Source organism: Crocodylus siamensis, chromosome 2 (assembly GCF_052110815.1).
Source record: "Crocodylus siamensis isolate JL-2025a chromosome 2, ASM5211081v1, whole genome shotgun sequence".
NCBI classification, from domain to species: Eukaryota; Metazoa; Chordata; order Crocodylia; family Crocodylidae; genus Crocodylus; species Crocodylus siamensis.
In genome coordinates, this window is record NC_143396.1 from 120,296,223 (window position 1) to 120,872,938 (window position 576,716).

Below are 576,716 nucleotides of genomic sequence, written 5' to 3' on the forward strand. Positions count from 1 at the left end.
CTTTCCCTTTATCAAATAACTAAACTGTATCTTTATATGTATATATATATTATATGTTAAAATACTACAGAGCTCCAACCACTAGTAGAATAAGGTATAGGGCACAAAATATTTCAATCTTTTATATTCCCTTCTTTGAAAATAAAAGTGCAGAAATGCTATTATGATTTTCAGAGGGTTTGTTTAGAAATATATAAACAAACAAAATATTAACAAAAATTGCAAGGATTCTGCTCTAGTGAGCAAAATTAAAACAACCAAACAAACAACTTAATTTGAAGGTAAAAACTGCTCGCTCAGTGCTAAGAGGGCTAACACGTCATTGACATGATTAGAAGAGGGTTTGGTTTTGAGTTTTCAAATGCCACATGCATGTATCAGATAAGAGACAATCTTGATAAATCATGGTGAATTACTTAATCTCTTTGTATAGTGGAAAGTCTTTCTCCCATAGTTATCTACAGTGCAGTGGCCAGCAGGAAGTACCACCAATAAGACAATGTGGTTTGCTAAAGCAGTGATGAAAACAGGAAACTACTGTAGTTATAGCTGTTTAAAATACCCTGCCACATGTCCAGATCTAAAAGATTTTAATACCATATGCAAATGTGCCATAGATATAGCTGCTAGCAAGTTGTTTACCTATTTTTTTTTTCTTCTGGAAATCCTTAAGTGGCTGTCCAAGAGTCTTAAAAGTATTGATGGCAACAGTCAGCTGTAATTTCATGGGAACAGCTGCATTTGAAGGGTAACAATCTGACTCTTAGAGCCTTTAATTATGATAGATCACTAAACTGGAAGTCCTCTGGATGCAGTAGATCTGCAGTGCTTCCTCTCCAGTGGGTCTGTGTATTCAGTCGATTGTGTTAGCAATATTTTTAATAATCGCTGTTCATCAGTTTTGACCTTGTAATCCATGAAGCTATTTCTAGTCGTAGGCAGTGAGTTTTCTTTCTTCTTTTTTTTGCAGTCTTATAAGTCCAAGCACTTTAGCTACGTACAGTTTACATATTAATATCCCTTCTTATGATGCATGTACATAGTCACTTGAAGAGGCCTGTGGATGAAGTTGGCTTGACAAATGCATTTTCATGGAGCTAGTGCAGAAGCAAAGGAAGAGCAAAAAGTGGCAAAGTTGACAAGTTCTCAGTACAGCACAAAGATGGCGGCTTAGTGGATAAATCATCCTGAACGAAGGATGCTATCTTTGGTCACAAATTAGCTTTCGGGTTTAAAAAAAAAAAGGAAAAGAAAAGAAAAAGAAATAAACAAACTGAATTCACTGCATATGCCCAAGGAGAAATGTCAGTGTCTTCCAGTGATTATGTAAGTTACAGAGTCTACATCTATAGAAGATTGTGAATGCTGCACACTAGATGGATGGATATGTCTATTGTGGAGATGTGGTGGCTTCTTGTTTAGCCTCTTGCTTCCAGTCCTCTTTGCAAAAATGTCTAAGAAGTTGCTGCAGGTCATGCTGGAGGTCATCCTGCGGTAGTGCTTCTGGTACATCCTCCAGCTGTTCCACATGAACATGTTTTCCATACTGGTCCTTCACCACAGTCCTCTTCTGTGTGCTGGCTTTATTCATTGTTGTCCTAAAGAGACATTGTCAGTAGAGAATAAATGTGGATTTCCCCCTCTCCTCCTTGCCTCTGCCACCCCACTTACCGGAGCTGTACTCTCCTACAATTTTAGAATTTTAAAATTTCTCTTCCCTGAATTGCATTAAATAGCCCAATACCTTTTTTAGGGGGACTAATGGACTGATAAGGCTCTGGGACTGTAGATTATATGAAAAGATCTGTAGCTATCAACAATCTAACCCAAACACTGAACTCAGATGTTCCAAACACATTCTGATTCAAAGCTTAAATGGATGACATACCAAAACCACAGTTCCTGTTTTAATTAGCTTTTCACAATACAAACCAATAGGAGCTCTTGGATTTTTGTCACAATAATCATACCAAGCAACTTTACATGACAGTGAAATACATACTCTATTCTATGGGTGTGCAACAGCTATCTAATGATGGCCATTGTATTTGTTAGATTCTTCTTCAAAATGCAGGGCACTTTTATACTTGCTCCAGGGGTGGGGGTGATGCTTTAATTAGAGCAGCTCCGACAGCTACTCTAATTAAAGCACCACCGCGTTTCATGTATCAGCATCCCTGTGCTTTAAAATGGTGACGGAGGTGCTTGAACTAAAGCTCATCAATTGACCTTTATTTCAGGTGCCCCCACTGCCATTTTTTAAACATTGGGACACTGATTCATGGGATGCAAGAGGTTGCTGGAGCGTGGTAATTTGCCACACTCCAGCAGACTTGATTAATTGAGCCTGCTCCAATGCACTGTAATTACAGCACGTCAGAGAAGCGTCCGTGATTGAGTACAGGTATCCCTAGTGCCATCAGTTTGGTTAGTTACTGTACACCCCTCTTCTCACCACTGTGCTATTTGATTTCTTCTGTACTTACCATTATCATTTCATTAGTCATTCAATTGCATTCATTTAATGTTACACGCTAATGTCTTGTTTAAAAATCATTCTAAATTTCTCCCCATTTCTTCCCCTTTCCAACTCCCTTGAAAGTGTTTTGATCTCCTCAACGCATTTCAAAACCACACTCATAATCTTGAACAATTGCAAATGTTATAAAGGCTGGCAATTGAAGCAAAATGTAGTATTTGAAACTTACTTATTTTGACCTAATAAAAAATATAACCCTTTAAGTTGATGCCCAGTGGCTTGAAATATTGATCAAACAGTACTTTTTTTTTGTTTGTTTGTTTTTCTGCTTGCATGTGCTCCATCCATAGATCAGTGCTTGAAAACTCTGTATTTGTTAATAGTGCTTGCAAAGAAGAGAAAGAGAAAACACGTGTCCAGTCAAAAGCATGCAGATACATATCTGAGACTTCAGTTGGGTATGGGACTATCCTAGATAACACTCCATGGTTCTCCTGTCAGCATCCATCTGCATTTATTAATATCACCATCCTATAGAAATGCTTTTAACTGATATGCAACAAACTGTTTTCACTGTTTCCCAAGTGTTTCAGCTTTGCAGTGACTAGCTAGAGGACAAAACAAATGACATCGTCATTTCTTCTGCATTTCCCTAAACCAGTGGTCTCCAACCTCTTTGGGTAGATCACTTTTTTTAATTAAAAAGCAACCCAAGATCTACCATGCACTGCACTGCTCCACCCCCCTCCCCCGCAGGTCAGTCTGTGGGGTGGGAAGGGTGGGGGGGCAGATCGAGGCAGAGGGACAAAAAATTATTTGGGGGCATGTATCCCCAGCAGGTAAGACTGTGGGGGAAGGGGAAGGGGGAAAGGAAAGGGCCATGGCGGGTGGGGGAGACCAATCAAGACCCCAGCAGTGAGGGAGGGCATGGGGCACAGGCAGGAGCAGGGGATGGGGGGAGTGGGGTCCTCGCCGAGCCGGGTGGTGGGACAAGCAGAAGCCCAGGGGCAAGTGTGATTGCAGGCTGACCTTTGTGCTCCAAGCCCTGCTGCAGCTGGCCTGGGCATCGCCTGACGCCATGTGCACCTGCTACCGGGCATGCAGGGGACAAGGCTCAGTCCAGCAGTGGGATGCATGTGGCATCGAGCCGCTCCTGGGCCAACTGCAATGGGGCTTGGGGCACAAAGCCCAGCCCACAATGGCAGCCGCCTCCGCTGCGCACAGATGGTGGGGGGCATGTGCCCCACGGGGCCTCTGCTGGGGTGCGCACAATGGCAGAAGCCCTCTGTGCCCCTGGATGAGTTGCCTGGTCTCAATCTTCCCACCACATGCCTGGCTGGGGCCCCACTCACCTTACTCCTGCTCCTGCCTCTGCTGCACTCTGTCCCTCACTGCAGGGGCCTCTGTTTGACCCCCATCCCTTCCCTCCCTCACGGACTGACCTGCTGGGTGGGGGAAGGCGTGTGCGCACATGCATGCTCAGCCCCCCCACAGCCTGAGATCGACCAGTTGGTGACCACTGCTCTAAACACAACAGCCTTGCTGTTCTTCCTATTACACATGAAGAGGCAGAGGCATGTTTGCGCAGGACTCTGTGTAACTTCAGATGATTCTGCACCTTTTTTGTTGTTGTTAATCTACATGATTTCATCCTGTGCTTTCTTTTTTTTCCAGGTGATGTTCATCCCCAGTTGTATCTCTATCATACATTCTTTCCAAACAAATTATTTGCATTCATGGGGTTAAATTGAGAGGCACTATAAGGGCAAAAAGATCCTGACTTTAGCTGGTGAAATTAGTTTTCTGTTCTAAATAGACAGGATTGTATAAGGTACCTAAGGAAAAAGGCATCCCCTAGGCCTGGTTTTTACTTTGGTTTCCACTCAGACTTAAGTATTATGCTCCACTCTTCAAGACTGGTTTAAAATAGTCACAAGGAGACTGTATATGGCAGCCTTTCCTGTAGTGCTTTTCATTATATTCCTGGACAGAGCTAGTCAGAAATTCAGAGCCAGCTCCAAGTTTTGGTTAGTAGAAAGCTCATTCCTGGCGGATCCTGGTTACAATATCATTCTAACACTTCTGAGTGACGTTCTAGCCATTATGGGTCCAGGAATTATGCGAGAGGCAAAGGTATTTTTGAGGTAGTATCTTTTATTGGACTCACTCACTGGTTGGAATAAAATTAACAAGCTTTTGAATGCAAGGCATTCTTCATCGGGTCTGAGGGGAAAAACAAGGGCAGCAATAGTTAATGGTCAAATAGTTAAAAATAGTTAATGGTTAAAAGCAGGGGGTGCCTATACACAAGTATGGAGGCTGTAATTAATTGAGTCTGCTGGAGCATGGTAAATACCACACTCCAGCAGCCTCTCATGTATCAGTGTCCCTGCACTTCAAAATAACAGCAGGGGTGCTTGAAATAAAGCGCATAAGAACCTAGATACATGAGATGCTGCAACACTTTAATTAGAGTGGCTCTTGGAGCTGCTCTCATTAAAGAGCTCCCCCCAACCCCAGGACCACATGCACACAGTGCCTAGAGCTGTCAGATTAGAGGAGGAGGGGAAGGGGAAGGATTCCCAGAGGACTAGACAAACAATCAGCAGAAGAAAAGAAGCTTAATTATTAGTAGATCAAGACCTAGCAAAAGGGAGGATATAATAATAACAATAATAGTAACAATAATAACTTCCACAATAATAAAGACGCTCCTCCTTTTTGGTATGTCTTTATATTCCAGTAATCAAGCTTGACTTCTGTTACTGTTTGTCGACTGGGAATTTCTCTCCCCCACCTCCCACAACCTGTCAGCCTTATTCTCTGTTCTTAACTGTCAACTATCACTGGCCTTGCTTCCCTCCCTAGACTCAATGAAGAATGCACTGCATTCGAAAGTATGTCTAACTTTATTAGTTTCACATTAATCCAACCAGTGAGTTGATCCAATAAAAGATATCACCCCCCCAAAATCCTTGCCTCTTGCATATGTTAAAAGAAAGAAAAGAAATACGCACTTGACTTAGGTGCTGGTTTCAATTTCAAATAAAGCTAAGCAGGATAAACTCTAGTACTTTGCTGCTGCTGAGAGGTCCTCCCCTGTCTTTATTGCATGATATAGTAGCAACACTAATGTTCATGATGAACTTCAATTCTCACTTACATGCGTGTTGTGTTGTACATGCATATACTAGTACTCAAATGGTGAAAAAAGCCATGTAAGACAACTGTATACTAACCTTAATTATTTTGTTAGCTCTAACAATCCATTACATCTCTCTCATGCCTCTGCTGTAAAACCAATCTAGTATTATGTCTTGTCCCAACACCAGTGAATGAGTCTTTCAATATATCTAAGTGGAGAGCTTTCTAGTGTCTGAATTTTCCTTAATTTTCACTCTGTTATCTTACATAACTTCATATTTTTGCAAATAAAGCTTTAGGTCCTGCCAAAGGGCCATAATTTAGATTTCAGAAATCATTTCACTTGCATACATTTTTGGTGTTAGTCTGTTAATCGTTTTCAGCCAAAACAGTTCACTGCCATGCCAACTCAAACCTTTTAATAACTGATCCATCCTCTTTCAAGATCTCTTTCTCTACTAAAGCAGGGAGCTGGACTTTTGTCTGGTTACCTGCATAACTCAATGCCTACAGTGAAACACAAAACAAAATCCTACAATAACTGTACTGCATATTTAAATAGTTTGAAGTTAGTGATAGTAAAGCTGAAAAAAAACCAGAGGTCAAGGAGGAAACAGGCATGAATCACAGTTCAGCACCTCACTACCCCTTGTGCCCTTGAAAAAGCTTCTCTAAAATATAAATCCCCACTTAAGAATACTTTCAGTTCCAGTATGGAAAGCAATATAGTTTGATACTATTTCCTTTTACTCCCTACCTGTACTGATATCCATCTACAACAGCTACTACAGCAACCTTCTTTCCAGCAACAGAAAGACTTGAGGCATCTACATCTTTCAGGGCAATTTTCAGCTGCCATTTCCCACTCTTTCTCATCTTTCTTCTAGAATGCCCACCTCCTCCCAGTATTAGCACACAGGTAAGACCAGCTGTTCAACCCCCTGACTGTGCCGAAAGGAAAAAAATACGAGAACTGAAAGCATCTCACTGCAGTACCACCTCTTTTTTTCTGTTTTTTGCTGCTAATTAATAAGGTTTTCCTACTAGCTATACATGAATTTGTTTGGGTTATTTTTCTCCTACCTTCTGCAATATCATTACCTGAATTAAACTTTGTTGTTTTCTAAGGTAATTCTTTGGACTTCCCTCTTAAGCTAAAGTCTATCATTTAATGTACTGGGAGTTGGGGCAGCTTCTTGGAACTACATTTATAAGGGTGATTTAGGTGCCAGCATTTTGGCACCTGAATCGTTCACAAAAAATCCTTGCTGAGCTGTTGCCTAACTTTATAGGTGTAAATTTCTGCCTCTAGACAGGCTCGTAACTACATATATAGTCACAGCACTAAGCTGTTCGGCATTTCTTTCTATCCACAAAACCTAATCTGATAGGCACCCCTATACCTGACACACTGCACCACCATCAGAAGGAACTAATAGTCTCCTTATACCCAAAAATCTGGTGATCAGAATATCATTGCCTTGGAGTGGGGAAGCCTGGGATCAGTTCCTTCTTTTGCCTGATGTGGACACAGATCTCCCACCCACATATACTGTACATTAGTGAGTTACAGAGCGTTCTGAAACAGTCTCTCTCATTCTCTTCGAAGCTAGTCTCTTTTGCACAAATAACTAAATATTCAATGAGACAGAGAGTGATTCTAGCCCAGTGATTTAGATCATTTCTGGAGAAAACCCAGGTCCATCCTTGCTCTAATGAATATTTACCACTGCAGGTTTGGGACCAACTAAGCAGCAGCTCTGCAGAAAAGGACCTGGGGGTTACAGTGGACAATTAATTGGATATGAGTCAGCAGTCTGCTCTTGTTGCCAAAAAAGCTAACCGCATACTGGGATGAATTAATAGAAGTGTTGTCAGCAGATTGAGGGAAATAATTATTCCCCTCTATTCTGTACTGGTGAGGTCACATCTGGAGTACTGTGTTCAGTTTTGGGCCCCTCCACGGTAGAAAGGATGTGGACAAATTGGAGAGAGTTCAGCAGAGAGCAACAAAAATGGTTAGGGGCTGGGGTACATGACTTCTGTTCCAGTACTTCACCACACTCCTAGAACAGTCTAGCTCCATCCTCTTGGGTAACCCCTTCAGGTAGTTAAAGGCTGCTATCAAATCCCCTCAGCCTCTCCTCAGAAGTCATATTTAGGCAGGTTACCCAGAGAGGTGGTGGAATCTCCATCCCTGGAGGTTTTTAAGGCCCAGCTTGACAAAGCCCTGGATGGGATGGTTCTGCTTTGAGCAGGGGTTGGACTAGATGCCCTGCTGAGGTCCCTTCCAACCCTCATTTTCTATGATTCTATGATTTACACTAAAAGGAACAATACCATCAAGAATGACATATATCTGAATGTCCTATATGTCAGTGTTTATAGTCTCTGAGTTCAAATCTTGCTTCAGACTAGACAGAGGATAGTGGAGAGAAGAAAATGTTGAGAGAACTAGATATGTTTAATATGGTACAAAGGAGATTAAGGGGGACATGATAACCCTTTTCAAATATTTCTTATTGCCATCAAGGAAAAGGACTTGTTTTCTTATGCTGCAGATGGCAGGATGCAACACAATGATTTTAAATAGCAAGCAAACAGATTTTAGCTTCAGGAGTGGAAAGGGAGGGGGGAAATGAACCTTTGTCAATGAGAGAACAGTGGGATGATGAAAAGAGCTTCCGAGGAAGTTACAGGATTTCCTTGACTGGAGATTTTCAAGGAGACCCTGGATAGGCACTTATCTGGGATAGTTCAGTAGTGCATCTTGCATTTGTGCAAGGGTTTGGCCTAGATGATCCCTGAGGTCCCTTTCAGTCCTATGATTCTATGGTTCTGAATCCATATCACAATGGGCAAAGCAAAGCGTGTGCCTGTGCCTGTACTGTATTGTATTGTGTATTGTATTGTATTGTAAGATAACTCCCTCTTTTCCTTTACCTTAATGAAAGAGCTGTGATTCCCAGGCTTTGTGAGTTTGCGCCCCATCACAGCCGGGTCAGCTGCTTTCCCCTCCCTAATACTTCAGACTCCACCACTGATATCCCTCAGCTATGGGAACTGAGGGCAATCAGAGGCTGAGATTCACACATGGCCCTCTAGGAACATTGCATGCCATCTCGGCCAGAAACACTGCTGTAGGGCATGTCTAAATTGACTGCAGTGGTGCTAAGCAGCACTGTTGCAAGAATGTGTTCTATCCTTGATTGCCAAATGTTGAAAAATGTAAGGCAGCCACCATTAAGAGTGGTGCTGACTGCATGTCACACAGCAGCTACACTTTGGAGAGGGGTGGGACAGGGAGGCAGTGTGCACAAAGAAGGAATGAATGGTATAGAGTAGGGTGGTAAAAGTTTTGACCTGAGGCAGAGTTGCTGAGTGGCACTTAAGCTTTGCTTTCTGGCTTACATGAATCCCATTCTTTAGGGGTCTAGTACTTCGCATGCATTTCAGTAGCAGCAAGAATGCATATAATTTGGCCTGAACTTTGTACTACATAAACCCTAAGGAAATTGATATTTGATCTTTGTTTCCCATGTTTCCAGCCTCCTAATAACAATCCATATTTCTGTACTGGTACAGACTGGGTTTTTATGTTACAATTTCTCCAATGGCTGTTCTGGATTTGTGACAAAATAAATGAAGGAAGGGAAATTCCTTGCTATTTTTTACAGGACGGTTTCTGTGATCTCATAATGATTTTTGCCTGACACCTTCTCTCTGGGCTGTAAAAAAGCAAACAAAAAAACCCAACCAACCTAACCAAAACTCTACTGTTGCTTCCCAATAGTTACTGAGCAGACAATGGCAAGGGGTAGGGTGAGGAGTTCGCGGTCCATATGGAAACAAGTAGTATTCCTCCCTATCAAGGGTAAAGGAGAGAAATCTACATCAATGTTGGATCTTTCCTTTTACTCTTTCACAGAATGAAGCGTCTGAAAACAGCAAACCGTGTTGGTGCATTTTCAGATTTATCTGCTCAAAAGTACTTTCAGATTTATTTCAACCCCTCTGTATTTTCAATTTGCCATGGAATTCAACACTGGATTTCAGGGGAGTCTTACAAACAGAATCTAATATTACTGTGAGGCGGGAACCAAAAATCTGTGACTTTAATATGTAAATAAAAGGAAGGACCCCTGGAAAATCTTTTCTCTACTTATACAAATCAGACAGGCTAACTGATTATACAGAGACATATCACAAAACATTAGGAATGTATGGGGGCAAAAGGACTGTAAAATTGGCCCTAACACATTGTAATGCTGTCATTCTTAATTCAAGTGGAATAAAAGACAGATGTTAACATTTTCCAAACAAATATTAAAAAATATTAATTCTTAGATTACAGAAAGGCTTAATTAATAAATATCTTAGAAAAATTGCAGTGCTTGCATAAATAATTGCCCCAAAAAATCACAGAATCATAGAAAATGAGGGCTGGAAGGGACCTCAGGAGGCCATTTAGTCCAACCCCCTGCTCAAAGCTGGACAGTATACTTCTTTCACATTTGTATAGATACAGGGAATTTGAACTGATCAGAACATGTATTAGAAAGACAAAGCAGATGATAAATTGGAATGGAATTTCTTACTTATATTAAAATTACTTAACCTTTATCTGTAGCCATTTCCACCCCCTTGTCGTTCCCCCCCAGCCAGCTATACCTACTTGATTAGAAACTGATGCTGTTAAATCTATGCAACCCAACTCTACCACATAAACATACCATTTTAAATAACTAAATGTTAAGTGTCTAAATGTTAGTTAAATCCTACCAACTTCTGGATACAGAAAAAGCCTCTCTTTTGTACAAGATTTGGTAGAGTACTTGGAAGCAAATTCATTAATCATTAGAACTAACCGCTGCAAAGATATTTTATGACATATTGGGCCCCTTTACATGCGCAGGTAAAAGCATGATGGGATCGAATGTGTGATCCACACTATCATGCCACACATGCATGGCAGGAGGCATGATTGTGGGATGATACACTAGATCCCATTGTGCCTTATTGCTGGTAAAGGAGGAACCTGATCTTGGGCTCCTTCTGCACCAGCAAGAAGCATGCTCCTGTGGCTGGCAGCCCCCTCAGCTGAGAGGCTTCCAGCCGTGGGGACACCCAGTGCCTCCCCTAAGGCTAGGAGATACAGCTGTCACAATCTCTCTGCTTCAGGAGTGCATGAAACCCCCAAGGCTGAGAGATTGCAGCTGTACCTCATGACTGCTGGGATCCAGCTGGGTCCTGGGACTGGGAAGCACATTGCAGGGACCCACCATCCACAGCTCTGAGTACAGGCAGCTGCAGGGTGCTGCTGGGACCCAGAGTCAGCAGCTGTAGGGGCTGAGAGTCCCCTCAGTTGCAGCACTCCCAGCTTCAGCTGGGCATGGTGCACCCCTGCGTCAGAGAAGACCCTGCTACACATGCAAATTAAAGCTTGATAACAACTAGCTCTAAAGTTAGTACACATTTTCAAGGTCTAATTATATACTGGTTGGAGCTTTCTTATGGTGTGACTGGTACTTTGCATGAGTAGCTGGTCCCAAGGTAACTGCATAATTAACCAGTTAATTGTGTGATACTTATAATGTATAGAGGGGGCCAGTTGCTTACAACAGGAAAGGACTGGAGTCAGTCTCCAGCCTCCACTATGTGCCACCAACGCAACTGCATGGACTTCAGTAGGGCTGCATGGGTGTATACGAACCAAACTGTTCTCCTCTATTTTGGAATATTGTCACATTAGTTCAAAGCTTTCATTTGGAAGGCATTTTACCTCTTCAAAATCCTCTTTGGCTGATGGAAGATCAGTGGCTAAACTAGCATCTCCCAGGTGTTTCTCCATTCTCTCTCCTTGTACCAGGGTGGTCTTTACAACTTTGCTGACCTTACGGCCTTCCACTGGTTCAGACTGAAATTCTGAGGCACTAGACAAAACAGTGGGCTCAGAGAAGGTCACCTGGTGGGTGAGATGATGGGAATATTAGGTGTGCATTATATAACATACAGATATCTCTTTTGCCTGTTCTTATTTAACCACTTGCTCAAATTATTTCTTTTGAAAATATTTTGAACAGCAATAAATAATATCTCACTTTCTGTGGAAAGATGCTCTGTGTGTGTAACTTAACTCTTCTAAAGTGAAGTATGGGTTGAGATATCTTTGTGAATTCAGGTAGTCTAGTCAAGTCAGCATGCAGCTCAGCGCCAGTGTCCTTAGCCTGAGCCTTGACAGGGTAAAATTGCTCAAGTTTCTATGGGAAGACAGCTTCTAAATTTGAATTTCACTGAGTATTTCTACACTGCAGGCTGTTGTACAGATTTCCCCATGCTTATCATTATTGAAAACAAAATGATTAGGAAAGCTGAAAGCACTGCTTCTCCGCCTAAATCCTTGCTGGGTTGTATCAGCTACCCAGATTTGTATTATGTCTTCAGAGGAAAATTTTTAAAAGACATGGACTCCCATGTTATGCTAATGAAGCCATAGAGAGGCAAGTTAAAACATTGTATTCATATTTAAATAAAATTAAATAAAGATATCTTTCATATTATAAACTATTTATGGAGTTTTATGTTCAACTATGCACAGAGACTTTGCTTTCTTTCCATCCCAATTTCTCATGCAAAAATCTTTACCAAGTATTAATGTTTAGAAGGATATAGGTGGTGAAAAATAATTCTAATAATTTCAAAAAATCAGCTGTTCCCTAGCATAGGGTACAGCTAGCAACAGCAAGAATTTTCATGGTCTCCTCTGTAAAGACATATTACTTGAGGGTATGGATTGATGCCAAAGCTATGCAGTACATCATAAAAGGAAACAGCGTTTTACCTTTCCAAAGTCATGTTCTACTAACCTAGACTTCTCATCTGACAGGGTCAAGTCTGAATGGCATAGCTGAAATAAGTTGCTGTCAGCTGAGATTCTACACTGCTAACATCATTGTTAGTCTTAGTTTGTGCATGGCCATAGGCATATCCTCTCCAGGAGAATGGATTTGCTATTTTCCACTAATAGAACATTTACTTTATGTTACAATTTTAAAAAACAAACAAAAACAAAGCATAACAAGCAAAGACTGAAAAGATGCTCCTGATCATGAGAAGCTGCTCGTTTTATTCTGAGGCCCTGTCTGGAATTTTAAAAATTAAATTTTAATCTAAAACACAAAGATGAGAAACCTGTATTCAGTTCTTGGTACTGACCTACTCACAACCTAGTCAAACATTTTCTGTTACACCTGGATGGCATGACTGGCATAAGTTATGGGGAAGGGACACGGCAAAGGAGCAAGTGAGCTATTTGTTCAGTGGCTCTGTGGCATTACAAGGAATCGGGGAAAGTCTAACCTCAGACTGCTCACTGTCGCTCTTCAGCACAACCCGCTTTACAACTTTGGAATACCCGTCTCCTCCTTCTACTGTAACAGGTTCTTGTGGTACTCCCTGCATTATGACTTCTTCTTTTTCTGTGCCATCTGGAGAGACATACCGCCTGATGATCTTTCTGGTTACCTAAGGGGATGAAATGAGTAAAACATACTTTGTTTTTATAGCATTAAGGTGTTATGGATGGCATACTTAACTGTAATGGAGTTTAACTGACATTTATACTGTATGAAGCACCTTCTATCCAAGTATCTCTAAATATTTTGCCAACACTAACATGTGAAGCCTTATAAAGGTAGTATAATACTTAACTTTATTAACATTATTTCGCTAATTGGTAAACACAGTCAGAATAAAAGAATGGTATCTTGGCCCCACACAAAGACCAAGGGAGTTTTGCCATTGGGTTCAGCAGGACCAGGATTTCACACTAAGGAGACCTGCAGTTTTCCCTAGCAGAGTCACTGCTCTCCCAGGAGAAACCATGTTCTGAGTAAAAATAGCCACTCCAGGAGAAAATAACCTGGAAACAAACAAGGTTAAATCACTTCCTGGAGAATTTCCCAGGGAGAGTGAGTGTCTATACATGCTGTGGCTTCTCTCAAAGAAGAACATAGACCTACAGCATACCCCCACTCAGAGAGAGAGTATGTGGCTTGCTGGACTCTGCCATTACAGTAGGGAGCAGAATACACCCCCTTCACAATCCCCAAATTGTTCTGCAGGGAAACACAAGCTGATCATGCGCAGACAGGGTCAATCAATCAGGGCTGCCCTATGAACTGCTGCCATCTGTCACTAGGTAGTTTAAGGGAGCCTACAAAGCACACATATGTGCACAGGGTCCCCCCTAGCTGCACAATCCTCACTACAAGCTCTCCACTCCTCAGATCATCAGCTCTCAAATGTCTGTACATGCCGCTCTGGGTAAGTTTTTCTGCCAGGTGAGCAAACTTGAGTGAATTCTTTCAGATTATTTGAATGTGTGTAAGCATCCTAAGGGACTTGCCCAAAAACCCACAGCAAGATGATACACGTTACCTTGTCTGTCATTTCTAAGGCATCTATCTAACTTCTGAAAATTGAATTTGTATTCATCATTTAAAATTTAATTCAATTCAAATAAACTCAGCCAGGACTACTGAGAAGAGAATAAAATCCAAGCATTTGGGTTCTTCAATCCCCTGCTTGTATTCTGTCACTCTTAGATTAAGCTGTCTTTTCTCCACAAATGAACCCAAGGGAGACAGGGGGCAATTCATTTAAACCCAGTTCAAAAGAGGAATGGATCAATTCTTGAAGGCAAGGTCCATCAGTAGGTATCAAATACAGTAGAAAGGGAGGCAGTCTCTGAACGAGGACTTCCTAAACCTCTGAATGTCAAAAGCTGCAATGGGAGAGGAGTAGAAAATTCTGGACATGCCCTGTTCACCCTTCCCCTAAGCAAATTCTCTCTGCCACTGCGAGACAGGATACTGGACTTCATGGGAACATGCTCTGACCCAGTAAATAGAATTCCTTTTACAGTTCTTACAGTGCGTATTGTTTAGGTGACTAGTCACCTAGTGAAATGCACAGCCTGAAGCTGATGCCTGTAATGAGACCCATTAAAGCAAGCGCAATGAGCATGAAGCCAGCAAAGCCAGGCAATAGGAAATACTAACAAGAAGGGCATGTCTTAAACCCACTGTTCTCTTCGTGACTGACTTTGTCACCTTACTCTGAGCTACCGGGATGCAACTCTCTCTGATCAGGAATCACAGATTTGAACTTATTCTGGAGTTAAGCACCTAAACCAGCCCAACCTAGCTAAAAGCAATTAGCCCAATTAGTCACTTGAGCAGGGATTTGACCCCAAGTAAGTGTTTAATTACTAGGCTGGCAGTTCACGCAAAATGGAAGACCCAGAGTAAAAACTTAGATACCCTCCAAGGTTAAGTGGCAACTGAACAGAGTTTTTGAGAATCTAAATTTTGCAGCTAGGGATCTAAAATGGCAGTTTTAGACCTACAGCATACCCCCACTCAGAGAGAGAGTATGTGGCTTGCTGGACTCTGCCATTACAGTAGGAAGCAGAATACACCCCCTTCACAATCCCCAAATTGTTCTGCAGGGAAACACAAGCTTATACACTTTGTGGATTTGGATCTTAAATTTCACTGACATTCAATCAAATTTATGCTCTGAAGTGAAGCCTCTCATACATTTTCTACTGATTTTTTTCCCTTTGGAAATGGGAATTTATTAAAACTGAAATACTGAATGAATGAAATATGAAGATTAACCGTAATTTCACTGTAAATGTACAACAGAAAAATACTCATTTTAAAAACAAAAAATGTAAGTCCCAGTTCCTTTGGGACTCTACTCTCAGTGCTTTTTTTAAAATTTATTTTAAATTTTGTTAATGGGATTTCCATTCCTAGGTAACTTAGGTGCTTTCACAAATTTTATCTAAAGGCAGTAAGAATGTATGAGGGGCTATAATTGCAATACCTTTTTCACGACAATATGGCCATGCTCATCTGTGTACTGCTCCTCGGTTACGGTTTCTGGTGGCATTTCAGGTATCTCATCTGCCTGAGGAGCAAAGAACAAAACATAATTAGGTAATATCTTGCTGCAAATTGTTGCTTTAAATCAGTGGTTCTCAACATTTTTAGATTCTGGGCATCTCTCATTCTATTCAAGGCCCCCCTCAGAAAATGCCAGCTCTTGAGTTTCACTCATTTCTTTATTACAGAAAAATAATAGAATAATTCTTCCGTTGCAAAGAACTCTGAAAGAACACAATAGATCAAAATGTTTTTGATGCCCTGGATTCCTATTTGAAATCTCTGGGTTTATCTTGCGAGTCACAGGTAGGTAGCAGTGCTAATACTGCATGGCACCCTTAAAAGCATTTTGCAGCACCCTGGCACCATGGTTGAGAAGCACTGTTTTAAATAAACAACATTATATGTATTAGTTGGTTCAAAGTAAGAGTGAAAAGGGGGTCAAGAAGCATTCATACTGAGTTGCTACAAACGCCAAAAAAAATTCTGTAAATGAATATTAAAAGGCATGCAAAGGAAGTTATCCCAAAACTAACAGGCAAATAAATATTAGTTAATTGGACAGTAGGTGAAGCTGAAAAAGCAATATAAAGTCTTTATCCTCCTACTGAGGCATCTCCAGAGTGCATGGTAGGTTTGACATTCCCACTCCAAATCACTCATATATCTCCTGTTTGCCTTCTTCCTCCCCCGCTACATAAGAACAAGAGTATAAAAGTTATGTAATGGCCATGCATTATTCAGAAGCATTCCCACTTCATAAATGCAGCACCAGTCAAGTGGTTGAATCAGCAGCAGTCCAAGGGTTGGGGTAGTGGGGGAAGGTTCTGATAGGTGTAACCATGACATGTACCTGAATAATCACCCGGCGACGAATGACCCTGGTAGTTACCATCTCTTCCTCATCTGAGCTGGTCTCCAGCTCACCTAATTCCTCTGCTAGCTCCTGGTGGAAGCATGGAAGCATTTTTCTATTTATCATACTGATGTTGCATGTAATGCTAGTAGCACTTGTGACTTTTCCAATGTATTTATTTGAAATCATTATCTGCCTTGAAGTTTTGATTTAAGGATTTTGGCTTCTGTATTTTCTCTTTGTGTAATGTTTATGTAAGGAATGAACAGTTTTTGGCCATTCTTCTTTGATTCAGACTCTGAGCTCAAGGAAAATAATGCTTCTGGTACAGAGGATAATATATTTTTGGATATATTACCTATTCTAAAGGATACTTTTACTGGCGGTTGTCACAACCTAGTTATCACAATGCTATTTAAAATTGCTATATCTAGAACATGAAGCATTATCAATATGAAGCCAGTTGTGTACCGCTTTTTATAAATGCATTGCCAAAACTGTGTAAGTCTGTTTCTTATCTTCTCCACAATGAACACAATAGCACTGCATCTATGCACTGGGACTGATTAGATTAACTAGGAGAAAAAACAACAATCTGTTTAATTCCTTGCACTGTGAATGCACAAAGCAACAATTAATAGCAAGTCCTTTAGCTTCTGCTCTGTCTGCATAGGGGAGAATCTGAGGAGGAAATGAGCAATTTACAATGCACAGCATCTGCAGAGAGTAATAAAAAAGCTGCAAGGAAACTGATTCAGTCTTCTACTGTCCTAACAACACTGATTATTATCAGCACGTATAGAATAATAATTAATATAGCAGTAAAAAAAGAAATAGCTAAAAGGACAATATCAATGATGGGAAAAGATTTTAATTTCCTATGGTGTTAGGGAAGTATGCTAGAATAGTTTTAATGATTTAGAGGTGAAGAAACCAATTTATTATAAACTTGTATTTGATGCTGAGCAAACCAATAACTGGAGAGAAAGAGAACGTTTTCCATTGAGGCAGAAATGTCATTAATGACAAATGCATCAGTTAAAATTAGACATGGGCAGGAACAAAAATGCCGGAGTCAGCCTAGACTCAGCTGTGGGCCCTCTGCCAATATACCCTGGAGCTACTGGGTAATCAAACTGGAGAGTGGTATACAGTATTTTGACACCTCAGCTTTAATTCTCATAAAAACTTCCCCACTGAAATCTGTAGGGCTATTAATTCCCAAGACACAGACATGCTCACTTTGAAAAAGTCCCAATCCATTTATACCTCATCAATTTTCCTTCTTGCTCCCATGTAACTCTCTCATTATGCACCGAGGAGCCCTGCTTACTCTTTCATAGTTTATAATGGGGGGAGATCTAGCACAAGACTGCTGTCACTGATAAACTGTTCAACATCACAGAACTTAATGTAACTGCAGAGATGCATATATTGCCAGAATTGTCTCAGTCAGGCGAAGCTTAGTTGAAGTAAATTGGTGTAGCTCCATTAATATCAGTGGAGTGAAAGCCAACTTATACCAAGAAAGAATCCTCCTGCTTATGGATCCAGTCAAACTCTAAAAACAAAATTCATTCTAAGATATACCAAAGTGGTCTGACACTGAATTTCAAATTAGCTTTGTACTTATCAAAAGTTGCTCTAACACGCTTTTGTCTTTTGAGACACTGATCAAACATATAGGAAAATTGCATCATCTAGTTCAAGTAAAATAGCATAGCCCCAAACATAAGAATGGTCCCAAAACTTTTGATCAGACCTTTCAGGAGATTCACAAGAGGTTTGGAAATCTGATTTCAGGGACACTTACTAAATGTTTGTAAGTGTAAAGCTGTCTTTGCAGGCAATCAGAAGCAGAGATGTGGAGCAGACATTCATCTGCTGACCCCTGTCCGTCACGTAACATGCTTCTGACTCCAGCTCTTCCCAAACATTCACCTTTCTTTTGAACTACATGAGACAAATTTTATAAGTTCTGGAGTTTCAGAAGGGTGAATGTACTTAAACAGCATTAAGACTTACACCCATGGGTTTAAGTCTGGTACTTACTAGATGTGAAAATGGAAAACAAACTCCCAGTTTAAGGAAATAAAATCAAAACTGTTCTTTCCTTTAACTTCCCTGACAGAATCGATCCTCTATTTCCACATCACTCTCTTCTCCTTCCCTCATTTATTATTGACAGCTTTTCCATACGTACTCCCCCTAACCTGTTCATATTAGCTATCTTCCACCCTTGCCTTCAGTGTCCATTTTTCCCCTCACATGCTAAATAGCTGCTGCCTTAAACACACACAAATATTCACAAATGACTTCACCTATTTCTCAGACTTTAACCATTATCCCAGCTTCTTTTCCTCCATCCTCACAGAGCATGCTACTTAATGGCCTGCCTTGAACTCCATTCCTCCAAATTCTCTGAAGAATCAGACAGCAGTGCTTTTTTTCATTTTCAAAACAATAAAAATTGCTCAAAACATAATCCCTCTGAGTCACCACTAGGAGGGAAAGAAAGAATAATTTGCGATAGAACAACTAAGCAAAGTAAATTTCCTTTACTAGGCGTAGCAGGGAGCTCTCAGCTCTTAGCACTATTTAGACAATCCTTCTCCTCCGAGTTTATACAGGAAAAGCTCTGTTATCTGGCATCCCCTGGGAATGGGGGATGCCAGATAACAATATATGCCAGTTAACTGAGCGGCCCCGGTTGCCGCTTCTCCCGCCGTGTCTGGGGCGTCCCTCTGCCCCTGTCGCAGCATTGCTGCCCCTCCCGTGGGCCCCGCACAGCCCTGTGCAGCCTATGCCCCCGGGCCACGGGGGCTCAGTAGCGCAGGCTGCTTTGCCCTGGGCCATGGGGGCTCAGAGAAACTGGAAGTGCCATAGTGGGCACTTCCGGTTTCACTTTTCCTTACAAGCCGGCATGCCAGTTAACAGAGCATGCGGGCTTGTAAGGCGCCGGTTTCCAGAGAGTTTACTGTATATGACAAAGTTCCTACAAACACCAATGCTAACATAAACATGGAATTTGACCCATAATCTCATACTCATAATCAGTATTGTTTTGGTAAATATTTGATTAAGAGGAGATAAAATAAAGACTAGATAAAGGAAATTTGTTCTATGACAACTGGTTTATGATGGGGACAGGACTGGTATTTACCTTTTCTAAGGATTCATCTTCATAGTATCTTTCAAACTTTTCTGGTTGTTCATCACTTGACTCGACAATAACCAGACTTGTTCTCCTTGGAGACTGTTCTTGGTGGAGCTGGAGGTCCTCAGGTTCTTGTACAATGGGAGAGTCACCTCGCTCACTAGATGATGGGGTGTGAAAATATGGAGTCTTGTGTTCTTCAGGTGCTGCAGTGCAGCCTTTAGATGTTTCAATGACATCTTCTTTTCCAGCCTTTGTTGGTATTGATTGTTCTGTTCCTGGTGTTGTGACACTGTGGATTACAGATTCAGGGAAACTAACTATAGTGGATTTGATTTTGATAATATTTGCATCCTTATTAAATAGTAATGGCATCTGCACAGAACTCACCATGTCTGAGAGTAAACTATAGCGTATTCTATACAGGAAACAGGCCTTCTTAATCACCTTCCTGTTCAGTGTTACCCCTCACTAATTAGAGCTTTATTGTGGTTTATTAGAAAGCTGCCTCCCTTTAAACATTTTTCAACTATACCTCAGAATTTGAAGTTATTTTTTTTCCTAGCCATTGCTTGCTGATTCAGTCTCAGCAACAACTTCCACAAATGTGACCAGAACTGAACACAATATTCCAAAGATTTTATCATCTTAGCATTTACTCTTTACACTTTTATGTGGAACACAGATTACTTAGGTCCCACATCATTCATTTATTTTCTCTGCTACTCCAACATATATTAACTTCTTTGTTCAGATTATCAACAAAGGTTTGCTACTTTGTAAACTGCTACTACAAAGGTACTTCTGCCTTAAAGCACTTCTTTTCTCTTAGGAAGGGATGCATCTTGAGCAAAAGAATTCTGAAAAACAAACATACGGGTCATGTGCCAGTTTCTGTACTGCATTTCTGAGTTTAGGAAATAAAGATAAAGGTTGTTTTTCAAACAGCAAAACAGGACAACATCATCTGCCATTGTTTTTCCTCTCTACTAATGTGTGCATCATTTAAAATATTGCTAAAAATGTATAAGTTTTGTAAAGTTTTTCTTAAAAATTTGCCAGCACCCCAACTGATAAACTGATACACCAAAATTATTCCATCCATCCACTCTTACACTTTTTCTTTTGTAACTACTGAGACAATTACTCCTTAATGATGACCCAATTCTTCAACAGGTTTCTTCTTCTCCTCAAATCTTTTTCAGGGGAAAGCACAGGAGGGAGAAGTAAACATACAAGTTGGGACACCAGAATTGCTGTCTAGGATCAGGCATGAAATCCCTCTCTTTCGGTACCCAGTACTTCAGAGAAATGTGTAATATTCGTATTAAGCAATCTGCTCCAAACACAGGTTTCATCCTGATCTCTAACACCCAGAGGTTGACTTAAGCCCTGAAGCATAAGGTTAGATAAACTGAAAATGCACAACATGAATAAATGCATATCTGTATTCCACAATGAAGTTTACAGGGTTTGGCCAGGCAACTTTTGATGCTTACAAATACTCCTGTTGTGTTGCAGATGTTTCTTCTGGCAAGTCCTGAGGCTTCCCTGAGAACTCAGTTTGCACATGCTCCTTTTGTGCTTGTCTCAAGAGCTCTGAAATGGATATGTCTGCCTCAGTCTTGGGGGTGCCCTCGTGAAAGGAAGAGTAACTGACAGAAATGTCTTCCTCAGAGACAATGGGAGGGTGATCAGATGGGTCACTGTCTTTAGAAAGGGAGTGCTCTTTGTCCTCCTTGTGCCTGGAGCTGTACAGCTCTTCTTGCAGTGCAGAAAATCCTACGTATAGGAAAAAAAAAACAAGTTTCATCAGAACTTTCTTGAGGATGCAGGAAGATTTTGCCATTATTGAGGCATGTCTAAGCCACCTCAGAACACATTAGAGAGAGTTACAGTAAAGCACACTATGCTCAATCTCCATGCACTGTTCTCCTGTAAAAAGTAGCTGACGTAGCGAAGAACTAGGTATGGATCAATAGGCTTGCTCTTTTGGGACAGAACCCAAGCACAGCATTAATTAAAGCAGCAAAAAAGCATGCAGCATGGGCATGACATGCTTCATTGCAGTGCTCCCCAGCTTAGGCTCAAGAAGCGACTTCCTCCGTCCACAGTTCATTTACAAGAAGAAATACAATTGCTGAAGGTTCCAATGAACAGGGTTTTATGGCAGATTTATAAGTGCATGCTTTCAGTGGAGGATGAAAAAACTGAGATAAGTAGTTGGAGAAATGTTGGACATCTCACTAGGATTGCCAAGTACAATACTTTGCCATAATCCATAAAGCAAGTGAGCACTCTACCTAATATAACAGTCATGAAAAGATCTTAAAGCATTTCACAAATAGCAATAACCCTTGAGCTATCAATTATCAATATAGAGATATAGCAATAATTGCCTTGGTGTTACTGTGTGCAGTCTTTTGAACACTAGAGAATACTCTAGCCAATTAAACCTGCAAGTAGGAAGAATGTAATGACCTGATCTGAATTTTGAACAAGGCGTTGTCATTAATATCCCTCACTCAAATGAAAAGTGGCATAGGACCACTGATTATGGTAAACATCTTGTATTCAGGTATCAGTTCAAAGCCAGCACCACAACTAGCCCAATGTCCAATAATGTACTGCTGGGATAGTGGTTCAGGACTTGTTTCAGAGAAACAAATGCCACCTATGAAAATGGACTGTGGGAGAATATCATTTAATTTAACACCTGGGGTTTTCTTAAATGTATGTCCTATTAAACTAGGCTGCTGCCCCCCTTTAAGCTTATGAAATGCAACAGCATCATAACAGCAAGTTAGCCTCTATGGACCTGAAGTCAGACGCCTTTCTACACACACACACATACACACACACACATTCACGCACGCACGCACACACACACACATACGATAAAATACTCCTCTCATGTAAACTGGTACAAACTTGTTGACATCAATGGAAGCGCCTGTAGAGAATTTTGCCAACTGTACAGTAATTTCTATAATCCTCCATTTACTTGCAATATAAAAACTGGTTATTTTAAGTGTGTCTTTAAAATTATTTTTTCTCCAATCTTGTTCAATATGCCATTACACACCTCTACCCTTCCTTTTTAGAGTATCTTGATTTTAACATTAGCTGCCACTGCTCCCCAAACACAAGAGCAGACTGTCTTTCTTAGCCACACATTTTAGAATGGACTGATTTGGCTACGAGAGAACTTTTTCAGTTCATGGCTTGCTAAAAATGATAAAAGGTTAATATCACGAAAGTGTTTTTACCTTCACTATGATCTAATCCTATTGTTTGTTCAATTTCTGCATAGGTTCGAGCACCATGGATCTGCAGAGCATCCAGGCTGCTGGTTTCCATTAGGTGAACAATATCCATTCTGTTGATTTTTGTTAGACACTGAGTAAGACTGGTATCTGGAATGTTCAAAAAACATTGTTTAGCTGTGTCGAGACACTCCTATGATCTCCATTCTCCATATCCAAGATGTATAAGGTTACTCATATTATGACATATAACATAAAGATATATTGTACAGAATGAAAAAAATAATATTACTACAAAGAGTTAGAAATACTGGGAAAATTATACATATGAATTACTATCAGTATTTCAACAGAAAAAAACCATTAGCAACAGTCTTTTTGCCCACATTTCTGCTTCTTTAGGTAACAAGACTAATTCAATTCTCATCCTTGTTTTGCTTTTGCCCTCCCAATGAGTAAGAGTCAATTCATTTTCTTTAACATACAATCCTTTGGTATTCCTTATTATACACACCAGGGGTGTGTCTACATGAGATGCTTAATGTGCACAACACTAATTCTACTGTGCATTAGCGCATCATAGCAAAAACTGTGCTAATGCACAATAGAATTAGTCTATTGCACATTAAGCATCATGAACAGACCATGTACCTTTGCTTACTGCACTGTAGTGCCAGCTACTGCACCTTTATGTAGTACCTTATATTAGAGGTACTAAACTTAATGCTCACTAGTAAAAGCGCACTAATGCAGGTATAGACGCACACCACTTAAAAGAAACCCAGGTCCTTTAATAAGTCCCATTTTAGTCTTGTAAGTTTTATCCCCTTGTATCAATACAGGTGTGCACATCACCTCTAAACTGCCAGTTGGGGAAAGTCCAGTTTGTGCAGCAACTAAAAATGTACCTGTAGCATGTTTCCCATCCCTGTCAAGCCAGTACTTCAGGAGTGCATGGCTCTGGTCCTGCAGTGAATTAGGATTCTCAATTCGGATCTGGTGAATTTGCTCTTCTGTGAAATCCAGTTCTCTTGCTAATTCTGTGAAAGACAAGCCATTGGTAAAGGTTTTTCATAAATATTTCCCCCCCTCGCTGTCAAGTCCATTCCTAAGATTCGTGCCTAAAGCAGCCTCACAAATAGAATACGCTGGTAGTAATAACATGTAAAAATTCAACTTTCTAACTATAATGTATCAAATTCTCTTGAATCTATCACCCTCTCCCAATTTTGATTTAGTGTCTGAAGCTCCTCTCCTAGTAGAAGAACTGCTTAATTTTAAATAATCATAGAAAATCAGGGTCGGAAGGAGGGCAGTAAAACACTGGAACAGGTTGCCCAGAGAGGTTGTGGACTATTCTTCCTTAGGGGTTTTTAAGACTTAGCTAGACAAAGCCTTGGATGGGATCATACAGCTGGGGATGGTCCTCCTTTGAATAGGGGGGTGGACTACCTGAGGTCCCTTCCAACCTTAATTTTCTATGATCCTATGATATTTTGCAGTCACTTACACCATGGCTCAGTGAAGGCATAGCCCCCCCTGGAACTGTTAAAGTAAGATAGGAAAAGTACAGGCAAATGGCTAGAATTCATGGATGAAAAAGAAGTTTGAAAATGTGAACTAGGAGTAACCGGTGTAGTGATGCCTGCTTGAGTAAAGAGTAGAGAGTTCTTATAGCCCTGAGAAAAGTGAACTCCTTTACTGGAGACAATGAGGGTTTAACTGCACCTAGAACTAGTAGGAGTCCTTGACAGTGCTATCCAAAGTTATCACTCTACATAGAAAAAGAAGATTGAAGCTGTCTGGGCTGACCACACACAGATGAATACAGTCCAGAATCTGCTTAAGTCCTGGGGCGTCCCTACCACCATTCCTGGATCCACCGTTTCTGCCTCTCTGGGTGGAAAAATCGCCCCTGCCTCCAGCCACTGTCTCTTTAGTGGCAAGGACATAAAGCAGATGGTCACAGGAATGAACCACTCACTGGTGGATCCCATATTGTGATATGCAAAGAGTCCAATCTTGCCTTACTCCTGCTCAGAGTTGATCTATTTTGTAAACTGAGGCCAAAGTAGGTCAGAATAGCCACTATTGTCATCTGTGTCTCCAACACGGGAGATTTTAGACAGATGTTTAACTCAGCCATTACTAGAATATCATCAAATCAGTCAGTCCAATCAGTGAAACTGACAAAGACATAAAATTTGCTGAGCAGTTCAGGGTCTAGAGATTGTTTGTTTCCTAGAAATTTGAAAAGGAAGTTACTGTAAATCAGAAGCTTATTCTTGGCCAGAACTATTTTTAGCTGGCTGCAGCAGCAAAGCTTACATTTTTAGAAATCAAATTAATTTTATGTGGGACAAATATTTACAAATGCTGTCAAGCAACATATTAAAGAAGTATATGTATTATGCCTAGAATGTATAGGTCTTGTTAACATTCATTAAGTATACCACCCTAGTTTTTGGAAGCACAACAATAATTCTGAAACACTGAAATAACTGCCTGTCAAACAGAATATGCTGGTAGTAATAGCATGTAAAAAGTCAGTTAGGCTAGGTCTGATTCCCAATGATTTTGACTGGAGTTGTCTTGTGATATAAGAGATTAGGAACAGGCCTCCCAACTGGTTCATTCTCTCCCTACAGGTGCACATGCAGAAGAAGGACAGGAGGGAAAAGCTCCTTGCATACGCAAAAATACCAGTGTTAGTTTGTAAATATAATGAAGACCATGAAATGCACAGCCCAGAAGACAAACTGTATTATATTAGGATTAGATTTTTATTCATGTATTTAGTAAATAATCCTTTAAGTCTTAGAACACTACTTATTTCCAAGAGTCTTATACGGAATGACGGAATTTTTCTGGAATTCTTCCGTCTGGGATTGTGACAGGTTTGCCAGCCATGTGGAAATGCTGAACAATCTGCCCTAAGTTATTAGTAAACTGCCAGAGCCATAAGAAAAGAAGTACAGGACAGTGTGGTGCAGAGAGCCAGAGAGGATATTTCAAGTTTGGTGGACTGAGTGAGAAGATGGAAGGTTGGCTGTGGCCAGTGATAACAGGACAAGCAGAATTTTAAGCTTTTTTTGGACTCTGTGCAATGTAACACAGGTCAGAGAACTCTGAACAGCTTATTTTCTTTTCTTGTTGTCAGCTGATTTCTAGCAGTAGGAACCACATTTTATTCTCCGTCAGCTTGGCCTGTCTTTTGATGATGTGTATGTCTCATTGTGGTGTGGGTTTCTGCAGTTATAAATGGACTGTTGCTACCTTGGCCCCTTTCATTCCTTAACTCTGTCACTGGTCTGAAAGCAGCAAGCTGTTCTCATTTATGGAAGCCCCACCTGAACACCTGTGGGTGTAGACAGATGTAATAACTGTATTTTTATCAAACAATAGTGATATAAAACATTATGCAATAACAGTTACATCTTGCATGACTCTGTTACATCTTGCATGACTCTTGTAGTGGGTTAAGTATAGGTTTCCCTTGCTTTATGCTGTACACGAGTTCCTGGAAAACGGTGCATAACTCAAATTTGCATAAAGGGAACCCACTTTACAATGTAAAAAATAGGGATATGTTTCAAGACCTTGACTGTACTGACCCCCAGACCCATTTCTACCACTTTTACAAGACAATTTTGGTACTTGCCAACAGCAGACAGTACACACAACCACAGGGCACTATCACAGTAGGGATGGCGACTACAGAAACATGAGTTGGAGACAATGAGCAAGAAGCATAGATCCACACAGGAGACTATACTTTGGTGCATGTCACTCCCACAAAGCACTGCACAAAGCATCTGACTGCAAGCTTCCACCATGCCAACTGCATAGGAGTGAACTTACCTTGCATATAAACACATTTTTTTATATAAAAAGGGCCATTGCATAAAAGCAAATTCACACGTACAGAACCCTTTATAGCAAGGGAAACCTGGATAGCAACTGTAACTTTTACCCTCCTCAATTCAAAGTCAGAGAGACTTAGCCTGTTTGTGTCACTGAAGGGTCATGCAGATGTAACAGTTAGACTATAACAGCTGAGGTGTGCTACTGAATAGCAGCAGTGGCTCCTTTCTCCTTTTCAAACAGTTAAGCGTTAAGGAGCATTTGTCCATAACTTTCTTGCAGCTTCACAGCCCCAAATTGCCAGAACAATCACTGCCCTCTCTGGCCAAGTTCAGACTTTTGGTGGGGTTTGGGGGAGGTTAGATCATGTTAAAAATGGCCACCTCATCTCAGATAAATCAGGATGAGGCAGATTAGTGGGAGGGAAAGGGGTTAGGAGGGAGGCAAGAGGCTGGAGATGGGGATTGTGGATCCACGGGGTATTTGGGGGGGTAGGTGGGATCCATGGGAGCAATTTGGGGGGGAGGGGCAGGCCACATCCATGGGATGGATCAAGGTGGGCAGACATGTCCATGGGGCACTTCTGGGGTCCAGGAGGGTTTGGCAGGATCAGAAGGATTCGTGGGACTCATGGGGTCTATGGTCCCAGGGACTAGAAGCAATTTTTAGCCCCCCTGACAAGCATACACCCCTATCCCTCCTCCCCCCCACCCCCACTGATACTTATTTCCTTGGCTTCTGGCATCTGCAAATGCTGATAAAACCAGCACCCTAAGTGGCTTGTGGGATAGACTGACTGGTCCAAGACTGGGGGGGAGAGGGAAGAGGGGCCGAAAGGTTAAAAACAGCTTGGTGCCAGGAAGCGAGTAGGAAAAGTGCAGTCCTGGGACTGGGACTGCGCAAGTAATTGTACTGAAATTAAATTCACCAATCTAACTTAGATTGATTAGTTTTGAGTGTACATTGATCCAGGTCTATTTTATAATGGGTTCTGCCATTTTTAGACTCGTCTATGTGCACTGAACTTCTGTACTGTTATGGGTTGAGATTAATTTATGATCACTGAAACCAGGTTTAAGTGTAATGTCTGTACCTGGGCAAACTAAGTTAGATCGGGTGGCCATTTTTAACGTGGCCTAACCTCGAATGTCTGCACTTAGCCTCCATATGCTCACCTACCCTCATGTGCCCTATATTCAGAGTCTTCAGAGGGGTGATGTTGGTTCTTTGTTATTCTTCTACTGAGCGTTTTCCCATGGGAAGAGACAGATCAGGTTCATAATCTGGCCCACCCACTTCCTATTTTAGCTAACAATGTGGAATGTCACCAATATCCCAAAAGACTATCTAGTTTCTACAGGCTATTAGAGGATATCTATAAAACATCCTTCAGTAATAAAAAAGACATCTTGCAGAAACATGAAAATGTAAAGAAAACCATCAGCTCAATATGCATACTTCATCTGAAATGTATCCCATGCAGTTTACCTGTCCAACTGAATCCAAGGTGATCAGCAATGTGCGCCAGTCTTTCCTCTGTCCTTTCCTGGTCATCCTGTTGATCTAAAGAATATTAAACAGAACAGCCACAAGTTGTCTAAAGCAAGTTGAGGTGAAGCTACCGAACTGATGAATATCTCATGACAAAAAGACTACTTTTCTTCTAATTGCATTGGAGCTCTATAAACTGGGGCAAAGTTTTTACAAATATATGCCTCAAATTAGGCTTTCTAGGTCCTCATTTAAGTGCCAAAATAGTCAGGAAAATGAAGCCTTTGGCCGCTCAATAGTTTGAAAAACAGGTTTCTTGATTTGATGTCTAAATAAGAATGTAAAAGCCTTCTGTATCCAATTTCACCAAACATTTTATTCTTAGGCTTATTTGTAAAAATAAGTGTATCCAAATCAAGAGGTCGGGCTAACACTTAATGAGAAAAGAAGAGGTATAATTTTCCATGCCCCCTTAGTTATGGACAGCTTAAAAAACTGTACTGCAGTGTTCTAGAATAGTTCTCCCAAATTTAAATTAATGGATGCATTATTTTAAAGAATGTGTTTTTCAGGCAATCATAAGGCACTTCAAATTACAATGTGTCTTTAGGATTTTACAAAAATATTTTATTTGATTATTACATGGAAGAGTTAACTAACCCAGGACATTTGCAAAGAAGGCATGGGAAAAACAAAAGCCCACTTTTCAATGTTTAATACTCCAATTGCAAGAAATATGCTAGCCCTTCTGCCTGTCCATCTCACAGCTAGTTTGAATTTAGCAGAGTTTTGAATTTTGGTTTTCCCAATGCTCATATATAGATTTCATACAACCACATTCCCAAAAATTGGTTACAGGAGTACAGCAATATGCATGTGTTCAAAGTTTTAGTTAATGGATTTCCTTGGAAACTGTTTCATAAATATGAAAAGTAACTTAAAAGCAAGAGAAAAAACTCTGACCCACCCTACAATAACACATTAAGTTATCGATGACTCATCAAATGTTTTCTGAACAACTGGCTGTCAAGTAAAGGGATCTAGGAAATCCAATTGTTTAAAAAATATGAAAAATGTCACTGATGTCTTAACATGCCAAACAAAAGGGATTTGTCTCCCCAAGTTTTAGGGACAGGGACTGTGCTAAAGTACTTTATTATGTTAGCAATACCAGATTAAGATAGGATTAAGGAAAACCAAAAGCCAAAATTTTTATGGCCTGAAGCATCTGTTTTGCTAAAAGCAAAATAGTAACTGATAAAGTCTTTTCTATTTATTATATTAATACTTTCCATAAGCATTCGCAATGTGCAATCTTGAGATTGTTTCACAGACAAGAAAAAGAGACAACACAAAAAAACAAACATAGCTTTTACAAACGCATTTACAATCAATCACAAAAAGCTTAAAGAAAATGATGCACAGATCACACACACACATACACACACACACCAATTTTTTAAAAAAAATATTAAATTCATGACATGCGTAGCACAGGGAATCCCAGTGTTTGGCAAATACCTTGAGCATGGTCATGGACATTTTCATCAGGAATACGCTCAATCTGAGTCTCAATGGACTCATCCCAAATGGGCCTGGTGTCAAAGATGTCTTCAGGAACTGACTGCTGGGTCTCAATAGATGGCACATTTTCAATAACTGAGACTTCTAGGGCACTACTGCTTTCGTCATCTGAAACTAATTCTTGTTCTCTTTCTGACTGTGTAAGTCTTTCCACTAACTTGGAAGCTTCATCGCTAATCTCTTCAAAGAATTCTATGGAGTTTTTGTAAAGGTCAAAAAACTGTTCCTTATTTTCACTTGTGGGACTAACAGCACTACGGGAAGCTCCTGTAGTACTCCTGCTTTTAACTGGCAACCTTGATGAAAATACCTTTGTTCTTCCTGTTATCGCCTCATCTATTTCTAATTCAAGCTTCATCTCACTCTCCCTCTCTCTGCTCTCTGCGTCTGCCTCAGCATAACTCCTAGCTTTTATCGAGCGCTTAATCTTTGGGTCCATGGGAACACTCGCATCGGATTCAGATTTGCTTCGACTGTCTTGTTTCATAGGTTGGTAGTCTGTCATCTCAGGAGCTTTGGGTGACTCTGGCTTGTAGACAGATGTTTCAGTGTATGCATATTGTTGCTCGGCTCTTTGGAAAGTTGCTTTGATGGGAATTTTAGACTTTGGCTTGCTCTGATCATCCTTTGTTTCAAGCTGCAGGCTGTCTATAAAACCATCAGAATGAGGGCTCTCTTGTTCTGGTTGTTGAAATGGCTGTGATGCAGCAGCTGTGGCCCGTACAGGAATTTTGGATTTGCTTTCAGAAGGCACTGTCTCCATAACAGCAGTAGGGATTTCAATCACAGATCTCTGTTCTTCTGGTGAAGAGTCTGGGGACTCATCATCCTGTTCAGAATAAATAGACCTAGTGACTGTTGAAAACTCCAGCTGCACATCTACCACAGACTGCTCAGGAGAGATAGGGCAAGGCACCTGACTGCTGTCAATCTGATCTGTTTCCATTCTGGACATGCATTCATCTTCAGAAGATTCAGAGGCAGCAGTCTCTTTCTTTGGTGACTTTGAAGAAGCTGAAATACCCATTTTAATTGGAATTCTGGATTTAAGGTCTGTTTTTGTGGTGCCTGTGCTGATCATCTCCTCTGATTTGTCACTAGGCTCTGATACTGGGGACTCTGCTGTAAATGCATTTTCTTCTCTTGGGTCAGTTTCATCTGATGCCGAAGGTGGAAATGAATCTGGGGCTCGTTCAACCTTAGGAGGTTCCACCTGAGCAGCTTGTTTCATTTCTTCAGATAAAGAAACTTCATCTTGAAGCTGCTGCCCCATTTGGAAGAAGTGAAAGCTTTCATCTGCATAGTTCCTTTTGGTCATGTCAATGGCTCCACTTCGAGTCATTTCGAACAACTTTCCTTCCTGGAAGAGAAAAGGGTTTTGTTCACTAGTTGGTGTGCCCTCTTCTGTGGGTGTTCTGGCTGGAGTAGTATCAGGTGTTGTGCCCTGTGACTGCCTGTCCACCATCAAACCAAATATTTTTTGTTCCTCCTCTTTCACCCGGGCCTCAAAGGCTTCATCATCTTCACGTATTTCACTCCACTTGTCACAATCTACATCGGTCTTAGTGATGACCACTTGGCTGATTAGCTTCTCAGCTTCATCCCTTATATTCTGAAGAGCAGATGGATCTAATGTTGTGGGGTCTGATGCTGAAGTCCCTGAAGGCATTTTCTGAAAAATATCCATGTGCTTTGACTCTATTTCCATATATACCTCTTCTGAAGACTGATCTTCACATCCAGGGGCATGTCCACTAAGGGAACTTCCAGATAATACTTTCTCAACCACTGATTTTTCTGCTTCAGTAGAATGAGCATCTCTTTCAGAGCTAGTGAAAAAATGTTCAGAAGAAACATTCTCATAAGGACTTGTTATATGGGGAGCACCGTCTTCATGAGCGTCTGCTGTACAACCTTCAAATTCATTTTTTTCATTGGTAAGGGATGAATATTCAGTTGGGAGCTCCTTGCTATAAAAATCCTGTTGGAATGCCTCACAGTCTTTTCCTGCTTTTCCCAAATCCCTTTCCAAAGCGGTGTGTGTAGGGGAATCATCTGCAGTCAATTCACTGCCTTGTGATATAGAGTACTGAGAAGTAGTATGTCCACAAGGGTCATCACCTGACTTCTCAGACACAGCCCCTGTAGCAGTAAGGTCTTTACCTTTTTCAGTTGTATCATCCTGCTGTGAAGGCTGAGGGACCTGAACTTCTTTTTTAGTCTCATCAGTTATAGCATGATAAAGGGCATCATCAAGTTGCGTGACTGGACCATTAGGACTAATTGTCTCACTTTCTTCTGTACTATAACCCACTGACTCAGCAGTTTCTGCTATGATATCAGCATCAGGGTGCAAAACATTTGATTTTTCTGTGGTCACCTTGCAGCTGTTTTCCTCGGTTGTCTTATCCAATTCTTCTTTATCCTCCCCGATTCTAAAAGCATGTTGTTTTGGATCAATGGGTTGAAATCCGGCTTCTTCAGGGCTAGAACTGGAATCTATACTGGATGGAAGTGGTGAAGGAGGTTGCATTCGAATCGTAGGCTCCAGGAAGAGGCCTGAGTCAGCTTCTTTTTTCAACTGAGTCAATTCTGGTTCACTTTCTGAAGACGAAGAACTCTTCCTAGTTTCCAATGAAGAAGTCAACACTGCAGGTATACCCTTTCCTTCCACAGCTGTCGGCTCTAGTACTTCAGCTTCACATGCAGCATCTGAGTCAGGGACCGGAGAATATTCATCCTGCTTGGAATCTTTTTTGTAATCTCTTTTCTGTTTTGCTTCTTGTTCTAGTTCATCAAACATTTTGATTTTGGTCACCATTTTAAACATCTCCTCTTCTGGTGTGAACCGTTTCTTTGGTTCACTTTCTGGATCATCCTCGGGTTCTTCACTGACTTCAGGGATTATGACTGGCTTGGAGATACTGGACTGTGCCTGGGAGTCTGCTGTTTTTGGTGTGATTTCATAGCTAATTTCTTCAGAGCTGGGGGTTTCTGGAGAAAGAGGACTTTTCCCTGAGCTCTCCATGAGGGATGTTTGCTCTAAACTGTCGTCCTCAGTGCTTCCTTCAGGCTCGCGGAGAATTCTGGAACGTATCAATGCCAGCTCCGGGCAGGTCTCTCCTTTACCAAGGACAGGCTGAACGGGAGCCTGTCCTGTAAGAATCCCAGCCTTCTCCCTTGGCTCTACAGGACTGCTTTCAAGAGAATCGCGGCAGGGGGATTCTTTCATAGGACTGGGCTCCAGGGAATCAGGAGTTTTGTGTGATGAATTATCTTCCAGCACAGGGCTTGCTTCTAGTGAGTCTTTATGACTTATGGCCAAGGACTCATCTGCAACTGGGCTAAAGCTTTCACTGTCACGGCTAGGAAGTGACAGTTCCAAATTCTGGGGACTCCTAACAACAACACGGTGTTCAGAGGTTGCATCTTCCTCTTTTTCTGCGGTGGTATCATGCCCCTCCAAAGATTGAGTCAAATGTGTGTGTTCAGTGGTTTCTGCTTCTTGATCGCTTTTAACATCTTTCATAAAGGAAGCGGAGCTACTATCTCCAGACTTGCCTGCCTCTTTCTCAGAGGCTGTAGGTACCAGTTTCTCTGATGGCTGATCAGAAAGAGACGTAATAGCCTCAGTCACAGCAGCCAGCTGTTTTTCAGCAATACCTTTGTCATCTTCAGCTGGGGAGAGTTCCTTTGGGGAGCGTACTTCCGCTGTTTTGTGGGCTGCAGTGGTTTCCCTAGTTTCTCCTATTGGCTCATCGGTTTTCTTTGGTGAGAAAGAGAGACTTTCTGGGCTTGTTTCTGGAGTCTCTGCCAGCCCCTCATGCTTATAACTTTCCTCGGAGCTGATCTGAGGGGTTCCCTCAAGCAGGCTACCGGGAGAATCTGCTACACCTTCATGCTTGAGGCTTTCTGAGCTGCCATCGAAAGCAGCACTTTGTAAAGAGAGAGCAGGTAGGAACCCGTCTTTCACATGCTCTGATGGGAAAGCAATGCTAAAAGGACTGGTTAGGACTTGTTCTAAGTGAAGCTCTCCCTCCTCAGTGACCGAGAGGTGTCGAAACTGTTGATATTTGTCATTATCCTCGAGCTCCTCTTTAATGACATCAGAAAAATCCGTTGACGTTTTTCGGTCAGGGCTGATCTGGAAGTCAGTGTCCCCTTGCTCATCAGTAGCCTTTTCCTCCACAAGTTTTGCATCTTTGACACTTTCTTCTTCAACAAATACTGGAGAGAGAGGCTCAGCTGTTTTACAGCTCTGTTCTTTGATTTGTTCTCCCTTTTTAACATCACGCAGAGAGGCCTGAGCCTCTCTTTTGGACTGTGAATCTTTCAGGCCTGCAGACGCCTGGCTTTTTTTGGCTGGCTGGCGATCTGACTTGTCTGTTTTATGGACCTGTGCTATTTTACTTTTTAAACCAACTGCTTCTCGCTGAGTTGGTTCTTTGCCAGGGGGACGCTGCTTTTCTTTGAGAGACTTGTGCTCAAACAGCCCAGATATATTCTTGGATGGATCTTGCCCTGACTGGAAGGCTTTCATAAGCTCACGGACTGACATAGTCTCTTCAAGTCTTTCTGTTTTAGCAGAGGGGGAAGCAGGTGGTTGTGCTTTATGCACCGTTTTTTTAGCTTGCACTGGTCTTTTAGTAGGCCGCTCAGCCGTAGTGCTCCCTTTTGTTTGAATTCTGACGGGCAGTTTTGAACGTATCTTCTGTTCATCTTCCACCCGCTTCTGAAGAGCTTTTACTTTGTCTTTTATTGAGCCAATAGGAGTCTCTTCTATTACTGGGGACACTGCACTAACCTCAGGAACAGCTGCAGGCATTAAACCTGGCTCCTCATTTAATGACTCCTCTGAACTGAATTTTGTTAGTTCAGATTGTTCTTCAGTGCTTTGTGCATCTCCTTCCTTTTGCTTTTGTTTTTCTTTTAATTTCCTCCTAACTGGTTTTTTAATTTCCAAGGCTGGTTTATGTTGCTCCTGTGCACCTTGAGTTTCAGCTGTTGGATAGTCCTGTTCTTCCTTTTCAGATCCCCTGCTTAAAACTACAGCTTCAAACCTCTCTTCTGTTAAATCTTCTTGTAATGTCTGTGGTTGCACCTCATGAAGAGACACAAACGTTTTTAAGTCATCAGTAAGATAGTCTACCATGCCTGTCATGTCTTTCTTTTCTTCCTTCTTTGTCCCTTTGTCAATTCTGACCTCTATACAGACAGGCTCGGTGACTTCTAAAGGAGCATTTCGTCTGGCCTCTTCAATTTCTTCATTGCTGACAATAACCCATTCCTCCTCCACTACCTCGCTTTCAAGAGGGGACTTCTGTGGGATGTGTTCTTCTCTTCCATAGGTTCCCCCTCTCAGAATTTCATTTACTTTTTCTAAGTCCTCTTTCACTCTTTCAACAATTTCAAAAGGCTCTCCTGGCTCTTCTTCAGTGGTTTTCCCAAGATCTTTCACCTTAATGGAACCTGACTTATCAGAAGGGTCAGTTGTCAAGATGGCAGTCATTTTGATCAAATCTTGTTTCATCTCAGAAACTTCAGACAACAAGTCTGGACTGGCTAGTACGGGGACTTCATTAACCAGATGACTTTTCAGGATAGACGTTTCTGTAGATTCTGTCTCGTCATCATCTTTGATGTGAATGAAAAAACATTGAAAGTAAAATGGAAATTGAAAATAGAGATTGAAAAATGTAATCAGGTTTGGAAATGACAGTCTTTGGTTGCAGTGGAGGAAGGTCAACAAAATGGGCTGGGAATGGTGGATCCACAAGATCTGAGGGTACAAGAGCAAAGCAAAGCTAACAGGAAAAAAACTGAAAAGAAAAATGGGCAGGAAATAACTTGCTTATTTTTCTCACTATAGCACACCCACACGAACAACATCAAAGCTATAACAAACAAAATCAGGACACCATTGAAAAAACTTAGAATAACAACAACGAAAAAATAAAAAAAGCAAAGGGGTAACACAGTGAAATTACACAAAACCAGGCATCTCAAGATTGTTCAGATGTTACAGATCAATGTTTAAATAAAAAAAAACAGGAAAAAGGTGAGGAAAAAAGCATTAGAATTGGTTGAAAGTCGATTTCCTCTAAGTGAAAGCCAGTGGTAGCAAACTGTCAGAACAACATTTGGGTAAGAGTATACATTTTGTTTCTTAATGATCCAAAGTTCTGTATTTGTGTGTATTTAATTCTGCAATGATCTAAAATATGATAAAATATATAGAGATCTGAGTCAGCTGCAAACCGGCATTTCATCTAAGGGGATTTCACACCTAAACAATGAAACAAACATGTTTTTTAAGAGGCATGGTCCTTTCCTTGGAACATCCTCATTGACAAATAATGAATTGATTGAGGGAGGAGAAAAAGAAAAGGAAAAAAAGAGAGAGAAATGAAGGAAAATAGAAAAGAAACCGAGTCAACCAAAAATGATTTCAAATTTAAAAAAAAATGTAATGTATGGCAACCAAAAATCAGAGACATTCACACTGGACACAAACACACAATTTATGTAAGCCAAGTTATTTCCATGCAAAGCAAAGGTGCTGCAAACACTGCTGGATATGTAACCTCACTTAAAAGCACTAGCTGGAAAATGGTTATAAAGCAAAAGACTACATGAAATAATACAAAACATACTGTGGTGAAATAGTCTCTGCTCTCTACAAGCAATATACAAAGTATTGGATGTAGGCAGCACATGATAGGGTATAACTTCATGAGGGGATATATCAGGACAAGACCCAGTTCAAGGAGGGACTATTAGGACATTTGCCTTCAACTCAATAAACTGTTACAGGTTTAATGTTGGTTATGTACAAAACACCACGCTCACTTTGTGATGAAATTCTTCTTTTAAAAAAGAATCATGTTCTACTAAGTGTAATGTTTTTTCTGCATCACTATGTATTACTTGAAGGAGTACTACTATCTTAAGGCTGTTGGGCAATAAGAAGTATTTGTACTTCCTCACAAAAACACTCACTTTGCTATAGTACTTCCTTGTGTTTCATGAAGTCTTAATATTCCTCCATTGGGAAACTACGTACAGTAAAACTGGATGGCCACATTTCCTAGACTATGAGTTCATCTCTGTGCTGTTTTATAGTACTGCCAGATGCTTACTAAAGCAAAGAAGAAGGGCAACAGAGCAACATATGGTTGATGCAAAATAAGCAACATCTCCAGAATCACTTGGAAGACACTGCACTTCTCAAATCATAGAATCATAGAACGTTAGGGTTGGAAGGGACCTCAGAAGATCATCTAGTCCAACCTCCTGCTCAAAGCAGGATCATTCCCAACTAGATCATTCCAGTCAAAGCTCTGTCTAGCTGGGTTTTGAAAACCTCCAGGAATGGAGCTTCCACCACCACTCTGGTTAACCTGTTTCAGTGTTTTACTACCCTCTTAATAAGAAAATTCTTCCTAATATCCAACCTAAACTTCCCTTGCTGCAGCTTGAGACCATTGCTCCTTGTTCTGTCATCTGCCACCACTGAGAACAGTGTAGCTCCATCTTCTTTCGAACCTCCCCCCTCCAGGTAATTGAAAGCTGCTATTAAGTCTTCTCTCTGTCTCCTCTTCTCTAAACTAAATAAGCCCAGTTCCCTCAGTCTTTCCTCATAAGCCATGTCCTCCAGCACCCTCATCATTTTTGTCACCCTATGCTGGACTGTCCAATTTTGCACATCATTTCTGTAGTGGGGGGCACAATACTGAACACGGTACTCCAGATTTTGCCTCACCAGCGCTAAATAGAAGAGAATACTGACCGACTGTTGACCTACTGGCAACACACCTACCAATGCAGCCCAATATGCTGTTAGCCTTCTTGAGCACACTGCTGGCTCATATTCAGCCTATTTTCCACTGTAACCCCCGCATCCTTTTCTGCAGAGCTACTGCCCAACCAGTCAGTCCCCAGCGGGTGACTAGTACATGGGAATGTTCTGTCCTAAGCGCAGGACTTTGCACTTGTCCTTGCTCTCATAGGATTTCTTTTGGCCCAATCTTCCAATTTGTCTAGGTCACCCTGAATGCTAGCTCTACTCTGCAGTGTATATACTGCTCCCCCAGCTTGGTGTCATCTGTAAGATACTTTACACATTGTCCAGTCAAAATAATTTTGATGTTCAATTCCAGCCATGTAATGTTATTTGCTACTGTGGACTGCTGCGTCCATGTTACAAGGCTGTGATTCCAATGAAATTCCACAGGAGCATGGAGACCCAAGCTAGCATATCCTGCTGCTTCTGGTTTGGGGTCCTCATTAGCTGCATCTGAATGTTTTGGAATGTTAGAAATTGTTGGACTAACCCAATCTCTTTGGAAAGCTTACTTGTTCTAATGAATAACATTAGCTTCAATTACAAAAGAGAAGAGGGTTGATATATCACTGAGGTTGTGGGGGGGATGTATGTATATATTTATTTATTTTGTGGGAGTGTGTGTCTATACACACACACACACACATATATATACACACACGTATATACACATATATATACAAATATATATACACATACACACACATATATATACACATACACACACACATACACGCCCACAACCTCAGTGATATATCAACCTTCTTCTTTTTTGTAGTTGATGCTGATGTTATTCATTAGAACAAATACATTTTCCAAAGAGATTGGGTGGTTAAGAGTCCAAAAACTTCTAAAATCCAAAACATTAAGATGCACCTAACAAGGACCCCCAGCAGGATATGCTAGCTTGGGTTTGCATGCTCCTGAGGGATTTCATTGGAATTACAGCCTTGTCACATGGACGCAGCAGTCCACAGTCCATGGCTGTAATCCTGCATATGTCTAGATTCTAGTTTATGTGAAATCTCCTTAACTTAAGTGAAACTACCTACAACGGGGTCTATGATCAAATGGCAGTGTTGGAAACTTCATTATGAAGCTCAAAAGACAAGAGATCTATTAGACATAATGAAATAACCAACATTAATCCTGTAAAATTCTTGGACCAGGAAGGAACTTGTTGAACACTGGGTATTATACATTATGGAATTTATTTGTAATACGGCAATGGAGAAATAATAAAACTTCAAAATACAGTGAGAAAAATAGCTCTGTCTTCTGCACTTAGTTGTAGTCACTTTTAAAGATGGCTGAAAACCCATCCATCAAAAGTAATTGTTTTTTGAGTGCCTGTAGTAAAACAATCACATCTGAAGTTTCATATGAAAGCTCTCAAAGATACTTTTTCAGATTGAAAAGACAGTTTTGGTTTGCATCTTCATTAGACCAATCATTAACCCCTAAAATTCCACTTAATAGATGTCAGATCCCATGATAAAAAGAGGGTATGTAAGCAAAGCCATACGTCCAGTCATATTTCACCACAGTAATGGGGGTCTGAATAGTTTGAACAGTATCACTTTTACACATGCCTGAGTTTCATTTAATGAACTTAATGAAATGTATCTGGAATTTTAGAGATGCTTTCATTAAAAAAGTGATACTGTCATTTCTCTGGTAAAAATGAGGTGACAATATTATGTCAACATGTGGACAAAAACATAAAATGGAGGGATGGGTACCTTATACAAGCATAATAGCAATAGCAGGGTCACTAGGGATGTTGAAGGAAAGTGAATGCTTAAATGAATTGTTTTAGAATTTACTGCTTATTAATTAAGTTAAATAATATTAATAACTAAATAGCTGCATTTCAATTACATTGCTTTTTATTACATTTTTAAAACTATAGTTGCTATTAATAATGGCAGTTAGATTTTAGGATCTCTCTCATGCTTATCTTTATTTTTAGCCAGCTTCCATACAAAATGAGATATTATAATAATTTTTTACAAAATCTTACTTTTTTCTGATGTCACATCAGCCTGAAAGAGAGCAAAAAAAAGTTAAAAAGTTACAATATCATCATTGCTATGTATATTAAGATGGTAGGAAAGTCACAGGATGAGTGAAGATAACCATTATTATAAACAAATACAGTTCCAGTGATTTAAATGGAATTGTGCATGTTTATAAACTGGCAATGAGAATGATTTTAGTTATTTAATGTATTGACAGAGCATATCAGTTATCTAATGGCAGCTACTTTGTTACAGTTATAATTTGGGCTTCACGCTGTACAGCACAGGTGCTAAGTACTGCATTCCTATATGATGAATGGGGATGACAGCAAAGAGGATTCTGATTGTAGATTAGTGAGAGTGAAGTTGCACTACTATGAAATTATTCCTGCACTAAGGTGAAGCAGGAACTCCCAAATAGATCATAGGGAGTAGAAACTTGTCAGCACAAGGGACAAACAGGTAATACTTAATATTACTAAGGGACTTGTCACACAGGACACTTAACATATATTTTATCTCAGGTCATAATAAGCATTAGGCTGATGTATTAAAAGTTAGAATGTGTTCTGAGCAGTCACACCATAATGCTTGCTATGATCAAGGATTGTCAGATTCGGCCTCTGAACTGGCTCCTGGGCAGTGTGGTGGCTGAGAAATGCCAATCAGCTGATGTCAGTCCAAGCACCCAAACCACACTGTAGTCTTGAACTGGCTTCATGTGCTGCTGGAGCTGGGACTCACAACCAGTTGATCTGTGCTGCCAGCCCCAGCACCACACTAAACCAGTTCAAGACTCCAGTGCAGTGGGGGGTTGGGACCTACAATCAGTTGATTTTCAGTCTCGGCCCTGGGAATGCACTGGAGCCAGTTGGAAACTGTGGTGCAGTTCCAGGGCTGGGACTGAAAATCTGCTGAACTGTTGGTCTCAGCTCAGGTACTGCACTGGAGTTGATTTGAGAATCCCATGTGATCCTAGGGCTGGGACCCACAATCGGTGGACTGTGCGTCCCAGCCCCAGGACCACAATTGATCATATTATCTCTGTGGAACAGTCCCACATTAACTCAACACGTGTTACTTAATACAGTGTAAAAAGGCATAATTTTGCTGTGATACGGTACAACAGGAAAATGCTGAGCACCTGTTATCCTGCCTGAACACATAGATATTGGCATTTTAAGTGCATTTAACATGTGTTTAAGTGTCTTGTGTGACATGGCTCTAATATATATTTCTACCAATGGGAAGTCCTGCTTACCATGAAGGGGAACATTGTGCTGCCTGACTTGCAGGGTGTATTAGGTATGCATTTAGTAGATGAGGTAGTTTTAGTCTCATTTAAAATTGAAGATCCTTGTAAGAACATTAAGGGAGACATTTGCATGTACTAATAAGCATGCTTGACCTCAGATATGAAGAAAAAGTTTCAGTTGCTATTACCACTCAGGCTCCTAGGAACTGAAGGAGGTATATAGACAAAGGTATCCCAGAGATCTGCCTGTACAATTTTGCCAGGGCAATTCTGCCAGAGCAATTATTTGTGTACAGAAATAAGATCAACATATGTAAATGGAATTACTGGGTCCAAACCTGTGGAGACACCAGTCTGAAATAGAGCTCTGTGAGCTAACTTTATGAAGGCAGGGAACAGAAGGCATTGTTGAAACAGTATCGCTTATGACACTGAGGCACACAGAACATCTTCAGTAAGTGTCAAGAATGCCCATGTCTGCTAAGGAGAGGGTCCTTAAGTCAATAACTGCAGTAATTGAATCAAATAGAGTGCAATATACTGAATCAAAATGTGATATGACCCTACTACTTGCTTTTCAAGGAAGTGATTAGGATAGAAATAAATTGTAACAAATTGTGACATGGCAATGCACGGCTCATGATCTCTGTTAGGCCATTTTACTATTGGTGAATCTGATGCAAGCAAGTGTCATTTAATGTAAGGATCCATTAGAACTTCAACAGCAATTTCCATATTGCTACTGGAAATCCCACTGATGCATTGAGAGAAAAACAGACTCCTTAAGATGGATCTATTTTTTGGGTAATTAATATTCCAAGAGCTCACAAGTGATTCTGTATGTCAGCATAATAATACAAGTAAATTTTATTCACAAAATAAATTAATACAACCACTTGAAAATATAAAAATAGCTAAGAAGTTTTTAGTGAACTAAAGATTTCATTTAAGAGAAGAGAGGCGAGAATTCAAGATCTCGGAGCCAATGGGGACACTAGATTTAAAGTACATTACCTAGAGCACATTAATGCATGTGCAGACGTGCGAGTGTTAGGAGCATTGGCCCTATTCCTCTATTAAGGTGTAAGCTGCATTTCTTAAATGTTTAACTACCTAAATATTTTCTTTGGGTTAACACTGGGTTCTAGTACTCAACTCGGAAATCCATAACCATCACCATGGATTTCTACTGCATAAAGTCCAGATTCTTGACTGGGTTGCAGCTCCATCGTTCCACTGAGACAGTGCAGTGGACCAGATTCAGGGGAACTCCCTGCTGGATGTAACTGTGCTATATGTTTCTGCCTGCATGCTTACATGGGAAGTATGTCTGGGCTGTATCAGGGGATGGAAGAAGAGAGTAGAGCTCTACCACTCCACCAGTGGCATCTCAGTGAGGGCATCTCAATTTTTCCAGGGCCAGGACCTCCTCAGAATCAGGAAAGTATAACTAGCACCATGATGATAACTCCTCTCATTTGTGCTAAGTGGAATTATCTGCCCACAGTCTTTCACATGCTTGCAAAAACTTGCAGGTAGCTTTTCAGTGAAAAAGTATTCTGTAGATCTATTTTTGAACAAAAGTATTTTAACATACTCCGAAATCTCCTTCAGATAAAGTAAATCGCTATGTGTGTCCAACCTGCAAGCAACCCCGAATGACATTCAGCTCCTTAAAATGGGAACTGTTAATCCATCCTGGTAACACTAGGCCAATACACAGGGAAACAATTCAGTCTTCTAAGAAACATGTATTAGTTATCTCTTGTTAGTATACACAAGCAATGATGCATCCATAATGACAGCACTACAGCAAATTACCTCTTCTTCCTGTTCTTGATCTGATTCTGATTCCTTTCAGCCCCAAAATGCCATGCAACAAAGAGGGGGAAAACAGGGTAGGAAAAGTACAGAATATTTTGAAGAAAAGAATAGGAAAAGTGTTACTTCAGATAACATTCAACAGATAAATGTAGCAAGCATGCTTTTGCAATCAGTTTAAAAAGTCTAAACTGGAAAAAAATATCTAGAAGGTCTATTTAAATATAAAAGGCTGCACAGTCAAGTAAATTACACACAGAAAAGTTGTTTGAGAGTATTAGGTTTCCACAAAGTCCTAAATCCAGCTTTATAAGGCTTATGAGGTATGCATATTCAAGAGACCATTTATTTATATTCTATGTTAAGAAAGCGCAGACAAATCCTCTAAAATAATGGAGACGGTTCCCCTTGTAAAACTAAAATTTTATGAGTTGTGCTGCAGCATATATAGAAAGGTAGCCCTCTGAACAGCTACTGCAAAGCACTTTCTACAGCATGTTACAATGCATCTTATAGTAATCTATTGAGACAGTATGCTCTTTTAATTCTTTATAATCATTAAAGGTAAAATGCACCTCTAAGCACAGGCCTATTTTGCATGGACAATACTGGGACTGATAATATTCATGTAGCTCCGTGTACTAATGCAATGGGGGCCAACCTTTTTGACAGGAATGTCACAAATTATCCCCAGACCCTCCCCAAGTGCCACTCCCATCCTCTTCCACTGTCCAAACTATGCATCTGCTTTCTGGTCTCTACTCTGGTCCACGCCTGATTTCCTGCTGTTTTCTGCTTCCTGCCCTATCTGCTGCCCTCCCTGATCTGCCATATGTCACACACATATGCTCATGCCACAGGCTGGCAACCCCTGCATTAATGGAAGTCACCTGCTACAATGTTGATAACAACAGTGCAGGAACCTATAGGCAAAAGTAACAGAATTGTGCTGGTGTCCTGTACATTCTGTCTTAGTGCCTGGTCTAGCTCTCATTGAAATAAATAAAACTTGTTTCATTGTCTTTAGTGATCCTTGAACTTGTATCAAACATTGAGCAAGATATGGAAATGCCATCCTAATGGACTTTGATTTTAAAGCTTTTTATGCCTACCTTAATAAAATAATAAAACTATAGTGGAGTTCTGAGGAACACAGTATGTATAATTCATTAACCATTAATTAATTGCCTTATCCTTCTAAAACCCTAAGAAGTGGTTATAAATTATAAGCCCCTTCATAAAGGAAAGGCACTAAGACTTACAGTGTTCAGTCAGTGCCCCAAATCATATTGGAAGTCTCTGACAGAGCTGGGATGCAACCCAGCTTCATGAATGACTGGTGCCTCCCGCAACTGAGAGGGCACCACGGTGGTGAGCGGAGAGTGGGGACGACCTGCATCTCCCGCTGGCAGTATCGGCAGCGACAAGTGGGGACTACCCGCAACTGCTGCCAGTGGTGTCCTCCCACAGCCGACTGCCAGGGGGAAGGGGTGGGTGGCAAGCAGCAAGCACGGGCTCTCTGTAGATGCCGCTGGCTACATTGGCAGTGAGGGGCAGGCGGGTGTGACCAGCGACCGCCTGCAGAAGCCAGTGGTGGCTTTGGCAGTGGCCGATCTCAGAGGGTTCATGTGCCCCCCTCTACCCCCCCAACGCATTGCCTATGCCCAGCTTATTTAGTGATTCTCAGTTCTGTATCCTACTGGTGGGTATAGTTTACATACATTTTAGCATAATTTCTGAATGGGAATAAATCTACCATGGGTAGGGACCTACCAAAATTGCAGTTTCATAATTTTCAAGGAAACTGTAATTTTGGGCATGCTCAGTGAAAAAGCGTGGACTCCATGAAAAAGTGTGGATGCCATGCTTTTGGCAGGGTCCCTGAAAAAAAACAACTCACCAAAAAGAAAATACTGACACCCTATGGGGAGCCAGCTGTCCTTGTGACCACTGTGCCCACCCATGAAGCCCACCAGGGGGAAGGATGGGAAGGGGTGCTGCTGGAACAGCAAAATAGCTGCTGCCCCCACTCCTCACTGCTGACTGGCTGCAAGGGCTGTCCATCATACAGCTCACTCCTCACCACCAATTCGTAGTGAGGGGCAGGGCCACATGATGGACAGCCCTATTCACAACAAATTAGTGGTGAGGGGTGGGGACACTGAGTCCGCTTGGCCAATCAAAGATGTGGGGGGGGGGGGACCATGCTCTGTCTGCAAAGATGGCTGTCAGACCCATAGTCTGCCCATGAAAATGGCCAGCAGCCACCTTGACTTCTCTTAATCATGGCCTAATCCAGAGCAAACTGGATTAGGCCCATGAAGTCTCTAATCTTTGCATTTCATTGGAAATTCAGGTAGAAAGCTATATGATCTACCAAAATCCAACACCAACACCCTCCTCCCCTAGTAGACAAATATTACGTCATAGATGCAGACTGTATTTTCAGATGAGTGATAATGTCAGTATTCAGGAAAACTACGGAATCAACACTACTGGAAGTTTGTTTGGGCAGGTTAGGCAAACATTTGTCTTGAATGATTAGGCCTTGAGAAAGGGCATTGAACTAAATAATTTCCTGAAGTTACCTCCAGTCCTATTTTGTACAATGCTAAATATTGTGGGTGTTATTTATACTTCATTAGAGATGAATAAGTCTTTAGAAATCTTTTGTCCTCCAGCCTATTTGCTAATCATGCTGTGATTTGATCATGGGCAATATTTGTAAAAAATAGAAAAAAAAGCAAGCTCTGCTATAGTACCTTTGTGTAAACTGGCAATGTAATATTTAGGTTGCAGATGGCTTGATGTACTAGGCCTCTTGTAGATTTTGGCTCCTTCATAAATGATAGTCGTCCACAAGGTTCTTGAGTTGTATCTCGTACCTAATAAAACAAAGATATTGAAGCATAAATGCAATTTTGTTTTACAGTGCACTTCAGATACACTCTTTACAAGTATTTAGCAGGAGGAGATTAGATCTGAAAGGGAAGTTAGCTTCTGTATGCAATTACAAATTCATGGGAGGTCTATTGTTGCTGCTCCTTGCTTGATGGGTGTGAAGGTAGGTGTAGGTGGATGCATGAGGCAGTGAGAATGAGACAGGAGGATAATGAAAACCATAGATATATTTACACATTTGAAGTTACTAATAGAGACTTGTCTGTCGAATGCTGGGAGAGACTGCAACTGCACTGTGATTATGCTCCCATGATGGCCTGCAATCACTCTGTTTTTCAATTAAATAGAATTTGGTCCCCAAACTTTGAAAAAATAATGGGACTCATCTTTGATTTCTCTATTAAAGGGGGGGGGGAAAGTATAAAAATACACCTCAGATATAACCACACCATATTCTTGCTCTTTTATCGTCCCACATAGATAATTAGAAGTTATTGTACGTTCTACTTTATTTGCATAAAACACAGCACTTGATAACTTAACCGCTGTGATAGGTACAGAATCAGTGAGGAACACATTTGACAAAGTTCACACTAAAAAAAACCCCCTTACGTTTCAGAAGATCTAATCATTTTGATCCCTATTTACTGCACTTGAATGAAGAAACCTACAGGCAAACCTCTGAAAGCTCTGCACTTAACCCCAAATTGAACAACATTGTAAGTTCTGACACTTTGTGCTATTTGGGAGACACCTTTATGCTGCATCACTCACAAGACAGAGAGTATTTCAAATACCTTAAAAGTACTTTCAGATTTTGCAAACAGTCTTAGAAAATGTAACTTGTTGAACAGGTGCCAATAAAGAAATATGCCTTCTTGTTGGTTTTACCACCAAGGCCAAGTGGTAAAATTACTCTGAAATAGAGCTGCATACGTTTTTGTCAGATTAAACAGGATGTCAAGTCACATCAAATGCTTTGAGACCTGTCTTGGAAAGCCTAGGATGGGATATGACCACACAAAGTCAACAGTTTATGATATAAACAAAAGCTGAATCTGTTCTCAATAAAGAAAACAAATTTACAGAAGAGCAAGGGGTAGAGGGAGAGCAAAAGGCATAGGACAAATACTGTAATTATGCAACAGGATGTTCCTTGTTTATGATTAGTCTATTCAGAATTTGGAACTATCCCAAAGTTCATGACCTCAAGTAACTTCTGTTTGGAAAAATGACTGGTTAAATATATTTTACATCACAATGATTAGTAGAGCTTTTAATTTAACAAATAATGTAAAATGTCATCTCTGCCCAGTAGTCCCTGGCAGCCCTGTTGGCCATACAGAACTACCCAGCCCTTATGTTAGGGATCTTCACCATAGGAAAGCTTTGAAACACCCTTCAAGAGCACTGTAGGAAACTCTGTTCTGTAACTGTCTGCAAAACTGCTATTCTGTGGACTGGCATTTTCAGTTCCTAGTGTCACCAAACTTTTTAAAACATAATCAAATCTCTTCAATGAAAATACAAAGCACCGTCTTGTACTCCTTCTTCTCCAAAACAGAGAAGGACATCAGTTCAAAGTCCTAATAAGCCTAGTAGATCTGTACCACCAACTGTCCCTAACACTAATATGGATGTTGGTGAGTATTAGCACAGCTGTCAGCATGATCAGCTCACTCATCCACTGTGACCCTATGAAGGAAGTGGACTGCACATGTAGCACTTTGGTATGGGGTTTAAGTCACTGCTTGTGCAGCAATTTATCAGGTTGCAGCTTTTAACTTTCATAGTTTTCTACTCCAGTTTTGAAAACTTGATTTTGTAAGCAGTATAGAAACAAAAGCTGGATTTGGAGTAGAGATGGGAATTCAGTATGAATTGTTGCACTCTCATATGGAAGATATTAGTTGCATAAAGGACTCATTTTTGCTAGTACTGAAGTCAAAGGAGATTTTGCATTGCCTTTAGCAGGGCTATGATGGAGCCAGAGTTGAAGAACAGCTATCTTGTGAAATGTGTGTGTGATTAATTTTGTTGTGATGACAACATTGTGATGAATGCCAGAGAAACATACCAGAATATTCAGTTTTCTGCAATATAGTGAACCATAGTCAAGTTCAGTATTATCACATAATGATCTGGAAGTTTATGAGCTACAAAACAGCTAGAGATGGAACACAGGAATAGGAAGGAGATAACTCCAATTTATACAAACTGACAAATGATATGAACCTCCTTTGCAAAGCACTTTGAGATCTATTTCTGCAAAACAGTATATAAGAGTATGGTGATATTATTGTGGACTTGTATTTTTTGCTCATTTATTTTATAATGTATTATTTCTGTGAAGCAGAGGACTGTCCTTGCAAAATAGGTCAATCAAAGGAGCTGTTCTGTAATAAGCCAAAGCTCATTACGTAGATATCATCATTCTTATGCACAGGCTTGACGATTGAAAAACATGGGATAGATGAAAATGGCATGCAGTACATAACCACAAATTATTACATTTACAAGGAATGTTTATCTAGATTTTGTGCAGCCATGTTCAATAAATTATAAATAAAGCAGACCAGCGGTTGTCCACGTCAACACATACTACAGTATTTATTACAGGAGAAGATATTTTCCAGTCCAACTCATATACTGACAGCCCAGAGCTAGCCCTGAATAAAACCTTAGTCCATGACCAAACTATTCCATTACCTTTACAAACAGTGGAAGTCTGTTTTCTTTGAAGGCATAGAAACTGAATATATGATGTTGCCCACTCTTTGTAAGTGGCACTAGATTGCCAAAGCAGTCAACATAGATAGGTTTTCCTTCCAATACCTGTGGAAAAATAATAATAAAAAATCTTACTAATGATGATAGTCATTTCTGTATGACTAACCTATGCAAGTACAGCTCTACATTGTTTTTTTCAACCAATCTTCTAAAAAGGTCCAGAATTTCTTATGCAAAGTTGTTGTTTCATTGTTGTTACTATCCTGAACTAGTGTAAACAAATTCAGAGTAAACATTGAATCCTCATTTTAAATATTTTACTGGCTTCACTTACAAACAGTGGTAAAATTCTTAGAAATGAAAATCATGGCTGGTACCAGCATGAATCTCTACCTGAATCTCTACTTACAATATAGCATGGATTTAGATCTAGTTAAGCAGCACAGCTGAAGAAGGAACTATATTACTCCTTGTGCAAACCCAGGATCTCAGTTTTGAGCTGTAAGGTAACAAATTAAACTGAGTATCATGAAGTTACAGATTATTTTCTTGGTTGGCCCATTTAATTCCTTAAGCAGATTACTCTGCAGTAGGCTGACCAATCCACCTATGTCAGTCTTAGTATTGAGGCTCAGTCATATAGTCTAAGGTGCTTAATTTTTAAAAGGGCCTGATCCCTTTTACCAGTTGATCCCATTTGCTTCAACTGCAGCTGTGAGCATTTGGCAATTATGAAAATCTGGCCACTGTCAGAAATGCTTGCATGGTATCACTTGGGTCTTTTAGGGTATCTATGCATGTGCTCTGGGGTGGGGGCTTTAACTAGAGGGGCTCTGAGAGCCACTCTAATTAAAGCACCCAAAGAGTCATGTGTATTCAGTGTCCTGTGCTTCAGCATGGCGGCAGGGGTGCTTGAACTAAAACTCATTCGAAGAGCTTTTAGTTCAAGTGCCCCAGCTGCCATGTCGAAGCACAGGACACTGAATACACATGACATGGAGGCTGCTGGAGCATGTTAATCAGCACGTCCCAGCAGACTCCATTATTTCAAGTGCCTCTGCCGCCATTTTGAAGCGCAGGGATGCTGAATAGACATGACATGGAAGCTGCTGGAGCATGTTAATCAGTACGCTCCAGCAGACTTGATTAACATGAGTCTCACATGCTTGATTAATCGAGTCTGCTCCTACACTTGCTAATTAGCATGCACTGGAGCAGATGTCTGACATACGTGCAGGTGCCCTTAGTGGCTGTTTACATGTCTCTTCATCAATCACTGAAACTTGCCTTCAACCTGCTGCCTTCCCCTCCACCCCCCACCAAGAAAAGCTAGCACATTGTGTGGCGAGTACCTCCTGTCATTATCTACTTGAAATTTAGCCCTGTCAATTTGCTGAGGCCATATTTTATCTTTTGGAGGGGAGGCGGGGGGTAAAGGCTACCTATGTTTAGTACTGGAGAGCCTGAAACTGAGCAATTAAGGATGGTGAGCAGAAATTAGGTGGGGGTTTTCAAGTAGAAAAGAGGATGCACTAAGCAAGCAGAATATTCTATGCTCATACATCATTTCCCACTTGCCATTGCTTTTGAGAGAGATGATTCAGCCAGAAAGAGCTTTTAACAAAAAGTACTCGAAATTTCCACAAGGAATGCTTTTACTTGTTCAACATCAGACATGAATATCCAAAAGGCAGAGTATTAATCAAACCTTTAATGTAAGTTCCTAATGCTGGTGGATGAACATAGCTTGTCCCACTGATTGTCAACAGCACTTCTGACTTCTGCTGTCAAGGAGTTGACTATCTTTTTTATTAATAATGTACACTTAAAAGAGAGATTTAGCATTTAAGTAACTAGCCTGTGCCTGGGGAAATTTCCCCCTTATTTCACAAATCCATCTAACACTAAGCTTCACAAATTTCAGCATAAAAAAAAAAAAGCATAATAGAATGAAAAGGCTAAATCCCGCAGTAATTACTGTTTTTAAAAAGGTCCTTTTCTGACATATGCACACACAACTCAGTAGGAATTTCTCTGAATTAATGACAACCTCAAGATGTCGCCTGACACGTGGCATCATAAACCTTATTTAAAACTTAATCATTCACCCCTGGCCAATTTAGAAACAGTTACTATGTATTTGGCTGACCTTTAACCTTAGCTCACACCAGCAGAACCCAGTTCAAGAGCCGTAGGCAGCAATGTAAGCTGTTTTCATCCTACCACTCCACTGAGTGCCCTGGAGATAGGCAACACAGACCAGAAAGTGAACAGACTGATGCCAGCAGATGTGAGAGGCAGAACGGGAGGTGCATTGTTTTAGTACATCTGCTAGATAAATAAAACTAAATAAAACTGACATGCATGTATCTCTGTGTGACAGCAACCTGCTGCCACCACACTTTGGAGATTTTCCTTTCTGAGTAGCTGTCCACGGTCATCATGTCTATGTTTTTGTGTGATCAATTTTAACATCCTTAACCACACAAAATTATTAATAACCTCAAGGCCAGTTTTGCTTCAGGAAAGGACATAATCCCTCTCTATATAATCTTTTCTCTTTTCCCCAAAGCTAGTATTATATCAGCCTTTCAAAAAATATAGTTAGCCCTTCAGCAGTAATACTCTTGTTCCTCTCAACATGGTTCTACAAGATCCTAGCAGCCTTTAGAGACAGGTGGGTAGCATTACTCCTCCAGATTGCTGCTTTGCAGTCAATTCAGACAGTAAGATGGATCATAATAGTACTGTGAAGAGTCTCCCTGGAAGTGACAGTGCCAACATACAGACATTCCTTTCTACTGGAAGAAATTTATTCTGATAGAAAAATAGCCCAGGAGCTTAACTGTACAGATGTTCCTCTAGCCCCATGACTGCAGAACTCCACAGGGTGAAGAACTCCAGCCAGAGAGCACTGGAGGGCTGCTCCCTGGGCCACTCCTGCCCTTAGTGGAGGTCCATAATTTGACAGCCTACCCTTTTCCCAGCCTGGGAAGGGTGCAGGCTGTCAAGTGACAGTTGGCTGCTGAAAAGCAGCAGCTGCCACGGACAATTGGGAAGGATCCTGCCTTGGGAGTATGCCTCCACATCCTGCCAGTCCCTTAGCAGGAGGGGAGTTATTATCTCATGGTGGGAAACCTCTCAGCCCTGCTCCTTGTGCTCCTATATGGGTTCATTCTGAGGAATATGTGTGGTAGGAGAAGGGAAGACAGGAACAGTCAGCCGCTGTGGCAAGGATTCAGGAGGGACATGGCAGCCTTCCTCATCCCATACTGCTTCAGGCTGACTCTGGCACTGCTTTGCTTCAGCTGGGTGGCATGAAAGACAAGGGGAAGTTGTAGGGATGAGCGGCCAGAAGGTGGGAACCAGGCTGGGAAAAGCCTCTGTATGCTGTCTCCTAACCCCCCTATGGCAGGGTAAAACCTGGAGGCTAGAAGCAGGACTCAGGTCCCTGAGTTCTTTTCCCATCCACCAGCTTTTACATTGCTGCCCGCATACTCAGCTAAGCAGCAAGGGGGATCCAGCGGAAGCAAGGAGCCAGGAGATTTTCTCAGAGACCTTTTTTTAAATCACTACCTTGTTGCTAAACTGGGTGGCAGGGGTGGCAAGGGGAAATGAGCAGGAGCCAGCAAAGTCTTTTACCTCTCCCTGAAAGCAGGGTCTGCCCAGTTTGGGGAAGATGTACTGGTTTAGGGAAACATGTCTTCTCAAGACCAGATGGATCCCAGTCTTGGGAAGACAAGGAGCCTTTCCTTTACCTACATTTCTCCTGGTCCACAGGGGGAGCTAAGCCGGGGAAAAATGTACAGCAATGGTCACCAACCAGTGGATCTCGATCCACTGGTATATCTCAAAACCTCTTGGAGTTGATCTGAGGCTGGGGTGGGGGGCTGAGTGACCGCGTGCATGCACACATGTGCCCCAGCCCAGCAGGTCAGTCTGTGGGGGAGGGAAGGAGCGGGGGCTAGATTGAGGGCCCCGTGGTGAGGGACAGTGCTGCGGAGGCAGGAGCAGGGGTAAGTTGAGTGGGGCCCCAGCTGGGCAGGACTTACCTGCTGAGAAGGTAAGCCCCCAAAGACTTTTTTCTCCCTCTGCCTTGATCTGCGCCCCCCTTCTTTTCCCACAGACTTACCTGCCAGCTGGAGAGGGGAGGGAGGGGAGGCAGTGGCACACGGTAAATCTTGTGTTGCTTTTAAGTGACAAAAGTGATCTCCTACTTAAAAAGGCTGGAGACCACTGGTTTACAGACATTCAGTCTCCCAGGAACGATTTAAACCCAATTGTTGCCAAGTTAATTGCTCTTGGTTATTTTACTCCAGGAGAAAAAGCATGAACATTTGTACATTTTTGGTTTCTACCAGGAGAACAATTATTCTTCTGGAAGAAACTGAATGTCTGTACCTAGAGCCAGTGAGTATCACCCATGTGACCTCAAAACCCATATCCTAAAGAGCATAAAAATGAGTTTATGGGTAGAAGTTTCAAGAGCATTTAACTGAAAAGGGAGCTCAAAAGTGACTTGAGCATTAAGGAGCCTAAATTCCATTCAATTTCAGCTTTGGTTCCTAAGTGTCTACAGTCAAGTTTACACTCCAGATTTCTGTAGTTTTATTGTTGTGGGTTTTTAAAATATTTTTTCTGACATTTGTTATTTTTATTACAGGAGATTCAGGCTTACAAAACAAAATTAACCTGGCACATGAACTACATAAGCAACCCAAAGGTATATAAAAAAACATTTACTGCAACTTTCATTCATTTTTACAAAAACAAAAGCAAACTTTAAAGGCCACACAAAAATATATTGCCACTATTTTGATTTGGTAGATACAAACCTGATTTTGAATCTGATAAGAAAACTTACAAGAAATGTTTGCATGTTGTTATAACTAATTTTTGTCTCCTGTACCAGGCAGCATGCAGAAACTGCTATTTTGGTACTAGATTTAGCATGACATTTTAAATGTAAACAGAGACCATTATTTTATTTTATACCATACCTCTACATCCCTGCTTCTGGCAACTTCAGCAAAATTTTCTTGTTGTTCCAGGGTTTTGTCCACCTTATCATCTGTCATGCAAAAGCACCTCAATCGTGCTTCAATGGGATCATGTGATTTGGCAAAAACTACAAATTTGGCCATGTACGGCACACAAATAATCTCTCTGTACACTTGGGAAGCAAAAGTGACAGATTCCTGTATCTGCCGACAATCTATCAACCAAAATCTGTGGAAGAAAATATAGAGTGGTTTTACCAATACAGCATGCTGTAAGCAACACCAGTTCTCAAAATGCTAATTTATACTGCATCCTGGTCTCACTGTCTTGTACACCACAACCATGTTGATCTAAGCGGAATGTAAAAGCACAAGATATTTGAAATTCCTTATTTTGGGCAGATGAGAGTAACGATGACCATAATGTACTTTTTAAAGATTGTTTTTAAATGATATAATCTCAGATTCTGCAAAGACACGCACATGCATTTTGCTTTAGTCCCATTAAGTTAAGGTTAAGCATATTTGTAACTCTTCTCAGGATAGGTCTATAAATGGAGCTCTTTGTGTGACCCATAAATTTTAAATAATTCCCATAACATCAGAAAAAGAAGATGTGTTTTATGGAGATAATCAGTATTTAATAGGACATGAAAGGAAAATCTTTCTACGGTAAATATTCCCCTCTGCTGTTCAATTTCTGCAGTAGGATAAGATAAATTTACCAGCGTGAACCAGGAAATCCAGGAATATTTGGTGTTTTACACAATGACACCTGTCATGCTACTTGTCAAAGTCTTCTTGACTGGATACCTCCATAATGCTTTATAAGACTCAATGATGCTGAGACCACACTTCCTTGTGTGTATGCTGAACCCTCTGCACTTCAGAGCATGGCCGAGGATATGAAGTTTGAACCAGAACTCTTTGTTAAATACTAGACAAAATTACTTCTACAGGTACTCCAACTGTGCAAGCTCTAAGCTCATGTTTATTCCATGTGTTAGATCCTACCAACAGGAGGGTTTTGGCTGATTTTACATACATAATGGTGTGGAAAGATGATCAGTCAAAGTTATTTAAAAATATAGTGCTTTTCATCTGTCTACTCTATTCTGTACTAGTGGAAGTTAAACTCTGTAACTTTAAACCTGTTTCATTCAGATTTAAGATTTCAGTAGCTTAGCTCTGTTATACTGGATGGTTTAACCAGTTCAGGTGCCATGTACCCTCAAGCAGTAAATCTCTTTCCTTCAAAATGGTATTGTATACTGTATGCACAATTTAATTTTAAAGGTTAAGTCCAGACAGTCAAAAAGCCCAAGGCAGAATTGATTCAATCTTCACAGGTTAGTTTAAACTGCGCAGACTGAACTGATAAGTAAGTGAAAAGACATTTATTTGCTTTTGATTCTGGAAATGCAGTTCCATGCCTGCAGTGGTCTAGGCCAGAAGCCAGGGGGTAGCAGAGCATGCCTCCCTGCTCAGCTGGAGCACAACTTGGGCTAAGTTGATTTTCTGTATGGGCATGCTTGCCATTCATAAGATTCTTCCAGTATAGATGTCTGCTGTGTATCTGTTATGCCATTGTAAAAGATGCTATGTACTTCATATCCTATCTGCTCGCTTCTCTTAACCAGACTCTCAACATGATATGACTGTTAGATGTATTATGCATCTCAAGGCCCCCACTATGTGTTATATCTATTACTACCTTGTTAATTGCACAATAAATTTAGACTGACTATACATGCAAATTAACTAAGGCAACTTAAAAAAGGTCCAAACAGTTAAAACAGTATTGCTCAAAAATGTGTAATGACTGTATAGCTGGTTTCTATTCAGCTTTAATTTGCACACGTAGGCAGTCTGCAGCTGGGAGAGCACAGCTGCTGCAATCTCCTAACCACTGGGAAGCACAACATGCCCCCGAGGCAGAGAGGTCACAGCTAGTGGGATCTCCCAGATGTGGGGGGCACTCCATGCAGTGGCTGGTAGATTGTCGCTGCAGTGATCTCCCAGCCACTGAGATCTTCCAGCCATCGAGTGCTCCACTCACTCCCCAGGACAGAAGATCACAGCAGTACCCCACAGTTACTGGAGCTGAGAGCCTCAGAGATAACAGGATTCTCAATCCTGGCTGTACCCCATTAACAGCTGGGGCTGAGAGTCCTCCAGCTGACAGGGCTCAGTCCCAGCTGTGCATGGGGTACAGCTGGGACTGAGAACCCAGTCAGCTGTAGGACTCTCAGCCCTGGCTTTATGTGGTCCTCATGGCTGAGGGTCCCATTAGCAGAGAGAGCTCCCAGCGGCAGGAGCCAGCTTCTTTCCAATGCAGGGGGAGCCCAGGATTGGGTTCCCCTCTGAAACAGCAACAAGGTGCAATGGGAGCTAATGCATGACCCCACAATTGTGCCTCCTGCCATGCATGTGTGGCATGGTGGAAATCATAGTTGTGTAGATCATGCATTAGATCCCATCAGGGTGTTGGCTGTAGCCATGTTGGTCTAAAGACATAGGCAGACAAGGTTCCTTGGGTAAATGTGATATCTGTTATTAGACCAACTAAAATAGATGGAAAAATTCTTCTTTGCAAGTTTTTGGGTACAAACACCCTTCTTCAGGCAGAGAGAGCATCTGCAGTTGTTTTGTGCTCGCCTGGATGGGTCACTTCTGGGGTACTGTTTTCAGTTTTTGGCCCCCCACTACAAAAAGGATGTGGACAAATGGAAGAGAATCCAGCAGAGGGCAATGAAAATGGTTCAGGAACTGGAACACATGACTTACGAAGAGATGCTGAGGGAACTGGGTTTATTTAGTCTGGAGAAGAGAAGACCAAGTGGGGATTTAATAGCAGTCTTCAACTACCTGATGGGGGGCTCGAAAAGAGGATGGATCTAGACTTTTCTCAGTGGTGACAGATGACAGAACAAGGAGCAATGGTCTCAAGTTGCAGCAAGGGAGGTTTTATTTAGATATTAGGAAAAACTTTCTCACTGGGAGGGTAGTGAAGCACTGGAATGGGTTACCTAGAGAGGTGGTGGAATCTCCATCCTTGGAGGGTTTCAAGGTCCATCTTGACACAGCCCTGGCTGTGTAGCTGGGGATGTAGCTGGGGATGTTTTCAGTGCAGGGTTGGGCTAAATGACCTCCAGAGGTCCCTTCCAACCCTAATTTTCTATGATTCTATTTCCTTGAATAGAAAATGGTCCTGATTATAAGACAACCTTCCCTCCAATAACTGGATTCTATATATGGAAAATTTATAAATTTGTTATAATGTTTCAGGTATTGAATCTAAATATTGGAGTTTTGCTTTTAATTTGCCCCTGTCTTATAGCTACAGTAGGGGAAAGTAAATCTGGTGAGGAGGGGGTGAGGAGCTCCTTTGCTCTCTGCTTCTCCCCAACTTTTTCCCCTGGCAGCCCCTTCCTCTTTTCCTTGCTGCCAGACCCTGCTCTCCCTGAGCATGTGGAAATTAGCTTGAAATTAAACATGGCTGTAGCTATTTTCATATAGTACCCATGCACTTAGTTCATCCAGAATTGATGCATAACCTTTCTTTTTGAAATTGCTGGAATTTTTAGCACTGGTTTTCCATAAACACACTTTTGAGCAGCACTTTGGGACCTACTTATAAGTATGTATCATAGTAGTCCAACGCCAAAGTCTTGTGATTTACCTCATAGTTCATTGGGCTGGGCCCCACCAAAGTCAACAGGATTTCAAATCACAAAGGACTGCCCCCTCCCCACCCTCACCTCCCAAAATGAGCCATGTGATAATTGGCCCCCAATCATAACTGGAACTGCGTGTTCTTGTTATGAGTCCAGGGATATTCCTAAAATTTATATGCAGATGAGGCATAGGACAACCTGGACCAGCTTCACCTCATGGCAGGACTACACTAATCATATGGACAGGCTGATAGAGGGAGTGACAGAAGGATTCTGGTGAACTCTTTGGGGCCTCACTTGATGATGTTTGCCAGGAATTAAAGCCTGGTGAAGAAACAGGAATCACTGGAAATGGGAAAGCAAGTCACAGTTCAGATACAGGAGTGAAGAGAAAGACAAAGGGTGCTGACAGACGTGGGGGGAAAAAAGAAACAGCAGTGCATTACTTCAACCTGGCTCTGCAGCACCTGCAGAAATTGCGTGCTTAGTGGGGCTTTTTGGCACTTTAAGCTAAAGCTAATTTAATCAGCTATTAGATAAAAGTGCCCAAAAAGACCCACTAAAGTGGCCGTTCTCTACAGATGTTGGGAAATCTGGGTGCAACCAATGCACTGCTTCTTCTGGCCATGTGTTGGGCTCAGCATGGGAGCACACAATGTTGAAAGTAAAGCACTTTTTTCTCTTTGCAATGGGGGTGGGGGGAACCTCATCTTGCATTCAAGTAAATATGATATAACTACTCATTATTAATACACCTTGTTGTAATGAAATACTATCTTTCATAAGCTAGCCAGGTTGCACTATTAGAATTTCCTTTCTGCGAAGCCAGCCTTCATGTAAAATCTTGCATAAAGTTTTTATAACAGGATCTTTCTGTGTGTCATCTGTTAGTTTGTTCAATATATTTGTGAAGAGTCAACTGCATAGATTACCTTTTTATAAATGATCCATGACCTGGTACTGAAGTGGGTTTCACTACAGCAATTAACATTTCCTTACCAAAAGCATGTGTCATTTTAAGATAATTTTCTGCAGCTGAAGTAATATGTGCTATAGAATTGTAGGTGGTTTGCCAAGAGTCTTAGAGAAAAAAATCATCTGAAGTGCTTCAGATCCAACTGTACTGCAACCTGTGATCCATGGGTAGGGGTGTACTGATTGAGATTTTTTGGGTCAATACATGGCCAATTTTTAATGAGCCGTATCAGCTGATACTGATCCAGTCACAAATATGTAGCTCCCAGCATACAGAGTGGCAACTGGCTAGTAAATCTGTTGTGGGGGAAGGGGCAGGGGAAGGGAAGAGGTATGGGGGGCAGATCAAGGCCCCTGTGGTGTAGGAGGAAGTGGGGCTGGGGCTGGGCCAGGGGCAGGTGCTGTCCAGCTGGGGTGGGGCATGGGAGGGAGCCGCAATCAGCTTGTCCAGGAGGTACGGGGGGCAGCTCCTGCCACTACATGCACCCCAGGAGGGCATGGGGGGCATGTGCCCCTGGATTTGTACATAGACAGGCTGCCCTTAGGGGCTGGGGCAGTGCCGGGCTCTTCCTAGCAGTGGGGCTGGACCAGGCTGCGCTCAGGGTGGGTGGTGGTGGCACTGGGAGGGAGAGTTACAGGGGGAGCTGCAACCACCCCAAAATTCACTATAACTCCCCTCCCAGTGCCACCACTGCATGTCCTAGGTGCAGCCCAGCACCACCCCCAGCCCCAGCCCACAGCGGTAGTCCACCCTCACCCTGCGCACAGATCTAGGGGGCACACACCCTCCTACATGCCCTTCCAGGGTGCACACAGTGATGGGAACCACTACTTCTTCCCCCTGCCCCCCCCCGGACAAGCTGCAGCTCCATCCTGCACCCTGTCCCACCCCGGCTGGGCAGCTCCTGCCTCTGCCCCAGCCCCACTCCCTCCCTCAGCATGGGGACCTCAATCTGCCCCCTCCCCATGTCTCTTTCCTCCCCTCTCCCCTTCCCCCACAACAGACTTTCCAGCCAGACTGGCTGCTCTCCACAGAGCTAGGCTGTGCTCCTGCCGCCTGCATGCTGCACTGTGGCTAGATGCATACACATGGCTTTTATCAACCACATCAGTCAAAAAAAGGCAACTGCCGGTACAGCCAATTTTCCTTACATCAGTGCTGATCTGATATGGGACCAATGTATCGATGCACCTCTAGCCATGTACGTACCAATGACTTTTTTTGTGGTAAATATAAAAGCTAGTAGTTCCATCTCAATAGAGGCACTTTTTCCCCATTTCCTTCAGAGTTTGCATTATATACAAGGCATAGCCTTGTATTGTAGCTGACTATTCCATAAATATCTTTGGATAAATTTGCTCAAATGGTACCTGGATCAGAGAATCTGAGTACCAGTATTGTGTGCAAAGAATTTAATCATTCCCAGGATGGTCTGGAATAATTTAGAAATTTTGTAGAGGTTTCATGTTGGCTACGACTTCAATGTTGCTTTCATTTGGCTTGATTTCTTTGGCTCCTTTTACAATAAACTGGATTTTATCTGGATTGAAAGTGGCATTTTGCACTTAGGCCCTTGCTATCACTTGTTTCATTATCAGACCATGTTCTGAAGTGATGCTCCTATTATCTTGCCATCTGCTACTTGTACAGATGTCTGCAATATCGCTAAATGTTTAATTGTTCTTTTATTGCAACTCTTCACTAGTTGGCCTTAATCAAAAGGGCAGATAGAGAAACTTGTAGTGGGCCCTAGGGTATACTGAAAGGGCATATTTCCAGTTCTCTCTTACCTACTTTGCTTTGCAAATATCTGTCTCTCATCTAGAATAATAAATATGCTTTTATTGGTCAGCACTGAACAGCTGTTCATGTGGAGATAGAGTATGTGGTCTCAGAATAGCCTTGTTAAAAATTCTAGCATGCAGGCAAATCCTAATCCTGCCACTTTTCTTTTTTATGACAAACTTCATGGAGCGGGTGAGTTCACTTTGGCTATGACCCTTCTTCTGGTAGCTAATTAACTACATCTTTCAATCTCTGTCACTGCAGCAAAAGGTACATTTCTCTATCCTTTTAGAACCAGTGGGTCCATATGTAGGTGAGGCTTCCTTTGAAAGTTGTCTAGCTCCCTAAAGACTTCTCTGTACTATTGTCATTAGATCTTCTTTAAGGTTAAGTATATTGCTGTGCATTAAGGGTGTCAAAGATATGGATTGTGGCCTGGATCCAGCCCACAGAGCTGGTGGGCAATTGGGAACTAGGGGCATGGCCATGGAGGGGAAGGGCCTGCCGTAGAATCTTGGGCCCTTGGGCCCTGCTGGACATGGCCATTGGCAGCACAAGGGTAAGTGAGGGTTACCCTGTGGCCATTTAGTGAACCTTTGCCTGATTCTTGTGGACACCCCCAGCACCGCAGATCTGGTATGGGAGCAGCCCAGGTCTGGCCCAGGACCTAGGGTGACTTCGACACCTCTGGCGTACAGTATGCCTATTCTATGTATTAAGTCTGGCAGTTTGCTGGCTTCTTCTGCCTGTACAAACCTTCACAACAAAGAAATGAAAACTGATAAAAATTTCTGACTCTTGCTGCTGGTAGGGGGCCCTAGTCTTCAGAGTCTTTGCTGGGTCTGTCACAAGACATTTACTGTGGAGTAGACTAATTAGCTTGACAGTAAATGCCTTGGTGTCTACACATGCACCCCTATTAGGCTGAAGTAAACTAAGAAACTTCACAGCAGTGCATGTGTAGACATTGACCTGGGTTGGCTGGAGCACAAAGTTGCTTCAGTGACAGGGCTGCCTGCCGGCTAGTCCTACACTGGACCATTCTCATGCCCCCACCAGCTACTCTACAGCACATTCAGCCAGGTTGCAGCAGCCTCAGGCCAACAGGCTGCCCCCCCAGACCTCCTGCCAGCTGGGGCTGCTCGGACCTGGCTCAATATGCTGCAGTCCCGGGCACACGTGTAAACGTGGTGCTGGGGGGTAGAAATTCGGGTTCAATAAGTGCTGGAGTTTATTGTGTTACATTCATATGCACATGTAGACACGCCTGCTAGCAATTAATGAGAAGCAAATGCTTTCTACAAAAGAATGCCAGCTAGTTTTCAGCAATTTCCTGCAGGAACGTTCACTTAAAACTATGCTTACAAAAGAAATTTAGTTCAGGTGGCATGGTAACAGACCCATGCTAATGGTACGTACATGCTGCAGACAGTAGATACAAGTTATAACATAATTCATGTACCCCTTGGGATTCAAGCCTAGAACTTTAGCTCCCAAAACAGGCTTCTATCCTGAGTCAAAAGGGAAAGCCTGGTACTAATAATGGTAGCAGGACAGTCAGCTGAGGAACATTATTCACAAAAATTGAGAATACGAAACATTATCATTATCAATACTGCTTCAGTACACATTTTGAAAGCAAATGCAGTGTTTTGTTTTTGCTTTGGTTTGTTTGGGTCTTTTTTCTTTTGTCAAAGGCAATAAAATCCCATTTTGTACACCTGAAATAAAGCAGCATAAATGTGCTATTAAGCCTTTTGAAATAAAAGGAATAAAAATCTGTTATTTTCCTCATCTAGGAGTATTTCATCTAATTTCTCTTTGCAGCTGACAGCATTTCATTTAAATAAAATTTGCAGAGTGGGTGGAAAAGATGGGTTGATTTGACACACTGTAGGAAGGAGCAGGGAGTCATGAAGGGTCAAAGACACTTCAGGAGGATTGTTACCTACTCACCAAACATATCTTTGAAATGTAAGTGCTCTGGTCTTACTCATCTTGCTGAATAATAACAGGTATTCATTCTGCACTAATCTTTTAATATTTAACAAGTTAATTAGTAGACGTTAATGACAACTGAACACGAGCACATCTGTACATAGAGATTTAACATATAAGAGTGGGGGAAAAATAGTAGTACACCAGATGTTCACAGGACAGGTCTAATCTTGCCTAAATAAGCCCTTGCCAGAGCCCAACATGAAGACTGTTTTAAAATTTGGTTCTCTACAAAGGACACAAAACATGCCATATTTACTGAACTTAAGAAAATTGGCATGGGATGAAATGGAAAGTGGCCATGGTTCTTTGAAGAATGCAGTCAGCTTCATCAGTATATTATATAAATGTAGCTACCTACTAATGTTTCCTTGGACAGATCTAATCCTGTGAATGGGAGTGTAATTCCAGCACAATCATTTAAAGGCCTGTTTAGAAAGTCCTCAAGCCTATATCTAAGCTGTCATTACGCAAGAAGTTTCAGTCACTGATCCCAGTGGGATTTATGGTTGATGTCAGGCGTGGATTTAAGAAGTATCTTGCTAAACAGAGATCCAAATGAAGAGGGTGGATCTTGCAAAAATTTGTAGGGTCCAGTGAAAGACCTACCCCTGTTTCGGACCATTAAAAAGGGTATTTGTTTTCAGCTTCTTTGTGGGGAACAGTACCATAACAATGGTTCGTTGAGTACAGCATAAGTCCCAGAAGCTGCCTAAGGTACAAGAGGGATAAAATTAAGCCAAGGGAGTGCCTCGCTTGCCCTTCCCTGTCTTCCCTTCCCCCTTAGCACCCTTTATCTTCCCCGCAGTGGGGAAGGCAGAGTGACTGTGCAAGGTATAGGAAAACAACTGGAGGTTTGCTGCTCTGGCATGTTACTTCCTTTTTCCTCAAAAAAAAAAAAAAAAAGCGACACCATCCCCCAATGCCTGCAGCAGTGAATTTCCAGCTGCTGCTCCTGGCCAGGCTGTAGTGCTGGCTATTTACAAGTCTGGTGGGGAGTAAAACTGTTGTCTAATGGTATCTATAAGGGGCTATCATTCCATATATTAACAACTTTCACTGTGGCTATATTTTATGCTGACCAATTAGGGATGTGACAGCTCTTGTGGAGCTCTGAGACTTGGATCTCCCAAACCAGAATCTAAGATGGAATACTGGTTCTTCAATGAAGAGCTTAAATTATGGCTTTCAGCATATTTTAAACAGCAGGCAGTGCTTGAGAGCAAATATATGGATGAAGAGCTCCCTCTTGTGGTATATGATAGTGAAAAGTGTTCCTTAATTTGAGGAAGAGTGTTTTGGATACATACTTTTATCAAGCCTCCCTTCAGATCATTGTGAGGATCTGTCACGAGAGGTGTGGCAGGGCACTGGTAGTGCCTGCCACTTTAAGGGTTGAGTCAAAGAGCCAGCAGATCCTGGGGACCCCAGAGGGGGTAGCGTGTGGGAGTAGTGGGGGCCAGGTATGCTCACATCTAGATGTCTGAGCCCAGCAGGGATGCGAGATCCCAGAGACCCCAGACGGGGGTAGTGTGGAGAGCACTGGGAGGCCCTACACAGAGTAGGGCTGAAGTGTGAGTAGGCCTGAAGGACAGCCCAAGAGGCATGCCGAGGAGGGTCAAATGGGAGTAAACCTGAAGGAGTGTACAAGGGCCAGCCCTGTGAGAAGTTGTGCCCAGTGTGGGGCTTGGGGCAGAATTAGTCCAGGGTTTGGCATAAGGCCAGACTATGCAGAGTAGGGGAACTTGTGGGAATTGAAGGTCCTGCATGGCAAGGCCAGTATGGGAGTAGCACAGCCTGATGGCCCAAGAGGGGCTGCTCAAGGAGGAGTAAGGACCGTGGCGCATGGCCCAGTAATGGGCAGTATGCCAGAGGCCCTGGTGAGAGAGGGGTAGAGTGGAAGAGGCCTTCTGTGAGAAGGGAGGTAGTGTGAATGTGTGTGTGTGTGGAGCTCAACTTTGGACTCAGTTTGCTCTGATCTCAGACCGGGAGTTATATTAGTCTGGATGCCATCTTTGAGGCATGGGCTGCGGTGTAGGGGAGGCTGGAGCTGCAGATAGTGCCCCCTAGCATCGGGGCAGTAATGTGCAGTTTCCCACATGTACCATCTGTATATGGGAACAGCAAAGCCGTGGCAGGTTAGACCGGGCGGATAGCCTCATAGAGACAGGTGGGCGGGCCAACATGAGACGTGGCCCTGAGAGATGCCCCATGTCACAAGAGGGAAGTACAAAAATGTTGCTACCCTCTTAGTGCCAGAAAAATGCCTACTGTAGGCATGGCTCCAGAAGATAGACCAAAGTTTAAGATTGGCTGGACAGACTTGCTTTTCAATAGCTGTTTTTCAAGAAATTAATTCAAATGATTACAATAACCTTCTGGTCACTGGATTTTTGTTTAATATGATAAGGACTTATGGTGAACCTACTGGGGCTAACCATAACATTAAAGATATGACAAACTTGGTGGGATTGAAAGCTCTATGGATATGTTCTTAAAAATCATGCCTGTTTCCATTTCATCACATGCACATTCTCTCACATATAGTGTCAAATGCACTTGCATTTTTCAAGTTGAGCCCTGGGAAGACTCCTTAAAATAGGATGTGGCCTGGCATTTGGGAGACTGGTATAGTACAATCTTCCCCTACTACTGGAAATTAAATCTCAAAATACAGGTATATGTCTTCCTACATGGCCCTAAAAGATTTTTGATACCACTGTAATACGAACAACAGATCATACTATAGTGTATCTATAGTGTCTGTAGAATACTATAGACTAATGAAATAGCCAATAATAGCTGATATATTTAAAAAAAATATTTTGTTTATATTTAATCCAAAGGGTGGTAACCAAAACTAAGAAGAACTGGAAATTATATTCTGAGTCATGAAGCTGAGTCCTCTCACACATCTTACAAGTGCAAATGAGATACTGAACAGCTGCTAAAATTCTGCCTTTGTTGTATCTGCAATGCAGCAAAGCCTAGAGAGGTAGCTGGATCAGTGCAGGATTTTGTGCAATAACTCTGTGTGCAGATGTAACCAGGAGAAAGTGTTGCTACTGTTCACTTATATGAAAGATTCACCCAGTCTTCTACTGTGTAGACTGCCGTTGTGTTGTGATTTACATAGGGGATCACTTCCAGGCCACTATACAAGACTTACTGTTCTTTGGAGACTGCTGGAAGTGAAGTGTTCTTTTATGCCTTGCAAAAGGAAGTTACCAAAACTCAGTGTTTCTGGTTTGCCTTCAGAATAATAACTTTTTTTTCAAATATCTAGAGACCTTGAAATATCCTTAAACTCATTTTGGACACACTAGCACAGGCTGTTTCTGAAACAAAATATCCTCCTTGAGATGCTGGCAACTGCTAAGTGAAAACACTTTCTTGTAAGTTTTATTGCCACTGTTAGAGGCAGTGAAAGGGACAAGAATGCTCATCTTACTCATCAGCTGCCGTGGCACCTGAGGTTTACAACTTCAATGTAACTTCAACGTGTGGACCGCTCTAGGGACGGGACACAAAGTCTTCCAACATTCCAACACAGAAGAAAATACATATGTCCTTTTTTTGCTTGTAAATGAATAGATTTTAAAAATAAGTATTTGGTCTGAGTAAGACAAGATAAAGGCAGAAAGAAAAGACGTAAGGAGCCCTTAATAGTACATTTTTTGTTCGTTTGTTGGTTTTTGTCTTCTACTTGGTACGTACCTGGCAGAAACATTTGTTGTGAAGGAAACACATTCATTGACAAATGTTAATGGTGTCGTTCCTGTAATATCTTCCCACTGCGCAGGTGTGGTTCCACCTAAAGTAATAATATAAGAAAAAAATTGAAAACAGGAAAAAAATCACAGCCCTTTATGCTCTAAGAAACTCATACATTTTTCTTTCCTTTTTTTTCTAATCAGCACCAAAAATGTTTAGCAATGGCATGAGAGATGGTCTGGAACTTGCAGGTCCATACAGACCTTTGCTATAGTATAGCAAAAAGAGGAGGTTGGAATCTTCTCTATGTTACAACCAAACACATGTTCTGCCCAGGTCCTTTACCTGTTATAAAACAATGGTCTGGTGCTCTTTTTAGTAATTTTAGAAGAATATTTTTTTCAATTCATAAAGCAGACCTAAGAAGAAGTTTGCATGGCTTATTACATTTTAAAAGTCATAGTGTGAACACAGTCGGGCAGTTATTTGTCATCAATTTTAGTGGAATTAGTTTAATATGAAGTGCTTACCTACATGAGCGTGGGGGCTTGAAATTTGGACACGACCACAATCCCCTTCTGCATCACCAACATTTGTGAAATACTAAATCACAATGCTGGTGCTCAGTGAACAAGAATGGATAAAGAAGTTAAGAAGTGGGAAGCCTAGGGCTACAAAATGAGGATAAAAATATATAACGCATCGTTGTTCTCTAAAGCATAATGGTACCTTGATACAATGTTGATTCTGATGTAGTTCATGGATATGAATGCCAGTTTATTTTCTCATGCAGCCCTCACCCTAGGTTTCACTGAGCTTGATGTCACTATAATCAGTTTAATCCATCTGACCCACAACAGTTTATAACTGTAGGGTCCTTTGTGCTCACACAGAGCACCAGCGCAGAAAACCTACCTGTTATGCTGCATAGTAATCTTAGAGTAGGTGTGTCACCCCCATAACCATTCATCATCCCATCACTGGAAGCTTTGGGGACAGGAATAGTCATTGTGATGGGCTTGTGGAATTTCCTTCTTCTGGGCTCCAAGGTGACTATAGGACTGAAGGTAGCCTTGTTGCCTAAAATCTTCTTTACGAGTTCATGGTGCATAGGTTGGGCCTTTTCAAAGTAACAAGACAATAAAAGAAAATGTAAATGACAATGTCCTTCAACTGTCCCTCATGTCCCTCAACTTCTGTTTTCAACAGAAGCTGTATTGCTTTCCAGCTAATTGACTGAGTTCAACACTTATATTGCACTTTTACTCTAAGGGTCTTAGAGCATCTAAGAAACATGCAATTAATTAAATCCCACACCTCCCTAATACTTATGTTAGTATTCTCATCACTGACAGGTAAATGACTTTCCTGTCACACAGTCATGAGTGGCTGACTTATGAATAAAAGTCACAGGTTTCCCTAATCTTTCTCTTTCTCTAAGCAGCCCTGAGCTCATTCTCTCACCCAAATTTTTTATTTGCTCAGGAGTATTTTTGGCAGAAGTGCACAAGTGATCAACTGATTACATCCTATTGTCTGCTGACTCTACGGCATGGAAGGTCTTCTGTCCCATCAAGGAGCATGCCTCAAATGCAGCACCAGTGAGGGAAGAGTGATAAGCATTGTAATTGCTTCTCTGTACCTGGAGGCCAACGCGAATCCGCTTGGTTAGAGCTCCTTCTGGGAAGACTGCCTGCACTTGTGGTACAACAGTACTGCTAAGCACACCTCCCTCAGGTCCAATGAGGTTGCTGTCTTGTTTGATGCGGGATACCACTGCAAAGTACTGTGGGAAATCTCGGGTGATGATACGACAGATACGCTTCTTCTCAAGCTCCTCTGGAGTGTCAAGTACTGAACCAAAATAATCATGGTCGATGATGAGAATTTTATGGCAAAAATACAACTATGTCCAAATTAATTTAACACTACTTTAAGCTGTAGTTTAAAGTTACAAATACGTAGCACTTAAAGGGAAAAACACACATGCCAGCATTCTAAGCTCAGCTAAATCGAAGAATAAAGGAAAGAAAGAAAACGATTTGTAGATAATCCAGGACATCAGCTTCTGCAAAATCTGTGTGCATATACATACAGCAAGAGCTTTGGATCAAGCCCATTTCTTCCTGGCATTTTCAGACAAATACCAATGCTAATTCCTGATTTATCAAAGCCTGACATTAAGCACATGAGTAGTCCCATTCATTTCTATGGTATTACTCAGAGTTAGGCAACCACTTAATCACCATAACATACTGTAGCCTAAATATGCTCTTTAAAATTTTAAAGTCATCCTTAGAACCAATGTTTGGACCCCAGAACAAAACCCATTTACATGCTTTAGATCGGTGATGCTCAAAGTATGGCCCGTGGCCTGGGTTTGAGTTATGGACCTGAATCACCTGGCCCATGGGGCTTCCCACAGGTCTACAAATTTGACAGCAGGGGAATGGGGACAGCATGAATTATCATGCCTCTGGGAGCCCCACATCCATTAATGCTGTTACTGGTTCCCTGCCACTAAATTTTTGGACCCATGGGAAGTCCCATGGACCAGATGACATGGCCTTACCTGCCAGATTGGGCTGATATTCAGAGTCAGTGTATAGCTCTGGACTCAGCATGTAGGTTCAGGCTTGGCACTTGGCCCCAGAACTAGCACAAAGCGTCACTTCACAGCTCAGGACCCAGAGTGCAGGATCACTTCACGGGTCAGATCTGGCATGCGGGGTCAGTCCATATACCGAATCTGCCCTGCACACTTGCCTCCATGCACCAGATCTGGCCTGCAGACTAACTGTGCTGTACTCATCTGGCCCATGGACCAGAAAGGTTGAGCACTGGTGCTCTAGGTTATTGGCAATACTACTATGGATGTCCCATATATTATGTCCTTTCAAGTGACAATAGAATCCATGATCCCTGCATTCCCCCAAGCACATACCTCTTAAGAGGTAATGAGAAAAGAGTGAATTGAATATCCAGAAGGTTTATATTGACTTTTTACCATGTGATTGCAGATGATGACGATTTTGCCTCTACTGAAAACTCTAGGGGCGTCAGCTAAAACAGACCTCTCCAGCAGTGCTGCTGTGTGCTAAGAATGTTATAATGATCCACTGTGATTTCAATAAACATGAGCAGAATTTGCCAAAACAGACCTTGAATTTGAGGACCAACAGTCAGATTGTAAGCCATAGGAAAGATGATAAAGGGAGCTTTTCTTCATTACAGAAATGATGCTGGAAAAGGCAGTGAATGGACTAGGGTGGAAAACTGGCTGGGTACCTTCATCCATTCCATTTAGGATTTCATTTAGCTCATCCTCAGTATATTCACAGAAGTGCTCCTTCCAGCTGTCCCCATTCTCACTGCGCAGAATCACCAGCTCTCTCTCTTTTCCACGCAGAGCCGCAAAATGGGGAATTTCCACAATCACAGGCCTAGCACAGCAATACAGCACATTAGATGTATATGGGAGAGAGGCAGAAATGGAAACAACAGCAATCCCATTGAGTCTGTTACAAAGTGACCTGGAGTTCTAGCTATTATTCAGGAATATTTTGAAGCAACCCTAACAGTCATACTAGTAGGTCACTAGAGTATCCTAGCATTTTATAACCCCCCTGGTAAATATACCATAGGATGATTTAATTGCACACTCCTCTCTTTACACAATGTGTACACAACTGGTAATGTAGCAGTGTGCTGAATAGAAATTTTAGCCTTTTTTTTAAAAAGATACTTTAAATAAAACTAGCGTTCATTTTAGCTGTCACTACAGTACAGGTTAACACGTGCAATTTAATTTCAAAGCGAATCTACTGTAATAGAGAGTTAGCTAGTTGGAGGAATTTGATCTGAGATATACTTGTGGAAATCTGGATACATCTATTGAAATCAATGGGCCTGATTTGCCTCTCATGCTGATTTTATTTTGTTGTGACTTCTACCAGCTCCAACACATTTCATTCCTGGGAAAGGAAAAGTAGGTCCAAGGATATAACCTGGATTTGTACTAGTGTAGAAGAGAGAATAATCGCCTCATTCCCACATTTTGTGAACAGGTAAATACGTGTGTGTTTGTGTGTGTGTGCGCGAGCACACATGCTTATCTAGACAAACCCATGTATACACAGTCAAATGTACTTTCTATATCTCTGGAGAAAATCTATGTTGTATACATATACCTCAATAGTGAGAATCACCACATGGGCCACCATGTACATGATATGTTATATCCAACATATAACATATGTTATTGATTTACTGGCAGCAATGTGTGTAAAAAAAAACCAAAACCAAACCAAACCAAACCAAAACAAAACACAGTAGATTCTTTTTGGTCCCAGTCCAGGTTGCTTTGCTACAGACATCAAGCACACAACAGCCGGCACACTGTACAACTAGGAAGATTTCATGCTAAAACAAAAATGAAGGCCACGTAACTTTAAGAAAAAAGATAGAACATACCACCAAAACAAAAACCACATACCACAAGGGTTGGAAAATGGTCTACTAACAGTTAAGTATACAGAATTTCAAATCATAGAAAGGGACAATGCCATGGGCGTAATGACATAAAAAAATCATATTGCAGAAGGAGAAGAACGGGGAGGCCAGCATCCATCAATTTGTTTTAAGTCTCTCCTACCCAAGGAATTTGGTCCCAGGTGGCCCCAGCTGAAGGATTCGGCTGACCAAACTTTCTCCCTCATTAAGTGGGGGAGGAGCCGTAGGCAGATGAAGTTTACTGCATACATCCAAAGCAGCAGTGAAAGAAAGAACATAAATAAGCTTTATGTATTTTTTTGTCCAGAACCCCAGTGTCAATGTCTGGTCAGAGTGAAATTAGGGTGTACACTGAATAAGGTTCTGCCCTGGCTGTGCCAGACTGATGACAGGAATTAATGAAATAAGTCCCATTCATTAGGAACCAACCTCACTTCCATGAAGATCAATGGAAGTTCCACTGGTGAACTTAATGGAAGCAGGATCGAGGTCGTAGAATAGTTGGGTCAGTACAGTGCCATAACATTTATTTCAACAGATACAATGTGTGACTATCTGGTTTCACTGCCAGGACACCACCCAGAAAAAAAATGCTCACTGGCAGGGTACACATGAAAACTAGCTACGTATCCATGTATGCTCTTTGGATGAGTTTTTATTGAAACTCCTCATTATATAAAGAGACCATTTAAAGAAAAATAATACCAGGCCAGATCCTGTTCTGCCTATTAGGCCCATAAGTGGATGTAGGTGCCCACGTAAAATCCTAATCCACCTTTCTCGAGTCCCTGAAAAACAGTTAATATAGAAGGTGGCTGGGCCATCCTTCACCTCACTGCTTTTGTTTTTTTATTGAATGCATTTTAAGGATAAGATGTTACTGTAGATATATTAACAGGTTTTCAGAGACTCCAACAGAATGGATACAGGATCACAGTTAAGTGCCTAATGAGTGGATTAAGATCTGTCCCACTAAGTGTTAACATAACTGTGGGAAAGGAAGAGATGACAAGAGACACAATGAATGTGACAGCAGTGGTATTCTGCTGGTACTTCACATTCATATTTTTTTTGCTTAAGTACTGACCAACATTTGAAGAAAGTGTCAGTGTTTTGTTAGGCAGCTTCCGCAGCTGCCTGATACCAAGGAGCAGCCTGTTTGCCACTGGAGAAGGCAAGCTTGCCCTTAGCAACAGGGTCTCTGTGTTTCAGAATTCTTCTTGTTCTTCTATTAAAGTACAGCAGCAATGAAATAATGTAAATGTGTATTTGACTCCACCCCTACCCCATCCAAAACAATTAGTGTTAAAGAACCATTAAATCACTCTCTCACAAGTCTATTCTTCTATACAGAACATTAGCAAAAACAACGGCTGTGCTGACTCCCTTGATATGATGGGACTTAAAATCAATCGATTTGTTGCAAAATGGATTTAAACTGTTCCCCTTCACAGCTTCTTTGTTAGTTTCCAACTAAAGCCATTCGCTCTTTTGGAGGGGTTCCTTCCATCATCCACATTTGGATGCCACAGTTGATAGGGAGAGCAGCTAATAAACCAAACCAAATAAAAAGAAAAAAAAAGTGTAGAGAACTGCTGGTTTCAGCTGAAAACTGCTAAAACAAGCGCAGCAGTAATTGCAATTGTGATCTTTCTATTGGGTATTGCAATATAGGACAAAATAAGCTGCTGAAGAATTTTTGAGTTGTCCTATTGCTTGAACTTGCAATTTTAACCCCAGAAAAATCAAAAGCTTGCGCTTCCTAGATAGTCCAAATTATTCATAACACAACACAAGTTTCTAATACAAGGAGCTCTAACTTGTGTTGCATCTGCAGCAGGCTTCAAATTTGGCTTTAGATCAGTGCTGTGTTATTTATCTTTTGTTGCTTAATTTTGGGTGATTTAAATATAATGTGAATTGGTTCTCTATTTTACTAAGTGATTTCCATTATAATAGCACAACACTGACTAATAAACTTATTCCAGGAAGCACACTAAACCTTAGTGTTAGTGTTTTAAAACTTTAGTGTTCTCAAGAAAAATGCAGACAAGCCAAGTGACTTGCTGATGGGTTTTGAGTCAATTTACATTGGGGTGGGCATCCTATTATGTTACAAAGAAAATATATAAAGAAAACATTTTTTCAGATCAATTTGACTGGGGGGGGGTATCACTGCAGTGCAACTTATAAACAGATGAAAATATATCTTCCATTTTCACTTCAGGCAAACCATGACTCTTACCCAAGAAACTGAGCACCAGAAGGTCCAACTTCAATAAGGCGGCTGGCCAGACCTTCTCCTTCCACCATTGGAGGCATGGTGGCCAGTCTATGACGTTTGACCAACCGGCAGGTTACTCGTGTTGGGGCAGTGCATTTCCGAGGGGGAATAATGATCCTTAGTCCATTATGCCTGCAACCTCGCATGGCACCACCACGGGCATCCACCATGAAACTAACCAGGAAGCTGAAAGCGTGAAATGAATATTATATATAAAGACATATTAGGCAAAGAAAAATCACTTCGGTTACATTCCAAATTGTTGTCTTCCAACATGTACAGACTATACACCTAAGTGTGGTGCTTTCTTCTACTGTATGTAGAATTTTAACAATCTTGTCCTTGTTTGTGTGGTGTTAATTGATAGCAATATCACTAATTACTTAAACTAACAACATCTATCTTAGAATTTTTCAGAACATGTATGGCAGAATACATATGAAGGAATTAGGGGAAAAAAGTGTGAGCATCATATAGGGTCCTGTGCAAATGCCTCTATTTTACATTTGTGAACATTTTTTTTTCCAAAGCTGTCATACATTTCTACCTTTAGTGCCATCACAGGGTAAGATAGGCACAAAACCCATGCATAGATAACAAACTTCTAATATTTATTATTAAAGAAAAAAGACTTACTATGCAGTGATATGAAGAAAATTGTGAACTGGGTTTCTTTTATTGTTGAACTTACTATAATTTTCCTTATGGTTTGATAGATTTGAAACTCCTAAGACTAAATTATTCATGGATTGTAGGTCAAAGTTCATTCTGGATTACACGTTTTATTAAAACCAATGGGAATTACACCTGCATATTATACCAGGTCTAAATTCCTTCTTTATCTGTAATACCTGCCTTTTCAAACTTTTCACTATCTCAAATATTAACTAGAAAGAGAAAATAATCAAAGAGTAAGACTTCGGTGCACTTGTTAAAATGGTTACATTGACTTTTAACAAGTTAAGCACTACTACTTACTAGATTTACGGTGCCCACTTTCCTCCTTAGATTTACAAAAACTAAATCAGGATGGGAAAGAGGTTTAGTAAATAGGATTCTTTTAATAAAACTATATCTTTAATAATAAAGAGTAGCAAATAGTCGGCATTTAAGATATGCTTCTTCTAAGATAGGCTACTGAGGATGGGAGCAAAATGTAATCATTTGGTTGTGGGCTTATTTAAAAAGTACTGTTTTTCCTGTTACTGCAGACAACATTAACATGCCCCTATGGGGATGCCCTACAGTGGCAGGAAGCTAGCTATGATAGAGAAGCTCTTCGTGGATCAGGGTAAATAGCATGTAGGTTTTCCTGGAGAAACAGAAAAGTCTTCCTTAGATGGCACTTTTTCACCTCTATCTCAATTTTTTCAGCTGTGACTAGCCAGTAAGTTGACTCTAATAGTTTTGCTATGATCAAAGCCTAATTAAGGGCATTTCTGCAAAGCATACAAAACCTAGGAAAGAAAGGCTATATCAACTATTATACTATTGGGTTGCTGGAAATGAAAGAGGGAATAGCTGAGCTGGGACAATACCAGGCCTATTTCTAGCATTACTGCACGGGGAGTCACACAAATGCTAACATCTGCTCTGAGAGACCTGCAATAAAGAAAATCTTACAAGATGAGTGACAAATACAAATATTTTCACTCTCACTCGAGTCACTCTGCACAACAAATATTTGCATCCTTTCACTATTAAGACATATGCAATTCATTCCACATGCTGTTAAAACAGAACACTCAACACACCATGCAAGTCAGAATAATGGATGAGAGAAAGGAGCCACAACCTGCCAATCTGAAGCACGCCATGCGCCATGGAGGCTATGAAGACACTTCTCACACATGCAGTCTCCTATTCTACCACCATCCATATACCTCTAGGTTTTGTTTACTGTACAACTCAGGGGAGTACAACCATAATTTCATTCCTTAGGGGCTGTGCTTCTGTGGTCTTAACAAGGGGAAAAAAATGAAAAAGATTTACAGCTTTAATTCCTTGGGTTAATTTTTCAAGAATGGATGCAACCTTCCTAAAATATATTCTGTCTAAATGTTAAATTATGTCTTTTACTACTCACAGGGAAGAAAGAAGAATTCAAAGCTGCTAATTTCTCAGTTTTGAAAATAATCCTGCATGATTGGCTTTTATAAATTGAAGTCAAGCCCTGTCTGAACACATTTTGCATCACCTTTGTGACAGATGTATAAAAAGTGCTTTCACTTCTGTTCCTGAGAATCCATCTAAAATTTGGGTGATCATATTTCCAGTTTCATATCAGGACACTCCCCTCCCAGCACATTCAACTGTCTTCAAGCTCTAGCTTAGCTGAAAGCACCAGAGCCCTGGACGGAGGGCTGTGGGCGGCCTGCGGAGTGTTACAGCACCTGCCTGAAGAATATCACTTTCAGGCATGGAGATTTTGCAAAACAGGACAACAGTGTTTGTTTGACCAAACCACAGGGATGACCAGGACAGGTGTTTAAAATGAGACTGTCCCAAAGAACAGGATGTAACGTCACTCTGCCTAAAACACTATTGCAATGGTAGCAGTAGAAATGTATTTAACAGTAGTAAGATCTGGGATGAAATAAGAAGTTCCCAATATATTACTGTAATAAATAGACAGCAACAGAAACTGCTATAACTGTTATCAGCGGAGCTGGCTGAATGATTTGATGCAAATCATTTTCTGAATGAATGCTGGCATTTTTTATTAAGTAAATGATCAAGGGTACAATTTTTCATTAGTGTGCAGTGTTTTTTTCCTATCATTTTCTATTATTTCAAATTAAACTCTTCTTCTTAAAAGCTGAACTCCTTAGATTAGCTTCCTATATTTGTCAAGATTGCCAAGAACACTGTAATTACTACCAGAACACAAAGAAATAAACACATAAATATGAATAATTATCATATATGAATGTAAATAACACCAGTAATGAGTACATCGCATGAGCAAATCAAGTAATCTCTTTCCTTATAGGAATACCCAGTCCTGTTCTTTTCATGCCTGGTATTCTATTTTCTCTTAAGTTTTTTTCAGACAAAACAAAAAAGAAGAGTGTACTGAATTGATGGTGCTTCTCCATGAACTGTACATTATGTGTTCATATGCTTAAAATAGCTGATGGGATATTTGGTCCTGACTCTGATTTCACACTTACACTGGGTTTTATGCAGCTTGACTGTGGGTCCCAGCCCCAGGACTGCACTGGGGCTGGTCCCAGAGACTCATGCACTACAACGGCAGAAAACTCAAAGCTGCAGATGGAGGGCAGCACCACATAACTGTCAGCCTGCCAACCATGGAGGAGCTGTCAACCAACCTCATGTAGCCAGCATCTGGCTGCATGATGGGGATTGTGCCACACATTCAATTTAAGGTGTGATGGAAACCAACCACAAAAATATTATACATATTTTGTGGAATATTTTTGTGGCTAGTTTCCCATTTTGTCGTAGCATGTATTGCCTGAACATGTGGATGGGTTACCATTTAAGATACAATTAGCAGGGCAATCATATCTTAAATATAACGTATGTCAGAGGCATATGGTACTGTAATCTGAAGCTGACATTAAACAAAAAGGAGGAAAGCTATAAAGGCAAGGGACAATAATGGGTAATAGAGGATAGCTAATTAATCTTGCTGTATGTTATATCAGCTAAATAAAAAAAACAGTGTAATCTTGGACAGTTTTTGCAGACTTTATGCCACAGACTAGGGAGGTAATACTTCTTTCCTATACAATCTTATTGAGAGCATATCTAAAATATTAGCCCCCCATTCTGGAAACCTAGTACCAGAGACAGCTGGAAGCTTCAAGGTACAAGGTAAGGTCAAAAATTATGTCAGACAAAAGATCCAAATTTTGTAAATGCTACTTTGTTTATATAAATCTTAATTCCAAATATGAGCAGATTTTGAAAAGAGCCATGCCAGAAGTCATGAAATGTATGTGCCACAGAAGTCAAGGAAGATTCAGAAAGTTTGTTTTGTATAGAAAGTTCAAAGGTAGGAAATTAATTTATAGAAATTGGTGACTAAGCAAGATACCAGAGCCAAATGTAGTTATTGGCTGGGTGTAAAAAATAGGAAAAAGGAAAGGAATTCCTTTGGGTCTAATTGAGTTTACATATATTAAAATAGCCAATAATATCAACTGGGGACCACAAAAACAAACAGTTTTATGCAGAATATAGCTAAAAGTTAAGAATATCCATATAGTAGCTACAAGATAGACACATTTGAAGGCAAAATTGTCAATGTCTCTTTTAGAGAGAGGCAATATGGTAATAGATGATTTTTTTAAAAAACTGGAACGTCTCACAGAAAAAAAAGACAACACACCTCCAAAATAAACACTTTTTGGAAAATATAAATATTCCACTGTATGAGACTAATGATATACCTATTGCTGCAAAGAAGTTAAACCAAGCAATCTCTGCTCTAACAATGTATCAAAGTCAGTCTGTCAAAGTCAATGCAGTTTCCTTCACACTGTCCTTTACTTTCTAATTGTTTGAAAATAAATTTTCAATGCAGGAAAGCTATAAAAATACTCAATAAAGTCTGAGTGCTGTACAAATACAGCCAGTTTTCCCAGGGGCCTTAACCAAACCTCTATCTATGCAACTTTTCGCACATATTTTTCAGAACATTATCATTCACACATCATAATATACATACACAAAACTGTTTTGAACTAATGGGATGTGTGCACTGCCTGAACGCTATGCTTTAATTGAAGTTTGTGCACCCCAAATTATGTCACAATATCATCATGTAATGATAAGCATTCTAACAAAGGAAGGAAAAACAGACACAACCAACCTCACGAGTTATGGCATTTCATCCCAAAGGATCTTACACAAAATTCACAGACATACACAAAATCTGATTAAATTGGGGTTGGAAGGCAGCAGCAAGAGTGCTAATATTTTGGCTAAGGACATCAGAGAAAACTCCTTAATTCTCGCAAGATGTTTCCACATAAAATAGATCAAATCTAGATGGGTATTTTTAAGTTGTGATTGAAAGAATCGTTTACAAAATGTATGATTAAACTGATCTAGTTTTGAAGGGTGAAAGGAGGTGAGGTTCCAAATAATTTTGATATTCCAAACACACTAAAGTGTTTCTTTTGCCAATTTTTTCTTTGATAAGACAATAACAGCTAATCTATTTTTGAAGCCATTTAAAATGCAGGAAAGAAATAAACACAGAAATAAAAATGGAGAAATATGTATTGAGAAAGACAGGGCGTTATTTTTGTGCTTTGCCATATGTTCTTGTTTTAGTCAGCTGTTTTCCAGAAGAATCATGCTCCCTTCAGATAGTGAAGAATTTAAGTTTGCTGGCACTCAGCTGCACTTCTCTGTCTGTAAAACCATTTGATCAGCCATACGCACACAGTTTCCTAAAGAGTCTTTCTGGAACAGGTAATGATTGCTGCTACCACATAAAAACTGAAAATGCAAAAGCGATCCGCTATCATTATGCAGTCCATTCAGAGACGGTTATTCATTTTAGTTAGCTAGGCAGGCGCACATGCTTTTCATTATATAGCAAAAAATTGGTAACAGTGTCACTGAACCATAACCACCACAGACACACTTAAGAGCTCTTTTATCTAAGTTATTTTAGCTAATACAAGAAACTAGGAAACAAGGAAATAGCAGCACTCAGTGTTAGTCAAAGTGTAAAAAAGCAGAAACAAATAGCTTAATCAGGGTGCTTCAGCAATTCTCAAGCGTAGAATTGGAAAGGGAAATGGATCCAAAGTTTGAATTCAAAGATACCAAAGATAAACACGCTAATCAAATGCCTGTTCAAGTCAATGGGAGGTTTTTCTGTTACTTCAACAGGTGTTGGATCAGGCTGATGAGTAACTATACATAAGTAAAAATATACATCCTAGGAGGACAAAAAACATGAACTGAACTGCAGGCATCTAGAAATAATTGTAAGTTTCTTGCACAAATGTACCCTTTACTGACTGTAAAAATCTTAGCTAGCTAAAACAGGTGAAAGGTAGGGGTGTGCGAAGTGGGCAGTATTTGATTTGGATTTAGCCGGATTCAGGGAACAGTGATTTGATTAGCTGATTCAGGTCACTGTCCCAATTTGATTCGGCCAGATCTGAAGATTCAATGCTGATGTGGAGAATCAGCAATTCAGCCACAGACGCAGCATTATATGTTTTTTCCACGTACCTCGAAGTACCAGGAATAGCTTGTGAATGGTGAGTTGATGTGTCCCACGGAAGCATGGCGGGGGGAGGGCACATGCTCAGTGGTGGACCCAGAAGTGGACCAGAAGTACTTCCGGTCCACTTCTGGGTCTGCTGCCAGGAGCAACAGGGACCCCCCCCCTGCAGCTCAGTGATTGGTCATGGGGGGACCTCAGGTGCTCCCCCAGACCCAGGAGGTACCAGTCACCAAGCTGGGGGAACGGGATCCATGGCCAAGCATACAGGGGACCCCCCGCACTCCTGTGGGATACTCCATCTGCCCCCACCATCTCAGAGTTCACGAGCTGTGCCTGGTACCTCGAGGTACATAGAAAAAACATATAAAGCTGTGCCTATGACCAAATCATCGAATCTCTCTGAATTGAATTGGAGGCTTCTGATTCAATTCGGAGAGATTAATGGGTCTCCTGATTCAATTTGGATTTAGAGATTCAGGAGCCGAATCTCCTCTGAATCGAAACAGTGACTGAAGCTTTGCACAGCCCTAGAAAAAGGCTCTTGGCTGAGAACAAACTATGATATGGAAGGAGTTAGAATTCCCTAAGAATTTTATTTATTTAAGTATTTAAGACAAGGGTGGGCAAAATGTGGCCCGCCAGGCCATTCTATCTGGCCTGCAAGACCCCTAAAAATTTAAAAAAATTAATATATATCTGCCCCTGGTTGCCTATCATGCAGCCCTTGATGGCTTGCTGAAACTCAGTAAGTGGCCTGAGGTTTCTCAACAACAATTGCAGCCACATGTCAAACAAATGCAACGAACATATTGGATATTAGGGGGTTAATACACTGAAATCTTCAAGTAGGTACTGCATCATCTGCTATGCTTTGTGGAGCACTGAGCACTGCATCAATGATAAATGTATCACATTCATTTAGTATAGCTCTTGGCACCTACATGACTGATTTTATTTGCCAGCAAAATCACACAGAAGTAAGGACGTAGGACCAATTTAACTCTTTAATTGCACCATTGCCACTCCCTCTTCTGATTTTAATAAGGTAGAAAATGGGAAAAATTTGGTCTACAAAGAGATTCTGTAGCACTCTGCATATGAAAAGGACTGTGGAAAAGGATTCACTTTTGTGAAATGCCTTCAAAGCCATAATTATTTACATTTTAAACAGCCTATTCATGTGACTGGTATAGAAAATTTAGTATTAACTACAGACAAGACTTAGACGGACTGCACTGGGCTTCAATTAAACTGATCACAATGTCCCTAGAATTTTCTTAATAAAAGTTATTAGCATACTTTGGAGAAAAGGGGTATCTCCCATACAATGGAAAAGTAAGACCATGTAGAATTTTGCCAGGTAGAATTTCCCTACTGTCTAAATAAACATAAAAGCACTAAAGCATCCTGAGAGTGTGTAAGTTAGAAGAAGGATGAAGGTAAGGATGAAGTGGTGAGGAAGCATATTAAAAGAAATTATGCAGAAGTTCACCTGCTGTTGTCATGATCAAGACATGGAGAAGAATGGCTGCAACAGAATACATAATTTAGCACAAAAAAGAGCATGAAGTGAAGTTTATAAATAAAAAAAGAAATAAATGAGGTGTTTTTTTTAACCTGAGCCTATAAATATGAAGAGCATGTGAACAAAGGGTATAAATGAGTATGGAACATAAGCTTATGTAAGTATCATGAGTTACAGGTGGCAACTACAACAGCAAAGCTACAGTAATTTGGGATGCTATTACCTCCTCTCACCATGTATGTATCCTTAATCTCGGCTCTGAATTGGAGTAATCATTTTGGCATCTGGACACCAAAGCTGGGCATCTGGTTCCCTAAGTGCTTAGCTCAGAGCCAAATAAGGTACTGTACTTCCTTACTCAGGTGCTTACTTTTACTTTTAAACCGGGCCTCCAAAATATAATGTGTCTACAGCTTAAAATGTAATTCCATCAAGAGCTTCTGGGAACAAAATGAATTATAATTCTTTGTTCCCAGGTGTTCTTTTGAATGGTCTGTCCTCCAGTTTGCTCCATCTGAACATGTTTGTAGTCCTCCTTTCATTCCCACCTCCAGGTTGACAGATGGTAAACTTTTTGTTATAATTTTTCTATCGCCTTATGTTCCAGTAATACAAACTACAGTCAGTTATGTTATTTGCCCCCATCACTTCATTATTATGTAAATATCTATTGCCATTTTCTTTTTTTGGCATCAGCAAAACTTTTAGGCCCTTGTAAGATTTGATGGATTCTAATATCATTTACTTTTGTACATTTGAAATGACTCTCAGCTGCTAGCTGCCAGGTCCTGTTTCCACAACTATTTCCATAAAATGAATGTCACAGTGGGGAAAGCAACATAAAGGATTCAGAAAACAACACTTTAAGCGTGTTTTATTTACCTTGTAAGCAATGATCCAATCTCCTTTTTTCCAGACAGGCAGCTAAGAATGATAACTCTCATTATTTATCAATTTTAACCACTGGCTCCCTATTCTTTTTTTTAATTTCCGTTATGGACGTAATGGTTTCCAAAAGAGCAAACTAACACAGTTCCAACTATTTAGCTTTCCCAGATATATGTGTGTGTGTGTGTGTGTATGTGTGTGTGTGTGTGTGTATGAAGATACCTTTGAACTGTTTGTTAGTCAGAATTTTCATAGTGCCAAATGAACGTAACATACAGATATGCAATAATAAAATACCTCATAGATAAGTAAAATATTGTATTTCAGGAGCTCAATGTTTTTAATATAACAGGAATTTTAGCATACCCATTTTACTCTTGGGGACTCTGAGACACAGGAAAGTTGCCCTAGATAACTAAGATAAATTAATATCAGAAGGAATAGAGAAACCACTCTCCCCTGCCAGCACCCTCCCCACCTCTCTCCATTTCATGTCATAACTGTTTGAAAACATTACCTCTCTTCCCACAATACAGCACAATTACAGTACAGTATAGTACAATTACAAGCTCATCTGACCTGAAGATTGCTGATAACCATATAATCTACAAGAGTAAACACTGAGTTGCTTCTTGCATGTCACCGAACCCAACAATAGCACAGTGTAATAATTCATCAGGAGTACTGTACTTTCAGACCGTACATTTTCATTCAATCCTACAAGCCAGGGCAAGTGGAAAAGATATAAAAATGTGCTATTGCAGGGCTCTTCAAATCAGCGTTTCACTTCTAACCAAATGAAAATATTTCACTTATTCACCATGGGAAAGGAACTCAGTGTGCATTGCGTGGTTAAGCCTGTAGAAATAGACCTTTGCACAGCTGGGTGTTTCTTTCTTTCTCATCTTAACCTGTCAATTAAACAAAATGAGCTTATTCCCTGGAATTTTCAGCAAAGTAACAATGCTTTGCTTTTTCATCAACCACTTAGCATTCAAGTTTTCTTGACTTACTGAAACAATGTTAATTTGGGCTGCTTTAAGGATTGTATTTCCTCCTTCCTTTCTTTCCTCTTTGTGATCACTATTTCTTGGGATCAGGTACTGGATTCCTTGGCTGGCTGGTCAAAAGTTGCAGTGTATTCCTACTAGCTCCCCTGCACCCAAGGGAGTGTTTACAAACCCATTTCCTTACCCAAGGGTGTCATTGTACAGTTTTATGACCTAAAGAAAAGGTTTCCTTGCTGGGGGTGACATGTTAAACTTATGTTCTTTAAACATAATAAATCAATTCAATGTGTCCCTTTAATATTATGTAGATCATAAGTTAATTTTCATGGTAAGTCAGTGCAAAGTAAAAATTAGTTTTTCTGTAGCATTTTAATATTTTTATGGGGTAAAATTCTTGCTCATGAAGACTCTACTGTTATTGTATTTTACTGATAATTTCCTAGAGATATGTCTAAAGAAAACAACTGCCCTGGCTAATATGATCTGTATCTTATCCCCAATAACAATTTCCCTCATTGATTTATAAAATCTAATTTCCTTATTCTGGAACTGGCAAGTTGGTCATGAAGTATAATGGATTGGCTGAAGAATGATAATGTAAAAAAAAAAAATCAAGTCCCACAGAAACTTGATTAACTGTTCTTTAAACGTAGCTATCTTATCATCTATCAATACTAGAAAAACCAAGTTTCTGGGAGTGAAAGGTAACATGGTTTGGGAAAAAAAATATTTAAGCAATTTGGCATCACTTGCTGGATTTAGCTGCCAAAATAATTTTAAAACCTAAGTCTTGGCCATATAAAAAAAATACATATTTCCTATGTTCACAGTTACTTATTTTTATTCCTCTGCTAATTTTAGAGGTAAGAGAGAACAAAAAGCTAGCAGCACTGGCTATAGCCAGCTATGGTGTTGGCATCTAACATTCAAACTTTCCTTAGGGCCTTGTTACACGTAATTTTGTGCAGCTCCTGGAGCTCTTAACCCCTGGATTCACCACACATTAACACCTGAAACCAGTTTTAAGCATTCCTTATGCAGCTCAAGGTTACTCACTACAGGGTAGGATTATTTCAGATCCTTGTTAGCCAGCTCATGTAACACTAAGGCAATATATCAGCAGCTACTTTAGGTTACACCTCAGTGTAAACACCCTACCCACTCCCCTTACCTGCTGACCCAGATCAGGCCCACTGCCCCCCTCCTGCCCTCCCCAGCACCCTAGATCCCTGCTCACTGCCTCCCCACTGCCCCCTTTTCCCCTCTTATCTCCCCCATCACCTGCTTACTTGTGGCTGCCCATACAGTTTGTCCTGGGAAACCAGGCAGGGAAAGGTTAACCTACCCATCCACAGCTCCCACCAGCACTGCTCTCTGGACAAGCTCAGCTCAGATGAAAGCAGCAACCTGGCAGCAGAGGCCAAGCAGGCAGGTTAACCCTTCCTTGCCCTTACCTTTCAGCCCTTTAGGGCCCTGCTAGCTTGAACATGTGACTGCTCCAAACTCAAGTTAGCACTGACACAGATCAACACTTCTGCAGCTCACAGTGTAATGTGTAACAGGGCCCTTATGCACCTTTATCAGTCTAACCTGCCATCACACTGTTATGCCAGCTTTGTTTCTCTTTGATCCTCTTGTACAAAACAAGGCCACTCAAACTGCCAGTAAACAACCTCATTATCTTGTAGTCCATTTGGGATACCATCTCTAAACATTAACTTGGACAGGCCTGTATTTTAGTCTCTGTCCTGTTCAGGTTTCATAGGGTTAGTAAAAATGCTCCCAAAAAATCATGGGTGGCAATAGTTGAAGGTACGTGTTCTGGTATGCGTAAGCTGAAACATTCATTAGGTTGCTTGAATATTATTTGATGGCTGACATTTAAAAAAAGTAAAAAACATGATTCATGTCACTAGATTTCGATTCACATAAATCACTAATATTTACTTTATTTGTTAGGCAGATAATCTTCATAAGAAGGGGTAGTCTTTTGAGATCATGACTGGCTAGTGATGACGCTTAAAATTCTTTCATATCTTTTATTATATGCTGCTGTAAATGGGGAAGGTTCACCCGTCATAGTTGTGCCGTGCACTTACCACCACATCTCCCTCATTTGCAGTTTCACTGGATCAAGGTCTAATTCTAGAAGCTATTGCGAGCTCAAAATTGCTGCTTTCCCTATCTATCGCTGATGGCAAATGACTTCATGTGATCTCACAGGAACTGCTCATCATCTAGTAGGATCAGGCCACCAACTCAACTATCAGGAAATACAAATATAAAATAATAAATAGTTATACAAATATTTGTATTTCCTGATAGTTGAACTGGTGGCCTGATCCTATTAGATGATGAGCAATTCCTGTGAGATCGCCTGAAATCATTTGCCATCAATAGCAGATAGAATGAGCATCATATATATACATACATACATACATAAATACATATATATATATATGATTTTTTCTCTCTACAACTCAATCATTTCATTTTGGTCTGTTCCTTCTGGTTTCTTAGTGGAGAAAATAATTAATTTAATGTCCTAATTGAAACCCCCCCCCAAAAGAAAACAGATCCCATGTTCACTGAAGTCCACTGAAAAAAAATCTCAGTGATTTTAATGGATCCACATTCAGGGCAACGTTGAGATTTGCTAAACTGGCTGAAAGTAAAATTCAGTTCCCAGATAAGCATTAGCTCAAGCTGCTGCACCTTCAGTTATGCTCACTCTGTTTCTTCATCCTTTTTAATACATATCAATGGATTTGATAACTCACCCTGAATGAATGGGACTGGAAGAAAGAGCCACATTGTCCAAATTTTCAGTGCCCCAACTTAAGCGATATGAGTTCCTTTCAGCTTCCTTGGCCAGATTTGTTACCTTGACATATGAAAGAATATTTGGGTTTTTTTAAATTAAAAATAACTAAACAGACAAACCATAAATACGTTATTTACTTAAAAAAGAGCTAACATAATTAATGCTTTAAAGTGGGGGGGAACAGCTACAAATGAGCGATAACGGTATTCAGTTATTAAAAACACATTACTGAGTATTTTGTGTTTGTTCAAAGTGACTGTGCTTTACTAGTCTCCGTGAACAGGAATGTTGGGAGTTACTAAGATGACACATTTGTATTCTTGTATTTCCTTTTAGGTTAGAATATATATTTAATATAGTTCATTTAATACCAGTCAGAAATCAGAGAAATACAATACAGCAACACATACTGTGCCATGCAGTTGACATCCAGTCGACATTTCTTTCATACTTGCAAAATGATTTCAAATACACGTACATTGTACAGCCTGATTTGTAAGACTAAGAAAAAGATCTTACCTGTTGGCTGGGGATTACGACCGTATCATCGATCATGGCACTGTCCCTCAGGTAGGAGGCATGGCTCAGCGTGTGGGACCTGTCTGAACTGAAGGATCGCAGGCTGGTAGGTTGGCAGGATGCCATGGCAATATATCAGCAGCAGAGATGGTGTTGTGAAGATGTGATGGTGGACCGACCAGCAGAGTGAAAAAAGCGTGCTATTAGCAAAAATGATGCAACTTCCAGGGGGAATATAAACTAGCCATGAGGAAAAATAGAGCCTTGTAAATCTCAGCGTTATGGTGATTTTTTGAGTGTTGGCTGAACCAAAGTCTTTTGATTGATACCTTTAATATGGTTCAAATGAGACCCTAACAGACTAAACTAGATCACAATCTATTCCCGTCCACAAATGTTTTTAAACTAGTCCAGTGGAGTAATCATCTCCTTTATTTTAAGGGAGAGGAATTTCCTCTGATGCCCTTTAAGAAGTTCTCTCTCCTGTCCTGATCCATAACTTAATGAAACCACCTGGAAAAATTTTAAAGCAAATATCTGAAAAGATGCTGAAATAAGCCCCTCTGACATTTCATTCCTATTCAGGCTCTTACTGAAAACTGTGAATAGATAAGGTTTGTTCTGCCCCCCTGGAAGGTACACAGAGCAAGGTGAACTGTGGCCAGCCACATGCTTCCTATGTAAAACTAAGTTTCTCTTCAGTATGCTTACAGCATCTCTAAAAAGGCCATCCAAAATGTGAGCACTGTTTCCCTTGCATGTACACACAGCTCTAGAGAAAACTGGCTGCTGTAGCAATGAGAGATGCAGAAAGAAATAATAAGCTGCTCCCAAGCACCAGCTCAGAACTTAATTGCAATATCTGCTAGCAACAAGCAAAAATCAGAGATGCCAAAACAAAGACATATTAAGCTAAGCTGGGGTTTCTGCCACAGAATAGCATTACTTCGATCTTTTGAATTTAACAAATAGTATAGGCAAGTATCTTTTTTCTTTTTTTAAACGTTAACACCTCGCCTTCAGATTTTCCTGAAGGTATACACGTTCCTGTTCTTCTATACCGTGGAAGACATATTTCATGTCACTTTTGGTACTTGCCATGTTTTCATGGATCGCACATTTAGAGGTACTACACATGAATATATCAATACTTTTAAACACAGGAGGTGTACAGGATCAGCCCAATGGAGATGTTATCTGTGATTTTTAAGGGGGACAATTCATTTTTAATTGTCATTTAAAATGTTTTTTGGAAATCAGATTCAACCAACAAATTCAGATCAAAAGATTCATCCAGTAGGTTCTTCCAGTAGCCATACTTTATATAGAAATGGCATGTATTTACATTAGAGATATTCAGAATTATGTGAGGCATGACTAATGTTCTTCCCTGTGCATGTTTAACATGTAATACAGATTGTAGAAAATTGATGCAAAGATAGTGAAAGTGTTACATGAGTATAAGCCTTGGAAAAATACTGGGACAATGTGTGCTGTTAATCTCGCTCGCTCTAACATTGATAATAGTAAGAAAAACCTAATAATATTTCACTTGCATGTCATGAAATATTACTCACTCCAAGTGCGTGGGAAAGCAGATATTTGCAAAGATGAAGTATAGTATTTTGCAGGTACAACACATTCCATGGATGAAATTCTGATTCCATTAGTTGATGGCAAAACATATTGGTTTATGGGTACCACGAATTCACCTTATTTATTTCTGTCCATCAATAACTTGCTTCAAGTTATGTAAAGAAGTGATTGCATATAATTTTGAATATGTGTAGTCTTTATCGTACTCCGGTACGATATGTATCATATGAGCAGGTTATCTCTCCTGATCCATATGAGCTTTCCAAAATATTACTACTTGAACATTCATTCTTAGAAATTAAAACAAACATCAGTAGCAGACCCCATTTTTCATCACTAGCTTTTATGTGCTTTAAAGAGTGAAGCTTTCAGAGCTGACTTACAGTGCCATGCAATGCTTGCAAGAGGTTGTCCATCCAAGTCATAGGTTCTGCTATTCAGCTAACTAAATGTACTACTAGACAGCATGAGTAGTGTATGAAATGAAACATATACAAAGCTCAGCTACTAATCTCAGGTGATTTTATCCTCATTCTCCTATAGCTATATGACATTGAAACTACAACCACAACAACTTGTCCAGTACATACCCAGAATATGGTATATGTACATAAGCACATGTCCAGTACATGACACAAAAGTGACCAAATCTGTGGTACTTTAGGAGTCTATTGAGATTTTAAACAAAAATGGAAATGGCATTGCCCATTTTCTAAGAACTCAAAGTGCATGTATAGAAATAAGGATTCCAGTACTGAGAGATAGTGGTATTGAGCAGAATTGATTAAGATGCACGTGTTCCAATTTATGATGCACAGGCTTAACCCCTAGGTTAGCAGGACCCCATTCAATGCATTGTGACCATTTGAGAGAGACCATGGTGTGGGAAGCACAAGATGCTTCCTGTTGCCTTAGAACTCTGTGGAAATAACTTGAGTCCCTGAAAACTATATAAACCAGGCCTGAAAACCTTCCCTAACTGCTCTTCTCAGTTGCAGACAGAAAGTCTTCCTCATCAACCAGGATGAATTGGTTTGAGGTAAGTGGTGGGGGGAGGGGGGTTCAAATTCTGAATCTCTGACCTTCAAGAAAAAGGTCCAACTGAACCGGATTGCAGGAGGGACACGGATTTGTTTGAATCCGCTCTTGTTCTAGATACATGGAGGAAGAAGCTGTGTAGGACAGTTATTCTTTTTTCTTTCCTTTCACTACTTCTTGTTCCCTTCCCCTTTCTTCTACCCTATACTTTTATAATAAGACAAGTACCATCCATGTATCCTATACTATGTCCTCCTCCAAGCAACTACCTCCTTAAGCAGAACATGCTTAATGAAGAACAGCCACAAGGTGCTGCAGACACAGTGATGAGTTTAGCATCCTCAATGATCAGGGAATAATATTAGAGCCATGTCACCCTGAGTTAATCTGAAGTTCAAGCTAGCTGACATATCCACACATGCCACTCTATAACTGGGTATTTCCAGTCACTTGAAAATATTACTAACATAAAAGCAATGCCTTTCATTTGGTCCTGTGAAATCAACAAGTCCAGTATATAAGCCTTGCTTCCTAAATTTAACAGCAGGACTCTAAAATGGATGAACAGTGATTGGTGCCAAAAAGGTGCCTTGGAGAAGACATTTTTTTTCATGCTGTGTAATACCTACCTGGGCATGGTGCTAATGAAAGCATATGAAAAGAAGAATGAAGGGAAGAGAAAAATAATAAATAGGGAATATGGTTACAAAACAAAAATATGAGCTCATAAAACTGAATTGTTTCATGCATAATAACTAGAAAGGGCTGCTTAAAATGATTTGCTGGCTGCGTATGCTGCAGCAAAGAAAATGGAAATCTCCATTGCACTGCACCGAATATGGTACAGGCATTGCAGCAAAGTTTATTTAAGCAGAGTTAGTGGCAATTCCCATTAATTATATCCTGAGAGAGAAATGGAAAGGTGGTGTTGCAAATATGCATGTTTTGTTTGATCTTGTTCATCATGTCATATTATTGCATTTCAGATTAAAGAGACCCTGATACAAGGTGGAGAATTAATTTTCATACTGCAGACAGTGAGACAGATTCTTGTCTCAGCTGAGCCAATGTAAATCAAATGATATTTCTGTATGTGTTCTAGATTTACACTGGGACATTAAAATAGGCCAGCATTAACTTACATGCTCGTTCACAGACAACTCTTTGAAAAACAAAAATTAAAGTAAAAAGAAAAAAAAAAGCCTACAGGATCAAACAGACAGTTTAATAAGTTTCAGAGTTTTTCTTTATAAGCAGTCTTATAGTCCAAAAGCAGCCTTTGAGACATGAAAACAGTACAGCCATTTAATTTTCATTGGATTCTTAGAGCCTTCTAGAAAATAGGAAAGACTCCAAGGTTGGCAGACCTAAACGATTAGCATTTAGACATCCTGTGATAACATCAGAATTGTTTCTTGACATCTTCTCTTTCAGAAACGATCCAAGGTCCACTGAATAAACAGAAACATTCCTACAAATTTCACAAGGCTTTGGATGATACCATACATGCTGTCTTGGACAGCGGAGGAGGTTGGAAATTGTGAAGCCAAATACTGGATATAGACATTATTTCAGCAAAACTCCCCTCTGACTGCATGGAAGTTGGACATTACCAATTTGCATCATTTATGATGAATTTTGATTGGAATGCCTAAACATCATTTGCTAATTCTTTTTTGGCCACTCCACTCAGAATGGGAAACATGTCTACCTGTCCGTTTGGGTGCACCATATGCATTTACATTTGCTAGTAAAATACCAGAGTTTGAAAAATGAGACCTGTATTGTATTATACATTCCAGTGACATTCTCAACTACAAGCAACCTTTTCCAAAGGGTAAAGTGCTATTGTTCCCATTCTTTTTTCTTTTTACAACATTCAGCTCAAAAACGAAATGCAGGCATTCTTTCATTCCACAAATACATACCAACCTAGAATTGAATTTATTTTTATCACTGGCTCCCACAACCTGACTATGTGTTCTAAGGCTTATTTTTCTGCATGATGCATGCTTTCCTATAGCTATTCTAAATCTTTCTATTATTTAACATTACATCCTGAGCCCTGCTGTGTTAATTCAGTGAGTCAGAGGAAAAAGGATCCCTCTTAGTATTCAGTATACACACTCATAGAGACTAACTAACATATTACTCTGAGGTAAGCAGAAGACCTGGAGGAAGAGCAAGCAGGAGGGGGCAGCAAGGGAGGTGTTCTTATACTTCTGGTGAAATCATGGCAATCAACTGGTTACTTCAAGTGCCTGTACACAAATTCAAAGAGCCTGGGAAACAAGCAGGAAAAACTGGAAGTCCTCACACAATCATGGAACTATGACGTGACTGGAGTAACAGAGACTTGGTGGGACAGATTGCATGACTAGAGCACTGTCATGGATGGATTCAAACTGTTCAGGAACGACAGGCAGGGGACAAGAGGAGGAATAGTTGCATGTATGTAAAAGATCCATATGATCATTCAGAGCTCCAGGTTGAAACTGGAGATAGGCCTATTGAAAGTCTCTGGGTTAAGGTTAGAGGGGAGAGCAATAAGGGTGATGTTGTAGTGGGTGTCTGCTATAGACCACCAGACCAGGAGGAAGTGGTGGATGAGGCTTTCTTCAAACAGGTAGCAGAAGTTTCCCTTTCGTGAGCCCTGGTTCTTATGGGGGACTTCAAACACCCTGACATCTGCTGGACGGACAATAAAGCAGTGTGCAGTCAATCCAGGAAGTTTTTGGAGAGTTAGGGACAATATCCTGGTAGAAATGCTGGAGAGGCTCACTAGGGGCCATGCTCTTCTTGACCTGCTGCTCACAAAGAGGGAGGAATTGGTGGGGAACATTTTAGTGGATGGCAACTTGGGCAGCAGCGACCACAAAATGATTGCGCTCAAGATCCTGAGGCAAGGAAGGATGGAGGGCAGCAGAGTAAGGACCCTAGTCTTCAGAAAAGCAGACTTCACCTCACTTAGTGAACTCATGGGCAGGATCCCCTGGAAAGCCAGACTGAGGGCAAGAGGAGTCCAGGAGAGCTGGCTGTACTTTAAAGAAGTCTTACTGAGAGTGCAGGAACAAACAATCCCAACGTGCAGGAATCTAGCAAGTGTGGCAGAAGACCAGCTTGGGTTATCAGGAAACTCTTCAGTAAACTAAGTCACAAAAAGGAAGCTTATAAGAAGTGGAAACTTGGGCAAATAAATAAGGAGGAATACAAAAGCATTGCTCAGGCATGCAGGGATGAAGTCAGGAAGGCCAAAGCACAAATGGAGCTGCAGATAGCAAGGGACATGAAGGGTAACAAGAAGGACTTCTACAAGTATGTTTGTAGCAAGAGGAGGAACAGGGAAAGTGTGGGTCCCTTACTGAATGTGGGAGGCAATCTTGTGATAGAGGATGCAGAAAAGGCTGAAGTGCTCAATGCCTTTCTTGCCTCAGTCTTCACAGGCAAGATCAGCTCCCAGACTGCTGCACCTGGCAGCACAGTTTGGGGAGAAGGTGAGCAGCGAACAGTGGCGAACGAACAGGTTAGGGACTATTTAGAAAAGTTGGACATATGCAAGTCCATGGAGCTGGATGGGATACAGCTGAGGGTGCTAAGGGAATTGGCTGATGAGATTGCAGAGCCATTGGCCATCATCTTTGAAAACTCATGGCAATTAGAAGTCCCAGATGATTGGAAAAGCGCAAACAGTGCCTATATTTAAGAAAGAGAAAATGGAGGATCCAGGGAACTATAGACCAGTCAGCCTCACCTCAGTCCCTGGAAAAATCATGGAGCAGATCCTCAAGGAATCTGTTTCTAAGCACTTGGAGGAGAAGAAGGTGATTAGGAACAGTCAGCATGAGTTCATCAAGGGCAAGTCATGCCTGGCCAACCTGATTGCCTTCTATGGTGAGGTGACTGGCTCTGTGCATGTGCGGAGACCAGCGGATGTGATATACCTTGATATTAGCAAGGTTTTTGATACGGTCTCCCACAACATTCTTCCAGGCAAGCTAAGGAAATATGGGCTGGATGAATGGACTGTAAGGTGGATAGAAAACTGGCTGAAGCATCAGGCTCAGAGAACAGTAATCAATGGCTTGATGTGTAGTTGGCAGCTGGAATCAAAAGGAGTGTCCCAGGGGTTGGTCCTAGGGCCAGTTTTGTTCGATATCTTCATCAACAACTGGGAAGATGGCACAGAGTGCACTCTCAGCAAGTTTGCAGATGACACCAAGCTGGGGGCAGGTATGCTGGAGGATAAGGCACTGGAGGACTGGGCCAAAAGAAATCTGATGAAGTCCAACAAGGACAAGTGCACAGTCCTACATTCAGGAAGGAATAATCCCATGCACAAGTACAGACTGGGGCTGACTGGCTGTGCAGAAAAGGACCTGGGGGATATAGTAGACCATAAGCTGAATATGAGCCAAGCTGAATACGTGTCCTTGTTTCAAAGGCTAACAGCATACTGTGCTGAATTAGTAGGAGTGTTGTCAGCAGGTCAAGGGAAGTGATTCTTCTCCTCTATTCAGCACTGGTGAGGCCACATCTGGAGTACTGTGTTCAGTTTGCCCCCCCTCTTCCCCCCTGCCACTACAGAAAGGATGCAGACAAACTGCAGAGTCCAGTGGAGGGCAACAAAAATGGTGAGGGGCCTGGGGGACATGACTTCTGAGGAGAGACTTAGGGAACTGGGCTTATTTAGTTTAGAGAAGAGGAGACAGGGGGGATTTAATAGCAGCCTTCAGCTACCTGAAGGGGGATCCAAAAGAGGATGGAGTTGGACTGTTCTCAGTGGTGGCAGATGACAGAACAAGGAGCAATGGTCTCTAGTTTCAGCAGGAAAGTTTAGGTTAGATATTAGGAAATATTCTTACTAGGAGGGCAGTAAAACACTGGAACAGTTACCCAGAGAGGTGGTGGAATCCCCATCTTTGGAGGTTTTTAAGACCCAGGCAGACAAAGCTCTGGCTGAGACAACCTAGTTGGAGACAGTCCTGCTTTGAGTAGGGGGTTGGACTAGATGACCTCATGAGGTTCCTTCCAATCCTATTTTTCTGTTGTTCTGTGATATTTAACAGAACTCCAGTGAGAAATGGCCAAATCCTTTGTTCTTTTCCGTGTATTCTGCAGTTGGCAACACAAAATGTATTCTACTACAGAACTAAAGCATCTCATTGGACCCTGCCTTGAGCTGTCCTGTTCTATGCCAGCTAGAAGTCAGTCAAGATGATTTAGGTACCATACCATATAAGCATCAGTCTTCCTCCTTCACCTGCCCCAGCTAGAAAGGGCAGTACATCATTCTTATTCTGAAATGATGGTCTTGGTTACAATCCTAATATCAGCAGATTCTTTCTGAGTTTAATTATTTAAGGAAAAAACAATACTTCCTAAATTATCATGGAAGCCCGTAAGTAGAATACCTGTCAGATCGGCCTCCCTCCAAGCTGTATCTCAAGTAGTTCATACCGTCTAGGAACTGGCTGCTGGGTAAGGAATCATCACCTAGTTCTTTTAGGTCTTCTGGCCTCAGGTATTCTCCACCATCTCCTGTCATTGTGTCATCACCTTGAAACAAAACACACAAAAAATCCCCTGGGATAAGCAACTCATAAGTCTCACATCGGTGATGGGTCAGGGAGTACATTAGCTGGGTGACACAAAATACTGAGAGATCATTTCTACCCATTAAACACTTCAAACCACAAGCAATTAATATACACTGACAATACGGGCACATCAAGCAGGATAAAATATAAAATCAAAAGTAAGGTGAGTAAGCAATAAGATCTAATTCCTCCAGCTTTTGCCACTGTATATATTTTAAGGGCCAATTTCTTCATCCTGTAGAATCTTATCCTTTTTTTGCAGTTTCTTTATCCACTTTAGCTCCTTGGTCCCAAATATGTCATACGCTCTGGCTGACATAATGGCTTCTTGCAAACATGAAAAATAACAAACATCGGAAGATGCAGCGCATTAGTTCAACCCAGCTCTGCAGAGACTGTATAGATCAGGTACTTCAATGGGACTTTTTGGCACTATTATCTAAAAGCTGATTCAATCAGCTATTAGATAAAAGCACCAAAAAGTCCCTGGTCTATATAGATGCCTGCAGAGAAATGCATTGCTTCTTCTGGGCATGCGCTGAGCTCGGCTCAGAAGTACACCAAATAAAAGGAAAGTGCATTTTGTTGTTTTGGTTTTTTTCCACATTGGCAAGCAGCCTATATGCTGAACCCAGTTACTCTTTTGATTGTTTGGCTTCATCTGCATAAGGTACTTTTTGGCCTTCTGACTAACAGGGGAAAATCTCAGTGTGAAATATCAAATGCTGCAATTATGCATTAGACAATACTACAAAATGGTAAGCTAATGTCAAACCTCCCTGCATGCTTACTGTGTATTTAGCACATGGCTTTTGCTCAAGCTCTAGTTGCCTTTCACATATACTGGAAATCTAATCATGGGGATGCAGGGCTTGAGGAAAAAAGACTCAATAACTGTTGCTCATTATTAGCTAGGAAAAAAACAAATAGTCATACATATTAACTAACCCTCCAATACAATATATAAGCCTTTATTTGGCCTCATCCTCTTCCAAAGTGTGGTAATACAGATGCACATTGCAACAGATGCTGAAGGTCAAATTTCAGCTTTCACGTCCAAATGAGAAGTAGGGGAGATCATAAAGAATGTGGTGTGGAGTGAAAACTGATTTTTCTCTAAATATCAATTTTATTTTCTAAATGATATGTAGATTCTTTCCACAGCCTATTTCTTTAGCAAATTTCCAGTATGGTCCATTCTTGTACTGGAGAGAATGTCAACTTCAGTACAGACACTAATTTCAAATGATGTCTTCTTATCCTCCTCCCAACTTCTTATTATAGCCCTGTAGGCTAAATGCAGTTCACAAAGCTCCGAAATGAGGCCCTCACCAGTAGTACAATACATGGAGCCACGAGGTTTCCAGGTTTTTCACTTCAGGGCTGTAATGGCAAATGGCCAAGAGCTTGAAGCTCACACCTAATTTGCATCAAATGAAGCAAACTGCAGTTAGTAATAGAGAAACAGGGCCTGCAGATAGCACAGATCCCAGCTGTGCAGCTCCACCTTGATCTGTACAGATCAAGAAGCAGCTCTGCATCACTCCAGGGAGCGTGCCGGTGTATTGAAAAACTGCTCTGTTTCTTATTTGCTGCCTTCAGTTTGACAAATGCATATTTCTCTGTGATCTGCACTCTGAAAATACAAACTGAAACCAAGACAAATAAATGAGAATTGTTGTGATAAGCTATAACTTTTAGCAGCTATATTTATGATAGTGCATTGTTTTTTCTGTTCAATTTAACAAGCCCAAGAGGCTAAGTGAATCCTAAATGCAGAAATGCTGACTTTTCTTTTCCTGGAAAGCTTAATGTTTGACTTAAGTTGAAATCTAGGTTGATCAAACATCTGCAAAATTCAACATCCAAAATCAAATAAATCACACAGACAAACATATAAAATGGGGCCTAAATCTTTCCAGGGCAACTACAAAACATTTTTAAAATTCCATATGCAATATTAAAAGAGAAATGCTTGGAAATGTTTCACAGAATATAATAGAATGCATTAAATTGTTGTATATTTCCTTTCTTTGTCAAACAATTTCCTTAAAATGTCATAATATAAATTTGGAGGTTTAGCACAAATTTGGAAGATATCAAGGCAATCAAACAATATGAATTTCAAGTTATTTTTCAACTAAAAATGTATCATCATGCCAGGCATTTCATCCATAATGGTAACAGAGGTGAAACCCTGATGTCTTTCGTCCCCCCGCAACATCTTTTCAACAAAAAGTCTGCATTTGGTCTCTCAGCTGAGACTGCCAATAGCGAGGCCAATCAGTACTAATTACTTAGTGCAATGTGGACATCAGTGTTCTGTGAACTCTAATGGAACCATCAACTTCTTTTCCAGGAACCTCTGAATAGCCATTAGTTGGTAACACTGCTGGCCTACCAATGGGCTAGCCTTGAATCAGTGACCTGGAGGTGAAAGGTAACCTTTCTAATACCTGGAGCCCTTCCAGCCTTTTTAGCACAATGCTTAATGACAGAAACAAAACAAAACAAAAACTGTGGCCTAGGGTACATACAGATAAGACGTTTCAAATCTGAATGCTCACTGTATATTATCTTAAAGAAGCAACTTACCCTGACCGCAAAGAACATTTTTCTAATGTCCAATCTAAACCTTTTCTCCAGTAGCTTATGGCCATTTTTCTCTCCACTAGCTTATGGCCACTTTGCTTAAAATAACTTACTTGGGTACTTTTACACATTAAATCGGTGGTAATTGTACCAAATGGCAATTTTATAGCAGTGTAAAAATACCTACCCACTTTTATCATCCTATAAATGTGTAAGATATGTGCGTAGCATCTTAGCTACAAATCTGCAACAGTGTTGTCCATTAAGTAATGGCATCCCATTATCAATCAAATTTACTGCATTCAAATTTATACCTCATATTAAGCAGTCCATATTGCACAGAGCACTTAACACTAGTATGTCATGATCTACTCTGCTTGTCTATTAACTTGTAGGTTTCAGTAGAGGTTAGCCATAAATGGCTCAAGCCCTAATTAATTGAAGAACTCTCTTGGTCTCTTTACTTGCAATCAGTAGTGCTGCAATCAGCAGATGCACTTCAGTTACCTTAATAATGAGGTTGCGGCCTCTCACATGAGCAAAGAGAGCAGAGAAAACTGGCTGATGGTGCCCTTCTGCATGCCCCAATTTGAAAATGCCTCAGAAGTAACTGCATAACTGTCCCTTTTTTCTCACCTTTCAGAACTCATTAATTATTTTGGCTGGGGATGCAGCCCTACACAACAGTCCAAACTTTAAGGCTTGCTTGGAAGGAGAGGAAAGTAAATAAATGAGCAAAGCGTTATGTACTTAGACTGACTGAAAAGGCAATCTGGGGAAGAGCAGACAAAGACACTATCGTCACAACAGAAAACATTTAAAATTCAGAACAAAAGTATACTGAAATTATAAATGAATACTGTCTGGTATTTTAATACCAAATACATATCCTACTCATTTGTTTAGCATTGTTTACAACACTAAAAATATTGCACTAAATGATACAAATTCCAAATGATGCCAAAATGCAAATAATGCAGAAACTGGTCCGGTCCTATGTCACAGTCATCTATTTAGTCCATTATTCTGTCTCCAGAAATGACCAATACCAGATGTCTTAGAAGATATAAGAATCCTATAACATACAGACTTTTTTGTGCAGTATTATAACACTTGAGATGCTTTATTCTTAATGTCAAAGGAGAGGAAGAAAAATTAGGCTTGGATTGTGAGAGATATTACTGAAGTAAGAAGGTAGATGCTAAGAATGAAATGAAAATGAAATAAAAAGCAGAAAGAGTCAAGAGTTGTTTTGAGGAAGGCTCAAAGGCAACAAAATGATGGTAAAAACAGAGGTCATGGATCTAGGACAGGAAAACAGGAGATGGTGATTAGGGACTTGCTCCAAAGAAATACTGAGCAGTTACATAGGTTTTGGGTCACCTGCAACAACTACTAACATTAGTGGCACCTGGAAAGGTTTGTGGAAGTAGATCTAAGAGGAAAAAGAAGAAATCAAAAAAGAAGAAAGGGAGAAAAATAATGTGTTGGGTACCAAAAAAGTATAGAAAAAACCCAGGAAAGTGAAAATAGGAAATGAAAATAGAACCAAAATACACTTCACTGTCTGGGGACAAAAGAAGGAAGCACTCAAGGTCAAGTAAAAGGCTACTGGGAGACTATAAGCAAGCAGACTGAGATCTGGTAAAGAAATGGACTGTAATGGCAATAGCTGGTTAGTGCTACTATTGTTGCTGTTTTTGTTTATATCTTTAATTTATTTGGAAAACCAATGAAGCAAACTTAAATGAAACTAACACCCATATGTTGCATTTTATTTTCAGTACATAGTAAATTTCTTGGGATGTGGATTATCTCTATAGTCACATGTTTGTGAACACATTAATGTTCAGTGGGGCTGCTCCGACGTACTGTGATTACAGTGCATTGGAGCAGACTAGATTAATCAGGTCTGCTGGAACGTGGTAATTACCATGCTCCAGCAGACTCCAGTGTCATGTGCATCAGCATCCCCATGCTAAAATCTTCAACAGGGCGCTTTAATGAAAGCTCAGTCAACAAGCTTTAGTTAAAGTGCCCCGGCCTCATTTTTCAGCACAGGGATGCTGATATATGTGACACTTGGAGAGTTTTAATTAGAGTGACTCTCAGAGCCGCTCTAATTAAAGCGCCTCCCTCCTCACTCCTGGAGCATGTGCATAAACACCCATAGAGCCCTGACCCTGATCAAGGTTTCTGGATCATACAAAATAAATCAGTAATAGCAGCGGAAGTGTGGTTCAACTTCACAGGACTCTGACAGACACAGTCTGCTACTGTAGGGAAGTAGAAAGCAGATGGCTTAGCATACATGGAACAGCCAACACCAAATACTTCCAGACCTCCTGGTATTATTAAAAGTGGAAAAGATTGAACATCATAGTGGCAGATGGACACAACACCCACCACGCACTGGTTAGCTCCGGATGTGCAGCTGCTTAAAGGATTTTTCTTTTCCATCTTTTACTGTGTAGGGCTTTATAAGGCTGAAAGGTTGATAAGAAATCCCATTGCTAGCTACATGGAATCGTTTTCAAATAGAAGCTGCTTTACTGAAATTTAAAAAATAACAATAAATTAATCTTTTTGCCTCAGCCAACAATACTCTCTAATGATAACTCTTGCAGCTCTTGTGTGTTGTGTAAAAATGTTTTCAGCTCCCTATCTTCTACTGTCATGCTTATAGCCTACCATTTTGAAAAAAACTTGCAAAGACATGCATGGGCTCTACAATTTCAGAAGTATTTTAAAAAAAATGAGATAGCAGATTTCAGTTTCAAATGCCTATAAGCAATGGAGGACACATCTTGACAATGTTTCAGCACCTGCGCAGGTCCTGTGTTTGCTTTTCTGTGATTCTATACATTATGGCAAACTACCTACATAGGCTGGACCTTGTTTTACATATATGTAAAATGGTACATAATTCCCTACCTAAAATTGCAGTTAGTTATTGGCTTTTTTAAAAAAAATTGGATTTGTTAGGCATTAATCACACTGGTCTGAGCACTGCGCACAATCAGGAGAAGGGATTTTGTCATTCACTATACATAGGCAGTTCATCTGGAGGGAATCAGGCATTACTTTTAATGGAAACATAAGTTCTAGGTTGACCACAGCTGTTTTTCAGCTGCGTAATTTTTCTGTGGATAAGAATAGTATTTCCATCCAAGAAAGCCAACAGAACAGGTAAAAAAGGGGATGGGGAGGAGGGAAGGAGGGCAGGATGAGAGAAAGGAAGAAAGAGAAAGAGAGAGAGAGAGAGAGAGGGAGGGAGGGAGGGAGGGAGAGGGTCTCAAAAAAAATCACCAAAATAATTTTTAGTATAAGTTCCAGATATACTTATGTTAATTTGCCAAAAACTTTTATTTTCATTTGCAGCATTTAGATCTACATATTGTACAGCTCTCCATAGGGGATCTGTATGTGAGAAATAATGACAGCTATAGCAGAGGTACATTCTTTGTGGAAAATATACTCCACAGGCATCTTGAATGACAAGTACATTCAGATCTCCCCCGTGAATCTACTTGGAAGCTGTTGGTTCCCCAGTGTGTCAATCCACCACTTAACTTACGGCACAAATTAGACAACAGTTTTGGCTAATGCATTAGTGGGCATAACACGGCTGCAGATTTCTGCATTTACAGGCAGCCATGTTGTATGGTTTGAATCCTTGAGTATTCCACAATTACATGATTGCACCGGCACATCACATCATGTCAGCAACTAATAACTCAGCGAAGCACTTAAGGAAAGATAGAAAAGGAAGCAAATGGAATGGAAAGACAACATATCTGTCTCTTGGGATGGAATGTGTCACCAAATGCACTGGCCCTAAAGAATCTGTCCTCTAGGGAGCTGGAAGGGAAGGATAGCTGGAATGTGTCTCTTCCTTAAGTAATCCACAGAAAAATGACTTCTAGTATGTGACAGGTGTCCACTAAGGAGCCCTTGAAAAGCTGTGAACCTAAAAGTGGTTGATAAAGAAGACAAACACTGCTTTTTTAGGATATCATAACATTTGCATAGTCCTCCATGTCACAGAAGTCTTAGTAGGTAACAAGTGCTGAATGGCATTCTGACAAATCATAGGTGCAGTAGTTTTTCTGCATGAAGTAAAAGAAAGTTCTACAGCAAGAGTCTGCCAATAGAAGTGCGCTTATATAAAATTGCTTTCCAGCACCCAAGCACCAAAACTTATGATGCCAGTCTCATTCTACAAGGTTTTATTCCATGCCTGTTCAATATACCTCCTCCTTTTGTCCCAGACAACTCTTACTGATTTCCACACACTTGAAGGTTGAATAGCCCTATCAGAAGACATAGAACAATATACAGACATCTCTGGGGCAAAAAATGCCTTTAACAACATCTCTGTGGAAGGATGTTTGAGAGAATATTTATCAATTCACCCACCAAAATAATGGTCTATACATGTGGATGGAGAATGATCACAAAACAAGAAATTTCATTGCAAAATGAAGAGTTCCCATTAGTCACAGAGCAAAGACAGCTTAAATTAACCCCAAACAAGTTACAACTTTTGTGACTGCTGGAAAGAAAGAAATGGGTCTTTGGGTTTTTACTCAGTAACATAAAATGCATCAAAATCTGAGCTTCATTAAGTTCAAGTAGAAAAAAATAACATTATATTTTTCACCCAACGCTTTTGTAATATGTTCCATCCTAACCTATGTTGCAAAAGCACAATCCACAGGAATTTTAGAGACTTAAGGGAAAACATCTGTGACATTTCATTTAAAGTGAGTAATCATATTTTAATAACTGGTGGAATTTTCATTAATCAGTGTTGACTGGTGGAACCACTAGCAAAAAAAGAACCACTCTAATTAAAGTTATTAAGGAAAATGAAAGAATAGCTAGCAAGCAGTGCTATAAAAGTTATCCAAAATGATATTCTAAGCCCTGTGGAGAGTGGGAATAATTCCTGGCTGCTACTGCTCTTTAAAAATGAGTTTCAAGATTCTGTTCAAATGTATGAAATTAGAAAAATATTCTCCTTTCCTCAGTGTGCTAATCTTGATTTAGATAGCAACAGAACTAGTAGACTGCTACAACAAACAAATATGTCTAATTGCATCCTGTAGGATTTTCAACTTAAAAAATAGAGGTGCACTGATACATTGTTTTGATATCAGATCAGCACCAATATAAAGAAAATTGACTATATCGGAAATTGGCCTTAAGTGGCCAATAATTTGTCTGATAAATGCCCCATGCATGTGTGCAACTGCAGCACAGCATGCAACCAGTGAGGAGCAAAGCCCAGCTGCCTGCAGCTGGTGAGTCTGTTGTGGTGGAAGGGGAGGTGGGAAGGAAGGGGTGTGGGGGGGGGCAGATCAACGCCCACCATGGTGAGGGAGGGAGTGGGGTTGGGGCAAGGGCAGGTGCTGCCCAGCTGGGGCAGAGTGTGAGACAGAGCCACAGCTTGTCCAGAAGAATGGGGAGGGGGGTGGCTCCTGCTGCTGCACACACCCCAGAAGGGCATGTGGGGGGGTGTGCCCTGGGATCTGCTCAGGGTGGGGTAGGGCAGGCTGCAGCTGGGGCTGGGACTGAGGCCAGTAGCCACGCCGGGCTCTTCCCAGTGGGGGAGCGGGGGCAGCTGGGCTGCACTGAGCTTGGGGCAAGTGGCAGTGGTGCTGGAAGCAGAGGCGGGGGGGCTGCAGCCACCTAAATTTCACCATAGCTCCCATATAGCCCCCCTTCCAGCACCACCTCTCGCTTTCCCCAAGCACAGTGTGGCCCAACCCCTCTTCCCCTGCTGGGAAGAGCCCAGTGTGACCCCTGGCCTCAGCTGCATCCTGCCTTGCCCCACCCAGTGCAGATCCAGGGGCACACTTCCCCTACCCCCTGTGCCCTTCTAGGGTGTGCACAGTAGTGGGAGCCACTCCTCCTCCCTTCACCCCCCAGACGAGTCACAGCTCTGTCCTGCACCCCTCTCCACCATGCCTCTTCCACTATAACAGACTTACTAGCTGCACACAGCCGTATCAGAAATTGGATCAGAATTGGCAGATATGCCTCCTTAAAAATCGGCTATCAGTACCAGCCCCCAAAATCTCTATCAGTGTACCCCTAAAAAAAAATTCCATTTCAGCACATACAGTTAAACTCATCTGTGCAGAATGATTTTATAAGTAGATGTTATAGTATCTCCTAATAATCTACTATCCTTTCCTTATTACCACTAAAAAGAGATCCAATGAGACTATTTGAGAAAGCAAAATTGCCAAATATTCAATTTTGACTTTAAAGTGAGTTCCTATTCTGAAAACTAGATGTATAATGGCACTTTCTTATGGAACAAATATGCTTCAAGTCTTCAGAGTCAAGCCTGCTGACTTTCTAACTTAATTTGTTAAAAATACAGTCATGAAGTGAATTTTTCTGTGAAAAAATTGCTGATAAAAAATGTCAGTTTCTTTTCTTCTTCAACTTCTTTGGCTTTTTGTTAAAAAAAACTATTTGGTCTTCTGCAACTAAATTCTTAAGTTTTGCATTAACTGGTAAACATTCTTCTGTTTGAAAATCCATAATATTAATGACGATGATGATTTGCTTTTTTTCCCATGAAACGTATATTTTCCAAGAAATGTTTTTTGTTAAAAAAAAGAAAGAAAATGGACAAACAATTTGCATAAGAAAGAAGTCTGCATACGAAATGTTTGTCCAACTCTAAGCATTACCGCTTAACAATGCAGAATGAAAGCAATGCACAGATGACAGAGAGATCCTCTAAAACACATTATCATAAAACTTCCGATTGCAAGATCATTGTAGAAAATCATGCATGATCTAAGAATCCACACTGATTTTCAGCTGAGTTTGCATGCCTTAAACTTGAAAAAAAGAAATCATTTTACTATAAAATCACTGGGCGAGTCCACACGTGCAAGCACATGCACTTGCAGCAGCTCAAATACAAGAGGTGCAAATCTGAGCTAGGGCTGCCCAGCCCAGCTGCAGCTTACTAGCTATTAAAAAAAAAAAAAAAAAAGCCTTGCACTCACTGGCAGTAGCAGCTGCCATCGGCGTCACTGGGGTCTCGTGGCAGAGTCCCGCCTTCTAGCACAAGGCCCGGGTGACAGATACAGTGGCCCCAGCTGCCCAAGAGTGCAAGGAGCCATGCAGCACCCTACCAATCCACTTCTGCCACACCCGCACGATGGGACAGCGGCACTGCGGATGCCAGGTGGCCAGGACCAGGCCCCACTGCCCCCTGCTGCATGGGGGTGCTCTTCCACGATGCTCCAGTGACCCTGATAGCAGCTGCTACTGCTGGTGAGTGTGGGGTTATTAACTTTTTTTGAGACCCGAACTGCTGGGGCTGGGTGGGGGGAGGGCATCAGGGGTGGGGCCCAGTGGAGAGGTGATCGGGGAGCCCCATTGTCCTGTGTCCAGGGGCTCAGAAGCAGGTGTGTTGAAGTGACTTTCCCAAAGTAACAAAGTAAGTCAGCAGCAAAGCCTAGAATGGAAACTATATACTGGGCATGCCTACACATGCTTTTATGTACACCTAAACATAATTTGCATTTTCCTAATGCCATTAAGGTGATTTAGCTGCATGTCTACGTTTCTATGTGCAAAGGCGCATTAATGCTGGGTGTTGACCAACTTGGAACTAAAGTTAATCCCAAGTCAGTTGACATACACAACATTAATGTGCCTTAGCGCATTGACATGTGCATTAAGGCACTTTTGCAGGTATCAAAAGCCCCATGTGGCTAGGAAACAGCTGTGAGGGAGAGGCTGGTCCCAGCCAGCTCTGGGATGTGCACCACATTTAGAGTAGTCTCTGCAACCGAGAGCTGGCTGGAATCTGCCCCAGACTGTGCAGGGAAGCCTCACTGGACACCAGGCTTGTCCCTATGTACATAGGACAGCAGAGCTCTGCAGCTGCAGCTCTCCCGCCCCATGCACATTAGGAGCCCTCCCAATGTGTACGGGGCCCTGCCAGCCCTTGGGTTAACACCTAGGGGGAGCCTAGAGCTTCCCCTAGTTGCTTCAGAGGGGCAGAACAGAGTGGGAGCAAATCACTTACTGCTCAATATTCTTACTCTATACCTGCAAAGTGCTTCTTATATGGATGCAATTATACTGATGAAGTTATCAGCATAGTAAATCCACCTTGTGAGAGAAGTTACTTTCTTAAAAACTGCAGTTCTGGCAGTTAAACTGTATTTACCTGAGGGGCTTCTAGCACAGCTCTGTAAGTCAGGGAACATACCTATTCACAACCTTATATGGCATATGTGATGGCAGAAGTCTGAAGTATTGGCCTGAATGTAAAAAGAAGGCTTGTCCCCATGTCTCTGCAGAATTAGAGCCTTAATCCCTTATCCTTTGGGAACTGACTGTTTTTATTTCTCCATTTTGTGCAACACTGAGCAGACAGTTGGTGCTAAATCATCATTAAGAATTCCTCATATGAAAACATAGCACTAGAATGGAAAATGTCTCATACAGAATCATGGAAAATTAAGGTTAGAAGGGACCTCAGGAGGTCATCTAGTTCAGCCCCCTGCTCAAAGCAGGACCATTTTCAACTATATCATCCCAGCCAAGGCTTTGTCTATTCATGTCTTAAAAAACATTAAGGATTGAGATATATATGTGTGTTATAATGATGATTTACACACAGGCAAGTACATACAGATGCCAAAATGTGTTTTACCGATGTAATGGGGCTTTTTGTTTATAATGCAGCAGGACTGGAGTATTTGTCAACCTAGAACAAGGATGTCAGACTCATTTGTTTCTCCCCCCCAGGCTAGATTTGTATTTGCCCTGCCGCTGCTGCTGAAACATGTCCCTGGTGCAGGACCTGCTCACAAATTCCCAGCCCCCTAAAAAAGTCCTACAAACCAGATAACACAACTCTGCAGGCCAATTGGCACTCTATCCCTAGAAGTTTTCCCTTCTCACTCCGTTTCTTTTCATAATGCCTAAAAGTTTACAACTCACTTTCTTTCTATTTCCCAACTCTTAACTTCATGTCTTCTACATCAAGCTTCTGGTACAAAAATGCCTTTTCTTCACTATAAATTCACTTTCCACCAACACTATTGATGGCAACCCAACTACTATTCCTTCATACACAGACCTCTGTGTGTGTGCCATGGATTGCCTAGGGCACACACCAGCAAATAAATAATAAAAATGGTTATTTTAATAAATAAAACACAATTTAAAATAAAAACACAAAATGCCAATGAGTGAACGCTGAGCTGGGCCCAAAAACCACATTCTGACTGATATCCAGAAGTGTTCTTGAACAGAATCCCTACTCCTCAATATACAAACAGTGGAAAAATTACCAAAGATCAAATATAAACCCTTGCCCACACATGTAACAGAAACTTTCTCTCATCAGAGAGACAATTAAAAACACACCAGAAATATTTCCTTTTAATGCATATTATGAATGTATATTACTAATAAGGGATTATATTACTATACACATTTTTTTAATTGCTCCTAATAAAACATCTCCACAGTACTGCTCTGAAATACTTATCTGTCATTTTCCATTTATTCAACTTAAGTTAGCACGTTAAGTGTCTTTTGTATTTATTTCAGCGTATATCTTAGCACTCCAACACAGTAAAGAGCAGAGTATACAATAGCTGTATTGCTATTCACTTAGAGACACTCTACCATTAATAAAAGGTTCATCCTCTCTCATGAAAGTCTAATTTCTAGCCCCCAGGTACTTCAAATTTCTATTTTAGTCACCACCCATAATGTCAAATTTTCATGGCATCCAAAATGCTTTTGCCTCCAAGAATGAAGCTAACAAAAAGGATGACATGAAGTTTATTCTTTGCAATCATTCTATTTAGTAATCAGTGACAGGACCACAGAGGAAGCATTAAGTATGAGTGCTCAGCACAGTGTCTATGTCTGAGAGGTTATGTATTGGAGGGTTGATTTCACATCTTCTAGCTATTGACAAATTGTATTTGTCAAATGGTGACAGGAAAACACAGAGTGTTAATGTAACATTCCCCAGAGGATTAGTCATGCTAAAGGGCCACAGTAAGTGCTGCCAAATAATTAACAATACAGGTAAATTGACTTTGGGTTTTCCAGCTTCCAGAAAACTTACACCCAGATGCACTCAAAAGGAACAACATGGAGCAGGGTTAGGCACCTAGATTATGCAGATTCATTTGGTTTCAGCACAAAAATAGAGACATAAAGCTGAATTAAACAGAGATAGAAAGGTTGTATGTCTTACTCCAAAAACTCCTTCTAATAGCACCTGTGCCACTATATCCTTCCCCATCAATGAAGCGTTCATCATCAGAGTGTTTAAAGGCTGCACAACATACAAGTCAGTTTGAGAAAAAGTGGATACCCAGTAAGCTAATTTCTCCAGACACTGTAGTCAAAAGATGTATTCTGCTTTGCAGATCAAGAGGGTTAAGCAGAAGTTTACAGGCGGAAAAAAGGGAATTAAAGAAGAAACATAAAAACAGTCCTCAAAAGGTTTGATTTTGCCACAATTGCTTGAGGAGGAAGATATTGCTCAAAAAGAGTAAAGGTGGCTTAATCCGGTACTACAGAAAGAATTATTGATTGCAATTTATCAGTGCCTTGACTGCATATAGATTCAAATACTTGCTTAGCCCTAGTGTGCAGGCTGCTAAAAGCATACTGAAAAACATAACCAACTGAAAAACATAACCTATCATTCCACTTATATCAGTTAACATTTTAAATCATAACTTATCAGTCTGAGCCCCCAGTTCATAAAGTGACTTTGGCAGTTGGGAATCTAAGTCCCATTTACTTCTAAAGAGATTTAGGTTAAGAAGTGCCTACATTGCATTGTAAAATATAACTTAGGTTCCTAAATCCCTTAGGTGCTCTGGGATTTTTTCACTCACACTTAAGAAAATCCCCAGCAGATAAGAACCACTATCTAATATGTCACATGTAAAATATTATTGCTTTAATGTTAAGCCACATTTCAAAAATGAAAAGAAATCCAGCCAATTCTTGTAACTTGCATACATATCCATGACTGTTCCAGCAGACACAGGATTTGAAGTTTTTAAGCAATCTTTCATAGACTATTAGTAGTATATCTTCCAGATCTACTTCGCTTATTTCTATTCAGTACAAAACTGCTGGAAGGCAATAATAGATAAATGTCACAGAAGTTTTCTTGGGACTTTAGTAAAGTAATACGCTTCCAGTCTACATGTGGAATTGAACTGGAAAGGAGAATGCCAAAGATATTAGCTTGTTTGTTACTTTATGTCATGCCTTATGAATATGTGAGCTGCAGAGCCAAAAGGCCTCTGAAGCAACAGTCTCCTTTCCTCCAGACTTATGCATCTTCTTATGTGAATGTTTCAAAATAAACAGAGCTCTTCATCTGTTTCTCTCTGATATGAATAGCTGATACAGATAACCCTGCACCAAGATTTTCACTGCTCAGACTTCTCTTTAGAGTGGGCAAGCTCAACATTAGGAACACTTTAGATCTGAATGATAAACACAGATGTTTGGAAGTGTTCACATGTGAGTTCAAATAAGTGTGGGTCTGAAACTGGAGTTTGTATCTAGGGATTTGATTTAGGGTCATTTTTAATCTTTAATTCAAATCTGGTACCTAAAAGACAATTAAATAAAGATCACACAGTAACACAGTATTTCAAGAACTGCAAAATGTAAATGTCAAGTACTTATGCAGATAGTTTGACCCTTTAAGGCAAGCAGCATACATGACATTAAATAAGAAAGTGTAATAAAGCTGCTTACCTTCCTCATCTGAAACATCCAGGACTTCGGTCATTGTCTCAGGGACATTGAGCTTGTGTTTCTCAGTCACAGTCTGTAAAGACAGAACCATCAAGCCACAATTTCAGCAGAAGGAAAAGTAGCAGATATTTATTGGGGGCATTTTCCATAATAGCTGCAACTGGATCCAATCAGACATTTTACAATGCTCTCTCTTCCCTTTACTTTTTTCAAGTTCAATCTTTGCCTAAGAAGTTTTTGTGTTCTCTCTCTCTCTGCGCTACAGCAAATGAACATTTACTCTGACAAAAATGATAAAGTTTTAGCTGGTTTAAAAAAAAACTACTTAGCACATATATTTATAGCTAGTGCATGTAGAATAACTCAGATCAGTGCTTCCAAGATGATTCTAAGATGAATTAGGTAATGTCTACAGAAGAGCTTTAGCAAGTTGCATGGGACATATGGAAATTATTACATTGTAAAGTATTAGGATCTGAAGCTACAAATGATGCAAAATATTTAAAGTCAAGAGGATGCAAAGTATTTGGACAGGCCATTTGATACATTTCTTCTTTGAAATTACAGTGGGGTTGCTACCTTGTATATTCAGTTTAACTTTTCATAACTGACATTTCTTATGTCTTTGAATACATGCATACATTAATTTACAAATCTACTCCTCTGGTTCTTCAGAGGACACAAATTTATATATAGACCTGAAAGGTCTTGAACACGACACAACACCAAGTAGCATGATTTTGAATTCATGGCCAGAGCAGTTCCAGCCACCACAGAAATAAAGCCACTCTATGGCTCTGCCTAACTTGGCAACCAGACACCGGAGAGCCCACTTCCATATTTTAGGGTAGTGTTACAGCAGTTGTCCCCCTTTGCAAATAGGGGAAGGTAAGGTAGCAGTGTGCATTGTGAAGCTCCCACTAAGGTGGCACTTCTTTCCTTCACTCCGTGTTCTGACTGGTACCTATCAAACAAGTAACAAACCAACATGCAACCCATTATAATTACTGGTGGCCAAACTTCGAAGTCCTTATTCAGTTTGTACTCCTTTTCATACCAGCACTGAGGTCAATGGCCTGAGTAAAATTTAGTAAGGATTTCCAAATATGTTCCATGTTTCTGTATCTCTAGAAAACCAGTGAGGAAGATTATTCATTTGTTATGGTATTCTACTCTTCTATAAATATCAACATACCTCATCATTGCTGGATACATTGTGAATTTTATGGGCAACTTGCCTAGAGAGGATTGGTTCCAGTTTCTGAAATGTATTAACTGCAGACAGCCATTTTCAACATATGTGAAGGGGAAGGACAAAACTGGTCATCTCAACCATTATTCATTTTCAGTTATCTCTTCATCAGGATTCACGGAATACAATTTTTGTTGGTATATTTTTAATTGCATATTTCATGTGCTGAAAACCTTTTAGCCTTCTAAGCTGCCTTCACCAATTTGTTTAACTCTCTCTTTTGTTCCACTGCGGTTTACCTTGACTAGAAAGGTCAGGGTGACAGACAGCTGAGTCAAGTTAAATGCAAGCTACAGCTCCAGTAATCTCAATCAGTTTTTTCCCCCTCCTATTAATAAAATGAGTTAACAAATCAACCTCTGTTCATTGACTTACCCAAGTAACTGAGGACCCACTGTGTGTGCTAATGTCTAGCTTACCTATTGCTTAGATTCCAGCTTGCTAATTCTACTGTAGAGGCTGCTGCACCTTGCCCAGTGAAACAGGGCAGCAGTCTGGTTGAGCCTTCAAAACCCATTGCTTGGCTAGGAGAACTTAGACCTAAATAACAGTGTACATTTGCTAGAACTGCTAAAGGTCTCATTTTTCTAATGGTGGATGGTCAGAAAAAGCAACTTTCCGGACACTGAATTCAAGGTTAAATGAACAATCCAGCTCCAAAACTTAAAAAAAAAATGCAGATGAGAGTACAAACTCTTGGAGCCACATGCTATTAGGGGAAAATAGAGCCTGTGGTATGTCAAACCTAGAAAAACAATAGAGACCAAAATAAAATGGGTCATTTATTCATTTTTAATTAACAGGTATCTGGTGGGACTTATGCCCTAACGTTTTCTTTAAAAAAAATATTATTACAAAAATACACAAAGGAACTTTAAAGGACTTCAAAGGAAAATATGTACTTAAATAAACTTTTGTGGAAACCCATATTCATCACAGCACCACACAAATAATAAACATTTTTTGTACAGCACCTAGTACAGCACTCTGCCAGGGACTCTTAGGTGTTGGCTTAGAAATGGTATTTAAAAGTTTGTTTTGGGGAACTGGCTTATAGGTATATGTATATGCATTAGAATTAATAGCAGGGTTAATTGATTTCTAAGAAGCTTGGGTCTCACACACATTGGTAGCAGACAGGCTGTCTAACACCACAAGGCCAACGGATACACACATAGTCTAAGAATTGAGGGGGCATGCCATAACACGAGATCACAGCCTTCAAGGCAGACAGGTTGTCTAACACAACAAGGCCAAAAAGAACACATAGTTTGGAAAACAGTCTGGAAAGAGAGGGAGTATATACCATACTGCCCATAACACAAGATAACAAATGGAAGTGCGGGACCCCAGCTTAACATCTCGGGACAGCTAGTAACTGACATTTAGGAAAAAACTGAACTCCTAAATGCCCACTTTTTTTCAATATTTCACCAGACCATGGGGAATGTCAGGCAACATAAGGCTCATAGGGGGCATGCCGGGACTGACAGCCTCCCCACTGTGGATGCTGAGTGGGTGCAATACCAATTAGAAAAGCTCAACATTTATAAGTCAGCAGGACCGGATGGACTCCATCCGAGAGTGCTGATGGAGCTGGCTGAGGTTTTCACAGAACCCCCAGCAAAACTGTTTCAGAATTCATGGCACACAGGGGAGATCCCGGAGGATTGGAAGAGGGCCAACATTGTGCCCATCTTCAAGAAGGAGAAGAGGGAGGACTCGGGCAACTATAAGCCAATCAGCCTAACCTCCATCCCAGGGAAAATCCTGGAAAAGCTCATTAAAGAATCTATGTGCAATACGCTCGCAGAAGGTAAGATTCTGAGCGACAGCCAGCATGACTTTGTTGTGGGTAGGTCTTGTCTTACCAATCGCATCTCCTTCTATGATCAGGTCTCTGCCACCTGGACATGGGAAATTAGGTAGATGTTACATACCTAGACTTCCAAAAGGCTTTGATCTAGTATCCCATGATATCCTTGTGGGGAAACTGGAAGATTTGTGGGCTCAGCTGCTCGACAGTTTAGGGGGTGGGAAACTGGCTACAGGGTAGGACCCAGAGAGTTCTCATGAACGGATCTGTGTCATCTTGTTGTGAAGTGGCCAGTGGTGTCCCTCAGGGGTCTGTGCTTGGACTGCTGCTTTTCAACATCTTTATCAATGATTTGGATGGGGGGAGTGAAAAGCTCGCTGGCCAAATTCACAGACAGCACCAAGTTATGGGGCAGTGTGGTCACGCCAGAAGATAGGTTGCAGATACAGGTGGACCTGGACAGGCTCGAGAGTTGGGAAGACCGGAATGAGATGAAGTTTAACATTTCCAAAATGTAAGGTGCTCGATCTGGGGGCAAACAAACCTCAACAACAATACAGGCTCAGTAGTGACAGCTTGACTTACACCACGGCCAAAAGGGACCTGGAGTAATGGTCAACCATCACATGAATATGAGCCGTCAGTGAGAGGCAGTGGTCAGCAGGGCAAACAACATGCTGGCATGCATCAACTGATGCATCTTATGTAAAACTAAAGAAGTGATACTCCCGCTGTACTCAGGCATTGGCCAGACTGAAGTTGGAGTACTGCATTCAGTTCTGGGAGCTGCACTTCAATAAGGACATGGAAAAACTTTAGAGGGTCCAGAAAAGAGCCACCCATACGATCAGGGACTTGCAAGGCAAGCCATATGAGGAAAGGCTCAGGAACCTGGGCCTCTTTAGCCTAAAGAGAAGAAGGTTGACAGGGGACTTGATAGTGGCTTACCGCTATATCACAGGAGTGCATCAGGAGCTTGGTGAACAACTGTTCACTAGTGCACCCTTGGGGAAAACCAGGACCAATGGATACAAATTCCTGTAAGGCTGCTTCAGGCTTGATACCAAGAAAAACTCCTTCACAGTCAGGGGGTCCAGACTGTGGAATAAGCTCCCTCCAGAGTGGTGCAGTCACCTACCCTAGAGGCTTTCAAGAGGAGACTAGACAGTCACCTCACTGGGATCACCTAACTCCACTTGTCTTTCTGCCTAGAGCAGGGGCTGGACCCAATGACCTGCAAGGTCCCTTCCAGCCCCTAACAATCTATGAATCTATGAATAAGTGACACCAGCTGCAAGGCCCCAGAGCAGCAGGGGAGCCTGATTCCCAGTTTTGAGGAAATGAACCAAATTTGGAGAAAGCCTAGAAGGCTACGTAGATTTGCAACCACAGAGAAACAACCAACCAGAGACAGCCACGGATGAAGAGTCATGAGGAGGGAAGGAGAATACAAAAGCAGAGACTTGAGAGTAACAAAGTATCCCTCCTTTTTCACCCTCCTTGTCCCCCACTTTGTCTTGTCCCCTTCCATCTCCCTGAGAGGGGTCCCTGTCCCCATCACCATCCCCTGGGAAGGGTCTCTGAGACCACCATGGACAGAGGGCATCCCAGCAGCCCGTCTCATGCACCTCACTAGAGGGGGGCTGTGGGCCTCGGCATCCCACCTCTAGATTGCTGACATGCTGCCATCTGACACCTGAGGAAGAGCCTCAGAATGAAGACCACGTCTTAGCCAGATGTAATTTGACTCTGATGACAGCCCTAGGATTTGGTAGATATATAGAATTGCTCATTTGTTTGTACTTTGTTTCTGTTATCACTGGATATCAATAAATTTGCCTATTATCAAATGGAAGGGCCATGGTTGGTCTGACAGTACCTCTCCCCCCACTCCCCTCCAGAACAAGGTATCTGGATCCTATATCCACAGCCAACATTAGGCACTGCCAGACAAATACAGAACTGGGGATATGTTCTAGTAGTTATTTTCCAAATGTTATATTTAAACAATTATTTTTCTAACAGTCTGGATAACACAAGGCATGTCTCTGCAGGGACAAAAGATACCTTGTCATGTCTTGAACATTCAAGTAGGTATGAATCAATGTTTACTGTTAAGTGCAGAAGGCACAATTCAAGCTGGGATTTAGTCTATTTTAATAAAATATTTGCCCTCTGCTTTGGTAGTTTTGGGAGGTGGAAAATTAAACTCCAAAAAAATGGAACCAATATGCGAACATATTAGTATAAGACTCATAGTTTATTTATTCACTGTGGCACTCTCAAAATACAGTTAAGCTAATTGTGTGAAGGGAATAGGTAGAACCTAGGCGGGCTCTCAATATTGCTTTCAGTAGGGGAGCACAAGTCTTATGTAATACTTGTCCAGAAAAAGTGCCTGTCTTTACTTATGTACGGTGCTGGTAATTTCCAAAGAGATGCAGCAATGCTTTGGGAAAGGTACGAGCTCATATTTTCAACCATGAACATCTAAAGTTTGACACCCACTTTAATAGCTAGCCCATACTTAATCACCTGACTGGCCTGATTTTCAGGGTTGCTGATATCTGTTTAACTTCGGAAATCCACCCTCAGTGATAAGGTCAATATCCCAAAGCCTACATAGAGAAAATTGTGTGCATATTTATAAATCTAATTTATACTTTCAATCCCAACTGTGTGTTGAACAGCAGCAGATAAACAGTCACTTATCCATATACTCACTCTAACTACATATACAAATACATACATACTTAATTGCATGGTAAATGCTGCATTTACCTGGATCCAAGATGACCCTGAATTTAAGATGACCTCCCAATAATTAGATTCTATACACAGAACATGTATACATTTGTTATAATTTCCCACGTATAAAATCTAACTACTGGAGGATGGTCTTATGCACCTTCCCCTCCCTCCCCCACCCCAGGTGATGAGAGGGGCAGTAATGGGGTAGGCAGTGGGGGACAGGCAGTAAGGTATCACATGGTAAGGAGGGGAAGGTAATAGGGGGCAGGCATCTTGCTCCCTCTTTGCCCCCACTTACCACCCCCCTCCCTTGTGCCTGTTCCCCTCAGCATTGAGTCCCTGCCTCCCTCCTCCCTTCACTTACCTTTGCTCCAGCGCTGGCTGGCTCCATGTCCACCGCAGCCTGGGGCACAGAGCCCAGCCCCATAGCAGTGGTGCAAAGCCAGCCCTGCTGCTGTGGGGCCAGACTGCAGTTTTGCTCCATATTCCAGGTTGCAAAGTGGACAGAGCTTTCCAGTACAGGAGCAAAGAATGTCAGGGAAAAGAAAGTGGGCAGAAGCAGTACAGGAGGAAGATGATGGAGGGAAGGGGAGGAGAGGGCAAGACAGGGGGTGGCAGGAACCCAAGGCTGTGGGGGAGTGCAGAGGCATACTCAATTCCAAGACAGCAAACTTTTCCCCAGCCCTCACACTAAATAAGGGGGGAAACATCGTCTTGAAATCAATGAAAGATGGTATCAGAAAATCAAACTTATTCCACCCACACAAACTACATTGTCTAAGTTTTTATTTTTAGATTTAAGTAAGATTGGGTGAAGTTCCTCTCAGCAGCATTTCTTTATATTCTTGTAGGTACACTGGCATCCAAAGACTACTGACAAACAAGAGGAAAATGGACTTAAACTGTTTCAGGTTAGATCATGGGACTCTAAGAATGCAAATTCTTTACAATCTTAAATGTCAGTGTCTTAACAGAGCCCCAGACTAACATCATCCATCCCTCATTCTGTTATAACCTTGGAGAATGCAGTAGCTATGGTGACAATGCTGGTGTGATGTACCTTTTTTAGTGCTGTGTTTTCTGCTGGCAGTATCAACCTCACCATCTGGAGCCCGTCACTGAGGGGTGTGCCTATAATTTATCCTTCCTTTTGAGCAACAGTTCCAAGAGCTCCTCAAGCAGCCAAATTGTCTCTTTCAGGAAGATGGAGAGGAGACTGTATGACCTGCAAAGCACCACCAAAGTGGGTCTGAGGATACAGTCATTCATTTCTGGCAAACTCCATTGATTTCTTTTGGAGTCACCAGGGATGAATCTGTCCACATGATGCCTAAAACATTTTTTATCTCTGACCAAAGTCATTCAGGTTTAACAAATGCTTAATGTTCATCTAGAAGCCCCTGCTATCTGCCATATCTTTCTTTCATGTAATGTATGGTGGTGCATAGAGAATGAAGCCCCATTGAGGTACACAATGGTACTACAGAAACGGAAAGGAAGTGCAATAAGCATGTAGGGAAAATGTTGGAAGGATAGCCAAAAATACGGTAACAAAGGCTGCATATGCTACTTTACAGAGTGGTAGTCAGGAGTTTGGCAGGAAAATTACCAAGAGTCTGTATATATTACTATATGATTGAATAAATTAACATTTATCTGCAAAACATTTGTTTAAGAGTCTTCTGGAGTTAGATACAATTTTGGACAAGAAAGACAGCTCATTAATAAATCACAGTACACTCTATTTATAATATCATGCCATGCCAGGTTTGTTCCATCTTCCTCAGTTCATTTCAGTAGGGATCTGCTGTCTGTATGTGACTTAACATCAACACTCCTTTCCCTCATTCTTCTCAAAAGATTTTGGTTCTCCTCCAGAGTTATAATATTTAGTAATATCTTTTCATGAGTCTTTGGATTCATTATATGGGGCCTGTAATATTATCAAGTTTTAAGGTTTAAAAATAATCATTATCCTTATAAAGATTCAAGGTAAAATGCAGTAAGGAAAAGTTATGGAGTAAAGGAGTGTTACTGTCTTCAGTGATACATATATTTCAGGACCTATGTTTTTAAGTCCCAAAGAAGTGGTAGACTCTGGTGATAAGTGGCCAAAGAGAAAGAGAGGCTCCCTCCCCCCTTGGTAGGAGAACACAGCCAGTCTTTCTGGTTAAAAGCAAACATGCCACCTTGGCTGATCCCACTGCTGTTTGGCCTATCTTCTTCATGAAATGCCAGGGAGTTTCAGTGTTGGGAATGTGAGCAGGGATTCTTCTACATTACAGAAAAACAGAAGCCATTTGCTCTGGTAGTGATTTCAGTGAAATGACGATATATGTGTTTCAGAGCCACTTAGCAAGTATCATAAAGCCTGGCAGCACTCCATCACTGGCACAGCCCAAGTATTCAGAACTTTGCTGTGGTAGTGCTGAAACATTTGAGCCTCAGCAGGTGTCACAGAGGAAAGGGAGCAAATAAGGAGAGATTTACAAGAAGGAACCAGGGTCGTGGAAAATTAAAACAGAGAAATGAGCCAGAATCTGTATAACTCCTCCCAAACTGCAGGAACATTTAGATTTGCAACTCAAGTCTCTCTTTCAAAAAGTTATACTGTACATCTAAGTATTTATTTCTCTGTGTATGCAATCTTAGATTTCTCTAGCTAGGTCTATGAATCCTGGGTACTCTACACACTTGCAATACGCCTAAGTGGATATCCTGCAAAAATCATAGCATATTTGAAACTCCCATACAAAGGGAGAGGAGGGAAAAGAGCTGAAAATCACTTTAAAAAAAAAGAGGAAGGGACATACACACAGGGCATCTGAAGCAAGACAGCAGAGACAGCATTAGGAAAAAAGAATGGAAGCCTTATAATGCATTTAATACTCACAGTCGTGGTGGTGGTGATCTCCTCTGTTACAACCTTCAGAGTATCGACCACTGAGATGTATCCCAGACGCCTTGCAATCGCTAAGGCAGTGTTACCATTCTGAAGAGAGAAAGAGACAGAGAGAGACAGAGAGAGAAATGAGAGGGAGGATTGTGATGTGATCCAATGAGATCACTCCCAGCACCGTATGAGCCAGCATTTCCATCCAAAACAAGGAACAGCTTAGGAAAATCACTGCTTTTTACCGTTACATCTGAGTCTGTCTTTGTAACTTCTTTAAGACTATAGTCCTGATTGCCATGGTAACACAACACACTTACATCTGCATGCTACTCCTAATAGAAATGTGCTGATGCTTTAACCCTACAGTTGTCGAACTCCACTACACACGATGCACTACGATTGTAGGAGTTTTGTTCCTGCTCTATTTTGCAAAAGCTCTTTTACTTTGGAGAGTCCTCTAAAAAGTATTAAGAAGTTTTACAGTGTAACTCCTGATGGAAACAATTCACATCAGCAGTAGGTACACTGATCCCTTAGGGAAGAAAGCATTCCACTTCCCTTCCACATTCCCCCCGAGCCCACAACAGCAAAATTACTTATATATGACTTATACAAAAGCTCATGGTACAACACAGAACAAAATAATATTAAAGTAGAGCTTAGTGCATGAGGTGAATTTTTACATTTGAATGCACTTGTTTAAATTATAAACAGCTACATCCCATATATAAATATCTCATAACTTACCTAAGTGTTATAGCAATCACTAAAAATTAATTAGCCCTATTTATGTCAAAGGAAAAAAAATTAATTAATCCAACAGTACCATGGGAGGTGGAGAGGCAATCATTTATTTATTTTACAGGTTGGATAGTCATACCCTCACTTCCACTAAAAAGTACTTTATACCAGGGGTGTCAAAATTAAGGTCCATGGACTGAATTCAGCCCAAAGTGTTCCTTGAGGTGGGGAAGAAGTATAGATGGGGCTCATCACTGAATTCCTGGGTATGGAGGACACGGGCTAGGGATGCATGTCCATGGCAAAGTGATGTGTGGCAATAGCCTCCAGACCACTACTGCTCCCACTTGCCCACTGAGTCCAGATCCAGCCTGCAAGGTGCCATATAGCCCAGATCTATCCAGCAGGTGTGGTCAAAGCTTGACACCCCTCCTCTATGCCATCAGTTATCCCACTGATATTGGTTGTACTGCATTTCAAATAAAGCATGGTCAGTTTAAGTAACAATATTCAAATATGGTCAAATTCACTCATTTCAGAGTGCCTATCACCGCAACATAAAGCTAGCACAACGATTGGCTTTTTGCTAGGAGCTGAACTTTCTGAAATATTTTGGACACAAGTGACGAAAAGTTTGAGAGTGTGTCACTGAAGTTAGACGATGTCATCAGTGCCCACGTCAAACTAGCCTAAGCGCAAGTGGCTAAACTGTATAGTCATACTTGAGCTTCTGCATCCTCACTGGTGTTATATTCCCCAGCAGGTGGTGCCCAGACTGCCAGAGTCATATCCCATGGTTCTTTGGGTAACAGTAAACTGAGCTATTCTATGCATTCTTCTGTCCTGGGCACACGGGAAGAATGATGGGCACTTGAGCATGCTCAGCACTCAGGTGAGTTATCCTATGTCCTCACTGCAAAGTGGGCATATTTCAGATGGGGGTATTGTATTTGCTGCAGCAGTAGCATGAGTTACCAATACTCAAATGAACTCCTCTTGAATTAGCTTAGTTTGAACGACAACAGTCACACTACAAAATACTATTTGTATGGCTGAGTGTCTGACTATAAGCCCAGAGCAGCTGCATCCCCTCTGCTGGGCAGCACCAGCACTCAAACTTCAACCCATATTCCATACACAGCCAAATTGCAATTATCACTTAGAAACTCTTCTTCCCTAATCCTGCGGCCAGCTTAAAGCACAAACTCTCTCTCCAATGGAAAGAGCTTTACACTTGACCGGGGCTCACTTGAGAACAGAGCTCTCAGAGAGCACAGGAAAGGAAAACACATTCCCCAATGTGGCAAAGAGCTATAACAGAAGCACATTCACCAAAGCGAAATGCTTTCTCTCTAGTGAGAAAAGGAGTCGGATGAAACAAGCTTCAGGCAGTGCACCAGACTTACTGTGGTGATGGCATTGGGTTTGGCCCCATGCTGGAGAAGAACATTGATGATATGAGTGTGGCCTTGCTGAGCAGCTTGGTGCAAAGGAGTGTAGCCATTCTGTTATCGGTGACAATTATTTTTGAGGAGAGAAAAAAAAAAGACAGTTATTAAAATATTTGTCATTATGCCTTCAAGACCTTCCATGCCAGCAATTCAGGAACAGATATAACCATACTCATAGGGTGTGTGTAGACCAAACAGGGACCCTAAATTAAAGCGGTGGGTTTTAAAAAACACCGCTTCAGTTTAGGGCTGATTAAATCCCCATGTCGTGCAAACACCCTGCTGGCTGACCTGCCTCTTTGACAGGGCGGGGAGGGGAGGGCGAGCTGCCAACGGGCAGAGCAGTCCCTGAGCTGTTGTGGGGGCAATGGTGCTTCCCTCCACAGCAGCTGCGGCCCCCCCACCCCACCCCCAGCAGGCACCCAGCTTGGGCGGATCTGGGGAGCACCGCAGATGTGGAGGGAAGCACCAGGCCCCTGCGCAGCTCAGGAAGGCAGGCAGGCTCCAGGGGAGGAAGAAAAAAAAAGATCAGGCTTGCTGCTTTTCTTGGGTGGAGCCTGCTTTCCCGGGCTGCTGTCAGGCTGCCTGCAGGGCTTCCTGCAGAGCTGTGGTGCTGCGCAGAGCCTGGTGCTTTGCTCTGTGGCTGTAGGGGCAGCAAACTAAAACTTCTCGAAGGAGTTTTAGTTTCCTGCGCCCCAAGTCATTTAAGGCACATTACACCGCTAAATTTCCTAAAGTGGCTGGAATTAATGCGCAATACTCCACCAAGACATGCAACCATCGACACCATTAAAGTAGTGCAAAAGTATTTAGCCCCCTTTAAAGCGTCATGCAAACATGCCTCTCGTTTTGTCTACACATGGCCATAGCCTTATCTAGTCCTTCTATTACTTACTGAAGGCATAAATATTCACAATATTTTGACTTGTAGAGTATCTAACAAGACCAATGATCTTCAAAGGTGGGCATTGGCATCTTGGTTTTACATATGGAACAAGGAACAGAGAAGCCATGTCCAAGGCTGGAGAGTGAATCAGGAGAAAAGCAAGGCCATTTTTAAGGTACTTAAGGAGTCTGCTTTTAACAGCATTTGGGCCAATTTTGTATTCAATTTAATTTATACTGATTAAGTCCATTTATTCTTACAGAAGTCAACTGTTAAATTCTACTAGACATGTTGGTTTAGTTCCTCTTGGATTTGTCTAGAGCAGGTCCAGCTATGCCACAGAAGCAATGAAACATATTTGCATGCTCTTCAGAAAACATCCTTTAATTCTGGGTATTCATCTGCTCCACTGATCCATTCTGTTGCTACACAATACAGAAACATAACCAGACTCAACTTCAGCTTGCTGATCTGAGCTAGTATTGTATGAATCCAGTCAGGCAATTCATTTCTAAAATTATCTGCAATTGGCTTTGAAAGAGGACAGAGAATAAAACTGGGAGAAAACACCAAATTGATTTCATCTGACCATTTATATATGAAAGCCTTAGAGGTCTCAGACTAATCTTTTGGACTTTGGTGTATACCTCAAACTATTGTGTGTATCTTTTCTGTGGCTGGATGGGAGACAATAACTCTTTGTACTTTAGTAAGCCTTCTGCTATTTAGGATACACATGCATGTAACAATGATGATATAGAAAAAGGGTTTACTAGAGGTCATGGTGTTTCATATTGGCAACAGTTATTAATTATGTATCAGCCCAATCTCACAGGATTCAGTCCGGCCACATCATTTTTTCACTGGACATGCCACCCAACATCCTGAAAGCTCTCTCCATCTCAGGAAGGAACCACAACAGCATGCTGTCCAACTATTATTAACAGGTCTGCTGCAACTCCAGCCAGGAGTCAAGTGGCTCCACTGTTAGGAATTTTAAGGCTTTCTTAGATATGAGTTATTGGAAAGGCAAGGGGTCCAATTCTGATTCCAATTAGTCTCTTTTTATTCAAGCCAAATCGACTATGTATATTCTAGACAAATGGTATAATCAGGGTAAGCGACACCACAAGCTGAGCCAATAAGCCCCATTGAGATCTTTGATTAGGGACCATTGGAATGTGTGCCGGAAGTGCACTGTGCGGCAGCTCCTTTAATCTTGCAGTTTCCCCCGTCCACCTCCATCCATCTGTCCGTTCATCAGTCTGTCCCCCTCTCTGCCACTGATTGGTGAACAGGCCCTGCCGCACAACCCTGATCAGTGAGGAGGTGAAAACTGAGGTTTTAAATAGGCCATGGTTTTTGCCCCCTGCTGCTGATTGGCGAAGGGGCCACTTGCTGCACATTTAAAACTGTGGTTTTCACTTCCCAGCCATCAGAAGCAAGCAGTGAGTGGCGGGGCCAACAAGGCCCATCCACCAGTCGAGGTGGTGGGGGGCATGGAGAGGAAACTCCAAGATTAAAGGAGCTGCCACACAGTATACTGCCACTGTGAATTCCAGGGGTCCCTACCTATGATGATACCTAGCAGATAAGAGGCAAATACTCATTTCTTTACATTGCAGGTGGGAGTGCTAGAAGCTATCATGTTGGTAGCTATTCTGGTAACTTCCCACTGTCTGATGTTAATGTGGATTATCAGCTTCTTTTTTTAAATTTTTTTTTTGGTGTTACAAGTGTTTTTACCAGTTCTTTTAAAGACCTATATGGTTTGTACCAGCAATTGTGAGTAACCACACTGGAAATGCTCTAACTGTATGTCTACCAATGTGGTTTTTTGTGTATTGCTATTGCCACTGGCATTGTTTTCAGCTGCAACACCTGTCTCAGGAGTGAATTCAGAGTACGCGTGAGCAGCTGGAGACAGAAGAGCCAGCAGGAATGATCAGTGATTCACAAAACCACAAGCAGTTTTGTGGTTTTGACCAGAACTCAAAAACATCAAACGTGACACTGGAGCCCTCAAGTGAACGTCACTGACCCCAAAAGGAAGCCATGTAAGTATATTACTACACCAAGTGCCAAGAACAGGCTATTGATAAGAATCCAGTTGGAAGTAAGGCCTGGAGTACCAGGGTCCTCTCCTGGTGCAAGTCACATGCTGACACGATGACATGTGATACAGCATGAATTCGTAAGTGCAGTAGTTGCATATCCTAACAAGCTACAGAGTTCTCAACATTATAGCACATCTTGGGCCTTGTTCTGATCTGGTTTATATTAGAAGTAGCTCACTTGAAGTCAGTTGATTACTAGAGGTGTGCGAAGTGGGCCCTATTCGATTTGGATTCTGCCTGAATCAGGGATAGTGATTCAATTGGTTTATTCAGATCACTGTCCAAGATTCGATTCAGCTGAATCTGAATCTTAAGATTGGATGCTGATTCAGAGAATCAGCGATTTGGTAAAAAGACACAGCTTTAAAAGTTTTTTCTACATACCTTGAGGTGCCAAGCCTGGCTTGTGAATGCTGTGATGCTGGGGCGCATGAAGTGTCCCACAGGAGTGCCGGGTGGGGGGGCCTCCACATGCTTAGTGGCAAACCTGGAAGTGGGCCCCCCCATGCCCCTCTGGCTCACTGATTGGCTGCAGGGGGACTGCGGGTTCCCCCCCAGACCCAGGAGGCACCAGTCACCCAGCCGGGGGCATGGTGGGGCCCCCTGCGCACTCTTCGGCAGACACAGAAGTGGACCAGAAGTGCTTCTGGTCCACTTCTGGGTCTCCTGCCGAGCGTGGTGGGGAGTCCCCCCATACTTCTGTGGGACACTCCATGCGCCCCAGCATCACAGAATGCACGAACCGCCTGGTACCTTGAGGTATGTATTTAAAGCTGTCTCTATGTCTGAATCTCCAGATCTTTTTGAATATCTCCGAATCGATTCAGAGGGTTCCAATTTGATTTAGAGAGATTAACGGGTCCTCTGATTCAATTTGGAGATTTGGCCACCAAATCGGGCCGGATCTCCGCCAAATCAAATCAGGGACCGAAGCTTTGCACAGCCCTATTGATTACACAGACATAAAACTCATGCAAGTCAGCCAGAAGTAAGCTCACAGGGGCTTGTGATAAGTAACAGATAAAGAAAAATAAAACAAAGCAGATCCCCTTTCACATATGGCCACAAATGTGCAGGCACAGACACACACATGCAGTTAATTGATCTGACTTGTTTGAATGAATAACACACCCCAAATGAGTGTAGAGACAACTCATTCTACCACAGCCACATATCATCAGATGTCAATACCTTCAATGCATAACTAGTGTATAATTTCCCAAGGAGAGGGGAATAGTAGTGCTTGTGTCTTAGTATCTGAGGGTTTTTTTATTTTATTTTTTTTTAACAAGAAGGAAATTCACCAAAACAAATTAAAAAAAAAGTGATGAAAAATCCTTTACCTTTGTTTTAGCATTGACATTGGCTCCCTGCTTGAGAAGGAAATTCACCATCTTGATGTTTCCATAGTGACAAGCTACAATTAAAGGAGTGTAACCCAGCTAAAACAAAATAAACAAAAACACAAAACACAAAGAGTAAACCTGTAGTCTCAGTGTACTGTTTCTGTATAAAGATAACCTGGGAAGAAGCTTCCTTTTTATGGTTTACCTTTGTCTGAGCATCCTGGTTTGCTCCATGCTTTGTCAGTATATCAGCTACATTCACTTTATCCTCCTGCGCAGCAAGGTGTAAAGATGTAAGTCCAGTCTACAACAGAAAGGCAAAGAAAACTGTAATGTTACCCTAGCAGAAAGGCAAAAAGACTTTTGAATCCTTCATTGGGAGATCCTGTCTATAATTTTAAAATATAGATATTTAACCAGGAACTCTATCCACAGAAAACTGACAAACAGCTCACCATAATGAAATGCCATCTGCTGTCACTGCAGATACATGTTTTCAGATTACAACTACAAGATCTGGAATTTACATTATAAGGCCTCCAGTGAATGTGATGGCCTCCTTTCTTGGGCGATAGGGCTCCTTCCTCAACTGTGAGAAAAAAAGCCTTAATAGCTAGAGGTGGGAGACAGAATAAAGGAAATGCCCCATAAGAAAATTAAGGCAACCCTAAAATAAGAGCTAATGTTAGGCTTAACATACATTCCTTGCATCACATGCAAGGAAATGGGAAAGAGCTTATGAACTGAATATGAGGATGGGAAAACAATTTACTCCCCATTTTTTAGAAGAAAGCCAGAGAATAAGTTTTCACTCCTGAGAGCTGTGGATGCAAGGACAATACTTTAAGAATATAATATTCTGCATCACCATGCAGCTGGATGAAACTACATCATTTGAAGACTTACTGGGTATGTCTACATGAGATTTACTGAGGAGCTGCTTAATTAGCTCCACAGTAAAGTCTCAGTGTCTATACATACAGCCCTATTAGGCTACTGTAAACTAATAAACGCCTCCATAGATTAGTACTTATCAACACGAGTACTATCCTATGGCAACATTACTTAGTGCACCACAACGCATGTGTGTAGATGCTGATGGGACTGGCTGGGGTATGAGAGTGCTTCAGTGCAGAGGCTGCCTGCTGGATAGCTCCACACTGGACTACCCTCCTGCTCCAGCCAGCCCCTCTGCAGCATATTGAGCCAGGTTGGAGCAGCCCCAGGCTGGCAGACTGATCCCCCAAGCTCCCTCTAGCCAGGGCTGTTCTGCCCAGCTCAACATGCTACGATCCTGGGCACACATGTAAATGCGACACCCAGGAGCAATAAACTCCAGCACAAACTATGCTGGAGTTTATTGCTTTGCATCAACAGCACATATAGATGTGCCCACTGTCATGCTTTTCTGAGGAACCAAGTGATCTTCTATGAAAGAACTGGCATGCATTCTTGTAGACAGCCTAACAGATCTGGGTGAGTTTCATTATGATGGGTTCCCACCTTCAAAAAAGGGAGGAAGGAGGACCCAGGGAACTATAGGCCAGTTAGTCTTACCTCGATCCTGGGTAAGCTTTTGGAGAGAACTATCCTGGCACATGTCCACGAGGGGCCAGCGGGGGAGGTCATGCTTAGGGGCAACCAACATGGGTTCATTAGAGGCAGGTCATGTCAGACCAACCTGGTGGCCTTCTATGACCAGGTCAAATCCTTAGATGCAGGGGTAGCAGAGGACATAGTCTTTCCAGTGGACATCCTGGACTTTAGGAAGGCCTTCGACACTCTCTCACCTCATTCTCAGTAGAAAACTAGGGGAGTGTGGTATCAACACCTACACAGTCAAATGGGTCACTAACTGGCTGAAGGGCTGCACACAGAGAGTGGTGGTGAATGGGTCATTTTCGACCTGGAGGGATGTGGGCAGTGGGGTCCCCCAGGGCTCAGTCTTCAGGCCCACACTGTTCAACATCTTCATCAGTGACTTGGACGAGGGGGTAAAAAGCACACTGTTCAAATTTGCTGATGACACTAAGATGTGGGGGGGATGTGGACACACTAGAAGGGAGGAATAGGCTGCAATTGGACCTAGACAGGTTACTGGGGTCGGTGGATGAGAACAGGATGGGTTTCAACACTGACACGTGCAAGGTGATGCACTTGGGGAGGAACAACCGGCACCATACCTACAGGCTGGGAAATTCCCTTCTCGTCAGTGCAGAGGCAGGAGTCATCATTGATGCCAAGATGAATATGGGCAGGCAGTGTGGGGATACAGTCAGGAAGGTCAACCACACCTTGTCATGCATCCACAGATGTATCTCAAGTAGGTCCAAGGAGATGATACTCCCCCTCTATGCAACACTGGTCAGGCCACAGCAGGAGTACTGGGTCCAGTTCTGGGCACCGCACTTCAGGAGGGATGTGGACAACATGGAGAGGGTCCAGAGGAGGGCCATTCGCATGATCAGGGTCAGCAGGACAGGTTTTATGAGGAGAGGCTACGGAACCTGAACCTGTTCAGTCTCCATAAGAGAAGGCTGAGGGGGATCTAGTGGCCTGTTACAAACTAGTCAGAGAGGACCAGCAGGCATTGGGGGAGTCCCTGTTCCCCTGAACACTATCAGGAGTGACTAGAAATAACGGTCACAAGCTGGCAGAGGGTAGATTCAAATTAGACATCAGGAGGCGCTACTCCACTGTCAGGGCGGCTAGGATCTGGAACCAACTTCCAAGCAAAGTGGTGCAGGCTCCTACCCTGGGGGTCTTTAAGACAGAGCTAGACAAACACCTTGCTGGGGTCATTTGACCCCAGTACTCTTTCCTGCCATGGCAGGGGTTGGACTTGATGATCTGCTCAGTCCCCTTCCGACCCTACAAACTATGAAACTATGATTATTTTATTAGTTTTTCAGCTTACAGTACCATGTTACTTTCTGCCAAACATTACCAGTTCTTTCCATCCCAGCAAGGAGGGTGGATGGCGAAATATATTTGGAGAGAAGTACTCCAGTGGTTTAGACTTTGTTACTTTGGACTGCAATTCTATGACATGCCTCAAAGGACTATGTCAGTCCAATAACTCACAGGACCTAGCATTCTACATTTAAGCTTCAGATTTCCTGTGCCACTTTGGCAACATATCAGGGACAGCCTAGAGATCACAAGATTGCAGTACTGCAATCCTATGTTCATGGTTGGTTCTACAGCTCCTTTCCCTGGTCTGTCTATTTTCTTCTTTGTCAAGCCCACATCTCTGTTTGAGCCAGCTGTTATATCATTTTCCACTGGACATGGCAAACAGCTGCAGCTCCTCCCCTAGGTTATGCAGGACAGCTGTTAATGCTATGATTCCAAGCCAAGCTAATGATTCTTTCCGCCAGCCCCAGCCACCCTCAACTGCTGCCCTTCACCCACCTGTCCCTGCTTCCTCATATTTCCCATCTCTTGATATTTTGTATGTGTACATGAATGTGAAGTTGAGGCTAATATTCTAAGCAGTTGGCTATATTCTTATATTTCACTTTGCAGGTGATATCATTGGATATCCTCCCCAGAATAGCTTATCCTTAATTGTGAGTGGGCATTACCTTTGTTGCTACATGGATATTGGATCCTTTCTCCAGGAGCAGGGTCACCATGTCAGCATGGCCCTCTTGAGAAGCCAGATGAAGTGGGGTCACTCCCTGCTTGGTCAAAATGTTGGTCTCTGCTCCATAGCTCAATAGAGTAGTGGCTATCTGCATCTGATTCTTCTTGGCAGCAATGTGGAGAGGGGTGTATCCATTCTAAAACCATGTGTTAACAGATGTTAGTAGTGTTTTCTAACATTTATAAAGGCAGAAGATAGAAAAAAGTATTCATAGAAATATCTGGAATGATGTTGATCCCCAGGCAGACACATTCTCATTCTTTGCAATCCTATTTTCAGTTTAGAGAGGAAATATTTATTGAAGAAAAAGGAAATGTCCACTTTTCAAATAAGGGCACGGAAAAATACGAAGGTGCGTTGAAAAGGAAAACGACGAAAGCACATTTTTGCTCAGACATTTCTGACCATATCTGAAGAGATGTTTAACACAGGGGCTAAGTACAGACAGTCAAAAAACTTGACCCTGAATCAATTCATTTTGCAGATTAGTCTGAGCTGCACAGATTGAACTGATAAGCAAATGAACAGACATTCAGTTTTCATTCCAGAAATGCAGCTACATGCCTGCAGTGGCTCAGGCCAGGAGCCAGGGAGGGGCACTATCGCACACCTCCCTGCTTGGCTGGGGCAGCCAGTTTGGGCCAAGGCTATCCTGCCCACCCTGCGAGAGGGTTTTTTTGGGAAGGTGCAACTTGAATATGAAAGAAATCTGAGACAGAAGTTCAATAAACTGATTTAAATTAAATGCATTTAAGATTGGATCCTGACTGTGACTGTGGCCAGTACCAGATGTTTCAACGGAAGAGTCAATGATTCCAAGTTATACATACATAAACCTTTCCTTAACCTCTCCTAGTACATAGTTAGTTTGTCTCCTGTCATGTAAGAGTTCATATTGCTCATATTTGTATACTCTCTTATGTAATGGTGGCTTTTATCATTATCCCTATAAATATATAATCTCTTAAGCGTCTAAAAATAACTTTTTTAATAATCCCTCTAGGCTCTTTGCCTCAATGCTACCCTTCGATAGTAAGCGTGCAGATAAATTAAATAATTATATTACTTGAAAAGGATGGGCAAGTTACAGCGGATTCAGTAAATCTGCGGATTCATTTTGTTGTTGCACTATGGACCCCTCCAAACATGCAGGTAAAGGCACAATGGGATTTGATGTGCAATCCACATGACTGCACTTCCTGCCATTCCACACATACATAGCAGGAGGTGTGATTGTGAGGTTGAACAACAGTTCCCATCATTCCTTACTGCCCCTGCAAGGGGAGCCTGGGATCAGCCTTGGAAGCACCCGGTGCATCCCTGAAGCTGGAAGCCTGATCAGCTAACAGGGCTCCCCGGCTTGAGGTGCCTCCCCAGCTGCAAGTTAATCAAGTCTGCTCCAATGCGTGCTAATTAGCATGTATCGGAGCAGGCATCAGGCATATGTATAGGTGCCCAAAGAGGTGCTCTTTCATGAACAACTATCTAAAATAAAGCAGAATACACTGGCACAAGGAGAATGGTGTCCCACTACTTGTCAATTAATCTTCTTTCCAAAGAACTATGACACAATTAGGGCTAGGGCACACACAATCATGGCTAAATTTATATCATTGGATTTTGGAAGGGAAATGGGGAAAACATCTTGTTGTAGTGGTTTTTATTGCTGTTCTCCCATCCGCACATCGGAAACCACAGTTCCTGCCCCACACTGAAAAAGGTCACTTAATCACTGGATAGTTTCAGTAGATCACAGGAACTGCAGAACAGAGAACCTTTTTAAACCAACCAAAAATTCTGATAGGTTTTTTTTTTTTATTCCTTTCAGAGTTTGTTTCATTTAACACAAAATATTATATGGCCCCATATCCTGCAATAAGCTCCATAAAAGGCAGACTTCTGCACATGTATTTTCAAGGAAAGGTTTCCATTCTTATGCAACATAGAAGTCATTTTACAGATTACTTCTCAAAAAACTAAAACTGGATTTGGAGACTCATATACATCAAAGAATGTAATTGCATTCACAAGACTGAGACAAGGTAAAAACAGCCCCTGCTATTCAGTTACAAGGAATGTGACCTAGTAGAACAGGGGTTGTCAACCAGGGGCACCCCCACGTCCGACCACCGGGGGTATACTGATCCAAAAAGGTTGAAACCCCTGTAGTAGGGTGATTGTTTATTGCTTTCAGAGAGTGTAGGTATGCTTTGAGTATTCAGTAACGTACTGGATTATACTGAATCCAACCTTCAAAAAGGGATGTCATCACCAAGTCCACTCAGGTGAGATTTTTTTCCCTCACAAGAGTTATGTACTAGTTGTAACTCCACTGACTTTAATAGATTTACCCTTGATTCACATCACTAAGAAGAGAATCACGTTCTTTGTGTTTGACACTTAACTGCAATGGGCAACAAAACAGCCTCATTAAGGCTAGAATAGGATCTTTTAAGGATAGACAAGGGAGTAATAAAGTCAGGTCTCCTCAGTGACTCAGACAATCACATATGGACTTGTGATCTTGTCCACATCATAGAGCAAACTTCCATATATTTCTTAATAAATTACATCACATTTGATAACCAGGAGTCCTTAAGGTTCAGTAATAAGGTGTGGTCACGTGGTTTGAATATGGAAGAAACTTTACATTCTGCTGAAAATTGCAAATAGTTTTCAAGAACAAGCTGAGGGACAGGGGTCAAAAGTCAAAAGCATAGCATGGGTTTGAACATAGTATCAGGAGTAAAATTCAGAGTTCAGTGGAACGTCCAAGTTCCTGAAAATGTAGATTATTGTAAAATACCAACTCCACCATAGTATTCCACCAGGGGAGTTCATTTGAAGCAAAAGGATCAGTATCTTTTCCCAAACTTTCAACACAGGGGGGTTAGATAGGCTTCTCCTTTCAAATGCTGGCTTCCTATAAAGAACAAGGAGAGGAGGCAGCATACAGAGAAGAAGAAACAGTCTGATGCTGCTTTGTGCCGCAGTTCTATCATTTTTTTTCCCCTGTCCCTGCTGGCCACAGACTAACTGCTTATCTGATAGATTCAATAAGCAGCAGGAGTTGGTTGTAAATCCAGTCGCTGGCCAGCAGAGGACATGCTGCACACCTGGAACTATGAGTTACAGCTTCAGCTTTTGAAAAGCTCAGCTCCTTTCCTGCCTCGTTTTCTAGTCCTCAAGTTACTCCATTGCTTCTCTCCATGTAATGTTGCCAGCACTTGTCAAGGATGTGAATTCTCACCTTCGCAGTAGCGTGGGGAGAGGCACCTTTCTCCAGCAACAGCAGCGCCACCTTCTGGTTGTCATAGTGAGCAGCAACGTGGAGAGGGGTGAGGCCGTTCTGTAAAGGGCGTTTTTAAGTTATTGCATTAGGCTGTTAGCTAGGCTTCAGCTACCGTTAGGCCGCCAATATACACTACATGTTAACTGATTAGCAGTAAATAAACCAAATGAAATTTAACTCCATTTGAATTATTTTTAGATTAGAAATTTTACTGAGACTGGAAATAAAAATTTAGCCAATAGTTAGTGGGATGTGTTTTGCTTAAAGAAAAGCAGCAAGCATCTGAGGATGGAATTGATCTGGCCAGCATTTGCTTTATTACCTATTGCAAACCAAGTTCTGAACACTCCACTTCAGTGAAGCTCTGTTACGAAAAAGGTTTGCAGCATACGAAAAAAACCAAACGTATCTGGCCTCGTCCCAGTGTTTCTGAATTGTGAGTTTTATCATCCAAGTTCTCTAATGGAGCAAGCACTTTCTGATTCCGAATAAAATATTCGCCTTTATAACCGCGCACAAATATGCTAGTTGTAATACAAGTAAAAGAGCAAACTTTCTGAAAAGTATCTCATAGACAAGTGTATATAAAAATCATCACAATGGAAATGTGGAGAACTTTTACAATCTTTTCTCCAATGCCTGATGAAGGGTGTTTGTGCCTGAAAGCATGCAATTAAAGAATTTTTTTTGCAAAGGTCTTGTTGGTCTAATAAAAGATAGCATCTCTACTATAAGTCCTGATTGCTTTTTCCTCCAGACCAATATGGCTACAATCTGGATACCTGACAGATGGAAGATATCAAATTTTAGCCTATTTTTTAAATCTTTATATTTTTCCAAGCAGGAAGCAACTGTGACCACCTGAAAACTGAGACAATGCCTCTGCCTTTGTTTCAAAGTAATTTGCATCATCACAGAAGCTCACATGGAGGTGAGAGACTCCATACCAGCTATGAACTGACTGCCCCGAGGAGTTTTCCAACTACTGACTCCTCTGTGAAATCCTATGAAATATGAACTTTCATTTCTACCCAGGAGAACTTTTACAATCTTTTCTCCAGTGCCTGATGAATTGGTGTTTGTGCCCAAAAGCTTGCAATTAAAGAATTTTTTTGCAAAACTCTTGTTGGTCTAATAAAAGATATCTCTACAAGTCCTGGGCTGTTTTAAATAAAGTTAACTTGGTAACATGAATATAACTGCCTCATCCTTTTACATTTACTTTCCACCCAAAATCTATGGTGAAAATCCAGAATAGTGTTAGATTTTTGCATTTCAGGACCTAAATTATTACCTTCCCAGCTGAATCAGGAGAAGCACGACGCTGTAAGAGGAGCTTTGCCACATCTAGACTTCCATATTTGGCTGCCACATGCAGTGGTGTGAATCCCTTCTGAAAAGTTTTCAAGAGACAAACGTGTGTGTGAGTCTCATTCTTAGATTATTTGCTTACTATTACTTTTTTCACTACTTAGCTTTGAATCTTCTGAGACGGGGTGGACAAAATGCTATGGGATTTTATCCAGCTCGCAGCAGGTCCCTTGGCCCTACCTGGTCCAAACACAGGGGGCAGTTCAGGCCACTGGTGCTACATGCAGCCAGCCTCACTGCCCCTGGGCATGCAGCAGGGCTTGGGCAGCATGGTGGCTGGACTCAACTCCCCAGCAGCAGCAGCTCCTTCTGGTTGCCACTGCCAGTGTTGCCAGCTCTGGCCCTACTGCCTGGGCACCCCAAACTTTCTACCTTGCGCCCACTACCAGGAAAGCTGGACAGAGTGGGCATGCAGGCAGGTTTCCATGGAGACTGGCATAGGCCCCCATGGGCACAACACATTTGGTTGAGCAGATGGGATGAGGCAAGCAGAGAACAGTGTCTGGACACAGGACAGGCAGGCAGGGCTAAGGCCAGGATTGCAGGGCAGTGAGAGTGTGGGGCCATGCAGAGAGCAGATCATGGTTCTGCCCCAAGCCCAGTCCTGCATGGTCACCGCCCCATGATCCTGGACCCATCCCTGTCCCCATCACAACCTATCCTGCTTCCAGATGCTACTCCCCACCCACCTGCAGCCCCATCTATCCACTCAGCTAAGTACGTCTTACCGAGGGGTCCTGGGTCACTCCATGGAAACACATCCCGCCCAACCACTGTTGGTGGCACCCTGGACCAGTCTAGTAATCTACCACTTAAGGACCACATCCACACATATGTGGATATGCTCCTTAAGTGTCCCCCCAGGGACATTTGGTTCCCTGGGGACAACTAGCAGCGGCGCACCTTGTGCTGCCACTAGTTATCCCCAGGGAACACCTATGCCAAGTGCCCTCTGGTTTGCAGCAAGTTACCCTGGGTGGGATAGTGGAGGCTAGGGCCTGGGGCCCTCGGGGCTTCCCAGGGCTGCATCAGCAGGTAATCCTGCCCCATGGAGCCTGGCTGTCAGCTGGCTCCAGTTTTCAGCAGTGCACACTACCCCCACATGAGCCACTCCACTTTTTTTTCCTCTGGGTTGTTTTGACCTCTGGATATCTAGGGGTCAACACCCCTTGCCCTGCCCCACACACACTGCCCCCTTGCAACATGGAGAAGAACTGAACATGTGGTATGTGGTGCTGCAGATGTGTCTGCCGTGCCTCGTTCTACATGGCCATCTTCATCTGGACACGGCCAAAGAATTTTGGTGAGCTGTGGTGGGCTGAGGGGGTGCTGACCTGGTCTCACACAGCAGGAGGGTGGGGGGGACACAGGTGTTGACCCAGGCTGCAACAGCTCACCAAAACTCCCTAAGTGGCCCTCCAGCCCAAGTAATCCCCCACCCGTTATAACCACCAGTCACTTTTCTTCACGTTAACACATGATAACAGGACTAATCAACTCTGACACATGCTTCCCCATGTCCATGGGGGCAAGCAGTCAATATTTTACCCAGTATGAAGTCTCCATCAGCAATATGAATTATGTGGACAGCAAGATACCAATTCAATTTGTGCTCAGAAATCAGCTTTTAACCAGATGCATTTTTATTTAGTTTTATGGTGAAAATTTTTTAATTATTTATCCACTACACTGATCTGTTCCTGGCAGCAAATGACATATGTTCAGTACATTCTGATATAGCCTCTGCACCTCTGCTGAAACAAATGGTGTCTACTGAGATGTATCTATCAAGACGGTATTTGTAAATGCATACATCTGTGAAAGAAGGAATGAAAGTTATCCTTTTTTAAAGACTCCTCTTCTGGTAAGTGTTAATACAGATGACAATAAGTATTAGACACAGTGTCTGTATCAAATATTGTTTTTTCTTAATTTTTTTTTTTTAAAAGAAAAGTTTAGTGGTATAGAAGAGAAAGTGGCAGACAACAGGTGTCCTGCACACATCACTAGGTAGCCACACTGACTTATTGGCTTGACATTTGAGCAATGGGCTGTGTTCATTTCATTGTCATCAGATTCTATAAATACCACCTATAAAGAGTTAGAGCAGGAGTTCCTAATTTTTTTCACAGCATGGATCACATTATAGTAGAGAATGTAGCCTTGTGGTCTGTCTCATCTCCTATGGGATTATGTAACTAACCCAGCAGTAACAAAAGCAAATATTTCTGTGGAAAATTAGGGAAGTATTTAGTGTATTTCAGATTAATATATTTTAATGTGATTTATCAGCTGGGAAAAAAGGAAAACAGCAGGCACTCCCAGTAATCTATGAATTACAGTTTGAGAACTGCTGATTTAGGCTGATTTACCCTGGAAGATACCCATTGTTAACAAATATGGTTTAAACTTCAAAATAAGGAGAAGGAAGTTTAGCTGCATTAGTCTGAAGTCAGGTAGAAGGCAGGGCAGAGTGGCACCTTATGCTCTAAACCAGGAGTAGGCAATTTTTTCAGGCGGAAGGCCGCTTACTGAGTTTTGGCAAGCCATCGAGGCCTGCATGACAGGCAGCCAGGGGCAGATAAATATTAATTTTCTACATTTTTCAGGTGCACCAGGGGTTGGATAGAATGGGCTGCTGGGCCACATCCGGCCCATGGGCCGCATTTTGCCCACCCCTGCTGTAAACAGACATGGTGTTTCTTCTAGGAGAAAGCCTTTTATCATATTTTATTGAGTGTGCTGCTTCTGTTTTGATCTCAATCCAAATCCGGGACAGTCAGAACTGCCACAAATAACAGATATGTTTACAGCCTCAGAGACTAACATGTACAGAGAAAAATAAGCTTTCATAGTTGGCCAATGTGAGTTGGCTGATGCAATTGCAGAGCCACTGGCTATTATCTTTGAAAACTCATGGCAATGAATCAGGAGAGGTTCCAGACTATTGGAAAAGGGCAAATATAGTGCCCATCTTTAAGAAAAGGAAGAAAGAGGATCCAGGAAACTACAGAATGGTCAGCCTCACCTCAGTCCCTTGGAAAAATCATGGGGCAAGTCCTCAAGGAATCCATTCCTAAGCATTTGGAGGGGAAGGTGATTAGAAAAAACCACCATGAATTCACCAATGGTGGTTCCAAAGAGGATGGAGCTAGACTGCTCTCAGTGGTGTCAGATAACAGAACAAGGAACAATGGGTGTTTATACATGTGCTCTGGGAGGAAGGGGAGGGTGCCTTAATTAGAGGTCTGAGAGCAGCTATAAGTAAAGTGCCTGGATTATCACGTGTATCAGCATCCTTGCAGTGAAAAATGGTGCTGGGGATGCTTTAGCTAAAGCTCATCAAATGAATTTTAGTTAAAGCGCCCCCACTGCCATTTTTCAGCAAGGGGGCACTGATACACATGACACTGGAGTCTGCTGGAGCATGTTAATTACAACACCCTAGCAGACTCAACTGAGTCTGCTCCAACGCACTATAATTACAGTGGGTCGGAGCAGCCTTGATGCATTTGTATAGGTGCCTGGCAGTCTCAAGTTGCAGCAAGGGAAGTTTAAGTTAGATATTAGGAAACGAGTTCTCACTACGAGGGTAGTAAAGCACTAGAACAGGCTACCCAGGAAGTTTATAGACTCTCCACCCTTGGAGGAGTCTAAGATCTGGCTAGAGAAAGCCTTGGCTGGGATCTTCTAGTTGGGGATGGTCCTGTTTTGAGCAGGGGGCTAGACTAGATCCCTTCCAACCCTTGAGGTCCCTTCCAACCCTAATTTTCTATTATTTTATGATAGGCAATAGATAAATAGTCCATGAGCTGTTCACAGCATCTGATGAAACAGGCTGCTGCCTATAAATGCTTATGCTCCTCTGAATCAGTTAGTCTCTTATATGCCACCTTGTCTTGCCTTCTGCCTATAAAATAAGGGGCACATCTTTCTACTTTATGCTATGTTGGATCACAATCACCAATGGTGTATTTGATAAAGATCTCATGGTTCATTATTCCATTCCTCACACCCAACTTTCTCACTATTAATTCTTTTAAAAATCTAATCATAAATATCTCACAAGGAGATCAAACAAGAAAAAACTAATTCTACACAAGATTTTGAGGATGATCTTTGAAATAATTAATTATGCCATGACATGTTTCATGACATGGAAATGAACAGATGAAAGACAAATATTTCAATAAAAGTGAACAAACCCTGATTTGTGGCAGTGTACTTTTTGGCAATGTTTCCTCTGAGCTGGTAGAAATCAGGCTTCTTTTATTATATTAAAATATTAAAATTAAGGCATTTAAATATGAAGGATTTAAAAAACACTAGTTATGATTTATTGTGTTTTGTTTGAACACTTGAATTACGTTTTATAGAACTGCGTAAATCTCTGAAGTTTTGGTATGCAGGAAGTTCTGAAAAATCTAATGAAACTACTTATTTCCAGTTGTCACAAAATATTTTTTTTCAAAACTGGCTAACTAAAAACATGTTGTGGGTTGAATGAAAGATTTTGTGTAACCTATGAATAAATGTATAGCAGTTTAACCACACTACATTTATATCTGAAAAAAAAATTGAAAATATTCTCAATAAAAGCGTATTGTAAAAAATAAGAATATTTCATATAGAATAAATAAATTATAGAAATAAAAAATAAAAAATTAATGATGTAATATTGTTTTTGGGGTTTTGCTAAAACAGAAATTAATTTCTGAAATGCTTCAGTATCACCAAATTCACATTTTTCATTGAATAAAAAGTTAATAGATGAAAAAATATTCTAACTTTAATGCTATAGGTAGAAGAAGATCCCTGTCAGAAGCACTTAATACTTACATATTTGTTAAGACCATTTAATTGGTCTTAGACTCCCTCCAGAAGTGGTGCAGGCAACTACTCTGGACTCATTCAAGAAACGTTTGGATGTTTATCTTGCTGGGATCCTTTGATCCCAGCTGACTTCCTGCCCCTGGGACAGGGGGCTGGACTTGATGATCTTCGAGGTCCCTTCCAGCGCTAACATCTATGAATCTATGAATTACCAAGTACAGTAGTATATATCCAATGGCAGTCAAAGTCTCCAGCTTCAGAGAATTGTAAAAATATGCTAGTCTAGTGAATTTGCTATACAGCACTTTAATATGCCTGATTATCATTAAAAGGCCAGTTCTAAGTGAAAGTGCACCTGTTACAATTCTGCTGTCTCCCCACTTGATAGCTGCATCTCATTTAGGCCTTCCCTATTGCACGAAAAGCACAGTGCAATGACAAGCCTCTTACCTTGGTGGCCAAAGAATGTAAGGCACCTGCCTCCAATAGAACTGAGGCTACATCAACTTGCCCCTCTCTAGCAGAAATGTGCAGTGGGGTATATCCATTCGTGGTTGCTGCATCAGGATGAGCCATATGCTGTAGCAGCAGTTGGACGATCTCTGTTTTACCCAAGCGAGAGGCAATATGCAGTGGAGTCTGTTCCTCCTACAACTCAAGTCAAGTTAATAATTAGTCAAGGTAGAATCTGCCTGTATTCGATATTCTAAGCGATTCTAGTAGTAGTTTCTACATGGTTTTGTTTTTTTAAACAGAACCTAGGGGAATGATCAGTACCAGTATGCATCTTAACCAATCCGCTATTGTAACTAAAGGGGAGAAGCTCAGGGAAAAAGATTGTTTCTCTTTTCATCTTTAAATCTGAACAAAGATTGCTTGCACCATGGCACTGCTCAGCTTTCTTTGCATTCCTACTTTATGACATCTTTATCCACATTTGGTAGTTTCTTACTTGACATGTAGTCCCATTAGTTTCTTAAGCTGGCACTCTGGAGGTAATTTCTAACTATTCTGCATTTGTGCTCATTTTCCTTCTTTATCTGACCTGGCATATATCAAGTGCATATTTAAATTCGGGTTGATTACATACAACCCCTTAATCGATTACTGTCATGGAAAAAAAGCCCTTTGATATGTAATAATCCCAGAGGCACTACAATGATATACTCGCACGCTGTACATCAGTAGATCTGGATCCAGCATGTGAGCAGAGGAAGCATAACTTAAATCCTCACCCTGATAGTGGAATCCTCCCTCTCTCCCCATTGATTTTTTTTTTCTGAAATCTACTTTTTCATAAAGGTGGTAGGAAAATTTTTGGTACTGCCACTGGCCAGTGCCTGGAGATGCCCTGTTATACCTCTGTGACAGAGCTGACCAAACAGTAACCAGTATAGAAATGCTCCTGTGTACTCCAAAAAAGAAAATATTCCCCTTGACATTTTGAAATTTCCTCAATCTCATCTTTCTTTAAAGCTTCTACTGTGATTTGTGTGAACAATCACTGTTTAAAAATCAGTATTACAGTCACAGAATCACATGGAAAGCATTTGCCAAAGAAATTGCTATTCCACCATAATAAACAACAGCTCTTGACATAGAATCCAATGGTGCTTGGAGGAGAAAGAGGCCACTGGGTGCCTAGAAATGCAAGGGGCTGTGCGCGTAATGATACTGTCATGTTTAAGCTGGATACCCTGCTACTGAGTTAGAACCCAGCCACTCCGTTTCTAAATCAGATCTGCTCTATTTGGAAGGATCAAATAATACAGGTAAGCAAGTTATATTACACGATTATACTGAGACCTATTTGGCTTTGCATCCAGAAATCAGATAATTATGCATCATGGGGGCGGGGGCTATTGCTGCAAGGAAAAAAACCCTCTCTCCTTATTATACTTGCTTATTTCATTGTTTATAAGTAAAAGAGAAGGTAGAATAAACTGCACTAGAACACCAGAGCGCCCCAAGGGATGATGAGGTCAAACGGTTATAAACTCCTGCAAGACCGTTTCAGGCTGGACATAAGGAAGAATTTCTTTACTGTCTGAGCCCCCAAGGTCTGGAACAGCCTGCCACTGGAGGTGGTTCAAGCACCTACATTGAACACCTTCAAGAGCAAATTGGACGCTTATCTTGCTGGGATCCTATGACCCCAGCTGACTTCCTGCCCTTTGGGCGGGGGGCTGGACTCAATGATCTTCCAAGGTCCCTTCCAGCCCAAATGTCTATGAAATCTATGAACCTACCCTGGCTCGGGCATCAACAAGGGCACCATTTCTCAGGAGGCAGCGGACCACTTCCACTTGCCCAGCACGCGCAGCCATGTGCAGTGCAGTTTCCCCACGCTGCAAAAAAAGCAAAGATTTTAACATCTTAAACAAGTAATTTTGTGTAAATTCTACTAACTTCAAATAGAGCTGATCTGGTGATTCAGGCTCTGTAACAGATTCAGAAGCACAAGCACATACGTCTTGTGGGGGTAAGGCTGTGTATCACTTACTGCTGCAGTGGTTACAAAAATAACATTGCCTAAGGGTGAAATCCTGATTCTCTTGTAGATAACAGGAGCTTACTGTGACTTCAGTGCAGTCAGAATTTCACACTCAGAGCCTTACCAAAAAATAAAAAAGGTTAACAATGCCATATTATGCTCCAGCAATGCAGCCAGAGAATATTCAGCTCAAAATTATTTTAAATGGAACTGTGCATGATAGCCCGTCCTAATCAGAAGTATTCACTGGCTTCCCCCATAATGGTGCTTTCAGCTTGTGGTACGCCTCAAAATAACCAAGGGGATAAGAGCATCCTGATCCTCAAGAGACTGCCGAACACATGCTCCTCAAGATGGAAGGGGACGTTATTCCAGATGGTCTCTTCCTGCATACTGTGTAGAGCTGGCAGCTTCAGACAGGCTTTGCAATGTTTGCGCAAGACTGAGCCAGTATGTGCAGTGTTCAAAAACTGCGGTCACCAGCATGGTTTTATCTGCAGGCTGTGCAATGAATCTTATTTAATCATGCCTTATAGCCGGCAGAATTTGAGATGGGCATATAACATTTAGGAAGTTTGAGAATGATATAACACAAGGAGGAGGGTAACAAAGCAAAAAAGTAATGAATATTTACTTTCTTTCTCTATATTTACACAGGAATTTTAAAGCAAAATAGCCCTAAATGATGGAGAGGATGGCTTAATTTCACAGTGCAACACTTTCTTGGAGGACAATTTCATACAACAGACCATGGGGGTCCCTGCTCAGACAATGTCTGAGCCTGTTGTACCAGACACTACCATATTGAAACAAAGAAGATTCTTTGCCTTTTCTATTTTGATAACACAGCAGGATAGATAGCAGCCCAACATTTTTCCTCCTCATGTGAATGCTTTTTGGTGATTGAGTACCTTATTTGCCAGCTGCTTATACAAAGAGGAAGCTCCTGTTTCTCCTTTATGGATAGCTACCATTTGTGACTGAGACCCTGTCTAACTAAGCTATATAATTTTTCTAGCACAGGCTTTCCCTCCCTCTCACTTAGAAACTTTGTCTCCACCACTTGATCACATACTATGAGTTTTTGTTGCTTACCGGGAGAGTGAAAAAAGTAACTCAAATCTACCACAGCTTAGGACTTCATCAAACCCTTCTCACTGGGAATTGATTTAATTAAGCTCATTTTGAAATCTACATCAGATCAGCAGCTGTGGTTAGTAAATGAACAATGAAAAAAAAATCTTGCAATCCTTTTACTTAGGGGCTTGAATGTGGAACTTGGTCGTGTATCTTGCTATTATCTGCTGAATGTCCTGTTTACAAATGTGAATAAACATTTTATTTTCATTCTATTAAGGATGAATTTCTATCAATTCTATACTTGCAGCAATTTGTAAAATGAATACTTTAATAAGTAATATAATTTAGTAATTTGAAGATAATTAGTGATTCAAATAGGAGCACTTAGCTTACGAAATGAGAAGCTGAGGCAACGACCTAGCACAGATAATTGTAAAGTGCTAAATTTGGCATTAAACCATGTAAAACATCTGCATTATCAACTTTATTCCTTTCTTAACTTAGTTTCCTTCACAACATTACTTGGTACTTTACTATTGATACTGTAACTAACTAAATATCACTTTCACAGTGAAAGTACAAAAACAGTGACCATTTTTGTCACGAATAAAATTTGTCTCTACTAAAATAAGAAAAAAAAATTGTTGCTGGACTCCCCCAGATTGGCTTGTTTTCTAGAAAAAAAAAAACTTGGCCAGCTAGGTGCATATGAATTAATGTTATGGGACATGTCTTTTTATATTTAAAATATTACTTATGGGAAAAGAACAGAAGAACAAGTTAACATTTATCTACATTAAAAGACTCAAACAATCCATGTAACAGAAACCCAGGAAACCATCATGATCTGATTTATTCCTGGGTAATGGGATGTTTGATATGCAAACACTAATTTCCATGGCAAGTCAGGGCCTGCATTTAGTGTTACCTTCCAAAGGTCACATTTTCTATATTAAAAAAAAAAAAAAAGAAATGTTCTGTAGAAATTACATCCATTCTTAATAAAGGAACAGTTCCTTTAAAGGAACAGTTTTTACTTTAAAAATTTAGGAGAGTAAATTTAAATCTTTATAAGCTCTTTGTCTATTTAATGGCACAACTTCACTGAAGTTACCATAACTGTATCTATTTACTTCGGGCCTTTTCCAGCATTCAGAACCAAAAGGCAAACTCTTCCTTCCAGTGCTCTAATAACCTTGACAGGATCCTTTTTCAAAGGAAACCGTTACCAGTGCAAGTGCTGTTGAGAAACATGCTAAAGCTTTAATACCACAAAAGAATTATTGAGCCTGTTCCCTAACCAGCTTTTCCCTTTCACAAACTTTTGACACACATAGGAGGATGTCACAGACTTTCATTCAGTAATACTCACTAAAATGTGACCTTTGGTTGGGTTGCATGGCAGCTTAGCCCCTTGCTGTGGGAGCTGGCACAGTGATTATTTTAGTCCAAGCCATACTCACAATGTTAGTGACATCTGGAGAGGCTCCGTTCTGCAGTAGAAGGAGGACTATGTTCAAGTGGCCCATAAATGCAGCCACATGTATTGGTGTGAGGCCAGACTGCGAAACAAAGCAACAGCAGTTTTACTCCTCTGCACAGGGGGGAGGGGGATTGGGCTTCTTCATTTTAATACAACGTACGTGCAAATGATATAAGAAAGAGGAAGACATTTCTAACACAAAGAAAGAGAAAGAAGGTATGTTTCTGGAAGAGACAAAATACTTTTCTACCTCTGTTATTGCCTGGATTGAAGCCCCATATTTCACCAGGAGTTCCATGACTTTGATGCGGTTTTTCTTGCAGGCAATGTGCAGTGGAGTAAAACCATTCTGTGCAAAAGACAATCATGTTAGTTAAAAACATGCAGCTGCAGTTCCCACACAGCATCATGCTGGTGTACCGCAAGCGGAAGCGTTAGAATATCTGATCCCATTGTTCCTCGGACACAGTTGTTACAAGACAGTGGTGAAAAGACTAAGCAATAGTGTTATGTGGGCTGCTATAGTCTTAGTAACACCCACTCCTCAGTTTCCACCCTGGTGAGGAAATGGAAAACTAATCATGGGCATTCTCAATCTGACTGTCAATATTGTAACAGAAAGCATGTTGCAAAAATATTATACCTACTACCAACTAGAGGAAAAAGACGTATATGAAGGTGACACCAAGAGATGAAGGTAACACCTTTGAAAGTGTTTCGCATCTTTCATAACAAATGTAGAAGCCTTATCCTTTACTGACCATTTTTCCGCCAGTAAAATTTCTTTTTCTATAAAAAAAGACTTTCAACCTTCTATATTTATCCATATTCAGTCTATAATATCCATATCTATATCATCATGTACCTGTCCATATATCAGCTTATATTAATGCATTGTAGCTAATATACTTGTAGGTATTTGTATACATGCATACCTATGAGGCCGCTCAAACAAAACTTAACTCTGTCTTGTTCCCTTACTATTATTATTCACTACAATGGAAATACTCATGGTAGTAACATAAAGAGGCCCTACTATTCAACAAAGCATTTCTTTTTGTGTTTTGGTGCATTACTATTTGATTAAGTATTTAAGCATAACCTCAGCTTCAAAAAAGTGCCATTAAATTCAATGAGGTTAAAGAGGAGGCTCATGTTCTTTGTTGAATACTGATAGGTGCTGGATTGGGTCATCAGCTGAGCAACAAGAGGTGGGAAGATTGGGAGAACCCAATCTTAAGTATACACTTCTTGAAAAACACAGTTTTTAAGACAATGTTAGACTGTCACAATTGTTTTTAATGACAGAGATAAGAACTGCTGACACTGAACAAGAAGTAAAGCTAGTTAATGCCAGTGAAATCTTAGCTTATAAAGAAAAAGAGAGAGCAGCTGTTATACTCCCTTATTAGCATCTATTAACACAAATGTTACCTATAGGTTGACATTAACATGCTTTAAATGCATAATCATCACAAAACCTAGGAACATATGTTTATATCCTCAGAGAATTTAACAAACATTAACTAATTGCTTCAAGAACATCTGGCTGAAAATGAATGTCATGATTTTCCCTTTATGAAAATATTTTAAAAATAATAATCAGTAACTAACTAATCCAGATAGTTTCATGTTTTAGCCTTAAAGAGCAAATCGTAGATTCATCTCATCAAAAGTTTGTCAGTACTTCTAGCAGGGATCGATCAGCTGTCCCAGAGTTCTCCTCTTTGCCTATCTGCAAACACATTTGAACTATCAGATAACATTTCAGGTGCTCCCAAAGTAAAATGTACAGAGATGCCTTGCCTTCAGCATCCCTATGGTTATATCTGCTTTCCTCAACATTGTCTTTATAAACAAGCAACTCCAAATGCTAAAAGCCCCTGACTCATTTGCTTATCGCTCTCTGGTCATTTGATTCTGTTCTCTTCTCTTTGAAGAAGGATAGAGAAGCTTTCTAATGACTATTTCTAATGAATTATAATGTTTATCATGCTGAATGTTATGGAGCAGGGGTAGTCACTCCATTGCTAAGACTGAAGCTAATTTACACATTAGAACCCTTATTGTTACTCTTCTACTTCTCCAAAAAGAAACCAATGCCTGTGGAAATTTCACCCACTGTGTCACATCCTTGGGTCCATTTTATTGAAAGCTGCAGTATTTCAGAAATGTCAGACCTTCCCAGTTCATTTTATTTTGTTTGTTTTGTTGGCCCTCTGGAGGTGAGGTGCTCAAACTTTTGTGCTGAGCCCAACAGTACCCTTACTCACTCCTATCCTATGCATGCCAAATCCTATAAATGAGACAATTCTGCTGCTTTGGACTGGCCTTTAGTTTGTGCTCAGACCCACTCTTAGACGTTCTGTCTTGGACGGGCTTATTAGCATGCCACTTTAAGGTACCCACATTGCTTCATTTCCAGGATTTAGTGCATGCAGAGGGGGAACAAATACATGGGGCATACTTTGCGGAAGTATTTCTGAGCTCAACATACAAGTGGTATATACAAATGACCTTTTTTAGTGTGTAGAGAACATCATTTTAACTATAAATAAAGCAGAGATGAATAGCACAGATGGGAAAGAGCTGGACAGGAAGTAGAGATGGTAAGAGGACTAGGAACCATAGATCTGGGACAAGAAATGAATGGATGAAACAGAGTTGAGGAGGAAAGAGAAGATGCATTTGAAGGAGGAAAGTTAGCTGATAGAGCCTGGAGTGTGATAAAAGCAGAATTTGAGTCAAAAAGGAATAAAGAAAAGGCATGAAAAACCAGGAATGCCCAGGTAGGCCTAAAAGAAAGATGGGAGACTGAAGCAGGTATATAGAGGATATGTGCAGGGCCCTAGGAAAAATGTACTAAAGACTGATAACAAAAATGTGCAGCTGAGAAGGAAATGAGCACTGAAGAAGACAGATAAGGCATCAGAGGAAGTTGTTGGGTAGGAAGATCTAGAAGAGGAGCTATGGCAAAGAACAGGAGATTTGGGGTACAGAAAGGGTATGAAATGCAAGAAAGTACATGGAGATTAGGGCAGAAACAGTAAAGTGGGCATACATGGGACTAGGGTTGGGCAGGGAAAGGAAAGGAAGGGGACTCCAGGCTAAAACACAGGGTGCAAAAGGCTGGGGGAAGAGACATACAATACATGCAAGGCACTGGGTGCAACAGGCAAAGGTAGAGTCCACACTGAGCACTTTAATTACTTTGTAATTCCTAGGTGCTCAAACTCTGCAGTGCTTGCCACTCTCCAGTAACTGAATCAAGAGTAATTTGTTCATTATTTAAAATTTCATCCTATGCATAATCAGCTGTATAACAGCAAAACACTTACTGGAGTCAATGGGAGTTTTGTGTATGGTACGAGTACAGGATTAACAACTTTTGAAATCTTTACACATTTATAAAGCCAAATCGGACATTTTAATGGCAGTTTAGGAGACAATGGGCAGGTCACTCAGCAAATGAAATTATATATATGATATTTTCATTTTCACACCGGTAAAATAAAAAGCCCAAACAATGGACATTTTAAATAGCAATATTTGCTAAAAAATACATGTAACCCCCCCTAATATTCTGCCCTTTATCAAAAATATGTGTTAATTAATTTTATTAAAAAGTCCTACCATGTGCAGAACAATTATCTTCCTGCTAACTAGCACTTTCATTCAGTTAAAATGATTAAAAATGTGAACTGCACAACTATATGGCATAGAACAAAAGGCCATATTATCAAATACGTGGAATCACTGATACTGTGATTCTGAGAACTGTGCAGTTTCGAGACCTAATCATGCAGACAATTCTTACTGAACACCATGCTTGCTACCTTCGAGTAGTCCCACTAAAGAAAAAGCCCTACATTAAGTTTTAACCAGGACTTAAAGCATTGGCCCTTACAGTCTATTTAAATAGGACTGCTCAGAGCAATAAGCACTACACTCAATATGGTTCAATAGAATCTGCTGGATGGGGCCTTCAGTTGGCCTTTTTGAGGCAGATCTCCCACTTGCAGGCATGCAGGCATATTGCATTAGATGTAAGGGACGGGTTTACCAGAGCACGAGCATTGGGATTTGCTCTCTTGTCCAGGAGTAGTTTGGTGACACGGTAATGGCCACAGTGTGCAGCAACATGTAAAGCAGTAAGATAATCGAGTGTGACATCATCAACAGGAGCTTTGTGCTGCAGTAGATGTTTGACACATTCCACGTGATCACCCTGGGCAGCCATGTGAAGTGGAGAGAGTCCATTCTGTGTCCACAGAAAACAAAACATAAGCTTTCAGTAAAAGTAACTCATGTTTTTCCCATCAAAAAAATCCCATCATGTTTTACACAGACTGTGGGAATAACTTCATCCACCACTGAAATGCATAGCTCAACAATCAGTTAATAGTATATGTCGACATTCCAGAGCAGACTGGCAGATGAACTGAAAATATATTCCAGATGCAATAGATAATGTACGGTGAATTTAGGAATACACAATATATTAAGCAAACTCAGAATACAGCTCAGACACTAGAACCAGACTGTGTTGTTTTATGGTTCCATAAATAAGAATTTATTTTAATTACTCTGAGGGCCTGGCAGATGTTCTATTTAGTGTACAATTAGCATGTTAATTGTACAATAAATTGTAACATGCCACACATACTGTCAATTTATGGTGCAATAAAATGGCAAACCAGACACAAAGCTCATCCAAATTAAATGTGGAACATCTTTGTGATTGGTTTGCATCATGGTTTAATCGAACATTTGGCACATTTGGCAATGGGTTGCATAGCTGCTTTAGATGTTGATGGGCTTCCCACACAGTCCAGCCATCCATCAGGCTGCACCTACACTCCCTGTACCAGAAAGACGAAAGCCATACAGGGCAGCCCCACAGGGCTAATGAGCTTTTCACATTCTGGCATGTAAGGCACCATGGTACAGCTTGATGGAGGGCTGCACAATGTAGTTTTCAACTTGCTCTGCACTGCGAAGTCAAAAGAGAACCAAAGAAAGTGAGGCACCAGGGACTAGTTCCCAATGCCCAGCTCTCCATGCACCTGCAGTGACACAACTGGGATCAGACAAATTTTATGCCACACATGTCTAGCATGGCAGGATGACTGATTTTTAGCACCTGTGTTAAGATCTGTCCAGGGGTCTTCCTTCCTTTTTTAAGTCCTGGTGACAAGATATTCAGCAGAATTTGTAGATTCATGGGGATCCAACTGGCTGCACTGTGAGCACTTCTATGGCCTTTAACTTGAGACCTCTGGGCAGTCAACCATGTGCCTTATTTCCCACACCACCCCAGCCCCCTGCCAGGGCCCTGAAAGACTGTTCTGTGACCACAGGGGATCCTGACCACATGAATGGATCCTGATCATTACTAAAGCTGCAGTTTTCAACCTCTCACAGCCACTGCCAAATTGGCACCAGAAATCAGTATCTACCCTTAAGAACACACCCTAATTTGGGGAAAATGTTAGGGAAAGAGGAAAAAGTTTTAGGAAAAAAATGTGCATGGTATTTGAGTAAATATGGTGATGACCAGTTGTAAGTTGTGATTAATCAAATGGTAATTTGCCACTTATTGAACTAGCTCTAATTTCTAAACAGAAATGGTACCATATTTTTAATATGTCGGTTTTACCCTACATATAGAAACAATATTACCTCTATGGTAAGGGAATACACAACCTACTTAGGTATAATTTATTATGAAAGGTACACAGACAAAGGGACAATCTCTAATTGTATTCAGAGACTGGGCAGTCCAGGGTACCACAGCATTCAATTAATATGGCTGTCTAACACCTGCTTGCATCACTGTTTGATGTATTGTAGAAGGGGCATCATTGCCAAATGGACAGAGCACCAAGTGGGATTATGGAAGACCTGGGTTCTATTCCTGGTTCTTTCAGTGATCTTGCTGCATGACTTCTCTCTCTATAGCCCATCTGTAAAATGGGGATAATGATTTGCATGGTAAATTATTTTCAGTTCTTCTGGTGAGAAGTACTAAATGAAGACTAGGTATTATATTTGTATTATATATACTTCTCCTGACTGAGGAAGGGAATTTGATGGGAGGAAATCTTTTTTATTATTATTAAATAGAATTACCTAGTGGCTATATTCACTAATGGGAATACTCTAAAATAACCAAAAGAGTATGGAATAATGTACCATGAAATGTGGGCAACTCTTTATTTATTGAAGTTAACTAGCCCAAAACAAACATACAAAACAGGAAAACTGGATGAGTGGGCCTAAGTGAAACCTTTATCCTATGTCTCCTTTCCGTGATCCTAGGATGGCATATTAGTAAATTCCCAAGCTATGGGATGAGAAAAGACTACCAAAACATTCCCTGCCATTGTCTATAATATATGGAAACCTACCCTGATAAAAACAGTGGGGTGGTTCACTCATGAATTCCAATTCTCCTTATTTGAAGATGTCAGTACAATTTCTAATAGAAAAATAGTTTCTTTTTTGTACACTTTATCCAAACTGTTTATCCATCAAGTCCTAGACATTTCCTGGGGGTGAGAGGCATGTCTCTAAAAGCCCTCCTCAGCCTTTCAATGTGCCTAATAATTACTTTGAAAGAATTTTATGATGTAAGCTTGTTCTTCTAATAAGATACACACCTTTGTCCTTGCAAGCAGTGGAGCACCTCGTTCCAGAAGAAGCTCTACAACCTGATCATGCCCACTTCGTGCAGCACAGTGGAGTGGAGTAAGTCCATCCTTAAAGCAAAAGGAGAGAAAGTGTTGAGCACAAACCCAGACTGTCCATCTCACTTGTTCTCTATGGACCATACATCCTGAAATCTAGCTCATAATCTCCTGATCCTGAGGGATGACTAACCATCAGCACAAGCTCCCCATTTTATTACTGTCTAGCTGATGACTTAAAAGAATGGAGCTTCCTCCCCATCTGCCTTGCATCAGCAAAGGGCATTTGGAGGCTACATTTCAGAATGTTAAAGAGGAAGCACATTGTGTGTGCAAACCCATTATCAAACAAGATAATGTATGCATGCATCTCCTCCTCTTCTCCTCCTCCTCTGCATGGCTTTGAAATTGTACTGCCTCTCCATGAATACTGTGCAATGGCCCAAGGATGCTCAGCTGATCAACCCTGGTGTTTGAATTACTTTTGATGTAAGGATGAACAGGAAATGTCCATACTAGGAAATTTATTCCAGGAAGTTTCTAACAAGCAGGAGGAGAGAGAGGATTAAAAAAATTAAAAAAGGAAAAAATGAAGAGATCAACAGAGAAAATCCTCTTCTTTCACAGACTGGTGGGCAAGATCTAACAATCTTTTGCTAAATTGGCCGACAGCATTCTTTGTCTGCAATATTCTTTCCATTGCAGAAGAACACGCTGTCCCAAAACACTTGCTCAGGCTGACTGCTGCAGTGTTACCGAAAGACTTCTCAATGTAACATTTAGAGATGAGAGCACGTTCCGGGTAATTCTGCTACAGTCTGGCCCTCAGACAGAAAGAGACAGCAAATGCAAAGGAGGAAAATGGTTGAAAGGGAATACAGTATCAGTGCTGAATGACAGAAGAAAGGGGTCTCATAAAATATACAAGGAAATACACGTATATAGGATTTTAACCTCAATACACTCTTATGCCATGCCTTAATTAAGTTGAGCACTCAAACTCATTCAACACAGATATGTTACAATGCTTTTAAAGTAAAAGAAAACTCATACTGTGACATAAACTTCTTTGTTTGGCAGATCTTTATATTTTTATTTTATTATATAAGGGTACTTCTATACAGCCAAACAAATATGTGTTTGCACTGTGAATATACATACCTGGCTTCTCTTTAAATATATCAAGACTATTTGATAGTAAATACCTGACAGCACAGATTGGCTATCCAGTTACCCACCTAGGGGCCCGTCAGGCTTGTACAGCTTGCAGTGAGGTCCAAACTGTTACATCTTCACTAGTGTTGTTATTTGTGTCAGTGGTGATGTATAGGGGGTTCACGTGCACCACCTGAGAATGCTGGTGCACCCCCTGACAGGCTATGCTCCCTGCTTAGGCGATGGGCAGGAGGGGCAGGTGGAAGCACTAGTGCCCCCTTGAGAGCACTGGCTGGGGAGGTGAGCATCAAATAAGCACTGCGGCCACTTCCAGGAGTGCCACAGTTGCTTTCTGGTCAGCGAGATTGGCTGTCACTGACTGGTCGCTGTGGGGGGCACCAGTTGCCCATGATTTGTGGTATCTAGATTAAAGATAGCTCAGGTTTGTAAGCCTACTCCATAACCAGGCAATGGCCTAAAAATTAGTTGGTCATAACTTCAAGAAAACAATTTACAATTACTCAATTTCTCCCAATCCTCAGTTTTAAAGACACAGGCTAGGGACAGACGTTCAAAAAGCCTGAGCCTGAATTGATTCAGGTTAGTCTAACATGGCTAGGCTGTACCAGTTTGTAACCACACAGGCATTCCCTCTGGACTGAGAAAAATGCAGGCACGTGCCTGCAGTGGCTCAGGCTAGAAGCTGGGGAGCACTACAGCAGCCCTCCCTTCCCTTCCATAGTGCTGAGCTGAGGAGGAGTGTGGCCAGGCCCTGGCAGGATGCTCTAATTAGGGAGGGGTTCACCACCCTCAAGGAGCCAGCAGGGAGTTGATAGAGCATTTAGCACCCCATCAAGAAAACAAAAGCCTCTCTCATTAGTTCAAGCTCTTCTTAAACAACTTTTTCCAAGGAAGGAATGGAGGGACATTACCAGCTGACCTGTTAATTAGCTCCAAAAAGCCCTAAGCAGACACTGCCCTGTCCGCCTTACACAGACATCTCTCAGCATTAACTAGCATACCACATACTGGCTATGGTCTGTACTGTGGGAGAAGGGAGGGGGAAATGCCTACTTGAGCAGGAAGCGGCAAGGGAGAAATGGAATCCAGGCAGAGGGTCGTGGTCAGCCCTGCTCTGGAGCAGAGAGACCTGCCTATGGCTGCAAAGCATCTGGAATGCTGGTGGACTCTGGTTTAAGTTAAACCAGGAAGGGGTCTGGGACAGACATTGCATAAACTAGTTTGAGCCAAATCAGTTAAATCTAATATTACATTGAACCAGGTTTATCTCAAACCATTTCAGCCATTTCAAACTGCTTTATGTTCACTGAATTTCTGTTCTGTTACAGGTTATACCATTTTTGATCATTTAAACTTGTTTATGTATAATGTCTGTCCCTAGCCTCAGAGTACAAAATAGTTTCAGTGATAAAGTGATTTGAAGATTTCAGCTGAAAATTGCAGAAAGGATTCTTACTTTGTACTAAGGTATTAGTTTTTGGTGTTGTTTCCTGAATGTGAGGTGCTAGGTATGCCTGTTCTTACTCTCTTAGGGTGCTAATACATGGGCTCTGGGAGTGGGAGGAGAGGGGGGCACTTTAATTAGAGTAGTTTGGAGGCCCTCTCTAATTAAAGTACCCAGAGCATCTCATATCAGCATCCCCACGCTGAAAAATGGCAGCGAAAGCACTTTATCTAAAGCTTATCAAATAAGCTTTAGTTAAAGTGCCCTCAACCCCATTTTTCAGTGCAGGGATGCTAATATACGAGACACTGGAGTCTGCTGAAGCATGATTAATCAAGTCTGTTCTGACACACTGTAATTACAGAATGTCAGAGCAGGCTTGCTACTCATATATAGGTGCCCTTAGCTCTTACTTTCTTACTCTACAAACAGGTGCCACATTTGTCCTGGGATTTAATTGAGGATTTATCTATTTTATCTCAGAACAAAGTGCAGTCATTCAGATGTCCTCATCCATTGTCCTATAAAAAATCCTGAAAAGGTTCACAGGACGAGAAGCACTAAGGGTGCATCCAGGCGTGTGTGAACATTTGGTTCCCCAGGGAATGCCTATGCCACGTGTGCTTTGGTACGTGGCAAGTTGCCCTGCATGGTGTAGGGGAGGCTGGGGCCAGCACTGTGCTGGTCCCAGCAGCCTTACCTGGAGTCCTAGGGGCCTCCCGGAGCTGCAGCCACAGTGATCCTGCCAGGCAGAGTTTGGCTGGCAGCCTCAGTGTGGCTCGGAGTGGCCCAGCTCCACTCCTTAGCAGTGCATGCTGCCTGAGTGTACGCTAGATCAGGTTTCTTTTCTGTATTTTTTTTTCAAACCCTGGATATCCAAGGCTCAAAAAAAATGCAGGGAAAAAAACGGAGCATTGCACGCTTGGCCAGCATGCCCTTGCAGTTCAGAGAGCCCAGGACTGTGCAGTATACACGTTTGCAGTGCCACATATCGCACAACTGCACTCATCTGGACGCGCCCTAATAGTTTATCCCAGGACATCTCAAAATGTATCTGAACAGTTATCCCAAGTCGGAGTCAATGCATCCACGGTGGAAAAGCAGCAATACACTCAGCTGCTCACTAAACCCTGATTAGAAGGGTGATATGTACATACACCAATCACAGGATATTTCTGCTCTGAGACCAACACCGTCACAAACTATCCAGAGACAAATGCAACATCTGTTTCTGGGCCTAGGGCCCCAATTGTGTACCACTATAATGAATAGAAGCTTTGCTTAAATTAACTTCAGTGGATGCAGAGTTGAGCCCTGAAATAGGATTCAGGGCTCCTCAGGACCCCAGAGTAAACCTAACTCCTTTTAGCAATACTGACAAGGCAATATATTACAAATAGATTCAGGAGAAACATATTTACTTGGCAGTCTACTCCCACTCCTGGCTCTTTGTGCTCCATATTTTAATAAGGGTGCGTTTCATTCTCTTTGTTTGCACACTGACGTTGGCATTCCACTTTGTAAATGGCAAATGAAAGGTAGAATGGTGGGAAGTCTTGGAGAAAGCAAGATACATCTCCAGAGGGGAAAAAAACACAGCAAAACAAATCAAGACAGATGAATAATTTGTGAATGTGCTCACTAAATGGTACTCAGCTCCAGCACAAGAAAGTTTCTGTTTAATGAGAAACAAAAACAGGAACTAAACTGTAAAACTTAGGCTTAGCTAAAACCAAACCGAACCCCAAAAACCAAACAAAACTACCAACACAATCTTTTGGTTTTGAACTTTTATCTATGCTATAACTCTTGGAAAAAAATAACAAACAAAGACTTAGAATCCAGTTTATATTGCCGTCTCTCCTATACTACTTCCATCCCTGTGGTGTCTGTGTATCCTGAAGCAGTGAATTAAGCAATGTAAGCAGCATCAACTACATGTGATTCTTTCTCCTGTTTTGTCTTCCTCTCTCAGAAGGAAAGCTGTATTTTTAATTGCTATTTTATTCATAAACTTTAATTTTATTTATGATTTTTAATGGTAAGAAGAATTGAATTAGGGAAAGTATTCCATGCTAGGGAAAGTGCTATATTATGCAATTAGGACAGACCAATACTACATCAGTGAGAGGACTGTAATCACCAGATATGCAGTGGTATATAACAGATAAGCTCTCCGAGTAGCTAGTAGTCTACAGATCTAAACACTTTCATGCGTAACGTGGAACTATATCTATGACGTCCACTTCAATTATTTTGCAGCTAATTGTTGCACCAGGGTGTGACGACTGTAGGTGTTGTAGGCCTTGCTACCACTGCCCTGAGCTTGTTTTCCTACAGGCGGTGACAGGGTGGACTTTGGCTTTGGATCACCTGGTCTTCCAGGAAGTTGTTCTTATGTTTCTCTCCTGCCACAACTTTGATGATATTATATTGCTAGGAGGCAATGCCCAAGGTGATCCTACCTGGTTTCAACCCCTGTTTTCTTCTGTGGGGCTCCAAAACCTCCCCTTTACCACACCCTAGCTTCTCCAGATGGCACTCATAGTTCTCTGCAGCCAGACATTAATGCTGCCCATTGGTCTATTGTTCCACCCTCAGCCACCAGGGTGACCGTCAGCTTTTGTTAGGTGCACACCCCTCCAGGGCTGGCTTTGACCAGCACTCAAATATCCAAAAAAGTGAAATCCGACTGCTCTCAGTCTCTTTGTCAGTCCATGTCTCCTTCACCTGTGGTCAAGCTCTCATGTCCAAGTCACAACAAAAAAAAAAATCAGTTAATCTAGTCACTGCTCTGCACAGGCCTGCCCCGGCTTACTCATGAGCATTCACAGTCCCCACAGTAATTCTTCTGGCCTCTCCCCCGGATCCTCAGCTGTCACTCTGCTCCAAAGATTATCAGAAGCCTTGTGTGGGCAGACCTGCACCTGCCTTCCTCTCAGGGTCGCACCTGCAGCGTTTCTCTGGCAGGTTTTGCAACACTTGCCCACCGGACCGCTCAGCCGCTTCTCTCTCTGTGGCTTACAGGGAATCGACCCCACTCTGCCCCTCCCCGGGGCCGGAAAGCAGCCTCCCTCCTCCAATATGGAGTGAGATGCTGGTTCAGAAGTGTGGTGATTGCTTCTCTTTCCTTCCCGTCTCCAGGTGCAGCCCACCAGCCCTCCGTGTTGTAAGCGATGCTTGCTTTCTCTTTCCCTGTCTGTTGCTGCTAGCTGCTTTTCTTCGCCTGACCTCCCCTGCCCAGCATGTAAGGCACCTCGGGGCTTTTCTTTACTCTGTCTCACTCCTTCACACAGGGGCATTGGGAAAACACATTGGAGAGGAGCCCAAGGTAGCAGGCATGGCATCTTGACAAGTCACAGTTAAAGTGTCTGGGCTTTGAAGGAAAGCTAGTGGATATCCCAAGAGCACAAAACCTGCCATAAGAGGGTAATGGAAATTCACTGCAGCTAACTAACCTCATCATTCAATATTGTATGCATGATGAATTTAAGGACTAGTGAATACACTGTCTTCATAATGGGAGTAAGCAAATAACCCACATAACTGCTTTAGTATTCCTTAGCTATTTGTTGCATCAGTCTTGTATGTGATAATCTCACTGTGGACCTTCTGTAACCTAATTAACAAAATAGGTTTATTATCAGAAATCACATTAAAATCTGTAATACCTGAGAAAATTCATCACTTCTCTTTTCTCCCTTAATTGGCTGTCAAAACTAAAACCACACTTCAGAGATCTCTTGCCTGGTTTAAAAAAATGCTGTCCATTCTTTAACTTGTAAAATTAAGTTTGAATCTCTTTTATTATCCTTTCACTGCAGGCTAACTATGATACATTATTCTGTCATACCAGTTATTAAAATGTTCTCCTCCATCTTAAGAGTCTGGGAAAAAAAATGTTATTACAAAGGGTCCTAAATATGGACCAACAGGGGTATCATCTTGTTAAAAAGGGCAGAGCAAAGTTTAGGCCCACATAAATGAAGGTTGATGATATATAATTAGATTTTAAAAGACCTAATTATCAAAGGACTCTTCTAAACTGCACCTGCAAAACTCTTACAGTAGGCCTACAACTAAGGATCTTTGAAAAGTCTGCATGATTTCAGTGCACAAGGACAAAACAGGATCAAACCCATGCTGCAGAGATTATACTGAAATACAATACCACCACCATAAAAAAATACACCATGCACCACAAGAATGGTGTCTCACATCTTCATTTTTCCTCCTTCATGCCCCATCTCTTTAAAATCAATCAATGCAACTTCCACCTCTAGCTTTAAGCTTTTGGTCTCTTGGTAAAATTAAGTACAGACTATTGTAATCCTACATGCATGCTTTTCAAAACAAAGACGTAAAAAGCAGGGAAACAAATCTTAGTTGGTTTTGCCCAAGATGCACTTGACCTCACATATTCTACTTAAATAATTGTAGAATTATATTCAAAATGTACAGTATATTGCTTTTAGCCCCTAGCTGTACAACCTGTTGTCCTAGTTAACCTGTAGAACTTGTAAGCCTAGATATTTTTTCTTTTTCCCTTTTCCAAAAAAAAAGAAGAAAGAAGACAATTAAGATTATTTTTAGTTTGTCATTACTCTAAAAATGGCAACAATGGCCTAATGAAATATGTATACTTAAAATATATGACCATATTTGAGGAGTGAGAGAGCTTGTCACAGTAGCATTATTGCAGAACATCTATCATAATAACAGCTTTCTGTGCACATTCAAGGTATTGGCTTTGACCTATAGGGCTCTAAACAGTCTGAGTCCTATATACTTAAGGGACTCCCTTCTCCCTCGCACCCTACCATGATCCCTGAAGTCAACCAAGAGCAACCTCCTGTAAGTAGGAATGCTAACCTCATGAAGGAACACTTTGAGAGGCTGGATACCTTCAAGTCAGCCAGCCCTGACAGTTTACACGCCAGGGTACTTCAAGGAGTCAGCTAGCATCATATCTCAGCCCCTGGCAAGAATCTTTGAGAGCTCTTGGTGCTCTGGTGAAGTGCCCAAATATTGGAAGAAGGCCAATGTGCTGCCTATCTTCAAGAAAGGGAGGAAAGTAGATCCGGCAAACTACATGCCCATCAGCCTGACCTCTATCCTGGGGAAGGTCTTAGAAAAGATTATCAAAGAGGCCATTCTTAGCAGACTGGCCGATGGCAACATCCTGAGGGATAGCCAGCACGGGTTTGTTGTGGGTAGGTCTTGCTTGACCAATCTTATTTCCTTTTATGACCAGGTGACCTATCAGCTGGACAAGGGAGAGGAGATTGATATCGTATATCTTGACTTTAAAAAAGCCTTCGATCTGGTATCCCATGATCACCTCTAGCAAAACTGGCTAACTTTATCTTTATTAATGATGTGGACATTGGTGTCAGAAGCAGACTGGCCAAGTTCGCCGACAACACCAAACTCTGGGTAAAGCGTCCACACCTGAGGACAGGAGGGTGATCCAAGCTGACTTTGACAGGCCTAGGAAATGGGTGGATGAGAACCTGATGGTGTTTAACACCAAAAAATGCAAGGTTCTCCACCTTGGGAAGAAAAACCTGCAGCATCCTTACAGGTTTGGCAGTGCTACACTGGCTAACACTACGGACGAAAGGGACTTGGGGGTCATGATTGACTACAGGATGAACATGAGCCTTTAATGTGATGCTGCAGCTAGTAAAGCAAGCAAAATGTGGATCCATAGATGCTTCTCGAGCAAATCCCAGGACGTCATTCTCCCACTGTACTCGGCCTTGGTGAGGCTGCAGCTGGAGTACTGCATCCAGTTTTGGGCTCCACAATTCAAAAAGGATGTGGAGAAGCTTGAGAGGGTGCAGAGGAGAGCCATGTGCATGATCAGAGGTCAAGAAAACAGACCTTATGAAGAGAGGCTGAGAGCTATGGGACTCTTTAGCCTGGAAAAGCGCAGGCTCAGGGGTGATCTGGTGGCCACCTATAAGTTTATCAAGGGTGCTCACCAGGATCTGGGGGAACATCTGTTCACTACAGCACTCCAAGGGATGACAAGTTCAAACAGTCACAAACTCCTCCATAATCATTTCAGGCTGGCCATAAGGAAGAACTTCTTTACTGTCCGAGCCCCCAAGGTCTGGAATAGACTGCTGCCAGAGGTGGTTCAAGCACCTACTTCGAACACCTTCAAGAGACATTTGGATGTTTATCTTGCTGGGATCCTATGATTCCTGCTGACTTCCTGCCACTGGGGCAGGGGGCTGGACTCGATGATTTTCTGAGGTCCCTTCCAGCCCTGATGTCTATGAAAACTATGAAGTACTAGTACGTCAGTCAAGTCCCCTTGGTGAATATGCATGGGAGCTCGTTCTTGGCAGTTGCTCCCCAGCTCTGGAACTCTCTCCTTCTTGTGGCCCACCAGAGCCTAAGTCTGGACAGCTTTTAGAGGTGGTATAAGACTTTTCTACTTGGGCAGAAATTTAGCAATCAAAACTAGGCTAAGACATTGCTTAGTGGGTCTCTGTTTTATGTTCATATTTTAGTTCCCCTTTTATTCTCTTATTGCTCACTTTTCTCTTGTTGCTCTCATATTTTATAAGTCACTCAGTCAGTGGCAACATGTAGGCTGTGCACGTGTACCCCCTGAGAGTGCTGGTGCACCCCCTGACCACCACTTAGGCAGGCAGAAGTGCTGGTACCCCCCCTGCAAGCACTGGCTGATCACTGTAACCACTCCCAGAAGTGCCCACAGCCACTCCCGGAAGCAGCTGCAGCGGGGTTTCCCCCTCCCAGTCAGCGAGATCGGCTGCGGAGGTATCCCTCCCATCGGCAGGATTGGTCACAGGGGACTCCCACCCAGTCGGCAAGACTGGTTGCAGGGGGGACACGTGCCCCCTTGACTAGGTGGCACCAGTCACCCATGCACTCACTTCTCTTTCCACAAGCCCCCCTAAGCTGGGAAGAGAAGCATAAAAATAAATAAATAGATAATAAAATAAAATAATCTGTATATAGTGCAGAGCAACTGCATTAAGAGCCTATCACAATGGTGTCCTGATAGAAAATCATGACAGTCCTATTACGGCAGAAATCCTTTCCTGATCTAAAAGGTTTCCTTATGCTCATGAAAGGAACTGAAGAGCAACAGATTCCAAGTTTAATCTGTACTGAGGAAAAAGTGAATGATTCTCAGAAACTGGTTCACTGTCAATCCAACATGTGCGAATGCCTTCACTACCTTTTCTGAAGTTACTTTTATGACTCTTCCTCAGTCGTGATTTTCCTGGAGACTCATAATTCTGTGTGATATGTATACACTTCTGCTAGCTTCTCATTGGCTTCCTTTCCCTTCAATTCCCGAGTTCTCTCTCACTTAACGTGTGCTCAAGTGCCGCGCTTAACATGAGCACTTCTATTTTTCACCCTTATAGTAGATGATAACACATATCAGTATTACTTACTACCTGTTCCCAACAGGATCTCCATTCTCCCTATCTTTGATACCAGTTCCCAAGACCCAAAAGCCATGGTGCGGTACTGCTTGTCTACATCGTCCAGAATCTTTACCTGTGGAGATGACTCTAAAAAGGAAAATTCCTAACCAAGCAAATGTTAAATTAGGGAGCTGGCAATGTTCAGGAGGAAAACTGCCAATATTGATGAGCTCCATAACTACAACACCCAATTAAGGGAAATTATTGGACCAAGTAATCTTGTCTAATTATATTCTAATATTTAAAGTTTGGGATTTTGTCCAGATGAAGTACAATTATTATTATTTATTTTTTATTCTAATTGTGTCACAATGTACTGGGAGCTATACATTCATTACAGAGCATAACACCTCTCATACCCAAGAACATCAAATTGAAGCTAATGCAACTAAGCAACATTTTAGACGATTACGGGTGTATTTGTTCATCAACCTTTGTTAGGGCCCACCTACACATTCAAATGAAAGCTGTTGAAACCAGCTATACAGTTGTTACACATTTTCAAGCATTAACTTTGTATCTGGTTGGCTCTTTTTAAAGATGGATGGCTATTTTTTAGTGTGATAATTACTTTGCATAGGTGGCTGTTCTAAATTTAGCATGTGATTGACCAGTAAATTGTGTAATATATGTAATGTGTAGCAGGGGCCTTTGAATGATATTATAATTTGACGTAAATAAGGAAATGCCATTAGGATGGTAAAGACATGAGAGTAGCATTGCATTAAAGGGTCAAAAAGATAAATAACACCCCCCCCCAAAATGCATGTTATTTGTCTCTCCCTCTCTCCCTCTTCCCCCCAGACTTTGCAGTAAAAAAAAAAAAAACAGGATCTTTGCTATCGTATTACGTCCCAAAGTTATATATATATCTCTACTGCAAGCAGAAAATACTATTTGCAATTCCTGAAAATATATTTTTTCTTTTAAAAACCTCAGTCTCCGATGCAAAAGCATAATGGTATTGAGAATTATGTATATGTAAATATATATGTATATGTACCAGTGACAACTATCAAAGTTCTAGGACGCTCCCATAAATTACTAATTTTTAAAGATTTATTTTTTAACTACAAGTGTAAGAACTTCCAGAGGAATTCATTCTGTAGCACTTTTCCAAATACTTAGAGCCATAATTGTAAAATAATTGTAAAATACTTGAGACTCATTTAAAATCCATTAAAATTAACCTTCCCTTTTTGATTTATGTATCACCAAATGCCATGTAATAAAGAAAACTGAAAAATAAAATGAATGAAATTAATGAATGCTTTCAAAGCCATAGAACTTGTTCTAATGTGACATGGCAACCAAATATAAAGACCCAAGCTGCCAGATGAAATATCCTAATACATTTCATTTGACTACTTCCCATTTTTACCCTGAATTGCTACAAAAATGTAAATGCTTCTCAGGATAAATGGAAAGGAACACATGGAGGTGCAAGCATGTTAGTACCAAGAAAGAGGAGGCAGAAGTCTTTCCTTTACAGTACAATACACATATATGCATTGCATGCAACACACAACCTACCTCTTCATTACCCTACATACTCACGGCCATAGCAAAGCACAAGGCATGCGGACAAAGCAAAGGGAAAAGAAAGAGACACCAAGACCATATAAAAAGCTGGCATGAGGACATCAGCACGCCACAGACACACGCTGAAAAACAAAACCAAAGCTCTGGAATCTCCCACGCTGTGATGTATACACAGCTGCCTTCTCCAGCATGTCTTTGAGAAGTGAGAAGGCAGAAAATGAAAGCAAGGTAAAGCTGCTAACTGTGCAAATAAAAGCATATGTGCTTTGGGATACTTTGAAGATTTCACCAGTGTCTCCATGCCAAAAGTTTTGAGCTAATCTACAAACTGACAGGGGACAATAAGCCAAGAAAATGGCCATTCTCCTGAAGATAGATCCTTTCAAGGAAATTGTACGTCCTATTTGTATGGATTCATTCAGAATACACTTAAACTTAGCTGCTAGGAATGTATTTTGAGTCTATAAAATACGAGACGCTATTCTCAAAACTATTTCAAAATTCCATTTAGAAATATTTTAAGCCAATTTTCCAAACCTAAATTTTGTGCATGAAATGTGTATGCATCACTCTGAATTCAAAATCATAATTCCCTGCATGAAACAGCATTTGCACACAACTGTCCAATGTATGCCTATTTGCAAATATTTTGTTTGTGGTACACAATTACCATTTTAGATCTTGATTGTGCATATTTTACCCACATATTTTAGATACACATTTTGGATAATTTGCCCCTGAATAATTTATCCACCCCCTATCACAAATGGTAACATTTTCTCATAAACTGTACAGACATAGATGATTGTGCCACACGTCCTTACAGACTCACACATCAAATCCTAACCATACACTTAATTATAAGATAATTGTTATTGCCCTTGTAGCATATGAAGCAGTAGACAGCCGATTAAATTAATTTATGGTTACAGTGCAGTGGAGGGTTTGAAACAATCTGAAGAGCTGTTTATTGTGAGCAATATATTCTAAAATGCAACAGAGATTATTATTAGGATTATACAGGTTTTGAAATGGCTGCCACCGTCTCAGGCTTTCCAATGTTAATTATACTGTGGCTGAGAAAGAGTCCAATCAAACTTTTATATCCAAACTTCATCTGAACTTTGGAGTGATATTTGAAATTCAATTCATGATATGAATGCAAATGTCTCTTACGTATATACTGGTCAAACATAAAGCCCTGATTCTAACATCCAAACGCCTGGTGGCTTTTCAAAATCTAGGCTCAGGTCTGACATGATCTTAACCTGCCTTTGGTTGCTGGCCGTATTGAGAATGAACAACATGTTTAGCAAAGGCACAGTTCTTTAAGAACAGAACAATTGTTTCAGGGAGTAACCTGTTTGAAAAAGAGGAGTGATCACTTAGCACAAGGAACTACATTTTCAGAAATTACTCCAAAATGCAATTTGACAAAATCAAGCCTCCCTCCCCCGTAAACTGTTACGTCATGCCTGCTGTCTGGAAATGACTGGAAAAACCAACCTTGCCTAAGGGGTAAATTATAGGTTTGCTGCCCCAGGTGCAGATCAGAAAAGAAAGTATGAATTCAAGTCACACAAGTCTCTTTCTAGTTCCTTCCCCACCTCCTTTGGGGGAAAAGGTTTGCCGCTGATACAGACCAGTAAGAGACCACTCACTTCCGCAAAACAGAATTAACTGGTAGCTAATGCCTTCTGGGCTAAGCCAGAATTTCATACCATTCTCCACCCACCTGTACTGAGGGTGGGGATGAGCAGTGGGATCACTAGAATTGTGTGCCTCTTCCCATTGGGTAACCTATGATACAGGTACAAGGTACACTGCACAGCAGACCTAGGGAGTGCCTTTAGGGCCCCATTTCCCTGTATGACATGTTAACGGTTGGAGAAATCTTCCCTTAGATCAAACAACTATCTTTAAATACAAAAGTAGGATTCTGAATATGAAATAACTCCCTAGGATATTTTTATGAACAAATTGTTGGAGCTACCTTTGAAAATTTGGACATGTCAAAACAGGTTTCATTATGCGAAGAAACTGTTCAACAGTTCTGAGTTGTATTCACCTAAGTATTTTCTCTCGAGTGATATCTACTGTATTTTCTTGCATACAACACACACTTTCCCCCACTCCTAATTCAACGCCCTCCTCCAAATTGAGGTCTTATGTGGGGGAGCTGATTTTTTTCTCAAGACAGAAGCACCCTGCTTTGATCCCTCCTCCAGAATGCTGTAGCTGTGGTATTACTATTCAGGCAGCTGAGAGAATCAATGGACTAAATGGCTCATTCCCCTTTACTCCACAAGTGTTAACAATTGTTTCCTCTTTTTAAAGGTCTTCATGTTCTGTTAATCAAGGCAACTTTACTCAGGGCAATTTTGCTCTATGCTGGCTGCTCCTGGTCTCTCTCCTGTTTCATAGCCCTGAGAACTCTAGCTCTTTTCAAAAGCATAGATCCACCCATGATATCTTCAGTAACAGCTAGGTTTTCAGCTTTCGTTAAGCAGGCAAGGCAGGGTGAGTCATCTGAAGTTTAGGCTCTGTCCCTGCTCTATTGAGCCATAATTCTGGAAAACATTTCTTTTTCTGGAGCATGCTGTATGCAAGAAAATACAAAAATATCGTGTTCACTTTTTGAAGAAAAGTCAGGAAAGGCACTATCAATGAAGCAAAATTTCACTAACTTTGAATGTTGGCATTCCCAGCCTTTGGCTAAAAACCCCCACATATTAGTGATAACACAATATTCAGGGAACAGAAACACTCACCCTGGTTTTGGCATCGATCTGCCCTCCACGATCCAACAAGAGCTTCACCATGTTTGTGTTTCCCCTTTTGGAAGCCACATGCAGTGGGGTGATTCCATTCTATACCATGAAAAGAACAAACAAAGAGCATGATGGACTTTGAAGTGTATAATGGGTATGACTCTGTCTTTGGATCACAAAAGAGAGGAACATAAATAAGTATAGAGAATAAACAAGGATGAACTTGAGCTAGGCACACACATCATTTGAGCTACAGCTCTTTAGAAAGGCTTTTTTTAGACATGTACCTTTTCTGAATTTTGGGATACAAAGAACGACACTTGCCCAAACACCAAACATCACAATCTCACAGTAAGACAAATAAATAACCATACATCAAAGCCTCAATTAGTTAATATTCACTGCACAATGATACATTTAGATCACTGCAGCATGCACAGCATGTTAGTTCAGGCACAAAGGGACCTTATTAGCATAACAAAGTCAGTGTCAAAAGCCAGGTCCTAATTAGGCAGAAAAATTGTCTAATTGCAGGCATCTCAGGTAGGGAAAATGTATGTTAGTTAGGATATCAGCATAAACATACGATCTTTCCAAAAGGCAATGCTTCACAAAAGAATTCAGTAAGACCCCGGCAATGCAAGTGAAACAAAAGATTAAGTGGAGATAGCCACACACATATTTATATCAGGTACCTTTTTGATACTAGATGATTTACCGCAAATATGTACTATACAATAATAAATGGATTGTATTATGTAAGCCAGTGGTTCTAAGCCTTTTTGGATTCAAGGCACCCTCATCAGACTCAAGGTACCCCTGCATAACTTTTGTGAATGGAGCAGCACCCAATTGCAGAAGTAAATATATTTATTATAGTGCATACCTCCTTGCCAAGAGGCCAGGCAGTGAGGTGGGGGAGCAGCTAGGCAGGAAGAGCCTGATCTGCTTATCTCCTCACACCTCATTTATTTCCTCACACTACCTGTACACCTTTCAAAGGATCTCCCTGCACCTTAGGTTGCCCTGGCACCCTGGTTGAGAAATTCTGATCCAAGCTGTACAGATGTTTTTCATGCAGAGAGTGCTTTTAATTCTTCAGTATTCATATTCTGTTTCATGTACACATGTATAATGTATGGTGCTTTAGATATATTCACAAAGAAGTGTAGTGTACACTGAAAAGGTAAAATCAACTTACTCCAATAAATACTGAAAATTTATGGGACAGGGTTAAGACTGCGGATGCTATATACATATGTATAATATAGTTGACGGGGGCAAGAAACTTTAAATGAGTTAACACAAGGTAAACATTTATATCCTTGTATACTTTCCATTTTGGAATAAAAATGTGTTGCCATTGATCTCCTGAGCATTCTGCTTAAGTGCCAGAAGCTGCTGTTAAAGAGATTTGTGCAAAAAGTCATCTAAGCACATGGTAAAATTTTACCTGCACTTTGCTTTGCACCCTGCTTTTGATGTAAATTGTAAACAAAGTTACCATCCCATTTTCACTGAGAATCCCATCTAAGAAGAGAAGAAGGTTTTTCCATACCCTGGCTGTGAAGTCCACTGCAGCTCCTCTGTTGAGCAAAAGTGTCGCGACATTGACATTTCCATAGTGTGCAGCTATGTGTAAAGGTGTGAAGCCACTCTACAAAAGGAAGCAGTTTTAGTTAGGGAAGGCATTTCATCAATGCTACATCATCAGCTTCCTTAGAGACTTTAACAGCTTTCAGCAAACAGGTGTGTTATGTTAAGCTGACTTGGTGTTCTATAATATGGAACAGGGTCTTGAACAGAAAATGAATGCAGGCTTCCCCTACTACAGAAAGCTCTTCTTTTTCATTATCTGTAAGTCTATACTGTTGGCCACTGGCAAAAGAAATATTTCAAATGCAAGTCTTTTTCTTCTTATCAAAAGACAGAAGCAGTGCACCCTTGCAAAAAATCACATTTTACTGTTTCATAATGTACTTCTGTCTAACAAACAGCAAACCCCTAAATTTCTCTTAGAGCAGCATATTTTAGCAAAGAATTCCCATCTTCATCTGAGAAAATAGCAATCATACCATCTTTCAAGTATTCAAGGTGCTTCACTGTTGGTAGGCAGCAATAATTACACTATAATTAACTGTAACATTTTCCATTTTCCATATAACATTATACTGAAAAGACCCCAGAGTATTTCCCCAACTAAATAATGCCAAAATGCCACAAAAATGTAACTGCCTCTGGGACAGGATGTGCTTGCTGCTTCTATAGAATACAAAATGCTATAAACAGCATGGAAAAGGGTAGTGCTACCCAAGAGAACTTTTACAATCTTTTCTCCAATGCCTGATGAAGGGTGTTTGTGCCTGAAAGCCTGCAATTAAAGATTTTTTTTGGCAAAAATCTTGTTGAACTAATTAAAGGTATCATCTCTATTGCGAGTCCTGATGGCAAAAGGGTAGTGTATTTCAAACAAGAACACTGAGTAAACCTCTAGTGTAGAAAAAGGGCACGTCTACACGTCACCCTACGTTGCCGTACTGATGTGCTATGTCGCCACACTACACGCTACAGTGATGAAGTGATCACATGAGTCTACACATGACCATCAGCTACTTTGCTGTCATGGCACACTCCCCTGTTTTAGCATGCTGATATGGTGAAGTAGTGGCTAAAACTAACTGTGCAGTGTGCACACTGTGCAGTACAGGCAGTTATTGCACTGTGCTTTAGTAATAAAAGGAAGTCCTAAAGCACAGCACAGTAACAATGTCATCACAGGGCAACATGGGCACACACCCAAAAAGTAGCAGAACATTCAATGTTTATAGGGAGTAGATAGGCCCTTTTTAATAAAGTCTTCCCTAGAAGATCCTAGACTTGCTTAGATTGTGTTCTTTGTGTTCTCCTGCTGTTGATTATGGAGGGAGGAGTGAAATGTTTTCTGTTTCTAGAAAATCCTATATTGCATACTAAAACCTGTAACTTTTAGTGTAGGGATCAGCATTTTAACCTGTGCACGCAGTAGCAAAACACCGGGGATGTTACATACTGGAAGCAACTTTATTCCCAAAAGATGCAACAGTCAGCCCATTATTTTAATTTCATTCTGTTCATTTCAAAGTCAGGCCTGAGGTGAGCAAAGTCTAAGCAGAATCATGCACTCTTTAAACTGCTGACCTTATTGCTAGGGGTAGGCTATCATGAACATGCCTTGTAAGTGCTGGACACATTCACACCTGTGCTCACATGTAAAGCTGGCTCCCTCACCTCACATACACAACCACCCCCCCACCAACGCAACTGCTTAAGCATAAAGAGCATAGACACAACTTAGTGACTGCATTTTGGAAACAATTCCTTTTCATTATGGTGGTGGTATTTTCTAAGTATCGCATAGTCAATCAGTACAACAGACACAACATTTCCGTTGGTACTGCTTTCAGAACCAGTACTTCTAGAAATAACTTAAAAATATGATGGCAATCTCTATATGAAAATTTTAACTATACAGGGATATGTCTATTCGCTGCCTCCTATTGACTTCTAAACATTTTATTGAAATGATTTCTCCATTCTATTTGTTACTACAGATACAAGTACTTTGAACAAGTCTTCATCTTGGAACGCACTCCTTTATGTATTATCTTTTCAGCTTTCCTGCACAGAAAATACATAAAATGTGATACATCTAACTCGCTAACAGGTTGTTTATCACGTTTTATATTTTGGTCACATTTTACATCTATGCTCTTAACTGGTTTAGTCCTTTTTCAAAAAATATTCAAAACACTGCGTGCCAAGCTCACATACTGTTACACCTACAACAAACTGGCATATCCCTAACCCAGGACAGATTCTTTACTGACAAAGAAATTAATTTTTGCCGTGGTATTGGTTTGGCAGGTGTCCTAAGAGTCCTCATTTAATATGCCTAGTGAATGTTTCTCATAATTACTCTTACTGAGTTTTAAAATACCTGTTTTTGTACCTCTATCTCGATCCCTTCTTCCTTTTGGCTAAATGTGAAGACTTTTTAGTTGATTTCATCATAACAACACAAGCAGAAAAAAATTACAAAAGAGGAATAAAAATAGGATTGGTGCTTCATAGTTTCTATCACTTGTATGGGTTGAAAAAAAAACTCCTTAACTGTCATTTTTAGTGCTAACTAAAACAGAAAAGAAATATGGCTGCATAAAGAAGAGCAGAAGTTACTAATTAAAAAGTAATTAAAAAAATGTGGATCTCGGTACCTCAGTCGTCCTATTCACCATCATCTGATGCAGCATCATTTGAAAAAAAGAGGAAAGATATTACAGATTGGCTGGGAAATAGCAAACTAAGTTGCTTGTTGAAATGAGTTATGTTGTTATTACGGGAAAAGCCATTCAAGCATGCATTAACACCACATACAACCCATGCTCCCATGGGCCCCAAGCCATATCTTATTTAACATGGAGAACTCAGTTATCTGCTTCCACTCTTGTTTCTTCTTGTCCATAAATAATGAAGGAAAGCAGATTTCCAAAGGGACAACATGCATCAAAAATATATAGCCAAGCGTGGCAAAGCAGATATTTTCCAGGGTGATCCTGGATTTAGCAATGTCTTTTTTACCACAGAAGAAGCTACTTTGGCTTCTTATTTTGAAATGGGTTCCCCATCCCCAGAAATGTTCAGTCTCATGATTACCCTGGCCACCTCCAGGATGAAGCTTTTTTACCTTGGACTGGACATCAGCATTGTGGTCATTCTGCAGAAGGAGAGCTGCTGACTTGGTATCATCTTTTCTGGCAGCAATATGTAAAGCTGGCAGCCTCACTTTCCCCTTGGTGTCATTTTCCAGAAGAATGGCCACTGCCTGATTGTGTCCCTGCTGCAATGCAACAGCTAGTGGAGTGAAGCCATCCTGATAAGAGTGGAAAACAAAATATACTCCATAAAATGAATGGTGCAACAACATCAGTCACACAGCACTGTTCACACACAGAAATGTGTGAAATGTAGCTTCCCAGTCACTCTCAACCTGTGGGTCATGACTTCCAGTGAACTGTCCAGCATAGAAGGCACAAAAAATATCTCAATTTTGCCTTAAAGCATCCACGAAGTGCATTTTACTGGGAACAGTTAGGTTAATACCCGATGTATCTGGAAATCTCACTCTTACAAAACACTCTTCCAGGTTGGTGAACCTCCTTCGGCGGGCTTTAAACTAGGCTCGTCGGGGGAGGGGGAAGATGACGGCGGAGGAGACGATGAGATACCAGGCCCAGCAACAGCCAGCGAGCCCAGACCAATGGTCATAACGGAGAAACAGGTAAGCGATAGGGGACGGGGCATTGCTGAGACTAGGGGGTCAGTGGGCACAACCGCTGAAGGCCTCAAATGCCTCTACACGAATGCTCGAAGTATGGGGAAGAAGCAGGAGGAACTCGCCCTCCTCCTAGCTGTCACCAGCCCTGACATAGTAGGGATCACAGAAACGTGGTGGGACTCATCGCATGACTGGGCGGTGAGTGTCAAGGGCTATAGGCTATACAGGAAGGACAGGATAGGAAGGAAAGGTGGAGGAGTAGCACTCTACATCAAGGAGGAATATACTTCCTCGTTAATTAGCATGGGGGTAGAGGGGGGGCACTCTGAGGTGCTCTGGGTTAGAGTAAAAGGCAGTCCAGGGGAGAGAGACTTAACGGTGGGAGTCTACTATAGACCTCCCAACCAGGGAGAAGAGCTCGACCTGGAATTCTTAGGTCAGCTTACAGAGGCAGTGAGGGCTAAGGATGTGGTCATCATGGGGGACCTAAACTTCCCAGACATCTGCTGGGAGGAGCAGTCAGCCAAGTCTGATCGCTCACGTCGGTTCTTAGCCAGACTGCAGGACCTCCATCTAACCCAGGAGGTGCACAGTCCCACCAGGGGAGACGCCTTGTTGGACCTAGTGCTGGCCACGGGTGATGACCTGGTGAGGGGGCTGCGGGTGATGGGCCACCTGGGAGACAGTGATCATCGCTTGCTGGAATTCACCATCCAGCGTAAGGTGGCAAAGGGCTGCAGCAAGGCAACAGCCCTAGACTTTAGGAGGGCTGACTTCAACAAGCTAAGGAGGATAGTTGGGGAAGCGCTGAGGACCCAGAGGGGAAGGGAATCAGATGTCGAAGGTGAGTGGTTGCTCCTTAAGGAGACGATCCTCCATGCCCAAAGGGAGGTAATCCCAACAAGGGTCAAAGGGAGCAGGAGGGCACATAAACCCCCATGGCTCACTAAGAGCATCCGGGAATGTCTCCTTGCTAAAAGGGAGGCATATACCCAATGGAGAGATGGGGTCATCGCCAAGAAGGACTATGTTATAGTCGCCCGAGGATGTAGGGGGGCAGTCAGGAGGGCCAAGGCAGAGTTGGAGATAGGACTAGCTTCCCGGATTAAGGACAATAAGAAGTCCTTCTTCAAATACATAGGGGGTAAAAAGAGGGTCCCGGGTAATGTGGGGCCCCTGCAGGACACGATGGGCAACTTAGTCATCACGCCAGATGACAAAGCTAACATATTTAACGATTTCTTTGCCTCTGTCTTCCTAAGTAGGGACCAGTTCAGCCACCTCCCTGCTGGGCCCCCCTTGGCCTCCGGGAGAGACACGCCTGGGCCAGGGGTTAGCGAGGAGTTAGTTAGGGTACTTCTGGAGAAGCTGGACGTGTTCAAGTCCGCTGGTCCGGACGATCTTCACCCTAGGGTTCTACAGGAACTGGCTGAGGTCATTGCGGGACCCCTGGCACGGCTCTATGAGCACTCGTGGTGCTCTGGCGAGGTGCCGGAGGACTGGAAGAGGGCCAATGTGGTCCCTATCTTCAAAAAGGGAAAAAAAGAGGACCCGGGAAATTACAGGCCAGTTAGTCTGACCTCAATCCCGGGTAAGCTCTTTGAAAAAATTATCCTGGCACACATCCAGGAGGGCCTTGCGGGGGAATGCATGCTCAGGGGCAACCAACATGGGTTTATCAGTGGCAGGTCTTGTCAGACCAACCTGGTGGCCTTTTACGATCAGGTCACCAAATCATTAGACGCAGGGGTTGCTGTGGATGTAGTCTTTTTGGACTTCCGGAAGGCTTTCGACACTGTCTCTCACCCTGTCCTCATCAAAAAGCTGAGAGACTGTGGTGTCGATGCCCACACGGTCAAATGGGTCGCCAGCTGGTTGGAGGGCCGCACCCAGAGGGTGGTAGTGGATGGGTTCTTCTCGACCTGGAAGGATGTGGGCAGTGGGGTCCCGCAGGGCTCGGTCCTCGGGCCTGCACTGTTCAACATCTTCATCAGTGACTTGGATGAGGGGGTAGAAAGCACCCTGTTCAAGTTTGCTGATGACACTAAGATGTGGGGGGATGTGGGTGCACTAGAAGGGTGCAATAGGCTACAAGCTGACCTTGACAGGTTGCAACGGTGGGCGGATGAGAATAGGATGGGGTTTAACACTGATAAGTGCAAGGTGTTGCACATGGGGAGGAAGAACCGGCACCACACTTACAGGTTGGGGAACTCTCCTCTTGCCAGCACGGAGACGGAAAAGGATCTTGGAGTCGTCATTGACTCCACGATGAACATGGGCCGGCAGTGTGGGGAGGCAGTCAAGAAGGCCAATCGTACCCTATCATGCATCCACAGATGCATCTCGAGCAGGTCCAGGGAGGTGATCCTCCCCCTCTATGCGGCACTGGTCAGGCCGCAGCTGGAGTACTGCGTCCAGTTCTGGGCGCCACACTTCAAGAGGGACGTGGACAATATGGAAAGAGTTCAGAGGAGGGCCACTCGTATGATCAGGGGTCAGCAGGGCAGGCCTTATGAGGATAGGCTACGGGACCTGAACCTGTTTAGCCTCCACAAGAGAAGGCTAAGGGGGGACCTTGTGGCCTGCTACAAACTGGTCAGGGGGGATCAGCAGGTATTGGGGGAGTCCCTGTTCCCCCGTGCGCTGCCAGGAGTGACCAGGAATAACGGTCACAAAATGGCGGAGGGTAAGTTTAGATTAGATATTAGGAGGCGCTACTTCACAGTCAGGGTGGCTAGGGCCTGGAACCAGCTTCCAGGGGAAGTGGTGCAGGCTCCTAGCCTGGGGATTTTTAAAAGGAAGTTAGATGAGCACCTTGCCGGGGTCATCTGACCCCGGTGCTCTTTCCTGCTAAGGCAGGGGGTCGGACTAGATGATCTACCTAGGTCCCTTCCGACTCTAGCTACTATGAAACTATGAAACCAAGGCTAAGTCTGCTCTGCAGGTGGTGATTTGACCAAAGCATCAACAGACACAGTTAATCAAAACAATGACACAACATCATGGACTTTAGCCACCCAAAGTAAGTATCCAGAACCTTAGAGGGCTTGCACAATCGACACTGAAGCCCATATCACCATGTCGTCACAGCTTCGTTGCTTAAACAAGTTGGATTACAAGTATCCTGAGCATGTGTACCTGTGTACAACCACACACCAAACCGCAGTTTAGGCACATACACATAGCCTAAAAGAAAACATAGACCTTGAATTTGGTCAGGGATGGATGAGGGGATAAGATGTATGGTAGGTGAGTATGAAATGGAGAGAGAAGCATTGGGAGAAGGAATTATCATGTTGAAGCCAGTAGGATAAATTTGACTGATGCCCATCATCAAAAGGAAGAAAGGGAGCAGATTGAGGGAGTTGGGTCAGAAGAAGAAGAATTTGATTGGGTTTGAAAGAGAAAGGGAAAGATATGAGAGAGAGAAAGAAAAATCTGAGGAGCTGTAAAAACTTGAAATCATCTAGATAAACATTCAGACTTTCGAGCTATTTCCCAGATTTACCACACCAGGTTCATCCCTTGGTAATCTAATACCTTTTTACTACTTTTTGCATAGAATTCTGGCTTGATGTTGTAAATGTATCCTGTTATAGCTACTTACTCGACAGAGATTAATTTATCTGCTGTGAATTAAAGAGGATGAACAGCTGAAGGAACAGCTGAATTGTAATTCTAAGGCTAGGGTAGATTAGGTAGAGAGATGGCTTAGTGCACTGACCTTTCACCTCCGGAAACATGAGAGCAAATCCTGGATTAGCAGGACAAATGTGAAACTGAGTTAGGTGGTCTCATCCTCATTCCCACTTATTCACATCACGAAAGCACCACAGAATTCAATATTATTGGCTACATCTACATAAGGGAACCTCAGATGTTGAACACATACCCTTTTTCCCATAAACTTTCTGTCCAGGGGTCCCCATTCAGCACTACTGTACTATTTTTTGAGACAGAGCATTGTTGTGTTCTAGTCCAAGGGCATCAAACTTATGGAGTTTCACAGGTTGGATGAGAGTAGCTGGGCCGGTTTGTGGGCCAGATTGGGACTGAGCCCTTCTTCCATGTGGAGGGCCTGTGACACTGGGTCTGGCCCACACGCTGCAAGCAGCATGTGTTGTCCCTGGCTCTGCCCTGGGGCTTGCACTCCGTACAGAACATGGGTTGGACCTGGCACTGCATGCAGCACAGAGGGTCCAGGGCATGGGCTGCATGTGCTGTCCCACCAGATTGGCTCTGCATGCAGGCTCTGGCGCTGATTGAGGTCAGGCCATGGGGCTGTACCAGAGCCAGCGGAGCCTAGTCTGACAGGATATTGTATGCAGTGCATGCCCTGTGCTGGTCCCCTGTGCTATGTGCAGCACACAGGGCACCGAGTCCAGCCCACACAACGCATACAGTGTGGAGGGCCAGGGATGGCGTGTGCCCTATGTGGCATGTGCCGTCAGTCCAGAGGGCTACAGGCCAGATCCTACAGCTCCATGGCTAGATCCAGCTATGTGCCATGTGTTTGACACCCCTGCTAGAGCCAATGTCAGTTTCTGTCTGACATGGATGTCATTTCAGTGGCACCTCCAGTTCTGGCTGTCATGCCCATTTTGTTTAACATATGATGTAGTAGGGATGGAGTTTTGGTCCAAGAAATATATGAAAAGCCAGGGTATACCCCTTCCCCCGATATCTTTTATTGGGCCAACTGTATACTTGGGAGACATGTTAGAAACTTTTGGGCACAGAGTGTCCTCCATTGCCAGGACTGGGGGGCACTTAGTGCTTGAAAAATTGGACAATACACTTGGTCTAATAAAACATATTATCAAAAATAATCTTGCTTCTTTCTTAACATAGTTATTTACCCCCCAAAAAACAGCAGGATCACATCTACCTATGGAACAGGAAGCAGCTGAGGCCATTTCCTGACACTACCCATATGCATGCAAACTATTAATCTTAAAAGCCCTAGCAGAGCTGAAGAGTCAGGGGGCATGTCTACACATGCATTTATGTGCTGTAGTTACAGCGCATTAAGTTTAGCACCTGTAATAACAGGTGCTAACTCAATGCACAGTACAATAGCAGCGGCGCATGCCTTTTAAGTGATGCTAATGTGCAGTAGAATAATTCTATTGCGTATTAGCACAATAGCATGGCTTTTGCTGTGACACTTCAATGAGTGAATTAGTTTACAGTGCATTTAATGTCTCATATAGATGCACCCAGGGAGGGGAAACACATATGACTCTCAGGGATGTTTGGACGCTTGAGATCAGACTACAACCAGATTAGTTGAAACTGTGATGGCCTACAGATTCCTTTTGCTAATAGATATATTTCTATCAATCCCAAGCACAAAACTAAGGTACAAAGTACTTCTGTGACAAAACTAGAGAAGGTGGATAAGGATTGTAAGTGGACTTAGATTGTTGAGTTCCAAGGTTCTGTCGTGATTGATTTGCAAACTGTGTGTTTCTGCCAAGTTGCCTGGCATTCGCACAAGATTTTATATCTTCAAAAAGCTCTAACAGTAATACGATCTCAACCAATGCAAGGCAAAGAAAGGATTATTTTAAAGCCATCACCAAATGCTACAGTATCCACTGAATGAAGAGCAAGTAATGCAGCTGTTAGCCCCAGCTAGTCCAGCTTTTAAGCAAGGAAAGCCTGCACAAATGCATCACCATTTCAAATCTGCTCTTTGGCCAAAGTAACCCATAGTGGGAGAGTTTCCATACTGGTTGGAAGAAAGGTAACAAATGCAAGGAAAGGCACAGATGGATGAGAAAAAAAATGAAAATGAAGAGAGGGGGCAACTTTCCTATTACTATTTCACATTGTACAAATGTTATATGTGGAAAGATCAGTAATAAAGTTGACAGGATTTATAGAACAACAGCTGTTCACTTCCATTTCTTCGGATAGAAGGAAAGCAATTTTGACAGTAAGAGAGCAATGGGAAACAGTGAATGCAAGATTTGTTAAAGATGATTTCCCTTCGTCACCTCCCATTTCTCTCATTTACTGAGCTTTGGGAGAGAAATTAAAGCCTTCCCAGTCTCTACTGTCCTTTTATGGGTAGATTCTCTTATCTGTTGCACTGCAATTTGCAACAACTGTGGCGTTTACTCTAGATTCACATAACTGTAACAGGGAACAGGGCTCTAATTTTGGTGTGCTCATATATATGTAATCTATTGGCTGAAAATAGATCATCAGAAGAAGCAGCAGCATGCTCTGTAGTGTTATTCCCATTAAAGCATTCTCTTATATATTTGGTTTCCCAGTTAACAATAGAGACATTTAATATTCCAACACTTGACAAGAGACATACAGAGATGCCCTCAGGTCCCAAACTTCAAGGGCCTCCTGAGGCCCATTCTCCATGGTTTTTCAGTCACAGGAGAGAGCTTGGCCCACAGTATTTGCCTTTCTATATTAGTTTGTTTCCCTTGGTCCTATTTTGCATGAACCCATGAAAAATTCTGTGTACGCTGTACTTGGAGATTTAAAAGAAGCACTGGCTCTGAAAGGTAAGATGTGACAGCTGAGCTGCGATGCTATCCTTTGCCAACATTATTTGCAGTACCTTACATTATAAGGATACATTTTATGACATGTTCCAGGCAAAATGGCTTACATTTGCTTCAAAAAAATGACTGAATGAAAAGCCCAGCTCATCCAATTCTATGGACTGTTTCACTATATAGGATAATGGGAAGAAAATGATAGCTTTCCTTGTAGAAAGGGCAGGTAAAGCAGCATGGCTAATTGTGCTGGTGAAGGAAATAGTAATGACTTCATTCCTAAAGGCTCTCATGGGATTTGACAAAAATGTCACAAGAAAACCTACCTCTGCACCCAGTGGCAGCACCCAGATGAGCACAGCTGTGCAGTATTTGACGTGTCTGTGGCACCACACACCGCACATGTTCCTGCAGTGTTCCCTGCACTGTCAGGTAGCGGCATGGGAGAAGAGGGGTGGTTTGACCCTAAAATATCGCAAGGTCAAAAAAAACCTGCGCAAAAAAAAAAAGCAGGGTGGCCCAAGCAGAGGTAAAGCAAGTTGCCCAAAACCAGAGCCTAGCTGGCTGGAGCCACACTCCAGCTACCATCCAGGATTGCTGTGACTGCAGCCCCGGAATGACCCAGGACCTCAAGCAAGGCCAACACAGTTGTTGTTTCCAGCCTCCCCTACCCCACCTGTAGTATCCTGCCACGCGCCAGAGGGTGCGTGGCAGAGGCATTCCCCAGGGACAAGTAGCAGCAGCACAAGATGTGTCACTGCATCTTGTCCCTGGCGAAACAAACATCCATGCTCATACAGACGCAGCCTGTGGGTGCATCCCACATGCAGGGACGTACAAATTTGTGCTGTTGCTTTTTGCCACTGTACATGCTCCTGCATGTTAAGTTTTCTGTGGGGCAAAATGCCCCACTTTGGGGAAACGGACTCCTCCCAGCATGATGAAGGAGCCAGGGGTCACTTAAACCAGTGGAGATGCTCTGATCCAGCCTCCAGCTGCTGTGGCGCATGCTCCTGGAGCATGCACTACATGGATTTTTTTGCAGCATTTTTTTTTTTTATAGTGGGAGTTCCTGGTATCAAATTTTGGTGCCGCGCTGCAGCATGGCAAATAGTTGCACATGCACTGCCTGTGGTTTGCAGCATCTCAAACGGTTTTGAGGTGCTGGAAGCCACTCGTGCACACTCATCTGGATGCACCCTGTACCTCCATGCTAAGAGCATAGAAGCACACTGGCAGTACAGGCCCAACAAAGCCAAGCTGTCATGGCTTCCTCTGCCTGATACAGCTGTAAGAATATACCCAACAAGGGTTCACTAATGTTTATTCAGATTCCTTGGGGCTTGATGAGGGAACAGTACATATGCCACATCCTTCATACATAGATTCTAGACTCCTTGTGGCTCCAGGAATCGTACAACTGAGCTTCTCCTTCCTCATCACACATACCTACACAGGGAAAAACAATGTCTTCACACACATACTTTCACGCATAATCTGGTCTAGTCTTCAGAAAATTATGTTTGACAATCATATTTGCTTGCTATCAGTCGCATCTTGAAAGCAAGGGCAAATTAAAGACAATCTGTAAAAAGGCATGCATATTGTACCTCGGTAGCAGTGCTCTGGTTGGCTCCATTTTCCAGCAGATATTTCACTACTTCAATGTGGTTCTCTTGCGCTGCCATGTATAAAGGAGTGAAACCATTCTAGGAAAAAAACCCAACAGAATATCAAGTAATTAAGTCTTTATTGATACATTAATAGTAATGAATAACAAATAAACACACAAAAATATAAATGCCATTTAAGAGCGTGTTAAAGAAAGCATGTATCAAGTGAAATTTAGCAAAATTGCCGTATTTCCTGAGCATGGCACTCTTTTGTACTGAGCATTAGTACTAATACAGGGAAACAACTTTGTGTTTTCTGTGTTAATATGCTAGAATGATCTGTCCTTGTTCCACATTCTGTGTCACAAAGCTAAATCATGAGGATCACAAAAAAACAGATTCTAAAAAAATATTTTTAACACATCAAAGCATCTGCTGTTTTGCAATGATCTATAAACTACCTAGGCTTTCACTCTTAGTATTCTTTTACATAATTTTAGGATAACTCAGTATACACTGGGAATGTTCATTAGTGACTGATAGATATAAAACTGGCAGTAAAATTTTATGAACACTGACATAGAAGCAAGATTTTTCTTAATCACTTTTATTTAATCAAAGGCAGTGAAAATAAAGTCAAATGAAGTTTAGTAGAGATGGCAAAGCTTTAAAATCATACATAAAATTTAACAGCCATAAAAATAGTGCAAACCATCAATCCTCAAACAACAAGACATTGCAGAGTTATGACTATCTTTCTGAGACCACAGTAATATTGTATATAACTTAAGTATATACTTGTATATGTATGATTTAAGTATAAACACACCTAGAAATGCAAATAGGTTCTTAAACAAAACTGCTCCAGATATTATCATTTCTTTCCAGGGCATAACATGTATATAGATATAGATATGAGTTTAATTATATTGTGCACATGGAGTGTGTGTGCATGCGTCTACTTTGAAATACCTAGTTTTAAATAAAAATACGTAGCATGTTAATTCATCAATATCCATATGAGTGAAAGGCACAAAAATGAGCCTATTTGCATGATTAATGAGGCTTCATATTATTGTTTCAGGATAATTAAATAGGCCCAACATTCTTGTGTCAAGCTCTGTAAATAACACTGTAATTTAAGAGAACTTAATCATCTCTCATGAAACTTCCTGTCACCATTCCATGCCACCCCTAACAGAATATAAACCATAAATCAGATTTCAGCCACAAAGTGCTTTTTTCCCTACTTCAGTATGTTTTACAGTTTAAGAGGGTGGGCTTGTATGTGCTTACAAACATATTATTATTTTGAGTAAACTTCTCATGGGAACATTCAACACATTCTCAGAAGAGAACCCTATCACACAGGCAACAGATAACACACTTGACTGTAGAACTCATGGTTTCCGATCTCCATACGTATCCGCACAGCTATATTAATATAACTGATACAAAATGTCCACATAGACAAAGGCAAGGGAACCCGGGATGGTATGATCCCTTGGAAACCTGATAAGGTTTAAAGTTAAGAAGGTTCAAGTGTTGTTGTAGGCATAATGGACTAAGACAGGGATTGTCAACTGGGGGTACTTGGAAACGCCCTAGGGGGTAGACACAGGCGGGCAGGTGGGGCTGGAGCACTACCACCCACCACCCCATGCTGCCACCTCCCAGAAGCAGTGCTGGGGCAGGACAAGGACAGCAGTGCCCCTCTGAAGGCCACACAAGCACCGACCAGCAGGCCAGATGTCGGGGTGGGGAAGCTCGCACTTGGTGGTTGCCACTGCCACCCACTACCCCACACTACCCAATCCCTCCCCTCCCCCCCAAGCTCTGCTTCCGGTCACTTACTAAAACCTCTGATCTAGAAAATATGTGAATATCTTTTATTGGACCAAATGTATAGCTGGGAGAGATGTTAGACAAAGTTTCAGGCTCAAAATGCAGACTTGGAGAAAGACACTTTGTCCCTGAAAGCTAATCTACTACATCTCTCCCAACCAACTCTCTGTCCAATAAAGGATATCACCCAAAAATCCTTGGTCATCTTTAGAGTTAAGAGCCAACAACTATAAAGTAGGGCCCTCTGGATTTTATTTCTAGTCTTGCCATTGACTTACTGGGCATGTCTACATGAGATGCAGTAAACTGAACTACTCTATAGTCAGGACAGGCATCCTATACTGCCAAACCTGTGGCTGCAGGGGATCCCGCAGCTAAGGGGCCTCCTGTACACAGGCAGTGGAAGTGGGGGGATAACAGGGCTCAGCCCCCCAAAATACGGGGTAGCAGCAGGCATTGCCTTAGGGCAGCTCAGCCGCAGGGTCCTACAGCAGAAGTGAGGAGGGGTGGGCATGCTGAGCCACCCTGAGCGCTTGCAGCCGGGATCACACCTGGCCTAGCCACAGGCAGGTAAGTTTCTTTTAATCTGTTTTTTTTATTTCTGCAGGCTTGGGGAGAGGGCAGCTTGAGGGCAGATGAAGTGCAAGAGAGAAATCGTTCACCCCTGCCCCTGGCGCACTCCCTCTTTCACTGTGGGGACTGTCCCACGAACCGGCCTGGCCCCCATTCACCGTGACTGAGGCCCTGGCCCAGCTGGGTCATGGGACAATCAGATCCTGGCCACTTCGAAAGCAGTAGGCGCCACCATGTGCATCCCACCGCTGGGCGGGCCAGGCAGCGAGGCACATAGCAGTGCCCGCCACTTTTGAAGTGGTGGCAGTGAGGCATGGAGACATGGAGCAGAGGCTGAGCCCAGCTCACAGCTGTGACCTGCCCTGGCTTGCGCAAAGATCAGGGGGCCATGTGCCCCTCCCCTCTCAGCTGCCTGGCACCATGCCTCTGGAGGAGCTGCCAGGGTCTTCCTGGGGATGATGTGAAGCGGGGCAGGGTGGGCGCAGGGTTCCTGGGGACTTCATCCTCTTCAGCCTGGCAGTGCAGCTGAGGCTGGCCCAACTCTGGCCCCCCCCCCCCCCATCAGTGCATGACCAGGACCAGTGCAGCCGGGAGGCAGATGGGGCAAGTGTTGGGGCTGGGAGGTGGCAGAGGCTGACGTGGCCAGTGCAGCCAGGAGGCAGCCGGGGCCGGGACTGGCGTGGCCAGAGCTGGGAGGCGGTCTGGGCTGATGTGGAGCCTGCTCCAGCAGCAGACAGCTCCAGGGGGTAGGGAGCAATCTTCCAGACCATGCTTTGATCACAACACTGAGGCTCAAAGCTGCCTACACAGGGAGAGTTCCCCAGCCCCAGGTTAAGTGAGGAAGTCTGTACATGCAGCCCAGAGCTGGCTGGGAACCATTCCATTTCAGAACAGGTTTCAGCCAGCTCTGGGCTGCATGTGCAGACTTCCATGCACAGTCCAGGGCTGTCCGGGAACTGTACTGGTCTGGGGCAAGTCCCAGCCCCACAGCTCTCTCAGCCCCATGCCCTGATCAGGTGATTGAGGCACAGGGCTTGGAAAGAGCTGCTGTGGGGGCAGGGGGCAGGTCCCAGCCTGCTGTCCTGATCCACTGGTCCCAACTCGCTGCCCCAATCTGCCCAGCCAGGGGCTCACTGCTAGCTACCCCACTGGTGGGACAGCTTCTGGCTGCCCCCAGGTAAGCAGGAATTCCTACCCAGCTGGGAGCTCACTACTAGCTGCCACACCAGCAGATCAGGGCAGGGACCTGCCCCTCCCCCACAGCTCTTTCCTAGCCTTGGGCCCTAATTGGGTGATCAGGGAATAGGCTGGGAAGAGTTATCTCCACTGCAGCTCTTTCCCAGCCCCATGTCCTGATTGCCCAATTGAGGCATGGGGCTGGGAAACAGCTACGGGGGAAGGGTGTACCCCAGAGCTGGCTGAGACCTGCCCCAGATGGGCTTGTCCCCATGTGCATGGGGTGAGAGAGCTCTGCAGCAGCAGATCTCCTGCCCCATGCACATCAGGAAGCCACCTGTGCTCCCCCTGGCTGCTACGGGGGGACAGAGCAAGATGGGAGCAAATCTGCTCCCAAGAGGTAGCACATGTAGATATATTTCCCAGTAGGCTTACTGTGCAGTATTTTTACTGTGCAGTAACCCTACTTCGAATTAATTGGACATGTAGACATGCCCACTGTTTGTGTGTGTGTGTCTCTGCGCATGCATGCATGCGTGTTTGTTTGTCCCTCATAATTAATACAGGCAGTCCTTGGACTTATGACCCAATTGGTTCCTGAAAATGGCATCTTAAGTTGAAATGTAACTCGGAACCCATTTTCCCATAGGAAACAATGTTATATATGGGGGATTGCTTCCTGAACCAAGGCCCGATACCCTGTTTTCACCAAAAATAACCCACTATTTTGTATTCAATCAATTATAGATGAGTAATAAAGTTACATTATTACAAGTTTACATTTATATGTAAATAGAAATCACATTGATTTGGAAGGATGTCTTTGAGGTGACTTTGCTAGACTTTTTGAAGGGTTCTTGGCTGGATTCTTCTCAGGAGTCTTGGCTGCAGGTTTTTCTGCAGTCTTGTCTGCTTTCTTAAAAAAAGTGTCCAAGGAAGTTTGGACAGATGTTCTCCAGGAAGATGGGTCACAGTGACTTGTTCGCTGTCATGGCATCACATCATATTAAGTGTTGTAAAGTCAAAACTGATGTCACAAAGTTGAAACCGGGTGTCAATTGTAAGTGAGAAACGTTGTAAGTGTGAAACATTCTAAGTCGAGGACTGCCTGTATATTATTTACCTCCTTCACACATGGGTTGTAAAACTAAATTAATGTTTGCATAAAATGTTTGAATAAAAAACAAACAGAGCTACCGAAGCACAAATTTATTATTGACCACAACACTGGTGCTCAAACAAATGTAAAAAAACCCTGAAATGTCAACAAAAAGGGAAAATATTCATCATGAAAATATTCATCAAAAGCATTTCTATGTTCAACCATTTCTACTGGGTTTGCCTCCTAGTCCTATACCCACCCATATATTAGACCTGCTTAGCAGGATCATTGTGAAAAAGCATTTCAATAGTGGGTACAGGTGAACTAGTTCTGACTGTAGCCTAACTGGTAGCATATAGCAAGATAAAAATTTTACAGTACCATGACAAAAAACAAGGAAGTAATCTCTACTGTAAATCAAAGCTTTTAATTAATGAAACGGCTAAGATGCCATCTTGACAGAATTTTTATAGTTCTGTACATCAGTTCAACACTATTCATTGTACGATCTCTGAAGTCATAAATAAACATTATTTCTTGCATTTTCCAATTAAGTACTAGGTCATAGACACTGTTGCAAAAAGAACTGCAGATTAAGTTTGCAAAACAGCAAAACTGCCAAACAACAGTACATAGCTGTGTGTGCTATTAGTTGAATCAAAGGCTAAATATACTTACAAGTGAATTATGATTCCCTAGCTACTTTTAAAGTTGTGTTAGGCCTCCTCTACACTATTATATTTATGCTGCAATTAACATGCTATTCATGTTATATTGGGAAGGGTGCTACATGTACACCTCATTTAAGGCATCATAACACAGAAAATGAGTCATAAAAGTATTTTACATATTGTAAAATAGCCAGTATTTTTATGGCTGTTTTGTATGGCATCTTAAATTTAACGTGTGGCCAGAGCCTCCAATCAACTGATCATTGGTTCTGGGGCCCAGACTGCACCAGAGTCTAGAATGGCCCTGGGACCAACAATCAGCTGACTGTAGGGTAGAGGGAGGTGAGGTGGAGCTGAAGGACTTCCCTCACCAGGGACAACCCCTACTGTTGCTGGGCACAGTGCTTTGCAATCAGTTAATTGTTGGCTCCAGACAGCACCAAGTCTTGACTCTTAAACTGTCTTGTCTGAGACTGACAATCAGCTGATTGTCTGCCCTGATGGCCACAGGATAAATTGGACCCAGGACTGAGGGCTGAGGCACCTGGCTTTGAAGTTGCCCATGCAGGGGAAGCCCAGAATGTGGGGCATGGAAGGAGGGACCAGGGATCAGATCCCATCACACCATTAAATAAGTGGATGCTAGAGGCCTTAGACTCTTCTATGTGTCATTTTCTGCCAGCTGTAAATAATGATTCAATCCTCCTGATTTTAGACATTCTTGGGTTTAGCTCAGTGCATGTCTGATCTATTTTCCTTCCAATTATGCTGCACCTTTTCCATGTTAAGGCATCAGTTAGCAATTTAACAGCAATTCATTCAATAGAAGACAGCCTTTCTTAAGACACAGGCATAGCGGCTCTCTTCTTTGAAGTTCTATCTGGCACTAAAGGTACTTGAGGTCAGACGACTGGCAATGACAAGCTCCCTAATACTCATAATTGCCTCATAGGTGCTTTAAGAGGAGTAACAAAAGGCAGAATTTAGTCAAGTAACACGAAACAGGTGTGCATCCCTATCTGCAGAACAAAAGTCAGAGGATGGAAGGGGAGTCATTTACTTAATGACTTTTTGGGTGCATCACAGAGACCCTAGAACATTTCCTGACTCACTTTTCATGTGCTATTTTGAAAACACCAAAACTTGTTCCATGCATCGTACCTATGCCATAACAAACACATATACTTCATGCCCAGCAGCTGGTGAGGCATAAAAGACTGCTGCAAGAGGAAGGATAAAAAGTCATTTCTTATGAGCCTACTGAGAAAGCATGCAATATCTTGTGCTTGTGACAGTACATTTGTCACTCCTAGACTTCAAAACAGCAGCCTTTGTATGACATACTACAGCTCAAGAGACTGTTTCTCATGGCTTCTTTTGGCCACCTATCCTGTTAATAATGCAGAACCTACATGGGGCTTCATGGGGCGTGTCTCCGCAAGTAGGAATATGTATTTCCCTGGGGACAAAGAGCAGTGGCACATATTTGTGCTGCTGCTACTTCTCCCTGAGCATGCCCTTGCATACACACTCTGCCAAAATGCCCCCGGTTAGGTAAGGAGTTGGCTCCAGCAGCCTTACTTGGGGTCCTGGGGGTCTCCTGGGGCTGCAGCAGCTGTGGTCTGGGTGTGTGAAGCCTGGTTGGCAGCCAGTCTGGCCCTGGCTGGCCAGGCTCTGGTTTTGGACAGCGCATATTGCAGCCATGTGCACCACCCTGCTTTTTTTGGCGCATTTTTTTTTGACGCTAGGAACTCTGCTGGGAATGTGGGCGCATGCAGTGCATACAGTTTGCGGCACCCCAAATCGCACATGCATGCTTGCGCAGATGTGCCCACAGTCTTTCTCCTCATGATGTGAAATGAAGCTGTACCATTCTGAATGGCATAGAAGAGGAGTCTTCTGTCAAGGACTAGGAAGGGACTAGCAGTATAAAAAAAACTCTTTAAAAAACTTGTATTAAGATATAAAAGTAGTTAGGGACTGGGTCTCACCATTGTAGCTGGATCCTCAGATCTGGATACACACATAGCAGCAACCTTTTGAGGATAGCCAATGGCAAATTACCAATGGCTACACTAATTGGTTAATTTACTTGGCTCAGTGTCTAATCTATTAAGGCCTCACACTACAGTGTTTCACTTTTTTCCTTTCTAGATATTATGCCGTGTACAATTCTTCTATTATTGAATTTTATCAATTTGAATAGAATCACTCACAATCTTATAAATGTGTGGCAACTGCAGATTTTCAAGAATTAATCAATTTGCCCTTAGAAGAACAGTTTTGTCAACTAGGCTTTCCTGTTCTGGAATAGGATCAGAAAGATAAACTCAGGATTAGAAGAGACTGTATGCATCCCATGTATGACCTGGTCATTTAACACCAGGGGGTGTTAAATGTACCTACTCATAGTCCTGATGTTGACCCACAGAGTTTCCTTCACACTGAGAAAACCCATCATTCACAGCAGGAAGTTTGCTCTAATCATGGTTAAAACCACAGGGGAGCAAGAGAAGGGAATAATTGCACATTAAATCATTTTCTCTAGTGAATTCTTTTTCTTTAACTCCAGTGAATTAAGCTCAGTTGACAGTTTCTATGTCCCTTATCCGCAATATCATAAATATGATTAATATGATTATATATGAAATATAAATAGGATTAAATTCAGAACACCTTAAAGAAATATTTTGATTAAACTCTGGTGGTCTTTATTTCTATCCACTTTCATTGACTTGCCTATGGAATGCAATGGTGTCTTTGACTGATATAAACCATTTCATCTTACAGCTTTTTAAATTCCATTCAGCCAATCCTACATAGTACAAAACTTATAAAAGCATGTTAAGGATCAAGAAACCTTTGCAATCACCATAGTGTTACCACTAACCATGGCCTCTGAGTTGGACTTAATGCTGATACCAAAAAAGAAAGATAGTTGCAGTCCAAAAGGTTCTAAAAACTTCCATATTAGCCTCTGCAGGCTCAAAGTGGAAGACGCAGTATGTTCTGATGCTGATGACATGCTATAATTGCCTTTGTTTAATTTAGACTGTGATTAATCTTGACATATGATTTGTGGAAACCGTATCTTTTATCAACTTGTCTGTTTACCATATTTAAATAATTTTACTATATTTTAACTATTTCCAATGAAGGATGCAATACCTTCAAGGGAGCTTAAGGAGACTTCATAAGATTTCCATAGATTCCTCAAATCACCATGTTCAGAAAAAATATTTATCTCTATAGTACTATATCCAGTACTGCTCTGAGTTGATTCATTTTCTTGTACTGCACTGGCTAGGTGCAAGGGTAATCTGTCCTGACCTCAAGTCTGCAGATCAACCAAGAAGAATAAGACATGAAGACTAGGGAAAAAAACAGAATGTGTTTCTGAAGCTGGTTTCCCCATCCTTTCTTTTTTCTATAGAGAAGGCAAGATCTGCATGTGAACCCTAAACAGCATAACAGTCTTATTTAGTTTTACCAGGAATATAAAACTCTAAAACTGTTGGTTCAGAGGTGATACCTTTTAATAGACCAACTAGAAAACAGCAAAAAAATTATCCTTCTTTGCAAGTTTTTGGGCACGTGCCCTTATTCAGCCATATTTCAAGGAAATGATGGTTGGTTTATGAGCCCCCTACACTAGTATCAGATGTTGTCCCCAAATTAAATAACTATTTTTAAACATGACCTGGAAAAGGGGAAAATACACATTGTTTAGCTTGTTCATGAACACCTGAAAATGGGTTTTGTGTTATGTTTGTAAATCTGGATTTTTGTACTATTTAAAGAAATAGTATATATAGATTATATTCTATTCTTTAGGAAAAAAGCAGAATATAATCTTGTAAAAAAAAAATGGTATATCCACTCCTCAACTCTTCAAGTAGTTGTAGTGCTATTTCATAACACTCAGCCTTCATTACCTTTAGAAAATGACACTGTAAGACCCATAGAATATAAAGATGAAAACCTACAATAAACAAAGCACCTTTGCCCAATTATCCCTGAGTTTCCTTTTTATACCACACTGATTTACTTGGTTTGAGAAAATGAATCATCTTCAACATTAAAACTACCCCATGCTTTGATCATGAATGCCAATTTTTAAAACAATTGAAATAAACATGGATTTTTACACAACTTAGAAAAACTGACTACACACTTTTTTGTGCAGGGACCGGGACTCCCCCAGAGATTCAGGACAGACTCAGGAGAGACTCTGCCAGGCCTAGGGTCAGGGAAGACCGGGTTAGAGAACTTCTGAAGGGGCTGGACGTGTTCATATCAGCAGGTCCAGATGCTCTCCACCCCAGGGTGCTGAGGGAATTGGCAGGGGTTATCGAGGGGCCCCTGTCACGGCTTTACAAGCACTTGTAGTGCTCTAGCCAGGTGCCAGATGACTGGAAGAAGACCGATGTGGTCCCCATTTTCAAAAAAGGGAGGAGGGACGACCCAGGAAACTATAGGCCTGTTAGTCTTACTTTGATCCTGGGGAAGCTCTTTGAGAAAATTATCCAGGAACACATCTGGACCAGCAGGGAGGCAATGCTCAGGGGCAACCAACATGGGTTCATTAGAGGCACGTCCTGTCAGACTAACCTGATTGCCTTCTACGATCAGGTCACAAAATCATTGGACACAGGTGTAGCAGTGGACATAGTCTTCCTGGACTCTAGGAAGGCCTTTAACACTGTTTCCCACCCCATTCTCATTAAAAAGCTAGGGGATTATGGCATTGATGCCTACACAGCCAGATGGATAGCAAATTGGCTGAGGGGCCACACCCAGAGAGTGGTGGTGGATGGCTCATATTTGACCTGGAGGCATGTGGGCAGTGGGATCCCCCAGGGCTCAGTCCTCGGGCCCACACTGCTCAATCTCTTTATTAGCGACTTGGACGAGGGGGTGAAAAGCACCCTGTTCAAAATCATTGACAACGCCAAGATCTGGGACAAGGTGAATGCGCTGGAAGGGAGGGACAGGATACAGCTAAACCTGGACAGGTTACAGGGGTGTGCGAATGAGAATAAGATGGGATTCAATACTGACAAGGGCAGGGTACTGCACTTGGGCAGTAAGAATCAGCAGCATACCTATAGGCTGGGGAACTCCCTACTTGAAAGCACAGTAGCAGAAAGACATCTTGGAGTCATTATCAATTCCAAGATGAACATGGGCCACCAATGTGAGGACACAGTCAGTAAGGTCAACCGCACCTTGTCATGCATCCACAGATGCATCACAAGCAGGGCCAAGGAGGTGATCCTCCCCCTCTATGCAACACTGGTCAGGTCACAGTTGGAGTACTGCATCCAGTTCTGGCTGCTGCACTTTAGGAGAGATGTGGCCAGCATGGAGAGGGTCCAGAGGAGGGCCACTTGCATGATCCGGGGGCAGCAAGGCAGACCCTATGAGGAGAGGCTAAGGAACCGGACCCTGTTCAGCCTTCACTAGAGAAGGCTGAGAAGGGACCTAGTGGACGTCTATAAACTTACCAGGGGGGATCGGTGGGGAATGGGAGAGACCCTGTTCACTCGAGCACCTCCCGGAGTAACAAGAAATAACGGCCATAAGTTGTTTGAGGGTAGGTTCAGGCTGGACATTAGAAGACACTATTTCACAGTCAGGGTGGCTAGGATCTGGAACCAACTTCCAAGGGAAGAAGTGCTGGCTCCTACCCTTGGGGGTCTTTAAGAGGAAGCTTGATGATTACCTAGCTGGGGTCATATGAGCCCAGTATTCTCACCTGTCCAGGGCAGGGGTCAGATTTGAAGATCTACTTAGGTCCCTTCGGACCCTACATCTATGAATCTATGACTATTCTACAGCTTGCTTCTTCCTACTTTAATTATAGAAGGGATATTTCCCTACTGTAATATCTCTAACATAATATAGATACATAACTGAAAAAGAGGGAGAAAATGAGAGAGTAAAGATGCTTTCCTATATATTACCATATTCACTTCAAAATAAGATGACCCCCACAATAATTAGATTCTACGTGTGGAAAATGTATAAATTTGTAATGATTTTCCAGGTAGAGAAAATAATTATTGGAGGTTTGCATTGAATTTGTCCCACTTCCCTAAATATGGGGGAAGGGGCGTTCATGTAGCCTGTTACCTCCTTTACCCCCAACACACTTTTTTCCCCACTCCAGGTCCCTTCCCTTCCTCTTTTGTGTCAGACCCTGCTCTCCCTAAGCGTATGGAAGTAAAGAACAAATTTGAAAGAAATGACCTTGAAGTTAATAATTTACCTCTAAGATAAATTATGTTGCAGATACCCACAGACTTAGTTCATCCAGAATTGATGCATTTTACCTTTTTGGAAACTGCTGCAAGTTTTAGCACAGATACTTCATAACCACACTTTTAAGTAGCAGTTTAGCACCTACTTAGAGAGTGGACAAACTATACATGATTTCATAGACATTAGGGCTGGAAGGGACCTCGGGAGATCATCGAGTCCAGCCTCCTGCCCAAAGGGCAGGAAGTCAGCTGGGGTCATAGGATCCCAGCAAGATAAGCATCCAATTTCCTCTTGAAGGTGTTCAATGTAGGTGCTTGAACCACCTCCGCTGGCAGACTGTTCCAGACCTTGGGGGCTCGGACAGTAAAGAAATTCTTCCTTATGTCCAGCCTGAAACGGTCTTGCAGGAGTTTGTGACTGTTTGACCTCGTCATCCCTTGGGGCGCTCTGGTGAACAGACGTTCCCCCAGATCCTGGTGGTCACCCCTGATAAACTTATAGGTGGCCATCAGATCACCCCTGAGCCTGTGCTTTTCCAGGCTAAAGAGTCCCATGGCTCTCACCCTGTCATCGTAAGATCTGTTTTCCTGACCTCTGATCATGCGCGTGGCTCTCCTCTGGACTCTCTCAAGCTTCTCCACATCCTTTTTGAATTGTGGAGCCCAAAACTGGACGCAGTACTCCAGCTGCAGCCTCACCAAGGCCGAGTACAAGGGGAGAATGACGTCCTGCGATTTGCTCGAGAAGCATCTATGGATGCAAGCCAGCGTTTTGGTCGCTTTACTAGCCGCAGCATCACATTGCAGGCTCATGTTCATCTTGTGGTCAATGATGACCCCCAAGTCTCTTTCTTCTGTAGTGCTAACCAACGTAGCACTGCCGAGCCTATAAGGAAGCTGCAGGTTTTTCCTCCCAAGGTGGAGAACCTTGCATTTATCAGTGTTAAACACCATGAGGTTCTCATCTGCCCATTTGCTGAGCTTGTCCAGGTCAGCCTGGATCACCCGCCTATCTTCTGCCTATCCTTCTGGCGTGGATGCTTTGCCCCAAAGTTTGGTGTCATCGGCGAACTTGGCCAGTCCACTCCTAACTCCAATGTCCACATCGTTAATGAAGATGTTGAACAGGATGGGTCCCAGGACAGAGCTTTGAGGGACCCCACTGGTCACAGGGCACCACGATGCGTGACTGCCATCAATCACAACCCTCTGGGTCCCACCACGAAGCCAATTTCCCAGCCAGCGGATCGTGGTGGAGCCAAGGCCACAACTGGGCAGTTTGGCCAAGAGGTGATCATGGGATACCAGATCAAAAGCTTTTTTGAAGTCAAGATATATGACATCAACCTCTTCTCCCTTGTCCAGGTGATAGGTCACCTGGTCATAGAAGGAAATGAGATTGGTCAAACAAGACCTACCCACAACAAACCCATGCTGGCTGTCCCTTAGAATGTTAGCCTGGGCCAGTCCCTCAAGGATGGCCTCCTTAATAAACTTTTCTAAGATCTTCCCCAGGATAGAAGTCAGGCTAATGGGCCTGTAGTTAGCCGGATCCACTCTCCTCCCTTTCTTGAAGATCGCCACCACATTGGCCTTTTTCCAGTCTTCGGGCACTACACCAGAGCGCCAGGAGTTTTCAAAGATCCGTGCCAGGGGCTGGGCTATGACGCTCGCCAGCTCCTTGAGTACCCTGGGGTGTAGATAGTCAGGGCCAGCTGACTTGAAGGTATCCAGCTTCTCAAGGTGTTCCTTCACAAGGTCAGCATTGATGGAGGGTAGGGGATCCCCCTCACCCAGATTTCCCTGTCCCATAGCAGGCATGGGCATCCCGTGTGACTGATGAAAGACTGACGCAAAGTACCTATTTAAGAGGTTGGCTTTTTCCTGGGCGTCAGTTGTCAGTTGTCCCATCTGGTTTAGCAGGGGTCCAACATTGCCCTTGCTTTTCCTCTGGCTCCCCACATATCTGAAAAAGGACTTTTTATTGTCCTTGATGCCTGAAGCTAGTTGGAGTTCAGTTGCAGCCTTGGCTTTCCTGGTTTGGTCCCTGCAGGACCGGACCAGCGTGGAGTAATCCTCGTTGGAGGTGAATCCCGTCCTCCATCCTTTGTAGGCTTTCCTTTTTAGCCACAGTAGGTCCGCTAGGTCTCTGGAGAGCCGGGGGGCTGCTGTGCCTTCTTGCTGCCTTTCCTCCGTGTTGGAATAGATTTAGCTTGTGCATTGAGGATCAATCGCTTCCTTGAGAAGCAACCACTCTTCTTGAACTCCCATCTCCCTGGGGTCATGGTCCCTGAGGGCCTGACCGACTAGCCTCTTGAGCTTATCAAAGTCGGCTTTTCTGAAGTCAAGTCAGTTGCTGACTGACTTGCCAGCTTTACGGCGGATGGTGAAGGTGATCAGCTCGTGGTCGCTGTCACCCAACTTCCCATCAATCACTAGGTTGCCGATTAGGTCGTCCCCCGTAGCCAGTACCAGGTCAAGCAGCGCTTTGCCTCTCGTTGGCCCATAGACTTCTTGAGTCAGGTAGAGGTCATCCACGCACGAGAGAAAGCTTTGCGCCCGCTCGGATTTAGCTGAGTGATCTTCCCACGAGATGTCCGGGTAATTGAAGTCACCCATGACAACCAAGGTCCTGGAGCAAGTGGCCTCAGTCAGTTCCCGGGTGAACTCCTGGTCAGGCTCGGGACTTTGAGTGGGAGGTCTGTAGTAGACTCCCACCGTTGTGTCCCCTGTGCCGAATTCCCCACGAATTTTTATCCAGAGGGCCTCTAGCTGTCCATGCCAGTCGCCAACATCAGCTTGCAGGGACATGTAGCTTTCCTTCACATAGAGAGCTACACCCCCGCCCCTTTTGTCAACACGATCCCTCCTGTATAGGGTATAGCCTTTGATATTAGTCCAAAGCCATGATATACCATATAGTTCACTGGGCTGGGCCCCAGCAGAGTCAACAATATTTCAAGCCATGGGGACCCTACAACTTAGCATTGCTCAGTATGCGTGTGTACTCCAGATACTTCTCCACAAAAGATCCATGTGCTGATTAGTGCCCCCACTCATGACTGGGGCTGGGAGTACTTGTCATGAGCCCTAGAATTCTCCAAAAATGTATAGGAAGATGAGGTGAAGGGCAATTTGGTCTAGTTCCACCTCAAGGAGAGCAGGGCCACAAAAATAATATATGACAGGATGGCAAAGGGCCCAACAGAGGGATTCTGGGTGAACTGTTTAGGCCCTGTTTGCCCCTGATGTTCACCAGACTTAAGGCAGTGAAGAAACAAGAATCCTTAGAAATGGGAAAGTAAGACACAGCTCAGCTCTGGCAATAAAGAGGAAGTTGAAATGTAGTCAGTGTAGTAGTAACTCACCATGACTTCTAAAAGAATCAGCGCTGAGGGGACTGAACACAATGGGTACTATGATATAACTTATTCGGATGGATTGTGCTAACCTATTCTTGTGGTAGGTTCCCATTAGTATGTTTGTCCTATGTGGGTCATGTATTGTATAAGTATGCTCAGTGTCAGCTGCATTTAATCAACTTCAAAGTTAGTTTCCATTGCTGAACACATACAGCTTTTGGCAGCAGTTTAATGATAGACAATGTATTTAATAGGGGGCATTTTTTCCCATGCAGATTGTGAAAAGAATCCCATCCTGTGTTTGAGTAAATATGGTAGTTGTGACTCTTTCTTTAATGATATTAGAGTTAATAATGAAATGACCAATGTTGCTGGGCTTAATAAACTCATCTGTTTTGCTACAGAAGCCTCCAGAAACTGTATAAGACAATAATAGTAACAGATCAATAGCATCACAGGAAAGTGGAAATGCTGTTTTCTAATGCGCTTGTTTACCTACAATACATGCTTATTCTTAACTACTGCTCAAAAAGTAATTACTAATCAGAGAACCAACAGAAGCATTAGACTGGCCTTTGCCATTCAAACAAATAAAACAGGATTCCTGCAGTGATGTCAATGTAATGTATTTTAGCTTTGTCCCATTTTCTGACTCTCTTATTTACTGCAGTTTTAAATATTTTTCCTTAATATTAAACTAGTGACACCAAACTTACAAAAGAAAATCAAATTAAATATAGTTTTCCATAGAAAAAAAATTAAGCATACACCCAAAGCACAAAAACCCAATCAGACATCTGAAGCACAAAAATCATAACCTAAGGTTGAAACAGAGTCAAGAGCAGAAAACTGGAATCTGGGAATGCCAAAGGTCTTACCAGAAGAAGCAGCCAGAGTTGGGGCCAAAAATCAAAACCAGAAAACCAGCAAGGAAGTGTATAGAAGGCCAGCAGCAAGACAAGGATTCTGCAGGCTGTCCTTTGCCCAGACAGGGATTAAGGCTGGGCCTAGCTTTTAAGGGCTGGAGCAAGTGACAACTACTGCCTGTGGCCTCAGAGCATTGACTGCTTTGACTGCTTCACTCAGCCCAACTGGGACTAGGGCACAGTTTGCAGCTTGTTGCAGGTGGCACCTGTTCAGGGGATGACTTGTCCTGATCTGTTGATTGGGACTGGTTGAGTCCAGGATTCTGGCCTGGCCTCATAGTTTCATAGTTTCTAGGGTCGGAAGGGACCTGAGCAAATCATCTAGTCCGACCCTCTGCCATGGCAGGAAAGAGTACAGGGGTCATACGACCACAGCAAGGTGTTCATCTAGCCTCTTCTTAAAAACCCCCAGGGTAGAAGCCTGCACCACTTCTCTTGGAAGTTGGTTCCAGACCCTAGCCGCCCTGACTGTGAAGTAGCGCCTCCTGATATCTAACCTAAACCTACCCTCTGCCAGCTTGTGACTGTTATTCCTGGTCACTCCTGGCAGTGCTCGGGGGAACAGGGACTCCCCCAATGCCTGCTGATCCCCCCCCGACTGGTTTATAACATGCCATGAGATCCTCCCTCAGCCTTCTCTTGTGGAGGCTGAACAGGTTCAGGTCCCGTAGCCTCTCCTCGTAAGGCCTGCCCTGCTGCCTCCTGATCATGTGAGTAGCCCTCCTCTGGACCCTCTCCATGATGGCCACATCCCTCTTGAAGTGCAGCGCCTACAGAACTGGACACAGTACTCCAACTGCAGCCTGACCAGTGCTGCATAGAGGAGGAGGATCACTTCTTTGGACCTGCTCGAGATTCATCTGTGGATGCATGACAAGGTGCTGTTGGCCTTCCTTACTGCCTCTCCACACTGCCGGCCCATGTTCATCTTGGAGTCAATGATGACTCCAAGATCCTTTTCCACCTCCGTGCTGATAAGAGGGGAGTTCCCTAACCTGTAGGTATGGTGCCGGTTGTGCCTCCCCAGGTGCATCACCTTGCACTTGTCTGTGTTGAATCCCATCCTGTTCTCATCCGCCCACCCTTGTAACCTGTCTAGGTCTGATTGCAGCCTGTTGCTTCTTTCTAGTGTGCCTCATAACAGTAGGGTTTTTTAATGTTTAATTATTCTGGTGGTCTCCTGAGCAGGACACTACCATGACAGGCAAGAAACCTAGGTTCTGCTCCTAGCATTTCTTCTGACTTGACACAAGCATGAGTGAATACTGAGGGAATAACTTTACCCCCCCCATATCTGTTTCTCTTCCTACTTTCTACTACTGTCTCATCTATTTAGAATAGAAGCTTTTCAGGGTAAAGACTGTTGCTATGGGTTTATACAGTGTCTCATCTTATGGGTTGTGATCTTGTTCGGGCATCCTTGTGCTATTGAAATAATTTAATGAGATTTTTCATACATCCTCACTTCATCAATACAAATGCACTTTTACTCAGTCTATTACAGTTCTCCTCCTAGGTTTCCCCCTTTTTCCACGATGAAGTTGTGTGCCTCTAGTCTATACCAGTGGCAAATATCACTTTTGTCAGCTGTGCTTCCTGCTGTATGTACAACCAGTCCTCTATTCATTAGTGGGGGAGTAGCAAATTCATGAAAGCTATTTTCCCCCTCTTAATGGGACTATATGCTATGAATATGGGGACAAAACCTGGACCTATTTAAGCTATTAGAATGTAGCAAAACCCCCAGTTTTTCTTTTTACACACACACACACACACACACACACACACACACACACATGCATATAATAGATATGCATTCCCTTCCCCAATTATTTCTGGCTTTTCTTTCTCTCCCTCTCTATTCCCTATAGACAAGCATAAGCGAGCTCAGACTTAGGATAAGCTTTAACATTTTTATTTCGGTAGCAAGTTTTTGGTTCTGGATATCCACTGTTTTGTACTGTATTACTATTATTTTTGTATTGATTTTTATTGTTTCATATGGACATTATATGGTTTAGGCCTGTGTTTCCATTTTGTATGTCAAGTCTCCATCTTGTGTCCTCTGCTCAGGCATCCCCTGTCGCAACTGTATGAGTCTCATACCCCTCCCATGTAAATTAGTTCCTGGATGAATGAGAGTGATTGGGAATGATTGAAATACAATGGTAGCAGGTCTCTACTGAATGGCCTGTAACAACTGGGCCATCACCTCACATTGATTCATCCAGGAACCACGGACCTCACCCAGGAACAGAGACGAGAACCCAGCATTTGAAAGACAAAAGACCCTGCAGACCAGTAACTCTACCATTGTACCCCACCATAACAGATACCCGAAACTGCACATCCCTGCATGGAGCACACATGCTCAGTACACCAGGAGCTGACCCTCACCTGGGCATGCCTCCTGTCACTAGGGTCACACAAGGTCTGCCCCTATAAAAAGGGGCAGTGAAGACAGACCCAGTGGGACACCCTCTCCATTTGGACCAGCACCATGCCACACCAGCTATCCACCCAGAGGCCCTGCTGGCAACCCCACTCTGGATAACACCTACTGGACAAGGACCCCTTTCCAGCCTGGATAGGTAGCTATCGCCCCCACCCCCTGTTCAACCAAGGACTTGGACTCTGTTTCTCTTCCCCACCTGGACTCCAGAGCTTCCATTGAGTCTCTTTCTCCTGCTGCCTCTGTGTGTGTGTGTGTGCGTGTGCGTGCGTGCGTGTGTGTGTGTGTGTGTGTGTGCGCATGTGTGACAGAGAGAGAGAGAGAGAACCAATAACTTCATGGGGCGGTGTAGTGTGTTGTCTGTGTAATAAAACTGTTATTTGGACCCCTGAGTCGGGTTTTGCTTTACTATGGTTTGGCCCTGCTCCACTCGCTGCTCCTCACTCCTCTAACTTCTGTCTCATTTCTCCCTCTCCTGCTTCTGGCTCACTGCCACCTCCAACACCTGTCTTGAGCTCCTCTCTGTCTCTAACCCCCCTGTTTCTTTGCCACTGTCTTATCCCCACTGCCTTTTCCTTTTCCCCTGAGCAACCAGGTTTCTACCTCAGTTTCTTTCCTGGCTGTTTCCTCCTTGCCACCACTTATCTGCCTGCCCCCCAATATCTCAGCTGTCTGCCTCAGTTTCCAGCCCCAGTCTACTTTAAGTGAAACCAAGCCTCAGCTCCTCAGCCAACTTCTTTGTAGTCCACCGGTTTGAATCCTGGTTCTGGCAACTTTCACTCCCTACACTTTAACTCTCTCTCTCTCACCTTAACCTTCCCCCAAGTATCCCAGGTACCCCAAGCACACACATACACACTGTACCATCCAAGTTAGGAACTTACCTGTGTGTATGTGTAGGTGGGTTGTATGCATGTGAACTGGTATGTGTGTGTGTGTGTATATATATATATATATGGTGTTGTGTGCATGATATACGAATTAATAATCTGTGTCTAACTTTTGGGGTGTATAGAGTATGTACTTGAATTGGTGGTAGGTATCCATGTGCCTAGGCTGGTTTGGATGTGTATGTGCCTGAGCTGGTAGTGTGTGTGTGTGTATGTACCTAATTGATTTGTGACTGTATATGTGCAACTGTGTCACACCCTCCTGTCTAACAGTGCAATATTGAGATCCTGAGAGTTGACCTGACCCCACAGGGCTACAAAAAGACCAACAGATTTGAATGGGGCCCAGATTTGGTCCATTTACAGAAGTACTATCTAACTTGCATCATCATAAACCAAATGAAAATTCAGTCCTTTAACAGTCTCACTATTTTGGTGGTGAGTGTCTCTGTGAAAGAATCAGCAGTTTCAGGGTTCTGAGAACTTTTGTTTTGTATTATACTCGGGGTTCACAACCAGTATAAAAATAAATTCCTCATAAGAGGATTTTATCTAAACAAGAGGGATTTTCTCCACCTGAAAGGGTGAATTAAGGATAGAGCAGACGATCTAGTTTATCCTTCATTTTCCTTGGTTTTGCTAATTTATTTCTGAATCTGAATATGTGAAAAACAAGGAGTTTTATCACTCAATTTCCTCATTTTTCCCATTCTTTATGTAACCTTTTATGAAAAACATAAAACCATTTAAACTATGTGATTTACAACAGAATTAACAGTTAGGCAAATATTTATTTAGGCATCAACAACACGTGCCCCTGCCAGCTGGGGAGGCATGATGGTGCTGGCAGCAGCAGTAAGTGGGGAGCTCCCGTAGAGGCCGCTGGAGGCAGGAGTGGAGGGGCAAGTGCTGACCAGTGGTTGGCAACCACCCACAGATGCCACTAGCAGTGGTGGTACTGGTGGCACCTTTTCATAAGGGTTGCACCACCATGCTCACCTGTGTACACCCCCTACATGTAGCCAATGTATTTTGAAATTCAGTTTCAAGACAATGTTGTTGCTGATTTTCTGAAGACACATTATCTCTATGGCCAAAAAAATACTGAGGATCACCAGTCATATTTACTGTCTTTAGCTGGAGTTCTGCTCACTTACAATTAGTAAAATAAATTATATTAATTGAGGAAATATTGCAAACTTGGGTGTGAAATTTTCACATATCTAACTTATTTTCTATTTAATAGGAGCTGCATTGTTCAATTTGTATGGAAATCAGGAGAATTATTTTGGACAATGGAGCAGGGGCTGGGAGCTCCCTCTGGCTGGGACAGGGGGCATTGTCCCACTCGGGCTCTGGTGATGGAGACTGCCCAGAGAGTATGCAGCTCCCAGGGCAAGGATCAATCTCCTACCCCCTACTGCCCAAATATGCTCCTGTTCAGCTGTCTACACATGCCTTACTGTAAAGTAATTACTCAGCAGTTACTTTGCTACTTGCATTTGCAGGTGGCAAATTAACTGCCGAGTACAGCAAATTACTGTGCAGTAAGGGTCTGCACATGTAGAGGCAGATGCTTACTACACAGTAATTTGTCCTACTGCACAGTAAAGCATCTCATGTAGATGCACCCACCAATGATGTAATAAGCAATGTTTCTCATTCTTACTAGGGTTTTAATCTACTTTAAATTATCATTATCATAAAGGGTTTATTTTCTTGGGTGAGCATACTCTATATGTTTATGTTCTGTTTTATATGATAGCTGTTTACCCTTGGAAAATGACACTGAAATATATATATATATAGAGAGAGAGAGAGAGAGATCTCAGTTTAGGCTTGATTTCAACAGTCTCACCAGTCATATTTATACATATAAAATGTGCACGATACTCTCATTAAAACATTTTCAAAGCTGATCAAATTTGGAGCAAAAATATTTCAAACATTCCCTTAAATTACTGATTACTTTCTTGGGTGTTGGTTATAGTCAGGTTGGTCTAAGGAAATAAGCAAACAAGTTTCTTTGGTAAATGTCATATCTTTTATTAGACCAACTAAATAGTTGGAATTTTTTTTATTTGCAAGCTTTTAGGCACAAACGCCTTTCTTTAGGTATAGGAGGAGTCTGCTGGTGTTCTGTGTTCTGGGTGGAGCAGAAGCCAATATACATTTAATGTAAAACCTGCCAACACATCTTCACCACTCCCACAATAACTACATCCTAAAACAGAACCATCAACATTCCTGCATCTTACACCTGCACCTCCAGAAATGTAATACATCTTACCCAGTGCATGGAATGCCCTGATGGAAAATATATAGGAGAAACCAAACAAAAAGTGCATATCAGAAAGAATGCACACTGCAAATCTACCAAAGACAAAAAAACTGAATTACTTGTGGGTGCATACTTCTCACAAGACAATCACTCTGTCTCCAGTCTCTCAGTTCTAATCCTCAAAGGGAATTTACTAGGGCCGTGCAAAGCTTTGGATCACTCGCCTTCCGGATAGCTAATATAAACCCAGACATCATAGGGCTCACAGAAACCTGGTGGGATTCATCCCATGACTGGGTGGTAAACATTAGGGGCTACAGACTATACAGGTGGGACAGAACAGGGAGGAAAGGTGCTCTCCTTCAAAGAGCAATATACATCCTTAGCTAACAGGATGGTGTCAGAGGAGGGGCAGGCTGAAGTGCTCTACGTCAGAATACAGGGGGGTCGTGGGGAAAGGGACTTAACAGTGGGGGTCTACTACAGACCACCCAACCAAGGGGAAGACCTGAACCGTGAATTCTCAGGCCAACTTGTGGAGGCACTTATGGCAAGGGATATAGTCATCACGGGTTATTTAAATTACCTGGACATCTGCTGGTCAGCCAGCTTGGACCACTCACGAAAGTTCCTTGCTGAGATACAGGACCTTCATTTAACTCAAGAGGTGCACAGTCCCACCAGGGTGAATGCCCTCCTGGACCGGTTTCTGGCCACAGGCAATGACCTGGTGAAGAGACTCCAGGTTCGTGACCACCTGGGTGACAGCTATCATCACCTACAGGAATTCACCATCCAGCGCAGAGTGTCAAGGGCCTGCAGTAAAGCAGTAGCCCTTGACTTCAAGAGGACCAACTTCAATGAGCTGAGGAGTTTGGTAAGAGAGGCACTGAGGTCCTGGAGAGTTGGGGAACTGGGTGTCCAAGATGAGTGGTCATTCCTTAAGGAGACGATCCTCTGAGCCCAAGGGGTGACAATCCCAACAAGAATCAAAGGGTGCAAGAGTGCTCAAAAGCCCTCCACGCTCACCAAAGGCATTCGGGAACACCTAAAAGCCAAAAAGAGGCGTACACCCAGTGGAAGGGAAGGACTATCACCAAAGAGGAATATACCTCCATCGCTCGGGGTTGTAGGGGGGCTGTTAGGAAAGCGAAGGCAGATATGGAACTAGGGCTAGTATCAAGGATCAAGGACAACAAAAAGTCCTTTTTTAAATACATAGGGAGTATGAAGAAAGCACTGGGTAATGTGGGGCCCCTGTGGGATATGCTAGGCAATCTGGTAGTTGCACCAGAGGAAAGGGCAGACTTTTTTAACAATTTCTTTGCCTCCATTTTTTTGTGCAGGGACCAGGACTCCACCACTGAGATTCAGGATGGGCTCAGGAGAGACTCTGACAGGCCTAGGGTTGGGGAGGACAGAGTTAGAGAACTTCTGGAGGGGCTGGACGTGTTCAAATCAGCAGGTCCAGATGGTCTCCACCCCAGGGTGCTGAGGGAATTGGCAGGGGTTTTCAAGGGGCCTCTGGCATGGCTTTATGGCCACTTGTGGTACTCTGGCCAGGTGCCGGATGACTGAAAGAGGACAAATCTGGTCCCCATTTTCAAAAAAGGGAGGAGGGAGGACTCGGGCAACTATAGGCCCTTTAGTCTTACTTTTGTCCTGGGGAAGCTCTTTGAAAAAATTAATCAGGAGCACATCTGGGAGGGACCAGCAGGGGCAGGATGCTCAAGTGCAACCAGCATGGGATCATTAAGGGCAGGTGGGCATGCTAGAAGGGAGGGATAGGATACAGTTGGACCTGGACAGGCTACAGGAGTGGGCAAATGAGAATAGGATGGGATTCAATACTGACAAGGGCAGGGTAGTGCATTTGGACAGTAAGAACCAGCAGCATACCTATAGGCTGGGGAACTCCCTTCTCGAAAGCACAGTAGCAGAAAGACATCTTGGAGTCATTATCGATTCCAAGATGAACATGGGCCACCAATGTGAGGACACAGTCAGTAAGGTCAACCGCACCTTGTCATGCATCCACAGATGCATCACAAGCAGGGCCAAGGAGGTGATCCTCCCCCTCTATGCAACACTGGTCAGGTCACAGTTGGAGTACTGTGTCCAGTTCTGGGTGCTGCACTTTAGGAGAGATGTGGCCAGCATGGAGAGGGTCCAGAGGAGGGCCACTTGCATGATCCGGGGGCAGCAGGGCAGACCCTATGAGGCTAAGGAACCGGACCCTGTTCAGCCTTCACTAGAGAAGGCTGAGAGGGGACCTAGTGGACGTCTATAAACTTACCAGGGGGGATCAGTGGGGAATGGGAGAGACCCTGTTCACTCAAGCACCTCCCGGATAACAAGAAATAACGGCCATAAGTTGTTTGAGAGTAGGTTCAGGCTGGACATTAGAAGACACTATTTCACAGTCAGGGCGGCTAGGATCTGGAACAAACTTCCAAGGGAAGTGGTGCTGGCTCCTACCTTGGGGGTCTTTAAAAGGAGGCTTGACGATTACCTAGCTGGGGTCATATGAGCCCAATATTCTCTTCTGCCCAGGGCAGGGGATCAGACTCAATGATCTACTTAGGTCCCTCCCAACCCTCCATCTATGAATCTATGAATCACGATTGAGATTCGGAGATGATTCGGATGTTTCATAGGTCAAATCTATGAATCTGAATCTAACTGCTGGAAGCTTTAGGATTTCCGAATCTATTCGGAAAAGATTTGGAAAAGATTTGGTGATTCAGCCATAGGGTATAATGGAGAATCAATGAAATATCTATAACTTTGTTGTCTTTTGGCTGATTCAGAAGAAACCTGTAGAGAGGCCCCAGAACCCCCTTGTACCTATCTCCTTAACATCTGACAGGCTTTGTGGCTGCAGCAGAGCCTAGCAGTTAGGCCTACAGTAGTTTACCCACCCCCGTGCCCCAACACAGACACAGTTGCACAAGCACCCATGTCACAAGTTTTGCCTGTCAGCAGCTAGAGCTGCAGGGCCTCAGAACCCAGAACCCCTGCACCTATCTCCTTGAAAGCTGGCAGGCTTTGTGGCCTCAGCAGGGGCTACCATCCCTGCAGTTTTCATGCCCCCCCCCGCCATGTCTTAACACACACAGTGTCACCTATGTCATGAGTTTCACTTGTCAGCAGTTTGAGGTGCAGTTTCCCAGAAACCCCTGAACCTATCACTTTGGCAGACCTTGTGGCCTCATCATGAGCCACCATCCCTGCAGTTTTCAGCCCACTGTGGCTTAACACACACACATAACATGAGTTTTGCTTTCAGGACTTTGAGGTGCAGTTTTCCAGAAACCCCTGCACCTATTACCTTGAAACTTGGCATGTATCATGCTCTCAGCAGAGGCTACCATCCCTGCACATCTGAATCAGCCAAAAGACAACAAAGTTATAGATATTTCATTGATTCCCTATTATACTCTATGGCCAAATGATTCTTCCTAAATTCAAAATGGAATTCCCATGCCCTTATTTGTTAAGTAGTTCCACACTTATTTGCATAGTTCCCCTGGAGGTTAAGGATGACGAAGAGCCTGACCATCAGTTAATTAGAGAAAACTTTGATTACTGGAAAATGGATACTGGGAGCTAGGAAAATCTGTCAATAGACACAGATTCACTTCTGACCTTTGCAGGAATTTAAATAAATAAAAGATTACTGTAACCACCGTTGGAATAGATAACATTTTCAGAACTGCACACTCAGTTTATTTTTTTGTGTTGTGTGATGCCTCAACACTATGAGTCCACTGAGGACTCATAGTGTTGAGGCATCAAAGCCCTGACCTTGTTGAATTTGGAGACATAGTTGGTTATTCCAAATATATCTACTGAGTAATACAGTAAATTAAGTAGCTTATTGTTAATATGTATCCAAATGCTTATGAGACCTGTCATCACTCCCGTGATGGTATTACGCAGGGGCCTTGTTACACTGTGAGCCACACAAACGTTGATTGGTGTTAGTGTTAGTTCAAGTTTGGAGCAATCACACAATCAGGTGAGCAATTGTCTGGAGGACTGAAAGGTAAGAATCTCTTACCCCTCAGCTCCCATTCTGGGCTTCCCCCTTCTCCCTCCCCAACTTACTTGTGGCTACCCATGCTGTCTGTCCCATGGAAGCAGGCAGGTAACGGTTAATCTGCCTGACTGGCACCTGTTACCAAGCTGCTACTCTTCTTCAGGCTGAGCCTGGCCCAGAATGTGGCAACAGTGGCTGGGTAGGCAGGTTAACCCTTCCCAGGTGAAAAAGGCAATGAGTCCTTAGCCTTTCCTGTATCCTCTGTCACTAGATTGCCTTCCCCATTCGGTAAGGGACGCACACTTTCCCTGATTTTCCTCTTGTTGCTGACCTACTTGTAGAAACCCTTCTTGCTATCCTTCATGTCCCCTGTTAGCTACAACTCCAGTTGAGCTGTGGCCTTCCTGATTTCATCCCTGCATGCCCACACAATACTCTTATACTCCTCCCTGTTTGTTCAAGTTTCCACTTCTTTTAAGCTTTAGCTCACTGAAGAATTCCCTGCTAAGCCAAGCTGGTCTTCTGCCACACTTGATAGTCTTACTGTACACTAGGGTGGTTCATTCCTGTGCCCTCAGTAAAATTCCTTTAAAGTATAGCCAAATCTCCTGGACTCCTTTCCCTCTCAGACTGGCCTCTTAGGGGATCCTACCCATCAATTCCCAGAGTGAGTCAAAGTCTGCTTTTCTGAAGTCCAGGGTCCTTACTCTGCTACTGTCCTTTCTTCCATTTGTCAGAATCTTGAACTCAATCATCTCATGGTTGCTGTTGCCCATGTTGCCATCCACTAATATGTTCCCCACCAATTCCTCCCTGTTTGTGAGCAGCAGGTAAAAAAGAGCACAGCCCTTAGTTGGCCTCTTCAACACTTGTAGCTGGAAGTTGTCCCCAGCACTCTCAAAAAACTTCCTGGACTGCCTCTGCACTACAGTTTTACTCCCAGCATATGTGAGGGTGATTGAAGCACCCCATGAGAATCAGAGCCTATGGTCAGGAAACTTCTGTTAGCTGTCTGAAGAAAGCCTCATCCACCACATCCTCCTGTTCTGGTGGTCTATAGCAGACATCTACCGCAACATCACCCTTGGGCTAGGGGCAGACATTACACACAAAATCAGTTTAGGTAATCAGAAATTGGTTTAAACCTTTAACAGAACATAAATTCCATGCACATAAACCAATTTCAAAATGGTTGAAACTGGTTTAAGATAAACCTGGTTGAATGTAGTATCAGACTTAACTGATTTGGGTCAAACCAGTTTATGCAATATCCGTCCAAGATCCCTTTCTGATTTAAATTAAACCAGAGTCCCCCAACATCCCAGGGCTGGGGTGGGCTGGGCTGGGCTGGGGTGGCTGCTCTAGAGAACAGGGCTGCCCCTCTGCTCCCTAGGCATGTGGTATGCTAGTTAATGCTGAGGGTGTTTGTGTGTGTGTGTGGGGAGGCAGACAGAACAGTGTCCGCTTACGGCTTTTGGAGCCAATCAACAGGTCAGCTGGAAATGCCCTTCTGTTCCTTCCTTGGAAAAAACTGTTTAAGATCTTGAAGTAATGAAGGAGGCTATTGTTATGCTGATGACACTGTGTTATCAGCCCCTCTGCTGGCTCTCTCACCCATCAGGTTTGCAGACAGTATGAAGAAGCAGGGAGAGGGAGAGCAGAGAGTGGGGAAAAGCCTGGGATGGTGCAGGCAGTCTTTATACCCCTCCCTAATCAGAGGTCCTGCTGGGGCCCGGCCAGGCCCCCACTCAGCTCAGCACTGTAGAAGGGAAGGGATGGCTGCTCTCGTGCATTCCTGGCTTCTAGCCTGAGCCACTGCAGGCATCTGCCTGCATTTCTTCAGTCCAGAGAGATTATCTATGAAGTTGCAAACCGGTTCAACCTAGGCAGGTTAGACTAACCTGCAAAGATTGAATCAATTCAGGCTCAGGCTTTTTGAATGTCTGTCTCTAGCCTTGTTGCTCTCTCCTCTGACCTTAGCCCAGAGACTTTCAACAGGCCTATCTCCAGTTTCATACTGGAGCTCTGAGCAATCATATAGCTCTTTTACATAAAGCACAATTCCTCCCCCTTGTCTTATATTTGCATACAAGGAAACTACATTAAATACACCGCCTGTCTTTGAATTGCTGATAAAAGCAGAGTGCATTCAGTAATGGAAATGAACTATGAAGTTGATTGAATAAAGCCAACACTGAGCATGACTATAAAGTACATGGCCATATGGGGCAAACATGCTGACAGGAGTGTGTGTGTGTGCAAAACGGGCAGGTGTTCCCTCTGCAGGGAAATGGCCCTGAGCCTGAAGGTACTGCAATATTTCAACTTAGCCAAAAAGGCGAAGATGCTAATGGGAGCTTTTTTTTAACTCAAATTTTTATTAAAAAACCTCAAAACTTCTTATACATATTTACAAATATCAAATGTTATATCATCCATAAAAGTCTCTGTCGCAGTGCACTCAGGTGCCCTGCGCCTGAGAGCGGAGACTGCTCTGGGGAGACCCCTAGTGGCAGAAAGGGGCAGGCTCAGCTGCCAGTCACCAGGGCTGCACAGGTGCTGGTTGCCGGGACAACTGGTAAAACCAGCTGACCAGGAAGGGGCAGGGCTTATCCCTTCTTAAGCCCAGGTAGGAGGCCAGGAAGGCAGTTCCTCTCCAGCAGCTGTGGGAGTAAGGACTCAGCTCAGACAGACAGAGGGGAGGACTCTGGCCATGAGAGCATCCCCTGGTCACTGCTGAGGATGGTGGAGCCCTTCTTCCCCCGCTCCCTCGCTCTCTAGTAGGGAGTAGATTTTTGTTCAACCAGATGGTCTAGTTTTTATGTTGTAGCCCAGGGGCTTTATGTTTTATGTTTACTGTTTTGACTGGAGGACCGGGCGAGGCTATTAGGGGTGGAGGAGGCCTCATAGGAGCTTCACAGTAGCATGGGGCCTCCTGGCACCGGAGAGGGCGCAGAATTGTTAGGGGGCGCTTTGGCCCAGCCCAGAAGCCCCGGAGCGAGAGGGGGAAGCAGGGAGAAGCCCCAGAGCAAGAGGGGGCAGCAGGGAGCCCCGGAGCTAGGGGGGTCGGCGAGAAGCCCCAGAGCTAGGGGGCAGCGAGGAGCCCCAGAGCGAGTGAGAGAAGGGAGGAAGTGAGGCCCAGAGTGAGCGAAAGAGGGGGCAGTGCGGAGCCCCGGGAGTACAGAGGAGGGCCAGAAAACAACAAGGCCCAGGTTAAACCACGTCAACTCCATCTGCGAGGCTTGGGCTGTGGTGTAGAAGAGGAAAAGGAGCTGCAGGTAGCACCCCCTGTCACCAGGGCGTGGGAAAATGGGCAGCCTCCCACTGATTACAACCATCTTCTAATCAAATAAGATCAAGGCATAGCAGGTGAGTAAGCAGGCGGTTGGCCCATTACAGGAGGGCAGAGCCACTCCCAGAAAGGCTCCAATATTGATATTCCTGTCACAGTCTCATAACATATTAATTCCTCATCTCTTAACAGTTTACAATAAAAACATTATCTCATTCCACAACTATCTCCCTTCCTAACCTCTTCTCTCTCTTACCCCACTATCTCCAGCACTCTGCTAGTGAATACGTATTTCCACTTATCTTTCCTCCACATCTCCCCACTCTTACTCTTGTCTTCCTCTTCATCATCCCTTTGCATGTAATATTTGAGCTTAAACAGGAATAGCTGTAAACATTCCTCTGCAGTAACATCCATTCCCTTCATGATCAGCAAGTTCCTCACTTTCCACAGTGCTGCATTAACACAGATCACTCATACCCATCTTTTCCCTTCTTCCTGTCCTTTCTTAACCAACCCATGCATCATTGTCTCAAAATTTCTCTCAACACTCCTCCTGTGGGTATTTTACTGTTCTTCCTAAACCCCACCTATATTGAAACTCCCTTACTGTTAAAACCCTCCTCGCTATTCTCCATATCAGGGCTGCGTGTTTCCCTTTTAAATCTTCCCCAGTTACCCTTTTCCTTGCCTTGCCTGTTGCTCTAACAAATCACCCACCTCAATTACTTTGTCTTTCCCTCTGATTTCCTTTAAAATCCTTCTCTTTTCTTTCAAACTTTGTATTCCTAGCCTTTCCAAACCTCATGCTTTAATACATTTTTCTGCTCTCCCATAATATATCAGCAATTTCCAGGCCCAGTGCTCCTTTCACCCTGTCTCATACAGACCCGTCCTCCACAGCTATTTCCCTGCCCAAATTCTGCAAAAAACTCCCACTTTCCCACTTCCATTTTACCATTTTAACATAGTGTGTGTAGATAAACATCTCTATGTCCAGTAGTTCCCACCCTCCACACTCTCATCTCTTATGTAATTCCTTTAGGACAATCCATTCCATTTTAGAACCCAAGAAGAACATACAAATCAGTCTCTGGATTTTCCTGCTTTGAACCCACAAACAACACATTGGGTAGCAACACCTGTTTCACCCAGCTTCACCTTTTCTGAATATGACAAACCTCTTGTGCTCCAAAACCCTAAAATTTTCCTAACCCATGACCCTATCTCTTCCCACGCTTTTGTGCCTTTCCCTTCTAGATCAAGAGCCACCCCTAAGATTTTTATCTGATTCTTAATCACCCTCATGCCAAACTCCCCTAGATCTCCCCAATTTCCGGTCCTGAACACCACACTCTTAGCCTTGTTTACTTTCACCCCTGAAGCTTCCCCATAGACTTCCATATGTTTCAGGATTCTCTGTAATGAGACTGTATCTTGCACCATCACATTAATGTCATCCATATACAGTGAGCATTTCATTTCCCCTGGGGAATATTAACTCCACTGATTTGATTATTTTATCCCCCCTTATCCTCTGCACCAGTGATTCCATGCTGCATATAAAGATCCCGGGTGACAAGGGGCACCCTTGCCTCACTCCTGTTTGTATCTGAAAGGCCCGACTCAAGTTTCTCTTCACCAGGACTTGACTCTGCTGTGCCACACAAAAATTCCACCTAGCCTACCAACTTTTCTGGGAATCCCATTTTCAGCAGCACCTCAAACAGAAACTCATACATTACCATGTCATATGCTTTCGAGAACAAAATTTGCTGGCACCATATTTCATTTTCTATCCTTCATGCATGCTGGTGTGCCTCTCAACACCCAGTGTGGTAGCGTGATTCTTCTCCCTTCCACCGCACGTTTGGTCTTCTTGTATGACCTGATCTAGAACACTTTGCATTCATATCACTATGACTTTCCCCAGGATTTTATAACTGTATTCAATAATGTGATCAGCCTCCAGTTCTTGAGGCATTCTCGATTTCCATTCTTATACGGTAACACAACTACTCTGTCTGCAAAACCCTCCCCAATCTTTCTTTGTTTTGGTATTTCTCTGAAGATTTCCACCAAATACTTTCCGACCCACGGCCAGAATTCCATGTAAAATTCAGCTGGAAATCCATCCTTTCCTGGTGACTTGTTCCCGTTAAAAGTCCTTAAACATTTTTTTACCTCTGTTATCCATATCCCTCCCTCCCCCAACTCATCCTTCCTTTTATCCTCCACCTTCTCCTTGATGCCCACCAAAAAACCCTCTTCCACTTGCTATCAATTTTCCACTTTCTGTACAAATCCTCACAGAAGTCTGCCACAGTGGTCAGTACTTCCTCCTGGCCTTCCACACAGTCTCCATTCTCCCTTTTCACTCTTTCTGCCTCTTCTTTTGCTTCCCTGACTCTTATCGGATCCATTCTTCCCCTTCTGTCACCCCAGGCCCTTTTGCTAGGAATATCTTTTCAGCAGCTCTATCTTTAAACCATTCCTCCACCTCCAACTTTGTCCCTTCCAGTTTATCCTACATTTCTCTCCCCCTTCCTGCTTCCACAATCAAGTGCTGCACCCTCTGCTGCCTGCCTCCTTTTCAGCTTCCCCATCTTGTCTCTCACCCTTCCCTTTGCAATGTTGATGAAGAATGTGCTTGTGCTTCTCTTAATCATATACCACCATTCCCACCTGCTTGTAACAGTTCTTTAAGAGTCTCCATTCCTCATGCTCCTCTGTAAACTCCTTACACACTTTTTCATCATGAAGCAGCCTAACATTCAATTTCCAGGGGCCTTTCTCTTTCCTGTTCAGTCCCCCTGTTCCCATCTCCACCCATAGCACTCAATGGTCACTAACACCCACATCTTGCATCTCTTTCTTGTGCACAGCCACTCCTTCCAAGACTAAACCAAAATTGATCCTCAAAGTTTTCTTTCATCCTGGCTCCATTCTCATACCTTCTCTCCTGCCCACATACCCTTGAAGCCTTCTTCCTTGATAATTTTCATTAACATCTTTGAGGAACTGTCTACAGCCCCCAACCCCAAGTCCTTTCTCAATTATGCAGTTGAAGTCAACAACTATGACTGTCTCTCCCCTACTACATACACTGACAACTTCCAGAATAAAGTCACCCTCTCTGCCTTTTCCATGGGTGCATATATGTTAAACAACTCTACCTTCATCTCTTTTGTCTACAACAACCCCCTCTGCATTCTTCCTTCTACTAATGTTTACATATGTTTGACTTTAACCCCCTTGGTGCCACCTCCATCGTGTTGTTCACATTAGTCCCTGCCCATCATGACCATCCCAAACCCACTTGTCCAGATATTTATATTCATCTCCCCACATTATTCCACACTCTTGTAGACATATCATGTCAACATCAATAGATCTTAAAGTTGCTGCCATTCATTCCCACCTCTTCCTTGTCAATAAACTTCTCACATTTAAAGTTGCAACACATAACAACATGATAAAGAAAAGGTGGAAGCCACTGTTCCTCTTCTTTCTCGTTTTACAGGTCATCCATGTCACTGCTGACAATTAGTGACTCTGTCCCTCCCCACTTCCTCATCCCCATCACTTTTGCTAGGTTCTCCAGGGCTTCTATATTTAGAAAGGCTGCTGCTGATCCCTCCCCATCACTACTTTCTTCTGGCTCAGCCAAACTATCTCCATTTCTGACGTACCGTTCCCCCACACTGTCGCTTCTCCCCCTTTCCATCTTCCTCTGTTTTCCTCTTCTGTGATTATGACAACCTTTGTTTTTTCCTTTTTCCTACTCATGTCTCCATCCCTTTCCCTTCTTCTAAAGGAGAACTTTCTTCTCAGTCAATCTCCAGGACTTCTTTCTCCATTTCTGTGTCCATGTTCATACTTCCAGGTCCCTCCTCCTCATCCTCCCTCAGCTCCTCTAGTTGTTGTGCTGCTTCAACAACTCTCAGTCCACCCCTTTCTACCTCCAGTGTTTCTTCCACCAGTGTTTCCTCCTCTGAATCCATCCCAATCTCCCCCACCTCTTTTTCCTCCTCACTCATCTGATCAAAGGCATCCCCCTTTTTAGGTTGCACCCTGTTAAAGAAAGAATCTTGCACCCTGTAAAAGAAAGAATCTGGGCATCTGTTTTGCAGGTGCCATTCCTTCCTACATTTCTCACATTTCAGCACTTCCTGGCATGCATGGGCTCTGTGCCCTCTCCCACCACGCTGGTAGCAAATGGTTAGGGAACAATAGGCTGCCAAATGCCCTTCTAGCCCACATCTGCTACATTGACGGGGCTGACTGTGTTATATGATGTAGCCCCAGTGCCCTCCTACATGAATAACTGATGGCAGGTGCTGCAACTCTCCAAGGCCCTGCTCCTCCTCCCTTAGAATCACTCCTGCCTGAAACGCTCCAGTCCACACATATTTGTCTCTCACTGTTTCCAAAAACAGGACTCTAGACTTTCCCTTCTAACCATCTCTCCACATCCACTTCCTCATGTATGTCCGAATACAGTTTAACAACAGCCACTTGCTCTCTTGACTTTTGTTTAGCAGCAAAAATCAGTCCTTGCAATTGTTCCTTTTCTTCCATCTCTTTGTAGTTTTTCCAGAATTGCTTATAGGTCCCTCTGTGCCATAAGATGAAACCCCACAACTTCGTGTTTGGGACGACCATCAAGCGTCAGGGTTCACTTTCAAAATATCAATCAAAATCCGATCGAAAAAGTCATACCACTCCACAGCCTGTCTCTCCTGTGACTACTCCCTAGTCAATGCCATGCGTACTCTGAGCTTCAAAGCCTCTGGGTCCCTTGTCCTTGTCATCCCAGCTCCACTCACCTCCCTCTTCTGTATTCCATCTCCCAGCTCTTCAGCTCCATTCTTTCTCAGCTCTCTGCTTCCTGCTGCTACTTTACCTGATCTGGTTGCTCTCCATCTTCTTCCCGCTCTTCTTCTGGCTTGCTCTTCCCTGTGCAGTTTCAGCTGCTTTCACTTACACCTTCATTTTCATGCATCACTGCACCAGCTGCCAATCAGCTTCTAGATCTCAATCTGAATCTCCATATTCATGACTCTGCTCCATCTGGTCTCTTCTCTCCATCTCCAATCTGTGTTTCTCTGCTCACAGTTCACCAGTGTTCACAGTCACTCCCATCTTGCTGCTCTCTGCTCCTGCCTCTCGGGTCATCAACCGAGGCTGCAGGGCAGCAGCCAGACTTCTGCCCAGCTGTCACACTTGATCTGAGCCCACAAGAAACCAGAAAGTGATATGCTGATGGGAACCTACCACACAAATAGACTAGTACAGCCTATCTGAACACAACTTATCATAGTCCTTTTCAAGTCATGGTGAGTCACTACTGTACTAAATACATTTCAAATTCCACTTCACTGTCAAAGTTGAGCTTGTTTTAGTTTCCCATTTCCAAGGATATCTGTTCCTTCACTAACCTTACAAAGCTCTGGTATACTTCCGGGTCTGCTGCTGAGCGTGTGGGGGACCTCCCCCACACTCTCGTGGGATGCTTCATCCACCCCACCATCTGAGCGTTCATGAGCTGCACCTGGTACCTCGAGGTACATAGAAAAAAACATATAAAACTGTCTACGGCTGAATTGTCGAATCTCTCAGAATCTCTCCAAACTGAATTGGAGGCTTCTGATTTGATTTGGAGAGATTAATGGGTCTCCTGATTCCATTCAGATTCACAGATTTGGCCACTGAATTGAGCCAAATCTCCATCGAATCAAATCAGCAACCAAAGCTTCGCACAGCCCTATTAAACATGATAATATTACAACTGATCATTTCATGAACAGCAAGTTAACAACAGTGACTGAAACACACCCAGCAAGAAATCAAGACATTTCACTTTACTTAAGTGAATCATAAATAGAAATACAATTAATGCAAGGCAGGTAGAAGCAAAAGGAGAATACATTAACTAATAGCTATGCACAAGGAAGTTTTTTTTCCCCCCTTTCTCTATGGCTCAGCTATCCAAGAGGGCAGCAGCAGCAGAGTTTTCTTGCAGGATAAGTTCCAGAATTACTATTATATTAATAAGTACTTGAATTCAGACACTTTTTTCCAGTTAAGATGTGCAATAAAAGCATCATGAAAATGCACTGAATTTATGTCAAGCTTAGGGCTGAAGGTTAAAGAAAGTAATTAAAAATTAAAATGGAAATGGCATTTTTTTAGATTATTTGAGTCTGATTCATTCATGCCATTTGGCATATTTTTATGATTGCACACTCTCACAAACTTCTACTGAGGCACAATGTTTTTATTTTCAAATATTTACCTTTGATTCTCTACTCCTGGATGAAGCAGACAATATTATGTTTTTAGAACCCTACTTTGGGGTCAATATATTTTTTTCTCAGTTTCCTGACATCTATACTTTGTAAAAGCAGCAAAAGCACAGTAATATATACTGTGCTTTTATATAAAATAGGCAAATAACAAATACAACTGGTATCTATCTCTACACCACATGGACAGTAGAGATTTTCAAACCATGAAATTAATTATATTTAAGAAGTGCCTACCATAACATCAACCTCTTACTGGGCCTGATCAAAAGCTTACTGAGACTTTTTAGCTAAATGGGAGTTTTTCTATTGATTTAAACCCTGTTAAAACACTTACATAATTATACATTACTTATGTAAATTATCAAGTGCCAAAACAAATAAAACCATTTTTTAAAATGTGTATTGGTCAGAAAACACAATCTGACACAAAATTACTTTAAGTTAATAGAATGCATGAATTAAAAACAATTTGCTCCCTGGGCCACATCAATAGAAATTTTGGTTATGCAAAGAACATATTTAAATATAAATGAACACCTCTGTAAACTGTTTTGATGGAGAACTTTTTGCTTGCCAGAGGATTCTGGAGACAATTTGGCCAGTCAATTATGGCTAGGCTGAGTACAGATAACATTCATTTTAGTGATGATAATACCATCCAAACTGCACATAAAAACGCCTATATTTGGCAGCAGCAGTCAAAACTTGCTCATCGCCTTTGGTACAGGTACTAGGTCTCCATATGTGTATATACAGTGGGTAATACAATGGAACCTCATCTTGACTTGGACCTCTGGAGAGCATCCCCACATGCAGGGGCATGCACTTGCAGTGGCAAAAACAGTAGAGGCACACATTTGTGCCACTACTTTTTGCCACTGCATGCGCCCCTGAATATGTACTTTAGTGTGCAGCAATATGCCCCGCTTTGAGCAAACTGCCCTTTCCCCACTTCTGGCATACTGCAGGAGCATGGGAAGAAGTGAAGGAGGGGAGATGTTCTGGCTGTTATGCAGAAACAGTAAAAAGAGTTTTCTAACAAGCTAATAACCATGGTGTCCCATATAAATTAATGACTATATGTTTGTAAATGTAAATGCATAATTATATTGCACGTAACTCTGAAACTTTATTAATATTGATGGCATAATGCTAGTCTACATACCTCAAATATTTCCATAGATAATTTTACACAGGTCAGAACTAAGGGTATTACAGGCCCATACTTTTTAACCGGTCTTTGCAAGACCATCACTAGAAGGAAATATAGCTAATCCATTAACATGATACTCAAAAGCCTGAATGGCTCAGCACAAGACTGGAATAAACAGCAAAATCTGGCAGACACTTATGCACCTGAGTAGTTAGGATGATCAAAAAAATACCCAAGAATGAAAGAAATATAAGACTGCAAAGCTGTGCCTGACATTCCCTTTGAGCTCAGGGCATATACAGAAAGGGTCTGTAAGGAGGTGTTTGGCCCTCAAGTGCTAGGAACCCTCTTGAAAGCACAGAGGCAGAAAGGGATCTTGGAGTCATTACTGACTCCAAGATGAACATGAGCCACCAATGCCAGACCACAGCCAGCAAGGCCAGCCATACCTTGTCATGCATCCAAAGATGCATCTCTAGCCGGTCTAGAGAGGTGATACTCTCCCTGTATGCAACATTCGTCAGGCTGCAATTGGAGTACTGCATCCAGTACTGGGTGCCACACTTTAAAAAGGATGTGCCCAGCCTGGAGAGATTTCAGAGGAGCAGGACAGGCCCTACGAGGAGAGACTAAGGGACCTGAACTTCTCCAGTTTCGGCACAAGGAGGCTGAGGGGGGACCTGGTGGCTGCCTACAAACTCATCAGGGGAGATCAACAGCAAATAGGAAGAGCCTTTTTCTCCCCAGCACCAGCTGGGGTGACGAGGAACAATGGTAATAAGCTGATGGAGAATAGGTTTAGGTTAGAGATCAGAAGGCAATATTTTACAGTTAGGGTGGCAAAAATCTGGAATCAACTTCCCAGGGAAGTGGTCCTTGCCCCTGCCTTGGGCAAATTAAAAAAGAGGTTGAATGATCACCTGCCTGGGGTCTTGTGAACCCAGCATTCATTCCTGCCTGGGGCAGCGGGTCAGGCTAAATGATCTGTTCAGGTCCCTCCTGACCCTAGCTACTATGAAACCCAACAGCAAGTGGTCAGTGGCAAACAGCCTGCCTGACTTGAGGCCAGCTGGAAGGGATAGCTGCCTAATAAAGGTGAAGCCACAAAGAATGTTAAGAGGTTCAGGAGGCAAGTGCTAAAGAAGGCAGAGAAGGCAAGCTAGGGAAAAGCTCAGACCTAAAATCACCTCTCTCCTAATGTCCAGAAAGAAGAGTGGATTTTCGTTTGGTCTGTAATATATTCAAGATTATTGTTGTTAAAAATAAAACTGGCCTGAGACACTAAGAACAGATCCAACTCACATGCTTAGGGAAGCAGGATAAACAACCCACCTATAGGGCCTTGCAGCTAATTAATATAAAAGAGAGGTGTAACTCTATATCTCCATCTTTTCACAGATTTTCTTTCATAGTGGGCATCTTTACATGTGCTCTGGGGCTGTGGGGGGGATTCCTTAATTAGAGTGCCCACAGCATCTCATGTATTCAGCATCCATTCAATGAGTTTTAGTTAAAGCACCCCAACTGCCATTTTAAAGCATGGAGATGCTGAACACACGAGACGCGGAGGGTGCTGGAGCATGCTAATTAGCATGCTCCAACACACTGTAATTGCAGCAGGTCAGAGCAGCATCCCAGTACATCTACAGACACCCGGTATTATTAACACTGCTGTTGTCTATCTGAAGATTCTTTGAAGAACCATGTTTCACAGAAATTCAGTAAGGAAGCCCCAGGGATGGCTACATGGTTCTCTTCTACGGAGTTCTATTGATCCCATATGCCATACTTGGGACTTAGTCATGATTTATTCTAAACTGTAAATCCCAACATGACAATGATTTTAATCCTGCTGAGGCTGCATCTGAGACCCCATAGAGATATATCAAAATTGTCTATGTTCCCCATGTCCCAGGACAGCCCACAGCAACAAATCATCATGCAGATGAAACCATAACTAGGCATCTTATTTCCACTTTGTTTCTTAACTACTTGCAGAATTGCTGTTGTATGTGAATGTTCTAATACTAGACAATCACTATCATCCCATTGCTACCTATTACCCAGCTGAAGTCTAGCATCTACCATTTTCCTACCCCTCTCTGCATGTTTTATAAGTGAAGGCATGCCTTACAGCCATTCTAATGAATTTCTATTCCTCAGTTGTCAAGATGATACCTATGTATTCAGGAATAATCACTGTTTTACATAAACCAGAAGACCAGACAGTTGAAACTTGGGCTAGGTTGACAAAGAATAAATGAGGAATTCTCTCCTTTTATTATAGAAAATATATTCTTTTTGCTGGAATCTCCTAAAATAGAAACCTTTGGTGATAAATTAGGTTTAACTCAACAGCTATAACAAAGACAATTAACTTACTCACCTTTCATACATGCTAGCTAAGCAAATAAAACCAGTAGCATCCTTGAAATTTTACCCACTAGGAAGGTACAAGTTCTTCCATAGCTGAAAAACTGAAAGGCAATGAGACACATCCTTACCTGGTATTAAGTATCAATAGTGAACTGAAATAAAATAATCTATCTTGATTTACTGTATACCCACTGAGATAACATTTCACTGAGCATATAGCTCAGTGTCCAAATCCTACAATTAGAAAATGGGGTACAGGGGCAAATCATTTTGAAGTGACCAGGATAACTATCCAATGTTGGGTGCATCCTGGACCATCCCCAGGACAAAATGATTGCTTAAAGAGTATTTTTATACACCATAGGGAAAGCAATGTCTGGCACAGCAGATTTAGCAGTAACTTGAGAGAGATAACTCCATCAGAGGTAAAGAGAATCTTCTAAATCATCATTTTAATTTGATGGCAAATTTTAATATGGGCCTCCCACAAGAGCACTATGGATTTTCTCTAAGAAACCATTTAAACTAAGTACATACAGTCAAAAAGCCTGAGGCTGAACTGATTGAATATTCTGAGGTTAGTCTAAGATGCATAGATTGAACCACTAAGCAAGTGAACAGACATTCACTTTTGATTCCAGAAATGCAGCCACATACCTGCAGTGGCCCAGGCCAGAAGCTGGGGGGCACTAGAGCATGCTTCTCTGTGTGGCTGGAGCAGACAGGTGGGACCAAGGCCAGCCCACCAACTCTGTGAGGTGGAGTTTGTGGGAGAGGTGTAAAGCATCTTGGGAGACTGCGAGTTAATTTGAATCTGGAGGGCATCTGGGACAGAAGTTCATTACATCAATTTAAACTAAATCAGTTAATTCTGAAACTACATCCAACCATCTTAAATTGGTCTAGACCATTTTGAAAGCGGCTTATGTGCCTTGAACTTCTGTTGCGTTACAGATTTGAACTGGTTTCCAATCACTTATACCAGTTTATGTATCATTCCTGTCCCTAGCCTCAGAGATTGGAGACTTTGTAATGTTTTAAGGCTGAATAAAAAAAATAGGGATTCACAAATCAAGACAGACACTCCTTTTGTGCTTCCAACTGGAATATCAGCATAAGGGAAAGTAACCTTTAATGAGAATATTTCTAGGGTAACAGTTGCTACAATCTGAAAGACTGTTGGGGAGGGGTAGAGAATGGAGGTCTTTCAATAAAAAGATCAGGCTCTGGACAGGAAGGATTTATATAATCCTCCCTTTCAGTATCTGGGTCACTCTAGATAATCTGGTGATTAAAAGATAGGCTTTCTCCTTTAAAAGGGCTTCTGAGTGCACTAGTGGCTGAACTGTACTGGGAGTCATGTTTTCATCTAAGTCCCTGACAGAGAAATCTCAAAATTGGGGTGAATCTTTTCACTATCAGATGGAGTTCTCTGACATATAACAATCCTCTCTTGTAGCTGCTGAGCAAGAATAAAGTCTATTTCCACTCATGGTTTGTTCTTGTCTATTCGTCCCAGATCACTTGCTATGGCATCAGAGTACAAGTCTAAATTCTTTATTATGCTGTTTTATAATGTGAAATTCCATGTTTTTGAGACACATGTTTTTTCTCTTTGGAATATGTACTGTATTTTTCTCAACACACACCTTTTTCTAAAAATCAGCTGCAGGAAATTTAGGTATGCATTTTAAGCAAGGAAATATGGTAACAGCAGCTTCTGCAGAATGAGCCTGTCTGGGGAGGAAGAGAAAGGGCAGCACAGTGAGCACATGGGACTTCCTAACTGGCAGCTGTGGACAACAGGAGTCCCTTCCCCTCCACCAACCTCTCAGCAGAGGCTCAAACTGCAGAAGCTACTACTGGCTCAGTTCCTCTGTACTTCTAAAGAAGAGTCAAGCCCTGCATGAAAAAGCAGAGGCTAGCATTAGGCGCTGCTGGTTGCCTACCCAGCTCAGCTTGAGAAGAAAAGAGGGGTCAGGCAGTTTGAGTTAGCTAGCAAGCAGTCATGATGTTCTGAAGCGAGGGGGTTTCACAGAGCAGCTACTGTGTTTTTGTCCACACTCCTTCCCCCACCCCCAACTTTCTGAAGCTGCCTTTACTTTTCCTGCGAAAATACCATACTTTCTAATACTTTCAAGGAAAGATCTTGTTGTCTTCATTTTGCCTTTCAAAACCTAGATGCTTGCATTATTCAGGGATGTATGTATGTGAGAAAATATCCAAAGAGGCTGGCATTAGGGTCAGAATATCCCCCTTCTCTGGCTTCAGGGAAGGAACCTACCGGTATTTGTGTCTATTGAGATTACTGTGATGGGAATGTTGCCATAGAGAAAGTAAATGTTTTTAAGTATCTCTGCAAGAATTTCTGCTGACAGGGTGGGGACAACAGGGAATTCTCTCCTGGACTGGGCAGACAAGGTTCTTTGGGTAAATGTGATATCTTATTAGACCAAGTAAGTAGTTGGAAACATTCTTTACAAGCTTTTGGGCACAAACACCCTTCTTCAGGCACAGGGAGAGTCTGCTGCTGTTTGTGCTCTCCTGGGTAGAATAGAAGTTTAAGCAATATGCAAAATTCTGGTCTGTGAAAATTCAAATGCAAGGCAGGGAAGATCAGAGGGGATGGGCATTCTGGGGGTGATTTTTTTTCTAGTGCGTCATGAATGGAATTACATAGTTTACTAAAATTTCAGTTTTTTTAACAAAACCATGGTAAGGCTATATTACTCTTGCTTAAACTACAGAAACATAAGTAAGACCAACTATGACATAAAATTCAGTAGTTGCCCTTAAGAGGTATGTGGGTAAGAGGGGATGGGAGGGTCAGGGGCCCATCTTCAAAACTTGTCCCCAGCCCAAAAATGTGTGTGCGTGGAACTGTCCTTAAGTCAAGTAACATGACCCATAAGACAAAGTAGTGGGGGGAGGCCAACAGAAATTTATCAGCTAGAAGGATCAGATTTCATCGCAAATATTCTTGTATACAACTGCATGCACCATTTCAGAAAAGACCAGTAAGTGGCCCAGGCAATTTTTATACATCTCAAATTCAGACAAAAAATAGGAATCAGGGTAAGGAATTTCTTCAGTAATGGAAGAAGCAGACTGGTGGGGTGAGTGGAAGTTTCTATGAAACATGTGACTCATAATATTGATATGATGCTGTGGATCACTTTAATTCCTGAATAACTCAAGGCACTTTTTTTTCCTGAATTCCTGTCTTAAACTCAGAAATTTTTTTTACATTGGTGGCTAAAAAAAACCCAACATCCCATCGAATAACAAGCAAGAGAAGACTATGGGGGGATTTGATAACAGTATTCAAATACTTGAAGGCAGGATGGAGATAGACTATTCTCGATGATCACTGGGAACAGGACAAGGAACAATGAACCTGAGGTACAGCAGAAGAAATTTAGTTTGGAAATTAGAAAGAACCTTCTCACTATGAGAATAGTGGAACATGGTACATAGACAAGCTATGGATTGTCCAGCATGGACATTGTCAAGAGCAGGTTAGACAGACATTGGCCAGACAGACATCCCTAAGCCGGTTTAGTCGGGGATATTCCTTCGCTGAAAAAGGTGCTAGACTAGATGACCTCACAAATCCCTTCCAGCACTATTTTCCCATGATCCTAAGGTGAAAGTGAATCTAACAAGTATGACCATCAAGTTGATGACTTTGTCCTGCCTTGCAGGGACAGCATAATCACCATTCACATGAAGTAGCCAGGAATAAGGTATATTTGCAAGTGCAACCATATTTGTATTGCTCATTGTATGTTATACTGACTGGATGACACAAATTGGACATAGCAAGTTCTTACATCCTAAATGACTCCAGTTTTGATAAGTTTATTTTAATATACATAAGGGAGTTGACAATTCTCAAGTAAAGTGCATGTAGGTAAAAATGTAGGGGTAAGCACTACATCAGCACGGTTTATATACAAATTGATAATTACTTCTCCAATATTAACAGTGACAATTATTAACTTAAAAGGAACAGATTTTACAAATTGGAAGTTTTACTTCAGAACAAAAGACAAAAAACATGGCCGTTAATAACAATAGAAATCTGAAGGGAAAAATAAAACAGAAGTAGTAAAACCCTACAAGTCAACTCCATGGGTATGTAATATTCTACACAGGGAGAAAAAGGTAGTTTATGTTGCTTTCAGTTGTTGCCAATAAAATTGCCATTGTCTTGAGTACAGTTATTTCCCTTATGCTAGGTACAGGAATGTAACAATGGTGTTACAGGTATTACTTGTGGTAACATTCTGATGCAGGTCAATATTTTTTAATAACATTCACTGTATAAACCACAGTTTACAATATAAACCATAGTAAACAGTTCTAAACAGATTCGGTAAGTTCCTCTTTATCTCTCTGAGTCTTTATAGAAGTCAGCAGAAAGATTTCTATTACAGGGAATTTCTATTGGAAATGAGAATGGCCTTGACAGATACTGACTTATGTAAAGAGGAAGTTATGGAGCAACTTGAGAAACTTCAGTGGTATTAAGCCACCATGACCGGATGACATTCTTTGGGGGCGTGGAAGAAATAAAGTGTGAAATAGCAGAGATACTGAGGAGGGGATGTAATATAGTTTTAATAGCAGTAACTGTTCCCAAAGGTGGAAAAGTGACCAATGAGGTATCTATTTTTAAAAAAGATTAAAGGGAAAGTTACAGTGATAGACAAAAAAATTCACCCACTGTGGAGCCCTCATAACTTGGCTCACTTCTATCACTATACTTCATCACGTTAATACCTATTTTTTGTTCATGTCTGAGTGTGGCCACTAAGCCAATTCCTGCTCAGAACTGTCTCTTTTCATTTATAGCCTCATTTTTCTATCTGTATTTCTTGATGGGAACTTTGGATTTAAAGCATTGAGCAAACTCTTCATACTATTCTCTTCAATCTTCCTCCTTTACATTTGCTAGTGTTTTCCCTACCAGTTCAACAGTTTCAGTCACACATTAATTTGCTGGTTTATTTAATTTTTATGAGCTTTTTTAGAATCTACTTTGACTAACATTTAAGTGTCTGCTATTTTATTTAATTCTTCTATTCCATTTTGTTATATATTTGTAGGACTTTTTGTCTGTTGCAAACATAGTTGCTGAGCACATCACAGCAATCTTGAGAAAAAGGCGGTGTTGGGCAGTAATTTACTGAGGAGAAGCTTAAGCATATAAAAACTGAATAACTTGTCAATGGTCTTCTAGAAAATTTCTAGCAAAACCAAAACCAGAAAATCAATTCTCCTGAGTCCCTTTTCAATGAATTAACTAAAAAAGTATGTACTTGTTCTACCTACTTTCCAGCTGATAGTTGTATATATACACACACCTGATTTATGTTGTGGAACTATATATGTGTAAAACAGTTTGCTAGCTATAGAAAAAATCAATGATATCATCTGCTTTTTCTCTTTGTCATAGCACAATTGCTTCCTGTGGCATAATACCCAGTATTTTGTCCAGTCTATTAACTGGCAATTAAGGAAATAATGTGCATCCCTTAGCCAGTCTCCAATTCAACTCTGGAGCATCTACTGGGTTGAGGAGATCCAGGGATCCAGGGCAATGCACCAACATGTTTTGAATCCTTCTTCAAGGAATGTAACCAACTGACTGATGAGATGCAAAACACGGCTGCATCCTGCAACCCCTCACTTGTCATTCTCTCCCTGATCCTTTTCACCAGCCAACTCTGGCCACTTGGCAAACATTACTTAACATATACGCAATATGAGACATCATGTACTCAAGTGTCAGCAACATATAAATAACTTCACTACTAATGACATTACTACAAATCACCCCAGTGCTCCAATGGTATCTTTCCTGGATAAAGAAAAACTGACTGATGCTCAATCTGATACAGATAGAGGTGAAATGGGTGAGAAAAATGAAGCATTCTGAAGATTTCAAAATCACAGTGTAATCTCCTTTGGTTAAAGGATCGGCATCTAAAATTGGTTGATGTAGTCCATAGTTTAGAAGTATTCTTGGTTTCTTTCGTTTCATACCAAACCATCATATAGATTCAAGCAAAGAACATTTTCAGTCCCCTTTAACAGCCTTAGAGACTCCACCCTATCTTTAAAGATAATGACCTCCAATTGGCTTGACTTCACCAATGTGCTATACCTGGGTATGAGGCTTTCAGCAGTGCTGAAACCTCAGTGTGGAACACCACAGCATAAGTTCTCAGCACCAGAAGCTATCATAAACACATTAAACATGCTCTCTGCATTGGCTAAAAAAATAATCCAAACTTCTGAGATGAAGCCAGTGACAAAAAACTTATCATTACTCTAGAAAGAGGAGGAACAAATACATCTGTGTAAAAGACAGAACTTTATTGTGAGAATTTCCAAAACTGGAATGAAGGACCATCAAAAACCTCACCATGATGTGCTTTTAAGTGCCAGACAAATTCTTCTGACCTTGCCTTTTCTAATGTAAGCACATAGCATTGTATTTATTTTTTAACAAAATAGGTAGCATCCTCTCTAGGGAGAGGATGAGAGAATAAACAATACATGAGCGATGCTAGCGCACTATTAAAGACTTTCCAATAACACAGTAAAGAGTGAAATATAAGAAGAAGGGTAGGCAAGACTAAGCTAGAATAAAAGTGTGGTTTTTGAAATGTAGTCTCTTGGAGTATGTATAAACTGCATCCCTGCTGAGCTCTGGACAGACTTGGAAAAACCAAGTCACACCCACCTGCCCCAACTCATTGTGCAACAAACCTTAGAAAAGTATTCCATATTCATAAACATTTTTCTTCAAAGGCCAGCACTACCACCGAGGAAATAAGCCTCATCCACTTGCATTCCTCAGTCCATGGCCAAACTGACAAGCTAGGTTTGTACACAATTTAGACTGAATATACGCCCCACTTAAGGTCTTCAAGACAAGCACTTGTAGACATGGCTTAATTGTTCTCACACTAAGCAAGAATAAGCAAGTGGGCTTGTTTCTGTAGCAGATCCCCTGTGCTCAACAGGGAGGCAGTTTAGACTTGCCTTTGACAACTTCACCCATACTTATGTAAAAATGTAACAATTCCCCTCAAATTTCTCCCTGACTTTTTTCAAACTCTGCTTTCTTGGTTAATAACAGGTTTTAGGCCACTTCCCTGAAAAGCTAGAGAAATATAAAAGGGAATGTAGAGCTATCCTCCGCTGAACTTAAGAATGTTTGTAACACAACATGTTTGGCTGGACAAATTTTCCAGCAGATATCTTGATAACATAGCCTCTTCTCCCTGTTATTCTGAATGTCTGAACTCCTGTCAGATGGGTTTTGGCGGGTAGGAAACAAGCAAGTATGTCAGATTGCCCATCATTACCTTCTGCATCTGCCTGTCATTAGCCTATGAGTCAATTCCTTTTGGATCAAAATTCAAGGAGGAAATGCCTGCCTAGAGGACACGGAACACTTAGTGCTTGTAATAAATGTGCTTAAAACCGGAGTGGCAGTCATAAGCTTACTGTGAAAATGTTTTCTGCTTTTGACAGAATACAGTACATTTTTTCTTATTACAAAGCATTCCTGATTTAACGTATGGAAGACACAAGTAAATATATTTTCATGTTGATTTCTTAGCATTAAAGCCAACTTAATATTAAAGTTGAAATCTTAATAGTAAAGCTATCTGTTTACCTACTTATAAATGTAAAGAGATAATGAAAGTGCATGGGAATGATACAATTAAGACATTGTGAAGGCAATAGTTAATTTCTTGAATTAAAGGAAAAGAATCACAGCATTCCTCAGCATTTAATTAAATGGAGGTGGAGCATGGGAAGTAACTGATCATCATTTGCCCTGAGAGAACTTAGCACAGAAGCTTACTACACAGAAATGATACCTGAAATTAAGCTAGCTTTGTTTGCAGAATTTTACAAATTACTCCACATACCACATAATGTTGTGAAAGTATCAACAGAAACACACTGTAAACATATCAGTTAGCAGTCTGTTCATCCCCACATTGATTATATAGTTATAATCCCTCACTGTAGATAAGGTATTGCACACAGTAACAGGTCAGATCCCCAGATATGAGAACAAGACTTGAGTGGTCAGGGGAAAATTGAAGCAATGACTGCATATATTGGACCATGGCATACACACAGAGCTACTCTGATTAACCCTGATTCCACCTAGCCACAGCCATTCAAACACCTGATCATCTTCCTGGCCACTCAGGAAGACTTTGAGAGGGAAGCATATGGCATAGGGCTAATTATGCCATCTTTATGCTTTTTGTGATTTTTCAATGTCAGTGTCTACCTTCTTGCTTTGTTAAAGCAGACCTCACTCTTCTTTGCCATACCCCATACATCACAAAGGGGATGGAATTGGTGGCCATCATTAAATTGCTAAAGGGCTCTGGAGAATTTAACATGACATAAATGTAAACCCTGAATCAAAGCTAACTTTTTTATCGCCTTTGCTGGCGTAGCAGACATTATTAATGGGCATGTCTATACAGACATTATTAATGGTCATCATATGATGCAGCCATATTTAGTATCCAGCTGCAGTATTTACACTGCTGACCTACTTCAAAATATTTCACAGGCTAACTATACCCGTCATAATGATGTCTTCTGTATAAAGATGCCAATATGTTTAATATATGGATCCCTTTCCATGTGCCAGCTGGTACTAAATGTTGCCTGAGATGCTCAGATTCCCTCAGAAAACAAACCAATGTCTAAATAGTTCCCAGTTTATTCCTCTCTACCGAAAAACTAGCACATGTTGTTTATAACTCTGAAATAGCAGCACCAAGGCAGCTGTTACTACAGCTTTGTACAAGTATGGAAAAACAATTATTTTCCAGTGTGTTGCCATTGGTTAGTCTCTGTAATGACATCATTATGCTCTGCAATATATTTTGGAAGACTGGCCAAGCTTCATGTCACTGAAATTAGTAGAACTCTTTTTACAGTTGGATTCCCTGCCAAGATGAGGTGAATTTCCCCCGATCAAATGTACATTTCCAAATCTCTGATTTAGATTCTTTCCAAGTATGTGAAGAAAGAGTGCAAAAATCTACCATAATGTAAACTAACCCATCTACAATTTTTTTAAGCAATAAGTAAGCCTTTGCTTTTGAGAAATGCCAGTGTAAGAAATTATTTTCTGCACTTCCACTCATCGATTCAAGCCAAAAATATTATTTTAACATTTCTAAGCATAGTGGGGTTTCTAAGGCTGCTGGTTTGCATGGGGCAAAGTCTGTTGGGAGATCTCAGTCAAAAACTCAGTCTGTTTATGTATTACAATGCTAACACATAATGGCTTCATTGTACAGTTGGTTACTTATACACACCATCAGCTGCTTCAGTGAATACCCTCTGGGCTGCAAGTCATGCTAGGGTTGATGTCAGGATTGGTGGTAGTGGAAGGGTGCATTACTACTTACTGTTTATAAATCTGTTTTATAAACCTTTACCACATCGTATTTAGAATGGAGTTAAAATATCGCCATACCTGAGACTGTGCATTGATAGTGGCTCCTTCTTTAAGCAGGACTTTGACAACTTCAGCCTGTCCAGCCAAGGATGCAATGTGCAGGGCTGTATTCCCTTTCTGTTATGAAAAAAGATATCAACCCTCATTAAAAAAACAGTTTAGACACCAGCTGATTATAACAGTCAGAGTACAAGTCTACGCTAAGGAATGCCTTCATAGAATCCTGATTTACTCTGCAGCCCATAATGCTGTGCATACGTTACGTGGGAGAGAGCTGAACCTACGGCCCTACGGCATTCCAGAGGGATGGTATAACAGCAACTCTCATGGATATAGTCCTATAACCTTTTGGGGCACTGCCTAAAGGGTTTTTAAGAGAAAACTAATCGTTACTTTCAGAACATAAATTTCAGTGGAATTGATTAAGGTTTAAGGTTAAATAAGAGGTAGTCTACATCTCAAAATGCAAACAGAGGGCACAGGAAAGAATGACATTACTTAGATAGTACTATCTGAGGCAAAAAAAAACCCAAATATGTTCCAATGTCACTGTTGGGAGTCCTTGAGATAAAACTCCAAAAGACTTAAGAACACAGAACTAACATGGAAATAATATGCTCTGGTTAAAGAGGTGCTAATCTCAGAGCTGTTGCTGCTGTTGGTAAAATTAATGTAGGGTGTTGGTAAGGTGATGAAGTACATTAACAGTTTTAATACCATACACCGAGTAGCTAAAGTGATGAGAATAAAACAGCAGAATAAGTGGTTTTATTTTTAGATTAGGTCTTCAGTCTGAAGTGTATCCTAATAGCCTCTTGGAATCCACTCTTATCACCGCCTGGTTTTCCCAATTAACTGTTCTTTGCTACAGTAAATAATTGCTTGTATATCTCTTTTATTTCCTAACTTAACCAAAACCATACTTTTATAAACATTTTAAGTTTAGCACTAAATGTTTTACAGTAAAGATTTTCTGAGTTCTTTAAATATCATCATTACTCTCAAGCCTTTTAGGTCACTCGCATTAAAAATGAGAGGACCACTGCTGAGTGCAAATCAACCTTAAAACTTAGGTTATTTTCTAAGTTACAATTTTAGTTATATCGATATGGTTGTAACCTGTGAGGCTGGATTATAAGAATAAAATGAAGTAGGTACAATTTTATAAGTCAGTCAGTCTCTCTGTCTCACTTTTTTTTCCCCAAAGGAATCACTTAATACAGTCAGTAGTATTATTGAGTTTTCCACAGAATTACAGAGTCCAAGGATTCCAAACCAGAGTATAAACTAAATAGAAAAATGTGACATTATTACTTTCTCTCACTCTTTCAAGTTGGGGGGATGGGAAATTTCTTGCTCAATGGGATTCTATGAGATTAACTAGTAGATTATAGAATCTAAATTTTAGTGAAGCTCAGATGAGGACCAAACCTTAAAATGCAAATAGGAACTCTCAATATAAAAGTGTGTTTGTTTTTTTTAAATCTGAGGCTAGTTGGGAGGCTGAACGCAGTAAATTAAGACCCCCTAAATTAAAAAGAAAGAGAGTAGTCTGAAGGACAAGAGTGGAATTCTGTGATATGGGAGAATTGTGGAGTTCTTCCATGCTGACTCATGGAGAAAAACGATACTTAGTTAGAAATGTAACGAGAATTAGACAACACAGATTATTCCTTCACCTCACAGAATGTGACCTCTAGGACCACATCCCCATGAGCAAGGGCATGTGGTTGCCAAGGGGAAAAAAGCAGCAGTGCAAATTTGTGCCACTGCTTTTTGCCTCAGCGTGTGCCACCACACATGGGGTTAACATGGGGAAAAATGCCCTGGGTGAGGCTGGGGCCAACACCTGGGGCCTCATGTAGTGGCCCCAATCTTGGCACATGGAGCCTGGCCAGCAGCCGGAGCATGGCTCTGGCCAGCCAGGCACTGGTTTCAGGTGTCACATGCTGCTGCCATGTGCACTGCTCTGTTTTTCCTTGTGCTTTTTTTTATATCAGAATTTCCCAGTATCCAAATTTGGCTCTGGGCTGCAAATATACAGCACAGAAAACCAAATCACGTGTGTGAGGTGCATTTCGCAGAACCTCAAAACTCATGTGCATGCTTGAATGGACACGGCCTAAGGCTGTGTCCAGACACGCATGGGCATTTAGTTCTCTGAGGACAACTAGAGGCAGCGCACCTTGTTCCTCCACTACTTGGCCCCAGGGAACACCTGTGCCAAGCATACGCTGGCATGCAGCAAATTACCCCAGAGGTGGTAGGGGAGGCTGAGGACATCACTACACTGGCCTCAACAGCCTTACCTGGGGTCCTGCTCAGGGTAGGCATTTATTTTGGCCAGAGGGCCACTTGAGGAGTTTGGGTAAGCTGATGCAGTGAGGTGGGGGGGTTGCTGAACCTGTCTGCAACAGCTCACCCAAACTCCCTATGTGGCCCTCTGACCCAAATAATTGCCCATCCATGCCCTACGAATAGGGAGAAATATTTTGGACTGAGGGCCTAAATTGTTTTTGTTCAAGATTCTAGATACGATGCCATTTTGCAGAACTCTGAAGCCAAAAAAAGTAAATAACCATGTTATAATGTAACTCTCCAAAGGTATCATTTGAAGTACTACACAGCCAGGACCCCACAGAGTCCATGACACCTACCAAAAATGCACCCCTTATGGCTGAAAAAGGCTCAGGAATGTCAGTTATATTTTAATATTAAGTTTCTGACCCTGGTAGTTACAAAGATAACCTCAGAAATACGAAGTGAATAAGACTGCAAAGAGCCTGAAACAATGGCTCTTGGAGGTAAAAGTGTATTTATTCATCTTAGTGAAGACTTGATAGAATGTGAGCTTGCAAAAGCATTGGCATTCTGCCAAGTATTCACTAAACCCTGTATTCTTGCAGCAGAATATATTTTTGTGCAAAAGTAGGACCCTAGCATTTTGCTTTTTTTCTCTCTCTTCCCTGGCAGGGCTTGTTGGCAACCGTTTCTTGCTCTGCACCTTTCCTCAACAAGGGAAATTTCTCCCTTCACTTTTCAACAAGACCAAAATGGGAAATAGGGAGTTAGAGCTACCACCTAGCTTATAACCAGGTAGCCAGAAGGGAAGGCAGCCAGATGGGTTATGTAAAGCAGGGCTGTCCTACTGGTGGCCCTGACCGGGCAGGCAGGAATTAATCTGCAGCTGCTCCCCTCATTGCACCAGCTTCTGCTGCAGCCGGTGTTTCCAGGCTCCCTCTCCCTTCACTGGCTTTGACTTCCTGCCCTCTGCAGGGGACAGGGCAGGGCAGCTCAGCAGAGTCTGTGGCACAGTACAGAGAGGGAGCCCACAGCCAAGGAGGTGATGGGGGGTGGGATTTGACCACACACATAGTGCACCTGTTGGGGGAAGCCTCCTGCCCAGGTGGTGCTGGGGCAGCTTGCAGCCAAGGAAGTGAAAGAGGGCTGTGACTGCCAGTGGTGTGGCCTTCGACCAGTAAGAAGTCGGACAGCTTTGATGGAGAGGATAGAGTAGCTGCTGAGGCTGCTAGGAGAGAAAGAGATGAATTGCTGAAACTGACTGCCAACTCCTGCCTTCCCTGGGATGTAACGGGCAGATTAAAAAGTTTTTGATCAGACAGTGAAACTGGTCCAAGCCCATAGAACTGGGCCATCTGCAATAAACAAGAGTCCTTCAAGAAAAATAACTATTATTAAAAATGGTCACAGACAGAGCCAGCTTTAGGTGTAGGTGATGTGGCCAACAGGGGAGTCAGGGAGGCGTCATGTACACACACAGGTAAGCAACCTGCAGTTACAGCAGAGCTTTTCCCCATCCCACCCTGCCCTGTCCCAGCCAATCTCCACCCCAGACAGGAGGAGCAGTGCTCAGCCCAGCCTGCCCTCATCTCCAGCTGCTGCCCGCCCACCTGCCTACCTGATGCATCATGTCGTTCCACCTCCCCACTCCATTGCACCCTGTGAACCTGCCTGCCTGCCTCCGCCTACAGCTCCTGACTTGGGAGCGGGGGTGCATGCACCACAATACCAGATGACTCAGGGGACCATTTTCCCTAAACTGATTCTAGTCACAGATGAAGTGTACATTAGCAGTATCAGACATAATCAAATGTGTGCTGGGACATGGGAGGATGAGATGTTTCCTGGAAATGCCATGATTTAGCATTGTCACACAAATTAGGAGTTCTTGCTGCAGAAATTAGTTCCACTAAGCCGTTGAGTAGACAAGGCCTGAAATACAGCAGAGCTGGTGCACTTATACGTATTCACTTTTCTAAAACCATCTACTATTTTCAGCTATATGCCCTGCCCCTATAATGAGGGAAACAATAACATCTTTCTTATGAGTGAAACATTAACGTTTCCACAGTGCACATAGTTTTCAACCTTCTTCTTCTGTTATTACCCCATGAGCCTCAGCTAATTCACAGATTTTCAGGCCAAAAGGAATGATACAGTCATCTGACCTGACCTCCTCTAACACCTAGGCCATGTTATTTCAGACTTGTAATTTCTGTATTGAATCTATAAATTTGGGTAGAAGTGAATGAAAATAGACTGATTTACCCCAGCTCTGAGTTTATGGTTAAACATTAACACTTTATATAGCAAAGAGGTATTTTTCTTTGTATTATATTTTATGTTGCATAATTTTCTTGAGTATCTACCCTGCCTTTTAAAAAAAGTGGGGGGAAATATATACTTCCCTTTTTTCTGTCATTTTTTTTTTTGTTCTGTAAAAATGTAAAAATGTGTACACAGATACCTTTGTAGCAGAATTCACTGATGACCCTTTTTCCAGTAACGCCTGTACCAGTCCCACATGGCCTTCTTTGGCAGCCAGGTGTAAAGCATTGAGTCCATTCTGAAAACAAAAAGGCTAATATCAGTCATGAATATTACACGCCTAAAAATAAGCATTGTCATTATACTTAGCTAAAGGATGAAGACTAATGTTTAGAACTCTTTCATCTTCTAGATCTTGTCTTTATAGGTCTAATATTTCTGACTGCACTAGCTGAACCTACATACCATATGTCACTCCAGTAACAACTCTTTTCCCATAGCAACAGTCATCAAAACAAACTACATTTGCAAAAGGCAAATATTCAAAAGATATCATTTTATCTTTGATCATTTTACATTCCGCCATTTAGCAATCTATCTTGGATAAGTATCCCATTACTTTAGTTTCTGAGCACATCTGAATCTTTAATATACTCAGCATACCTCACACAGTATGCCTGTGAAGCCAAAGAAAGGTCAAACTTACCCAAAGTCACACCTGACTTCTGCCTGATGGAGCAGGAAATTGAACCTACATTTTAGTCTTAGCATAAGGTTAGGCTAATGACTTAAACCACTGCATCCTCCATTCACTCAGTGTCTAGATATCATTCAAGTTTCTAGAAATGCAAATACCTGTGCAAGGGAGCTAGTAGATCAAACTGCTTGCTTATTATTGATAGCATGCAAATTATAACTGATGTTTAGCTTTATACATCCAGTGAATTAAATATTAAAAATTAAACATTCTATTTACATGACCCCATTCAAGAAGAAACAAGAGAAAGCTGAAGAGGCAAGGAGCAGGTTTTCCAATAGAACCTAAGGGAATTAGGCACCCAAGACCACTCAAATTCAATGGATTTTGGGCAACCTGTTCCTTTGAAGAATTCCAGCCATTATAGTTTCCTTTGTACAGAAGAAGAAGAAGGAGGAGGAGGAGGCAAATGCTATTGTACTTAGATTCAAACCCTATTTTTCATAGCCTTATGATTGTCTTCACAGTACATCAGGCAGGTGACAGCTACAGATACTGTCATTGCCTTCAAGCACTCAGTTGTTTTGCCATATTGTAAGCATCATAAACATCAGAAAGCAGTAAGAGCAATGTTGTATAATATTCATCACTTTATATGTCTCGAAACATGTCATAGGAAAGTACAGGTTTGGAAGGAACAAGCAAGTAGGCTTCTGGTCGTTTATGGTTCATCCTCACAGACAGTTTGAGATCATTGTTTTCAGTGGGACTCTGGGGAGCAACACTGAGAGAAGTCTTAATGGGAGCAGGTTCAGTGTCCATCAGCAGAACAAGGCATATTCATTTCTGAAGCAACTCCATGGGATTCTGCTGTCAGGTGAGAGAGAGGAGCAGACTTTATGGGCAACAGAAGTTGTAGTGGAGTTACAACAGAATGAATTTGAGCCTGATGGTCTTAAGCTATGGAAATTTACCTTGTATATCTGTGATGCTTGCTGGCATGATATCAGTCTTATCAATTATTTTAGAACACTTAAGTGTAGCATGTCACACTGAGAATCAGGGGTTATCTTCAATTGTTCTGAATACTGACAATGTCTATTCCATTTACATTCAGCAGGCTACCCTACCTCAGATGACCCTTTAAAAATGTGGATTCAAATCCCCTCAGGCAAAGGAGAGACTTGAACATGGGATTCTCAGCCGGGGAGAATGAACTCCTTCATTCTTTTGTGTTGGATATAGGCCTTCCTCCTATTTGCTTTTTGTTAAGCAAAATAAAATTATAAATCATTTTCATGCATTTATTATTCATGGAAAAAATTCACACCCAGGTGTGGTTCATAGTTTCTAGGGTCGGAAGGGACCTGAGCAGATCATCTAGTCCGACCCCCTGCCATGGCAGGAAAGATTACTGGGGTCAAACGACCCCAGCAAGATGTTCATCTAACCTCCTCTTAAACACCCCCAGGGTAGGGGGCCAGCACCACTTCTCTTGGAAGTTGGTTCCAGACCCTAGCCACCCTGACTGTGAAGTAGCGCCTCCTGATATCTAACCTAAACCTGCCCTCTGCCAGCTTGTGACTGTTATTCCTGGTCACTCCTGGCAGTGCTCGGGGAAACAGTGACTTCCCCAATGCCCGCTGATCCCCCCTGACTAGTTTATAACAGGCCACAAGAACCCTCCTCAGCCTTCTCTTTTGGAGGCTGAACAGGTTCAGGTCCCGCAGCCTGTCCTCATAGGGCCTGCCCTGTTGTCCCTTCCTCTGGACCTCTCCATGCTGTCGACATCCCTCTTGTAGTGTGGCGCCCAGAACTGGATGCAATACTCCAGCTGTGGCCTGACCAGTGTCACAGAGAGGGGGAGGATCACCTCCTTGGACCTGCTCGAGATGCATCTGTGGATGCATGCCAAGGTGCGGTTGGCCTTCCTAACTGCCTCCCCACACTGCCGGCCCATGTTCATCTTGGAGTCAATGATGACCCCAAGGTCCTTTTCTACCTCCGTGCTGATAAGAGGGGAGTTCCCCAACCTGTAGGTATGGTGCCAGTTGTTCCTCCCCAGGTGCATCACCTTGCACTTGTCTGTGTTGAAACCCATCCTATTCTCGTCCGCCCACCCTTGTAACCTGTCTAGGTCTGATTGTAGCCTGTTGCATCCTTCCAATGTACCCACGTCCCCCCACATCTTAGTGTCATCAGCAAATTTGAACAGGGTGCTTTTTACCCCCTCATCCAAATCGCTGATGATGTTGAACAGTGCGGGCCTGAGGACCGAGCCCTGCGGAACCCCACTGCCCATGTCCTTCCAGGTTGAGAAGGACCCATCCACTACCACCCTTTGGGTGCAGCCCTCCAGCCAGCTGGTGACCCATTTGACTGTGTGGGTGTCTACACCACAGCCCCCCAGTTTCTTAATGAGAACAGGGTGAGAGACAGTGTCAAAAGCCTTCCGGAAGTCCAGGAAGACCATGTCCACTGCTACCCCTGCATCTAATGATCTGGTGATCTGATTGTAAAAGGCCACCAGGTTGGTCTGACAGGACCTGCCACTGATGAACCCGTGTTGGTTGCCCCTAAGCATGCAGTCTCCTGCTGGCCCCTCCTGGATGTGTGCCAGCATAATCTTCTCGAACAGCTTGCCTAGGATCGAGGTGAGACTAACCGGCCTATAGTTTCCCGGGTCCTCCTTCCTGCCTTTTTTGAAGATGGGGACCACGTTGGCCCTCTTCCAGTCCTCCGGTACCTCACCAGAGCACCACGAGTGCTCATAAAGTTGTGCCAGGGGACTTGCAATGACCTCGGCCAGTTCCTTTAGAACTCAGTTTGTGTGAGTTTCTTTTATGACTACCAGGAATCATTTGACTATATTATTATTACTTACTGTAATTCAAAGTTTGAAAACACTATTTTATAAGGACAGAGAAATAACATTCTACTAATTATTTTATGCCAAATAATTATCACCAGGTATAATGCCATAGCTATCCCAGCACTGTAAGCATGAACTTGAAGGCCATGTACAGACATTACACTTTTACCGGTATAAGTGATGGGAAACCAGTCTATACCCATAACACAACAGAAGTTTGGTGCACACAGGCTGGTTTAAAAATGGCAGAATCCTAAGATTTGCCCCCCAACCAAAGAGAGAACATGTGTTCTGCTCACTACTGATCTAAACTATGCCACTTACAGAAAACCGCAAAACTGACTGATCCTGCCTCAGGCTTTTTGAATGTCTGTACTTAGCCAATAAGTGAAATTTGGTTTCCTGAGGTCGCACACAACTGATCTATTATCACAAAAAAACCACTAGTGTACTAGCCATTCTTCATCCATTGCAAACACTACTGGAAGTCTGATCAAGTGACAAAGACATAGTAAGGGAGAGCAAAGAGAACATGATACGAAGGAAGCACTGCAAGTTACGTGTTAAGGACCTGCACAATTGCAAATTTAAATCAAGCTTTGTTTCTCCCAGTTCAGAGTCAGTATAGTAATTATTCTCTAGCCCACGAAGCTGAACCCTGCTATTTATTATGATGGAAGGTCAGGATAAATCAAAGGAGCTCCCCCGCATTTGTCACTTAGTTAACAAAGCTTTCTGAAACTGCCGAAATAGGGGGAAGGGAAGGTTAAATTAGTCGTATGCCAAACAATACATAACAGCAGGTGGACTTTTACGCTGTTCCTGACAAATTTTGCATATACCATAACAATCCCTTTCCTGGGGTTCCACTTAATTGGTAACTTTAACACTTTAAAAGAATATAAGACTCTGTTGTCTCCTCAGGCTTGGTTATTCAAGTGTGTCCCTGGAGGGACTTCTCTGTCCTAGATGCTATTTCTCTACCACTAAGAGACAGGCTTCAAAGCCTTATATTCTGTAGAGCTCTCAAAGTGCACCTGCCACTACTGCTTAGCAGCAAGGATCATGCCATACCCTTATATAATTTTCCTACATGTGTAGAAATGCAGTTCCTTTTCTGTGAAAGTCGTAAAAACTGGCAAGCTGTTCCAGCACTAAACTAAGTTTAGCCATTTTTAATAGAAAGCCAGACACTAACTGTCATGACTGCTGGCCAAAAATTGTTCCAACCAAAGACCTTTTGCCCTTTATTCCAACACGAGCCAAAACACTTCCTTATAGAATGGGTTGTATAGAAAGGGGTTTTTACCCTTAAACCTAAAGGTTTCCATCACAAGTGGCCTTACACCCTATTTAAACTCTCTGGCACATCTTCACAGATGTCTTAGCACATCTTGGGTAGACAAGGCTGCAGTACTGCAAACTCTCCCTCTGCCTGAAGAAGGGTGTTTGTACCAAAAAGCTTGCAAAGAACAATTTTTGCAACTATTTATTTGGTCTAATAAAATATATCACATTTACCCAAAGAACCTTGTCTGCCTATGTCCTTAGAACAACATGGCTACAACCAACAAACACCCCCTTGGCACCATCTTAGCACTAATCCACTTCTATGGGCATTAGGAAATACAGAAGTGCTGGTACAGACAAAGTGAATGTATTTAACTATGTATTTAACAGCTATGCAGACAGAGGGATCCTTTGCAAATCCAGACAATTCCATTTTTTATAAGGATATCTTATGAATGTGTAAACATTGCTGAAATACAAGGAAAAGCTGTTGACAACATCCTCATATTTGTAAATATTTGCCCAGGTAACTTCCACACTAAAAGAATATAACTACTTTTTCTCATCGTTGTTTCTCTTCAATTTTTTACCTTATTTTATAATGAAAGGGTGTGTATTACTTTAGGTCCTGGTTTAAGATAAACCAGACTCTCCTAGCATCCCAGCATGCTCTCTGGGCTGGGTTCTCCAGAGTAGGGCTGGCCACTTCCCCTCTGCTCCCTGGCTGCAACTCCGGCAGAGACTTGCAGGCACAGAGCATTTGCCTGGCTTCCTCCCCCTGCCTCCATCGCTGCTCACAACTCAAGCAGGGATGCTTCCCTCCTCCCTCCCACAGCACAGATGGTAGCCAGCTGGTGGTATGCTAGCTAATGCTGAGAAGTGTCTGTGTAAGGCAAACAGGACAGTGTCTTAAGGGCTTTTTGAAGCTAATCAACAGGCAATGTCCCTCCTTGGAATGTTTCTTCCTTGCAAAATGTTGTTCAAGAAGAGCTTGAACTAATGAGAGGGGCTTTGTTTTCTGATAGGGTGTTAAATGCTGATAACAGAGTTGTTAAATGCTCTGTTATCAAGGCATGGGGGGAACCCCTCCCTAATCAGAGCATCCTACTGGGGCCTGGACACCTCTTCCCCTCCCCCCCATCTCAGCACCGTAAAAGGGAATGGAGGGCTGGCCTACCACCCCCCGCACCCGGCTTCAAGCCTGAGCCACTACAGGCATGTGCCCGAATTTCCTCAGTCCAGAGGGGATGTCTGCACTGTATTTTGAAGCAATTTGTATATGGGGTTGTATGGGACAAGAACAATGAAAAATAAAAAGTTGTAAACATAATGAATATAAGAGGCCGGTTTTGCTTGCCCTGTATACACATGCTGCACTCTGTTTCATGTTCCAGCTGAGTTAAAAGTGCCTCTGCCCTCATGCCAATTCTAAACAGCCACAGCCTAACATTTTACTAATGTTAAATTTGATAAATGTTGCATAATCTGTTGATTTCATGAAAAGCATTCTTACCCTGGCAGATAGTTGAATAGACTACAGTATATAAAATCCTGTGGAGAAATCAGCACGGGGTGAATCTGTCAGTTTTCAGAACCTCTTTCTTTACTGGAAGAGAGGTTAGGAGGGAGGACACAGGGTAGAAAGAAGAGCACAGTTTCCTAATTCCAAAAATTCCCTGGATTTTACCCCCAAGTGTCTCAAACAGGAAACAGTTGAAAAAGCGAGAGGGGAAAAAGCTGAGGCTGTGAAACTATAAACTGCCTTTTTATTGTTTTTGCATTGTCTGAATTAAGATATGTGAACCTACAGGATTATCAACAGTGTGCAACGGTATCACTTTTATTAGTACTGCTATTCCAGAGGCTAGATGGCTCCCACGAAACGTATCTTTAATCCATGGGTTGTGATAGTAGGTGTGATAGCTGCCTTCAGGATAAATGAAGAAGCTGTCATTAAAACCTGCTTTGTTTAGTAATAGCTGCAACAAAAGTCCCTGCTCAAATCAGAGGTGTATGGCACTGACATAGGAGTGGAATCTAGAACAAAGACACGGTTCTGTAGAGAGAAAAAGGCTTAGAATCATGAGCAAACAAATTTCCCCCTGCTTTTGGATTCCTACCACGTTCTGGGACGTGGAACTTTGCATACATTCCTTGTAAACCAACAGTATTCCAGCAAAGAGAAATACCTGGCCCCATCATCATGTTTTCCTAATAGAAACAACCTAGGCTACTGGATGAATTCTCAGGCCAAAAAACAGTAATAATACTATAGACACACCGTCTTGAATGAGCTTTTGTGCAAATCAGCAGGAACTAGAGGATAAGGTAAGGGAAACAAGGCCAGGCAGAGAAAATCTTAAAACACTGTGTCGCAGGGCACTTACGCGCCCTGTTCCTATTGAGGTTTACGAACTTAAGGGGGGAGGCATGTAGCAGAGCACTAGGGTGCTCACTACTGGTAATTGTAATAAGGGCTCAGCTGCCACTCACCAGGGCAGCACAGGTGGAAGTTGCTAGGGCAACTGATTGGGTCAGCTGACTGCCAGGGGGCAGGGCCTGGCCTATATAAACACAGAAGGCTGAGGCCAGAGCCAGTTCCCCTTTGGCAGCCTGAGTAGCGGAAGCTCTGCTGCAGGGCAGAGCAGAGCAGCCTGACTACCCGAGCGTCGGCATTATGATATGGGGTGGAGAGAACCCTGACAGGGAGATGGAGAATAGCCAGGGTGGCGCTGAACATATGTTATAGCCAGGAGGCTTATTTTGTGTTACAGCTGGTTGGCTTATGGCTTTGAGTTTCTGTTGGGTGGTTTGTGTAAGACCAGAGGACTGGGTGAGGCTGTAGGGGTTGGAGATCCCCAGTAGCGTGGGGGTTCCTGGTGCCCTGGGAGGGCACAGCAATTGTGCCACAGAAGGCACAGCAGTTTGGCGCCGGGGTGGTGCTGCGTTTGGGGTGTTTTGACCCCAGCCTTGTGTGGGCAGTATTCAGAGAAGCCCAGTGGGGCATGTGACCCTGAGAAGGAGGGTCAGGGGGCCAGGTACGGCTACAGCCACCTGAGCCCCAACCGCAAGGAACGCGAGAGGCGCGAGCAAGGCCCCAGTGCGGGCAGGGAGCGCGAGAGGCGCAAGCAAGGCCCCAGTGCGGGTGGGGAGCACGAGAGGCGTGAGCAAGGCCCCAGTGCAGGCGGGGAGCGTGAGAGGTGCGAACAAGGCCTCAGTGCGGGCGGGGAGCACGAGAGGTGCGAGCAAGGCCCCAGTGAGGGTGGGGAGCGCGAGAGGCGCGAGCAAGGCCCCAGTGTGGGCGGGGAGCACGAGAGGCGCGAGCAAGGCCCCAGTGCAGGCGGGGAGCGTGAGAGGCGCGAGCAAGGCCCCAGTGTGGGCGGGGAGCGTGAGAGGCGCGAGCAAGGCCTCAGTGAGGGCGGGGAGCACGAGAGGCACGAGGCGTTGGCCTCGGTTCGGGCAAGCGCACGATTAGAGAGCCCAGCGAGGGCGCGCACATGATTAGAGAGCCCGGTGAGGGCGCGTACACTGAGAAGCCCGGGAAGGGCGAGCATGTGAGTGAGACGCCCCGGAAGGGGCCACTTAGGAACAAGGTAGAGACGAGAATGTCCAGAACAGGTGAGAGGCTTGGTATTGGGGTGGAAGGAGCCACGCGACACCCATAGGGTTGGGGCACCAGAGTCCATTCGCGTAGAGCAGGGACCAGAAGCACAAGAGCACTGGATCCAAGGGGTCAAATAAGGCAGCCTCCCATTAGTATCATAGAAACATCAAAGTTGTGGCGGACGAGAAAGAGGGTGCTAGACCGGCAACTTGGCACAGTAGGGGCGCCAGGAGAGATCACAGCAGCTCCAGGGCCCCCGCCCCGTGACACACTGGTTCCCAAATTTTTTAGACCACTACCCACCCTCAGATTTTTTTGTGCCCATATCATCAATCTTTTACTGAAAAGGTGGAGTGGGAGCAATGCGATATCAAAGCTCATTTACCAGTGTGAACGTTTGACTAGCTGGACTGTTTTTCTTCCTTCCTACCCCTCTCCCTCCCAAAAATCTTCTCTCAACCACCGGAGTAAACTCTGCTTGCTTCCTGAGCCAGCACCAGTTGACCTTCTCTATGAAGTGGTGAAGACTGCTGATCACAAATTTATGGGGCTGGACTGACTGTGGCAGTGGTCAAAATTATATTTCTGGAAATAAATTTGTTTAATTTCGCAACAGTGAAGCTCATAAAATATGACTAGATTACCTAACCTCACCCTCCACAGCAAGATCTTATTATCAAAGATTTGCTCAACTTTGACATACACAATAAAAAGAAAAATTGAAAAAAAAAATCATTTAAACCAGTGAAAGCTGAACTTTTATGTTTTCTTCACAGATTTGCTGCAGAAAGAAAAACCACTAGAAGTCCATTTTACTCCTCCATTTAAAACAATGCTGGAAGGCCAGCACTATAGGACATCCCAAACAGAATCTGCAAGGCTTGCAAAACTGAACCGTCCTACAAAAGCAATCAAACAGCAGACAGCATTCAAGTACTGCCAGAGGCACCAAAGTTTAAATTGTGTGTTTAATAATGTGACAAATAGAAAATGAAGTATCTACTATTGAAGATGAATGGCTCAACTTTAAAACCCTCAACCTGTGGCATGATATAGATTACTAGCAATGGATGACAACAGCAGAGCTCAGAGAAAAAGTATATTGTGTAATTTAACTATGCGCACAATCTAGCAAGGAAGTAGGGTATTTTTATTTGACATTTCCAAATTTCTAATCAGAAATATCACTGATTTAGGACTTTCATAACACTTTATGACACATCTGTATTGAGAGAAGTAATAACAATTTGGCCACAATTTAACTTGACATAAATATGAGGCAGCATGTAATAAAACATCATAAAAATACTAAGTAAATGCTATCATGAACACATTCTGAAACATTAGATTATATCAGAGTTTGGGAGTATTTAAAGCAAAAGAAATGTGTTTGATTTTCTGTCCAGACATTTCCCTAACTCTGGTCACAGGACTTGGAGAATAATGGCTCTAATTCAAGAAAAGAAATGCTCACGTACATGCTTATGCCTGTCTCTTATAGGGAAAGCATTTAAGTTCATGCATAAAATGAAGCATATGCCTAAATCACATCTCATTAGAGTAATTTTTTCAGTCCAACACAAAGAATAGCATTTAAAGAAAATAAGAAAAGAGAAGAAAATGGAATTTTGGACCATTAGGCTGGGGACAGAAGTTACACATAAACCAGTTTAAGTGATCTGAAACTTGTACTGTAAGTGATCTGTTACTTGTAAACCTGTAACAGAACATAAGTTGAGTGCAAATAAACTGGTATCAAAATGGCTGAAACTGGTTTAAGAGAAACTTGGTTGCATGTAGTATCACATTTAGCCAATTTAGGTAAAACCAGATTATGAAACTTCTACCCAAGACCCCTTTCTGGTTCAAGTTAAGTCACAGTCCTCCAGCATCCCAGCGTGCTTTCCAGCCCTGGGCTTGGCTGTGATGTCTGCTTGATGAGAGCAGGGCTGCCCCTGCCCCTCTGCTCCCTAGCAGGAGCAGTGAGGGCTGGCTGATAAGGGGGTCAGGGTGGGAAACTCGGTGCAGGACACAGCCCCATTTGCCTGAAGTGGGGGGAGGGGAAGGGGTAGCCCCTGCCAGACTTTTCCTGCTTGAGGAGGCGGGGGCATGGAGTGGGGTGTGAGGTGGGGGTGGGAAAAGCCTGGGCAGGACTACCCCTCCACCTTCAAGCAAACCTCAGCTGACAGCTCTGGGACGGCCTGTTCCTCCAGCCAGGCTGGGGAGGGGGTGCATATGGAGAAGCATGGGGAACATATGGGTGTATGTGTTCATGTGTGTACATGCATATAGGGGATGTGTATGTGTGTGTCCACGTGTGTCCATGCATGGAAGAGGGGTGCCCCCCCCCAGGCAAACCACAGCCAACAACCTGAGGGCTCCAGGGGAAAAGCACAGTCAGCCTTCTAGTCCAGCCTGTCAGGAGGGGGGGTGGGGGCAGTCCCTCCCATGGCAGGGTGAGGGTAAGGGCAGGGTGGAAGCAGTCCCACCCCACTCCCCAGTTGAGCCCTGCAGCTGACCCAACATTTGACAGCTAACTTTTGGAAGCACACCCGCATCAGCAATGTCTTTGAGGTGCTCAGGAAGCACACATACACAGACACGTGGACACACGTGCAAAAACGCCCCAACCCACATGCACACACACCCTTCAACACCCACACTTGGAAACACACACATGGACATACATGCATGCACACGCACCCCAGACTCACATGCAGACACCCCCCCAACCCACACTTGGACACACGTGCACACACACACGCACATGCACACACAGCCCTCTACACCCATGCCTGGGTACACACACATGCGTGTGCGTGTGCACCCCCCTGCTCAACCGGGGAGTGGGGTAAAAGCCTTGGAGCTTCCTCCCTTCCCTTTGGCAGTGGCTGGCAGACTGGGCAGTGTGCTGTAGCACCCACTGGCTTCTGGCCTGGGCCACCGCAGGTATATGGCTGCATTTCCTGAATCAAAAGTGAATGTCTGGTCACTTGCTTATCAGTTTAATCTCTGCATCTTAAACTAACCTACAAAGACTGAATCAATTCAGCCCCATCCTTTTTACTGTCTGTATGTAGCCTTTATAACTTAAGATTCATTTTCAAAGCAGTATACAGGCAACTCTCTCTAAAGTCAAAGACATTCCTTTCTATCCTTCACATGTAGTGGCCTAAACTGCATATGTCAAATTAGGTATGGCCTGTGTATGTCATGTAGATCTGTATGACTATCAAAGCACACCGTACATACCCATGAGTGTGAAAGTTAAAAAGCTACTGAATCTGTTGCTGTACCAGTAACTGCCAAGTGATTCTGGGACTATCCTACAGCCTGAATAAGCATGATACTATCCTTTCTGACCTGACAGAATTCCACTCAGCATACATCTTTCATTTTAGCAGCACACAACTACCACGGCTTGGCCATTTGTATGACTGTTCTCAAATCTTTATAATCACACTTTTACTTAATTAAGCAGTAATACAGTATCATAAGCTTTATTAGCTAGGAATGGTTTCTCATCATTAAGAAAACCCAGAGAGATGTTTTATTTTTGGTGTAACTGAACAGAGCAAAACAATTTACAGAAAGCACCTGGGAGGCAAAAGATTGAATGGATAATGCTAGGAAATGATACTCACTGATGCTAGTTGATAAAAGCAACAGTGATCCTATTAACATAGAATTGTCCATGATATCTTTTGGGCAAAAAAAATATGGTAAACCAGAGGCGGCCAACCTGAGGCACACATGTCATAAGAGGCATGGGCAGCTTCTGTGTGTGGTACAGAGCAGATTAGGAAGGGGACAGGCAGCACAGTGGCAGATAAGGCATGGAGCAGAAGGCAGAGCATCAGATCAGGCAGGGGGCATAGGTCAGGAAGCAGAAAGCAGAGTAGCAGGTTGGGCAGGGGAAAGGGATTGGAGTGGTATTTGGGGAGGGTGCAGAGCTGATTTGAACACACCTGCCAAAAAGGTTGGTCCCTACTACATAAAACAGTGTGTTGCCTGCCATCACACTACAAGATTATCATACTTTAGGCTACAGTCCCTCTTTGGGGCCTATTTTATCAACAGATGTTCAGATTACTTGCATCATAAAGTAGTAGTTTGGAGTGATAAAAGTAGCCAAACCTGGACTTTTAAAACTATTGTAGCCTCTGTTCAAAACCAAACACAGCCGAATAGGTAAAACACACAAAATAAGTAAACAAAGAACCTAAGTTGCTATGACCCAGCACTTCCCTTGTAACTGAGGCATTCTTCTAAGTGTAGGTTATGATTAATGTTTTAACATAAAACACCTCATCATTAGCTAAACTTCTGGCCCTTCACCAGAGTAGAAAGTATAAGTTTTACAACAGTGGCAGACAAAATCCAGCCTGAGGGCCAGATGCAACCTCTCAGGCAATTCTATCCGACCCATGGGGTCCCTAAAAATTTTAGAAAATTAATATTTATCTGCTCCTGGCTACCTGTCAAAGATGATAGGAGCTAGGGGCAGTAGGACCCAGGGGAAGCCATCAGCAGGACCCACCACCAAAGCCAGCCCAACCCCAACCCACCCTCAGCCCCCTGCCTCCCCTGCCCCCCACAACTGGAAGCCTCTGCCTGCCGCAGCTTTCACTCTTTCCCTACCCACCTGCCAGTCTCTAGCACTACGTGGCCCCTGGCTGAATCACCAGACCACAGGAGCAGGGGGCCCATTCCAGTGCCAGTAATGGGAGGGGTATGTGTGTGTGTTCATAGGACAAGTCCCCCACACATACCTCACTATACAAATGCACCCACACCCCCACTCACACTACCGTACGCACAGACCCTGACACCCACACCCCCTCACACACTCCAGCCTCACACACAGTCCCTTACAAACCTCACACCACCACCCACACACCACATATCCACACACAGCCACATGCTCCCTCACCCCACCCCACCCCCACCACAAAACCCTCCTACACCTATCCACCCCGCCACAAAACCCTCCTACACACAACCACAACCCCCCACAAACCTACACCCACCCCCCATTCCCCCAGCCCCCCACAATATACAAAACAGTAAGACTTTATTTTATGCTATTGTGCAATCACCTCTATGTACACTACACAAACACATATACATCAGTACAAAATATTTTTTTAATCAAATTAATGAATGTTGTAGATGTTCAATTTTTAGAATATAATTTGCTATTTTTCTGGTTCTGTGATGGCAAAACTCTTTGCTGAAAGGAGTACTTCCAGGGGCAAGGGGAAGGACTTCTAGTGGCAAAGGCTGGGGGTTAAGGGGCAGGACTTCCAGTCACAAGATGGCAAGCAGAGGGCGGAGCACCTGTCAAGGGTCAGGGCTACCTATGTGGCCCTCAACAGCTTGCCCAAACTTGGTAAGCATCCCTCCACTCAAAATAATTGCCTGCCCCTGTTTTACACCATCTTAAGAGCCAAAGGAAGAAGAAAATGAGGGATGGAGAGATCAAAAAGTAGAAAACAGAAAGAAATTTACTATTTCTTTTACTCAATAGATGTAAAATACTTCCCCAATTCAAAAGAAAATGAAAGCATTTGGGATATAGGATAGAATGATTAATTACGAATGGGCTAAACATTTGTAGGACTTATTAATGCATACATTTGACTTATTTCAACCAAACAAAATGTTACAAATGGGAAGACTGAACTAAAAAACATGCTAATGTTATAAGTACTCTAACGCTTAAAACCTGACATGGTTAGGGGAACACCACCCAACCAATAACAGTTGGTACTTATTTATATATTACGTCTCATGAAAAGCTGTTTGCCAGCTAACTTTCACAACAACCCTACTCTCCAGGAAGCACTGTAAACAACATTTGCAGCACAAGAAAGAAGCAGAAAGCAGAGTAGCGGGTCAGCCAGGGAAGGTGATCAGGGTAGCACTCAGGGAGGGATGGTGCAGTTCTAATGCTTCTAAAATTCTAATTCTTCTTCTTCTAATTCTAAAAAGCTTGGTCCCCATTGTATTATGACGCATGTCCTATGGATATCTTCTGCTCTTTCTTAAAGTTTCTTTGTCTACAAATCTATTCAGAGTGAAACAGATATGAAACCTGCAGGGCTCTTTTTTTTTTGTTAAGAGAAATAACAGAAGATAGATAGAATCTTCCTTGCACAAGACAGACTGATTCAGGGAAGATAAATGGCCAGTCATCCTCATGGATGAAAGCTCTGCAGGCAAGAAAGGAATATACATAGCCTGGTAACAATGGCTAAGGGGCTATGGGTGAGAAAATGTGCTCCTTACTTTTGACCCTGCAAGAGGGCTTTCACAGGTAATTCTTCATAGCTGGAAGTCCCCAAACTGCAGACACTATCACAGAAGTGGACAAGAGATTGCCCAGTGCCTAGTGAAACAATTTCTTGGTTTATGGTTTACTGTGAGAACCCAAATAATCTGTTTAAGGATTCTTAAGAATTCTTAGGATTTCTTAGGATTTTTTTCATTATCTTTAATAAGAGCTTTCCAGGAACTGCAATTACTCAACATTTTAAAGAAAATTCTTGAATCACTTCCTTCCAGTATCAGAAAAAGTATTTACTGAATGAGACCAGGTATAGGTAAAGGTACAGATAGTACTTTGCACAGTAATTGAGTACTTTAATTACTTTGGTACATCAGGATGCAGTTTTAACTTTGCCTCTAGTCATTAAATGCTGAAAGCTTGTGATACCACAATATGGCACACACTAAGGTACAACATCTATTTCAAGCAAGTATAAAATTATATGGTGTCTCTTTTTTTACTTTATCTTGCATGTATCTGATTTCCAATATTGATGATTAAAGGAGATAGCGTTTTGCTAGCTAGCTATCATTAACATTCCTTCATAAAGAAAAAAGAGGAATTCGATCTGATTCCAGAAAGGAAACGGTTTATGGAATGGATATGACTGTTTGCTAATATAGCTATCCCAGCCTGTGTGAGTTTTGTTTTCTCTCCTGAGAGACAGGAATAAAGAGTACAACCTATTTCTTATCTTAGCAAAGAATCTCAGTTTTCTTAGTCATAAATTATGGCGTGATCCTTCTCAAACTGACGAGATCCTTCTCAAACTGTATTAAAATTTAACAGACCAAAGATCCCTGACCAACTGACTACAAATCTTGCAATCAGATTTTTGAAGCAAAAAACAATTTCAGAATTTGCTTCTCTCAAATACTTTCACTTAAAATTTGCTGTTTCTTCTAGAAAATAAGAACATTTACAAAAAGAGAGCACTGGAGAGAGCATACTTTTTTTTTTGCCAACCACACCATTTTTATTTTTATTTTTGCAAATGGAATGTATTGGGTCATAACATTTCTCGAGACAATTTAATATTGTCTAAAGAATTTATGCTCTCAATAAAACAGACGGCAGAAAGTCTCAGGTCTTGCCAACATTCTATTCCTGGGATCTTCCCCTCTGCACATTCATATCCCAACTTTCATAAAACATTTGTGTACTTAACCATCTGCAGCTTTCCTTTGGCAGGGGTGGTAGTTCTATTTCAGCCACTCATTTCTCATTTTTGCAACCACTATTTTACAAAATGACTTCATTTTATTTTACATAGAGTTACGACTATTTTCTCATGATAAATCTTTCCTATCTGAGCTTTCTACCTTGACTATGGAAGTTCATAAAGGCTCTTCTCTGGGATGGATGTCAACAGATAAAGGTAAGCCAAGAAGTAAGAGATTTTAGTGAGGTGTTCTCCAGATATAAGACTGTCTCCTTCTCAATATTTTGGCATTACTACAGTATTTTTTATACAGTACAATGCCCAGCCATAAGAAAACATTTACATAGATGCTTCACTTAACATCCCTGGAATTTAAATACATGCTTAGGGTTAAGTTTGTGTTTAATTATTGTAAGGGCCAGATTTTTAAAGATATACAAGTAATAGAGTTCAGCATCTATATACCTTTAAAAATCTGGTCATAAGTGTTTTCCTAAATAAGGGCCATAGTAAATATGACAAAGGTGCCATTCTGTGACTCTGTATTTTAAATGTGATGTTATACTCTAAAGGAAATGACCATTAGTTACTAATTCAGCAAGTCACTTTCTGGTAAACTTATAGGAGTTTTTCTTTTAATTCAGTTTGTGCACTTCAATCACTTCCATGGGCTTAGGAAAATACAAACCTGAGCCACAGACACAGATACAGACACAGCAAAAGGAGGATTTATTCAAGTGGATGGTGGGTGTCAATGCAGTGCACACCGTTTGTATTCTACCAGGAAGGGCAGCTTTCTTGGATATCAGAGTCCTGATATCAGAGCCTGCTGACAGACCAGAAAATTGTAACGTGCCAAGTGACATACCCTGGCCCAGGAAAAAAAAGACTGGATGAAAGTATTTGCTGAGTGAAATGTTGTTATCAGCTAAAACATCAATTTGTTTGCAATTTGTTTACTTACTTCTTGCAAATTCACATCTGTTCTGAATTTCCTGGTTATTCTGGCCAAATTTTACTCAAGGTTCTCAGCAAGTTTGATATTTCAGGGTCTCAGTCATGAAACTGCTGCTGCCTTCAGTGGGAGCTCCACAGCTTGCCGGATTAAGTGCTGGATCATAAGCAAACCTATTGGGTGTGCCTCCCCAAGTGCAAATGCACGGGACTGCTGCTATTTGTCCCCGGGCAGACCCCTGCACATGCTCACTGTCGCATAGCAAAGGGACCCGGGTGGGGTTGGGAGGCTGAGGCCAGCACAGAATCAGGTGAGCCAAGATCTGATTTCCGGCAGTGCACACTGCTGCCACATGTGCTGCACTGCTTTTTCTAGCAGCAGGCTTTTTTGACATTGGGATCTCCCAGTGTCAAAAAAAAATGTGCTGCAAATTAGCAGCACAGTGCATTGGTGCACATGTGCTGTGTGCCGTTTGCAGCCCTTCAAACAGCTTTCAGTGGCTGCAAGTGTTTGCAAACCTCAGTTACAGGCTCCAAGTATCTATCTGATGAAAAAAAAGAGATTTATGGAAGACTTATAGATGGGAAAACGATCTAAAAAGTCTAAGAGGCTGTCACAGACTGACAGTGGGAGATCATGGGTCAGGTATTGATCACGTAAGAGTCACATTTTTATAGCAGTAACAGCCTTTTCAGAGTCAGTGAAGTAGTAAGTGAAACAGAAACAAACTAAAGCGCAACTGTCTTTAAGCTAATTTTACTGCACAACTGTTTTATTTTATATAGAAGACTCGTTACTTAATGGCACGCTAAGCAAAATATGATAAAAGGCTGCTTTTGTAGTTTCCAGATTTACGATCATTTCAGCAAGTCTCTATGGATTTATTAAAAATGAATCCAAAAAATTTGGCCCTTTTTCAGCCATTTGAGTCCCCAACTGAACTAACTACAATGGCTTCTCTAACTGGCATTCAGCACTAGGGATGTTATTTACTGTAGGAGACTATGAGCTACTAGATTTTAATCTGCTTGGACACGCTTTAGCCATTCAGCTAAAAATACCCACTCAGTGTTTACTTATAGCTTGATACCTCACAGAAATAGCGAGGGAATCTCAGACTTCCGCACCTTGGGTCACTAGAGATCAGGTGCTCTGTGGGGGATGACACACTGAGTGGCCAGATACTACTTCTTGCCAGTGAAAAGGACTATCTAAGAGATATGCGTTGTACAGAAACTCCATAACACCTCTACTTGAGCTACGTCCGTGTGTCCGTTATATCATTTCTGTTTGTGAAGATGTATGTAAAGGAGCCTATGCAACAACTAACAATAGCTAGGAAATTGGTTTGCTAATGGTAAGCGTTACTTTATGCTTCTTCTCTAAGGAGATCATTGTCCATACATGGCAATCATTCAAATGTGAGAGGCATTAAATGTGCAAAGTCGGCTGGATAAACAAAGTATCAGTTAGGAACTGTTTCCTATTATAAAAGGCTGAGGTGCTATCAGATACCATGAAAACATCAAGAGAGAGAGTTTCTTAAACACAGTCTCTGAAAACTTTCCTGAGAGCTCATCTGTCCTCCAAACTATTCCCACTGGGACGGTTTGAGCACTTTACTTTCAATGTTGGGTTGGAAGGTTTTAGGATGCTACTACAATGGAAAGGAAAAAAGAGCTCTTTTTCTTATAAAGCAGGATCATAAAGAAAAAAGTTCACTGGAGCACAAATCTTAGAAGATGAAGGAACCTGTTCTCACTAGTACTGCTGTAATATTATTTCAATAAAATCCACCATGGAGGAGGCAAAAAACACAAGTTTGGGATTTGCTATGCATGCTACCAGTGAAGTTTCACTTTAGCTGCTAAAAGCTGTATCTATGTCAGAGCAGTAAAGATTTCTCTGTCCATCAGGCTGATAATTGACTTCCAAGGTTTACCAGAAATGTCAAATCCCTGTTTTAAAATCCCTATTCCCAGGGTCAAGAGGCACCTTCTATGGTTTAAATGAACAGCAGCACTTTCAAACAGAACAGAGTAAGGAAAACCCATATCTCAAAAGATTGTTTCAAATTTCTAAACCTTGGTTCCTTTCATTCTTTGGTTAGTTGTTTTTGATTTCATTAATCAAGGTGTTGCATGAAAAAGGCAATAATTCAATTCCTAGATTCTTAAGCAATGATTTGTAAACAAGCCAGAAAAAGAGTAGGGTTTCCCATGGTAATATCCAAGTAAAACAAAATATTTGCTCATTTTTTTCAGAGTAAAAGTTCAACTTTTCATAAAAATAAAAAGGAGCAAAATTAACTGTGAACTAAAAAAATGAGACAAAATGGAAAATGTTTGGCCAGGTGTATCCATTTTCATCTTTCCTATGAGAAAATACTGTTTTTATTCCAAGAAAGCAGTTTTCACAAAATTGCCAAAACGAAACTTTCATTGAAATGAAATGTTGATTTTAACAACCCAAGTTTTATTATGCTATAGTAATGTTTAACTTCCAAAATTTATTTTCAAAATGAATTCACTGAACAATCTTATTTATAAGCACATTATTAAAAACATAGACAATAAGTAAAGTTTGAAATGATTTAGATAAGGTCTACCAAATAATCTTTTGGTGTGAGCTATCCAATCATTTTGTTTCTACTTTTCACAGTTTAATTCTTGAGCAATCAACTGCATCAATGCACTCAGATACATCATTCCTGTCTTATCTGCATTAGGAAAACGAGATTTAAAAACTGTTGATTTAAATATGCTTATCAGAGCCATGAAATTCCTTTACGTTTATTTTGTCCTTATGAAGAAACACATATTGACATATTATTACGTGACCAGGGTCATTCCTGCCAAAAAATATCAAAAAACTAAATACGTTAAAAATTCTCTCACTGAATGAGGCCAGGTTGGGTAGAGTCCTGCACTTGGGATGGAATAACTGCATGTACAAATACAGCCTGGGGAGTGACTGGCTATGGTGCAGTACTTCAGAGAAGGACCTGGAGGTTATAGTGGGCCATAAACTGAATATGAACCAACAGTGTTCTCTTGTTAAAAAAGCCAACAGCATCCTTGGTTGTATTAACAGGAGTGTCACTTGCAAATCAAGGGAAGTGATTCTTCCACTCTACTCAGCACTGGTAAGGCTTCACCTGTAACACTGTGTCCAGTTTTGGGCGCACACTTCAAGTAGGATGTGGACAGTTTGGAAAAAGTGCAGCACAGAGCAACAGAAATAATTAGAGGCCCGGGAATAATAATTTATGATGGAAGGCAGAAAGAGCTCGGGTTATTTAATCCGCAGAAGAGGAGACTGAGAAGGGGATTTTTCAAATACCTGATGGGCAATTATAGAAAGGATGGAAATGAACTTTTCTCTATGGCTGTAGGGGACAAGACTAGGAGCGTAAGGGCCTCAAATTGCAGCAGGGAAAATTTAGTTCAGAGATTAAGAAAAACTTTCTCACTATGAGAATGGTCAAGTATTGAAATGTTCAAGAGCAGGTTAGACATGCACTTGGCTAAGATGGTTTATTTAGTTAGGGATCTTCCTGCCTTGAACAGGGTGATGGACTATATGACCTCACAAGTCCCTTCCAGCCCTGCTTTCCAATGATTATTAGTGTTACCATATCTAGAATCCTAGTCACAGATTAGGACTAAAAGCACTTGCCTCACAGAACAAAATACACTGGCCCCAAAAAGTGTACAATGTAATTATGTCAATGAATGAGAAAGCCCAGACCTCTTCATCTTGCTGGTTTAGCTCACAAAAATAATTTTGTAATTCACAGTCCTTACACAGATTCAAAACTCACCTTCTTGACTTGCTGCTTTATTTCTATCACATCATTCCTTAGATTCATTTTTCCCCATTGCATTAAGCAAAAACTACTTGTTTTCACTTTAAGATTCTTCACAGCCTACCTCCGTCTAACCGACCATCTCTTCTTTGGTACAGTACACTTAACCTGTGCCTTAGCCTTGCTAACAATGCTAACTTTTCCATAGTGACTTTACACTTTCCTCTGTTATGCCATTTATGTTTGTGAAGATGTATGTAAAGGAGCCTGTGAAACAACTAACAATAGCTAGGAACTTGGTTTGCTAATGGTAAGCATTACATCATGCTCCTTCTCTAATGTATTGTACCACCCATTGCTGCTCATGCTCAACTTCAACTCTAAGTTTTCTAGAGCTTGGTCTGTCTTTTCAGTATCAATGTTTACTGCACTGGATCTTTATATCTGGTTGAGGCCTGTGTGTGCTACTACAGTACAAATCAGAGGTATATCTGGGCAGTTATGCACCCTGAGAGGTGGCAGTGCACAGGGCAGGCTGCTGACAGTGGCTAGGTCAGCAGTGCAGTGGTTGCTGTTTTTGTATTCCCACCCAAGCTGGTGCCCAGTGCTGGTGCCCCAACCACCCCCACCCTTAGTTATGCTACTGGTACAAACCTAAAAAAAGAACAGTAAGGGTGCATTCAGATGAGCATGGATGTGCAGTATGTGGCACTGCAGACCTGTCTGTGGCACCACACACTGCACATGCCAGCAGTCCCCATGCTACTACTTTGCAGCATGGTTATTTTTTTGGCTAATTTATATTTATAATGCATGCCTAAAAGAAGTGGGGCAGTTCATGTGGCAGCAGCATGTGCCAGCCAAAACTAGAGTCTGGCTAATTGGAACCACACACCGGCTGCTGGCCAGGCTCCCAGCTGCAGAAGTGCCATGACTGCAGCTCCCAGAGGCCCCTAGAGCCCCAGGTAAGGCTGCTGGGGCCAGCACAGTTGCTGGCCCCAGCCTCCCCTACCCGACTTGGGGTAACCTGCCACACGCCAGAGTATGTGTGGCATGGGCATTGCTGGGGAACACCAGCAGCAGCAAAAGTGCACTGCTGCTACTTGTCCCTGGGGAAACACACGTTCCCAACTTGGCTGGACATGCCCTAAGTCTAGACAGGGGATGATATTTTTCAAATTATCAGTCCCTCTTTCTCAGACAGCTAAGAGGTAATATTGAGAGAGTAACAAGGCAAAGTGATCTGGAATTGATAGACAAAAATCAGTGGTGTGGTATCTTGCACAGGTGAGTCCTACCCTTGGGATGTTTAATCCCACCACTGCACTTTACAAAAGTGCTCTCACAGTAAGGTGGGTTTTTTCAGAAAAAAATGAGGCTTTGTGGAAGAAGCCAGTAGTAGGACACCTGCAAAGTTCTCATCTATGGGGAAAAAAAGTGTTCATGTATCCTTGATATCTTCCCGGCTATAATGACTGAGAACACAAGTCTTAACAATCATGAAACTTCCTTTTTTGTGTTAATTTCTTTAGATAGTAACCCCATTTTTAGATTGGTTTAAGTAACTGTAAAACCCCACAAACATCTCTAGTGCTAAATATTTCACTTAACCCAGAACCTCAAAATAGTCCCTACATGATACAGCTCATAAAATTGATACACATGCTTATTATGTATGTGCAAAATTCACATCTTCACAGAACACTGAGCTACCAAAATTGGCCCACCTACACATGCATGCAAGGGCAGATCCAGAGGAGCGCAGGGAGTGCAGCGGCACCTTACTTCTGCTGTGCAGTAAGCTCTGTGCGCTCACTAGCTTGTCAGCATGGCACCAGAGCCCATGGGGTAAACACTGGCACTGCTCACTCTTTCACCTCCTTGCCTGCTGCTCCAGGAAAAAAATGTGGGGAAAGTAGTTCCCCGAGGTCCAGAGCCTCACTGACAAGCCGGTGAACTCAGAGACCTCACTGCACATGTATGGCACAGCCAAGGAGGGGTGTGGCTGCTCCCTCTCTTCCTCTGCCCACCTCCTGGATCTTCGCATCTTATTATGCTGGCATAAATACGGGGCTTGGAAGTACCTGTGTAGTCACCATGAAGAACCTCTATTAAAGTCAGCCCAAGAGTAGTGTGGGCATTGTCAGCTACATGGGGAGGAGCAGACATTCCAATGTGAAGGCTGGAGCCAAAAAAAAATCTCTAAAACCGACTCAGAATTAGCTGCAAAGCAATTTAGACAACAGAAGCACATAGGGCTTCCTCTTTACAGCTCAGTTTATCTACCTATATAAATAGATGTATGCCCAGATGGTCTCCTACCTGATTACACGTGTTGATGTCTATTCCGCTCTTCAGATACTCCACTACTTTGTCCAAATTGCCAGCTCTGGCAGCTCGGAGAAAGCTTGCATTGCTGTCGGACTGTGAAAAAAAAGGGAAACCAAAACTTTAGTTAAAGACTGTTTTAAAGAGATGGTTTATGCTGCAGGAGCAGCTAAGCGCAAAGAAAAATGACCGTGCATTTTACCAGTGTTGATTTATATTTCTAACAGTACAGCATTGGCACAAATAAAAGACTCATCAAACTCAGCAAAATATTGCAAGAAGAGCAGAAGGTCAAAACATAGTCAGACCAAGGAGATGAAAAATCCTACTAATTAAAGTTAACAACAGTAGGTAAAGCAACAGCATTTTTAGTACATCAATCTGCCACTCAGGCTATGCCATTTATATACATGCCCAACTCTCTGACCATACAAACTATTATGAGGCTCATTGCTCGATGTGGACGCACACCTTGGGCAGCTGCTATGCATAAAGAAAGATGACAAAATACTTTTGAAATAAAAAAGATGTGAGGACAAATTCTGGAGCAAACCAGGTATAGTAAATGTACAATCAACAGAGAGAAATTTTTTGGACAGACATCCCTATTGTCTTCAACCTTGTGGTGAATCAAGAGGAATAATGCTCAAGAAGACTTAAGAACTCTTTAAATAAGCTTCAACAGCAATGAAAAAACATCTTTTCTAAAGGAGATGGGGTAAGAAGTGAAAGCAGCCAAGAATCTCAGGAGTCTAAAGCTACGGAGAAAATAATGGCTCCAAGACCTTCGACAGATGTTCAGTTTCTCCAAGGAGAGTCCCTGCTCTCTCAGGAGAAACCACAAGTGTACAGAAGTGCATCTTTTTTCTTACAGAGTAAAAGTAGCCACTCAGCAAGAAACATAAATAACTTGGGAACAACCGAGGAAATAGCTCCCCAGAGAATCTCTCTCAGGAGAAAAAACTTTGGTACAGGCAGCTAGTGTGCTTCACTACTTTGCCTCCCTCTCTCACAGATGGCAGAAGGGTGTGCATCAGTCCCAGCCAAGCAGGCAGAAGATCATGCCCCCTTGAGTGCTTTGGGCTGGAAAAGCCCAGTGCTGAAGTACTTGGGGGGGGGGGGGGCGGGGGGAGGTGCTCTGCTTCTGACTTCTTCCCTGCCTGAATCACACTGCAGCACTTGGGTTCTAGGAAGCATATAAGCATATACCTTGCCTAATCACATAGTATGGGCGAGGGGAAGACCGGAGGACTGTGCACAGCACAGACCCTGCCCCAACTGCCTGACAATCCCTGCCTATATTTACTTAACACTACCCCCTCCTCCCAAAAAAGCCTGTAAAGCTCTCTGGGCTGTACACTCTAGGGACCCTTTGCATCCCAGCATCTGCATTGCAGGCTCTTTGCTTTGCTGGTTGAACTTCTGTACAGGTCAGTTTTTCTCTCAGGAAAACAACCTGGGAGAGTTGTTCTGGACAATTTGAATGTGTGTGTGCAGTCTAAGATAGCCTATTAACATTACACTGACCAATCAATTCTCATTCTATTGTTTCCATTGTTTGGAGACAACAAAACATATTACTATTTTAATTCTTTAATTTGGAAGTGCCCGGTGCATATGTTCATAGAACCCTCTCACAAACATTCACACTTTTCTATTTAAAAGAGCAAATGTCACATAGATATTAAATTAGATAAGCATGAACAAAAGAGGAGAGTTATTATTATTTGCTGTACATATGGTATGTGTGGCACCACAGAAAGAGCTAACATGTATCCTAAGAAAATAAACAGCCCTTCAAGACTTCAGGTGTGACCAAGCATAAATCAGGAATCCAAAGGGAAAGCAGCACCAAGATCTGAATATCTATATCCAAGGTAATCGGATACAATTATCAGCATTCTGCTCCTCTGCTAAGCACGCTCATATACACATCTTAACAGCTCAGAGGATTTATCGTTTAGGGATGTGTTTATAGATGTGAATGAAACTGAGCTGACAAAAAGACAGGTCTTTATTTTTTGTCCAACTTGTGGATATGCTATGAGCCCAAGTAAGTATGACATGCTTCAGTTTTGTTCCCTTTGTCTTAATTCTCCGTGATTCTCTACAATTTTTCTCTATGAAGGATAAGCATACCCTGTGGTCTTTCACTTCACATTTTGCAGGAACAACTCACATTGGTATTAAACAAATATTCCCTCTTCTCCCTTTGCCCTGCAAGATCATGAAAACTATTATTCATAAGGCTCCACATTATTCAAAGCTAACTTTTGTTGAGCTTGCTAAATACAGATTATGGTGTCTCACTTACTTAAACTACCACCCTTCTCCATCACCCTGTCTGAGCTCAATTTACAATCATTAATTCCAGCTAGTTCAATCTGTAACAGATGAATGTCATCAAAACTAGTCTTTTTACAACTGTGTTTCATGCCAAGATTGAAACATTCCCTTTTAAATTCCTTTCAGTACATTTTCCATATCTTTCAGTGTTCAAAAAACAGACAATCTTTCTTAACCCACAGCAGGGTGGAGAGGAAAAAAAGCGCAAGAATTTGCATTGACAGAGTCCCAGGACAGCCCAAGACTTGAGCCAATCAAGCATTCGGATAAAACATGACACAGCAGCAGATTTGGCCACACACTTTGAAAAAAGAGATACAGGCTATGGGGGACAGCTGGAATAAATGCAGCATCTTCTGTTTACACGTCTCACACAAAAAGCAAAATTATAGTAATTTTTTTTTAAAACCTTGAAAAATCAACTATCTTGATGTAGGAACATTGACAAAAAATGGAAATTAAAGTATTTGGATGAAATCCTGGCCCTACTGAAATTTGTCTTGGACTTCAGAAAGCCAGAATTTTATCTCTTGTATTCCTGTCCATTTTTATCACACTGGTACATTTCCGTGGGAACTAACAGTTTCAAGCAACTATTTTGCACAATTCCAAATTGCTCTTTTGTTAAGGACACATAAGTCCAACAACTGTTTGCTTTTCTTCCAACCAAACAATTATATTAAAGATTAACAATATTAGTCTCCCAGTTACTTCTGCGTAATTAGATTTCAGCCCTGATCAGAGTGATGGCTTTCATTTATGCCTGGCTATGAGGATAAAATACTATTCTTCATGTGCAGTTTTGGTACCTAGATTCAATGTATTTGTCACTTTAAAACTGATGGAAATATATTTAAGAAGCACCACCAAAGGATGGATTGCTGTAATTTACATACTGAATCTTCTGGATGAGGAGTTATTTTGGATTGGCTACTCCTGATTAACTCTATGTGAATGCTTGTATTCTAAACTAAACTCAATCTCATAAGAATGCCCTTTTTCTAGAATAGGAGAGCTTCATTTCAATTAGCTAAAAAATAGGGGATCTAGCTAATTTGGAATACCATAAAGCACTCTCATTCCAGAATAAGTGTCCATACAGAAAGTTAAATAAGGAAACAATTTCATTTTAGACTCACAAACTATCTTAATCCAGGCTAACTACCCTATGCAGAGAAGCTCTAAGCATGTAAGCCTATTATGTTAGTACTCCATTATCTGCACTGACAAGCTGTATGGCAGTTCCTGGGAGGAGTATAAGGAGTTGTTTCTAATATGTAAAACCACAACTGATGTGGAATCCACTAATTTATGCAGCTGCGACTCTTTGCAATGGGAAAACATGATTAAACTCTTACTATGTCAATCAAGAGCAAACAGATTTTCTAGCATCAAAATAAGTTTACACTTTTAATAAGGATTTTCCAGTACATCAAATATTTCACTAACCAAAACTTGGAAGTAATGTGCCAAATTCACCTAATATACATCATTAAATTGATTTCTTTAGTGAACTCATAAGTAAAAAATATTAAGAGCTGACCTGGCTTAATTTACATGGTGCAAACTGATTACTTCTATTGCAATAGTACAAATGGCCACAGCTGTGACCAATGCTGTGTTTCACTACATGATATCCAAACACACAGCACAACCTGGGGTATGGACAAATGTGTATTTTAACTTCTTTAAAAAGGGAGAGGAAGCTGCTGCTGGCAAGCTCAAATCAACTCTTCTAATATGATCTAACATCCTCACAGCATCCTCTGCATGCTCCTGTAGTGATACCAGGTAGTGAGTACACCTCAACCTCCACCCTGAAAGAAACAGGTTTAAAGTTGCAATAGTTTTGCTATACATCCATGGCTATAGAAACAAGCAGATTGAACAGTTACATTTGCCTATACTGGTATCCTTCAATACTAATGCTTTCAGTAACTTTGTTTATACCACTGGGCTGTAGTGAAAACAATTTTTATCTAAAAGGAGGAAAACAAGGTATGGCAGAAAAGCGATACAACATGCAACTGTAGGCACTGATCCTGCAGCTAGATTCATGTAGGCAGTTCTTTGTGCCACAGAAATCATGGTACAGAATCAGATCAAATTGGTCCAGATACTGAAAGACAGTTTCATGTGTTCTCTAGACATTTAGGCTAAGTACAGATAGCCAAAAAGTCCAAGGCAGAATCGATTCAACTTTCATAGGTTAGTCTAAGCCCGACAGAGTGAACCAATAAGCAAGTAAACAGACATTTACTTTTTGATTCTGGAAATGCAGACACATGCCTGCAGTGCCCCAAACCAAAAGCAGAGGGGTTGGGAGGGACACTAGAACATGCCTCCCTGCTCAGCTGGAGCAGACAGCTTGAGGTAAGGCTAGTCTGCCCACCTATGACCTGACAGGTTGGGGTTTGCAGGGAATTGTGAGTTAACTTGAATCTGGAAGGGACAGAAGTTCAATGAACCAATTTAACGTAAATCAGTTAAGTCTAGCTGCCTATAGATGTGCTGGTTTGCATTCTAATTAAAACACATCAGAGAAGACTCGATTAATTGAATCTGCTCCACATCCTAATTAGAACACACCAGCATCATCTCACTATCACGTGTGTTGAGTCCTCCTCCTCCCCAAACATTTTTCATTGGTCGTGGGGGTGCTTTAACTCAAGCTTGTTGAGTGAGCTTTAGTTAAAGCGCCCCTGCAGCCATTTTAAAATGTGGCTGCTTAATACACATGATGGTGAGCCGTTTTAATTAGAGCAGTTCTAATTAACTACTCTTATTAAAACAGCCCCTCCCCACATATATGGGCACACTCTGATACATCCATCCAGGTTTATATTAAATTGGTTTTGGTCATTTTGAAAGCAGTTTATGTGTACTGAACTTCTGCTGTGTTACAGTCTTGAACTAGTTTCCAATCACTTCCAATCACACCTGTTTATGTGTAATTTTTGTCCCTAGACTTAATGGAGTTTATAGTTACCAGGGTTTTGCCATTATTGTCTGTGGATTTTTAACACAGCCTATTCTTATGTTTTTTTCCATTTAACTGCTTTTTCCCCATTCTACTTAATTGCATTTATTTGTTTATTTGTTTATTTTATTTTTTACCCATTTAAGTGATTTATTTTCAAAATTTTCAACTCAGCACCCCAATTCCCTCCATGAAACAATGATGCTCCTGTTACCTTTGTCTTTGCACTTCTGTTCTGTCCACAGTCTCCTGACAAGCATCATGTCCTTGCACAAACAGAAACTATAAGTTTCCTAGTGATACTGTCAGTGCACTGTTCTAGTGGGTGCCAAAATGCTATTGCTAAGGCCTGGGTTCTTCCTGAAACAGGGTGGGGAAGATTCAGATATTCCAACATTCACAGCAATACAGGGGTCTCTGCACTCTCTCTCATAAGGAAGTAGGCTTGACAGTTCTTTTGAAATCCAGTTATCCAACACTTGGAAAGACAAATGAAGAAGTCTTCATTTAAGTTTTCATTTAAAAGATACTATAAAAGACAAATTTCTTCGCTACCTGTTGTATTCAGAGGTATTCTGATAATGTTTTAAGAGATCCCCAAAGTGCTATTCTACATGAACTGTTGGAGAATGTTCAGTTTTCCTCTTTTTTCTTTATGGGTCACTGAATATTAGGGTTATGATACCAATAAAGATTTTTTTAGCTGATATTGATGGCCAATTATTAACCAGCCATACTGGCTGATACCAACCCGATAACTGATATGCAGCCTGGCAACTTGGTGAGCTGCATCCAGCTGGTAGGTCTGTGGAGGGAAAGGAGTGGGGTGGGGGTGCAGATCAAGGCTCCCATGGTGAGAGATGGAGTGAGGGAGCCCGTCTCTTCCCAGGGGGACAGGGCAGGGTGGGGCACAGGACAGAGCCATGGTAGGATGGGGAAAGGTGGCAGCTACCCACTGCTGTGCACAACCCTGGGGAAAGAATGGGGGGGTCCCCCCCCCAGATTTCTGTGTCAGACAAGGGCAGGGTGCCCACTGCAGGAGCATGGCCAGGGGCTATGCTGGCCTCTTACTGGCAGAGGGACTGGGCGGGCAGAAGTGGCACTTGGAGGGGGGGCAATGACAAATTTTGGGGTGGCTATAGCCCACCCTGTAGCCAGTCCCTGCCAACGCTGCCACTACCCACCCCACCATGCCCTCACCCACCTCAAGTCCAGCTCTGACCCAGCCCCACCACCAGAAAGAGCCCAGTGCAGACCCTGACCCCGAAATGGGTAGCCCACCCTTGCACTGTGCACAAATCCAGGGGGACACAAACCCCTGGCACATACCCCACCATGCCTTCCCCAGGGATGCGCACAATGGCAGGGAACTGCCTCCCCTTCCCCCCTCCACAGATGAGCCACCTGCAGCTCCATCCCGGCTGGACAGTGCCTACCCCTTACTCACTCCCTTCCTCACTATGGGGCCCTCAAGCTGCCCCCCCAAGACCCTTCTCTCCTACATTTGCCAGCCAGACACCACTCTCCAAGGTGATGTGCTGCATTCCTGGCCACTTTGCATGCTGTGGCTGTGGCTGCGTGCATGCATGTGGAATTTATCTGTGACATTTTCAGCTACACTGGCCAAAAAAGGCTGATTGCCAATAACGTTGATTTTCTTTTAATTGGTGCCAATCCAATATGGACCAATATATCAGTGCACCTCTACTGAATACTGTCAGAAACCAACTCTTTTTACACTATTTGGTTGCATTAAATACTTCTAATCCAGGGCAATATATTTTTCCTTATAAAAAAGTGATGCTATATTTAAATTCCTTTTGGACATATAAGTTACATTAATGTCAACAGCGTAAAGATCTTAAGCAGCAATTAAGGCAAGCCATGTGACAGTAACAATGAATATCTGGTATACAATTCTGTACTACTTCATTATAAATATATAAATAGCCTTGAATGCCGAGGCGAAATGCTGAGGGATTTATATTTCAAAATGTGGACAGTCCAGCTGTTTAAAGGTGCAATACTAATATGTGTAATTTCCTTTTTTGGTTCACTCTGCTAACTCTGCAATTTTTCAATAGGGCAGCAACAGCCCTTTTCCCATCAAAGATTTAAAAGAAGCAAGTATGTCTGTACCACTGACTTTCTAATTTACTAACTCTGGCATGCATACATATTTAGATGTATTCTGTGAAAAACTTTTAGTTATTTGACAACATCACTGATTTTTTTTTGTAGTTCAAGATGTTATGAAACCACAGTTCCTGATTATCTTGGATTTATCCCACACTTCAATAATCCCTGTGAAATTATTTTGTTTCTCTATGGGCAGATATTCATTTGGATACAGTCATAACATATCTCAGTGGCACAACAGTTGAGCATCTCAGTCTATTGATTCTGCACTATTTTGTTGATGACAAACATTATCACCTGTCATTCAAACTCACGTTGAAAAAAACAAAGATCAAAACACAGAGACAGAATTGAAAATACTGTGGATTATTGAATATGCTGTCCCTTTCTAGACATATACTTCTGAGCTATCTAACAGATGGCATAAATACACAGACCATACTCACATTTTCACTCTCTTCAGAAGAGTACACACTACCGATAACCAAAAAAGGCCATTCTCTGTAATGGAGTAAAAGCTTGTACTTACGGACAAGCTGGCAAGTTTGCTGCATCATTACATTCTCTTCTTATGGGTATTAGTTTGAAACACCTCCATTATGTGAACAATTCGGTGATAATAATAATAATGTTTAATTGGTCCATGCAGAAATTGTGTTTTTTTTACACAGCAACTATTATAAAACCAATAATGTTTACCTTGCTGTTCTGCAAATTGTCAAGTTACTATTCAGAACACAAGATAAAAGTCACTACAGACATCTGATTCCAGAGTATTGGATAATTGAGATAACTTGGTTTCATTCTTCTCTTTATTTGTAATGCAGTACTAATATATGCTTTAGATTTATGCCAACCAATGTGGTTTTAGGCTATTGTGCAAACCAACTCTTTAGACTCCTTTATAATGAATACTTTATACATGAAGGACGCATGCTCTCGGAGGCTGGGATGGCACGGTGACCGCCCACAGGCAGCAGTGGTGAGGGTATGACGGCGGCAAGCGGGGAGCTCCTACAGACAGCCGTGGCAGTGTTGGGGGGACAAGCGCTGACCAGCGGTCAGCAACCACCTGTAGACTCCGCTGATTCTACCAGCAGCGAGGGGAAGAAGTGTGGCAAGCAGTGACCACTTGCAGGTGCCGCGGGCAGCATCAGCGGTGCTTCTTCCAGGGGGACTGCCAATCTCAAGGTGTGCATGTGCACCCGCTGTGCATTGCCAATGACTTTATATGTATAGTGAGATCACCTTTTCTACATGGAAGCCTTCATCCATAGAAGCTTGACACAAAGGTCTAACTAAGACCCTTACCACATTACAAATATTATTACACAATTAACTGGTTAATTGCACAATAAAATAAGACTAGCCACATATGCAAAGTAATTATCATGCCATACAAATGTCCATTTAGTTATAAAGAGCCAACCAGCTACATAGTTAGTGCCTGAAAATGTGTAATAAGTTTATAGGTGGTTTCTATCCAGCTTTAATTTGAACATGTGGCAGGGCTATAAAATGTCATTAAACTGATTAGGATGTATTGCAGGGCTTTACCATAAAGCTGAAGTAATTGTCACCGTGTACCAGACCAACTTTTTAAATGTGAATAATTTCTCTTTTATAATGTATGCACCCAATAATCTGGGATAGGATGAGAAGTTTAACTGATGTTGAATTATGTGCAAGTTAAAAAGTTTCAAAATAAGCTTTTTTCCTTTTATATCAACATTGGGTAAAAAAAGGTATGTTTTCGTTCAGAACTTTCCATACTTCCCACATCATTTAAAAAAAATGAACCTGAAGGGTTAGTTAGTACAAGCTCATACACTAGAGGTCATCAACCTTTTGAAGTGGTGGGCTGCTATAGTGGAGCTTGCTTTGAAGGCAGGCTACTGCTTCCTGACCCTGCCTGCGCTGCTACTACTGCAGTGTTGCCCCCACTGCTCCACACTGCAGTGCCAACCTGCCGTAGAATTGCCTTAGATGGCTCCTGCCACAGGATTCCCCTGGCTTCACAGGCCAGATTCAACTGCCTAGCAGGGTGCATCTGGACTGTGGACTTTAGGTTGCCAACTGCTGTCCTACAAAGATGTAGGATGCATTCCTCCTAAACCAGGAGTGGGTAAAAAACATCCCATGGCCTAGATCCAACCCAGCAATTGATTCCATCTGGCCTGCAACTGCCCCCATAATGCTAAACATGGGGCTGGGCTCCACCTGCTCCCGCCTGGGACAGCCCTCACGCCCCCCCCCCCCCACGACTACCAATGGCTGCTCATCGTATCAGGAAGCCAAGTGGTTGGAAGGCAGTCAAAAGCGGGAGCTGGAGCTGGAGCTCCATGTGCTGAGGCAGGAGCTGCCTGGCTGCAACCTCCCCCCCCCCAGCTGGGCATGTGGTGTCTGCTGCTACCTGCTGTCCAGAGTGGTGCAATAGGGGCAGGAGGAGGAGTTGCTGCTGGAGATGGGGGAAGCCAAGGATTACTTGGGTGTCGGTAGCTGCAGCAGCAGCCCCACCAGGAAGCTGTGTGTGCTGGCGGGGGCCGGGGGTCATCAGCAAGCATGGTGTGCGTGTGGGCAGAAGCAAGGTGTGGGCTGCCTGGGCAGGACTCAGCCCCATGAGGAGTACTGCAGGGCCAGCTGTAGGTTAGATGGTGGAGGGCGGTGGACCACATCTGTACCTGCGTCATACTGCCCAGGTGAGCTCTGGTGCACATGCCCCTGACCCACCTCTCTTCCTCCCCCCCCCCCACTCTCACACACAGTATGCAAGAGTCAGACTTTATTTTGACCTGTTATGAAATTGCCTCTATATATACTACTCAAAAAAACATAAATCAGGACAAAAATTATTTTTGAAATAAAATTAAAATATGTTAAGTAGATTTTTGATTTTTAGTATATGGTAAGTTTTTTATCTATAACTTAACATGCCTTCTGAAATACTTTGTGTGTACAGCCCTCGGCAGCTTACCAATACTTGTTAAGCGGCCTGTCAACTGAAAAAATTGCCTACCCATGCCCTAAACCAACCCAGACAAAAATTTATGCAGCATCCTCCTGAAAACCTCCAATGAAAGAAGATTCTGCAATTTCCAGGCGCAACTTGTTCCACTGTCCTACTGGTTTTTACAGTTAGGAAGATTTTCTTTACCTGAGATTTAATTTATGCTTTGCTACAGCATAAGTCAATAATAGCAGTTGAAGCCTATGCCACTGGTGGAATATAAATGTTCTTTTAGTAATACCTAGTTTTTAAAAAGAATTAGGTATAGGAAGGGTAAAAAGAATATGTTTCAAAGGAAAAAAATTACAAAGAAAATTCATTCTCTTGCTTGCAACTCAGTAGAATGTCTTGGCAGGATCAAATGACTGAAGACAAACATTCAGCCTCAATATAAAATGTCTTGGCAGGATCTAATGAGTTGAAGATAAAAATTCAGCCAATATACATCTCATTGATTTTGGAGATTCATTTTTCAGTTACAAGATGACAGATTTCATATCACATTACCTAAGCCATCCAGTCTTATGTTAAGCCATTCTGAGTGCAAAATAAAATGTGTTATGTGCTGACTATTTAACTTGGAATTGTATGACTGGAGAAAGATGCTCAAATTTCCCTTCCTGCATATAAAATGTTTGTAGAAGTAAACAGCTTTTTCACTGCTAGTGTGAACTGTGCCTTTTAATAGAAGCACTAGCAGATAAGATAACACAATCAGCTGCACTACAGCTAGTGCTTTAAATAATAAGGTTAATTTATTTTAGCATACTCAAAACTGTTTAGCAAGCATTCATAACCAACGACAGAAAAATTCTGCAAATGTTTCTCAGATGTTCAAATGAGAAAAATGAAGTACAAAGAGAAGGACTGGCTTGTCCAAATTCACAGCAGAAATATGTGACAGAAATAAAGTGGCTGAAGTACCCAGTTTTAGTACACATGGTACATTGTGAAAGAGGCTTAGTATGGAATTAGAGACTGAAGCCCATTTCATTTAAGCAAATACAAATTTTTATACCCTAATTTAAGATTATAAATATACATTCTATACATAATAAACAGTATCTTAATATTATAGTAAGGTATTGGGTATACATGCATATTCTATTCATTAAGATTTGGATTATACTAAATAGATATAACATAGATGACAGATCTCAAATGCTTGTTTTTTTACAAGTTTGCCTTTGGGACAATTAACCTAACTGTATGGAAATATTTAGTAGGATATGACACTGAAGGACAAAAGATTCTTACTCTACTGGACAGCAGAGACACACAACAAAAATATACTTATTAATTTGTCTCCACTATGGATTAGGAAACTCAATCAATTATTGGCCATAAAAATGCCCAAATGAAATTGATTCCTACATTATTCCTGTATATACAATTACCCTTCAGAAAGACAGAATCTTCCTTTCCTTCGGGTTTTATTTGACAGTGCTACCGCCACCTACAATGTTTAGAATAGCAGGAAAGCAGTTAGTGAAACAGCTGCTTTCATTGTTAGTAAATGCTGATGGCTTGTAAACTCTTTTCTTATGGGATATTCTCCATTAAAAGTCTCATAATTCCATGGCTGCTTATCACATTGAAATATTCCTAGCAATGCCTGGAATACACAATACATAAGGGCTCAAACACCATAACAGTGAAGCTATCTGCTTTAGCTAATAGTTTCTGTCTCTTTTGGAAATTTGCAATAGTGAAAAAATGTAGAAGAGAAAATAACATTTAATAATGAATCATTAATTTTTTATTATGCCAGACTTCCTACAGTGTTAATTTACCATTGTGCCCCTGGGGCAGCCAGTACATTTTTGTCCCAATTGGCCTGATTACTTCTTGGTTTCAGAGGCCATCTGTTCAAAACCAGGAATTATCCCACTGGGCATAACTCTACAGAGCTGCATAAAGCAGGGTGGAGGGGGAGGCATCAGGAGGTGGAATTGCCATTAACCCTAAAAGTTTGTAATGTGTATTTTTATCAGAATAGTAAATAACAGATTTATACACGAATAAAGATAGGGCTTGAAAACGAAATATTCTTCTGTAGGAAACTTTTACTATAAAACTTTCACTACTACAATTTCTCAGTCACTTGTATCTTATCTTCTCTGTTCAGAAGGCTTTTCTGTTTTGATCTCAAAGTGCTGCCAATCTCTAAGGGGCATCAAGGTTGAACAATGACGTGGCTCTGTGAACAGCAAGTCTTAGATGCAGCTGTGATTGTCAAAATGCTAAGACATTTAAAGAACCATATCAGCATAGGATCAAACTCTCTTATGTGCTGGCTACTCGGAAAGCTATCAGAATAGACATGGAGATGTAACAGTGGCAAGTCTGATGGGAAGTAATGTCATCTGCGATGGAGCGTTCTATTCCAAGCCTTTATTAAATATATGCAAATGTAATATGCAAATTTAGCATCTACAACATTTTTTATTTCCAAATCACCTTCATTTCAGACAAGTAAGAATTATTTCCTGTGTTCCAAAGGAGGAAACTCAAGCAGAGATTAAAATCCAGAATTTTAAAGGTATTTAAGCACCTACATTAAATGGCATGCAACTTGCTCAGTTGCCAAATTTGAATAATTCAATAACATTCTTTCTGTTTGTGTGTTCATACTGGCAGCAAACACCATTTTTCTATACCTTCAAGGTACACAGAGGTAGTTTATACTATTCATCCTGTAACACATTTTTTTTTTGTGAAAGGAAAATAATTAGTTAATAAGAAACGAATTTTTTTTAGCTATAACTGCAATCTCACTGAATAAATATGCATAGTACTAAAAAAATTCCGAGTAGTTTTCGTATACTGGGAAAGATCAGAACCAAACTTTGCAATCATGTCAGTGTAACATACCAAAACATCAGGATGAGAACTGAAGTATGAAAAAGTCAAAAGTAGAACGGCAGATTTTCCTGTTCTTTTCCGTCTTCTTACTCCCCCATCTCCCACCCCTTCCCCCAAGGCTGGAGATAACAGCTTTCAAAAGGCTTTTAGTGAAAAACATTCTGTTCTCATGCGGACATGTAGCACATGTGAATAATTCGCACACTTAACTGGAGCACTTAAGGCAACTGGACCAACTCATCTTGGAATCTTGTGAAGGAGACTGAAAAGTAGGTAAAGTTTTGAACAGAGGCAATTTGTATTGTGGCTAGAAACTGTCTACCATGTACAATCCTGGCAAAGTCTATGCGTGGGTCCAAGTGCTGATACCAAGCCATTTACTATTTACAGCAACCAACACTGAGCAATAACAAGAACAAGCAGTGAAAATAGATGCAATAAAAAAATTCCTTCATTTGTCCTGCAAAGAGTATTATAAATTCAGTTTCTTCTTTGAACCATTAAATTTGCATTCAGCCGTTTCAAATTAGTATTAGTTTAGATACATTTAAATAAATAAAAAAGTTTGCGAGATATGCTCTGTAATAGAGACCAGGAGGTCCCTTTTAGGACTGTCTTCTGTCCCTTAAGAAACAAATGCAATGGGATGTCTGATTGATGTTGCTGAGGAATAGCCAGCAAAAAGGAATGCAGCGCTGAAACTGAAGGAATGAGTGTGGTTCTCTTTTATTTGCTACATGATGTTGTAAAAGATGTTTTGTGCAAGAACAGGGGTGGTCAACCTGCGGCAGGCAGCCTTCATGTGTGGTGCACAGCAGATCAGGAAAAGACAGACAGTTCAGGGAACAGGAACCAGAACAACAGATCAGGCAGGGGAAGGTGATCAGAGTGGCACTTGGGTAGGATTCAGGGCTTATCTTGCAGCATGGCTGGCAAAAGGTTGGCCTCCACTAGCTAGGAAAGAGGACACAGCCATAAAGAAATAAAATGTGCAATTAAATTTAAGAGATGTGCAATTATGAAAGACTATCATTTAGGTATGATTGGGAAATCATGGTAGGAAGGGCAAATGCAGCAAAGGCAACTGCTCAGAAAGTAGAACAAGATCTGAGAACATCATGGTGTTTCTATTTCACTTAAAACCTCAATTGTCTTTTTATGGAAAACAAATTAAATCATATAGAATGTAAACCGTTCCTCAAGTAGTTTCATAGTGTGTATTGCCATTTTCATTGCAGGTCACACGTAGGCCTTATCACCTATTCATATTTTTATAGGGATAACTGGGTCCTCAACAAGATGTATTAGTCATACAGGTAGTTTCCTTTAACTTTAATTGTGTACTTTTATGGTCAACACAGTAGATGTCTTTCAATAAGCATATAATTAATGGAGAAACTTGCTAACCAAGCAGGGATCTTGGTTTTCTCTGATTTAAAAAAATCCCTGATTTTCAGTTAAAAGAAAAAGTAACCCCAAATCCACATTGTTTGTGATTAAAATGAAACACCACTAATATATATCTATATATATATATATAGATAGGTCTCATCACCTATAATATATCTATATATTAGTGGTGTTTCATTTAAATCACAGAAAAATATAGGTTTGGGGTTACCTTTTTTTAACTGAAAATTGGGGATTTTTTTAATCAGAGAAAACCAGGATCCCTTCTAACAAGTCATGGGGCATTATGTGGTTATATATAATAGAGAGAATGCATCTGAAATGCAATTTTTTTCATGGTCTGGGAGACTTTAAATCTTTCCTACAGTATTCTATGCTTTAATTCTGTGCTACTACATTACAAATCCTGCTTATTCACTGCTAGTTGCAGAATTTCTTTTTACTCCTATTGTATCTTCACACCTTTGACTTTTTGCTAGTTCCCCATTCAGATTCCAGAACCACATACGCAATCATTCCTTTTTTTTGGTTGGTATGTAAAGATGCTAAATCAGTCTTACTTCTGAAAGCAAGAGGGTCTATATTAAGCAAAGTGGTTTAGCATCCCCACTGACTTCAAATGAAGTACATGCTTAAATATTTTACTGAAGTGAAATGCAGGCTTAATTGGTTTGCTTTGCCCATAGCAGCACAGCAACGGTAATGGAAAAGAACACTGATGTACAAACTTGTTGATTTTCAGCCTCAGCCCTGGGTTGAAACCAAGATACATGTCTTATATTTAAAAAAAAACTTTTGTGGTACTTAGCCATCTAGCTGCCACAGACATTAGTAGGCGTCCTCCCACCATATTCATTAGTCTGACATATTGGACACACTGCCAACTGCCTTTACTAAGTCAATGAAGGACTTGTGTGAGCAGATTAAAAACATGGACTGTTTCCTCTAAAAAGTATGAATAGTCTTTTTTGACCTGCTACAAGACCTAAGCTGAGTTTGCAAACATAGCACCATGGTAGATTTCCAAATACTGTATTTGAAAAGGAAAAAATGATTACAGGCTATGCTGGTCTTAAAATATAAAGTTAGGCTATATTATCATCAAGAGGGTCTCAATTGTAGCATACACTTAACTTTAACATGTGAATAGTCCATTCACTTACATGGGACTATACTTAAGATGTAAACCAAAGTTAGGCTATATTATCATCAAGAGGGTCTCAATTGTAGCATACACTTAACTTTAACATGTGAATAGTCCATTTACTTACATGGGACTATACTTAAGATGTAAACCATTTGTCTAAGTTCTAGGTGATTGTATTGATTAGAAGCAGAACTGTATGAAGCAGAACTCTGAAAGAGTCTGGAAAATGAAGCATGAATTAAAGAAAAAGAACTGGGGAAGAAGGGCAGGTTTTATCGTACTTTGGGTAATCCTAAAAAAACCCCCAAAACTGAAAATTCTTCATATCTTCAACAAAGACCTATACACACAATAGCAATGAACAGTTCTTGCTCTCTAATCAACAGGTTCATTGAACTGGAAATCTGAGTAAACACCATGTTCTTTCTAGAAACCAAGAAAGTATTCATGATGTCCTCAGGGAAGACATGCAACTAATTTTAGTTTCTTCATAGGATGCTGGCACTTAGTGCAAGCTTTCAAAACTTGGCATGGAAATAATATTCAGAGACTCATAGGAACGTAGGGCTGGAATGGACCTGATGAAGTCATTAAGTCCAGCCTCCTTCTCAGCCCAGGACTATCCCTGATTAAGACATCCAAGCCAAATGTCTGTCTGAACTGCTCTTGAGAATCCCCAGGGATGGAGATTCAACAACTTCTCTAGGTAGCCTGTTCCAATGCTTGACCACTCCCATAGTCAGAGAGTTCCTCTTAATTTCCAACCTAAATTTCCTCTGCTGCAGCTTGAGGCCATTGCTCCTAGTCTTGTCCCCTACAGCCACAGGGGAATGCTCACAGCTGCAGAGAAAATTCCCATTAAAACAAAGTGACAGAGGAATAACATTTAGGACCAGCAACTTCATGGGGACACCAAGATCTTGAATCATTCATTCTATGTTCAGAGGCTGAAAATTTTTTTAAACAGTTGCCTGGCAGCATTTAGCAATCCTAACAATGTCCTAGGAATGAGGAACCCCCCACCCCCTCTACCGAATAGATCATTAGAAAGCCTTTAAAGGGAATTAGAATGGATACATATTAAAATACATCCTAAAAATAGCTAAGAGAAAATCCCATTTGTATTTATCAACAAAAAATGTATAAAGGAATAAAGTAAAAGTCTGCAAGATTATACACATTTCAACAAGCTCTCTCTATATGTATTTTTCAGTCTTCTTCTATGCCTTGTCATCATGGAGGGAATTTTTTTGAATACAAGAATTTGTTCTAGGATTATCACTTGTTAAAGATCCAGCAATCACCTTAAGGTCTTGTTCTCATTCAAAAGGCACAGGCTGAATTACCGCAGTTTCAAAGTCCCTTACTTTTTCAATATAAGAAGGAAAACCGTGAAACAATGCATTTCCTTGTCTTGTAAGGCAGACTGGACAAACAGCATCGACAAGACTGGCGATGTTAAAAACTCAACCCTTCCAACTGCAGCATGACTTTGGCTATACAGATATATCTGTATACCCTCAATAGGTTCAAAGTACCTCTCAGAAAATGCCAGATTTTTGTTTTCACTTGATTTTTTTTACTACAGAAAAATAATAGAGCAATTCCTCTTTTGCAAAGAATGCAGAAAGGCCACAAATCAGAATGTTTTTGACACTATGGATTGCTCTTTGAAATCTGGGTTTATCTTGTAAATCATGTTTACACACCTAACAGTGCTAACATTGCACGACACCGTATGGGACCCCTTGAAAGGATCTCAAGGCTCCCTGCTTGTTCTGAACTACGGGCTTGGATACATAATAGGCTTGCACCGGTGTAATCAGCCTTTACACTGGTGTAAACAAGAGGCAGTCAGATGATAGACTCCCGCAGCACTGCAAGTGCCCTTGAATCTGTTGTAAAAAATCTGTGGGAAGATACATGAGGGTAAGGCCATCTGACCACTTCCATCCCGAGGTAGCCATTTGCTCTGGGCAGCGGTGTAACTGAGGGGAGGTGACCAGGGCAGCATCCAGCCTGTTTCTGCATAATCTCCTCGACCACGGAAGAATATCAACCCAAATGAAATCCTTGTTTCTACAGTTCCACATTAGCTGCCACACACCTGCTGTCTGTAAGCTGATTATATTTTTATTGCTACCAATGAATCCCAATAAAAAGAAAATTTCTATACTCTTAGGACCAAGTCCTCCATATATTGCTAAAGAAAGTGTAGCAGAAGAAAAAATTATCTAAGCACATAAGTTAACCAAATGTTAAGTATCACAGGCCTTTATAAACCTACCCAAATTTTCCTTGTGCCTTTGTGTACAGGGAAAACAAATGGCCATATTCCACAAAGACCAATTCAAGAAGTGACATTGGAGGAACTCTGAAAGAGTACATTTGTCCCAAAAGCTTGACAACAGATTGCTTTTCCTAGGTTAAACCATTCACATATCCCATCAAATGGAACAGGAACAAGATTAGGTCCTGCACTTTTAGTAGCAAATCAAATTTAAAAGTAATTATGAAAGGGAAAAATAATTGTCTGACTCCTTGTTGGTAATTTTGGGCAGCTTCTAGAGCTCTTAAGCCCTGGATTGTCCACACACTAACACCTTAAAGTGGTTTTAAGCACCCATTATGCAGCTCAAAGTTACACCACTCCAAGGCAGGATTACCTCTGATCAGCATTACCCAGCTCCTGTTCTACTAAGGTGTGGCCATTTCCCACAGATGTGCCACCCAAATGGAAGTCCTCCAGTATCCCAGGATCTCTCGCACCCCTGCCCATAGAGTAGGGAGAGAAGTCTGTAAGGGCAACTCACAGCTGTAGCTCCTAGTCCTGTCCATGCTCACCAGTCCTCTAGTGGCAAGTCACAGCCGTGCAGGTGGGGGACAGTCAGAAAAGTTTTCTAGACTAAGAGTGTGACTGCTCCAAAGTCCAAGCTAGCACTAACACCGGTCAACAGTTGTGTTGCTCCCAGTCTAAGGTGTAATAAGATCCTCTGATGATCTGCAATTTGAGATTTACCTCTTTGTGGTACAAATAAAAGAAAAACACAGTCTAGAATACCTGAAATCATGATAAAAATAGCCCTTTTTAAAAATAATAAACTTTCACTCATACAATTTTTGAACCGTTTGAATGTAGTATTGAAGTCTGATATCTCACCTGAAGAAGTTATTTTTCTGTAGCATAGTCAATACTGAAAAAAACAGATGAACCCTGTTTTCTTTAGTGAGGGACCCCTGCAGCAGCAAAGCAACCTATGTTTTATTTCCGTTTAAGAAACAGATAATTCAAATGGAACTGTTTGAGCTGGCTCTACACCAGTGGAATTACATTCTAAATCTTGCATCTGGAACAAGTTTTCACTTAGCTTCCAACCCTCAACTTGATACTGACCTCTGCCTTTCAGCCACATAGAAAGTGTTGCCCATCTTACTGAAAGCGGCTATCAAAACAAAGTTCCAACTAAATAAATGCACAAAACAGCATGGCTGTGATAGAGTTAGACAAGCTTTCGAATCCAAGAATACAAGAAAGGAGACCTGAAGAAGAATGCCTCGCATTTGAAAGCTTGTCTAACTCGATCCCAGTTATGTAGTTGTTGCAATAAATGATATTCCTCTAAGAAATCCTTGCCCCTCACATGATTCCTGGGCTATCACGACTACAACATCACTCTAACACTACCAAGAAAGCATATGCAAAGAACCAGGCACTATGCCAGGTACCATCTCTGTACATAGGAAGAAACAATAGTGACTCCATTTCTTCCTTTGGCTCCAATGTTGATTAAGTCTCTACCACAGAGCTATCTATTTCCCCTTTTGTGAAATATTTACAAGAGGATATATCTTTACAAAGCAGTCTTTCTCATGAAAGAAAGGCAATTTAATTGTTCTTTGTAATGCCTCTGAGATCTTTATAACCAGAAAAGTGAGGAAGACTGCTACAGTGACTGTCTCCATCTCTGGCAACATCACATATGAATCAGGAATACCTTATGATTAACAGTATTAAAGACAATATTCCCCCAGATGCCTGATCTCTGTCCATTGCTCTGAACTGCTATAGAAACAAATTCTGTCTTCATCTCATCTCTCAGAGAGCTCTGAAGCCTGACTGATAAGATTCCAAAAATTCGAGATCATGTGTTACTTCACTTGGCACGCTACCACCTTCTCAATGACCTGAAGAAAACATTGTCTCTAAGTTCAAGAGTGATTTTGTCATCATGGGCCAAACCATAGCATATTTAAGCATTTCAGGGCAGCTTGATCTCTCTGAAGGAAAAATGCTAACAATCCCTGTCAATAAAGGATCAAGTTTTTCTTCACTGATATTCACCAATCACAAGAAGCACAGACTTCAAAGGTAACTGGCTGGGCATTCCTAGATTCTCAAATTGCAAAAATGTCTGACAATTAGGAAAGGTGATGAGTTTTTGCTCCTGTCTTCACCATTGTTTCAATTATAGCAAACCACTCAATCTGAATTCTCATCTTATTTGTGGTTTATACTAAAAAATTCCCTGCAGTAAGAAGCATATATCTAAAATCTTATGAAGACCATATAACTTAATAGTCTTCTACTGGAATGAAGTCTTATTCCCAGAGAATAGGGCAAACTGTTACCAGTGAATTAAGCAGTAAGGATGGTTGAAAAATTTCAGCTGAACTTCAAAATAAAAAATGTCCATGATAGCCTTCAGTAGAATGTTTCTCATAGGAATTATTGTTCCAGACCTCCATGCCTATGTTTTCCATGGTGTATACACCCAAAATGCTGCAGTGTAATCGCAAAGTACTAGAAACTTGGGGGAAAATATTTTATCTTGGGTCAGTTTGGAAACATAAAGTATTGTGACACTTACAAAACTCAAGTCCTTCTGACTTTCTCATCCTGGAAAATGTTTTAATATTTCAACATTTCCCCTTGATTTTGGGTGAAAGCAAGTCTTACTCATAGTGAGCTCTACAAAGGCACAGCGAGGAGTTTCTCCTTACTTCTTCCTTAATCTAAGCTAGCCAGATCAAGCCTTCCCCTGATTTCAGCGGTGTCAGTTCAGGGGTAGAGTATTATAGTTAAAATGTTTTAAGCATTGCTTATTCATGAGCTACTAGATTAAACTTATTTATGTTCACAAGGACATAAAAGCTGTTTTGCCCCATCATCTTTCCTGACTACACCATCAGCTTTGGTTTGTCTATCAGGTAGATGCCACTGAGACAGTCTTTCCAAGAGAAAGTAGGCCAAATTAAGTTTGATTCATCATCTCTCATGCTCAGCACTTCCACATCCTTGTTATTTCAGTGGGATGATTTGCACAGTAAAAGACTCTGTGAGCATAGATGGCAAAATCTGCCCCTGTTTTTTTATTCAGCGTGAGCACAAAATATAAGACTAACCAAAAAAGAGCACATTACAGGCTGTTTAAATATGCTACAAATTCAGTTCACATTGCTTTCTTCCTCCAAGATGCAGAAAAGTTACCCATATGTTTATAGCTGTGCATTGAAAGTAATATTTTTTTCAAGAATATGTGCATAGTTACTATGCACATCAGTTGTCCAATTCACAGAAATGAGATCACTTAAAAGATTAAGCATTTTCAAGGTTGTTCCTTACCGCAGGTACAGAAAACTAACGATTGAAAAATGTCAACAAAAAATGAGAAATATTGTGTTGGCTTTTGTGACTAATCTGACAACATATGGTCACATAATGGTAATCACATAAATTACTATGGATGTTATGCTATGATCACCTCCAGTGACCAGTAAGCACCTACAGCTATGTACATCCCTAGACTTTTGGTACCTCACTTCTGGTATTTAAGCTACTGCTTAACACACTGCCAGCTGTCTTTTACATTACAGTCTTTGCATTAAAGTAATACTTCAACTTCAGATCAAACATGCAGCTACTTCTACCTAGACTTTTGCAGGTTGCTATCTATCAGAATTAAAAAGGTTGAGCAAAAAGGTTGCTTTCAAATGTGTTGTCTTAACCATTTTGCCTCCATCATCTGTTTCTTTCAGTCAAGACTTACCACAGCTTCAGGATCTTTGCTTTCCTCATTGTTGTACCCATAATAATCAGGAATCTTATCCGTATCCTGTATGTTCCCTTGTGCTCTTACACCCTTGTCCGAGTGACAAGACTGGCAAATTGGTGCGTTACCCATATCAGTTCTTCTATTAATTCCTACAAGTGGGTTTGTCCTCACTCTGTGCCCAGTGCTCCAAAAAGATCGGATGACTTAGTCCAGAAGGATGGTCCTATGCCCTGCTCCCCCAACTACCCTTCACCAGTACTTCCTTTTGGTTTGCTGGCCTGTGTTAAAGAAAACTCGAAACCCCAGCAACTGCAGACAGCATTCAGTGACCATTTCCAATTCAGGCACTGTCTGTCTATTTTTACACCTACCAGGCTAGCTATGCATGTAAATGGAGTTGGGGGGGTGGGGGGGGAGCGGCTTTCCAGCATATAGCCAGCCTGCCTAGCATGTGAGAGTTAAAGTCCTACTGTGTGAAATGCCTCTACATGTGAGGGTTATTGAATTACCCAGTTGCATGCCTTTGAATGTTTTTATTTTTCCCTACTGCTCTCTGTCTTGCTATGTTTACACGCAGCACTCAATTTCAGAATGTTGCTAATGCCTTGCAAGTTTCCGACACAAGAAAACTCAAAAAAGTTTATTAATACAAATGACTTCTGTTTGATATTTACAAAATGAAAAGACAATCAAGATGTATTAGCACATTTTTAGCCTTATATTATAATGATTCATGTGACATTTAATGTTCACTGAAATATTAATCACAACAAGTTCTCTTTGGAGTGCTTTATAGGTTGGGTAGCATTTTGTAGTAGCTCAGTTGTAATTATAGCATCCATTAATGTCCCTTTTGGCTACTTTGAATCTCATTTAGACCCAAGCTATATTTATTTAAAAGCAACAGCAACAAAAAAATCAGAGTATAAAGGCTTTCCCACTTTCTTTGCACTTGTATTACATACGATAAGAACTGCACTGAACACTCTCTCTTGGAGCTAGCTCACTGTTCCATTAGAGCCTCACTGCAGCACTTAAAATAGGCAAAGTTAGCATTAAAATATATTATACAGTAAATTCATGTCTAAAAATCAGTTTATTGCTCAGCACTGTAGTACTGTATAGTAAGCACACCGTACCTTAGCAAGGTGCATGCAAGCCTTGGGCAGAAATGGACATAAAGCAAGAATTTCACCTGAAATTCTTCAGAACTTGAGAAAGATCCTCAAAGAGCTACATTTACCTCTCTTCAGAGTTTCATGCGGTTGCAACATTTAACACACAGCAGTCGCCACCAACATTGTCCTATTGATTCCTACCCAGTACCCTTCACAGCTGTGAGAATTATAATCAGGAAGGGATATTTTTCCCCTTTAGGACTATTGAACTCTATAGGGTTCTCTTTCATGTTAATTATATTCAGGTCAATTTACAATCCGCTCTGTTCTGTTATCTTGACTGACAAGTGTTCCAGTATGTGATTGGTTCAATTCCCCTGCCAAGCCTTGGGCACTATTATTTATAAACTACTGTGTCCTAGGTGACAGTAGAAACACAAAAAGCTAACTTCATTGTCACATACAGCTATGTGCCTACCTAGCTTTCTTCATATACACATAGAGCTTTATAAAACCCGATTCACAAAATGTCCCTGACAGCAATCCTGCTGCTCCGTAGAAAAAGAATGTACATGATAGATTCTTAACTCCATGTCCAAACAACTTGAACTTTAAAAGTTATTAATTAAAAAGATTCCAGCACAAATTAAGATTGTGTATAATATAAGCGCTTTTCCTAACAACATAAGAGCAAGTTTATGATGATTTACTGTGGAGTAGACTAATTAGCTCTGCAGTAAAGCATCACAGTCTACACATGTGCTGGTATTAGGACACAATAAACTAATTAACTCAGCCGTAAGATAGTACTGTTGGGGACAGTTGGGGACAGTACTATCTTATGGCAGAGTCATTAAGTGCAATTAAACACACATGTAAACAGTGACCACCAGGTACAAATTGCACCTGGTCAGCCCAGCCAGCAGAGAGCCAGACCTCCAGCTCTTGCCAGCCCCTTCACTACCTGACAACACCACCCAGAGCCTGGGGCTGACCCCGCCATACCTGCTGCCAGCCTGGGCCCTGGCTCAAATTGCCGCTATCCCAGGCACATGTGTAGATACTGTGCCCAGGAGCACTGTACTCCAGCTCAAACTGCTACAAAGTTTACTGTGTCACATTAATTTTACAATAGATACACCCAATGACTTGCATCTAGAGATTTCCATTCATAAATATGGATGCAACTAAGAGCTGTTCATTGAGGTCCTGATCCAGCAAAACACTTAAGCACATGTTTTTTTTTAAAAATAAGAATGTATTTAAGTGTCTTACTGGACTGAGGCCAGAATAGAAAACTATACTTTCTTGATCTTAGAGACATCATGAACTTGACATTTACTGAATTTTTCAAAAGGACTCAAAGGAAATTTTAGGAGCTATACCTGCTCCTCAGTCTTACTACCAAGCTAACTGTTTACACAAATATATCATCTTAGTATTAAATTTTTCTTCCCAAAGTTCAGTATGGAATACCTAGCAAGACAGGGGAAACCTGTTAACTATTTATACATAGGCACAAACTAAGCAACAGCAAAAAAAACTACCAGTGAAATAAAAAATCCATGGCTTGTTAATGTTCTTCAGCTGTAGGAACCTCAGCTGATAATTATAATAAAAGGTAAAATATTTACAGACTATGGTACAATTTGCAGACTTGCTTCAATCAGCTACACACCTTCACACAGCCATGTGAAGATCAGTAAGAGCAGAATACAAAGTCCTCAACACTTTGTTTTAAAGATGAATTGCTGTAAGTTCCCAGTTCTACCAGAAATCTTGTTCCTTGAGGCCTAGTACCTAGTTTTTTGATGGGTCCCATTTCACAAATGTAAGAAAAGCAATCCTACTGATGGAGAAAGAGAATGGTTCCAAAATTTCAAATGAGCTTGAAAATTATCCTTCTACTGATTTTATGCATAAGCTCCGACACTTGGGTATGACAGAGTTCCCTTCACAAATACAGGTCATTTCAATGAATAGAGAACATCTACAAGAAACAGGGACCCCAAGAGGACACTGATGCCACATTCACATTTGAAGAGTCTGCTTTTGATGAGATGTCACATTGTATTACTGACTTTTAAAAGGGAATTGGAGTGGGGAAACATGATAGCTTAAACCTGCTGTTCTCTACGACTGCTGGTTCCTTAAATTCAGAGGTGGGGTAGGGTGTAAATAAACTCAAACATAAATTTTAGAAACATAAAAAATGGGTTTCTAAGGAGCAGATTTAGAAAAAACAAGCACTCTGTTTACTGGGTAGCAGGCTAGACATTTTTCCAAATGAAATGGCCTCATACTAAAAGCCCAAACAGGACAAGATCTATTTGATCAACTAGAGGTTTCCTATCATGTATCCTTACCAGGGTCTGAATGCAGCCCCTCCCCATGGTCATTTTTCCATCCCACTAGTTCCTTAAGATAAAGTAGTCAATTAAAGTGCAACAAATTTATGCAAAAAAAGCAAAGAAAGGCTGGGGCATTAGCTAAAGGGAAAAGGATGATGAATACTGAGCAGCCTGCATTCCTTAGAAATAATGCTTGTAGACAGCTATGATCTGTGTAGATATCTGAGGGAAAGCAAGGGATAAGCTCTTTGCCAGAGTCCTTTTAACAATATTACTGTTGTTGTCAAAATGGTTCAAAGTCATTAGGGCAAATTACTCAGAAAGCAAACATTTTCATGTTTTGCCAATCTTAGTTACAGCACAATGCTCAGACAGAGTATACATTTTATGATGTAGGTTTCAAAGTCCTTGTGGAAGGGCATACTTGCAATATCTTTGTAAGTTCTCATGCTCCTTTTGTCACTGTTATTATTTGGGCGGCATTACAGTTTTGCAAATCTGCCATACCAGGAGGCAGCAAAGAAACCAAAAACAAAGACATGGCTTTCAATTATGAAACTCTTAGAGCAGACATTGAACTTTCTTAGTTCCTCATTACGAGCCAGATTTTGCTTTCGGCATGAACACAGAATACTGTTTGGGAGTCAATGATGCTGCTCCATATTTATACATAGAACTTGAAGTAAATATCTCTACAGCTACACTGTCTTCAAGTATCCTTATCCAGTTGCAAAGATTAACACAAAATCCTCTAGATTTTTTTTACTTTTGATTTGGTTTAATGACTGATTGTGCAAAATTACAGAACTACTTAAAAATTCATAGAGCCCTATATAAACAACTACTGCATACGTAGCCAGATATATGCACCAACTCCATTGTCATTGAGTAACAGTGTAGTTACAATACAAGGAGAAAAAAATGGGGGGGGGTGCTGAAAAAGAAGTGCCTCTTAACTGAGTGAGTGTCCTACAAGTCTAATCCTATAAGAAGATGCCATATCATATACCAACCTAACTGAATAACTTTCTAGTGATTGGGGTTGGAATGGGAAGCAACTGGATGAAACCTAATCTAAGATGTTGATAACACAAGAAGAAGTGATCAGAAGAACTAGTAAAGATTTTTCTCACCAGCATCTACAGAGGAAGTACAATTTAAATGCACTTCTACTGGATTTGAAGCTGCTCTTAGATGGTAAAGTTTTTGCCTAATTAAGGAATTCTCTTTTCTATCTGTGTACACCTTGCATACACACAGTCAAATAACCTGGGAGAATTCTCCCAGGTTTGTTCTTGTGGTAGAGGAAATTATCCAAAGCACACTAAAGACACTGAATGCTGAGGGTCTGAGTGGAGAGCATGCAGTGCTAACACTGCGCAGCCAGAGGAGGGGTTCTGTGCACACATCTCAGTGTGGTCTGCATGTTCCCTTACTCTGCCTGGAAACAGATGACAGCAGTGCATAGGGCAGCCCTGATTGGCTAACCCAGCTGGCCCATGGTTAGCCTCTGTTGTCAGCATGTACAGACATTTACTGTCCCAGGAAACACTCTCCTGGAAGTGATATAACTCTAGCTGTGCCCAGGTTATTTTCCCCCTGAAGTAGCTATATTTATGGTAGGAGAAAAAGCCTGAACATCTGTATACTTGTGGTTTCTTTTGGGACAGCAGTGACTCTCCTGGAAGAAACTGAATGTCTGCACAAGGCCCTTGTATATTCCATATAGGCCTTGCTATCACTATCCAAACTGTTTCTCACCTTCAGAGCATGCAACTATCTGATACCGTGCTACGCATAGAAACCACCCAGTGAAGACCAAATTATTTTCTTGCGGGCTTCAAGACTAATAATTTTTCCAGAACACATACAGACATACTCCAAGTACCATTCTCCAGTGCTCTGGAGAAGGAGTAAGTATAAGGATATAAGAAGTTTATAAGAATATCACTCTAAAAAGGCTGGGTATTGTTTGTCAGGAGGATTCTCCACCTGTGGAATAGAATATGGATTATACCTAACAGCCCACTTATTTAAGTAATTCCATGACCAAGGAATCCAGATCTTACCACTGAACCATGTTATAGGATCTCCACTTCCATTCATATTTAAGTGTGTTTCTAACCCTAATACTTCTGAAGAAGTCTAAAAAATGTGGCACTAATGCAAAGGCCTGTTCAAGTCAGCAGACATCCTGAGGCAGTGTATCTGAAAGTGTGAAATGTCTTATTCTAACAGGACCACTCCTAAATGTATTAATATCTATGACAATGCTATGCCATTGCTGATTATTTTAAAAGAACTGCTTCTCCCACAATACCAAATGGCCTCCCCATCACTTCTCAAGTTCCAAAGTCCCCCAGCCCAGGTCTCCTCCTTTCCTCCCACACAACTCCTACAATGAACTTAGACTTTGTACACCCAAAATATACCTCACACCAAAAAACTGAAAATATAGGGCAGCATGACAAAAGTTGCATTAAATATAAAAATAAGGCATGAAATAAGGATTCTATTATACATTGTCATTTTACCTCAGTGAAGATAACCATGTTTTAATTTGTCTGAAGCGTCCACAAAATTTCCACTTCAGTGTTAAAGAACCCATAAGCTTTTCTGCATAGCATATGGGACCTAACTTATACTGTATATTCAACACAATATGACTTATGTGGTATAGTCTACATCAGGTCTGCCCAACTGGCAGTCTACAGGCTGCATATGGCCCATGAGGGGTTGAAGTTGTAGCCCTTGGGCTCCTGCCTGGCTGCTGCTCCCCCACCCATTATTGCAGCCAAAATCTCCAAGTTGTTCCTCCCTCCTCCAGCTGCATCTTCTCACCTTTGCTCCAGGGAGTGGGGCAATGTGATATACTATGTGAGGACCTAAGGGAAGACCTGGGGCTGCCCCTACAGTGCACCAGTGGTGCGGCCAGCTAATGCAGCTGTGGGATGGGGGGGGTGTCCACATAAGTGCATGATGTGGAGGGGAAGGAGGAAGGACAGAGCATCCATGTGGCTCACAGCCCAGCAGCCCATGTTTTGCTTGGTGCAGCCCATGTGATATGCAACCTCTTGAGTCTTAGAAGTTAGACAGCCCTGATTTAGGTTATTATCATTGCATCCAGATCCATGTAAATTCAACAGGTATACATTTTTATAATGACACATTAAAAATGTGCCATGAACTCATTCCTTAGAAATAATGAATTTAATTGATAAAGCTAGTCTATTCACCAGTCCCTAAAGCACCATTAGAAATGGAATGAATGTACTGATTCTAATTTCTCTGTATGTTTGTTTTTTACTCTCTCTACTTTTCCCTAAGAATTACTCTCTCTTTCCTGGATTTTTGAAGTTTGACCTAGATTTTCTGGTACAGTCTGTTCACTTTGTACTACCTGAGTGGTTCAAAGAATATGGATTTTGCTGGAAATAGTCTCTGAAGTATTCCCCTTTTGGTGGGGAGCTAGCTCCCCACTGATGAAGGTGCTGGAGCCAGTTCGTGTGCCAACTTCTACCTGACATTGTAATGGAGGGGGTCAGGATGGATGTGTTCAGAGCTGTAGTGAAGTATAGGTTCATTACTTTAATTCCCCATTTGTATAAATTAAAGTACTGTTGTTCTAAATAATGCCGGGATACAATTGGGTCTGGGAGGTACCAGCTCCCTGATTCTTCCCCTAGCTTTGTCATATACTAAGCAGACTTCAGATATGTGGGAATATATTGTCTTCTAAATTTTCAAAGTCCAGTGAAACTTCCTTCTAAGACAAGCACTGGCCCTTCACTGTTCATAGTCTGAATTTGAGGACATGATGTAGCGAGGAGGGAATATGCAAAATGTCTTTCATTTTTAATGTGCGTGTTTCACGCACTAACAAACCACAATGGGAAGAACAAACACAATCCTCAGCAGTGTTTTTAGAATTTAAGCTTGGAAGATTTAGTGCATCAAGAACAGTAGTGTATCCATTCATGTTCCACAGTCAGCCAGCCAGGGAATTTCAAAAACATCGTGTTAAGGTTCAATGTATTTTACAGTATTCCTAATTATGCAATTTATGTAGCAAGTACCTTTGTCAAAGAATGAATGTGGCATACTATCAGAAACATCATCTACCTTCTTAAGACAATGTATCTGGGTTTAGTTTAATTGTGAGCATAAAAGAGATTCTGACAAAGCAGCAGTCACTCCAGCAATTACCCAACAGTTTGCAATAGCTATGTCTTGTGTTTATTGTTGTTTCATTTAATTGTCGCTCCCATCATATCATTCAATCCTATGTTGGTAAAAGTATCCATTTGCTTAGGTCAATACAAAGTAATTTGAGGATTAGTAAATAGACTAGATTTATCAATTAAATTCATTATTGCTAAAGAATGAAGCTCATGGCACTGCTATCTTTTAATATATATATTTTTAAGTACCGGCAAACCAGAATGCAAACAGTGGGCAGAATTCTCAGTGGCTAAAGTTACCTTTTCACTTGTGTACCTACTGATTTGCAATTGCATCTTTTAATGCATCTGTGTATGTTGTACATATATGTATATATGGATACATGGACAAATTAGGATTAAAAACAAAACAACAGATCTCACCAGACTGAACCCAAATCAAACTTCTAAGACATCAAACCAGACTGGTTAAATGCTGTGTATTTTATCCTAAGCTCATTATCTGCATAAAACTTTCATTATATCCTACGGGAATTCTAGCAATGCAAAGCAAGCAGAATTGGTTTGTTTTCTTTCTGTTTGTTAGCTATGCTAACATTTCTTACAAGCATTTTTCTGTAACTGTTTCATTGCAAAATCCTCAGTATGATATTTCAATAAGGTCTTCTTTAAAAAAATAATGACAGCACAGCATATCAATAAGAAATCTATTTCTTTCATATAGCTTCATCCTACTCAACACTAAAATTAACTGATAACCTCTCCTAGGGCGCATCTCCATGAGATGCTAATGTGCATTAGCAACAAGCTACTGCACAGTAGCTTGTTGCTAATGCACAGTAGCACTGGGGGCACTAACTGTGATGTGAAGCTACTGTGCAGGAGTAACAAGCTACTGCACAGCAGCGTCAGAAAAAAACTGTGCAAAGATGCTACTGCGCAGTAATGCTGGTTACTGCGCGGTCATTTAGTACTTGGTCATGCAAGTACTAAATAACTGTGCAGTAACACCTGCGCAATGTGCTGCTCATATAGACGCGGCCATAGTATCATAGTTTAAAATTTTGCCTTAAGTTTTAAATCCTACAAGATTTAAAGACTGAGTGCCAACATTTAAAATATATGTTTAATATTATTTATCAGTAATGATTACAAATTGGTTACTTTTCATTGATAAATGACTAAATAGTTGACATGTCAAAGTCAGCATATTAAATCCACATTCAAAATACAATTATCCACACACTGGAAGATTTCTGCTTTAAAAAATTCATTCAAAAATATCTTCTTATACATTTAAAAGCTCTTGCTTGGCTACGTCATCAAACATTTATTGCTTTATGATTGCCATTTTGTATAATTTCATAATTTGATACTATATTCTTCACTCACTTCACTTAACATAATCCAGAGTATTTAACATGAAAGCCCCTATGTCCACAATTCCAAGAGTGCAAATGAAAACCAACAGTAATAAAGACAAAAGATACTACCTAGTGGAAAATAAAACATCTATATCCTACAAAATAAAATAAGCTGTTCTAGTGTTTGTGCAGGTATCTGGTCAGGTAACAAAAAAAGAGGGTGAAAAATGTTTTCTACAAATTAATTACTGTTTTCATCACATTTGATTCATTTTATCCCTTACTGCATAATGTAAACAAGAACAGAATTAAGATGTGCATCAAATGTATCCCTGACAATAATAAACACTTACTCCTTTGACTCCAGTATTTCCATTGCCCCCCGTTTCTGTTTTGACTTTTCCAAAGACCTTCTTAGTAAAAAGTGGCATCTCAGTTCACTCTGACTTTCCTGTCACTGGACAGGAAGAAAGATAGTACAATATAAAACAACTGATTTGCACTAGACTAGCCACTCAAAGACTAATAAAGGAGAAACAATGATATCAACTCTAAACTAACGTCCAGATGGAGGCTTAATTTTATGGGATACCATTCATCAGCCCCAGAAGGCAAAGCTTCCTGTCTTGTGAGCTTAGACAGGATTTGGGACAATCACACATACCTGGACAGAAACAGAATAATAAAATGGCTTTGTATTCCTATAGAAAGTCTTCTGCATGGTTTTCATGATATATTTAGAGTTTAAAATGCCTCTCAAATTACAAATTATGTCTCAGTCTGACATAAAAGATTGACATAACATAAAATGGGTATTTTATATTGCTCAGATGTTGCTAATATTCATAAATATGGGCAGAGAATAGGAAATGGAAAGAGAGGGGAGGCAAGAGCAGTGGAGTCCATTGATTAATAAAACTTCTCAGTAAATATTCTTAGAGTATCTTACACTAGGTAGTCAAACTACAGTTAAACTAATCAAAATTAGAAAACGGGCAGTATAAAAAGCTCTGTTTCTCTACCAGATAGTTTCTTTATGAATTTTTAGGATCCCTAGAAAGACTACATATTTTTTCTTCTCCACACAGCCCTATGAACCAGTACTCAGTGGGTGTATCTACACATTTATTAATGTGCTTTTGCTACTGTACATTAAATTCAGTACCTCTGGGCACCTATACATGAACTCAAAGGCTGCTCCAACATGCTGGAATTACAGTGCGTTGGAGCAGACTCAATTAATCGATTCTGCTGGAATGTGGCAATTGTTTCACTCCAGCAGCCTCCTGTGCCTCGTGTATCAGTGTCCCTGCGCTTAAAAACTGTGGTGGGGACACTTGAACTAAAGCTTGCTGAACAAGCTTTAGTTCAAGTGGCCCTGCTGCCATTTTTAAGCATGGGGATGTTTATACAGGAGACGTGGTGGCATTTTAATTAGAGCAGCTCTTGGAGATGCTCTAATTAAAGTGCCACCCTTTCCACATTAGTAAGTAATGTGAAGTACTTACTAAAGCCTCTAGTGTATTAGAATAATGAGACTTATATGACTGGCACCTCCCCCCTCCCCTCCCTCCAAGATGTTGCTACATATTTCTTCTAGTGCCTACCATTTGTTAGTCACACATCCAAAAAAACAATGAATCCCTGAAGATTCAATGACCTTTAAGCACAGGCAGTTTTCAAAAGATGACAACCTAACATCATAATTCTTCCAACCTTGCTACCCCATAGCCATCCAATCAATTACAGAAATCTATCCTGAGCCATTTTGAAAAGACAGAATCACTGTGCCCTTTCCATATGCTGAATCATTCAATATATTAAGCATAATAATCTTTTCTGGCCAGTGATAAATACAGAAAGAGATCGTAATCCAAGAGTAACCATATGTCTCTGAATCTGAATAAGACTAGAGAAACATTTTATATGCTTCATCTACAGACAATATAGCACTGAAGGCAGGGGAAATTTAAGACAGAGGGAGAAAAAAATTTCCAATTAGTTTGAAAAAACTGTAATTAAAACCCAATAAAACACATAGTCTATCAGATTTTTTAGATATTCATGAGTCTGGCATGAGTTATAAGGACCTTCCATTCCAAAAGCAGGTCAGTTAAACCCTGAACTTTCCACTTGTATGCAGCATTGAGGATCAAGTTAAGAAAACAAATCAGAGACAAAAGAACAAATAAAAGACAGATCAACTGTATCTGATCTTTTACCAATTTCAAGGGAAGAGTATATTGCCTGATAGGCCTGTGCAAGTTGGCAGTGATCTGATCTGCTTTGATCTGTTCTGGGTTCTGGGACCCTGCACTTCTGGCTGCTGACACACAAAACTCGTGAGGGGTGCTTGTGCAACTGACTGTATCTGTCTTGGGGCAGTTGATTGTCTGTATTATCCCCTTTCCTTAGTCTCTGCTTTTGTAGGTGTTAATTGATGGTAATTAACTGGTTACATTAGCTAGGTACTGTATATTGAGCTGGTCCCTGAGTGAATCATGACTGATTGGTAACTGGTAACACAGTAGCTTAGCAGCCAGGCCTGCAGTAGTGTCTCCCACTCCCCAAGACAGAGACAGTCACTTGCACAAGCACCCATGGCACAAGTTTTCTCTGTCAGCAGCTAGAGGTGCAGGGCCCCAGCAATCAGAACCCCTGCACTGATCTCCTTGACAGCTGGCAAGCGTTGCGGCCGCAGCAGGGGCTACCATCCCTGCAGTTTTCACCCTGCTATGTTTTAACACACACGCAGTGTCACCCATGGCACAAGTTTTGCTTGTCCGCAACTTGAGGTGCAATTCCCCCCAAACCCCTGCACTGATCTTCTTGAAACTTGGCAGGCTTTGTGCCCTCACCAGGAGCCACCACCCCTGCAGTTTTCACCTCTTGTGTTATAACACATAGATGTGAAATGAGTTTTGCTTTCAAGAATTTGGGGTGCAGTTCCCCCTAAGCCCCTGCACCAATCTTCTTGAAACTTGGCAGGCCCTGTGGCCTCAGCCAGGGACACCACCCCTGCAGTTTTCACGCCCCCTGTGATGTAACACAGACGTGCAACATCAGTTTTGCTTTCAAGAATTTGGGGTGCAATTCCCCCCGAACCCCTGTGCCAATCTTATTAAAACCTGGCAGACTTTATGCTCTCAGCAGAGACTATAATCCCTGTAAAATTCATCCAAATCAGACAAAAAACAACAAAGTTATAGATATTTCATCATTTCCCCATTATACCCTATGGCTGGATCCCCCAAGACGCTCCAAAGCTTTTCCAAAGTGCTTTGGAAGCTCCGAACCACTTCAGAAAGCCTAATGTAGCCAGTGCTTTGATCTAGACATGCTGCTTCAGATGCCGAAGCATCCGAAGCTTCTCCAGATCTGAAGCTCTGTCCAAAGCCTCGCACAGTCCTATTGCCTGATGTGCCTTTTCAAATATAGGTTAAACAGTATGAGATTTGATTTTAACTCATTTAATGATTACATGACTAGTGGTATACAATGCATAGATACATAATTCATAAATATAAATTATGTTAACTAAAACTCACATGCTATTAGTCCTCCTATTGTTCAAAATCAGGTAATTTGTGTGCAAGTACATTTTCATCCACTACAAAAAAAAAAAACTTTACAAGAGGAACATCAATTATAATATAGTAGCTCTGCAAAGCTTTCCTTTTATTCTGAGGGAGTATTGATTAAATAATCGATATATTTATAACATGATTCCACTTAGGTTTTTAATTAAAGTACATAAAATAAATGTCTTGCAATGTGAAGACTTCCAAAAGCACAGTAAATAAATAAATAAGTAAATAAATAAATAAAGGGTAGGTTTATGAAAAGATTGCCAAAAAATCATTCTGGATAATCTAATACAATTATAATAAACATTTGAGCTGCCAGGCTGTATACCCAGGTCCTCTTCTGTCTACCTGTCCTTCACTTCAGTTGCACATAAAACAGAAGTGATATATGAATGATTTGCAGGGTTGCCTAAGGTCTTAGCTCATGTTGCTTAAATTCTGATTTTCTTACATGAAAGACAGTGTAGCATTCATAGATTCACAGATTGTAAGGCTGGAAGGGATCTCGCAAGATCATTGGGTCCACCCCCCTGCACTAGGCAAGAAAGACAACTAGGGTCAGGTGATCCCAGCAAGGTGACCATCCAGTCTCCTTGGTAGGGCTCTTTTCAGGGTAGGTAATTGCACCACCCACAGCACTTCCCCTACTACTGTCCTGAGTCTGTTGAAAGTCACTTTTTTTGAAGTCCTGCTAGCTGATTTGCTTGCCTTGTGATGGACAACGAACATGATAGTTTTGTGGTCACTGTTGCCCAGGCTATGCTCTATATTCAAGTCATTCACCAGATAGTCTCCTTTGGCCAAGACCAAGTCTAGGAGAGCATTAGCTCTGGTTGACCCATGCATTTCTTGAGTCAGGCAGAGTTCTTCAGTACAGGTCAGGAAACAACGCAACCTAGCCAAGTGTTCCCCCCCAAGAGATGTTTAGGTAATTGAAATCACCCATGACGACCATGTCCCGTGTGCATGCTGCCTCTGCCAGTTCTCAAGAGAACTCCAGATCAAGCTCCACCCCCTGGTTTGGTGGTCTGTAGTATACATCTACAGTTAGGTCTCTCTCACTGCTAGTTTGACCCAGAGGGTTTCGAGCCACATTTTTTTGGAGTCTATGTCAGCCTCCAAGGAGGTGTACTGCTCCCTCACATAGAGAGCTACACCTCCACCTTTCTTTCCTACTCAGTCCCTTTTGTGCATAGCCCTCTATGGCTATGTTCCAATCATGTCAGGAGTCCCATCAAGTCTCTGTAATCCCTACCAGATACAGGGTAGGAAGCAATGTGACTGCTCTGACCTAGCCATGGTAACTGAAGATCATCTTGTTAATTCTAAAGACAAACAGTGACAAAACAAGACTCAAAATGAGTCTGACTTATAAACTGTTAAAAGAATCAAAATTTCTAGTGGAAACTGACACTGAATTTGCTTTCCAATGTCAATGTAGCAGTTTTAAATGCTCCCGAGGTCCCTTCCAGCCCTAATGTCTAAGAAATCTATGAAAATGTTATATTATAAAAGCCATTCCATGATGCCCAGGATATGGAAGATATTCATACTGGACCCGCCATACTATTTGTGTCAATGAGGTTAGACATATTTTAAGATACAAGTTATCTGGTAAAATCCATAATGAGCACACTTGATCCATGGGTCTCACAAAGAGAAATTAAGGGTAGTTCTGTTTAAGTGCTGAAATGGCACTTACCCAGTCATGTAAGTGCCATTTGTGGCACTTGCACATACTTAGATTCTATTTTTCCCCCCAATAAAATCAAATCTCCCTGCATACCTCTGCACCTACCTTACAGAAACAAAATGGATGGTGATGGCCCTCCCAATTTTATTATCTTAGTCTAGGGATTAGAGCACTGACCCCAAAAGCAGTAGACCCCAGTACTAGGGTCCCTCCCTCACCCAGAGGGGGCTTTTTAGTCTGAATGTTTTCCTACATGCATCTAAACCTCACTAGTCATGGGTTTTTGCCTAACTATAATTTTGGGACTCAGCTAGATTTCAGGGATTAATTGTTTTTTCATAGTAGCTATGATGGCCCAGGAACTAAGAAAGAAGCAAGGATTTCTAAGAATGACATTATTTACTGTCTAGGTAAGATAGAGTTAAACAAGCTTCTTCAGTTGGTGTAATAAAAATATCACCCTAAGAAATCCTTGCTGCTCATTTTTCATTTGTTTTTTAGTGTGTGATTAACAAACAGTAGGCACCATGAGAAATATGCAGCATCATCTCTGGGAGGTAAGAGCAGAGCATCATGTACCTGTAAAATCAGAGTACAAACCTACTGTGCATACTTACTGACTGGCTGTATGGACACTTGCTCATCTACACCGAGTACAGAATAGGATTCAAACTATAAATACCAAAATCAGTATTTATGTGTTTGGGTAATTGCTAGGGGCCTACTGAATTCATGGCAGAAGTAGAGTGCATGGCAGCTCCTTTAATCTTTCATGTTTCCCCATGCACACTTCACGCCTTGCCCCTGCCCCCTTTGCTGCTGATTAGCAGAAGATCCTGCTTTTCCCTCCTGATCAGCAGAGAAGCTAAAACCATGGTTTTAAACATGGCACCATTTTTGTTTCCCCACGAGTCAGCAGCAAACAGCACGGTATTCTGAGGCCCCTCAGCCAATCAGTGATGGGAGGCAAAAATGGTGCCATATTTAAAACCACAGTTTTTGCCTCCCTGCTGATCAGAAGTGAACCACTAGTGGGGCCCCTCCACCAATCAGCAGAGGGAGGGGTGGCGCCCATAGGGGAACCTGCAAGATTAAGGGAGCCATAGCATACCCCACTTCTGCCATGAATTCGGTAGGTCCCTAGTAATTACTATTTAGGCATGTAAAATGAAATAGGATTTAGTCCTAAATCACACATTCAGACTTAGGTAGATTATCAGTGGCAGAGCAAGGAATTGTATTTGTATCAACCAGGTTCCATTCTAGCAACTTTACCACAAAGTCATACTTCTTCCCCAGTTATGAAGAGTTTCTACCTTAATTCTGAAAATTTTCCAGTGCATTATTTTTCCACAGAAAATGTTCTGCCCCACAACTCTACCTCTAGCAAAAGAGAATGTGGTTCAAGTAGTTCTGAATGAGATTTGCCTCAATCTGATTCTGAGATGGAACTAATAAGTAGTGCAAGTGATTCTACAGACAGTGACACTGAAACTGGAGATGCCGCGATGACCTCAGTGGAAGAGAGTTAAACTCTGTCAAAATAGATGAGTGGACAACCACAGCATATCATGCACAGTTCTTTGGGTGTGCTAAAATCAGTGTCTCAACAGTTTTCAGTGCCTTCATTTTTTTCTTAAATTTAAACAAACAATGTACATGCTTTTGTGTATTGTCTTTACATTTTTACAAGTATTCCAATAAGAATAATTTATTTCCACATAAAGCTTTGAATTTGACTATAACATTTAAACTACATTGTGCTGTATTTAATTTTTTTCCTAATCAAATATTTCAGTTCAAATACGTGTGGTTTTGGGGACATAATATTAACACAGGGGTACTTTTTTAGTTTTATTTGAATTATATTTAGTAAACAAACATGCTAAATTGGATCATGCTCTATTTAGGCAATTGGATATTTTTCCAGAAAATTTTCCAATTCAAAATTTTCTGGAAAACCCACATCTCTGCCTTTAGGTATGTAGTGTCCACACTGTTTAGGGCCTTGTAAGCCAAAACCAACACATTGAATTTCACTCATATAGCATCTATAAGATTGAATAGGCATATGCCTTTCAATGTGGAAAAGATCTCAAGTGTTGGTTAAATCTTCCTAAACACACAAAAAAATAAATAAATACCTACTTTTCTTAACTAATTTTGGGTATGACCACTCAGTAGCTTTTTATGACATTATAAAAAATATGGATTCTTTGCATTTTACCAAGTTGGCCATATTCTTAACTAAGGGTCAGGAAAGATTATGGCTAGACGCAGTGCTCCTAGTGTTGGAGAAATTACCAGATGACAAAGTCTGCAACTTCTCTGTGAGTACTAACAATGGTATTATTGTTATATGTCAACAGACATCGTATAGACAGGAAAGAGTTATTCAAAAAATCATTACTGTCTTTTCTCAATGTTTAGAATTATATTCCACCTGCATGATGCATTTGTTATGGCTGTAACATCTCAACTTTTAATGCACTTAAAATAAAAGAAGCATATATTGTTGCTTCTTCTTTTGAATTTTGTGAACTATGGAGCCTACCTTCCCCGCAAAAGATTGTCAAGTGGTGACACTGACTTTAATAATATCATGCTTAAGCTAATACCAATCACTTCAGAAAATCTTACCCTAAATTTTTCCTATCTAAATGTCAGTTGTCTCTGTGTGTTCTGTTTGCACTAAACTATCATCTGCAAAGCTACTGTTGAAAACTAGGGAATAAACCAAAGCATAAGAAAATTGGGAGGAGCAAGTATATGAAACAGAAGTGAGGTTAATCACTTTGGTCTGAGACTTAATTAATTTACCGAGTAAGCTAATCTAATACATAACCAAGGAAAAGAGTGAAATTACTTTAAGACATGCTGCATGTAAATGGAGTACCTAAGACTATTACATCAGAAAAAGGAATTTTAGATTCTGGTTCCCTTAATAACCTCACATGGCCCCAGATCCAGAACGCAGCTCCAAAGCTAGTACATACCTATGATGTGCAGCTATGGAGCCAAAGTACAGAACTGGACCCAGTGCATGCCTAAAAGCTAGTGCACGGTCCCCAGTCAGCCAGCATGCCACATCAGGCCACACTGCACAGCCTTAGATCCAGCATGTTGGTTCAGGCCCTGCTGTGTGGCCCTAGACCTGGAATGCTGGATCCATTATACAGGATCACACTTGGCATGTGGCCATCGATTTTCATAGATTTCATAGACATCAGGGCTGGAAGGGACCTCGGGAGATCATCGAGTCCAGCCTCCTGCCCAAAGGGCAGGAAGTCAGCTGGGGTCATAGGATCCCAGCAAGATAAGCATCCAATTTACTCTTGAAGGTGTTCAACGTAGGTGCTTCAACCACCTCCGCTGGCAGACTGTTCCAGACCTTGGGAGCTCGGACAGTAAAGAAATTCTTCCTTATGTCCAGCCTGAAACTGTCTTGCAGGAGTTTGTGACTGTTCGACTTCGTCATCCCTTGGGGCGCTCTGGTGAACAGACATTCCCCCAGATCCTGGTGGTCACCCCTGATAAACTTATAGGTGGCCATCAGATCACCCCTGAGCCTGCGCTTTTCCAGGCTAAAGAGTCCCATGGCTCTCAGCCTGTCATTGTAAGATCTGTTTTCCTGACCTCTGATCATGCACGTGGCTCTCCTCTGGACTCTCTCAAGCTTCTCCATATCCTTTTTGAATTGTGGAGCCCAAAACTGGATGCAGTACTCCAGCTGCGGCCTCACCAAGGTCGAGTACAAGGGGAGAATGACGTCCCGGGATTTGCTCGAGAAGCATCTATGGATGCAAGCCAGAGTTTTGGTCGCTTTATTAGCCGCAGCATCGCATTGCAGGCTCATGTTCATCTTGTGGTCAATGATGACCCCCAAGTCTCTTTCTTCTGTAGTGCTATCCAACATAGCACTGCCGAGCCTATAAGGATGCTGCAGGTTTTTCCTCCCAAGGTGCCAGAACCCGTGTGCCAGATCAGTCCTCTGGTCCCATCCAGCGCACAGGGTTGGCAGCAGTCTCAGCTCTCTAGCTGTTGCTACTCAATTCCCAGAAAGGACAATCTTTTTTTAAATTTCTGGCTGCCCTTCCAAAACAAGATGCGTACTATATGTGGGAATTTGCTATATGCATAACTAATACCACATGTCTCCCTTCACCCATTTTCAATCTGTGTATGCATCTTGCTACATCTTCATGATTCAGGCTTAGCTAGACTTTAAAGCATGGGTGGGCCATTATTGGGGCTGAAGGGCCACTTAGGAAGTTTTGGTGAGCTGGTCAGCACCTCTCCCCACTATCCTGGCCCACAACAGCACACCAAAACTCCCGTAGTGGATCTGCCCCATGCTTGGCTGGGCAGATGGGATGGGGCCATGCGTGGGTGGGGAGCAGCATCTGGGAGCAGGATGCATGGGTGGGGCTAGGATTGGGATCATGGGACCATTGCCAGTGTGAAGCTAAGGTCCAGGGCAGAGCCACAATCTGCACCCCACATATCAGTACAATGGGTGCCAGTTCTGTGGACAGGGATGTGTGGGGAGCAGATCGTGGCTCTGCCCCACACTATCACCAACCAGTGATCCCAAGGTTTCCATGGAGACTAGCCTAGGACCTGTGCAGCACCTCCAGTGCTGGATTCAGCCAGGCTCAGGGTGCCTGAGCAGGTCTGGGTGCAGCAGAGGCAGTGGAGACTGGCAGCAGCAGCTGGAAGGAGCTTCCTGGTAGCCCCCATAGTGGTGGCTAGAAGGAAGCGAGTCCAGCCACTATGCCTCCCCAGCCCTGCTACACGCCCCATGGTGATGGAACCTGAGCCTGGGCTGCCCCCTGCACCTGGGCCGGATGGGGCTGAGGGATCTGCAGGCTGGATAAAATCCCTTAGTGGGCCAGATCCAGCCTGTGGGCCAAATTTTGCCCACTCCTGACTTAAAGTATGAAATATGCTGTAATTTCCAACTAAAGTTACAATAGAGTTATCAACCTTAACAGGATCTACCAAGTAAACAATTACTAAATTTATATTATCTTCTACATGCTTTGGATCTTAACTCATATTCAAATGTCAGATAAATAGATTTATTTAAAACAGTACAGTTCAAATTACTGCACAAAAGTTTATTTCTACCTGTTAGCCTTAATACAGACAAGAATCATGGGGATGACATCCTGATTACTGGTTATGGATAAGGAGAGACTGAAGACTTCTACTTTTATGAACTGCTATCAGAGAAGAACATACAAGGCTACACAAATAGAGACTCCTTCAGAACCACCTAATATTTCCAGAATGGAAAGACAAATCCACCATTCATTCATATTCATTTTCTTTCTACCTCTGTAGCCATCTATTTAAACTCTTTACCTTTTAGGAGTCAGTGGGTGCATCTACATGTGCACTTTACTGTGAAGTAGACTAATTAGCTCCACAGTAAAGCATCACTGTCTACAAGTGCACTGATATTAGGGCAAAGTACAATAATTAAATCTACTGTAAGATAGTGCTGTCCCCATGGGTGACTGGTGCCTCTTGAGTCAGGGAGGGGCACGTGCCTCCCCCAGTGACCAGGCGACGACCACCCCTCCCCACTGTGGCCAATCTCACTCACCAAAAAGCTGCCATGGGGCTTCCAGAAGTGGCCACAGCTGCTTCTGCTGGTGGCCCCACTCCCCGGCCGGCACTTGTGCACCACCTGGGAGCACGGCCACTTCATCTGGAGGCCCTGCTCCCTGAACAGCGCTCACAGGGGGGCACCAGTGCTCCTGCCTGCCCCCCCACCTGTCGCTTAAGCGGGGAATGTGGCCATCACAGGGTGTACTGGCACTCTCAGGGGGTGCACATGCACCCCTGTGCACCCCATATGCATCACCACTGGCTGTCCATGATAGTACTATCTTATAGCACAGTAATTCACATGTGTAGCCGGTGACTGCAGGTGTACACTGAACCCAGTCATCCCAGCCAGCTGGAGGCCAGACTCCTGCCTGCTGCCTAGCCACACAGATCCACAGGTTTGTACCCCAGCTAGCCCCTCTGCCACCTGATGCAGCCACCTGGAGGCTGGGTCTCCCCTCCCCCATCCCCCCCAGCTCATATTGCTGCTTTCTCAGGTGCATGTGTAGATGCCATGCTTGGAAGTAGTTTACTCCAGCTCCAACTGTCCCAGAGTTTATTGCTTCACACTAATTGCTTGTGTAGATACACCTACTATGAAATAAAGTATTTTCTGCTAGTATGCTAGCCTTTGAGGTAAGCTTATGCTCTCCTGTATCTCCTGCAGTACTTAATGCTTGATGATGTACAGAGTAGCAGTCCATCTCTGTGCTTGATAGTTTACTTTGCTTTCTGAGCCTACCTATTTTCTCATGGTCTATTAAATGTGTCTAGCATAAGTAGGGTTCCCATTAATATACAATACTGAAGGACTGTCCATTGAATATTTAGTAATATATATCAGCGAACTGCTCTTTATAAGGTTATGCTAGAGCCTGATATTGGACAGCTTCTATTTGAGGTATGCATATCCAATGACACTCTAACATACATATTTATACACACTCGGGTCTCTCTTTATGCGAATTTCTTTTGTGCAAATTTGCTTATATGCGATGAGCTTACTTATACCAGAAATTTGATTTGTGCGAGAAAAAGTCAATTTTATGTAAAATCAGCCAACAATGAGCTCTCTGCAGGCTGCCAGAGTTCCAGCCTGCTGCCCAGCCAGGACATGCTTGGGGCCCAGGGCCAGTGTGCAGCAGCAGGGCCCCGTGGGAGCAGGACGAATCTTCCAGTGGCTCGTCAAGAGAGGGGGAGGGCTGGCTCCCCACTGCTGCGCACACTTCCATGAGGAAGGAGCATTCGCACAGGCACAGTGGGCCCTGTCCCCAATCCTGGGCCTGGCTTAGCTCCTCTCCCTGTCTGGTCCCATTGCCTCACACCCCACTGCCCTGGTCAAGTGCCTTCTGAGGCGTGGGGCTGAGCCTCTCAAAGAGTGGCAGGCACAGGAGGCGTATCCCCAGGGCAGCACAGGATGAGCAGCCACCACTCCCTGCTGCCCTGCTTTGGTTGCCTCTCCAGCCTGATGGGCACAACCCAGCTTGGCTGGTAACAGCATGGCTGTGCAGAGAGGCTACGAGCAGCCTGCTGCACCAGGTCATTCTCACCAGGCTGCAGAGGCTCGGGGGCAGGGAATCAGGGAGCAGTGGGGGTGTGCGGAGAAGGAGCTCACTCTGCGCTGTCTTGGTAATGTACCCACTGCACAAGCCGCTGCTTGCAGCATATGGTGAGCACCTTCTCTGCCCAGTCCCGCTGTTCCGTGCACCAGGGAGCTTGTAGCCTCTCCATGCAGCCCCGCTGTTCCCAGCTGCACTGGGTAGCACCCACCAGGCTGAAGAAAAGGGAAGCAGGGTAGAGCCAGGAGCAGCAAGAAGATGCCATTCCCTGCCACCTTGCTTCCCTCCCCTGGGTGCCTCTCCAGCCCACCCCACACTGCCCTGGCAACGCACCCCCTGTGCATGCCGCTGCTTGCAGCACAGAGCTCACAGCTTCTCTTTGCAACAGTTATGCACTGTGTGATTTCTGTTTGAATTTGTCATGGTTTGCGGGGGGCAGTAGATGAGGCTGGTATGTATCCCTATTAATTACATGTAATAATGGATTCGATTTATGCCAGGTTTTTTTGGAATGCAACCCTCGCATAGAGACCCAAGTGCAGATTGGTATACAAATGTATATAAAGGGCATGCATGCATATCTGTTTTTACAGTAAATAGGCTGTGGAAAATGGGACTACGGCTAATAAAATATTTGAATGTTATGTTCAGTAGGATTCCTGCTAGTATATTTTACCTTGAAAAAATATTATCAGCTATATTTCAGTCTTGTAAACCACAGATGAATCAGTAGTGATGGTGTTTTACAGAAGCGGCAGAGATCACATGAAAAATACTGCATTATGTTTAATAACATATTTGTATTCCTGTATCAGTTTCCACCCAAGGGTCTCCAAGGACTTCCCTAACATTACTGTATTAAGCTTCACAGCAACTATATGACAGAGTTAAGCGTTCTTATCTCCAGGTAGGGAAAATGGTCATATAGATGTTTAGAGACTTATCTAAAGCCACACAGAAAGTTACTCACAGAACTGAAATAGAACCTAGATCAGTTGATTCCAGGCTTTTGCTCTAACCAGTGGATCACAGAAAGCTCATCTCTCCTATCTTAACAAAAAGGTATATTATGAAATTAAAGTTTGCACAGCTTCTCATACACCTACATATGTTAATCAGGAAGCTTATTTGTACATTGCTTCTAGGTATCTTTTTTCCAGACTGGAATAACTTGTGATGAGTAATAAGTACAAATGACAAATTTCTAAAGGCACTTCTGGAAATACTATAAGCATTTTAATGGGGTTCATAGAAAGAAAAGAGCCTATCAATATAAATGTAAATTTATACTATGAATAATTATTGAATCTGCATCTGAATTCTAGATGGTGCATATTATCTCCCCTAGGAATTTGCATTCCATAAACAGCTGAACTTGGGTAGGGCAATACTCTTGTAAAATTTAAATTTTAGCCTTCAAAATTCAAAGCTGAATTTTGAATTCTGTATTTGATTAAGAGATACGAGAAAGGGTACTGTGATACCTGAAATCTTGTCTAGAGACTATCCCAACCATGAAGTTGGTCCAGTAAAAGATATCACAGACAAAAATTCTTGCCTCTCTCATATTTCCTGGATTGTCAGGGCTACACCACTACTTTAGCACCACCACATTTCATTACGACAGTCCTAATTTTTGCCCTCTAGTTATATAAATCATTCAATACAGGTACAGGACACCATGTAAAATTAATTACTGAATTTATATGACAGGATGAACTATGACTACTATAACTGCAAATTAAATATAAAGTTATGAAGTATAAAACATTATAATCAGGTCTAAAGCTTGATATGCTTTTATTAGTTAGTCTAGTCACTGAACTCTCAAAAACATCACTGCATGGCTTATACAACCTTCAGAACACAAATTGTGCCTATATCCAATTCACAAATGATTGATACTCCAGACCTAAGTAAAAAATTCACCAGTAATTCTGAACACCTAAAAAAATTGAAGAATTTTAGGATCTAATTATAGATCATTCAGAAATAAAACAACGATATTAAGGGAGAAAAGTTATGATTAACTATCCCAAATTTTTTTAAAATTATGGTGTGTGTAAATTGGACAAAACTGAGAAGATGTGACTGCACTCCTAGGCTAGGGACAGAAATTACACATAAACTGGTATAAGTGATTGGAAATTGATTCAAATCTGTAACACAACAGAAGTTCAGTGCACATAAACCACTTTCCAAATGGCTGAAACTAGAATAAACATGGATGGATGTAGTATCAGATTTAACTGATTTAGGTTAAATTAGTTTATTGAACTTCTGTCTCAGATCCCCTCCAGATTCAAGTTAACTCCCAGTCCCCCAGCATCCCAGGATGCTTTGCACTTCTCCTGCAAACCCCACCTATCTGCTGCAGTGGAGCAAGGACACTTGTCCTATCACCCTCCAGCTTCTGACCTGAGACACTGCAAGCATGTGGCTATATTTTCAGAATCAAAAGTGGATGCTCACTTGCTTATAGGTTCAATTTATGAAGCTTGGACTAACCTGAGAAGACTGAATCATTTCAGCTTCAGTTTTTGACAGTCTGTACTTAGTCCTAAAGCACTAACCTATGTCATGTTTGGTCAAATGCTGTGCATCTTGGGACCAAACTTACTCAGCTAATTACTTTTTTCTCTGTAATGTAAGATATTGCTTCTAAGTAGAACACCATATCCCAGGCTCTGTAAATGTGAAACACAACTTTATTAAACAGATGCTGGAGGGAATATAAGCTTTCAGTACTGTTTCCCATCAGAGTTCAAAAGACTATGTCCAATCTGTCTCCCCTGATGCTGACTCCTATACACCATGATAAATCTAGTGATTACACAGCAAAAATGATCTCTCTGGCTAGCCTAGCTTAGGCTCCACAGATAAAAATGATGCCATAAGTCTTTTCAGTTGCCATTTTGAAGTGATTAATGATACAGTGACACACACAATATTAGTAATACACATATTGTAGTTACTAGGCAAAAGGTAAAACAAGATTTTAATAATGACTTCTGCAATTCCATAAGAAACATATGATACTTACGAGGCAAAGGCACACTAAAAAACCTACCACTTTTAGGGTCTTTCATTGTTAATGCAATACTAGTATAACATAAATGGATTTCAGGAAAGGCTGTTCCAGTGAAATTAATGTCTTTCCTCCCGCCCTTTCAAAAGACACTTTAAAAAATATAGTACAGTCTACTGTGTGCCTAAATGAAATCACAGCCCATGGCATTTAAAAAGCAATCCCAGCAGACATTCTGCAACTGAGCAGTAGCATCTAATAGTGTGAGTTTCACAAAAAGGGCCTATTCAGAGCATAGAAAATCCTAATCTAAAAGCTGTATCTTGCAAATATTTAGGAGAGTGAGACATAGGCCCCAGGCAGATGTGATTAACCAAAGCGATTTTAGTACAGTTCTGGTCCTGGAACTCATAGTCAATTGAGCTGGTCCCAGCTCCAGGACCGTACCAGTTCATACCACATTGCAGACATAATCCCAGCCATCAGCTTCATGATCCCAGGTTCAGCTTCATGATTCCAGGTTGTCCCTGCAGTGGGAAGTAGTAGTGGTGGGACTGGGATCTGATCCCTGATCCTAAAATTGTGTGTCCTGTCATGCACATATGGCAGGGCAGGAAGCAGGATTGTTGGGGTCAGAGATCAGACCTCATCACATTGTTACATGAATGTGTGCCGGGGACCCTAGATGTTTACCAATGTGACCAAGGCAACTTACATCAGCTCCAAATCTAAGAACAGAACGTGCTTACCCTCTTAACTAGGGTATGCTCATAGGAAGGGCATTTTGCATGTCCCATAATACATATTTGAAATCCTTAGATACCTAAGATATCTTTCAGTAGCAAATTAGAAAGACACTTAGATGGGATGGTTTAATCAAGGATGACTCTGGTCTGAGCACAGGGCTGGACTAGATGGTATCATTAAATCCCTTCCAGCCCTACTTTCTCATGGCACCAGTGGCACCACTTCACTAGTGAACAGACAGTGATACCCGCTCCTGGACTACTAGCTAGAGGTAAGAGCACCATAAAAGATCAAGCCACAGAGAAGAGAGAAGCACAATACACCAAATTAAACTTGTCATCTCCAAAATTAATTCATTGGTATGGAGAACCACTTGCTGTACAGGGTAAGCACTGACTTTTCAATGTCGAAGTTTGTAACTGAAATATTTCATCTCTTAGTCTAAAATCATTGCTGATTCCAAGACAAATATAAGAAAGTTTGTGTGTGTGGTTTTTGGGTTTTTTTGGGGGGTGGGGGTGGGGGTGGGTCATGTGGCAGGGGGATGACTGCATGCAGTCAGGGCCCAATCTGGGGTCCGAAGCAAAGCCAGGGTCCAATCCAGTGCATGAGGCAGGTATGACGAGAGGCCAATCTGATGCATGGGGTGAGCACAGCAAAGACCTCATTTGGCTATGTGACAGCAGCCCAGCCCATAGCCCAATGCATGTGGAGCTTGGAAATTTGACTGTGGGGGAGCAATGTCAATTAACAATGCCACCACTACCCCACTGCCAAATTTCCTAACTGTGGGTAGCTCTACAAGCCAGATGCCATGGCTCTGTGGGCTGAACGTGGCCTGGAAGCTGGAGGTTGAAAACCTCCGATCTAGTATACTGTTAACATTTATTCATTAACTGCTCTTAAACATGGGGTCCAAGATCCATGGAAAATCTCCTTTGTCTATCTAGAATCCATTATAAAAGAGATCTGGCATATCATGAGCTAATGCATGAGCTATGTTTTACAGATACTGCTCCACTTCGTGTTTCAGGGCCATCTTGGCTAGGGACAGACATTCAAAAAGCCTCAGCCTGAAATGAATCAATCTTTGCAGGTTAGTCTAACCTGAAAAGCTTAAACCAATTTGGAAGTGAATAAACATTCCCTTTCCATTCCAGAAATCCAGGCACATTCCTTTAGTGGCACAGGCTAGAAGCTGGGGGGTGCTAGAGCAGCCCTCCCTTCCCTTCTCTAGTGCTGAGCTGAGGGGCGGTGTGGCCAGGCCCTGGCACGACACTCTGATTAGGGAGAGGTCCCTTCCCCCCCTCGCTGTTCATAACAAAGCACTGAGTTACACAGTAGGGAGTTACACGGGGAATTGTTAGTATTTATCAGCCCATCAAACAAAACAAAGCCTCTCTCATTAATTCAAGCTCTTCTTAAACACCTTTTTCCCAGGAAGGAATGGAGGGACATTACCAGCTACCTGTTGATTAGTTTAAAAGCCCTAAGCTGACACTGTCCTCCTACGTCAGGGACAATAGCCAGCATGTGGTATGCAATCTAATGCTGTTTAAGGTAGAGATTTCAATTCAAAATGTAGAGCAAACTATCACTTTCTTCTTCTCAATTTAATCTGTTGACAAAAGTTTGTTTTTGTTTTGTTTTTTGGTGGAGGGTTCTTTTTGTTTTTTACACTTTCCCTATATAATACAATAAAACATGCTTTTAGAAGTACATGCACTTTTTAAATAGGAATCCATAGAGGTAAACATACTCTGCTGCAGACTTTCCGTTTTCTTTGTTTTCAGTTTAAGGACGGGTGCCTTCAGTATAAAAAGTTCGAAAACCACTGCCCTCAACACAGCAGTGAAAACTCAGTAAAGGAGAGGTAGTTTGAGAGATTGCAGATCACTGCAGGATGGATGGATATAGAGTAAGCTATTTGACTATTTACTGCCAAAAGCTCCCAAACTAAAAGCCCCATGGTCAATTTATTAAGTAGAATTAGTAGAGATAATACTGTATGAATTTAAGGGTAAATCAAGCACCTACATGTAAGCAAGCCATACAAGCTCCATATAATATTTTCCAGATCTGCCTACAATGTATCTAAGTGGGGGTATCTACACAAGGTACTTACTGCAGAGTTGCCAAATTAGCTCTGCAGTAAAGCATCACCATCTACAAGTACATAACTATTAGGCTGGAGTAAACTAATTAACTCCATCGTAGGTTAGTACTGCCTGACACAAGTACTATCTTATAGCAGAGTTATTTACTCTGCCGCAACACACATGTAGATGGTGAGTGGGGCTGGCTAGGGCACAAGGGTGTTAGGGTGCAGGGCTACCTACCAGCTAGCCCCACACTGTAGCACCCTTGTACCCAACCAGTCTCTCCACAGCACATTTAGCTGGGGCAGAGAAGCTCTGGGCTGGCAGGCTGACCGCCCCCAGGCCTCCTGCCAGCTGGGGCTGCACTGCCCCAGTTCAATGTGCTGTGGTTCTGGGCACATGTGTAAACACTGCACCTGGGAGCAATACATTCCAGTGCACTTTGTATCATAGTTTACTGTGTTGCACCAATTTCACGTGTAGCTGTACCCATTACAACTGATTAAATGGGACTTTCCATGACATACTATCATATTTTAACTTTTTTGTTTGACATTTTCTCTTTAAAACAACACGTTGCTTTCTTCTTCTTTGGCCTGGTCCATCCTTAGAACAAGGACAATGAGCTGGGCTGCAAGCCTCTGTAATGACTCCAAACCCAGAAAATAGAGCGTAAGGCTAGGGACAGAAGTCACACATAAACCAGTTTAAGCCATCAGAAACTGGTTTAAACATGTAACAGAGCAGCAGCTCAGTCCACGTAAACCAGTTTCAAAATGGCCAAAGCTGGTTTAAGATAAACCTGGTTGAATGCAGTATCAGACTGAACTGATTTGGGTTAAACTGGTTTATGAAATTTCTGTCTTAGACCCCTTCCTTGTTCAAGTTAAATCAGAATCCCTCAGCATCCCAGCATGCTTTCCAGCTCTGGGATTAGCTGTGCTGTCTGCTCCAGAGAGCAAGGCTGGCCCTGCCCCTCTTTTCCCTAGCTGGAGCAGTGAGGGCTGGCTGACTGGGGTGGGGAAAACCCGGCTGGGGATGCAGCCTAATGTTCCCCTGTCCCTGAACAAACCCCAGCTGGGGTCTGGGGCCAGGAAGCGGGGTTAAACACCCTTCCCCACTCAAACTTACTGCTGGCTATAACTGTGGACTACAAATCCCAGAAGCATGTGGAAGCAGGAAGAGAAACTGATGAGCAACCCTGCAGAGTCTTGTTGCTGTAGTTCTGGACTGCAAATCCCAGAGCCCTCAGGAGTAGCAGGAAGAGGAAGTGAATATACAGCCACAGAGCTGTGCTCTAGCACCCCCCAGCTTCTGGCTGGAGCCACTGCAGTCATGTGGCTGCATTTTATGAATCAAAGGTAAATGTCTGTTCACTTCTGTTTCAATTTAATCTGTGCAGATTAGACTAACCTGCAAAGACTGACCTGATTCAGTCTTGGGCTTTTTGACTGTCTGTACTTAGCCCAAATGAACCGAAGTCAAAGCCTAGGCTCAGGATACTCCACAAGTGATACACAGTTGCCAATAGTTGAAGTAAAACTACCTTAGGCTACCCATCATCTTTTTTCAGATTTATTGACATAGAGTTTTTGGTCAAATTGGGCTGCATATTTTGAAAGAAGTTCAAAGCTAGCTCACTATCTACCCTATGGAGAGGCTGAAGGGTCAAGGCTGCTTTAAAGTTTAATCAAATAACACAGAATTAATTTTTTAGCAAAGGGCTCTCTCCATTAACTTAAAATAAACCAAATAAAATGGGATCTATTTAACATAAAAGTCTGGAAGATTTTGTAAGTGACCTTCTTCTGACTGTATTTTCCTTTTTAAATGTAAAATTCCTCTGACAAGGCTGGGGATGGTAACATTTCAAATTACCATATTTACTCAAATATAAGTCAAGGTTTTTTCCTCTCAGTTGGCATGGGGAGAAAAGCTCATCTTATAATTGCATGCAAGAAAACCTCATTAAATAGCTTGTCTCTCACTGAACTGATGCAAAAGCAACATGTGCTTAGTAATGGAAACCAACTATGAAACTGATTAAATATAACTGAGCATGACTAAAATACATGGCCCATATTAATCAAACATACTGATGGGAACCTACCACAAGGATAGATAGGTTAGTATACCCCATTTGGAGAAGATATACGGTAGTTTCCATCCCAGTGCAGTCCCACTTGGTGCTGACTTTTTCAAGTCTTAGTGAGCCACAACACTAAATATGTTTCAACTTCCTCTTTACCCCCACAGCTGAGCTGTGCCTTATTTTCCCATTTCCAATCATTTGAGTTTCTCCACCAGCCTTAAACATCTAGCAAACATCACCAAATGGGGTTCCAAACAGTTCACCCACAATCCCTCTGTTGTCCCTCCTCAGACTGTCACATACGATTAGTGTGGCCCTGACTTCCATGAGGTAAAACTGAACCAGGTTGCCCTGTGCCTCATCTACATATAATTTTTTGAAGGATCCCAGAACTCATGACAAAAATACATGGCACAAGTCATGAGTAGGGGGTAATTAGCACATGGATCCTTTGTGGGGGTATTTGGAGTACAAACACGAACTGAGCAGGGCTGAGCTGTTGGGTTACCATGACTTGGGACACTGTTGACTCTGCTGGGATCCCACCCAGTGAACTGTATGGTAAATCATGAGCCTTTGGTTTTGGATGAATATCATGCATAGCTTGTACTATATATAAATAGGTCCAAAAGTGGTGCTTCAAAGTATGTTTATGGTGTACCTGTGCTAAAATTTGTAGCAGTTTCAAAAAAGATAAAATGCATACATGCTGCATAAACCAAGTCTTTGAGTACCTCTAGCAATTTGCTTATATGCAAATTAATACAGGTATGCTTTGTCATGTTTATTTCAAGGTCACTGTTTTCAAATTTAGTCCTCACTTTCATGTACTCAGGGAAAGCAGGGTCTGAAAATAAGGGGTGGGAAGAGAGGGTCTGCAGGGGGAAAAAGTTGTTAGGGGCAGAGGGCAAGGGAAGTACCTGACCTCTCCCCTTCCTCCCTCCTCCCCCCCAGATTTATCTTCTCTGCTGTAGCAGCAGGAGGGGGATGAATTCAAGGCAAACCTCCAACAATTAGATTCTATACCTGGAAAATTATAACAAATTTATAAAATTATCCATATACAGAATGTAATTGTTGGGGGGACTGTCTTATAGTTGAGTAAATATGGTAATAGGATATCCACAATAATGGATCATTACTAAATATTAAGTTACTCCATAAGTTGTGATGTTTCTTGACTCTATAAAGTCACAAAGTTGAACCACAGTCCTGAAATTCTTAGCAGTGATTGTCCTTTCCCCTACAACAGCTTTTACATGCACTTTTTTCCAAATAAATGTGCAGGTGGTGGAAGCATCAGAGACAGACTAATTTAAGATGGTGATCATAAGACCATAGGAAAATAGGACTTGAAGAGACCTCATGAAGTCATCTAGTCCAGCCATCTGCTCAAGGCAGAATCTATCCCAATTGTCTATCTAACCTGCTCTTGAAAATTTCCAAGGACGATGAGTCCACAACTTTTCTAGGTAGCTCATTCCAATGCTTGGCCATCTTCATGGTCAGAAAGTTCCTCCTAGTCCCCAACCTAAATTTTCCTGATGAAGCTTTAAGCTATTATCATTGCCATTGCCATTGCTCCTAGTCACATTCTTTATGGCCCCAGAGAAAAGCCCATCTCCATCCTTTTTGTAATTAACCTTCAGGTATTTGAAGGCTGTTATCCGCCTTCAGTCTGTTATCAGTCAGGATGTGGAAGGAACAGTGGAAGTGATATATCTTGACTTTAGATACAATCTCCCATGATATTCTCATTAACAAGCTAAGGAAAGTACCATAAGGCAGTTACATAACTGGTTGAATCATCAGACTCAATGTCTAGTTATCAATAGCTCAATATCAAGTTGGCAGCAAGTATCAAATGGTGTTCCTCAGTGGCTGTCTTGGGTCTGGTATTGTTTACTATTTTTGTTAATTATGTCAATGATGTGATTGAGTGCAGACTTTGCAAATTTAGGGACACCAAATTGGGTGGAGTTCAGGTACCCCATAGGGTGGGGTTAGAATCCAAAATGACTTTGATAGCCTGAAAAAAAAACAGTCTGAATCAACCAGATGAGATTCAGCAAGAACAACTGCAAAGTCCTGCACTGGGAATGGAATAGTTGCATGCACAAATACAGACTGGGGAATGACTGGCTAGGGTGCAGTACCACACAGAAAGACCTTGGGGTTCCAGTAGACCATAAATTGAATATGAGCCAAAAGTGTTTCTTGCTGCAAAAAAAGGCCAACAGCATACTGGGTTGTATTAATAGAAGCATCACTCATAATTCAAGAGAAGTGATTCTTCTACTCTACTCAGCGCTGATAAGGCCTTACCTGCATACTGTTTCCAGGTTTAGGCCCCACACTTCAAGAAGGATGCAGACAGATTGGAAAGAGTCCAGTTCACAGCAACAGAAATCACTGGAGATCTGGGAAGCAAGACTAATGAAGAAAGGCTGAAAGAACTTCAGTTATTTAGCCTGGAGAGGAAAAGACTCAGGGTTGACTTGATAACAGTCTTTAAATTCCTGAAGGCTACTTACAGAGAGGATAACGATGGGCTTTTCTCTATGACCTTACAGGGCAGGACTAGGAGCAATGGTGCTGTCCCCAACATTAGCTAAGCATGCATTCAATCTTATCATCCAAATCTTTAATGTTGATATTAAATAATACCGGACCCAGGACAGCCTCTGAGGAATAACATTTGATTCATATACAAGTCTTATATTCATATACCTCCTCCCAATATTCATATACCTCCTCACATATTCATATACCTACCCCCAATTAGACATGGAGTCATTGATGATTACTCACTGACTATGATGATCCAATCAGTCATGTATTCAACTTACAGTATTATCATGATGTTTCCTACTCAAAATATCTAGCAGTCTTCATTTCAGAAAACTGAGTTTGTCTATGAATTACCTGGAACTTGCTCAGAGCTCATTTATTCAAAATTTACAGCAAAGCACCAAAATTCTGCCACAGGGTGAGAAAGTAGGCTACAGGGCTCCACAAGCCACAGCTCCTTGTTACTCTTTCTTTTAATATGGTACCTGTGACTCTTCCCTCTTTCAAAACACAGCTATGAATTTTTGCTAGGTAGGACAGGGACTTTAGGCAATGGAATATGAGTAAGTTTCCATTTACTTAAATTCATGTGAGTCCACTTCTTCAATCCTTAGTCTCAGAAAACACATTTACTCATGCAAGTAGTCTAAGAGAAGTAGTTAAAGGGATTTCCTGATGAAAGTGCTAACTAGCACAAGTATGGCTACAGAACAGAGCCGTTTAAAGATTTAAGTTGTCAGTGTAGTTCATAATGAACATTTCGTGCTATGTGAGGCCTACAATACATTATAAAAAGAACTAAAACAACTGCCAAGATTCCCAGCTCACTTGAGCAACTTCGAAGATGTCTGGCATGCCTGTGCTAGACCACAAAGTTTCCATGAGATAAGTCACTTTAGAACCCCAAGTCTGCCAGTCTTTAAAGCAACAGCACTATATTTGCTTAGTATGTAATACTGGTAACAGAGATACAGGGAAATATGAGATAGAAAGGCTCCATATTTGATAAATTCTGAAAAGAAACCTACATGCCAGACTTCTAATAAAATTAAAATTAAAATTTTCCCAACAGCCTACATTGTCAATAGTAATGATGATAAAATGTAGAAACTATGAGTAGTATTTCACACAATAACATTTGGCATTTGTATAGCTAATACTGGATCATAAAGTGCATTACTCAGGAATGCAATTACTCCCATTTTAGAGATGAAGAAAATGAGGCATAAGCAAGTGAAGAAACTGTTCAATGTCATTCAGTAAGTCAGTCTGCATTTATATTACAGAAAGGGAAAATGCCTGAAAATATTCTAAATTACAGCCATGAAAACAAGTAGGTAGCAAAAAAAGATTATGTACTGGTTTTCTAAAAAAGGAACTAATATTATATTATATAATTAAATAGCTAAAGTTACATAGGAAAAATGAAATATTAAGTGCAAGAAACCAGATCATGTGTGAAAGTTTTGAAAAGTCTTATTGCAATTAAAGTGGCAAAAAAAGTTCTTTTTTTAATACTGCAAAGGAATGACTCATTCAGGGGAGGATATCAGCTACCATATATATGGAAAGCAGCTGCCTGCTTAGGTAAACATTTGGCTATTCATATACATCTAGAAGTCCCTGCCCTTACTCCCACTGAAATCATGAGAATTTTTGCCTTTAGACAAAAGCAGACTTGGGCCTGAGGAACATAACTGTCCCTTAACCATGCTCTTCAGGAATAGAAAAAAATGCAAGTGGCAGATTCCAACATAAATTCTACCACCACGCTCCTCTGTGAAAAGTTTCTAGCTTAGGAACAGCTATCCTGTTAGGCAGCAAGTGCTGAGTATCCATTGAAGTATATGTGTGCCAAGGATATCAGCATCTCTCAGAACCTGTTCAGTATCTTGCTGAACTGGGATCCCACTGAAATTACAAGAGTAGATGGCTAAGGGGTAAGGCGGGGGAACTAAATCCACACCTTAAAGTATGGAGCCTTTTCTCATATGCTCTCCATGAGCTGCACAGTACAACATAGCATCATAAATATATGCTACACAGAAACAATTTTAGAAAACACTAGTTTTCACATTATAAAAGAAATTAGTACTTATACTGCCCTGATATTTTGTTATCAAAAAGAATTACAAGGTAAAAAGAATCAGTGATTGAAAAAAATAAATGATCAGAATAGTTAATAAACCCTTTAGCAGGATATAAAAAACAATGTCTTTTGTGTTTGTAATGTTTTCTTTAGTGCTTGCATAAAAGTGTGCTAAAATGTAACGGTTAGTTTGGGAAGAGAAGGACTTAAGCCCCAAACCAGTAATATGCATGTGTGGCACACTGTGGGCTCGGAGGCTTAGTTTGCATTTCACGAGTACATATGCCAAGTGGCTGATCTGACAGTATTTACAATATCCAAACTTCCATTTGACACAATGAGAGTTCTGTTTGTGTAAGAACTAAGGGTCCTAACTCTACAAAAACACTTAAGCAGTAAGTAAAAGCAGAAAGGAAGGTAGAGGTGTTAGGAAGGACTTAAGCACATCCTTACTGCTTTGCTAAAACAGGTCCTTTCCCAGCATTCCCAAGTACACAGCTCAGTACTGAAACTTTTGAAAAATGTTGTGTTTTATTGGAAAGAATTGACCGATACATTTGCAAAAAATAATAATTTAAAATTACTCATATTAAGGTAATTTTGTTGCTTGTCCCCCAAATAGCATTTCCTATAGAATCACTGCCTGTGCCAAGACATTTACCTATACACCATAGGCTCTGCATATCTAGTGTGGCTGGTTTTTCAATCTCGTCAATGAGTGATCAATTAGGATGTCATAATTTATTGGATTCCTTATCGGGGGAAGGTTTCTTAGTTTTTAGTTTATCTGCGAACAGTTTTTCTCAGCAAAGCTATGCATGCCCTAGAAAGGTGCTTAAGAAATGGTAACTTCTGCTGAGTCTCTTATTTTGTCTCCCTCTTTTGAAAGAAATTAATTTTGAAAAAAAAAAAAAATTATCACACTGATCAGGAAATAACTTTCTTTAGAAAACCATTTGGCAAAAAGTTTATGCATATGAGCACACCCATGGAATTGAACGGTAGAAGGCCTTGCCTCTGGAGTTAAGAAGGTGAAAATATACCAAATAAACAATCGCAGCACACAGCTGTAGAAACAAGGAGTCTGTAAACTAAAACGCTCAGTAGGCTAACATTTCCGAAGTACAATGCAAAATATAATAAAAACCATCAGAAATCTGTTATAATATAGCCACATGGCTGAATAGTTTAATACAGGGGTATCAAACTCCTCAAGCTCAGTGGGCCATGGGATGGCCCTGTGTTTTGCATGCCATGTGCAAGCCAGATCTGTCCCTGCATTCTGCGTATGTGCCGGAACCAGCCCCCCATGTTGCACGGAGCACATTCTGGATCCAGCCCTGCATGTCATTGGATCAGTGTGCCACGTGCTGTGCACAGGGAAGGTCTAGCATGCACTTCATGTGATACGCAGGTCCAATCCAAGATCTACAGGTAGGCACAGTCGGCTGGATGATAAGGCTGTGGCCCATATCTTTGAAACCGCCGGTCTAACGTTTATATTTAAGCAAATTTTATAAAGGAGAGATGTGTGATGGAATCTAATAGGATGGCAGCAATTATAGTTTAAAAATAAAGGTGCAGGAAGAATATGTAAAATTTATCTTCAAGGGGTTCAAAGTATATTAGGTTTCTGTGCAAATACTGACACAAGCATTCAATTATTAATGGCATTAAATTCCTAGTGTATCTGAACCTCCGGAGATTGGAAAGAGTTTTCCTTTGCCTATATGCCCCTTGGCTCCCTCTCACCTGCATTCCTCTCCCCTGTTTCACCTATAATTTTCAATATCTTTCTTCCCCTGCCAATTACTTGCCATGCTAACCGTATTACTTAAGCATGTAAATGAATCATTTGCATAAATGGCACCATTCTTGCAAAACTAATTCAGGCAAGTAGCAGCAGTGACTTCAAAGGGACTATTGGCAAAAGTATGACTTGGCTAAGGAAACTTCTGTAGGAGCAGGTCCTAAAAGCAACATTTATTTCATGGTATTTCTCATTACAAAATCTGTTAAGCTGTTTTCATTCCTATATAGTAGTATGGTCAAATAAGCTGAATATGGGGATTTAAAAGTTGTAGCAATTTCTAACAGATTCTATTTCGCTGTTGTAGGTAAGCTGATCTCTGAACCTCAATTTTCCCTCTGTAAAGGTGGAGTTAGTATTTACCTACCAACAAATGTTTTGAGAGCCAGTATTTTTAAAGCATGATGACAGCATAGAATGCTAAACATGATAATAATGCAAGCTTCTTATGAAACTTGAAGTTAGTTATCTTCATCTTTCAACCAGTTTGAATGAAAATCTTGATCCTGTATAATCAAGAATTTGAACAAAAGCAGACTCGGGCCTGAGGAACATAAGTGTCCCTTAACCATGCAACTTTCATGGGCTTGAATGAGTTCAAGATTTCACACTATATTTCTATTTATCTATTTCCTACCTTGATCACCATTTAAACAGACACATTCTCCTGACTATAATCTTACATTTTATTAAATCCACAATCAGTTCTAAAAGCAGAATTGTTCCTCTCAAGTGTTGTGGTCTTGTGACATTATGTTTGCATATTAAACTTGGTTTGGCAAGAAGCATTTCAAAGTGATCAATGACCTCATCCTACATCCCAGACTTCTAAAATGATGATGATTACTAGGACTTGCCAGTGATTAGATGCTACAAGATAACCATGGCTTATTGCTGCAGAAATCAAGTACTGCTAAAACAAAAGGAACATTTTACTGCTATGTTTTCCACAAATAAGTTACAAAAATGAGTAAATTAAGCCTAAACAAAAACATGGTGGTAATTTGCCCTCTTTCTTACATATTCACAAACAGAAGTAATAAATTGCTTCTCTCCATAACTTACTGCTTTTCTCTTCCCTTTCAATGTGGTTATTAAATATACTACTGTGAAAAGGACACATTCAGCACTCCTTTCCTTAGAATCCTGTGTCTGTGGGTGTAATTAACCAACAAACGTTATTTGAAAAGGCCCATGTCTGGTATAAATCAGCGGAATCCCACTGAAATCAGTGGGCCTACATCATGCCAGATGTAGGCATGGTTAACTGGTAGATCTAAGTAGAACCTTAAATACTCAAGAATCTTTCCCCACCAAGGTGTCCTACCAGTGAGATCATTCACTCTGGAAAATGTTTGTCCAGTAGTCCATCAGGGGAAGATAAACTGTAGATAGGTACTGACTGATTACAATAAAGTTTCGTGTTTTGTAATCAAGACTGGACTGATAGGCTGCCTATAGACATACTCAATCGTGTTCTAATTAAAGTACTGAGCGTCTCCTCACTGTCACATGTTTGAAGCCCAACCCTATTTCAAAATGGCCTGAGGGGCACTTTAACTAAACCTTGTCGAATGAGCTTGAGTGAAAGTGCCCCCACAGCCATTTTGAAACATGGAGGACTTAATACATGTGACAGTTAACTGTTTTAGAGTGGTTGTATGGGAACCTTTCTAATTAAAATGCTCCCCTCCCCTCCACCTCCAAGCACATGTATAGGCAGCCATAGCTAAGAGTGGGGATTCTTCGAGTTTAATCAATCTCTGACACCATCATGCAGAGCACAGTTCTGGAACGAGCTCTCTATAATGAAAAAGTATTTAGGGTCCTTTCCTGGGGCTACAACCAGGAACCACTCCAGGGAAGCAGGCATAGCTAGCACCTGTCACAGCTAAAAGGTTTTAGGTATAAACTATTACAAGGGTAGCAACATACCCAAAGATTTTGTCTACATTTTGGACAGTGCAACAGGTTCTGTCTTCCCTTGCTAATAATCTGGGACAGCCAAAGGTAACTCCAGGATTGTATTTTATTCTCTTCTTGTGCTCCTAAAAGCCAGTTCTGGGACAGTGGTGATTCTGTAAAGTCACCGTTTACCAAGGCTGACAGGCTACGTAGAATAGGTATCATGGGAAAGCAGCAGTCAGTAAATGCTGGCTTACTAAGAAAAATCACTGTAGGTGTAATAAGGCTGGATTGCACATTTGAGCTTGTTGCTATGGAGCCTGCATACATTAGTCAGGCAAAATGCTAAGTCATTTACATACCACTTGCCACTGCTAGGGAGAATGCTGGGTAACTTAATTTTTTCCCTCGTATCCAATTTACCTTTTTTTGTCTTAATCAGACAGCTGAAAATGCTTAAACCATTAAAACCAGCAAGTCTTCCTTGCATTCTTCAGCTTGGCATGTCAATTATTTCTAGGTTCTCAGACTCAACTCACGTGAGTGTTTGGGATTTTTCTGAATTATTGATGCACCTACAGCAGGGATTGTTAGAACACTCCCAGCCTAGCTCACTCTAAATAAGGTACCTTTCAACTTTGCATGTCACATAATGTTCCCGCAGCTCAGAAATGTCTAAAATTTATTAGCACATATATATTTGTAATGGAACTACATAACAGACATTGACATAGGCATTCTTTATAAGAGGAATAGAGCTCTATCTCCCAGTACTTGAACACCAACAGTGATCTTAAAATGACCTTGCAATTAGAAAGTAAGTGCAAAAATAGCTATTGTACTATGATAGACCAATGGGTTCTGGTTTCAGTATCCTGTTTCTAACAGTGGCCGGCACCATCTTCACCAGCAGAAGATGGAAAATGTTTGCTGAGCAAACACTATGCTCAATCAGCCAATCAAAACTTTGGGCTCTGGTGACTGATAATTTGTGATCATTATCTATGATAGCATTTGTCTCTGATTATATCAAATACTCTCAGTTCTTCTAGTCTTTCCACTCTACCTAACACCATTGTTCAGTTATTTTACTCTCCCCAGTACAATTGTTTCAGTAATCACAGTACAATAGGTAGCAACAGCATGTAAGCTGTACAAAGCCTAAATGTTTCTGATTAAAACTGGGCTTGAATTGGACAGTGTAACTTCGCCCTTTATCCATTCAAATCCTTTGTTGCATTGTCAGCTTCAACGGCTTCAAGCAGTGACATGTCTTTATGTGACATCCTGGGATGGTTTTAGCCAGAAACACTAAATAATTAAGAAGAAATAATAAATAATGAAAAATAGGCCTGAATTATTAAACCTAGGATAAAACAGGAAGGTTTTTCATTTGGGTTACTTAATGCTACTGAAGTTGACTAGTGCTTTAACCTTTATTGGGCTACCCAAAATATATTTTGAGCCTCTCACCAAACCTTAATTATGGATGTGTACTGTAACATTACAGTGAGCCATATTTACAATATGATAATAGGTATTAAGATTCCAAAAGGAGGGATGACCATATTATATAAAGAGTGGAAAAATATATAACTACTGCAGCTAAGGAATTAAATTTATAAGCCACTATTCACATAAAGAGTCTGAGCTGAAGCAAAATGTGAGTACCCAGGTGAGGAAGAGTTTTTGCAGATTTGGTTCTTTAGTAACAAAAATGTTTCTTTATGCTTTGTTAAATATGAAGCACAATACTTTGTTTAGGGTCTGTTCCTGTAACCCTTTTCTTACTAGGTAATCTCCAAGTCTAAATACAGACAAGTGAAAAAGCCCAGGCTGAATCAAATCAATCTTTGCAGGTTAGTCTAAGCAGCATACATTGAACAAATAAGCAAGTGAACAGACACTCACTTTTGATTCCATAAATGCAGCCACATGCCTGCAGGGGCCCAGACCAGAAGCTGGGGGGGTAGGGAGTGGGGGATGTGTGCAGAGCATGCCTCCCTGCTTGGCTGGAGCAGACAGCTTTGGCCAAGGCAAGTCAACCCACCCTATGGGGGGTGGGAGCTTGTGGGAGAGGTGCAAAGCATCCTGGGATGCTAGGGGACTGTAAATTAACTTGTTTCTGGGGGGAATCTGGAACAAAAGTTCAATAAACCAATTTAAACTAAATCAGTTAAGTCTAATACCGCATCCACCCAGGTTTATCGTAAACCAGTTTGGGTCATTTTGAAAGCAGTTTATGCGCACTGAACTTCTGCTGTGTTACAGATTGGAACTGGTTTCTGATCACTTATACCAGTTTATGTGTAATTTTTATCCTTAGTCCAAATGACTTTGGTACCAAGAAGAATGTGAAGAATAGTAAGAACTTTCTGACTATGAGAGTGGTCAACCACTGGAACAGGCTACTTAGAGAAGCTGTGGGATCTCTATCCCTGGAAATTTTCAAGAGCAGGATAGACAAGCAGTTTAGTCAGGGATGATCCTGCTTTGAGCAGGGGGCTGAACTAAATGACTTCCTGAGGTCTGTTCCAGCCCTACTTTCCTACAATCCTATTATAGAAACTTTTCTTTTTTCAGTTTTCTGTCCTCACCTTTTCTTTTCCCCCCTCCTCTTCCCTGTTTCTTTCCCTCCTCCATGTGCCCCCATTTCTATTTTTCTATTTTGCTAGAAAACAGGGGAGAAAGCATGGAGAAAATGAAATAACACCCACAAAATATGTAAATGTTAATTTTCCTTTTTAAACCATCAAAACATCCATAGCCTTTCAAAAAGACTTTTTGTAAAAAATATTCTATTAAAAAAATGGATAAGATTTTCCAAAAGAATTTCGAGCTTTATTGCCAGCTTTATTTAAATAATCATATTTAACAAAGCATAAAGAAGCATTTTTGTTACTAAAGAAAATGTAAAATCTGCAAAAATCCTTCCTCACCTGGATACTCACACTTTCCTCATTTTCCTTCAGCTCGGACTCTTTATGTAAATACTGGTTTATAGGTTTAATTGCAGTAGTTATTCATCTTATATAAGATATAAGATATGAGATGAATAACTACTGCAGCTAATGTGTGTGTGTGTGTGTGTGTGTGTGTGTGTGTGTTTTGTTGTGCCCAGAATCAGAGATGCCTGCTAACCTTGAGTTATATGGCTATGCACTGAACTTCTTGAAACAGAGACTTTTGGCCTATAACTGATGCATTGCAAGCAAAACTAAGGAAGTTGTAAGGAATAACAACTAAGAAATAACAACTATTCACCAAAACCATAAACATAGTAGCACCTGAGTCCTAAAGTAAATAAAACCAACTATCTAAAATGAAATGTAGGCCATACTATAAGGTCAAACAGTCCTTCTGAGGCTAATCTATAAGGAAGTCCAATAAAAAAGTAAATATTAGGTATACACTTATATATATATATTAGCTGCAGTAGTTATTCATCTTATATCTTATATGAGATAAATAACTACTGCAATTAAACCTATAAACCAGTATTTACATAATATTTATTTTGGTTAGGTATACAAACAATAAATTGGTTAGGTGTACAAACAAGTTTCTGTTAGTGACTTCATGGCATTGGTGAGGCCACAGCTGGAGTACTGCATCCATTTCTGGGTGCCACACTTCAGGAAAGTTGTGGAGAGGCTTGAGATTGTCCAGAGAAGAGCCACACTTGAAGCCTAAAGAACAAGCCATGCGAGGAAAGGCTGACCAATATGGGACTGTTCAGCCTAGAAAAGAGAAGACTTTGTGGGGATTTGGTGGCAGCTTACAAATATATCAGAGGAAGGCATCTGGGACAGGCAAACAACTATTCACCAAAGCACCCTAGGGGAAAACCAGGAGCAATGGTCATAAACTCTTAGAGGAAAGTTTCAGACTGGATACAAGGGAAAACTTCTTCATGGTTCACATGACTAGACTCAAACAGACTCCCAGCAGGGGTGGTGCATGCACTGACTCTGGAGATCTTCAAAAGGAGACTGGATGCACACCTGGCTGGGGTTATTTCACCCCAGCAGTCTTTCCTGCCCAGAGCAGAGAGAGCTGGGCCCGATGGTCTCATGAGGTCCCTTCCAGCCCTAAACTTCTGTAGATCTGTGAATCTGTGAATTCTTTATATGCTAGTACCACCTAAAGCAGTGATACTAAACCAGGAAACCCTTGGGTCCCTTGAGATCTTTTCAAGGTGCCATAGAATGCCATATGTTTTTAGCATTGTTAGGTGCACAAACAAGTTTCTCACGATAAACCCAGAGATTTCAAAGAGGAATCCATAGGGTTAAAAACATTCTGACTTGTTGTGACCTTTCTGAGCTCTTTACAACCAAGGAATTGTTCTATTATTTTTCTGTAGTCAAAAAATGAGTGAAAATGAAGAGCTGGCATTTTCTGAGAGGAGCTTTGAATCTAACAAGAGGTGCCTTGAGTCAAAGAGGTTGAGAACCACTGTCCTCAGCTGCAACCAGTACTCTAAGTCCCTTGCACTACATATTATCTAGAGTCTCCCTTACCACAAAGAGCTTACAGTATGAAAGATATGATGGACAGACAGAATATAACAGAAAGAGAGCGAGGAAAAAGCCCTTGATGAAAGTGCAATATTTTTTTCCCATTTTCTATTTGCGTAACAAATTTGTGCTCCTACCAGCTTTTCCTGTGTTATACTATTCTTTCTCTTTTTTAATGAATCTGATGATAGGCTCCTTTTCTATTTAATGCATATCAGTACCACCTTTATTCCTGTAAGTCATACTCCTCTTGTGTCACATTATGTGGTGTGTTTTCTTGTACCTTGAGGCAGTTTCCCCTTGATCTGTTCTATCTGCCTGTACTGTTCTGGCTTTCTTTTTTATTGTACTTCTTTATAGATTAGCCTCAGAAGGACTGTTTGACCTTATAGTATGGCCTACATTTCATTTTAGATAGTTGGTTTTATTTACTTTAGGACTCAGGTGCTACTATGTTTATGGGACAGTTTACACAGAGATATTTCTGCAGTCAGCAAGGGGTTGGACTAGATGAATTCATGAGGTTTCTTCCACCCTTATTTTTCTATGATTCTATAGTTTACAATTGCACAAGATGCTCCTGGAGGCTACTTCACATGGATCAGTATTTAAATTATAGTCTGATGTGTGAATCCATAGCAACTAAACTGACTCAGCAGAGATATCCCAGCTTTACATATATGTAACCGGGACCTTAAAGGCCCTAGGCCTTTAGGTGACCATTAGGCTACCCTGAAGTCTTTCCAATTTCAAGAGCCAAAATGGTACCTGATGTAAGACCATCCCTTGGTTATATCCACTTCCAGGATGTCTATGCCCCTCTTGATTTTTATACATCCCATCATACCTTCTATGTTAGTGACTTCAAATGTCACGGAAAGCCATAAGGGGAGGTAAATAAGATTGTATTGTGATCCCCCCCTCACCCCAATTACCTTCAAGCAAGAGTTTTATTCATGGAAAGGATCCTGAACAACACCTTAAATAAAATTAGTCCTCAGATGTATCATTCATTGGCAGCCATCAGTCTCAGGAGACCATGGGGATTGCACCTTTGGGAGGTTACTGGGAACTACCACAGCTTGAATGGCTTAGGAGTCTGATGCACAACAGGCAGACCCTCTGGTAAGCTGCACATACAAACTCTGTTGAGCTTGCACTGGCATGCTGAGTACCGTTCTATCGTGCCTTAGATGCATAAAATACAGATATTTAGCAGATTTTCCCCCTGTACAGAAGAATGGCACATATTGTATATTTACTAGCTTTGTGTATACTCTAGCTCTTCTCTTCAAAGCAAGTTAACATTCTACCATAGAAAAAGGTCAACAAGATAAACTTTCCATTACCGTTGACAAGGAGATACATGATAAGGTAACTAAGAAAACATGTGCATTACAACCTTTGTTTTCAGCCAGTAGTTAACATTTAATATACACAGACTGTAAGCACCAGTCCCTAATCTTTATGGTGTTTAGGGAGATATCAGGATGGTTTCTGGAGGGAGCCCAGTAACACAACCAAGAGATAACATCTGGCTACTCTGCAATAAGCAATTACAAAAATTAGGCAATGTAAATAGCTTGGGAACACACCTGAATGGCCCTGAATCATATTCCAGCATCATGCTCAAGCTTCCCAGACACAGGGAAACAGTGAACATGCACTGCCTGGTTTGTGCAACTGGAGCAGGCAAAACTGATCTCTTGCTCATGTTCCTGGGCTCACTCCAGAGGCTGTATAAACAGAGCCTTAGTGCACTGAGGCCTCTCATCTCGGTACCACGCTGAATACCGTTAGTGTAAAACATGGGGTAGTCATATTCCTTGCTGCAGCCCTTTGAGTCTTAGTCTCAAGACTAAAATGAAAGCACATTACAGATGTAGATACATTAACAGTTTTACAGGGAGCAGGGTGGAGATTAAGGCTAAAAACAAACATCTCTGGTGAAGTGTAATCAGCTGTGCTGAGATAACTGCACTTCAGGGACATCTCTGACACCCCCAGTAGCTGCAGCCTTTCCCAGTGGGGAGCGGGAGAATCTCCTGCAGGGGACTTCCCCAAGCTCCGCCCCTCTGCTGCCTTGCAGAGATGTGCATAGGGAAATCTCTCTACAGGGACTTCTCCATGGGATTTCCCATGTGCATCTGTAAGAAAGAGGAGGAACCTCACACTTCCCACTCTGCATTTGCAGATGCAAACAAGGAAATCCCTCTGCAGGAGATTTTCTTATGCATGCCTGCAAGGGCTGGGCAGGGGGAAAGAAAGGCTCAAGTAGGGATTCCTCCCTCTGTATTTGCAGGTCTGCATGTGGGAAAATCCCTCCGCAAAGGACTTTCTCCCACACATCCGCAAATGTGTGGGGAGGGGGAAGAAGGGAGGAGGTGAAAAGGAGGACTCAAACACAGGTTCCCCCTCTACCTTTGCAGGTATGCAGGGGCAATCCTTCTGCAGGGGGATTTTCTTAGACATGCAGAGTGGCGGGACCCCACGGGAGATCCCCCCTCTGTGCTTGCAGGCCCACCCAGGGAAATCCCTCACAGACAAAGTACTGTACTGTGCTGCATAGGTTCGACACCACCCCTCCCACCCCCCCACAAGCCCTGACTTTTCCCAATGTGGCCATCATAGAGGACAGTCCGGTTGTCCTCTGTCCTCTATTGATATGAAACCAGATGCCTTTATGTCCTTTATTTTTCTCTCCAAGAGAATTTAGTTTTGTGCATTTACAACAGTGAAAACAAGCTTAGGAGCTGCTCCTGTATCAGTAGTGTGTTTGGTCATTGAATTAAGTCCTAGACCAAATGATTTGAGACAGAAACTAAAAATATTTTAAGAAAGTGATATTTGAACTTGCAAGTTGTACACATTCTCATGAAAGTCCAGATTTCTGGAGTTGTATGCACCCAAGAACAGAATTCAATAATGTCACAAACCCAACCAAATCTTACTAATGTTTAGAATGACATGCCTAAAAGGCCACAATCAATCCACAAACCAAGAATTATTAAAAAGAACTGCAAGAAACAAATACACTTTGAAAAAAACATAAGCTGAGGTGGTATTTTCGTCAGCAGGAAGGAAACCTAAATAAGTCAAGTATGTTATGCACTGTGAATCATTCAGTCAACTCTAAGGGTCCCTCAGAATAAAACTATAAAAAATTAATTTAAAAAAACAGCTCAGACAACTTGGTGTTCAGCTAGTAACAAAAGCAAATTAAAATGTTAAAATGTTAAAAAAAAAAATTCAGGAATTAAACAATATGTTAGGCATTTTTAGGAAGGAAAAAGGTACGTGGACTAAAATATTTTCACAATCAAAGGGGAAAAAACCTTTTTCTAGGAAGCTAGTGGTACGATATTATGGGACTAAGCTTGCAGTCTTTCTACGGATAACTCCCATTGACGTCATGGGAATCTTCTCCGAGTAAAGACAATGGGCTCAGGCTTCTATTTTGGAACATGTCTTAAATTGTCACTGTAAAAAGAGTAAAGGAAATATTTCAAGGAGAAAGTTTCTGTTACATAAGAAAACAACACTTAATTATTGATACTAGGTTTTTCCCTCATGTAGAGATATACCCCTAATCTTTAAGCTTGTTGTAGTGCTATTTTGCAAATACTAACTGGCGTTAGTTTCTAAAATTGTATATTGGCATTGGAATATGACCATGAGACGGAACAAAAATTCTCCTTAACCTGCAGTCTTCAGAATAATTTGTTCAGTTGTTGTATCAACACTAAACCATTATATTTCTACAAACAACAGCAATGCAGTTTTATTTAAGTCATGGTACTTAAATTAGATATGGGATAAAATCAGTTTTTACAAGGGTACACTACTGAATGACCAACACACTGTTCCTGTCTACTGGAAATTTAGCACTGCATCTCTGAAGAAACATGGATATGTACGAATTAAACTTAAAAGATGCATAAAAGTATTTTTACCCACGAGACCAATATCTCACCTAGATAGATAACATGCATCTTGAAAAATTCCTATGGGAACAGAATGAATGTTGACTTTCAAAAATAACCATTTAATATCTGAATAATATTATAGTTGGACTATAAACCAGCATAAAGTCCAAGAAATTCAAAGATGAACTGAAAATTAATTCCTTCTTGCTCAGAGCCAAAAGAACGGGAGATTAGCAGTCTTAACTACATTTCCTGCCCTTTGCAATTTCCCTGTGCTGGGTGTTTTGTTCTCAGTTTAATAATTGTGACATACAGTATGAAATTCTCAAGGAAAAATGTATGAGAAAGTAATAATAATATTTGGCAGTATTGTAACACTCTTCCTCTGCAGGTGGCTAAACAGAACTTAAATAGGTATTCAAGCAAGCATTTCAGAGCCCTATTTGGTACTCCTCATTAGTAAACCCCAAGTTGAAGTCAACAAGTTTCTTCCCTGAGAAAGAAGTTCTGAGTGGCACTGTTAGGATAAATTCACTTTGATATAGCACAAGGTTTTCTTCTTTCCTTTTAATGAGGCTTGGCTAGTGCATAGCCCTTTGCCCAGTGTGAATTTCACTGCGAGAACAGTGGGTTAGTAAATTATTGCATATCGCAGACGTAACACAAGAAAAATATTCTCAAGCTACCTCACTGACAGAATGAGAAATTAAGCACACAATCCTGAGAAGTGCTGAGCCCCTAAAATCGGGGCAAGTTACACACATGGGCCGATCTAGGATTTTGACTTGGGGCGGGGCGGGGGAGAGGGGAAGGATGGTGTAGATGGTGCAGTGCACTATTACATAGAGCTTTCTCCAGGTAATAAGAAACTAGAGACGTTATTAATATGCTAGGGGCCTACTTCTATACTATTCAGTTCAAAAACAAAAGCAAAAGCAAATATAACTATATTGCGGTATGCATTAATTTGCTATATCATACATCATGTATTAAAACACAACAAACTAGGAAAAAAATAATCAAAAGATGTTTTTTCTTTAGTCCTGTGGTTATTAGAATTAAACGTACATCTCTTTCAGATTCATAAAACAAAATCTAGCCTTCCTGAACATCTTGACACTGCATCCAATACTTCACTGAAAGTTAATTCCATATCTGAGCTGGTATTTATCTGAGAATGTTTCCACACCCTAATTAATGTTTTTGGCTGCATGAACAGAAATGCTTCTGCCACTGTCAGGCAACTGGTTTTAAATTCTGGGTGGACCAGGAATCAAAGGGGTACAAGTGCACCACTGCAACCCCCCCTGCCCCCCACTCATTCTGCCCCTGGTTACATGTTCACAACATGTCTCAGGACAAAGCAATTAGAAAATACAACAACAAAAATCAATCTACTCCTAAATGTAACAACAAGGCCCAAAAGCTCATTTTTGTCAAGAAGGAAAGAAATTATATGATGTCTTCTCTCTACCTCAACCAATATGTTTACATGCTAAAAACAGAAGTTCTATGCTAAATATGATGAATTGTTTGCAGTAAGGCAAGCCGTAGGAGGAAAAGGACCATTGTTCAAATGTGAGCACTTAATCTGGAAATGTAAGCAAAAAACATATAACCTCCATCGACATCATCCCAAAAAGCAACACAGTCTTATACACTATAGAAATGACATGGAATCAGGGGATAAGGTAACAACAATCTTTTCTGTATCTTCATACACAACATAAGAGAACAAGAAAATTATACAATCTTCAACTTTCTTTGAGAATCTGCTTTTAGTGTGCATCATAGAAAAAGGAACTTTTCATGTGTGGCTAGTGTAATTGCGCAATTAACCTGGTTTTGTTGTTTGTTTGTTTGTTTTTCATGATACCTATAAGAGGTAGAGGGGACCTGAGAATTAGCTGGAAGAGTTACTTAGCAGTGTTAGTCTGAAGTCAGGCAGAAGGGAGGGTAGAGATGTATCTTATAAAACTAAGATAAATATAGAACATAAGCTTTTGTGAATTTCTGCTCACTTCATCAGATTCTGTAAAAAGACAAGCATAACTTCCATCCATATTTTGAACAATCTTTAGTTAAGTGCTCCCATCACCATTTAGAAGTGTGGGAATGCTGATACATGAGATATGGAGGCTGTCTGGAGCACGGTATTTACCACGCTCCAGCAGACTCCATTAATAGAGTCTGCTCTGACACGCTGTAATTACAGTGCACTGCAGCAGCTTCCCAGCTTGTGTATAGGCACCCTCCATTGTGAGGTACTAGGAAAATGTGCCTTAGCCTATCTTAATACACACCAACTAAAGAGCATGGTTTTTTAGTGATGTTTTAATGCACATTAAAATAGGCAGTGGGCACATCTACACATGTGCCTTAACACACATTAAAATAGGCTAATACACATTAAAGCACATGTGTAGATGTTCCCACTGCCTTTTTAAATGTGCATTAAAACATAATTAAAAAACAATGTTCTTTAGTTAATGCACATTAAGATACACTACTGCACATTTTCCTTGTACCTCACAATAAAGGTTGCCTATATACAAGCCAGGAGGCTGCTCTGATGCACTGTAATTACCGTGCTCCAGCCAGCCTCCATGTCTCAAATATCAGCATCCCTGTGCTTCAAAAAAGAGATGGAGGTGCTTCCACCATTTTGTACTGATGCATTTTCCACCTCTCCCACCATTTTGTAGCGATGCATAAGATGCTCTGGGCACTAAAGGCCCTTAAAGACATAACTGGGCTTTAGTTAATGCACATTAAATCTAGTATCTCCAGGCACAGAGTACCTGGAGCATGTGTAAAAACATCCAGAGGTACTAGATTTAATGTGCATTAACTAAAGCCCAGTTATATCTCAAGGGCCTTTAGACATGAGTACCATCCCAATAAAAGTTACTACTATTTCTACCAGGTATCAAATACCAAAAACTTTCCTTAGAGCTGTGCAAGCCATTGAACCTTTAAAAACTGGAAGGAAGTTGTCATGATCAACAAAATGCTGAAGCTCGTAAGATACAATTATATGTAAGGAAAATTAACCAAAAACTCAATGCTACTCTAACATGTTGGTCCAAACTGAGTCAATCAATAGGCTCTGATGTCTGTAAAGGTTCAGAGCTATGGAAAAGGTGGGTTTTTTGTAAAATAGTAGGAGATTCTTCAATTTTTATAGCCGAATACAAACAGTAAATGAATACAGCATACAGAATACTACATCTTATTTACCAGAAAGGATTAGTTTGGCTTATATAAGCCGAGACCAGAAGAAAAGTTCACTCCCTCAAGCTCCTTTCTCTCCAGACTATGCTCTGATTTTGAATACAACGGCATTCACTAATTGTGTCCAACTTGCTCTGCCTCCTTTGTTGCCTTTTCCAAGACCAACATTCTTATAGGCCCAGAAAACACATCACAAAACTTTATCCCATAAAGAGTAGCCTATTCCCTGTACCGTTTTTCTACATGATTTCATGAGTCAAACATTAAAAAAGAAGACAATTTTTCCTGACATGATTTCTTCCTGAAGTTTGTCCCATTAAAACTGTACCATTCTATGACATTACTAAAGGAAAAGCATATTCAATACTCCTTCTCTTGAGGGAAGGCAAAGAATGAGAAGATAAAATAGTACTAAATTCTGCTCCCCCTGCAAATCTGAAGTTTGCTGACAGCTATAGAGCTTTGTTTCTCCCTCTATCCATCCTTCTGTGCATATTAGCTAATAGCCAAAGTCCAATGAAAGCTTTAAGAGCCTTCAGGATATTGAAAGAGGTGACAGATGTTTTGCTCTTTCCCTTTCCTTTCTTGGACTGATAGAGCTAGGTGTTGTACTGTTGACATTTGGATAGTTTGGCAAAGCTATCTTAAGTAAACAGAACTACTATGCCATAGCTTTCTGTTTGATGGGTGCATTTTTAAATGCAAGTTAAGTGCTTCCTCAGTAGTAACACAGCCAGGACTGAATTACCATCTGTCCTTGTCAGTGACACTAGAAGTCGTAAAAGTGATCAGTCATGTTTGTGGATCATGTAGAATATGAACTCTTTTATTTTGCTATTATTTGGCAGCAAGAAAAATATTTCAAGTAACAAAAAAACCAGCTAAACCAAAAAGCCCCTATACTTACTTGGAATACAGGAAAATAGGAAGTTTGAATGGACAAGGGTAAGTGTTATACAATGGCTGCTTCCAAGGGCTGGGAAGATTGTAGTTTCAGCTTTGCCACTGATTCCTATGACCATCAGGCAATTGTTCTGGTTTTCATTCTCTCCTTCTGTAAAACGGGAATCATATTCACCTATGTGGCAAAGTTGTGGTGAAGCAGGAAGACCTGGACCCTATCTACTGCAAACACTGCTATGAAGTGATTAGTCATTTTTCAGCTTTGTTAATACAAATATTTGTATATACCCATTTATGTCATCTGAACTCAGTTTTAGTCTTTTCAGCACACAAGAACCCAGAATAAATATTAATTCTGTCATGTTGTTGCTCCTGTGTGCGTGTGCGCATGCATGTGCACATCTGTGCACACACCTTTTTAAAAATTATTTTTCACTTAAATAAAACTGAAATATTCCCATTTGGCTGCAAGGAGAGCAGAACTGACTCACCTCTTTTTGCATACAGAAAGATCCTGACAAAGACTATGAAACTCCTCCCCATTACACTAGAGAAGCTAAATTGGTGTGAAATGATTATCAATTAAAGGAGAGAAAGGCCCCAAACTGATAAGCAGACTGCAGAAGAGTAGATCATGGAAGGAAAAAAAAAATGTATTCATTGCTTTCAAGTAGGCTATTAGTGAAGATGAGGGTTAATCCATCAGCTCCTAAACAATAATACCTTTCCATTTAATCAAAATTAGATTTCTAGTCTAGTGGCTATGAAGGTGATCTGCAAATAACTGCACCACAAGAACAGGGTAGACTGATGCAGTGACATCTTTCTAAGGCTACGGACAGCCGTCTCCGGCACCTGTATTGGCCAGAATTCTACTGAGCAGCACTAGTGAAATTAAGAAGATTCTGGTTTATTTCACTCCTGTTATTCAGAACCTTCTAAACAGCAATAAGACTGAGAAGATTTATGCCAATTTCAGCTGGTTATCACTTCAGAAACCTAGGAGCTGCAGCTGTGGCCAGCATACAAGACAGGGAGCAGGATGCAAACCAAAATCAAAACACTGAAGCCAGGGAAGGAAGAAGCAATGCAGCAAAGAACACACCTGCAACATCCCAGAGGCAGAGAGGGTAGCAATGAAACACCAACATACCAGTTGAAGCTGAGAGCTAAGCTAATGGACCAGACTCTGTCCTTTTGGAAAACTGGGAGCTTCAGGGTCACAGGGAAAGCTCCGTCTCACTACTGGCATAGGGCTAGCTCATACACATAGCATATGACATGCCTTCAAAGGGAATATTTGCAAGACAGTCTCCAATACCTTTTATTCCCACAATCACACACTCACTGCTTCTCCACACAACTGAGCAACATTCATTTCATAGTTTCATAGTTGTTAGAGGGTGGAAGGGACTTTACAGCTCATTGGATCCAGCCCCCCTACACATGTGCAGGCAAGATTACTAGGGCCAGATGACCCCAGCAAGGTGGGCATCAAGATACTTTTTGAAGATTGCTGGGGTGCGTAACTATACCGCCTCTGGGGGAAGCCTGTTCCAAACCTTTGGCACTCAACTTATAAAGAAGTTTTTCCTCATGGCCAGTCTGAAGCGATCTTCAATCAGCTTGTGCCCGTTGTTTCTTGTCCTCCCCTGAGGGGGCCTTGGTGAACAGATGCTCTCCCAGACCCTGATGTACATCTCTAATTTTAGTCTCTATTAGCCCAAACCCACTATGTGTCAACAGCCTCCAACAAAAGGAGTGGGCTCAGTACATACCAAGAAATGGTCACTACTTTGCACTGGAGAGATTTTTATGCCATCCTCAGTTAGAACAGAAAAGAAAAAATCTGTTCTATACAATGCATTGCTCCCAGCGTCATACATACATATAGCCCAGCACGCTTTGGCTGATATTCATCTCGTACAAAAACAGCAGGAAATAAAGAATGATGTTAATCGAAGCCACACCCATCCTACTTGAAAACAAGTTTGTTGTGCAACCAAAGCGGCTATTTACGTAACAGTGAGTGTGCAGCTGCAGTGAAAAAGAGGCAGGAGGGAGGTCTGTGGCTGAATACTAAAAAGGAACAAAAATGAACAATAGTGTATATTTTTCAAGCTGTGACTGACTGGGGCTTCCTAGACATGAAAATTAGATGAAGCACCTGCATTACCATATCACTGATATGTGCACGCCCTGAGTCTGTCTGGTTCCAATCAAGGCTGTTCAGTCCTCCCGGAAATGAGATACCAAGAGGTATACAGCATTAATTCTGCCCAGCTTTCCATAAGGTCATTGCATTTGAAATAAGCTAATTTACAGAACAGGAAAAACTAACAAAGTAAAAGACAACTGAAAGACAAATTAATAAAAACAACTGATCTGTTGCCACATCAAGTATTTGGGGAGGGAAATGGGGAGTAAGGGTGTTAGGCATACACAAAAGGCCCTCCAGCAAGGACAAACACAGGCTGTAAAGAAAGCAGACTATTTTACAGAGAATGCTGTGGTCAAAAATGTAATCCTAAAAACTATCTTATGCTGCAGTGTCCCATTTAAGGGATTAGTACAGTAATCACAATCTGTCCCAGGCAGCTCCACTCCAGGCAGGCAAGCACTATTAGAAATTACATTATTATTCTGATAGGGGGAATTTTGATGCACCTTAATGTACTCTGTAAACAAAGCCTTTTAAAAGTACAGGAGGCTATACCAGAGTGGTCCACTGGTATCAAGCAGCCTTATAAACAAGTAATTTTATTTATTTTAATGCATACAGCCTGAAACATTCATTCCACAACATGTAATCTAGAAATAAGATGAATTCCAAAGTTATTCTATAGGCCAAAAGAAGAGGTGGGTTTGGTAAAAGGATCCGTACATCAAAATGCTGCATTGCTGGATCCTGCTCTTTCACTTTTTTTTACAGGCAGACTTCTGGTTAGAGAGACAGACTATGTGCACAGTGCAAAGAGAAAGAAATGATCCTGCCTGATTACTGTACAGTAAGCAATTTGTTGAGAATGGATCAAAGGGCAGTGTCAGCAAGTGAGTTACTGAACATAAAAATCTAGAGATTTCTGATGTAGTAGAAAAAGAAACGAATGCCTGAGTGAGAGCGGACTTTTCCCCAATGCAATCTAGTCTTATACATATCTTTAAGTGCAGCAAGTTCAAGTGTACAAACCATGGTTCCTGTTATTTTTCCATACTTTGATAAAATATGTGTGTCATTTTTGGAAACTATATAACGATCTGGCAAATATGTAATTTACATGCATCTTTTCTTCTGTTTTGGTTCTGCTTTTTAAAAGCTACCAACTGAACCTAGTTCCTCATTTTCAATGCAAAAGAACAGTAAGCAATTCATTATGAATGCAAAGAGACCATCTAAAATCAAATATATAAGCAACTAAGGCTGTCTCCCGTAGAGAATCAAGAATCACTGGCAGCAGTGAGAGAGAAAAAGAAAGATTGCAGACTTATGTTTCAAACCAGAGCTAAAAAAAAACAGAGGAAAAAAAATCACCTGCAGTATACAGTGTAAATACACTGAACTGCAGCTTGAAACATGGTATCAGTTACTGATGCCTGACTGAATAACCACCCAAGCTACAGATCTAGCACTAGAACAGGCGTCTCCAGGTAGCAGCTTTGATGAAAATGCTGCATATTAGTGATTTGAGAGAAAAGACTGAAATGGAACAGAGGAGGAAGGAAAACAATACTGCAAAGCACAAAACATAGCTTCTTACTGCAAAGTGCACAGCCAGCCCCCTTCCCTCCCCAGCAACTGCTTCTGAGCAGCTGGAGGTATGAAACACCTGGTTCCTGAATGATAAACTGGTCTTTCCCCCTTTCAGGGATGAAGGACAGAAAGGAATATTAGTGCCCCTGGCCATCTTTATTTGCATGTATCTATGTGGCTATGGGCTGCCATGTCTGGGAGCACTTTCAGCTCACTGCAGCGAAGCTAGGTACAGTATGAGCACAGAAATGATGCGAAGGGATGCACACAGGGGAAATGGAACAAGAGCAAGGAAAAGAATGAAGGTGACAGCATCGCAAGGACTGCTGTGGACACCTATGCACATGCCCTATGCAAAAAGGGAAGGGTGTAGGGTGGGAGATTTTCCTCATACCTTGCGTTTCCGATCTACCCGTTCCCTAGGGATTTTCCGCTGCTTTTTCCTCTCCTTCTCAAGATTTCTTTCTCTCTCATCGAGTTCGGCCTCCCGAACTTTTTTAATGGAAGCAGCAGCGTGAGCCATTTTGGAGAAGGAAACACCAGCTCCAAGGAATCAGTTTCCACCTCACGGATATCCAGGTAATCTATTTTTTTCGCAAGGGCGCTGGCTGCAAGCCACAACTTCCCAGTGTAATCCACTCCTCCTCCGCCAGCACGCTGTGATAGGTCACAGTGCCGTTCCAGCCTCTGCAGCACCCATAATTCAGCACCGCGCATACATGTTCGAAATCAGAGCCACATACACGCATGCATGCATACAGAGGCACACGAGCACACAAGAATCAGTCATGAAAGTGTCTGACACCAGACTGAAATCACTTCAGATCTGCTGTGACTACAAGTGAAGACAAGCTTCAGCCCTGCTGAAAAAAATCCATCCTTTAAATACACATCACCAAATTAGAAAGGTCTTTTGGGACTCCTTCAGACATGCTGTGTCTTCTGGCTAGACCCAGGAAGAAGCCACTTCAGCGTAACCATCAGGTAGGGGGTGGACAGCTCCTTTCAGCTTCCAGCATCACCTCTATGCAGGGTGAGAAGAAAATGGTGCAGTCTGATTTAATGACTTGCTGCTGCTGCCGCTGCTACTGCTGCGACTGCCTGTGCTAGAGCACATGATATGCCTTATTCCTTTTCTCTCCCTGTCAGTCTGCCCTTGCTCTAAAATTTCACTTTTAAAAAGGAAAGAGCAAAAAGTGGCTGTGTTCAGAGGAAACCTCCTTCAGCCTGTTCACCTGCAGGTATTGACTTCCGGACTCAAGCCTGGGGGAGCAAGCCTGAAAAAGGCTTAAAATATCCAGGTCCTCATTGTCGTTTCTGGAGCCACGTGAGGCTGCATTAGCAGAGCTGCATTAAGCAGCAAACCAAATGCAGATTGGGGCGGGGGGGGCACACATTAGAGAGAAAAGTGCAGAGAATAATCTGGGCTCTGCCTGCCCCAGCCAGCTGAACTCTACATTTGAAAAAAACATATATATAAAATACATTGGTTATTATTATTCACTGCCAAAGGCTTCTTTCAGCCATTTGCTATGACAACTTATGAAACACTGCATTGAGGATAAAGAGGGATTATTATTGTGGACTAAAAAGAGAGGCCAGAAGAGACAGAGAGAACATCCTGTTAATTAAAAAAAAAAATCATCATCTGCTCCCTAAACATTGCAGACATTCATTTATAACTTTAATATCAGGGACAGATGGGGCTGCCATCCCCCTACAGCTTATCCTCAGCTAAAGCTACTGTCTCACGACACCAGTCCACCTTCTTCTATCTGGTTTGCTATGGCAAATATGTTAAGCACTACTATCTTAAAATAAGAGATGCTAAACTTCCAGACGTGTAGTTAAAAATGGCTCTGCACAAGTCCTGGTGGACATTTGACCACATTCCAGTCTTCTCATACAACACTTAAGACTAGGTTCAGACAGGACCCTAGGGGAGGGGAAGATTGCTGCATTGAGGTGCAGCAGAGATGGTTGCATAGCTCCTGCTCATACCATCCACAGATAAGAAACAGATACTGCAGCTCACTGTCACCAGCTGGAAAAAAAATCACCAAAATAGACGAGAGAATGATGGGTCAAATTCAACCCCAGGTTATATTCCTTGACTTCAAGGAGTTTTTGCCAAAGATGAATTTGGAAAAAAAAAAAAAAAGCTACTAGAACTAAACACTATTAATTTCATTGTAAGGTGGCACCACTAAAACATATACAGATGTCTTGTGAGCTGTACATGTGACAATGGCTCATAAGTTTGGGGCTAATCCTGACCTCACATTGGTTTTACTTCCATATTGAAAAAAAATATGACATTGGTGAATAAAGGAGACCCAATGCCCATTTTAATCATACAAAAAATTTTGAGCTACTGCCAGATTTTCTTTCTCCTGACAGATTCCACTTTGATAATCTCACCAAGGTAAAGGACCAAATTTTCAATGTTTTATATATAACCATCATACACATATACACAAGCCAGGCATCTGCCTGTATGTGCATCAGTTACACCCAACATTTGTACTTTCAAAGTAGGTGCAGAGCTGAGGCCTACTAAATATTTAGTATATCAGATGCAAAGTTTTGATATTGCACTCATCACCAGCGTGCTGCCCACTTTAGCAAAGAACGCCCTAAAAGTAGGTCCAATTTCAGTGGGGCAGCAGGGAATTATTTCCCCATCTCCCAGAAGATAATCTTCCATCCCTCTGCAAGCAACAGACCTCTACCACCTCAGGGAGCTCCCTTAATATTTCTACCTATCAGAAGAAGTAAGGTAAGCAAGGAAGATCTGGACTCCCCTTCATTACCACTCTCCATAACCTGAGAGGTAGGAAGTCACAGGTAGGGATAAAGGAACTTCACCTTAGTGCATCTTCAGGTTGGCCCCACTGTCCTGACTTTTCCTTATGTACAGCGTCAACTGCTGGTAGGAGTGAAGGCTGCCATCCATGCCGCAACCCCTAAAATTCTCATGAATTCAGCGATTTGTGATCACTCTCCCCAACCCACATTTCAGTTTGTTCTTTCTTGTCTATAACTTCTTGAGGCCCCTTTTATAGTGTGCCTCTATCCTCCCTGGGTTATGCAATTCCTCTCAGCAACATCTGCACAATTCATTAGGTGTTGTTTACTCCCTTCCATATCATATTAAGGAAGGTGTTCAAGAGGACTGGTCACAGCACAAATCACTTGAGTATCACAATAGGCTTGCCTGCCTGCCCAACTGACGCATGAGTGTATCAGCAACTTTTCTCAGTCCTACTCCTGTGTCATTGTATATCTAAATGCTAGGTACCTGAACCCAGCTACATCCACCCTCAGTTCTGAGTAGGCTGGGCCACAGCATACACCAAAACTATGTTTGAGTCTGTCATTCTGGGAAAGGGTTAAATAAAAGCCAGACTGATAGACAACGGCACAGCTCATTGGTGGGGAAAAAGGAAAGGAAGAAGCTGCAAGGTCTAAGGTGTCAAATATTCATAGAGAAGATTAATAGAGAAGCAAGGCTGGAAGGGACCTCCGGAGCTCATGTAGTCCAACCCCCTGCTTGAGGAAGGTTAATCTCTGTCCAAACCATCCTATACAATCCATAATCTAAACTCCATATAAGACTACTGTTCTATTCAACAATGGCAGCCCCTAAACACTCACTGGGCCTGGTGTTCTCTTGTTTGCTCCTATTTGTAAGATGGTTGTTTTGTACCTTCACAACCAGAAAATAAGACTCAGCCAACACCAAAAAATGAAAGTAGTAAAAGAAGTAAAATTCAAAGGAAGAAAACAGGATGAACTGCCAAGAGCGTAGTCTTACTTCCAAGTTAATATTTACGAACTATATTGGCATCATCAATAGGCATCTCCTTCTAAACCAGATGGGAGCAGTTGTGTTTCTAGAACTCCATTTTCTTGATGCAAGGAGACAGCAATATTCTTACTACAATTTTAGCACTTTCAAAAATATATTTGAAGCCAACAGCTACTCCTTGACATGATAAACACTGCAAATCAAATGGCATACAAGGGAATAAGGGCAAAAGAACAAATTTATTGCTCCAAAGGAAGTATGTGCAAAGCAGTCAATGGACATTTTGACCAACACTGGCAAAAATGACTAGTGATTTCAGGTGGTCAAATGGCAATGCTTTAAAAGCAGCTCAGTTCCAGAAAGCTCTGAGCACTCTCCACTCTGGTCTTTAGACATGAACCAATATATCTGTCCATATCAGATTGGTACCAATAAAAGGAAAATTGGCATTATCAGTAATCAGCTTTCTCTAGCCAGTGTAGCCAACGTGTTACTGATAAATGGTGCATGCATGGACGCAGCTGCACCATGCATAGGGCCAGGAATGCAGCCGGGCAGCTTGGAGAGCAGCATCTGACCAATAAGTCTGTGGGGGCAGGAGGGTAATGGGGGTGCAGATTGAGACCCCTGCAGTGAGACAGGGAGTAGGGCTGGGGCAGGGGCAGATGCTGCCCAGCCAGGGCAGGGCAGGGCACAGGGTAGAGCTGCAGGTGGCTCGCTTGGGGGGCATAGGGGTGTGGCCTACACTGCCCGCAGACCTGTCCCATGCCCTGCCCCACCCTGGCTGGGCAGCGCCTGCCCCAGCCATACTCCTTCCCTCACTGTGGGGACCTTGATCTACTCCCCACCCCCCACACACACGCCTTCCCTCCCACAGACTCACCCATGGCCTTGTGTAGATGAAATGGGGGCCCTAAATTGAAGTGGTGGGTTTTAAAAATCACCACTTCAATTTAGGACTGATTAAACCTCCGTGTTGTGTACACACCCCACTGAGTTACCTGCCTCTCTGGCAGGGGGGGGAGGCAAGTTGCTGGTAAGTGGAGCAGTCCCAGGGCTGCAAAGGCGGCTGGTGCTTCCCTCTGTGGCAGTAGCGGCCCACCCGCAGGCAGCACTCGCCCGCAGGCACCTGGCTCGGGCGGGCCTGGGGGGCACTGCAGCCACAGAAGGAAGCACCAGGCCTCCATAGAGCTCAGGCAGGCAGGCAGGCTCTGGGAGGGAGGGAGAGGGGTCGATATCAGGCTTGCCACTTTTCTTGTGTGGAGCCTGTTTTCCCAGGCTGCCTGTAGGGCTTCCTGCAGAGCCACAGAGCTGCAGGGAGCCCGGTGCTTTGCTCCATGGCGGTAAGGGCAGCAAACTAAAACTCTTCAAAGGAGTTTTAGTTTGCTGCACCCCAAGTCATTTAAGACGTATTACACCACCGAATTTCCTACAGTGACTGGAATTAATGCACAATACACTGCCGAGGCATGCAAACACTGACGCAATTAAAGCAATGCAAAAGCATTTAGCCTGCTTTAAAGTGTCGTGCACACATGCCTCTAATTTCATCTACACACAGCCTATGATGCCAGGCTGCATATCAGCTTTCAGATCAGTATTGGTCAGTATGGCTGGTTAATAATTAGCCATGGGTATCAGCCAAAAAAATCGTTATCAGTGCGCCCTTACTGGTCTTTTCAAAATGGTTCCAATGGGAAACATGTAAACAGAGGCAATGCAAATAACAAGACAGGCACTTCTGAAAATCTGGCCTATGGTTTACCATTTCCAATCCACCTAAATCCTAAATGCTTCAATCCCAATGCATAGAACATACACAGCAAAATTCACTTCACGCACATGGGTGTTTAGAGGCTTAAAGTTGTCAAGCACTTTGGGATCCCTAGATGAAAGCTGCTGGGAATGTATACGTTCATCGTAGCCACATAACTGTTTTTTTACCCCCATAAATTTTAAAATATAGTAAATAAGGGACTTTTGTGCTGCTGATTGTTATGCCTCACTTCCACCTGATTGCAGAAACACTCAAAACAGTAAGTAACAAAGAAAAAGTGAGATTTATAAAATGGTGGAAACTTTTCCCCAAGGGAAGGGCTTGAAACATTACCTCCAGTTCCACAGGAGGCACCTGCCGCACTGGGGTGAAAACTGGGAAGCAGCTGGGATCAGAGTGGAAGGGCCTGCTAACTAAGTCCCCTTATCTATTGCCAGACTTCATTGGACAAGGGATTCCATTTCCCAAAGGTACATAATAGCAATAGAGAGCATATGGGACACACTCTGCAGAATTAGACTGCTGACACTACGCAATGTCACCAGAAACAACACTCAATACCAACCTATGCAAATGAATGCTGGGAGCTGATTACATTGTGGAAGGTTAAGAAGCTAACCAAGTTTTCTGATATGTGCATGGGTGTGGGGAAGAAAATAAACAATCATTAAGTGTCAATTTACCATCCTAAAATGTGTATTTAAAAATACAAAGGCAGGGTTCTCCACAAATGAAGATGCAAAAAATAGTTAAAAACAAAAGATTAAATATATAAAATCAACTGAGTCTAGGGAATGGAGCAAGGGCTAAATCAGAACCAATAATGACTCAAAATAGGCTGTGGGCATTGCTTTACCTGAACCATTTTGTATGCTATATCCCTTTCCTACCTTTTGTTTACATTTATCTTTTTAGGTTTCAGATTTCTCAGGACCAGATGTATACATTTTTGAGAACTACAATACTAAAGGGTCCTCTACTAATTACTACAGGTAGGCTGAGGTCACATATGGGACAGGTCAGAGAAACAATCTCTGCCTAAGAATATAGTTCATACTAACAACAAATTTAAGAACCTCTGGACAGGTAATCTAAAACAGCTGAAATTAAGACAAGTCATATCAATATATATTCTCCAGGATACCACTGAGCAAGGCTTTAAGATTAGCTCTATGAGTCTCTGCAATTTCAATTATTCACACACCCCAGAAAAATGGCCCTTCTAATCCCACACAAAGATAAAAGTTTGTCTTTGTCTTGTGCCAAACAACTGGCTTGCATGGGAAGGAATATGTCCAGTTCACAAGAAGAGAACATTAGGTACTTTTCCCTTAAACTTAAAGGTGGCTCCCCTAAAGAAAGAAAACGTTTAGCTTTAGAAGGGGAAGTTCACTAACTATAATAGAAAATGGCTAGTCATTGCCATCTGTATGCAGCATTTCATTGATCTTAATAAAAAGAAATCTCTCTGCAGACAGCAATCAAAAAGTCTGAATGTTCAAGATCTTGTTCAATAAAAAATATAGATAGTCCCTACTACAGTGCTTTTCCTGTAAACCTAGGAAGCTTCCAAACTGTGAGGCCAGCGCACAAGGAAAACAGCGTATACAGTAACTCTGCCACAAATGGTATGTAGGAGGGGAGTGGGAGAGTAGGCAGATGCGCAGTAAGACAAAGAGAACATAACACCAAAGAAGAGCATGTCTTTTTTGAAACACATTTGTCACTGTTAACTCTGGAATGTGGGAGCCAGATACCTCTCTGATATAACTGCATTGGCTCACATAGCTTTCCCCCAGGGATGATATGGCTTTAAGAGTTCAAACTGTACAATGTCCCATACGGTTTATAACTCCACTCTGCACCTCAGGGTCCCTAGATGTGCTATGCGCCTGCTAGCTGTCTGGGTAATTAATTGAAGCCAGAGTTCCAGTTTGTCAGGTTTAGGATGTCAGGTGAAATAATTACCCTCATGTCCTGATCCCCTGCTCATAATATATATATATATAATAAAATCTGCTGCTTAAGGAAACCAGCCTGAACCATAAGCAGAGACAATAAGGTCCTGCACTGCAGTTCTTCTGCACTGCTCACAGCTTTGATCAGCACTTGGTTCATCTGCCAGCTCGCAGGCACAGGAGAAGAGGGCTGAGCAAAACAGCAATTACACAGCCCAACACCCACCCCCAGCCTGCTCTGTTCTCTGAAGCTGGTAATAGAACATCAGAGGAAGAGAAGGATGAGCCACTGATGTCACTAAGACCACATCAGCCATTTTTGTGGAGGAAGATTAAGGAACTATCAAAAATCATGGGGATGGGTGAGAGGATGAAGGGTCTAGATGCTAAAGTTGGGCTATCCCCAAACAGTGGAAAAGAAGACAAGTGGCTGAAACATGTTTTAGTAAAATGTGGCCAGGGCAACAGAGTAGGGGTGAGGGGAGGCATAATGGAATGGGAAGCAATTCTCATTAGCAGGGTGGAAGTGGATCCCATCAGCCACAACCTCCCAACATCCAAGGAGAAAAAGGACTGGACAGGAGTAGGCAAAGAGTCAGCCAATTCAGTCTTTTCCAGCCCTAAAGGGAACTTTCTTGGAGAAAGGCAAAGTGGAATTCTCCATCGCAGCAGTCTTTCCTGCCCAAGTGCGGGGGGGGAGGGAGGGGCTGGACCCAATGATCTATAAGGTCCCTTCCAGCCCCTAACATCTATGAAACTATGAGAGGCTTGCTCACAGGTACAATGCAATGCACACTTTACACATACTATTCTACCAGGGTGAACTCTCAGACACAGATGAGCTTCCCTTACGCTCCATGGACTCTGACTCTGTTTAAGGGTGCCGCACATTATTAGCACTGTTAGGTGTGCAAACTCCTCCACGTGATTCACAAGATAAACCATGAGATTTCTAAAAGGAATCCATAGCATCAAAAACATTCTGACCTTCTGTGCTTCTTTGCAACAGACTATCATTTTTCCATAGTTAAAAGATGAGTGAAAGATAAGGCCTGGCATTTTCCAAGGGGTACACTGAGTCTAACAAGGGGTTTCTTGAATCGAAAAGGTTGAGAACCACTGCTCCAATTCATCATACTATATTTATTAATGCTACTATGTAACCCACATTCTTATGAAGTCAAATAATATATGTGCATATTAGTGACATATATCAATTAGTATTTTAAACTTATAATAATTCTGCAAGAAAATTGGCAAACATTATAGAGTATATTTTTTGTGTGATTGTTTGATGCTTTATGGAAGAACAAAATATAAAACTAGGAAAGAAGCACTGCTCTCCCACTCTCTCATTACTGAACATGTGAAAACAAAATGTTCCACAAAGGTCTAGACTGACAATTATCATTTGTTGAATGGGCACAGAAGCGATTTAACATGGAACTATATTCCAATATTTTTTCTATATTTTAATCACATCTCTGTTATTAATTGAATACAGGCAGCCCCCGCTTAATGCTGTTTCACTTAGCGCTATTTCACTATAGCGCTCATTTGAAATTGATACCTGATTTCACTTAGCACTCAGCGAGTTTCATTATAATGCTTGCAGTCACCATCTTGAGTTATTAAAAACAATTGTGGTCGCCATCTTGGACTGTCAAATACTTTCAGTTTTGCCTAATGCTCATTTCACTTAAAGCTTGGTTTTTTAGGAAACAAGATCACTAAGCGGGGGTTGCCTGTACAAGTAATACAGAACATTAAATGGAAAAAAATGATAGCCTAAATTGGTGGCACACAGAGTCAAAAATAGGGACAGAAGAAACTCAGGACGTCATTTAGCCCAATCCCTGCTGAAGGCAGGACCATCACTGTGTAAACTATTTCAGACAAGTACTTGTCTAACCTGCTCTAAAAATCTTTCAAGGATGGAGAGTCTACAGCCTCCCTTGGTAATACTTTAGCATTATTCTTATTTTATAGACAGGGAAACTAGGACAGAATCTGCCCAAGTGGACAGCATCAGAGACTTATATGATCCAAGAGGAGAGAGAAAGGGATGAAGACTTTTAATCCCCAGTTAATAAAAATCCCAGTTACTCTTTGTTGGCATCCATACTGTACTAAGCATAACACAACAATTCTTCTTACACCCCTCTAGATTCTTGAACACAAAGGATGGGATTCATAAAAGCACATAAATGATGTTACCAGCACTCACCTCAGACTGGTACTCATACATCTGTTTTGAAATTTCCACCCCATATATGCAGCAAAGAACTTTCAAGTGTGCAGGGAAGGAACAGCATATCAGTACCTTTTCCTCACACACAATTATAGATTTAGACAACTGACAGTAGTGCACATTTTGCAGTTTCCTGACTGCAGTAAAATTGCATTAGCAATAAATTTAACTTAATCTCCTTATTTTAGTTTCACATTGATTAAAAACCTTGACTGTACGTTCTGTTTTCACTAAATCAAACATAACCTGATCCAGTGCTGGCACATTCAATGGTACCTGTTCTATTGATTTCAATGGATTTTGGATCAGGACCACAGCCATTTAATTCCAAACTTAACTGTGCCTTCTCATTCTCCTTCCTCCATACCTGTTACCCCTACCTTATTTCGTTTCTACTCACTGTTATTACTGTCAAGTCTTAAGGAGCAGAGAAAGAACCACTGGTCTTCTCTGAGGGACAAGCAAGATAGAAATAAGTGCCATGAGACCAAAGAGAAGGAGCACATTTAACTTTTCTGCCCAAAGAGTAAGCACTTGAAAGTTCTGATAGTTTATTAAATAATGTCCAAGCCTGTGAACTGCCTGCAGAAGTTTCTGCATCCTGGCTAGATACCCATGAGTTAGGACTATGAAATACGATGTATTTCATGCTCAAAGTTAATTGGTTGGTTATGGTTACAGGAGGTAAGTAAAATGCTGAAAGTTACTTTATCTTATGTCTGAGATTGGTGTAGTCCACCCTTTGTGATTAAAGAGAAACTATTTTGATTTGGTCTCCCAGAAAGAAGGGCTACATTCCAAGTGAACTGATAGAAAATATAGAAAAACTTTTTGTTTTTCTCCTCAGAGTTTGTCTAAAATGGACATGAATCTGATCATCATGTGCCTTTCCAACAAAAAGAGTTATAGGAAAAACTGGTTTGCACAGGACCAACTTATCTATCCATACACACCCTCAATTAAATTTTCACAGGTAAATATACTAATATATGAAAATTAAGATGGGCATGCATGCAATTCACACAAATGATTTTTAATATATAGGATTATGCAGTTGTAAGGGACTTGATGAGGTCATCTAGTCCAGCTTCCTGCTCAAATCAGGATGATCTCTGACTACACCATCCCAGTCAAGTCTCGTCTACTCTGCTCTTGAAAACTTCTAGGGATTCAAACTCCACACCCTAAACTAATCCAAAACAATATGGATATTTCAAAGTAAATTTATGATGAGACAAAATAATCTGTAATTTCTATAGCTTGTGTATTCAGTCTTAAAAATGGGAAGGCCAGAATATGACTGTATGCTGCGCCTTTTGGTCAAGGAGCTCCAGTACAGTTACCATGTTTATCTGTATAAAACCAGGATGAATGATAAGGGTAGATTTCACTTACCAAACTGTTCTGCAGTGCACTTGAGTAGAGTCTGAGTACTTGAGCTTTATCTGAGTGAAGTGGATACCACACTGACAGTGAGTACATAAAGCTGTCCATGAGCTCCAAATGACTCTCTCCTCATAGGCATGACTCAGATTACTGAGAACATCTCCAGATAAACCAGCAACAATGTGCTCAGGTCAGCCAAACCAACAATGAAAAATCTACTATATTTGAAGCTTCTCAAAGGTCTCGAATGCTCAGAAAAGAAAGATAAGTCCCTCCTGTCTGGTAAAAGCAAAGCTAAATGAAGCAGTTAAATGCTCTACTGAAATACTTCATATAATACCTAGGCACAGCCTGCTTTACATTGGTAGGATTTCATTCATAGCAAGTTTTTGTCATTTTTCACAACAGCAATTCCTGTATACAAGGAGACTCAGAGAAAAGCAGGAGAATTAAATATGATTATCTGAGATATACTCCAAACTTAATTAAATCATAGAATTCAAATATTATAGGTTGGAAGACTAGAGGTCATTTCCTTATTCCTTATTTCCTTATTACTTTCCATCCTAGCTATTATTTCACCTTTACATTTTACAAAGAAATGTCCTAGAAAATAATTTTTAAAAGAAGCTAAGAATGCTTTACTTCTGGCTTTTTCCCCCAAATCACAAAGTTTATGGACTTCAAGGGACAAAAAAGACTGTCTCTGCTTACAGGAAAAAATAGATCAGCTACACCCAATTCAGCTGAACTCTCTTACACTAAACATATGTAGCTAAACATTGTTTTCAGTACACACTATTTCTTTGCGGAGGATGGGAGGGGCCTTGTTATAGCGTGAAACTCAGGATGAAATCTGTCTGATTCATCAGAACTCTTCCCAGGGTTACCAGGAAACACACAGGAGGATTGTATCTTTGCAATGCTTTGACAGAGTGGAGCACACCTTGCCTTTTCCAGTAGGTCAGCTCTTCTAAGTAGGCCTGGCTTGATCCTCCCTAACTATTGTGGGGTCTAGCACCATGGACAGCACTAATCTGGTTCAGTGTCTTCCTCCTGTGTCTAGACACGGGGACAGGGTCGTATGCATTCTTCCCACCACTTTATGTAAGGGCAGGCCAAAATCTACCCCAACTATACAAACCCTTCAAATTAAAATTGGTTAAAGCAATGATAAATCAACACTAAAAAGCTGAAAAATGCTTCTTGATTGCTAACAAAAGTAATTCTTTGGGGATAAAATTTTGCCCTTGTTTACACATATGACTTCCCATGAGTTTGCTCTGGCTCAGTGCAATTAAAAGAGAAGTGGACCCTGCTATACTGATGAATGGCATGTAGAACAGCAGTTCTATGCAAAGTGCATGAGCTATCTGACCATCTACATAGTACATTGCTCAAATACTCTAGTCATAAAAAGGAAGCTGGAAAAACTAAGAATGACTATTTGAATTTTATCAACAAATATTTAATAAAAAGTGTCAAATATCGATTTTATACCAAAGGATTCTTGGATGTGCAAGAGAAACGTGGACCAAAATTGCAGGTCTGAACAAGCTCATGTTTGGAAACTAGATTGTTATATTGTGGCATAAGCCTACATCTTTTGGAAATGTGGTCAGATAAAATGGACAAACACACAGGATTTCCAAGTACAGCCAGGGAATTGAGTGGAGAACGGCAGCCCCCTGCTGGTCAAGTGCTGCTAAACCAGTTATAGAAACAACATCTGAAGAGCATATTATTAGAAGCAAAGGCTTCTTTTCAGTGACAAGCTACAGGGTATCTTCTGTTTGCAGCATTACCGTTTTAATCACAACCCCTAAGATCAGACTATAACAACACTTAAAACATAGTGGAATTTTTGGTAGGAGTGCTGCAGTCAGTAGTCAGACTGACAGGAGTCCTTGTGCCATTCAAAATCTCATAGTTATAACTCTAAATGAACTGTATGAAAGGTTCCGAAATACCTTACCAAATGGCACATCGCAATTAAATGTACATTGTAAATTCTAGCAAGACAATACCACAATCATCTTTGTAGTATTTACACAAGATTTTACATTCACCTGATTGTACAATAATTGAATGGAACCTTTCAAACATGATCCGGGTGCCCCCTTTCCCATGAAGAATGGGATTAAAGAAACCTTTAATTAAAGAATGGGATTCAAAGGTTCTTATCTTTTCTTGTTAACTCAGGAAAAACAGGAGAGGCTACACTGGTGCTATTCACTGAGCTATTCAGTGGGCTTAGGGAGAAATAATGCATAAAATGGAGGGATGCTGTAGTACAGGGGCAGGCAATTATTTTGGGCAGAGGGCGGCTTACTGAGTTTCGGCAAGCCATCGAGGGCCGCATGAGAGGGAGCCCAGGGCAGATTAATATTAATTTCCCAAATTTTTTAGGGGCCCCACAGGCCAGATAGAATGGCCTGGCAGGCTGCATCTGACCCCCAGGCTGCATTTTGCCCACCCCTGCTGTAGTAGGACAAGTTGATACTGAGCACATCTACACAAGCCACTGAAAGCACAATTGTTACTGCACAGTCATTTAGTACTTGCATACCAAGTGCAGTAGTAATGAGCTACTGCACAATAAATGTCTCGTGTAGATGTGGCCACAGAGACTGTCTGTCACTATTCACTTAACCACATCAGCAGTCTGTGGCTTGGAATCCAGTAGAGTAGTGGGGATTCCTCCAGCACCCTAGGACCAGTCAGTAAAAAGGTTTGGAGTGTTATGGACTATTAGAGATACCAGACTATAGCATCCAGAGACCCCCAAGGTAGCAAAAACAGAGAAAGTTTCTTCTCCCTTCCAGTAGCCACAAACAAGGAAGTAGGATAAGGGACACTTACAGTTTTTCAGATTCTGACTAGTCAGAGATAAGACCATTGAGCTGCATCTAATTGACTTGTATCTAACTAATCTATATGGGTAGGTTTTTGACTTGGGCTTTATTCTTGGACATTGCTGGAAAAGGCACATCTATTTAAATGAGTCTTTGACCTTGACTAGTAGAGGCCTGATAAACATTTTCAAGCCCTCAGTGACCTTTATAAGCTACTTTTTCTGTGAGGTAGCAGTTTCAAGGATGAAGCCTTTGTTAAGTCACACAGAGGCACCAACTCATCAATAATCACAGAAGGGTCCAATTTATTGCAGTTCTAGAACTTTAAAATGTACAGGTCTTCTTTTAAAAACTTGGCCTTTGGCCTGGTCTCTACTAAAATACAGACTACAGCAATTTAAAAAAATACAGCTGAGTTCCGTATTCCTGTTTATTGGGTTTTAAAAGTTCATGGACAATAAAAAAGAGCAAATGGCAACGCTGTTGTAGTCCCCATATACTAATGCAATTCCAGTATTTGTGGGGATTTCAAAGACGTAGGAGAATTACTTTTACTTGGTAAGCAGAATCCTTAATGACTAAACATTTTGCTACATTTAGACATTTAAGAGACCACTTTGGGTTTTAAGAAGTTTAATTTGAACCTTTTTGAATGATCTGTCAAGAAATAGCTTGGCTTCCTGTCAAAAACTCTTTTTCATCAATTGCAGAGTATTGTATTTGAAAGTAGAACTGAAACCCTCAGTAAATTATTTTCTTACAGCAATAGATCAAATTGATAAGGGAAATGGTGCTAGTATACTGCACCAGTTGGTCAGTCATCAAGAACTATGCTTACATTAGACTGGAGTGATCAAAGCAATTCTTGATCTGTACTAAAAACAAAAAAATTGTATACTGACTTCCAGGGCTGAGACCACGCAAAGATAAATGTATTTAATCTTATAATCGAGATGAATGGAGATGCAGGAAAGAAGAGTTTGATGAGGACACATGGATTTCGCTGTTAAAATGGAACATACGTATCCTACTTTAGTTTGTCGTAACAGCATGCAAATAATTTTTTTACTTAGTCATCACAAAGTGCTTCCCATCATCAAACCATGTCCCTTTGAAAATATTGACACATGTATAAATTACCATGAGATTGATCCTGAAGGGGAATAAAACTCCCCTATTTCTATTTGCTCTAGAAGATGCTCAGTAACTCCCCATCAGGTATATAACTGGGTTGGGCCATAAAATTAATTGCTAAAATGAAAATACCATTATAGCTGTATTAACTATCTGTCTTTGTTAAAAAACAGAGATTTGTTGACAGGAATAATTTGAGCAAAGCATTATATGGCTTCTTGGGAGCCTAGGGATTAAAACTCTTGTGAAGAAACCAAAAGGGGAATTGTCAGAACCACTTTCCTAGGCAACCTTCTGCTATTATGGAGATTTAAAAGCTACTGCTGAGATCATTACCAAAGAAATGTAGCTTTTCAAAGGGATAGCACTTTGACAAGACTGAAATAATTGCAAGTCTTATTGTAATTCAGCCAACTACACCAAACATTTCCCCTTGACTGCTGCTATATATTTAACAATTTTATATTTTATCAAGATGTTAGTGTTAAAAATTGTGCAGAGCATGATTGCACCATTCCCTTTCCCAAACTTTACTGTGAAAGAGAATGGTTTCCTTTAACAGGCATACATATGCATGCTTTTCAATGACACAAACCATAAAAATCAGCAGTCCTCAGAGTCCATTATCTAAATGTGGGCATAAATCTCTCTCTAGTTCTCAAAGGCAGAACAGATGTAAGATTTTAAGTATATTGATGAGCTCTTAAGTGACCTAGATTAAGAAAAAAACTTGAAAGGAAATTTGTTCCCTTTGCTGCAAGACCCACGCAATAGAGGTGCACTGATACATTGGTCCGATATTGGATCGGTACCAATATTAAAAAAAACTGACTGTATCAGATATCGGACTGATGGGGCCGATAATTTGGCCAATAAATTCCTGTGCTGTACACAGCCACAACACACCACTCAGGCAGCTAGGAGCACAGCCCAGCAGCATGGAGAGCTGCCTCCAGCTGGTAAGTTTAGTGTGGTTGAAGGGGAGGTGGGGAGGGAAGAGGCATGGGGAAGGGGAAGATCAACACCCCCCCACAGTGAGTGGGGGGCACTGGTAGGCACTGCCCCGGTGGCAGGGAGGGGAGGCAGAGCCACAACTCATGTGGGGAAGGTGGCTCCCGGCTGCAGCCCACCCTGCCCCATGCAAATCTGGGGGTATGCCTCCCCATGCTCTCCCAGGGTGCAAGCAGCAGCAAGAGCCACCCCCCCCCACCAAGAGCTGCAGCTCTGCCCCCCCACCCCACATGGGCAGTGCCTGCACCTGCCCCCGGCCCCCTCCCTCACCATGGGGGGCGCTGATCTTCCCCCTCCACTCCCCTTCCCTCCCCGCTCCCCTTCCACCACACCAGACTTACCAGTGGGAGGCAGCTGTATCTAAAATCAGATCAGTATCGGCCAATATGCCTCCTTAAATATTGACTATCAGTATTGGCACCAATATTTCTATCAGTGCACCCCTATCATGTAACTTTATATTTCTGGTTAGGTACTGACAATGCCAATTTTTGGCTGGACAGCAGATTAATTCCTATAGACAAAGATGAGGTTAATGAATATGTCCTGAGCTTTTTTATGGTTTTTGTCGAGTTAACTGCAATATGCCCAAGTCAGATAAAGATGGTAAAGAATATAGTTCTGGTTCCAGACAAGTCAATCAACGATCACTGAAAGCTTTTAGTAAGAAGAAGGCAAGTTCATACACCACAATACATAGCACTGGAACATGAGCAGCTCTTCAGCTGTGTTCTGTTTTAGTAAGACATCCATGAGTCAGGACTCTTGTAAGGGAAGGTGTAGCTCCAATGTCCAAACAGCTGAATGGGAACTATAATCCTTACTGTCTAGAGATGCTGGATTGAAACAGACTCAAGTCTTTATAGGTTTCTCATCCTTTTTATGATGGAGTAATAGAAGATAATGTGGGTCATGGGTAGAATTTAGCCTTTGGCATGGAAGAATCAGCAACTGTTCTCTATTGCACTGAAATAACAAGACACTAAGGTCCAGATCCTATTTTTGCCTTTAAGACAATCAAGTCGTTGCTGCTAATAGCCTCAGAGGTACAATCCTATCCAAGGATAGGAGTAAGGATTATTAGCATGGAACTCATTGCTAATAGATGTTGTGGAAGCTGACAGTTTAGCCAAATAAAAAAATGGAACTGGACATATTCTTGGAGGAAAGGGGCATCAGTAGCTATTGCACATGGGAGTTAGGAATACAGCCTCTAAATCAGAACTTCCTAGACTTTAAATGCTGCAGTCTGCAAGTGGGAGATGAACAGTGGAAAAAACCCTGGGCATGCCCTGATCACTCTCCTTTTCAGCATCCATTCTCTGTCACTATGTGACACAGGAAACTAGGCAAGAGGTCTGACCTAATAAATGGAAGCTCTTACGTTTTTATGAGAAAGACTGGTTGTAAACCAGAGTAGATTATGTCTACACCTCCTACTTCCCTGGAAGGTACCCTATCCACTAGGCTATGGGATAGGCAGGGCTGAGGGAATCCTTCCATCCTGCTATCAAACCTGGCCAACAGAATGTAAAAGATTTAAGGCCAGAAGGAAAGCATGCAAAGTGGAGCCTGCAGAGCCCAGTGAGGAGGGCACTTTCCTGGGAGAGAGGAAAGGAGAGTTCTGGCCTCCAGTCTCAATGCTGATTATGCATTTTATAAACAGCATTGGAAGCAGAACCAGGGATTCCTCCCTTGCCCTCCCATGCCCTCCTCACTGTGCATAGCTCCACATAGCATGCTTTCCTTCTGTTTCTAATGACTCTTTCTTTTTCCATGGCCCAGCTTCAAATAAGAAGGATGTAAGGTACCATCAGCTGTATCTAGTAGTTAAGGGTCTAAAACACATATTTCTCATTTCCTGGGAAAGTGCCCAAGCCAATAAACGGTTGGGCTAAAGGTAGGTAGCCCCTCTTCCTGTTTCATGCATGGCACCAGATTCAGTCACTCGCATGGTTTTTTCTCCATTCAAGGAATCAGGAACGTATGCCAAGTTTATGTACTTCCTAGATAGAACTGGATCACAACACAGATTGGATGGAGGTTGTCTAGGTAGCCATTCTGGATCGCTTCCAACCATCTACGATAACAAAATAGTAGTCGCTTACTGCTAAAATAGCAGTTTCTACAGGCTAAAATGGAGATGCATCTAGATATATTGGCAATTTCATGGTTGCTGCTGTGGGGGGTTGAATAGGATCACATTCTGTAATTTAGATGCCTCAGGGAGAGATGACACGTTAAAGTTAGTAAGCACTAATTTTAAGGAATGTTAGTCTGTGTTAAGGTTAATAAGTGACCAGTCATATATTCAGGGTTAATATCCTCTCTAATGTGCACTGCTCACACTTGCTGCTAGAGGGCCTCTGTGCTTGCCCTGCTCTCCAGCTCTCTGACAACAGTATAGGCCAGGGAGGAGGGGTGGGGAAAAGGGACCCCTGTACTGCTTGGATCACTCCCTCCACTCTCCAGATTGTCCTGCTGCCTCTCATCTAACCCCAGTGGGGGCTGGGGTGGTATGGGTGCTAAGGCACATGATTGACAGCCCAGAGGTTGCAAGTTTGAGGCCACAGCAGAAATGCTCAGTATGACCTGCCAGATTCCAACATGTCTGCAAATTCTGCTAAATACCCTTGTCACAGGGACGTGAAAAAGGAAAAGCTCCCTCTCCTCCCCTCTTCCACTCCTCAATTGCTCCCAACAGTCCATGCTGCCCCCAGACGTCCAGATCCAGCCCACAAGCCCTGCAGCTTGCCTCCCTCAACCCCCTTCTCCCTGCTCCCCCTTCAGCTGTGGGGCTCAGCAGAGGCTAGATCTGGGCACACAGGGTCTGCATGGTCTTCAGGGACCCTAGGAGCAGGTAGAGAGGGTGAACCCTTCCACTGGTGCCTCCACTGCTCTTGGAGCTGATTGGAATAGCAGGGTAGTGATCAGGGGGTTGAAAGGATGGCTAGGGGAGCAATCCAGGGTGGAGTGGGGCTGTGGGTTATTCAGAGGTCAGAGGAGTAATTTGGTAGCCTGGTAGTTTGCTACCCACTCCTGCCACAATTCACCCCCTTACCCTCTCTCACCATTCATCCCTTCCCTGCCCAACTGTTACCAGCTGTCTGATACCTGGATGATACCTAGTAAACCTGGAAGCAGTTCCTCTGCTGATACCAGGGGACTGCAAATTGGCTGTTTTATCTAAGGTGAACCCCCCAGAAGTTAACTTATTTCACAGCTCAGAGATAATCCTTGCCTGAAGTGGAGTAACTTGAGGATTCCTAGAAAGCACTTAGCACTTGTTAACAAGCTTTAATGCGTGATCATTCAAGTTTTAAGATGGTCTAATACTAACGTATAATTTCACCCCAAGGATCATGTAAACACCACTTACATGCCATAAAGGCAGAATATGCTCTGAGCCTGGGTACGTAGTTTGACTATTCAGACTTTCACCTGGATCTGACAATGTCCTAATAATCAAGTACAAGTCCTCTCACCTCCCATCTTAGAGTGCTGACAGAGATAACATTTAAAATGTTTCAAATGGCTTTGAAGTGTCTTTGAATCATTCCAAAAGACTAGTGTATAGACATAAAGATGGAATAAAATGATGTGAAGTGTGACAAAAATGTACCCGGAGGGAACAGGTACTATTTTATACTGGTTTATCCCACCTTACATCTGTATGGTAAGGTAGGTCCTCCAGCATCCCATAATGCTATGCTCTTCCACCTCCCTTGCATGGCTTCCCCCCACTCCAAGCACTACTGCAGCCAAGAGACCCCTTGACTAAGAGACTTTGTGTTCATCCACCCCGGCCCTCCACTCAAACCAGGAGACTCCACAGTGCAGGGTAGGAAGGAGGAAGGCCATGGAGGTGCAGCACTCAGGAGATAAGGACTGCAGGGTGACACTGACTGCTCCACTTTCCCTGCCGTGGGAGGGCAGAGAATGCCACTACATGCAGCCACAGCCATTTTGAATCATTCTAGCCAGGAGGTGCAAAAAGGATATGACCATCCACAGCTGAAATGCTCCACATCTGAAACATTTCAAACACTGTTATAGTTTGAAACATTTCAAATGTTCTGTCTGTATGCAACCCTCAGTGAATTAGGACTTGGCCTGGAATGCTTCAGTAACAGGTCTTTGGAAGGATGGGATGGGGCGCATCCTACCTCCCTGAGTCTGCTGACAGGCTTCAGGACTGAAACTTTCCCTGGGAGGCTGCTCCAAACTCACTCTCAGCATTTGCTTAGAGACCAAAGGCTCAAAAGCAGGCACAGGAGACAAGTCTGGAGCAGCTTCCAGCATGTTCATCAAGGGACTCAGATAGGCAGGGTGAGCACGGTGTCTTTCTCCCTGAGACCCAATGTTGACACAGTATAGACAAGCAATAAGTCACCTGGGGTGTGGGAGATATGAATTAATTGTCTAATGAATATTTAAGTATTTATGCAAAACAAAGCAACTCCAAAAGTGGGGGGAGAAATAGCAAAAGGGAGAGAGAGAGAGACTTTACAGCTAAGATGTTAGACTGCCCACCTCGATGTGGGAGACCAAGGGTTGAATCTGAGGTGAGCATAGATGATTAAGTAGGTGAATGCTTTGTTTATCAACCTATTGGTTATTCTGGGGTCTGCCTTTTTTATTTCCTGACTCATACAAACACAAAACCCTCTGAAATATCACCTGATAAAATCGAAGAACATCTTTGGAATCTCTCTCAATTTTTATGGAAAAACCATTCCTCGCCTGGCTCTATGAATTAATCAGCAATTCCCATTAAAAAACAGCCATTTTGGACTTCATACCAATGGCTTTTTACTAAAGTTTGCATTTTTTTTGGATTGCACTGATATTCATTATTATGGGAATGACTATAACAGAAAATGGCAAAAATTTACCTCTTTCTAGGTGCACTCTAAAAAAATCACCATCTTGTCAGTGGTGTTATTCCAAAACAGGCAGCATAAATCAATCACAGCCTCTGTGTACTTCACACTGCAGTAACGCAACTGCCTGTCAATTTATTTGCCTGTTGATTTGGCATGGGTTCATCTCAGAAAGTAGGTCTGAATAGACTCTGTTTTGTTCTTGAATTCAAGAACATTTTGCCAAAACACCTAAACTTTTTGCAGTTTTCTAAAAAGATCAAGTTGTGCAAGAAAATACTTCCTCTGTTGTCACTTCTCACAAACTCCCAGATGCCATCATGCAAGTGGGAGGGAGTCTTTGCAATAGTCACTCTTTTTATCACCGTTTGAGACTGAGAATTATATCTGGCTAAAAGTCAATGAAATTCAGAACAGCAGCATTCACTGGACTGTAACATAAGTTACATTGCTATTGTATGATTTGTTGTTCTGTCTGCATAAGGTTAATAACTACAGTCCTTCAAAGCTTTGAGAAATGCTACATCATCTATGCAGAGAGGCAGTTAGTGCAATGCTGCAGAAGTCTTAGAGGCACAGCTGTACTTCTGCAGGGCAGAGCATATTCTGCAGGTTCTTAGCTAGACAGAAAAACAAATCCACCTGTAGTTCTTTTTAGTAGTACAGGGATTACAGGTCAGAAAGACAGGTGGACATATCAAAAACCAGGAACAACCAAGTGTGAGGACTTTGCAAAACTGGCAAAGTTCTATTCTTAAACCCACCATGCAGTGGCAACATGCAGAGAGTGCAGGGGGTGCACGTGCACCCCCTGAGAGCACTGGTGCACCCCCTGACCAGCCACGCTCCCCGCTTAGGCGATGGGCAGGGGGGGCAGGCAGGAGCACTGGTGTCCCCCCTGCGAGCACCGGCCGGGGAGTGGGAGCGCCGGATGTAGGCTGCGGCTGCTCACTGGGCAGTATGTTTTGCCGCAGGAGGCAAACCTCTCCCCACCTGTCAGCGAGATTGGCCACAGGGGGACCCCTGCAGTTGTTGACTGGTTGCTAGAGGGGCACGTGCCCAGCCCCGACTAAGGTGGCTCCAGTCACGCATGCCGCCATGTCTCTACTTGCTGTAACACTGGCTTACATAGTAGTCTTTGCCCTCTCTTTGTCCATCTTTAAAATGAGAATCAGAGAGTCACAGCGTTGCAAGTTTTACAGATAGAGTATTTGCTGTTTCTGGACTATCCTTGAATAGATGATAATTCAGCCTTTTTCTGAAAAACATCCAATAGTAAACATTCCACAGCTCCCCTAAGCAGCTGGTTTCATTGTTCTACTGATCTTACAGCTTTAACTACCCCACAAGTGGACTTGTGACTGGTTACACACAAACCAGCTGAAGTGATCAGAAACTGGTTTAAACCTGTAACAGAACAGACATTCAGTGCACATAAACCAGTTTCAAAATGGCTGAAACCCGTTTGAGATAAACCTAGTTGAATGTAGTATCAGACTTAACTGAGTTGGCTCAAGCTGGTTTATGCAATGTCTGCCTCACACCCCTTGCTGGTTTGAGTTAAACCAGAGACCCCCAGCATCCCAGCTTGCTCTCTGGGCTGGGCTGGGCAGGGCTCTCTGCTCTAGCCCAGCTACACTGGCTCTGCCTCTGCTCTCCAACCCAACCAGGGACAGGCAGGGGCAGGGGTCTTGCCAGAGAGGGGTTTAAGTGCCCCGTCTGTGCCACCGGCAGGAACCCAAGCTGGGTCTGTCCAGCACTCCCCCCTCACTGCTGCAGCAGCAGACACCATGGCCCCTGAGGCAGAGGCAGGCAGGGAGGAGAGTTAGTTTCCCCTGTACCCATAATGACAGCCGGGTCTGCCCGCCATCACCACCAAACTCGCTCCCTGCCTGGAACAGGTCCCCTGCTGTCCCCTCTGTTGGAGACCAGAGGAATAACCCCCATCTCCTCCCCCACTCCCCAGGGGCCCTGCCTAGCTGTGCCCCCTCCCCACCACTGCAGCAGGAGGGGGCAGGGCCCTTATTGGGGACAGCAGCCCCTGTCATAATGTAGGAGAGCACGAGACCCTTCCCAGTGAGGAATCTAGTTGGTCTAATAAAATATATTGCTTCTACCATGAGCTCTGATTTATTTTGCTTCTAAGCCAATATGGCTACAAACCTGGATATCTTATTTTCATCACTACAAATACAAGTCATTGAGTGGAATGATATTCATGTCAATAGGAACAGCACATGTGGATATAGGGGTATAATAGAGAACAGTGCTCTTGCACTAAATGTGTGAGCAGATTTCCATCCACAATTTATGATGAGATCATTTAAATTAGGGGTGTCAAACATATGGTCCAAAGGCCAGATCTGGTCTATGAAGCCCTCTTGTTCAGCTCCCAGTGCTGACCCAGGGCCTGAATTGACCTGGAGCAGCTCAGGACATGTGCCAAAAGTGAACGTTTTGTGGTCTTCCAGAACAAGGAACAATCAAAATTCTGTGACCGCACTAGAAAGATTCAGAATCTAAGCTAATTCCAGAGCCTTGATTTCACCTTACTGCTTTCTTAGGGGTTTCTTCACTCTCATTTTTAAAGGCATATTTCTTGAGTATTTTACTCATTGTGCTATTCTTTTTTTTTATTATTATTCCTGCCCAATAATTTCCAGGTGATAATTTCCAACTTGCAGGAGTAAATTCTTTTTCCAACAATGCTATGCTTCTGAGTTTCCAGGAGAGGGCACTCCTGCTATATCTATGTCTAATAACCACACCTCAACTTAAACCTGGCTGTGTTCAAAGCAGAGAGACCATGAATCATTTACCAAGCAATCAGAAAAAAATTGTCACACAAACCTTTTACAGAAGCCTAATACAATAGTCTCAGCTAGAACTGCGCTACAAGAAAATTTTTTTTCCAAATGTTCAGACAGTGTTAAGTAGACTGTAATTTATGCCATCTCAAATCTGATAGCAGTGTAAACAAACAGGCTTGCTGCACCAAAGTACATTTGGGGGTGGCTCCATGAACCATATTTTTTCTCTTTGTCTCTGAATTAGGCTTACAGAGTCTGAAGGCAGAACTTTTTCTTTTTCTACCTGAACCATATGGCTCCACAGCATTTTCTAGATTCATTTGTCATGTATTGTGGTTGTGCATATGGTACATTGCCTACTGTGCCATATGACTTGTTCTACATTTGGTGAAACCTGTAATAAAAGCCATCAGCAAATGTCACAGGAGTCCAATTTGGCTCCAACTGGGCAATGGTTTGTTACTGGGTCTTCGTCTCAGGTGCCATGACATCTCATGGGATAAAAGTTAAAGTCAAACTAGAGTTTTACTCATTTGAAATTTTCTCTAGGGAAATTTTCTTCCAAAGTATCAAATGCTGGTCACCACCACAGGATAATTCTAGATTATAGAATCAAAAGACTGGAAGGGACCTTCAAGATTATCAAGTCTGGTCCCCTGCCATGGGCAGGAAGTTATTGAGCTAAAACGAGCTCAACAAAGTGTTTGTCCAGCCTCATTTTGAACACGTCCAAGGATGGCAACTGAACCACCTTTGCTGAGAGTGTGTTCCAGATTCTGGTAACACTTATGGAAAAAACGTTTTTTCTTATGTCCAGCCTAAAGTTTCTATTAGCTTGTGCCCATTGGTCCTTGTCCTCCCCTGAGGTGCCTTCCTGAAGAGGTGCTCCCTTAGATCTTGATGTTCAACCCCTAACATATGATGAGGGCCACTGGACTGCTTCAAGCTACAGATGTATATGTTTTTGTAATTTTTGATTTATAATCCATGTCAGAACCCACCGTAGTCTCCATCTTTTTTATCTCATTCTGCCATGGAAAGCACATGCAGAATGGGGAAAAGCAAATCGTAAAACATCAGGCGTTTCTCTCTGCAGAGTAATTGACATATTATCTCCCTAAGGAGAGTGATTAGAGCTGGGGAAAAGGGCACTGTCTTTTAAACACGCGGAGCCAAGATCTGTGTGAAATCCTGTCATCAGTAAAGCAGATCTCAGAACTTCTAGATGGACCATCTGCCTAACTGCATGGGTATCCTGATTTCCCATAAACACATGCTGCTAGCAGCACAGCAAGTGGCAAGCCTGTCACTGGTTGTCCAAGAACTAGTCTCCCACAGGAAGGTAGAAACTGTCAATCTGAATGCAACTGCACTAAACTTCTTAAGGGGTTTCCACAAACCTGGTGAAGAGAACACCACTTACCGTACTACTCACCACCTCTACACTCTGAATTGCCATTATAGCAGTTCTGCAGGCAAGACTATTCAGACATTCAAAAATGCTGATAGAATATATGACAAACTCAGCTTCCCTACTTCCATGACCTTAGACCCCTGTTTCAGCCCTAAGGCAGAGGAGAGTAGGGAGCCCTCTGTCTTTGCGTGCTCATACTCATCTCTCTTTCCTTCACACTTGTTGCTATCTGTTCTAGGAGGCTGCATTGGCACTCCTGTAGTTCAGCTTTGAGCACATTACAAAGGCAGTCTGAGGAATAGCATGAATTCAGGTGCAAACTCACAGGTTAACAAGCACAACAATTATTTTCAGCAAAAATGGGTTAAGTATTCAGTGCCTTTATTAGTATCCAAAGGAGGATAGGCAATCAGGACTCATAGTAGAGATGATATATTTTATCAGACCAACAAGATTTTTACAAAAAAAATCTTTAATTGCAAGTTTTCAGGCACAAACACCCTTCATCAGGCATTACAGAAAGACTGTAAAAGTTCTCTTGGGTAGGAATGAAAGTTCATATTTCATAGGATTACACAGAGGAGTCAATAGATGGAAAACTCCTCTGGGCAGTCAGTTTATAGCTGGTATGGAGCCTCTCACCTCCTGTGAGGATCTGTGATGATGCAAATTACCTTGAAACAAAGGCAGAAGCAGGATCTCTGGTTTCAAGTTGTCATAGCTGCTTCCTGCTTGGGAAGATATGATGTCATTTAAAAAAATCAGCTAAAATTCAATATTTTCCATATGTCAGGTATCCAGGTTGTAGCCATATTGGTCTAGAGGAAAAGCCAATCAGAACTCATCGTAAAGATGATATTGTTTATTAGACCAACAAGATTTGCAAAAAAATGTCTTTAATTGCAAGCTTTTGGGCACAAACACCTCTTGGTGAGAGGCTCCATACCAGCTATGAACTGACTGCCCAGAGGAGTTTTCCATCTATTGCCTCCTCTGTGTAATCCTATGAAATATGAACTTTCATTTCTACCCAAGATAACATTTAAAATCTTTTCTCCAATGCCTGATGAAGGGTGTTTGTGCCCAAAAGCTTGCAATTAAAGATTTTTTTTAGCAAAAATAGTATTGGTCTAATTATTATTAATTAATAATTATAGCCTTAATACATGATTTTGGGTATTGTTCTTAACTCTGTGCTTCACGAATGTGAAAACCTTAGCTCTTAGAAAGTTGGCAATACTGCAGCAGCCACAACACTGAGATCAGAATAGGCTTGAACTAATACTGTTGGTTCAAACCTATGGTTTCTTCTTTATACTAGCTAAACACTGTTTTCATTCTTTTTGTGGGAATCGGTTAAATTATTGAGGCAACTATCATTATAGTTTATAGGAGTAGTATTCTTAGACTTGCCAAAATGATGGTCCAATCCTTCTTTGTGTCAGGTATCTAGGTAATCATACCCCTAATTTGTATATGATTCATACAAAGATGATGTATACAAACTGGGTATATCCACACTCAAGTGGCCTGTTGTGCATCCCACTGGACGTAGGAGAATGCGAGTGATGTAATGGTCACTTTGTCTTGCAATGCTACTTGTCTCACTCATTTACCACTGTCATTCTTTTACCTGTTTTCGTCTGGGGAACAGCAGAAGATGCTAACACAGGAGATTCTAGGACAGAAGTGCAAGATAGTCAGCAATATTTTCTGCACATTCCTGCCTCTTATAAGATAATTTAATTGTATGTGTATTTTATGATGCACCATGCTTGCAATGTAATAAAGGCTGAAACATGACAAAAAGAGAGAAGCAGGGAGGAGAAAAGGAGGGAGAGAGATCGTAGGGCAGGTAGGCCAAATGAAAGTTGTATGACAGAACATGCACATGTAGAGGAAGGAGGAGGAAGAATTAAATAAAATACTAGCGGTTGCATGGGTAATAAAAAGGTGGGTCTTGAGCTATTACTCTTACGTGTTCACAGACAATTTGAAATCAATACAGTCTCCTATTGGATAACAGTCCAAATCATGGGGGAGCTAAACACAAGAACACTCCAAATGAAAAATGAGAGCAGTGCAGCTCTATGACAAGTCTCCAATAGCTGCTCTTTGCATTAAAAAACAGCTTTGCAAATGTAGAAAGCCAACAGCAGAACAAAAGAGGTGATTTATTGCAGGTCCAAATTCCATTTGTGTCTTGTTATTGTGAATTGCTAGTTAGTAATGTTCTTTACTATTCAAGCCTGAATTTCATAAACTGGCACAAATAAAAATCTGAATGTGATCCAACACGGGATTACATATAGAAATGGTTAAAATGTTAAACGCAGTTTCTGGAACAGTCTGTTATCCCTCCTATCAGATCTGTAAACTAATATAAAAAACTATAGTAAAAGAACATGAAGGTTACAAGTAAGACATTTAAAATGCCAATGCCAGGCCAGAATTAAGGCTGCAATCTTAATCAGCTCCTTTGTGCATATACAAGATTATATTCTTTAATAACATGAATGCATACAGTTTAATTCATAGGACCTCTTCCTCTTCAATGCACAGGGTGGGTGCTCACCAAATTGGGAATTACTCAAAGTTTTGTTTTCTTTGCACTGCTGAGCACATGGCCCTAAGTCTTCTTTACTGCCTCTGACAATAAAATTGTTACATTTCCTCATGGGGTTTTCTCTGGGTTTTTCCATCAGTACAGTATGAAACTGCTTTAGTACATCATTAATATATCTATTTTCAAAATGGTACTGTGATACGAAAGGTTGGTATAATAGATTACAGTCAAATGTATCCAGCAATTTTGGCAGCCCAGTCTGAAACATCCAGTATATGATTTTTTTAAAGGCATGTTACATTATACAGTAATTATGTTCAGAACGCAGCTGCCACTGACATCAGTTGCAACTGTGAGTACTGACCCTAGACTAGAGTCTTAAATCTGGTGCCCCAAAAAAAGAGGAAGACATAATTAGATGGTCTGATTTAAGTGACTTGACTAGCATAATATAAGAACTCTGTTGCAGAGGCATGGATAGGAGCCAGGTCTCTAGGGCTCTATTCAACTGATTTAACCATGAAACCACCCACTGTCTTCCCACAAGCCTTGCTACAAGCACTTCACATCTACTTCCTGTATTAAATGAAGCAGAGGTCCTACAGACAACAGGCTCCTTTACTGCATAGCTCTAGTTCATCCCGAGAGCACAATCATCTCATACAGTGAAAAAGGCAAGGATCCTGTGGAAAAATATTGTGATCATGTAGATGAAGACTGTACCACTGTGCATAAATACAAAGGAAGATAAATTTATGTTGTACCAGAAATCTTAATTCTGGCCTTTCATGGGTTTCGTGGGTTTTGACTCTGCAATGCTAATGTTCTTTTAACATTTGTTACGCTTTTAAAATAGTGAAGTGGAACAAAAACAGCAAAAGTTCTATTATATGATATAACACTGATGCCCACTAGTCATTAATAGGATGGGAACATTTAGTTGTAGCTGGCGGGCATTCTCAGTTGGCGCATCAACACATGTGCTTTAATCCGCATTAGCCTATTTTAACATGCATTAAAGCGTCACTGAAAAAAAAATTGCTATTTAATTAATGCACACTAAAATAGGCTAAATCACCACTTAAAAACTGTGAGTGCCTGCACATGAGCCAGGAGGCTGCTCCAACACATTGTAATTACAGTACGGTGAAGCAAACTCGATTAATCCAGTCTGCTGGACTCTGGTAATTACTGTGCTCTGGCCAACCTCCCCATGTTGTGTATCAGCATTCCCATGCTTCAGAATGGCGGCAGGTGTGCTTTAACTGAAACTCATTTGACAAGCTTTAGATAAAGTGCCCTTGCTGCCATTTTGAAGCATGGGGATGCTGATACCTGAGATGCTCTAGGTGCTTTCATTTCTCAGAGCTTCTGTAATTAAAGCATCCCCACCCCACCCCCAGAGTACATATAAAAATGCCCCATGTTCTGCAGTGAGTGCACATTATGACAGGCTAATGTGAATTTTCCTAGTACCACACAGTGGAGGTACTAGTTTTAATACGCACTAAAGCACATTAATACACATGTAGATGTTCCCAGTGTGTGCCAGGACTAGATGGGATGGGACATTTTGTGGGTTTCACAGCAGTGACATAGTGACATTCAGGAATGCCAGATGGGCTCTGGGAAGAAGCATACTCTAGGAAGCAGACTGCTCTCCCCATTTTGCTCAAATGCAATCCTTTATGCCCAGTACTCTCTATTTTCTCCCAACTCTCATTTCTTCCTGCAAGTTCCAATCATTTCACCTGGCCAGTCCCAATCTTCACTCTGCAGTCACAAAGGGGCCAGGGGCCCAGTGACTGAAAGGGATAAATTAAGCTAGCTCCTCAAAGCCAGGTCAGATTTCAGTAGGCCTAGGCTAGAAGACCTAGCTAGATTAAAGGGGAAGAGGCCAAGAAGACTTAAGCCCACACAGAGGAACAACATACTTGTAACACCCGCAAGGCATGGGGCATGGTAAAGGGAAGGATTTGGAGCTACGTAATTAGTCCTTAAGGTTTTGGGTGCCTTGCTGGCCACAGCCAACTACAGAGGCCCAGCCAGGGGCCTGAGACCAGTGTAACTGAGGCCTGGCAAAGGTCTGCAGGCAGCCTCCCCATTTATTTACATTACCATCAAGGCATGGCAGGTGACACACGAGGGTGCCCTACGGGTGAAGCAAGGCACTGTCGTACAGCCACCAGGGGGCATCACAGCCACCCCGGGACCCTGATGTGATGCACCCAGGTACCCGCTCTACATTTTACCAGCTACATTCTATCACCAGCTCAACATTCCCCCCTTTCCCACCCCCCACTTACGTGTCTCACATCTATGGTCTCCCATGACCTCTGATCCTCACTGGCAGCATTTACATTTTCACACACCTGCATTTTGCATATTGGCTTCTATTCCATCTAAGAGAACACAAAATACCAGCAGATTCTCTCTATGCCTGAAGAAGGGTGTTTGTGCCCGAAAGCTTGCAAAGAACAATTTTTTCCGACTGTTTAATTTGTCTAATAAAAGACATCACATTTACCCAAAGAACCTTGTCTAGTTATTTACTGATACTCCTTCAGAGTCCTGGCACTCATCATGCTTCCTACCTCTTCCTCAATGCCTCACTGCTATGTAAAAATCCTTCTAAGACTTTTTCCTTTGATCTGAAGCCCAAACTCCCAGTAGCAAAGCATACTGCTTTCCTCAGAGCAGGCATCAGGTGTTATTATCAAGTATCCCTTATTTTAGTAGCAAACTGTGTCAGACTCCCTGCTTAGTTCTAGCTTCTCTGAATTCAATTGTCATGTGGTTTAATGCTTTCTCTTGGTAGCAATATACTACAAAACATAGAAAATTCCAGTCAAGACACCTGAGGACAAGCAGAGAGGTAGCTACAGCTGTTATGTTGAACAAACGTACGGTGTAGGCAATGCCAAAGACATGCTTCACTTATTCTCTCCAATTCTAACATATGGGTTCAGTGCAGATCACTGAATGGACCAAATCTGGGTCCAGTTCGCATATCCCCATGGATTATATACAGTTATTAATGCATCTTAGGCCTAATTATCCCTGCAGTAAGTCTTTGTTTCCATAGCGACATGCTGTTCTCCTGCTCAGCATTTAATTTTCAGCATTTTAAAACCATAACGTAATGTATGATATAGGCAACATAAATACTATCACTCTTGGCTTCCCACAGGACAGATTGCATGAAGTTTGCAGGATTTTTTTGTTGTTTTTGCTGAATTTATGGAGGGATTTATCTAATTGCTCAGACACTCTGTTAATTTGGCCTGTTGAACTCCCACAGTTTTGCAAACTTGTTTCGCACTCCAACTACTAAGCATAAAAACTGCAAAGGCTATTTGGGGATACAGGTTGCAGCCATATTGGTCTACAGGCAAAAGAAATCAGAACTCATGGCAGAGGTGATATCTTTAATTAGACCAAGTACATATATGCAAAAAAAATGTCTTTATTTGCAAGTTTTCAGGCACACACACCCTTCATCAGGAAGAGGAGAATGCAAAGACTGTAAAATTTCTCTTAGGTAGAAATGAAAATTCATATTTCACAGGAAAGCTGAAGGTCATGTAAGATCTCCTAGTTGGAGATAACAACTTCAGCTCTCCTGTAAAATATGAATTTGCATTTCCACGTAGGAGATATTTTACAATTTTTGCATTCTTCTATGCCTGAGGAAGGGCGTGTGTGCCTGAAAGCTTGCAAATAAAGACTTTTTTTGCAAATATCTAGTTAGTCTAACAAAAGATATCACCTCTGCCACAAGTTCTGATACTCTTTGGGGAGTCTAGCCCTGTTTGGATCAGGGAACCAGTAGTTAGAACTTCTGAGTTCTAAATTTTGACTCAGCTGCTAATTTCTTGTTTGGGCCTGACCATGTGTTTTAAGCCCCCTGTGATCCACTTTTAGTACAGGGTGCACAATAAGATTTACTTGCACATTTAGATCCTCAGAAGACCTTCATAGGTCCAGTTCTTCCCAGATTTTTTAGTTATGCAGAGCTAATTATTTAACATTAGGTCCATCAAAATGATAAAAAGGCATGGACAAAAACTGAAACCTAAAAGCTAGGCACCTATCTTCATTTTCTGTTTTCCTTGGACACCCCTTTGCCCACCCTCAGTCCTGGTTTGGGGTGGGGGGGTTGTAGCATGTAAGGACAGGAAGTGCATCGTTCTCTATATCCACCAACATCCACCCCATGGGCAGCACTGTAATAAATTAAATATGGAACCAAAGTTATGCAAATAAAGAGACCTTGGGTCAGCTTCCTTCCATACTTTTCCACAGCAGATATTTTCTTTATTTTCATAGCTGTACCTTTTTCTTCCTACAGTTCTCTCTCTCTCTCTTCCCCCTTAGTCTCATACAAACTAAGTTGTCTTAGATCTGTGCTGAATTTCATGATAGCGTATATAGGAATGTAGAAGTCTATGCAAAAAAATTTGTTCAGACGCTAAGTAATAAGGCAGTACATTTTCTGACTAACACTAAAGCTGCAATTCCTTGCATATATCCTAACTACTATATGCTAATTAGAAAGGTATTTGGTAGGCTTGAGGTTCTTTTGCCTTGAATATGCAGACTGTCCCATTTTTTCTGCCTTGATTTCTTTAAACTACCTAAACCAGTGGTCACCAACCAGCGCATCTCGATTCACTGGAGCCTCCTGCGGTAGATCTTGGAGCCTCTTGGAGTCGATCTGAGGCTGGCTTGGGGGGTCTGAGTGCCTGCTGGTCAGTCATGGGAGAGGGAAGGGGTGGGGTCTAGATCAAGGTCCCCATGGTGAGGGACAATGCTGCAGAGGCAGGAGTACGGGTATGTTGAGTGGGGTCTTGGCTGGGTGGGACTTACCTGCTGGGGAGGCATGCCCCAAATAATTTTTTCTCCCTCTGCCTCAAGCTGCACCCCCCTTCCCTTCACACAGACTTACCTTCTGGGCCGGGAGGGGGGAATAAGGAGGAGGGAGTGGCGGCGGCGCTTGGTAGATTTTGGGTTGCTGTAAATGCCAAAGGTGATCTCCTACTTAAAAAGGTTGGAGACCACTAACCTAAACCATTTCATTTAAGTGGGCTGACAATGACATTGAAATGAAGATAACAAAGTATGTCCTACAAAGGAACTAAATATAAGCCTAAGTATAAGTGAACTATTTCAACTAATGTAGATTCACAAGGGCTTACTTTCTCTTACTTGCTGAGTAATTAAGAGTGCACCTGTTGCTAGCCAGAGCATAAAAGTCATAGATCCTGCCTCAAACAAAATCAATCATCTACATCAAAATCATGAATTAAGATCTGAGATGCTCTTTTGCCTTGGTGACAAACTCAGAATAGATAGAATATTTAAATGAGAAAGGTGAAGAATACAAAAAAGAAAGCAACAAAATAAGACTGTAAAATCAAAGACCTCTATGGGGAACAAATAAAATCAGCAAAAAAGATTGAGTTATAAGTTAATTTCAGGGGGAAAAAATTCAAATCAAATACAGAGGCCAAGGTTTAGGGAAGGAGCCATTATAAATATAATCAAGACAAAAAAGTCCAAAATATTTAACTAGTATCCTCTGAACTCTCTAGCCACAAATCTGAGTATGTAATTCACCCCTTGTTGCATCAAAGCCCTTCCTATGATTCTATGATTATGCTTTAATCTCTCAGGGTAAACAGATAACTTTGAATTTTGGATCACAACACTCCACTGGTTTTCACTTGGTTCACATTTTCAAAGGCAACTTGAAACAGCAGCTCAGAGGTATAAGAAAATCCTTCATACATAGCTTTTTAACTCTGAAAGCTAGCGGTAAAGAGATTAGCTAAATAAACTCCTTCATTGCTGATCATTTTAGCAAAATAATAAATTCAGTTCTTCTAGTCCTCTTCTGTTCTTATGTCCTGAACAAAGTCCAGACCTGGCTTCCACTCAGCTTACACACTTTCTCACTTGCTCCCTATCCATGAATTATTTAATATTTAGTAAAGCATTTAAATATTGAAAGTCACTGCAGAATTCAAGGATCATAAAAAAAAATTCCATAAAGAAAAAAAGCATATAAGCTAAAAAACAACCACAAAATATACGGGGCAGCATTACAAAATTAGTATGTCAACCTGCTAAATATGGTAGTTGCTCTTCCCTTCTTGCCATTATGAAGATTAATGGGATATTAGTAAATACCCTTTTCTCCATGCCATCTTCAGAATCATTCTAACCATGCTTCCAGATGGCTCTCAAGACAAAAGAGCCTAGATGTAATTTAATCATCCCTTTGTAAAGAAGATACCTCTGGATAATGGAAGAGGTGATATGTTAAATTAGTCTGCATAATGAACCCACATATGCTCTTTGGCATCACGTACCAGATGCACATTTTTTATCTTTATAGAAAGTAGCAAGGTAACATGTCTTTTCATTCAAATTCATTTAAAAAATCATGCCCAGAGTGATCCTATTAGAGCTAATTAAGACCAATATCATAATTTAACAAATTGGAGCATTCTTCTAATGTCTATTAGATCCTTTGAAGTTGACCAAGACTGACCAATAGCAGGACTTGTCTAATACATTCCCCAGCCATATACTTGATTTGATAAAAGGTCACCAAAAACCCTTGCTACCTTCTCCCATATTTCCTAGACCATCATGGCTAAAACACTCCAAACTTGCTCAGATTTTGATATTCTCTCGGCTATATATGGGTATCATACATGTATAGTACTTGAGCATTTTAAAACGACTTCCAAGCTTTTCCCTGAATATAATCACATACCAGATTCAAGCACATACCTTTCCTTTAGCTCAAATTTCTCTCTTCCGTGCATGTGGTAATATAGATTCCAACCAGACTACACCAATCAGACAGCAGTCTACATTTGATTTTAATAATACAGAAATGCTACTAATGTCAGAAATGTCACAAATACTCATCCTTCATAAAACAAGCAAAAAATCAATGTCAAAATGAATATCAATAACAGCTGCCTAAGGAAATGTTATGACAAATTAGGAAGCTATATCAAAAATTTTAACTCTGTATTTTAATTAAATCATTTTAAGATAGTACAAAAAGGAGAAACAGATTAATGATTTCTTAAATCAGTCTTTGCAGACTGAATAGACAATATAAAATAAAACATTTTGAAATTTTCCTACAATATTGAATGTCTCACTGCTGAACCATCTTTCTGCATTTCCTGTTTCTTCTCTCCCTCTTGTGATTCATTACTGTTACATGAATTCTTAAGAGAACCAAGAACATACTGTGACATAAAAAAATTCCAAATACTTTCAATAACTATACTTTGAAGGGCACATTTTTAACTGGGTCTTCAAAAACCAAAGAAATTCTTGACTTTATTGAAATTTGTTTCTAATGTCAGTAAGGACTAAATAGGATAAACAGTCCCCGTTTCTGCCAATGAATCAAGAGGCTTGGTCAAAGTGACCAAAAGCATGGAAACAAATTAACTGTGCAACTCATTGTAATCTGTAGTTCACAACAATCTGGATGTATAAAAATAGAAAACAGAACCTGAAATTCTGGCTCTGAGGACTGACCTGCTAAGAACAACTCACCATACCTTTTTTTGTGACAGGCAGCATACAAATCTACATGTGCGTCTTAGGTTTTCCTTTAGGCCCCAGTTCAGTAAACTTGAATAGTAAGGATGAGCTTAGCTTTAGCCATAAGATTAAGTCTATCCCTGTCTGAAAGAACTGAAGCACCATATATAGCTGCTTTGACAAATCAAGCATTTTTAGTCCACAATATGTTTTGATTCACCGAGGAACTACTATAAAAGAAAAATACTATTTGCTTTTTGAAATTTGCACATTTTTATATGGATTTTCTTAGTGTTAAAGCTAAACAGATTTTGTTCCTTTAATACAGGCCTAAAAGGTTAATGGAATTACTGAAATATGAATATTTGTTCTAATATTTTATTTCTATAATCATTGATTAAAAATGTGATAGAGTCTTTGACACAGCTTGAGCTACAAAGGAAAATGAAGCAGTTTGGCATGGCTAAATAAATGATTAGCCAAATGATACAATTCATTGCAACACAAAACACATCAAAATGAGCACATTTACTGAAGCAGTGAGATGGGGAAGGAGGGAAACGTATATTCTAAGTAGGTTTGTATTGTGCCGCCAGATTTCCTGAAACACTTTCTATTTGCATATTAAGTAACCTTGCTAACATCTGACATGTTTGTTTTCTTATCCTCCCCTTATTATGAATAGGATCTGCAGTGAAGTTTCTTTCTTCTTCCTCTCCTCCCCCCTCCCCCCCTTTTTTAAAGAAATGTATACAGTGCTGTGTATTTCTCTTGAAGAAGACACACAGTTAAAAGAAATGTGCCTTTACACTCAGAGTGGAAGGTGATGGCTTTTGCTATGGTGCTTAGTTAATTCCATAGTCTCAGATCACCCCAAGAAAATTGTTTTCTGCACATGTGACCTTTAGAGCTTAACCTTTATTATGTAGAGTTGCATTGGTTCTAAGGAATATAGGCTTCAACTTCAGTCTTCCTCCTGAAATTTTAGTCAGCCTTCTACACATCCAGTCTCCATGCCCTGGAGACCTTACAATTCAGCTCTGTAGCTCAAAAGGATGTCAACATTGAACTTGATTCCAAAGTCTTTGAGAAGGCATTGTAGAGAGTGGACAGGCCTGACATACTCATTGTAGCCTGTATCGCTGAGGAAGTGCTCTGCAGTTTCTTCTAATAGCTGCTGCAGTCTAACCACTGAGGTTTCAGGTACATAGTATTGTTATAGTCTGGCCAGAGGTAACGAAAGCTTGAATAACAAAGGCCAAGTTATTTCCTGCCAGGATAGGACAGTGTCTCCTAGCTAATTGGAAGAGAGAAAAGGTATTGCTCATATTGCAATGCAAGAACCTAAAATCAGCAAGCAATCTAACTCTATTTATAAAGTATAAATTAAGTAGACTAGTTTTGGAACATATTTTCAGCCAAAAAGATAAAGTGTTTGAATCAGTATCTTTGCCAATGGGTGTACTGAAATCTCTCCGAAACAACAGGTTTGGGGATAAGGGCTCACTACCAAATGCAAACAACGTATCAAGCAGTCCTTAAGTCTGTGGTGGTCTGTAAATTAGTAGATATTTCTTTTCATTTTTCCTCAAGTGTTTCTTGCCACTTGAATGCATTCTCCCATGTAGGCAACCTGCTCACCATTGTCTGCCATATCTTGATGTATTACTTCTTGAAAAAATGTAGCATGAGAGGCTGCCTCAGGTATGTGGCCCTGATGTCAGGGTCTATGTACATGGCTCCACCATGCCCTACACCATGTCCATCTCCACACTCAGATCGTAACAGCACTAGTTGGTCAACAGGTCTTTAAGTTAGGGCTTGCGATGGTCTTGTTTGCTCTCTGAACTTGGGTGCTCACTCAAGAACGATTACAAGTCCTAAGGTCTCATTCCCTACTTTAAGGGTTTCTGTCCAAAACCACCTTTTTCAGTTTTCTTCTGTCTCTTCTCCCAGAGGTCTAGAAAATCTCATCCTGGCAGCATCGCTAGAAGCTCCAGTAAACTGTCCTGGCCCACTGTCACCTGCCAAGTTTGCTGCTCTGGCATTTGTCCACCAACACCTCTGCACCAGCACAGCAAAGTACCGTCCTCAAGCCTGATTCCAGTTCCAGGGTCTGTCCTCTACTCCCCACAACTGGGAGTCTTTCCTCCCTTCCCCAGAGCCTCAGCATCCTTTTAAGTTTCATGCACCCCAACATCATTCTCCTGCGCCAGGTTTAAAGCGGCCATGCTTGTGTTTACTCTTGCCTCGGTGCTCACTTTCCTGTGAACGCTCATCCGCCAGGTAAGTGTAGCATAAGTGAACTATGACTCCCTGTTACAGCAGGATTATCCCTGACTAAGCCATCTCAACTAAATGTCTGTTTAGCCTGCTCTTGAAAATATCAAAGGATGGAGATTCCTAAACCTCTCTAGGTTGCCTGACCTTCGTGTATTCCTTTACTTATTGTCTTCCATATCCAGCGGATACAATCCTGTAAAAGTTAAATGAAAGTAAAACAAGAGAATAGAGCATTCATTGACCACTGTTCAGGAGTAAAAGAATGCCGCAAGGCTTTAAAATACTTGTTTGAATTCCACTGCTGTAGCAGCACAGGTGGAAAAATTCACCTGTCTGTTCATTGGTTTTGCAGTCAGAAGGGACAGTCATGTGCATTTTTAAGCAAGCCCTGTTAGCAGGTTATAGTGTGGAATACTAAATGAGAAACTGTAAATATTTAATTAAATTAAAAATTAAATGCATACCAACTGCTGGCAAAATGAACTCATCCCCACTCCTGAACAAAAGTATATGCAACTGATGATCATTGATGTACTCTTAGATTTTTCGGTCATGACCCTAAAGCAATCCCCATTTTCCTCCCAAAATTAAAGTGAAAACATGAACCTATAGTTCAAAACACAATATATCTTTGAAAACAACCTCATCTGTGTTACAGGATCGGTGTTAAACAGTCACCAGTGGTAATGCAGAGACAGCAGCACAACACTGAGATCTCAGAAAGCAGTCCTTCAGGCTTAATCATCTCAGCTCCTCAAGGAACCAATCTTCCACAATAGGAAGCTTTGCTACAGGCTATTTTAGTTTTAAATGGTTGGCTCAGCAAAACATACAGTTCTGCAAAATCTCACTTCCTTAGCCATCAAAATATATTTACTATTTAGTGAAAAAAGAATGTAAGAACAGAAGAGTCCAACTCAAGGTAACAGATACATCAAGGAAACAAGGCATCATTTGTCCATTGCTATTTGACTAACTGCTCAAAAGAGAGGAATACAGCTTAGTTAGCACAACTATTCTGTACTTCTATAGAAAAAATATAGCAAGACTCTTAAATGAATCAGTAAATACTATCTTAAGGGGTACGTTTTCCATTTTACATATTCACAGGGACAGATTTAAAACTTGCTAACTTAGAGATTTCTACTGACTTTATAAGCTTTGAATCTAGCCCATAATTCTTACAGATGCTACAAGGAATTCTCTGTGCATGTCAAAGGGAGAATATAAATTTAGTTTGGCTCTCAAGAAGCAAACTTCCGTTCACCTCAGTGAAACCAAAAAGGTCCTTCATAAGGGCCTCCATGCTGGTGCTATACATCAACATTTCAATGACATCATAGAAATACAAAAATATTTTTATAGACTGGGTTAAACACCATTAGGGCTTGTATGTATAATTCAAGAGGTTATATACACCTTTATGGAAGAAGATAGCAGAAATTATAACAGTATCCAAACCCAAGAAATGGGCACTACCTACACCCAAAATAAAGGTGTGTGCAATGTTAATCAGGAATTTGAATGTGGGCAGAGGGGCTTTGCTGGGCATATGTCTCAGGCTGAAAAGCAGAGACAGAATTCAGAAAACGTTAAGGATATGTCCAAATTTCAGTTATAGTGGCCACATTTACACAGGATGCCGACTGTGCAGTAGCTTGTTACTACTGCGCATCAGTGTTGCGTAGCACAAGGTGTGAGACAATGCTACTGAGCAGTAATAACAAGCTCTTGCGCAGTAAACTACTGTGTTGTCACAGGTTAGAGAGCTTCTGGAGGGGCTGGACGTGTTCAAATCAGCGGGTCCAGATGCTCTCCACCCCAGGGTGTTGAGGGAGCTAGCAGGGGTTATTGCAGGGCCCTTGGCACAGCTTTACGAGCGCCTGTGGTGCTTGGGCCAGGTGCCAGATGATTGGAAGATAGCCCATGTGGTCTCCATCTTTAAAAAAGGGAGGAGGGAGGGCCCAAGCAACTATAGGCCCGTCAGTCTTACCTCAATCCTAGGGAAACTCTTTGAGAAGATCATCAAGGAGTACATCTGTGATGGGCCAGCTTCAGGGATGATGCTCAAGGGCAACCAGCACGGTTTCATTACGGGCAAGTCATGTCAGACCAACCTGATTGCTTTTATGATCAGGTCACAAAAGCACTGGATGCAGGTGTCATCGTGGATGTAGTCTTTCTGGACTTCAGCAAGGCCTTTGACACTGTCTTCCACCCCATTCTCATTAAAAAACTAGGCGACTCTGGCATTGATGTCTACACAGTCAGATGGATTGCAGATTGGATGAAGGGTTGTACTCAGAGGGTGGTGGTCGATGGGTCGTTTCGACCTGGGGGGAAGTGAGCAGCAGAGTCCCCCAGGGCTCAGTCCTTAGGCCTGCACTGTTCAATTTCTTTATCAGCGATTTGGATGATGGGGTGAAAAGCAACCTGTTTAAATTTACTGATGATACCAAAATTTGGGGTGAGGTGAACGCACTAGTAGGGAGGGAAAGACTGCAGCAAGACCTGATTAGGTTACAGGGGTAGGCTGACAAAAAAAGGATGCGCTTCAGTACTGACAAGTGCAGGGTGCTGTACTTGGGCAGTTGTAACCAGCAGCACACTTATAAGATGGGAAACTCCCTTCTTGAGAGCACGGAGGCAGAAAGGGATCTTGGAGTCATTATTGACTCCAAGATGAACATGGGCCGACAACGCGAGGTCACAGTTGGTAGGGCTAACCGGACCTTGTTGTGGATCCACAGGTGCATCTCAAGCAGATCCAAGGAGATGATACTCCCCCTCTATGCAACACTGGTCAGGCCACAGCTGGAGTACTGTGTCCAGTTCTGGGCGCCCCATTTCAGGAGGGATGTAGACAACATTGAGAGGGTCCAGAGGAGGGCCACCCGCATGATCCGGGGACAACAGGGCAGACCCTACAATGAGAGACTGCGGGACCTGAACCTGTTCAGCCTTCACAAGAGAAGGCTGAGGGGGGACCTAGAGACTGTCTATAAACTCACTACGGGGGACCAGAAGGGTTTGGGAGAGACCTTGTTTCCCCTAGCGCCCCCTGGCATAACAAGGAATAACGGCCACAAGTTGTTGGAGAGTAGGTTTAGATTAGACATCCATAAGAACTACTTCACAGTCAGGGCGGCTAGGATCTGGAACCAACTTCCAAGGGAAGTGGTGCTGGCTCCTACCCTGAGGGTCTTTAAGAAGAGGCTTGATGCCTACCTGGCTGGAGTCATTTGAGCCCAGTTTTTCTCTTGCCCAGGCAGGGGTTCGGACTTGAAGATCTACAAGGTCCCTTCGGACCCTACTTCTATGATTCTATGATTCAGTGGCACCAAGAAGCCATTTAGGAGTGCTACTGTGAGCCATCTGGGAGAACTCTGGTTCTGTTCAGTCATTTAGTACTTTTGTATGCACGTACTAAATGACTATGCAGTAACAACTGTGCAGTCAGCCTCTTGTGTAGACATGGCCAGTTGTGACATTAGCTTTTCTAGACTCTACATATACCCAAAGTAAATGAAAACTTCTTGATGCAGGTACTTCTCACAACACAGCCTGACAGCCCAGAACTCCAGGTGGGCTGCAAAACCCACATGAAACCCTGGGTTAGCAGTTAGCCCATGCTGAGCTTACAGTGTACCATGGCTACATGGCAAGCAGTATCCAACCTAATTAGTTGAAATGGTCTTAGCTACGCCTGCATGAGCTAAAGTGACTGCCATGTACTCTGAAAAGGATGCCTGAAATAACTGTAAGGGTACGTGGCCCTGAAAGAAACCTAGGCAGTGAGCATTCTGTTTTGGAGCGTTGGATTAAAGATATTTACTATTATAAGCAGAAAAACTATTGATTCCTCCTGTATTGAAGAAAGCAGGGCATTGGACATTTGTGAAAATAATCAGAACTGCAGATACCATGACTTGACCACCAATTTCTGCTTCTAACTGGAACCTACATGATCCCATATTTGGGCTATACCCCAGATCAAAAGTATATGCTGAAGCCTCTGTCCTGCTTATTCTAATTTTACATCTGCTTCAGTACTAAACCCTTTTATTTAAGTTCTGTTGTTATTTTGAACAACAAAGAAATGGTCTTGATACATTTGTATGAGAAATATTAAATAGAAATAAAGGGCATTTTTACACATGCTCCAGGGGAGGGAGGTGCTTTAATTAGAGTGGCTCCAAGACCTGCTCTAATTAGAGCGCTGCTGCATCTCATGTATCAGCATCCCTGCACTTAAAAATGGTAGCAGAGGCACTTGAATTTAAGCTCGTTTGATTAACTTAAGCTCAATCATGTCATTTTTAAGCACAGGGGGTGGGGGGCGGATGCCTAAATATGAGATGCAGGAGGCTGCTGGAACATGATAATTGCCACTGACAGACTGCATTAATTGAGTCTGCTCCGATGCACTGGAATCCCAGCATGTTGGAGCAGCCTCTGCACTCATGTATACACACCCAAAAATGCAAGCAACTTCGAGCTGAAGGGACTCTCCCACCAGGAGCAACTTTGCCCCCAGGAACAAAGGGAAAGAACTCAAATTGTATGTTACCTTGGCTTCAAAATGTTCTTGAAATGTTCTAGCCTACACAGAAACAAAAACAGACTAGGAAATGTTTACAATGTGGCAATTTTGAAGGAAATTTTATCATTTCATAAATTCCCATTGGTTTATAAAAATACTTTTACTGAAGCTCTCCATGAATAGGAGGCACCTATCTGACAATCACAAAATTTGGGAGACAGACAAATTTTCAGTGTTATTCCAAATCATGTGCCAGATTCTGCTCTCATTTGGAACAGCTTAAACCCAGAGTACCTCCAGTGAAGACAATGTTGTTACACCAGTGTAAAGCAGAAGAAAAGAGTATCATGCCATCATGTTTTGTGATTTAGGCTTACCTTTATAATTGACAACCTTTGAATCAAGCCCATAATGAACAGTCTAGGCACTCTGGAATGGAGTGGGGTTCTGACAGATGCCAACACCAAATGCTTGCAAACCCAGAACTTTCCCCCATTTTTATTAAAGAAATTATCAAATTGTTTCCATCTTTTAGCAAACTCTACAATTTTCCAATAATGGGGAGGATGTAGAAGTAACTTACTATCATTGTTTGTAGTAAACAGTTTATATTTTTTTCATGGAGTTTTTACTCAGATCAACCCAGCTGGGGAGGATACAGGCCCAGTTAATTTAAATTGACAAAAGGAAGTCATGTGGGAGGGGCTGGGAAAAGTTTCAGGCAGGATAAAAAAGAGACAGCATACTTTATGTTGCTGCTGTTTTCCTTTGTTGTAAGAGTTCCTTCTTCGGTATTAAAGAAAGGGACTCTTTCTAGTATTCTTTACAATCAGCACATGACACTGGGGCATTAACCATCTGTATAAGAGTCTATGTTTTGTGAATGCATAAACCACTGTGCTGTCAAAAGTCTGTAAATGCAACTCTTCCTGATGGGGGAACCAAAGTCAGCATTCCAGATTCACCAAAACAGAGTCCCTTTATCCATCAGAAATCTATACGTAATGTGACATAAATGACAAATGCGTATGGACACAGCTGAATGGGACATACATGTTTGGGCAAGGTCTCAGAGACTGTAACTGGACAAAGATGAAAACAAAAGGAGTTTGTTTTCAACAGTTTAAAAATTAGTTCAGACTACGAAAGAGCTCAATGAAAAGCATGATCATTTATCTTCAAAATGTCACAGTCATGTCTTTTACTGCAAAGTACAAGATTCCACTTGAATCAAAGTTTTCTGTCATAGTCATACATGCAGTGTGACATACAAATGTTAAAATTATTATTTTTTAACTGTGACACTTTGACTATTTGTGAAAGGCAGCCTTATAAATTGAGGCCCCCTATCTATTCATTATGCAATTACAGCCAGAAAACAGAAGGGAAAGGCTCTTAAACCTGCTCTACCAAAATACCTCAACCTCTGACCTGGAAACGCAAGTGCTGCTGGGGCTGGGAATAACAGAGAGAGAAGCTGCTCTCTACTGTTCTTCAGATACTTTGATATGACTGAAGGATAATTGTGCTGGTGCTGTTTTTGCTAATGCTTATGCACTAGGTGTAAGCACCAGCACAATTTCCACAGACTATCAAATACCACTGGCTCTCTGTCAGTACGAAAGCTGTTTAAAAGGTAGCTGTTGCAATTTTTTAAACAGAATTTTTTTCTTTTCAACAAAACAAACTTTTATTTTTAAAAAACCCTCAGTTTGGGGCCAAAATGTTGTGCTCTCTCTCAAAAACCCCAAATCCCTTTTAAAAAAATGTTCTATTTAAAGGCAAAAATATGAAAAATATGGACAAAAAAATAACTTGATGGTATTTTCACCACCTAGTATTTTCTGCAAAGTAAATATTTCTCAGTGCTCTACTTATTACCAGTCTGGACTGGAAATAACCCAATAGCTGAGAAGTTAAAAGCTCTATAGTCTATTGCGTATACTTATAGCTACCTAGTTGTCTATATGGGAAGATTAAGCTAAATTAATTTAAATTTATTTAGCCCCTAAACAGGAACACCACAACAGGTTTTAGATCCATACAGAACATGAACACCACAGAGAGATTTTAGATCCATACAGTTATGCACATTCATGTCACACATTTAAGTGATTTGCCTTAACTTTTTCGAGTGTCCATCTGTAAACAAGCCTTAAATACTATTCAAACTAAACACCATTTATTTTGTCCTAAAATCGACAGGCAGCAATTCTGCTGACATCCAAGCAGCAATTCTACTGATATCCAGTATAACAAGGTCCATGGATTAGACTGCATTTATGCAAGTACTAAATTACATCTTATCTGTATGTATCATAGTGGAATTCTAAAATGCTTCATGGTGCTCACAAGGGCATTGTAAGCCCTAGACAAGTTCTCAACACATAACATTTCAAGCTCCAAAACTCTAGAGGCAAAACATGTTGGCTTGGTAATCAGAGCTCTGAGCTTATCTTCTACCAACCTCCCTTCATAAAAGCACCCCTCAATATTTCATTACTTAAAGTCTCCTGTTGTAAGAAGTAACAACTGGGGAGATTAGTCATTAGAATTAATTGCAAAATGAATCACATAAGCAGCAAACTTCTTATAACTGTGATAGCTCCCAGAGGATTTCTGGACACATATTTTCTTCCTGAAGTGAGCTTGGGGGGAGACAGGGCGGGGGGAGCAGCAGGCAGGGAGAAGAAAGTACACAGTTTGAGTGTCATTCTATGTGAACATGAACAAGGAACAACTTGGCTTAAATGTTACGCAGGTTTAAATGTTAAATGTTATTTTGAATGAAGTTGGATGTATCAGTAGTTCATGAATTACACTGATGGAAAATAACTCTCAGGCCAGGTACAGACATTACACTTTTACCAGTATAAATGATTGGAAACCAGTCTATACCTGTCACTCAATAGAAGTTTGACACGCAAAACTGGTCTATACCTGTAAAAGAACATAAGTTTGGCACAGATAAACTGGTTTAAAAATGGCAGAACCCAGTTTAAGATTCCCTGCCCCACTGGCCTGCTTCCTGTGCAAATGTCTATTTTTCTTGCTACCAATTTAAATGATGCTGCTTACAGAAAATCACACAACTAAACTGATTCTGCCTCAGACTTTTTGAATGTCTGCACCTAGCCTCAAAGTCAGGGTTACATTATTTACTGCAAAGACATTTTGGGCACTGGGCAGAGCAGAGTAGTGCTACATCTCTGCCAAGGATTATTGAAAACATGTCTCGTTTGGACCTACGGAGCCATCCAGGGTCCTGTGCCATCAATAAATACACCAAGACCTTTTCAGATGTAAGGACCAATGTGTTTATACTTTTTACATTCATCATTGTATCTCAACCGTTTTGCACATATGTTGCATTACTTGCATATATAATCATCATAAATCTATTACTTTATCTTATGTTAATTCACGGCCTTTTATTTAAAAAAAGAAAGCTTTTGAAATTGTTCTATGAGTTCTATTTTTTAGCTTAATATGTTTACCTTTATCACAGTATTTAACAGCTCATACTGCCTATCAGGTCATCCTACACAGCTGATGTAGGATTCTTCCTGACAGTGCACTCTCAAGTATATCACATAATCCAACTGTAAGTGAGAAGAGCAATGGGATACAAAACAGGTTCACCATGGAGTAACTGAAATAAAAGAGTACTTCCAATTAATGAATTGAAAGTGAAGTTTAAATCAACAGAATGCAATTAGCCAGTTGGAACTTTGCGCACACACTCCCACTATTGCAAAAGTGCCATAAGAATTTCCAGGGACTACAAGCAGGCAGGTTTTCTTGATTATATTGCATCCAAATGATTTCACTCCCAGTTACAGCTCCCTAGGCACGATTAGTGGGCAGTGTCACTTGGGAGCCTACTGTCCTTTCTTAAAGCTTACAAATTTGCCTTCAAAGTCTGCCATCCAAGAACTCATCAGAAGAAATCCAGATTAGTTTTTGACCTTTGACAACATCACATCTTATATGAGTATGGCTGCAGAACATTCTGTTCTCTGCATATATCATGACGCTGATGGCCTTTGTTTAGTTCTGTGTGTCATGCAATAAGTGTCTGGGGTTGAATGTACTAGTCTGTAGTTTCAGACACTTTAAATAGTCTAGGTAAAAGTTTCATTTTTCTCTTTTTCTTTGCTGTAGTATACATGCATTCTACATTCATGTTTATTTCTCATTTCTCGACAGTAGTTGCTTATTGTAGCTTGTTATTGTTATATTTTTTCTCATCAAAGAGTAACATACTGTGTTTTGTTTTGTTTCTTAACTGTTGTTCCGATACACTAAATACCAACCCTCCCTCTTCCTTGTCTCTATTTTGTTGGCTGGATGTAACCACAAAGGTGAAAAAAAAGATTTCAGGCATGTCTACACATGTGCTTTGATGTACATTAGCCCATATTCATGTGCATTAAAGTGACACTTAAAAAAACCATGCTATTTAGTTAATGTGCATTAAAATAGGTGAAGGTGCAGAAAGTGTCATTTAAAAACGCTGCTCTTAGTTAATGTACATTAAGACAGGCTAATGGACAATTTCCTAGTACCTCACAACGGAGGACATTTATACACGTGCTCCACAGATAGAGCAGCTGCAAAGCCGCGTCATGTCTATCAGCATCCCTACTCTGAAAAATAGCGGCTGGCATGTTTTAACTGAACCTCCTCGAATGAGCTTTAGTTAAAGCACCACTGCCACCATTTTTCAGTGTGGGGATGCTGATATGTGTGAGTGATGCTGAAGTCTGATGGAGCACGGCAATTACCACGCTCCAACAGACTTGATTAATTGAATCTGCTCCAACACACTGAAATCACAGTATGTTGGAGCAGCCTCCCTACATGAGTATAGGTAACCAAGGTACTAGATTTAATGCACATTAACTAAAGCACATTAATTAATTTGAAGATGCATCCAGGAGGATTTAATTACCACCACTCTTAAGAGCAGAAGGAGAGCTCCTCATCTAATGGAGGGGACTAGCACTCCCCAGAGAAACCTCATGTCACTGCTGAAGTGAGAACTCCTATTCCTCCGGCTTCAATTTACCTTACGTGGTTTTGTTAGTATTTCACTTGCAATGAATTAAGGCCCTTGTCACACCAGTTACCTTATATTGGTACTTCAGCTCCCTTATTTCAATTGTCGGTATCCTTTATTGGTAGTTTGGATCTCTTATTTTTTCTATGCATTATTTACAAATAAAATTGGGAATAAAAAAATTTAGCAAACTATACTGAATAGCCTCAATAACCTACCTAGCATAGACTTATCAGAATATTATTAAAGGAAAGAGAACCTCTTTTGCTCCCTATTTCCTGCTTCTCCTCTTAGATTCAACAACCTGGGAGTTATCCACAGCCATTCTTCTGATAGTCCAGGACTATTTCTATCCATTTCTCTGCAAATATGTACATTCAGATCCATCATTCAAACAATGCATCAGAGAAACAGATCACTATCATATTAATTCACTAGGGCTTGATCCAAAGTCCTCTGAAGTCAACAAGAGTCTTGCCATCGACTTTACTGGGCTCCAGGTCTATGCCCCTTAAGAAAAATGAAGACTAGAAGAAAGAGCATTGTTCTTTGCAATATAAAAAAGATGCTGATCAAAAGAAAGAGACTTAATAATGTTGAGAAAGCTGCAAAAAAAAATCATTCAATTACTCCATTGGTGATCAGATTAATCATTCAATTATTGCCCCAACCATTTCTTTGGTCTTCATAACCAGAATCTTGTCCCATTAATATCCATCTAGAATGCCACTGGAAAGATCATTTCCCCCTTTCTTTACAGCCTTGGGGTGCCCCTTCTGTACTGCATGAACCATAAGCTACTTGATTTCACTTTTAAGACCTTTTATGACTATCCTCACATTAGGCATCTCTTGGTCCATACTGAAGGCTCAAACTCCCACTTCAGATAAGCCCATGATGTCAGTCTTCATCATCCAGTTGTTAAAATGTTTAAATGTCTTTATGGCCCCTTTCAAGCTGACTCTCATACTTGGAAGTTTTCCCAGAAATACCCACAAAGCCACTCCATTATTGTTCTTCAAACCCCTCCTAAATATTCTCCTTTGCTGTGATGCCTACAAAATCTTGGCAATTGTTTTATCCATAAATCTACTACCTATTATATTCACCAGTAGTATCTTATTTTTTTTTGTACTACTGTTTGCCTGTGTCAATTTGTTGTCTCATGCCTAGTCTACAACTTGGGTTCTTAGGTGCTATGATAATGCAAACAACAAGCAACAATAAGCTTATAGTTGGGTCACTATTCACCAGTTACAAACAACCAAGTAGCATTTAGCTTGTAAGTATCCACTGAGCTTTTTTCTCCTTGAAGATGTAAAATAGACTATGTTCCGTGTCTTTGCTAGATTCCAAAACAGAGAATGGGGCCAGCCTAGACATCATGTTTCTGCACTTACTCCCTGACATTGTAGAGAAGCAACTCATGATGGAACAGCCATGGTCACAGATAAAGATGAAGCTTGCCCCTTATTACACACACTAAGTTTCCAATTCTTTTCTCCATTTAAAAGTTTATTACACCAACCCCTGCATCTCCGCCAAAAAGAGCTCCTAAAATTATGCCTCTTAGCCCACTATACAGCCCTTCTGAGGAGTCTGATGAAAACTGCATGAAAAGTTTAAAAGTCATAAGATGTAATCCTGGCCCAAATGGCACCAGATTTTGCCAATAAAGTTCTGGAAAAGTAGTTTTAGTTAACATTCTTTAAAATATCCTAAGGCTTTTTTAGTTCATATTACAAGTGAAATATTCACAAATAAAGATATAGCTCCAAACTAAAGGTGTTGTACACATGTATATTTTTTATTTTAAATAACACTGCAGCAGGAATATACCTAGGGCAGGGTCCTCAGTTGGCATAAAATGATATAGCTTCACTGAAGTCAATGGAGAGATATTAAGTGAACATCCATTTCTACCCTGAATGTTATTATATAAAGGAAGAATGGTAGAACAAAGACAGAACCTTCCTATAAAAGGCAAAATTCAAGTAGTTGTACTTGGTTGCTTATAAAATTAAGGACTATATTTGCTACCTTGGTAAATGTCAGAAGAGTAGCAATGATTCTACAATGGGATTAAACCATTGCACTAAACTGAATAGTTTTATTTGAGAAACTGGGCTAATTATCATCATCTCCTGCAGTGTTGCTTATGTGTCACAATCTCAAGAGATCAAAAGTAGTGATGAAGTGACAGCAAGCTTCAGGGTAAAATTTGTCTGAATTGCTGAGCTGGGTAAACTCAGTAAATAGTAACTACCACCTGATATTTATTTCCTTTGGCTTATTTTTCATATTTCCAGTTAATGTGACTTCCAGCTGGAAATCCATCAAATAATGTGATGACCTAGAAATACAGAGATAAGCATATTTTCACAGAACAGCTTCTGGAACTGATTTTTACTTAACAAAACATAAAAGACTCTAATTTTAACATGTACACATTTACATTCAACATCAAAAGTGCTAAAATTAATAAGGCACTTGCAGAATCAGCATTAGGCCTTATCACAGAAAATCTTCTCTGCAACAGCTATCAGATCTTTACAAGACAGAAGTACTTTATGCATCACATGAAATTCTTTTTCCTTATCCTTACAAACACTAAAATCCCACGTAGCCAATGATGAATTTTACTGAACAGAACTTAAGAACTTCACTATAGCAATTTTAGAAAATGCATGAAGAAAAGATGAGGCCCAGGGGATAGCAAAAGCGTAAATGAGGCACCTGTCTTTAAAAAAAGAGAGGAACACAGGGCTCAGAGAATCAGAAACTAGTCATTCTGACTTCAATGCTTGGAAAGATACTAGAAAACATTATTAAATAATCAGTTTCTAACCACTTAGAGGATGATGTACGTTGACAAACAGCCAACACAGATTTATCCAAGACAAATCACATCAAATTCATATAATTTCCTTCAGTGATAGTACACTGGCCTACTGGATATGGGGAAAGTTGTTAATATAATGCATCTTGATTTTAGTAAGAATGAACACTGTCCATATGATATTGTCATAAACAAAGTGGAGAAACATAGTTTTGATTAAACTACTATAAGGTGAATGTGTAAGCAGTTATAACTACTCAAAAAGTGCTATCAGTGGTTGGCTAGTAGTTGGGAAAACATATGAAGTATGATCCTATAGGGATCAGTCTTAATCTAATGCTATTCAGTATTTTAATTGACAGCTTAAGTTACAGAGTAGATAATATACAGGTGAGACAAAGCTGTGAGGGTTAGCAAGCCCTTTAGAAAACAGGATCAGAATTCAAAATGATCTTGATAAATTGAAGAAATGGTTTGCAGTCAATAAGGTGAAACTGAGAAAAGTCAAGTACAAAGACTACACTTAAGATAGAGAAATAAATGCACAAATACAAAAAAGGGAAGAGCTAGATAAGAAGGAATATCCCAAAACAGGAACCCAAAGTAAGAGTGAACTACAAACTGAGTGAATCAAAATGATGCTGTTGCAAGAAAGGCAAATCTCATTCAGGGATGGGTTACAATTATTCTACTTTACTCACCAGTGGTGAGGCCTCAGCTGGAATATTGTGTACAGATTTGTGCACAACAGTAAAAAAATAAATAAATAAATAAGATGTAGCCAAGCTGAAAAAAAAACCATAGAAGGACCAAAAAAATTGTAAAATTTAGAAAGCATGGGGAAAAATGGGATTATTTTTTTCCAAAACAAGAGAAGACTGAATGGAGAGAAATGTAATATATTGTTATAGAGAAGGTGGTGATTAATAATTGGCTATTTATCTCCTGAGGGTAAAAAAAAAGAATTATTCAACCTAATTTAGAGTAAGATATATTTAAGTTAGATATTAGGAAAAAGCATTCTAAAGCCCCCCTCTATACATTACAGGTATTGTGCAATTTTCCAGGTAATTGTACATTTACCCAGAAACAAGCTCCACATGCAAAGTAGCTATCACACAATAAAAAGCTCCAACCAGCTATAAAACTAGACCTAAAAAATATACTAACTTTATAGCTTTTGCTATCGAATTTTAATTTGCACATATAACAGCATCAGCTGACTGGGCTCCCAGCCTAAGGGTGCACCATGGCCAGCATAAAATCCTTGAACTTGAGGGATTGTGGGACCCTTGATGCCCAGGGTCCAGGAGTTTCACACACCTCAGAGCCCTAGGGATCATGGCAGCTACTATACCCAGGGACCAGGAGTTTCACAAATCCCAGACCCCTAAGGATTGCTGTCATTATCCCTAGGGCTCCTGGGTGTGGGAAGCCCCCAGGGCCAGAAGATTGCTGCAGGGCTATCCCCTCCACCACAGGGATGCAGGAAACCCCCTGGGGCTAGAGGTTCATAGTGATTCTCCAGCCCCAGGGGTTTCATGCATTCCCAAGGGAGGAGATCACTGCAGCAGAGATCCTCCAACCCTGGGGGTGCATGGGGTGCACCTGAAGTTGGGAGCCTCTCAACTGGGGTATGTAGGGCTCCTAGTTGTGGGAGCTTGCTTCCTGCTGGTGCAGGGGGAGCACTGGATCAGGCTTCCTCAACACCAGCAGTAAGGCATGATGAGAACTAATGTGAGATCGCACAATCACATCTCCTGCCATGCGCATGTGGCATGGCAGGAGGCACGATTGTGTGAACTGTGCACTAGATCCCAATGTGCCTTTACCTGCACATGTAGAGAGAACCTAATTCTAAGTATAGTTAAGCGCTGAAAACATTTTCTACAGAGACTGTAGAATCTCTATCACTGGAGGCTTTGGTAATGGTAGCATCACATGCATATAGTTTCTACTCCTGAGCAGTATACTGGAATAAATAACCAGCTGATTATAGGATCATGGATTATATTATATAAATTTCAGAATAAATCACTACAAAAACCTTGTAATAAACTGCAGTTAATTTGCAACCTTAACAACCTTACCTGCTCATTCTCTACCATGTCTAAAAATTAATATTCCAGAAGATATACATGTGGAATAAATCTCAACATAGGAAGAGTGAGTTTTAACTTTTTCAGGCCTTTTAAGAGTTTGGTGTTATGCCAGGCAGCTACATCACTGAAAAATGAATGGTGCTGGTATTTGCATTAACAGCTCAAATTTTACAAAATTTACTAAATAGTCACCATACAAATACATTTTATATATATTTACTGGAGATATATCTATAGATATATATATGCCAAAATATTAGTTATATAGTGCCTTACCCTGATCAGAAGAACTGTGTAATTTTTTTACATTGAAAGTATAAGCAGTATCTCTAGTTGGAAATTATTTCAAAAGGAAAAATCCATTAAAAAATCCTTTCTGTTTAAAGTCAGAAGTGAACCTTGCTTTCACAGTACAGTGTATAAAACATCAAAAACATGGCAGATAGTACATTTACAGTTTTCCAGAAGTGCAAGTATTAATGATGAGCCCCCAAAAGTTTTGAGATCTTATTGCTGCTGACCTAATAGATTTCCGCTTCATAGTGAAACCAAAGGCCCCAATTAAGCTTACAAAAAAGCATTTGTCTGGACATAAACACTTCTCAAATTGCACCACTGTGCAGGGAAGGAGTTTCAAAGCATTCTGAATAATGGAACTACAACAACAAAAGATAATGTTCAGAAAGCACATATTGTGTCATACACTTTTTTTGGAATGTGATCTTATATTTCTGAATGATTCTGCAATTTATAAGGATAAATGTAAGATTGTCCTGGATCAGTGAAAGAAACTTAAGAAAATACCTCAATCTATATGCAGAGTATGTGTTTCAAATGGCAAAAAAGCTTAGAAGCCAAAACATGTGTAGAATTCTTTCCACCTTTAAAAAGAAGGAACTAAATCATCCAAGTATATTCTATACATCACTCTGCCATTAATTCAACTCAGTTAAATTATGAATTATTTTCTTCAGAACTAAGTGATCTTATTTACTTCTCTGTTGCCAGCCTAAGCTTCAGATCTATAAACCTGGCAAGACCAGAAAGCACAGAGGCCATTTCCAGACAAGCATGGCCATGCAATATGTGGCACCACAGACATATACCACAAGTTCAGTTGCTCTCTATGCTGCAAGGGAACAGCATGGAGGGTTTTTTTTTGACCCTCTGATATCCAGGGGTCAAAAAAAACTTGCAGAGAAAAAAAGCTGAGCAGCATGCACATAACCAGTACGCACTGCTCAAAAGCAGAGCCAAGCTGCCTGGAGCCACGCTGAGGCTGTCAGTCAGGCTCTGTGTGGCAGAACTGCTGCAGCCCAGTGCTGGCCCCAGCCTCCTCTACCCCACCCGGGGTAACTTGCCGCACAGCAGAGCATGCAACATGGGCGTTCCCCAGGGATAAGTAGCAGCGGCGCAAGGTGCGCTGCAGCTAGTTGTCCCCAGAGAACCAAACATCCAGACCACATGTGGACATGGCCATAAAGGGCATATTAAGAAAAGCTCTGCTGATCTCAGGCATTTATATGTTTATACACTGGTCTGAGTGAGATCAGAATATAGCCCCAAATTAGTACTCTCATCCACAATAGTTTTCAGATATTATCCAATGGCTAAGGCTGAATATTGAATGCCAGAAGATTGGGATTCTGGGGGGCAGTGAGAGCAGAAGGACAAGCTGATGTTAATGGCCAGTGAAGAGGCTCTCAGTGAGAAAGTACTCTTTGAAGAGAAGCAAGAGACACTGAACCCCCTAGAAAGTGCAACAGTGCTGTGGAGACCCTGGATCTTTTGGAGGACACAATGGATCTCCTAAGTTGATCCTTTCTCCTGTGCACTCATCACCCCTCTACCTTGTGACTGCTGCAATGTCAAGATGGAAGAAGCCTTTTATGACAAACCCCAGTGATGACCTGCCACCATGCAAGGAGCCACTGAACCATCTGAATGATGCCAGCTGTTCATAAAGAACTGAAATTTAATTTTCATTTGTCACTGGTTCTTTGTGTGTCACCTTTGTGTCACTGGTTCTTTCTGTTTCGATTTAGTGGTGGTATGTTGATAGGTGGCTAGATCACCCCTATCTTGTTGCTTAGACTTTGGACCTGATTAGAGTGCAGAATCTCCGTTTTCCATAACAAGAAGGAAAGAACAAGAGCACAGTCTTCTGCTTAAGCCGTTTTTCCTTAGCAGGTTTCACCTTCTAAGACAGAAGCTGATCCACAGATATACTGTAAAACATATCTAAATGTTCCTTGGAATTCAAACAATCTTTGTGAAGTAAATGCCACTGAATAAGGTCACTGTAGAGTTGCTGTAAGGTTGCTGGTTAAAAAGCTTACCCTTGCTGTAATACGACCAAATGAAAAGGGCTTTGTGAAGATAGTAACTAAATATTTCTATCTTGCTTAGCTGGTGTGAACGCACAAGTGCTCATGAGGTCACTGGCTCCCCATCTTGACTTAGCAGGACTGATGGAGAAGTACAGGCTCTCCTGAGATGACTGTTTGAGTTGATATAACAGAGGACTCTGTGAGGTGAGCAGCCTCATAAAGTAAACTCTGCTGGTCCTCAGCTAACAAGAAATGGTTGACAATGAGTTCAGTCCTGTTGTTATTACAACAGCAGAAAAGGAAAATAAAATAGTTATCTTTTTGGGCACTGAAATTTTAAACACTAACTTGCACACTGTAAAAGATATGGAGTTGTGTAAGCAGTAGGGTCCACATCCTAGTCCACCTATTACATGCCTAAGGTGATTTTAAGGCAAAACCTCTGAGCATAATTACCCAGCATTCCAACCAACTTGACTGACAGCAAGCCCTAGCGCTCTGTGAAATCTTTAGATCCTGATATAATTTTAAGCCTTAGACCTTCTTAAGATCTATAGGATGTTTGGCTTGCGCACTGAAGCCTGGCACTGGCCCCTGGGCTGCTTTCTTTAGTCCCCAGGCTTGAGCACCACTACCATGGCAGGCTGCAAGGTTTCTACTTCAGCAGGGAGAACACAAAACCAGTTGGATTCAGCTCCTGCTTTTGTTCCCCTTTCTAAAAGCTCTCATTTCATATCAATGAATCAATGTCCATCAATGTTGCTGTCTCTTTGTACAAAACACCTATTACTGGAATCCAAGATGCAGTGCAGATTCATTTTTCAGTGTGAGTATATTTATTTATGCATATTGATGGTTGTCTTGCTTGTTGAAGAGTTTGTGAAATTCTGTAAATAGCAAGCAAGAGACAAAAAGAAGTGGGAAGGGGCAAGTGTTGGTGAAAATCAACACTACTCTGCTGAGACACTAGTATTACAAGTAAAAAGCCTTTAAATGTATCTCCAAGTAAAGAGCCTTTAAATGCACCTTTTTCGTACCAGTACTCCTCATCACCCCGAATAAAACGCAATATAGAAATAAAGCCACTTAATGTAGACAAAAAGATTTATCATCTTAATTTTAGTATTCCTATGATGACTGTCCATTCACCTCAGGAAGTCCAAGTTAAAATTTTTCTTGGATCAAATTAGACAAGGTTGATTTTTGTTTGCATTATAAGAACACCATATAATCCAACACAGTAAATTGTAGGCTACCTTGTCATTGTTTTTCATGCAAAAAGTCAGTGGGGCCTGCCCTTCATAAAATAATGAGCTTGGAGCTGGCTAGCCCTGTTCAATTAGCAGCCATAGCTGGGAAGTGATCAGCTCTTTCCTATTAAGGAGGGGAGAGAGAAGCTGCAGGAGGGAGAGAGACAAGGATGTGCAGTAGACTGAAGCTAACAGATTGAAGGGATGTAGCCTGTGGGAGAGAGAACCTTAGGTGGGCAGAGGTACTCTTTTGTTTGAGGTTTTGCCAACTTTTTTGTTAAAGAATAAAACTGCTCTGAAAGAGATTTGGGCCAAGGCACTGACTCCTGGGGAAACAGGCCAGCTGCCTTACCTGCAGGCAAACATGACTTCAGCAGAAGTTGGATGAATGGAGCAATGACAGCATGTTGTCTACAATTACTAAATGCATTTTTTGGGCTCAGTTGCCAGAGTGGTGTATATCAGGAGTGCTGTGAATTTACAAATTTACATTTCTTACAATTCACCATACCATGTCAACTTCCAGTGCTGTCCCTTGTTACTTAGGGAGTACCAAAAAAAGTGATGAATAAGAGTTGCTTAATTTCACCTGAACAGTAGGATAAGTATTTATTGACCAAAATGAAGAGATGATGTACCATTAAAAATGTTCCTGAACAATATAACCATTCCGAAGCAGATTTATAAAAATCACAGAAAAACACAAAGGTGCTGAAACATGTCAGTACAGAACACATTTTTCAGTTGCAAAGGAATGGTAGGAACACGGGTGTCTTAGACCTGAAACTACAAAACAGAGTAGCACTTGCAACCCATGACCATGAACTACTATCAATGATCTCAGTGGACAAAAACATCTCCTATAAACTTCACTGGGTGAGGGGTTTGGACATTAGTAATCCCAGGTCTACAAATTTCACTTGTGATGAATAGTACTGATCTGAATTGTCACAGTTTATCCCACTGAGTATAAGTAATGATTATAAAACAGGCTATAATAGCTATTAATGTTAATCCCCCTAATGTAGTAGATATCTGCATAGGGTAGTATTATTTATGTATTCCTTGTTTACAAATTTTATGTAATACTTTAATCTTCTATTTATATAAAAAACACAAGAAAATATTAATTAAGCAAAGGAATAAGAAGTTTGTAACTATTCCAACTACCACAACCAAAAACTTCCTCTAATTCAGTATGTCCATTTAAAGTCAGAAGTATTTCACTATTTTCCCAAGCTGTTCTAGAAAACTCAATTCCCAAGAATAAAATATTTTTCCAAAAAAGCCATGAAAGTCTCTAAAAAGAAATGCACACAATTTATTTACTTTGCATCCAATTTAGGTAGTGCAGTTAAAACAGAAAACCCTGGGTAAGTTACATCTCAACGTACAGTTTTTATGAAATTAAATGAATCAATGACAATTTGCTGTTTACTAGGCAAATACTGGGCAAATTTGCCATATACTGGGTCTAGCCTAGTACAAGGAAGTACTCTATAGAACAAAGATATGAAGAGCTCTGGAAGTAGATTAGACAGCACTAGATGCTATTCCAATGGCCTGAAAGTTCAAATGGAAAAAAAATCCAGGAGTCTCTGTGGGTATAGCTTATCTACTATGAACCTGAATATGGTGTAAGGAGATATAGTGTGAATCAGCTCACATTAATGAACCTTCTCAGAGCTTGCTAGATTCCTCCATCCCCTTTGTATGTGCAATATACCAAGTAGGACACCACAGACACAATTCCGAGGTGATGCACATGAGATGCTCATTGGTTGTGGAAATCTAAATTACGCCAGGGAGGGGACTGAAAGACTGCATAACTTACACCAGCTTAGCTTCTTTCTCTGTTTGGACTGACTTCTGAATTTTGACCTCTCTCTTCTGATGGTTCTTCCTGTGTAAGCCTGGGAATGTATCATGAGAAGATCCAACTTTCTCATTCCCAGTTATAAACACACTAAATACTCCACTATTCAATGTGTGCAGGATGACTACTTAGGAAGTCACTATTCTTCAGAGGACTTCTGTATTTTACTCAGACCTGTTCTGCTTACTTATAAATAGAGATGAATAGAGAACAACTTTTTTTGAAAGGCAAGTTAATATATATATAATTTGTGCTTTTTCATGTGGTGTTTTTCCACGTTGCCATGACAAGTTTTTCTGCACTTTAAAGATCACTGATGTCCATTCTGATCACGTAGCAGCTCTTGTCTGCTATTTGTTCTCTTTTGCATTTAAAGCTATCATTTATTTTTTGCATGTGGGAAGGACAGAATTCATTTTTATGGTAATAAATGGTTTTGCCCTGTGTCTGCAATATATTAAAACAAATATTTTGCAACATACATTGTATTGCTAAAAGTTAAAGCGCAAGTTAAAAGACCTCCTTCAACACACACATCTATATATTAAAAAGACCTCCTCCAACATATACATCTATATATTGACACGAGCATGTACATGTAAACCTGTTCAGGAACCCTAGTTAACTTAGGTATTTAGAAACTCTTCCCTAATTGTGGAAATCTATAAGATTCTGGGATAAACTATGAAGGACTGTCTGTCCAAAATGGCAAACTCTTCTTTTGCAATACTTTTAGCTTTTTTGGGTTCTCCTCTAGAAAAAGTATTGCCTTTACCTATACAAAACAAGGATATAGTGTAATGACATACTCCTGGGTCTGTTACTGTACTAACAGCAAGAGATAACTTTATGGAGCTGTCAGCAGCAATTGTATGATTAAGATCTGGTCATGATTTACACTTCCAAGTATAGGGAGAGAGGTAATTAAACAGGTTAATCTGAAGTCAGGCAGAAGGCAGGGCAGAATGGCACCTGGGAGATTAACTTGTTCAAAGAGGTATAAACTATCATAGGCAACACAACCTATGCTATGAATGGACAGATATTATGAATTGACTTGGAGAGAGTAAGGGTTCTGTGAAACCAAGGGACTTGAGTCCTTCCTTTACTGACTGTGAGGACTAAGTGTTCAGCTGATGTCAACAGAATCCAAAGATCTGGTTCTAAATTTCTACTTCCGGCACAACAGTTTTTGTAACAATATTTTTTAGTGAAATACCTCCTTACTCTTGGAGTGGAAATAGTTTTAAAACATTCCCTTCTGGAAATTTTGCCCTGGTTTAGCAAGCAGTCACTTTCCACAAAGTCTGTTAGTAGTTAGGTTTCTGATTATTCCAGCTGAAAACAGAAAAGTGGCAGGAAAACCATTCTTCCACACAACAGCACTCTAGGGCTCATCAAACCTGATTTTGTGTATTACAAAAATCTAGCAAACTGTTCTGAAATCTACGTTAACATGCTAATGTATAGACACCAAAAGCCTTATTTCTACTCTTTGATCAGCAGGAATCCGGGTTTTCCATTTCCCATGAAAAAACAGAAAAAAATGTGGATTTTCCCTTTTGACCAAGAAAAACAAGAATTTTTCATTTTCATAGACATCAGGGCTGGAAGGGACCTTGGGAGATCAACGAGTCCAGCCCCCCACTCCAGGGGCAGGAAGTCAGCTAGGGTCAAGGGATCCCAGCAAGCTACGAGGCCAAATGTTTCTTAAAAGAGTCCAGAGTAGGTGCTTGCACCACCTCTGGAGGGAATCCATTCCAGGCCTTAGAGACTTGGACAATAAAGAAGTTTTTCCTTATGTCCAGCCTAAAATGATCTTGGAGGAGTTTATGACCATTTGACCTTGTGATCCCTTGCGGGACTCTGGTGAACAGGCATTCTCCCAGAACTTGATGTACACCCCTTATATACTTAACAGATATATATACTTATATATTTTAACAGAGAAACACACTTTTCCACTTTTACAAAGAAACTCTCTGAAGGCTGGCAGAGTTCCAGCCTGCAAGGGGAGTGGGAGGAGGGCAGTCAGACAGGGGATGCCAAGCTCATGAGCGTGCTCACACATGTGCATGGCCGCCAGGCAGCCCAGAGAGCAGCTCCTGCAGTTAAGCCTGGTGGGGGGGAGGGACAGGCCGGGGACTGAGGCCCTCCTAGGGAAGGAGGAACACAGGCAGTGAGTTGGGCAGGACTGGGGATATAGCGTCTGCTGCTCCCTAGCCCCAGCGATGTGTGGGGCTTGGGGCCTGGGGCTGAAATGCACAGCCACAGGGCTAGAGCAGGAAGAGAGATGGGGCTGTAGGTGGCTTGTCCAGGGGTGGGCTGGCTCCCTGCTGCTGTGCACACTCCCAGGAGGGGTGGGGGGCATGTGCACCCCAGATCTGTGTGTGGGGTGGGGATGGGATCCAGCTGCCCACTGAAGGCTCAAGCTCCCCATCCTGCTGCCCCCCTCAGGACCCTCCACAGGCCAGTGGACAGGACCCAGCATGGCAGGGCACAGTGGGGCCAGGTGGGGAAACTCCTTGCCACTGCAAGCACCCCCTGCCCACCCGGCAGCAGCATGAGTGGTGGCGCGGAGTTGTGCCCCTTGTTGCTGCCAGGTAGGCAGGGAGCACCTCACCAGGGTGGCATGGGGTTCACAGTGGTGGCAATAAGCTTCCCTGCTCTGTCATGCTGGGTCCCATCCACTGAGTCATGGAGGCTCCAGGAGTAGAGCACCAGGACAGGGAGCTTGAGTCTGCAGCAGGCAGCCTCCCCTCCCCACTCCTGTCATGGGCTCTACTCTGGCCATGCTGCCCATGTGGGAGGGGAAGCTGGGCTCCATGCTCCACCCTGCTGCAGCAGCCACCACCTCCCATAGGCAGCAGATGGGACCTGGGCACTGCTGCATAGGGCAGAGGGCTGTAGACCCAGATCCCTGGCCCTGTAGCCCTGACAGCTGGGGACCCCCTCCGGTAGAACTAGGAGGGGTGGGGGGGCTGTGGGTAGGGGGATGAGGGGCACCAGCATGGCTGGGGGGGCTGTGGCTTTTGAACGAGGGGCCTGGACCTGCATCCTGGTGAGTGAAAGGGGCACAGGGAACTCTGATTTTCCATGATAAAAAAACCCAAAATCAAATATCAAAATTTATAGGTATTTAGAATTTATTATAGCAATTGAAGCACCGGTAGGCTTCCAAATTGTATATACATAGTGGCATTTCATTTTAATCATAGATTTGGGGGGTTTCAATAAAAAAAATTGTGACTTTTTAAATAGAGAAAAGAGAAAACCAGGATCCCTGCTAGAGCACAGAAGTATAGCAAGGCAGCTCTGTGCCATAAGCCAAAGTGATGCCCAGGACAGCGCTGGCTATTGCAGTGCTGATGGCAGCCAGCTGGGGCCTGGCTCCCCCCTCAGTTATGGTACTGCAGAAGAAATTCCCCAACAAATTCAATGGGGTTTTTACCTGATTAAGGGCTGAAGCAGAGAACCCTCAAAAACTGTCTGCATTGTGTACTATGGTAAAGCTACACTGAACATATTGACAGAAATTGGAGGTCAGAGACATTTTATTTAGAAGGCTTATTCCTTTAACTCTAATCTGTATTTGAAAAATTGAATAAATCAATATGCAATAGATCAGACCTTTTCATTTGTTTTGCACTTCAGCCAAAGCCCTCAGGGTGCCTCACAAAATATAAAACAATATTAAAACAAACCAGAAATAATATATGATCTAATTTGTTAATTAGGATTTTCTGAGTCTCAACTGCTGGCTGTAAAACAAGCCTCCTGTGACCTAAGCCAAGCAACATAGAGTTTGATACACCCAGGCAGAGGCAAATTAACAGATAGTCCCACAGGGCCCAGACAGATCCAGGGACCTCAGGAAACAGCGGGTTTCCCCTTGCAGGCAGACAGCATTCTAGCCTGTAAGGGGTCCTGCTTGGGGCTACTGGGAGCAAGATGCAGAGGGTGCTGCATCCATGTGCACGACCGCATGTATGCATGGGCCAGGAGCACAGCTTGGTAGCACAGAGAGCAGCTCCCTGCAGCTAAGTCTCTGGAGGGGAAGGGGCATGGGGGGTCAGATCAAGGACTCCATGGTGAGGGAGTGAGTGGGGCAGGGGCTGGGGGCACTCTCCAGCCAGGGCAGTGCATGGGACCCGCGGTTGAGGCAGAAAGCAGGGTGGAACCACAGGTGGCTCATCCAGGGGGCATGGGGACCAGCTTCCCACAGGGCAGTTGTCATGTGCCCCACCCCAGATATGTGTGTGGGGCAGATGCGGGCTGCTTGCAGTGGGCTCAGGGCTCTCTGCTCTGCTGCCTTTCCCTTGGGAGCCCTGCGCTGACTGCATGCCTCGTGCTCACCCAGGAGCAGTGGGGAGGGCAAGTTGTGCTCCCCACAGTCGGGCAGGCAGGGGGTGCACAGCCAGCATGGAGCCCCCAGGGCAAAAGCATCAGAGCTAAGAGCCCCAAGAGCCTGCAGTGGGCAGCCCGCATCCATCCTTGCCTAGCTTGGCTCTGCTCTGGCCATGATGGGGAGAGAGGTAGCAGGGAGCAGGGAAGAGAGCCAGGCATGTGCTACTCCAGCCCCTGCCTGGCTGGGTCCATTCAACTCCCCTGCAGGGCACAGAAGCCTGTCCCACCCTTACCACCTGCAGCACCAGGATGGGAATGGGCCTCTCACCCTGCTGGAGTCCAGCTCCTGGGACCTGGAGCTCAGTTGCAGGGGAGGAGTCGCATGATATCTTCATGATACTTTCATGTTTATAATGAAGTGTGGAGGACCTCCAATTTTCTGTTTGTCCAGGGCCCTAGTAAATCCACCACTGTACCCAGGAACTTAAAAGCATGAACAATACAACATTTAATCAGCAAAACCTTTAAAGCTTGTGAGTAGGCTTAATTCTGGGAAATGCAGATAAACATTATTTTCACCACCCATCCCTTTTGTGGGCCTAGTACAATGGAGCCCTGATCTAGACTAGCCTGTTCAGGTGAATAACACATGTAGGGCAAAATAATGTTTTAAAATCGCATGAGGTTCCAAAGCAAATATATCAGCTCTAGAAATCCCCTATGTTAAATTGCCTGTGGAAATACAAAAGTGTTTTAAAAAGTCAGTTATTTCCCAACAGTTCTGAATTCCAAATTTGTGACTTGTAATATAGCTAGTCATGGTCTACTCTTATTAATTCATGGCTCTGAATAATGCCTGATATCAGGATGCTGCTGTCTCTACATGAAAGCAGTTGTCAAAGCATGAAATCTCTCTCAAAGACACAGCCATAACTACATTATGCAGATAAGATAACAGTACTGCATGGCAAAATTGTTTTTGTGCTGTCCATTTTATTGAAGAAAATTAAGAGATTATAAACCACTGGGTAACAGAAATATTGAGTTCAGTAACATCAAATTCATCAAGCTTTATATGATTAGTAGTCAATATTTTCTTTTGGGTATCCTCAACATAGTTTAATCATAAATTTTTAAGGGGTAGATAAACAATTTTCATTGATTTATCTAAATGCATGCTTTTAAGGCAAATTCCTGTGTCTACCCTCTTCAAAAACATTTAAATCTGGCTTAAATTGTTTTAGTTTATTTCTAGTCAAAGTAACTGATATATGACTGGTAGTTAGAAGAATGTGCCAATGCACACATAGGTCTACAAAAAGAGAATCTGAAAATGTCATGCCCAAATTAAGATGATCCCCTATTTGTCTCAACAAGGAAATGTGGAAAACTGATTCTTGGAGGGAATTAGCCTCATATTAACCTAATTGCTCATTAAAGAGCAAGAGAGAGTAATGTGTTACATTTACTTGATTATTTTATTTTAAAGTGGCAATCCAAATCAATTCAAACATCACATAGCAAATAAAGCACTGTATGATCTAATTACGCACTACTGAAATTATATTATTCATTCCTGATGCAGTGATCTTTGAGCTTACAAATGGTTCAGATATATCTGCTGCTTCTCAATGGAGACAGATCACAGTTCATAAGGAAAAAAGTCCATGTTATTCACAATGAGCCCAAGTTACAATTTACAAGTTGATTCCAAATTAATAATAATGCATAATAGGCACAAAATAATGTACAAGTGTCCTGTTTCCTATATCAGAAATTCATTGTGCTTGGACTGGCCTCATGGATGAAAGTATTCATCCTCTTTTATGAAGAGGACCATTAAAAAGTACCCTTACATCCATTTTCAAACTCCACTGGTCCTACAACTATCCCAAACTGTCCTCAACACTCTAACCTGACAAAGAAGATAAGCATCAGGCAAAGCCACAGAAAGACCAAACTTGGCACATAAGGGAAAGAAGTTGTGTGGGTGAGCTAGGAGTGTGAATATATCTGAGTGAGTAGGAGACAGAAGGAATATGACAGATGGATTCCTAATTGGAGGTATCTCAGGAATCATGGAAATTTACATCTTTTAAAGGAACAGTGTAAGAAAGGGTTTTTTTTAAAGGATATATTAACAAGACTCATTTATAGAACTTTTTACAGAAAAGCAAACTAAAAAGAGCCCATGAGAGAATGTAATATGAGAGCTTGTAACAGACAGCTATTAATTATATCACATCAGCTCTGTATTAATAGAAAATCATTTTCCTGTGGAAGCAAATGGCAAAATAATTTTAACTCAAATGGGAGCAGGATTGACCCTTTGAGAATGATTGATATGTCTCAAGGTAGCACTCAAGGTAGTCAATAAACCATCAGTCTTCTCCTAATGATCCACCCTTAAATGGTCCTGATATCAGTTAAGAACAGGTAAAACATCACAACCTATCTAGTCTGTAAAACAGGGATGAAGAGAGAAAAAGAAACTGATCCCAAAGCAAGGGATACCTGCATCAGCAACAACTTGCTGTCCAGTAGAGAAAATCTCATTTTTGAAACTAGTCGTTACTTACTTTGTGCTTCTCAAGTTGTAAAAAGAGGCTGGGTCTCAGTACAAATCATCAGGATGTGAAAGCATTTTATACAATATTTATGGGTTATAGATACTAGAGCAAATTTTTTCTTCAAGACTTCTTCAAGCCAACATTGGTGCCCAGGGTGAATGACTGGAGACCCTCTGGGTTAAAATCTGTGGGGAACACAGCACAGGGGACACAATGGTTGAGTCTACTACAGACCTCCTAATCAGAATCAAGAGCTTGACCAGGAGTTTGCCAGGGAATTGGCTGAGGCAGCACACTCCCGGTTCATGGTTGCCATGGGAGACATCAACTACCCAGATATCTTGTAGGAAGAGCGCTCGGCCAAATCTAAATGGTCACAAAGCTTCCTCACATGTGCATGAACTCTATCTGACTGAAGAAGTCTACGGTTTGATGACAGGTAAACTGCTGCTCGACCTGGTACTGGCAATGGGGGACGACCTAATCAACGACCTAATGATCAAAGGGAAGCTGGGTGACAGGAACCATGAGCTGATCACCTTCACCATCCGCTGTAAAGCTGGCAAGTCAGTCAGCAATACAGAAGTCCTTGACTTCAGGAAAGCTGCCTTTGACAAGCTTAGGAGGCTTCTCAGTGAGGCCCTAAGGAACATGATCCAAAGGGGAGGGGCACTCAGGATGAGTGGTTGCTCCTCAAGGGAGCAATCCTGGATGCACAAGCAAAGTCTATTCTATCTCGGAGGAGCAAAGGGGCACAGCAGCCCCCCTGGCTCAGCAAGGAACTAGCAGACCTCCTGTGTCTAAAAAGAAAGGCCTACAAAGGATGGAGGATGGGATCCACCTCCAAGGAGGAATACTCTGCACTGCTCCAGACCTGCAGGGAGTGAACCAGGAAAGCCAAGGCTGCAACAGAACTCCAACTAGCTACAAGTATCAAGGACAATAAAAAGTCCTTTTTTAGATATGTGGGGAGCCGGAGGAAAAGCAAGGATAACACTGGACCCCTGCTAAACCAAATGGGACAACTGACAACCAACGCCCAGGAAAAAGCCAATTTGCTAAATAGGTACTTTGCATTGGTCTTTCACCAGTCCTAAGGGATGCCCCTGCCCATTATGGAATGGGAAGACCTGGGTGAGGGAGATTCCTTACCCTCCATCAATGCTGACCTTGTGAAGGAACACCTTGAGAGGCTGGATACCTTCTAGTCAGCCAACCCTGACAGTTTACATCCCAGGGTACTCAAGGACCTGGCCAGCATCATAGCTCAGCCCCTGGCACGGATCTTTGAGAACTCCTGGAACTCTGGTGAAGTGCCCAAAGACTGGAAGAAGGCCAATGTGGTACCTATTTTCAAGAAAGGGAGGAAAGTGGATCTGGAAAACTACAGGCCCATCAGCCTAACCTCTATCCTGGGGAATAGATTATCAAAGAGACCATTCTTAACAGACTGTCTGATGGCAACATCCTGAGGGATAGCCAGCATGGGTTTGTTGTGGGTAAGTCTTGCTTGACCAACATTATTTCCTTTTATGATCAAGTGACCTATCAGCTGGACAAGGGAGAAGAGATTGACATCATATATCTTGACTTTAAAAAAGCCTTTGATCTGGTATCCCACGATCACCTCTAAACAAAACTGGCCAACTGTGACCTCAGCTTCACCACGATCCACTGGCTGGGGAATTGGCTCCATGGTAGGGCCCAGAGGGTGGTGGTTGACAGAAGTCTATCGTCATGGTGCACTATAACCAGTGGGGTTCCTCAAGGCTCTGTCCCATATCAGAAGCAGACCAGCCAAGTTTACCAATGACACCAAACTTTGGGGTAAAGTATCCACACCTGAGGAGAGGAGGGCGATCCAGGCTGACCTTGACAGGGCCAGGAAATGGGCAGATGAGAACCTGATGGTGTTTAACACTGAAAAATGCAAGATTCTCCACCTTGGGAGGAAAAACCTGCAGCATGTTTATAGGCTCAGCAGCACTACACTGGCTAGCACTATAGACAAAAGGGACTTGGGGGTTATGACTGACTACAAGATGAACATGAGCCTTCAATGTGATGCTGCAGCTAGTAAAGTGAGCAAAACGCTGGTTTGCATCCATAGATGCTTCTCAAGTAAATCACAGAATGTCATTCTCCTGTTGTAGTCGGCCTTGGTGAGGCCGCAGCTTGAGTACTGCATCCAGTTTTGGGCTCCACAATTCAAAAAGGGTATGGAGAAGCTTGAGAGAGGGCAGAGAAGAGCCATGCGCATGATCAGAGGTCAGGAAAACAGACCTTATGATGAAAGGCTGAGAGACATGGGACTCTGCAGCCTGGAAAAGCGCAGGCTCAGAGGTGATCTGCTGGCCACCTATAAGTTTATCAGGGGTGCTCACCAGGATCTGGGGGAACTGTTCACCAAAGCACCCCAAGGGATGACAAGGTCAAATGGTCACAACTCTTCCAGGACTATTTCAGGCTGGACATAAGGAAAAACTTCTTTACTGTCTGAGCCCCCAAGGTCTGGAATAGACTGCCTCTGGAGGTGGTTTAAGCACCTACTTCGAATACCTTCAAGAGACATTTGGATGTTTATCTGGCTGGGATCCTATGACCCCAGCTGACTTCCTGCCCCTGGGGCAGGGGACTGAACTCAAAGATCTTCTGAGGTCCCTTCTAGCCCAAATGTCTATGAAATCTATTAATTCTTAACACTGGAAGTTGGAAATTAGTATCTGGAAAATGACTGGTACAAAGGGAATCTGGTTTAAGCATTCACTGCATCTTAAAATAGAATATTCCTAGACAATGAGGGGGAGAAGAGGAACTTGCTTTCTATAGCAACACTCTCATTCACACAGAAGAGAGAAAACATCTGGCAGGCATAGGCAGGGTAAGCACAAATGTTAGCAGGATGAGAGGGTAGCTTCAATCACAAAGAAAATAAAAAAGACACCCTGCATCAGTTGTGTTGAATTAAGACAGAAATAACCATGAATTATGACTTCCATCCACAGCAGTGGAACACAGAACAAAGATCGCCCCTTTTGAGGACGGCAGTCCTGCAGACATTATTAAATGAGGTCTCCCAGAAAACTTGCTATAACTAAGCAGTATCTAGTGGAGTTGCTCATAGCCTGAGCTAAGAAGAATGAACGAGAGAGCTGCATGTCTTTCAGTTAGTGTGTAAACCTGAATGGATGTGGTTCACTCTCATAAGCTATATGCTCCCAGTGCCCATCTGACCATTCACTATAAAAGCAGTTATTGAAAAAATATTATCAACTTCAAACTCAGGGAGCCTTAAAATTCTCATTCTTTAAAACTTATAAAATCTTTGCGATTCTCCAGCATTTGAGGCAAGGTGATCTAGCAAACAGAAGATTGGGCTGTAAGTTAGTAACTAGTTTCTGTTACTAACCTTGTCACATATTTGTTTATGTCCTTGGAGAAAAATATCCCACACACCTCTGATTCAGTTTCTCCATCTGAATAGGAACAAAAAGCGCAGGACTAGTAGCAGTCTCCTAAATGATCAACTCTGGTCCACTAAAATCACATATAATCACATCAGATTATCCCTTTCATAAACTAAGGTCCATCTTAAAACTAGTACTTTTTTTGCCCTTGCTATCCAATAGGAATAATGTACTAGACTTGCACTTTACTGATCAGAAACATCTTTTTCTAATTTGCAGCTGAAATTTATGAACAGCCATACCTAATACAGTCTTTCACCTTAAATAATTCTCCCTTCCTGGTGCTCACCCACAACTGTATTGTAAAGAACAATCATATGTCCCCCACAGCCCTCTATTTACTAGGGTAAACAAACCAAACCCCTTTGGCCTTCTCTTACGCAGCCATTCTCAGCACCTGTTCCAGTTTGGATTAATTCTTCTTGAATATGAATGATCACTATTGTATACAGTATTTTGGTATCTTATTAATATTTAATGACCTTAAACTGCCTAAGGTCTAGGGAAGACTATAAAGTGTCTTGATTGATACATCCTAGGATCTCACTTGCTTTTTTATGTTTCTGTCACTTCAGGTCTTGCAAGCTATAAACAGACATCACATTTCCCCGGAAGTAACCATTTTTCTCCTGGGACAAAGTGTGATTGTTCAGACGTCCATGTCTGTTGCCCATAAAAAACCCATAAAAAGGTTTATGGGATAAGAACTGCTCACAGTTTGTCCTGGAACATGTGAATGGTCGTCCCAAGATTGTATCACTGAATCAATGGCAGAAAAGCAGTAGTACAGCTAGCAGCTCACTAAACCATGATTCGAAGGGGGATGTATGTACACACCAGTCCTGGGACTTTTCTGTTCTGGGACAACCACAGAAACAACTTATCCTGCAATGAATGCAATGTTATCCTCTAGTCAACTACTTCATCTCCACTGATGTTTTCAACTAACAGGCTCCCAGCTTAGATCCAGATAAGAGCTTCTGCTATAAAGGCATTGTATTTATATTTGGCATTACATTTCATCACATTTCTGTTATTCCAGTCCTCAAGGGCATTCAAAACTTCTTATAGAATATTCCAAACCTTCTCCAAAACTTGTGTCTTCAGTAAATATCATTAGCACAGTTCTACTTTTATTACCAACATCATTAATGAAACAGACCCAAGATCAATTCTTGATAAGTCTGTTCTACTAGTAGCCTCCCTTCAGCCCAGTACCTCCCCTTCAAAAATAATACACTGTCATCTCCCCCTTAGCCAATTCCTTATCTTCAATATACCAGAAGTAGTGAGAATTTTTCAAGAGGGAAGTATGAAAAATGTTCCACGGTGCTTTATCTGCATATGTAATATATTGCAATACCAGTTTTTTTCAGGAAAAATGCTAGCTGTGGTCATGGAAAATACTCATTAAGACTAACTGCTGAATGGAACGTGGTCAAAATCTCCCATGTTAGTGCATGGTAGGCTTCTACAGATCATGGTCTTACAGGGTTCATTGTTCCAGGGCAGCCTTGTTGCAGGGACTGCCTTATAACCCAGGATGAGAAGGCTTCCAAACTTTCTGCCATAAAGCTGAGAGCCTAGAATTGATGTGAACATGATTTACAAACTGGAGGCTCTAAGCTCAGCAATGACTCCCACAACTTTTAGGCTCCAAATAACCTGTTAGTCAGTTATTCCATCTATCCAGGGCTGCCAGAAGCCTGGGGTTGCAGAGCTAAATTTCATTACGAAATTTTTAAACCAAAATATTATTTCAAAGGGTTTTTTTTTTTATTTTAATTTCTTCAGGAAATTCTAAATTTCTACTTTTTGTTTTTAGATTAAATGAGATTTTTGTCAGAAATTCCTCCAGGGAGCTATTCTGACTTTGGATGACTATAGTGTAGACTAAAAGGTTTGTTTCAGACCTTTGTAAGACAACAAGAGCCTTTTTAATAGAAGAAGAGTTCCTGCTGGGTTATGCCAGTTTGCAATACTGCCCTCTCCTACCTGCAAACACCTGTATTTTAAGAACTTTTCTTTAAAACACTTGTAGATGAAAGCCTTGCTCCCTCAGCTAAGAGATCTGCAGTTTGTCTTAGTTGACAAGCCAACCCTGCAACTTTGAAAATATGTTGGAACAATACACAAATTTCTGTTACTGTATTTGGTCACATGATGGGAATTCAAGAACCCTTGATTCTCTTTGGGCAACTCATTCTATTGTAGAAACAGACAATGCATCCTTCTGACTTGAATAATTCAGGCCTTGATTCTGAGAGATATTGACTATCAAACCACTAACCACTGGAGTCAGTGAGAATGGCAGGTACTTAGCAACACGCAAGGTCAGCCTCTTTATTTTATAGATTTAAGTCTCTGATTTTATATCTTTGAGAGGAACAATACATTAAGTAACAAAAGCTCTCACAATGCTGTGCTCCTTTGACACCTCCTTGTTCTCAATAGAAAAACAGTGCAATTTAAATCCCATCTTAAGTGAAAACCCCAAGGCAGCCATAACTATGAAGCTGCAACAGACACTTCCATAATACAGCTGAAACGAGTTAATAATGCCAATGGCTATTGCTACATCATTAAATACCATAAACACTGAATATGAAAGGCAACAATGCGCAATATATCAACATTAAGCCAACTTTCATTATAATTGTGTTTAACCCTAAATATGCAGACCTCAATTATGTATATGAATGGCACATAATTACATGAAATACAACATGTGTAATTAAATATATATGTATGTATTCACTCAGACCTCCTCTCTTCATACACATAAAAGATTTGATGGTTTCCAATTGGTATTCCCTATTTATACACATAAATGATTTGATGCAGGATTCATGAAGGGAAGGTTCTTTCAGAGACAAAACAAAAGGTAGATGGGATGCTATCATCAGCTCCTTGAGCCATACACTATTCATTAATCTTGAGCATTGGCTGTCAGCGTCCAGCCTGCTACCACCTGCTGTTATGTGTGCTCTGAGGAAGGACTGCACCTGCACAAAGGAAAAAGTGATTGATAGAAGCATGAAAGCCCATAATAAAATCTGAACAAAATACTCTGATAGCAGACTGGTCACTGGAGATGAAGATTTTAAGCAGATTTCTAAAGATGCATCAGAGGAAGAGATGAAGCAGCAACATCTCATATTTAAATCTACATTTCAGGAACAAAGAGGAAACAATGTGCTTGCTGATAAGGAACTGATTGTAGAGAAAAACATATATCCATGCTAAGACTTGTTTCTTTATTTTGGATTTAAAAGTTATTTTTCTTAACAAACGAATGCTATTTTCCTTCAAAAATATATTGTGGGCGCCATTTTAAAGTTAACTTATTTTATATTACACGCCCACTTCTGAAGTCTCTTCAGCTACTGAATTTCTGAACACAAAACAGCTAAAAAATTGTGTCCTTATTCAGGCACTTGGTTATTCTGGAACCATTTAACATTTGTAAACAATTTGCTGAGTATTAAGAGGACTAATACGCTATGGGCAAATCTACACATTGCTGTATAATGATGTTGCTATGACGGTGTACTTTAGTACTTCTTCTTGGAAGTACTAAAGCATGACACAGTATGGGTAGTTACTGTGCTGTGCGCATAGCACATAGGTAGATTTTGCCGCTACATTACCAAAGCACTATACCCAGGGAAGCATGCTGCTACGGCGCCATAGCTAGTGATCACTAGGTCACCATAAGGCAATGTGTAGGGACAGGGATTCAAAAAGCCTGAGCTTGAATTGATTCAATCTTGGCAGGCTAGTCTAACCTGGCTAGGCTGAACCAGTTTATAACCGGACAGACATTCTCTCTGGACTGAGGAAATTCAGGCACATACCTCCAGTGGCTCAGGCTAGAAGCTGGGGGGAGCTACTGCAGCCCTCCCTTCTCCTCCATAGCACTGAGTTGAGAGGGGGCATGGCCAGACCCTGACAGGACCTCTGATTAGGGAGGTCTGCCTGCACCATCCCAGGCTTTTCCCCACTGGCTGCTCAAGGAGCAGAAATGTTGGCAGACCTGAGCTCCCTGCTAACACTCTGAGGCAAGGGGTGGGGCAGGGTATGCAGTGCATGAATCTGTTGATGATACGGAGCTTTGCAGTCTCCCTCTCCCTGCTTCTTTATAGTGTCTGCACCAAACTGACAGGCTAGCAAGCCAGCAGGGAGCTGATAACAACGTTTATCACTCCATCAGCAAAACAATAGTGTCTCTCCACTAGTTCAAACTCTTCTTAAACAGTTTACCAGCTGACCAGTTGATTAGCTCCAAAAAGCCCTAAGTGGCCCCTGTTTTGTCTGCCTGTCCCAGTGAAATTGGAGACACACACAGACATCTCTCAGCATTAGCTAGCATACCACATACCTAGGGTCCATGGGGCTGGGAGCTGTGCTATGGGAGATGGGAAGCGGGGTGGGGATTCCTGCTTCAGGAGCAATCAGTGAGGTGGGGGTAGGGCAGGGGGAAGTCAGGCAGATGCTGCTGTGCCTGCAGTCTCTGCTGGAGCTCTCACTAGGGAGCAGAGGGGAGGGGCCAGCTCCACTGTGGAGCTGACAGCCCCACCCAGCCCAGCCCAGAAAGCATGCTGAGATGCTGGGGGAGTCTGATTTATCTTAAACCAGCAAGCAATCTGGGACAAACATAAACAGTAAACCAGTTTGAGCCAAATCAGTTAAGTCTGATACTACATTCAATCACATTTATCTAAAACCAGTTTCAGCCATTTTCAAACTGGTTTATGTTCACTGAGCATCTGTTCTGTTACACGTTTAAACCAGTTTCTGATCACTTAAACCAGTTGATATGTAATGTCTGTCCCTAGCCTTTATGTATTAAACAAAGGTACTGAACAATCATTAGTACCTTGGGAATCAGCTCCCGAGGTTCTAATTGATATTAACAAATCACCCCAATTCTAGATGAACCAAAATAATTAATTTTTTTTCTGACTTTGCTATTTTAAAAAATATGTAGAAAGAAATTATATGGTACTGGTAATATTAACTATTCTATGTAGGGACTTCTTTGGGTAATGGAATAACCTTGTGCATTTGCATAACAAAAAATAGAGGTAATTTATTTTTAAAATTAAAAGAAGGGATTTTGGGAGATGGGCGTTTGGCTTTTCTGTTAAAGCTCTGTGTATTTTTTTATTATTATGAAATTTAAGTCTTTCTACAGTATCAGTTCCATGAGATGAAGATAATGGAATTCCTCCTCTCAGCAAAAGTCAAGGGAGCTTTTGTCAAATTCTGTGGAGGTGGCATTTGCCTGAAAAGTGCTGTCCATTTTTGAAAATCATACTGGACACGAATTAAAATATTTGGGGGGGTTTCAGACACACAGTTCCTTTACTCCCCCAAATAAGTTTTCAAATCTATGAGCTTTATATTTTTCCTCACGATTCCTCAAAGTTACTTCTGCAGATGCTAACCTTTCACCCTCTGAATCGGGTCAGACTAAATTAACTACTTAGAGACTGTCAACTCTGCACCACAATACACAAATTTCAGCTTACAGCTGGAAGGGGATTTTTGAGACTCATCTTCAAAGTTAACCTTCCCTACTAGTCTCAGCCCCGGCCGACCTGCAAAGTGAAATACACCTGGCCCAAGATCACTTGAAAATTTTCTGATGTATAATAAAATACAGGCTCATTTTGCGGTAGCACTAGCATGAGGAATATAAATACATCTTCTGATATTACTCATACACTAAGGGGAGCCTTTTTTCTGCTTTTTGAAAGGGGAACTCTATGATAAACGAACTGTTTCAAACAATTCTTACAGTTAATATGCCCTTCCTAACGTCCTTGAAACGTAAGCTTTTATACCATATTCACCTCTGTTGATCCTGACCATATACTTATTATCAATGCCCTCCAGAAGAAAAGCATTGTTTCAACTTCCACAAGTAAGAGTGTGTGTTCTGCAGGCATAGCTTAAATGTGGAACAACAGGGAGAAATGTCTTGATGAGGGTCTTGCCAATGGCATATAGTCAAATACAAAACAAACCACAGCTCATGGCTGGCTAACCTGCAGTATTTGTGCCATTACACAGGTACCCTTTCCGTGTGGCGCATGGCAGATCAGGCAAGGGGACAGACAGTAAAACGGCAAATAGAGCAGGGAGCAGAAAGCAGAGGAGCATATTGGTTAGGGAGCACAGGGCAGGAAATGAAAGCAGAGTAGCCAGTCAGGCAGGGAAATGGGACTAGAGTGCCACTTGGGGTGGGTGTGAGGCTAACTGGTGGAATGCCTATGAAAAAGGTTGCCCCCCATTGCAATAGACGATAGTTAGGCAGCTGAAAATGAAGGGAGCCGTTTGATATGATGTATTATTCTTAAAAAAAACAAAAGAAATCAATTAAAATAAATCACTCTTCCTAGAAGAATTTGTCTTAATTCCATTTGGCAAAAATAATTCACCACCTATAATGCCACCTGCAGCCTTCACAAGAAGCCTTAACCTTTCCCTTAGGGTTTTAGTTGGGCTACAGTGGGCATGACTATATGTTCATTAATGCACCTTTTGCTACTGCACATTAAGTTTAGTACTTCTAATATAAGGGACAACATAAAGGCGCATTAGCCCAAGCTAACTTGCAATAGCAAAAGTAAATGGGTTTTTCTGTGACACTGAATGTACGGTAGACTAATTCTACTGCACATTATTATGGTTTTTGCCATGATGTGCTAAATGCACAGTAGAATAGGCTACTGAGCATTATGGTGTCTCATGTAGACTCACCCAGCATAATGCTACCATAGTACTACTTTCAAGACTAGTTGTCATGCTTCAGTAATATGTGCCTGTGTGCCTGGTATTATTTGAGCATGATATGAGGCCCTGCCCACTGGAATCTAGACAATCTATTATCTCTCTTCCCCAGTACCATAAATAATAATGCTAATTCGGTAATTTAGTGGCAATTGCTACTGTGATAAAGGTGTTAATGATGTATATTATAGCAATTACTAGTAATAATTTTCCATTTTAAATATGCTGGATATGGGTTAAACACAAATGACATGGCCCAAGAACAGAATCCTAAAACCTTTGTCCTTACCTATACCCAGTTCAGCAATCAGTGCCACAGTACTAGTGCAACCTAGAAGGAAAGACAAGGAAAACTGCAGTTCGAGGTATACCTGTAGGCTGAATCCCAAGGCAATGAAGGGCTTGATCTCAAACCATTAAAGTCACTGGAAGTTCTTCCAGCTCCACTGAGGGTTGTTTCTCTGGGTGGCAGAGCACCTGTAGAAATGTGGGGTGATAATTCCCAAATCTGTTTGTACCAGCCCGTGGTTATTTTTAGCAACCACGTGAGCAAAGATTAGTGACTTTGGACTCAGAATTTTTCTACATGCAAAGTATAGATGTAGGCAGCAGAGAGGAAAAGGCACAGTACTAAAAGAGAAAGAGAAAAAGGTCAAGGGAGCTGTTCCTAAGCAACAGAACTAGCTTGATTAGCTGGGATCGCTTCATGCAGAACTACCTGTGTGCACCTCTAGCCATGTTTGTTCAAAGTCAACAGCATTTGTGAACATTTTGCACATGATGAACGACACTAAAAATATCTGGAATTGCTCTTTTCAATTTCTATCTCAGCAAGAAACCTGCCCGTTTCAGAGCCCTAAAATCTGGTCAACAAAATGATCACGCTACCAACCTGTAGGAGAGGCTACGGGACCTGAACCTGTTCAGCCTCCATAAGAGGAGGCTGAGGGGGGATCTAGTGGCCTGTTATAAACTAGTCAGAGGGGATCAGCAGGCATTGGGGGAGTCCCTGTTCCCCCGAGCACTGCCAGGAGTGACCAGGAATAACTGTCACAAGCTGGTGGAGGGTAGATTTAGGCTGGATATCAGGAGGCACTACTTCATGGTCAGGGTGATTAGGATCTGGAACCAACTTCCAAGAGAAGTGGTGCAGGCTTCTACCCTGGGGGTTTTTAAGAGGAGGCTAGATGAACACCTTGCTGGGGTCGTTTGACCCCAGTACTCTTTCCTGCCATGGCAGGGGGTCGGACTAGATGATTTACTCATGCCTCTTCTGACCCTAGAAACTATGACACCATGAAACTATGAAACCTTTTGCCACACATGAACCTATGACCAGCAGGTAACTGCCTCCATATTCAAAGACCAATCTCAGCTCTCTAGTATGGATGTAATCACTCTCTGCTTTCAGGTGTGGGCACATGAGATACCATGTGAAAATGTAGTGCTGTGAACACTCTTAGTATTTTGGGTCATACAGATTCTTAAAAAACAAGTTTATGGGGATCCTTGGTGGGTCTCAGGAAAACTTAGTTCTATTCCTTACCCTGCTACTGGCTGACAATGGGCAAATCACTTCATCCCTGTATGAACCAGCCTCTGTAAAATTGGGAGAACCATATACACCTCTTTTGCAAAGCAGCTGGGGTCTAATGCAGAAAAGTACTAGCTAAAAGTACTGTTCTCAGATAGCAGAATCAGATCCCACACAGCAAACTATTGTATTTACCTAAATATGATGACCTTAAATTTAAGAAAACCCCCGATAACTAGATTATATACATGAAAAAATGATAACGTTATTATAAATCGTCCATGTATAGAATCTAAATATTGGAGACTCATCTTAAATTTGTGCCCCCCCCCCCCCACTGTAGGCAGTAGGGGGACAGCGATGGGGAGGACAGGTGATAAGTAGGAACCTACCAAAATCACGATTTCATGGAAACCATGATTTGGGCAGACTCCACAAAAAAAATGCGGGCACCGTGCTTCTGGTGGGCTCCCTGAAATAAAAAGTTTACCAAAAATAAAATGCTGGCTCCCTTTGGGACTCCTCATGGCCACTGTGGCCCAGTCACACAGCCTACCAGGGGGCAAAAGAGGGAAGGGGGGCTGCAAGCACAGCAATAGGTCTGCTGACCCTGACTGGCTGCAAGGGCTGTCTGTCTCACCAATTAGGGGCAAGGGGTGGGGTCACAGGATGGAGAGCCCTCACAGCCAATCAGCAATGAGGGACAGAGCTATATTGACAGCCCCCATGGCCAATTAGTGTTGAGGGGCTAAGCCATTGGGGCTCCTTGGTCAATCAGGAATGTGGGGAGTCAGCTACGTTCTATCTATGAAAATGGCTGCCAGCACCATGGCCTACCTGAAAAATGAGCTGGCAGCTAGCTGCCTTGAGCTCAGTAGACCCCTAGTGATGAAGAGGGCAGTAGTGTGGCAGGTGGCAGGGGAGGTGGTTGGGGGCATGTGGGAGGGAAGGCAGTGTGAGTGGTAGTATGAGGGCAGGCAGTGGAGGGCCAGGTAGTTTGCCTTCTGTTGCCTGTCCCCCACCATTTACTTCCCCTTTGTGTGCATCTTCCTCCACAGCCTCAGGTCCCTGCCCCTCTTATGCCCTGTGAAGCTCCTAGCCCCTGTCTGCCCTCCACACCACATCCAGCTTACCTTTGCTCCATTGCTGGTAGGTTTCATCTCAACTGCAGCCTGGGGCATGGAGCACAGCCCCAACCCAGCCCCACAGCAGCAGCATGGAGTCAGGACTGCTGCTACAGGGCCAGGCTGGAGTCATGCTCCAAGCTCCTGGCTGCAGTAGGGATGGACCCTTCCAGCACTGGAGCAAAGGTAACCCGGAGGGGAGAGAGGCAGAAGTAGCATGACAGGGAGATACGGGAAGGGGAGTAGGAGGCAGCAGGGGCTGAGACTGGGGTGTCGGGGGAAAGGCAGTGAGTGCAGAGGAAGTGGGAGAGCAGACAACAACTGTGGCTCCAGAGCTGGGGCTGGAACTGGAGCCAGAGCCAGGGCTGGAGCCAGAGCCATAGCAGCTGCCATTTTCCTGCCCCTGCTGCCTTGTACTAGATTCCAAGATAAGCTCCCTCCCTGCCCCACGTAAAAGGGGAGAGGGACCTCATCTTGGAATTGATAATGTAAATTATAGTAATGAAATGTTGTTACAGAGCTTTAGATGGGTGAGGGGGTAGAACCCTAAAATGATTAAAGCTGTGTTTTTAATGGTTTTAATAATTGTTTTTATAGGATCTTCCTGATAGTGAACTTGAACTAGAATTCTCCTCTCTTTTAAAGAGATCTTGGACCCGATTTCTTTCATACCATCTCAGAATTGAATTTCAAAGCCATTTCATAATGAAATCAAATGTCATAACTTTCCTAAGTGTTTACAGAGGGTAACTTGCAGTTTTGTTATAGCTCCTTTGTTAAATAGCACATGAGTATGTATCTGGGAGATAAACTAAATTTCATTTTTTATGTTTACGTTGTTTCAAGACAACATTACTTGCATTTTCTTTAAAAGATTTTTTAATTGCATCCTTTCAGTAATCTCCCGAAGAGAGGTTAGAAGAGAATCTAAACAAAACGCACAACATAACTCCTAATACACTTACCCATATGAATAGTGCACTAACTGTGGGATCTCAGAACATACCACAAACACTGAATCTCCATTGACTCTTAACCAGCTTTAACTATTTTTGCTCTTATATCCGTTGTGTGTACCAACTGCTGTAACTACAAGAAAAGGCCAACTTCTTTAACTATTTTCTGCTAATGTCTTTTTAATATTAGACTTACCTGGCTTTCCTCTGGATGGAGTCAAGTTATTCAGAAGAGATTTCCAACAAAAGATTTTTCTTCTTGCCCAGGCCATGTACATTTTGACCCAAACTCTGCTCAAATCTCCTCAGAGACGTATACTGATTGGCACAGAGCCATGATGTCCAAAAGGGATAATACATCTCAGGAATAACAAGAAGTACACATCTTGCCACCAGTGGGACAGTACATTGTGGCTCCCTTACCTGCAAACAAGCTCTTTTGTGATGGCTTTTACACTACTTGCTTAGAATGGCCCCCTTTAGAATCCCTTTAGAATCTGGACATAATATCATGAGTTTATGGGAGTTAGATCTCATGCAAACCATATAACTCATGCAAAATAAAGTTTATTTAATTCACTGTCCTGCTACTTATTCTGGCACAAATGAGACAAAGAATTTCACTATCAGCAGTAATGTAAAAGAGGGGAGAAAAAAGTAAACTATGTGTGCACACAAACAAATGCAAGAAAGATGATACAAACATACATGCAGACTGAAACATAAGTATATATGTACATACAAAGATTAATTTGTATCCCTAAACATAGCAACCAGAGTCGCTAGTACACAGCCCTAGTAACTCTTTGCAAAGTGCCTGCAGAGCTACTAGAACAAAATTATTAAAAATAAATAGTTATAATAATGATATCTGGCCTTTGTGCATACTGTCCATGGAGAGATGGAAAGTCTTCTTGTGGCAGCTCACCCTAACCCTGAAATACACCCATACCAAGGCCAAGCACAATTCAGCTCCATACTGTATGCATGCAAGTTGCATTTCTCCCAAAGTAACCTGTTGCCCATTCACAGCAACTGAATGGGAGGCCTGTGTTCCCTAACGACAGCAATAAGTTTTTGATAGTGACCTTTGGAGTAGGAAAAAAGTACATTTCCCATCTTTGCTTGCTCTCACACTTATTCTGAGAAGGCTGTAGTCATTGAAGCGCAATCAATTTGAGTAAAACAGTTAAAATTCAGATGGAAATGCCAGCTCATAAAGCTTCTTTCTTCAATGTTTCAAAGCTAATGAGTATGAATCACATCTTGGTTGGAGTTGCTGTACCCATTCCAATGCTTCTGTTTTCCAATAATAAATATGTTCCATTCTAATATGTTACATAGGCCTGCATCAACAAGGGGCCAGATCTTCAGTGGCTGTAAACTAGCAGAGTCCCCACTGACTGTCATGGGTTCATACCAATTCTTACCACAAGCTGGGAATCTGATGCATTATCTCATGTAGCCCCATATCAAACACAAAGAAAGGTACAAGGACAGATATGCAAACTGAATTGTACTATGTGTATACACATACTTACATACATATGTGTTGCTTGATTTTCCTCTAATTTATGCTACGGATATGCTAGTATAACTTTTTTTGTCTGGCTCATAACAATAGAAGTAATAGGATGATCAGATAGATTATCTTTACTATGGTTTGCATGAAAAACAACAGCTATAATAAACCCAGGATATTCTAATTCACTCTAGAGTCTCTGATGTAAGGTAGTTAGTAATGAGGGAACAGCAGATCCTTTTGAACACAAGATAAGTGCATTGGATTCTTTTAATTGAATAAGGTGAAATCAAGCAAAGATGCTGGATCATCTCTTCTGTAGAAATAATTATGATTTTTTTCATCTTTTGCACTAGATTACTCTTATATTTAGATATTTTAGAATAATCCTCACAGTTCTTCACAGATTTATGCATGGTCTAAATGTATTTTAAATCATCTTAAAATGAAAGTATGTGAGTAGAACAGTGAATAGCACGTATTTAGCACAGCAGTTTTACAGAAGTTTGTGTAATCAGTGCAATATGCAAGTGCACATGGATCCAGCAGTTATAGCACATTGTAAGAATAAGCCATGCAAGACTATTTATATTTTATTAAGTATAATACATTTTGAATAATTTAGCATGTGGCAGAAACTTTTATACTGTTTAACCTAGACAGTCATTTCAAACCACAATTACTGCAATTTATTCCACTGCTTCCTTAGCAGCCTACATTTTACACACAAATCGTCTCTCTAGAGTGCACTTCATTCATGGATCAACTGTTTAAATGCTTGTGTATATGCCAGCTAAATTGTAGAGAAAATGTAACTAGGTTACAAATTGCCTACCTGCACATAACAGTGGCTGGCCAGCTGGATGCATCAACCCAAAGGTGAGAAAATTCAAACAGGTATCCACATTCATTTCAGTCACCTACCTAAATTATTATGCATTTCTTCTCAAGGACATTTTTTATTTTCTCAGGTCTACCTGGTCAATGTTCAGGCTAATGACTTAAAAGATCTTTACAATACTGTTTTCTTAAGCACAGCAAAGACATATGTATGAAGACATATATATACATGATTTTCATCCCCCAGCCTTGGGGGATCTAGAGGAAAAACTGGACATGCAAATTGAGTACTTTATTTTTAACTGATTCTAATACGTGAAAACCTGGGTTGAGTAAATGCATTCAAATTGTGTTTGTTCAACTTCAGAAGTTGGTTAGAAGCTACCTGAAAAAATGGCTGACCCCTTACCACATTATGAGTTTTCAACAGAATAGTCTGACACAGGGCAGACCTACTGAATAGGGATTCAGCTGGTCAAGGATTTGGGGTTGCATTAATGTATACACTCAAAGGTATCTGTGCAATGAAGAGTCGGACCTTTCAGTTGCAACTGAAGTAATGGAAGCATAACAGTGCATTAATAACAGTAGAAACAAAGTCAAACCTAATCAACTCAAGGCCCAGTTCACCAAGAAACATTTAATTTACAAAGGTGAGAAAATAAATCCTGAAGGTTAAACCTGAAGGCCACCTACTCTGTAGACCTCTGCTTCTCACATGTAATAAACTCTGTAATTTCCAATGCTCACCTTAGGTGTCTATACACCCTATATGTTACATTCCAATTTGTGACCTGGAAAATGTGCACATAAGCACATTTTGCTTCACACTGCTCTTGGTTAACTGACCCCTCCTAATTACTAATGGGGAGTAGCCATGTTTCTGTATAAAAATGGCAGATCTCACTAGATCAGGTAGGTAAATGCTAGAGGTCATGACGGTATCTGGGATAGTTGGCTGAGTGTCAGCTGGAGTGACTGGGTCCTATGTATAGGGTTGCTCAGTGGGAGCTCTTGGGGGGGTGGGAGGGGGGTGGCTAAAAGGGGTGTATCTGAAGGGATGGTTGGTTGGGATGACAGAGGTCCGTATTAGGACCTAAGCTTCATAAAGCAAGAGGCTGATAGAGGTGGGGGGAGGCTAGCTAGCTTCCCAATTGCAAGACTCTCAGTCCCTGTTTGCCAAGCATCTGTGAGCATTAGTAAAAAGCTATGAACACTTCAGGTGCCAAGATTTAGGTCAGGTAGGCCTGGGGTTCAGTGTGAATATTTCACATGGTTTTGCTTAAAATCTTTCTTTCTCATCAGAGGATATACTGAATAGGCAGACAAACCCAATTATTTTCTTCTCATTACTCCATACTGATACTGTCTCCTCTATGAAATATAGGACTTGCTCAGAGTCACTAGTTTTCATGCTAAAAGGATTCAACCTGCCCTTAAGCTACTCAGCTACTGAAAAAAATATACAATTTAAATGAGCAAGGAATAGATTAAAACTAAAGTGTGCCATAAATAAACGACAGAAGTTATTATCAATAGATGTAGCATTTTGTTAGGCTTCAATCTTCCTGAAACACTCACCACTGCTAATGTAAGGGGTGGTTTTCCTTTAATATCAAGGGGAAAAAAAGGAACTAAAAAATGTTGTGTGTAAATGAAACCACCATGAGGTTTATTTTAAATCCTGAGCCTGCTGATGGAGACAAGAAATTCAAAGAGACAGATGTACAGCAGTGGCAGCTGTATGTAAAAATCTTGCTCATCAAAACATGATCTAGAGTAAAGGGTAAATTGCAAGAATACTACTGCTGGGGATGCTGAAAAAAAGATCCTGGTCCAACAGGTTGGATTAGGCCATTTGTAGAAAGAGTAGCGTAGCTGCAAATTAAGTCTAAAAGAGTTGCTTCTCATTATGGAATAATGTGTATTCCCATATCATATTGCTCTGTATTGAAAGAAACCAACCAAAACTAAGTATTTGATTACACTGGGTCCCAGTCACTCAACTATAGAAACTAATGCTGAAACTCCAGCAGAAACATAGAAGAAGTTTCTACTGAGCTATCAGGTCCAGTCTCCTGTGTCTGCAAGCAACCATTTCCCCCAGCATTTCCCAAAAATGCCATTTCAAGTTCTCATAGGCAACTACTAGGATGCCCAAAAAAAAACCAAGGACATCCTATAACATGCCACTGCTGCAAGAAGGGGTGACAACAGTATATTATCAATGTCATACCACTGCAGCAAAAGGGAAATAGTTTAATATATGTTCAGATTATCACAGGCAGAGACACATATGCCACACTACAAAGGCAAAAAAAAAAAAAAAAAAAGGCTTCCACACACAAAATTTAGCAATTGATATGACATTAAGCACAAGAGATATACCTTCTAGCCAGGAATTTCTATGCCAGCAGAAGCATCCATGCATCCCAGTCAAAAAAAAAAAATCCCAACCCTAGCTATCGCCAGTGTTTCAACACTTCAGAGGAAGGTGATCCCTGACCCTCTCCCCGAAAGTCAGTAGCATACAAAAGCCTGAAACAAGAGATTACCAGAAGCCTGCCTAGAAGAGTTATCTCTATACCACAACGGGCAAATATTTGATCTGCATATTATACACACTGAGTACTAAGCCAGAATTTATTTTCTTACCATCTCATCTCTCCCATAGCCCTTATCCAGTTCAGTATGAAAGTGATTCACTAGCCAGCTGTAAAGTTAGACCTTGAAAATGTGTATTAACTTTATAGCTGGTTGCTATTGAGTATAATTTGCATGTGTAGCAGGGTCTCCCCTGCAGTTGGGAGCCCCATCACATGTGGTACTTTTGGTCCCAAGTGTGTGTGTGGGCATGAGGGTTTCATGCACCCCTGGGCCTTCGGGATCACAGCTGCCATGATCCCCTGAGCTTGTGCTTTCATGCTGGGTGTAGTACACCCCTACAAGCTGGGAGCCCTGTCAGCACATGCAAATTAAAACTCAGTAGCAATCATCTATAAAGTTAATACTCATTTTTGAGGTCTAACTATATAGCTGGCTGGAGCTCTTTTGGACATAAGGAAGAATTTCTTTACTGTCCGAGCCCCCAAGGTCTGGAACAGTCTGCCAGCGGAGGTGGTTCAAGCACCTACATTGAACACCTTCAAGAGTAAATTGGATGCTTATCTTGCTGGGATCCTATGACCCCAGCTGACTTCCTGCCCTTTGGGCAGGGGGCTGGACTCGATGATCTCCCGAGGTCCCTTCCAGCCCTAATGTCTATGAAATCTATGAAATCTATGTGATAACTTCTTTGCACATGTAGCTGGTCTTAAGGTAACTATGCAATTAACCCGTTCATTGTGCAATACCTGTAACATGTAGAGGGGGCCTCAGGTCCCTCTCTTACTCAGTTGTCTCCAGGAGATTCAATTGAAATGCTTTGCTAAATTCTACTCTGTCACTAATAGGGATACTGGGAAAATAATCCTATTTTGCAAAAATACTGATGTTTCAAAATGTGTGCTCATTTCCAATAGAGAACAAAACCTTTAGAAATTTTTCAATTAAAAAGTAAGAGAAAAGAAAAGGAGATTGACATACATCCTGCAAAATAGCCAACAGCACAGTGGTTAAGGCACTCACCAGGCTCTCCTGTGTCACTTGCTCTATACCCCAGTCTCTCCAGGTAGAACTTCCACTTTATGGAGATATTTGAATGTTCTGGGGTAAGAGGGAGGAAGAGAGAGACAAATGCTAGGTCTGGTGCCTAGGGTCACTTGCCCAGATTATGGAAGACTTTAGTTTACTGTGCTCCAACTCATATAGAGCAGGGAGCTCAAACTTGCAACTATCTCCCTCATCCACTGATGTAAGTGACTTGAGCTGTGCACAGAATTCCATTGAGTGGATCTTGTTTTTCTATGCCCCCACTACATATCCTCAGCATGTCTATCTGAGAATTTTTTTCCACATTATCTAAATTTTCTCATTTCCAAAATGATCTTTATGTCCTTGTGTCTGAGGCATTGTCTCTGTTAAAGAAATCTGCACCAGTAGATCTATATCAATATCATTCCCATGGGGAAAGCCCAACTGCAGACATGATGCACTGTACATATTACCATATTTACTCCATATTTATAGGATGACCCAGAATAGATGACCCCCTCCCCCCAATAATTTGATTCTGTATATGGAAAATTTATAAATGTGTTATAATTTTCCAGGTATAGAATTAACTTTTTAAGGGCTGTCTTGAATCCCCTACTACTACAGTAGGGAAAGCAGTGGCTGGGGGTATCACACAGCCTCCTTGCCATCTGTCCCACCCACTTCTTCCTCCTGCAGCCTTCCTGCCCCTCTGCCACCTGCACCCCCCCAGCTCCCCACAGCCTCTGTTCTTCCCTCACTCGCCCCAGCCTTCTCCCCAGTCTGTCTCTTCCCAGAACTCCACAGTCTCTGCCTTTTTCCCAAAGTCCTCCCAGTCTCTGCCTCCACCCCCCCCCACCCTGCTTACTATCAGATTCTGCTGGGGCTGCTCTGTCCCAGAGCACAGCATGTGGAAGCTCAGCTTGCCTGGCCATGCAGCATCATCACTACTGCTGATAGGCTGCAAAGGGGAAGGATCCCATCCCAGCCCCAGCCAGAGCTGAGCTGTGCTTGCCAGTAAGGGTGAGGGAAAGGAGTTGGTGGGGGGCAAAAGCTGCAAAGGGCAAATGTGGGGGAGGGTGCAGCTGTAGGTCTGACTCTAGCCCTGACTCACACTCAGGGCCAGAGTCAGAGCCATAGCAGCCGCCTGCTCCCCACCTCTGCTTTATATGCAAATATAAATCAAGGGGCTCATCTCCCCCATGCAGATTGGGGGGAAAAACCCCCATCTTATATTCGAGTAAATACAGTATCCCAGTGCCATCGTACACTAGTAAGCATTTCTCCAGTGTAGTCAGGGCCTGGCAATGCTTAAAGTTACCCAGCACTTCACACTAAGGCACAGTAATAACCACCTTAAAACTACTTTTCATTGCTTTAGCAGAACTGAGAGCCCCACCCTCATTCTTTGCAGTTTTAAATTCGACAGAAACACCTATAATGAATGCTTCTCAAAAGAAATACAACACCTAGCAGTCAGGCTAAGCTGCAAACTCTGACTCTTAACTGAAAGGTACAGGAGTATTCAAATCGTTCATTTTATTTTCAGTTGATCTCTATCCACTGCTATATATGGAGCAGTTTTCTAATCTATGTAAGGTATGTGGTCCTATTCTAATGTTAAAAAAGTCTTAGTCTGTCTGTTTGTAACGCGTTTTTTGCACTCTGATTGGCTGTCTTGGCAGCCAATCACAATGTGTACTGAAACAACCAATCAAGGAGCTCTGCACAGACAGCAGTACTGCCATAACAGTGGGGACTGGGGGGCTGGAGCAGGAGACAAGGCCAGGCCCCCCCCCCCCCCGCCGTCCCTGGCCCCGCTCCTTGGAGGCAGAGGTGGGCGGTGCTGCCATGACAGCAGGAACTAAGGGGCCAGAGTGGGGGGGAGGGGAGGGACGGACAAGGACAGTGGCTCTGGCCTTGCTCCCCTCCCTGGCCCTGCTCCTTGGAGGCGGAGGGTCGGAGTGGGGGAGAAAACGGGCCCAGGCCCGATGTGGCAAAATTCCATACCATTGAACATGCTCAGCATTATCTTAAAGACTGATCAATTGCCCATCAAGAACAACGGGGGGGACCCATGGGGCCAGAGGCAGAGTGGCGGCAGCATGGGGCGCTGGGTGGTGCCACTGTCACCATCCCCGTGTCCCCCCCCATCATTCTTGACAGGCAATTGGCTAGTGTAATCATAACAGAAAGGAGGTTCTGTATGACTGGCGTTGACTCTGTAATCTAGCAGTAAGATCAAGGATACAAAATCAGGACACCAGCTAAAGCATCATTTGTGACCCTTGAGGAAAGTCACTCAGCTAAGTTTACCTCAGATTCTCCTTCTTTAACATGTCCCCAGATGTCCCCACATGCTGGAGTAGTCTGTCAAAATGCTACAAGATAATCAGCTGAAAGGCATGATAGAAGGATAAGTAGTCGTTCTTTGCACCCTGCCACTATTTGTTTCCCTTGGATTTCTCCTCTTAGGTCCTCATGACATGTGGTCTTAGTCAATGTTCTGTTCTCTTTTCATACATGAAACTCCGACTGGATCAAGAGGTGAAAGCAGAATATGACAACTGGATACTATGTGGAACTGGATACTATGTACAACTCAAATACTATGTGGAACAGTCAATTTTACTTTCTTAAGCAACTTTACTTTCTCAGCAAAAAGAAAGAACATAACCCAAAAATAGCAATAAAATCTCTTAACAAAGATGTATTGCACCTACCCCAGCTAGGAAGCAAACCTGACTGGTTTCCCTTTTTGCTAGTGCTTAGAAAATACTAACCTCCCCACAGCATGTAGTAAATACTCGTTTGGTCACTAGTTTCATAGTACTAGTAGGAGAATAGTCCCAATCCTTACCAGGATAAAGCAAACACAACAGTCTCTTTGTTTTGTTTCTATACATTACAAACCAAAAGGAAGAGGAAGAGAGAGAAGCATGAGGGGAAGGGGAAGGGACAGAAAAAAGCAGCAGCAGCAACAAGGAGCAACAGCAGAAAAAAAAAGCATAAAAAAGAAGCGGAAGAAATGAACTTACGGCTAGACACTTAATTTTATACCAAGGATTTAATTCAATCTAAATCTAGTCAGAGATGAAGGACAGATCCAGATCTCAATTATGCCAGAATGTCAAAAGAGGTTCATGTGACTTAGAGCAGAGCAAAGGAAAACAGAATTTAATCTCAGGATAATTAGTGTTATAGCTGTTTTGATCCATCATAATCTTTTATATGTATATTGCTGCTTAGCCTGAAGTAGAAAATAAGGAGGGGGTGGAGATCACAGCTTTTTCTCAAAGAAACACTTATACCCAGTGCTCCTCTCATATACTTTCATGTAAATTGGTAATAAATCCACCAAAAACAATGGAAAGACAGTTCTTTGAACCTGATAAAAGTGAGAGATGAATAAAGATCCCTAGATTTAAGGCAGTGTTAGCACTAGCAGTAGTCATCAATATATTAAGATTGCTAGACTGGTGAATTGTCATAAATTAGAGATCCTACATTGCATTTGGATGTTATGCTAATGTTTTTACCCAGTTTAATCATGAATGATAAAAAGAAATTACTTATCCACATTGGTGCTACTACTCTTTCACTCCGCAGTAAAACTATACATTCTATAGAAACTTAGGATCATAAAAAAGTAAGGCGGGACAAGACTTCACAAGGTCATCTGGCCCAGCTCCCCATTCAAAACAGGATCATCCCTAACTAAACCATCCCTGTCAAGTGTCTGCCTAACTTGCTCTTGAAAATCACCAAGGATGGAAATTCCACAACTTCTCTACGTAACTATTTCCAATGCCTGACCACCCTTATAGTCAGAAGGTTCCTTTTTATCTCCAACCTAGGTTTCTCATGCTGTAGCTTGAGGACATTGCTCCTAGTCCTTTCCCCTATAGCCACAGAGCAAAACCCATCTCCATCCTCTCTGTAATTGACTTTTAGGTGTTTGAATACTGTTATCAAATACCCTCTCAGTCTTCTCTTCTCCACATTAAATAACCCTAGCTTTCTGCCTTTCCTTATAAATTATTATTCCTGGCCCCTGAACATTTTTGTTGCTCTGTGCTGAACTCTTTCCAAACTGTCCACATCCTTCGTAAAGTGTACTCCATGTGGGGCCTCACCAGTGCTAAATAGAGAGGAAGAATTAGTTCCCTTGATTTGCAAGTGACACTCCTGTTAATACAACCCAGTATGCTGTTGGCTTTTTTTTAGCAATAAGAATGCACTGCTGGCTCATATTCAGCTTACAGTCCACTCTAACACCCAGGTCTTACTCTGCATGACTGCAGCCTAGCCAGTCATTCCTCAGCTTATATTTGTACATGCAACTATCTATCCCAAGTGCAGGACTTGCACTTGTCCTGGTTGAATCTCATCTCATCAGCTTGACTGGAGATCATTTCTCTAGTCATGCTGGATCCCAGCCCTGCTCTCTGGAGTATCTGCAAGTCCACCCCAGTTCAGAGTCACCTACAAATTCACTAGATATGTACTTTATCCCATCATCCAAATCATTACTGAAGATATTTAACAATACTGGACCCAGAACAGACTGCTGAGGAATCCCACTTGATACCTCCTCCCAACTAGAAACTGAGCCACTGATGACTACTTGTTGAGTACAATTTTATGTATCCACCTTACAGTACTTTAATCTAGTTTTAAAAGCCTTACTAAAGTCAATGCATAATTACATCCACTGATCTGCCTCCACCCACAGAGTCTGTCACCTTATCACAGAAGGAAAGTTTAGTTCAGATATTAGGAAAAACTCTCACCAGGAGGGTAGTAAAGTATTGGAACAGGTTACTGAGAGAGGTTGTGGAATCTCCATCCTTGGAGGTTTTTAAGACCCGGCTAGACAAAGCCTTGGCTGGGACGATATACTTGGGAAAAGTCACGCTTTGAACAGGGGGTTGGACTAGATGACATCCTGAGGTCCCATCCAACCCTCATTTTCTATGCTTCTGTGTTTCTATGAAATCCGGTTGATAGGCATGACTTGTGCTTGGTGAATTCATGCTATCTGTTCCTGATCACCTTGTTCTGTTCCAGATGCTTCACAATGGAGTCTGTGAGAACCCGCTTCATGCAGAAAACTGAAGTGGAGTTAAACTACCCATGGAAAAGTATGGACCAAAGGAAGGAGCACCGTTGACAGCTGCTTGATCATCTCTAGGAATCACCTGGTAGTGTTGGGAGGCACAGCCAATTGATGAGACACAGCTATGCTAAAGGAAAAAGGCAACAAGCTAAGAGCTAACACATCACAACAGACAGAACAAAGCATGTGTTTTACGATGACCAGTTCAGCATATACCTATGGATTTTTGAAAAACCTCTTGCAATTTGTAATTTTATTATTAGAATTTTATTATTAGCAAAGAACTACTTTTCATATTTTAATAAGACCACTGGCTTTTTTCCAATAGACGCACTGTACAATTGAAAACCCATTTCCCATGCTAATAATGTAGTATATCAAATGGTTAACTTCACAATATCCTAAAATATCCTCCAGCGGTGTGGGAATTTTGGACACTTAGCTCCTTTCAAAATTGTTCAGTACTTCAAAGGATGAGATCCTACAAGTCATGGATAATTATAGGAACTAATATGACTTTTTTGTGCTACTGTACAACATGGCTGTACAAGCAAAACAAGCAATGAAACTATTCAGGGCACCTCTGCACCTTCCTCATAATAAATCCAATGTTTCACTGCTAAGCACTGAAGCCTAGAACTACTTTTTCCTGCCAAGGTGCAATTAAAATAAAACAAAATAAAACAGTATTTATCCACATTCAAAGTGCAAAAAGAAAAATAAATCAGCTAGAAAACAAGGCTCAAATTCTGCCACCTGACCCACACAGCTGGATCCTGAGCCAGGGAGAATGTTTGCCTTCAACTGGACAGTGCGCAGCCAACCAGGAATCACATTTACAGCTATGTAAGAAGTGACTTTGCTGTCCCATAAAAAATATCAAGATATGAAAAGGTTTTCCTTTCCACATCAGGATGAAGCTGAAGATTTTCATGGAAACACTGATGGAGATTGGAAGGAAAGAAAGAGCGAGAGATCCCAAAACAGCCAATAACTTGGCTATTAGGGCACTCACTGGGGATGTTTCAAGTCCCTGTTATTTGTTATTCTCCAGCAGTCTAGAAGACTGCTCTAGGCCATCAGGCTAATGATTATTCTAGGGGGTGTGGTCTCCCTGGTTAAAAAATTCCCCTGAGGTTCTAAAGAGATTGGCTCAGGTCCCAGCAATTTTTTCCTAGTGTGTACAGCTTCTGAGCTGTAGTCCCACAAGGGGTCAAGTGAGATTTCACATGCAAGCAATAGTTCAGACTACTAACCCTTTGCAAGCTCCAAACCTCAACGTCTAATAATGCATGCAAGATAAGCACTTCAAGAATTGCTTTATATCTAAATAAATTGAAATTGCTCAAATTAATTTTAGATAACTTCAAAATAAACAGCCATGAACAATTTATTAAATTTGTAGGGAAAGCAGATAGTCTTCCAAGGGATAAGATATACACATCTATATGAAGACACATTTTTATGCATGTGTGTGATTGGAAGCAGAATGCAATATACCAGTAACTGAATAATGAAAGGGCTTTGAGACACTTAAATTTAAAAACGACTTTAATGCATTATTATTTATAAAAAGTAAGGATTATTATTATTTAAGGATTATTATTTGTAAAAATTAAGGATGGAGAAGACTTTGCTTCATTGTTACCTCATCCCTTTAATCAATGCACAGCTATACCCAGGTCATGTTAACCACCATACATATAATAATTTTGCAACCAATAGCTAATTTACACACAGTGAATTTTAAAAATACACTGAACCAGATAAAGCCCCTTTGAAAATTATGCCTTAAAATTTAAATTTAAGATGAGACAAGACAGTTTTTCTACTGCTCATTTGTGCTTAGGTGTAAAAACCAATGCGCTACATAAAATCACCCACTATGTGGAGACTCAGGTAATATTCCAAGCACAATGGGGTGGGGTGAGGCTATCTTACCTTCACCCTAATTATCTTGCTTTGGCTCAGTTATGATACATCCTATCAGTTGTTCAAAACACAAGCTTCTCCCTGTGATAGAACTGCACCTATCAGATGCTAGCCATTACTTAGGAGCCTTTCTTTCCCAGTCAAAAACCCTGCTAAAGATCTGTATGTTTAGGTCTCTGTTGTGGTTACTATATTTTATCAGTGTGTCTTTATAATATTGTGTTTTGCTGGAACACAATGTTATAAATCCTATTCAAGGTTAAAACTGGAAACTGAAAAATGAATTGATGATATACTGCTTATTTTGTTTCTGAACTAGATTCTTCTTAGAGTAACCCCCTCACAATGAGAGAAAATTAGACCTAATAAGAGTATGTAAAACTGTATCTGTCACTTTATTATTTTGCAACCCTTCCTGCCAACAAAAAAGAGCAATTAGCTTTTTTACTATTTAAAGTATTAATTATGAGCAAACGACTTCAAATGTCAGGAATCAACTGTTGGATGCAGGAACTGTAAAGAATCAACCACCCACTAGAGACAGGCTGGCTGTAAAGCAAGAGCATCTTGGAAACTGGGTGTGGCCGTACAATTTTTACATTTTTACTTAACCGGTTTCCATCAGCACCATCAAATTACTATAGGTTTCTACAAAAGCTCAACAGTGTTTTTATTAATTGTACATCTTCCTTTCAGCCATTTGCTTAACCCAGCATACGAGGCACAGAACTTGCTGGACAAACAGAACGGAAGGGAGATAAATCCAAATTTATACTCTTAAAAAAAACAAAAAAGAGAAACAGACGGACAAAAGAACATCAACATCCAGGTTTAACATTTCTTCTGTCACAGAAAACTGCTCTCTTGCCTAACAGAAACATACTGACACCAGTGCTGAAAGGCATTTCATGTCTAATGAAGCCAAGACTAACACAACAAAACAGGCGTCCGTTTGCCAAAGAAACTCTTCAGCTTGGTTAACACAACCTTACTAGTTCACCTGGCAAGATACTCAGAAGCCCTCGGATTTTTCCACATTAGCTATGGTGCCATCCACCAGCAGCGAGAACAAAATCCCTCTACGGCTTCCCATATGCCACACACCTCGGCTTTGTAGGCAACACAGTATCTCAGTCGGCTCACCCATTGCTGGCTCTTGTTTTTTCCCACATTAAAAAAATGCTATGCCTGCTTTTCCCTTATACATCGCATAAGTAACATATCTCAACACCTCAGCAGAAGGAGCTCACTGCTTCAGCATCCCTTGTCTCTAAACCACTCCTATAGACTCGCTTGGTTACTCGCACATCATTTTTGCTCTCCCCATTCAACATTACCTTCTTGGGTCTTTTCCTTCTCTGATTACTGCCGTTGTATTTCTCACCACCATCACTTTTCTGAGCCGCATCTTCATTCATCATATTGAACAGTTTTGAAAGCAAACTGCTCTGCCATTAAACCCTCCCGACTGTACAGACTATTAGTGGGTATGTCACTTGCTAGCGAGAAGGAGGGGTATGTGTTGGTGGGGGAGGGAAAAGGGCACACTGGGAGGGTTAGCATGATGATGTTGCCATGGCAGCAGCTGCCACAACTGTTTATCTGACTGCATTGTTAAATCTGATTCAGCCAATTACCACCAGAGTCTGGTTACTTCACAAGGAAGAAAGCCTTGGACTGAGAATCCCAGGGTCTCAGAGTTTGGGGACTTGCATGGTGACGAGCTGGTGCTTGATACAGTCTCCTTTTTTAGTAAATGTAGGAAACGGCCTGCGTAAGGTCCTCTGCATATGACTGCACTTCAACAGAGCAGAACTGACACAATGCAAACAGATCACTGTAGCAACGTCACTGCTTCAAAGCCAAGGAGGTGCATTACACTGCATGCAACGAAAGGATGCAATTATAACTGAGAGCACAATTTTGCCACACTACTAGAAACCCAAACACATTTCTTCAGGGAGTTACATAGCATGGTTACTGACAGCAACATTTAACACACTAAGACTAGACTGAGAAGTTCTGTTCTCCACTGGAAGAGGAATCCACAAAGATAGTAGTCATATTTAAAAAAGTAATTTCATACTATCCAGTTCTCTTCTTTGTAAACTCAAGAGAGAATGTTAGAAATCTAGGCCTATTGAGCCTAGATTTGTAATGTTGTTTTTAGTCTAATTGAAGAAACTAAATGATACTTATGGGTGAATAGATACTTTCTTGAACCCAGCACGCAAATCTCCTCACTCTTGGGCACTATTGTGTTTATTACAGACCACTAGCATTCTATCCCACATCTTTATTTGTGTGTGAAGAAATTTGATTTTGAATACAATAGCAATATAGATTTCCCATTGTGCTACATGCTGTACAAATGCACGCGGTGTCTCCAGACATGCATATTCATGTGACAATCAATCAGGAAAGTGGCCTAACAAGGGATGGGAAACCATGGCACCACCCCCCATCACACACTTAGAGGGGGTATGAGAACAGCAGCCATTGCTAGTCCAGCCACTGCCATTGCTGCAGACAGCCCAGTCACTACAGCCACTGCCTCCCAGGGTGCAGACTCTGGTAGTTATACCTCTGAGTCACAGCTATATTGTCAAAAGACTTAGATGATGACTACCAGTGTAATTAGCAAGATAAAACATAAACAATGCTAAAATGGTTTGCACAGGACTAGCAGATGTTTCTAGACTAAGCCACTTCTACCGTGTTTTGAAAAGACAATATAGAAACATTCTGATGTAAATGTGTGTAGGGGTAGCAGTGTGCTTTCATCTCCTCCAGTGAATAAGCTAACAAATATACTGTTCCACTAACTACTGAACAAAGAAACAGAAAAAATTGCCCTCCTTCCTAAACAGTAGTTAGGGTTAGGGAAACAAAAGGGAAAGAGTCACTTTAACCACTTGCTCGGTGAAAGAGGAGGAGGAGGAGGTTTGAGAACAGGGAAAGGAACCAATGAGGCATGAATGTGCTGTCCCACAATTAAATCTGCTGTTAACACAATGAGCGTCTGCAGCATAACAATAATGTTCAAAATGCAAGTCTATCACTATTTTTGCTTGTCTACTTGTAAGTTGTTTTGTTGTTGTTGTTATATATTTTTTCTTTAGTAGAATTAGGAATCCCCATATATAATTAAGAGAGGGATAACTCTTGAATGAGGCAGATGCTACATTACTTTGCATCTGTTATGCCATAATTACAACCATAATTTGTTGCAGTATGTGTTTGGGAAAAACATGGAGTAGTCACTTGTTATCAGTGTCAAACATTCATGGAAATCATTTGTGAAACTGTAAGTCATGCACGTGCTTCTCTTTCATCCACAGACTAACACTGTATGAGACTGTAATTTATGAAAGGATACAAATTTCCTCTCCATCTTCAGTATTGAGCTGTTTTCCCTTTCAGCCCTTTTTTTTTTCCAAGACAAACTTTTTTTAATGGTCTGGTGGGTTTATGTTCCCCTTGAAAACTATCTTCTTTGGTAACATGTACCTTGGGATGATACGGAGTTTGCTTTATTCCGATATGAATTTCTCTTCCCAAATTCTCAAAGACTAGATATGCGTAAGCCATATTTTTTTATGCAAAACATGAAGACAGACAGAAATACTGGCATCTAAAGATCACAGCAACTACATGGCTGAAGAATTATTGATTAAAAGGCAGGGACAAGGATTAACTCAGAAACCCAGGATCATCTTTATCTCAAACTTGATGGCTTGCCCTCATAGAAGATGGCACTGCTATCACAAATTTTATTCTACATCGACTGTGACCTCTGAGCCAGAAAAAAAGGGAAAGTTGGCCTGTGAGAAGCAGGCTTTCCCAAGAGATGTGTGTGGTATAAGGCTGACGCCAGGTGAAAAAGAATAAACAAGGTGAGTGAAATGCAAGTGTCATTGCTGTATACCCAAGGATCTGTTGGGGCTGTTAAGATAGAGCAGATTTGAGATCTTTGAGTTAGTATGTTTTATGGGGTTCTTGCACCTCCACCTTCAGGTGAGTTTTTGAGAGGATAAAATTATACAGGGGATGAAATGGCTCTTAGCAAATAACACTGCAAACTAAATAGATCACTAGGTCTTAAGAGCAGGCGGTGTGCAAAGAAATTGTGCATGTCTGGTCTAATGCTTTTCCTGTCTCATCTGCAGATGACAGCAGCAGTGCAACACCACTCTATGGGAAATAAGAAGCATTCTGTGACCATGCCCCCAAAAGAATATACTTAAAAATAAAGTTGTGACAACTATATCAAATATTTATTAATGGGAAACACTACAAAAGCAGGGGCTCAACAAACAAATTCATTGAAGGATGACATTCTCATTAACCTTAACTGCTGTTAGCCTGTCTCCCCAAACTGTGCATTAATCTTTGGCAAAGCGATCCTAAATGCAATCATAGAGAAATGATGCTCTCACTGTGTGACATTTTCAAATTTATAATATCCTATAATCCTAAAAATACAGCATGAAAATTGATAAACAGGGATCCAAACATCTAGCTCCAGAATGTACTTGCAAATTAATCTTGCTTAACTCCTACCACCACTCAGCTCACCCTAAGTTAAAGAAAAATGTATTGAAAGCCTCAATTATCCTTTAGGATTCTTCAAAAGGCTGGCCTGTGGAGTATACTCCTAGTTAACAGATGTGCAACTGCCCCAGATGAGAGATATTTGCTATTGCCAAATTTGTGTGTCATGGATTGCACTCTACTTCACAAAGCACAATGAATTAGCTGACAAAATTCTGTAGAAGCTGCCAGTCCTTGAACATAGAGATGTCCTGGGAATTACATAGTAAAGGGATTGAGCTGTTAAGTCGCTAACAGCACAGTGCTGCAATCATATACATGATGAACTCTTATCAGCTTACAAAAAAGGCTGTCTGCCCATGAAACACCTGCAGGATCAGTGGTTGGTAGCTGAACAGCATACACCCCTGAATAAGAGATGATACGCTTAGACTGAGTAGTAAGCATGCAGATGTCCCTTTTGGGCATCTCATGTAACTAAGCCTACAAATAGTATTTAATCTGATTTGATATGGATTGAAACCAGACTTTCCCCAGACAACTTAGAGGCACCAAGCAAACCCAACTCCAGATGAAGTTAAGCAGAGCTGCAGATATTCTACACCTTTGGAGGCAAAAAAAATATCAGCTATCTGATACTGGAACTGAAAATGGAGGGGGTAGGGAAAGATAGACTGGAATCCAAACTACAGCAAATTATACCATATGAGAGGCAAGCATTTCTTTGGGTGATACCTTTTATTGTACTAACATCACTCTAACACTACCAAATTAAACCATTAGTAATTGTCCCACAGGTGAATTAGCAAGCATTCACTGTATAACCTTTCAAATGTGGATCACACAGGCAAGTCAACAACATGTCACGAGCTTTTGGGAGCCTTTATAAATGAGTCCTCTTAGCATAGTTTTTCACAAACAGCTGGCTTCTGAGAACCATCTACTGGGACTCATCCAAAATACATGTCAGTGATGGAATGACACATGCTTCAACCAGTGATGAGGTTTCTGAGGCACACACAATACAGTCATTTAGGTGATTCTACCAGTAAAGAAAAAACATGGAGACAAGATGTCAAACTGAAATCAATGGAACGTCACTGCTTTACACCAGCTGTGCCCAATATATTCTACGATAGAAAGACCAACTTGCAGTATGACTTGAGTCTCTTGTGAAATAACCTGCAAAACAAATGCTTGCCATTTTGCATGAACTAACAGTGAATTTCCCTTTGCATTTTGAAGTTCCATATCCCTAATATTAGATCACTTTCTTTTCCATCAATCCAGCCAAAACTTGGAAGCAAGCAATCTGTTTAAACTTGTCTAAAATTATTGAAGACTCTGCCACCCATGAAGAATTTATGCAAATAATAAAAATAGTTGAAACAGCATTTTGACAGCACAAGGGTGAGAGAATTACAATGCTTCTCGGGAAGTTCTTTTTATGTGCTGCTCCATTCACTTTCTAAAGACTCTTTTCTTTCACATTAATCTCCTTTAGCATACAGCTGACAACCTTATCCATGACAATCTGTTAGGCAAAGTTCTAGGTCAACCGTACCTGAGAGGAGAAAGTTGGTAGGGTGTCTTTGAATCAGGATTTAGAAATAGAGCAGCACTGTTCTCCTCCAATACTTCAACATACTGTGTGTCACACTCTTCTTTTAAATTAGATAATAAGCTGCTCTCCACAGATGCTAAAAGCAGCACCAGCAATTGCCTTTATGTGTTTTTAAAAAAGAATGTAGAAGAACAGAAAATTCCTTATTGGTCTTTCATTTGCCATCTTGTCCCCTTGCAATATGGGCATTTATACACATGCTCTGGGAGGGGGTGTGGCTTTAATTAGAGTGGTGAGAACTGCTCTGATTAAAGTGCCTGGAGCATCACATGTACCAGCCTCCCCACACTGAAAAATGGTGGCAGGGACATTTTAACTAAGGCTTGTAAAATGAGCTTTAGTTAAAGCGCCCCTGCTGACATTTTTCAGTGTGGGGTTGCAAATGCATGTGACACTGGGGTCTGCTGAAGTGCAGTAACTACCATGCCCCAACAGACTCAGTTAAGTCTGTTCCAACATGCTGTAATTACAGTGTGCCAGAGCAGCCTTGCTGCACGTGTACAGGCACCTTTAGTTCATTCACAGTGAGCTTTATGGAGGCAGAGGTGGTTGAAAGAGAACTGGGTGCTGTATTTTTGAAAAAGTAACGAAAACTCCACAAGAATGTGCTGATCTTTAATTAGCTAATGATTCAGAAAAAGGATTAACTACACTAAGCAGTTTTCCCTTTTCCTAAGCAACAAGTTTAAAGAATAAATAAGCCTATACTGTTGATTCTGTTGCCAAACATCCTCACATCCTGCACATTTCAAAGACGGGAACCTTGGTTTTGGGAAGATGGAATGAAGGGGAAAAAAAGACTCTTTTCCACAGGGCAGGGACAGTGCCTAATCTTCAGCTCACTCACCCCTCACTTCCTTGATCAGAGGGGGACGAGGGGGAAAATTAGTTTTAACCCTTTCACAGCTAAACTGTTAGCAGTTCTTGGATGCTCAGCCAAAAGCTAAAACCATAGCTGCTGAAGACTGAAGGAGTGCAATGGTGTGGATGCAGCCCCCCTCCTGCCACTATCCCTGGCTGATTCAGGTGTAGGGAGAGCCCCAGAGCTGCTCCTGCCCCACACCAGCTGTGGGGTGCTGCGGAAAGTGCCAGGCTCAGCAGTGGAGGTGGTGCACTGGTTCCTTCCTCCAGCACCAGCTCCCTACCCACCCTAGCAGTTCTCTCCCACCAGCTGGGAAAAGGAGAAGCCTGTTTGCCCCAGAGCTGTTCCACACTCATTCCTGCTTCCTGCTGGATTCCCCCTCACCCCTCCACGCAGCTGCTGAAGGGAAGTGAAGGAAAACCATCCTATAGCATCTCTGTGCATTTATTCTAGGCAGAAAAATTAGTTTCACTGCTTAAGACATGTACTCCAATTTTGGAAAGCTGGTTTTTGGAGAATAGCTGAGCGTAGTATGCAAGTACATACAGTACTTAAACTACAGGTCTGAATGCTTTTAACTTGGACTTACTTGATCTACCACCCAGATGTGAATTTCACTGTAAACTCTTCAAGGGACTGCCTTTCCACTTTGTGTTCAGACAGAACCTAGCTCATTTGGATGCTCATCTATAACCAAGGGCCTAGTTATTATCAAGACAACAACAGGAACAACAGTTATAATCTTTCACCCCCAGCCATCTTCATTCCAGTCGATAGCAACAAAGCATTGGATTCAACAGGATTCCATATAAATTCCCTATACATTCAGTCATTACAGAGAATGAGAGTCAAAAGGAAAACACTTTTTAAAAGGTATTACATTTTACATCTCACACACGCTACTTATTTCTCATTCCACTGCAGCATCATTTGTACCACTTATGAAGAAACTCTCTTTCACACACTGAACCTATCAGCCTGGCATCAATATTCCATGGAATACAAAGCATGTGATTCATAGCTGCTTTAAGCATAAAAATGAATTTAACTATTGCTAACACTAAAACACTTTTGTGTTTGACTTCAATAAATACAAATGTATTGTTTTTCAGAAAATACATGCATTTTAATAACTTCTCTGCTTAGTATTGCAAAAATATGACATATTACCATATTCATTAATTGTTCTGTACTTATCAAATAGTCTGGTTGGGATGATCAGCTGCAATTTTCCTTGACTCTCTTTTAACAAGGGGTTTTTACTGTTCACTTTGACCTAAACCCTGAGGTTGCATCTGTCCCACCATGATAAGGAGAGAACAATAGTACAAATCACAGCAGGGCGGGGGTGGGACCCAGCTACAATTTATCACTAAAACCATCAAATCAAACCAAGACGGGGAAAAAAACCCAGGAATGAGATAGTATTTTTCATTATATTTTCAAAATGGAATAAGTGGCCTGTTAAATTATTCCAATTCCTTAAGGAAGAAGCTTGAAGTTAAACTACAGACACAGAAACCAGGCTACTTCTTCATGCTGTTACAGACCTATACCTTCAGCAACAATCATTCTCTCCACAATGGGTGCATCTATACATGCAAGTAAAATAACACAGTAAACTCTGGAGTCATCTGAGCCAGAAGAAACTGCTCCCAGGCACAGTATCTACACATGTGCCTGAGACAGCAGTAATTTGAGCCATGGTGGAGCAACCCCAGGCTGGCAGTGGGCACAAGAGGTCAGCTCTGGGCTCTGGGTGGCGGTGTTGGGCAGTGGAGGGTCTGGCTGGGGCACAAGGGTGCTAAAGTGCAAAGCCACGTGGCTAGGCCCATGCACTAACTTTAGCACCAGCCCCTGTCACCATCTACACGTGTATTTCAGTATAGTTACTTACTCCTCCGTCTTTGACAGTACTATCTTACGGCGGGGTTGATTAGTTTACTGAGCCCTAATACTGGCACATGTGTAGCTGGTGATGCTTTACTGTGAAGCTAATTAGTCTACTGTAAAGGGCATGTGTAGATGCACCCAATAAGTACGCAACAAATGGGGCCAATAGCTGAGGCATGAAAGGATAGGCAGAAAGGGAGCTCAAGTGAATGATTCTGAGCCCAGTTAATAAATCATTATAATTTCTTAATTCTTTTTAAACTTAGCAATAGCAACAATTTTATTCCGACAACTGGCCAGTGAACTCCTGGTTCTTTCATAGTTCTGTGGTTGACTTTAAATGGGACCAGAGTTTTATCCTCTGCCCACACACCAGTGACTCCCAATAATATGAATACTGGCAGCATCTATATATCAAAGGGTCAAATGGTGCGCCTAATATGGGAAACTTGTATGGAAAAAAATTAATAGTATATTTATGCAAATCATGTACAAACTGATCTCCTCATTCACTTTTGTACTTCTCCCCCCTTGGTTTGAAGTGGTTAATTCCTTTTCAGACAGAGTATTCCCTTGGTGGACTGACAAGGAATGAAATAGCCAGGGGCTAGGTTACATAGATATTGCAAATGGAAGGAATTGACTATTGAGAACTGTCAATATGTAAATAAAGCTACCTTGGAGATCTACCAGGAGACCAGTATATCTCCTAGTTAAAATAAATTTAAATAATTGCTGGACAAAGGACTGTTTTTGGACATGAACAGTACAATTACTTAGTTTGACTATAGCTTCCACCCCTTCCTGGGGGGAGCAGAGAGAAGCAGTGCACATAGAGGGAAATGGCATAGCTGGAACATGAGACAAAAAAATAAGAAAGAACAAGTTGTTAGGAGACACGTAGGAAAATCCTGTTCTTCCAGGAAACAGGACTCTATTTTAGGATGGTGTGGAAAAACAGGCAGACAGTCTATTACTCAATCCAAGACAAAGTGGTGTCTGCCTTAATAAGCCAAAATAACTTAGCAAAGTTACACAAGTGACAAATTTATGCTTTGCTTTACCACTAACCTAAAATCTAATTTTGAAAAGGCTGTCCTGTACTGCTGCAAATGTTTGCCAGTTGCACACCTCTTAAGAGGGTAACTCTCTAACAGGGTTTCAATCTCATGAGCTAAGTAGAGATCCAAAAAACCCAAGGCTGAATCAATTCAGTCTTCACAAGTTAGTCAAAACTGCGTAGACTGAACCAATTAGCAAATGAACAGACATTCACTTTTTGATTCCAGAAATGCAGCCTCATGCCTGCAGCAGCCCAGGCCAAAAGCCAGAGGGATGCTAAAGTATGCCCCCTGGTCAGCTTCAGCAGACAGCTGGGGCCACAGCTAGCCTACCCGTCCACCCTGTGAAGGGGGGGGTTGCAGGAGAGGTGCAAGGCACCGTGGGATGGTGGGGGACTCAGTTAACTTGAATCTGGAAGGGATCTGGGACAGACATTCAATAAACCAATTTAACTTAAAAATAAGTCTGATACTACTTCCATCCAGGTTTATCTTAATCTGGTTTTGGCCATTTTGAAAGTGGTTTATGTCCACTGAACTTCTGTTGTATTTGAACCAGTTTCTGATCACTTATACCGGTTTATGTGCCATTTCTCTCTTTAGCCATAATGACCTGATCAGTTGAAGCCAAGCAGTCAGTCTTTGCAAAGTTTTTCCACAGGATTCCTCCTTTAGCAACATGAATGCTCAGGACCTGCCACTAAGGAGTATGTATTCACAAGGGTCAAAAACATAGCACAGCTACTGATCTGGGACTGAAGAACCTAGAATGTTTAAATTATTTTTTGTTGTTACTTTTTAAAAATATATATTCTGAAAAATGACACCAGGGTGAAAACTTAGTAAACGTAATCCTAAAACCATACACTGAATAGCCAATGAGATATAGATATTAGTCAATATAACTGCACTAGAAAGAAAGAAAAAGAGTTTGAAATGGATAGCAGAGGCACATATAAGACAAAAATACTTATTAAAAACAACTAAATGACTTGGATTATATTACAAACCCATCGCTAGGCACACTCAGGTTCACCATAAACAAATCTTGAGATTTTTCATGTTACTGTCTTCAAAGCTGAGCCAGAAGCACAACTCACAGCAAACCATAGACTAAGTGCCCTTTGCAGTGGAGCACAACACCAGGAAAAAAAAAACAGCCTGAATGGAATATTTCAACTACATTCCTCCCCATTCCCACACCCCATGCTGAGGGCAGAGAAGACTGTCTGCTAGCATTACTCTAGTTCAGTGTTGACCAGAAAAATCTGAATTACTCTCAGGGGTTTGTTATTTCCATATTTAAGACCCTTTTACACTGAAGGGGCTCCAACCCAGGGTACACTTAGATCCAAACCATGACAGTGGAACCTATAAATTAAATTTGCAATATTGAATTGTTGATGGAAATTGTATATAAGTGAATCTACCCTGATAATATTATAATATTTCTGCAAATAAAAGGAAATACTAGCATTGTCTTCAAACATATATAGATCCTAAAATGGTTGAGTGGGATAGGGATTTGGGCATTTACCAAACCCAGTCAGTATGCTCAGGAAAAGAAAAAAAAACAGCCACTGCTAATTTTTGTGATTAATAGGAGTCAAAAAATAGTCAGAAGAGTTACTTTTACTCCCTTGAATTTACAGCACAAATCTGATTTTGGTGTCAGATCCTTAGCTGATGTAAACCAACAGTACTTAATTGAAGTCAACAGAGTTATATAGGCTGAAGTTTTGACCCTGGAAGTTTTGAATACCTGTCCCACTAAACAACTCCTTCCTTCAGCAGAAATTTTTTTATCCTTAACATACACCACTTTTTTCCATTAAAAATCGTATCAAATTCCACTTAAAAAATAAGTTGTACCTGAAAGGTTTGGCATTAGATGATTTCCCTTCCACAACTATACCACATGACTATAATTGACCAACTTGTTCATAAAACTCAGAATAATACATCATAATCTATTTTATAACAATCCTATTTCTCAAACAGGATAAAATTAAAGCTGTCTGGATATACTCTGCACCCTTAAAAAGATTTAAAATGTGTATAAATTCGTTTTTCTTGTCTATGTATCAGCACCCAAAGCAATGGACAGCAGTACAAAGTAGACCTGTTTACTTTACACCAGTGTTTCCCAAACTTTTCTTTGGCAAGTCCCCACATACGGTCCCATTTCCTTAGCATGACCCCTCACTCCCAACTCACAGCTCCCCACCCCCACAACCCTATCCACTGATGTTGCAACTGCATTTGGGGTCACAATCTACAGTTTGGGAACCGCTGCTTTACACTTCTATAAATATGAACTGCTCACCCTTTGTTTACTTCTGATAAAAAATAAATAATTTTACAGGATGCTGTCATGTGGCAGAGAAATCAATTGTTTCTTTCATCAGCATGCTAGAAATCTTGTAAATGGTTTCTGTAACAAATTCATCTGGCTGTGTATCTGCTATTGGCAGGAGATCACAGCAAAGACATCAAGCCCTTGGTTCTTGGTACAAGTTAAGCCTCTAAAATGAACCTCATTTCTGTTACCATTACTCAAATAAAAGAGTGAATGTATTACTTATTAAAGATAAAATAAAGAAAATCACAAAGAGAAAGAGTTGTTCTGAAACTATTTTGTGATAGTAAGTAGTTGCTTAGTTTCAAATAACAAGACAAGACATCACCTACACAGATGAACCCTAACAACTTGCTCTGCTCGCTTGAAAACCCGGTTTATGTGGACAGTTAAACTGAGCTTGCAGCACTTTTATTCAGTCTAAAGCAATAATCCTGCCTGAACATATTTATGTTTAGTGCAGCTACTGAAATCAGTCACCAAGATATTTCTGGAGAGAAATTAATACATTTTAAGGCACGTAGTCTCTTTATTAATATGTAATCATGCTATTCTGTATTTTTACTAAGTACAGAACAAACATTTCACAGGCTTTGCAAAGATGCCTTGCAATATCACACAGTGAGCACAGATGTACACATTTCCCAGACAACTAAATGGTGGTGTGCAGGTTGACAGGCTTGCCCATGGTCACAAAATGAGTCATGGGTCTCAGGGGTTGGGAGTAGAAGTCAAGAATACCACTCTAACCACAACATCTTTTATACTGAACTTTGTTGAAACAATTTTTGCCCTTTCAGGAGGGACAAATTTTACCAAGACTAAATAAGAACACATCCATACCAGCATTTCATTTGTGCATTAGTTATTGGCTCTGACTTTTGTTAGTCATCCATTTAAGGCACATTTTACTTTCATTTTGGAATTACTAAGGACTTATCCATGTATTTCGTCTAGCTCCACAGCAAATGCCATTCTATGGAAATGGAAAAGTGTAAAAGGAACCTGTTTCGGTATGACTACTGGATCCTTGGCAACACTTACAACATAGCTTCATGAATGCCCAATACAGTAGTCCTATATGTTGTGATAATATTATTCATGCCCACTAAAAGGTGTTTAGATCTTTCAGGGATTCTGGTGGTACACAAATAGTATGGGCACTAGATCCTTCCTTTAGTAGAGACGGGTGAATTGGAATATCTGCTCCACCTGATTCACTAAGATCCAGTCAAATAACACTGATGTTAAGTAGCTTTAAAATGCAATCAGTTTGCTTTCACAAAGGCCTCAGTCACTTTGCCCAGTTATATTAATGCCTCGTTTGTTATACGCGTACCACATCTTGTTGAATTCCAATTTCCTGCCAAGTTTTTCAGAATGATGTTTGCCTGTGTATACACTGAAGATCTCCAGAAAATGTGTATACAACAGATTCCCACACAACTGAACTGCCAGTCAAAATACAGACAAAAAACATCGAGCATTTTGGATTGCACAAATGTGCAAAGGAAATTCTTTGCAGGGTTTGTAACACACTGTCGTTCAAATACATTAAAACTTGTGAACTGAATGCATCATTTTCTGCCCAATGGGAGCTGCAAAGCAATCATATAAATCAGGCATCCATCCATATACTCTTTTTCCATAACTGTAGTTGAATTTATGTGACCTCATATGACACATCTGTTTCAAAGACATCAAACTTTCAGCCCTCACTTTGCAAAGAGACAAAAGAAAGGGCTCTTCACCTTGCGATTATCATGTTGGCCTCATGCCCAAAGACAATTGCTATAGTAACCAGACACCTGGTGTGGACAGTGTCTGGCTAGGAGTATTCCCTCTGATGCCTTGGATTTTTGTTTTAGGAGATGTTTATGCCTTGCTTCTTTGGGGAAGCAAAGATTAGCAGTAAAATCAGAAATCGGTTTGAATGTAAGAGAAAATGAGAGAAAATCAGTTGTCAGGATTCCAAAGGTGTAATGTCTTAAATTGCTAGATTTATATATATATTTTGCAAGTATTATTAAAAGTCATTAAACTATAACAAAATAAACATCATTTATATTAAGTATTGCCTCCTTGCCATGAACTATATGAACCTCACAAAACGAAAATATTATGGTTATGTTAACAGCACTTCGATGGGAAGCTGGGTGACAGCGACCACGAGCTGATCACCTTCACCATCTGCCGTAAAGCTGGCAAGTCAGTCAGCAACACAGAAGTCCATGACTTCAGAAAAGCTGACTTTGACAAGCTCAAGAGGCTTGTCGGTCAGGCCCTCAGGGACCATGACCCCAGGGAGATGGGACTTCAAGAAGAGTGGTTGCTTCTCAAGGAAGCGATCCTCAGTGCACAAGCTAAATCTATTCCAACACGGAAGAAAGGCAGCAAGAAGGCACAGCAGCCCTCCTGGCTCTCTAGGGACCTAGCGGACCTCCTGCGGCTAAAAAAGGAAAGCCTACAAAGGATGGAGGATGGGATTCACCTCCAAGGAGAATTATTCTGCACTGGTCCGGTCCTGCAGGGAGCAAACCAGGAAAGCCAAGGCTGCAACTGAACTCCAACTAGCTTCAAGCATCAAGGACAACAAAAAGTCCTTTTTCAGAAAAGTGGAGAGCCGGAGGAAAAGCAAGGGCAATGTTGGACCCCTGCTAAACCAGATGGGGCAACTGACAACTGACGTCCAGGAAAAAGCCAACCTATTAAATAGGTACTTTGCATCAGTCTTTCATCAGTCCCATGGGATGCCCATGCCTGCTATGGGACAGGGAGATCCAGGTGATGGGGATCCCCTACCCTCCATAAATGCTGACCTCGTGAAGAAACACCTTGAGAAGCTGGATACCTTCAAGTCAGCCGGCCCTGATAATCTGCACCCCAGGGTACTCAAGGAGCTGGCGAGCGTCATAGCCCAGCCCCTGGCACAGATCTTTGAAAACTCCTGGTGCTCTGGTGTAGTGCCCGAAGACTGAAAGAAGGCCAATGTGGTGCCGATCTTCAAGAAAGGGAGGAGAGTGGATCCAGCTAACTACAGGCCCATTAGCCTGACTTCTATCCTGGGGAAGATCTTAGAAAAGTTTATTAAGGAGGCCATCCTTGAGGGACTGGCCCAGGCTAACATTCTAAGGGATAGCCAGCATGGGTTTGCTGCGGGTAGGTCTTGTTTCACCAATCTCATTTCCTTCTATGACCAAGTGACCTATCACCTGGACGACGGAGAAGAGATTGATGTCATATATCTTGACTTCAAAAAAGCCTTTGATCTGGTATCCCATGATCACCTCTTGGCCAAACTGCCCAGTTGTGGCCTTGGCTCCACCACGATCCGCTGGCTGGGAAACTGGCTCCATGGTCGGACCCAGAGGGTTGTAATTGATGGCAGTCACTCATCATGGTGCCCTGTGACCAGTGGGGTCCCTCAAGGCTCTGTCCTGGGACCCATACTGTTCAACATCTTCATTAATGATGTGGACATTGGAGTTAGGAGTGGACTGGCCAAGTTCGCCAATGACACCAAAATTTGGGGCAAAGCATCCATACCAGAAGATAGGCGGGTGATCCAGGCTGACCTGGACAAGCTCAGTAAATGGGCAGACGAGAACCTCATGGTGTTTAACACCGAAAAATGCAAGGTTCTCCACCTTGGGAGGAAAAACCTGCAGCTTCCTTATAGGCTCGGCAGTGCTACGTTGGTTAGCACTACAGAAGAAAGAGACTTGGGGGTCATCATTGACCACAAGATGAACATGAGCCTGCAATGTGATGCTGCGGCTAGTAAAGCGACCAAAACGCTGGCTTGCATCCATAGATGCTTCTCAAGCAAATCCTGGGACATCATTCTCCCCTTGTACTCGGCCTTAGTGAGGCCGCAGCTGGAGTACTGCGTCCAGTTTTGGGCTCCACAATTCAAAAAGGATGTGGAGAAGCTTGAGAGAGTCCAGAGGAGAGCCACGCGCATGATCAGAGGTCAGGAAAACGATGATAGGCTGAGAGCCATGGGACTCTTTAGCCTGGAAAAGCGCAGGCTCAGGGGTGATCTGATGGCCACCTATAAGTTTATCAGGGGTGACCACCAGGATCTGGGGGAACGTTTGTTCACCAGAGCGCCCCAATGGATGACGAGGTCGAACGGTCACAAACTCCTGCAAGACCGTTTCAGGCTGGACATAAGGAAGAATTTCTTTACTGTCCGAGCCCCCAAGGTCTGGAACAGTCTGCCAGCAGAGGTGGTTCAAGCACCTACATTGAACACCTTCAAGAGTAAATTGGATGCTTATCTTGCTGGGATCCTATGACCCCAGCTGACTTCCTGCCCTTTGGGCAGGGGGCTGGACTCAATGATCTCCCGAGGTCCCTTCCAGCCCTAATGTCTATGAAATCTATGAAACCACCTATTAAAAGTTGCCAGACATTTGCCTTAGAAAAATCTGCTTTAAATCACTCAGGAATTGGCCAAAGTTTAACCACCTGGATTAAACAAAATTTCACCTGGGTTGAAATTTTTCGTTGTGAGTTACAATTTGTTGGAATCATTACCAAATTTCAACCAAAAAGATTCAACCATTTCTAAGAAAGAGGCTGAGGGAAAATTCTTTTACCAATGTTAAAAAGTTCTAGTCAGTATACCTTTGACTATGTCTTGCAAGCCGAAGCTTTGGAACAGTTTTGAAATACAGAAGGAATAAGTAAGCTTGCATGTCATGCATATGTTTTGGCCATCTATATGAACATCTGGCCATACTCGAGGAAGGGACATAGAAGAAAGATAGAACTGAGATTTGGACAAGACACTCAGGAAGAAAGAATGGGACAGGAACACGTGGGGATAGGGAATGTAAGTGGCAGTGACTGGAGAGAGAGGCAAGAGGGAAGTAACTGTAAATGGGAATAGCTGTAAAAAAATGCTAGGACTGATATGAGAAAGCTGAGGAGCAGAGGCTGGGACTGGCAACGTGAGAAAAATCGGACAGCAATGAGAAACCCTGGAGGTAAGACGTGACAACATACTACCACTACTACTACCGTTAGCTCAAATGGCAGAGATCTGTCTGGTGGGTCTAAATATATCACTCATAGTGCCCACCCATCCACAAGGTTGATATAATCCCATTTAATGGAATTTGGAGGGAGGGAGGATAGCATTTCATTTTTTATTAAGCTAGGAAATTACAAACAACAACTTCAAAGAACATTATTGAAGTTGCACAATCAAGCACTCAAAAGTCCAGAAATTCCATAATTAAGTGTTGTGCACTATTTACTTTGTACCTGTACGTGCATGCCTGATGTATCCTTTTATTATATGATACCACACCTTTCTTTTCACCTGAAATCCCTACCTCACTTAGCACACAGGATTGAGTGGGGATAAGAAAGAGGTGTGGGAATGAAGAGGCTGTTGTCTTTTTAGGACTCCCACTTTTTCAGTAGCAGAAGTTGGAAATTGTGTAGTAAAATGAGCCAAGACAACATCATAAGATAATACATATAAGGCAGTTGAATGTCACCCTGAAGAACTGAAAAACATGCTTCTGCCACAGAGTACACAGAAAGGCCCATTCTGTAGAAAGTTATAATTCGGTCTCTGGAACAAAGTTTGAAAAGTCTTCAGTAAATGAGACCTAGAGCAACCCATTCAACAAAATAACATATTGGCTTTTCTCCCTGAAATAGGAGGATAAAATTACCATTGCTTCCTGGAATTTTACTTTCATTATTAACTTACATACAATAGCCACACAGACCATTACAATAGCACAGAGATAGAACTTGGCTTATTCTACTCCAAAGCACAGGCTCCCTACCATTTTGAACAGAGAAAGAGTAACTATTAACAATATAAGGCACATGACCTAGAGGTTAGCAGCTTCTGATTCCATTCAATAAAGGACAATGACACAAAAAACACACTGTTCAGTTTGTTTCTATACTTACTTACCAGCCCTGGAGATACTGCACAGATTATATTTAATTATCATTTTATATAATTTTTCAAATGCTTTTCCAGGAGTCGTTATTATAGATAACATTGACCTGGCAGCTCTTCCTTGGTAAAAGTTAAGCACATTTGTAGAATACTCTGAGGAAAATTACTACTGTGAAAGCTTCATTTTTAGATATGGAACCAAAGGTACCATTGAGTCATACTTCCCACATGTCTCTCCCACTTACACAATTACACTTTGAAGACTTGCAGTGCTAGAGCAGAAAATGAGGTGTTTTCCTAATCAATGAAAACCATGATGGCACCAAATGCTAACATGTCAAACTGTAAGTTTTCTTCAGAAAGCTTTCCATTTTGCTAATGTCTCAATAGATTACAATATCCACAGTCTTATCATCACTATTATTCTGTTTTCAGCCTCTCACTAGTCTGATCTTTTGACCAGTTTCTGACCTTTCAAAATAGACACAGTTCTTCCAGATTGCAAAGGCAGTTGAAAATGCATATCCAACAGAAATCACCTGACATTTATGCAAACATATTACTCCCTACCCTGTGTTAAGAGGAGCTTGAAGTAGGTCATCCTGATGCTATACTCTTGTAGAGTAATGACTTTAGACAGCATGCTCTTCTTTACAATTGTATGATAATAAAAGTGAATTAAATACAGATTTCAAAAAAATAGAAAGCTGAAAATAAAGCATTTGCAGCCTTCACCTTGGGCATTGCACCTATTAAAAACTGCAATGCATTTCTTACTAAGAACTGTTCTCACAATCTATACAGGTTCATCATGCAGGGGAAAGGGATTGGAGTGACATCTGGGGAGGGCATGAGACTAATTTGTGGCACACCTATCAAAAAGGTTGGGCCCCACAGCCTTAGGGCATTCACACATATGACTTTCTGAATACAAATAGGTCAGGTTTTATGCACATTGTTAACTGTGCTGTTAAATATAAGATTAGGAACCTGGTCCAACCTAAACCCTCTTCGTGTTGTCTTAGCAAGCAGACCTAAGCCAGAACACATTATGTTCCAGTTTTCCTAGTCAGTATAACAGATCCTTATAGGTCTCAGAGGCTGCTCAAAATCATGCTAGTAAATAACAGAGAAGAAAGTTGATCTAGTATCCCACAATGTTGATCTAGTATCCCTTGATGTCTTTGATCTAGTATCCCATGGTGTCCTCACAAGAAAACTGGAGGGTTATGGGCTTAACTCCAAGACAGTCAGGTGGGTGAGAAACTGGCTGCAGGAGAGGACCCAGAGAGTCGTAGTGAACAGATGCATCTCATCCTGGCAAAAAGTGGGAAGCGGTGTCCCACAGGGTTCAGTGCTTGGTCCAGTACTTTTCAACATCTTTATTAACAATTTGGATGTGGGGGTAAGGAGCTCAATGGCCAAGTTCGCAGACAGCACCAAGTAATGGGGAAGCGTGGTCATGCTTGAAGATACAGGCGGACCTAGACAGGCTAGCAAGTTAGGTGGATCAGAATCTGAGGAAGTTCAATGTCGAGAAAATGTAAAGTGCCCCACCTCGGGACAAGCAACCCCCAACACACCTACAGGCTCAGCAGCACCAAACTGACTAGCACCACGAATGAAAGAAACCTGGGGGTGCTAATAGACCACAGTATGAATATGAGCCAACAGTGTGATGCTGTAGCCAGTAGGGCGAATAATACTCTGGCATGCTGCATCAATCGATGCATCTCCAGCAAAACCAAGGAAGTGAGGTGATTCTTCCATTCTACTAAGCACTGGTGAGACCACAGGTGGAGCAGTGTATCCAGTTCTGGGCACCACACTTTAACAAGGACATGGACAAGCTTGAGAGAGTCTAAAGAAGAGACACCCATATGAACAGAATCTTACGCAGCAAGCCATACAAGGAAAGGCTGAGGGATCTGGGACTTGTCAACCTGAAGAAAAGAAGGCTGAGAGGGGACCTAGTAGCAGCTTACCAATACACTAGAGGAGTACATCAAGGGCTCAGTGAACCAGGGCATCCAAGGAGAAAGCCAGGAGTAGTGGCCACAGACTCCTGGAAAACCGATTCAGGCTCAACATTAGGAAAAACTTCTTCACAAACGGAGTGTCCAGACTGTGGAATAAGCTCCCTCCAGAGGTGGTGCAATCACCTACCCTGGAAATCTTCAAGAGCAGACTAGACAGCCAACTTGCTGAGGTCACCTGACCCCAGTTATCTTCCCTGCTTGGTGCAGGGGGGGCTGGACCCAATGATCTTCCAAGGTCCCTTCAGGCCTTACAATCTATGAATCTATGCAGCTATGAAAAGGAAGGTTAAGCTGGCTCCTTTACATCTCTGTTCTCAGCTAAGTCTAGTGTTTACTTAGGCTCCAGTTCAATGATGCATTTAATCAGGTACTTAAGTACTTTGATGACTATGGATGTTCTTAAATACATGCTGACATGGGGCCTTAATGTCCATTACCGTATGTACTCTAAATACAAGACAAGGTTTTGTGCCCCAGACAAAATGGGGGAAAAAGCCAATCAACTTACATTCACATACAAGGAAACAACATTAAATACATTATTTACTTTTAAACTGCTGCTAAAAGAAGCATGTGCTCAGTAATGGAAACTAACTACAGAACTGTTTCAATGCAGCCAACAGTACGCATGACTATAAAACACATGGCCTATATTGGGCAAACACACTGATGGGCACCTACCACAGGGACAAGTTAGTGCAACCCATCTGAATAAGATGTATGGCAGCATCCATTGAGCGAAGTCCCCCTCCGCCAATTCTTTGGCAAGTCATGGTGAACCACTATTGAATACATGTAGATTTCCCCTGCTCTCCTACAGCTGAGCTGCACCTTTCTTTCCCTTTTCCAATGATTCCTGTTTCTTTACCAGCCTTAAATGTTTGACAAACATCATCAAATGGGGCCCTAAACAGTTCACCCAGAATCCCTCTGTCTCCCATATAGGAAGGCCCAAAGGCCATATTTCATTTCCTTATTTTGATTCTTCCTTTCTGCAGTCTTGTCATTCATGTAATGCAGTGAGATCATAACCTTTCTACACAGAGCTGGATATGTAGGATTTGCCTACAGCATGTAATACTTAAAAATAAAAAACCAAAATGTAATGGTCTATCTTAAGAAATAAGTGTAAATAGTTTTTTAAAGAACAAAATGCACTTCTCAATAGCTCTATTTCTGAAAGAAATAGAAGTGATACCTTCTCTGTAGTTACTCCTCATCTACAGCCAGATAGTCTCTAAAATACCTTGAAGAGGTAGCACTGGATAGAACATGGCAATTAACACGCCTACAGTGCATAACATGGTGAATCATTCTAGCGACAATAAAAAAAGTTAAACAAAAGTGTCTCTACAGTACATTTTCCCCCACCTAAGACAGGGTCCCCTTTCACAAGCTGGATTGTGACAGTCCATACACATTTGCTATAAAAATAAATTTTCTGTTTATACCTACCCAAAACAGAGATATGAATGATGTTTTAACAGATTATGTCCCTTTAGGAGAAAACAGCCAGCCTAGTAAAGAGCCCCACTGCAGAGCATTTAGATAATGAGAGAGTGTATGACTTGGAGCTTCAAACACCAGGGGAGTGCAAAGGAGGCAGGCAAGCTGTGGATTGAACCACTAACTGCACAGAGACGCCAGGCTCCTGTGCTACAGGCAGAACCAAAGGGTTTCCCATCCTGGGGTGTGTCCAGATGAGGACACACATGCAGGGGTGCATGTTTCCTGTGGCACATGTTTGTGCCACTGCTTTTTTCTCCCCAGGGCATGCCCTTGCACATGGTACAGCATGCACCAAATTGACCTGGGTGGGTTAGGGAAGGCTGGGGCCAGCACCTCTGGCCTATTACCTGGGGCCACCTGTGCTGGCCCCAGCAGCCTTACCTGGGGGGCCTCCCGGGTAGCAACAGTGCCAATTCAGGCACTACGAGCCTGGCCAGCAGCCACAGCATGGCTCTGGCCAGCCACACTGTGCTTCTGGCAGTGCACACTGATGTCACGTGCACTGCCCCACTTTTTTTAGTGGTAGGTTTTGTTTTATTTTTTAACTGGGGTTTGTGGCACCACAAACCACGTGTGTGCTCATCTGCAATACAGCAGAATTTTGTTTTGCCTGCTTTGTTTATTTAAAAGACTGAGTTTTATATGGGAAGACTGGCTAAGGAATTCCTCAGGGAACACAACTCACCGCAAAAGCCAGCAGACTAGGCAAACCCACTTACGGAAGCCTTCTCAAATGCCCTTCCTTGCCACAAAGGAGAAAATCAGTTTGGCTACCAGGGGCATAGCAATTTCTTGAACCCTTGTTCTCATAGATGGTAGAGCAAGTCCCTATTCGCACTTAAGATATACAGGGGACTTTGATCTAGGGGGGTGCATCTACGAGCACAGTTAATGCAAAGAAATAAACTCTGGGGCTTAGTGCTCTGGAGTTTATTGCTTCTGGGCACACCGTTTGAATGTGCACCTGGGACTGCAGCACATTGAGCCAGGCTGAAGCTGCCACAGCTGGCAGAGGGCCCCAGGGGTCAGCCTTCCATCCCAGGGCTGCTCCCCTCTCCCTGCCTCCCAGCTCAACGTGCTGTGGAGGGGACAGCGGGGCATGGGGGTACTCCTGCTCCTGTGCAGGGCTAGCCAGAAGGCAGCCCCTGCACTGAAGTACCCTCATGCCCCAGCCAACCAGGGCAGCATCTACATGCAAAACTCTGCAGCAGGATAGCACTTGTATTTACAAGTACTATCTTCTTGTGTAGTTGAGTTTACTCCAGTCTAATAAGAGCACATGCGTAGATGTTCAACATTTACTGTGGAGCTAGTCAGTCAATTCCACAGTAAACATCTCATGTAGACGTGCCCAGGGAGAAAGACAAAACTCTCTTCCTCCGTCAGTCAAATGGACCTCTAGTTTCTGCAAAGCCAAAGTAGGCATCAACAGTGAATGGTCTTCCCCTTGCTCACATAAAAAAATGTCATTACCTTATAGCTTTTTTGACAAAGGGAACACTTGCAAAAAATTTGTAGTTCTGCTAACTGAGCAAAATGCTGCATTCCCTGGTCAACATGGGAATATTTTCCTTTGGTTCAAGTAGGCAAATTCTCAAAACCACCTAGAGTGTAGATATTGCTCTATTTTAACACATACTGGTACAGAGCAACATTCAGGCTATGATGATCTCTCTCTGTGTACTTTTATGTTCCTCTATCACCACTGCCTGTGTACCAGAACACTAGTGTAAAAATAACATTTTTACAGAAAAAACCTTCAAGAAAGAGAAAGCTGAACTAATTTAGTTGCATTAAAAGTAGACACAATACCTACTTTGCCACTGGCATATATCTTACTGTAACTGGGTGCATGGCTCATGGGCAGGGGGAGGGAGGGGAGTAATGAGTAATAGCCTGCTTCCTCGGGGGCTTGGGACCAGTTGACAGGGATGACTGCCTGGCCCCAGAGGAAGTTAAAAGCTCCCAGGAAGGAGAGCTGGGGGACAGAGGAAAGGCTGCAGGGCTGAGGAGGCAGCACTGAGCCTGCTTCCTTCAGATTCAAGGAAGAACCACAGGTTTGGTTTTGTGTATATTTGTTTATTATTGATGTCATTTCCCACGGAGACAAGTTTTTCCTGGGGAAAACAAAAGCTGAATGACAACAACCTGCTACACTTACCATGAAAATTGTTATAGATCACCACAGCCACTAGCCTTTCTTGATAAGGGCTGTGTGGTAACTGATATTTTGGTCTGCAACCCAATGAACCTTTGCCTCAAATCAGAAAGAAAACTGATATGGTTCCTTGACTCCTACCCATCAAACTATCAGCTATCAGCATGTATGATACCTGTAACTCAGCAGCTATGATTCACTCCATCCCTACTCTTGGAGCTGTTTTACTTTCTGTACATTCTCCAATAGTAATTGAGAAAGAACACAAAATGAGGAAACTGACATTCTATCCAAGTAGTTAGGCTACTTGTCTGGGAGGTAGGATACCTGGGATCCAGTTCCTACTCTATTAAGTGTTATTAATCCAAAGTGAAACCATATTAAGAGGAGGGATTGATAATATTCCACCCATTCCCTATGCCCTGGTGGTAGAGGCATCATCCTAAGAGGTGGGAAGCAAATCCCTCAAGCAGAAGAGAGAAATGACCCTGGGTTTTTTACATACTGGGAGAAACTCTAAGTACTAGTATAGTGGATAAAAACTTCCTTCCTACAACTCTTCCCTCTCCAGTACCACAAATCCAATCTCCATTGTTTTAACCCACTTGAGTTATTTGGTGAATTTGACCAAATAAGTTTTGGGATAATGAAAACTGCAGTTTTTTGGAAAATTTGCTATTTGGGGAATATTTTTCCCAGCTGTACTACTGAACAAAAAATTCCAATCTAATGCAAGTTAACTAAAGATTTATGGAATTCTGATATGTAAATCAGAGGTAGGCAATGTTTTTTGGCCAGAGTGCTGAAAAACACCACAATGACTACCGTGGAAGGTGCCAGAGTGCCAGCATGCCAGAAAAACAAAATGGGGGCAAGGGGTACATGGCAGGATGCCCTGTTTGTTCCCCTTGCCCCCACCCAAGGCCCCTGCCCCCCCAGCCCTGCTGCCCCAGATCCCCACCCAAAGCCCCTGTCCCCCAGCCCTACTGCCTTGCTGCCCCTTGCCCCCACCCAAAGCTCCTGCCTCCCAGGCTGGGCTCTGTGGCTGTCTGCAGATACCCCAGCTCTAAGTAGCTGCTGGAGCCCAGGCTGCTCCCAGCAGGGCTTGCAGTGTCCCAGATGCCTGCTGGGAGCAGCCTGGGCTCCTGGCTGGCAGCAGCTACCCAGAGCCAGGGCCAGCTGCAGCTGGAAGGCTGCAAACAGCTGCCCCAGGCTCCAACTTCAGCTCCGTACTGGCTTGTGCAGGCATGCCTTGGAGCGGGCAGTGTGGGAGGGTCCTGAGGCAGCACAGCCCCGATCTTTCCCCTGCTCTCAGCACAGAGCTGGTGACTGCGCTCCGGAGGCTGGCACAGCTGTTTGTAGCCAGCCCAGGCTCTGGGCAGATGCAGCAAGCAGTGGGCAGGCTACAAACAGCTGCGCCAGGCTCCACAGCTCTGTCATCAGCTCTATGCTGGCAGCGACTGCACGGGCACCTCAGGGTGGGCTGCGCTGCCCTGCTGTCTGCCCTGTGGTGCGTGTGCAGTCGCTGCCAGCATGGAGCTGATGCTGGAGCTCTGGAGCCTGGAGCAACTGTTTGCAGCCTGCCTGCTGCTTGCTGCATCTGCCCAGAGCCTGGGCTGGCTACAAACAGCTGTGCTGGGCTCTGGAAGCCTGCCATTACCTGTATGCTAGAAGCAGGGGAGAGACCGGGCCTGCGCTGCCTCAGGCCCCTCCCCCACCGCCCGCTCCAAGGTGCACCTGCATGCGCTGGTACGGAGCTGATGCTGGAGCCCAGAGCCCGGCACATCTGTTTGGATCCTCCTGGCTGCAGCCGGCCCAGCTCTGGGTAGCTGCTGCCAGCCGGGAGCCCGGGCTGCTCCCAGCAGGCAGCTGGGATGCTGCAAGCCTTGCTGGGAGCAGCCCAGGCTCCGTCGCTGGAAGCAGCTACCCAGAGCCGGGGCTGGTCATGGCGTGCTGAGCAAAATGGCCTCAAATGCCATGCTTAGCACACGGGCCAGGCGTTGCCAACACCTGTGTTAAATGATTCTTTCACTGAAATCTAGCAACATTTTATAGTTTTCTGTGAATAGCCAATTTGAAAAAATTGGGAAAATAAGAGTTAATGCTACAAAGTCTTAACTGTGGTCCAATGCAAGGTGAAGAACCAATCATCTGATTTACTATACATAAGGATAGTTCTGATGTAACCATCCAGGTTTCTGATCCACTTAACCTTGAGGAAAATGTGTCAGATATTTGCACCAGGATAACTGCAGTAAAGCACCTGCCACTGCTACACTGGCAGGCAAAGTAGCAAAAAAGGAAGCCCAACTGAAATCAAATACAAGCAGCATAACTCTGTCCTTGAATGCACCAGAAAAACTATACTGAAGTCAATGGGATTGGATAAGATAAAAGAACTCTTCAGAAAAGTTGGCTCCTGAAAAAAGGCAGGGAAAATATAAATGCTGACATTTTATTTTTAAACTCTGGGAGTTAAATATGATGTCTGTGTTCTGAACAGAAGCTAAGACATGAAAAGCTCAGAAGACAAAAGTTCTAATATGTTTGGGAGCCACCAAAAGGTGCCACACAAGGAAACATACATAATATGCCTCATGGAAAATTGCGTGTATTAGTAATGTGCAATGGAATATTAGTGTTGATTTTACAGCAACTCTGTTACCAGTACACATTTACCTAAATAAGGGAAATGTTCCCATTTCACAATAAAGCCATGGGTTTTTAATGAGAATACTGAGGATAGAGCACTTAAAAAAGATTTTTTTTCCTGAAAAAGCAGCTACAATGGAAGGTCTGTTTGCAGAGTTACTTTTTCCTATGTAAAAAAAACCCCAGCACCATATACGTGCTGTGAGGAGAGTACTGTACTTATAATTGTTTAAATCAGTTGTGCCAAACATATCTGCCCCCCACCCCACGCCCACTCTGACATATGGCAACTGCTGGTCCAAACCAATACACAGGGTCAGTCACATCATCTGGCCCACAGATCTCCCTACGGGTCAGAATCTAGCAGAAGAATGAGTGGTGCCATTGTTAATTGCTACACCTCCAGCAGCCACAGAAATTAATGCTGCCACAGTTCCCCCACTGCCAAATCTGCAGACCCATGGAAAGCCCAACAGGCTGGTTGATATGACTTCACCAGTCAAATCTTAGCACCCCTGATTTAAACGAATGAGATTTTATTGTTAAAACACATCCATTTAAGAAAAGGGACTAAATCTAGTTTATGTAATACTTAAACCAAGAGTGAACTACGAAGAATTTCCTGATATGAAAAAAAAGGCTCCATCCTATGAAGACTTACCTGTGTGGGCAACTCTCTTAATGCAAATAAAGTTACTCACAAATGCACATGTTTGCAGTATCTAATCCCTGTCAACTAAAACTCATCTCACTGTCAGTTAGCTGGCCTGTGATTCGCAATTGTGTTTTTAACATAATCATGCATTGTATCTCTTTGTCACATCTTAAAAATGTATGACTTATGTTTTTAACTTCTATTATATTGGCAACTATTTTTAGTGGTAATCAGAGCTCCATTGTAAACACTTATATAGTACAATATATTAGTAGGATGGTCCAAATATCATCTATTAGGCTTGGAGTGAGATATGTATATGCATTGTGTGTAGGCCTCACACTGCTTCATTTAGGTCAACCTGAGTTTTCTTACTGGCTTAAATGGGAGCAGAATGCTAAGCACTTCACAATATAGACAAAGCAAGTATTACCCCATTCCTCAGTAATTTATCTGCTGAAGATAGATTCATTGAAGAAATTTGTTTAAGGAGTTCTTATACCATACACTCTTGAGGTTCCCATGCTCAATAGACCTTTGCTAGTTTAATTTAATAAGAATTTATGTGAATATGAATTACAAAGCCCTTCTACCTGTTGTATTACTAAATAGTCTAAGGATGTCATTGGAGTATTGTCAAGGACAAATGAGAGAAAGCTTACCATTAAAGCACTGGACTGGACTCTACTCAGGTCCCAGGATCACCTACTTACACCCAGAGGTACCTTGGATAAATCATCACTTCTCAATAAGCTCCTGGTCCCCAATCTGAATAATCTTCCTCTTGGTCTTATCTACTCAGATTGAAAGCTCCTTGGATCAGGGACTCTTTCAATAAGAGCGCATGCAGCATTAAACAAGATGGAACACTATGATATCACCATAAGATACTACTGCAAAAAAAAATAGATTACTAATAATACTATCAAGCTTCATTTCATAAGTTTCCACTGTGATTTAACATAAAAGGTTTGAAGTGCAAAACAAACAGGAGCAATAAATAAACACATTAACTGGAAACTAGCAACTACAGGAGAGTCAGTCAGGTTTATATAGGGGTATAGTGTGCAGCCGTGTTGATCTAAGGACACAGGCAGACAAGGTTCTTTGGGTAAAACTGATATCTTTTATTAGACCAACTCAAATAGTTGAAAAAATTATTATTTGCAAGCTTTCAGGTATGAATACCCTTCATCAAGCTGAGGAAGCATCTGCAATAGGTTTATAGTAATTTATCAAATGAATGCAGAGAGTAAGAGCCACAAGTTTTTCTTCTGCACTTTGTTAAGCTATTATTAACCACAAAGCAGAACAGTATCCCTTCTTAGCACACCTCCAAATGTTAATAAATATTTCAGAAACGCATCATATCTGATGGGCCTAAAATATATGTTAAAACACAACATGCCATCACAGTATGAAATGTGCTGTCACCACAGCATGAAAGAAAAGATCTCTAGTCCTGAAGCAACTTTAAGCTGCATCAAAGCTCCAGAACCTTCACCCAACAGCTGCAATGCCCCTAAAAGACGATGTCTTTTACTGAAGGTTTGTTTATTGGTTCTGCCTCCTGCAGGATGTCAGAATCAACATTTGCAAACTGTAACTCTAAGTTTCACCAGAATGGAATCTGATACCGTGCTGGTTTTATAGACTGACAGCATCAGAATTCCTGCTTTACACTGATTCACAACCGTACATGAAATGGCTTTCTAGCCCCACAAAAGTGCCAGTGAAACTAGTACCTTTGACTGGAATCAAATGGCTCCTTTACTCTGAACAATAAATCCAAGTGCCCTTTACTTACGTGTGAATCTAATAATGAATATTATTTTAGGATCTTCTATACATATAATTATATTGTACTTGAAATAACAGAGTTATTATCAAAGTCAGTGTAGGCCCAAAGTGTAGATTCTGGATTGTAAAGCTGTTTTGTTATTCCAATTTTGTATTGGCAGAGATACCTTCATGAATTTTTAATTCAGTTATTCAGTTTGTTGGGTTTTAGCTAAAAAAAATTCCTGCACTATTTATAAGAGAAAATTCTGCAGATTATGAAAATATGTAACCCAGAAAGTATAATTTTAAATACTGGATAGTTCCAATTATAAGTTCACACCAAAGTTTCTGGTTCAATTGTTGGGAAAAAAAAAAAAAAAAGCTCTACCCCAAATAGCAATCAGCAGCTACAGACAAAGTCTTTGGATTTCTACCACCCTACAAAATTGCACAGAAGAATTAAATCACCAAGTAAAGGACCTGAAGATTAAGTCAACCAAAAATACAGTACAATAAAAATATTAAATACAATTTATTAAATAAAAAAATGAAATAAAAAGATCATCAAAGATAACTTTCAATGATCATTTGGCCCAACAGTCCCCCATTGTCCTCATCCATGTCATTGCACACTAAGAAGAACATGTTTAGCCAAATGGAAAGTATTTCTAGGTTTACACAGAGGCAGAACTTAATTAAAAGTCCAGATTTTGACTGCAGTTATGGATTCAAACTTCATACAACATGTGAAGCCAAAGTCCTGTGTCCAACCAAACTCATTTTCGGTGTTCAAAAACCAATTTTTTTGTAATTTTTTTTTTGAGGGATGGGGGAAGGAGAGTGGGTATTTGGCAATGGTGTATTTACACCATTGCCACATACATGTGTCAATTCAAATATGACCTCTCCTGTAAATGCAAGCAAAATGCATTTAGGTTTTGGAAGACTGAAACAGAGAGTTCTCCTTTAAATATTCCAAATTCCATTTCACATAGGTTTTAGGTTTAGTTGCTGCTAGAAACCTCAAGATATCTTTTCCAAATAATAAATGTACAGTCCATTATTAAAATAGAAAAAGGTTTTAAAGTCTAACTCTTCATGCTTGGCACCTTCTGGGTTGGTTCCTCGCTCTAGTAATGATGTGTGTTACATGGACTGTCCCTGAGCTGGGAAGCCAAGGCTCCCTCCTCCCTATGGTGGGACTCCAGGGGTCTGGAAACTTCAGCTCGACACAGGCCTCTTGTAGCTCCTGAGCTCCTAGCTTCATGATGTAGAACTAATATGCCTGGCTTCCACTTCAGTGAAACAGACCAGAGAGTAACAGTCTTAAACTGCAGCAGAAGAAATTTAGGTTGGAGATTAGGAAGAACTTTCTCACTCTAAAGGCAGTTAAGCATTGGAACAGGCTCCCCAAAAAGTTTGTAGAGTCTACATCCTGAAAATTTTTAAGAACAAGTTAGACAAACACTTGGCTATAATGACTTACTCAGGAATGATCCAGCCTTGAGCAAGGGGTTAAACTAGATGACCTCCTTGAAATGCCTTCCAGCCCTACTTTTCTAAGGGCACATCTACATGTCCCGATTTAAGGCACATTAACAGAGTGGCTCTACATGTGCATACCCTTAATACACCTTAAAAATGGTGATTTCAGGCTATTCCTGCCTAAATTTGATACCTGCACAAATGCATTCTGTTGCATTTTCATTTCATCAAATTAACCTTTCTGAGTAGGTACCCTAAACTAATATTGCTGTATTACACAAACCCTGTGAATTCCAAACTTTTCTATTTTCTATGCACTTAAAGATATGAAACAAAAATGATGGATCATAGGGCTGATATTGAGTATTATAGCAGTCTGTTGGAAATTAGAATCAAAATTGATTAAGGACTAGGGGCAAAACTTTCAAAAATGCCTACAAGATTGAAGAGCTTAGTTCCATTTTCAGAAGTGACTTGTGCACTTAAGATTTTCTGTCATATAAAAAAGTCCTAATTTCAGCACAGACTTTCCTAGTGTGAATAATTAACACTTAGCTTTTCTTTGACTTGATCCATAGATTTACTGAAAGCAGATGCAAATATGTTTTCTTGCTAAAGGTCACAGTCTAGACCTCATGAAAATGGCTTTTGCAGGTATCAAATTTAGGAGTGAATAGCTAAAGTGCCTTAATACATGTGTAGATGTCTTAAAGCGCATTAAAGCTATTGGGACTAACTTTAGTCCCCACTTGGTCCACACACCGTGTTAATGCACCTTATTGCATGCACATGTAGACAGGTGCCTAAATCGCTTTAATGCGCATTGGGCAAATGCGCATGAAGTTTGGGCACTCGTAAAAGCACATGTAAACACGCCCTAAGATTCTATAATCCTGAGAATTAGATATTTCAGTCCAAACCAGTGTTTACTTAATATTTAACAACTCCTTTTTTTAGCATCTGTACAACTCTACTTAACATTAATGGGAGTTGTACATGCTAACTGGGAGAAGAATAAAACTATTGCTACATAGCCAACCGAGAAAAAATTGAAATCCTAGTGCTGGGATAATGACAGTTAGGGGAAAGAATGACATGTTCTCAGACACTGCAGGACACTCTGAATTCTGTCTTCACTAACAAAAGCTTCTTTTCATTAGATGGAGGAAAAAATCCCCTTTCATTCTTTCATCTTTGAAGGGTTTACATCATTGCTCCTTCAGTTTCAGGACTGCAATGAAAACAAGCTTTCTGCTTTTCTGGTCAGATTGTTGCAAATTTTAAATTCCTCAGAGTGTTTTATCTGAACTCTTTATTAGTTGATGTTTAGGGTACCTACTCAGAAAGGTTAATTTGTTGAAGAAATGAAGTGCAACAGAAAACATTTTCCTTTTTCAGTAGTAATGTTTCAATGGTACTTAGTGTTTCTTCAACAAATGAACTTACTGTATTCCTTACACTTGTTTCTTCTTCTAAGTTGGGGTCATGGAGCCTCTAAAGAAGAACCCATTATCAGATTCTCTACATATTAGGGTAAAGAATATTTTCATACCAAAACTGCATCATGAGCAAAGTTACAGGAAACTGATTAAAAGAAAAAAGATGAACTAAGGAGCAAAAGGTGATGCTTCTAATGCCAGTTAAAACCTCATGAATAAAAGGAAACAAAATCTGCTCTTGAATGTGCAAGCCTCTGAAAGCGATACAACTAGCTGGGATGTCAAACCGTAAGAAATCCCAATGCCCCCTCCATGGGCTATGATTGCTTAGCCCACAATGAATAAGTTTCATAGTCTGTACTTGCTATCTCAGCTCCACTTTCTAATTAACCCATCAAGAAGTTTCAGCCTCTGACAACATGTAGGTGTTACTACTATTATTTCCAACTATCCCTTCTCTTTAACAGTTACTGACGCAGGGTAAAGCTGCTGACATAAAATTAACAATTCAGTGCACACTGATAAAATTGGGGGTGGATCATGATTCATGGAGACAAGTGTAGTGCTCAGTCTGCTATGTAAATATAAGTTCAAATCCTCATTCCTCACAAGTAGAAATAAACTTAGCCGCCTCAATTCTTTCCCCAAAGGGACATTTTTTTCATAATAAAACAGTATAGCACAATTCATCATGATAGGAATCCTATGTTGAACAGAGGCCCAACATTTGAATACGAGAGAGATTTTGCAAGTGAGGATAGAGATCTACTGACAGAGCTAGTTAGCAAAATTTGCTTGGGGCTGTCTGTATCACAGTGCACCTTGTCACTTCTCTTGGTATCTTGCTTTCTCAAGCAATAAAGCACCCGGCTCACACAAAACCAGAGAACAAAAGCCATCTTGCATTTTTCCTTAGACATTTTAATCCATGTCTTTTTTACCCTTTTCTTACTTCCCACCTTCACATTAGTCTCAATCCTGGATGAGGCTGATCTCCCTCACAATGATCCAATAAGCACTTTTCACTTCAAGCACATGAGATATCCTACTAAAAGGAACACCCTATAAAATGAAGTTGGTGTGTAAGGCAGATTGGTATCACAATGTTCAGTACCCTACAGAACTGCAAGCACTGTGAAGCAAGATTAAAAATGTAAATATTGTTGTGAAGTGTGTTTAGTAAAATTATCCTAAAAAGTAATTATGTTTCATTCATGGCCACTTTTGACCCTTAACTATCCAAACAGTGGTCTTCAAGGGCATGTGTGTGTGAAGAACATTCATATTTGAAAAGTCATCCCTGTGATATTTAAACTGAAGAGGTTTGAATCAGACAAGTCACTGTCACAGGCTTACCACCTTCACCCCAAACCACATAATTACTCTTGCCACCATGTCTATACTTCAAGCAGCTGTTGTGTTTTCCATTCTGTGAATGCTTGAAACCTCAACTGCTGACCACCTACTGCTTTGTAGGGGAAGGAAGGCAATGGCTGCTCCATTGTCACCTTACCTGTTGGGCTATGGGAGCCCTGAGGGAGGAGGAAGCAGGATTTGTCTGAACCTAGAGATTTCTTATTTGCACAGGTTGATTAATGCCAGGAGAAGCATACTGGGCACTAACTTTCCACTCCCAACGCAAGTCTGACCAGGTACTACAAGTGGCCTCATTTGAATGCATTTGGTTAGCGGTCAGGCTGTTCAAGATGGCCACTGCTGCTTTAAATGATCTGTAATTTTTTTATTTATTTAAATAAACTTAGTCTTAGAAATGAAATCTGGCTACAGCAGTTTGGGGGGAACTAAATCCTGCTTGACTTAGCAGGACTACGTGCACAAGTAAAAAAAGTAGGCTATGTTCCTATAGTGAGTAATGGCAGAGTCAGAGAAAGCCTGAGGCACCTAAAAGCTCATTGCAAAATATATATGTTTGTCTCTCAAAAATGATGTATTTATTAAAACACATCTTATGTCATCTCTCAATTCTTAACTCCTACAAAGAGCAAGTCATATATATGTCATTCAATTAAAAAAAAAAATCTTTGCTTGCCTCTGGAGTATGGATGCCACTCTTTCTTAGACACGTACCTGAAACACTGGCATGTGTTCTTTGTTGTATTCTCCTTCCCACAGACTAACCTCTTACAAAATCTGCTTTTATTAAAGCTTCTTGATTCACACCCCCAAAGGATCCAGGAGGCTTCAGAAGACCAGCAGAAAAAGTTTGAGGGAAAGCTAACAATACAGCAAGGAGTCTACTGTACCTTTGAGTGCTGTGGTTTGTTAATACCTGCTATGAAAATGTGGTAACCCCTCAGAGATGAAATCAAAACTAATTGTGCTCCTGATACACAGTAATTCATACTGAGACCAAAGTTATGCGAGATTCTGACCAGAGATCCAGAGAACTAGAATTATACAATTCAATAAACAGTGATTTTCATTTCAAAGTTATTGCAAAAAACAAGGAACAAATGAGATATATCCAATGTTACATATGCTACATTTCACCCATTACCAAAAGTCAAATAAAACTGTATCAGACAAAAATAGTTGTTACTAATTTGTAATAAACAACTTCTGTTTAAAATGGAAGGATCATGTAGCAAACCAAGTGCACCAGCAGAGGAGCTGCTGGCCTCAAGTCTCTAAATATAAAATAAATCTTATGATAAAATTTCGTGTAACACTCATCTGAACCTTAGGAAAGTAATAGAAAAGCAAATTTTTTACACTATTTTGTCTAATATTATATCATTTATATTTCAAGTAAATTATTTATGACAAGAAGAAGCAGAGGGCCATTCTAGTCAACCAAACAATCTTAGAATCTTATGAAACTCATAATACTTGCAAAGGAAATGCAAAAAAAGTAAAACATTCTTGCCTTCTCTCTAATCTTTGGAAAGTGCTTATTTTTCAACCAAAGAATGCGTGGAGTTAAAACCTGGCTCTACTCAAAGCCATCTACAGACATTCAGTTTATCCCAGGAGAGTCCCTGCTCTCCCAGGAGAAACCAAGGGTGCCTATCTATACCTGAGTGTGGAGGCTGCTCCAACACACTGGAATTCCAGTGCTTTGGAAAGGACTTGAACAATCAAGTCTGCTGGAGCATGGTTATTGCCATGCAGCCACACTCCAGGAGCCTCCTGCATTTCATGCACTTAAAAATGGTGGGGGGGGAGCTTGAATGAAAGCTTGTCAAACAAGCTTTCGTTCAAGCACCCCTGCTGCCATTTTTAAGCATGGGAACACTGATACATCAGACGTGGCAGCTCTCAAAGCCACTCTAATAAAGGTGTTGCCCCCCACACCTCCAGCGCACATGTAAAAGTGCTCCATGAGTCTACAGCACAGGCAGGAAATTATTTCAGGTGAAGGGCTGCTTACTAAGTTTTGGCAAGCCATCAAGGGCCATATGATAGGCAGCCAGGGCATGACAGGCAGAGAGGGTGTGGCTCGACCCCACTTCAGAAGCAAGAGGGGGTGGGGCGCAGGGGACATAGTTTGGCTCTGATTGGCTGTGTAGAGATTGGTGTTTGGAAATCTGGCTGGTGGTAGGGTAGCCATATTTATGGCTACTGCTCTCCCCCCCCAAATTTCCTGATCTGTGTGGAGCCTCATAGGCCAGATGCTATGGTTCCATGGGCATCATTTGGTCTTCTGGCTGGAGGTCAACCATCTCTTTACTAAAGTAACAATGATTTTCTGCCATATAAAAAAGTCCTTATTTCAGCACAGACTTTCCTAGTGCGAATAATTAGCACTTTACTTTTCTTTGCCTTGATTCACAGATTTACTGAAAGCAAATGCAGATATGTTTTTCTGCTAAAGGTCACAGTCTAGACCTCATGAAAATAACTTGTAATTGCTGTAATGCTTGAAATATTGCCTACCATAAAACGTGAACTGTTTCTTCAGGCTAAAATGTGTTGCTAGTCTCTCCCAGATGATAGAAGACAGATTGATTCACAATGGAAGCACAGAGCTAGCATACAAAGGTCTCACCACCGTGATGATATTTTTTCCTCCATAAATCTTTGGTTTTTCCCCCTGAATCTGTCTTTTGTGTTAGTCCCACAGGGTGGGGAGGATGGAGGAGAGTACAGGGAGAATCATAACTTTAAAAACAAGCCATTTTGTATTGTTAGGAGTCCTTCTACCCTGTGCCCCTTGGTATGGGTGTGTCACTTATGTTTCTTTTCACAGGTAGTGGCAGGAAATGTGACATGACACTACTGTGCAGTAGTAACGAGCTATTGCACAGTCAGTGTCATGAAAAAGCCATGAAGCAATGCTTTTGTGCAATAACTCTGCTTATTGTATAGTAACTCTGCGCAGTAACGACTGCGCAGTCAGAGTCTTGTATAGACACAGCTACAGAGAAGCTGATCCCAGAAGGGATTCAGAGAGGGCAGAACTGTGAGGGGCAGTTTGAAGCTAGCTGAGATACATAAACTGGTGCTTACACTATGCCAAGATTCCCACCCAGGTTTGTAAATAATTGACCATTTGTGAACACCATTCCTCAAACTTTACTATCATAGTAATTGTGTACACAGCCACTTGCAAAGAGTTCCAAATAAAAGTCCAGATTCAAGTGATTCCTGCATGGACTTGCTGACCAAGAAGATACTTTGACTGCTACCATTTGTTGTGCCCTTTGCATGTTTTATATTCAAAATAAAAACGGGACATAGGCTCTGCTGTCAAAAAGAAAAAACTCAAGTCAACCTTACCTGTTTCATGTCTTTGTGACAAGGTATTTAGAAGAATTCACAGATCTCTTGGAATCTGACAGGCCACACCATGAGTGCTTCTGCTATGGTCTCAAACTCATGACCCCTAGGCTGTCAATGATTCATTTTAGCACCAGCACCCACCCAGCCCCCACTCAAGACAACTCAAGGCAAAATGCTAGCAAAGGAGAAGTGGTCTTTTTTAGTGACAGCAGACCAACTTCACCTGCTAACTTGTATAAAAATTACAAACTGCCTTGTCATCCAGATACTGGATGTTGTTATGCTTTTGTTGGGAAGCCTAAAAACCCGCACTATCAGGTAACTTTTCTGTGTGTAAATATCTATACACAACAACCAAATCAGCATCCATCTATGGGATGCTAACACTTGCTCTCTTGTATCCTTTTATGCATGCCTGCACATTAGGTTCATGAGACAGAAGTACTTGGAAGCAGAAAATAGCTTTGTGTATTATATTTGTACTGAATTTGTCCTTGTCTACTATAGTATGAAATGAGGTACCCAATGCAAAGTGACCTGGAAAACAAAAAATTACTACTCCTGTTTGCCTTAGAAGTGCAAGCAATGTGTGGAACAGCAGCTATTAGGCTCGGTGTGGCAGAGAAGTTCAGAAAATCATTTTTAGAGCTAGCATAAAGTTTCTGACACAACATATTTCCATCAGAAACTGCTACTTAATCAAAACTGACACTTTGTATAGGAAAGGGTTGAATTTGACCGTTATTAAAAAAAAACTTAGAGCAAGGACTGTCATATGATCAACTGCATAGAAATAGAACACTGATTTTTTGCTTTTAACATAATTAAAATGAAGAATTAAATAATGGAATCGAAATGGGATACTGACTGATCTAAAAGCAAGGGGGGAGGGTGAAAATGTTGCGAGGGGGTTTTGTGATTAAAAAAAAAAAATACAGGACCTCCATCCCATTCAGAACATTTAAAAATGTCAGTTTCCCCACAGAACGGAAATCCCAAATTTCAGCTCACTCTAAGTGTTTTCATAAGGCAATGCAGAAATATTGATCAGATAAGAGGGATGCTGCTGATAATTATGGGCAGGCTTTGGTCCGTGTGCTGCTCGGTGAATGTAAAGCAACAAATAAAAGGAACACAATTGCAGAATCGAGGTCACCTCCTTTGGATGGCAAGAAGCTGATTTTGGTAAACCTTCTCACACCTGTTATGCCGCTTTAATGTACTTCCCTTTGTCCCCCAAACTTAACATAAAGTGAGGATTAGTCAATGTTCTCACACTTGTATAACAGAGCGCTTCATATTAGCCTATAATCAATGGCTTAAAATAAATTAGGGTGCTATTTGGAAGGTGTCAGAAGATTATGCAATCATTTAATTACAGGAAATTAGGAAAATAAACTGTGACTGGCCTTAGCCTACACAAATCAGGGCCTGAGAAATCAAAGATTCCTCACCAGACTGGATCCAAAATGTCTAGTACCCTGTCTGTCTGAAAACTTATATGTTTTAAAAAAAGGGGGGGGGGGGTTTGCTGAGATCAATTAAAAAAAAGATTCATATGACATGTCCTGACTCTGGATGTGGCCATGTGTGCCTTTGAAACATACTCTAGGGGTAGTCTTGCTCCTTCAGAGCAATTGACCTCTAGCCCCAAACCCTTATCTGTCATCTGCTGCTTGACCACTCAAAACAGATCAAAATGCTCCAAAAGTCATCTCCTTGACCTATGGTGCCTCAGATTTACCTGCTTTACCTAGGTCTTGCCAAGGTCTTAGTAAAGGGGATTCTGCCAGCCAGATGGATCATACCTTTGGCTTGGTCATGTGCTCAAAAAAGATGGATCCCCTTTTCTAGAAAAGAGGCCTGCTTGTATGGTCAGGAGTTCTGAGATCACAATGAACACTGACAATCAGTGAGTTATAAAGATAAAATGATTTATTATAAAAAATGAGAACAAGCCTAAGAAATCAGAGATAAAAGAGAGAGAGAAAAATAAACATGCAAAAGAAAATATCAGAAGAATGATTTTACCTAATCCCTTTTTATTGTCTTAGCCCTAAATTCTAACAATGCAGCTTCCCTTCTCTCCAAGTCCAAGTCCTCTCCCAGATTTGTGTTGTCCAGCTAAGCCGCTAGGGGACTAAAGTGCCTTATGCCCAGAAAATTTTAGACTAACTCTGGCTCCCATGGCCAGGCTTAAGGACTTGGTCATGTGACCAGTTCCAGTTCTCTACAGAATTCTTGAAGTCAAATATTATGCACATGACCTCCTATATCTCTCATGTACTTCCATTTGACCAATCAGGCATCTTTACTGACTCTTTTACGACTGGCAGTATATTCACATTCTATCAAACAAAGATTACTTGTCTAATATTCAAGTTCTACTCATATACTATTTGGGTAGAATATTTCCCTTAAAAAGCAATTCCCTTCCCTGGGTCAGGCCATGGAACCTTATCTCAGTACACAATATGGATAGCTATAAAATGAAAACTCTCAGTGTTAACTTCTCCTAACCACCTGGGTTTTGATCCTCTACGTCCAAGTAGCCTTTGCCCTTCCTGAATACTCATTTGCCTTCTTTGACTGGCTATCAGACAAGGATACAGAACTACATCTATATTGAACATCATAACTTATTTGCAAATACACAAATAACATAACTAGACATAGATTATTTTTAGCTGTTTATAGACACCAAACACTTGATATCAGTAAACCTAATTCAGGGAACCATTCCAACGACACTTTAAAATAAGGTGGGTTCATGACAGTTCATAATTTTTAATCTTAAGTATTCAAGCAGAAAAGTTATTTTAAAAAAAAGTGAAGGAAAAAAAATCCTTTGCAATGCTCACAGTCCAAATATATTAATGTTATGTTAATGTGTGAGAACCTGCAAGCAAAATCTAGCAGGAAATGAAACAAAAAAACACCAGTTACAAGTAGACTTTAGTCCAGAAACCAACGTGAAGGTAAAATTGAGTAACATAATGTAATCATCCAAAGCAACAGAAATGCAAAGAAGTAAAAACATCAAAATAGTCGTAAACAGGAAAAAGTGTGCTTGCTTACCAACATAGAAAGAATTTGAAGCATTTTGTAATTTTATTGTACTAAAATAATGGGATTTTTGTTTTTGTGGCATAAAGTCACTTTTTCTATGCACTAGAGTGTTCCCCAAATACACACTAGAGTTCACTCAGAAATTAGTAGAAATTTGTTTTTGCCTAAGTAGAGCTATTCATTGTTTATTTATTATCAATTTTAAATGCTGCTGAAATAAACAGTGTCTTTCACTTACAAAATCAACTGACTGAAATGAAACTTTTCATTCTTGGCAACGCTGTTGCTATAGTAATTCTGTCTGATCACATAGTCATGGCAACCAGTCATAGTTCTCCATCCCCAGAGTTCTGCAGTTTATCCTAAAAGTAAAACTGATAATCTGTTTCCAATATATAAGAGTCTTTATAAGAACTATTAGACTGCAACAAGCTCATAAACTTTCTTATCCATAAACACCACATATTGGCATTCCATATGCGAGTATAAAGTTTATTTTTCCAAAGCAATGAGCTGGTAAGAGCGACTCTCTTCTCTCTTACATTCCCTGCCTGAGGAACATAACTTGAGGATATTTCCATCAGCACTACATTTTCATTAGTTTTCACTTTCATTCAGTAAGACTTGATCTTCTTAGGCTGCAAATACACATTACCTTCGTGCTGCAAAACTAAACCAAACACATGTCCATGCCCTTTGCCGCACCACTAATGCCAAAATTTACGGCTGCTGAAAAAGGTTATTAATTTGTGCAGCTGTTTTGCAGCTGTTTCCTTCAAGGCAGAAGAATGTAGACAGTGTGGAGCCGCCCATGCTCTCCAGCTGCCCAAGGCAGGCACTCCCACGGCTCAATCGTGGGCATCCCAGGAATTCTCCTGCAGGAATTCGCAGGGCCCACAAGACCAGGCCCCTGAAGCCCGAGGAGCACCTGCTTGCATTCCCGTGCTTGCAGAGGTGCACCCTGGATGTTGTCCTCCAGGATCAAGCCCCTCAAATTCAGCCCTCAAATTCACTTGTGAGTTTTGGAAAAAATCTTACCTTGGCACACTAGTGATAGGGACAGACATTCAAAAAACAGGAGCCTGAATTGATTCAATCTTTGCAGGTTAGTCTAACCTAACTAGGCTAAACTAGTTTGAAACTGGACAGACATTCTCTCTGGACTGAGAAAATTCAGGCAAATGCCTGTAGTGGCTCAGGCCAGAAGCTGGGGAGTGCTAGGGCAGACCTCCAGTCCCTTTTGCAGAAAGCTGAACTGAGGGGGTCATACCCAGGCCCTGGCAGGGCTCTCTCATTAGGGAGGTCTGCCTGCACCATCCCAGGCTTTTTCCCACTGGCTGCTCAAGGGGCAGAAGTGTTGCCACCCCCCAGCCCTGGACTAGCACTCTGAGGCAAGAGGGTGTGTGCAGTGCATGCATCTGTTGATGACACAGAGCTTTTCAATCTCCCTCCCTGCTTCGTCATACTGTCTGCTGCAAACTGGCAAGTGAGCAAGACTGTGTAAATCAGGTCAGCAACAATATGACATTTTGACTGTACAGCTCTGAATAGACTATTTCTTTTGATGTAATTTTAGACCTCTGACCCCAGATTTTGATCAGTAAAGTCTTGTATTATTGTAAATGAATTTGACTTCTTACATAATGCAGATGGTCAAGTTAGAAAATGGACTATAGGCCTGACACAGCACAATATATTCTGTGCTTTCAGCACAGCCTTCTTAGTCAACATTTGCAGTGTACATTTGCTTCTCCAGTTCTTGATTCAAATTCCAATATAAAAAAATACAGTACCCAAATTTCCACATGGCTTTGGTTAGAAATAGCAGTATTTTTTTCTTCTCTTACCTCCAAACTACTTGTATAGCCATTTACTGCTACTGTTACACTGGATCCAAGTGTTTAACATGAATTTCACACTAGAGGTTGCAACATTCTAATGAACAATGGAATGATGCCTGGATTAGGCCTGCTGGCTAATGTAGCACAAGTTGTTTAAAAAAAATGTATAACAAGACTGTCTTACAGCACTATTTATGCCCACAAGGTGAAGATGAAGTAGTATTTGTAGCAATTCATAGACCTGTCTTGGGGTTTAGCAAGTAATTTTTTTAAGTAACAAGTGTAGCAGGCTTACTTTTCGAGGCTTGGGCTGAGTCCCAGGCTTGAGATTCTGCTGTTTTGATTGGTAGAGCCCATCCACCAATCAGGAGGCAGCAAGAGAAGTGACATCACACCCCTTTTCTGAGGGGAGGGGGAGAGAAGCTCCCCTGGACCTGATTGTAGACTGCAACATTGTCAGGTCTGGAAGACTTCAGGGGCGGAGCCCTGGAGAGTATAAAAAGAACTGCGCGCCTAGCACGAGGGAGACGTGTTGGGAATGGAGAAGAGAGAAGAGCGGGGCTTAGAAGAGTTGAGGAGAGCTGCTCAGCAGGTTGAAGCAATAGCCCAGAAGAACCCCTGAAGATTTCTATCAGCGGGGAGCTGCAGATGGCTCCAGCAGTTAGGCTCTCTGTGCACAACAGTGCATGGCATCTGGACCCTGGGAAGTGCATGAGGTGACTCAGATCTGCAATCTTTGGTGTGTGGCCAGAGACACAGAGCACAGGCCAGTGCACAGAGCAGGATCTCTGGAGTCGCTTGGGTGGCTCAGGTCTCCAACCTCTGCACAAGACCAGGAGCTCAGTTCAGGAGGCACTGCACAGAGAGTGAGAGACCGTGAGAGCTGCTTGAGGTGGCTCAGGTCTACAGCTGCTGGCATGGGGCAGCATCTCAGTGTAGACGATGCTGCACAGAGGGTCCAGGAGTAGACCGAGCCCTGATGCTACACAAGGTTGCCTGGGCCTCCAACCCCTAGCACAAGGCAAAGTGCCCACTACATACAGCAGCGCATGTAACACTAAACTGGGCCAGTGGCAGCAGAGTCAGGCAGCAAAAAAGCCCGGTGGGAAACAGACCTTGCCATGGAGAATGGGAGGCAACCTTCTGGGACTGTGGAATAAGTCACCCTGAAGAGAGGGTCCCCACAGGGGAGGGGCTCCCAGGGTTGTGAGAACCACATGGGCTGCTCCTGGGTAATAGGGGGTGCTTAGGAGTCTTTGGGGTCTCCCTCTTCTTTTATTTTGCCCCAACTCCTTTCCTCTAGTGATACCTTGGGAGTGGGGCCCCTGCACCCAGGTAGTCTAAGGATTGTTTGTTATATTTGTAAACTGTGCCTTATATTTTATGTGAATAAGCTGAAGTAATGGTTTGTATATTTATAGAATTATAAGGTTGCCCAATCAATATCCTTTGTTCTGGGTTCTTCTATTGTTCACTTGTATTTTTTAATAATAATTGTGTGTGTGTGTGTGTGTATTTTTAATAATAATTGTGTGTGTGTATTATATATATGGTATAGGGTTTATTGTTTTGTAAATGTACACATATATATAATCTATGTCCTTACCCTTTAATGGTTTTGTTGTAATAATAAATGTATATAGTTAAATAATTGATTGACTGGGCCTGACTCTATAGGGGATGGAGGTGGCCGCTGGGCTGCTGTGTCCCTCCACAGCACACTGCCCTGCCAATAATTCCCTCAACTGAAGAGGGGAGTACAAACCCATGTACACCCAGGCTACACAAGGAAGAGCAGAACCATATGCTATATGCCCCAAAGAACATCACCCTAGGTGACTGCTTCAGAGAAAAAAAGATGCATTAGAAAACCTGGACCTAATTACTTTGTGCCCCTCAACCCTCACACACACCAAATGAGGTGCATCAAGGTTTTGCAGGCTTTCAACGACTTAATGCAAAATCAATATTAATTATTTATTTCTAAAATAAGTGGTTCACTGCTGCTTTTCTGTGCTAATGCAAGAAGAGACAGTGTTCATCTGAAATTCTGGTATAAATGAAATCACAAAAGGATGTAAGGGAGATGCATAGTCTATCGGGAAGAACTGGAAAAGGGTTTCAAACAATGTATGGTTCAGCAGGGAAGCAATTAAAATTATTCACATTACATCAGCATCTCTCCCAAAACTGTTTATCTCTTGCACAGATAGTGCTATCAACAGCAGGTAGTCAACTACCTGTATTAAACAAACACACTTGCACGGCAGAGACATGGTGAACAAGCCAAAGCAACTGGGAACTGGGAAACTGAATCAATTGAGTCCCAGTATAACTCCAATTTACTCTGTCTTGTTTGTCTACGTTTAATTTCAGTTATCTATTTGAGACAAGATTCTGCCACTAGTACTAATGCCTGTGGCTCCTTGAGATGTAAAGGATTATTCCCCATGAGTAAAAGTAGTAAAACCTAGCCCTAGGGCTAGATCCAGTCAAAAAGCTTGAGGTTGAATTGATTCAATCTTTGCAGGTCAGTCTAAGCTGAGCAGCTTGAACTGATAAACAAGTGACCAGACATTCATTATTCATTCTGGAAATGCAGTCACATGCCTGCAGTGGCCCAGGCCAGAAGCTGGGGGGAGGGATGGGGAGCACAGAAAAAACAACTTGGACCAACTCCATCCCACCCACCCTGTGAGGGGGCAGTTGCAGGGGAGGTGCAAAGCATCCTGGGATGCTGGGGGACTATGAGTTAACTTGAATCTGGAGGGGATCTGGGACAGAAGTTCAATACATCCATCCAAGTTTATCTTAAACCACTTTCTAAATGACTAAAACTGGTTTATGTGCACTGAACTTCTATTGTATTACAAATTTGGACTCGTTTCCAATCACTTATACCAGTTTGTGTGTAATTTCTGTCCCAATTGCTAAATAATGGTCTCCTACTAATCTTGTAGAGTAAAAAGATACTTTTTCATTGATTTTTGCTTGATACTGGAACTATGCATGAAAAAGACTACTACAGTAAAAGCTCTGTTATCTGGCATCCCCCAGGAACAAGGGATGCCGGATAACAAAATATACTGGTTAATTGAGTGGCGCAGGCTGCCGCTTCTCCCGCCACCCCTCTCGCGGGTCCTGTGAGCCCTGCGGGACAGAGAGGCAGGCCCCGCATAGCCTGTTATGCACCCTAGCCGTGGGGGTTCAGCAGGGCAGGCTGCTTTGCCCCGGGCCGTGGGGTCTCACAGAAACCAGAAGTGCTACAGTGGGCACTTCTGGTTTCACTTTATCTTACAAGATGGCATACCAGTTAATTGAGCATACTGGCTTGTAAGATGCTGGTTAACACAACTTTTACTGTAGTATGAAAAATGTGGGTAAAATAGTTCAGATATAACAAGAACTTGTTGGGAACTTTAGCCACTGCTCAAAAACTAATGTGGAGACAGAATATACTGTTTTACACATACATGTCTGTAGATAGCCTTACCAGCATCATTGATAGACTAGCTGTCTCACAGAAGCTGATCAATCAATTTTTCTTTAGTAAAGAAGGGATCACTGTATTTTCTCTGAAATCAAAGGACAAGTCAAAGGGAGTGAGTAAATGTGGTAAAATCATGTCTTTAATGCAAACAAAAAAAGTAATAAAAAGTTTGCAAAATGCAAACAAAAAGTGATTCTTTATACCACTGAATGTCCTGGGGCAATGCAATGGCCTGGATAAAAATACCATTAAGATAGTTTTCAAACTGTTCCACAACTGGTCATCAAAGCTAAGTACAGACATTCAGCGAGGTTAGCGGGAGGTTAGATCATATTGAAATTGGCCACCTGGTCTAACTTAGCTTGCCTAGGTGCAGATTTATACTAGTTAGGTCGATCTAAGTGTGTACCATACAGAAGTTCAGGATAGTTAGATCAGTCTAAAAACAGCCGACCCAATCCAAGTTAACCCTACTTCTGAGGTACACCTAACTTAGATTGGGTTGGCCATTTTTAGAGCAATGTAAAGGTCCTGAACAGTTCCCAGTTCAGCCCAGGGTTGGGAAAGTCCAGCCACTGGCCTAAGCCCTGGGGTTATGCTTTTCCTACCCCCTCTCTAGCACAGGGCAATTTTTAGCCCCTTGCTCCCTCTTCCACAACCTTCAGATGGACAAGCTTCCCCGCTCCCCACTGCAGTTGCCAAGCCATCCATCCAATAAGCCACTCCCAGTGCTGGTTTTACCAGGATTCACCAGAGGAAGCAAGTCAGCGTGGGGGTAACAGCAGATGAGATGGGGAGGTTAGCTTGCCTGGGGGACTGTTCCTCTGCTAGGTGGAAGGGGGGAAGCGGGGTGTCAGAAAGCTAAAAATAGCCCTTGTCCCCAGGGGTGGGGGAGAGAGCCCCCCCATCCTCTCAAGCCCCCTCACAGACCCTGTGAGCCTGGCTCTCATGATTCATAGAGTCAGGGATAGGGATTCCACAGCAGAAGTGATATGAAAAGGTTCCATGACTTCAGGAAGTTTGAAAAGTGCTACCATTAAGGTATTAGGTTAAGGAAGTTTATATGGCATAATTTCCTACAGTAGAACGACCTGGTGAGTGGATGAAAACCTGGCGAGTGGACGACAACCTGGCGAGTGGACTGCGGGTTCTTGACCACCTTGGCGATAGCAATCATCACCTACTGGAATTCACCATCCAGCACAGGGTATCAAAGGCCTGCAGCAAGGCAACAGCCCTAGACTTCAGGAGGGTGGATTTCAATGAGGTAAGGAGACTAGTCCGGGAGGCACTGAGGCATGGGAGAGGAGGGGAGTCCAGGAAGAGTGGTCGTTCCTTAAGGAGATGACACAGATCAAAGTGGGCAGGAGTGCTCAAAAGCCCCCATGGTTCACCAATAGCAGCCACGAACATCTCAAAGCTAAAACAGAGGCGTACACCCAATGGAAAGGAGGGGCCATCACCAAGGAGGATACCTCCATTGCCTGAGATTGTAGGGGCCTGTTAGGAAGGCTAAGGTAGAGATGGAACTGGGACTAGCAACCTGGATCAAGGGCAAGGTCCTTTTTTAAATACATAAGGGGTAAAAAAGAAGGTACCGGGTAATGTAGGGCCACTGTAGGCTTTGCTAGAAAACCTGGTGGTCACACCAGACAACAAAGCTAACCTCTTTAACAATTTCTTTGCCTCCATCTTTCTGAGCAGAGACCAGGGCATTCCCCCCCCATTGGGGTCCCCAACGGACCCAGGGGAGGCACTGCCAGGCCCAGAGTCAGTGAGGACCTAGTCAGAGAACTTCTGGTGGGTCTAGATGTGTTCAAGTCAGCAGGTCCTGACAATCTCCACTCCAGAGTGCTGAGGGAATTAGCAGAAGTCATTGCAGGACCCCTGGCACAGCATTACAAGCACTCACAGTGCTCTGGCAAGGTACCAGAGGACTGAAAAAGGGCCAATGTGGTCCCCATTTTCAAAAAAAGGGAGGAAGGAGGACTCAGGAAACTACAGGCCCGTTAGCCTTACCTCGGTCCTGGGGAAGCTCTTTGAGAAAATTATCCAGGAGCACATCTGCAAGGGACCAGCAGGGGAGATCAAGCTTAGGGGCAACCAACATGGGTTCATTCAAGGCAGGTCCTGTCAGACAAACCTGGTGGCCTTCTACGACCAGGTCACAAAATCCTCGGATGCAGGTGTCATGGTGAACGTAGTCTTTCTGGACTTTAGGAAGGCCTTCGACACTGTTTCTCACCCCATTCTCATTAAGAAATTAGGTGACTGTGGCGTTGATGCCTACACAGTCAGATGGGTCACAAATTAGCTGGAGGGCTGCACCCAGAGAGTGGTGGTGGGTGGGTCTTTTTCGACCTAGAGGGATGTGGGCAGTGGGGTCCTCCAGGGCTTGGTCCTTGGGCGCGCACTGTTCAACATGTTTATCAGCAACTTGGACAACGGGGTAAAAATCACCTTGTTCAAATTTGCAGATGACACTAAAATGTGGGGAGAAGTGGGCACACTGGAGGAGAGGGACAGGCTGCAACTAGATCTAGACAGGTTACAGGGGTGGGTGGATGAGAACAGGATGGGATTCAATACTGACAAGTGCAGGATGCTGCACTTGGGCTGTAAGAACCAGCAGCATACCTATAGCCTGGGGAACTTCCTTGTCGTCAGCACAAAGGCAGAAAAGGATCTTGGTGTCATTATTGATTCCAAAATGAACATGAGCCACCAATGTGGGGACACGGTCAGGAAGGCTAACCGCACTTTGTTATGCATCCACAGATGCATCATAAGCAGGTCCAAGGAGGTGATCCTCCCCCTCTATGAGACACTGGTCAAGCCGCAGCTGGAGTACTGCGTCCAGTTCTGGGCGCCGCACTTCAAGAGGAATGTGAACAACATGGAGAGGGTCCAGAGGAGGGCCACTCACATGATCGGGGGCAGCAGGACCTATGAGCGGAGGCTACGGGACCTGAACCTGTTCAGCCTCCACAAGAGAAGGCTGAGAGGGGATCTGGTGGCCATCTACAAACTGGCCAAGGGGGACCAGCAGGCTATGGGAGAGTCTCTGTTCCCCCAAGCACTACCAGGAGTAACAAGGAACAATGGCCATAAATTGACCGAGAGTAGATTCAGGCTAGATATCAGGAGGTGCTACTTCACAGTCAGGCCGACTAGGATCTGGAACCAACTTCCAAGAGAAGTGGTGCTCACTCCTACCCTGGGGGGACTTTAAAAAGGAGGCTAGACAATCACTTTGCTGGGGTCGTTTGACCCCAGCATTCTTTCCTGCCATGGCAGGGGGTTGGACTTCATGATCTGCTCAGGTCCCTTCCAACCCTACCAACTATGAAACTAGGGCAACTCCTGGGAAATCATATTCTATTTCTGTAATTTACATCAATGTGGCACCTAAGGCTCCAAGATCAGAGATTATTTTTTAGGCACGATACAAATACTATGCCTAGAAAAAAGGGACCCCATCACCCAAAATGAGAAATTCTCACTATTATCCCAAACAGTAAAGGCTATTTTCTGAACTGAAACCTCCAAGGGCTTTTCCAGCACAAAAATAAATTCCTTGGATCTAACATCATGAAATGAACCACAATCTAAAGGTAACTAACACACAGCAGAAAAATAACAGGCCTGATTCTCACTTCACACTGGTATAAATCAAGTTAATCTCCAATGAGGTATATAGAATATTACCAGTGAAAAGAAACAGAATGAGCCCCAGTATCTCAGTCTAACTACCAAATGATACCAGGCATCAATCTCAAGCAACAATTTTCTCAGAAACTCAATTAATGACACAGATGACTCCATGAGTTCTAGACCAGATTTTATTTCTTCATTTCCTGCACATTTCTGTTCAGCAGGTAGATACTGGGAAAGCACAGTGCTATGAAACATCTATCTGTATTTATGTTTATTTGGGTAAGTTTTATTATTTATTTCAAGAATACTAAATATAAAACTCATTATTTGTCTTCACAGCCTAGAAAAAGAAGTCACAGCTGACATATTTCTTCTCAGCAGTTGTCTGTAAGCACTGGACACCAATTCCTTCCCACAGTAAAGAACAGTCTGGTCCTGTGGTGTCTGTGGCGTGACAATATAGTGAACCTTTTGTATGCACTGTTTACAGATAAAAAACCTAAACAGTATGCTTAAAGCAAAAGGCAAGTGCTAGGAATAGCAGTGGTTCACATGGGTGACCACTTATTATTTTTAAATTGTACAAGAAATAAATCATATCCACAGGCCTTTTGCATAACATTCCAAGTCATTTCTGTTTAATTTATTTTGCACCAAATCATATGTTGCAGCATCAGGCTTATGCACATAATGCTCCATGTTTAGTCCTTGCACCAAAGAAATGTCAGTCAGTGGGGGTTTTCACTGTTGAGGTCACTTTGATGCGGCTGTTGTGCTAGAAGCACCATAGTGGGAGATCTCATATAATGTATTCAAGTGATTTTCAGTCAAGTTAAGTTAAAAATCAGTCCTCCATACCACTTCATATTTATAAGCAATTAGAATTCTGACTGAAAGCAAATAATTTTCTGTTAGATAAACTTTGCTACTATAAAATAATACATTCTACTTATCATAGCATGGAAACAATCTTCATACAGCAATTTATTCAAAATCCCTTCAGATCTGGCTTTTCTCCCCCAGTGATTAAGCCTATCCCCATTAAATGCCAGTCTCCTTCTCCAGCTAGTCCCAGTCCTATACCCAGCCCTTCATCCAATCTATGTCCACCTTTCTCATCTCAGTTGGCTTCCTCTTCCCCTCCCCATTTTTCTCTCACTACCCTCCAAATCCCAGTCTCTTTACATCATTAGCACCAGCCCCAGTTCAACTCTTCATTCCCAGTTCTGTCTCACCAGGTTTTGTTCCAAGCTACCTTTCTACTCTTCTCTGGCCATCTCCACCAAGTTTGGGTCTTGTCACCTCTGCATGGAAGCTATAGCTTCCTCGTCCATGGTACTAGTAGGGACGCAACAGAGAATTTAGAAGTAGAGTCCCTGCTCTCAGTTTCAGTGCTCAGTCCTATCTCAGGTTGGAGCAGCCATAAGAGGGGTTATTTTGGCACCATCCTTGTATCCCAGGTTTGTTGACTAAATACATAAAAGGTGGCGTGTATACAGACTGGCCTGTATATGTGAGGAGCTGTGGGGAGATAGAGCATATAATAGCTGTGAGATGAACCATATAATAGCATATAATGAGAAGTGTGGGGCAACATACAATACTGGCAGTGTTATTAGTTTTCTCGACAATGTAAAAAAAGTTGTTTCTCTGTCAGCTTCTGACTCTCTCTCTTTCTCCCTCTTGTATGGTGTCAGATATCGACTTCCAAATCTATGAGTCACTGTCCGGTATTATCATTCAGTGTAAGGATTCATTTAATCTACCCCATCTGTAAAGACTGCATCTTTCGCTTAAGTGCTGTGCTGTTTGTGCTGCATTCACACAAGGGGCTGTCTAAGACATTCATCGTGTGAACAGTTGTTTTGAAGTGTCCATATCCAGATTTGAGTCTGTTCAGCTAGACCTATGCTTCTCTGTCAATGGGGGGACTCATGCGGGTTTAGTATAAAACACAGTAGGAATAGATCTGACCTTTCCCAGGGGTCGCTCCTCTCTGTTGCTGCCCATAGATTTGGTTCAATAACCCCAATCTGTTCCAGGAACTTCATGTACAAATGGTTTACAAATTTTGAGCCTCTTAAGCCTCCATCTGTTTGGGTCTTCAGTTAACAGCTGATGGAGCAGGTGATTTTCACCATTTCTTGCCTCGATTGCCTGTAATGATGTTAGGCTTTCCACTGCATCTGCCTTTTCTCTCCATCCCTCTGCCTTGCTCACGGCTATTTTACAATGTCACAATGCAGCACAAAAAAAATTGAGCTGGTCTGGCCAGGGTGTTACCAAAACCTCCAATATTCCTTAAGTCTAACTAATAACTGCCTGGTCACTTACATGCAAAAAAATGCAGCAGCTGTTCTCTCCTTCTGATACAAGGTCTGGTGATGCAAGTACCAGGCACAGAGGTTTAAAGGGCTACTTACCCTCCCTCTATCCTTATTTTTCTGCCTGCACACGCGCGCGCGCACACACGCACACACACCACCCTTCACTAACAATAAGGTTACTCCATTTTAAAGGAGGGTAGAGCCTGACCCATCAGTTGTCATGAAATTTGCAAGTGCTACATGAAGGCTTATTTTTAGAAAAAAATCACGTATGATGCTCCTGAGAATTTGTGAAGCAACCCACATTTGGAGCTCATTAATCTATTTCCGACAGCTATTTGCATACATGCAACTATAAAGTGCTCTCTCAAAAAGTCCCCTCTTTGCTTCCAGTGGTCATTCATTCCAGAGAAGAAAAGCACAGCTCATTGCTAAGCAGTGCAATTCCTAATCAGCCTGTGTGCAGTGACTTTTAGATGAACACCTGCAAACAGCTGATTTATTAGAGGTTCACTTAAAATAAACGGTGTTAAAAGAAATACAGCTTTTAAAATTATGCAATTATACATTACATCACACAAACAGATAAACTACAGTGGACTCTCTCAATGGCACAATTCTACTTTCAGTCACACCAGCGTAAACCTGGTGTCTTTCCACATGTACGATCAAATTTTACATAAGGATGGGCAGAATACACCACGGGCTAAACCCGGCCCACCAGAACACTCTATCCAGCCTGTGGGCCCCCCCCAAATTTAGAAAAGTAATATGTATCTGCCCCTGGCTGACAAAGATGACAGGATCCAGGGACAGTAGGACCCAAGGGAAGCCAAAGCAGGACCCTGCAGCAGCAAAGCCCACCCAGCCCCATCCCACACCCAGAAGCCTCCGCCTGGCAGAGGCTTCTGGCCTGGGAACATGGGGCTGTTTGTGCCTGCCTGTGCTGGAATGGGAAATTCAGGTAAGCCACCTCTGGGCTGCCCCACAGTGGCAGCACAGAGCAGATGCAGGGCAGCCCCAAGTGGGCTCTGAGCAGCTGCACCAGGAAGCACCAGCAGCAGAAGGGGGAGGGCCCTCTTTCCCCCCACACCGCGCGGCAGCTTCTCTCTTGTGCCACTGCTGCGCAGCTTGAACTTCAGTGCCAGCTCCAGGCTCACCCATCCAGGTTGAGCAGTGGCAGCAGCAGCTGGGCAGAAAAAGCTGCTTGGCACAAGGGAACGTGCCCCCCCTCCCCCACTGCTGCTGGGAAGTTTTTGATGCTGCTGCCCAGAGCATGCACCATGCCAAGCTGCCCTGTGGCTTCATCACCACTGCCTCTGGGCTGCCCAGCATGGCAGCAGTGACAGTGCAGAGCAGCCACAGGGCAACCTACAGGTGGCAATGATGGAGCTGCAGGACAGCCCAGGGTGGTGTGGGCTCTGGATGGCTGCACCAAAAATTGCCCAGAGGTGGTGAGGGGGAGGGGCCACTTTCCCTCATACTGAGCAGAAGTTTCTGCCCAGCTGCTGCTGCTGCCCAGCCTAACTGGTTGAGCCTGGAGCCGGCACAGAGCATGCAGGGCTGTGGCTGCACATGATGGTCCCCACTACTACCACTGCATGCCCAGGTTTGGCAGCATGGGGCACCCTGGGCCTGTGTGCTGATGGTGGTGGGGAGGCACTGTAGGGCACTTGGGCTGTGGGCTGTTGAGGGGCAGGGGTGGGTGCTGACCGGCTCAGCAGGGCATGCGCAGGGAGGCTCCCATGTGCACCCTACATACCCTCAAACCTTTCCCACAACCTCCCACACACACAATAACACACCCCACAAATACCATACCCACACACACATACATCCACCCACACACCCACCAACATCTCCCCACAAACCCCACACCCACCCACCCATATACCCCCTGACATCCCTGCACACCCCACAAAATTTACAAGAGTAAGATTGCATTTTGAGCTATTTTGAAATCACTTCTACATATACAGCACAAACACATGCAAATCAGGACAAAAATACTTGTTTAAAATTAAATTAAAATATATTATTATGGGTGTTTGATTTTTAATATATAATTTGTTTATTTTTCCATTCTAAGATGGCAAACCCTCTTTACAAAAGGAGTACTTCCAGGGGCAAGGGGAGGGACTTCCAGTGGCAAAGGTCAGTGCTTAGGACAGGACTTCCAGTCCCACGCTGGTGACCGGGGGGCAGGGCTACTCATACCGCCCTCAACAGCTTGCCAAAACTCAATAAGTAGCCCTCCGCCCAAAATAATTGCCCGCCCCTGTTCTACATCCATTAACATGAGCCATCAGACTCCTTGCAACTCCAATAATGCAGGATCATTATTCCTTTTAATTAGTATAATTAAAACAGAATCTAGCCCTCAATCAATAATTAAGAAATAAAACAATTCTTTTTAAGCAACAATAAAATTAAAGTAATCCAAAGCGGTGAAAAGCCCCAATGGAAATAATTAGCCATCTAAACTCAACTTATCTTTTTCACTTTAAAGGAAACATTTTACAAGATTCCTTCTGAAAAAAAAATTAATCCATCATTTTTTTTTTCCATTTCTTCTGAAATTAGCTTATTTGTTTGACACATTTTTTTACTATACAATTGGCAAAGAAGATTCTCATGGAACAGATGGCAAAACACCAGAAATAAAGAGAAGCTAATAGTGTACATTCCATCCTGCTCAAAAAAGAATCACAAGAAAAGATACAAAGCAGCCAATGAACTCTACTGCATTTTATAGCAAGCCCTGATTCCTATCCACTTTTACCTACCCATGTGGAGGCCAAATATGAAAAGTACATAGAATTTGGTACTTAGAAAAATTGAATCTGACAAGGGATACTTCAAATTTCTGTCAATTTTGTTTTTGTAATTGGATGTCATTTAAATGGACATGCTTCAGCTCAGTTACAAACTGTCATGCAGAAAGTCAAATTGGTAAACATGGAGGACCCTTCTGGATTCAAAGCTCTATGAATTAACTTAATACTTTAAAAGTTAGGCAAATTACTAGCTGAAACCTAGCTAAAAACTAAGAAGAAATTCTAAAGTCTGCTGGGTTGGTATATATTTGTAGTAAACCTATTTGCTCCATTGACTTTCCTGATTTACAGACCCAATTATAGGCCAGGGGTCAGCAACCCCCAACACGTGTGCTGAGCACGGCCTGCAAGGCCATTTTGCTTGGGACACCACCACCAGCCCAGACTCTAACCAGCTGCTGCCAGCCACAGAACCCAGGCTGCTCCCAGCAAGCAGCTGGGAGGCTGAAGCAAGCAGCCAGGCTCCATGGATCGGCTGCAGCCAGGAGGCTGCAAACAGCTGCTCTGGGCTCTAGCATGTCGGCACTCCGGCACCTTCCAAGGTAGACATTGTGGGTTTTTTGGCACTCCAGCCAAAAAATGTTGCCTACCCCCTGTTCTAGACCTAAATACTATCTGAATCAAGGTTGCAAGTCATAAACACTTCCAGCTGGAGGTACACCAAATATATTTGTCACATATCAGATTGGCACCGAAAAAAGGAAAATTAACATTATCAGCCATCAGCTTTTATTAGCTGGTGTATCTGATAATGTCACCCATAAAAACTGAAGCCCCCACAGTGAGGGACTGAGTAGGGCAGGGGCAGGGCCAGGGGCAGGCGCTGCCCAGGTAGGGTGGTGAATAGGACCCCGGGGATGGGAGCAGGATGGAGCCACAGGCAGCTCATCCAAGGGCACTGGGGCATGGGGAAGGCAGGTGGCTCCCTGCCACTGCGTATATCCCTGGGGGAGGCATGGGGGGCATGTGATCCCCTGGATTTGTTTGCCAGGCAAAGGCGGGTTGCCTGTTGCAGGTTCAGGGCCGGGGCAGTGCCAGCCTCTTCCTTGTGGGGTGGTAGGCCTGGGATGTACTCAGAGCAGGTGGGGGTGGTGCAGGCACAGCTGTACAGGGTAGGTGGCAGCAGTGGCGACGCTGGAAGGGGTGGCTATGGGGGGGAGCTACAGGGAATTTTGGGGTGGCCATAGCCCCCTGAGCCCCCTCTAGTGCCACCCCTGCTTGGGACACTCCATTCTGCTGCCTTTCCATTGGGAGTCCTGCACTGGCTGTATGTCCCCTCCTGCCCCACAGTGGGGGCTTCCTGAGGAAGAGGCTGTATGTCCCCTCCTGCCCCACAGTGGGGGCTTCCTGAGGAAGAGGCAGCACAGTGGAGTGCCCTGAGCAAAAGCAGCACTGTGGGGGAGGGGGGCTTGGGGAGGCTATAGCCACCACAAAATTCTCTGTACCCCCCCATAGCCACCCCTCCAAGCCCTGCTACCACCACCTGCCCTGTGCAGCTGAGCCCATCCTGCTCCCAAGCACTCCAAGCCCAGCCCTGGCCCAGCCCCCACTGCTAGGAAGAGACTGGCACTGCCCCTGGCCCCAAGCCTGCAGCGGGCAGCCTGCCCTCACCCTGCACACAAATCCAGAAGGACACATGCCCACCATGACTCCCCCAGGGATGCACACAGTGGCAGGGAGCCGCCCTCCCCCCCCCAACAAACAACCTGCAGCTCTGTTGTGCTCCTGGCTGAGCAGTGCCTGCCCCTGCCTCATTCCCTCCCTCACTGTGGAGGCCTCAATCTGGTCCCCCACATCCCTTCCCTCCCCAACAGACTTATCAGCAGGATGCTACTCTTCAAGCTGCCCAGCTGCATTCCTGTAAATTTGCTCTCAACTCGATATCAGCCTATAACAAGTTAATAACTGGCTATCAGTATTGGCCAAGAAAATATTTATCTGCGTACCTCTGCTTCTGACCCTTAAACTGTACGTACACACACACACACATACCCTATTCCATTCTATCCTTGAACATGCATTTATGACACATATAAGTGATGGATAGCCAATGTATATACATAATTTGATGCTGCACATGAAAAATGCTGCCTATCTAGCAGAGCACATCTAGGTTTGATCCTTTAAGACTATATGGGTAAGTGAAGATTTTGGTCCTGCACCCTAAAAACCACACCTTTTGAAGATAGGTAAGGGCAATGTCAATAAAATTACCTCCATCTATCTGAATTCTGTAATGAGGCAAAGAAAAGCATTTGCATTTCACAGTCAAAAAACAGTAAATTAAAAAAAACAGAGAATACTGATTTTGTGCAAATTGCATTATAGGTGTGTCCAATTTGAATCATACTTTCACAGTGGATATAAAGCAGAGAATGGTATATTCAGACAAACTCTAAAAAATGTGAATTTACAGGATCTTCTCTGGTTGAATACAAAATTGCTACAGGCAGTTCTGTGAAGATGGTGCTTACAGAAACTTTAGCAGCTGAGCAGACTAATTTTCCTTTGGGAATTTTTCTTAAACAAAGGTTTTGATTAATATTCTGTTCTCAGAATATTCATGTTTGAGAACAAAGAGTTGAAATGAGAAGTCCTGGTAGCTTTTTGATATTTTTCTTTATATTTTTTATTTTTCAAGATCTCAATTTAGCAATAAATTATTATGCCTCCAGCTTTTTTTTAAAACCATTTTATAGAAACCAATTGGGATATGCCCCATATCATACCTGAAAGAAACGAATACGTTTAGCTGAGCATGTTCGAATTCAACTCCTCCTTAATAGCACAGATACGAAATAAACTGGTATTAATTTAAGATAATTTACAAAAAGGTCCTGAAGCTTAAGGTGATCCTCTTTACTTCTGGAGCCTGATCCTCCAAACAGTCACGGTGGCAGGCATTGCAATTCCACACAGAATGCCACTGAGTTCTCCACAGGGGATAAATATACTAGCAAAATAATTGTTTTCAGTATTGGGCATTTCATCTGGTACCCTCAGGTTGTCCTGCTGTTTAGCTCTCAGCTCTGCAGCAGCGCATTCTGGGCCCTACTTTGTTCCATTTAAGTCAGATAAGTATTTGGCTTTTGAAGTCCATGAAAAATCAGAATCTAAATGTAAAACAGAAAGAAGAGCAGACAGTGCAATAAAATTAATTTGAAGGACAAACTGGGGCATTGACAGCTACTGTGCTAGGCTAGGATTGGTGAGTGGGTTTGAATCAGGGCATTATGCATGGGAAAGATTTAAAAGAAAGATCAAAGAATATTAGAATGTGAAAAATAAATCAATACAGAAGAAGGAGAATATAAAAGAAAATTGAATAGTAAATAAAATACCAAAGGGAACAAGCGTTACGCAATGAGCATAATAACATTATAGTCTATTATGTGGGAACCTCTGGTACTCTCTATTAACAATAGGTAAACAAGCATAACCCATCACTCATCTTCTGAATATTAATAATCTGTCCAACCTTTCTCCCTCCCCAAATGGGTGTCCTAGGTCTTTAGCTCTATTAGATGGTAAGTTCCTCTGAGAAGACAATACGTGTAAGATATAATGTGCTATATAAACATTCCTCTCAAGTTAATGATATTGCAATAAATGTATAACAATATCATATAAGGATCATTTCTTCTGTTACGGGGTTATGATGATCTAATACTCAATGGTAATTGGATGGATTTCTTGCATTTTATTTGTGCTTCCTTGTTAGGTGGTTGGAATTTTTATTTAATTTTGTTGGTGTGTTTCTCTCCTCTTTTTTATTTTTCTTTTGGCGTGGGGAGGTGGGAATTGGTTACTATTTAAAACCTATTTCCCTTAAATGTAATACTGGAGGGAAGTTAAATGAGTTTCGCCACATGAATCACATCTGCAGGAGCACAATGTTTATAAGGCTACTTCCTGATGTTCTATATGGAATTCCAAGTAGCCGAAGAATAAAATCTGTCATGAAGTCAATGAATCTTGATGTTATTTTAACACTGGTGCTTCATTTAGCTTGATGCCCTGCAGGCATGTCCTCCTGTGCTGCCAGTGCTCTGGAGAGTTGTAGAACATCAGAGGCAAAAGCAAAGCAGAAGTGGTGCAGCAGAACAGGACATACAGATTGACCATTACACCAGAAACAAAGTCCTCAAAACCACAAAGGAATGAAGAAGTCAGATCCTTGAATATCCTAGCATTTCAAGCCTTTGCTATTGGGCTTATCTCAATAACTTGAGCCAGATCATCTGCTGGAGTTGTGGCAGTTAAAAACAGTTGAGGTTAGCTCTATCTGTTCACCAGAGGGTAATAGCCTTACTTATACTGAGAATGACCTTACTCTGCATGTATCACAGTCTCGCCTTATGTGGAGAAATTAATTTTATCTGAAGAACAGAAAAGTGGAAAATATGCAACCTTTTGTTGTCAATACTTTTCTAAACTAAATGCTTTTTTCACCTTTTCAGAGGATCTCATCTGCCCTTTAAATGTGATCCACACTATTCCCCACCCCCATATTCTTGCTTCCTCAGTGTAGTAATGCAAAGCAGAGAAAAAGCCTGTGAGAGATATGGTTAAATGGCAATATTATACATGCGGTTTGGGTTCACAAGAGATTTGACTGTGGGTCAAAGATTTTTGCAGTAGATTAAACTTTTTTTCGTTTCCCCCTAGCTCACATCTACACACTAATGATTATTTCCCCATGCTTTTTAAACTGACAGTCTCATCAAGGCGGCTCCTTTTACCTTGTGAAGTCCTCTGTCCAGTCATTGGCTTTACAGAACAATACTGCTGAAGCTGTAATTAGTAACAAAGGCTAAATTAGACTCTCCAGTAAAGATGTCGTTACCCCACCGAAAAAAGAAAAGTTACTCAAGATTTGCACTGGTATAGTACAGAACTGAATTTGGCCTCAGTTTAAGTCGCCATAAGCAGACAGCTGAGTTCTTCTGTCACTACTTTGCTATTAAACTGAAATTAAATTCAGCACTAACTTTCCTAATTAAAACAATGTAATGGATTGCATAGAACTTTGATGAATTGGACGTTTTTAGAATGTTTTATATCTAGGTACTACACATGTGTGACAAGACAAGTTTGAATGTAGATGGGTCAAGGACATTAATTTACCATATTTAACCAAATCCAAGATGATTTCAAATTTAAGATGACCCCTCCCCCAGTAATTAAATTCTATACATGGAAAATGTATAAATGTCGCAATTTTCCATGTAGAAAATCTAATTATTGGAGAATCATCTTAAAGTAATCCTTCCTTCCCCCTGTTCCAGTGAGGAAAGCAGCAGGGAGGCAAGAAGTAGCAAGGGAGTCAAGCAGCCTGAATGCCACCCTTTGCCCCCCCACACCTTGCCCTCTACTGCCAGTCCCCCTCTCACCACTTTCCCTCTCTACTGCCTGTGCCCCTGGTGCTCCCCATCATGCCTGCACCACCTTGTGCCTTTCTCCCCACAACCTCTCTCCACTATCACTTACCCTCAGGCATGGTTTTGGCACTAGCTCAGGCAGCAGCAGTTGCACTGGTGACAACTCTGGCCTCAACTCTGGTCCTGAGACAGGACCAGATCAAAGCCAGAACCAGGGTTGAAGCTGCTGCCACTGCCACTACTGAACTGGGTCGAGGCTGGAGCTACCACGTGCTCCACTTTGAGGGCTGGAGCAGGGCCATAGCTGTGACTAAGGGTAAAAGGTGGGGGGGAGTAGCAGTGGAAGGCCAGGTAATGGGGCAGTGGCTATGGCTCCACTGGGTCAGGGCCAAAGCCAGACCTGCAGCAGCCCCCTGCCTCCTGCCTTATACTCAAAACCCAGACAAGGGACTATTCTCCCCCCCCTCCCCATATCGAATTGGGAGTGGGGTGGAACTCGTCTTGAATTTGAGAAATACAGCAGTATCTGAGGGTTCTGGAATTAATAGTGCAAACACCAATATATAAAACTCACTACATAAAGTGTTCCTCACATAGTCCCTTATACTGGTTTAAATCAATCCCATCTCCTTTTGATAGATGGTATCGAAGTATGCATCTCTTTCCTGAAAAGTCTAAGATTAAAATGTGCAACTACTAAAAGTGAACAGAACAGACCTCATCAGCTGCACCTCATATTTTAATCGCAAAATATGAACTGATTTCAAATGAATATGATGATACTTAGAGATATGCAACATCCATCACTTACCTGAGGATCACCCTAACATTCAGGTACCCTCCTTCAAGTCCAATGTGAGTAGTTATTATTAAACCTAATATTAGTAGAAATCTAGAAAAGTCTTGCATAATTGTGCAAAACAGTTTATTGATAAGAATAAATAAATGCAAAATAAAGGCAAAATGATTAAAGAATCTAAATTAATTTGTATATTTAAAGAAATCTGAAAAGGGATGATCCAAATTTGCTTGGCTGGCCGTGGCTTGCCAAGCAAAATGACCTCACGTGCCCCACTCGGCACACATGCCAGGGGTTGCTGACCCCTTGTCTAGCTCACCTCTTCATCAGTTGGCAAGCTTGTTCCTAAAGGAAACTAAAAAGGTCTGTTCTAGGAAGGTGCAAGGAAAGCCTCTTCTTACATGTAGCCATCTCCCAAATTTTGGTAAAGTTCAAGAGGCCACCAGTACTGACAATCCACTAAAAGAAACCATCATCACAGAAAAAAAAAGTTACCGGTTTGTCACTCGATGAGAAAAAAAAAAAGCAAAACATTTTGTACTTCCTTCAGGGGAAACTTATATTAAGAGAATACGTGTAATACAACTATGCAAAGGTAGTTCATATTAACTGTGGAGATAGAAGCAAGCAGAAACAATATAGCTAAAGGCATATAGCAAGAACATACCTATTAAAATAGGAATAAATGAAACAAGTAGTAAAAAATAAAATAGCAAATAAGTAAACAGAATGCCAATACTTCAACCCCCAGTAGCCAAGGGCTTAACAAAAACTGGATGTAATTTCTCCTTAAATGCCTGCAGCTTATAGGAGAAACTACAACACAGCATCCAATATTAGTAACTCACACTGAAAGCTCTAATATATCAGTGAAGTCATTCCATATTTCCCTTGTTCACAAAACTAATTGTTCAAGGCTAAAAAGTGAGGGACCTTCCAAGAAGAAAGCACAGCATGGTTTGCACATAATATTGACATCTTTATTTATTTGCTAATGTTCCCTCTGTCTTCTGAGTGCATGTTCAATCAGTTCTCAGTTCAATAAGAGGCGGATCAAGCCCCTTCTTCCATGTGAGCTCAGTGAACACACTGAGAGACCACCAGAGACCCAGGACAACTTTGCATGTGTTCTCTGTAGCTTCCACAGCAGGTTACTCCCCCACCCACCCACCCCCATAGTTCTACAGATAGTAGGGTGACCACTTTTGAAAATGGAAAGGTGGCACACCTGGAGCAGAGCCAAGTGAAGGGGGGGGGGGGTGCAAGCTGTGAGCTTAGAGCTCTCCACCTTGCTGCGTTTTCCCCGGGAGCCCTGCACCAGCTGCGTACCCCCCACCACCCAGAAGCAGCAGGGGAAATACATAACTCCACACCACCACCTTCTCTACCCCCACTGCTGCCAGGCAGGCAAGGGGCACCTCACCATGGTGGTGTGCAGCTCCTCAGGGGGAGGGCAGCAGAGCAACAAACCCAAAGCCCACAGCAAGCAGCCTGTATCTGCCCCTACCCTGCACACAAATCTGGGGGTCATGTGCCCCGCTCTTTCCTCCCCAGGAGTTCCCTCCCCTGGCCCCAGGCCCCATTCACCACCCTGGCTGGGGAATGCCCTCAGCCCCACTCCCTCCCCCTCACTGTGGGGGCTTCAATCTTCCCACCCCGGATTTCCCCTCCCCCTCCCATATACTTACCTGCAAGGAGCTGCTCTGCACACTGCCTGGCTGTATTCCTGGGCACATGCATGTCTGCGGGTGCTCATATGCACATTACCCCCTACATCCCGCTCCAAGAAGCCCCAAGCAGCCCCTTGCAGGCTGGAACACTGCCAGTTCCCTTATTTATCCTCATTCTCTTACATCCTGGTACAGCAAAACCATTCTGCAAAAGGCAAGAGGAACAGGCCCCAAATCGAACATCAACGTTCAAAAAAGAAATGCTCGAAAACAAAAGAAAAGTGCGTCAAAGAGTTCTACTTACCCTCTTCAGAGAGGGAGCCACTAGAATCACAGAGGGGGCCAGAGGAAAAGGAAAGAAAAATTCATGCCCTTAAATAGCCAGTTGCAAGGGGAGCAGACAAACAGATCTTAACTCCCCTTTCCAGAAAGCATCCTAGGATGATCCCACTCACTGCTAAAGGCTCCAGTCAGAATGTAGTGTGTCTTGAACAAAATAAAGCTCTCCTTTCCACTTCCAATAGCTCTCCCTTTTCACGTCTGCAAAATAGTTTTCTAATCAACACAGTTTGGGGAGGGAAGATATTCTCACTTATTTCACTCCATGTTCCAAAGAGACTGAGCTAAGGGCAACATGAAAATGTAGTGTCCGAGGGACGGAAGAAGGGAAACCACCACCAGCTGCAATACTCAGGAGTGTGTCCGTTGTGGTACATGTTCTTCTGGCCTCAAAAATGAGCATACATACACCCACCCCCTCCAACAGCAACAGTAGCTCCTTCTCACTCAATCTCACCCTCCAGAAATTGGGTCCTGTCCCCCACAGCAGAGACCAAATAAGCTGAGGATCAATAATCCACTCCTTTTCCTGCTTGGCCCACCAAATACACCACTCTTCCTGAAATACTGCAGGGATGCTGTGATTGCCCTTCACCACTCAGGCTGACCATACTGAAAAGGAGCCTGTGCAATGATTTCTTATGTGTCCCCCTGAGGCATAGCAAACTCACACAAGGTGCCTGACACTGGAATTAATCTGGTGCCCTCTGCTGCTACCTATAGGAAACTACAGACTGTAGCTTTGGGGTGGAAGAAACTCTTTCTTCAGTAATTTCTTTTTGTCAAAAAACCCAAGTGATCTCAAAATCTGATAGCTCGAAGCTTTTTCCATTACATGAGACTTGGGTGGGACCCAGTTCTCATTTTTTTTGCAGGATTTCTGATACATTTTAATTGATATTTTACCAGGAAGGTATACAAGTCATCATTTTCTTACTGTTGCCTGCAGGTTTGTTTATATAAATATGCATATTCTTACTGAAAACATTTTGCTTGGGGAAGTGAAATATGTCCGTAATGATTTCAAATTACAGCATTAGTAAAAGATGGTCAAAGGACAGTGCTGCAAAAATCTGGGGAATAAATCAATAACACTTTTTTTTTTTTTAAACAAACACCACTTTTCAACCATAGGCAGACAAGGTTATTTTGTTCAATGTGATATCTTTTATTAGACCAACAAAACAGTTGGAAAAATTGTTCTTTGCAAGCTTACAAACAACACTTTTCGATTTTTTTTTGTATGAAAAATGTAAGTGAGCTCTGTTCACTGTTTGTCCCGAGCGCCACTGGTTGAACCCAAATCAGGACTCCATTCTCACATTCCCCCCACAAGAGACAGCTCTGCCATGGTGCATGGGTCCCTCTGAGGCTGCAGGGGGAAAAAAAAGTTCAGCTGGGATTCACAGCTGATTCATTGCTAAGAAGACCTGCAAGCGAAGCTTTTGCAGCCCAGTCACACAGACAAGGTGCAAGCACTGACCCTTCCAACATAAAGACTCCAAAGGAGCACTATCCCTCCACTCCGGTTGCCCTTTCTTTCCCCCTCCCCCGAAAGTAACTAATGGTCAGAGGAGAGCTGCAGCAACCCCTGAATTTGCAGGTACACTTGCGAAAGACCAACTGCATAAACAGATATACAGCAAACTACCACTCAGGAGCCAGAATTAGATGTCAAGTTGCTGTTTTTAAGGCTCAAGCTCTGGCATCTGCACCAAAATAATAACCTTATGAGACTGGTTGGCATTTCTGTTTTATCACCCTCTTTCTGTACTACTCCATGCTCCCGTTCACTTTTTCTGGCTCCTGGAAACACAACCCATAGGTTTGCACATGGGTAGATCCAAGATAATATAAAAGGGGGTGCAAGAGCACTAACATGCTCCCCTGCTCCAACAGAGTACTGGGTTTTATTACCAGGAGCATCATGTGCAAATCAAGGGAAGTAATTCCTCCTGTTTAGCACTAGTGAGGCCTCACCTAGGATTCTATGTTTAGTTTTCGAATCCATACTTCAGGAAGGATTAAAGGCCTAGGAAAGTATCCAGTGCAGTGACAAAGATGATTAGAGGCCTAGAAAGCCTGACAATGAGGAAAGGCTGAAAAAAAAACTATGGTGTTTAGTTGGGAGAAGAGAAGTTGAAAAATTCCAAGGTTACCTTGTCTTTGAATATGATATGGTTCTTTCCCAGACAAATTCTAGAGACATCACAGCAAATCATATAATCATAGAAAATTAGGGTTGGAAGGGACCTCAGGAGGTGATCCAACTCCCTGTTCAAAGCAGGACCATCCCCAACTAGATCATTCCAACCAAGGCTTTGTCCAGCCAGGCCTCAAAAACCTCCAAGGATGGAGATTCCACCACCTCTCTAAGTAACCTGTTCCAGTGCTTCACCAACCTCCTAGTAAGAAAGTTTTTCCTAACCTCCAACTTAAGCCTCTCTTGCTGCAATTTGAGACCACTGCTCCTTCATAGTTTCACGGTTAGTAGGGTCGGAAGGGACCTGAGGAGATCATCAAGTCTGACTCCCTGCCATGGCAGGAAAGAGTACTGGGGTCAAATGACCCCAGCAAGGTGATTTTCTAGCCTTGTCTTAAAGGCCTCCAGGGTAGGAGCCAGCACCACTTTGCTTGGAAGTTGGTTCCAGATCCTAGCCGTCCTGAGAGTGAAGTAGCACCTCCTGATGTCTAATCTGAATCTACCCTCTGCCAGCTTGTGACTATTATTTCTAGTCACTTCTGGTAGTGCTTGGGAGAACAGGGACTCCCCCAATGCCTGCTGGTCCCCTCTGACTACTTTGTAACAGGCCACTAGATCCCCCCTCAGCCTTGTCTTGTGGAGGCTGAACAGGTTCAGGTCCCGTAGCCTCTCTTTGTAGGGCCTGCCCTGTTGTCCCCTGATCATATGAGTGGCCCTCCTCTGGACCCTCTCCATGTTGTCCACATCGCTCCTGAAGTGCAGCGCCCAGAACAGGACTCAGTACTCCAACTGCGGCCTGACCAGTGCTGCATAGAGGGGGAGGATCACCTCCTTGGACCTGCTTGAGATGCATCTGTGGATGCATGACAAGGTGCAGTTGGCCTTCCTGACTGCATCCCCACACTGCCGGCCCATGTTCATCTTGGCATCAATGACAACTCCAAGATCCTTTTCTGCCTCTGTACTGATGAGAAGGGAGTTCCCCAGCCTGTAGGTATGATGCTGGTTCTTCCTCCCCAGGTGCATCACCTTGCACTTGTCAGTGTTGAATCCCATCCTAGTCTCCTCCGCCCACCCCTGTAACCTGTCTAGGTCCGATTGTAGCCTATTCCTCCCTTCTAGCATGCCCACATCCCCCGACATCTTAGTGTCATCAGCAAATTTGAACAGGGTGCTTTTTACCCCCTCGCCCAAGTCACTGATGAAGATGTTGAACAGTGCGGGCCCGAGGACCGAGCTCTGTGGAACCCCACTGCCCACATCCCTCCAGGTTGAAAATGACCCATTCACTACCACTGTTTGGGTGCAACCCTCCAGCCAACTGGCGACCCATTTCACTGTGTCGGTGTGGACACCACAGTCCCCCAGTTTTTTAATGAGAACAGGGTGAGAGACAGTGTCCAAGACCTTCTGAAAGTCCAGAAAGACTATGTCCACTGCTACCCCTGCATCTAAGGATTTGGTGACCTGGTCGTAGAAGCCCACCAGGTTGGTCTGACAGGACGTGCCTCTAATGAACCCATGTTGGTTGCCCCTAAGCATGAAATCCCCTGCTGGCCCCTTGTGGACATGTGCCAGGATAATTCTCTCAAAAAGCTTACCCAGGATCGAGGTAAGACTAACTGGCCTACAATTTCCTGGGTCCGCCTTCCTCCCTTTTTTGAAGATGGAAACCACATTGGCCCTCTTCCAGTCCTCTGGCACCACACCAGAGCACCACGAGTGCTCGTAAAGCCATGCCAGGGGTCCTGCAAAGACCTAAGCTAATTCCCTCAGCACTCTGGGGTGGAGATCGTCCAGACCAGCTGATTTAAATACATCCAGTCCCTCCAGAAGTTCCCTGACTAGATTCTCACTGACCCTTGGCCTAGGTGTGCCTCCGCTGGGACCTGAGGGGGGCCCAGTGGGGTGGCTGATCCAGTCCCTGATCAGGAAAATGGAGGCAAAGAAGTCATTAAATAGGTTAGCTTTGTCGTCTAGTGTGACAACCACATTTCCCAGCGTGTCTTGCAGGGGCTCCATGTTACCCAGTACCTTCTTTTTGCCCCCTATGTATTTAAAAAAGGACTTCTTGTTGTCCTTGATCCAGGTAGCTAGTCCCAGTTCCATCTCCACCTTGGCCTTCCTGACCGCCGCCCTGCATCCCCGAGCAACTGCAGTATAGTCATCCCTGGTGATGGCCCCTCCTTTCCATTGGGTGTGCGCCTCCCTTTTAGCTAGAAGACATTCCCGGATGCTTTTGGTGAGCCATGAGGGATTTTGCACCCTCCTGCTCCCTTTGATCCATGTTGGGAGGATCATCTCCTTAAGGAGCAACCACTCTTCTTGGACACCTGGCTCCCCTCCCCTCTGGGACCTCAGTGCCTCCCCAACTATTCTCCTTAGCTGATTTAAGTCCGCCCTCCTGAAATCTAGGGCTGTTGCCTTGCTGCAGGCCTTTGCCACCTTGCACTGGATGGTGAATTCCAGCAGGCAGTGATCACTGTCACCCAGGTGATAGAGCACCCGCAGCCCCCTCACCAGGTCGTCACCCGTGGCCAGCACCAGGTCCAACAAGGCGTCTCCCCTGGTGGGGCTGTGCACCTCCTGGGTTAGATGGAGGTCCTGCATTTTGGCTAGGAACCTACATGAGCGGTCAGACCTGGCTGACTGCTCTTCCCAGCAGATGTCTGGAAAGTTCAGGTCACCCATCATGGCCACGTCCTTTGACCTAACTACCTCTGTGAGCTGACTTAAGAATTCCTGATCTAGCTCTTCCCCTTGGTTGGGTTTAGTAGATAGAACATCTGTCATCTCTCACCACTAAGAACAGTCTAGCTCCATCCTTTTTTGGAACTACTCTTCAGGTAGTTAAAGGCTGCTATCAAATCCCCACCCTTATTCTTCTCTTCTGCAGACTAAATAAGCCCAGTCCCCTCAGCCTCTCCTAAGAAGTCATGTGCCCCAGCCCTCTAACTGTTTTCACTGCTCTCTACTGGTCTCTCTCCAGTTTGTCCACATCCCTTCTATACAGGGGGTGCCCAAGACTGACCACAGTACTCCAGATGTGGTCTCACCAATGAAGAATAGAACAACTACTTCCCCCAATTTGCTGGCAACGCTCCTACTAATGCAGCTCTATATGGCTTTTAGCCTTCTTGGCAACAAGGGCACACTGCTGATTCATATCCATCTTATTGTTCACTGTAACCCCCCAGGTCCTTTTCTGGACAAATGTTGCCTTAATGCCCAAATAGTCATTGGGTTGGTGATATGTTGGCAAAAGATGTATTACCCTTTGGTCTGCCGTGAGAAAAACAACCAAAATGCTATCTTACTGAGGAAAACAACTCCCCCTAGTGATAGCTAGATCAATTGATCAATCAAACAAAATATATTCTAATAAGGACACGTTTAACTATATAAAGCTAAGAATTTACCACATTTTTATTCAAAATGATTTAATTACATTATTTTATGGATAAACTTGGTACTCTTGTCTCTACCTGAGATAGCATGGTTTACGGCTATGCATTACTGTTAGTCCCATAAGAGCTGCTGTACTAATCTACAAAGTTATGTCACTCTTGGTTTCTTATTGAATACTTTGTCCCTCTGTGGACAAATGTACTGCACTGCCAAGGTGCATACCACTTGATTGTTAATGGCAGTGTTAAGAAATTATTTCTATGAGCTCACGATCAGGTATCCAGGTTTGGCCATTCCCATATGAACCCCAGCTCCTGTGTGACCGTGCCTCATCCTTAAAGCTAGCCAGAAAGAACTGAGCAGACTGACAATGTTCTGCTCTACATGTCTTACTCAGACCTTGAGTGGCCCGTGATAAAGCCAAGCCTTTATTCCAGATGCCTGACCCTGGTATGATTCTTCAGCTCTTGAGTTTTGGTTCACTTTACAGACTTGGATTCTGGCCCAGAACCATGCTGGCAACCCTGCTATAACCATGACTTTAGACTGCCTTTTTTCTGATAATAGCTATATTTTTTAAGTATTTAAAAACCTTAAAATATAGACAGATGCCAAGGTTTTTTTCCAAATGCAACTAAATAAATCAAGGACCTAGTCCTCATTAAAATGAACTGGATTAGGTTCCTAGCTTTTGTGCTTTCTGAAAACCCATGGGGTGCATAGGCATCTTTTAGTGCCCAAATATTTCTGAAAACCTAACTTTAAGTGCCAAGTGTGGACATTCAAAATACTGAGGGATTGAAAAGGCCCGTATAACACCACATCCACTATATTTCTGTTTTAAAGGTTTTAGTTGGCTAATAAAAAACAAACTTTCAATGCTAATTTTCAGTTTTATACCTGCTTCATATATCAGCACCACTGGCATCCTTCTGTTATGCATTAAACTCCTAAATCTGTTGTTCTGCACACCATGGCCCTGGAGCATTCAAAGCGTAATGCTTCCATGTGGTCCAAACAAGCTTGTTTCTCTTGCCTATCAAACTTGCATATGATCTTTGCAGACTATATTGTATCACCATTTCAACTTAACACAAAGTGCTAAAGGCATCTGCCCTAACACTGCCTTTCTTTCAGTACCCTCTTGACAGAATGAAGTGCTCAGTGGAAAGAATTGTCCCATTAAAAACTATCTAAATAAAACTAAGGTGGGCTCCTTTCCTGATAATGTTTTTGTCATTACACAAGGTGGAGAGAGAAATTGCTTAACAGAGCTATAGGATTTCTGCAAAAAAAATGTTTATTTAAAACCTTATATAAGCCTGCTCATTGAACACCTTACAAAGCTAAAGTGGTAAACTTTATAGCTTTTTAACAAAAATAAAAAAGCCTGTAGCTGAAGCCCTCTCTCATATGTACAGTTGCTTATTTTAACGATCTTTGTTTCAATAAACATATTTACCAAAATTTACTATTAAAATAAGAAATTTGAGGTTTTTTCCTTTAGCTCAATACCATCTTCAGTGCAATTTTTACATTGTGCCTTATTTTCTTCCAAGAAACACACACTTGTAGGATATCTCTTCTTGTGATACAGAACTCTGGTTTCTGCTTTACACAATTGATATATCCACTCTGTTTGCTGACTGTTAAGGAAATGGCTGACTGATTCCTTCAGAAATTCACCAGCCTGTAGAAGTCCTTTCAGAGGAGGGAAAAAAGAGAGACTAGTCACGCTTCACAAACTTGCGGAGACAAGGAGCTTGCTGACAATGGGTCCACTCTCCTGGGTAACGATTTTATACAGTAAAATTCTGACATTTCCTCCCTGCTTTCTTTACTTCTACTCATTACATTTGCAAACCCCAGGAGTTAACCTAACCCCTAGTCATGTCTTGTCTCCTTGCAGTAACAGACTGGAGTACAAGCTTCACAAATCGCTTCTCAAAGTATCCTATTTATAAACACAACACATCTCATTAATTTGGGCATTGCTAAATCACCATACTGGCATTTGTTAATTTAAAAAATATTTCATTTCCCACTTCCAGCAAGCAGAGGTTATAGCCCCATTGTATTAAAACCTCATTTTGCTTTTGCAATATAGACTACGGTACATTGACTGGTACATTCCAAAATCTTATAAATAATTAACTGAACTGCATCTGTTGCAATAAAATGAACCACATACATTTTAGGATGCATTATTCCTGCCTCCTTTAATGCATTTACTTGCAATTTTGAAAAAGTCACTAATTTGCAATAATTCTCCTAATAATTAATTAGTATTGTCTGTACCTGACTACCCTGCCAAAGGAGCAGTTGTATCCATTGTAGCCTCTATAACCTCTTCTCTCCCCATCACTGTTTTCAGTTAGCATCTATAGTAGAGAATCCTGGATGATGGGACAGGAAAACTTTCAGCTAAGACTCCAGACAGTCTGGCGATAACCAAATGCTGTTACTGCCTGATGGACCCTATTGACTAGGCAAGTGACTGCATCATAATACACCACCAAAACCAACAGTGGTATCCTGGGGCAGTCTTAGAAAAGCCAAAGTAATTTGGCTAGTTCTATACTTCATTGGTGCTTAATGAAAGGTAGAACTGCAAGATATGTGCACCATATATTTCTGCTGCCCAAGAAATTGTAAAGCGCGTGACTGTGGTGCATCTATTCATTTTTGTATGAAAAGAAATGATGGGTCAAACTTAAAGCTCATGCAATACCCAGGTAGGATATGTGAAGTAAACAAACCTACAGAATTTAAAAATATTGTTCTTAGGATACTTGCATACAGTTGTAAAGCACTTTAAAAATAAGTTTCTGATGCATTACACTGAAAATCATCCTATTCCAAATGACTTCAGAGGGGCTAAATCAACTGCTCCTTAGGTTTAGAAAGGATGGCAGCATTTGGACCATCACAATTATATGGTTGTGTTTATTATACTGAAAGCTTCAAGTGTATTTTAGTTAAGAGCAGTGAATTTTCATATCCCTACTCCTAGGTGATTTTTTTTAAATGACTTAAATGTTTCCTTTGTTTTCCTAAGTCATATCTTTAAAAAAGAAAAAAAAAGTCCAGTATGGTTCAGTTAAGGAAAACATCACAAGATAAAGCTCATGTGAACAAAGGAGTGTGCGTGCAAAAAAAAAAAAAAAATCAAACCTGTTCTCCATAACAAGGACTGATTGCATGTTTACAGTCTGTTGCACCTTGTTCATTAGCCCAGAAAGAACAACTAATTAACCCCCCACTAACATCTTTTAAAGGAAAAATTCCCAGTCCTACTGAAAAGACCTGTCACATCTATGTCACTGCATTCACAGTGACAAGTCTGCTGCCCCTCAACTACCAGAATTTTTCAGCCTTGTAAATCTTTGGTTTTGTTCTTCAATTGAAAAAGTTTATTTTCTTTTAAAATATTAAAAGTAGATACAAAATTTAAAAAAAAAAAAAAAAAAAAAAAAAGCAGTTTCGAAGGTCCTCTAAAATCAGATCCCTACTTCCTGTCTGTAAAATGAGACTTGGGTGGAAGAGCTACCAGGATGTACTGGGCCCCCAAATCTCTAACACAGAGCCTGTGTTTCTGAAGGGTTAGGGAGATATTCAAAACCTTTTGGAAATAGGCTTTTAAAAACAGGGCAGCGATGCACGCTTGCTTGTTTCTATTGAGGGAGGTGCTATTTGGCAGAACAGAGAGGTGTGGGGGCTAGCAGTGCAAGCTCAAGACCGGCAGGCAGGAAGTACTACCCTCTAATCCTGACTCAAACTGTTATTCTTGCTGTGGTATCCAACAAGCTTTGCCTCTCTGCCTGGTTTCCCAGCAGTAAAACAATAAGGACAATATATCTACCACACTGACAAGAGATTGGTAAAGTTCTAATTATTACAATGAATATGAAAATACCTGTATTACTGTTACTTTTGTCCTTTAAAGTAAACTGTCATTCTAAAAACAATTGATACAAATTGACATATCTTGTGATCATTACTGAATGTTGCTATATTTCACAAGATTTTCTCCGAAAGTGAGAGAGAGAGACTGATGCAGTAGTTGCCATGGTGCATATTCATACCTCTGAAATATTTCTGCGTTGGTGACAAAGTTCAGAAGAAAGGGTTCTGCTACCCACAGACTAAACTTCCTTCCCTCTGTGAGCTGTCCATGAAATAAATCTTGCTGAACACAGAGCAGCATCACCATCTTTGACAGGAACACTCAAACTTGTCTGACCAACAAACAGGCAACTTTACAGGTATTTAAGGTAGGATTAATGTATAGGAAATGGAGTTGACTATCATGGGCATTTGTAGACATGATTGCACCGCAGCGCTGCAGCACATACAGTTGTAGAAGTGGCAAAATGCGCGTCAGCGCTGAGAAAATGATGGTGGCACGCTTTTGAACTAAAACACATCAGAGGTGTTTTAGTTCAAAAGCACACTGCTGCCATTTTCTGCATGCTGATGAGCATTTTGCTGCTTATACAACTGTATGTGAAGCAGTGTGCATCAGCTTGCATGTGGAGCAGACTCAAATAATCAAGTCCGCTCTGACCCGCTGGATCTCCAGTGCATCATGGGACAAAAAGGTATGTGTATAAATGCCTTAGCATGAAAGATGAATCAAGAGAGAACATCACTTAATAATGTCCATGTTGCATCTCTGTGTTCATGTCAAACACCTTAAGCAAACTTTTTAACAATTATTGCAGTAAGTACTACAAAACATAAATAATGGCGGCAAAATTAATTGTGTATGCTCCAACTGTGTAACTTGTGCTGCAGAGGTGGAGCCCTGCATCTATAAATGGCCAGATGCGTGGCTTAGGCTACTTTGTTTGCACTACTATGTACCAGGGCCGTTCAACTTCAGAGCAACCATGAGCCACAAACCATGAAAGCCAGATGGGTTAAGAGCCCCCTGGACCTTCTGGATCTCCCATTGCGTAGGCAGTCGGTTCTTTGTGCTTCATAGGCTGTACTGCCTGACTCCCCCAAGGGCAGGGGGAGGAAGCTGGGGGACAGAGTGGGAGCTCTGAGATCCCAGTTACAGCAGTGCTCAGAGGGACAGAGCCCAGGCTGGAGCCCACAGGCTGATAATTAGCCACTTGTGGGACTCATGTGGCCTATGAGCTGCTGGTTGGACAGCACTGTAGACTATTAGCTGCTTTCGCCATTTTATTGTCCAGTAAATGTATCTAGCTTCAAAGTTGTCTTTAAAAATCATATTTACAGTTAGAAATGCATAACATTATTCAACTATGTTCTTAAATAATTAATGTATGCAATTTACATAGCTGTTACCTTCTCTCCCTTTAGCACCTGTCCCCAAAACAAAGAAAAAGAAAAAAAAAGAAAAAAACACCACCACAACCCATTTACCCTTTCTAACGGCTGGTAACCCCATCAGCTGACAGGGCTCCCAGCCACAGGAGTATGCTATGCCCTGCCTGACCCCATGAGCCCTGGAGACTCCAGCTGCCATGATCTCCAAGGCTCAGGGATGCGTGAAACCTCCTCAGGCCCAAATGTGCAGCTGGGACTAGAAGTCCCACCCATAATGGGGCTCCCAGTCCCAGCTGCATGTGGGGCCTCCTAGCCATAAGAGTTTGCTTCTTGCCAGTGCAGAAGGAACCCAGGATCCGGCTCTGCCTACACCAGCAATAAGGTGCAATTGGATCTAATTTTCAATCCCACAAGTGCACCTCCTGCCATACACTGTGGCATGGCAGGAGGTGCAATTGCGTGAATCATGCATTAAATCCAGTTGTGCCTTTACCTGCATGTGTAGAGTGGGCCGCTAGACCTTATTTTTCCTAAAGGTCTGCTGAATACTTATTGTGCGTGAACTAGAAAGATCAACAAAATTATCAGGAGAAATTTAAAGCCTTCTTTGTGTATGCTAAATTTTAATTAACAAAGGCACATATTTATTATAAAAAATTTAACTGGAAGTTGCAGAAAAGCAAAATGAATAATAACATTTCATAATAATCATACAATCAGCATAGTTAAAAAAGCTGAAAAGTAAATTCTTTTCACTACTCAAGTGATTAAAAGTTCAAGCTGGTTCTTCAGTGTGTTTGTCTAGTAATTTACTTGTATTCATATTAGAAAACATCTACATAAATAAGCACAGAGGCCTTAACATTTCACCCTACATGAAACTTTAATACAAGAATCAACATGGAGTGTGAAATAGTGAAAACCCATCAAAGTGCTGCTGTGCAAGCAATCTTAAAGGACTATAAAGGAGGTCTGTAACATAGCAAGGGTCAAGAGTACACAGACAGAGAGCAGATTAGTCATTCTGATCACTGGATATAAGGATCTGATCTATTATGACATGAAGCCTACAAACTGTTTTACTGCAGCTATGTTTCACGTTAAGAAACACTTAAAAAGTACAGACAGTCAAAAAGCCCAAGGCTGAATCGATTCAATATTTGCAAGCTAGTTTAAGCTGCGTAGATTGAAATGATAAGCAAGTGAACAGACATTCACTTTTGATTCTGGAAATGTATCCAAATGTCTTCAGTGGTGCAGGCCAGAAGGCAGGGGCACTAGAGCAGGGGTGGCCAGAGTTACTCACCCTGGGAGCCACATCCGATTTGCCACTGAAGCTGGGGGGAGGGGGTGCTGAGCAACCTGGAGTGGAGGTGACCACACTCCCCTCCCCTCCTGCACTGCACTGCCAAGGTGCTGCGGGGAGGGTGGGGGGAACTTCTCTGCCAAAGCCCCGCAGAAGCCCCATCTACTTCTACCCAAGGTGGCAGCCCGGTGTCCCCCAGAGCCACCTCAGGGAGAAGTGAGCAGGACTTCATCAGAGAAGCCCCAGAAAGCCACAGAAACCATGCTAGAGAGCCACATGAGGCTTGCAAGCCGCAGTTTGTCCACCGTGGCACTACAGCATGCCTCCCTGCTCAGCCTGAGCAGACAGTTCGGGCCAAAGCCAGCCTACCTGTCTTGTGAAGTGGGGTTTGCAAGGGGAGGTGCAAAACATCCTGGGATGCTGGGGGTCTATGAGTTAACTTGCATCTGGAGGGGATCTGAGACGAAATTTTGATACAGTGATTTAACCTAAATCAGTTCAGTGTGATATTACATCCATCAGATTTGAACCGGTTTCCAATCACTTATATTCGTTTGTGTGTAATTACTCTCCTTAGCTTTTAAGAAGTTAAACTGTATCTAAAGATGCTCAGCACCAAAGGAACCACACCTTAGCAGGGAGGATGTTGATAATATGTAGCTTGGAAGGCTCATTCTAGTTACTTGACCCACTAATCCTGTGCCAAAAAAAGGTGACCACCTGATCTGAAAGAATATTTAAGAGGTAGTTCATTTCATGTTATCACTGAAAGAAAAATTATTTGTGCAAAATAAGAAATCAGAGCTTTGTATGAAATGCTGTAAGGGAATTCCTTTAGTGCCACTGCTAGAGGAGAATAATTATGAGCACTGGGAATTAGGGCAATCAGAATTACTGCAAACACAGAGGTCACAGAGTAAAACTGCCTTTTTTGATTTACCAGCATTTAATTAGTTAGTTGTAAGTATTGACTGCATATACTGTAGTAAACTGTCTATCTGCTAACCTAAAGACAACAGAAATACAACTATTTGTTTGGAAGTGACCTGTATAAATGCACGTCAAGCCCCATTATCATTATCTCTGTATTGACAATTTTTTCCAGCAAACCAAGAAATGTCATTGCTCAAAAGCAGGTACCCTGCAATTGTGAAATTGCCATAAGCTAGAATCAAGACTAATTAAGCCAGCATGAGATATAAACAGTACTCAGTTGGTTGAAAGGGAAATACAAGGGCAGGTTAAAAGTATAATAATCAACCTTCAAGAAAAAATGTTTTTGTACTTTAATATAACATTCTGAGATGACTGTTTATGCACTAAGCATACAAATACAATATAACTAAGGTACAGAAGCTCCCATTATCAGATCCAATTTGAAATATCATTACTGCATTAGACTGCAAATGCACATGGGTGCACACAGAAAGAATACAGCGATGTCTTGAAATCAAGTGCCTATTTTACTCGTGAGAGATGTCAGATCCCATTGCTTTTCAAATGACTTCAAGAAAGGAGTTTTAATCATAATACTGAAACACATTCCCATTTCTTGTTCTTTCCTTTGTATACATATACATGACACAATTTAGCCGGGCATTGTGGGGGTCTCCTGAGACATAAAATAAAACGCTCATGAAAATATTCATAGGAGAAAAGGTGTGTCATTATCTCCAGATTCTGCTCACACTGTAATTAGAAAGACAACACTCTCTTTTAGCAGATGGGTCTCTTGGCCCCTTTCCAATCTGCAGTTTCAGTTGTCCATCCATCAAGCCAATCAAAATGGAGAATCCAAGAAGATTCAGGGTGCTAGACAAGATACTTCCTAGCATACCTCTGACCGCAAGCTGTTCTTGGACCAGCTAAATAAGCCCTATGTGCTTATTTCGCAGACTGGAGGAAAGACATTTTGTGCCCAAAAGCTTGTCTAAAATTCTTATAATCTATATAGTTGGTCCAATAAAAATCATTACTAAGCAAAAGCCTGCTTCTGTAGATAAAAAGCAGATGTAAGTTTTCAACTATCAATCTCACTATTTATGAGCACAAAATAGTCATGACTTTATCTAGAGAATGAGACTCCTATGATCCCTAAATAGTAAAACAAAACAAAAAAGAGAGAGTGACTGTGCCTGCAAACAGTGATCATGAAAAGCTATCATACTATAATCGCCAATGACTTTAGTACTAGCATTATAGTTACATAACAGTTGGTCTGGCAAGAAGATCAGCAGTGCAAGCTTTTATAACCTGCCCCAAAGCAGACCTAAGAAGAACTGAACCTAGGAGAAAGGACTGATGAGATTCTATGCCTATTCACAACTAACAATTACCATAAACCATGATGGTGATTTTGAAGAGGGGTATATGTGCAATGGGAATTCACACTAGGCCAGCAGACTCATTTTACACAGCATGCATCAGGTGCCACTAACTATCATCCAGTAACTAGACAATTAGTGAGGAAAATGGTATGCAAACATTTTGGTGATTTCTAGCTACTGTATTTACTTGAATATAAGATGATCCTGGTTATAAGATGACACCCCCAATCATTAGATTCTATATATTGGAAATTTATAAATCTGACATAACTTTCCATGTATACTATCTAATTACTGGAAGTCTGTCTTGAATCTGTCAAGCTCCCACTATTATAGCAGGGAAAATTAAACTGGGGGGGAGGTAGACCCTTTGCCCTCTACCCCCCAACTTCTTCCCTCTGCAGCCCCTTCCCCACTCCTTAGTGTCAGACCCTGCACTCCCTGAGCACCTGGAAGTGAAGAACAAATATGAAAAATCTAACCCTGAAATAAACATTTGCATAGACTTAGTTCTCACCCACAGACTTAGTTCTCCCAGATGATGCACTTTATCTTTTTTGAAAACTACTGCAAGTTTTAGCACAGGTGCATTATAAACACACTTACGTAGCCCGACTCCATCCCCAAGGCCAGGGGGAGGAAGCTGGAGGATAGAGTGGGAGCTCAGAGATCCCAGCTGCAGCAGTGCTCAGAGGGACAGAGCCCAGGTTGGAGCCCACAGGCTGATAATTAGCCACTTGCAGGACTTGTGGCCTCAGAGAGGGTAAACTACTCAGACAGAGGGTAAACTATACATATTACTCCAAAACCAAAAGGCTCATGATTTACCATGTAGTTCACTGGGCTGGGCCCCAGCAGAGTCAACACCATTTCAAACCACGGTGACTCCACAACTCAACATTGCTCAATATTTGTGTGTATTCCAGATACCCCCACAGAGGATCCACGTGCTAATTAGCCCCCCACTCAGGCCTGCGCTCAACAGGCACTACCGTATGTCTCATTCAGATGGGTTCTACTAACCTATCATGGGGGGCTGCTTTCGTACTTTTCCCTTAACTGCTCCTTAGCATTTGGCTATGAGCATGCAAGACCAGGAAGCATCTGAACTCCAACACTTTTGAACCTGGTGCTTGCATACAGGATGCCACTCCCAAAAAAATTAAAGGTTCCCATCAGCAGGTTTGCCCCAGTGCTCCACGTTGGCTGCATTTAATCAACTTCATAGCTGGTTTCCATTACTGAGCACATGCTGCTCTCAGCAGTATTTCAAAGATAGCCAATGTATTTAATGGAGTTTTCTCCAGTGTGAATGTAAGATGAAGGGCTTCCCCCCCATATGGATTGGGGAGGGGGAAACCTTGTATTATATTGGAGTAAATATGGTATAAATTTCTCTTCAGCTGTGTTCCACTTCTTACTGTGTTCATGTTTCACATTGTTTTCTTCATGGAAAACCACTTGCTCTGCATTCACTCAGAAGTGCTACTGAGATCCATTTGACTAAAAAGAAAACAAATCATTTTGGGAGCAAATGAAATTTGATTCTGGCTGAAGTGAAGTCATCCTTTTCAAGGTAAACCTAACAGCCAATAGTGTACAAGCAATCCAGAAAATAAAATTAACGCACAAAATTATTAGAAGCAACAAACAAGTTTCTTAAAATTGTAATCTATTTACTGACAATCTGCAATCAAGAAAGAGGGCTAATTCATCAACTAAATTGCTTAATGCATTTTTTTCCTTTTCTAATCATTATCAACCAGTTTAATAGTAATAGTAACCTAGAGATAAAAGATAAGTTAGCCCTAAACAGCAATTTCAGGAATCCACTGCCCCATCAAAATGCAAATTTAATTTAGGAATATTATTCATGGTTTCAATAGTAAAAACACATCCAGAATCTCTTGAAGTAATGAATTTCCAAGGAAACCTTCACCACCTGGAATATAATATGCCTATTTCTCTGAGGGTGTTCAGTATCTTTTCTTACTATCTGGCATACAAAACTGAGCCTTTAATCTGCATATTCTATCAATTTTACTCACACCGGGTTGCATCTTATTTTAATGCAGCTTCTCAGAGTAAGGTGCTATTAGCCACAAAAGGGTGCCTATGCACATGGTCTAATTAGGCAAAAATATGCCTCCACCAATACCATGAATACATGGGATAATTATGACCGTAATTTTCTTACATGATTCCTTTAGTATTTTTAAGAAGGAATCAGGTTTTTTCCTTCTTCCCCATTGATACACTTTGTTTCATGCAGGCTGGAAAAACAGGTGAATTTGGCAATCAGCAGGAAGACTTCAAATATTGCACCTCAAATAACAGGGAGGAAAAAAAACTTCTCAATAGGCTTTTTTCTAGAATGATGTATTGTAAACAAAAGATTCAGCAGTAACTAGCTCAGATGCTTCAAGAGAAAGCACCTGTTTTTCTCCCTACCTTACAAGAAATATATGGTTTTGTTGTACTGACACTTCGAAAATTTTAGGATACTTCTTCTGAGGGTGTTTAAGGCCCTCAAAAATGATGACTGAGATCAATGAAAACCAGGACATTCTTCTGAGATTTCCATTCTGTGGGTCTGTGCAATAAACTGTACATGCACATTAAGCCAGGTCAGAGCAGCCCTGGCTAACAGAGCTGCTCCAACCAGGCTCAATGTGCTGTGAAGGGGCTGGCTGGGGCACATGCATACACGCCACACTAAGGAATCGTGAGGAGAAAGATTACGTAAATGTCGCAGCTTCTTTTCCTTTTCACCAGTCAAGGAAACAAAGAACTCTGACCACTCTGAAGTATCTGATTGTCGCATTTAAACCTAAATGTATGGAAGAGAAATAAGAAAGTTACCAGGAGACACCTTTTTTAAATAGATATAACCCTAACTTAAGATTCTCACACATGAAATTATTTAAATATAATTTTTTAATGTCTGGGGAAAAAATGCCAAATACAGTCATCCAGAATTAAAGCATAACACGAAAAGGACTGCTGTTGAGTGCTATCTATTGTATGCTTTAATTCAAATCAGCCAAGTAACAGATTAAAGCTCATTAAATTAAATTTTTTGCACTTTTGAAGATAGAATCAAATTTTATTTACTGACTTTGCAAAAATACAACAAACGAAACTGAGATCTGCAATCTGTCCCTAAAGTAGAGCAAAATGGAGCTGTACTAGTCCAAGAGCAGACAAAGAAATGTGTTAGTACAGTTTATTACCCCTTTCCTCTTGTATCAACCTTTTTCCTTGAGCAGCTTACTTCTCATATCACATATGTTCTGTCTCCTCTACACCTTGCCCACCGATGCAGGAGGCTGGACCAATGAGCACAGAGACTGCTGCCCTCCTGACTTGTGAGCTGTGGTACAGGCAACTGCTCAGGAGAGCAACAGCTCAATTCTGAACTACTAAGTCTGCTTATCCACATTCAAATGATCTGGGAGAATTTCCCGGGGTTTGTCTTCCTGGGAGAAAAACTTATCTGGAAACACCTGAACAGACATGTGAATGTGAGCCCTTGAAGAACAGAGATTGCAGTACTGATGCTATGCAGCCAGGGGAGCCCTGTGCACACATCTCAGCCTGCTCTGCAGACTCCCCGGTCCGCCCTGGCTGACCCAGACTGCTCAGTCAGCCTGTGTCCCTGCAACACAATGCAGAGATTGTGAAGGAGGTGTGATCTGCTCCCTGCTCAGCTGAAGCAGTAAAGTCCAGCAAGTAGCATACTGTCTCCTTGAGTGTATATAAGGGAGAATGAGGCAAAACACCTTGGGATACTGAAGGGCTGTACTGTGACTTCTCTCAGAAGAGAATATGCACAGGCATTTGCTCTCCCAGGAGAAACTTCCAAGAGCACATCTACACAATCCATAAATGCGCAGCAATAAATTGTACATGCACATTAAGCCAGGTCAGAGCAGCCCTGGCTGACAGGGCTGCTCCAGCCAGGCTCAGTGTGCTGTGGAGGGGCTGGCTGGGGCACAACAGTGCTTCAGTGCAGGGCTAGCCAGCAGGCAGCCCCTGCACTAAAGCACCCTCATGACCTAGCCAGCTCATCAATGTCTACATGTGCGTTGCAGTGCAAAGTACTATCTTACTGCAGAGTTTATTCATTTTGTGCACCCTAATGGGGCGCATGAGTAGAGACTGAGATGTTTACTGTGCAGTTCATTAATCACCTGGGCAGTAATCATCTCCTGTAGATGCACCCCAAGGGCACATTCAGACAAACATAGTTGTGCAGGTTGTAGCGCTGCAAACATGTTTGCAGCGCTACATACTGCGCAATCCAGTGTTCTCCATGCTGCAAGGGCACACTGCTCAAGTATGCACATAAATACCCAGGGGTCAAAAAAACCCACAGAAAAAAAGATGGAGCAGCACATGCTCAGGCAGCGCACGCTGCTGAAAAGCAGAGCCAGGCCATCCAGAGCTGGGCTGCAGCTGCCGACGAGGCTCTGCCTGGCAGGATCACTGTGGCTGCATCCCCAGAGGCCCCAAGTAAGGCTGCTGGGGCCAGCACAGTGCTGGCTCCAGCCTCCCCTACTGACCCTGATGCAAGGTGCACCGCTGCTAGTTGTCCTTGGGGAACCAAATGTCCATGCACATCTGGACGCACCCCAAGAGTCTTAACTGTGGGTGTTCCCAGGTTAAGTTTTTCTTGGAGTGGCCATTCTTACTCTGGGAGCAAAATCCTGAATATCTGTATATTCATGGTTTGTACAGCAACTCTCCCAGGAGAAACTGATTGTCTGTATAAAGCTAAGTCGATGACTTTAGTAGCCATAAGAACAAAATGTTAGGGTATGCCTTCTACCTTTTACTTCCCTGTGCAGATGGGTGACCTTGTGCATGTCTGAGCTTACTAGGACTAAGTATTTTTTCTAAATATAGCTACCAGTAAAAGTCAACCTAACTAGCAAAAAGTTAGAGTTTTCAGTTAGTGTTAGAAGGACTGAGTGCTGCCAGGCAGTAAGAATAAGAATAATAAAAAGAAACAAAAACAGCTTTGAGATAAATCATAATAATGCTAAAAGTATGCCGAGGCATGGCAGGCAGAAATCTAACATGTTAAGAATGCATATTTGTACATAATAGTTTATATTCTGATTATACAAAGGCTAATGTCTCCAGTAATTCTTATCTTTTGAAGCAGGAGAAATGCTAAATGATGTCTAGTCTGGCCCTGATTGAAGTCAATAGGAGTTCTTCTATTAACTTAAGCTGAAACAGATTCAGAAACCATGTGGTTTGCAAAGATTATTCCACCTGACCCTGAGAGCTACCATCTCACTGGATTTCTTTCAATACACTGATTGGTGTTTTAAAGGGCTAATAGGAATGCAGAGCCAACTCTTCCCAGAAAAGAATGTTCTTGGCTTACAGGACACAAGTCGTAATTTGAGAAACAATTCCAAAAGCATTAAAAAATGAGCTTGGAGAAAGAGGAATCTAGCACTTTTTTCTCCTTTTTTTCAAATGCTGAGATGAAAAATATGGAAAGGCCTATGCAAAAACTAAAAGTGCTGTCAGTTTTAAAACTGGGATAAAAGTAATATTTTTATTTATTGAAGATGTCTGTGCTGAAATTGCAAAGGAGAGATGAGCTGGGATTTGATACATTGGAACAGTATACAGCTCTATACAAGTTCTTGCAGGTGCTATTTCTAAGGTGTAACATAGGATCAGATTCAAAGTTAACTGAAATCAGTGGGAAAGCGAGTTAAAAGGTGCTTGATCTCTGTTGGTACAAAGTACAAATGAAAGGATTCCACTCCTTTCTCCCCTGCTAGCTGCTTTCTGCAGTTCCTCTGTCAGCTGCAGACTCATTGCTATAGCTATAGACAGCTGCACTGCAATATGTAAAACCACCTACATCTTAAAACATGTACCAAATCCCATCCATGTTGCTGAAAAAATATTTTAGATCAACAGTATCAAACAGCACAGATTAATTTAAAACAGATGTCAGAACTTATTACTGCACTGTCTGACTCTTCATGGGAAAAAATACACACACACACACACAAGCTTCAAAGGTATAAATGGGGGATAACTGCTTAAATGTATTGTTGTTAAAGCAGATGGATCCAAAAACATGATTATATAGCAAGCCTCCTATGGAATGTCAGTAAGTGTCCAAAAAGACAATGTGATTCTATGTCCAGCCTCACCAGACAAGTTGACAATCACTTCTGTAAAAATGGGCAATTTCTTGTCCTTTCTTCACAAAGAAGGGAATAGAAAAAGATTTGTTCTGAGGCCCGCGGCACATGTTCTTTTATTGGCATGATGGGATCTGATCCCAGATTCCAACAACTGTGCCTCCTGCCATGCCACACATGCATGAAGTGGGGGTGGGGAAAGAAAAATCAGGGATCGATTCTAAGTTCACCATTTCTAGTTGCCAGTGCAGAAGGAGCCCATGGTCATAATCCTAGACTTCCCCTGCACCAGCAAATTGAAACAATAGTGCTGACAGGTCCAGGCTAACTGAAAATTGAGTAACTGTAGCTGGCCCCTGGGATCCTACTGGGGATTCAAATGGGTTCCAGTGCAGCCTGGGGCCAGGGTCTGATTGGGGCTGGTTTGAGTCCCCAGTGCAGTCCTAGGCTGGAGCTGATATCCAGCTGATGGTTGGCCCCATGTTTGGCAGCCCTAGATTCAAGGGCTCAAGACTGGAGTCTTGAGGGTTCAAGACTGGTGGGCAAAGGGGATCAGAGGCTACCAGAGATGGGGGGGAGCCAAAGGGCTTCCATTGCTGGGGACTTTAAATCCCACTGAAGCCTCTGATCCGTCAACCAGAGCTGCCGGGCATGGAATTTAAAGTTCCTGGTAGACAAACCCAGGGGAGCCATCTCAGCAGCATTCTTTAAAGCTCCCTGTGCACCAAGACCTGCAGTGTGGGACAAAAGTGGCTGGGGACCTGGGAACTCACAGCTCCCCATGCCCCACACCACAAAACTGTGCCAACAGCTGGGAGTGGAGTCCACACCCACAGCTGCTGCTTCCACAGGCACCCTCAGAACATAAAGAAGTGGGAGGCTCAGCTGCATACCCACTTCTTAAAGATCCAGGGGGCAATGAGTTCAAGATCGGGGAGATGCACCCTGATGTCAGGCTCATGGGATGTTTAGTTCTGGCCTGAGGATTCATGTCTATCCCAGACTTCTTAACCAAAACCCAGTGAAACATCACCATAATAAAGGTCAGAAACATAATTTCATTTATGTTTGGCTGGTCTTAAATTTCACCTATTGTAAGGTGTAGACTTGTACTAAGGTACAAGTCAAAATATTCTCTCTCATGGGAGTTATATATAAATCTCATTCAGTGGCTTCAAGCCTTTTTTAAATCTTCAGGAGACCAACCATTGACATATTGGTGGCATGCCCCCCCACCAGCTCAGCCACACCTTGTAACATGCCCTGGAAAAGTGCCTGTTTCCATTCTTTTTTCTCTCCATCTAATCCATCTCTCCTTTTCCCTCATCTTGTCCTTCCTTCTGTCCGTTCATCCATCCATTCATTTTGCTAGATTTTGCTATTTTCCTTGGTTATTTTCCTGCCTTTGTTTCTCACTGAAAAAAGCCCCCCACAGCTGAGGCACAGATACCTGATATCTTCTGCAGAAAAGCCATTTGATGACTGGAAAGACCAAACCTTGGATCCAGGCTTTCCTGCAACCTTATCCATTTGAGCTGTTCTATTAGGTAGTTGTATTAGGGATGGCCAAGGAAGGATTTTCAAGGATATACTTTAGGGATTAGAAACTGTTTGCCCTTTGACCAAACAATAACCTCTATGAGCAGCCCATTTCAAAGATTAAATAGGGAGGTATGGCACAGCTGATCACCACCAATCAATGGGTATATGTTGTTGCTTTATGTCAGAGGCATCACAGTGCTATTGTGGTCCATTGTGGTAGGATCTGGCTCATGAAGTGCCGCACTTCAACAAGGACATGGAAAAGCTTGAGAGAGTCAAGAAAAAAGCCATCCATGTAATTAGAGATTTGCAAGGCAAGCCATACGAGGAAAGGCTAAGGGTCTTGAGACTCTTCAGCCTAAAAAAGAGAAGGCTAAGAGGGGATTTAGTAGCAGCTTACCACTACACGAGGGGAGTACCTCAAGGGCTTGGCAAACAGCTGTTCACCAGGGCAACCTTGGAGAAAACCAGGCGTAATGGCCACAAACTCCTGGAAGACCATTTCAGGCTTAACACTAGGAAAAACTTCTTCCTAGTCTAGGAAAAAATCTAGACTGTGGAATAAACTCCCTCCAGAGGTGGTACAATTATCTATCCTGGAAATCTTCAAAAGGAGACTGGACAGTCATCTCACTGGGGTCACCTGACCACAGTTGTCTTTCCTGCCTAGTGCAGGGGGGCTGGACCCAATGATCTTGCACTGCCCCTTCCAGCCCCTTACAATCTATTAATCTATAAGCCCTCGTCTGGCCTGCAGCGTTACCCCTGGGTTTCAGATTGGGCCCATAAGCCATATGCAGAATGCACTGGACTAACCCCGCACACCGGATTAGGCTGGTTGCTGCCCAGGGGAAAATCTACATAGAATGTGCAGGAATAGCTCTCACTGTCCTACCCTGGGATGCCCCAAAGGAAGCAAAGTGTGACAGCACTCAACAACTCTGAACTCCTTCATCTCTGCACATGAAACAGGGCTGGCATGCAAAGATAAATGTACTGGAATGTAGTATAGTAAGGTGCTCTCTCCCTTACAGACCAGTAAACTCCATGTGGGGTAAGGCAGTTCACCATAAGCCCATAGGGATGGTGGGAGGTGCTTTGTGAAATGGAACTCTGTATCTTTACTAGCTCACATTGTTGGAAATGGAGATTTTTCCAAATGCCCGGGTACATGTGGCAAATGAAAACCAGGACACCGAGTAACTATGAGCCTGAATTTAGGAACACTGCAAAAACACATTTAGGATGCATTTTTAAATTCTCTGTTTAATTTATTTTGCAAAAATTTTCTTAAAGCTCGCAGAAACAGCCTCCATCAGGTAGGCTTCAGAATGGTAAGACTCTATAAGCAAGAGTCACTCTATCTGATGGAAAATACATGTCAAAATCTGGACTTCTGTCTACCCAAACCAAAAAATAAAAAATAAATATTCACTGAATAGACAGTGCTGCTATTCTATTTTTGTTCACTATTTCTTAATGCCCATTATAACCCTCATTGTTATTTGGGCTTTTAAAACTTCAGTGAGAAACAGGAAAGAATAGTGGGCTCCTGAAGTGTAACAGCATCAACTTTTTCCTCCTCCTGGCATTTAGCACATGGCTGCATTTCCTGATTATTTAGGCAGTGAATGCACTGCAGAAAATAGCAGCCATATCCTGTTTTAAAACATTATCCTCATGTGTTCCAAAGGGGAAACCACTGGAAGGCCTAGAGTTATGATGGAGAACATTACCTTAATTAGCACTAATTGGTTCCCTTAGCTGACAGCCTCACCATAAATAAAGTGTTGAGGTGCATTGGTGAGGTGGTTTGGGTAAGTCTGAGCTGCTGCCGCCTGTGCTGTGAAGGTCAGGGGATAAATGGATTATTTCAATTCCAAGTACTGTCAGTCTGATAACTTTCATTTGAACCATGCACTGACTTACTTGCCAACATCCACAAAACACCCAGAATGCTTTTTCATTGTTTCAGAATTTGAGACTATCCCCCCAGCTCTGTTTCAAGCCATAAGCCAGTGGGCAAAGCCAAAATAAGACTTTACTAAATCCCAGATTCAGCAAGCTAATTATTTGTTTAAAGCTTTCATTTTAACCATGCAAAGAGTCCTAGCACCATCTGTGTACTTCCTCTGTCGCTCAAAGTTTGACACATCCTCAATCACTCTGAAGAATCCAGCACCAAACTAAGAAAATGTATTCAGCTTTACAGAGACAGGTGGTGTTATCTGGTTTTGTTCCAGGTAAATTAAATCCTTACATCATGTCAGAAGGTACCGATCCAGTTATATTAGAAACAATAAGTTACAATTCTACAGGGCTTTTCATCTTAATCTCTTCTCCAGCCACCACTGGAAATGAGAATTTATTTGGAGTGTTTCACTGTCAAACTATTAACCCGATTTTAGCAAAGAAGCACTAAGGCCTGGGCAAGATTCAGTGACTTGCTCTAAGGCATATAAGAAGTTTATACAAAGGTCAGGAATGTAACTCAGGGCTCCTGACTCCCTGTGCTGCACTGGAACTACAAGATCATTCTTTTCCCTTCCTTGTTGATGCCAGAAAGAAACCCAAGTCAGAGCTTGCTTTCAACCCCACACGTCAGTTCTTCCCTTTGAACAACACATTACACAGACCACCCTCTCTTCCCATCCTGACCTCCAATTCCACCTAACATGTGGAAAACAGTCTCCCAATAGCAATCTCTCCCAGTGCCTGAAGAAGAGTGGTTGTGCCCAAAAACTTGCAAAGAACTGTTTTCCAGCTACTCAGTTGGTCTAATAAAAAATATCACATGTACCCAAAGAACCTTGCCTGCTAAAAGGTAACTGTTTCTTTCAAGATAGAGACAGGATGCTCCTTTGGAGCATCCTATGCTTTTACTTTGCGTTTTAGTCTAATTTTGCTTTCCAAATAAAAAATTGTGACTATGAACCCCCTCTAGGATAAACAGGGAGAAAGAAAGCATGCATTCATCAGATAAAGTGAACTGAAATCCATGACTGTCTTGTGGATGCAAGATAAGAACATTTTATTCTAGTATCTGTGCAACGCATACGATACAAAACAATGCTCAATATGTTGACACACTGTAGTTTTAATACCAAACGTTTCACTGTTTGTCACCCCAGTGCACTGACCGATTCCTGGAGACCAGCCTCAAAATGCTCATGCTTGCTTTCCAAACAAGAGCTTCCTTGGCCTTTATAACCCAGAAAACCTGTGCAATGTCATTTTAGCATAGTTTTTGGATTTGGTACAAAAGGGATCCCATAATCTGAAAGCCTTAATTTCTGAGTATGCATACATTTTCCACCATCTGCTGGGAACAACCTTTGACTCCTGAACAATGCATCAAGGAAATAAAGATGGTGCTGTTTGATGCAGCCCAAACACCTGCAATACATTTTTTTCTAGATAGAGATGTCTGCAGTGTGCAAGAGGATCAGGACAAAGCCACAAGTGATATATTTCACACCCCACCTCCCCAGAGATCTTTGCCTTTGAGCTCATGTGCTTCTCTGAAAAAAGCTGGAGACAGTTTCAATATATACTAAGCATGCCAAGGAGTAAGCTGCACAGGTCATGCAAAGAAAAACTTCATAGAAAATGTTTTGAAATTCTCAACCAACTCACAAAATGTCCTTATGACGCTCGTTGACTTGTTGCAGCAGCAAACTTCCTCCCAGATACAGCTGTTAATATATTACACTAATTCAAAAGCTATAAACGGTTCTCCTTGTCTTGGATGTATACATGCTGCACATATATGAAATTCAAGAAGTAAACAAATCACTCATTTTCCCTAGTTGTCCTAAAACCTAGCTCCATCATGCACTGGGTTGTCATGGTTGCTTTGGTCTTGGATGTGCTCTAAGAGTCAGCCTTCACTGGTCCATGAAATTGCAGATATTTTCTGATAGACTAAGCACTTTATCTAAAACCTGAATAATGCCATGATCTAAAAAAATAAGCTATGCTGGGATATCCAACAAAGCTCTTTCTACAACACTGACAGGAGTATCAGATACCTATCACAACTAAAATGTTTCCTCTTTCCCTTAGAGGAAAATCAATGAAGGACTTTTATCACCAAAGCAGAGTTCTGTACAAATGATTTAAATTGTGAAAACTAAGAGCAAAATGACAGTGTGGAGTTCCAGCCATTCGGTTACAAGTTCTTGGCAGCTCCTTCAGCTCCAGACAGAGACTACATCCCAGTTCAACCCTGATGTAATCCTGTTAACTAAAAGTCAAACGTTACATCAGATATGTTGCTGACCCTCTGACCACCTCTTTGCGGTCCTTTTAAATGCACCTTCACAAAGAAGAGTTTAATTTGGACCAATGGAAAAAATGTCAAAGCTGGACTAAATGTCAGCACTTCATTAAACTCTGACACATGAAGGTTCTGGGACAGAGTAACCTGCAAAACAAAAGCAACTGAGAGCCAGCTACTGAAATGTATTTGCCAATATTGTGCTACAGATGAGAAGACAGAAAAAAATAAATACAGCCATTATGTAAAAGAAATCCAGATCCCAGCACAGTTTTCCAAGACCTCAAATATTACTGAAGCGGGCATCTGTACCAACATTCTGTGATTCCCATGTTATTTCCCAGTTTGTGACAAGCTAAAGTTAACCCAGTTTGTGAGATTTAATTGCTGAGAACTGTAACTCAACATGTTTACCAGGAAATATTCAGTAATGGGCAGATTAAGAAGCTACTGGCTAGTGAACTGTGGAGAGCAAGAAATCAATTAGGTACCTCTCTAGACAGCACAAAAAGTTTAATTTCTCTGGTAGGAAATGAATATAATCCAGAAAGGGAGTCCCACGGGAAAAAGAAATGCTGTGGCACCATAATTAACATACACAAAAACATATGTAATCCCTTCTCACCAAATAATGAAGTGGCTCACAACCCACAAATGAATGAGCAAAGAAAGTCTTGAAGCCTTTTGAGGTTTAAGTATAATCATAATAATGATGAGTTGGCCTGCTCACCCAAGAAAGGATTATTTCCTGAGAAACCGTTACAAGAAGAGAAAAAGAAGGAACTCTATATGATGAAAGAAAAATTGTCAAATGCTATCAACAGCTATTATGTGGCCTATATTTATGGTTTTGTCCCAGATCCAAGTCAAAACATGTCAAATCACAGAAAACCCTAACAAGCATTACACTTAGCCCTAGTCTCAGGTGTGAGACAGGGAAATTGAATTATTCACTCACCCCTCTGCTTGTTCCCTTCAGGTAAGAGCTGGTCAATGTTCATGGGGTTTGCTGGACAAGCCTGAGCTGTCACTACTCAACAGGCTTGTTATGTAGATTACATACACGTTTGATGTGTCATATCTCCAGGATTGTTGGACTGGCATTTTTATAATGACTGCAGCTTTGCAAGGGTTGAAGTGTTGTAGTTGTGATGGCCCAGAAAATGAGTGAGGCAAAACTTTCTTCATATCTTTCAATGGACCAAAAGTATAGTCCAAATGGAGAACTCTTGGACAAGCTTTCAGGCACCAATGCCCTTACTCAAATCAAGGGCCATGAAATCCCATTTGTCCTAAAGAAACTAAGCTGTTCCTATCTTATTATTTTTAAGATAGATGTATTTCAGAGAATTCATTCTTCAGAGAAACAAAATACTTTGTTGATGTAAGGAAATTTTAAAGGTAAAAACCAGAAAACCTACCAAAAACCTTATGTTGTATCTAATGCAATAAAATGAGCAACTCTGTGCTCTGGTAGAAGAAAGAATGTCTCAGATGCACATCTGGGGCCCAGTGCTGCTGTTTGCTCACTCTATGAACAGAGAGTACAACTGGCAAGTTTCAGTGCAAAAAACTTTATGCTGGGAAGGCTGAACAACCCAGTGTTCCTATCACAACTTGTTTGTGCCTAGAACTATGTAATCCCAAGGATTATGAAACTGTCCTTGCTGGTGGCATATAGGTTACAGCAATTTGGATTATAGAAATTTAAAATTCTGCTTGTGGATTTTATGCTCCCTTCCTCCCAGGTTCTACATCCTACCTCCTTCCTAACCACTTGTAGACCTGGTCCCACATTTCTCTTGCTTCCTAATTACAAGGTCCCCTCCTACCCACACACTCATTATTTTACCTCAGTATCCACTCTGACTTACAATCACCCTTCTTTTCAATCTTCCTTCAATTTAACTTTAACTAACCTTGCACGTGAGGCAAAAGACAGGATAGCAATGCACCTTATACACCAACTGAAAGATTTTGCTTCTCTTGTTCTGGAAAAGTTATGCATCTCTTATTTAGTTAATCTACAAAATGCATCTCTTCCTTGCCTTCTGCCTGGCTTCAGGCTAACTTGGCTAACTACTTGTCTCTGCTCATTGAAAGAGAAAATTCTGTAGTCTTTACACAGGGCTTCAGTACAGTTTAACCAATCTATACTGAAACTAATTGACAGTTAAATTGGGGAAATCCCAGCTTTCCACACTAACCAAGATGTGCCCCAGAGACCCTGGAGGCCTGTCTCTGTAAGTGGAAATAGCAGGTGTTCCCAGGGCTTAAGGGACCTAATTCTGTATGGCATTTCCTGGGGTACACAGGACCAGGACCCTCAAGCCCTGGGAGAACATGTCACATGGCATCAATGGGCAGGACAATAAGCAATGTGTCTCACCTAATGCAGCAGATCACCTGTGCTGTTGGCACAGATGATCCACTTCACTTTGCAATATTGTTTCTGGTCTTATTGTCTCCAGGAGACATTTTCAGTTCCAGTAGCACCACCTTTTGAAAAAATGTGTTACAGTTAACTTAATATTAGTAGTGTTTTGTTTAAGTTGCAATAATTCTGGGTAGTTCATTCAAATTTGTAAAAGACTAATTCATTCATAACTGAATATATACCTCCAAAGAGAAGGGTTATGAGCTGTGAGACTTCTAAGAATGGGATTCAGGCCAATAATCAATTCTAGAGGAAGAAAAAAGTGGAAAAGAAAAGATATATGGGGAAGTAACAGAAGAGGTATAAAATTGAGTGAGATGGGGGAAGTGGGCAATACAGAAAAGGTGGATAGGAATGAAGGCATGGAGCGAAGGGTGGATGAGTGAAGTCAAGTAAGATCAGTAGAGCAAATCCTTAAGCAGTATGACAATAGGAAAGAAAGGTTGACTAGCAGTGAGTTAGGATAATCAAAAAAATGGTACAAGGGATGGTAGGAATCAAGAGGCAAAGCAAAAAAGGACTGAAAATAAATCCACTTACACACATTCAAAGCATGCTGAGTGCTGACTGGTGAAATACTGAACGGTAGTTACTGGATTAACTGGAAAATATGGAGAAAGAGAAAGTAAATCCTCAAATAGCTTGGCTTATGTGAGATTAAAGGCTTGCAGCCCAATAAGAGTTCTGCAGCCCTTAAGTTTTCAGAGCACATTCCCCTCCCCAAAGCAGACACAAGCATCTCACTACATGCACAGATGCACAAAGCTTGAGTTCATCACTTAGTAATATTATTACTAATTAGAATAAAATGAAAGAGTAACAATCAGAGGAAGAAGAAGTTGTCCATCCTAATGGGCACTTACATAAACCTGTAAAAACAAGATCCAAAGTACCAATATTACTGGTATAAGCAAATGCACAAATTACAAAATGCAGCTCACCTAGAATCTTATTCTTCCTCCTGCTATCATGGAACAAAGGTCAGGCCTTGTCTTCATTTCATTTTTAAATTAATTTAAGCTCAATTGATACAAAGGTTTCTGTGGATACTCTTAAATTGGTTGTGAAACTAAATAGATGCAAATCAGCAGCATAACTGAAGGGGGTGATTGGGGCAGGAGCCCCAGGCACCACCTTTGTTTGAGGGGACAAAAGCACCCATTGATGCAGCAGCAGCTAAACATGCTGCTGCAATCAGCATAACAGGAGCCAGCTTTGCCTCCCGGCACATAGCTGTGCTGCAAATGATTTTAAGTCAGTTAATAAAAGCAGATAGACCGACAAGTTCAGAGGAAGAGACCACTGAGATAGCCAGGGACTAGAGTCCAAGTATGAACCAGGATGATACATACAACTTTTTGAGAGAGACTAGAAAGATTGATCTTGCAGACAGCACAATGGAAGGGAGAAGATGTAAGACCAGGGTAGGCTAGATCTTCATGATGGACTCCTTCTCAAAGAGAATCAACAGGCCTGTCATTCAAGCAGACTGAGAAAACAGGATGGTGTACTGTTTGCTAGCAGTGAAAATAGACGATGTGTGTGCAAAGTTAAAAGAATCCTGAAAAGATCAAGAAAAGCCCACTGATTCTTGCCCATGTGGAGACATTGGAGAATGCAACATTCCCATGGGAACTGATCAAAGATGACTATACGCTAAGCTGGGGAAGATGCTTAAAAGAAGTGACGGTTTATATGATCTTCAGTGGAATTCTTCCAGTCTCTACACAAGGAGTGGGAAGCCATGACAAAAGAACAAAAAGCAAACAAATGGCTCAGAATTTGTGTTATAGAAGGAAGGTTTTGGCATGCACAAACCACTGAAGGGGGGCTCGTTCCAAACACTGAACTAGGAAAATAGCCTTCTGGAATCAAGATTGGTACAACTGCTGAAAGCTTTAAACTGAGAAATGAGGAGAATCCTGTATTCTCCACACCTGGGTTTTGTAACAAAGAGGATGAACCATCAGATAAATGAAGGCATGACAATGGATAAAGAAATAATCAGCTGCAAAAAGAAAGTGCTAATATTGAGTAAACAGATCAGTTAGGCAGACATAATCTGACTAGGGTATAGGACACGGTCAATAAAAAATAACTGAAATGTATATAAACAGATGCCAAGAGCCTGGACAACAGGCTCCCAATGAATTCCCAATGACAAATAACAGAAATATAGTGGAACAGCAATCATGACTGGAATAAAAGTCTCTTAGGGCAGGACAAAAAAGGAAATAAAGGTAAAAAAGTGTGTATGGGGAGGCGGAAGGGCAAAAACAAAATACAAAACTTTCCTTCCTTCAGTTTTTCAGTAAGAAAGATTTTCTTCATAATGGTGTCTAGTTTTCTGACCCCACAGCCTGGATGAGTAGAGTGGGGTTGGTTCACAGACCTGATCCCAAGTGGGGACGGCACTGGGCCTAGACACACACCTGCCCAACTCCACAAACCCGGATCCAGCTGCACTTCAGTGTCACCCCATGTGCCTGGATCTAGCTGCATGCCATTATGAAGTGGTGCACAGGGTCATGTTATCTGGCTTTCCATACCTCCAGAAATTTGGTAGCAGGGGAGTCCCAATTAATGCTGCCACTGCTTCCCTGCCACCAAATTTCTGGACCATGGGGGTGACATGGCTCTTCACATTGGATCTGGCCTGTGGCCTGGGGGTTGAACATCCCTGTTCTTGAACACTGGCATAAAAGCAAGATGGATAACAGGAATGGTGGTAGTGAAAGCACACTTTCCGAATGGGGCATGGGGGTGGGCATACCTCAAACTCAAAGACCGTGATGATACCCTCAGGTCAGTGGGGATAAATGGATTTTCATACCACCATTCTAGAAGTGACACATGAAACTGAAAATTTGATATAATTTATTTTTAATAAATCTGTTGAGTTTTACCATATGGTACCATGTGATTTGGGAATAAAAAAGACAGTGCCAAGTTCTAAAAGGGGGGTCAGGGAGAAAGTAATCCAGGAAACTACCAGCCTATAAATGTAGTAGGTAAGGCTTTAGAACAGATTTTGAAAGAAAGGACAGCTAAAGACAGAGGGGTAAAGGGAATAAAATAAAGGTAGATCATGCCAGAATAACCACGTAGCTTCCTTTGATAAGAAAATTTATTTTTCCAGGCAAAGAAAATGCAGTACAGCTCATCTACTTGCACTTCAGCAAAGCATCTGATACAGTGTCACATGGGAAACTAATATTTTGGTTGGAGAAGGAGATTAAAAGAGGAATTTTAAGGTAGGTCAGGTTCTAGCTCAAGAATAGATAATAAGTAGCTTGGTGGCAGGTTATCAGTAGAATTTAGAAGGATCAATTTTAGGACCAAATCTTGTTCAATATTTTCATTTATGTCCTTGGAACAAAGAGCTGGAGTGTGCTGATGGCACAAAATAGAATGCATTATCAATATAGATGATGGCTGGGATTGTTGCACAGAAATAGTTATGTGCCATTAGGACTGGAACAGTTGTAATAAAAGGAAATTCAACTGTACAAAAGTAAAATGTCAAGAATTTGCTGATCAATAAAAGACCTCTATAATTAGCAGCTCAGTGGCTGAAAACAATTGAGAAGTACCTGGATTTCAGGATGATTTCAGGATGACTCTGCAAGGCCACTGTAATGCCCAAATGAAAACTGTCAAATGTCAATTCAATTATGCATCCACTTTCATATGATTTTCCCAAAATGTCTCCTCAGTTATTTGTCAGGGGACCAGAATGTAAAAAGCAGATGCCAGATATAATTCTAAAGACATGATATGTGATTTTGAGAGAGAGAGAAGTCTCTCCTTGAAAGGACCCAAATTCAATGAGAGCTAAAAACACTTGAGGCCTGTTATACTCAGGCTCCAGAATTTCAATTAAAAAATAGTATAAACAGCTGATTTTATTTAATCACACTTCTCTTATCCTTTTCATAGAATCACAGAGAAGTAGGGATGGGAAGGACCTCCAGTACTCATCTAGTCCAACTCCTGGCCTGAGGCAGGGTCATCCCTATCCAAACTATCCTATACAACCCATAATCTAAACTCTTATTACATAAGACTACCATCAAACCTGAACGCAACACAAACCTAAAACCCTAACCTGTCACAGGCAAAACAGGGGAACCACAGCAGCTCTCTTCATATGAACTCTCTTCATACTGCTTCTGTGAAATGTTGTCAATACATGCTCAAGAGAGGAGCCACACACCCTCACTACAGAGGAAGGCAAAACCCCCCACATACCAATCTGTCCATGGGGTAAAATTCCTTCCTGAATCTAACCATCTCAATCAGTCTAACCCCGAGTGGAGGAGCAAGACCCTCTAGCCAGGGACATCTGACACTGGTCCCAGCAGAAGCAACGGCACACACCACTCAAAAGTCCCCAGCCTTGGCTGTAGCCAACACAGAAGTCAATGCCCCTGGGGAAGACTTAAAAACACCCTGACACGTAGCAGAAAGAGGAAGGAGTGGAGGAACCTTTAAAGAGGAACGAGCAAAACCCAGAAGCAAGAAAAATACCCCCAAGTAGGCATCACTATCCCTAGATCGTCTGTAAGCAGTAGCTGTGCCCAACCTCTTCTTGAACACCTCCAGTGATGGAAGGTGGACAACTTCCCTAAGTAGTCTTTTCTACTGTCTCACTGTTCTAAGAGTGAAGAGGTTTTTGTGGATATCCAATCTAAACTTACTTTGCTGCAACTTCAAGCCATTGATCCACATTCTCCTTTCTGCAGTGACAGAAAAGGTGCTTCCCCTCTTGTTTATGGCAGCCCTTCAAGTATTTGAAGACTGCTATTATGTCCCCTCTTAAGCATCTTTTCCACAAGCTGAACATACCTATTTTCTTCAACCTCTCTTCATACAACTTGCCTTTCAAGCCCTTGATCATCTTTGTTGCCCACCTTTGAACCCCCTCTAATTTTTCCACATCCTTTTTAAAATATGGAACCCAGAACTACACACAGTACTCCACATGAGCCCTAACCAGTGCCGAGTAGAGGCACCATCACCTCCCATGTCTTGGACCTAATGTTTCTATTGATGCAGCCCAACACTGCATTTGCCTTTTGTATAGTGGCATCACACTGCAGGCTCATGTTGAGTCTGTGGTCTACCAGGACTCCCAAGTCCTTTTCCATAGACCTGCCATCCAGCCACATGTCCCCCATTTTACATGCGTGTTCTTGATTATTCCTCCCAAGTTGTAGCACCTTGCATTTGTCTGCACTGAACTTCACCCTGTTAGTCCTATCCCAACTTTCCAACCTGTTGAGATGCTTCTGAATTGCACTCACATCCTCCAACAATCAAGGTTCACACTCCTTCTCAGTTTCACATAATCTACAAGCTCAAGAAGCTTTCTATGCTGCATCCAAATTGTTAATTAACACATTGAACAGCACCTGGCCTAGGACAGACTCCTGTGGGACTCCACCCAAAACCTCCTGCCATTCTGATATGGACCTGTTAATAATTATCCTTTGCTTGTGGCTATAGAGCCAGTGATCTATCTATCTTATAGTAGTATCTATCCACCTTACAGTAGGTTTTTCTAGGTTTTGTTTTGGAGAGTTTTTTTTGGGGGGGAGGGGGGTTATGACAAGGTCATGTGGGACCTTGTCAAAAGCCTTGCTGAAGTCCAGATGCACTATATCCAGAGCATTCCCTTCATCAACCCAAGCAGTTACTTTGTTAAAGAAGGGGATTAAGTTTTCTGACATGCTTTGCTTTTTATAAATCCATGCCGGGTGCTTGTGATCAGCCTTTCCTCCTTCAGATGCCTGCAAATGGCCTTCCTTCAGCTTTGCTCCAGTAATTTCCCAGGTATTGAGGTAAGGCTAATTGGTCTGTAGTTCCCTAGGTCCTCCTTTTTCCCTTTGTTAAAGAGAGGCACTACATTGGCTCCTTTTCTAGTCCTCCAGTACCTGGCCCATCTCCCACTACTTCATGAAGATCACTTCCAAGGGCTCCAAGATCTCCTCTGCCAGTTCCTTCAGGACCCTGGGATGATGGTCATCCAACCCTGCTGACCTGAATTCATTCAGACCCAAGAAAACTCTCTTACCTTCTTTTTTCTTATCTCTACCTTCAGCTTGCCCCTTCCCAGTGGCAATGTATAGGAGGTGCACGGGGGTGCACATGCACCCCCTGAGAGCGCTGGTGCACCCCCTGACAGGCCACATTCCCTGCTTAGGCGATGGGCAGGGGGGGCCGACAGGAGTGCCGGTGCCCCCCTTTCAAGCGCTGGCCAGGGAGTGGCCTTACTGTGCCACATCTGGAAGTGCTGCAACCACTTCCGGAAGCCAGTGAGTGAGATCGTGCCACTGCCTCCCAGGAGGAAGGGGGAAACCTTGCACGTGGCAGCGTCCCCCCACTCTATGTCCAGCCCCACACTACCCCCCTCCCGCAACTCCACATCCGGCCCCACGCCCATCCCCCCCACATCCACCTGGCCTGCTCCGCTGGAGCCACGCCCCACCCATCATTCTTGACACAGCACTGGCTGGAGCCACACCCCCTAAGAGCATTACAGACAGACAGACATATAGGCAGACTAAGCCCTTTATATATATAGAATTATGAAGTGAAAAATCAAAGGTCTTCTGAATGTTTCAGTTTAAAGAATTTATGCAGTTGATTAATCAAGTTCAATTATACATTATGTATACCATGCTAACCAACTTATGAAAACATACACAAGTTCTCCATTCAACAAACACTCAAATGCCTTCTTAAGTTTAGCATACACTAAAGTTCTTTACTGAATGAGGACCAAAATAAACCACATGTGCTGTTACTATCCAAAATGGCAAAGCACATACATCTGCATACTCCTTACGTGGACAGCCTCTTTGACTTTAACTGAACTGTGCTCATGCTCCTAGTTTCATTCAGGGGGACTTCATTGTGCCAGAGCCTGAAAGGTTAATAATTCTTTTTCTTTATGGAAGGAGATGGAAAACTCAAATAGAAACGTGCTGGGTGGGGGGCAGAAAACCTCCCTCCCTGCTTCCCATAGGAGGTTCATTCCTATTTCAGAGCCCTTTGCACCATCTATAATGCTAGATAGAATGTGCTGCAGCTCAGAAGCAACCTCAGTCTGTGGGTTACTCTAGTATCTAAAAAAGCAGGGCACAGGGCAAGCCTAAGCAGAAGAACTAACAGCAGCATAATATCTCAGGAGGCCATGCTGACAGAGGTGAAGGAGAAGGGAAAAGTGACAACTAGATAGACAGGAGCTTAGCTTTGGACACTGTTCACCATCACATCCTGTGGCTCCTTTTTCGTTCTCCGATGGATGTTTTTCATCACACCACAGGGATTCTTCTATCCCCTTCTCCCCATGAGTTTAGCTACTGGACTTTCTAATATACCCATTAAATTTAAAACAAATCTCATGGGGTGTAGTTCCAAGATTTTAAACCAGTATGTTACAAAGAAGTTTAAAGTTTCTATTATGCCTTGTCTCTGAGAGTGTCAAAGAGTCTAATGGAACTGAAAGCATTAGAGGCAATGGTTTTGGCCATAAATAAATTATAAATGCTGACGGGCTAAATATTCATGGTATGCTTTCTTAACCCCACCAACCAGAAATCTTCAGGAAAAATAAATGCGCTATGTAGTCAAAACTGAAATTGCTGCTGTTCCCCATAAAAATGCTCAAAGGTTTAGAATAGTTAAATAAATTCTATATTCTTGATGTGATGTGCAAATACTGACCGTGTCATTTATTTATGATTTTAGGGCTTTTAAGCTAACTGAAGAGAGAACAAGGTTGCTCACTATGGGGAGGTGGTTCAAGTCTCAATTTTAAAAAATACAAGCTAGTCTTTATGCAAAAAGGCCCTCTCCATTGTTCAAACAAAGTTTTACGTTCTAGAACTCAAAAAAAATTGATGTCGTTCCTCTTCCATATTAACATTTTAATCACTGCACAAACAAACAGAACTGTTACTGCATATTTTCTCTGAGATAACAGTAATGCAAAGGTGTCAGGAATATGCATGAGGCAAATCAGTATACATGGGCAAGATCAAAAGGTTGGAGTGCCAAATCTATGCATGTGTCAGACTCTATTGGAAATCAAATGCTTGTCATTGCCCCAAACATATGAGCACAATTTCGGCATGAATTTTGTATGACTGCATCACTCATAACAAATCAAGTGAAAAATGCATTTACAAAGAGGCTTCAGAAAGTAACAGCATTTTCAAAATAAAACTATTGTGTGTGCAAGAATCATTTACTGGACCACAACACTTCTCTACAAGCTGTAAATGATGTGTATTTTCGACAATGCTACAAGTAATGTTCCCCACTGCTGTAGTTTCCCTACTCGCTACACACAAAACAGTTTTATTTTTAAATTGCTGTTACTTTCTCAAACACCTTTGTGAATGTGTCATCAACATGCATTCCATATATGCCACAATTTCCAGAAATAAGTTAGTTTCAAAGAGTTTGCAACTAAAACAATTATTATTTTTAGTATCTCTTTACTATAACATTTGATTTTCTGCACAGGCTTTGCAAGAAAGAGAGGGTGGTTTTGTAGCATTTTAGATATACCTCATACATACGGCTATGCTTTTTCATTCAATTCCCTTTCCACTTCTACCCCAATGTCCAGAAGACTTCAGTGTACTATAATTATGGACTGCAAAGTTTTAACTTCTCCCAGTCTTTGGATATCTTGGCTTGTCTTACCTGCCTACCTTGCATTAAAGCCTGCTTTTAACTGTGTGTACTGAACAGTGGGAAGAACATTTTTCTAACTAAATGTATATTAAATAGTATATTAACAAAAGAATTAAAATTTAAGTACCTTTTCATTATTAAAAAAAAATGTAATTCATTTGACCAATCAGTGTTGGCGGCGCGGGGAGAGGGAAGAGGAATGGGGAACCTCAATTTTCACAAAAGATATAAGCTCTTGTATTTAGTCCAGCCAGACCAAATTATCAGACTTTAAAACTATCATTACTCTACTACTACTGCTTCTATAACTCAAACAAGTACTACTTTGTAAAAAAGGATTTCAGAATTGGAAGAAAAAATAAGGTTTGGGGGGTTTTGTCTGTTAATTTATTTTAAGGATGTTCAGCTATGTGGAATGGCTAAGGATATATTAGTGAACATAATACATAAACAGGATGGTTAAAGTTGTCTGAAAAATATTATTAAAATACAAGAATATTACAGTTACATAAGTTATATAAATATCTAGCCAAAAGAGAGTGCATGCATACACTTAAACACACTTGAACATTTTTCAGTAATGGCTGTTTACAGTCCAAATTCAGGCAACTAAACAAATGGCAAAAACTCAGAACTTTTGAAAGTCAGACACCTCTTTAGGTACATAAATTTAGACTTCACTGGGGATTTGCAAATGTGGTTAATCAAATTGTCTCTCTCTCCTCCACTGACTGTCAACAGAGATTAGACACCTAGCACTCTTCAACACTTTTGCAAATTTCACCTTTAACATCAGATGCACAGTATTGAAACATCTTGGCTTTTTAGTCTGCATTGAACTTTTCCCCAGAAACTTGTCTAATAAGAGTGTTGTCATCTCAAAGTAGGCCCAATGATTAATCAATTTCATAACAAACTTTTTAAAAAATAATTAAAACATTCTTATGTATCATTAGAAACAGAAACATCACAGTATTTTGGCAATACACCAGAACTCAGAAGTAGAACTGGTGCTAAACTGGACTACCATAATTTTAAAATTATGGGGGGCGGGGAGAAAAATACCAAAAAGCAGCCAGAAGTAAATTAATATTTTTAAGACTCTTTCAGTGACCATGTTTAAAATTTTAAATGATGCAAAGAATTAAATGATGCAAAAGTGAGGATTGTTTTAATGTAATGGTTTGGCTTAATGTGCTTTAACATTTAGAAAACACAATATAAAGGAGTTACTGAAAAATAAAATAAAACCATCACTAAATTCTTATGCATTTGAGCCCAAACACTCAACATGAATAATCTTTAGCGCAACAAAGAAATGTAATTGAACTAAGTTTTCTTTTAGTATGTTGAACCTTAGACAAGAAAATCCAAGTTCTATTTTTCCATATGCCCACAAGATGGCACTGTCTGACTGTTTATTAGAGTCCTTGCTGATGGGGGTGGGTTATTGGAAAGACAGGGTTGCTGTGTTTTCTTAGTTTATTAGTTTAATGTTTAAAGTGGCGTGGGGGAAAACACCAGTACATTTTAAAAAAAAATAGGTAACATAGGAAGACACATCTAATTAATAATTTGTTAAGTGTGAACAATAATAGCAGTCATAAAACATACTAGGAAGCAAACAAGGTCTCTCAATTATGAATATTTCTTTACAAAACCTAATTCTCCCACATAGAGCTAGCAATTGTCTGCATTACATTCCAAAATGCACATTATAAGAGAAGAACATCTGTGAAGTCATTTTGTTCCCTTCCAACAAAACAAACCGTATGCTTCTGAGAGTTGCAAAATTTAGAGACCTGACGATCACACATTAAGTGCACGATATTTACAAATTTCTCTATTCAATGTTAACACAAATAGCAAGCAAATGCTCAAGGAAATTGCTGGAAGAATATGATAGATCGTAGCAAAGTACAGCTCAAAGGCACCTGATGAAATCATCTAGTCCAGCCCCCTGTTCAAGGCAGGATCATCTGTGACTAACCCATCCCAGCCAAACAACTGTCTAATCTGCTCTTGAAAGATATCTTAGAAAGCTAAGAATTTCAAGTATGTGTTATGTAACATGCTCACATTTTTTTTTTCTAGAAGGCATTACTTTAGAATCATATAGACGTAGGGCTGGAAATGACCTCTAGAAGGCATTTAGTTCACTCCCCTGCCTGAGGCAGGATCATTTCTAGCCAAACCATCCCAAGCAAGTCCTTATCTAACCTATTACTAAAATTACACAGGCCACCCTGTCACAACCACGAAGCACAGCACCTTAACCTTCCATAGGTAAAGCATGGGGAGAATGACGGCCAATGCCTTGCTGCTGCAAGGGTTATTAAATACACAAGAGATCCAAGGAAGAGGGGCAAGCTCCCCACCCCACACACACTACAGGCAAAGGCAGAAAGTCCCAGTCCACACCAATCTGACTGTGGGGTAAAATTCCTTCCTGACCCCAAAGGTGGCAACTGATCTGACCAAGTGGAGGGGAAAAAAACCTCTAGCCTGGAACCCAACAGAAGCACTAGCACACCCCAGGCAAAATCCCCAACCTCAGCTGCAGCCAAAACCCAATGCTTCAGAGGAAGGCAAAAAAAAAACCCACGGAAAAAACACAAAAGACCCTGACGTTAGTAGAAAAAAAATAATTCCCAGCCTCACGTAGCAGCAGGAAATATCCATAGTAGAACATAGGCATATAGCTACTCCTAGATCATCTCTGACCAATGCACCTCCAACCTCCGCCTGAACACCTCCTGTGATGGAGACTCCACAACTTCCCTAGGCAGTCTATACCGCTGCCTCATTGTTCTAACAATGAAGAAGTTTTTCCTGTATCCAATCTAAACCTACTTTGCTGCAACTACAAGCCTTTCATCCACATCCTGCTCTCTGCAGGTACAGAGAAAGGCATTCTCCCTCATCTTCAGGGCAGCTCTTCAGATATTTGAAGACCAGTATTATGTCCCCTTTTAAGCACCTTTTCCATAAGTAGAACATACCTCTTTCCTTCATCTTCTCCTCATATGGATTGCCTCCCAAACCCTTTATCATTTCTGTCACTCACCTCAGGACCCTTTCTAACTTCTACATGTCCTTTTCAAAATATGGAACTGAAAACTGCACATAATACACCAGATAAGGCCTAACCACTTCTAAGTAGAGAGGCGCTATCTCATGTTTTACACCTAATACTTCTATTGATGCAGCCAAAACCACATTCACCTTTTGTGCAGCTGTGTCATACTGCAGACTTGCATTGAGTCTGTGATTCACCAGACTCCTAGATTCTTTTCTATATAGGGACTTACCAAATTCACAGCAGAAGTGGGGTGCATGGCAGCTGCTTTACTTTTTCATGATCCCTCTTGTGCCCCTCCTCCACACCATTTAATGGCAGAGGGGCCCTACCGCTCCATCCTGATTGGCAGGGAAGCGAAAACCACAGTTTTAAACATACCGTGGTTTTTGTTTTTGCCTCCCCACTGATCAGGAGGGAGCTGCAAGCGGAGCCCCTCCACCAATCAGCAGTGAAGGGGTGTATGGGTGAAGCTGCAAGATTAAAGGAACTGCCATGCACCCCACTTCTGCCATGGATTCAGTAGGTCCCTACCAGTGTTCCCTCTAAGCTGAGCGCATGCGCGCCTATGCACAAGTAAAAATCTTGCAGTGCACAAACTTTTAAAGGCCACGCACCCGCCCAGGGAGAAGCTGGATGTGGAGCGCGACAGAGGCACCGGGGCTGGCATGGGACACTTACTGAAGGTAAGCTCCTCACTCCTCATGCAGGGCAGGCAGCGGGTCCTCCCCGAGGTGAGGTGGGGGCGGGAACAGAGACAGGGATGGGGCTGGCACGGGCTCCGCCAGCTCTGGGGAACTGCTCTGCAGGCTCCGGGCACCTGCTCCGCTCCCCTGCATCGCCCCAGGGAGCAAGGAGACACATGTTTGTCAGGGCTGGGGAGCGGAGCAGTTCCCTTACCTTGGGACACTTACTGGCGGACCACGCTGTGCCAAAAGGGGGAGGTGAGACCGAAGCAGCGCGCTCAGGGACTGAAGTGGCACGGTCAGGGACTGCTACTCCTTAGAGGGAACACTGGTCCCTACCCATATTGTTTTTGTGCTTTTCATTATTCTTCCCGATGTGTGGCAGCTTGCATTTGTCAGCACTGAATTTATTAATCCTGTTGGTTCTAGCCCAACTTCCCAAACTTTCAAGATCTTTCTGAATTGCGCTCCTGTCTTCCAATGTCTTCACAATCCTTTCCAACTTCATGTGATCTGTACATTTTCTCAAGAAGCTCTCTATTCCAGCATCCAAATGGTTAACACCACATTAATTAGTAAAGGGTCCAGGACAGACTCCTGTGGAACTCCACTTAAAACCTCCTGCCATTCCAGCAGGAATCCATTTATAATTAATTACCCTGTTTGCAGCTATAGAGCTGGCTGTCTAGCCACCTTATAGTAGCTTCTTCTAGCCCTCATATCTCCATTTGGTTTACGAGACCTCTTGAGAAAGTCATGTGGGACCTTGTCAAAAGCTTTGCAGGAATCCAGATATATTATTTCCACAGTATTTCCTGCATCTGCTCAATTAGTTATCTTGGTGAAGAAGGAGATTTTTTTGTTTGACACAATTTGTTCATAGTAAATCCAAGCTGGTTGCTTGTGATTAGCCTTTCCTTCTCCAGATACTTGCAAATGGACCTCCTTTTGATATGTATCAGTAACTTTCCGGGGAGCAAGGTGAGACTAACCTATATATAGTTCCTTGGCTCCTTCTACTTCATCTAAAGAGAGCCACCACCCTTTTCCAATCCTGATACCATACCCATCTTTAATGACTTTCTAAGGGCTCAGAGATTGCCTCTGCCAGTTTCTTCAATACCATGGGATAAAGATCATCAGGCCCTGATGACTTGAATTAATTCAGACCTCTCAAACTCATCTCTTGTTTCTGTCACTCGCGTCAGGACCCTTTCTGACTTCTGCATGTCCTTTTTAAAATATGGAACTCAAAACTGCACATAATCCTCCAGATGAGGCCTAACTACTTCTAAGTAGAGAGGCATTATCTCATGTGGTTAAGGGATAAGGGAGGTTGTCCCCTCCCTTATCCATATAATCCTCTCAGCTGCCTGGGCGCATCCTAATTTTTTTGTGAAGACCAAGGCAAAGTAGCAGTTGAGCACCTCCACCTTCTTTGTGTCTTCTGTTCAGGGATTGCTCTGGGTATTTAATAGCAAACCCACAGCTTCCTCAGTCTTTCTTCTCTGGCCAACATATTTATAGAACCTCTTCTTGTCGTCTTTAACCTGTCTTGGCAGGTGAGGTTAATTTTTTCACCTTTGCCTTCTTGGTTTTGTCTCTGCAAGTTCTTTTATTTCCTGATCTGCTTCCTTGGACAATTATCTCATCTTTCCATTTATATTTGAGGCAGCTCCTTGTGCAGCCACATTAGTCTCCTGCCATGCTTTTTGTGCTTCCTTCATGTTGGAACAGTTTATTGTTGGGCTTGCAATACTGTGCCCTTTAGAAGATGTCAGACCTCCTGGATGCCTTTATCCTTCTGTTTTCCCATGGCACCATGCCTACTAACTCCTTAAGTTAAAAGAAATTGGCCTTTTCGGAAATCTGGTGTTTCAGTTTTGCTGACCTCAAGCTTTCCCAATGTCCGGATCATAAATTCTATCATATTGTGATTACTTCCTCCCAAATTTCCCATCCCTTTCACAACCTCCACCAGATCTTCCCTATTGGTCAATACAAGCTCCAAGATAGATGATGAAAGAAAAGTTGTCCTCCACGCAAGTTGGGAATATGCTCAATATTTTATGTTTGGCTGTATGATTTTTTTCAGCAGCTATCCAGAAATTAAAGTCTCCTACCAGTACCATCTCATAGCTTTTGGATAATTTTGGGATCTCCTAGAAGAGTGCCTCTTCTTCCTGACTGGTAGTCTATAATAAATCCCCAGTTATATTGGTGATGCGTCTATTTTCTTTTATCTTTACCCAAATACTTTTTGTTCTATTATCTTCTTCCTCCTCCAGCAGGGAAAAAGGTGTGTGTGTTTTACACATACAAGGCAACTCTACCACCTTTTCTCCCAGGTCTATCCTTCTGCAACAGAGTGTAGCCCTCAATGCTGACATTCCAGTCAAAAGAGCTATCCTACCCTGTGATACCAATCAGATCATAATTCCTTTCACAGGCTGTTACTTCCAGCTCATCTTATTTGTTCCCCACGCTCTTCACATTTGTATACCTACTTCAGATACACAGGTGTCCCTTGATTTATGCGGTACATGCATTCCTGGAGAACGCTGCACAAATCAAACTCGCATACAGAAAACCTATGTTATAGTGTAAGAAATATGGATAGGTTCCTGTGTCGGCTGCTCCTGGGGCTGCTCCAGCATGGGCTGGGGTGAGTGCAAACAAGCTGAAGCCCAGGTGGTGCAGGGTGTGGCACTCACCCCAGCCCCAGCTGCAGTGGCCCCAGGTGCTACCAGCACCAGCTGCCTGCAGGCACTGGGCTGCACCATGCCCCAAACCCCTCAGGGCTCTGCTTCCTCCGGGGCACTGTGCCCTGAACCCCCGGGCATAGCAGAGCCCAGCAGCTGCAAGCAGGTGGTATCCACCACTCCCAGGGCTGCAGCAGGGGAAGGCAGCTGCCTGAAGTCGGACAAGCTCCAAGCCCCTTTCAGTGCTCTGCCTGTCTCTACCCCAGCCCCGGCTGCAGCGACCCTGGGAGTTGCCGGCGCCAGCTGCCTGCAGTAGGTCATGGTGCAGCCCAGCCATTACAGGGAGCTGGCATTGGCTGCTCCCAGGACAGTTGCAGCAGGAGCTGGGGTGAGTGGGGACAGGGAGAGCCCCGGCAGGTTTGGGGCTGCTGCAGCTGGGGTGAGTGCCTTGCCCTGCACCACCAGGGGCTCCACTTGTTCGCGCTCACGCCAGCCCACACTGGAGCAGCCCCAGGAGCAGCTGACATGGGAACATATCCCTATTTCTTACATTATAAAGTAGGTTCGCTTTATGCAAATTCAATTTATGAGGCATTCTCCAGGCCTATGCCAATTACATACATGCAAATTTACCTCTCATATAACAAATTACGGGTACAAAAGTGTCATCGCATAAGAGTGAATCCGCATAAATAGAGGGAAACCTGTATTTTGCATTCTGACCTACTGGTTTCCCTTTTGCATCATGTCTTATTGTCCTGGGGTTCGCTCTGCTTCTTCTAGACCAGTGGTCACCTACCTTTTTATGGTGAAGATCACTTTTTGTAAGTAAAGGGCACCCCAGGATCTACGGCTCCTTCTACTCCTCCCCCACCTCCCTGACCTTTCCCATTGCCTGTCCCACCCCCGACCTCCCAGACAATCCACTCAGACTCTGACCCCACTCACCCAGCCCAGCCCAGATGGCAGGGGACATGGCTCAGCCCAGCCACGTGCGTCCTGCTACTTCTGACTGTGGAGCCTCTGAAAGACTGAGATCAACTGTCAGAGGCTCCATGACAAACCAGTCGATCGAGATCCACTGTTCTAGGCCCTTCCTAAAATTAGATTGTTTGCTCTGTTGCTGAAGGGTTTTGTTCACCGTTCCCTTTGGAAACTTTACATAAGATGTGTTGAATTACCACTGAAATGTTTAAACCCTAAAGCAGGGGGTTTCAGCCTTTTTTTAGTCTAAGTACGCCTGGAGGCTGGATGTTGAGCGGGACGGTGGGGAGGGGTGTAGTGCATGGCCAAACACTGATCAGTGGGGAGAGGTAGCTTGTGGCCAGACGTGGCGCAGGGAGGTGGAGACAGCACACGGGTGAGCGGGGATGGAGTGCCGCTGCCTCCCAGGAGCAGGGCCAGGGTGGGACAGAAAAGCTCACTGGGCTGGGGTGAGGGCAGCAGTGCCCCTCTGTGGGGCAGGGAAGCTCACTGTGCTGGTATGTGGCAGCAACAGCCTTCCCACCCTGCAGAGGGGTGCCACTACCCTTACCCCACCTTGGCCCTGCTCCTGGGAGACGGCAGCACTCCATCCCCGCCCGCCCAGGTGTACCCACTGGGACTGGTCCAAGTACCCGCAGGGGTACGCATACCCCGGTTGATAACCCCTGCCCTAAAGTAAGGCAATTATGTATCTGAATGTTTGTTCTCTCTCTCTTTTTCTCTGTCTCTTAAGAGAACATTTAAGGTGCATGCTCACTATACCCTGGGGAGACACCCTGGGGCCTGACTTTTGTCACCAAGCAGCCATAGCTCCAGTGGAAATCAGTGGAAGTTGTGGTGTACTTAGCACCCAATTATATGGGTCTCCTTGGGGACTATTCTTCCACAACAGCAACTTCCACTGACTTCAGAATCAGTTACATCCTATCACTAATGACCTGTCTCTTCAACAACCCACTACATTTTCTCTTTTCTTCAGCATACACATCCTTTGGAAATAGAGTTAGCTCTTCAGCTGCTGTAAATCACCATAATTCCATAGATCTGATCCAAAGCACAAGAAAAAGCCAATGTGTATAAAATTATACAACTCGCACTTGCACATTCATTTTTTAAGAATCAATGTAATATTTCTGTTGCCTTTTCAAACCAAATTATAAAACATGTTGATCTTTTCTTTTTCTTTTTTCTTTTTTTTAAAAAGGATGGATATACTAGACCAAAAATGAATCGGGAACAATGACAAAAACCAGAGAGAGATTTTTTTTATTAATGCTGGGGACAGGAGGGGTCACATTTCAAGATAATAATGTTATAAAAATCCTTCCAGAGAGAGGGCAGGGGGAGAGAGACAGACATTATTTTTCCATTGGCCCTGCTGAGTTTACGATAATATCCAAAAGAGAAACTAGCTAAATACCACCATAAGCTATTAAAAAAAAAACCATACAGAAATACACATGCACACACACACCCCATTTATTTGCAGGTACTCTGAAAACAAATAGTGGAGTCTGACTCATTTTAGACTCCAGGAATATTCTATTGTTATTTGGCAACATGTAACAATGATAACAAGATTTAATAAGCAGGAAGGAAAAACTGTTCACTCGGGACTCTGCATTTTAACATTATAGCTAACAAGTCAGCCACCTAACACAGCCTGGAGTAGCCTGCTTTTATCAGATAAAACTTGCCAAACTCCTAATTAACAGTAATTTTTAAATAACTTTGACTCACTTTTATAATGGCTGCAGCTGACCAACTAGGTCACAGATGAGAGCTCCTTCACCAGCTACTTACTCCTTGTCCTTGCTTGTTGACTGAAATACAGACTGAGTTTTAAGAACCCGTTTCTAAAACAGGTGGATTGGCAAGGGATCACCACTCACATTTAACCTTCATCCCGGACACAGGCTTTTGTCAGAGAGAGAAGTCATACTTGAATTCCACATAACTATCCTTCATACTCTTGAGGCAAAGCCTTGGTATTGTTTAAGATTTAAATGCACCTCCTTGGATGATCTAATCATGTTAATGTTAGGATCAAGTAAAACAGACATGATTAATATGTATTTCTGTAAATCCAGTTTGGGACAAGGCAAACTCTAAACAGTAGCAGCAGAATTTTTAATAAAAATAATGATAAAAAATATCTATATTTTAAAGGATTTTTCCACTATTCTGTAGTTTTCTTTTTTTAAAATAAGACTAGAAGTAACCAACAAGAAGTAAAACTGCTTATATGCCAAATAATGTCAACTGTACAAAGAAAAATAACCAAACAGTACAAGTACAAATTTTTCAGACAGAAGTGTGATTTTTTTCAAGATCGAAATTTCTATTGATAAACATAACCAAGACCACATAGTAAAAAGCAGGCAAACACATTTGGAGGCAGCAGTGTACAGCTTCTTGGCTTTATTTTTGTATTTATACAACTGCCCATTTTCAGTTAATAATAATGGGAGTATTATTGGAATCATGAGGGGAGGAAAGATCCTCTTTGGCAACTGTCAGTACAGAAGATTTTTATCAGTTTCATTTTCTGCTTGTAGGAGAAAGTGAAAATAAGCACCATCATCTAAGTCAATAGTTAGCTAGAAGAATTTCATTCTGATTCTCCCAATATGAAATTTTCATGGAAATCCTTTCCCCACTAAATTTTCATCCTGACTTGGGGCAGAGTTAATTTTAATAACTATTTTTTCCTGGTGGTAATAAGTTTCCATGTCCTACTCCAGGATTTTTCAACCTTTTTTAATAAGTGTACCCCTTCTGACTCAAAGTTTCAAGTCCTGTACCCCCTTATATTTTTTTCTTGTTTTTAGGTGTGGGCATAAATTGATGCTCCCACAGTGAGGGAGGGAGTAAAGCTGGGGTAGATGCTGCACAGCTTGGGGGTGGGGGGTGGGGCAGCCAGGCATGAGATGGAAGCACGAGGGGCTTGTCTGGACAGTGGGGGGGGCGTAGAAGCAGCTCCTACCACTACACACATGCCAGGAGGGCATGGGGGGGTACAAGCCCCCGAATCTGCATGTGGGGTGGGCTGGGGCCAAGGCAGCGTGGGGCTCTTCCTGGCAGGGGGCTGGGCTAGGCTGCCCTTGGGGCAGACAGCAGCGCTGCGAACAGGGCTACGGGAGGGGCTGCAGCCACTCCAGAATTCACCGTAGCCCCCCGACCCCCTTCCCAGTGTCACCACCGCTCAGCCCGAGCACAGGGCAGCCAAACCCCTCTACTGGGAACAGCCCGGCACAGCCCCAACCCCAGCCCACAGTGGCAGCCCGTACAGATCCGGGGGCACATGCCCCATGCTTTCCTGGGGGTGGGGGTGTAGTGGTGGTGCTGGGCGGGGGAGGCATACTGGAGCGGGGGGGCTCACACGCGGTGGCCAGCGCTGCCATCACCACCCCACGCTGCCAACACCACCACTGTCACCCCCACTTACTGCCCCATGCCACTTTTCTCCATGGGCTGCTGACAGGCTTCATCTTGCTCATACAAGTGCTAAATAAATGTGTAGTAACTGGAGTTTGGGCACAAAAAAACTGCGGTGTCACAAATGGAACCCTTCCCCTCCCCCCCAAAAAAAACCTCACTTAGCTTTAGATCATTCATTCTTTAAAATCATGGTTTGGCTCTGATTTTGTGCAGCCCCCTTTGTTTGTCACAGTTACTTTTCTCTGCAGGGCTGCCCCGCACCACCTTCTCTCTCCAGAGGTTTGGGCAGAAAAGAATGACTCGGCATACAAGACTATCATGTTTGTTTTTAAAAAGAGTGGCCTTTAACCTTTTTAGACTTGAGAGGCCCCTCCACAGCTTTCAAAATTTCATAGTACCCCATGCATAATATAAATATACTATGACTATTATAATACAAACATAATTGCATTGTTAATTATTAAATAGTTATTACTTGATTAGACCTCTATATTCAGCTCCCTTTGCTGCCACTGCTGTTGCAGCCAAATGGATCTTCACCATGCACCTCCTGCAGACCCAACTGGAAAGAAGCTGTGGCAGAAGCATTTGATCTTTCCACAAGAGGGGTGCTCAACCCACGGAACAGATCTAGCTCATGGAGCCATGTCACCCAGCCCATGGGGCTCCCCTAGGTCCAGAAATTTGGTGGTGGGGGAGTAGTGGTAAGATGTGGGGGGATGTGAGCATGTTAAAAGGACGGAATAGGCTACAATCGGACCTAGACAGGTTACAGAGGTGGGCGGGTGAGAACAGGATGGGATTCAACACTGACAACTGCAAGGTGATGCACCTGGGGAGGAAGAACCGGCACCATACCTACAGGCTGGGGAACTCCCTTCTCATCAGTGCAGAGGCAGAAAAGGATTTTGGAGTCATCATTGATGCCAAGATGAATATGGGCAGGCAGTGTGGGGATGCAGTCAGGAAGGCCAACCGTACCTTGTCATGCATCCACAGATGCATCTCGAGCAGGTCCAGGGAGGCACTGGTAAGGCTGCAACTGGAGTACTGTGTCCAGTTCTGGGCAACGCACTTCAAGAGGGATGTGGACAACATGGAGAGGGTCCAGAGGAGGGCCACTCGCATGATCAGGGGGCAGCAGGGCAGGCTATGGGACCTGAACCTGTTCAGCCTCCACAAGACAAGGCTAAAGGGGGATCTAGTGGCCTGTTACAAACTAGTCAGAGGGGACCAGCAGGCACTGGGGGAGTCCCTGTTCCCCCAAGCACTACCAGGAGTGACTAGAAATAACAGTCACAAGCTGGCAGAGGGTAAATTCAAATTAGACATCAGGAGGCGGTACTTCACTGTCAGGGCAGCTAGGTTCTGGAACCAACTTCCAAGCAAAGTGGTGCTGGCTCCTACCCTGGGGGTCTTTAAGACAAGGCTGGACAATCATCTTGCTGGGGTCATTTGACCCCAGTACTCTATCCTGCCATGGCAGGGGGTCGGACTAGATGATCGGCTCAGGTCCCTTCTGACCCTACTATGAAACTATGAACTAACGCTGCCACCATTTCCTGATGCTAAATTCCAGGTCCTTCAGTTTGATTGGTCCCATGGATTGGATCTGGCCCAGTGACTGACCTGGCATGCCTCACCAGGACCACAGGGCACAGGTTGGACACCACTGTTCCCTACCCTTCCTGGTCTGTTCCCGCACAGTGCCTCCCAGAAACAGAGTCACGAGAAGCAGATGGAACTATCCTGCGCATCTCTTGTTTCCAGGGGGCACATTAGAGCCAAACTGGAAAAAGCTACAGCAGAAAGGCACTCTGCTTGCATTACATTATCCAGACAGGCATGATATTTCTGCTGCAGCTCTTTCCAGTTTGGTTCTCATGTGCCTCAAACAGAGCATGTGGGGCAGTTCTACCTGGTGGCAGCAGTGTCTATCTCCAGGCTGCTGCCACTGAGGGGTGAAATTGCCCCAACTGCCTTGGTTTTCAGGAGGTGCATGGAAACCAACTGCAGCAGAGCTACAGCAGAGCTGGCATATCTGAATCCATCATATTATTATACAGGCAGATATTACATTTCTACTTTAGCCACTTGTTTCTTGGCATCTGCTGAACCTGGAAGAGCTGAACCAGGAGCAGCACACCTGCCTGTATAATGTAGGGCAGCCAGATGCACCTCCTCTGCTGCAGCTCCTTCTCATCTGGACTCCATGTGCCTCTTGAAAACCAAGGCAAACAAGGAAATTTTACCCTACCCCAGCAAGTTCTCTCAGGACCCTGGTTGAGAACCACTGTTATAAAGGAATCTTTGTATAACCACTGCCATGATTACTGACCACCCTCCTGAGCTGAAATGGTACTGGGATGTATAAGGGTAATATCTCCTAAAGTCCTAAAAACCTAAAGATATGCCCACACTGAAACCAAAGGCATAACTGTAGCTCATGCAGACATAACTGACTTCACTTTAAACTAGCCAGCTCAAGTAGTGCTAGCAGTGTAACTATGACAGTACAGACCTCAGTCATGCTAACTGACTAAATATTTGCCCAACTTCTTGCAGAGCTTTGACAGCCACAGTCAAAAAGGATATTTGTTGTGCAGCTTGAAAGTGCTCTAAAGCCAAGCCCAAACAGAAGAGCACAGCTGCAGACCCTTCCAACTGCACATTAACCACCATTATATGAGGGTTCAAATGAAGCCACTTCTAAACGAAGCAACTTCATTAATTTCCGTCTGATCCAACTGCAACAGCAGCCCAGCCATGCTGCTTTCTCTGGAGGGAAGGGAGAGAGATCCCTTGTGGGGGGGTTTCAGCCCTTCTCTTGATGCCACAGGAGTCTAAAACTCCCATATTCAAAGGTGACTGAGCATACATCTTGCAACTCAGGCTTGTGTAGACATACCCAAGTTCAATTTAAAATTTAAAATCAACTTAAATCGAAGTTGACTTCAATTTAAAATGTAAAGTCAACTTCAATTTTAAGTTGATTTTAAATTTAAAATTGAACTTAGGTACATCTACACAAGCCTGAGTTACAAGAGGTATGCCCAGTCACCTTTGAATATAGAAGTTGTAGACTCCTATGGCATCAACAGAAGGCCTTCAAGTGAAAGTTAACTTGGGGTTATCTAAACTTTCCTCCAACCCACACATACTTGCAAAACACTCTCACCAGAATTTGGTCATACTTTAAAGCTGGGCCACCTGACTCATCAGGACCTGCAAACCAGATCATAAGTAAGACTTTCCCTTGAAATAGTAACAACTTATTTTTCAGTGAGAATATAGCCACACAAGGGAGAGCAGTCCTTTAATGCCTTCCACCAATTTCCCCTCTTTGCTGCCAAAAGACAAACAAGTCCTGTGAGAATTCATTATGGAAGAATCAGAGTAGCTCAGTTTAGGGCCAAAGAGAAAATCGTGGTTTTGTTCCCAGAAGTGAGTCCTAGCACAACACATGGGTGAGTGGAGGAGTGGCAAAGACACAGCAATTGACCCTGCAGTGAGTTTAGACTGGACAAGAGAGATCAAAGTTGAGTATTTTGATCTAGCGCCCATCATCAAAATGATGCCTGTTGTGCAGGCATACTCTGGCACTTCTGAAGATCATCAGTGTTCCTTCAGCTGTTTCATACACTGTCATTAAGGGACCTTTTGCCCTTTAGTTGTACTTTGCTCATTCTGTTACTCCCCTTCCTTTCTCAAATAGCCTCTAGAATATCCATCCTCCTATCCAGCCAGCAAAAAAAGAGTTCTCTGGGGTCATAAAATTAGAAACTAGATAATGTTTTTAAAGACTGAAATAAGCTTTTCTAGTCTATGCAGATAAATAGCTAGAAAAAAAATAACAGACACACAGAAATGAGTAAGTGGTACCCTGTTATTTTAGCAGTAAAAATGTTTTGTCAGCAAGCAACAGCTGCTCTCCAAGTCCACAGGTTTGAGGACAATACTTGCATCAATGCTAGAGAAATGACAAAAATAAATAACAAAATTATGTCCAAGAAAAACTGTAAAATAAACTTTGATTTTACAGTGCCACCTACCAAGCCATTAATTTACATATCCACTGGAAGCCAGATCCCTGGCAGGGTCAAAACTTCACTTATTGAAGGGTCAAGAGCATTTACAAAATGAAATTTATGTTCCTGAAAAAAGGCTGCATGAGTACAGACAGCAGCTGGAGCACAGATGATTCACACGTGCAAAAGCATACTGAGTATCAAAGAACAGAAGGGAAGTTTTCCTTTTGACATACACTGAGGACCAAATTCTGATATCTGCTATGTAGATAAATACCTCAGTATTTTTAAGTGAAAAAGAAGCTATGTAACAGAGCAGTTTGACCCTTTGTATGCGGTCCACATTTCTTATTCCTTCACTCACCACAAGATTTTAAAAGCCTCTTTGAACCAATAGACTTTAAAATGAGTTTGCCTTCATGGCACTATTTTAATAATTTTTTTTTTTAGCTTCACATCCTACTTTGTGCTGATAAATCACCAGATTTGTTTCCAAAATCTATTTCTTCACTGCAAGTCAGCTGAGGGAGTTACATCACAACTACAAGAGAGACAAATATTCATACAGGTGTTCCACAGTATTTGAAAGGGGTCATGAAGAAAGTATCTTAGCTTTTGATCTTAATTGTTTACTGCACAGTAAGGTCTTCATTTCTCTCTCCCACTAAAGAGGATATTTTAAGAACTTTCCCTCTGTGCTGTCAGCTTTCTTCCAAGACATTAAAGCACAGGTGCTGTTAAATACTTTACAGATGATAGTGAATTCAGCAGATGTTCATTTTTTTAAGTCTTTATGTTCCTTATCTTTAACTGACTTCCCTTTTGTCTAAAAAGGGATGATACCACAGTCCTTGAGTTTATTTTAAGGGAATAATTTACTTGATTTTCTTTTTTTAGGGCAACACAGAAACCAAATAGTGAAGGACTCATATTTTAAATCAGAAACTGGATTAAGAAATTCAGCGGAAGTTTTCTAAATACAAATTTATTTTGTTTTGTATTCTGCTTCATTTTAATGTTACTATTGAATATCCCCCCTTTTCTCCTCTAGGCTTTCCTCAATGAGATCTCCAAGATCTGTCATCCAGCAAGATAATTAAGCATGTAGTTAACTGTATGAGTAGTAAGGACAACATTGAATTCAGGCCTCAGAGAAGTCTTGTATTCCCTTCAGGATTTTATATTCTTGTAACAGTAGACAATGTGGTATCTGTACTGATGATGGATAAAATGCCATTGACTTCAGTCATATTGCTCCCAATCTACACCAGCATACATGAAAGTTGTGTCAGGCCATGCATATGACAACCTATTTATTTTACCTTTTTTTACATGTTAGGCCTAAATGTTTTTCACCATCAGTTTTCCCCTAAATTATTGTTTATCCATATTTGATACCACCAAATCTCAGTCCATCTTTTATAAATGCCCACCAAATCTCAGTCCATCTTTTATAAATGCCTATCGCATATTAAAATTGATTCTGTAAATACTACAGCACCTTAGGGCACTTTTACACATGCTCTGACACGTTCTGATTAGAGCAGACTTGATTAATCCAGCATGCTGCAACGTCTCATGTCTTCAGTGTCCCCACGTTTCAAAATGGCAGCGGGGCACTTTAACTAATCTTGTCAAGCAAGTCTTAGTTGACATGCCCCCAGTGCCATTTTGAAACGCGGGATGCTAAATACACAAGATACTGCAGGCATTTTAATTAGAGGGGCTCTCAACCTCTAATTAAAATTCCTCCCCCCACCACCACCCTGGAGCACATGTACAGACACCCTTACAGACTAGCTAATATGGACTAACACAGCTATCTACTTCTGTGGACATATGTGATCCTCAAAAATAAAAAGTAATTGCACAAAACAGAACAACTACTTTACCATTATTAATGAGGCATACGCTTTCCAATTTGAAGTAGTCCAAAAATAGGTGCATAAACAACAAACATTTTCAAGCCTTTTTTAAAAGTCCAAATACTGCAACAGCCAAGGTCCCTACTCACATTTTTGCAGTTCTGGCCAGGGGTTCCTGAATGCACGTACAAAAGTGCACTACATAGTGCCTGCCCAATCAAAACAAATATTCTGTGCATTATTTACATCAAGTGCACACTGCTCTGTAGCTACTTTAAACTGACAATGAGTTTTTGGAGGAGACAAAAGTCATTCAGACGTCTGACAGCAGGGTGCTGAGCTGATGGGGCTTTGCATTAAAGTATGGATCTAACATCAGATTGAAGAGACTTAGGTGGTAAAGACCATGTCAGCTGTTCTGTGGCGAATGTCTGTCTGTTTTTAGTAAATGAATACTAATCCGGAGCAGCTTACACTTGAATGAAGCAGAGCTAAGTTGGCCCAGTTTAGCTTTCATTTACCCCGGGGTAAGAGCAGATATTGCACCACTGCTGCTACACAGTTCTCTGCTATGTAGTGAAGAAATCTGTGTCCTCCTCTAGTTTGCTATAGTTTGGCCATTTGTTCACACCCTCAGAAGAGGTATTGTAGGAGACCTTGGTTATAGGTATCCAAAAGGCAGCAGAGCAATTCAATACTGGAGATGGGATTCATCTGTTCTTCTTTTCCCAGTAAAAGCAGTGGTGAATATGACTTCTTATTGATGGGAAGAGAGTTCTGAATTCTTTGTTTCCCAACAATCTCCCCTAGTGCACGTTATTCCCACGTCCAGCAATGAAAGGAAAGTATAGTGGCTATTGTTTCTGCTAAAATTGTCAATGTGGAGGTGGGGGAGGTTAGCTCTGATAGTCTTGGCCTTCACCTCCTGCGTCTTTTCCGACTCTCGCCTGCCACGTCTTGATGACTGTAGATGTTATTAGTTGGGAGGTAGTGTCTATCGCTGTAGGCTACCAGCAAACCCTAAACCCTTTTATCTGTGGTCCTGCCTTTTCATTGCCTCCTTTAATGACACAAGGGATTTTGTGTGACACTCAAACCACACTCAGTCACAAGTAAGTAACTCCTTTTATTGTCCTTGGAGTGTTGTTATACTTTTAACCATTACAGAAAACCTCCCCTCCCCCCACGAAACACCTTCAAAGTATTCTTATTTTCATTGATTCCCTGATCAGTCCATCTACCTTTCAAAGCAGAACCAGGGATTGCCTTGAAATTTCTGCCTTTAACTTTCAGGTAAGTAAAAAAATTTTTTTTCCTTTTTTTTCCTTTTATTTTGTTTTTCCACAAGCCCTCACTGGTGATAGTCAACAGCTAAAAATACAAAAATCAAAGGTGAGGTGTCCTTTTCATTTTCGTTGTACTCCTCTCTCTCTCCTCTCTAACTGTCTTATTATTTTTTATCCAGGGGATCCACTCCTGTCCCCGCTTCTCGTGGCTTCTCCGCTTCCCTTCCAGGGTGATCCTTCCCTTGCTCGGGATGCACTTGCCACCTTTCTTGGTCCAGTCTTCTCTCCCTCGCTGAACCGGCCTCCAGGCTCATCCCATCCCCCCGGTTTTCTCCTCATTCACTGTTTTCCAGGAGACTCCGCCCCTTTTCCCCTGCTCCTTCCTGCCACACAGCTCTCTCCTGCAGCTCCTTTATAAGCAAGGAGCATCTGCTTTTAAAATGCCGCTCTCCTGGCTGGATTGATTTCTCCACGCTGGCATCATCCCATGCCAGTATTTCTTCACATGGATATATAAAACTTATAAGAGGTAGGATTCAGAATCACCATCTCACTGAAAGGAATGGGAGCAGCTGATACTTAGCAGACATCATAATACTAAGGCAATTTTGCAAACTATAAACTTATAACAAAGAGAGAAATTTAATTCTTGGGTTTAAAATGAAGCAAGCTTTAATTCAGGGAGCTCCATTTAAAAATAATCTATAATTATATTGCCATTTATTTGGCCACTTAATACCATTACACACTGGGCTCCTGACTATAGGCTGTAAGCTACAGACATTAAAGATTCCTCTGGAAATATTATCTAGCATGTCACTACTTGAGGACTTTAATTCAAAACATTACTGATGCAACAAACAGTAATTGTTAGTTCAAGTCCAAGCATATTATGTCAAGGTCTATAGGAAGGCATTTCAATTCACAGGTTATTAAGGCGGAAATTGGTAGAGATAATACAGCTGCCATGCTTCTGCTGGCCCATATGCAGGAACTCAGCATACTAAATGCTAAACATCTGTATGACATTTACAGATGAGAAGCATTTAAAATGCATGTACTATTTTGAAACAAGAAAAGATCCACCTGGCATTATTAATGATCTATTTACTTCTGCATTCCATCTCAAGTGATAACAATAATTTGGGGTACGTGGTCTTAAAAAAGGCGAAAAAGAAAAATGTCATTCCCAGAACATACCCTGACCAAATTTGGGTAAGAAAATAAGAAATAGCTTGAGGGGCTCATTTTTTCTCCCCATTACATGAACAGAACTGTTCTTAACACTAATGCACGGACCTCATTTATTAAAGAACTGCGAGCAGGTGGTGTTCCCTGCCTATCCCAAATGAAATATATACAAGTTTTAGTGAGTTATACCTATTCCCTTTCAAGGTCTGGCTTATCAGTAATTTAAACAAGATAATGTAAACCTCATTGTGAACTCTCTCAGCCTGACTGTGCCCTGAGATTTCCTGAAAGGCCCCCTTGCCTCTACCTCTGCTTCCCTGTGACAGTCACATCCATTACATCCTATTTTTATGTACAATTCTAAATCTTGACACTGGCTAGGGACAGAAGTTACACATGAACCAGTTTAAGTGATTAGAAACTGGTTTCAACCTGTAACAAAACGTAAGTTCAGTGCACATAAACCAGTTTCAAAATGGCTGAAACTGGTTTAAGATAAACCTAGTTGAATGTAGTATCAGCCTTAACTGATTTGGGTCAAACTGGATTATGAATCTTCTGTCCCAGACCCCTTCCTGGTATAAGTTAAATCACAGTCCCCCAGTATCCCAGCATGCTTTCAGCCCTGAGCTGGACTGTCTGCTTCAGAAGAGAAGGGTTGGGAGTGGGGGGAGATAGGCAGGGACTGCCCCCCTCCAGCAAACCCTGGCTGGGGTCTGGGGCCAGATAGGGCAGTTAAACCCTGCTTCTCCCAGTACAGATCTGCCCTGCTCTGCTAAGCTTACTGAAAGTTACTGCTGGCTGTGACTGTGGACTATAAATCTCAGAGGCACTTGGAAGCAGGAAGAGGAAGTGATAAACAGCCCTGCAGAGTCCTGTTGTTGTGAATCTGGACTGCAAATCCCAGAGACATCAGGGGTAGCTGGAAGAAGAAGCAAAGACACAGCCCATGCTGGCTGTGCCAGAGAGCTGTGCTCTAGTGCCTCCTGGCTTTTGGCCTGAGCCACTGCACACATATGACTGTATTTCTTGAATCAAAGGTAAACATGTGTCCAATGTTTCTCAATTTAATCTCAGCACCTTGGACTAACCTGCAAAGACTGAATCAATTCCGCCTTGAGCTTTTTGACTGCCTATACTTAGCTCAAGAGTGTGGATCTACAGAAAGACCTTGCATGCCCCTTAAATTCACAGACTTCTACAGAGACTGTTCTGTTCCCATATATACACAAGACAATCAACATTAATTTTCAGAGAACTGGATGTGCGTATTGATGATAAATTTGGCCCACACATTAGTAAATCTTATTCCAAGGAACAACTATCCAGACAAGCAAGAACGTCATGTCTGAAAAAGCTTTGCTTCTATTTAAATAAAATTACTCAAATGTTTATTTTGATTGTTTCACTGTTATTCTGAGGCCCAAATCAAATTCAACTTCCACTCAATTTTAGCTAAAATTGAACCAGATTATTAAAAAAAAAATTAAACTATAAAGGATATTCCAATTTCCTAAGTTCATAGGAAAAAAAAGTCAGACTTTCTTGTTTGCACTAATACAGGCATTAAAAACAGGATATTAAAAACATGATGCATTTACACAAAGAGAGGCTTTCTGTATCTTCCTCAGCTAGAAATGTGTTACCCCTTCCACATAAATGAAACACAATATATCTCCAGTTTAAAAAGATATTATAATTTGGCAAAGTCAAGCTAAACAACCACAATCGGGCTTTCTTTTTCATCTTTCAGAAAATGCTTTGCAGCAAGTTGGAAGCTTAAAGAAACCAACAAATATACAAACAGCTTTCCTGATTTCTGCTAAATTCTTGCCCAGGTCATAGAAAATTGAGTGGAGAGGATCAACAGAACCCCTGCAATTGAAGCTTCTTGGTAACAGGCAAATATATTTGGTTTTTATAATTAATGACACATCCTCCACAAAAAAAGTCATAAACTTTGGGAGTATTTCTAGATGTCATTAGTTTTGCCTTACATCAGAACCACAAAAGGTTCTCTCCAGTGTTTTCCACTTCTGTTGTCACAAGCTCGAATTACTTTTAAGCCTGACAGTTTCTGCAAATTTTATATTTTTAAGTATTTCTGGGAAGACACTAGTTTGTGGTGCAGCGTGTGTGACCAGGACCCATTCACCCACGTAGAGGGGGCACAAAAGTGACAGCCACCCCTACTGCCAGCCCAACTTTTGCAGCCACCATAACTGCTGCCACTGCTACCCAGGGCACAGACCATGGCTTTTACCCTCTGATGTCATTGTCTACAGACAGGTCATCCAACATCACTGTGACCTTGTAATAGCCCCTAAACCATGCATCAAACACATGCCATATTTCATACCATTAGTGTAATAGAAATTGGATGTGTTGCATGATCAGCATTATAAATTAATGCAGTTTTCTATAAAATGATTAATGTTGGGTCCTTTAAAGTTTGTACTCTTGTATTAATAATTATAGCACCCAGGAGCATATAAAGATTGCCAGACAATGTACATTACAAGGCCATGTCTTCAGTTGCATTTATAACTATGCCAAACTTTAACCATGTCCATACTGGGCATCTGCCTCAGCCTGAAGCTTTATTGAAAAGTTTCAGCTACAACAGTTCAGCCATTTTCAAGAAAGACATGGGAAAATATCCAGTTTTGCCAAATATTTTTTTAAAAAAAGGTTCTTGCAATAAATCCTTTGAAAAGGTCTAACGCTTTCAAGCTTTTTGCATAAAGACTTGAAATTTCAAGACGAAGAAGAGGGATAAGAGGGATGGGGCTCTATAGTATCAGCAATCTGCTTTTTGCCTTCCCAAGGGGTTTACCACATCTGGCCAAATTATAAGCTTCTAAAAACTGCAACTTACATATATTATTTAGCTCGTAAATAGATATTTTCACCAATAAATCCAAAACATTCTACAGATGTAGTAAATGTCAATATTACAATTATCCAAAGATTCTGTCTGTACTAGGCATGTTCCATCTCCTTATATCCCCATATGCCACTTGAATCCACATGCACCACCAACACACAGCACACGGCAACTGAGCAGGCTCTACCCAGTGAGTGTTTCAGGAGCTGAGAAGGACTTTCCCTACAATTGCTCCTTGTAGTGGCAAGGAACATCTATGGCACCAGGCATGCAACTGAAAGTAAAGAGACTCTTTCCTGTGCTCTAAATACTTCCCCCCCCTTGCTAACACGCAGGCACTGCATCAACAAACTGACCTGAATGCAGATGAGTGAGGAGCTGTAGAAGAAGAGGGAAGGACAGGGAAGAGGGGTAGACAGACAAAGCAGAGGGAGCTGGGAATGAACAAGGGAGGAATATGAACAGGAAGTAAGCTGAGAGATTTGTCAGGGGCTGGAACGGGGAAGTGAAGATAGGAGCAGAAAGGGACTGACCAAAAAAATCTGAAATCAGGACAGTAGTGAATCTCAACCAGGGTGCCATGGCACCCAGAGGTATTCTGAGATCCTTTAAGGAGTGATTGCAGGGTGCAAAACAAGCTTAGCACTGTTATATGTACAAACAATTCACAAGATAAATGCAGAGATTCCAAATAGGAATCCATAGCAGTAAAAACAGTCTGACCTACAGCTGTCCTTCCAAGTTCTTCACAACAGAAAAAGAGCAGTTTTTCTGTAGTAAAAAAAAACAAAACGAAGAGCTAGCACTTTCTGAGGGCAGCTTGGGTCTAAGGAGGGGTGCCTGGAAGTCTAAAAAGGTTGAGAATCACTCACAACACACTGCAAAGCCTGGACAGGAACCAACTATTCCCAAGTCCATCTTTTCCTGTCTAGCAAATAGCTGCCAACACCCCACTGGCAATGTGAGGGTCTTGTCTCCTGAACAGCAGCGCCACATGTTAAATAAGAGCCTTCAGCTATTACTAAATACTCTGATAGCTCACTAGAGGGCTGCTTTATTTGATGCCCATGATAGGCAATGCCCACTCAATGAGCTTGCAGAAAAGACATTTAAAGGAGATGTGACAGCAGTCTTCAAATATGTGAAGGACTGCCATAAATAAAAGGGAAAGCACCTTTTCTCTCTTGTACAGACAGTAGTTCGCAGACCAGTGACTTGAAGTTTAGATTTGATATCTGGAAAAACTTCTTCACTGTTAGAATAGTGAGGCAATGGAATAGACCACCTGGGGAAGTTGTGGACTCTCCATTACTGGAGGTGTTCCAAGTAGAGGTTGGACAGCTGCTGGTCAGGGATCACCTACGTGTAGCTCTATGTTGCACTACAGGTACTTCCCCTGCTTTTGGGCTTTTCTGGTTACTCTCTACCCCCACCTCCTCAACCTTTCTGCTACATGTATTTGGGTGTTTTCAAACCTTCCTCAGAGGCATTGTGTGTTGGCTACAGCCAAGGCTGGGGACTTTCAGGTGTGCCAAGGCTCCTCCTGCTGAGACCAGAGTTAGAGGTTCCTGGCTAAAGGGTCTTGCCCCTTCACTCAGGGTCAGACCAATTATGATATTTGGGATCAGGAAGGCATTTAACTCAAGGTCATGTATTGAGGGGGGGGTTGCCTTTCTCTTGAGAAGGGAGTGTGGGCCTCTACTCAGGATCTCTCAAGCATGTATGACATTTCATAGAAGCAGTACATGGGCTCCTGTGATGCCCCTGCTTTACATGTGGCAGGTTAGGGTGTTAGATCTGTGTTGTGTCAAGGTTGACAGTAGTCTTATGTAGAGTTTAAATCGGGGTGGGCACTTATTTGGGCCCATGGGCCACTTAGGGAGTTTTGGTGAGCTGTCATAGGCTGAGTTATTTCCACCCCGTCCCCTCCCCTCCCCTCCCCATGCAACAGCTCACAGAAACTCCCTAAGTGACCCCCTCCTGTCCACTAGCCACACACCCTGCCCGCACAGGTCCTAGCCAGTCGCCATGGAGACCCTAGGATTGTGGGGCAGTGACAGCACAGGGCTAGGTCCAGGAGCAGAGTTGTGATTGCTCCCTGTACGCCCCTGCCCACAGAACTGGTGCCTGTTGTAGGAACATTCATCACAGCTCTGCTCCACACTCAGCCAGAAGGAGGCCCCAGGTGGGCAGGGAGCAGCACCAGGGATGGGGCCATGGGCAGGCAGAAAGCTGCATCCAGGGCCAGGTCTGGGATCTTGGGGCAGTGACAGTATGGGATTGAGCCACAAGCTGCTCCCCACACACCCCTGCCTACAGGACCCATGCCCACAGGGGTATGCAGGCAGCAAATTGGGGCTGTCCCCCAGCACCAGCCCCACACTGTCACTGTCCCACATCCCTGTCCCATAGTCCTAGCCTCGTCTGGCCATCTCACTCCCGAACAACGTTCACCACCCACCCGCAGCTCCAACCCATCCGCCCAGCCGTGCACCCTACCCACATGGTTCCCACCCCCAGTAGGTGCAGGGAGGATGGTCCCAAGTACCTGGGCAGTGGGAGCAGGTCTGGCAGCAGTGGCAGCCAGGAGCTGCTGCTACCAGGGCTACCAGGAAGTGAATCTGGCTGCCACACTGCCCCAGCACTGCTGCACACCTGGGGGTGGTGGGACCAGCTGCACTCACCATGACCCAGGCTGCCCCGTGCCTGAACTGGGCAGGACTGGCAGACACGCCATGGGCTAGATAAAATCCCTCGGGCGGCCATATTTTGCCCACCTCTTGTTTAGATTATGAATTGTATAGAATGGTTTGAATAGGGGTGATCCTGCCCCAGGCAGAGGGTTGGATTAGATGACCTCTGGAGGCATGCAAGAACTTAGATTATTATAGTGTTTGTAGCTGTTTCCTTTTCTTATATGTTACACTTCTTTCCCTTCACCTTCCTTCTAGATTTTGGGGACTATGAACTGTTAGGGATACTGTGCTCCTAAATGCCAGAATAATCCTAAGGTATTTATTATAAAAAATCTACTCTAGGATCCTGCCAAAGGGCTCAGCAACAGACTTCTTCAAAAAGACACAAGAAATTACACTGGCTTATTAGGAAATAACCATCTCACTAGAGAATGTTATTTCTTAGTAGTTGGCCTGTGCACTGAAACATGAGTTCATAATCCTTGTTTTTATCCTAACAGACTAGAGGGTATTAAGCACCTCAAACTGATGACTATCCATAGCCTCTTTTAAACTGGTTTTCTTTCTCGGTTTTACAGCTTCTGTCTTGATTGTAGGGAGAGTCCCCAGGTTCTAGAATAGTGGATCTGAATATTTCCTGTACAAGGTACCACAACCTAACCAAGACCCTCCTTTTATTTAAGCAAAGTGCTAATCTCCAAAGTAAAGATATGTCTGAAGTTCAATAAGTTATGCCTGCTGAAGATGTGCCATCTATTAAATAAGGCAGCAAAATATTTTCAGTATTATCTATCCAATTCCTAATGAAGTTCAGTATCCTATTTGGCTTGTGCTGCTGCTGCAATACATGGAGCACATGTTCTCATTGAGAATTACATCTAGATCTTTCTCTGAACAGCTACCAAATTTAGACTGTTTAACTTATTCCAGCTTTTCGTTCCAATGTGCATCATACCTTGCAGATCTCTTCAATGAATATCCTTCTATTGTGAACTGCTGCGGTACTCAGCTATACCAGTCAGATAAATGCTCTGTAGTTCTTCACAAAATCAGATAAATTAGCGACAGTTGTAGCATCTGCAAATGTTGCACCTTCACTGTTCACTCTCTCATTCAGATGACTACCTCAACCACTAGGTAATCAACTAGTGTTTGAGGTAATCTATGAACTGGCAAGAGATTCTTCCATTAGAAAAAAATTATTCATTCCTACATTTTAACTCTGCCATCCATCAACTACTTGGTTTCCTTAACAGCTGTTTGGGAAGCACTTTCATCAAAGGCTATTTTCATGTCCACTTTAGCTATGTGAACCTTTTTCCCTCTTTCCACTATTTTACCGACTCTTTAAGAATTCTAATAGATCAAATCATATCTTCCCATTATAGAAACTATGCAGGTTGTACCTCAAAGTTTTTATCTGGAAACAGAATTTGTTGATTTCAAAACAACATGCTATTAAGATGTTTTCCTTTAATTTCAGGAAGTATAATTTTTTTTACTAAATGTTTTGGGAAAGAAGTACTAATTATACTACTCATATAATGGGCAAAAACAAAACTTCCTCTCCTATCATCTTTTATGACCTTTAAGTGGAATTTAGTTATCATCATCTATTTCAGAAGATTGTAATTTGTTCTCATGGCTACAAATTAATGAGACAAATTACTGTAACCTTATGGCCTGACACAATGGTCTGAGTAAATAGGAGTAGATGATTAAGCAGCCCAAGTTTAACCAGCTTTTTAGTGAAGCAGAATGGCTCCGGGCATAGAAAGGAACGTTAGGAGGCAAGAATTATGCATACAGGTTACAGCATCTTTGTTTACAGTCTTCTTGAAGCAGAAATGCTGAATTCTCCACCCCTATACTGAGACATAGAAATGAGGGGCAAGAGTAAGTCAGGAAGTCTTTGCACCTTTTTCTCAAACTCTCCACCTTTGTCTCAGTCTATCCTATTTTAATGACTATCAGACTCAAAGTTATACACATGGACCAGTCACAGTACCCACAGCAAGGACATACAAGAGCTCCCATCCACTTCTAAGACTCCTACTGTAGCCCAAGGCTGTGGAGTCATCGTGCAGCCACTCTGCAATATATGCCAGTGGGTTTGAAGCTGAAGGTGGGGGAAGGAAACTAGGTTTCACCAGTCCTAGGTACTGAGTCTTTGGAGGAGTGGCCAGAGGGTAGAAGATTCAGGATTGCACTGATCCAAGAAAGGTAAACAAAAATTATTTTGCTTGCATAAAGAGTATAAAAATCATTGTTTATACAATTGTGAGGAGGGGGCAGGTGTTGGTGCAAACAGGAAACTGACATGGTTTTCAACCAGGAAGCAATTACATGCTATATTAACCAAGTAACAAAACAGCACTGAAAGCAACTCTAACTAAATGCTTATTTTAAAAAATAAATAAAACCCTGGGGATTTTTAGCTGATTAATTGCTTGTTTTCAAATATATTTTTGAGGAGTCATGAACTTTAATGCAACAGTTTATGAATGCTCAGCATGCCAAATTTGAGAAGGATACCTTCCACAGGTCGGTATTTCAGTGCCATATAAAAGAGGGAAAAAAGTCTTATTTGATTTCATAGCCCATGGCTGCCTAAAAGCAGCAGCCTAGGGAACCTACTCCACTGATTTTATCAGTGCTGCTTAACTTCCAGCCTATGGAATTGTGTCATCTGGCCCACGGGTCTCCCCACAGATTCAGAAATGTGGCAGTAGAGTGGTGGCAATTACCACTGCCACAGCTTCCCCTATTGCCAAATTTCCAAGCCCAATGGCCAGATGAAACAGCATCATGTGTTGGACTGGGCCAACATGCATAGAGCTGGGGTTGGGGTTAGAGCCAGAGCCAGGGTTCCATCCAGCATACATGGGCCTAGGGCCAGAGCCAGGGCAGCGAACCCAACCTGGAGCGTGGGGCTGAGGCCACACACCAGATTGCTCCCACCAAATGATCCCATGCACCAGATGCAGCCTGTGGATCAACCCCACACTGATCACCCAGCCTGAAGCCCAGGAAGATTGGTTTAGACCAATTAAGATTACAGATAAATACAAGTGGCATTCTGAAAGTTTTTTTCATTGCTGTGCTGGGTTGATTAAAGCAACCAAAGTGGACCTAGTTTCACCACAAATGTTAGTCAAAACCTCTCTACCACTCGTACTTTCTCCGATGCAAAAATGTGCAGCCCGCTAGAATGCAAATCCTACTTCACAGCGATTCCACAGTGCCTTCTAAATCCAGCCAATGAAATAATAATCTTTAGGACAAACATACATTGATCAAGCACTTAGAAATACATGCACTTAAAAATACATGCTGTGTCAGTTCATTTAAGTAGCACTTAGGATTAAAAAGCTTATACAGGATACAGGTGGGGAAAAGGAGGCACAAGGCAAAAGGATGGTTCTGAACCCCCAAAACCTTTGATGCAACAGTTATGGCAGTTAGATTCCATTCTAAGACTCCTGATACATTATATCCCCAGCTACTGGTATATAAGCCAGCAACAAAGAGAGACTGTGGTGTATCAACGTTGATGCAGTCTAGCTAGGAGCCGGTCCTGAGGGGATGAGGATGCAAAGCACTACATGCTGAGATTAACAGTGACCTGTTATGTTCTTGCAAAGACAATTCTGCTGTTCCCAAAACTCCTTTTTCTAACAAGGAAATATATTTTGCTCAAAATGTTTCTGCCAGACCTGCTAAATATGACACTTTTAGCTGCAGCAGCCTTACTACGCAAAAGTGTAGCGAGCAGCAAAGGAAGTAAAGTGCTACAGACAAAGGCTAGGGACAGACATTACACATAAACCAGTTTAAGTGATCAGAAACTGGTTTAAACCTGTAACAGAACAGATGTTCAGTGCACATAAACCAGTTTCAAAATGGCTGAAACCAGTTTGAGATAAACCTGGTTGAATGTAGCATCAGACTTAACCAATTTGGGTCAAACTGGTTTATGCAATGTCCATCCCAGACCCCTTGCTAGTTTAAGATAAACCAGAGTCCCCCAGCATCCCAGCATGCTCTCTGGGCTGGGTGGGGCTCTCTGCTCCTCAGCAGCGCTGACCCCACCCCTCTGCTCCCTGGCTGCAGCTCCAGTAGATACTGCAGGTACAGCAGAGTCTGCTGGCATCCCCGTGCCCCCCTACCTCATCCCCTCACTGCTTAAGCAGGAATCCCCCCCTCCCTCCCATCACCTACAGCAAACACCAGCCCCATGGACCCTAGGCATGTGGTATGCCAGCTAATTCTGAGAGGTGTCTCTGTGTGTGTCTCTCTCCAGTTTCACTGGGACAGGCAGACAGCACAATGACCACTTAGGGCTATTTGGAGCTAATCAACAGGCCAGTGGTAAGCTGTTTAAGAATAGTTTGAAGTAATGGATAGAGCCTATTGTTTTACTGATGCGGTGATAAAGTTATCAGCCCCCTTCTGGCTTGCTCACCTGTCAGTTTGCTCCAGACAGTATAAAGAAGCAGGGAGAGGGAGATTGAAAAGCATTTATCATCAACAGATGCATGCACTGTATACCCCATCTTGCCTCAGAGCACTAACAGGGGGCTCAGGGCTGGCAATACTGCTGCCCCTCAAGCAGCCAGCAGGGAAAAGCCTGGGATGATGCAGGCAAGGTAGGGGTTACACCCCTCATTAATCAGAATGTCCTGCATGGCCATGCCCCACCTCAGCTCAGTGTTGTGGAAGGGAAGGGAGGGCTGTTCTAGCACCCCCCAGCTTCTAGCCTGAGCCACTGGAGGCATGTGCCCAAATTTCCTCAGTCCAAAAAGAATGTCTGTTCAGTTACAAACCGGTTCAGCCTTGAATCAATTCAGCCTCAGGCTTTTTGAAAGTCTGTCCCTAGCCAAGGCGCTCAAAGAGAGAGCACTGATAGCACGGTACTCTTGGGCAGGACCCCAGGCCTCTTGAATCAAGAAAGAAAAAAACCTTCAATTTGTGATGTCTGGAGGAAAAATACAGTAGCAGGAAAAATGCATGACATACTCCTGCTTGTATTTATGGCATCATAACTGATTTGTTACCAGTTATGGTTGTTGGCAGTAGGGTAAGGTTTCTGGGCTATTCAGATACCTTTCCATATAAAAACCTGCAGAATACTGTTATCTAGCTATTTGTTCAGTGCAGTTGAAAACACAGTCAAAACTCTTGGTAAATGTGATATCTTTTATTAAACCAACTAGATATTTACAAAAAGCTTGCAAATAAAGAATTATTTTTTGCAAATATCTAGTTGGTTCAATAAAAGATATCGCTTCTACCAAGAGTTCCAATTGCTTTTGCCTGTAGACCAATATGGCTACACCATATATAACTGAAAACACAGTATTTTTGTTTTCTGTCCCAGTTTGGTTCCATAGTTAATACAAATCCTATTTCAAAACAACTATTTTCCCTTTGTAAACATTATGGCTTCAGGCATGAACCTTTAATGGTTTTAAATATACATGCAAGCTTTGTACAGCAAGTGTGATAAAAACAAGGCTTTTAATTATCAAACATATCACTAGACGGAGACAGAAACGTTTTTAGAAGCGACTTTGTAAAGGAGGTCAGAGCTGTGTTATTGTTCCAGTAGAAGTGAAAGGAAACTACAGTAATTGGGTAGTTCTTGCCAGCCAGACATATTTTATAAGGCACCTGTACAGAATTCTGGAAATTTGTGTCTGAAACCATTCTCACAGTTAAGAGAAACAACCATAATGCTCTCGGTTGCCTTACTTGCAAGAAGAGAAAATAAGGCTTCTCTCAGAAAAGTTATGGCAAATTAAAAAACAAAAACAACATTTGGCAGCTAGCATCTTGTCTTTTTCAGACAATATTTCACATATGTAATCTCACTCAGAGAATGGAAAAGTGAGTTATGGAGCATTTTAAGACTATTCAGCCATTTTCCTCAGGATGTACATGCACCTGAAATAGAGAAAGGAAATGATTTTGGTAATGTGCCTATCAAGAACAGCTGTTTCTTCCTTCTATTTCTTATTACCAGGGATCCTACAAATCCATTTCCCATGGAAAAATGCAGATTCTGCATTTTTACAAAGAAACTTTAGAATTGCCAGAAAGAAAAAAAAACTTAGTGAAATGCCTGCTTGCCAGTGGGAGCCAGCAGTTCTCACAGCAGCTGCAAGAACCCACACTAGAGGGGAGAAGCCACCAGTACACAGGGAAGCAGTCAGGATGGTGGCTGCCCCCTCCTCCTTCTGCCACTGATTGGCCAAGGGCCCCACCTCATTCTGCCAATCAGCAGTGAAAGGTGGGGCCATATAAACAGCAGCCTTCTCAGCCAATCAGCAGTGAAGGCTGGGGCCACCACTGGGGCCCCTCAGTAAATCAACACTGGGAGAGGGGGCGTGAGATCACTGTGGAAAAATGTGGATTTTATTTGGGGGGGTGTCTTTTCTTTATCAGATAATTTTGCCTTTTTTAATCACAGAAAACTAGGATCCCTCCTTATTACTGAAGAAAAAAAACATGTCAGAGAAGAACCGTGCCTTGCTTTTCAGTAGCCACAGCTTTGAGCAGAATGCTTACCATACCCATTTTTTTTCCCTACGCTACCAAACTGAAAGTTGTTTTGACCATGATTGCAAACCATAAATATCCACACACTAGGTAATATACAGCCTTTGACCTGCCTATCAAGCTCATGACAGGGGCATTACAGGTCCAGACACATGAAGTGATAAACCCTCATTAAAAGGTGCAGACTATCCCCTTGGCTTCAGCACCCTGAAAGATCAGAACCTGTTTTAACACTCATCTTACCTGCCCGTCATAACAGCACATTAAAAAAACCAGCAACAGTTATGCCTCTGGTGGACTTCATGGAGTCTTTAGCACTTCCTTTCCCCTGTTAAAACTCTGGTACAAGGATTAGATATGGCCCCACAGTTTTCTGTTTTCTCATTTTAGCTATAATGAAATAGGTTTGGGGTTTTCTTTGGTATTGTGTGGGGTTGGGGTGAAAAGAAGTTTAATTTGTATTAATTTTCATTACTGCAACTTTAATAATCATGCCAGACTGGCAATCCTGAAGAATGAAGTACTTTAGAGAACCACTAATAAATACTAATTTCCTGACTTTGCTTTACCTGTATTCTGGAGGGACTCTGAGTCAAAGGTAGAGCCATCCCTAGCGGGATGTGGGGCTCACAGCATATCAGCCTGTGCTGGGCCTGGAGGAGGGGACACGGTGTGGTGAGTGGCCACAGCAGGCAGTGCTCAGTGGCGGTGGCAGAGCTCGCAGCGCTTGGCAGTGGTGGCACATGCTGTCCAGAGCAGGGCCTGTACAGTGCTATCCGTGGGGCCCCCCAAAGCGTGGGGCCTGGGGCGATCACCCTGATTCGTTCCCCCAAGGACAGCCCTGGTCAAAGGATAATTCATTCTCCATGACCATCCAGAACTTCCTGTTCACTGAAAAATGTGAATGAAAGTACCATTTAACTTGCACTGTTAGTGGTTGTTTGAAGACATGGACACCTGCCTATTGGAAAATAATGTGGTCAGTCAGTCATGGGAAGCTAGTCCTCCATTCTATTCAGTGCTTGTGAGGCCTTACTTGGAGTACTGTGCCCACTTTGGGCACCACACATTGTGAACAGAGAGCCCAAAAGAGAGCAACAGAAATTATTACAAGTCTGGAAACATGACATACAGGAAATGTTAGAAAAACTGAAATTACTTAATCTGGAGGGGAACGGGCAGAGGAAGGGATTTGATAACAGTCTTAAAATATAACGCTTGCTGCCAAGAGGAAGATTATCAATTGTTTTTGATGTTTGCTGGTGACAGGACAAGTACTAACAGCTTAAACTGCAACAAGGAAGATATAGGTTAGGTAGAGAACTTTCAAAGTCCAGAGACAGTTAAACTCTGGAACAAATAAGTAAGGCTGTATAGTTTCTCTCTCTGTAAGTCTTTAAGTAAAAATTACATGAAAAATTTCCTGAGGGTATTTAGAGAGATGTTCCCACCTTGAGCAGCAAGCTTGACTAAATAACTTCTAGGACAAGGGTGGGCAATTATTTCAGCTGGATGGCTGCTTAATGAGTTTTGGTGAGCTGTTGAGGGCCACAACGGTAGCTGTGTCCCCTGACAGGTGCTCCACCCCGGGCATCATAGGTCTGTGTATATGGTGCATGTCAGGTGTGTATGTGGGTGGGTGTACGGGGTGACTTGTGAGGGACTGTGGCTGGGGCTCTGGCTATAGGGGGTTCAGGGTATGTTGGGGGTATGTGTATATAAGAGGAAGTTGTGGGCAGGGTGTGGGCAGGGTGTGGGCGTGTGTGGGGTTTGAGAGTGAGGGAGGGTGGAGGGTGTGGGGACCCCGCCGAATGCCCACCAAGGCACACAGCCCCCATCCACCACTGGCGGCAGCAGCAGCAGCAGGTGGCAGGCCCTCAGGGTGCTCAAGGCCCATGCATGTACAGCAGCTGGACAGTGTGCAGCTCTGGTCAATTCCTGGAGCTGCAGGTGGCAGCAAGAAGCAGAGCCAGTCCAACCCACCCCTATTGCACACAGCTCACATGCAGCTCCTGGGACTCTACAAACCACCCTGGGGAGGCTCTGTGCAATGGAACCAGCTGCCTTCCCCATAGGGTGGCCGTCACAGAGGACGTTCCAGTTTTCTGTTACTCTGTCCACTATTAATACGAAACCTGATGCCTTTACCTCCTCTATAGAAGACATAAAGGTGTCTGGTTTCATATCAGTAGAGGACAACTGGACCGTCCTCTATGATGGCCACCCTACTTCCCCACCTTCTGCCACCATGTGCAGCTCATGGGACTCTGCTGGAAGTGACAGGGAGCCCCACTTCCTGCTTCCTGGCAGAGTCCCATGATCTGGACATGGTGGCAGGGAGCGAGGTCAGGCCACTGGCTCCATCATGAGTGCGAGAGAGACAGACAGACAGACAGACAGACAGAGAAATAACTTGAATATTAAGAAAGGTATTAGCCTATTGTTTGACAAGTAAACAGACAAGAAAACCAAAAGTGCTTTATACACATTTTAAGGAGGGGGAAATCTAATTATAGCTACTGCTTTTTTTTTTTTGTCCTAAGTGCAGACATGAGATCATTCCATCAAGAAGTTCAGCTGCTGACTGTACTAAATCACTTCTAAAGTACATACATGCCCTTGGCTTATAAAAGTATTTTTTAGTAGTGGAAGAGTTTTTTATGTAAAGCAGAATCAATAGAGCCGTGCGATATGCTCAAGTCAAAGTGTAATGCACTTGCACTCAACTAGGGTTGGAAGTGAACCCAGGCTCCAAGACATTTGTGAACAACCTTATGCTTTGCCCCCAGTTGGACAAATAGATTATATTCTCCATTCATGTCCCCCAGTCAGCCAGCCACCTACATAGCTACATATACAATGAACATCACCTTCCAGTCCCACCCATGATAGTAAGCAGCTGGGTGAAGAGTCAGAAAAAATATTCCAGGTCTGCCAGAAGCTCACGCCACACATGCATAGCAGGAGGCCTGACTGTGGGATCCAGCATCATATCCAATCATACCTTATAACCCATGCAGGGAGAGCTCAGAATCATGATCCCAGGCTCCCCCTGCACCAGCAAGTAGCAAGCTCCCATGGCTGGGAGCACAGAGCTAACAGGGCTCATAGCCAGAGGAGCCCCCACACATGGTCCTGCAGCTGCAAGTCCCATAGCTGACAAGGCTTGCAGCTGTGGAAGCACTCCCATGGCTGCAAGCCCCATCAGATGCAGGACTCACAGGCACAGCAGCACATGGGGCACTCCCACAGCTATGAGCCTCATCAGTTGCAGGACTTGTAGGCATGGCAGTCCATGGTGCATCCCTGCATCCCCATCAGCTGATGGGGCTCCCAGACACAGGAGAGCACCTGGCCATATGTGTGATAAGAATGAACCACAAAGTTATTACACATTTTTTGTGGAATAACTTTGTGGTTTATTCCTTGTTTTATCATACTGTTAACTGATTGAATGTGTGGCTGGGTCACAATTTAAGACATGATTAACTGGTTAATCACATCTTAAGTGTAACGTGTAGGTGGGCCCGAGAGTATTTCAGGATGTAGAGAGGTGCTTAGATAGTCTAGTGACAAGATACTACACCAGAATCTAGGACAGATGCTGGTAGATAGAGAAGTTTTTTGGAGGTTCTCTTAGATATTTTAATTCACTGAACATCATCATGGGACCATCATAGGAAAGAAGCAGAGATGTGGGTTTTCCAGTAAAATTTTGAATTGGAAAATTTTCCAATGCCCTAAATAGAGCGTGATCTGATTCAGCATGTTTTTTATGAAATATAAGTCAAATAAAATTTAAAAAGTACCCCATGTTAATTTTATATTTCAATAGCCTCACGTATTTGAACTGAAGCTGGAATCGTCTGACCCCAGTGCTCTTTCCTGCCCAGGGCAGGGGGTTGGACTCAATGACCTACTGAGGTCCCTTTCAACCCTAATATCTATGGATCTATGAAATATTTTATTAGGAAAAAAATTAAATACAGAACATTTAATGTGGTTAAAATGTTATAGTCAAACAAATTCAAAGCTTTATGTGGAAAGAGATTATTTTTATTGGAATACTTGTAAAAATGTAAAGACAATACACAATAGCATGTTACCCTCACATTTTTTGTTTAAATTTAAGAAAAAAAAATGAAGGCACTGAAAACTGTTGACACACTCATGTTAGCACACCTAAAGTTCTTTTTTTTCCCCAGTGCTTACTTTTTCCGCAGAAAATCTTCCGCCCCACATCTCTGCCTTAAGCTACTTCAACAGAGTTTAGCCCTCTTCCACTGAGGTCATCGTGGCATCTCCAGTTTCACTGTCACTATCTGCAGAATCACTTACACTACTTATTAGTTCCATCTCAGAATCAGATTGAGGCAAATCTGATTCAAAACTACTTGAACCACGTTCTCTTTCACTAGAGGCAGAGATGTGGGGTGGAAGATTTTCTGTGGAAAAATTAAGCACTGGAAAATTTTACGGAAAATTTATTTTTGGAAAATTATCCATGGAAAATTTTCTGCCCCGTATCTCTGGAAAGAAGGGCTGGAAGGGACCTCACAAGGTCATCTGGTCTAGCCCCCTGTTCAAGACAGAATCATCCCTGACTAAACCATCCCAGACAAGTGTGCACCTAACCTGCTCTTGCAAACTTCCATAGATGGAGATACCATGATTTCTCTAGTTAGCCTGTTTCAATCTTGACCATCCTCATAGACTAAAAGTTCCTTCTAAGCTCCAACCTAAATTTCCCCTGTTGAGGCCATTAATCTTACAGTCACAGAAAAATGAGGCAAGGTTGGATCACTGTCTAGTACTGATAGTGGAAGCTATGAGAACCCATTTCCATCGCCTATGTAATCACCCTTCAGATATTTGAAGGCTTATCAAATCCTCCCCTCAGTTTTGTCTGCTCTGGGCTAAATAGCCCTGGTTATAACATGAATCTCCAAAGAAACCTGCAAGGACCAGTTCAAATCCAAACACTGTGAACTAAACTGCAGAACTCAGTCAGGTCCTGAGGACCAATGGACCAGGAGTTCTCACAGCTTCCACTATCAGTACTAGATACTGAACCAACTTGCCTCATTTCATAGATTCATAGACATTAGGACTGAAAGGGACCTCAGAAGATCATTGAGTCCAGCCCCCTGTCCCAGGGGCAGGAAGTCAGTTGGGGTCATAGGATCCCAGCAAGATATATATCCAAATGTCTCTTGAAGGTGTTCAAAGTAGGTGCTTGAACCACCTCTGATGGCAGGCTGTTCCAGACCTTGGGGGCTTGAACAGTAAAGAAGTTCTTCCTTATGTCCAGCCTGAAATGATCAAGGAGGAGTTTGTGACCATTCGATCTTGTCCTCCCTTGGGGCACTCTGGTGAACAGATGTTCCCCCAGATCCTGGTGAACACCCCTAATAAACTTATTGGCAGTTACCAGATCACTCCTGAGCCTGCGCTTTTCCAGGCTGAAGAGTCCCATAGCTCTCTGGTTAAGGGAGTAACTAAGATTAGCATAATGGGAAACAAAGTGATTTCTCCTTTGGCCCTAGCTTACTTTAAGCACAGTAAGTTTTATAGATGGCCCCTTGGCCTACAGAACCACCTGCCTAGCTCAGGACTTGTATCTATCGGGCACATTTCTTTTTTTGTCTAAGAGAGAATCAATCATGACCTATTATACCAGATGCTGCTTTATTAACCCAGCATTTTTAGGGTTCTTTATTTAACCTGCAATTGTTTCCCATTTAATATCAGCTATTTACATGCTTTTGAGTCCCTGGACATGTCTACACAAGACACTAACTATGCAGTAGCCTACTAACACTGCACAGTAGTGTGCCAGGGAAAAAACATGCTAATATGCTACTATTATTATTATTATTAGGCTACTGAGCAGTAATCATCACTAAAAACCTGTGTGCTGGCGCTCCTGTGCAGTAGTGTGAGTTACTGGACATTGATTTAGTACTTAGTTAATCAAGTACTAAACTTAATGCACAATGACTACAGTGCATTAATGAACATGTAGACACATCCCCTTTAAACTTTGTTTTAAAACCTCATCTGCATAATTTTGAAAACTGGTTTGTTAAACTATGCAGCGCATGTGATTAAGGTAACTGTACATTTAAAAAACAGAGAGACAAAATAAATGCAGTTATAACTTTTAGAATCAGGTTCTTCCTATGATAATTTCATTGCCTGAAACCTCTGCTGTGACCTTTCCATTACTACCATCCAATAAAAAGAGATCTCAACCAATTCCAGTATCAAATTACCCAGAGACTTTCTCTTCCAAGATAGTAATAATTATCCTGACTTTAATACCATTTTTTCAATGGACACAAAGATCATAACTACACATGTATTCATGCACACATACACACTGTAACTATTGCGTAGGAGTTGCATGATGTGTACTGTATACTATACAACCATTTTATAAAAAACTCTCTTTCAGCTGGAGACAAAGATCATATACACAATGTGATTACAGCATGTCAACATGCATTACATTGCTTTAGATGAGTGGGGCCTTTCATTAGTTCCTTTGTTTTGCATCCTCAGTCCCAGTGATTGCTGGGTTTCAAGTAGTGTAAGTATAAACAAAAACAGGAGAAACAGAGGAAACAAAGTTACTTTTAATAGGACTTTTCCAAAGTTGGCCTTAGGGTTTCTCAGCAGTAGAAAACAAAACTACAGCTATTTGTTTGCAAAAAAAGTTAAAAGAAAATAATTGCATTGTCATGCAGAGTAATTCACCTACCTCATTCTGTAGCTACTTTTCAACAATGTAAACTTTCATACGTCTGTCAAATCAATAAAATTATGGTACAGCATCTCTCTGGGGCTACATCTGTGCAAGAAGCAAACCACAACATTGCAGAAAATGCCCTTTCTTATTCCTCTTTCCCTTTTTTCTGCCCACTGGCACACACACAATTTTTGCTTTGTAGTGATAGGTGTCAGGTGTGCAACTAAACACTAAGGTTTTTGTTTCCTCACAGAGAGAAAGTTACCACAAGTACCTCCTTCTCTTGGATATCTGGAGTCCTACATTTCCAGGTAGGGCAAAACAAAAGCGAAAACTGCTGATAGAGGATGACTGCCCACTCTAGTAACATTCACTGCTCTTTCAGGCATTTTTTAAAAGTTGTACAATTTTTCTTAGCAACATAGGTCAACTTGTAGTATTTCCCTGCATCATGATATAACAATATAAACTTGCTAGTACCAAAGTAAGAAGAAGAGATCCTTGATTTTTTTTCCTAGGAACTTCAGAGAGACATAACATTTATTCTATTGAAAGATGCCTGGAAAACTTTGCTTACAGATTTCTATACATCACATTAAACTTAAATACAAAAGATACAGCTTTTCACCTTTTATATCCATTACATTGTTGGAGAAGGTTGTTGCTTTGAGTTGCCTGGTAACAGCAGATCTCAAAATAACTTTAACTAAGGGACAGGGCACAATCAGTGCATCCCCAGTTAACACACCTTAGCAAGTTTTTTTTTAGTCAGTCACAGGACAACTCAGCACAGAAAAATCCTTGTGCCTGACAGCTGTGCACTGAAACACACATTGGGCTCCTCTGTGTAAGTCAACTCCTAAACTGGAAAAAGAGTAGCTGCATTTGCATGGCAGTGCAGTCCGCTAAAGGTGAAAGTCAGGTAACATGCACTATAAATCAAATTCATTTCCATTTAAGGAAAAACAGGAGACCAAAAATGTCAGCTGCAAACAGATCCCAACAGAGCAAGGAGACAAACCAAGGTGTAAGGCACCCAGCTACTACTGCAAAAGAGAGAATTATTTAAAAAAAAAAATCATATTCTGTGACATTACCAAAAACAGCTAGCCGATTTCTAAGCTACAGAAAAGTAACATCCCAAGAGCCTTGATTAAGAAGAACAGAGTACGTCATCCCTCTTCAAGCTATTGTTTTAGCCTGTATGAAGCTTCAGGCAGGTATTGTTGCATATACATGCACACCAATGATAAATATGTGCATACATACACTCACTCACCAAGTATGCTATAACTATACTGAGAAAAAGAGAGGGAACGTGCACGCACACAAGCTTTCTCAGTGGAAGGGTAAAATAAATAGAATGCGAAGGCGTAAAAAGGAGAAAGGGATAGGAAGGTGGTTAACTATCGTGAAAAAAAAATTGTTCACTATGTTGCGGGGGGTCATCACCTACAGGCCAAGAATCCCTTAGCTGCAGGATACCGTTTGCTATTTCTCTAATGACAAGACTACATATCCTCAGTACACAGTTTAACATGCATCCTTCATAGACCGCTTAATTAGCGTGTGTTGTTTGACAAGCTGTTCTGTGGCATGCAATTCTGTCCATCAAACTGACAATTTCAAATACTAATATTATAGGTTGAATGAAACTGTTACATAGTCCACAGGCTCACTGAGCACCAGGACATAAATGAATAAAAAGAAAGGGAGAGTCTGTCTCTCAGAAATCGAAGGAATGTTGTTTCTGCAGCAGCCCTGGCTTCTGAGAGAATGTGCACAGCTGCAGTGAGGTAGTGATAATGCACTGCAGATGATCATTATGGTGCATTGAGAGCAACAGTACAAGATATATTTCCAAGAGGAAGCTTTTAGTTAGATTTCAGAAGCTTGCTAACATGTCAGATATAATAAGCTAAATCGTCTGAAATGAATCACTATTATTTTATCTTTTATATTATTATATCTTGCTTCCCCCTCGCAATAGTTCCCAATTCAACCCGTAAGACACAAACCTCATATAAGATGTACTTGCGCTTATTTTATACCTACTGACTGCGACAGGCAAACACTGAACCAGCTGTTCTAACATTTGTTTAGGTTGTGAACTCAATGTATTAAGAGATACCACCACATGTTGAGCATGTGAGCAAATTTTTAAAAAGTTGTCTAGGTCACACGCTAGTGAGAAATGAAAGAAGAAATTGAGAAAAGAAGAGCGCGTGCATGGGCGAGAGGGGCACTGACAAATGAAAACATTAGGAAATGCCATTTCTTGAAAAGCCTAGAGGGTAAAACTGGTTGGAAAATTTTCCACTGAAACAGTGGAACAGTATCCTGAGGGATTTGGGGAGTTTAAAATTCAATTTATGGTCCAAAGCAGAAAGGGAGATATCCAGCCCAGAATAGTTCAGTAATTGGGACCATTCATCCAGGATGTAGAAGATCCAGGCTCATGTCATTCAAGTCTGCCATATTCAAGCTGAGTGGCCTGGTCACTAAACTACTGGCTATTCTGGGTGGGGTGAATCCCTCTCTCTTCCCATTTCTCTGCCAACAGTTCGGAAAGATCTAGTTTTCATTATGAGTAAAACCAAATAGCAAACTCTCAAAAATGTTTACTACATTCTTGTTTTCCATCCAGACGTACTAAAGGGTCTAGCTGTTAACTACATATTATTATTCTTGACAAAAATTTGATTTACGCTACACAGCAATTGCTTCCCCATCATCTCCACTCTTTTTTGTGTGAATTTGAGAACAAACAGTCTACAGAAGTCAAGTCAGATGTTACAAATGATTTTAAAGATACCCAGCCAAACAAGTTCTGCAAACAAATTATATAGCAGAACAGGCTTCCAAAGCTGTGCGTAGCAGCCATATGCACAAATATCATAATTTTGTTAACATCTCTCCAGATACCTCTTTTCATCCCATGATAAGTACTTACATTCTTAAATAACCATCTGGCTGGCAAGGAACTGTCTGTCTAGGGAACGGGAGCCATTTGGCTTTTTCAAGGTTACTCAGTGATGTCATCTCTTAGAGAGGCAGAAATGAGACATCAATCAATCCATTTCCTGATCAGCATCCAAGACAGATTTTCAAGCAACTAACAGTGAAGAAACAATGCCTCATATGGCCTCAGGCAAAATAGAAGAAGTATTAGAAGGGCAGAAAACCTGATGCATAAGCACTCTGGTTGTCCTGCCACTGCTCCCACCTTCTGTCCCACAAATTAACTGATTTTGACATGCTGGCTAATTAGACTGGATAAATAAATCCAATCTGCTGACCATCATGTGAGGACAAAGCAGAACACTCAACTGACTGGTCAGGCCATTTTAGAGCCACAGAGGACAGGTACTATGATCCAGAAGTAGGAAAAGGCAACTGAAACTGCCCTTTATGTTCAGCTACTCCCCACTAATTAATTCTGCACAATCTGCCCCTCCTTAAATCTGCCTCTTTCTAAGGAAAGGCCATCACACCGCTTCACATTCACACAGCTTATAGATACCGGGCCAAGCAGACTCATGTATTGATATGAGTGGGATAGACAAAGGACAGAACTCAGTCCATTAAGATGAAGTAAATGGGGGGAGGGGGTACACCCAGATATTCCCTTAGCTATAATAAATCATTTACACATATCATTTGCGCACACACACACACACTTGAGTTGGGCATATATTTATATATTATAATTTGTACTATATTCACTTACTCAACAAACAAGCCAGTATTAAAAAAAGAAAAACCCATAGCAAATATGCAGGTATAGCTGAATTCTTTGTAAACTCTCCTTCGCACCAAAACAAAATGCTGAAGTACCTTTTGCAGCATGGTGGTCATTTGAAATGTCAATTCTTCATGTCCCTGTTCAGTTACTTACCTAGAAAAAAGAAAAAGTAGTAAGAATTTTCCAATATATTTAAATACATTTCTTGTAGTCATTACACTTAACATACATGCAGACCTGATTTGTTTTTGATCCGCTACAATTTTGGTGAAATTTGCTCATTTCTCATTAACTGAAGCAGTCATTTAGCAGTAAATTCTGAGGTAACACTAAACAAAATTATCCCTGTCAACTGATATCTTAAATAAAACATTGTTAATGCCTTTCTGAATTTGGTTTTCACATTCCATGTGTGAAATGGGATATACTTATACTTGGGATAAGTGACATAACTGTAGTCATAATATGTGCTCTAGTTCCATGATTGATTGGCAAGAATTCCTCAATATGTTCTTCAAACACAGACGGTATTCTCTGCAACTTGCTAACAGCTATTATATATAAACCTATTAGAGAGGCATTGCGTTGCAGTAGATAGGGTTGCACAGATTTCTTAGGGTGATACCTTTTCCTGGACCAACTATGTAGTTGAGATAAAGACCCCCTCAACAACTGCAGGTAAAGCTCCAACGGGAACTAATGTGTGATGTATATGTGCTTCTTGGCATGCCACACATGCCTGGCAGGAGGCATGACTGTGGGATCACGCATTAGATGCACCTTATGTCCCTGCAGTGGGAGCCAGTGAAGTGATCCATTCCCCCGGGAGGGTTACACCCCACCCCCCATGTGGAGGGGATCATAGCTCTGCCCTGTGGCTGCCAAGTGGGTCCCAGCCCTGGGAAGGCACACCGCCAGGACCCAGCATCCGCAGCTGCTGAGGCTAAAAGTCCCCAGCAGCTGTGGGACTCAGTCCCAGGTGGGCAAGGTGCACCTCTATGGCTGGGAGCCCACAGCTGATAAGGCTTCCAGCCACAGGAGACACCCTGCTACATGTTCAAATTAAAACTTGTATAAAGTTAGTACACATTTTTGAGGTCTAACTTCATGGCTGGTTGGAGCTTTTTATTGTATGATAAGTACTTTGCATGAATAGCTGCTCTTTTACTACACAATTAACCAATTAATCGTGCGATACCTGTAACGTCTAGAGGGAGGCAAAGTCAGACAAACTTCTGAATACAAGGCATTCTTCCTCAAGACCTGAGGAAGAAGTTTTGCCATTGACTTCAATAAGGTCAATACAAATATATTCCCAACTGTACCTTTCGGGTAACCACAAACAAATTACTTCACTTCTCTGTTTCCTCATGTGTAAAATAGGGATACTTGACGTTCTCTGTCAAATTCTTTGAGATTGGTGGATAAAATATTGCTATTGTAGCAAGAAACCCTTTTGTCTGCCCCCCCCCCAAAAAATGTGAAGCTCCTCCATATGGCAAAAGCCCCTCTTCTAGTATTTACCCCCTTTTGGGGATTCTTTCTTTTTTCTACCTTTTCTTCCTTCCTCTCTCTTTTTCTTTTATCATATAATTATTATTTTTATATAAGGTGTATTTGTAGTGAAAATAGAGCTTGTAGATGCTTTTACAAATGTACTTTAAATTTAAAATTAAGTTGTACCATGTAACACTGTTAGCAAGAGCAGGAATCTCTGTATGGAGCTGGTCCCTAAATGAATCATAGTTGATTGTGTAACACAGTAGCTAGTCTGGATAAGTATGTTAATGAGCAGCAGTTAACACCTACAAAATCAGAGCTCAAGAAGAAGAAAAATCAATAAAGAGCCAGGAACTCCCAGAAACTTCATTGTTAAAGGTACAGAAGCCCCCATTTGAACTAATCAATGCTGGAAACAGACCCTTGGAGCTGAAATACCCCCTGATCAACCACTTCCAGAGCGCTATTCATCATGGCAGTGAATCAATCAAAATTCATCAACGGACTCCTGAGACTGCACGTACGTGTGAACGTGACCCCTGGGGCTGTCAGCTGCTATCCAGCAGCTACCAAGGGGAACGTTCCTTGAGGTCAACGACCCCGAATTGTGTAAGCCTGAGAATTGGGGAGTCACCAAAGTCTGCCAGAGAGGGATAAAAGGCAGCGAAGAATGACCCCCAATGGTGCCCTCTTTGACCTGACCAGCACCCTACCTGTCCAGCCAGAAGGACCAGCCCCTTCTGCAGCAACATTGTACTGAAAGAAGCCTCAACTGGCCATCAGTGGCAGACTCCAGTGCTTGGGGACAGGTATCTTGACACCAGTGCTTAGTGTTCAGAGCTAGCTACTGTGAGCGTGTATGTGTGCGTGAATGTGTGTGTGTTTGAGGGGGATCAGCACGAAGGTTTATGGTCTGACTTTTGCATCCATCCAATAAACTAGAATTTTATGATGATCCTGTGAGTTGGTGCTTTATAGCCAACACTATGAAGTGCTAAGTCTTTTTTGTGGGCTAGGATCTGCATCTGAAAGAGAGGGTTTGATGGCAAATAAAGAGAAAAGATTTTTTTGACCACTGGTGGCAATGATGTTCTTTAACAGGAAGCTTACAAAAAGATGATTATTCATCTCTACTCTCTTCACTGCATAACTTCTTCCCTTTTACTTCTTGGCACACCAAAAAAATCTACAACAGCTACTACATTCCTTCCTGTCTGAAAGCAATTTCAGTTTACAGGCATGACCGCATTCTAGGTTTCTCACTTCAGAATAAAATTTCATATTCGTTACCATACTATTGACAACACTTCGGTACAGCCAACATTATATAGATAAAACTAGTTGCGGTGAATCTCAGATGCGTGGATTGTAAATTACACATCATTTCTGTTTAGATCAAACGTCAGCAACCTACAGCCCACAGGACACATCCAGCCCACAGAGCCCTGGCTTCAGTGGTATGCAGCAGCAGGGGCCTCTGTACACAATGCCACAGTCAGCTGCATGGGGCTCCAATGGAAGGGGAGTTCTGCATTTGGGCAGCACAGGTTCCAGTTGTGGGGAGGCAGAAGAATGAGGGCTTGCCATGCCTCCAACCTGAGATGGGTCACTCTGGTCCCTCCAGAGGACATTACTGACCCCTAGTAGATCCAATAAATTTCCTAGCCTGTTATCCCCTGCCCCCCACCCACATCCACAGATGTCTGCATTAGCAACTCAATGTCAAAGAGCCTACCTGCAACAACACATAAATGCAGCAATGCTGAATCTTGTTTGGGAGATAGGATGGGTGGAGCAGCAGAACATGCTTGAAGGTAACACGGTCTGGTTTCACTGTTAACATGCCCTAAACCCATCAATGACTAACAAGCGGTAAACAAATGCAGAAAGCTGCCTACTGCACCGCTGGAGGGAGTATTAGTCCCAACCACCACCAAGGGGAAACACAAGCCAGATACAGGACTAGTACCATGGAACACAGTTGTGTGTCCAAGAAACAACTATTTCAGCAGTGTCCACCCTGTGGCTTTGCTTACAAAACCTCTAAAACCAATAGTTGTACGTCCCCAAACAGCAGAGCCTCAATAGGAAAGGTTTACCACCCCAGCTTACAATACCTCCTCCAAACAAGCCAACCACAATGACAGAACTAGGATAACAGCGTTTCAGGATAAAAGGAAATCATGACAGCCACCATATTTAGACCTCAGTTTGCCTTACTCATTTCCTTTCTGTTCACATCCTTTACCCATCACTCCCTACTTATTTCTAGCCAACTCTTTCAGACTCTCCTCCATTTCTTTTCTTTATACAGCTTCATCCCTTTCTGTACCATCTTGATTGCCTCACTCTTACTTTCCCAGCCCAAATAATTAAAAAAAAACCCTCAATATACACAAAATAAAAGTAATCTGACATGGCATTACCATAATGCGCGTGCGCGCACACACACACACTTAAAATAGACAATCTCATTATACAATTCTGGTCTCACTCCCCAACTCTTTTATGGACCTAATTTATTACATTCTTGCCTGTTCTTAGATTGATTATACAATCCAGCCTGAGTTTACAAATACATTCTGTGAAAGCCTAAATGATTTTAGGCATCATATGAACAGTAATGGCACATTGCATGCAGCAACGCAAATCCCACACGGAGAACACTATGTGCTGAATTGCCCATACCATTCTGGGTATTCCTTGAGGCTACCAGTACCCAGTAATCTTAGCTGGTAAGATCAGTACAACAAGCCAAGAATGATAAGAAACAACCTCCTAAACAACTTGTATGTTTGAGGGTGAGCATGTCAATTTCTTTGCCAATGGAAGTTCCCACAAGAATTATTTTCCCCCTAACTTTACCTTTTCTAACTTTCTGCAAAGTTCATGGCAGAGTTTGGAGCTCACACAACATGGAATAAAACACACAATCAAATATTGTGTGATGCATAGTTTACAAACTGAACAAAAATACAGCCTTCACCCTACTAATTTTATTTTAGGCAAGATTTCAAGTTGCTGCCCAGATCACACATTTATTGCCCAAGTTCTATTGCTTCCATCTCCTGCTGAGCTGCATGGTTCTGCCTTTGAATAAGCAGAGCTTTCCTGAAAGAACTTGCATTATCCCCTTTAGAAAATAAAAGCTTTAGTACTCTCTCCTTGTGGACATGTTTAGTCCTTTCCAAGAAAGCTGTAACTGCCAGCCACAGTTCACCGACTTCTCCAGTACATGGGCCTGTTTCAAATTTTATAAGGTTAGTTTTGCCTTAATTAGGCAATGTGCTTAGCTGGATTTAAAAAGTACTTATAAGCACTCTATCTTCAAAATGACAATTCAATGTTCCCTTGGCATATGACAGAACATATCTATTGGTGATGAAATGCACCATAAAATGGTGTTTTTCCCTGCTCCTTTGTCAAGAAAGAGGGCATTCCTCAAAGTTAACAGAAAGTCAACATTAAACAGCTTGTTCTCTACCACATAGGATATCTGCCAGATACCCTGAGTGTTGGATCTTCCACGGCTTCTTCCCCTTCCCATCCAGCTATTCATTGCAGGGATGATGAAAATAATGCCAGGACCTACCAGCTTCTGTTTGGTTTTCCTCTCCATTCTTTGCAGTGCCTTATTGGAAGTTTGAAATAGAGACAGTTTCAAATGATCTCCAATACAAAAGCCCTAAATCTTCCAGCAATATACAATTCAGATTTCTCTCTTTGGAAAACAGTTGAGTTTTGCAATATCAGGGTCTCAGAGCCAACATATTGATAGCTCAGCTCAGAGACTATCCCTCCAGTTTGGGCCAATAACAATTCAATAAGTGAACTACCCTCCACTATTCTATCTACCTGGGGATGTTATAAGGTTGACTGCTGAAATTGCTCCCTGTGTTTTAGTTTCATTTGGCTGTAGGACTCAGGGCAGTTAACACAGGCTCTTGTGCATCTGGGCTAGGGACAGAAGTTACACATAAACCAGTTTAAGTGATCAGAAACTGGTTTAAACCTGTAACAGAACAGAAGCTCAGTGCATATAAAGCAGTTTCAAAACAGCTGAAACTGATTTAAGATAGCCCTGGTTGGACGTAGTATCAGACTTAACTGATTTCGGTCAAACTGATTTATGGAACTTCTGTCTCAGACCTCTTCCTGGTTTAAGTTAAAACAGAGTCTCTCAGCATTTTTCAGCCGTAGGCTGGGCTGGGCTGTCTGCTCCAGAGAGCAAGGCTGGCCTCTCCCCTCTGCTCCCTAGATGGAGCAGTGAGAGCTGGCTGGAAAGTGGGTGGGTGGGGGCAAATCCAGCTGGGAATGCAACCCAGTCTGTGGGAGGAGGGGTGTGGGGGAAAACTGCCCCCTGGAAGCACAAAGAGGAAATGATGAGCAACCCTGCAGAGTCCTGCTGCTGTAAGTCTGGGCTGCAAATCCTTGAGATCTCCAGCCAGCAGGAAGAGGAAGTGAACACACAGCTAGCCATTCTCTAGCACCCACTGGCTTCTGGCCTGAGCCACTGCAGGCATGTGCCTGCATTTCCTGAATCAAAGGTAATCATCTGTTCACTTCTGTTTCAATTTAATCTGTGCAGTTTTGACTAACATGCAAAGACTGAATCAATTCAGTCTCAGACTTTTTGACTCTGCTCTCTACTCTTTCCCTCTCCCTCCACAGACTTATCTGTTGAGGGTTGTGTGTGTGTCCCTCACTTCCAAGCCACAGCCTCCCCAGCCTTGCTGCTAACCCTCACTCCTGACCCACAGTACCGTGCATCCTGCCAGGGCATACGGGGACCCCTCCCCCCCTCCCTGGGCTCCAACCCCCCCCCACACACCCACAGCCCTCCCATACCTTCACAAATTTCCTCCCACATCCCCCCTCAACCGTATAAACTGTCTGTACTTAACCCTAGTGCTCAGATGGTGTTCCTATTCTCTTGCTCCTTATACTTAGCTGGTTTCACTACTTGCTCATTTCCCAAAGCCTGTCAGTTTCTTAAACTCTTATATCAGGCTTCCAATCATGGCTCACCTCTTGGACCCAGCCTTTACACTATCCCCATCCCAGCGTAGTTAGTCCTGGCCTTGGCCTCTTGGCTTTGGAATGCAGCCTGAGCCAACAGAATAGGCCAGATTGTCCACATTCTGGTCTCATTACATCTAACAATTTTGTCTTTTGCCATTTGGTACACTAGTTGCCAAGTGGTACACTGAGTCCTCTACATGAACCGTTTCTAAAGAAGCAAAAAAAATCAACATGGCAGACTTAATTTTGTGTATTTATCATAGGGCTGTCAATTAATCACAGTTAACATGAGTGATTCACACATTAATTGGTTTTTGTGTTATTTTTTTTAATGCGTTAAGCACATGTGCGGTTTTGAAGCCCGCAACCGGGCTCCACTCCACCACCTCCAGGCTGCTTAGCTGGACAACAGTGACAGTACAGAGGACTGCAGGGCAGCCCAGGTGCAGGCTCCAGGTGGCTGCAGTGGGGGTGGGGGGAGGGAACACAGACACCCACGAGCAGCTGCAGCCTGCACACTGCACGTAGAGCACCACCGCACCTATAATTCTGTGGAGGGGAAGGGGAAGGAGGAGAGGGAAGGAAGGGGTGGGGACGGAGATCGAGGCCCCCACAGTAAGAGAGTGGGGCAGGCAGGTCATGGGACAAAGCTATGGGTAGCTCATCCAGGGGTGCAGGGAGGGGCAGCTCCCCACTGCCATGCCCACCCTCAGGAGAGGTATGGGGAGGCACATGCCCCCTGGATTTGTGCATGGGGCGGAGGCAGGCTGCCCACTGCAGGCTCGGGGCTCTGTGCTCTGCTGCCTTTGGCCCGGGAGACGCACAACACCATGTTGTGCCTCCTGCCTCCAGGTGGACAGGGGACATGGTGCAGCCAGTGCATGGCTCCTGGGGCAAAAGCAGCAGGGCACAGAGCCCCAAGCCTGCAGCAGGCAGCCTGCTGCCACCCTGCACAAAACTTAGGGGGCACATACCCCCCAAGCTTCCTCCAGGGGAGCGCACGGTGGTGGGAAGCCATCTCCCCCCGCACCCCTGGACGAGCCATCCATGGCTCTGTCCCACAACCCACCCCAGCCCCGGGGCTCTATTCACCCCGCCCCTCTCCCTCCCTCACCATGGGGGCCTCAATCTGCCCCTCTCTACTCTGTCCCTCTCCCTCCACAGACTTATCTGTTGGGCAGAGAGAGTGTGTGTGTGTGTGGGTGTGTGTGTGCACGCGTGCGTGCGCGCCCCTCACTTCCAAGCCACAGTCTCCCCAGCCTTTCTGCTAACTCTCACTCCTGACCCACAGTACCGTGCATGCTGCCAGGGCATGTGGAGACCCCTCCCTCCCTGGGCTCCAAATCCCCCACACACACTCACAGCCCCCCACACCTTTACAAGCTTCCTCCCACACATCCCCTAAACCATATAAAGTACGTGCATAATTTTGAGTTTTTCTGAGCATAATTTTGAGTTTTTAGCTGTGCAATTAAAATTGTGATTAATTGCGAGTAGTTTTTTTATCACGCAACTAATCTTGATCAAATTTTTTAATCATTCGACCATCCTAATTTTATAGTAATCATCTTGCAGTAGAAACAGCAAAAGATTTACTTTCGCATGCTCTACTCATTCACATTTGGTATGCTCTCTCTCAGTCTGAAAATAATTTACATAAGAAAGTATGAGATTAAAGATGATTCACAATGCTGTAACAAACCTCATATTTCCTGAACGTAAAACATTACTCTTTTCTTCACTGTCTGACAAAGTATCTCCCACACGTGAGCCTCAGCAGTCTAAGGTACATGGGACTATATGTGAAACATACTTCATGGGTCAAATCAGTTTTAAGCTTCTCATCTATCTTAATGTGGCCTATTTTTTTCCTGATTTCTCTCCTCATAGAGCACCAAGCCAATCAGCAACATTATTTCTAGAAGAACATCTATAAAGAGATGGGGCTGTCTTGCTTTAATAATCTTCCTATTCATGAGATATTGTCAGACTTCACAAATGTCACTTGGTCTCCTAATATAATGTGTTAGCCTGTTTTGAAATCCACGCTTGTTCAGGAAAGCATATAAGCATGTACTTAAACTAGAGCCAAACGTCTGGAAAGATGCTGTGTGCATAATCCAGAGGAAGCACTGAATACAGCCAGCAAGAATACAGCCAGCAGTAAGGTCTATTCAAGAGCAATTTGGAAAAATTTAAAAAAAAATACATTTGGGGGTGGGGGCGGAGGAAAATACCCCAATACATCCAAACTGGAATGGCTTCTTAGGCCCAGAGTGAAAGTTCTTCTCAAAACAATAAGCACCCACACTAGAATAACTCACAGCCAGATGGGTGTTCCTGTAAGTGAGAGATTCAAGATTCTGCCTAACTCAAAAGGGGACTTTGAACTGGGGTTCCCAAAAGCCTGGCAAGTGCTCTAATCATCAGGCTGCTGGATAGTCTGGGGTGTTCTATATCAAGTTTCTCCTGCTGAAGCTCTTCTATTTTATATAATTAAATATTTATTGGACCAGAGAGATACAGCATAATGTCTGACAGAGGGGTAAAAATATCCCAAACATGCCACACATTAATGGTTGTTAACCTACATGACTACAAAGTCCTTATCACTTGAAAAATTTCAAAAAACCTCCACATAAGTCCTTAGGCATGTTGAACAAAGTTAGCCATGGTGAAAAGATACTGGACATAAGCCTGGAGGCAGTATAAATCATAATTCTACTTTTATCTATCCACTCCAATTAAATCAAACCTTCTTCCAGTTGTCAAAAAAATAGAGGTACACCAATACATTGGTCCATATCATATCGGCACTGATAAAAGGAAAAAAGACGATTGCTGATAATGTCAATTTTTGGCTTGTGTGACCAATAACGTCGCTGATAAATGCTGCAAGTATGTGCGCAGCCGTAACATGCACACAACCAGCCCAGCAGCTTGGAGAGTAGCCTCTGGCTTGTAAGTCTATTGGGGGATAAGGGGCTGAGGAAAGGATGGGGTGTGGGGGAGGCATAGAGACCCCTGCAATGAGGGAGGGAGTAGGGTTGCAGCTGGGGCTGAGGTTGGGGCAGGGGCAGGACAGGAACTGCCCAGCCATGGCAGGGCGTTCAGGGGACGCAGAGGGGAGAAGCTCCCATGGCTGTGTGCACCCTAGCAGGAGGCATGGGGCATGTGCCCCCTGGATTTGTGAGTGGGACAAGGGCAGCCTACTGCTGTGGACTGGGGCCAGGGACAGCACTGGGCTCTTCCTGGTGGGGGGACTGGGCTGGGGCTGCACTTGGGGTGGGCAGGAAATGCTTGGAAGGAGAGTTACGAGGGAGCTACAGTGAATTCTGGGGTGGCCACAGCCCATCCTGTGACCCCCCCCTCCCAGTGTCACTACTGCCTGCCCACAGAGCTCTCTGGCACTGGCCCCAACTCCAGCCCACAGTGGCAGCCCACCTTCACCCCATACACAGATCCAGGGGGCACATGCCTCCCACGGCTCCCCCGGGTATATTCCCAGTATAACTGCTTTTCTTCTTTACACTGGTAGCTGAGCACAAGAAGGTAGTGGTATCATGTAGGCCAGAAGAATGTCAGAGGAGATATCCCTTCATAGAAGTACTCCACTGGACAGCTCATGTTACTATAGGACCCCTGTAAGTAACTGGTACACTGTACCAGTTTGTCACAGGACAAGAGACCCAGACTGTAATGTTTCTGAAATTCTAGAGTCAGAGGAGTCAAAAAAAAAAAAAAAAAAAGAGATACTTTCATTAAACCACACTACCAGTCAGCACGTAGCAGCAGGATCCATCTCCCCCTCTCCATGCCCTCCAGACAAGCTGCGTGGCTCCATCCCGCCCTGGCTGGGCAGCCCCTTCCCCACTCCCTCCCTTTCCGCACAGGCCTCAATATGCCCCCCAACATGCCCCTTCCCCACCCCCCAACAGACTTACCAGCCATATGCTGCCCTCCAAGCTGCCAGGCTGCATATCAGCAATTGGATCAGTATTGGTTGATATGTCTCATTAAATAATCAGCCATCAGTATCAGCTCAAAAAATCTTTACCAATGCACCCCTACAAAAAAGGGTAAATTTCTTCCAACAGTAATAATGAGCTGGGAAGAAAAAGAATACAGTACCTTAAATACTAAGGCTATGTGAAATAGGTTTTGTGCTAGTGGATGAAGCTAGTGGATATAATAATTACATGTGATCTTCTAGAGCTCTGGCTGGACTTCTATTCAGCAAGAATTAAAGATGTCTATAACTGACACACCTATAACCATATTTTTACTAGCCAGGCACAAGGTTTAAGCCAAGAACAGTTTAGTTCAATTCCCTTTTCTGATTCAGTGTGTGCTGTCGGGGCATGTTCCCTCACCCTCTTCATTTCCCCTCCCATACAATTAGGCTTATAAAACCCACCTACATCCAATATGCCTGCTGCAAAGATTCAGCAATGGTTTGTAAAGTCTTACTGTATTGTACTAATCTCCTTTTATCTCATTTGCTCAGCTTGCGTCCTCAGGCTAGTTACTCTTTTTAGTTCTGCTTCTATTCTAATCATCCTAGCTTGCTTCATCTAATCACCACTTAGTTTACTGCTGCCTACCACCTAAGATGAAACTTGAACAACTGCTGCTGAAAATATTTGACTCTCTCTTGCATAAAGAGAGGGATATTGCTTTTCCTCTGTCCCACTGCATGATCACTATTCCCTGTGGAAAAAAATGGAGCTTCATAGATAAGCCTTTCATGCCAGCCACACAAATAGCTAGGGTAGGAGCGTGTTTTCAAGAACACCATCCCTCCCCTGATTCAGAGGGCTTCTCCATGCAAGATAATGCTTGAAGTCTTGTTAAGTCTGCAGCCTAGAGATTCCTTTCTGATTTGGAAAGCCACCTTTAGCTACCATCTCTTTTTCCTGGTGGGGATGAAGATGCAGAATCAAGTTAGGAAGGTGTACACCAGGGATCAAATGGGTTTGACATGAGCAACTGAGGATTTGAAAGTGGGGGTTATATAAATGAGATCATTTTTTTAAATTTTTTATAATGATAGGCAATTGATGATCCTCTGGATCATGGTGTACGTGTAAGGTCTAGTCAGGTGCCTGATTCACCAACTTGTGGCTGACAAGCCCAATTCAAGAGCATCACAGCTTGTTACAAGTTTCACAGATCCATGTGTTGTCTGAGCTGGGGCCCAAGTTTACAGCACACTGCTTTCTTTTTTCTTGCTTTGCTTCAATCATCTGGATCAAAGCAGCTTCATATTGTGCTGCATCCAGTGCCAGATGTTCCATTTAGATCAGATGGGATTCTGTACTCTCTCCAACTTTCTACATTGATGTTGAATGACTTCATATCAGTTGTACACACTTGGCGGTACTGCCATAAAGGGCAGTATAAGATATAAGATGCAGGTATATCATGCAGATATACACACACAAACGTATGTATTCATTGCTTATGCAAGTTATTTTGGGAACCTCCAGCTTCTATCTTTCTGAAGTTACCATATGTTACTGACCAGCACTTTCTTCCACAGAATCCCCCTAAGCACCAGGAGATGTAGGGGTGCTTCCCTCTCCCTCCTGGACGAAGAAGGAAAGAGTCAATTTGAAAGTGATCACACCACAGTGACCAAAAGCAGGCAGCCAAAGTCCTGGAGAATTTGCTATGCAAGGTCTTGCTCTTCACAGGCATCCCAAGGTCTGCAAGACTTCCTCCCGTACTCTCAGGAACACAAGTTGGTTTGGTCAATCTCACCTCCATCCATTCTACATAGAGGAGAAGCCCACACACACCACGTCTCTGCCAACAGGATGACTCAACTCACCACAGACAGAACCTTCAAGTCTTCTAATTCCCACTGGTGATTTTTTTCCCCTCACATACAGGAGGGACTACATGACCCTATATAGCTGAACTTCGAGAAGGCCTTTGACCTAGTTCCTGATGATGTCCTCATGGTTAAGCTGAGGAATTGTGGACTTGATCATCATACAGTCCAATGTCTAGGCAACTGGCTACAGGGTCAGACCCAAAGAGTACGAGCTGAAGGGAGCAAATCAACGTGGCACTGTGTTACCAGTGGAGCCCCTTGGGGCTTGGTACATGGGCCAGTACTCTTTAACATTTTCATCAACGATCTATATTCAGGAGTCATCTGTGAACTAGCCAAGTTCACGGACGATACCAAATTATGGGGGAGGGCTGTCACACCACAGGACAGGCTGGGAATACAGGCCAACTTGAACACACTCTCAAGGTGGGCCAACCAAAACCTAATGGCCTTAAATGCAGAGAAGTTCAAGGTGCTGCACCTTGGTAGGAAGAACCCTCAGCATACTTAGAGACTCGCTAGCACCATGGCCAAAAGGGACTTGGAGGTCTTGATTGACCACAAGATGAATATGAGCCACCAATTTGATGCAGTTGCAGGCAAAGCTAACCAAACTCTGGCATACATTTGCCAGTGCATCTCAAGCAAAACCAGGAAAGTCATTCTCCTGCTTTACTCGGCTCTAGTGAGACCGCAGCTGAAGTACTGCATCCAGTATTGGGCCCCCCACTTCAGGAAGGATGTGGAGAAGCTTGAGAGAGTCCAGAGGAGAGCCATTCATATGGTCCAAGGCCTGGTGGGAGTGCTGTATAAGAAGAGGCTGAGGGACCTGGGACTCTTCAGTCTGGAGAAGAGAAGGCTCAGGGTGAACTTGGTGGCAGCCTACAACTTCATAAAAGGGATATACATCAGGACCTGGGAGAACATCTGTTCACCAGAGCTCCCCTAGAGATAACAAGGTCTTACAGCCATAAACTCCAGGAAGGCCAATTTGAACTAGACATAAGAAAAAAGTTATTTACAGTATGTTTTCCAGGATCTGAAACAAACTCCCCCCAGAGGTGGTGCAAGCACCTACTATGGACTCCTTCAAAAAACAGTTGGATTTATTTCTTGCTGGGGTCACTTGACCCCAGCTGACTTCCCATCTATGGCGGGGAGGCTAGACACAATGATCTCATGAGGTCCCTTCCAGCCCCTAATGTCTATGAAATCTATATAAAAAAAAAAAAGTTAGATAGCAGGTGGACAACTTCACACCACTATTCTCAGAAGTCAGTACATACTCCTCTTGCAAGAGACATCCTGCCACCATAAAGTTCATAGAGATGAATTCAGAGGAGATCACATTCAAATGAACTCAGAACAGACCTGGAATGGGAAAGGGCTTCCTCATAGAATACTTAGCATTTTTTGTTCTTAGGGGTAAAGCCTCACTACTGGCTTGTAGTATCTAATTAACAGGCTGGAACAGGTATTTACATTCCTTTCCTGGAAGAGAACAGTAGCAGGTAGAGGAAGAAACCACAGATCTAAACCTGATAACCTTCACTCACACAAATACTGCCAATGATCCTCAGGAAGTGTCAACAGTTAATATGTCTCATTTGGAGGTAAATCTTCTTAATCTCTACAACCTGGATAGTAGGCACGGGGGAATACAACGTGTTCAGGTCAGCTTGCTTTTAACCCTTTTTCTTACTCCATATTCTTACTCCTGCACTAATATGAGGGATAAACCTACAAGCATAAATAGAGTCCTCGGTTGCCATGTAGGTTTCTGAGACTGGATGGCCATTTCCTTGGGGCTTCTCTTTCAACCTTTGCCTGTATTTCTCATGTGCAAGAGAAGGAGTGGATTGGCAATTAAAATGTTTTGCTTTAAGCTCCCATTCCTGCAAAAAAAATTATTGTGGGTGAGCTGAGTGGTGCTCCACTCTCTCCATAACCCACTACAGTCAACATATTCAGCTGCTACCCTTTTCTGTTCTATAGCATGAAATGTTCATAACTTACAAACACCATGCAGAGTAATAAGGGCTGGATACAAATCTTGGATTGTAGCTCTCACAATAAAGTGTTTCCAGCAAAAGTCTCTAAGGAATTAGGATCTATAAATTAAGGGGAAAGCCTTCATATACCCATTTCTTTGCTTAAGGTCTTTCAAGCCAGCTGACCCTGGGTATTCCCCTTCAGCTATTCTGAAACCAGCTCCTTTTTTCTGTGTCAAATAGTTTCAGCATACTGGCCTGGAACTGAATCAACAGGAGTCACAAAGGGGGAGAACAAATGCAGTCTTTGTGCAGGTTTGTTGGAACACAGCAAGAGTCTGAATCACAGAAACAATTAGAGACAGTTGAAATTGCAATATGGCCAATATTAAGGCACTGACAGCATGAACTCTTTCACTTTGACATGTAATCCAAGTCTACAAGTTTTCTGGGAAGTTTTCATTGCAAAACTATATACACAAAAACATATATTAAAATGTTGTTTACTTTATATTTAATTGGTGGTTAATAAATACTTAACAGACCTAAAATATCATAGGGCCTGATTCTGTAAACACTTTGAAAATCAGCAGGATTATTCATTCTGTTTTAGGTTTACAGGATCCAACCCTATGTGTCCTCCTCCTACTTTTATCACCCCAAAAGTTACATATTGTTAACTTTCCAAGGGCCCAATTGGGTGAGTGTATCGAGATCACACACTACCTTGCAGGAACAGACATTAAATATCACATTAAAGAACAATCTTGATCTTTCCGTGTTTAATCAGATTTTCCAAATGGCAATCTGATCTAGTGTTTTTGCTTACGAGTTATAATGCAGTATTTTCATTTGGTTTCATTTCCTGAAATTACATCAGTATTCTTAAAAGCATCAAAGTGCCAATATCTGGCTCCAAGGTGCCTGGAGAAGTAAATCCGAGCATTACTAATCTATTTAATCCCCTGGAGAAAAGTGGAAGACAGTATTTTTGCTTCTTTGATAATGAAGAGAAACTTGCTGCATCCTTCTGTTCACAGCAGCAATCTCAAGTTTACAGTCTGCATAATGTTTTATTTCTTACTAAATATATATAAAATTCATTTGCAAGTTTTGCCTCCTGTTTAGAATTAATTCTAATTAAATTATTATTTTAAAAGATCAAATTAAGCTTATTAAGCAGAGGCAA

At 42.0% G+C, this 576,716-nt stretch overlaps 1 protein-coding gene across 1 annotated transcript; it reads right to left on the bottom strand.

Annotated features, from left to right (window-relative positions):
* Nucleotides 1–558: 558 nt before the first annotated feature.
* ANK2 (ankyrin 2) lies at nucleotides 559–328,390 on the bottom strand. The gene is made up of 50 exons (XM_090036674.1): nucleotides 328,262–328,390; nucleotides 251,771–251,872; nucleotides 228,929–229,027; nucleotides 224,179–224,277; nucleotides 175,923–176,021; nucleotides 167,195–167,380; nucleotides 166,725–166,748; nucleotides 164,030–164,128; nucleotides 162,472–162,570; nucleotides 148,037–148,135; nucleotides 145,438–145,635; nucleotides 141,625–141,723; nucleotides 141,355–141,453; nucleotides 138,567–138,665; nucleotides 136,768–136,965; nucleotides 131,408–131,506; nucleotides 130,072–130,170; nucleotides 126,760–126,957; nucleotides 123,378–123,476; nucleotides 123,170–123,268; nucleotides 118,779–118,877; nucleotides 116,629–116,727; nucleotides 107,917–107,989; nucleotides 93,343–93,487; nucleotides 85,298–85,400; nucleotides 84,735–84,838; nucleotides 80,939–80,980; nucleotides 80,024–80,059; nucleotides 72,273–72,497; nucleotides 68,804–68,958; nucleotides 67,158–67,369; nucleotides 66,431–66,635; nucleotides 65,519–65,615; nucleotides 53,366–53,594; nucleotides 48,345–48,470; nucleotides 45,497–45,619; nucleotides 42,735–42,767; nucleotides 39,661–39,682; nucleotides 29,732–35,428; nucleotides 28,208–28,282; nucleotides 23,764–23,895; nucleotides 22,859–23,005; nucleotides 21,089–21,371; nucleotides 19,596–19,881; nucleotides 16,430–16,522; nucleotides 15,518–15,601; nucleotides 12,983–13,147; nucleotides 11,406–11,588; nucleotides 6,039–6,130; nucleotides 559–1,598 (listed from the first exon to the last, which is right to left on the bottom strand). Exons 1-50 carry the CDS (start codon nucleotides 328,388–328,390, stop codon nucleotides 1,391–1,393), a joined length of 11,895 nt encoding a protein of 3,964 aa, XP_089892800.1. The 3' UTR covers nucleotides 559–1,390.
* Nucleotides 328,391–576,716: the final 248,326 nt, after the last annotated feature.

Bases quoted from the DNA above. Each gene is read 5' to 3' on its own strand.
- ANK2 (XM_090036674.1), bottom strand. From the start codon at position 328,390: ATGGCTCACGCTGCTGCTTCCATTAAAAAAGTTCGGGAGGCCGAACTC. The intron at 251,873-328,261 runs GTATGAGGAAAA...TTTTTTTCACAG, and splicing joins GGGTAGATCGGAAACGCAAG to TCCGACAGCAATGCAAGCTT. The intron at 148,136-162,471 runs GTGAGTGTTTCT...TTTTGCTTTAAG, and splicing joins AGATCGATGCCAAAACCAGG to GATGGACTTACTCCACTCCA.